The 576,716-nt window shown below is 38.3% G+C and overlaps 5 protein-coding genes, 1 long non-coding RNA gene and 1 pseudogene across 8 annotated transcripts in view; 3 read left to right on the top strand and 4 right to left on the bottom strand.

The window, feature by feature from the left end:
* fancc (FA complementation group C) overlaps positions 1-23,420 on the bottom strand; it is a 63,549-nt gene extending 40,129 nt beyond the window's left edge. For both annotated transcript variants that reach the window (XM_055161431.1, XM_055161432.1), the window contains exons 1-4: positions 23,283-23,420; positions 19,776-20,001; positions 10,195-10,282; positions 9,708-9,802 (exon numbers count right to left, since the gene is read on the bottom strand). In XM_055161431.1, the coding sequence (XP_055017406.1) occupies positions 9,708-9,802; positions 10,195-10,282; positions 19,776-19,970 (378 nt within the window). In that variant the 5' untranslated portion in view covers positions 19,971-20,001; positions 23,283-23,420. The remainder of the gene's footprint in view (positions 1-9,707; positions 9,803-10,194; positions 10,283-19,775; positions 20,002-23,282) is intronic.
* A 24,111-nt stretch (positions 23,421-47,531) lies between these two features.
* Positions 47,532-47,649, bottom strand: LOC129411389 (5S ribosomal RNA; annotated as a pseudogene).
* A 3,618-nt stretch (positions 47,650-51,267) lies between these two features.
* On the bottom strand, positions 51,268-184,132 carry ptch1 (patched 1). The gene is made up of 24 exons (XM_055161805.1): positions 183,566-184,132; positions 179,331-179,523; positions 131,402-131,591; positions 131,032-131,101; positions 130,844-130,935; positions 126,185-126,383; positions 124,608-124,729; positions 119,167-119,314; positions 114,438-114,569; positions 113,725-113,880; positions 112,418-112,516; positions 107,325-107,450; positions 97,987-98,105; positions 95,364-95,973; positions 94,253-94,562; positions 92,119-92,261; positions 82,957-83,140; positions 75,079-75,359; positions 68,770-68,907; positions 67,580-67,722; positions 55,037-55,136; positions 54,547-54,819; positions 53,737-54,268; positions 51,268-53,614 (listed from the first exon to the last, which is right to left on the bottom strand). The coding sequence occupies exons 1-23, from the start codon at positions 183,734-183,736 to the stop codon at positions 53,738-53,740; spliced, it is 4,530 nt and encodes a 1,509-aa protein (XP_055017780.1). The 5' UTR covers positions 183,737-184,132; the 3' UTR covers positions 51,268-53,614; position 53,737.
* Positions 184,133-222,034: 37,902 nt separating this feature from the next.
* ercc6l2 (excision repair cross-complementation group 6-like 2) lies at positions 222,035-239,292 on the top strand. Its single transcript, XM_055161835.1, has 20 exons — positions 222,035-222,312; positions 223,189-223,601; positions 223,675-223,791; positions 224,101-224,294; positions 224,374-224,467; positions 224,618-224,685; positions 224,799-225,006; positions 225,354-225,494; positions 225,679-225,795; positions 225,877-225,996; positions 226,079-226,150; positions 226,877-227,022; positions 228,195-228,290; positions 228,365-228,464; positions 228,984-229,136; positions 229,678-229,761; positions 231,976-232,798; positions 233,900-234,054; positions 234,143-234,306; positions 237,707-239,292. The coding sequence occupies exons 1-20, from the start codon at positions 222,285-222,287 to the stop codon at positions 238,896-238,898; spliced, it is 4,485 nt and encodes a 1,494-aa protein (XP_055017810.1). The 5' UTR covers positions 222,035-222,284; the 3' UTR covers positions 238,899-239,292.
* A 17,345-nt stretch (positions 239,293-256,637) lies between these two features.
* On the bottom strand, positions 256,638-271,871 carry hsd17b3 (hydroxysteroid (17-beta) dehydrogenase 3). The gene is made up of 11 exons (XM_055161737.1): positions 271,697-271,871; positions 265,984-266,030; positions 265,592-265,667; positions 264,335-264,442; positions 264,197-264,264; positions 263,315-263,359; positions 262,889-262,923; positions 262,474-262,555; positions 262,342-262,407; positions 259,079-259,228; positions 256,638-257,111 (listed from the first exon to the last, which is right to left on the bottom strand). The coding sequence occupies exons 1-11, from the start codon at positions 271,845-271,847 to the stop codon at positions 257,004-257,006; spliced, it is 936 nt and encodes a 311-aa protein (XP_055017712.1). The 5' UTR covers positions 271,848-271,871; the 3' UTR covers positions 256,638-257,003.
* Positions 271,872-278,850: 6,979 nt separating this feature from the next.
* Positions 278,851-559,212, top strand: ipo11 (importin 11). 2 transcript variants are annotated; one of them, XM_055161532.1, is made up of 30 exons: positions 278,851-278,954; positions 284,020-284,169; positions 290,740-290,840; positions 300,404-300,476; positions 304,934-305,137; positions 319,089-319,221; positions 323,961-324,019; positions 328,317-328,365; positions 336,211-336,281; positions 337,096-337,288; positions 340,320-340,472; positions 342,183-342,226; positions 346,794-346,884; positions 348,467-348,514; positions 350,653-350,758; positions 372,402-372,528; positions 381,033-381,066; positions 381,161-381,201; positions 382,943-383,059; positions 387,617-387,730; positions 390,442-390,557; positions 398,871-398,947; positions 428,946-429,025; positions 431,056-431,136; positions 443,724-443,819; positions 445,574-445,687; positions 446,862-446,983; positions 462,206-462,301; positions 465,480-465,564; positions 559,180-559,212. In XM_055161532.1, the coding sequence occupies exons 2-30, from the start codon at positions 284,032-284,034 to the stop codon at positions 559,195-559,197; spliced, it is 2,781 nt and encodes a 926-aa protein (XP_055017507.1). In that variant the 5' UTR covers positions 278,851-278,954; positions 284,020-284,031; the 3' UTR covers positions 559,198-559,212. The 2 variants fall into 2 exon arrangements, with proteins under 2 accessions (XP_055017507.1, XP_020787982.1); XM_020932323.2 differs by lacking the exon at positions 559,180-559,212 and adding an exon at positions 523,560-526,640.
* LOC129411259 (uncharacterized) lies at positions 533,510-534,580 on the top strand. The gene is made up of 2 exons (XR_008633223.1): positions 533,510-533,660; positions 534,200-534,580. It is a non-coding gene; the product is annotated as an uncharacterized LOC129411259 (long non-coding RNA).
* Positions 559,213-576,716: the final 17,504 nt, after the last annotated feature.

Genomic DNA, 576,716 nt, shown 5'->3' with positions numbered 1-576,716 from the left:
TTTATTTATTTATTTTTTTATGTAGACTTGATGTAGTCCTGATGTAGGCTTGGTTTGGTCCTATTCTAGTCATGGTTTACCGAACCAAGTGTACGTCACGACTGAACTGGGCTAAAACAGGACTAGAACAGGACCAAACCAAGTCTACATCAGGACTACATCAGGCTATTGGTTTGGTCCTCTTCTAGCCCACTTTAGTCTTGACGTAGACTTGGTTTGGTCCTGTTCTAGTCCTGCTTTGAGCCCAGTTTAGTCCTGATATAAACTTGGTTTGGTCCTGTTCTAGTCCTGGTTTGAGCCCAGTTTAGTCCTGATGTAAACTTGGTATGGTCATGTTCTAGTTCTGGTTTGAACCGAGTTTAGTCATGATGTAGACTTGATTTGGTCCTGTTCGAGTCCTGGTTTATTCCTGGTGAAGTCGAGGTTTGGTTTCAGACTTAGTCCCAATTTTGAGTTCCAACACAAACGTTCCATTTGAGATAATCCATTAGAATATATGTAAAATTTGATTGGAAATAAATTGTCTTTAATAATTATAAACTACGAAAATGTTGTAAAAATATCTGATTAAAAATGCAAAAAAAAAGAAACTTGTAACACGATCTTTCAAAGGTATGATTTTTTTTTTCTTTTTTTTTTTTTTTGGTGGATACTAATTTTTGAAGACATTTAGAGGAACATAGCTTCTTTCTGGATTGCAAAAATATAATCTAGGTATTATTCTCAGGATAATAGTTACATAATTTTTTGTCATCATCACCTACCCCTAACTCGCTTGTTGCTTTTCGAAGGATAATAAAAGAAAGGTGTGGTCTGTGGAGGAAGAAAGCCTGGCATATCCCCGTTTCCTTCACAGCGAAAGCCACAGCGTTGGCTTTGGGGGTAAGAACACTGCGCTGCCACAGAAATGATCCCTCATAAATTTAAATTAAAAGAGGGGATGTAGGAAAAAAGAAGGGCGGTTTGAATGAGTGTCTGTTAACAATTACTCAGCCATGATTGAATTCTTACCAAACCAATGAAACAACTTTAGCCAAGCTTCAGATGGTAAAACCAACTGGAAGTAAGTCACGTTGTGGTTCAGTCCAAAATAATGAGAACAGGCAACCATTTTATTTAAGCTTTTGCCTGTTTAAATCTCACTGCTAAGATTATGTTTGTCTGGCATTGCGTTTTTTTCCATTTGTTATGCAACTGCAGAATGGGACGCTATGATTTCCTTTTAAAACCTATTTTACCAGCACATGGAATGCGTTTGGTTTATAGTGTTGATAACGATTAATAAACTATTTTAACCAGTCAGAATAAAACTGTTAAGTAATTACAGCCCTGGAGTTAAAAGGTTGGTCAAACGTACGACAACAACGCTAATAACACCAGGAGTAATGTATATATCAAACAAGCTTCGGACAACAATTTGGGGTTTTAGATCAGCAGCAACCATCCTTCATTAAATGTAAGGCAAGTTTATTTGTATTAGGGATGGGGAGTTGATTCAATTTTCTTAATCGCTCATCGGGAGAATTAACGATCGATTTTCATTTAATCAATATTGTTTTTGTATTAAAAATATCATCATTGCTATTACTAATCTGCATGAATAAACTCAGCTTTACAACATATAAACCATAACCACTATAGAGCCACATCAGCCCGTATGAGATTTTAATGTGTTTAATTCAACTTTGTGCACATTTGTTTACTTTTATAGAAACAAAACTTAAAACCGTGTGGCTCATTTGCATAAATGGTGAGCACTGAAAAAAACAGCTCTTTCCTTGTGCCCTGTTGCAGTCAGCTTCTGTCAGACTAAAGGACACGACTCAGTGGAATATGAGTGCTCTTTCTGTGACAGAGGGATGTTGACGATGATGTTGGTGAGTCTGTTTTGTGTGTGTGTCGCGTTGGAGATGGTTCATTTTTTCAGAGATCATACATGTGCAGGTTTAGTATAGCTCTTTATTTAACAGTCATTTCACTCACTTTATTTATGTTGGCTACTGTTTTGATGAAATGACTGAAAAGTGTTTGTCTTTTGGACACATGTGCATTCAACTTTATGTTGCAGTAACTGGAATACTGTGTAGACATGCACCATGTCAAAACCGGGACACTGATGTGCATGTAATCGCACTCACTGAGTCGTACAATTATCGTGCCCATAATTTGTATTGCAAAATTCATACACAAATTAACAAGAGCCTTCAGCTAAACAGAAGGGGTCCCAGGACTGACCCCTGGGGAACCCCACAGGTCAAGCCCAAAAGGCAGAAAGTAAGGTGCACTATGTAACTTTTTCTGTCACCTACTTGACTCTACAGCAATGTTATTAATTTGACTGGAATGTTATAAGTCACATCTGTGGAGTGACTATGCAGTTCACTGTAAGAGTCTTCTTCAAGCTTCTTCAAGATGCTTTGTTTCTTAAGAACACCGGTAGTTGGAGACATGCAGCACAGATGAGCTTAATATTGTAGTACTGTACTGTAGTATCCAGTTAAAGCAATAACATATTCAAAGAGACAGCAAATCCTACACGGGAACAGTTATATTCAGCACCACTGACAGACTGAGCGACAAAACACAGGCAAAGAAAGACACCAACTCTGGGTTAAACGCCCTGCTCCTGCAGACAAGATCAGCTGTGGTCTATAAGATTTTTTTAATGTTTCCTTCTTCTTTCCCTCCTGTCATTTGTGGTCGTGGGAGCTAGTTCATGGGAGACGGATATGGTCATGAGTTTATTGTACTTTGGTTGTTGGACTATTTTACAAAGAGAATATAGCATAGAATACAGACATGTACTTTTTGCATGTACTCCCTCTGGGGAAGACTTGAATTATTTTTATAGAGGCTTCTTTGTAATTTCAGCAAAAATAGTTCGGTGTTTGTTATTTGAGAATATAATACATGTTTATGCGTCTAAGATCATGTAACTTTACTGGCCAGGATCAAAGGTGGTCAGTGCTTTAATGAAGACTTTACATATGAAACCTTGTACATACGGAAAAAAAAGACATTTATAAAGACAAGGTTATTTCCACTGTTCAACTGCTACTTTGGTTGAATTAAATTTGTCTTAAAGGTCTTCTATCACGCAAAATTGACTCTTGTGAGCTTCAAGTCATGTTATGTTGTTACCTTCTAAAAAATATATCTGGAGCAGCCTAAACTTGCAGGATTTGTGAGCTAAACATGTGTGAATGAAATAAAACAAAACTCCAGGTATGTTTTTGATGAGGAAACAACATTATAACAGATCAGTTCAGTTTTTTTAATTGTGAGGTCCACAGTTCTCTCAGAGCAGAACATTTAAAGGGAAAAACTGTGATTTTTAATATTAAATGACAATTATTAAAAGTTTATGTTCAGGAAATTACTATCAAAAGCAGTTTCTGTTAAAAAAAATAAACTCTACTTGTGATTAATCAATACAAGGAAACATAATAATTCATTTTTTTTACCATATATGACAGCTCTACTCTCAGCCTTTAGCAACACAGAAATTACAGAAATTAAGTACAAAACAATCCATTACTGCAGTTTCCTTTTTTTTAATATAATGTGATATTTTTGCACTATGGTCATTCATAATTTACAGTTCATTCATATTCTTATTATAATTGATCTTCAACCAAAACATTTACTTGGATGTTTTACCACATTTCAGATAATAATGGGAATCGGATCATTGTTATTGGAGAGTTGCCAAAAATATCAAGCTTTATGTTGACATGTTGATGAAGTTGCCCACCCATAATTTTCAATATAATGTTCAGTCAAACTTTCCTCCATTCGCAGATTTATTTTGTAATGTAATGTGTACTACAAATGACAAATAGTAGTGATTACTAAATGTCTTTCTATACGTCTCCTGGATTATGGGAAAACATAAATATTGACACATACTTGCGAATAATTATGGTGAATGATGAACAAAAACTCTGACAACGATATAAATATTTCAGTGCACTCCATCTGGTCCACTCTTAATGTTCAATTACTGCATTGCTGCAGACGCAGAGAAATTAAAGGGCCCATCTTATGGTATTTTCTGTGTTATAATGTTGTTTCCTCATCACAAACACACCCAGAGTAGTTTTGTTTCATTCACACATGTTTAACACACAAATCCTACATATTTAGGCTGAACACTTCCACCTTGAGATGGCATGTGTCAATACAGGAAGTGCAGAACGACATAAACCTTCACTAGAATCATCTGGATAATTTCAGCCCTGAAATTGTTTAATTTCTACTTGCAGCAACTTGAAAACTCCCGCTTTGTGATATCGCAAGGTGGAATAGAGAAATGTTTTACTTAAAAGATGAGAGAATGAACTGAGATGTAGACAGACTAATAAAAAAGGGTTGGTCAATCATGTGTGAATGAAACAAAACACAACTCCAGGTATGTTTTTGAAGAGGTAACTGTTGTAGAAGTTTTCAGCTTGTCCAAGAAAGGGTGGAAGCGAAAGGCTGGAGACGAACTGGATGTCTTAAGCAGGAGAAGTTTATTTACCATAAAATAATATTGGCCCGGGGGGACATGAAAAGTCAACATAGTTTGATTTCAAAAGTGAACATAGTATGAGGTTTGAGTGTTCAAGCCCCTTGACTCTACTTCCAAAGGAGGAGCTTTATAAAGTAAGTGTGGTGAGACTATGAAGGCCAGTAGACACCAGTTAGACAACAAAATGCCACAGTTTAGATAATGGTTCCAATGGTGTGCCAAGGGAAGATCATAGCTTTTGTGAGTCAGTGTTAAACGAAGATGTACGCGGAAGATAAATGACTTCAATTCTCTTACAGTAACAGCATTAGCACGAGCACTGATGAACAATTAATTCATGGCTGCAGGTGCTGGAGTTTAGGTTGTGACGATTCAGATCAGGGAGAGTCTTTTCGGTTTAAACCAACTGGATTTCGGCACTGGAAGCAGCAACCCAAATAAGAGATTCCTGTGAGGCTCCTTCTCCTTTCTCACTGAATAATCGTCATGTGAACGAAAAACACCAAATACAAACAAACAATGCAGTCATCAACTACAATGTTTTTGTAATTAAGAAGTCTAATGTTGATTCAGTCTTATCAGTAAAAGCAACATTTGATTTGAGCATCTGGGCACACAGATGAGTCACATTTAAGACATTTTGCATAGTAATTCTACGTATCCAACGTTTAATCAAATGAATACAAACATTTAGGTCAAATTTATGCATGAAACTTGTTTACTTTAAGCCATCTGTGTAAACTCAGCACAAATTTTGAAACTGACAGATCTTTTTTTCTCTGTTCTTTCCCCTCCTTCGTGTCTTTGCTATAAACACAATAAAACAAAACACTGACTACAATCAGCCATTCATTATAATTTAGGCTACAAATATGCTTCACAGTTCTGGGGAGTACTAACAGAAACATGATCAGGCTCATTCATCATTTATAACACAGCGGAGAAAAGGGAGACAACTGGAAAGAAAAAGGCGTATTAAAAGTCAATTAGAGTGAAATCTGTGCAGCAGTTGTGGTACTTTCACAGGCACTGGATTTTCTGAATGAAGAAAAGTCATTGATGAGGGATTCAAGAACTCCACTAATATTTAATACAGATGGTGTCAGTCGGCTAAAGTGAATACTGTGTAAAAGGTGCATTGCGTAACTTTTCTGATGAAGGGTTCACAATACTGCTTGTCTCTGTGAAAATGTTATTGCTTTGTCTAGAATGTTCCACGGTATAGATTAAACCTCTAAATCTATCATGAGGGAGATAAGCAGGTTAAAGCACCACACGACATTACAGTTCAGATCTGTGGAGAGTCGCCCCCATTCACAATAGGAATTATTGGATTTTTGAGCAATAGAAACATCCATAATGAATAAATGCTAGATGGATATGTTTAATTAGCGTGATTGATCAGCCAGTTTCACTTCGTGGAAACCGTCTGACCTCGCAGCATTAGGATTTGTTCGCTCGACATTAGGCGGGTACTTTTTTTATTTAACCAATCGCTGCTATTTGGTTGTGACGCATGTAATTTGCCGGAATACTTTGTTCTGTCCAAGTAATTGCCGGCACAACAGCAAACAAAGCAGAGAGAGAAAATCCTCAATCTCAGGAATCATATGTATGTCTTCATCTACAACCATCTGGACCTCTTTATTTACTGTTGTGCTGTACCACAAAAGGGACCAAGACAGGCGCTTGAGTTTGACGTCATGGCTTCACAGCTCTTCGCTGATTGGCCAATGCACGGTCTACGGGGTTCTTGCAAACCGTCTAGTGTATTCCGATTCCTGACCTAATCACTGGAGAGAAATGAAACTGAGTGGAGGCACTGGGTGGCGCCAGCCTGGCCAATGTTTCATATCATCCCAGGGAACATTCCAGGGAAATCAGTAACATCTCCATGGAGACAAGAAGATAGCGAACATTCCACACACTAGAAAGGTGCACCTTTAAATATCAGATTACTGTTGTTATATTGCAAGTTCCAGAGTCTTGTCAATAATAGAAACGATCAGGTTCAAGATTGTGATTTTTCAGTGTAATCAATTAGGAAATGTGGCTTGCCCCCCATCTGGGAGTTATATCATCACGCAGAAATCTGGCTGTGTTTATCCTGGATTAGTCGCTCTTATCCGGATAGACTAATTTAACATGAGTATCTACTCAAAGGATGAACAGAACTACAAAACAACAGGCTGATTTAACCCTTGTTCTATGACGCTATGAGCACATTCAGTGCAACAGGTGAAGTCAGCACTTAGTGGCAAATCATGGACTCATCAAACAATGTTAAAGGTCCTACATTACACAAGTGAGTTTTAAGCCATGTTATAATGTTGTTACCTCCTGAAAAACATACTTGGAGTTGTGTTTCGTTTCATTCACACATTGAGTAACCCTTCAGTACCAGTTTAAGTACATCTGCAAAACTCAAAATGCTCTACTCCACCTTGTGACTTCACATAGTACTAATTTTCACGTAAACAGCTACATTTTACCTTTTGTTCAGCAGAGATCAGTCATTCCTGGTCTGAAATCATCCAGATGATTCTGGACTGGAGCACCTCCTGTATTACCACATGACATCACAAGGTGGAACATAGTGCAGGTATGTTTTTAATGAGGAAACAACATTATACCATAGATCAGAAAATAGCACAATATGGACCATTTAATCATAAACCACTCTGCTATACAACAAACCAAAATGTGATTGAGCAAGTGGCATATTTTACATTAAATAAAAAAATATGTGAATTAAGAGGTCGAGAGATGGAAGTCATTATTTTCATTAGAGTCCATTATGCTTTGCTATTTACTGTGCACAAATTGCTTTGATTTTATTTGTAATATTTTATTGTTTGGGATTTTATTTTTGTCTGTTTATTGTTTTAATTATTATTTATTGTGTTTTTATTTGTTTTTTATTTTCTGAATGATTGGTGGAGCTGAATACAGAATCTTTTGTTTTCATGTGAACAATTGTGTAGCCCTTGGAAAAGACACTGCAGCAGAAAACAGCAATAGTTTCAATACAAAATAAACAGTGGCTGCGGTTACATGCACACTCAAACTCCGATCATTATCAGATTTTTGGAGTCATAAGACTATTAAAATGACATGTAAACAGCTAAATCATCTCATTTCTTTCTGATCATGGTCCCTTTGATTACTAACATCAGATTTTGCAGGTTGCAAGTAATTTAAAACATCTTAAAGGTTCACAAATCAGATTATAATCAGATTTTAGTGTGCATGTGAACAAAGCCACAGTACAGTTAAAGCTGACCTATAATGAAAAATCGACTTTTCAGAGCTTTTAACCATGTTATAGTGGTTTTCCCTTCTCATTTACCCTCTCGAAGTTGTATTTGGAGTGATTCAGGCATGTTTGAGCAATCTTTAATCGCTTATTTTCAAGACGCCATGTTGCCCATCAGCCCGCGGCCACTGCCCTGTACTTACTTTGTTCTCCAATTTTATTTTGTTAAATTGTTGATATGTGTAGGATTCGCCAGCATAGTCATTTTGGTACACTTTGGTACACTACAAATCGGCTGCTCACTAGCCTAATGCACAACTATCCACAACTTCAAGGCTTTTTGTTGTGATTATGTTTACCGCGACATCAGTTTCCATTAGACACTGCAGTTTTCTAACGCCGCAATCATTGTTTTATTAAGTCGTTTTAGATGAATATTGCAATTTAAAATGTGCAAATTCTAGCATAATGACCCACGGATGTCGTAGATGATAACTATAAACCAGATTCACAACCCTAATAGACACCCACTCAACTCTCCCAGTGGTTATGGTTTTGGGTGCTGTTACTTCCCTTTGCCTTCTGTAGGTGGGTGGAGAGGAGGCCTGTAGCTATGGATCCCTTTTATTAACCAGCCCCTTCAGACCAACACTCTGCCTATAATATGCTCCATCTGCTGTGTAACATCTAGGCTACCAGTGCTACCATTGTACAACTACAAATGTATGTACTTTATGAACTGCACTAAATTGTACAAGTGACTAGGGCTGTCGCTATTAGGGAATTTCTCCTGTGGTGCGATATAGCGGCTCAACAGCGCGATATGTGATGATACCGCACCCCCTCCTCCACCCCTGATCCCCCAGAGTTATAATATTTCCAGCGACTCAGAAAACTCTCTCTGATGATGCACTTGTTGCGCAGATGCACATGTATCTTGGTTGTCCTGTGGATATAGCGTGTGTAGTGTGGGTGAAGTAACATTTGGTTTTGGAAAAAGTGCCGCTGCATCTCTCCAGCTCTCACTGCGGCAGCTCGGGTCAGAGTCCTGCACTGGCTCAGGTACCCACAGATTTAAAAGGATAGTTCGGGATTTTTGACATAAATCTATATGGCATCCCCGTGAGCAGTGCCCTGCATCAACACTGACTTACCCCCGACAGCGTCCGGTGAGCCGAGATACTGGCCATTTTCGGTGCTGACGAAAGTAGTTCGGCAAGTTGGCTGGGGACAGTATAATAAAGCGTTTTTCTTCTCAAAACAATATGTGTTCAAAAGAGTGATACATTTGCATCACAAACCATCGTCGCCTAAAAAGTCAGACCTCATAATCGCTTGGCACTATTTTCTTTCAGTTCGTATCATCAGGTGACAGCCGCGCACGGATCCATCACTTTCTGCAGAGAAAGAATTAAGAGAGAGCGCCCCTATCACAAGCACGCGGAGCAGGGTGACCGCAAAGCGCGATTGGGTGACGGCAGCGTTTACCTCCGTGCGGCGCGGAGCTCTGCGGCAGTCCTTTCGCCTGCGGTCACCCAACGGTCTACGTGGACGCACCTTAGTCCTGGGTTAGTCCTGGGTTAGTCCTGCGTTAGTCCTGGGTTAGTCCTGGGTTAGTCCTGGGTGGTAACGGGTCTCTAAAAATTGACCTGGACTCTGGATTGGGTCACGTTGATCTGCGGTGATCACGGTGGCCCAACATCCGCCGCAGTGGGCCTCTTAGTACCGCGGTGATTCATTTTTGCGGTTATTGCGACAGCCCAACAAGTGACTGCAATTCATTAATCTCTGTTTTTATTCTGTTATCTGTAAAGTTTCTGTCTATTTCATGTCTATGCACCCAAGATGAATTTCCCTTGGTGGGACAATAAAGTTTATCTTATCTTACCACCCTTTGTGACAGAAACCTCATCGTCTCAGCTTTTATTAAAAACATACCCGTATCCACTGGTTAGCTTTAGCCTCCACAGCATTTTCTGGTTCCTCTGAGTACATCCCCCACAGACACTGGAACAGCAGCGATCGACTTGTGGCTGCAACAACAAGAATTATGTGTTTGTTCAAAATAAGTAAATGAAGTCGGGTGCATGTTCAGAGGTAGTGCAGTGTTAAAAGGTCCATAATGCTCTATTTTCTGATCTATGTTATAATAATAATGTTGTTTCCTCATCAAAAACATACCTGGAGCTGTGTTTTGTTTCATTCACACGTTTAACACAAAAAGAAAACACAGCTGTTAAGGTGGAATAGAGTATTTTGAGCTTTGGAGATGCCAACAGACTAATAATAAATGGTTACTGAAACGTGTGAATGAAACAAAACACAACTCCAGGTAAGTTTTTGAGGAGGTAGCAACATTCTAACATGGATTAAAGCTGGCAAGAGTCAATTTTACATAATATAGGACCTTTAAATGTCTACTCACCATCTGCAGTGACGTGTGGGATCCAGCAAAGCCTGCCTAAGAACTGACCCAACAGCGGTAACCTCCTCAGAGCCTCTGTGGTGGAAGTCTAAAACACAAAACACAATTTCAATCTCTTAATAATGAATATGATTATATATGGATTCAAAAATGTCAACAGAATAGACCAGATGTGATTAAAGCTATTTTTATATTGAATTTTCCAAAGTTTGCTTCTGGAAATTGGCAACCTTGTTATAACTTGGTACAAAAATACTTCCTTGTTAGTGTGTAGGTCATTGTTTTATGTGCACCACACGTCATTGATAAAAAGTCAATTCAAATAACTAAAATTAAAGGTAGATGTGCACCTTTTGCCCAAAATTTCAGTCTTGTAATCATCAATGATCAGCTTGGATCATTTTAATCAAAAGTTTCTCCAAAATCATGTGGTCTGGAGCGGAGTTCAGAATTTGGAGGAAGAAATGTGACTATTTTTGTTGTAAATGTCAATGATTAATAGTCTGTATGGTGTATGTTTTGGAAATTAATACTGAAATCTATTTTTATTTGTTGAAAATATTTAATAGAAATTTATCACTATGAGATTTTTTTTATATCACACCCAGCCCTAAAATACAGTATAAAAGGTGATCACTTCCTGGCAAAGGTCACCCTAACTCTTAGCAGAATATTGACAGTGAGACGAACAAAGACCAGAACCCCGCGCGGTGCAGACCAGTGCTCTGTTTGAGGGTGCCATCGCCCAAGGGTGAAGCACGGGCCTGTTCAGAGGAAACCAGCAGATGTACTTCATCTCACAGCCAATTAAACCATTCACACTAGTTTCCTCCACAGACACGGCAATTGAAACCTCGGAGATTACAGACAACAGGGCGGAAAAATGCAGAAAATGTAAAGAATGAGTCTCCAAAGAAGGGTGATTTTTTAAAAAAAAAAAAAGGGAAGGACAAGGAAAGTTAAACCTGGATCTTAATAATTTCCTGAGTCACTGTTCCAAATTATAGTTATAACTTTTAATTACTTCAGGGTCAGTTGAGGAATAATATAAGACCTTGTAATACATCTTGAACGCATCTACAGTACGTCAGTTTTCTAGCAGTGCCTACCACTTGCTTGTCTCAAAGGAGTTGTTATTGCTTTGCTTGGAAAGTTCTACTGTATGTCAGAATACTCAAAATAACTTATAACAAGTATATTTATTTTATTTTTAAACAAAGAGATTGCAAACCAGCTGGATATATAGTTTATTTTGGATACATGTATGTTTTTCTATGCCTTATTTCATGTGTGAAGTATATTTATATTAATTTTATGTTCACAAAACTGCTCTAGACAACTATTTGTAGCCTATATTTATTTTCAATTTGAAAGTTTTGCGTAAATTATCAATAACAATGTGTTTTGTTTTGTTTTTTGGAGAGAGAAATACTGAATAAATGCATTGTGTAACTAAACAATAATAGTTTAAATATTTTTTAAATTAATTTTAATATTGACCAAAATAATCCTGATTAAAAAAAATTCCATAATCAAGCACCCTAATTAATTCTCTTCATAATGGTATTCGATGATAAAAAGCAGCAGATTTTAATTTCTAGTGTTTTAATTTACAAAAGGCTAAACTAGATGTTTTACCCAATTCTGGACTCAGATTCAAAATCTTTCAAAGATTTGCATTTAAGTACAGTGTCTCCGATTAACAGAGTAGTCTATGGTGGCCGCCAATAGTCTAAAATTCTCCTCCATCAGCTAAAAAGAACATGGACTAAACATTCGCAAAACAAAATCTCACTTTGTTGCTCCTTATATTGTCACATAAAAAGTACTGTTTGAAAAGGTAGCTTAAAGGTGCGCTGTGTACTAGGGAAGGACATTCGATTAAATTTTCTTAATCGATCTTCGGGAGAATTAACGATCGATTATCGATTAATCATTAACTTTTTTTATATTAAAATTTATCAACATTATTATTACTATCTGCACTACTAATCTGCATAAATAAATTCAACTTTACGATATATAAACCGTAACCACTCTAGAGCCACATCAGCCCGTTTGACATTATAATGTGTTTAATGCAGTTTTGCGCAAGTCTCAGAGAAACGAAACTTAAAACTTAAAATGGATAATTTGCATAAATTAAACGAAGGAAAAAACAGTTCTTGTACGCTGATGTGACACGACTAGGGATGGGCATTCGATGAAATTTTCTTAATCGATCGTCGGAAGAATTAACGATCGATTATCGATTAATCATTAACATTTTTATATTAAAATGATCATCATTATTATTACTATCTGCACTACTAATCTGCATAAATAAATTCAACTTTACGACATATAAACCGTAACCACTCTAGAGCCACATCAGCCCGTTTGAGATTATAATGTGTTTAATGCAGTTTTGCGCAAGTCTCACAGAAACGAAACTGAAAACTTAAAATGGATAATTTGCATAAATTAAACGAAGGAAAAAACTGTTCGACTCAGTGGAATACAGGTTAGTGTGACCATATTTGCGTTTTTCAAAACCGGGACACCGTACGGGGGTTGGGAGGTGGGTCCTCGTCATCGACATTGTGCTACTCTCACCTGGTAAAGCTTTTTCCCACTGGACACCGAAACATATGTGCTGCTTTGTACACTTGTCCCTAATGCAACGGAAAGGGTGGAATTTCTTGTACAAGTCATCGTTAAATACGCATTTGCGCTTCGGCACGTTGCAGGCTGACCGACTGTTTCAGTTTGCTCGCTCCTTCTGAGTGCAGAGAGCTACATGTACGGACCCCTGTTTGGTCACCCTACGCTACGCACAGCAACCTACATTCAGTTTGTCGATTAAAATAAATGTAATCGATGAAATTCTTAATGATCAATTATCGATAAATCGACTAATCATGCACATCCCTACTGTGTACTGTAGCTTTTCTGGTGCATTGTGTAATTTTTCTGGTCAAATGCTTTTCTCTGTGGAGATGTTATGCAATTGAATCCATGTAAGGCAGAACTGTTTAATGTCATTTTGTGCACATTCCAGGCAGTGTAGTAACATATCTATAAAAACAAGTAAGTGACAGACCCCCAACCAAAAAAAAAAAAAGACATATTGCATTATTTAAATATGAAATACAGGCAATAAGTGACTTTGAAATTCTATGAGAAACAGTGAAGTATAAGTGTGGACAGAGTGAACACTGCAATTTTACAAGCACTGACACCTCGAATACAGAACGATACAGGATTACTCAAACATGTATGAATCAAAATATGACGAGGGGAAAAACAAGTCTAACTCGGCTCAAAGCTCATAAAAGTCCTTTTTGCATAATACATCTCCTTTTAACATTCAAGCAACATGAGGCCACTTTAAACCACATGGGATAAAGTAACACAACACAATCCACATTAGCTTTGGTCTAGATACAAACTGATTCAACATGTGACGACGTTTCATTTTACGAGCACATGTGCGTGGATCATGGTTGCGTAGACAAACATACAGTGAGACTTGATTATTCACGCCATATACATTAACAGGCCCTCGTCATAGGTTACAGTGTGGGGATAATTGAAGTCCAGGCATGACAAGGTGCAGCAGAATCTCCACACAGACTCACATGTGTAATTTTTATGGAGCTAAGGTGCTGTTGCCAAAGCAAAAGATAATTGGTGTTTCATGCAACATCTAACAAAAGAAGGTGGAAGATAACACGTGGGGGATATTCTGAAAAATGCGTAAAAAAAATATTGCAATTTGTGTTTTGGACGTATAAAATTGCAATATTGGGTGTATAGTAAAAAAGTATGTTAATATCATTCCTGCAAAAAGAGCAAAAACAGATTAAAGGTCCTATACACTGACTCTTGTGAACTTTAAGTGATGTTATAATGTTGCTACCTCATCAAAAACAGATCTGGAGTTAGGTTTTATTTCATTCACACATGTTTGAGTAACCCTTTATTATTAGTCTGTCTACATCTCCAAAGCTCAAAAATGCTGTGTTCCACCTTGTGATGTCATGAAGCGGTATAGTTTAGTTTAGTTTAACAGCTACGTTTTACCTTTTGGTCAGTAGAGTTTGGCAAGTCCAAGGCCAAAGGCTTGGTCAGAACTACCTTCGTTGGAAGACTGTACCTACTGTGTGTGTTTGGACTGATGGGTGATTAATCATTTTGAAATTAGAAGTTAAATTAAAAAGGAATTTAAAATAGAAGACCAACTAATGTCTCAACAGTCTACTTTATGTTTAGGCATTCTTAAAAAACATTGCTCAGCATTTGGGTTAGTAGAAAAAAATAAAACAATCATGTAGATTTGTACTTATTACTAGGGATGTAACAATTACCGAAATATCGTGATATCGTATTGTCAAAGTTCTCACAATAATATCGTGGACCATCACAATATATATCGAATCACAAGTCTCTTTGCTTAAATTAAGAGTTATGGTGCGGCAATAGCTAAAAAAGACAGAGGGAAATACATAGACCATGATCCTTTGCTCCATTTCAGTGTAGAGTACAAGAAAAAATAACAATGCTAAACACTTTTAAGTAAAATTTCTTTGGATTAAGTCTTGTCAAGGCATTTTAAGAGGAAAAAGTAGCATATTAACAGTTTTGTTTCCCTCCACAAAATATCCCAATAAATGTTGTACCATAAGATGTATCTCCTGAAAATATCATACCGAGTTATTTCGATATTGTTTCATCCCTAATCGTGAGCCTCCCCACCATGTCGTGAGCTTTCCAAAGATATTGCAATAAATATCGTACCATGAGGTTCATACCGTGACATTATCATATCGTGAAACTTGGATATTGTTACACCACTACTTACTACAAATATGCATTTCAGATACTACATATTTAAATGACCAGATATGTATTGAATAGCTTCGAACTTTTTTAAGGCAACACACAAGAGACAATGATTAGTATTAGGAGTGTGCAAAAATATCAAAATATCAACATCTCGTATCGTTTAACGTAATGATGCAGTAACGGTATCGTGGGCTGCTGTATCGATATATCCCCAAAAGTATTTTTTGGTATATTTCACTCAATTATTTTGTTACAGCGCTACAGTTTTGTTGCTTGTTCAGAGGAAGGAAACTCTTTTAGGCAAAACACTTCACATTTTCACTGTTTTGATGATTAAAATGTTTTGTGTTTCATATTCACTTTGCACAAGAAGTTGGTTTAACAAAGGCTTTTAGTATCACAGCCGTGATTTAACCTTTATTTTTTTATTGAACCATATCGAAATATATCATATTGAATCGAAAGTTCACTGAATCGAGATATGTATCATATCGTGGCCTATGTATCAAGGTATGTATCGTATTCGGCAACTTCTGAATGATTCCCAGCTCTAATTAGTATATTGTACAAGTGTGATTATATGGAAACTGAGGAGTAGATGTTTTGTTCATTAAAAAGGGTGTGTTTTACCCTGTGGTATCAAAATTGGTACAGCGTATTCTCATAAGAAATTCTCACAAGTGAAGTAATATTCCATAGCTCCACTGCTCACATAACTATGATTTTTTTTTTCTTTCTTATAGCTTAGATTCAATATAAACGTCCCTCAGATGTGTGTGAAAATGTGTCAGTGTGGAGGTTCCTCTAAAAGAGACTGGAGAATGGCATGTCTTTGATAAAAATGAATTCTCTTTTACTGGCACCAGGCTCATAAAAACACTGCTTCTTGGAAACATTTAGCTCGCGTAAAAAAGACTTAACAGCTTTTTGTACAGAGTCTATCATTTGTCCAATGAAAGTACAGTAGATGACATTTAAAATCTTAGAGTTTAACTTCTAATTTCACTGCAATGAAATGAAGTCACAAACATTAAGAGGGAAATAAAACGAAAGCTAAAAATAAAAATAAAAAACAAAACAAGTATAGTATCTAAGGAGCAAATAGGATAGTGATTAAAGCTGGTTTATATACCTGGTTTACAACTGGTTCAGACCTAGTTTAAAGCCTAGTTTAGACCTGGCTTAGACCTACTTCTGACGTAATTCAGACTTGGTTTAGACCTAGCTAAGACCTGGTTAAAATCTGGTTTAGACTGGGTTTAGACCTACTTCTCACCTAGTTCAGACCTAGGTCAGACCTAGTTCAGGTTTAGTTTAGACCTAGCTAAGACCTGGTTAAAACCTGGTTTAGTCCTACTTCAGACCTGGTTGAGATCGGGTTTAGACCTATTTCTGACCTAGTTCAGACCTGGTTTAGACCTAGGTAAGACCTGGTTACAACCTGGTTTAGACTGGGTTTAGGCCTACTTCATACCTAGTTCATACCTAGTTCAGACCTGGTTCAGACCTACTTCAGACCTACTTCAGACCTAGTTCAGACCTAGTTCAGACCTGGTTAAAATCTGGTTTAGACCAGGTTTAGACCTAATTCAGACTTACTTCAGACCTAGTTTAGATCTAGCTAAGACCTGGTTAAAACCTGCTTTAGACCTACTTCAGACCTGGCTGAGATCGGGTTTAGACCTACTTCTGAACTAGTTCAGACCTGGTTCAGACCTGGTTTAGACCTGCTTCACACCTACTTCAGACCTGGTTCAGACCAACTTCAGACCTACTTCAGACCTAGTTCAGACCTAGTTCAGACCTAGTTCAGACCTAGTTCAGACCTAGTTCAGACCTGGTTTAGACCGGATTTAGACTGGGTTTAGTCAGTCCTTTCAGGGACAGTCAGCATTGGTTATAATGCAGAGGCGTTCCCTCATCGTCATCTCACAGCACACTGCACATTTGGCTACGTTAGATGGGAAAAAAAAAAATCCTTCCACATTTTTTTAATTATATTTTTGGTGCTCCCAGAATAAATAAAATAATTTATTTGATTTTAATATGCAAGATTGGATTGGTCATCTTTTCAGAAGCCAGCTTTGAGGAAATGATTCACTGAAAAGTTTTTTTTATTTTATTTTATGGCTGAACAGTTAAAAGAACCAACTGGACACTGCTCTGTCATATCAGATTGGAGACTTTACACACTACCCATGTTTTTCTGGTCTCTATAGTAACTTATTCTTGGATCTCTTCTTTGATTTGGTCTTAGTGATGTCAAGAACAAATTATTCTTTTATCGAATACATTTTCCACTTTTAATACTCACAACTGTCTATAAAACGTCCATTTTCTCCATCGCCCACTACGTCACCACTCGGTCCTGTGTCAGATGCCTGCCTCTAATTTGCTGTAGATATAGGGTTCAGGAACTTCCAGGCGTTTTGTCATTTTGGACTACATTGACAAGGCTTTGATTAGAGGGGCTGGCAGTGGTAGTTTATAATAATTGCGCTCTGTTTCTCGTTCCTATGGGCACTTTGGTCTCCAGCTCCGCATATTGCAAAGATCCGATTGTAAATGAACATTCCTATGGAGTTGAATCACCAGAACTCAAATGCAGATGTATGCACACGAGCAGTACCATGTGGGATTGGACTGATTGGACAGACTGGAGGGGGGAGGGTCTGTTTTGGGGTGCCCTACGTGGCTGATATCCATTCTGCTTCCTACTGCTAATTAAAAGCTATTTCTATTAATTCCATTGTGACACCTATTCACATCAATAATGGACTAAAAACCTGTATAATTTAGGGCTACAACAAATTATTATTTTAGTAGTCAACTAGTAAACAATAAAAATAATGTTTCTAATGTAAATTGTGATTTTCAAAACACATTATTCATTTTATTATTAATGAAAATCAGAAATTGTATATTACTCTTTGACATTTGGGTATACGTTTACGTCTCACGATATCGTCACGGTATGAACCTCACGGTAAGATATTTATTGCGATACCATGGAAAAGCTCACGATATGGTGGGGAGGCTCACGATTAGGAATGTAACAATATCCAGATCTCTCGGTACGATATTTTCACGATATACATCTCACGGTACGATATTTATTGCAATATTTTGTGGAGGCTAACAAAACTGTTAATATGCGACTTTTCCCTCTTAAAATGCCTTGACAAGACTTAATCCAGAGAACTAAGACTTAAAAGTACTTAGAACTGTTATTTCTTCATGTAGTCTGCACTGAAATGGAGCAAAGGATAATGGTCTATGTAGTTCTGTCTTTTATTTTTTATTTTTTGCTATTGCTGCACCATAACTCTTAATTTAAGCAAAGACACTTTGATATATATTGTGATGGTCCACGATATTATTGTGAGAACTCTGACGATACGATAACACGATATTTCGGTTATTGTTACATCCCTAGTTCACGTGTATATATTGTACGTCAACTTTTTGTAGTCCATTAATTGTTGCAGCACTAACACTACATTACAAGATCAGCCTCTTACTGTCCTAACACAATGGGGCTTGAATAAAGTGTCCGAGGAAACCTGATTACAAAATTTTTTCAACCTATGTGGTCTTCATCAGGGCTAAAAAGCAGGGCTCGCATAATTAAATGTTGAGAAATGGTCACATTGAGAAAAAGAGATTGAAATCTGTAGAGCTGTGGCCAGCCCTCTTGCCCCTGCCCCTTCCCACATTAGCTAAGGCAGATGTGGGGATACATTAGGTTAGCACTGAGGTCCCTTAGCGCCTGTTAGCTGACTGGACAGAGTGTGCATGGAGCAAACAGCACAGAGACAGCCCTGTTAGAGACTGGACCAGAACCTACCTTTCAGACCTGACCTTGGACTCAGAGCCAGCGAAGGAATTTATGTATGCTTACATAGTAGATTTGCTCATGTAGGAATTAACTTTGCAATTTATTCATGGGAAGGTAGCTGGACATTTAAGTCTATAAAGTCAAAGCTTAATCCTACAAAGTGTATTTTTCAGAATCAGACAAGTTTTATTGCCATCGCCAGTGAACAAAATTCACAAACTAACGTGTCTTGCCTAAGGACACGAGTACAAGAACTGGACCAAGCAGGGTTAAAACTACCAACCATCAGTTACTCCCTTCATTTTAATTTAGTCCCATTCCAATATTATATTTTCACCAGTGTAACATTTTGTTTTTCTAAGACAAGAATAATCACCACTGCTCTGACAATGTTAGTGATAAAATATATTGAATGTATTGAAATTAGTTTAATTTTACACAGAACTCTCCACCTTGAAGAAAAATCTCTTGCATTTTTTTCCTCTATATGATTCACTGTTTTAATATTTGTGTTGTAAAGCATCTTTTATATATCGCTTATTTTATTATTTGAGCTTGGAAAATAATCTAATTGTAATTTTTTTCGACAAGTATTGCGATTAGGTTTGCAATTTATGTTTAGAAAGATTCTCTTCAAAGTGGACATTGTAAACGACACCAGGACATTAACCTTTGAGAGACTGAAATATGATAAACTGATAAACCAATACAAGAATTCCACGAATTACAGAACATAATTCATAAAGGTCTAAACTACAGGTCCAAGTTTTTCAGGAAATAAGACAGGAAACATTACAACATCTAAATAATTGCACCCTTTGTGATTTGATAATTGTAACAACTCAAATTGCAATTTTGATTCAGTTGTGATACATTGTGTAGCTCCAGCTGAATAATAAATGATCCTGATTCTTACCATGCTGTTAATGTAAGTTTGAAGTTTGTGCAGGAAATCCCTCAGTGGTCTTAAGTGTAGACAGATGTCTTTACGAGTCTGTGCGCTGTCAGTCTGGTCCCAAGTCTTCACTGTTTCCAACCACCGCTGGAGCTCCTGGACCTCCACCTCCCTCTGAGACGGGTCAGGGGTCTGCTGGCTCACTGGGTCAGACATAGTGCTTCAAGAAGAGGATTTACAAGGGAATCTGTGAAAGAGAGAAACAAATAGAGGCAATTCAAACAGGGATTTACATTAGAACAAGCCAGTTGAGTTGGGACTTAACAATTATAATTATGTTTTACTATGATTCAGTTCATTGTGCACATTTTAAACTTGTCTAAGAGCATAGAAATGTAAGGGGAAAATCATATAAACTGTTATACTAGAAGAATCACATGCATTAGAGAACAAGTATATAGAAGTCAAAAGAGAAGTTGATAGTAGGGCCGTGTCAAATCACTAGGGGTGAGCAAAAATATCAAAATATCGATATATCGTATCGTTTAAAGTGATGATACAGTATCGATATCTGCACTGCTGTAGCGATACATCACCAAGAGTATTGTTTGGAATATTTTACTAAATTATTTTGTTACAGCTACAGTTTTGTTGCTTGTTTAGAGGAAGAAAACTTGTTAATGTGACACATTTGACATTTTCACTGTTTTGATGAATAAAATGTTTGTGTTTCATATGAACTTTGCACAAGAAGTGGTTTAACAAAGACTTTTAGAATCACAGTCAAGATTTAGCCTTTGTTTTTTACTGAACTGTATGGAATCGATTTGAAATATATCGTATCGAATCAAAAGTGCACTGTATTGGGATATGTATCGTATTGTGGCTTATGTATCGAGATATGTATTGTATCGGCAACTACTTTATGATACCCAGCCCTACAAATCACCCATTATACACAGATGTATTTGTATAAGGTTAATATTACATTTGAATATATAATATAATTTGTCATGTGTTGTATAACTATTGCTCACCCCTAAAGCAGTTTCAACACTTACTGGAGGTTTGCCATCCTTTATAAATAAAAAAAAATACACAATAGGCAATTTTAATACATTTTAGAGAGTTCTAATTACTATAATGCATTAGCAGTATGTAATCAATGGCCATTATCAATTGCAAACATAATTTGTAACATACGAAAATGTTAATATCGTAAGAAGCTAAACTCTAGCATTAGCTCTGGATTCAAAGTGTCAGACAATGTTTTTCCAGCACGTTGTTTTCAAGACTTGAAGGTTATTTCTACGAGTTATTTTGGAAATTACTTCAGCAAACAAAACCCACATGAGCTTAAACTGAGCTTTGTGAACATATGTGTGGCCTAGTTTATCCCACATTTTCTATCAAGAGCAGACATGGATAACAGAAGAAGTGGAAGTAATAATAAAAGCTAAAATAAAGTGAAGCAATGTGTGTTAATGTGGTTAATGTTAATGGATAATGTTAAGCACTTATTAAAACAGTCTAATGATGAAAATTTGCTGCTCGGGGCAACGCAGCTTTCTTCCACACATGCGCTCACGAAGGCCTACTGAGAAATAAACAGCACATTCTTCACCTTTTATGATGATGAGGAGAAAGGCGTAGGGGGCCACATCCCGGAGTTGTGTACGAGAACATGTTTTGGACCAGTCTATAACCTGGGAATAGTGTGTGTGTGTTTTGCCGTAATGACAGGCCTTTGTAGGACACCACGGGGTTGAGTTTTATGATCAAGTTGTTACACACGATTTGTTTAATGTCTTGCCATCATCTCTGCTGGAAAACCCCTATGGCCCACTGATGTGAATATATAAATACTAATTTTGGAGGGAAAAAAGGCCAAGCAAATTAACAACAAACGCCTCTTGCTGGCTTATTGGAGGTTGAAGTTTACCTGAGAAGCAGAGTTGGAAAAATACAGCTTTTATAGTTTGCATATAGTGGGTTATTTAATACACAGCACTATTACTAGTAACAAGGGATGTAAAAATATCAAAAATCAGATATTAATCGATACTAAACTAATACAGAAACTAGATATTCATTTGAGCAGGTATCGATACTATAAAAAGGACAAAATTTGTGCATTTCTAAAGAGTTTCAGTATGATTTTGAGCTTTATCAGAACAAATACATAAGATACAAATAAGATAAGCCTTCAAAGCCTTAAATAAAGCATGTTTTGTCCTATGTCTGGTGTTACTAATGCTTCTTACCTGCATGTTTTAAGGTTACTTATATTCACACTGCCAGTTAAACATTGCTTTTGCTGCTGTTCATGTTTCAATGTGCTGCTCTATCTGGACTTTTAACATTTGTGTCTCTGTCTGGACTGCCTGTTTTGCTGCCGCACAAACTTATTTACATTTTTTGATCGTTTTATCTCATTTTGATCCCTCTTTCTAGGGTGCCTTCTGTACATCTGGCAAAGGAATACAGATGGAAACTAACCTTATATTACATAGTTGTACTGTTGATCAATGTGCACTACCCTTAAATGACTATTACAAAAAAAAAATTAATGACTAAAACTTACTTATTTAATGGTTTTATTTATTTATTGCTATTCTATGATTTTGTTCTTAGTTTAATTTACTTTATTATCTTAAGACTAGTATGATTAAATCTGAGTGTTTATTTGATCATTTTATTATTGTTGTTGTTATTATTATGTATTTGTGCAGCACTTTGGAAACTGTTCGTGAAATGTGCTATAGAAATAAAGTGGACAGGATTGGAAAAAAGGAACATTTCTTATCTTCACTGTGATATCGTAATCGGTACGTAATCGTTGAATTCCTCAGTATCGAGATCAAGTGTGAAATTTTAATATCACAACACCACTACTATTCACTGTATTATGCATAAAAATAAGCTATATGGACCTCCGCTGCTTTGCTATTTTGGCACAGCAGCGGGGCAAATATTATCTTAGAAGACTTGCTACCCTTCGCTTGTGGATTTAAGGGAAAAGGGCACGTTTGCTGTTCCAATTATAGGACTGTTGACATTGCAACTGAATCTGATTTGTTTGATATTAGTCACTACAAATTTAAGTGCAAATATTCTAGTTTGGATTATTTACATTTATAGAAAATTCACATCGCATAACAAAAACAGCCAGTCTGACTACCTCAAATAGTTTTTCTTAATGTTTCAAGTAGGTTTCATGTTTTAAAAGTGCCAGTTTTATCGAAAAGTATGTTAAAACTCATGTTTTGCCCGTGAAAATGCAATTATTGACCACAAGATGTTGCTATTTCCACTATTGTTCGGTCCATAGGTTTGCGCTATACATAATACGAAGATAAAGCTGCAAAACTTTAAAAATGTAGTATTAAAATAAGGCATTTATACCAAACTACGACTTTAAATTACTTAATATCCTGATCATAACAATCATTCAACATTAGTTTAGCTTTATGTCATAGTTTCACAGACTCGCTTCCAACTTTCACTTTAACTTTTAAGTCAACTCACCACAAGTAAACAACAGCTACCGACATCATACTTCAGACTTTTACGGATCTGTGGCGCTGTTTGATCATATTTTTGTGTAAAAATGTGCAGATATCTCTTCATTGTGCTGAAATCGAACTAAACTTCCCTCTTGTCTGAGGAGTTCCGCACATGACTGAGCGCTGATTGGCTGAGAGCAGCAGGGTAGGCGCCCGTGACCGCGGAGCACTCTGGGAAATTGAGTTTTATTATGAAAAAGCGGGAAAATCGTCAAATAAACTACGTAGTTGCAAATTTGTTTGTAGGATTGCAGGATGACAGATTAAAATAAAATGATAAATAATACAATGTGGTTTAAAATATTAATATTAAATTATTATTATTATTTTATACTATAGGCATTTTTGAAATGTCCTATAATTAATTAAAATCAGAAAAGGCTTTTGTCAGTTTTCAAATTTACAAACCAGTCATACAATTTGGGGATGTGGTGCAGCACAAACCTATGAAACCTAATATAACAATAATAAAATATAAAACACAATCAAATACAAATAAAAAGGGTGGATAAAATAATGTGTGATCTTTCAACTCTAAACTATGCAATAAAACCCCTCCCTTTGTCTTCCTATAAGTTTATATAAGTGTGTCACACATCTACTATTGACGGGGTTAAGTAAAGTGCAAACCATGACCAGGAATTTGGGGGTCCAGGATTGTGTCCCACTGGAACCTAACACAAACTTTGAGGCTTGGCCTGCAAATCACCCAGGGACACCAGCCAGACTTCAAAATGCCCTAAAACACTGGTCCAGGAAACAACTGTAAAGTCATAAGTAGATCTAATGCAGCTACGTATGTGTAATAATGTGGTCTATGAAGGTTTTGCATGTGAAAGAGATTACTGCGCTGGCCAATGTGAGAATGGAGTGGCAGGTTTAGTGAATGTGTGTGGTCAGATGAGGTACCTTTGAATGTCCAGGTTTAAGCTGTGGAATGTACTGTATGCATGCATGGGTGACCAAGCGCAGTCACAATAGCACACATGGGAATGTATAGGGCTATAGGGGTCTGGTTGGTCAGCAATAACAAAAGGTTTATTAAGGTCAGTGTGGGTAAGACTTATTATAGGTTTGTTATTACTTTATTTGTGAATTTGTATATGAGGCCAGTTGTATTGAATTTAATGTTTTTGTTGAAGCAGCAATAACACTCGGCCTATAACTTTTAATTGGGTTATATGCTGATTTAAGTTCATAATGTTTTTCCCACTGTCCGTATCTCAGTTGAGGTGGCTCAATTTGAGGATCCATATTCAGATCTTGAACTAGTTTTGGTCAGGACTATCTTTGGTGGAGGATTGTACCTATTGTGCCTGTTTTGGTTGGATGAGGGAAACCCACTCAGACACCAGAAACATAGGAAAACCACACAGAACGGCTTGGGCGACTCAGGAATCAACCCTGGAACCTTCTTGCTGTGAGGTACGCATGCTAGCCTCTCAGCATGAGCATTTGGACTTGGACAGTCTCTGGAAAAGCGATGTATTATATAACTGTTTATTTAATGCTGAGTGGATCTGGGAGGACCAGCTTATTTTATTACTAAAAGTGATTTGAAAACAGTACAAGAAGACAAGCTTAAGCAGATTTCTTCAATGACACTTTTCACAACTCCTTAGGCAAAATAAGTCTTCAGTTGTCTTAATTCTTCTGTTTTGTTTTGTTTGCCAAGTCATTTTCAATAAATCCATCCACAACAGTATAGTGTATGTTATATAATTATAGTCTAGTGAATAGTGAGAGCTGCAGTGTGGATTTGTGACCAGGGCTCATGAGAGCACAGGCTGTGCAGCTGCAAACGAATGTGTCCAGATCTGATCTGAGTCCTGGTCTCGGCCCTGGTCCAGACTCTCACCTCATGTGACTTACTGCCTGTCTCTGAACATCTCCTGTAGAGCAAACACTTTCAGAGTCATACTGGTGACTGAAGAGTTGGCACTATCACCTCACAGCAAGAGGGGCCCAAACAAGGATAGGAGTTTATGCTTGGTGGATGATGGGAGAGAACTAGAATACTGCGTGACTACAAATGATGAAAACTACATTATTTAAGTATTTTGTTAAGAAATTGTATTCAATGGAATTTATGAACATAATAATTATTTGTCCTTATAAGAGAAGTATGGAAAAGATCACAGGAAAAAGTATGGTTCAGATACAGGTATCTACCTTAAGAGATTGTGACTGGTCATAAAGATTTCCTAAACAGTAGTGGTCATACTTATTCAAAGCTTTCTCATGTCTATCGGACAAAGCATAAAAAAAAACTCATTCATGATTCATTATCACACAATACAAAACTGTGAAGTGTTTAATAAGCGGAGATATCAGCTGCAGCCTGCATTGTCAGTTAAAGGAATTTAACTCCTAATATTTTCTGTTAGTGGACAAACTGCTCCACCAGTGACAGTGTGTATGTGGTGTTTCCATGTAATAAAACTGAAGTCACGAACCACACAGCTCTACATCTATACACAAGGGAAATCATTTACTGTGTGGGCAGATAAATTCAATTACAAAAGTAATGTGAATGACATGTTAATAGTAACTGTACTATTTTTCTTTTTTTTCTTAATAATTAAATGATTTCCAAAATAGAAATATTATAGAGAAAGCATGACAAGCAAAAACAACAGACATAGAAGCATGTGTGTGGCTTTTAAGAAGAGAAAAGGAGAGAGGGAAGGAGGGAGGAGGAGGACGATCCATCCAAGGTGTCTTCAAGCTTTGGCCAGGCTCCCATAAACAAACTTAACTGTGCCTTTTCTCACCGCACATGTGTGGAGCTTTGTGTCATTTACAAGGGGCGGGGCTGCAGTTACTGTCACTTACCATTGGACATGCACACAGTATTTTCACTGGGAAAATGTTTTCAGTAGAATACATTCAGTACAATTTATTTTCAACATCTGACCCATCCTTCAATACCCTGCATGTCAGTGGGCTTCCATAGGGTCATTCCACTCTAAATCTCCAAATGCCCCCACCTGACCATCTCAGATTTGACTGAAAAAATTCTAGGAGTTTCACGCACTTTTCAATAGGAAAAGTCCCAAATATTAGCTCCCAACTTCTTATTGTTTAGTCATTAAAAAATATTTTATCAACTCCCCCCTGACCTGTTTTGAGCAGAGTTTTCCAAGGAGCCACTTTCAGATTGATGTTTCGAAAAAAAATATTTAAGGTCGGTCCTTCAAATTTTCAAGGATTAAAATTTGGCAAATGTACTTGTAGAATATAGACTTTTACACATGTGCTTTTGATTTATCACAGATTTCTAGGGGTTTGAATTTGCTCGAAAATTCTACTCTTCAAATATGAGAGCATCTTTGGAAGGACTCTGGAAAGTGCAATTTCAAAGACAGAGGTTTGATATTGAACATACAGCTTCCCACACATGCTGTGTACTTTAAGAATGACCCCCTGTGATAAACGCTCTGTAAGATATTAAGTGTTAAAAATGGAAAAACAAAATTTGTTGCCATTTTACCATGTTATACCAAAAAAATGACAGCACCCTCCAACATAAAATGGACTGTTTTAGAAAGACTGGATGTCTGTTTTTAACATATCCAAAATTTGTGCTGGTGTTCTGCCTTATTTTTGCAAAATATATTTTTGAAAATGTGGTGTCTGTCTTCATGGACTATGAATTCACTTTCAGAAGCTAAGAAAACACTCTGATTTCATGACACACAGCTTAAACTTGAAGAACCTACCTTAAATAGTTTTTTAGATACAGAAATCTCAAAGCGGCTTCTTGGAAAACTGCTCAAAACAGCTCAGGGGGTAGCTGACAAAATATTTTTTAATGACAATACTATAAGGCGTTGGGAGCTAAAATTTGGGAGTCTGAACCTCCTAGAATTTTTTTTTTGTCAAATCTGAGTGGGGACATTTGGAGATTTGGCACGGAATGAGCCTCCTACCTAGCCAGGGAATTCAACTCAAAACCTTCTCATTGTACCAAGTACTAGTCACTAGTTCTATATAGTTGATATATCTGACATATACCACAATTGCGCAACAATATATAGTTATTTGTATTATTTTTCTTTATTTTTCCTTATCTTATCTTATTCTTACATATAAAAAGTGTCCATATTATATACTACCACTTTCTCTTCCGTCATGTGGCAAAAGGACTCTCCACTTTTATGGCAATTCCAGGCATTTTAAAGCATGCTTCTTAACCGCCCCAGAGGATGTCGAGGATTGGCTGAGAGCAGATGAGTGGTTCTGTGACCAATGTAAAACAGGACACACACATACACACACACACACACGATAAAAACACCATTCCAACTTTTCCTAGAAGTTGTAGTGGTGTGTGCCAAGAATGATAGATAATGGATTTAAAGTGTGGTGGTCCCCTAATTATGCACCATTGACTTTTGGAGCTTTTAATCGAGCTGTGGTATTTCCTAATGGGGCAACAGTGGTGAAGAAGTTAAAGTATTGACCCACCAACGAGAGGCTTGCATCATACTATCAGTGTCAATGGACAAAAAAGAAAAAATGGGTAAAAAGACTTGCCTGGTAAATATGCAATGATAATAAGATAAGTAATTATTTGACTCGCAATGGGGAAATGATGATGTTGTAAGGCAAAGTTCAAGAACAAAAACAGAATACGTGAAAAAAAAAAAATATATATATATATAATTAGTTTTGCTTGATTCATGTAAAGATGCACTCCGTAATTTTTCTGGTGAAGCGCAGTCACTTAGTCTTCCCCATAAAGATATACTATAGAAGTCACCATGGCGACCAGCAGATGAAACTATCATGCAAAGTTACAGGTCATATCTGTGAAAAAACAACTTTGTTCACAGTAATAATAAGAAGAATAAGAAGAATACGTTTGTCGAGATATTATTGAAAATTGAAGATACGTATGAGTTTAATGCCATATTGTGGAACATTCCAAGCAAAGAAATAATACTTTAAAGAGATACTAAACACATTCCTAAAGCTTTACTCTGCCCCTAAGCAAAATCTGAAGAAACCTCCAGAGTGGGCAATGCTCGGTGGGTGTGGTGCGGGTGTGGCTCTGGAGCTATGATTGACAGCCGACTGACAGCCACAACAAGCCAACATGGCGTGGACTGGTGCGTTCATGGATCTATAATAAAAACTGGATAAGGCACTCACCCTCTGTCCTGGCTCGAGACCGACTAGCAGCTGATTTAGGTACTGCAGCACATTGGGGCTTGGGCCAAGAAGGAATTCTCCCATAGAAGCACAATGCATTTTTTGGGATTCCAACTGCCCGTGCTCAGCTGACAGGGCATTGACAACTTTCACAAAGGTCGGAATTTGTAGGAGTCCTTTCTATTTTCACAACAGAAACTTTTTATTTTTTTAAATACTCAAATCACCTAAAAGTTCACTTTGTCAGACATTGCCTAGCCCCGCTCTGAGCCCATGCTAGTTCTGCTCTAGCAGCTGTCATTCTGATTGGTCCAAAGGCTTCACGGCGTGCACGTTACAGACGTCACATGGGTGTGGGGAGTTAGCCCCTATACACGCATCAAGAATCTCTGACTTCCGGTCATTGCGCAATGCATACTGGGAAGGATTTTCCGAAAAAGTGAGCATCAAACCGAAATGTTTGTTTTCCCAGTGGGATGCGTCTACTGACAAAGCTGATCTTTTCTAGTCTTTTGAACCATATTGCTTTGTTTGTGATTCTGATATTGTCATATTTTAGTTTTGGGATTCGGACATCGTTAACTGTGTGGTTGATGGATCCTAACAGCAGAAAACGGCTCGAGAAATGTGTTTGCAAACTCCATAAATGCAAAAGGGAATTGTCCTTCCCGTGGATCAATCCTGCCCATCGCCTTCACCTTTCACTATTTTTCAATTCCGTTGGGAAGGAAAACAGTTTAAACGGAGGTTTGCAGTCACACACATCTGATTCCCTTATGCATCTATGGAGTTAGCAAACAAATTTCTTGAGCCGTTTTCTGCTGTTAGGACATCCAACAACCACACAATTAACGATGTCCGAAACTCAAAACTAAAATATAACAATATCAGAACCAGAAACAAAAGCGAAATGGTTCAAAAAACTGTCTTTGTCAATAGACGCATCCCAGTGGCGGTTTGATGCTCACTTTTTCGGAAAATTCTTCCCAGCGCAATGACCAGAAGTCCGAGATTCTTGATGCGTCTATTGAGGAAGTAAATGTGGAAGTGAAATTTTTTGGGGGGCCATGCGGCAGCACAGGCCACTGAAAACAATACAGCACCATCTTGGATTCATCTTACAGATTTTATTATAGTTTTATGGGTGTGCTCCAAACTTTGAAACAGAGTGGACATTTGTGTTTGGATCACTTTGTTTTCCTTTTCTTCCAAACATGGCGGGACATTGCAGGGACCAGTGATGCCAGGTAGGGGCAGGGCTAAGAGGGCGTGAGGACGTACCACCTGTAGACGCCAGTGGCTGTGCTCATCACGTAATAACCTGCATCTGACTTATTGGCGGCCGTTAGTCCAACCAAAAAATTCAAATATTTTACCGTAGTTGATCCTGACAAGGCTGGTACAGACACGGCTTTGACCTAAAAGTCAGATTTTTAAGAAATATGCACTAAAGCGCCAAAATAAGGCCAGGGATAGGTATACAATTCTATTTTAGACCCAGTTACACAGATAATCAGTACAAAAAAAGTGATTTTGGTGTTTAGCGACCCTTGAACACATCCACGGAGACAAACCAATTTTGACTTTTTTTTTCTTGATTGTTTGAAATGAAATCTCAAATTCTCTGGTGACCCAATTTTGAGAACGTCTACATGCTTCTCCACAAACTGCATGAACTTTCTGTGAGGAGAGGTGATTTTCAGGGCAAGGTTAACCTTCCAAACACAACTGTCACTCCTATTGAAAGTGGTTTATTTGACCACCCGGAGCAGACACCGTCACCCTCCTCGCTGCGTACATGAGCTTGTGCAGTGTTGGAGCACGGACACATGGATACAGCTGTTTTCTATTAGGAGCGCAGATCGTGGGGAGAGGAGAGGGAGTGTAAAGCTCACAGTCATTCGTCTATCTGCCCCTCTGTCCCCGATAATTACGCACTTCCTCTCCCCGACAGCCTCTGCTCCAATCAGCTCTGTTTGGATTTCTCTGAGCGCCGTGTCAGGGCCCACTCTGCTGAAAGGGCCCAAGCTCGAGTGTGAACTGGGTTATCAGATGAGACGACATATACAAATGATGCTTCTATTAATGTCTTTTCAAACTGTGTGTCAAGAAGAGGTTAGAAGTGGTTTAAAGTATTATCATCTTGTGCTAAATTGACTCTTGTGAGCTTTACGCCATGTTTTAATGTTGTTATTTCATCAAAAACATACCTGGAGACGTCTTAGAACAGAAAATTACCCTTACAGAAAAATGTAAAAATGGGTAAGGTACAAACCCGAGGCTCTCTGACTGAGTATATTAAAAGTCCGTTATTACATGAAGGGACGCCAACGTGTTTCGACCAGCAAAGTCTTCGGTCTTCGTCAGGGCAAAGTACCTGGAGACGTATTTTGTTTCAAGAATGTGAGAATGTGTCTATATTTATTCATTTTTACTGCTACAGATTTGCTCTGTCAAAGTTTCATTGTATTTCGTACAATGACAATAAATCTAAATCTAATCTAAAAATCTAAATCTAATCATTCACACTTTTTGAGTAGTCCCTTTATTATTAGACACCCAAAGCACTTTACATTGCATTATTCATTTACTCCATACTTGGTTGCAAATTTCTTTAAAAGCCACATCTGCCCTGGGGTAGACTGATGCAAGCAAGGCTGCCAGTCTGTTGCCTGACCAGTCAGTCCCTTCTACATTCTGTTTGAATCCAGAAGGGACTGGAACCGGACTATATAGCGTGAAAAACCTTTGTCCAAACTTGTGGCGATCCAACCATAGCTGCCAATATGTATTACATGTTTTACAAATGGGGAAGACGTCTCTCCAAAATTCTTGTAAAATAGGCTCTGTTCGCTCTTTCACTCGCCACAAACCAGGAAGACATTTGGAAAGATGCAATTACAACTTCTCAGGGCCAGTTTTCTTCTTCTACATGTCATTGTATCGTTCCGTTATGTTTGCCTAATTAACAATTACAACCATACCTCAGTTTTCATCATTTCCCCACTGACACTGGGTACATGCGATTAGAAGAGATGAGAGCGCCAAATTCAAGATGATTCCAAACAGCACATACGAATGCAGTCTTCATTTTACCACTGATCACATTTACTTCAGTGGGTTTTATCACTGTCGGTTTTAATAGATCCATGTTAGGAGAGCCCAGGGTTGGTAACTACACCTGAAGTTGTCATACCATACTATACCATACCAACTTTATTTATAAAGCTCTTTAAAAACTTTACAGCTGGCCAAACTGATGTACACAAACACAGGATAGACAAGGACAATACAAACACAATACAACCACTAAGAACATAGAAAACAATAAGATACTCAACAACAAGAAATGTACATGTCACTGGTTAAAAGAAAGTGAAAAAAGATGTGTTTTTAGGAGCGATTTAAAAACAGGTACAGACTCCACCTGTCTAATCTTCTGCAAAACTTTTTTTACCTGAAATCAGAGGCGGTGCTACCATTAGGCAACAGTAGGCGGCCGCCCAATTGCCCTCAGTGCCACTAATGGTCGAGAGCAATTTGATTTTCTCTCAATATGACATTAAATGAGAGAACACCATCAAAATAGTATCTGACTGTCAAATCTATTTTGACTGTTAAAGCATTCCCTCCTTTCATGTCAGACTGGACTAGTCAGCTGGATCTTGATTTTAATAAAATCATAACATAATCATAATCACATATAATGGATGTAAACAAAAATGTAATTGTACTAGCAAAAATATAAAACTACTTTCAGCTCTGGTTATCTAGTAGGCGACCTAACTAATAAGACAAGTTTCCATTTGCACCCTAATTCAAATAAAAATGTGTGTGTCTCATGAACAATGGGGAAAAACAGACAATACATATTAAAGAAATAAAAAACAAACAAACAAAAAACAACAACAAAACAGTGCACTATAGTGAGGGCCCCAAACTCAAGTTCGCCTTGGGCCCCCAAATTGCTAACTCTGCCACTGCTTGAAATAAGTAATTATCTTTGTGCTTTGATTGTTGATTCTGAGAAAATCAATGCTGTTTCTCAGTCTATTATGTTGTTTTTTTCTCCTTTTTTATGTGTAAATACAAATAACCGTGTTTGTTTTTGGCATGAATGGCGCATGCGTCTCTCTGATTGGCTAATCCACCTGTCAATCACGCCCTCTGAAATCAGTGAGACAAGATAAGCCTCCAGATCCTCCTTGTCATTGTTTTGTTTTGCAACTGACCCCTCTAACCATCACCACACGCTCACTCATACGCCACATTCATGCGTAAGAAAGGCCTATGAAGTGTCTTGCCCAAAGAAACAACGGAACAGAGCTGAGATAAAACCAAGTATCTTCAAGTAAGTTTTAAGATAAGATAAGCGTTATTATCCCAATAAGGGAAATCTGTCTTGGGTAAAGCTGGATAGAAAACACAAATTAAACAATTAAACAAATAAAAGAGAAAAAGAAAGAGAAGAGAGGAGAGAATGAGCAGAAAAGAGAAAGAGGGAGGCAGATGAAAACGAGCAATACCACATATATAAGAGAGAAAGAGATGGATGAGGAGGAGAAGAGAGAGAAACGGGGATTGATAGATTCACTGAGAGAAAGAGGGAAAAGAGAGCAAGAGAACGACAGATAGAGAAAAAGAAAGAGAGAGAGAGATTGTATGCAGCCTCCCTCTGGGTCCTCGGCGCTCTCCTCCAGCCCTGTTCCTCATTAGGCCTCTGTCATGGTGCCAGAATCAATAAGCACACATGGAAGAGGAAAGAAAAATTCACCCCCTCTCTCCTCTCCTTTCCCTCGATGAATGGGCAGATCATTAGCGAATTCCGAAGCGTTGACCATCACCAGAAAGGAAAGACCCTCCTCAGATATAGTGTTATTTCAACCAGGACAGACTTACACAGACAAATGACCGAGGTGAGATTGGAGGTTTATTGAGACTATGGTGCAAAGAGCCTGGCAGGTAGAGTCAGCCATGCATTAAAGTTGCACTATGGAACTTTCTGGTTGGGGTTCACCTGCCTGTTTCTATGGTTATGTCATTAATCTACCTGGACTGTTCCATCGTATGACATTAAACAGCTCTACCATATATTTATTCAGTTACAGGTGGTTTCATTGCTCAGAAAGTACCAAAAACAGGGATTTTCACTGTGAGCGGGGTTGCCTCTCCATAGATCTGACCTGTAACTTGGTCTGGTTCAACATGACATTAATATCTCCATGGAGACAAGCATTTGATGGACCCATGATCAGAAAAGGGCAGATTCGACGCTATTGGGGAAGGGAAGACGAGATGAGAAATGATGAGAGGAGAGGATGGTCATGGCATGTAGCTGCAATTTGATAAGGAAAAGAGGGCATAGAGAGTGCATTTATATGAATTTTTTCAAAAGGTGAATTGCTAAAAGTTAAAGATTGTGTTGGGATGATGCTGGAGATTGGACAGAAGGTTGGAACACTTAGACAAAGTTTATTGGTCCACAAGGGAAATTATTTTGGACACAGTAGCTCCAACATCACAATATATTATAACTAAAAGAGAAAAAATATAAATGGTAACAATAAATTCTAAAAAAGTAGCAAAAAACTGAGAGACAGATGTCAAAAACACATCATTATATAAATGTATACGTACAAGTCCAAGTGAAATAGAAAGATAAGTAAAAAAAAATATATAAAAAACAGAGGTAGGGATTTGAAGTTGTGACTTGGACTTGAGTCACTATTTTTAGGACTTGAGACTTGACTTGATAAAGTGGACTAAGACTTGGGACTCGACTTGGACTTGAAGGTCAGTGACTTGGGACTTGAGGAATGTGACTTGAGAAGATTTGAGAAACACTTTTAAATCTGAATGATTTCTATTCTGACCATAATAATTCACTCTAAGATCTTGTCAAGACATTTAAAAAGGAAAAAAATTGCATTTCTACTTGCTTTACAAAAAATAGGAACCAAACAACATACCAGATACAAGACAAACATTCCGATCAAAGAATATATACAAATAGGTACAAAGGTGACGGGCTTGTGACAGTGGGGGCATTATGTGTGTGTGTGCTGTGTGTGTGCATGTGCGTATGTGTGTATGTGTGTATGTGTGCTGACCTGTATTATTACTAGTTAATTTGAGTATTGAAAATAAGTTAAGTATGTATTAGAGCTTTGCCTCAGCTCCCCACTTCTACAACTCTTATATACTCAATAAATCCTCAAATATAAATATACTATGACTTTATAAGTACAATTTATCTTAAAATTCATATCAATTGCTAAAATCTAAGCTATATTTGGTACTTTGGTTTAAGACTTGAAATGACATGAAGTTCAAAGCAGATGACTTGGACTTGACTTGGACTTATGAGACAGTGACTCGAGACTCAACTTGGACTTGCCTGTATTTGACCTGGGACCTGACTCGGACTTTGGGTTAAAAACTTGAGACTTACTTGAGACTTGCAAAACAACCTCTTGTCCCACCTCTGATAAAAACACAACAATCAAAATCTTGTGGATTTTGTTTCCTCAGCCCCTCACTTCTTTGATGATAAAGGTTAAGTACACGTTATCGTCTCTGTATTGAAATTTGTCCACTGCATTTGACCCATCCTTCAATGCCACTTTGGGTTACTTACACCTGTCAGGAGCAGTGAGCCCAAGGACGCAACTCCAGATTTTGAGCTCGGCCAAGGTTTAGTCAGGATTACATTGGCTCAAGGATTGGATTTATGGTTCATGTTTTAGTTTGATGGAGGAAACCCGCCTAGACATGGAAGGAAATATGAAAACACCACACAGAAAGTCCTGATCTGGCCTGGAAATCGAACCTGCAACCTCCTTCCAAAATTCTGAACAATTTAAAGGAACCAAAGTTATACAGAACATTACAGCGAGTATGCAGTGTTGGGGAGTAACAGATTACATGTACCGGAGTTACGTAATCAGAGTACAAATTATGAGTAACTGTATTCAGTTACAGTTACTGTTTCTATGAGTGGTAATTGGATTACAGTTACTTTGTTGAAATAAATGGATTACACGGTGGCATTTTCCTGTTTTCACATTTTGGGCTATTCCCTTTCTTTAAAAAAAAAATAATTCCACTCATTGCCGGACACTAAACCAGGTCTAAAACCAGATCTAAACCAGGTCTAAAACCAGGTCTAAACCAGGTCTAAACCAGGTCTAAAACCAGGTCTAAACCAGGTCTAAACCAGGTTCTAAACCAGGTTAAAACCAGGTCTAAACCAGGTCTAAACCAGGTCTAAAACCAGGTCTAAACTAAACCAGGTCTAAACCAGGACTAAACCAGGTCTAAACCAGGTCTAAACAGGTCTAAACCAGGTCTAAACCAGGTCTAAACCAGGTCTAAACCAGGTCTAAACCAGGTCTAAAAGGTCTAAACCAGGTCTAAAACCAGGTCTAAAGGTCTAAACCAGGTCTAAACCAGGTCTAACCAGGTCTAACCAGGTCTAAACCAGGACTAAACCAGGTCTAAAACCAGGTCTAAACCAGGTCTAAACCAGGTCTAAACAGGTCTAAACCAGGTCTAAACCAGGTCTAAACCAGGTCTAAACCAGGTCTAAACCAGGACTAAACCAGGTCTAAACCAGGTCTAAACCAGGTCTAAACCAGGTCTAAACCAGGTCTAAACCAGGTCTAAACCAGGTCTAAACCAGGACTAAACCAGGACTAAACCAGGTCTAAACCAGGTCTAAACCAGGACTAAACCAGGACTAAACCAGGATTTAACAGGACCATGCCGTGCAGACCGTGTCTCCTCTTCTTCTATCAATATCAATAATATATCAATATTTTTTATTTGGTTAAGTAAAGTCTGGTCTTTTTATTTTCTTTTATCAGACAAAACATCTTATGTTACAATTTCCTCATCTTTGCTTCTCTACAGCAAATCAAGTAATTCAAAGTATTCAGATTACATTACTCACCTGAAGTAATTTAATGGATTACGTTACAAACTACATTTTGGTGTATGTAATCTGTAATTTGTAAGAGAATACATTTGAAAAGTAACCTTCCCAACACTGCGAGTACGAGCCACACCAAGATTAAAGGTGCATTGTGTAACTTTTCTAGTGGAGGGTCTGTCAAAAGCTTTTCTTCATGGAGATGTTATTGCTTTGAACATTTCACAGTAAGATATTAAACCTTTTTATCTTCATGGAGACCAAACCAGACCAAGTTACAGCTCAGGTTTTCAAGGTGTTTTTGAGCTATAAAAGCCCCTGTTATAAAATAAGTTTAAGGTAAAGGAGAAGTTTTTGTGTCGCAGTCGGTGAGTATTAATGACTCTCACTGCTGTACTCGGATACTTACTTAACTTTGAAAATCTCTCGTACATATTCCGTACACATTTATGCAGAAATCAAACTCCGGCAGTGTGAAAGTTTGACGTGTGAGTCGAGAACAGACATTATGACATGATTTGGAACAGATTTGCAGGATTCATCTGCAACACAGAGGGATGGAGAGAGGAGAGAGGGAGAAAGAGAGAGAGAGAGAGAGAGAGAGGAGGGAGGGAGAAAGATGAAGGGACAAAGAGTGGGAGAGAAAGAAAGAAAGAAAGAGAAAGGAAAGAGAGAGAAAGAAAGGGAAAGACAAAGAAAGAGGGAGGGAGAGAGAGAGAAAGCAAGCGGGAAGAGAGAGAGAGAGAAAGAAATGGAGAGAGAAAGAAAGGGAAGGAGAGTGAGAGAGTGAATGGAAGAAAGAGGAATGAGAGAGAGAGAGAGAGAAAGAAAAGGGGATGAAGGCAGAAGAGAGAGAAAGGGAGAGAGAGAGAGAAAGAAAGGGTGGGATGGAGAGAGAGGGGAAGAAAAAGGGGCGAATAGCAGGAGAGAGAGAGCGAAAAGAAAGGATGAGAGAGAGAGAAAAAAGGGATGAAGAGCAGGAGCGAGAGAAAGAAAGAAAGAAAGAGAGAAAGGGAGGGAGAGGTAGAAAAAGGGGTGAAGAGCAGGAGAGAGAGAGAGAGAGAGAAAGAAAGAGAGAGATGAAGAGAGAGAAAGAGAGAGAGAGGGAGAGAGAGAGAGAAAGAAAGAGGGATGAGAGAGAGAAAGAAAGAAAGAAAAAGGGACAAAGAGCAGGAGAGAGAGAGACAGAGAGAAAGGGAGAGAGAACAAAGAGGGAGGGCAGGAGGGAGGCTGGGAGAGAGGGAGAGAGAGAGAGAAAGCAAGAGGGATGAAGAGCAGAAAAGAGAGAGAGAGAGAGAAAGGGAGAGAGAAAGAAAGGGGGGAGAGAAAGCAAGCGAGATGAGAGAGAGACAAAGTGGGAAGGAGGGAGAGAAGGAGAGATGTGAGAGAGAAGGAGAGAAAAAGAAAGAGAGAGGGGGGAAGAGAGCGAGAGATATTGTGAGAAAGAGAGAGGTAGGGAGAAAGGGGAAGAGAGAGGGAGGAGAGGGAGGAGAGAGGGGTGACTGGTTTCTCCACAAATCCAGAATAAATGATGCGAGGGGAAATGGGAGTAAACAACATCAGTCATTCTAATTACTCTCAGACGAACACTCCCACCCACCACTCACCCCCTCCTCCTCTCCTCCCCATCCCCCTTTCTTTCTCTCCTCCTCTGCCCCCTTCTCACCTCTCTCCCGATCCAGCTCTGAGCCCAACCACCACCGAAAACTCCTCGACTTTCTCTTTGTCTTCTGCCCGATGTGACCAGTTTGACGTGAGTTATTGTCAAACTCTGTGCCATGTTCAGAGCAAATCTTTAACATTTTCTTACATCTGGCACAATCAGCTGAGTTATTTCTTATATTAATTCATAAATTTACAACTAATATTAAAGCTGATCTATTATATAAAACCGACTTTTTAAAGTTTTTGACCGTTCCGTTGTTTCGTACGGATGGGACGAGACAGAATTCCTACAAGACGAGGCACGATGTTCTGTCCACGAGATTGAGACAAAACGAGATTTTCACACAATCTATAATAAATAAATTATCTAGTTCAGTTCACATTAGTTTTTTGCTCTCATTCTATCGCTGCTTTTTGGAACTATGGCTTCTCAAAGTGTTAACTCACCAGCTTTTCATCCTTTTTTGGCCAAACTAAATTCTAAGATAGTAGCCAGGCTGGCGCCACCTAGTGCCTCTGCTCAATTTCATTTCTCTCCAGCGACTAGGTCAGGAATTAAAATACACTAGACGGTTCACAAAAACCCAAGAAGCGCAAGTTCGAGCACCAGCCAATCAGCGAAGAGCCATACATTCAGTGCTGTCAACGGTTCACGAGATCGAGGATTTAAAGCTGGAACAAAGAGAATGTTTGGTCAATTTCATCAAGGGGAAAGACGTTATTGTCCTTCTTCCTACAGGGTTTGGGAAAAGCTTAATACACCAGGCTACTAAGAAAAAGGGTTGAAACTGAATGTCACTAGCTAATTTTCCTCCTGTGTGGACAATCTCGCGACAGTTCGAACTTGTGAGACTTTGGCTGCGTTCAGACTGCAGCCTGAAGTGACCCAAATCCGATTTTTTAGGCTTCTATGTGACCTGTATCTGATCTTTTAATGACAGTCTGAACGACACAGATCTGATTTTTTCAAATGCAACCCAGGCCACTTGGATCTGTGCTCCTGAAACCGATACATATCCGATCTTTTGACATGCGACTTCAGTCTGAATGGCCAAAGCGCATTCATCCGACCTACACGATATCAATAAGCCACAAACGTCACTATTCTGCGCTGAAGTAGGCGAAAAATTGTTAATGAACACCATGTCACTGAAGTGAAGCACATCGCCACTCACCACTCTTGGTTCCGTCTCTGCATCCACACGTTCCTTTCAACAGTCGTCGCTGCCGCTGCCCCACAAATGGACAAAAACCTCGTCCTTCTCCTTCTCAATCTCCTCCTTAAAACAAGTAAGTTGTTCATGTTCTGGCTCCGATACGAGAGGAACTTTAAATCGCCAGGTGCTCAATGCTCGCATCCATGTTTGGACAACTTCCGTAAACACAGAGCACGCTCGCTGCGGTTGACGTCATCGTGTCTCCAGTGCACATGCGGGACACTTTTGGGCCGTTTAATGTTCACACTGGAGATCACATACAAGTCACATTTAATTGGAAATGTGAACGACCTCGCAAAAACATCGGATTTCACAAAAAAATCCGAATTGAGCGTTAAGCCCTGCAGTCTGAACATAGCCTTTGTGGCACGAGATCTTGACCCATTCCCTTTGTTTCTTCTCATTTATCTTCATGAAGTTGTATTTGGAGTGATTCGTGCATGTTTGAGTAATCTTTGATCGCTTATTTTTAAGATAGCTTTTTACCGATCAGCCCCTTTTTCAGCGCCACAGACAAAGCCCCACTGCTCTGTACTTACTTTGTTCTTCAGTTCTGTTTTCTTAATCGGTGTTATGCGTAGGCTTCGTGACGTTTTTACAACAAATGAAAATAAATCGTGAGTGTGATGTGCAGCTGTCCACGAGAGTTGTAGACTCAGCTCTCATTGGGCACCGCAGTTGTCTAAAACGAACCGTCAGCGGACTTGTTTCTTTCATTAAGTTGTTTTAGATTAATACTGAGATCCGTGGTTGTCGTAGAGTAGAACTAGCAGGCTCAAGCACAATATGTCTTCTTTAAAGTCTTCCTTGTTGGAGGATGAACTGTTGCACTGATCCGTTGATGTCTGCCAAAGAGAAGATTAAAAGATTTGTTAAGTAACTTTTACATAACTTTTGAACAACAGTTGTCCTGTGAGTAGAAAATGTATGAGTCTTGACATGAACACATTGTTTCCAATTTCCTGTGCTTCTTTTATTGCTTTTAAATTAAGATCCTTTCATATATATTTGACTAAACTGTAAAGTCTCACTGAAATCTCTCCAGCGGTTTGCACAAGACGCTTTATCATTTGGATATTTGTTGGATCTCTTCCCCCCTCCTCTCTCTCTCTTTCTCCCTCTCTCTTCACCCTCTCTTTATCTTCTTTCTATCTTCCACCTCTCTCTTCCTCCTTTCTCCCTCTTCTTTTTTCTTGTCTCTCTTTCCACTAGTCCCCCCTCTCTCTTGCTCTTCCCCTACCCCCCTCTCTTTTCTCTCCCTTTCTCTCTCTCTTCCCCTCTTTCTTCTGCCTTCCTTCTCTCTTCTCCCTCTCTTCCCCCTTCCTCCTCTCTCTTTACTTTCTCTCTCTTCTCCCTCCTCTTACTTCTCTCTCTTCCTCCTCTCTCTTCAGTCTCTCCCTCTTCTCCCTCTCTCTCCTCCCTCTCTCTTTCCCCCCTTCCTCCTCTCTCTTTACTTTCTCTCTCTTCTCCCTCTCTCTTCACTCTCTCTTCTCTCTCTCTCCCTCCTCTCTCTTCACTCCCTCTCTCTTCCTCCTCTCTCTCTTCCTCCTCTCTCTTCTCCCTCGCTCTTTCTTTCTCTCTCTTTCCCTCTCTTTCCCCTCTCTCTTTCCCTTCTTTTTTCCTGTCTCTCTTCCCCCTCTCTATCGCCCTCTTAACCCTATCTCTTCCTCTCTCTGTCTCTCTCACTTCCCTCTCTGTTCCCCCTCTTTTTCTTCCCCTCTCTCTTCCTCCCCTCTCTTCTCCTTCTTTCTCCCTCTCTTTCTTCTCTCTCTCTTCCCTCTCTCTCTCTCTCTGTCCCTGTAGATGTGTCTTGCAGGATTCCTGGAGAGCTGTACACTGTAAAATATGCTCCAGGATTGTTTGGAAACACATGTCTATTAAAAGAGAATGTGTGGCCATAAAAATACTTGTGATTCCACTGGCGCGGGTCCATCGCTGTGGTATAGAGCAAAATGTATGCATGCACACGGGTCACCGCACATGCCTCGCAACCTGAATCAAAAGAATCGAAATGAAAGAAACAGCGAAACCCCATCCACAATCACATTTTAAACAGAGCTGGAAAACGGGGCGGCACCTGGACGACGAGGGGCACGGTCTGGAGGTATAAGGAACAGTATGATTCTTTTAACACTTCAAACTCCACCCCTGCAGCCTGGTGTAATCGGAGCAGTCATGTGTAATGTCAACAACTACTTGAAACTGCAGACACCACTGAAGGCAGCACAAACTTAGAAATGTGCAAATATACTTAGTGGAAATGGACAATCTACCAGTTATATATGATATGTGCTTTGGATGTGAGGTGTGTTGCCAAAGGACACAACGGCACCAATTCTCTTGTCACTACAAACTGATACGTTCTTCAGGATTTACATTCTGCAGTAATATATTACAGTGTATAACTTATAGTAATGTTGCATTTTGTCACCAACCTTGGCATCACTATTCACCGAGATTTAAAATCTGAAAAACAAGTGAATGCAGCCTTCAAATGTGGATTTTATCATTTGCGGCTTTTATCCAAAGTGAAACCGTTTTTCTGTTTTTATCTTTTAATACACTTTAACAAGTCATGCACGCTTTTATCTCCTTTCGTTTAACTATTGTACTGCACTTTCTGGCTTATAGTTGGTCCAAAATTCTGCTGCGTAAATTTTAACCAGAAGCAAAAAACGTGAGCACATTACCCGATTTTTGCGTCCTTGCAATGGCTTCCAATTGACTTTAAGATTTTATTGTTTTCTCTAAATGTTTTGAATGGACTGGCCCCACGTTACATCTTGGATCTCATGCAAATTTACACCTCTGCGCACTCTGAGGTCCGAGGGCCAGCTCCAGCTCGAGGTGCCTAAGACAAGACAGGGCCTTCTGTGTTAGCCAGGCTGGTGCCACCTAGTCCCTCCGCTCAATTTCATTCCTCTCCAGCGACTAGGTCAGGAATCACACTATACTATACACTAGACGGGGTTTGCAAGAACCTCGGAAGTGCGAGTCCGGACACCAGCCAATAAGCGAAGAGTCATACATTCTGTGTTGGCAATGATTCCCAGGATCGAGGATTAAAAGCTGGAACAAAGAGAATGTTTGGTGAATTTTCTCAAAGTGAAAGACGTTATTGCACAGCTTAATGTACCAGTTAGCCCTGTTAGCAGCGCATTACACACATCACGATCAAATAGGAGCGATCGGTTAAATAAAAAAGTATCCGCCTACCGTCAAGTGAACAAATCCTAATGCTGTGAAGTCAGATGGTTTCCACAAAGTGAAACCAGTTGATGAATCAGGCTACTTTTCTGTGGCCGGCCCTAAACTCTGAAACACTCTGCATCTTTAAGTTTCGTCTTAAGACCCGCTTTTATTCTTTGGCTTTTTTCTGGTATTCTTGCTCTTATTTGATTTGACTAGTTTTATTATCTTAACAAGGACAAATGGATTTAAGTAGAGCTTTATTTTATACTTCCATTGGACATGTTTTATTTGTATTGTTGAGCACTTTATTAACAGTTTTGTTTATGAAATGTATTATGTAATAAGTTTAATAGAGCAATAAATGGTGGTTAAATTTTAGCTCCCACAAGTGTATACTGTTGTGTCTTTGTGCAAGACACTTAACCCGCTCCCCTTCAGTGTTTGTGTACACTGTAGTATGTCATGTGTGAACGTGTGAGTGGTTCTTTGACGTAAAGCACTTGATAGATAGAAAAGCTCTGCAGAAATGTTACCAGTTCCCATTGTACACAACTCCCAATCAGTATTTCGATTCTTTTTGTCAAGGGCAAAGCTACAAAAGCCGCTCCACTTCAACCAGAGCTGCACAGTGTAAGCAGATTTGAACCTCTCCTCTTTCATCTCCTCTGAGTGTCTGTCTCTCTCCTCCTCTCCTCCTCCATCGCTCCTCTGTTTCCTGAAAGCTCTGTCCATCATCGAACGCCTCGGAGCTCAGCCTCAGTGTAGGGCCGCTGTAGAAGAGGGATTGCCGTGTTGACATGTACAGCAGAACACACACACCACTGCACACACACACACACCACTGCACACATACTTGTTGGGTTTCCGTGCTTATTCGGGACTTTACATTGGCTTACATTAATTTCCTACAGACTGAAATCATATAATAACACATAGTCACTTATCCTTAAAGGCACTGAACTTGTGTTTTACTGTTTCAAAATCTGAAAAACAAAATGAGTTCATTTTAAACAGTTAATCCTCTCTTACTTTATGAACTCAGAGCATCCTAATTATTCACAGTGATGAGTTTTTGAGAGTTTTGCTGTGATGGTAAACAAGAACTTGCATTGCTAACGTGTTCTTCCTTAATATCTGACCGTAAAATGCTTCTTAATTAGATGCAGACAGCATACGGCACACATATTTTGACCTCAAGAGCTGCTTATACAACCTGTCTGTGCTGGAGCATAATAAATTGTGCTGAAATACATGGGGAAAATCAGGTACAGGATCTATAACCTATTGCGTTTTTAACCCATATCTGAACTCTAAAGCATGTTGTTGATAATAATAAAGAGTTGCATAATGGTGACCTGATTTTTCACCCCATAGGCCCCTTGTCTTAGGCTGGTGCCACCTAGTGCCTCTGTTCAATTTCATTTCTTTCCAGCGACTAGGTTTGCAAGACAGTTTGCAAAAGCACAACAGTAAACAAAGCGGTCAAGATGGCTTTAGATGAAGCCATACATTCTATGTTGGCAACGATTCTCGCGATCGAGGATTCAAAGCCGGAACAAAGAAAATGTTTGGTGAATTTTATCAAGGGGAAAGACGTTATTGCCCTTCTTCCTACGGGATTTGGCGCATCACATACATCACAACCAAACAGCAGTAACTAGTTAAATTTAAAAAAGTACTCGCCTACCATCAAGAGAACAAATCCTAATGCTGCGAGATGAATCAGGTAACCCTTGCCTGACCAGCTGGTTACTTCTACATTCTGTTTAAATCTAAGGGCTTGGAACTGAACAATAAAGGATAAAAATCTTTCTTTCAAACTTGAGACAATATTTTACCTGTTTGGAGCTTTGATTGTTGATTCTACAAAAATCTATACAGTTTCTCAGTCCTGTTTGTTTTTGGTTAATCGGAAAATAACAGTAATAAGTAATATGACCTTTTATAAATACTGTGTGTAACTTTCAGGAGATGGCACGTCACCACCTGGATGATTTATGGAACGACATTATAGTGAAATTATTACGATTATAGTGAAAGGAATGATATTTCTTATTAGTAAGGAAAGCCTGTCACACACTACAGGAGAATTTGCCTGATTTGACTGCAGCTTTACTCCTCCCAGAGTTCTGGGAGGTGTGACCTGACTTTTTGACTTTGTGTGCAATTTTGAAGCCAGTGCGCTCCTTGTGTGTGTGGTGTCAGCGTGACTCTGAGCTGCTCTGACAGATCATAACCACCAAACATCAGCAACCCTACAGTAACAGCCAATAAAACAAACCGTCAGGGGCAGAGGAGTGACGGACACAGAGGCGCAAGAGACAAACTCAGGAAATAGCAACAATATTTATTACTAGTTGTAAATATAAACTGCACCATCTCATCCACATTACCCATAGAATTTGTCCTCTGCAAATAATGTCACCCAGTTAACAAAACAGAACTGATAATCTAGTTTGAAGAAAAAGGCCAGAGTAGTTCCTCACATGTGTTTACATCAGGGGTCATCAAACTAAGGTCCACGGGCCAACTCAGGCTCCCCACTCCCCTTTGACCGGCCCCCCAGCCCCTCTGTCCTCCACCACTTGAACTGGCCCTATGAGGCAATCCTCAAAAGTTGTCATGGCCTATCTTTTTGTCAAATAATAACATGTCTGCATCTTGTATTTTGTTCATTTTTTTCAATAAAAATTTCTATTTATAAGAAGTGTTTCTATTTATATTTAAATAATTATATGATGTATTTACAGTTGCCACCAAATTTTCGTCACCTGACAAGCTCAAGATCAAACAGTGACAGTCAACACATGTGTTGAGTTCTGTAGTGCAGTTAAGCACAGCAAAATGGCAAGTGTTAAAGTACAAAAACTAGACAGAGAGCGCACAGTTTTCAAAGAACAGTGGACGACCGATTATATTTTTGTTCAGTGTGAGGAACTTGCAGTTTGTCTGATATATAAAGTGTGGCGGTTTTCAAAGAATATAATCTGCGTCATCAGAGTCATAAAATTTTGTTATACAGCCGACCCCATCACAGTCAGGAGCGATAATGTGGCCCCCAGAGAAAAAAGTTTTTTCCCTGGTTTACATCCACACAGCATGAGGATCAAGGTGAAGCTGCTGATAAGCGATAGTGACTCTACTTCCTGTGTACTTTATCGCCAGTCTTCTGTACATTAAAAATCATGTACCTGAAATATTGTACCACATTTTCACAAATAACAATAACAACTCAGTTTTGACTACCTGTATGTTTCATATGTTTTTATTCATGTGTAAACAGATATAGATATGTCATTCAAACAACACATGTACACACACATTTTTCATTTTTATACAGGAAAACCATAACTTATAAAGCTAACTGACAAAAAGAAATCACCCAAGAAATATGAGTAGTGTCATAAAATATAATAATAATAGAATGTTTAAAATATACTGTTACTATTATTGATAACAGATACAAAAATATAATAATAATAATAGTAATAATAATAAAAAGATAAAAGCCGGGGTGGTTGGTTTAGACTGTTTCAAAAAAGTCAATAAATGGTTGACACTTTCTAAAAAAAATTTGTTTATGTTACCTTTCTTGGAGTACCTAATCTCTACTTTCAAAAAGGACATAACTTCATTAATCCATCGAGTGCTTGACTACCTGCATCTAAACTAGAAATGCAGTGCACTTCTCAACGCGAGTGGTTTTGCTGTAGATGGCGCTCACAGCTGTATAGCCTGTGATACGCTGCAGTCTTTGCAATCGAAGATTTAAAATCTCGTAAGATTCTCCTTGTGTCTGTGGTGTGCACTTTTTATCGCACGTTTAAAAATTGAAATTGAAAAAGACCAAAAAATTCTGTGCTGTGTGGAGGCCTTGAGTCAGTAAGTGTCAGGTTTGTGGAGGTGCAAGCTCGCTCACAGTAAAGATGCATATTTTTCAGATGTTGTTGTTCTGACTGGCCAGGTAAATAAGCCTTCATAATGCAATTGTGTGCACAGATTTGAGTCCCCACACTGTGAAAAATACCCGAACACCTCCGCAGCACTGCCAAACGCGAGGCCGGATTTACACATTCTCTCAGAAAATAAATGAGTCCGAAGCATCGCGCGGGTTGTTGATACAGAGCAGATTTAGACAAATAGACTTGAGTCCTGACGCTGAGCAGAGCCTTGGAAAGCACTCAGGCTCCTGTACTCCTCTGTGCTTCGCTCATATGATGTGGATTATGATGTTTAATTACAATGGGAGGAAATCAGGAAATCAGTTTGGTCTTTGTCATTTTAGATCTTGTGCGCAAGGTTGTGTTGAGAATGTAAACACAACCAAACGTGCGATAACTGAAAGCATTTTACAGCCAAAAGCAGTAATTTATTTTGTGCATATTTTTTCGTATTTTGTTTATACAGACGGTATTTGGTGAAGAAGGTATTTGAATTCACTCATCAGAATCATTTACTTTCACATTAGCATCTTAAAAATGTTCAAACTACGCTTTTGTTAGCCAGCTGGGATCTTTCATAAAGATACTGGAAGATTTTTTTATATGGCCATTTCCACAGACTAAGTACACAAACTACTTCACAATAGGAGTAATAAAAATGTAATATAGAGAAAATATACAATAACATGCAAAAGTACAGAGCAGTAAAATCAATCAATGAAACCACAAGACACATTAGACTAAGGCTACACCCACACGACAAGGCTCCTGGATTTGAAAAGAATTCGCGGCCACACACGTGTCCGATCAATAAGTAAGTCTTTATTTATTTATATAGTGCTTTTCACAGGCATATGTCACAAAGACACTTTACAGATCATTATAGATTCATTATTCTTTCTCTCCACACCCGGTGGTGGTAAGCTACTATTGTAGCAACAGCTGCCCTGGGGCAGACTGACAGAAGCGCGGCTGCCTTGCCAATCAGTGCCATCAGCCCCTCTGACCACCACCATCACTCACACACACAGCACTTTCATACTAGGCAATGTGGGTGAAGTGTCTTGCCTAAGGACACAACAACAGTTTTTTTTGTTACGACTGCCACCCCCCTGTGGCACCTGATTTTCCCAGTTGTCCTCCATCCAAGTACTAACCAGGCCCGGCCTTGCTTCGTTTCTGAGATCTGATGGGATCAGGCTTTGACAAGCTGGTATGGCCACAATAAATATTCATGTTCACACGACAATGATGCACTGAGTGAAAATGATGTAATACATATGCCACACCTGTATGTGGGGCTGTAAACAGGATACAGCCAGAGCCACTGGGCACATAATACTAAACATAATACTATAAAGAGCTCATGAACATAAAGTCCTTCCTCTTCTGCAACAAGCACAATGACAGGATCGTGACGTCATCATTTTCCAAAAGCTGAGATTTGCTTGTCCACACGACAACGCAACGCTGGCGTTCTCAAATTTCTCTGCTCTGAAACACGTTTTCAAAAAACACAGTTTTCGCCAACCCGAAATGCCGGCTCCATGTGAACGAAAGGCCAAGACTTCAAACTTCAACGTTTCGACCAAAAAACTTAAACCACCTAAAATGCTGGTTTAAAGGTGCACTATATAACTTCTCTAGGGAACAAATTCATATTCGTTCCTATAACTGCCGGCCTCAGTGAGCTTAATTTGTCTGGAGCTGAACGTTATGGATGTTGTCACACCCTTAGTCCCTTAGTCCACTTCTTTATACAGTCTATGAGGACAGAGAACATTCCCCACGCCCACCATCAACTCCTGTCACTGTGAGGATGTACCTCTCCCCTCTGACTTCCTGCACCAGACATGTGGGTCTTTAGAGAACTGTGCAGACGCAAAGCATCAATCCAGACTCACTCACCATCCTGTAGTGCAAGGGTGTCAAACTCAAATTTACAGAGGGCCAAAATTAAAAACTGGGACTAAATCACAGGCTAAACTAAATATTTGTTGAAAAATTTCAACAACATCTGCATGTTTTCTCTTCTTTTGAGATATGTAATGTTAACCTTTTTCTTATTAAAATAAATGTTTAATAATAGTTTTGCTTAAACACTGAATGCAGAACAAGCATAATATAAAATAATAACAACATTTTAAATAAATAATGTCTCTGTAGCCGGCGGGCAGCTCTAATACATATTTGATATGATCTCGCGGGCCAAATATAATTATATTGCAGGCCAAATTTGGCCCCTGGGCCTGAGATTGACATGTCTGCTGTAGTGGGACAGATTTAAAATTTTTGTTCAAAGGTGCATTGGTGGAGGGCCCACTAACTACTTGTCTCCATGGAGATGTTGCTTTACCTGAAATGTTCCATGGTATGACATTAAACATATCATTTTTTCATTACAAGTTTTTCTTTTGGTCAAAAAATAATTCCTTCTCTCCACAGATCTGAATTGTAATGTAGCATAGTGCTGTAATCTACACTGCAGAACATTCTAGACAAAGCAATAACATTTCTGTGGAGACAAACAGGTAGCGCACACTTCATTAGTGCACCTTTAAAATATGGATTTATGATTAGCTTTTAGGTCATACAAGTACAGTGCATTATTCTTGTTTCACAAAGTTTCACACAGTTAAAATACGGAACATGGAAAAACAAAAAGGCCTTCAGAAATCTAACCTTAAAGCAGCATTATAAGACTTTTCCTGGCCTGCCACCTGCTTGTACCCAGGGATATTTTATTGCTTTGCCTGGAATTGCCCATGTTTAATGCCGTACTGTGAAACATTCCAGGCAAAACAAATGCGTGCCACCCATGCAGTTCTCGGCTCTGTCTCGTCTCCCTCCATAACCCTCTCTCTGTCCCAGGACGCACGCTGTAGACCACATGCCCCTTTTCATTACTCCGAACAGACTGGCTGTATTGTAACTACAACCAATTTCCTTGCAGTCTATAAAGCTGTCAATCAAAATCAGGCAGACCAGGGAGTGGAGGCAGGGGGCGGAGCTGGGTGGGCCTTTTTGGAAGGGGGTGAGATCCAGATGTGAGATGGGACGAGCCAGGAGAGAGGGGAAGGGGGATGAGGGGTACGGAAGCCTGGAAGGTCTTGTTTACCTACAACTGTGTTTACAATGATTCCTAATAAACAATGGCACATATGTGGTTTTGAATCATCTGTCTTGTTTGAACTACTCTGACATGATGTAGACCTGTTACAGACCTGGTTTAGATCTGGTTGCACTTAGTTAACTTTACTAGAATGCTGGTTTAAAGGTGCAATATGTAACTTTTTGTGTTGGTATGCTTGTATCTGTAGAGATGTTTTGCTATGCTCCACCTTACGGCATTTAACTTATGTCTTGCAATTGTTAAAAATACCCTAAAACATTGGTTCTCAAAGACTGGGTCGCAACCCTCACGTGGGTCACAAGAGACTTTTTTGGGGTCGCCTGATCTGCGTGTTGCTCTCTCCTCCTGCACCCCGGAGTTGAACGCATAACAAAAACGCAGAAAAAAACGCAGGTCAGCATATCTCATTAGAAATGTTGAAATGTTAAGACATGTTTTGTATAATTTCTAATCTTTTTGTAATTATTTTATTAACTATTTTGTTGAATGTTGAAAAGAAAGAGAAATGGGTTATATTTAATGTCCAAATAGGCGACTTATGGATCCTTTTATTGCTGGTTCAGTTACTGTTTTTCATCGTTTAAAACTTGTGTAATACTAATTGTTCACTCAGTCAACAATAAAATATCCTCATTCATGTTCAATAAAGGTAAAATACATCTTTATTTTGTGATTTATGAATAATGTCTATAGACTTGGGTCGTGAAGGTTTGTGACTTTTAAAATATGGGTCCTCAGAAAAAAGGTTTGGGAAACACTGCCCTAAAAACATGTATTTATACCATGAGTGGGGTCGCCTCTCCACAAATCTAGCCTGTAACCTGGCGTGGCGTAAACCTTTGCTTGTCGCTGTGGAGAAGTTTAATGGGGAAAACATTAACATCTCGTTAGAGACAAGCAGGTGTCACACGAGTCACCAGCATCTTCAAAAACAATCACAAACACCAGATGTGGTTTTGCTTAGTACTTGGTGTGAAACCCACTCCACTTGTAGATGCAAATGGAATTACTCCTGGAAAACATGTCTTATTTGCACATAAAAATGTATTCTTTTTGTATTGTACATAGTCTGCTTTACTAGAATGCTGGTTTAAAGGTGCAATATGTAACTTTTTGTATTGGATCTGTGGGGATGTCTTGCTATGTTCCACCTTATGGTATTTAACTTATCTCTTGCATTTTCTCAAAAAATACCCTAAAGCATACATTCATACTGTGAACAGGGTTGCCTCTCCACAAGTCTAACCTGTAACCTGGCGTGGCGTCGATCTTAGAAAAAAAAGTCATATTTGCACATAAAATGTATTCTTTTTGTGTATTTTCTATTCTTTGACAAGAGAAAATCATCCCAAAGCAATATACATGCTTATTGGTACATGGTTAAAACTTATTTCAATTAAAAAAACTACATTCTCGCACATTTTTACTGAGAAATTATGTGTTAATCAAGACTGAGACTGTGACTATACCAGACTATATACTTTATAATGTAGGTATTTTCCAGATATACTAACTGAAAATTTGAGATTTCAGTAAGTCTTGGTGTGTTTTGAGAATTTCTGAACACTTTAAGAAAGCAGAAACTTGAATGCCTAAATAAATATTTGAAATATATTTAAAACCCAACTGTGAGACAATGAATGCAAGAAAAATGAAAACAACCGAATCCATACCTTTTCAAGAGTTCATTTATTAAAGGTATGAACAAAAAAGACAAATAAGTTATATTTTTATGTTAGAATTCTATCAGTGTTTGAACATTAATATTTAGAGAGCTAGTACATAGTCTACTTTCATGGCTAGCCTTGACAAACCCACAGTGACAGCTAGTGGGCTAATACTGATCGGAGGTGTCCATGTTGTCCACAAGAGCTTAGCAATGAGAGTGTGTACCTTTAACCTTTAACCTTTAACGTTATGGAATAGCATTACATATAAACTCTTTAAAAATATACTTCTGTCAAATACCTTGACCGCTACTATGTACACTACAAAAATAAATTTTCATATAAATAAATTATATGGCATACATTTATCTTTGTAACTGAAAACAGCATACATCCAAGCCAACCGAGTCTGAACCACTGAATCGGACTTCAATCTTCTAAGAGCTATGATGACACCTGTAATGTAGTGTTATATACTCTTTCTCCTATTTAACATTAGTAAGCACTTTATACAGATCAAACTCCATTATGTAAAACAATAAACTGTAATAGTGTTTTTCAATAGACATCATAATCCCTGCATTTGTTAACCACTGGCATCACAACAAGAATGACAGAAAAAAAAAAAAAAAAAACATTTTATATTACAAAAATATAAATATTGAAATTGAACCTCAAAAACAAAAAAAAATTATTACAAATGATAAAATAGTTGCCAGCTATGATTCTCTCCATAATTGCCAATGTGACATAGGGAGGAACGAACACAAAACCTACTCATGCAAGCAGCGGACGCAACATGGTTTGACAGACAGACGTGGCCTAGGAGCAGCTACATTTGTGAGAAGAAGAGAGGAGAGGAGGAGAGACTTTAGGAAAATTATACCAGATACTACTTTGAAAAATGATACTGGTAAAAAATATATTTTCCTGAATAAAATTGCTTGTTTTGGTAGTTCTCTATCAGAACTAGAATTAGACCACATGGCAACAATATGGAAAATACTAAGGTTTACTTATGTGAACTCTTCCTAAATTTACTATTTTATTGTTTAATCATCAATGGGGAAAATGAATTCATTTTGAATTTCAAGTCGTTTTCATTGGTATTGAAACTGAGATGGGAACTTTAGTATTAACAACACTAAAGGTGAGTACCAGAGTAAATGAAGTGTATATGAGGAGAGATACAGGAGGAGAGAGGGCGGGCTAAAGGCAGCTAACACAAACACAACTGTGCACATCTCCACAGGCCGAGTATCACATGTACACTCTGACCCTTGACCTCTGACACAAAGGTGTCAATGCTGATGCTGTGAGCGGTGGTCAGAGGGACAGAGGACCGGTCAGGACCAGTCTGTGTTTGATGATGTGACACACACACATGTACAGTAACACTGGGGCCAGGAGGCTGCACACAGTTCAGCTTATACTTGGATACAGAGGAAGAGCAGAGCTACTGAAGGAGAGAATCTGTGAGTGGACTTTGATGCAGTCAAGTGCCTTATTGAACTGAATGTACAGTATATGGTCAGAATTTAGCTTATACTAGACACAGCCATCAGGGGGCGCAGTGAGGGCCCCATGTGGACCCTGTAGAGAATCCCTGTAAAAACATTTGTGAGGTGGACCTGCTAAGGTTAAACTGTACATGACTAAAAACATCAGTGATACTGAGCTGAGGAGAAACAGGTTCAATGCAGAAGCAACTAAAAGAATCAAAATGAAAAGCCCAAAATGTCTTCATATTTTCTCGTCTTAAATAGCACGCATAGCGTGTCAAGTTAACAGTATTGATTTATAACTACCACAGGTTTGTGATAAATTCATATTTAACCATGCGTACCTTTATACAAAACAATCATTCATTCACATGTAAACAGGCATCCATGTATCGCCCTGTGACCAGTGGACCCCCATGTGTGAGGGGGTCTGATGGAGTCAGTCACTCACACTGTGGGCAGGGGTTTAGAAGAGATATTTGCATAGACTTTTATAGTATTTTTTTTATCATGTCTGAGCAGCAGTGATGCTCAGGTTCTGTCTGAATGAAGATTTAAATGGCACAGATCCACAGTGAAGAACAGTAACCTTTCTCTCACACGCACACATATGCACACACATGCACACATACACACGCACACACACGCACATTATATAAAATGGCAGCCCCAGTCTTTATGAGGAGTTGTACAGCTCCTAAATTATAGCTACTTTCTTCTTTTCATATTTACATAAGTGTACACTTTAAATATAGATAGAAATATCTATGACAATAGTCCACTGTGTTACAGTAAGAATGAGCACCATGACGGCAACACTGGCAGCTTCCTCTGAAGGCTCACTGCTGAGTAACACCCATCTTTGGCCGTTCTGACGTCCATCAGCACAACTGAAACACAAAACACAGCACACCTCATGAGTGCTCATCTGAAACTGAACCTCATCTTAAATTCAACTAGAGCTGGTTTTCTGTCAGTCAGGTCTGACATTGGAAAAGTAAACAGGCCTCACCTCAGCTGACTGGTCTGCTCCTGTGGTCCCCTGCCTCCAGGTCCTGCAGCTCCATGGCCTCAGCCCGGGCCACCCTGGCCCCTCTGGGTCCTCTGGCCCCTCTGGCTCCTCGAGCCCCCCGGGACCCTCGCACCCTGGACAGAGGGTCCGTTGGAACATGAGGGTCATGGAAGGTGCTCTCGGGCGCCCGGGAGCTGGCTGAGCTGTAACTGTCCGTCGCAGTGTATGATGGGTAAGAGGAGGTGGTGAGAGGGGCAGGGTGGACAGCCACGGTAACAGAGGCTGAGGCTGTTACCGTGGTGATGGGCTGGAGGTGATGTGAGGAGAGGGCTCTGGGGCCCGATAAGTGTTCTCTATGGCCCCCAGCCTCAGTAGCAGTTTCAAAAGCGTCCATGCGCGGGCGGGCTGGGGGCGGAGCTGAGGGCGAGGCTGAGGGCGGAGCATGTCTGTGGCTCTTAGAGTCTCTGTCGTCCCTGTTCCACTGAGGGGCCCCAGAGTGAGGCCCTGAATCACAGCCCTGAGGAGAGACACTCTGTGGAGGAAAACAACCAGGATGAATTACAGTTTCTCAAAACTTGGAAATCATCTCTGATCAGAACTGAACAGAAAAGTGATTATACTGTAGAACATATCTATTGACTTTCAACTTCAGTAAAAATCACAAATAGCTTAAAGGTTCAGTGTCAGCTCTGACCTGGCAATATTGGTGTTATATTGATAGCTCAGAATTGTCCAGTCTATATGGTGCATATTTAATAGTATTAACTTTTATATTTATTAATAGACACATACTTAAATCTTTGTACTTACTGAGGATATAGTATAAGCTGGAGGGTCCTGCTGCCTGTGCCTGCTCCTGGGGCCCCTCCTGTTGTCCATGTGTATTCCGTGTGATGGGGGCCCCTGGCTGGTCGCAGATGCTGAGCTGGCGGAGCTGTACTCTGAGTCCGAGGAGTCTGACGTAGCCCCTGACGCGTGTATGCTGCCCCCGGTGATGTGGGGCTGAGGGCGCACGGAGAAACGCACCACAGGGGGAGGGGCCTCTGGAGTGGGCAGGCGACTGCGTCCATCCACCGGAGACACCTGACAGAGAGAAATAAGAAGAGGATGATATTATTTAACTAACTATTAACTATAACTGTTTACAAAAAATATGATTCAAAGGTCCACTATGTAATTTTTTTACTGCTTATCTCCATGTTGATGTGATTGTTTGCCTGGAATGTTCCTCAGTGTGGCATTACAGACACTACAAAGCCAAGTTCCAGGTCAGATTGGTGGAGAGGCATACACAACTTACCTCTGGATATGGCCCAAAGTATGACAGTAGCACCGGCAGAAGCACCAAGCCATTGAGCACGCCCAGGACTGTGAGGATGGCCAGCACAGCAAAGAAATACCTGCAAAGACAAAGAGTTTACATTTAGTCACCAAGTTTAAACATCAGATTTATCAAGCTCAGACAAGAGGAGTTTTGTAATTCCTAGTCTTTTTTTTTTTTTTTAAGTACCAGCTTTCACATTTAGGAGGAACTAGGGACTGGACTTGCGTAGCTTTTTAGGAACATTTTGGTCAGATAAGTAAATATATGACACTGCCTCTGTTGTAAAATCTTGTTGTTTGAATATTTGCTTTAATCTTTCAGAACCAAATCTATAACTTCTTTTACCTCAGATACATGGGAATTTAGTGCTTTGCTTACTGATTTTGCAGAAGAGTCCTTTGTGTTAATTCAGTTTTATTTTAAAGATCCTACATTACACAAAATTGACTCTTGTGAGCTTTAAGTCATGCTAGAATGTTATTTCTAGGCATGTAACAATAACCGAATTTTCCTGATATCGTATCATCAAAAGTCTCACAATAATATTGTGGACCATCACAATATATCGAATCGCAACTTTCTTTGCTTAAATTCATTATTATGGTGCAGCAATAGCTAAAAAAACAGAGGGAACTACATAGACCATGATTCTTTGCACTGTTTCAGTCCACTCTACGTGCTGAAATAATGGTTATTAAGCACTTTTAAATCTTAATTATTTGGATTATGATGAGAGAAAAGTAGCATAATCATAATTTTGTTAGCCTACATAAAATATCGCAATAAATATCGTACCATGAGATGCATATCGTGAAAATATCGTATTGAGAGAATTGGATATCATTACATCCCTAGTTGTTACTGCATCAAAAACAGACCTGGACTTGTGTTTTGTTTAATTCACACATGTTTGAGGCCTTTATTATTAGTCTGTCTATGCCTCCCAAGCTCAAAATGCTCTGTTCCCCCTTGTGATGTTATAAAATGGTAGTTTTCAAGCCTTTTACCTTTTGTTTAGTAGAAATTCCACGTCTGAAATAATCCAAATGATTTTAGTGAACGTGTATACTTCCTGTATGACATCACAAGGTGGAACTGAGTGTTTTCTGTTTGAGAGAAGATATGCGAATGAAACAAAACACAACTCCGGGTATGTCTGTGATTAGAAAACATTATAGCATACGTCAGAAAATAGTGTAATATGGGCCTTTTAAGCTGCTGTTTGTTTTGACCTGAACAGAACATGCGTGTCTGTGATTGGTTAATCCGCCTGTCAATCAACCTATATACAGTCAGGGAGACATAATATTGTTTCAGACCCACATGTCTTTGTAAAGTACTGTCAAAGCGTGTGGTTTGGGCTGGCCTGGCATTTAACTTGGTACTGCGATGCGTGAAAACCTTTAATGACATATCGTAAATGTTTACAAAACAAAGCACGGTTAGGAGACAAAGAAATACCTGCTTCAACCACAACTTTTGAGACACGAAAAAGAAAGAATCATTACCGATCATTACCATCTGAGATAACAAGCGGAGTATATGGACCAGTATACGGACACACAGGCGTGAAGCGTTTCAGAAAGCACAATAGCACGAGTATGGTTGGGTGGGTCTAAATTACCTATAGTGAGTGAAAACCCTGTGATTACATAGGCATTGTTCTCAGTGCACACAACCTCACTGCAAAAATATGTGAAATTATTTTAAACTAAACTACATTCCTGACAATTGTATACACATTTAGACAGTCCTGGAAAGAATGCAAGTTACAGACTACTGAATACCTGCATTAAAGTGTATTTTCGTGTGTTTTGTTTCGCAGAGTACTGTATTCTGAGTACTAGAATACGTGTTGAGCTGCATTACGTTATGATTGTTTACATCGTTCTTCATTTACTTACCACCAATTAGAGAAGGAAATATCGCATTTACTACTGTTATACTTTGCAGTCTGAAGCCTAAATTGTGCAATCAAAACAAAATGTATACTATATTTTGAATACCATGAAATTAAAGAGTAACTGTACCAGAATACAGCTACTCAAAATTAGTACAATGAATAGATACTTTTGGTACAGTGGTGTATTTAGTTACTTCCCAACATTGATCATTAGATTCACATAAAATGGGGCATTGTGCAATTCTATTTCAAATCATGTTTTTTTTTTAGTTATTTAAAAGGGACAATGTATATTCATGAACATATATACGCCAGAATTTGCCCGAAAGCTACTTTTCATCTGTAGTCCCTGGTAGGTCAGAGAGACAGAGACAACATAGGACAACTTCACACAACAGACAAACTGGACAGGACAAACATGGTAGAAACAGCACAATAAGACGCAATCATCACATACAACCATGACATTTACATAGAAGCATAACATTAGTGATTACAGATCTGGTTTCTCTTAAATCATTGTGTCAGATAGGTTTTAAATATGCTGAATGTGGTAGGGTCCATTATCGTTAATCTTAAAGGGCCTGTATTTAACTTTTTTCCCTGTATTTGAACAAAATGTGTCTTTCCCCAGCACAAAAATATTGTATAAGCAGATCTTGAGGTCAAAATAAAGTCAACTGTACAATGTCTGCATCTAGAAAAAAGCAAGACTCTGCTCTGGCTTCTGAAAGTTGTATAAAACTCATCACAGTGATTAAACTATGATGCTCAGAATGCATAAGGTAAGTGAGCAACGACTTTGGACCATTTCAACCTGTTGAAAAGGAACTGGCTCTATTTTTCATGTTTTTAAGACCGTAAAATCAGGTACAGCGCCTTTAAAGAAGCCACACAAAGAAAAAAAAAGGGGGGAGCATATAATTAGCTGGAGCTGGTTAATTCAAAGGCAATGGAGGAAAGAAAAAAAAAAGAAGTTTGAGAGGGTGGGGTAAAGGGGCGACTTGGGTACTCTCTCTTGAGGTATATGCAAACACAGAGAAAACAAAGCAGCCAGGAATGTGCAGGGACCGGGGCCTCTCTCTCTCTCCTCCGAGTAGCACAGGCAAACAAATGAAGTGAGGGCTATAGAATTTAAACAATTTAGTCTAGGAAGAGGAGAAGGGGACTCAACCAGCGACTGCCCCCCGCCCCCCGCCTCCCCCAACCACACACATGTTAGGTTTGTATGTTTATTAGGGGACACTGCACTGACTTCTTGGAGACTGATCCTAACCTTAACCATAATTACTACTTGTCTAATAATCTTAAAGCTGCACTATATCACTTTTTGGTGGAGATTTGGCCAGCTGTTTGTTATTGTGTGAAACGCTCCATAGTATGGCATTAAACTCTCTATGGAGACAAGCAGGTGCAGGTCACATCTGTAAAGAGGCGACCCAACTCACATAAAGAATGCAGGTTTTTCAAGGTATTCTGAGCATAAATGTTAAACATTAAAAGTAATTGGAAAAAAAAGGAAAGAAAAGAAATTACTGTATTTTTCTGACCATAAGTAGCACTTTTTTCCATGGTTTTGGTGGTCCTGAGACTTATACTCCGGTGCGATTAACATATTCAAATGTTCACACTGACAGCCCCGAGAGGGCGCTCTAGGCAGTATCACCTACTCCTATTACTCCTGTACCACTGTCACTTGGCTCTACTGTGCATGTCTCCTGCATGTGTCCTGCTGCAAGTAGCAAAATATGCAGCCAACAGCAGCAGAAAGAAAGTTTGGAGTGAGCGAGAAACTTGTGAGGGACTGGTGGAATGGATGGACAACACAACCTGCCCACTTTCAAGAGTAACTTTCCTGGAAGTCATTGAATGGATCGACAAAGTATGGACTTCAATGGAAATCAAAACCATCCTGTCGGGATTCAGAAAGGCTGAAATAAATCTAACTGGAACTGATGGTGAATCTGACGGCAGCTACACAGAAGATGAAGCAGCGCTCCGTTTACCTTTGGGGGTCATGGAGTTGCTCAGAAGTGACACCGAGAATGAAGAATTGAATGGATTTAGTGATTTGGAGTGAGATGGAGAGTTTGGTAAACTTGTTCTGTTCTGTTGTTTATGTTATAGTTATCTGAAGAACTGTTCATATGTGATGTTAACAGCCTGTTGTTCTCTGTTCTATTGTTATTACTACAACTTGCCTTTCAAGATGAAATGTCGGTTCCTGGCCTCTAATATTATAAAATAAAAAGACTTATAGTTTGGTGTGACTTATATAAGTTTTTTTTCCTTCATTACACATTTTTGGGCTTATGCTCCAGAGCGACTTATAGACTGAAAAATATGGTAGATGCATAAGTTTAATATAATTATGTGGAGGAACATACCAGGCAAAGAAATCTCATTTCCATGGGTACAGGTGAAAGTCTCTCCACCAGAAAAGTTGCATAGTGCACCTTTAACCTGAATTAACCAAACTCTTAACTTTAACCCATGACATTGATCTAAAACTTTATTTGGTCTGATTTTTGGTTCTCACATGGTGAGTATGTACAGATTTCAGTCCGTACAATGTGATTAATACCTGCTAACACGCACACACATGACCTCCTCCTCTCTTCACTCTTCTATTTTTCTCTCTCTTTTCTCTCCCTTCTTTTTCCAAACTAAGCCCCTGTGAAATTCCCGGCCGCTCCACAATCCCTGTCATCTAATTAAATCTCACATGTATCAGGTAAGACCCCCCATTCTCCCGCTAAATCCTCAGCGCTGGCCCTCTCGACGGACCATCACAGTTCATTACCACTGGATTTTCGACCAATTTCAAGTTCATCCTCCACAAACTCCTGGTGTCAAATAAAAATGCTCTGAGTGGATTTTAAAGCAGCTTCCTCACAGTGAGCAAAGGTGCCATTTCATATTATGATTTCATTAATTAAGAAAAAACTATTAATGATTATTGGCACGATTCAATCACATTGTCTAATAGATTATCCTCTATGTGAAGAACTTTGTGAAGTCAATCTCAGTAAAAAGTTGAGAAGTTAATAAGACATACACAATCATATAACAAAGATTCATTTAGGTTTGCAATTTTTACAGCACAGAGCGACTGAAAACACTTAAAGGAGCTGTCCCTGGTCTGTAATGTCCTAAAAACGTGAAAAACAGAACTGGTTCATTTTAAACTATTTGCAGTCGTCCAAAGTCATTCCCCACTAACCTCTTGCATTAAGAATATCTACTGTGAAGAGTTCACAAAATTCAGACCAGAGTGGAATTTACAGTCAATGTAAGGCTAACAACAACTAGGATGGGAATAGTGCACTTCCTGTTTCACAGACCATAAAACGCTCATTCTCACCCTAAGAGCTGCTTTTACAATGTATCTGTACTGGGGCAAAGATACAGATACTTAAATTACATAAAAAAATTGGTACAGGTCCTTTAATTCAGGGGTCCCCAACCCCGGGCAGGGGACCAGTACTGGGCCTCTAAACCAGAACTAAAACCAGGTCTAAACCAGGTCTAAACCAGGACTAAACCAGCATTAAACCAGGTCTAAACCAGGTCTAAACCAGGTCTAAACCAGGTCTAAATCAGGTCTAAGCCAGGACTAAATTAGGTCTAAACCAGGACTAAACCAGGTCTAAACCAGAACTAAATCAGGTCTAAACCAGGTCTAAACCAGGACTAAACCAGGACTGTGGCGCAAAAAAGGTTGGGGACCACTGCTTTAATTTAAAAGATTACAAGAGTATAATATTATATTTTTAAGTCCATATGATTATATTCTAACTGGAAGAATTAAATAAAAATATACATATGTATACTGGTTCTTTAATTTTGCCACTAAAATTGACTGAAAAATCACAATATATTATGGTAACGATCCTGAATTTTCATCATTCTGAGAGCCATGGACTCCAAAGACGTTCCTTTCTTAAGTTTAGGGGTAATTGGTGCTAAATAAACCTGAGACAGACCACCCAGACAGACTAAATGTAGCGCATCCTCAGGCTCGTGGATGAGATAGAGGATCCAGAGAGCGCAGAGGAGGTGTGTGTCCTTCCACATCTGCTCTGTCCACATATGTACATGTGTGCAGTGGTCACATACCAGGCCCTGTGCCCTACCACGCTGTTTACACTCCAAACATTCACAAGGCGAATGGGGAGAGTCAGGGAAACTTTTCTTTCAGCGCAAGCAGAAAAATACGAGCGTGTCTGTTGTTATTGAACCGTCTTGGGGCGCTGCTTTGTTTGCTCAGACAACAGCAGAAACTTTAAATGGAGGCCAGAAACCAGAGCACAGCACTGGAGGTGAGGAGAGAGGCTCCGTGTGGGTATTCAAGGATTTCAGCTTCCTCTTTTATTATGGTGCCATTTTGAGGACGGCTGACCATTCAAGAGATTAAATATTTTGTTTTGTTAATTGCTATGGTAACAGTATGGACGTTTCATCATTCTGAAACCCATGGATGTGTGTGTGTGTGTGTGTGTGTGTGTGGGCGGGGATTTATCAGATTATGATGACTAAAATCTGTATTCGAGTGTTTCAGCTTCCTGTTACATGATGCCATTTTGAGGACGGCTGACCAAACATTGTTTTGGTCATTACTACGGCAACAGTCCTAACTCATTATTCTGAAACTCATGGATATGTATGTATGTATGTGTGTATGTGTGTATGTGTGTATGTGAGTGGGTATTTATCACAACTGTAACACTCTCATATCATGGGGACTTGCCTCCTTAAATGGGACAAAAGCATAAAAACTGCCCCATACAGATTTTAGTCAAAATAGGTAAAGTTAGGGTTTAGGTTAATGTTGGGCAAAAAGTAACTATGCTTAAGAATCCGTGTATCATTCGTTAATTTGTTTTGCAAAATAAAACCAAAAATAAGAAAACTATTTTCGATTTGGTTTTTCAGTTTCCGATTTTGTGTTCAAATGAATGAACCAGGACTAAACCAGGACTCTCCCAGTCTCGGCCCTGGTCTCAGCCCTGATCCTGGTCTGGTTCCGGTCTCAGTCCCGGTCTCAGTCCCGATCACCCAACAGTCTACGCGGGCGCACCTCCGGGCCCGTCCCGACACTCAGTCCTGTTTTAGTCCTGTACAGTCCTGGTATCAGTCCTGGTTCAGTCCCTATGCGGTGCAAAAGTCCGTTACCTGTGACTGTTTTTTCATTTATTCATCTAAACACAAAATGGAAAACCGAAAAAACTAATCGTTATCCGTTTTTTCATTTTGGTGTTGCAGACAAATAATAAAGAAAATAGTTGTTTTTTCTTTTTCTTATTTGTCTTTTATTTTGAGAAACGAATGAACGAATGATACATGGATTATGTCCTCCGCAGCTTTGAGTCAAAATAGGTGAAGTTTAAGGTTTAGGTTAACGTTGGGCAAAAAGTAACTATGCTTAAGGTTGGGATTGGTCTCCAGGAAATGAATGTAATGCCTCCAAACAGCATGCAAACCCAACATGTGTGTCTGGGTCTGTGTGCATGCGTGCGTGTGTGTGTGTGTGTGTGTGTGTGTGTGTGACCCCCATGATTACAGCGGCAGAGTGCAGCCGGGCATGACACTGTTAGCATGTTTGCAGATCACATGGACTTCAGAGCTCCCACTTTCACATGGGGAGAAAATTACTAAGAGAGCGTTCAAACTTTCACACACACCGCCCAAAACCTGGAATAAATCTGGACTAGACCAAGACCACACCAAGTCTACATCAGGACTAGACAGATAGATAATGAATTGATCCCGAAGGAAATTCAAATGAAACTATATGAGCTAAAAAGAGGACCAAACCAGACCAAAGGGTGGAGATTCTATTTTACTACATAGACCACATTGTGTTTAGAAGTTGACAATCTTTCGCATCTAAAAGTTCTTGTACTAAATCATTGAAGTTATTAATGGAAGGTGTAATTGCATAACACTGAGAGCATATTTGTACATAACATGGACTTTAGAGCTCCTACTTTCAGAAAGATTTGTAAAATACTAACTTACGTGTGTACTACATAGATTTGTAAAGCATCTATCTATCTATTTGACATCTTTGTACTTGGGGTGTAACGATATTTATTGCTATATTGTAGGAAAGATCACAATTAGGGAGGTAATGATATCCAAATCTCTCGGTGCGATATTTTCTCAATATACATCTCACGGTATGATATTTGTTGCGATATTTTGTGGAGACTAATATGTAATTTTTTTCCTCTGACGAGACTTAATCCAAAGAACTAAGACTTAAAAGTGCTTAGAACTGTTATTTCTTCTTGTAGTCTACACTGAAATGGAGCAAAGGATCATGGTCTATGTAGTTCCCTCTGTGTTTTTCGCTATTACTGCACCATAACTCTTAATTTAAGCAAAGAGACTTGTAAATCGATATATTGTGATGGTCCACGATGTCATTGTGAGAACTTTGGCGATACGATATCATGATATTTTGGTTATTGTTACATCCCTACTGTGTACTGTTTTTAATACTCCCACAAAAATATTATTTAAAATACTTTTGAAATCCATCAGAAATGTGTGAAACTTCTATATTTAAATGGCTTGGTTGAGGTTCCAGTATTTCATAAAAATAAAAAATTGCACAGTATGGTATTAAGGCTTTCGATCTTCATTGAGACCAAAGAAGTCAAAGTTACAGGTCAGATCTGTGGAGAGGCGACCTCGCTCACAGTCAGAATGCTTGTTTTTCTAGGTATTTTTGTGACATAAAAACACCTGTAAATGCATAAAAGTAAAGTAGATCTATGTAATGTCATACTGTGGAAGATTCTAAACAGAGCAATGGCGTATCCATAGAAACAACAACGTGACAGACCCTCCACCAGAAAAGTTACGCAATGCACCTTTAAGCTAATCACATACAGTAAGTGCTGAAACATCCCCTTATGCCTGGTTTTGTATCAACTCATTTAGCATGTTTTTGACAATTTTCCTGTTAGAAATGATAAACACAATATTCAAATTCTGCACAGCTTCAAAACTACATTTTAAAATAGATTCTTGTAGAGAGTAGTCCAACTTAAACCCCTTAAACTCCTAGAACTGTTGTTATCCATGTGTGTATTGGCAGCAAGCAGAGGCAGTCTCGCCCTCTCTTCTCTTAGTCTGACTTTCTTGATCTTGGCTCCGGTCCATTTGGGATTCGGTCGTGACTTGGTCTTAGTTTCTGTACAAAGTAGTAGTAGTCTTCCAAAAATGTGATATATTACCCTTTAAAGTCATTACATCCAACTAAAACACTATCAAGACAACTGGGAAAGTGAGTTATAGACTTAATGCCACACTACACTGCAAATGTGTACTGGAAATTATGGGACTAGAGCCCAGGGTTTGCCTAGTAGTGAACCAATGGGGATTTAAAAGTTCTAAAATGGTATTACTATAATTATAATGTTTTGGCTGATGGTTCAATTCCCAACCAGTAAACTTTTATTTTTCCTTCATTTTGTTTTGTCAACCTTGCAACTAGCTGGCCATTGTTCTGAATATAACTTATCCTTACATTCATACACACTACTTTAATGTTCCACAGTATGGCATTAAACAATCTCCATGGAGACTAGTAGTTGACAACACAAGGCCAAGATCAGGTTTGTGGAGAGGCGACCACGCTCACGTTAAAATTTCATGTTTTTCAAGGTATTTTTGAGCAACAAAAACACCTAAATTAATGTTAGAAAGAGAAGTTTAACACCATAGTGAAGAACCAGACAAAGTACTAAAAAGTTACGTAGTTCGCCTTTAATTGAACCATCTAATTGAACAAGCTTGATCTGTAGCCTACACTGTTTTGTTTTTTTTAGCAATTCTGAACAGTGTTTTCAATTATTTTATACTCTATATTTTAGACTTTTCATAACATTACATTGAAAGTTATTACAACATCTCCATGGAGACCAAAAGAAAAGTTACATAGTGCATCATTAATTCAACCACCTAATTGAACAAGCTTGATTTGTAGCCTGCACATTTTTTACAATTCCAAATAGTGTTATCAAGTCTTATGTTTACATTTTAATAACAATACACTGAAAGCTATTGCAACGTCTCCATGGAGATCAGCAGAAAAGTTACATAGTACGTATTTAAGGTCTGTGTACCATTCGTTCTTTTAAATTTCAATTATGAATGAAAAACAATAAATTGAGAAAACAGTTTGTTATTTCATTATTCTGCTTGAGTGTCAAAAAAAAAAAAAAACTGATTTCAACCTCTATTTCTATTATTTAATTTGAAGTCTCTGTGCCTATTTTAATTTAGATATTTTATTCTCTTTGGTTTATATGAAGTTCTGCAGCTACAAGGACTTTTCTGAAAAATCGTTTTTTGTGGACAAACATCTTCTTTTATAGCGACGCGTTTACTTTCGTGTCCTAGAAAGTAATTGTTGAACTTCATGATGAGAAATGAGAAGCAGCGAGGAGATAAACTTTGTTCAGTTGACACCTTAAAACTATAATAACAATATTTTTTTTAATTATAGATCCATGGTTAATACTGCAGCAGAAACCAGAGAGAATAAAATATCAAAATTAAAATAGGCACCGAGACTGTTTTTAATTGGTGTTATCTGAAATAAACTGACACTAAAACAGACTAATGAAATAGCAATCTGTTTTCCCATTTAATTGTTTTTTGCTCTTAATTGAAATTCAAAAGAATAAATGGTACACAGACCTTTCAACTCAATCATCTAACAAAAAAAGCTTGACCGGCAGTTTTTTTTGTTTTTTTTTTACAATTCTGGATAGTGTTATCAAGGTACATTTTAAAAAATAACATTACATATTACAAAACTATTACAACAGACCCTCCCACACCGAGTTAGCTTCCATTTCCACTTGTCCTGTCATTCTGGTATTGACTACTTACTCTGGACCCCATCAATGCTCCCCTGCATATAAATGTCCAGCCACAACAGTTAAAGTAGCTGGAGCACATTACAAAAGCCAGATGCCCCCCCTCCTCCTGCTCTCCTCTCCTTTCCTTCTTCTCCTCTCCTCTCTCTCTCCTTTCTCTCATCCGACCTTCAACTCCCAGTCCCTTAGTTAGCTGGCTTTAAAACGTCAAGCGTCAATAGAAAGTAGAAGAATAAGAGAAGTCTAGAGTTTATGGTGCTTCTTGTTAAAAAAGAAAGAAAGTAAAAAGCAGAGGTGTACAGAGAAAGGCTGGATGCGGGTGTAAGAGTAGCCTGAAAGGAGGGACAGAGGCAGAGAGGAGCCTTCATGCATGATTGGTCAGCTCAGGTGGATTCAGTGACATACAGGTCCAAGCATGAGCTCAGTGGTCACGACGACGCCACAACGACGCCATTCAATAAAAAAAACAAAAAAAACACAGGGCTTCACAAACAGGGGTGCAGATGTAAAAATATTAAGCAGGGGCAGAATTTGGGTTGTTTTCACTGTAAGCCATAATCATCAAAATGTCAAGCAATAAAGGTCTTGAAAGCTTCACTCTATGTGTCATGAGTCTATATAATACAGGGATCTCCAACCTGTAGCTCGGGATCTACCAGTAGCTCTCCAGCCCCTTCCAAGTAGCTCACCAAGGGATTTCTGAAATTATACATATTGTACTGAATAAGTCAAATTTGATTAATTAAATGCCTGTTACCATTGTATTTGTATCATTTTGATGCCTAACTTTGGACACTAATAAATGGTTTATAATAGTTTATGTTTTACGGGCGTCTAACTGTTCCTCATCTAAGGCTCGCCGTGGCTCTTCTATTCACTCAATTTCTTCTGACCACTAAAAGTAGTAGGTCTGTGGCATTTTTATTTTGTAAAAGTATCTCACAGGAGGAAAAAGGGTGGAGACACCTGATATAATACATGTGTTGACTTTCTGAAATGAGTGACAAAAATATTTAACTTTTTCATGATATTAGAATTTTCTGAGAGTCTGTATTTCAGATATAAAATTGCAAACAGTACTGGAATTAATAATTTTCTTGGTAGCAAATTCGATGAGTGTAAAGGAAACATGAAGCATGGACACTGAGCTTTTTTTTCATGTCTGTCTTCATGGAGACAGGTTATAGGTTATAGGCCAGATCTATGGAGCAGTAACTTCACATTACTTCACAGTAAGAATGCATGTTTCTCAAGGTAGTTTAGATCACTACAAACACTGGTCATTGATAAATATGTTAAAAGCCAATCCAGGCAAAGCAATGCCATCTCCATAGAGACAAACAGGTGGCAGACCGTCCACCACAAAAGTTACATAGTGCAACTTTATAGAAAAGCAACCTCAAAGTTAGGGTTAGTCCCTCCTTGCCCATTTTTACCCATCATTTGTAGTAAAAAAAAACAATACCAAAACTTAAACCAATGCCAATGTTTTTGTTGACAGTATATAGGGAGTATTTAAGACAGAAATGGTTGGAGAACACTGCCTTAATCTACACAACACAACAGAAATAATAAAATAGATAAAGGTTAGGGTTTAGGATAAGGCTTGGCAAGTAGTGACTATGGTTAAGATTAGGATCAGTCTCCAGGAAATGAATGCAAGTCAAAGTAATTGCATGGCGCCTCAATAATATACATATATGTGTTTCTTTGTATTACCTGACGATGAAGTCAAACTCGGAGCCTGCGAGCATGAGCACTCCCAACAGTGTGGAGAAGGCCCCGTCCAGGACAGGAGCAAACATCTGCTCCAAGGCCAGCACCGCTCGCTTGTGACGGTCCCCTATGGCAGTCAGGAAGGCCTGTAACACAAACGTTCAAAGGGTTTTATTTTTGAAAATGCACATTTTATATTGATATTGTACACACTCAGATTTGATTACTATTCTGTTAGAGTTACAAATGTTTTTATTATACTGAGACCGTGGTTTCCTTAACGTATAATGCCAGTCTAAATAAGGACATTTTGTTGAAGAATGTAAAACGTTTTAAATCCATTTTGAGAACTATTTTGAGAATTGCAATTTGACATGAATTATAATGTAAATTCGTAATCTCCTTAACACTCTTTTACTATCAACATAACGTAAACATAAGACTAAACAGTAGGGGTGTGCAAAAATATTAAAATATCGATATATCGTACCGTTTAATGTGATGATACAGTATCAATATCATGGACTGCTGTATCGATATATCACAAATAATATTTTTGGTATATTTTGTTGAATTATTTTGTTACAGCGCTACAGTTTTGTTGCTTGTTTAGTGGAAGGAAACTCTCGTATATGACATATTTGACATTTTTACTGTTTTGAAGATTAAAATGGGTGTGTTTCATATGAACTTGCACAAGAAGTAGTTTAACAAAGACTTTTAGTATCACAGCCATGATTTAGCCTTTATTCATTGAACTGTATCGAATCGATTTGAAATATATCGTATTGAATTGTTCTGAATCGAAAGATCACTGTATCGAGATATGTATCGTATCATGATCTTTGTATCGAGGTATGCATCGTACCAGCAACTTCTAAATGATACCCAGCCCTAGTAAACAGGGTTAAACTACAGCTACAATACCACAATTAGGTCACAATTTAAATCATTTCACAGTTTCCCTTTAATGTTAATAAGAAAAGTATTTCAGATGGAAAGTCTTAACGTAATTTGCAATTCAATTAGTTTCTGAATATTGCAACAGTAGTCATTTCACAGCATTCAAATCGTGCAGTCATTACACATATTAGACCACTGTTCCTTCTCCTTTTATGGTCAAAAGCTTTAATATTCTCCTATGGGAACGTGGTAATCTGCTATTCTTTACTATTACATAAACGCGTGCATACCAGTGCCACATGGACTGTAAACTCCACTCCGATGCCCACAGAGGCGATGAGGATGACCACAGGGACCGCACTCAGCTTTATGCCCATCAGCCCCATGAAGCCAAACAGCTCCACCGTCATCAGAGACAGCACCAGCACCTGCAAAGAAACAAAAGGACAGTTAGCGTGGCAGACAGAGTGTGATTTAAACATGCACTGTGTAACTTTGGGCGGACAATATTGACAAAAATAATGGTCATGGTCAAATTTTTCTATAGCGCTTGTCCACATTTAAGGTACTTAAAGCGCTTTACATCAAGGTCCCACTCACCCATTAACACAAACATTCATACACCGGTGTGCACAGACACTGGGGGCGAGGGTGGTTAAGTGTCTTGCCCAAGGACACACCGACACCGTTCATCTGTGGGAGCTGGAATCGCACCACCAACCTGTGGGTGAGTGGATCTGACCACTCAATTGTGCACTGTCCCTGTCTCATTAAATAAATAAACTAAACTAAACTAAACTAGCTACTCTCATCTCAAACAAATAAACATAAATAAATACAAAAGTGCTCAAAATTACACTACAAGTTTTGTGTTCAGCAACGTTTTCTCCTAAAAATATACTCAATATTCTAATTTTGCATACCTTCAAAGCCATTGTTTCCCAAAGACTGAGTTGCAAGAGATTTTTTTGGGGTCGCGTGATCTAAGTGGTGCGCTTTCCTCCTGCACCCCGGACGACAAAAACGCAGACAGGTCCACCTATCTCATTGTTTTGAGAAAATTACACATGGTTTGTATAATTTCTAATCTTTTTGTAAATATTTTATTAACCATTTTGTTCCAATATTGCTATTTAAAAGAAAAAGAAATGGGCTTAATGTCCAAATAGGCGACTTATGGATCCTTTTATTGCTGATTCAATGACTGTTTTTCATTGTTTACGCGACACGATCACTCAGTCAACAATAAAATATCCTCATTCATGTTCAATAATGGTCAGATCCACCTTTATTTTGTGATTTACGAATAATGTCTATTGACTTGGGGTACAAAGATTTGGGACTTTGAAAATATGGGTCCCCAGAAAAAAAAGTTTGCGAAACACTGTTCAAAACAACTATTTTGCCGTTACCTTACAAACAATATATCACCCTCTAATACCACATCTGACTGCATTCCTTCATATAGGCTGAATGTATGAGTGTGTTAAGAGGCTTTGGCAGGACAGGAGCAGGGAGTGAATGCCATTATCAGCTGACAGGTGTCCGGTTTCATGGGGCCCGGGTCCTTTGAAGTGGTCTGAGGTGGGCAGTGCCGTGTGGGTTCGTGTGAGTCCAACAGAGCTGCAAACTCTCAGATAATGTGTGTCCTGATGGAGGTATTTCTACACACTGTTAGATAATGGAAACGCAAGGAGCTATGCCAGATAATAGGGGAAACTGTGAAAATAACTTGAATTGTTTGATTTTTAAATGTGCACTATGTAACTTTTTGGTTTGAGGGTCCATCACCTGCGTGTTTCTATGGATATGTCATTGCTCTGCCTGAAATGTTCCACAGTATGACATTAAACAGATCTATTTTACATTTGTTCAATTACAAGTGGATCAAAAATACCTTGAAAATCAGGTACAGACTCTGAGAACCAGCTATGGAGAAATGGTTGGTCTGGTTTGGTCTCCAAGAAGACAGAAAGGTTTAATGCCACACTGTGAAACATTCCAGACAAAGCAATAACATCTCCATGGTTGAAAAGCATTTGACGGACCCTGCACCCGAAAAGTTGCAGGTGGATAATTTCATCCCTAGAATTGCCAGTCTCTACTTAATTTAAGAAATAAAAGTTGGAAGAAGTTGGAAAAGAGCAATATGAGCTTTGGAGATGTAGGCAGACTAGTGCAGTGTGTTAAACGTGTGTACGAAACAAAACACAACTCCAGGTATGTTTCTGAAGAGGAACAACATTATAACATAGATAAGAAAATACAGCACTTTAAGCATTTTTTTTCGGAGGTTGAGAATTTGTTGTATTTTAATGCCTTTAGTACATTCTCTCTTATACCAACCATTAACTGTTAAACTTGCAATTATGACAACATTATGAGCAATCAAGACAACCTCAACTAGTCAAAATAACTCAGATCAATCCTTTTCTGACTTGAAATCAGTCCAATGCAGTGTCCAAAATGTTTAATTACTGTTTAACTATTATTACTTATAGCTTATAATCTGTTCAAAACATTACAAGTCTATCCAGTCTATCAACAGAGCAAGAGATGAGAAAACTCTCCTGCAACATTACTCCAGAGACCTTAATATTTTCAGTAGTTTCTTTTTAAAAATACTCACTTATTTGTGCTATTTCAATTGATTGTAATTGTACTGATCAGTCTTAAATGACCAGGATAAAGGATTACTCAAACATGTGCGAATAAAACACAACACAACTCCAAGTATGTTTTTGATAACGTAACATGAGTGAATTTTGCTTAATATAGGACATTTAAATGACACCATGTTCATATAACTAAGTGTGTTTAGGGCTACGTTTATATGATGACGGTCTGCACAGAAAACGCAAAAGTGGAGTCGCATCTTCACTCTTTTATTCCGTGTTTAGACAAGGGTTTTCGGGAGGAAATCTGTGTGCATATGGTGATGTAAAAGTGTGTGGAATTCGATTGGGTATGCATCCAGGTGGCTCAGTGGTGACGCTTGGTGGTGATGCATGTGACGTAAACGTGTACGTGACGTGAGCAGATCTGACCAGAGTTTCACGTCTTGGGCAGTGTAGACGGAAACGCTACGGCCGAGTGTATTCAACTTTTCCACTCTGGAGGGTGGGATCAGATTTTTGCGTTTTTAAGCCCCAAAAACGCCTTCACCGTCTAAACAAAAGGCACATCCTAGAAAATATTTTGTCGTTATTGTGTAAACAGGCCCTTATTACTATTGCGGTATCACAATGTGAATAGAATATGAACTCTTTTCCTTGCTATTGAAATCAAATCTGTAATTTTGGTATCATAACAACACTTGGTCAGATTAAACTGGTTGGAGAATGAATTGGAGAATTACTTTTCTGGGTTTGAGGTTGGGGTAGCTTGGATTTTCCTGTCATAAAATACTCTCCACTAGTGAATAAAGCCAGAGAGCTGTTTAAGACACACACCTTACACATTACCGCTGTATATCTGAACGTAAACACGTCAGCTCCGTGCTTGTTTGTGTGTATCCGGGGAAACTCTTATTGCTTATAAGGGTTGGAAGCACGAAGTTAAATATGACTTTTTATAGGCTGGAGAGAGGGAGAAGGTTGCCAGAGCAGCTTTGTGTCCTCTCCTCATTTATTTCAGGGTTGGTGTCTGGGAGTGTTGGACTAGACTAAACAGACTGGCCCTAACAAAACAGCCCAAGATAAACACTGGTGACTGGGGCTGTGATAACAAGCAGCAGTGCCTTCTCTGAGCAGGGACCACACATTAAAGCAGGAAGCCCAGGAAGAGAGATTGTTAAGAAACGCATCTGGTGAGGTGAGCTCGCAAGGTGAAGGACAGTTAAATGTAGAAATTTAATTAAGATTTGATTGCGTTGTCAGACCTCATGGAGTTGTGGAGGTTTTGAGATGTGTTTTGAGGCTATGTTTATACAGTGACGATCTGAACAGAAGACACAAAAGTGGCGTCATGTCTTCACTTTTTATTCGGTGTTTAGATGAGCGTTTTCGGGAGGAAATCTGTGTGCATATGGTGATGCAAAAGTGTGTGGAATTCGATTGGGTATGCATGCCAGGCGGGTGTTGCTGTGATAATCATGTTTGTTTCTGTGTACTGTATGTATGTGACGTAAACGCATATGCGACGTGAGCAGATCTGACCACAGTTTTGTGTCTTGGGCAGGGTAGACGGAAACGCCACGGTGGAGCATATTCAACTTTTCCACTCTGGAGGGTGGTTCTGGAGGGTGGTTTCAGATTTTTGCATTTTTAAGCCCCAAAAACGCTGTCACCGTCTAGACCAGACATGTCAAACTCAGGCCCGGGGGCCAAATTTGTCCCACGATATGATTATATTTGGCCTGCGAGATCATATCAAATATGTATTAGAGCTGGCCCGCCCGCGATAGATAGGCTATAAACATTATTGTTTAAAATCGTATTATTTTTATATTATGCTTGTTCTGGATTCAGTGTTTAAGCAAAACTATTATTAAACATTTATTTTAATAAGAAAACAGTACATTAACATTACATATCGCGAAAGAAGAGAAAACATGCAGATGTTGTTGAAATTTTTCAATAAATATTTAATTTCACGTACGACTTAATCCAAGTTTTTAATTTTGGCCCTGTGTGAATTTGAGCTTGACACCGCTGGTCTAAACGAAAGGCACTTCCGATAAAAATATTTTGTCGTTTTTACCCGCAAGCGTTCTTGTATAAACAAGCAATGATACTTTGCAGTGAGATCATGCCGGGGGAGTGTTACATGTATTTCTACAGAACGTTCTGCAGTTACAATGGTGAACCAACACACACAAAAATTTTAGAAAAAAAGCATTTTCACAAGCCTGTGATCAATAATGTTTATTGTCCAATTAGGTGTTTAATTTTGAAGAAAATCCGTGACTGTGACACTTTTTAAGAATAGACCAGCACTTTCTGGTCAGATTATGTAAACCTCAGATTTAAGTCTAACAAACCTCAGACAGAGCAGTGCCTACAGTTAGCATCACACCGAAAGGGAATATTGATGGAAGCAGCTGCAAAGTATCAATTACTTACCTTAACGTTTATTTAAAAGTATACTGAAACTGTAGTTTGGTTGTTGTATTTACTGTAGCCTAGTGACCCAGCAGCTCATCTGGTTTATCATGGCTGTTTGGTTTACTTTTTCATATTTTGGCTATTGCATCGCTATGATCATGTTGCATGCTTTCACCATATAAGGCAGACTTTATAAATATGTAATTTACAAATCAAAATGTAAATAATGATTGAACAAATGGTTAGCAACAGAAACTATACAAAACTAAATATATCAAGAATCTTTCCTTATTTCCCTTCAGAATTGCACAATAATTGCAAAAAAAGCATCTCAGGGAAATGCCTCTCTACTCTCAAAATATTTTTGCATTTTGAGGCTAATAGTTATAGCGATTATATGTCATATATCATATTTTTTTGGGAAAATGGCCATATTTGTCAGCAGGAAAGACGTCTATAAAGATGTCAAAACAATATAAAAATGTAAAAGAGCCATGGAACAACTCCAATAGTTCACCTCTGGTAAATACATTTATCAGACTACTGTCAGAATAGTTTTGAGTGAATGTGAACTTACCATCTAAAAATCTCTCATATGGTTTATACATAATTTTAGAACAAGCAGTATTCTTCTTTTTAAAGGGCCCATATTTTCTGATGTTATAATGTTGTTTCCTCATCAAAAACATACCCAGGGTTGTGTTGTTGTTTCTTTTCTCAAATTGAAACCTTGTGATTTCATATGGTAATACAGGAAGTGCTCCACTGTGTTTTTAAACTCCACACAACTTCACTAGGATCAGTTGAGATCAGCTTTCATGACACATAATTTAAAATATATCAAGATATATTTTTAAAAACAAAATGGATTCTGACATATCGTATATATCAATATAATGCTTATATTTAATTCTGATTTTGCTGCTTCACTTGTTTGCCTTCTCTGGGCTCGTCCCCACTCTCCCTGCGCAAGGATCGAGCTGTTTTTTTCAGCGCTTATAATTATGTAAATGAGCCATGTGGTTTTAAGTTTAGTTTCTGTAAAACATAAACAAATGTGTGCAAAACTGTATAAAACACATTATAATATCAAATGGGCTGATGTGGCTCTATAGTCGTTATGGTTTATATGCTGTAAAATTTAGTTGGGTCGGGTTGAGTCGTTTTATTTTTGAATGAAAAGAAAGCAATATGTATTATTTCTTCCTTTATTTTACAATTAAATTATTATTTTTGTATACAAGGATTTTTTTTTTTTTTTATGTCGCAGAAGCATTTTGTTTCTACATTTGCACTAGTTTTTGGGGGGTTATTTTTCCTGTATAGATAGAGATATATATCATATATCGAGATATAGCAAAATATCCAGCCCTAATAAAGGGTTACTTCAACATTTGTAAATGAAACATAATACAACTCCAGGTACATTTTTGAGGAGGTAGGTACGTTCTAACATGGCTTAAAGCTCACAAGAGTCAATTTTACGTAATATAGGACATTTTCTCTAGGATGATTTTTGCTTAAGGCGATCATAACTTCACTTGTGTTACTTACAATGACTCCTGCGGTCCACGGGTTGAGCAGGAACAGCGCACAGACCAGGAAGGTGCAAGCTAACACCACACTGATGGAGAGGAGCAGCCAGTGTCTCAGGCTGACGTACTGCTCCCAGAAGAGGAAGGGGTATCCGTTGGGGTAGGAGGCCAGGCCCTGGAGGGTGTAGTTACTGCAGATGGCCCTCACGCTCTCAATGGCCTCCACAAACTCAGGCGTCTCCCGGAGCCCGTTGAGGTAGAAGGGGAACTGTGCGTATTCGATGGGCTCAGCGGCCGGGACTGTACAAACAAAACAAGATGTGGTCAGTGTTAAATGAAAAAAGGTAATGATGATAACAATATTCAGAAGTTTAACAACAATTAAAATGTCTTACAAACAATAAATGGGAAGAAATATGACGTTATAATTTCTCTGGAATGTATAAAGAAGTGGACTAAGGGAGTGTGATGTCACCCATAGCGTTCGGCTCCAGTCAAATGAAGCTCACTGAAGCTTGCAGTTAGAGGTTTATTTACATATAAAACAATGAAATATAAACACTATGATCATGTAGAGCGGGTTAATATTTTCAGACCAAAATGCCGAGGCTCACTGCAGCAGTTACAGAGAGAGAGGCGACAATTTTTCAGTGTAAAGTTGATGTAGCTGGAAGTGCACCCATGAACAACAAAATATCGTGATATCGTATCGTCAAAGTTCTCACAATAACATCATGGACCATCACAATATATCGAATCACAAGTCTCTTTGCTTAAATTAAAAGTTATGGTGCAGCAATAGCTAAAAAAAAAAAGGCAGAGAACTACATAGACCATGATCCTTTGCTGCATCTCAGTGTAGACTACATAAAGAAATAACAGTTCTAAGCACTTTTAAATCTTAGTTCTTTGGTTAAGTCTTCTCAAGGCATTTTAAGAGGAAAAAGTAGCATAGTAACAGTTTTGTTAGCCTCAAAATAATACAAAATATCGCAATAAATATCGTACCATGAGGTTCATACTGTGACGATATCGGTATCGTGAGACTCGGATATCGTTACACCCCTAGTTTACAGTACATATTTCTGTCTTTTCATTTTATTTATAGTTGTTATGCTTAATTATTCTAGTTTAGCAAATCTCCAAAACAACAATTGCGATATTAGTAATTGTTCAGCATATTTCCCACTCCAACTAAACAGCAATAATCACAACTGAACCTTTAGCTATCATCTGCAGAAGGCATGTCATATTATAGCCCTTTTAGGTTGTTTGCAGACTGGTTTTAGTTTAGGATCTGGCAGCCCAAAGAAAGGAGTGCATTACGGTGTTGACTTGAGAAGTAATGTTTTTGCGTGAATAAAACTCACAGCTAACAATCACATCATATTCAAGGCTCTTAATCTGTGTGAGGGAGCTTATTTTAATAATATCCAACATCTGAGTCTGTTTTAAAAGAAACAAAAACACGTGTGCTAATATTTCAAACATCTACAATAATACAGACCGGTCCGTATGTCTTTTATTACAATACAGAGATTATTAAATTAAAATCCTGTTTTGAAAAAGTTTTGCCAAATGAATCTCTGTCTAGACGCCAGTGGTGGAATGTAATGAAGTAAAAGTTGTAAAATACTTTAAAAACACTGATTCAATTGTTTCTATTTAACAAAATTCAGCACAAATCTTTATCAGTATCTCTACATTTGAAGCTTTAGATCTCAAAATCTTTTCAAAAATATTTACACACTTAAAAATGTACTTAAAGAGTAAAAAGTCTAAGTGGATACTTCAATACGTTTACTTAAAGGTCCACTGTGTAACATTTCTAGTAGAGGGTCTGCCAGGAGATGAAGTATGGCATTAAACTTTTCAAAGTCCATAGAAAAATGTGGGAAATGCACCGTGCCAATTTACAGGTGAGATCTGTGAAAAGGTGACCCCATTCACAGTAAGAAGGCATGTTTTTAAAGGTATTTTTGAGCAATAAAAACACCCATAACTGTATAAATGCATCTTAAAAGTTTAATACCATACTGTTGAATGTTACAGGCAAAGCAGTATTTCTACTTTTACTTTACCTCAGGCTTTTTTTTCTTCGCCAGTATCTGTACTTTTACTTAACTAACAAAATTGAGTACTTCTTTCACCACTGCTGGATCCCTATTATATTACTTCAGAACAAATTGAGATTACTGATCAGATAAACACTACATTCACATCTGTAAGTAATATTAACGTTATTATCAGGCAGCATTAAGTTGTGATTGTGCAGCACATCTGCAGAACCCATTGACAAATTTCCAGACTGCAGACTGTTATCTACAACACTACACCCCCTCCGCAGTGATCCAGGTGCACCTTTGAGACTGTGTGTGGTTCACCTGTCCAGCCAGATCCACACGCTTCGACTAAACTTACAGCTGTATCCTGTCTCCCTCATATCAGAAAATGTGATTGACAGGCGGATTAACCAATCAGAGAGACGCATGTGCTGTTCGCGTCAAAAACAAACGTGGCTGCTTATAAAAAAGTGGAAAAAAACAACATAAAGGACTGAGTTGGCATGGCAGAGGTGGGAAAGGTCTTTGTTTTGCAAGTCTCAAGAAAATCTCAAGTGTTTGACCACAATTCTGAGTCAAGTCCAAGTCGAGTCTTGAGTCACTGTCCCATAAGTCCAAGTCAAGTCCAAGTCGTTTGCTTTGAGCTTCAAGTCATTTCAAGTCATTAAACCAAATTGTATCTTAAATTTTTGCAATTTATTTGAATTTTAAGATAAATTGTACTAAAAAAGTCATGGTATATTTATATCTGAGTATTTATATAAGAGTTGTAAGAAATGCATATTTTTCCTTTTTAAATGTCTTGTCAAGATCTGAGTGTGAGTCATTACATGACAGAAAGAATTCAGATTTAAGAGTGCTAATATGAGTTATTTTATCTGCACGGAAATGGAAGGATCATGTTCTTTGTAGTTCCATATGAATATTACTGTATTGTACTCTATATTACTGTAGTACATTCGAGGTACCATCTCACAGTACTTCAGTTCCTTCCAAAGTAACAAACAGAAGTGGGAGGGACATGTTCCAGTTTGTTCCTTTAAAATTCAGCACCACATGTATCAACTGTAAAGAGAAAAGTAGATTCTAAAAACATATTTTTTTTTTAGTAGAAGCATCAAGTCTTCTCAAGTCACAGGCCTCAAGTCCGAGCCAAGTCCCAAGTCAGTGAGTTTCAAGCCCAAGTCAATTCCCAAGTTCATTTTATCAAGTCAAGTCTCAAGTCCTAAAAATAGTGACTCAAGTCTGACTCAAGTCCAGGTCACAACTTGCTTGTCCCCACCTCTGCCGCATGGATTTTCTCAGAATCAACAATCGAAGCCAAACTTTTACTTCTCTAAGGTAAAAGAAGTTACATACTGTATTTTGTTCTGAATGTTACACGAGAATTTTGGAGAGGAGATGTCTTCCGCGTTTGAGAGACACGTGATACAAATTAGTAGTTGTGGTTGGATCGTCTCGAGTTTTTTCAAGCTCTATTATCCCGTTCTACTCTATTCTGGATACAAACAAAGTGTACAAGGGACTGGCTGGTCAGGGAAGCTATCTACAACACTACACCCCCTCAGTCATGTTCCAGGTGCACCTAGGAGGCTGTGTGTGTGGTGGGGGGGTGGGCCCTGGAGCAGAGTTAGAAACAGAGCTCCTTTTGACTTGGACCCGGCGAGGGGAGCAGCCGGGCTAATGAGGGCCTATCAGCTCCAGACAGAGGAGAGTGTCAGGTCCAAACGCGGCTGATTCATGGTAATTGCAAAGTTAAAGCCAGCGTCATTACCACACCCCGAGAATAACGCACCAAACAACCACAGCTGTCTCTCACCCACCTATGAAGTCATGGTCAAGTGTGAAAAAGTGGATTAATTCGGTGGTGGTTTCATTCTTAACTTCTCACTACAGTTTAAAACATGACCACATTCATTCTACTATCTATATCGATGCATAGAGTTGCTTCAGTTTCTTCTTAAAGACGCATTATGTAACTTTACTTGTGGAAGCTCTGCCAACTCCTTGTCTCCATAGAGATAATTGCCTGGAATGTTCGACAGTATAGCATTAAATTTAAACATTGTTCATTTGTTCAATTACAGGTGGTTTTATTGCTCAAAATTCACCTGTAATTTGGTCTGATTATGTCACCGGCTTGACATTGTGTGTGTGAAGATAAATAAGTTAATAATGCCATACTGAGGAATCTTCCAGGCAAAGCAATAACATAAAAGTCAGCTACTCGCCACGGTAAAATGCTGCTATGAGGAGGCAGGGCTAGTGAGTGAGTGACAGGTACATTTGACCAATCACAGTGAAGTGTGAACTAAAAAAGTTTAAAAAGTAGTTTGTGCTTTGTCCAACAATATAAAACAACTAAATAGTGTAAATGAAGGAGGGATACATGCAATTTAACTTAAGACAATAGTTTGAAAATGGTCAATGATCAGCGAGGGCCTTTATAACTGAGGTCTACAGTCAATCCAATAGGAATACATTTTCACAATAGTGTTTAAAGTTTCTATATTAAGCAAAATTGACTCTTGTGAGCTTTAAGCCGTGTTATATTGTTGTTACTACATCAGAAACAGACCTGGATTTGTGTTTTGTTTCACTCACACATGCTTGCGTAACCCATCATTACTAGTCCGTCTACATCTCCAAAGCTCAAAATGTTCTGTTCCACCTTGTGATGTCATGAAGTGGTAGTTTTCAAGTTAACAGCCAGAGGTGGGGACATGCAAGTCGTGACTTGGACTCGAGTCAGACTTGAGTCACTATTTTTTGAACTTGAAACTTGACTTGATAAAACAGACAAAGACTTGGGGCTCGACTTGGCCTTGAAGGTCAGTGGCTTAGGACTTGACTCGGACTTGAGCCCTGTGACTTGAGAAGACCTGATGCTTAGACTAGTTGACAAATTAACTGTTATTAAGCACTCTTAAATTTTAATTCTTTCTGTTTTGACTGTAATAATTTGCACTCTTGTCAAGGCAATTAAAAAAGAAAACTTAGCATTTCTACAACTTGTATAAAAATATTCATATATAAACATACCATAACTTTTTAAGAACAATTTAGTTAAAAATTATATAGACTGCAAAAATCTATGATATATTTGGTACTTTGGTTTAAAGACTTGAAAAGCTCAAAGCAGATGACTCGGACTTGACTTGGATTCGTGGGCTAGTGACTCGAGACTCGACTTGGGACTTGACTCGGACTTGAGGTCAAAGACTTGAGACTTACTTGAGACTTGCAAAACAACGACTTGGTCCCACCCCTGTTAACAGCTTCCTTTTACCTTTTGTTCAGTAGAGATTGGCGGTTCTTGGTCTGAAATCATCCAAATGATTCTGGTGAAGGTGTATGGAGTTTAAAAACACAGTGGAGCACTTCCTGTATTACCATATGACATCACAATGTGGAAGAGAGGCTTTCTGTTTGAGAGAAGAACTCAGCCTAAATATGCAGGGTTTGTGTGTTAACCATGTGCGAATGAAACAAAACACAACTCCAGGTCTGTTCTGGGTGAGGAAACAACATTATAACTATACTGTAGATCAAATAATAGAGTAATATGGGCCCTTTTAATAGCACTACTTAAAATGCATGAACAAAGGAAGACATGGGCTATTAAAGAAACATGATTTGACTTTCTTTTGGGCCACCCCTACTTCCAACAGGTAATAGAAGCCATGTTAAATTCACATTGCAGGCCCTGTTTTTTCAGTGTGTGTGAAAAGGTGGTTTTGTTTTGGTTTCTTTTCCACACTGCCTGCGGGGTCAGACAGGAGCACTTGCTAACATGCTTTGGCCCTTTATAATCGCAACTATAAATTTCCATTAGGACACCCGCTGGCTACCGTCCAAAACACTCAGCTCTGGGGGGCTCGGGCACAGCCAAAAACTTCATGCTCCTGATCCAATCACATCCTCTCTCTCCTATAAAGTACTTCCTGCTTGTTATCCAATTGTGCACCCCACTTAAACCCAGTCTCAACTTGTTAACCAATCATTTTCCTCGCTCACGGGGGCACTTCCTGATTTGTACCGAATCGCTGGCTGGATTCAGACGTGTTTTTTATGGGAGGTACAGCGGGTGAGTGTGTGGTAGGGAAATGAAAACAGGGTGTGTGCAGTGATTGGGGTCAGTGAGTTTTAATAATGTGCGTATGGTTGTGTGTGTGTGTGTGTGTGTGTGTGTGTCTGAGGGCCCCATGGTAGACAGGATTATAGTGTTCACTGTAGGCACCATTAGAAGAACCACGGTGCAACCTGAGCTCATACAAATATATATTATAGCTTACTTCAGTGGTCTACAATGGTCAGCATTAGACAGTCTCCAATGAAAATTTAATTCTGCCAACTGGACAAAAGTTTTGGAGTGAAAATAATATGCCACTCATCCAAGAGGCTTCTTCAGTTCTGCCAGGTTACTGTTAAAGGGCTCATATTGCTGTCATATTGCTATTATTGCTATTTTTGGATCTTCTGTATGTTATAATGTTGTTTCTTCATCACAAACACACCTGGAGTTGTGTTTTGTTTCATTCACACAAGTTTAACACAAAAACCCTTCATATTTTGGCTGAATTCTTCTCTCAAATAGTAAAGACTCTGCTACACTGGCCATGTTTTTAAATTCTGAATTAATTGTTCTGAACTAAATAGTTCAGCATTAACTTATTCTCCTTCGAGTTTACATGGAAATAAGGAATTGAGGTTTACATGGAAAACAAGTTACATCACCTTTATTTAATTACGCTCAACATCTGGGGGTCAGAAAGGGTTCTGATTGGCCGAGGGGCACACGAACATATTTATGTTGACCGGAAGAAAACACACAATTCAGTTGCTACTGGCTTTTTTTGTCGTTACGCCACGGACACAAACATGATACAAACTTTTTGTGCAGTTGTTCCGATAATAATTAATCCGCAGATCAAGAATTCTATCATTTCTCTTTACGTCTGTCGGCTGAGGAGGAGAAGATAAGAGTGTCGGAGACGGGAGGAAGAAGACAAACTGAGTCAACGGCAGCTCTACCTCAGCCCACTCCTGCATCCCGCTCGCAAATCCAAAGAGACGTGGATGAAAGTCTGAAGTGAGGACTGGTGGAGTTGGATCATCCAAATCGCATCAGAATTCGGAATTATTTTTAAGAAGAATAAACGTTTACATGATTGAGGGATACATTAAGTCTGCTTTAAAATCAGAATAAACCACCCACTTACTTACGAAATTAGGTTTAATTCCGAATCATTTTGTCAGTGTTTACATGGTCTTTTTAAAGCTAAATTAACCTTTATTCTGAATTAAATTATTTTTATTTGGAATTAAAGCTTTCATGTTAACGTGGTAAGTGTGTGTGTTTTTAAACTCCATACACCTTCACTACAATCATAATAATAATTTTAGCCCTATAATCTCTACTGAACTAAATGTAAAACGTAACTTTAAAAAAAACAATGGTTTCATGACATCTCAAGGAGTATTTTGAGCTTTGGAGATTTAGACAGACTAATACTGGAGGATTACTTAAACTTCAAACAAAGCACAACTATGGGTATGTGTTTGAGGAGGTAACCACATTACAATAATTACAGTCATGACTTAAACTGTTATCATTGCACATCCCGATGTGAAGCTCAAAAGCATTACCCCGTCTGTTTTAAATAAGACTTAGAGCAAACAGTCCATTAACCTACGTAGCCAGACATATTTCTTAATGAAGCAAAAACAGTCTCATTCTCTTCCCATTCAGTAAAACCTTCCAACACAAACTACAGCATACTGAGTTCTCAGACTGCCCACTGTCCCATTAGTCAAAGTGCCCCATGGCTTACTGCTGAGGCGTGTTTCGCGCATGGAGTCGGTCGGGTCGTGGATCCACTCTGGGGGGTGGGGCCGGAGGTTGGCCTGGGATGCGGCGTAGGCCACTGGATCGTTGCTGACCCAAGCAGTTAGGTAGATATAAAAAGCTCTGGGGTTAATTATGCCATCTGCGTCCACAAGCCTTTGTCGAGTCAGCTGAAAAGGTAAAACAGAAAGGATTTAATAACTCAACCAAAACATATTTATAAAGGCACACTGTGGAACTTTTCTGGTGAGGATAAGTTATCTTGTTTCATTAAAGGTCCTCTACTCATTTTTTTTGTCTTAATAAATGGTCACTTTTCCACCTTCAAGACACTCAAAGCACTTTAGCTCAAGGTAGAAGTCTGCACAGGACAGAATTTTCGGTCCCGCTCCCGCCCGTGCCCACATCTGCAAAGAATTGTAATTTTCATTCCCACCCCCGCCCACAAATCCCGCAAGATGGGGACGTTCGCTTTCTTAAACTCTATCAAACATGAAGAGGTGGAAAGGAATTGTCTAAAAATGTGTGCGAGATTAGACCACATCCACAAATTTAGGCTGCTTAAAATGATTTTTATTAATGCCAAATAAAATAACCAGCACAAATTATGCATGATAGGCAAACATTAACCATTTGAATGTTTTACTTTACACTCATATTTAGTTTGCGGGACTGCAGTTTATCATCTCACCGGCCCACTCCTGCAATGTGCACTCCCGCTCCCGCATGAGTTTTCAAAATGTGTCCTGTGCCGCATTATTTTGCTTTGGATCAAGGAAACACTCATGCCTTCACACACACATTCATACACCAATGTACGCAGACACTGAGGGCAAGGTGTGTTCATTTTCTTGCCCAAGGACACAACAGCAGTGTTCATCTGTGGGAGCTGGAATTGCACCATTAGCCTGCTGATCTGATCACTCTAATAATAATGTTTATGTTGAGAGCGGGTTTCCAAGCACCCACCTTCGGATCATTGGACAAACTACTAGTACTAGTACTAAACTCCAGAGGTGGGACCAAGTCGTTGTTTTGCAAGTCTCAAGTACGTCTCAAGTCTTTGACCTCAAGTCTGAGTCAAGTCCTAAGTCAAATACAAGTCCAAGTCGAATCTTGAGTCACTGACCCATAAGTCCAATTCAAATCCAAGTCGTCTGCTTTGAGCTTCAAGTCATTTCAACTCTTTAAATCAAAGTACCAAGTATTGCTTTGATTTTTGCAATTTATATAACTTTTAAGATAAATTGCACTTAAAAAAATCTGAGTATATTTATATTTGAGTATTTATAGAGTATATAAGAGTTGTATAGAATTTAATTTAGTGTTTTTTTTTTCTTTTTAAATGTCTTGACAAGATCTTAGTGTGAAACATTACAGTCAGAAAAGAAAGAATTCAGATTTAAGAGTGCTCCTCAAGTCTTCAAGTCACAGGCTTCCAATCCAAGTCAAATCTCAAGTCACTGACCTACAAGTCCAAGTCGAGTCCCAAGACTTAGTCCATTTTATCAAGTCAAGTCTCAAGTCCTAAAAATAGTGGCTCAAGTCTGACTCGAGTCCAAGTCACGAATTGCAAGTCCCACCTCTGCTAAACTCATGACAATTAGAGGTGTTTTCTTGCTGAAAAACACCTTGAAAATCCTATATTGTTACTCTGAGAAGGGTTGCCTCTCCGCAGATATGACATAAACTTTGACTGTTGATGTTTCCTGCTGGTCTCCATGGAGAAATATGTTTAATGGCATACTTTGGAACATTTTAGGTACTTCAGTAACATCATGGAAACAAGTAGGTAGCATATCCTCCTCCAGAAAAGTTACATTGTGCCACTTAAAGTTTTGGTTACAAGAATCAACACAGACACACAGTGACTCCATTACAGCTCATTTACAGTACACAAAGCCAAGTTCTGAAATTCGGAAATTAGTAAGAGGAAACGGCGCAATTAAGTTAGAATAATTAAAAGATCGGGTGGCTGTGAAAAAATGATATTGTGGTCATAGATGTATACACTGGACCTGGAAACGCATTGTGGACATGTCAAAGCAAAACAGGTGAGCTTATTTATACACGAACGCTACAGCTTTCAAAATAAGACTCAAATATTTGCCGGTCTCTCTTTCCAACCAAAGAAAAATCAACAGACCCAACACTGGTAGCCTTTCTGAACATTCCCGCACTGGTCGTAGCAGCTTCCCAGAATTATCATGCCACATTAAAACATGGAAACTGTTGAATCAGCTTCTCCCTTTACATGCACCAGATAGAGCAGGGCCAGCCTCGCGTCCCAAACCCTGACCGCTCCGAGCCGTTTGGTCGGAGGGCGCCTCGAGACCTGTTTCTTTTACTTTTTTATACGATTGTGCTGAATATGTGCTCTGGAACCGAACCTGAAATGTGAATTAACTGTGTAATATGGTTTTCAGCTATACATAGGTTTTAGTACCGTTGGCACAGCGGCTAACGATTGAAAACAAATAATATATCTTTCACAATTTGGCTGAATGTGTGTTTTGAAACGTAACCTAAAATGTGAATGAACCGTCTAGTAGTATAATGGTTTTGGGAATCAAGTAATTAATGTTGTATTGTCTATCCATGGGTTTCACAGTAATGACAAAAGTAATGAAAAAATTGCACTGATGTCATGGCAATTAACATTTCAAAACAAAAAACTGAACAAAAAGTATATTTATATTATTAAAGCTCATTTATTCCTTTCCTGGTTGTCTCCATGGGGATGTTATTTCACTGCCTGGGATGTTCCAGAGTGAGCCATTAAACTCATCTATCACACGTCACTACCCAAGTCTCAGGTCAGATCGATCTCACTTTTCTAACTATTAAAACACGATAACTGAATGCAAGATAGATGAGATAGATACCATACTGTACTATCTCCACAACAAAAAAACACATACAGTACCAGTCAAAAGTTTTAGAACACCACACTTTTCCCAGTTTTTTACTGTTTATTGCGTCATTGCACTCTAAAATGAAAGCACAGAATTAGGGGTGGGTTGTAATACGGTATTACAGTATCCCGCAGTATCAAAAAGTAGGAACGGTATCAGTTGCATTACTGTCATTTAAAAAATCTGCAGTGCATAAGGACCTAACATAATATTATAATTTATTGATACCTAAATTTGTTTGCTGAGCACAAATGAATGTGTGGTTGTATTTTCAATTTAATGCTATGACGATTTAAAACTAATAATGTCTATAATGTTTCTTGTAACTGCGTGGGAAGAGGACGTTTGATTATTTTCGTTCCGTTGTCACATGACCGCTCATAAGGGAGACCAAGGCAAGATGGCAAGTCAGGACCCAAGTGAGTTGGTCTCCAAAAAAATGCTGCAATTTGGAAGCATTTTGGCTTCAGGCGCACATTTGTTTACATTTTACAGAAACGAAAAAGCGCCGATAAAAACAGTTCTTTCCTTGTGTGCGGTGATGCGGTTCAGCTTCTGTCGGACTAAAAGACACAACTCAGTGGATTATGTGTGTTCTTTCTGCGACAGAGGATGTGTGGCTGATGGTGAGTCTGTTTTGTGCGTGTATCGCGTTAGAAATGGTTCATGTGAAACTTTTTAGAGATTATAAGTCTGCAGGTCATACGCATAGACCATATAGCAGTACGGCTTGGTATCTTACTAAAGTCGTACTAAAACAGTTTGGTAATACGGTTATACCATATACCCCAGTAAAATGCTGAGAAGGTTTAACTGTATCAAAATTTAGATACCACCCAACGCTACATAGAATAAATAAGCTGAAAAAAGAAATCATGGATATATTCTTAACATTTGATTTAAAGTGTCCACCTTTGGCAGATACAACAGCTGAACACACTCGTGGCATTCTTTCTACATTAGAAATCAAATATTCTTCAGAAAGTTCTTCCCAAGTCTGTTGCAGAAGTTCTCATAAATGTGTGGCACTTGTAGGTTGCTCGGACTTTCACTCTTCTGTCCAGTTCATCCCAAACCAGCTCGATGAGGTTTAAGTCTGGAGACTGTGCTGGACACTCCATGTTTTCAAGTTTACCATCTTGTTCTTTAGGCAGTTTTGACAGAGCTTGTACTTGTGTTTTGTTATCTTTTACCTTTATTTAAACCTCTGGCTGTTCAGTTCTTACCTTTTTACTATTTCAAGCTCTTCATTGGACTTGCACGACTTGAATTGCAATAAATAACTGGAAAAATTAGGGTGTTCTAAGTCTTTTGACCGGTAGTGTAGAGCAACTTTTAATCTACTGCACTGATCAATTACGACACAGCAGTTGGATTAAATCTTAATAGTGACTAATAGTGAAGTATGTGCGGTGAGTGGAGGCTGGTGTAGGTACAGACAGGCCCTCCCAGGTGGAGCCCCAGAGCTTAAGCGTTACAGCCTCTGCCACTCCTCCGTCTGCGGGCCATAAATCGGCCTCTGCTCAGGCTCGTGAGGCCGGGACCCAGGACCAGGGGGAGCGAGGGGAGACGGGAGAGGAGAAGAGGGAGAACGGACTGTGATTTTGGGACGGGGGCGAGGAAAAAGGAAAAATCGCTTCAGTTAACAATAAAAAAATTGGCTGGAGCCCTGAGTCTGTGTGCAGTTAACCTGGTTGTTAACACTGAAGGAAATGCCACCCAGCAAATGGAGTAGAGCTATAAAAATAACACAACATCTGTACAAATGTGGCTACCTAGGAGTACCCAGAATGCCCGGCGCCACAGAGGGCCTGACCAGAACAAGCAGCTGATAGCAATAGCACAGTCTCTCGATTGCAGTGTCAGTTTAAAGACACAATATGTAACTTTTCTGCTGGAGGGTTCGCTATACCCGTTTTTGTATCCTTAAAAATGGCATTGCTTTATCAATATTGTTGCACAGATTGGCATTAAGCTCATTTATCGCCATGGAGACAGACCAGGTTACAAATTACAGGTCATATCTGTGGAGAAGCAAGCCCAGTGAGAGTAAGAAAGCAGGTTTTTAAAGTGATTTTTGAGCATAACATGTGCAATTGAACAAATACGAAATAGATAAGTCCAATGTCATACTGTGGAACATGCCAGACAAAGCAATAACATCTCCATGGAGACAAACAGCAACAAACCATCCACCAGAAAAGTTACACAGTGTACCTTTAAGCTGCATTTCGCTTTATCGCTTGTCTTAAAACCTGCTTGTCTCTCACTGCCAAAAGCTATTCTGAGTAACAAATAAAAACAACCGATATTTTCTGCAATAAAAGCCAAACAAAACAACGCTGTAACCTATTTCAGCGCAAATGACTATTTCAAATCGACACATATGGAACAAATGGCTGACAGAAAAAAAAGAAAAAGAAAATGTTAACAGCAGAGGATCAAAAGCAGAACACCTCAGCACAGATCTGTGGAGTGGCATATCAAAATAAAACATCTCGCTCTGTAATTTGCCAGGCTTGGAAAAGGTCTGGTCTTCATTTAGGGCCCAAAAACAGCTACTACGGTCCCACCCGCACGCAGAGCTGAGCTGGTCCACCACGTGTTTCATTGAAAGCGGACACAGCTCTGGAGAGGGATGGGGCCAGTCTACAGGGTCTGGCTTGAATTTGGCAGTGGGATACGCAACAACTGTATGTCTTCAGGCTGTCACTGTCTCACGGCAACAGCACGGCAACACAGACACAGGAAGTGGCGTCACAGACCGCACACCGAGGCCGCAGTCTACTTCCTGTAGGCTGAGCTGACAGGAGAGGGGAGGCAAAAAAGGCAGCCAAGATACAGATATGTAAATGGGAAGGAGGTAGTCTTTAGGTTGTTAAAAGTATCAAAAATCAGAGACTAATCAGTACTATAACTAGTACTGAAACTAGATACTCATTTAAACAATTATTGATAGTGAAAAAAATTATAATAATAAAATAAAAAAAATAATAAAAATCACATAACTGGATAAATTTTTTTCCTTTCCTGAACAGTTTCATCTTGAAGTTTTATCAGAACTAGTGTAAGACAACATGGTACAAAAACAAATATTATTATTTTGTGTTGAAAATTAAAATGTTTCTAAAAAAAAGAGCTTATGAAATTATTATCTGGGTATCAAAACTGATATTGAGTTTTGTGTATTGAATCTGTTCATTAGTATCGAAATAGAGTTTGAAATTTCAGTATTGTGACAACACTATACTAAAGTAAAGACAACTAGATGAACTGTGCTGTACTTGGGGGAGTCAAGATTAGTTGATTAATCAATAGTACTGATTAAATGTCCTATGCAAAATGAGGATGAGGATTAATGTGGATACAACATTATAACATAGATCAGAAAATCAAAACAAGAGCCACTCTGTACAGGATGGTGCTTCCTGTTTTGCATTATGGATTTTTTTTCAACATGTCTTATTTTTTTGATTTCCATTTTACCAATTTATAAAAAATAAGTGACTGCAGCTGTGGCTGGCATGTGAATTCAAGTTTTGACATGTGAAACAATAAAAAACATTTTTTGTTTTATGTTTTCATAATGCAAAGGGTAAAGGGTAAAGGCTTTAGCGTTGGAGCACCCTAACCTGCTCCTTCACTCTGGCTGCTTATTTGGGTGGCTGTGGATGGCTATTCAAAACAAAGCATATCTTACCATAACATTATATTATATTAGTAATAAGACTTGATAATAACCAGTGCCAGTGTAAGGACTAAAAATAGACTTTATTTTCCTAAAAAACAAAAATACTGTACGTCAAAATGTGTGATGTATAAATCTTACTTAAGTTGTATTAAAAGCTCAAACGTTGGACAATATGGGCCAACTACGGCTATTTATATGTCCAACCAGGATATTGGCACAATTGAACTTTTGGAGCCGATATCCGATACAGCAAATTTTCATGGATCATCGCCGATATTCTCAAAATATAATCAAGGAAGTACAAAAATTATTAAAGACCTTTTATTTTTCATATATTAGTCTACAGGAGTGGTAATGTGTAATATTAGACAAAGGCAAAGAAAACATAAGATTTCACTATTGTTTGGAGATGGTCATTTGATATTGTGACATTGCTAGTTGTGGTTTCCAGTAATCCATTCACAGAGCTGTTGTCTGTGTTAGTGCATGCTTCACACAGTGCACAAGAGACATATCGGCCAAATGGGACAACTGGTTCAAATAAAGATAATCTCTTTTTCAGAAGCCAAGCAGCTCTAGTGAGTTTAAATTCCTGGGCTGCATAAGGTCAAAGACAGAAGGTACAGATAGATAGAAAGCAGAAGAAAAAAAATGTGTTTATAATCTGGGTGTGGTTTTAAAGATCCTAAGCACAAATCATTTTATTATGGCTGGATATGAAGAGATGACAGAGGACTCTAGCTCAGGTCTTTCAATCTGTCAGGATGCATATATTAAAGGGCCACTAGTGCGCTATTTTCTGATCTATGTCATAATGTTTCTTCATCAAAAACATACCTTGGAGTTGTGTTTTGTTTCATTCATACATGTCTAACACACAAACCTTGCATATTTACGCTGTTTTTTTGTTTGTTTTCAAACTGAAAACATTCCACATTTGCCACTTTTAGCTTTAATTCCGAATAAAAATAATTTAATTCTGAATAAAAATTAATTCTGTTTTAAAAATACCATGTAAACACTTAATTCCTAATGAAAATGATTATTCGGAATTAAACTTAAGTAAGTGGGTGGTTTATTCCGACTGTAAAGCCGAATTAATTTATTCCTTGATGATGTAAATGTTTATTCTTCTTAAAAATAATTCCGGTCATTCAGCGCATGCTCGTTGGGTCGCCCTTCTGACATGATCTGGACAATTCAGCTCCACCAGTCCTCACTTCGGACTTTCATCCACTGCTCTTAGGATTTGCGAGCGGGATGCGGCAGAGGGCTGAGGTAGAGCAGCCGCTGATTCAGTTTGTCTTCTTCCTCCCTTCTCCTCCTCATCTGACAGACGTAAAGTGTGATGAGAGAATTCTCGAGCTGCTACTTAATTATCATTGGAATAAATGAGAAAAAAGTTTGTATCATGTTTGTGTCTGTGGCGTAACAACAAACAGAGACAACAAAAAGCCAGTAGCAGCTGAAGTATGTGTTTACTCCTGGCAGACGTAAATACATTTGTGCACCCCCTGTCCAATTAGAACACTTCCAGACACCCAGACGTTGAGCGGAATTAAATAAAGTTGATTTAACATGTTTTCCATGTAAACCTCAATTCAGAATTATTATTTCCACGTTAATTCCGTTTTAATTTCAAACTATTTAATTCAGAACAATTCATTCGCTATTAAGAAACATCATGTAAACGTGGCCATTGTGATGATATGTGGTAATACAGGAAGTGCTCCACTCCATACTCCTTTTCCAGGATCATTTAGATAATTTCAGCTCTGGCTTTTCCCATCTCTACTTCGCAAAAGGTAACTACTGCTTCATGACTTTGCAAGGTGGGACAAAGCAATTTAAGGTCTGTAAATCTGATAATAAAGGATTATTCAAACATGTGAGAATGAAACAAGACACAACTCCAGGTATGTTTTTAAGGAGATAACATTCTAATAAGGTTTAAAGCTCGCGAGAATAAATTTTTAGTAAAAAAAGACCTTTAAAATATGCTGCTCGTGAAGAGGACTGTTATGTAACTGTAACAAAGAAGGGCTAACACAAAGACTAAAAAAATAAAAATAAAAATCCAAACAACACATTGGAACTAGCAACCCAAATGTGAGATTCATTTGAGGCATTTCTGGTTAGATAATCATCTTGAGAAACAAAACACCAAAAACAAATTATAACAAACAACTTCACCATCATGTCCAATGTTTTTGCAGTGAAGAATAAATCATCATTACAATTGTTACCAGTAAAAGCTGTATTTGATCTGAACATGTTTATGCATCTAGGGACACAGATCAAGTCAGGTCATGAAATATAAAATCCCAATTTTACCAACTTTAGCTCTTTAAATGCTATACAGAGGTAAGTTTATGATGAATGAAGAGCTTTGTAGGATGTAAAGGTTCTATATTACGTGACATTGAGTATTTGCAAATTTTTAGCCATGTTATAATGTTGTTACCTCCAAACATGCTTTTTTATACAATCACCTGTCCAAAAATGTATCAACAAAAATAAAAAAGTATAAAAAATGTCCCACCTGGCTGAAGTTAATGGGTTTCTCTTTGCGGCCGGTCTGGACTAGAAGCTTATACGCCAAAACTCCATCATCAGACGCGTTCTTATAGTTTAACTGGGTGATCCGGCCTGCCATCCAGTCTCTGTCGAAAGCTCGCTGTAGCCCTGTAACCAATCAAAACATGACACATTACTTACATGGGACCACTTAGCGCTCCATACCTTGTTGTTGTCATTTGTCATACATTTTACAGACCAGCTCCAAAGCCTATATTCGCCTATTCTCTATAACAAGCCTGATTTGTTTAATATGATAACTTAGCTCCATTGTCAAGCACTGTGCACGACTTCAAAAGAGCTTAAATCTACTGTTTTTTGATTCACTGGGGAATATATGAGGAACATGTGCGTTGGTCCCCCCTCCTTATAGCTCTCCCCCAAGGCCCATGCTGTGGTAGATGTTGTTTTGGGTCTGGTTCCTTGGCCTGCCTGGCTCCAATTTGTCCCAGCATCCCAGAGAATAATATCAGAGACTGCTCCTTCTCTCGCACCCACAAACTCCCTGTGTGGTTAAACACACTGTCCCTCCACAATCCTTTAATCATTCAAGCTTTTACTATCTGGCAGAGTTTTGACATGTCATTAGGAAATATGAAGTGTGACATAGAATATAATGGCATATTTAACCACTGACTCAAGTAAAACTTCATAAATTAGGACTTGATATGAGAAAAAGATGTGATCTTCGATAACTCAGTTTTACATTGTGATAGTGATATTATAAATGGGCTATTTTAATATAGTTTTTGACACAACAATTTCAGTTATATTAAAACAAAAGTGTATATGTCTTGATTTACTAGTCAAACATGTGTCAAAGAAAACCCAAAGCTCGGCTAAAGTAGGATAGTTAAAGTGTGTGTATGTTATTTTTAACTGATATGGATTATTGAGTTAAAAGCGCACTATGTAACTTTTCCACTGGGTATTACAAGCCTCTCCATATCTCCATAGTTATTGCACCATTGAGTTTGAAATCACAGTGGAGCAAGTTTGAGAATTTTAGTTCAGCCAAAATACGCTGCTTTTTTGTGTTAAACGTGTGAATACAACAAACCCCAAGGTCTGTTCGACAAGGAAACAACATTATAATATAGATCAGAAAAAAGAGTAACATGGGCCCTTTAAAAGTATCCACACATGTACAAAAACACTGCTCTGACTGTCTCCTGCTCCGCCTCAGGCCTGGTGTCCAATAACCTCCCACTTTGTGCTTCTGCTCTTTTAAGACAACTGATCCTAATCAGCTACTGTCAGTGTCCATTATGGACTCCCTCCCACAGCTGAACCCAGGCCCAACATCTTGTTTCCTGCACAATAATGTCAAAACACAAACCAAAAGTATTATCTCAAAGAAGCTTCATGGGAACAGAGTTTAACCACATTCTTTACTGTCCCTCGGCAATGTGTGGTATCAATAGAAAAATATTTTACGCAAATAAAGGCTAACAAATCATACATAAGTACCCTTCACAGCAACTTTTATAGTGTTGAAAGAAAACCTTACTTTAGCAACCTTATACTTTGGTTTATGGCTGCACTGAAAGACAAACAAAAGACACACAACATGTACACTCAAGTTGTTGGCCATAAGGAGGCCATATGGATAACAGGAGTTTATAATGCTTTGCATGTTGGCAATGGCATAGATCAAATATGTAAGAGGTGGTAAAGAAGTGGGAGCATAGTGATGTCAACAAATACACAAAAACAGATATATGACAGTATATGTGTCTTCAGTTCTAATAGTTCAGGTTTAGCCAGGCCTGTGAAATTAAGAGAAATTAATTTCTAATTGTAAAAGATCAGCTTGTGTCTTTATTACTGAGAGGTCAACAAACAATCCTTTGTCAGTAAAAGCATGTGGTCTGGATTTCAGACTTTGGAGAATAAGTATTTTATGTGTTAAATGGCGATGGTCAAAAGTCTTTATTTTTAAATAAAACTAAATGAAAACTGTGGTTGAATAATATGAGACTCTGGGTGATATGAAAAAACACAAATTAACCACAAATTGTCTGAACTTTGAAAATAATTGTACTGTTACATAGCTTTCAAAAGCAAGGAATTATCATAGACACATGAGATGACGTTACCTTGTAGCCAGTCTCTGAAGTAGTGCAGCCACATACGGGGCAGGTCTCCATTGTCCTCTTTGAGAATGTGGCGCACAGTGTGAAACCTCTGGTGCAGCTGGTACAGGAGAGACTGTTTCTGTGCGTAGTCTGCACGCTGAGTCACCACATACATGTTATAGAAGGAGAAGAACTTAAATTGGGCCCCAATGAAGTCGTATTCACTGGTCCCCTTCGGCACAATGTCCGTGAGCTCCAGCCCGTCTCGGACCTGAGTGGTACCGTACAGACTGATGCCCAGAAGACACACGAAGAGAACGATCACCACAATCTGAAAAAAACAACAACGAGACACGAGTTAGAATGTAATCATAAAGAGGAGCTGTGACATTTCTACTTCTACCGGTTAAAAACATTCTACAATCACAACAGAAACAAATATCTAGATTATTGTTTTCCAAAGCCTGGGTCAGGTGGGTCGCAAGAGATTTTTTTGGGGTCGCTTGTTTTAAAACTTGAGTAATACTAATTGTTCTGAGAGACACGATCACTCAGTCAACAATAAAATATCTTCATTAATGTTTAATAATGGTCAAATCCAACTTTATTTTGTGATTTATGAATAATGTCTAAGGTTTGTGACTTTTAAAATATGGGAACCCAGAAAAAAAGTTACAACAACTGATCTAGATTACAGGTGAAGTATGCAATGCCTCTGGTGGAGGGTCTGCCATCTCCATGGAGATGTATTTGCTTCAAATGTTCCCCAGTATGGCATTAAACTTATCTACCTCAACAGAGACAAGCAAGTTATGCCACCAAGCTAAATTATGGGTCAGATCTGTGGAGAGGTACCACTTTAACCGCACTTGTAATTGACTAAATAATATCAAGATAGACAAGTCTGTTGCTCTACTCTTAATATTACAGCCAAGCAAGAGCATCTCCATGAAGACAACCAGGTAGCAGGTTCCCCACAAGAAAAGTTACATAGAGCAGCTTTAAAGATATAACTATTGTTTGTGTGACATCTGGCCACCCATATAACTGAGGTCAGACTGAATCCGTGTTAAGTGTTTGACTCAGAAAGATCTAACCACAAACACTCCCTGAGTCACCCTGAGTCACTCACCTTGGTGGTAGGCTGCAACAGAAATGGAGCGTAGTGGTTTTCAGCAAAAGAGGCGAATGTCCAACCAGAGCAGGGAGTTTCAATACATCTCAACCCCATGGAGGCATCACCAAAATGCGATATGAGATCTCGCGTGGAGCTGTTATTCTCCACACTGTTCCCTGTAGACACCGTGTCGGGCTGAGGTCCTGGTGCGCAGCTAAAACTCGCGCCCCCGGTTGGATGGTGATGGGAGAAGGAGTTGGCGTTGCCGCGGTTACTGGTGTTGTTGTTGTTCAAGTTGCTGTTGGTGTAGTCCACGTTGGTACGGGTCTGGGCAGGGTTTATGGGCTGTACGGAGATTTGTGAGCAGGGTTCGGCGGTGGTGTAGAAGGCCTGCGTGCGTGGGTCGTATTCAGTGCGGAGTTGCACCGTAGATTGCATGGTGATCTGCGTTTCCTGAGCGTACCCGAGGCTGCTGTACGAGGGGGGCGGGCTGGTGTACCTAGGGGGCGGGGTTTGGTAAAGGGGAGGCGGTGTCCGGTACATCGGGGGCGGGCTATAGTGGCTGCCGTCTGAACCATCCAGGTAGGCTTGAGGCTCCATCTGGATCACCCGGTTGGCACAAGGGCTGTAAAGAGAGAGAGATGTTAACCAAATTTAAATTCCTAGATTGGTAATTTAATACTTCTAAAATATACAGAAGCAGCATGTTTTCAAAGTGATGAAAAATGAGGATTGTTTCCAAAGAAATAAACAATAAATATATGTTGAAGTCCTCAAAATGGAGCACATGAAGGACAAAAGTCTGCTTGTCTACTAGCCAGGCTGGCACCACCTAGTGCCTCCGCTCAATTTCATTTCTCTCCAGCGACTAGGTCAGGAATCGGAATACACTAGACGGTTTGCAAGAATGCCGGAAGTGCGAGTCCAGGCACCAGCAAATCAGCGAAGAGCCATACATTCTGTGTTGGCAACGATTCCCAAGATTGAGGATTTAAAGCCGGAACAAAGAGAATGTTTGGTGAATTTTATCAAGGGGAAAGACATTATTGCCCATCTTCCTACGGAATTTGGGAAAAGTTTAATATACCATTTAGCCCCGTTAGAGGTGCATTACATACATAACGACCAAATAGCAGCGATTGGTTAAATAAAAAAAGTACTCGCCTACCATCAAGCAAACGAATTCTAATGCTGTGAAGTCAGACAGTTTCCACGAAGTGAAACCAGCTGATGAACCAAGGCTACTTGTCTACATGGTGCCTAATTGCTTTTCTGAAATGTTCCACAGTAAGGCATTAAAGATCTTCATGGAGACAGGCAGGTGGCACCACTAGACCAAGTTCAGATAAGGTATAAGGGCAGATCTGTGAAAAGGAGAGGCAACCTCCTCACAGTAATAACGCATGTTTTTCAGGTATTTTTGAGCAGTAAAAGCATTTGTAGTTAGATAAGTACAACTTGGGCCATCCTGTGTAACATTCTGGGCAAAGCTGCTCCTAGGCAACAAGCTGGTGCTGCATCTTCTACCAGAAAAGTCACATAGCGCGCTTTTAAATCCATTGTAACGTTGAGAACTAAACCATTTTTTCACACTGAATTTAGTATTTTCAAAAGTTCAAATTTTTCATCCCCACAAACGTGAATAGCGATCCATGAAAGAGCAGTGATACATACTGAAAATGGAAACACACTGAATTGAGCCACAGAGAGCACTATTAAGTACAGTAAAATGATATCAGGCCTGTGTTATTTGTGTGAATGGGATGTATGCCTGCAGTAGGAAATATATAACCCAGAGTGGGAGAATTTAATAGTACAAGTGCACATCTGTCCAGACGCTGTGCCAACAAACATGCCGCGACTGGCAGTGGACTGGTGCAGTTTAATAAAGAGTAATTAGGTTTTGACTGAGCAGGATTAGGGCTATGATTTAGAGGAAGTAAGAGTCTGTATGTTACACTGATTCATTGTTAGTGGAGAGATTATGCGAAAACATAAAAGAGAGATTTAATGTGGGGACAAGACTATGCACTGTAAAAACTGAAATCCATGAGGTATCTACGGGTTTAACAGAGTTGAAAATTAGAAACATTACCAAAGTGACTAACAACTTAAAACAAAATATAACTAGTATATGTTTTGAATTGGGGAAAAGTCCTGAAAATGTTGCATATAAACTGAAACACATGATTTTGACTGGTTTGGATTTATTTAGAGAATTTGCTAATTGCGATGTTTGGCTGGTTTCAAGCAAAATTTCTAGTTGAGTTATTTTGTTAAGTCGCATTAACCAACTTTTTTCTCAAGTAAATGAGTAAAACCTGTTTTTGCTCAAGAAAAAGCAAGTAATAGATACTTAGAACTAGTTATTATACTATTATACCTACTTACTCTTCAAAATTTGAAAGCTGGCTTACTTATTTGAAACAAGAAATAAATATAGAATCTGAAATCTGTATGAAACATCTTTAAACAATGTGAAAAACTGAAAATAAACTACATTCGTCAAATCAATTCAGCTCAAAATGAACTTCAACTCATTTGAACTCATGTGTGTGTGTAAGTAGACATTGTTTCTTGCAGTGTGGCAGGATCTTCAGTGGGGGATAGAGGAGCTCAGTTGGGTTTTTGGACCCACCTGTAGAAGCAGCAGAAGATGTCAAAGCGCCGGTCCTCTCGTCTGTACAGGTCCATGCTCAGTATCGCGGGGAAGATCAGAAGCACCATGGCAAAGTTAAACACCACCACCACTGCAGCCTGAAAAGCACAAACGACATAAATGATTTTGATAGTGTCTAGAAGTTTGAAGTTTAGGTTTATGTAGGTTTTTGTCAGATACAAAACCTCCAAACCCATATAATTTCTCAGCAAAACTTAAAGGTGCATTGCCCAACTTCTCTGGTGAAGGGTCCGCTACTTACTTGTCTCCATGGAGATGTTATTGCTTCACCTGGAATGTAGCATAGATTTATAACGGGTGTTTGTATTGCTCAAAAATACAATCATTCTTTCTGCGGCTCTCCAAATGTAATGTAGTGTAGTGCTGTAACCTGCTTATCTCCCTCGCGATAGATTGTTTAATCTGTAATCTAGGACATTCTAGACAAAGCAATAATGTTTCCCTGGAGATAAGAAGGTGGCAGACCCTCCACTAGAAATGTTACGCAGTGCACCTTTAAATCAACAGTTCCTCTCTTGTGCCCTGATCCTGCTCTGTAAACCTGGCTGGATGACCTTTACCTTGTCCTTTAATTCTCTTGCTCTTGGTTAAATCAACATTCTTGTTCAGACTTGTGAGGTGAGGGCTGTTGTGGTTTTGGGCTTTACCAAAATAAACAGGAACTGAATCACACGTGTGCCTTTATCAAACCTACAAAAGTGAAATTGTAGGTACATTTGATTGTTGAATGTTCTCGTAAAAGTAAAGGTGGAATATGTAACTTTTCTGTTGGACGGTCCGCCACCTCGCTTGCTTCATGGAGATGTTATTGCTTTGCCTGGAATGTTCCTCAATATGGCATCACATTGATCAATTTCCATGGAAACAAGCAGGTGACACCAACAGGCAAAGTTACAGGTCAGATCTGAAGAAAGGCTCTTAACTCTGGGTCTGTTTACATGAGAACGCCTGCGGGGAAAAATGACAAAATATTTTATCGGAAGTGCCTTTTGTTGAGACGGTGATGGCTTTTTTGTGGCTTAAAAACGCAAAAATCTGAAACCAACCTCCAGAGTGTAAAAGTAGAACATGCTCCGCTGTAGCGTTTCTGTCTACACTGCCCGAGACGCAAAACTCTGGTCAGATCTGCTCACATCGCGTACACGGTTTCAATCAAATTCCACACACTTTTGTGTCACCGCATGCACGCAAATTTCCTCCCAAAAACACTCGTCTAAATGTGGAATAAAAAGTGAACACACGATGCCACTTTTGCGTTTTCTGTTCAGACCGTCATCATATAAACGTAGCCTCTGATATTTGAAGGATAGGTTTCATGTTTTTAAGGTAGTTTTGAAGAAAAAGAAAACATAGATGCCTTCAATGCCATATGGTGGAATTTTCTCGACAAACCAATAACATCTCCATGGGAACAAGCAGCTGGCGAATCCCTTACCAGAAAAGTTACATTGTTCATCTTTAGGGTACACTTTACACACTAATTTGACAACATTATACAACATAAATGCCACATACAACCACAAACTACCCCAAACAATAACATCAACCTCAATACCAAGTGACCATAATTACTTAAAATCACAGACACCATTGTTTCACCAAGCAGAAGCCGAATACAAAGCCTTTTACTCTTTCTACTCTCCCAGGACCTCCTAAATTGCTCCAGTTGGGTTCAAATTGTGAGAAGTGCAGAGAGAGGCCTGTCCTCTCCAGAAGTTTGTGTGTAATGGAAGGCAGTACAGTGTTGTGGTTAAGTATTCCAAGGAGGTGCTCTGGAGGCTGGGGGGCTGGGGGGAACTTTGGGGCCCAGCCTGGAGGACAATCTGGATGTTGCGTAGCTGCCAGACCACTACACAGCACTGCACACTACTACACACATGTACACACTTCTACACACATGCACAAAACACAGCGGACCACCCAAGGAGCAGAGGCCCAGAGCCGGAGGTGATGAGCAGACATCACTCTTTCACACTGCAAAAAATGTATCTTTGTAAAAACGTCTCCTGTCTTCTTCTTTACCACAACTTTGTATGACAGCTTTGCACAGGTGCTGCTTGAAGTGTTGTCACGATACTAAGATTTCACACTCAGTTTTGATACTAAAGAACAGACTCCATACTCAATTCCGATGAAATGACCAAAATGATAATAAAAAAAAAATCACTCTTTCTGTCTTCAAAAGTGATTTGCACATTTTTGTTGTTTGTCTTTTGCTATAGACAGTATACAACTCATCCTTCATCATAACACAGCCAACACAAGAGGGCACTGTCAATAAGGTTCAAAATTAAGTAATAATACCAAGAGACCTCCAGATGCCAACTACAATAACTAAAAAAAGTACTGTTTTAGCAACAGAAGATAAAGGTATTTTCCAGTTGTCAATAGTGTTGGGACCACTGCTCGATATAACTCTATTGGAGATTCACTGTTTTTGCAAGAAGTATCCAAACTTATGATCCACAAATGTTAAATCTTATCATTATGTGTTTGGGATTGGCTCCACAAACATGCCATATTAATCTCAACTGTCAACATTCACGTCTTTTGGATTGAATAATTGCACCACTTTCTTGTGCCAGTTTTATTCCACGTGGATAAGTCCAGTAAATCCAGAGATATTAACCATAAACCAGGTCAACAACTCTGCAATCCGACCGTTAAACAGAAAATTCCACCACAGAGCTCTGACCTGCAGTTCAATGTTAAAGGTCCTACGTTACACAAAATGGATTTTTGAGAGCTTTAAGCCATGCTATACTGTTGCTACCTCATCAAAAACATACACGGAGCCTGATTCATCAGCCGGTTTCACTTTGTGGAAACAATCCAACCTCGCCAAGTTAGGATTTGTTCACTCGACGGTGGGTGAGTACTTTTTTATTTAACCAAACCCCTCTATTTGGTTGTGACGTATGTGATGCACCAAATCCCGTAGGAATAAGGGCAATAACGTCTTTCCTCTTGATAAAATTCACCAAACATTCTCTTTGTTCCAGCTTTAAATCCTCAATCTCTGGAATCATTGGCAACACAGAATGTATGTCTTCGTCTACATCCTTCTTGACCGCTTTGTTTACTGTTGTGCTGTACCAAAAAAAGGGACCCAGTCATGGCTTCACAGCTGATTGGCCGGTGCACGGTCTACAACTTCCGGGGTTCTCGCAAACCGTCTATTGTATTCTGATTCCTGACTTAGTTGCTGAAGAGAAATGAAATTGAGCAGGGGCACTCGGTGGCACCAGCCTGACTACTGACACTGAACTATTCAGGAAAAGATTTGAGATTTGTGTTTTAATACGTAACAGAATTCTGGAGTTCATTTTTAAAAAGTGTTTAGAAGAATCAATAAAAAGACTTTTCACAATATGTTTGTATAAATGTAAACTACTTCATTTTAGCCAAAGCTCAAAATGCTCCATTCAGCCCTATGATGTCATGTAGTGGTAGTTTAACAGCTACCTTTGAACTTTATTCAGTCGAGATTGGCAATTCCAGGTCTGAAATCACCCAAATGATTCTAGTGAAGATGTATGGAGTTTAAAAACACATTGGAGCACTTCCTGAATTACCACATGACATCACACGGTGGAACAGAGTGTTTTCTGTTTGAGAAAAGAACACCTCCTGAACATGCAGAATTTGTGTGTTGAAGACGTGTAGAAAATGTAAGATTAGAATGAAATAAAACACTACTCCATGTACGTTTGTGATGAAACAACATTACAACATAACTCAAAAATAGAGCAATATGGGCCCTTTAAACTATAGGGATTCTAGAAATGTTGTGATGTTACGCGAAGACAAACTATTAATTCTGAATTGGCCCAGTAATGTCCAGTGGGCTGCAGACACACACACACAGAGCGACCGCACGCTGACCCCGCAGAGGAGAGATTTATCATCACATCTGTCCCGAGTACATGAATGTGTGTGTTCCATCGCTTCGGCTCTTATCTGGACGCCATTCCTCAGACTTCACGGTGATGCAAGAGGAAAAAGAGGAAAAGATTAGGAAACGCGGAGGTGAATCCAAAGAGGAGTCAAGTACAGGAAATGCTTGTTGTTGATGTGTGAGATGGGAGATCGGTGGTTGGATAGAGCTGCATGGTTTTAGGAGAAATGTAACTGTGATTTTTCTAAGTATTGCAATTGTGATTGGATTTGCGAGGTGTGTTTCAAAAGTAGGATTCTGTTCAAAGCGCAAAACAACTCCAGAAGCACTAGCATTGAACGATTCAGGAAAATGTAAGATTAGATTTGAGATTTATGATTTGTGTTTTAATACTTAATAGGATTCCGAAGTTCATTTTTTAAGTGTGTCTAGAAGAATCAACAAAAAGACTTTTCACAATATGTTTGTACAAATCTAAACTACAGGGATAGCAGATTTTTTGCAGAATAAGACAGGATATTTTGTTGTTTGTGCAGGTTCTGGTACATAAAAAATTGCAGCGTTTGCTAATTATGTCAGCTTCAAGAATTGTCAAGAACTTTTCCACCTTCAGGGCACTTAGAGCTAGTCAGGCACCTAGTGCCTTTACTCAATTTCATTTCTCTCCAGCGACTAGGCCAGGAATCGGAATACACTAGACCAGGAGTGTCCAAACTTTTTTCATCAAGGGCCATATATCTAAAGACAGACGAAGCAGAGGGCTGATCGAGGGCCGTAGACTGGAGCTCAAAACAGTGAATAATTAAAATATGTGCATGTTTAACACGTTAAAATGAATAAAGATTGATGGCTCATTCTAAGATCCTTAAAACCACACACTAAATATTAAATATTAGCTTTCTCAAGGTAGATAAAAAAAAAAAACTTGCAGTAAAAAGTTAATTTTTAATTGATGCAAGGTAATTTGGGCCAATTCACCTGGAAGCCTGAGGGCCAAGAAAGATTTGTCTGAGGGTCGCATTTGGCCCCCGGGCCATAGTTTGGACATGCCTGCACTGGACGGTTTACAAGAACCCTGGAAGTGCGAGTCCAAGCACCAACCAATCAGCGGAGAGCCGTACATTCTATGTTGGCAACGATTCCCGAGATCAAGGATTTAAAGACAGAATAAAGAGAATGTTTGGTGAAATTTATCAAGGGGAAAGACGTTATTGCCCATCTTCCTACGAGATTTGGGAAAAGCTTAATATATTAGTAAACCCTGTTAGAGGCGCATTACATACGTCACGACCAAATAGCAGCGATTGTTCAATTTAAAAATGTACCCGCCTACCATCAAGTGAATTACTCGTAATGCTGCGAGGTCAGACGGTTTCCACGAAGTGAAACTGGCTGATGAATCAGGCTAACTCAGAGCACTTTGCATCAAGGAACCACTGACTCATTTACACACATTCATACACCAGTGACACGAGGTGGGTTAACTGTCTTGCCCAAGGACACTCAACAGCATTCAACTGTGGGAGCAGGAATCACACCACCAACCTGTGGGTCAGTGGATCTGACTGCTCAACCAATATTGTTTATATCAAGAGCAGGATTTGAACCACGAGCCTTCAGATCAGTGGACAAACTCTCTACCAACTGAGCTTTAGTCACTCAGTTGCAATTTCGATTTGATTGCGAGTCTTCTTGCAGCCCTCCGTAACATATGTGATGAAATGGCAAACTAATACTACATTGTAAGTACCATAAAAGGACATTTGCGATTTGATAATTACACCAACTTATTTACAGTTTTGATTACGATGTGTTATGTAGTCGTACAGTTGGATCCCACTCCTCAATAAAAGATGCTATCAGTCCGATCTTGTGTCTAAGGCTCTGCAAAACAAAACCGCGAGTGAGAATGCCTGCTATGTGCGAGTTTTTAAGTGCGTGTGTTTGGGGGTAAAAGGGGAGGAGGGTGGTGTGTGTTTGGGGGTAAAAGAGGGAGGGGGGTGCTCTGGATTAGCCCCATGAGGTAAATGGATCATGTTTGACAGTCTCCTGCACTAAAGCCATCCATCCACACATGCTCATATTGTAAAAGCAGCTCCAGCACTCAGCCTGACGGTGAGGGACAAACACAGATACCTCACAAGTGTACGCAGACGCCACAGGACCACAGAAAGAATTCACACTTAAAGGTGCACTACGTAACTTTACAGATGGGGGATTGGAACTTCCTTAGCGGTGTAGAGATGGAGATGTTATTGCTTTGCTGAGAATAATTCACAATATGGCATTAAACTTCTCTTGGTGCTTTTTTTTTTTCATTTTTTTCAGTTTTTGATTTTTTCTTTAAATGAATAATGAAAAAAACAGATAATGGCCATTTCCCATTTCCGTGACTTAAACTGCGATGCTGGACTTTTGGATTACGTACGGACTGAACCAGGGCTGAACCAGGACTAAACTGGCCTCGGTCCTGGCCTCGGTCCTGGCCTCGGTCCTGGCCTCGGTCCTGGCCTCGGTCCTGGCCTCGGTCCTGGCCTCGGTCCTGGCCTCGGTCCCGTTCTCGGTCTCGGTCCCGGTCCCATTCTCGGTCCCGTTCTCGGTCCGGTCCCATTCTCGGTCCGTTCTCAGTCTCAATCACAGTCTTGTCCCGGTCTGGTCCCAGTCCCAGCCCTGGTGTGACCCCAGTCTCAGTCCTTGGTCTCAGTCATGGTCTGGTCCTGGTCTCAGTCCTGATCACCTGACAGTCTATGCGGGCTCATCTCCGGGTCGGTTCCAGCACTTAGGACTAAAACAGGACTAAACCAGGACAAAACCGGTACTGTTTTAGTCTGCTTTTAGTCCTGGTTCAGTCCTGGTTTAGTCCTCGTTCAGTCTGGCATCGCAGTTTAAGTCGCAGAAACAAGAAATGTCCATTTTTTTCCATTATTCATTTAAACACAAAATTGAAAACTGAAAAAACGAATGAACGAATGATACACAGATTTATAAGCAGAAAGGTGTAACAGCTGGATATTGGTAAAACTACAATTATATGAAAGTTACCTGTTTTTATTAGCACTTAGAGAAACAAGTTGTAGATCTGTTTTACAAGACACTTCTGTAATTGTCTGACTGGCTCTCTGCAAAAATCCAACTATAATTGTACAACAAGCAAAGTCAGAGTACCCAAAAATTCTGCCAAAACATATAGATTTCACCAGGCAATTTTTATGCAGCGAAAAGTGAACTCATTTCAACCTGAGTATTTACATAACATGGAGATATTGCGTAAGAGTTTGAGCTCCTGACTGACTGGTGTAGACTTAATAACAACTATGGGGGTGACAATTGGAAGTACTTTGTCAAAACTGTCTCTTTCTGTCCTGTTTTTTTTCCCTTTTGCGGTAATGTCTATAATTACTGACATATGGCCCACCGGACTGTCCCACCTTAACACACAAATATATGCTCTAGTTTGCACACTATTGCTTTTCAAACCTCCCACACAGATATTACAACTTAACAAATGTGCTTTCCAAGGATTTCCAAGTACACCCATATGCAGAGGGATTTTGTTACATCTGCACAGACACTGGGCCAACCGCAAAACATCCAGAAAAGAGAGAAAGCTGCGCATATCACGAAGACACATATCGTACAGCTTGAAGACAGAAAAAGCTGGGGTTACATGATGTTGGAAAATATTGAATTTTCACACAAGCGCCGCAATTGTGGTTAGATTTGGAGTTGTAAAGGCGCTGTACCTGATTTTTATTTTGCCCAAGAGATCAAAACAAGTCAGCTGTGTACTATATGCATCTTATTACACTGTGATAGACAGGAAGTGCGCTGTTAGCATGTTAGTTGCTATTAACTTTTCAACTAATGTCCTCTGATAGTTGTGAAATGTGCTTGTAAGTACTGCAATGAATCATTACGATGCTAAAAATGAATAAGATAAATGAGGAATAACTATGGAATTTGTTTTGTTTTTCACATTTTTAAGACAATAAAAATCACGTACTTTGTCTTTATTCATTAAAGTATGAATAAGTGTTACTCACTTTAATTAAAATAAAGGAAAGGAAATGATGATGGTGAAAATAATATTAGTTTAAGAATGAGGACTAAAAATGTTTATTTAAAAATGAGAGAAAATTTAAAAAAAAAAAAAAAAAGGAAGGAAGAGAGAAAGAGGGAATTTTTATTATAAATTGGCCAAAATATATCAATGTAAGGGGGCCTAGTGGTGTGTTTGTGCTGCACTACCATATTACTTTGGCTTTATTTAACTAAATTTGTGTCGGTGTGTGTGGTCGGGGGGAAATTGTTTTGTATTTGTTGTGGGTGTTGCTTTATATTAACTATTAAAATGACTTCTAAATATTCAAACTCTAGCCTTCACCAGAATCCAGTGAAAAATATGGTGGAGAGATGTGAAGTTTATTGGTGAGGAGTTGGTCAGTTATAGATTTTTCAGAGAGGAATACCATATTTATTGAGCGCACCTGAATATAAGCCGCATCAACAAAATCTTAACAACATTTTAAAATTGTACATACTTAGGCCACAATTGTTTATAAGCTGCAGGTGTCCACGTCTTCAAGAACGTTTTCAAGTTTGGGCCGTCTGCTTTTATCGCCTCTGAAAGCTTTTGTCGTCTTTTTGCACTGAGTCAGTTCGTTACACTGCTGTCGCCAAAGTCTCACCATCGACTCCCTGATGTCGAGTTCACGCGCAGCAGCTCTGTTTCCTTCTCCACACCCACATCTATCGCGTTTAACTTAAAAGCTGTATCATCTGCGTTTCTTCATGTGTTTTCCATGAGGAGGGTGTGTGCATGAAGCGCAAAATAACTGTTCAAAACACAATCAAACAAGAATCTTCCTCGGCGCATCACCCCCGTCTCTCCCCGCACATGTCTCCTGCAGAAAGAGCCGCTGTCCTGTCTGTATCATGTCAGTGTCTTGGAGGATTTCAGCAGATTTCAAACTCTCTCGGGGGTGGGGCTAATTCTATCGATCAGGTGGATGTCCAGCTACTGAAGTCTGAGACGTTTCTTCTCGTCATTTACGCATACTTGAAAGACGTATCCCCTTCACTAATGTTAATTTAGCATCATAACTTATTTTATCACATATATCACATATCACATATAAACTATATCATTAGCTAGTGTAGCAACTTCATGTGAAACCTAGATCTGTGTGTTAACTGCACAGACAGCGGCGTTTTCTGCACTCAGGTTGCACGTACCCACTGTGTTGCCAAACCATAGACCGTATATATGAATGGGTAATGTGCCAAACAAATAATCCATCCATATATTAACTGCGTTGTTTTATTTGCCGCAGCGTTCAAAGTGTGAGAAAAAAGTAGTGGCTTATAGTCCGGAATTTACGGTAAACTTGAACTGTACCTGGAGGGAGAACGCTCTGAGCGCTGGGATGGGGATGAGCGCCGCCATGAAGAAGGCTGTGACGTTACTGATGGAGGTGAGGGCCACGCTGGCTCCGGTTCTCTTCAGACACTCCCCGGTCCGATCCTGGAGAAAAACAAAGGATTAAAAAAATGTACATTTATATATAAGGGCATAGCAAAAATAATGTTGAGACTTCTTAGGCAAATCTGAGAATGTGTTTCAAGTTACATAAATATAGGACCATTACTTTAGCGTAATGTTTTGGTCTTTAATGGCCTCCACAACACGAAAAAGTCTCACTTGAATTTGAGTATTGGTTGATCCATGTTCCAATCCAATAATGCTCTTAAAACAATAAAACCAGTAAAATAAAATAAGAGCAAAAACCATAGAATAGCAATAAAACCAATAAAATTAATGAAAAACAAATAAAAGACACAGAGGACCACACAACTCACGCAATGTTGAAAGCCAGAGAAAAAAAGTGGGATAAGACGAGACTTAAAATATTCCACTGTTGACTTTAAATATCAGTAGAAGTACCAGTTATACTTCTTATTACCGTTTCATTCACTCATATTTTTGTAACATTATTCCTTTATATCTATCTTAAATTAATGAAATAAAAAATTTAATCAAAACAATGAAAGAAAATGTTTAAAAAGGCTAATATTTACAATACGTTTTTTGAATTTTTATTGAAAACCTCACAGAATAAAGGCACGAAACTTGTAAAATACAGAATTTGCCTTCTTAAATATGTTGCAACCTTTACTGAGTCTACAACTTTTTATTATATGATTAAATTTTCACCAATCAAAGCATGAGATGACAAGAAAATGAGGAATAAAAGACTAAGCCAGCACCTTAAACCAATGTAAACACGAGTTAAAAACTGCAACATATCGCGTATCATGGAGGCAGACAGCTATGGCACCTGCACTGTTTTCAAATGTGGTAGTTGCAGTTTTCATTCACGTCTGATTTTTATTACGAGACATAAATCACACACGTTCACAGTGGGAGGGAGCAGCTCGAGTCTTAAGAACTTTCTATAGTAAGCTGGATCTACAGACTTCAAGGAAAAGTAATAATGAAACCCAACGCTTTTGAGCAGCCTACGGCCAATGTGTAATACTTCAGATTATGTACAATTATCGTAATTCGTATGTGATTGACAGTGATTGTGAAGATTCTGGAAGCCCTCAAGTGTTCTCCTGTAATCCCCGTGTCTGCCTCTGTCTGAAGTACAAAGGACATGAAAGTACAGGGAGGAGCATGATGAGTTACTACGACTTACTTATGATGAATGAAATCTTTACTCGAAAAAATTGCAAAACGGTTTTTAAATCACAACAAAAGGGGGGAGATAAACACGTAAGACACACATAAGACTAAAATGTTTCATAATTGTAGTCCATTACAGACAATTGGTTGTTGTTTGGGTGATACAGTGGGATGTTAGTGAATAAATTGTGTGTTTTATGAGAAATATTTTGTGCAGTAGGGCTGGAATCAACCGTATAAATTCTTGTTTGACCACTTGTCCTGCAGATTGATTAGCTGACTAAAGAATGAGGGTGAGGTAAAAGCTCTCAAAACTATCAAAATCAAATCAAACTTCATTTATAGAGCGCTTTTCCTACAAAAAATGCAACACAAAGCGCTTATCATGCAGCTCTATGTATCTGACCCAAACTGCGCTCGCACGACTACACCTGCAGGGGGAGTTCATGCAAAAAGAACTATTTATGCAGGGAAAAGTACAAGGAAAAATGTATTTATATAAAGACAGATTAAGGCTGTGCAGTTAATCGAATTTTGATTTGTGTGTCAAACAATTTCCAAACTCATGTAAGCTTATTTTGCAATTTTTTTTTATATAATTAAGTATATTTATTTTATTTTTTAAATGTAGAGATTGTAGAACAGCTGGATATATAGTTTATTTTGGATACATTAATGTTTTTCTATGTCTTATTTAATGTTCAAAGTATATTTTATTCAAAACTGCTCTAAGGTTCATATTTGTAGCTGTTATTTATTTTCATTTTGAAAGTTTTGTGTAAATTATCAATAACAAAAGAGTTTTTTTAAGAGAGAGAAATGCTGAATAAATGCATCGTTTACCTAAAAAATACTCATTTGAATAACTTGTGATTTCAATAATGACCAAAATCACTGTGATAATGATTTTTTCCATAATCAAGCAACCCGAACACAGATTACACTTGTGAATCATGAATTTAATCAGCCTTTTTACAACTAAATAACAAGACAAACCAAACCATCATTCACTCACTAACTTCTCCTTTCTACTCCTTATAATCTAAATGAAATTACTAGTTGACTAATTTTGGTCAACTAAAACACCATCAACTGATTAATTGACTTAACATCTAAAAAGCACAAAGCCGTACAATAAAAAATACAGGCTACAGTGATCATTTACAATAAGCCCCGTGACTTCCTCTCCTATCTGAACTTTTTTTTCTTGATGTTTTGAAATAATATGGATCTCAATCAATCAACTACAGCAATTTGTTTATTTAAAGATATTTGAAAACTGTACCGTACTTAGGTTATCACAATCAAGCCTGAACGAAGAAGAAGAGTTTATATTATATGGGAGTACTGGAGTAGTGCACTTGAGCAATTGCATCAGCCTACTCCTTTTGACGTATGCTATGTAAAGAAAATGTAAAAAGAAATAAGCCCAAATAAACAAAATTAAACTATATCACCTGTTCAAAGCAATACTAAGCAACTTTTTTTGTTTTTTTTTTATCAAGTTGACACTGAACTGAAAATTTATGTAGACTCTAAAGTTATTTTTGCCATAACGCCCACCCATAAGAACCATAAATGTTGGTTTGTTTCTCCCAATAACAATAATTAGACACTAGTGTTGAAAGGCACCAGATTAGAAATGCCCCTGTAAATGACTTGGTTGAGGTTCAGGCATCTGTGACTTAAACCCCAAAGTATCACCTTATGTAACCCTGTTGGGAGGATAACCCAAATCGGCTCTTTTTTAAATCAATTTCACTTTCATGTAGCCTTTTTCTGAATATTCTATGTTTGCATGACTTCAGGACAACTATTTGGACACTTGCAGAGGACGTCTCAGCACCTCTAGTGTTGATAATATGTGGAGACACGCAGGACCACACAGACAGTGTTTGTGTGTGTCAGACAGGATAGATCAAGTCTGACTCTGTTTAGGTTTCATCTCACACACACAAAGGAAGGAGAGAGGGAGGGAGAGGGAAGAAGGGAGAGAGACGGGAGTGAGCAAAAGAGACAGAGAGGGAGCAAGAGAGAAACAGAGAGGGAGAGAACGAAACTAAAAGAAGACATGGAGCTGAGGGAGAGAGGAGAGAAGGGGAAGAGAGAGAGAGAGGGAAGGAAAGATAGAAAAGGAAAGAGGGAAAGAGGAGGAAGTGAGAGCTAGGGAGAGATGGGGGAATGAGACAGAAAAAGATAGTAAAGGAGGGAGGAGGAGGGAGAGAGAAGGGGGAGAAAGAAGCAGCCTCAGGGACAGAAACAAGAGGAAACATGTCTGTTTTCCCCTCGGAGATGAAAAGTCACTGTGATCCATAGACTGTAAACATCACCACAGCCGAGGTGATGGAGACAGACAGACACACACATGCACACGTACACACACACATACACACACTTATACAGACAAAAAACTGCTCTTTGTGTTTAAAGCTGTTTGATAATATTAGAAGTGTGGTGGTTCATTGCATTATGTTACAATTCATTAAAAATTAAGCATAGACATAATTTTTGGTCTGATTATTAAATTTGTCAAATTTGATCAACCACTGCAAACTTAGCTAGACTGGTGCCACCTAGTGCCTCTGCTCAATTTCATTTCTCTCCAGCGACTAGGTCAGGAATCGGAATACACTAGACGGTTTGCAAGAATCCCGGAAAGTGCAAGTCCAGGCACCAGCCAATCAGTGAAGAGCCATAGATTCTGTGTTGGCAACGATTCCCGAGATCGAGGATTTAATACCGTAACAAAGAGAATGTTTAGTGATTTTTATCAAGGGGAAAGACGTTACTGCCCTTCTTCCTACGGGATTTGGCGCATTACAGACGTCACGATCAAATAGCAACATTTGGTTAAATAAAAAAGTACCCGCCGATTGTCGAGTGAATGAATCCTAATGCTGCGAGGTCAGACGGTTTCCACAAATTGAAACCGGCAGATGAATCAGGCTAAAACTATGGTACCTTACATTTAAAATTACACAGAGAAATTATTTTTGGTCTGATACTTTTACTTCATTATGTTCAACCACTGTAAACTACCAGAATAGATTGATTGTCATATCATGATTCACAGATTTATTTTATAGCAGCTCTATTTTCAGACAGATTTCTCTACCCACTCTCCCAAATGGTTAATTAAGTGTTAACTAGGGTTGTCAAAAGCACTCATTTGTGCAGGTATTGATACTAAAAAGTCAGATTTACAGGATAGAAATGAACCCTTCCTGAATAGATTTAGACTCATCTTGATCTGTATCGGAACAAGTATAAAACCACAGACTAGTACATGCCCATGGACCACTATGGAACCTACCTGTACCACTGAGAGATTACACAGATGTAAGGCCACGTGGTAACATAAAAGAAAGTACTATGATCAATTAATGTTGCAAATTACATTCTATTGTCCAAATAAAGAGTGTTTTTTATTATCATCGTCGCATCGGAAAGGGTATTAAGTATCAAGTCTCTTCCCTAGTATCGAAATCAATCAAAGTGAACTCTTACACCCTTGACCTTGACTTCTTCAAGGCAACATTAAGCTAAATATTACATGAATTTTGAGTCTTAGCCATATTTCGGCCACCCTTAAGCAACATGCTGATCATAGCTGTTGACTGTTACTCTTTCTTCGGTCAAATTTTAGCGTTCTTTTAGATAAGCTGCAGTGTGTGGTACAGAGTGTTTGATGCTGCTCCACAGGCACAGACAGGCTTTGCTTTCACACATTCCTCTGCGGTGGAGATAAGGGAGCACAGGGGTGGTAGAGGGGCGGATGGGAGGCTGATGGTGCGATTCCTCACCTCAAACGGGATCCTCTTGTTCTGTCCCGTCTCACTGAAGGCATGGGCCAAGAGGAAGACGTCATCTACCCCCACGCCGAGGGCCAGGAAGGGCAAAACCTGACGCAAGGATACAAAAGTGTAGATATACTGTTGTTAATAATGAGTGAAAGTAGTTGTTGAAAATATACTGTATGTAAATGGTGTTAGGTGAAATCTATGTAACTTTCATGATGGATGGTCCGATGGAGATGTTATTGCTTTGCCTGAATTTTCCACAGTCTGGCATTAAACTAATGTATCCAGCATTATTACAGGTTTCTTTATTGCAAAAAATATATGGAAGCTGGGAGGACTCATAACAAATGCAAACGCCACGACAAATACAAAAGTGACATAATAACAAAACGCCAGAACAAACCAAAAAAAGCCACAACGGAAGTGACCGCGTGGCTCTATTTTAATGCAAACGCCGCAACAAATACAAACGCCACAACACAAATGCAAACGGCACAACAATATTAATTTTTTTGTAAAGCGTCTTTGAGTGTCCAAAAAAAGCGGTATATAAGTCCGATGTCTTATTATTACTATTAACAAACCAAAAAGCCACAATAGAAGTGACCACGGGACTTTATTAAGCGGAAAGTGAATGGAAAAAGTTGAAGAAGAACAAGAATGTGAAAAGTATTGAAAGGAGAAGTGAACGAAGTTGGAAACGTAAGTAAAAGTAATTTATTGTTTTGTGGCCAGGATCAATGTCACTGTCTAACCGTCGCTTGGTTCGTTGGAAAATAGAGTCCCACTGTCACTTCCATTGTGGCTTTTTGGTTTGTTGTGGCTTTTTGTTGTGTTGTGGAGTTTGTATTTGTTATGGCATTAGAGTTTAGTTATGAGACCTCCCGGCTTCTGTAAAAATAGCTTGAAAAACATGTATTCTTACTGACAGCAGAATTGCCTCTCCACAAATCTGACTTGTAACTTGGCCTAGTAGTGTCATCTACTTGTCTCCCTGGAGATTAAGTTTATTGCTGCACTGTGGGACATTCCAGGCAATGGTCAAGTTACAGGTCAGATCTTTAGAGAAGCAACCCCGCTCACAGAAAGTATGCTTGGTGTTCAGGGTATTTTTATGAAATCAAAACAACCAAAATTAAATAAGTACAATATGGATATGTTTAATGCCATAATATTGAAGACTCCAGAAGCAATAACATCTCAGTGGAGACAAGACCCTCCACCAGAAAAGTTACACAATACAACTGAAAACCATATATGTCTACAGTTACTCATTGAAGTCACACATGTACGCAGTATTATATTTGTACCTGTGTAGTGGCAGCGTTGAAGGAGATTCCCAGGAGAGAGCAGAGTCCCAGTCCGGCCGCCACAGACAGAGTGACCAGGAGGACCCCGGCAAGCCCCACGGCCCCCTGGGACTTAGCACAGTCCCAACGCAGCATGGTGAGGCACGCATACACCAGCTGAGGAGGGAGAGCAAGACACAAGTTAAATACTACCAGAGGGAAGTAATAGTAATCAATAACTTTTTGTTTTTAAAGAAATTGTAGTATGATTACACCAGATTTTACTTGTAGTTGAGTAATATTATTTTGAACAGCAATTTTGAGTTAATTCTTTTGTTTACTTTTCTTGTTGTGTCAATAACAAATACCATATGTTGACATGTGAAATGTTTTTTTATTTATTATTCTGAATGTTTGGAAAGGCCTGAAATTGCACATAACTTTATCTGTTTACATAATGCTTCAACATTAAACATTATGTCAGTATATAATTACTCAGAACTTACTTTTCCTCAGTTCATTTCTACTCTTGCTTGAATAACTATTTTGTCGTCTAATTTTACGTTGCGTAGTATTGCTCTTAACTGAATATATTTCTCATACTCTAAACTCATCTCCATTCATTATATAAAATTTTCTTGAATACATTTTAAAATAAATGATAGTTTTATCACATCATACATTACTTTAGTTTGCAATTAACTGGACAATATTTAAGATGGATATGTTCTTACCATGAGGAGGTACCCGCTGGCCACCCGGATCACACTGACGTCGGAGAAGGACCTGAGGATGTCTTCCAGAGTCGTGGTGGTGAACGTCAAAACCTTCTGAGACGAGTTCACTGCCACACTCTTCAGAACGGCCTGGAAACAGAGACGGAGAATTAGAAGTCCACTAGTGAATGTGATGTACTTTTTGACAGGAATTGTGCAAAATTAGGTTATTATACAATATATTTCAATACAAAAACGACACATCAAACATGAACTAGATCAGTCACTGCTGTCATTATATGCATTTATTACATGAGAATAACTGCAATAACCAGAGGAAAGTGCAATCTAAAACAAATTAGAACCAGTGACCTCGAAAATAAATACAACCTATACTGAGAAAACTACATTTCTATATGTTTTTTTTTTTGTAATCAAGCTATAATAATCCAGAATTTTAAAAAGTTATGGTAATGCATCTAAACTGTGCTGAAGTTTATAAAATATCTCCCCAAAAAAACATATTTTAAAAAACAGCTTTTGCATCCTGTTATTCTTGACAATTTTATATTCAAAACAAAACTTTAACCCACTTCTAAAAATCTCAGTAGTGTTCAACAAAGAATCAGATTTCAATGGAAAACATCCTGCTTTATGAACAAGGGGATTGTCTTCTAGGCGCTTTATTTTTGTATTACTTTCTGTTCTGTTTATTAAGTTATTCCAAACATTTCCATGGTTTTATCTTCTTTACAGCAACTACTAATGGAACAAGTACGACAAAAAAAAATTGCGCTCCAGAATATCACTTAAGCCGAGCACTGTCTCCTTGAAAATCTCAGGACAGGGAACCATTGAAATAACTGCAGCTATTATCTCTGGGTAAATACAGTGTGGCTTTTAAGATTTTCCCTTTTTCCTTGAGCCTTAGAGATGAATGGCGGCTCACACATACACACACACACCACACACACACACACACACACACAGGGTCATGCCGTGTCGAACAGAGGCTAGGGCCCCCAAAACAAAGACCAGATGATGTCACATAAGAGCCACCAATGGGGCCACAGCTGGAAAAGTGATTGTGCGTGAACTTTTTCAACGTGTGTGTGGATGTGTGGTGAGTGGAGAGGAGGGAGAGAAAGAGAGAAAGAGAGAAGAGAGAGAGAGGAGAGATACGAGGAGGAGAAGTGGAGGAGAGAGTAGAGAGAAAAGAGAGAGAGAGAGAGAGAGAAGGAGAGAGAAAGAGAGAGAGAGGAGAGAGAGAAGAGAGAGAGAAGAAAGGAGAGAGAGACAGGGGGGAGAATAGACTGGAGAGAGAAGAAGAAGAGAGGGATGAGAGTCAGAGAGACAGAGAGAGAGAAGATGGAGGGAGAAAGAAGAGAGAGAGAGAGAGAGAGAGAGAGAGAGGAGGGCAGGAGAAAGAAGAGAGAGAGGTAGAAGAGTTGGAGGGAGAAGCTACAGAGAGAGGAAGAAGTGTGAGAGAGGTAGAGAGAGAGGGAGAGAGAAAGACAGATAACTGGAGAGAGGGGGGGCGGTAGATAGAGAACAAGGGAGAGAGGGAGAGAGAGAGAGAAAGAAAGGGGGGAGAAAAATAACTGGAGAGAGAGGGGTGGTAGACAGAGAGAGGGAGAACGAGAGAGAGAGAAAAAGAGAGACAGAGAGAAAGATGGAAGGAGAAAGATAATTGGAGAGAGAGAGAGAGAGAGAGAGAGAGAGAGAGAGATGGAGGGAGAAAGCTAACTGGAGAGAGAGAGAGAGAGAGAGAGAGAGAGGAGAGAAAGAGAAAGAGAGATGGAAGGAGAAAGATAACTGGAGAGGGAGAGAGAGAGAGAGACAGAAATGGAGTTAGAAAGATAACGAGAGAGAGAGAGAGAAAGAGAAAGAGAGAGATGGAAGGAGAAAGATAACTGGAGAGAGAGAGAGAGAGAGAAAGATAACAAGAAAGAGAAATGGAGGGAGATAGATAACTGGAGAGAGGGAGAGAAAGAGAGAGACAGAGATGGAGTTAGAAAGATAACGAGAGAGAGAGAAAGAGAAAGAGAGAGACAGAGAATGGAGAGAAAGATAACTGGAGAAAGAGAGAGGAGGAGTTAAGATAACGAGAAGAGAAGAGAGATGAGAGGAGGAAAGATAACTGGAGAGAAAGGGAGGAGAGAAAGAGACAGAGAGGAGAGAAAGAGAAGAGAGAGAGAGAGAGTGAGAGTGGTAGAGAGAGAGAGAGCAGAGGAGAGAGAGAGAGAAGAGAGAGAAGAGAGAGAGATGGAGAAGGAGATAGAGAGAGGAGAAAGGAGACAGAGGAGATAACTGGAGAGAGAGAGAGAGGCAGAGAGAGAGATTGAAAGACAGGGAGAGAGAAAGAGAGAGAAACAGATAACTAGAGACAGAGAGGGGTAGAGAGAGAGAGAGATAGACAGAAGGAAAAAAAAGAGAGTGGTCCAGAAAATTTGAGAAAGGCAGAAGAGGGATAAATGGAGAGAGAAAGAATGACACAGAGGGAGAGAGAGAGAGAGGGAGAGGAGGGAGAGGGGCAGTCAGTTAGAGGGGGAGAGATAGAGAGACATGGAGGGAGACAGAGACAGATAACTAAAGAGAGAGAGAGAGAGAGAGTAGAAAAAGAGATAGACAGAGGACAGAAAATTTTAAAGAGGGAGAAGAGGCATAAATGGAGAGAGAAAGAACGAGATAGAGAGAGAGAGAGAGAGAGAGAGAGAGAGAGAGAGAGGGGGAGAGTTCAGGACTTAATGTATTCCAGACATGTGACTTTGTGCCCTCTTAACTTTGCATTGAGAAAGAAAGATTTGGTCCTTAACCACGCAGCAACACGGGGCCGCTCGATTATGAAACAACGTAATTACATTCATTTTGGCTTTTGGAAATGATGCATAGTCTTAAAAACATCCGGGATTATAGCGGCATAACTAAAATTGACTTTGTTACTCAGTGTACTCAGTGTAAAAATACACTGGTCAAAAATGAAAAAAAAAAAAAAGCTCCAAAAAATTGAATTAGATAAAAAAATTCAAAGTAAAAAAATGTGTGCCACCATAATTGTAACAAAATAGCAAAAGGGAATAAATAGATAGGTATTTTATTGATCCCGAAGGAAATAAAAAAAATAAAAATTGGCAGATAACATGGGGCAGATAACATAAGATTTCTCTTCTTTCTGCTCCTTTTCATTCATTTCTTGTATGTCTGATGTTGTGACACTTTCGATGTCTTTTTATACTTTATGAATGAAATAAATAAACAAATAAATAAATAAAATATAACATGTAGATATATCTTGAAATGGTGATGAAGAGGCGAAAGAGACATTCAGCAAATTTCTACTGCCACGATTCAAATCCACAACACTGAGGTTGGCACAAATCCTCGTATGTTACCTCTTGGCCAGTGTACGGGACAGAAAATAACAATTACTCTATTACTGTACTGTAAATGTTCACCATAAAGTCAATTATAAACTTTATTAGCAATATTTTGTGACATTTTGGGGCAAAAAAAAAAAAAGCATGTATATATTTCAATTGTGGAAATAAATGGATTACACGGCGGTATTTTCCTGTTTTCAACTTTTGGGCTAAACCAGGACTAAACCAGGACTAAACCAGGACTAAACCAGGACTAAACCAGGACTAAAACCAGGACTAAAACCAGGAGTAAACCAGGTCTAAACCAGGTCTAAACTAGGATTACGATAGGACTAAAACCAGGACTAAACTAGGATTAAACCAGGACTAAACCAGGACTAAACCAGGTCTAAACCAGTTCTAAACTAGGATTAAACCAGGAATAAACCAGGTCTAAACTAGGATTAAACCAGGTCTAAACCAGGTCTAAACTAGGATTAAACCAGGTCTAAACCAGGTCTAAACTAGGATTAAACCAGGACTAAACCAGGACTAAACCAGGTCTAAACCAGGTCTAAACTAGGATTAAACCAAGACTAAACCAGGACTAAACCAGGTCTAAACCAGGTCTAAACTAGGATTAAACCAAGACTAAACCAGGACTAAACCAGGTCTAAACCAGGTCTAAACCAGGTCTAAACTAGGATTAAACCAAGACTAAACCAGGTCTAAACTAGGATTAAACCAGGACTAAACCAGGACTAAACCAGGACTAAACCAGGACTAAACCAGGTCTAAACCAGGTCTAAACAATATGACACCTAACAGTAGGGTGGACATAAAGAAATCATTTCTCCATCATTAATATTTTTTATCTTCTTAAGGAAAGACTAAACTTTTTGTGTCTTTTAGCACATAAAACATCTTCTTCATCTTTGTCTTTGCTTCTCTACAGCAAACAAAACCCTGTTCATGTGAGATTTGGGCTCAACAACCAATTTGAAGAGAACAAACAAGAATTTTCAGGATGTGGTTGGTACATCCATGTAGTTTTAAAAAGCATGACAATATCAAGTAATCCAAAGTATTCAGATTACGTTACTCACTTTAAGTAATTTAATGGATTACGTTACAAACTACATTTTGGGGTATGTAATCTGTAATGTGTAGGGGAATACATTTTAAAAGTAACCTTCCCAACACTTTAAATGTCTGTTTTGTAGTATTTCTGTGTAAGTTGTGCATCTGTTTCTCGGGATAGCTGGATCTGCTGTTCCCGGAATAAAGCGGACTGACTCCACACTGTGTCCTGTCTTTCGTATACATCTTCACAGCCTTTACTTTTCTCCTTTTCCGTATGTGTCATGTTGTAGTAGTTTGGTTCTTACCTCGGAGTACTTCCTCTGCCAGGCCTCCAGTATGGCTGCAGCCTTCTCCTCGTTCCAGTTGATGTGTGAAACCTGCTCGTAGTCCCGTAAGTGCTCAAACATCTGCTTTGGGGTCATAAGCTGGAACATGGTCTGCAACGCCTGGGCACTGAGAAGAGCACAAAGACAAAGTGTTAATCACACACAATCGTCAAAGGTAGGTGGTAGAGGTATTGGCAAAAATAATATGTTTTACAGGTAACAGTACTTCAGGTTCAGAAATGTGCAAAATATGCTTGTGAATGTCTTGGTTAGGATTGACGTATGGCAAAGACTGAGTACAAATATATTACTTTATACTATTGTGTGAATATTTACATAGCAAGTTTGTCTTCTGTGGCGCTTCTTCCTTCTGATGGTATGTGGATATCTTTGCTAATCCTTGCAGAATTTTGAGACCATTTAATCCACATTTGTCTCCTCATTTGGGTTAGTCCTTTATAAGAATTAGTATATATTAAGTATTCTGAAGTATTAAGTATTAGTATATCATTTTAGATGTAGTTTAACCCTTGTTTAGACCATCAATAGTCCTGTTTTAGACGTGGTTGATTTAGATCTGGCTGTACTTAGAAGGCTGAAGGTGGTACTTTTTGTGAAATGTTTTGAGAAGCAATGAACTATTCATAAGATACTTTCCTAAACGCTAATTTCACATAAATTCTAAACAACAAAATTGGTACCATTTTCAACATTCTGATCTGTACAGCAGTGTTATCGGATTCTTAGTTGTCTATACCATAGACTGTATAAAGAAGTGAACTAACGGAGTGTGACAGAGGAAGGGAAGATTATTGCAAACTTTACGAGATGTAGACTACGTTCAAAAGGGAACAACTTTAAGTAAAACGGCGCTTTAACTTCAGTCTTTAGTCTTTAGTCTTCTCAGTTTTGTACAGGGACTTTACCTTTGTCTTCTATTTTGAAATGAAATGCAATTTATTTTTTCAAGACATTTTTCCCGACATTAAAAGAGCTTGAGCTTAAAACTGTATGTATGTTTTATTTGATGAAGCCGTCCACTAAAATTCATTTAATTAAAATAAATGGTATTGTATGATTAATTATAATAGCTCCAGTCAAATGAAGCTCATGATGCTTGGGGTTATAGGGGTTATAGAGGTTAAGACCAATGACGAGGCTCACTGAAGCAGTAACAGGGATAGGGGGTGACAATATCTCAACGTAAAGTCAACTGGAACCAGAGTCGATGTAGCCGGAAGCATCCCCATGAACACTTACTATTTGGAACGCAGCAGCTGGGGGGTTAGCTATGTCCATTTATATATACAGTCAATAATGATATATTTCACTATGTATGAGTGTTACGATTAGGGATGGGCATTTGATAAAATTTTCTTAATCGATCGTTGAGAGAATTAACGATTGATTATCGATTAATCATTAACGTTTTTATATTAAAATTATCATCATTATTATTACTATCTGCACTACTATGAATAAATAAATTCAACTTTACGACATATAAACTATAGCCACTCTAGAGCCACATCAGCCCGTTTGAGATTATAACGTGTTTAATGCAGCTTTGCGCAACTCTCACAGAAATGAAACTTAAAACTGCATGACTAATTTGCATAAACTACGCGAATAAAAAAAAAAACAGCTCTTGTGCGCTGATGTGGCACGACTCAGTGAAATACAGGTTAGTGTGACCATATTTGCGTTTGTCAAAACCAGGACACCGTACAGGGCGGAAGGTGGGGCCTCGTCATCGACATTGAGCGACTCTCACCTGGCAAAACTTTTTCATGTTTTCGGTGTCCTGGTGAGCTTTTTCCCACTGGACACCGAAACATATGTGCCTGCTTCACTGTGCACGGGGCCTCACACTTGTCCCGACCGGAACGGAAAGCGTGGTATTTTTTTGTACAAGTCATCGTTAAATACGCATTTGCGCTTCGACACGTTGCAGGCTGACCAACTGTTTGTGTCTCGCTCCTTCTGAGTGCAGAGAGCTACATGTATGGACCCGTTTGTCCCCGGACACGGACGTTCGGTCACCCTACGCTACGCACAGCAACCTACATTCGGTTTGTCGATTAAATTGAACGTAATCGATGAAATTCTTAATGATCAATTATCGATTAATCGACTAATCATGCCCATCCCTAGTTACAATACATCATGACTCAAAACCATGTAGTCATGTTGTGTGTGTTTGTTGTTGTTTTTAAAGCAAAGGTGCACAAATTAAGCAGTTATTCTCTTTATCAATGTGACCTCTGTCTGGAGGTGATAATCAGGTAATGGTGGCAGTTTGTAAACAACATGTAAAAAAGACCCAGAGGAAAAAGTGCAGGATGCCAGGTCTCGGCTCTGCGTGCAGACAGAGCAGCTACACAAGCACATGCCACCCCAAAAACACAACCACAGAACACACAGCGTCTGCACTGAGAGACCTATGTGTAACTATGGAAGAATCACCATTACAGAACTGAGCCTCTTAAATCATTAATGAGGATGTAAACAGACCTCACATTTGCTCAATCATCAAATTTGTCTAAAATTTTTACCATAAATGAAACAAAACACAATTCCAGGTATGTTTTTGGGGGGGTAACAGCATTATAACATGGCTTAAAGCTCAAAAGAGAGTCAATTTTGTGTAATATAAGACCTTTAAAAGTGAAAAGGACTGAAATAAACAGAACTTATTCTTCTGCCATGATTGTTTTTTAATATTATATTTTATAGTAATGGACAAATTTCGCAAAATGCTACAGTTTATATACAACTTATTGACCTTAATTTAATCTCACGGTACGATATTTATTGCAATATCATGGGAAAGCTCACAATTAGGGATGTAACAATATCCGATTATACAACAATCACAATAACAGCCTTGACAAGACTTAATCCAAAGAAGAGAGAAGAAAAATCAGTTTGTCGACTGGACAAAAGTTAGTTTGGTTGAATACGTTTCGCTGCTTCTTCAGTTCTGGTCAGCAGCTTGGATGAGCTGCGAAACATATTCAACCAAACTAACTTTTGTCCAGTCAACAAACTGATTTTTCTCCTCGAGGGATACTTCACATTTAATCCAAATAACTAAGACTCAAAAACACTTAGAACTGTTATTTCTTCTTGTAGTCTACACTGAAATGAAGCAAAGTATCATGAGCTATGTAGTTCTATCTGTCTTAGCTATTGCTGCACCGTAACTCTTAATTTAAGTAAAGAGACTTGTAATTCGATATATTGTGATGGTCCACGACATTATTGTAAGAACTTTGACGATATGATATCAGGATATTTTGGTTATTGTTACCTGTCCCTATGCTACACACATAAAGGCCCTGTACTGAACCAGAATCAAACCCAGGACCTTCTTGCTGTGAGATGAGAGAGAGTGCTAACTGGCATGGCTTGTTTACCGTCCATTCTTGGTGGTGGTAAGTGACTCTTGTAGCCCCAATTGCCCCGAGTTAAACTGGCAGAAGCGAGGGTGCCCATCTGTGCCCTTCCAATCACCGCCAATTATTCAGTCTCATAAACATGCATCAATTAAACACTCCAGTCCTATTATTATGTGATGTGATCTGCAGCCCAACAACACCACAGACAATTTATTACATAGTTCAAAGTCTCTGAAAGATGTTTTTACAGACTCATTCCCACTGGTGAAAGAAGTACTCGGTTTTATTAGTCAAATAAAAGTGCAGATACCAGAGGAAAAGAATATTTGGGTTAAAGTAGATGTATGTAATATTTACTTAAAGGTTGTATAGAGGATTTTTTTAAGGGAAGAGAAATACAGCGACAGTCCTTGTGCACATTCAGAATTACTGTTGAAGTTTCCTGTGTAGAAGTAATTCAGCGACCGTCAGTTTTTAGACCCTTCGTCTGCTTCGGTCGCGCCATCGCTGGACGAGATCTCCAAGAATCACCTCAGTTTGGCTTTGCTACATTTCCACTTCTCTTCTTCTTTCAGCGACCTCAAAAACGGACTTTCTTTTGCGGCGAAATGGTCGTGGATTCTCGTCCGCCGTCGCGACAAAACTTTGTGCGAAATGCGAGGAAGCGACAGTTCGAAAATGCCTCTAAGAACCGCTGCGTAAACCACGTCATCCCCGCGCTCCGACGAGTCAGTTACACTAGGGAGTTTGATTGACAATCTAACAGCCAATAGAAAATGAGGGAGCCTCGTTTTCTATTGGCTGATGTTTATCTGGCCTCAACACGTCCACAGTTTATAGATTTTCGTTCTTTTTTTTTTTGGTCATCATAATTACAAGGCTGCTGCGTCTCTGTAATGGTATTTTAATCTTTCACTGACAATTTGAAAAAAAAAAAAAATCCTCCATACAACCTTTAAGTAGATAGTTTTTATTTTTGTTTTATGTGATACTTAAATTAGATTTAGATTTATTGTCATTGTACAAAATACAATGAAACTTTGACAGAGCAAATCTGTAGCAGTAAAAATAGATAAATATAGACACATTCTCACATCCACACCAATACAAACATCTATTTATTTATTTAATGTTTTTATTAGTATGGATGTGAGAATGTGTCTATATATTTATCCATTTTTACTGCTACAGATTTGCTCTAAGTTTCGTTGTATTTTGTACAATGACAATAAATCTAAATCTAATCTAAGTATCACATGAAAACATCTACTTTATAAAAAAAATTAAAGTACCTCTTTAAAAATGTACTTAAAAAGAAAAAAGTAAAAGTATTTTGCACAGATTTTGAATTCTTATAAAGCTTCAAATGTGCTGATTTAGATTTTTGGAAGATTTGTGCTGAATTTTGTGCAGCAGAAACCATTTAATCAATATTTTTTCTAGCCGTTTTTATTTTTTATATTGCTCAAACTACAAACATGTTAAAAATAAACCCCCAGCATGGTCAGCAAGTCTAAGAAAATGATTAAAAAATACTTTAACTTTTCAGTCCAGCTAAAAAATGGCGTGGAATAGAAAGTACAGATACCTTTCAAATGGAGTGAAGTAAAAGTCAAAGTACAGATGCCTAAATTTCTTACAGTACTTTCCACCGCTTCTGGTTTTTGCTTCTAATCTGAGTGAAATTCAAGAATCTGAAAACAACCATCTTGTGTGGCACTGGCAGTCTGTTCTATGAGCTATACGTCCCTTGCCAGCACTTGACTTAAGGGTCTGTCCTTAAAATAACTTTATATTTGGACAAAGCAGCGGGCCTTCCAGATCACTACAGTGGGTAAGGGTCCGAGCTGAGCAGGGCCAGCTGGAGCTCTACAATTTCACTGGAATCTGCTAATGACTATAAGATTTACAACAAGGCATGTATACATTCAGGGAGCATGAAGAGAACAGAAAACGCACAGTGGCTCCAGAATACGCTGTGTTTACGAGTCGGAGGAGGGCGGACAGGGGCTGGGTTACCTGAGGAGGGGTCCGCTGCCGTTCTTGGTGGTTCCTCCTACAATCAGCTCCTCCTGCCAGTGCATGTACTTCCTGGACAGGCCGTGACAACCACCGGTCAGGGTGCGAGCTATGTCCAGAGGCTGTGGAGGAAACAAAAACTAGATCAGGGTTGACGGTAAAAAAAAAAAAAAAAGATAACAATTAAAGGTCCACCACCAGTTTGTCTAAAATGGAGATGTTATTGCTTTGCCTGGTATGTTCCACAGTGTGACCTTAAGCATATCTACTACCACGGTAACAGGGAAGGAATGTACAGGTCAGATCTGTGCAGATGTTACCCTGAATTCATATTTTTTCATTGAATTTATGAGTAATATACACCTGTAACTAGGGGTGTAACACTATCCAAGTCTCACGATACGATATTTTCACGATACACATCTCACGGTACGATATTTATTGCGATATTTTGTTAATATGCTACTTTTTCCTTCTAAAATGCCTTGACAAGACTTAACCCAAAGAACTAAGAATTAAAAGTGCTTAGAACTGTTATTTCTTCATGTAGTTTGCACCAAAACGGAGCAAAGGATCATGGTCGATGTAGTTCCTTCAGTCTTTTTTTTAGCTATTGCTGCACCATAACTCTTAATTTAAGCAACGAGACTTGTAATTCGATATATTATGATGGTCTACGATATTATTGTGAGAACTTTGACGACAAGATATCACAATATTTCGATTATCGTTACATCCGTACCTGTAACAATATTAAATGTATGAGTGGCAAACCCTCCAACACAAAAGTTACACCTTCAAGTATTGTCAAGCATAAATTAAAAATGCCTTCTACTGTGGGGATGAGATTATGACACAGTACTACACAAAAACTAAATGGATAAATATTGGATGTTTTTGAATCCAAGAATAACGTGTGTGATGTTTGGACCAGGGCCATTATAACTCTATGAACAATCTTGTACTTTTGAGTGAAATCCACAAATTTTTAATGATACAATGTTTTAGGGATTAGCTCCACAAACTTCACTAATTAAAATCTGGAGTAAATCTGTTTAACTGTTCTCTAGCTCTTACAAACACATTGCTAAAACAAACAAAATATACTTAATTTGAGGTTGGTAATGCAGCTTTAATCTTATGGCTCTCTTCTACTGTTCTCTATGTTACTTAATTTTGCTGATAGAGAAGATGTTAAGCTTTGGTCCAGTTTTGTTTTATGTGGATAGGCCTAGTAATTACAAAGACATTAACCAGAAACCAAGACAAAATTAAAAAGCACAATTTTCTATGTACAAGCTGTTAGGAATGTGTCTTAGATGTCTTAGAAAGCGACAAATTTTCACAAGGAATCCCCCAAATTTTTATCCACAAATCAACAAAGCAGTTTCTAAAGTGCTGTAGAGACCATAAAAAGAAAAATACAAAAGGTATAATTGTTAGAAACATGAGCATTTGACTGAAACAGCACTTTCACCCTCCTGCATCACTACTACACATGCCTATAGAATCATTGTTTAGACGTTATTTGAAACCCAGTCACTGTTGGGGGTTTTGAGTCTAAGCGAGGGCCTTACCTTAGTGGAGTTCTTGTTGGGGGCAGTGAGGGGGCAGTCGGGGTCAGCAGGGTTCAGACAGGGCCTGTCCATGTATCCGTGTCCAATGTCCGCCTTCTCTAACATGTCCTGAAAAGTCTCCACAGGCAAGTGCGTCATCCGCAGGTCCTGCAGGAAGTCCTTTGGGTCAAAGTTGGACCATTGAATCCAGTCTCTTCCTCTGTGAAGATAAAGATTATGAATCACAATTATCATTTTAAGAATTTATCCATTTAAACATCTATTTCTAATCAGGATTTACTTTCCTTACTAGCATTGAGCAATTAAAAAAACACAAAAAAACAGTTGTAATAGAGTTGTAAAAGTTTCCAGAATAAGATATGAATAAACAGTATTGAAAAAACAACAATACTGCAAAAAAATCACATTCACAGGACAAACAATAACCTTTTCTGAATCCAAATAGTGTTCTGTAATATCAGTGTGGTACAAAATCTGTGAGGAGTATTAAATCAAATCTATTCCTTAGTATCAAAATCATGTTTGAAAAGTTAGTATTATGACAACACTACTAATGACAACCCTAATTATTTGAGTAATTTGTGATTCAGTTCACTGTGCACATTTTAATCCTGTCTGAAAAGAGAAAGAAAAGTCACAATGCATTTCATGTTTGCAGAGTCATATGGAGATAGGATACTTGGGTGATAACAGGGTAAATTGTATTACCGAAATAATTGCCACCATTGTGATTTCTTCCAGTGGCGTCAGGGCCTTCAAGGCCTTCTCTGCTAGCCTAAAAAATATCTGAATCACAGACTGATGCTAATTATATTATTATCAAATAATTCCAAATGGTCCGTCCGCTTTCTTTCATAGCGTTTCTGATTGTTGTGCTGTTGGTATCACCAGGGCCTTCTAGCAGGCGTACGACGTCACCGGATTCAGATCTGTTGATTGGACAGTCAGAGAGTGAATCAGCCAAAGCAGCAAACTGCATTTGTAGTGGAACCAGGACTAAACCAGGTCTAAATCAGGATTACACCAGGACTAATCTTGGACTTGAGAGAGAGTGAGAGAGTGTCCACAAAGCGCGATCAGCGCACTGAGCCCCGTGCAGCGCGGAGCATCGTGTGGAGCCAAGCCCCACGCAGCGTGGAGCCCTGGCGTGGTCCTTTCGTCTGCGGTCACCCGACAGTCTACGCAGGTGCACCTTCGGGTCAGTCCCGACAAACAGTCCTGGTTTAGTTCTGGTTTAGTCCTGGTTTAGCACCCCAGAGCTCCTCATTTCTTCTCCGTGCACCGCGCACCCCGTTCTCCTCACTTCTCCGAATATCCACACTTCTTTATACTGTGCTGTGTTTCTGTATAATAAAATGCTTTAATAACCATAAAATAGTTATTGAGGAGTGGATTATTTCAGACGGAGCACTACTGAAGGCCTGGGTGTGAAATGCACACTCCGCCACTGATTTTTTCAAATTGCAAGTTTAGTGATTGCAGCTAATCATGCAGCCCCGCAGGCCCTACACATGTTTGTAAAAGTTGAGAAAACTGAAAGTAGCTTTTGTACCTGACATAGGAAGATATTTCAAATTTGTGTCCAGTGTAAAAAATTCCATGTCTGTTACTTGTGAAGAAATTTCTATGCAGCATAATCACTTCATCTAGAGCACAAGACCACAATGTGTTCATTTGCAAATCCATTTTCAGTACCGTACTCCTTATTTGTCTGTCCAGTCACCCTTTCCACAAAATCCTGTCTTTCTTTACACACACAGTGACAGATTATCGCACATGGTTGCATTCGAAATCAGATCCCTCATCCAACAAAGACTTCAGTGAGAGCTTTTACTTTTCCAAAATGACACAAACAATAAATTGAGCACAGGCAGAATTCTTTCACTGAACAGACCTCGTCCCTCTGTGCGTATTGTACCTCACACATTCCCATCTCTCTTTCTCCAAATCGCTCTCTCCATCATTCCCACTACATTGTACGTGCTTAACCAGGCTTGATTTATTATCCACAGTCTTCCAACCAGAACAGGGAAAATCATAAGTACAAGATTAACTGTCAGTCACAAAATACTTAACGTGAATTCACTTAGCTTGGTTAAGTTTTGCACCAAAGACGAGTAGATTCCAATACTTAAAGAGCCCATATTACACTATTTTCTGACATATTTTATTATAATGTTGTTTCCTCATAGCAAACATACTTGGAGTTGTGTTTTGTTGAGCTCTTCTCTCAAACAGAAGACTATATTTCTATCTTTTATTTTTACTTGTGTCATTATGGACCAGTCTCTTTCTATTTTTGGTCTTTTTTATTATAGTATTTTATTGATGTATGAGCTACTGTGTCCACTCTAGTCCACCTTGCGATGTCATGTGGTGATACAGGAAGTGCTCCACTGTGTTTCCAAACTCTATACATCTTCACTAGAATCATTTGGATCATTTCAGTCCTGGAATTTCCAATCTCGACTGAACTAAAGGCAAAAGGAGCTGTTAACTTGAAAAGTACTCTTAAAATGAAGGTACGCACAAGCAGAATGAAGTCTCTGCTCAGTATTACTGTAGCAGTGGCCCATTAACACAGAGGAGCAGGACAATAGGGTGAGGCCCAGGGCTGGAGGAGAACCATCGGCAGGGCTACGCTTGCCAGCATCCATTACAATAGAGCCTTCAATGGGACGGACTAAGGACACACACACACACTCTCTCCTCCAACAGGTTTGTTTTGATGGCTTGGATTGACTGGAGTGGTACAAAACAAGATCCACAAAGCAAAGATGTCCTATCTGTGAAATCTATCCATCTTTGAACTTAAAGCTAGGGTAGGTAAGATTTGTATTTAAAGCTACATTATGAAACTATTTGACATTTTTATTTTTATTGGATTTTTATTTCTTTTTTGATGTGTTTATTGCACTGAAAAACTGGGCTTGCATCTCCACAAACCTAGAGAAGGGTCTCGTCTACTTGTTTCCTTGGAAATGTGGCGGGTGCTAAATTTCGTTTCTCTCCAGTGACTAGGTCAGGAATCAGAATACACTACACCCCGGAAGTGCGAGTCCGACCATCAGCCAATCAGCGAAAAGCCATACATTCTGTGTTGGCAATGATTTCAGAGATCGAGGATTTGAAGTCGGAACAAAGAGAATGTTTGGTGAATTTTATGAAAGGGAAAGATGTTATTGCCCTTCTTCCTACAGGAGTTAGGAAAAGCTTAATATACCAGTTAGCCCCATTAGCGGCGCTTTACACAACCAAATAGCAGTGACTGGTTAAATAAAAAAAGTACCCGCCTACCGTTGAGCGAACGAATTCTAATGCTGCGAAGGCAGACGGTTTCCACAAAGTAAAACTGGCTGATGAATCAAGCTTAGGCTGCGTTCAGACTGCAGCCTGAAGTGACCCAAATCCGATTTTTTGGCTTCTATGTGACCTGTATCCGATCTTTTAATGTCAGTCTGAACGACACAGATCAGATTTTTTCAAATGCGACCCAGGCCACTTGGATATGTGGTCCTAAAACCGATACATATCTGATTTTTTGACATGCGACTTCAGTGTGAACGGCCAAAGCGCATCCATCCGACCTACACGTTATCAACAAGCCACAAACGTCACTATTTTGCGCTAGTAGGCGAAAATTGTTAATGAACTCCGTGTCACTGAAGCGAAGCACATCACCACTCACCACTCTTGGCTACGTCTCCGCATCCACACGTTCCTTTCAACGGACGTCGCTGCCACTGTCCTACAAAACGCCATGGCCAAAAACCTCGTCCTTCTCCTTCTCAATCTCCTCCTTAAAACAAGTAAGTTGTTCATGTTCTGGCTCTGGTACGAGAGGAACTTTAAAATCGCCAGGTGCTCAATGCTCACGTCCATGTTTAGACAACTTCCGTAAACACAGAGCACGCTCACTACGGTTGACGTCATCATGTCCTCCAGTGCGCATGTAGGACACTTTCGGGCCGTTTACTGTTCACACAGGGGATCGAATACAAGTCGCATTTAATTGGAAATGTGAACAACCTCGCAAAAACATCGGATTTCACAAAAAAATCGGAATTGAGGGCTCCACAGCATATTGAATTTATAATCAAAACATTTAATTTATTAGTGCAAAAGATTCACAAATATGATTGATTTTCATATCATGTTTTACATTTTTAGAATGAATCAAATTAGTTTATGCAAATAATAAATACACTATCCTTTTAAGGAGAAAGCAAGCTCATTTTGTTCAGATCATTGCAAACAAATACCCACAATCACACCACAAAACATCCACAAATGTCATTTCCCTTGTGGATCAATAAAGTTTGTTTAAGTTTGTCATATTCTGATATACATGGGTTTCTTGCATGCAAAATCTTTTTGATCAAAAAAAACTTTTGTCCAGTTGACAGAATTGAATTTCTCCTTTGCTATTAGTTTATCCAGTTCATGTTTGTTTTGTTTCAAATGTTAATGCCCCTTGATATAAAATGTGCACTGTAAAACTGATCACCAAGACTGAATTTACACTAAATCCAGGATCAAAACAGGACAAAACCAAGACTATATCAAGACTAAACTGAACTTGTATCAGGACCGAACTAGGACACGTATAAAAGCACTTAGAGAATAGCTTCTGCGTGGAATAAATGAGATTGTACTCACAACAAGTAGACAGTTCCAGTATGAAGTTTGGCTCCTTCCCAGAAACAATCTAAGGGCGTGATGATGAGGCAGGGGTGTAGTCTTTCTATAATCTAAATCAACAACAGCGTAACATAAGTAGAATTAGCTAGGCCCAATTATAATAATGGTATTTTTATTATTATTAACGTAATTATGGTTACACCTACCTGGTCCACAACTGGTGTTTCTGTGACTAGTTCTCCTGATTTGTAGCATAAATGTTCTAATGTCCATTGCCTGCGAAAGAGAAGACAGTTATATCCAGTCATTCTCATCTAGAATCTAAAACACATCAACCAAACGATCCCAAATGAGCAGAAATCTATTAAAACGGAACCAAAGGGTATAATTTACAGATAAACCCTCTTAAAAAGCTCTTGGTACTAAAATTAAAAGTGTGTTATTTGCAAAGTGTTTAAAGTGTTTAAATTGTTTTACTTCATTGTATTCACTGATTCATTATAGTCTTTGTAATTTGTTAATTGCAGTTAATCATACTGAAAGCTCTCGTGAGGCGAGCGAGCATGCTGCGCTCACCTCTCATAGAGAAACACATGGACCCTGCTGGCTCTTAGCGCTGACTCCAGGTGTTGTAGCAGCGCCTCAATCGTTAGCACGTTAGCTCCTTCCTCGTGCGGTGTCTGGATCATGAGCTGAGGGTTAAACATGGCCTCCTCTCCCATCTGCTGACGAGTGTAATTCAGCTCGCGATTCACACGCCCTCCCACTGCAAAACACAAACAAAACACAAACACAATTACGTCATGAAATAAAAAGGTGGGTGATATGTCTAAAAAGTTCATACTGCGATGCGATTTTCTTAGAGCCAGACCTTGATTTCGATTTTATCATGATTCATGTTTTCTTAGTATCTTTTACACAGTCTTAAGAGGAAAATAAAGCTGTCCTCTGCTTCTGAAAGTTTGTAGTTAACTGTGATTGGTTATGTCCACTTGTCACTCACAGAGCAAGACAGAGGCTGACCACTAGGAGGAAAGAGTGGTGGAAAATGTAATCACGATTCCATTTTTATTGCCATATTACCCTAGCCAGGCTGGCACCACCTAGTACCTCCGCTCAATTTTATTTCTCTCCAGCGACTAGGTCGGGAATCCGAATACACTAGACGGTTTGAAAGAACCCCAGAAGTTGTAGACAGCTCACCGGCCAATCAGCCTGTCTGGATCTCTTTTGTGGTACAGCACAACAGTAAACAAACGGTCGAGCATAAAGAGATCATAAAGAGAATGTTTGGTGAATTTTATCAAGGTGGAAGACGTTATTGCCCTTTTCCTATGGGATTTGGCGCATTACATACATCAAGACCAAATAGCAGCGACTGGTTAAATAAAAAAAGCGCCCGCCTACTGTCGAGTGAACGAATCCTAATGTTGCAAGGTTTCCACGAAGTGAAACCGGCTGATGAATCAGACTAATATTGCCCAGCACTAAAGATGTCTGTTACTGTATACTTAAAGGTCCACTGTAAGTTTTCAGGTGGAGGGTCTGCCCCTTGCGTGTCTCCAGAGAGATGTTATTGCTTTTCCAAGAATGTTCCATCAAAGGACCTGTATTAAACTGATCTATGTTAGACAGTTGTTTCTTCATCAAAAGCAAACCTGGAGTTGTGTTTCATTTCACTGACACAAACACACAAACCCTGCATATTTGGGCAAACATGTGTGAATGAAACAAAACACAACTCCAGACAAGTTCGAGGAGGTAACAGCATTCGAACATGGCTAAAAGCTCACAAGAGTCAATTTTGCGCAATAGAGAGTCTTGAACTTATTTATCTCCAAATACCCAGAAGGAAATCCAGACTAGTTGAACATGGTTATTAATATAATACTAACTAATGCTTTTTAAAGTCTTTCCCGTCAAGATAACAATACACCCATGTATATTTCATAATCAACAGGCTCATGTTCTTGACTTGACTTAAAACATTTTCAAAGCGTATGTTTCAACATCTACAAAATGAGGCTTATATTCTAACCTCACTCTGACTAAATGGAACAAGCAGCTCGGGGCCAAACATCCGAATGCGTCCTCACAACACCAAAACATATTTCTCCTCAAATTTGCAAACAAGTTGTGAGCGCCAGAGCACGTTGAGCGCATATGTGTTGACAGTTTGTGTGTATGCATTTGATAAAGACCACATCTCCAGGCTCAGGTCCCAGGGCCGCAGAGGGACCGAGCTCTCCCCCACCCAGGCCCACAAAAGCAGGCATTCACCTCCTCCTCGTGCCCCTGCTCCGGACTGGTACAGCCAACAAGGCAACTCTGGCAAAGTCAAAATCACATGGACACTCACGGACACAGGGAGAGACGGCCAACTGGCGGGATACAAGAACAGGGACTAGTGTTGTCACGATACTAAAATCTACTAAAATTCAAGCTCGATTTCGATACTAAAGGAATAGACTTGATACTCTGACACCATGATGATAATAATAAATAACATTTCAGCATAAAATAATAGTACTTTATATTACCATATAGTGTTACAGAATATCTGTGTAATCTGTATAATTCGTTAATTCGTTTTCAATATAAAACCAAAAATAAGAAAACGAAAAAAACGTTTCTTCATTATTTGTTTCCAGAACCAAAAGGAAAAAATGGATAATGATTCTTTTTTTTTTTTTCATTTTTCGATTTTGTGTTTAAATGAATAATGGAAAAAACGAATAACAGCCTTTTCCCGTTTCTGTGACTTAAACTTTTGCACCACATACGGACTAAAACAGGCCTAAAACAGGAGTAAACCAGGTCTTAACCAGAACTGAACCAGGATTGAACCGGGTCTAAACCAGGACTAAACTGGGTCTAAACCAGGTTTAAACCAGGTTTAAACCAGGTCTAAACCAAGTCAGTCCCGGTCTCAGTCCCTGTCTCAGTCCCGGTCTCAGTCCCGGTCTCAGTCCCGGTCTCAGTCCCGGTCTCAGTCCCGGTCTCAGTCCCGGTCTCAGTCCCGGTCTCAGTCCCGGTCTCAGTCTCGTCTCAGTCCCAGTCTCAGTCCCAGTCCCAGTCCCGGTCCCAGTCCCGGTCCCAGTCCCAGTTTCAGTCTCAGTTTCAGTCCCGGTCTCAGTAACAGTCTGGTCTCGGTCTGGTCCTCGTCTCAGCCCCGATCACCCAACAGTCTACGTGGGTGCACCACCAGGCCAGTCCCGACACTCAGTATTGGTTCAGTCTTGAATTAATCCTGGTTTAGACCTGGTTTAGTCCTGGTTTAGTCCTGCCTGGCATCACAGTTATCAATTTTTTCCATTATTCATTTCAACACACAATCGAAAACTGAAAAACATTTTTTATTTTGGTTTTGGAGACAAATAATTAATAAATATATATATTTTTTTATTATTATTGTTATTATTATTTTTGCTTTTATTTTGAAAAATGAATGAAAGACTGATACACGAATTCTGTGTAATCCCTCAGTTGTCCAGGTATGTCCCACAGTGGTTCACATTCGTAAACTTGTCTTTTCTGTCTTATACTTGTTCTGAAACAGCTAAAGATCATCCTAAAACTATTCAGGAAAGGCAAATTTCTGTCCTGTGAATGTTACTTTTTTAGTCTTGATAGTTCCAGTACTAGTCTGAAGTTATAGTATCAATTTTTTTATGCTTTCTTACTTAAAAAGACCGACGCTAATCAATTAGAAATGGCATGATCCTGATTAAAATGTAATAGCCCTAACATACATACCACATTAAAGTTAAAAGCTGAAAAAGTCAACTACACACGTACACACAGTCTAGAGAGTACAATAACAAAATCACATGCATGCGTTGACCTCCGCTGACCCCGTGTGAATAATCTGTAACATTGTATTACGCCTTAATTCGATTTAACCATTCCACACAATTCATGCAACAGCGGGCATAAACTCAATATTTTCATCCCATTGAAGCTGAATATAAGCATGGCTGTTTTGTTCTGCTGTGCCGGACCACCCAGTCAGACCAATGGAGCTGAAGGGGAGGGGGGCACGTCTCCAGGCATTACCAAAACACACTTGATTTCTTTTTTTCCCGAACCAAACAGCGTTCCCATCTGATTCTGTCTGAAGTCATGTTTATAATACTCATCATTAATAGCAGGCCTGGGATAACTGGAGCGACATGGTTGGACGAGGAGAGGCCAAGTCCACAGCTCCGATACTCCAGGACTCCTTCAAAGACCGAGCATGTTAGTGATTTAGACCCTCTGCACACTGACAGCGGACTAACCGGTGGGCTTGTCTGGAGCGCTCACACAGGACTGCACTGAAGGCTTGGGAAAACAGGGACGTGGGAGCTGGGCTGGAGGGGAGACCACTAGACTGGAATAGTGCTGTAAAGCAGTGGTCCTCAACCTTTTCAGCGTCACAGACCGGTTTTATGTCCGACAGTATCTCTGTTTTAGTCTTGGTTTAGTTCTGGCTTAGACCTGTTTTAGTCCTGGTTTTAGTCCTGGTTTTAGTCCTGGTTTTAGTCCTGGTTTTAATCCTGGTTTTAGTCCCGGTTTTAGTCCCGGTTTTAGTCCCGGTTTAGACCTGGCTCAGTCCTGTTTTAGTCCCAGTTTACTCCCGGTTTAGTCCCGGTTAAGTCCTGGTTTATTTATGCCTGGTTTAATTCTGGTTTAGTCCTGGTTTAGTTCTGGTTTAGACCTGGTTTAGTCCTGGTTTTGTCCCGGTTTAGTCCCGGTTTAGATCTGGTTAACTCCTGGTTTATTTATACCTGGTTTAATTTTGGTTTAGGACTGGTTTAGTCATGGTTTAGTCATAGTTTAATTCTGGTTTAGTCCTGGTTTTAGACCTGGTTTAATCCTGGTTTACTTCTGGTTTAGACCTGGTTTAGAGATGTGTTTGGGGGTGGGGGTCTGGTACCAAACGAGTCCATTTGATTGTTGGTGTAGACATGGTTTGGTCCTGTTCTAGTCCTAGTTTAGTCCTGGTCGAGTTCTGGTTCAGTTCCAAGTTTAGCTGGAGTTTAGTTCAGATTTTGATAATTTTGCAAGTGTGAATGTACCCTTCCTCTATATTCTTTATGGTTTTTGCACTCTGGTCAAATAAATAAGCACTAAATACTACAGTCACAACAATTTCCATACATCTTTTTGCTTTTTGGTCGTTACATAAACACATGAACTCCACGCATGAGGAAACTCTTAAAGGGACACTGTTAAAATGCCTGGTGAACACATTCCAAGTTGCGGACTACCACCCAAAGACTCGGAGTTTACAGCGAGGAGCGGGACAAGTCTGAGGAATGCACTCTCTCTACAGGAAACTGCACATTAAGGCCCGCGGGCTCGCAGAATTCCACACTTCATGAGGTTACAGCGTTTTGGGGTCAGCAGAGAGCCCAGCACACGGCCTCGGGGTGAAATTAACACCACAGCTGGACTGGTCCGAGCACAGTGTTAGCGTAGATTTAGGCTAGAGTTAGGGTAGAGTTAGGGTAATGTTAGAGTTAAGGTTACGGGCATATCCTATTTACCTGGGACAGTCCCTGCTTTGAGCCCTGTGTCCCCTGTCCCAGCAGAGTTATGCAAAACCATTGATTTGTCTCACTTCTATACAAGACATGTTCCAGGTGTTCACCGTTTTGACCAATCTGAAACCCACCAACAGTAAAAAAGGGGAATATATTGTCATTTGTAAACTAAAATTTAGAAATTTGTGCTTGAAAATGAGCAGAAGGAAAAAAAATGCGGCAACAGAAGTCCCTCAGATGATATACACAAAAGACTCGAGGAAGGACAATGTTACACGCTCTTTTCACTATTTTACTTATACCAACCTTCGCGATCTGGTGTGTCACAGTTTTGAGTATGAAAATCTGGTGTTAGAGCAGAGTTAGCGTTGTGATGTTCGTGAAAGAGTCGGCTATTTTGAAAGGTTCCTTAAAGGTGAACTGAGTAACTTTCATGGTGAAGGGTCCGCCACCAGCACCAACTGACCCACAGGTTGACGATACTATTCTAGCTCCCACAGATGAATGCTGTCGTTGTGTCTTTGGACAAGGCACATAACCCACTCCGCTCCTAGTGTCTGTGTACACTGGTGTATGAGTCTGTGTGTGAATGGGAGAGTGGTTCCTTTGAGAGCCTTGAAGGTGGAAAACGCTATATAAAAATGTGACCATTTACCTGCGATGTTCCACAGTATGAAGTTAAGCATATGTGTTTCTATGGTAACAGGCAAGTAACACCACCAGACCAAGTTACGACTCATATCTGTGGAGATGTTACCCTGCTTACAGAATGAATGCGTGATTTTGCTGAAATTATGAGCAATAAAAATACCTGTAATTGCATTAAATGTAAGATTTAATTTTAATATCACACTATGAGACATTCAAAGCATCAATATCTCTGTGTGGCAAATCCTCCACCACAAAAGTTACACAGTGCACCATTAACCTGAACGATTGGATCCCAATCAAATGTTCTAAAAGAACCAATATTTGTTGTCCCAAATTTTATGCATTTTTATCCTGATTAAAGCTGAGCCAACACAAGAATCAGCACAGAAGCTGAGCAGGCAACTTGAGTGAGATCTTTGTGCACAAAAAAACATATTTGGCATCTTAATAACAGTTAATTTTTGAGTTATTATTATTGTAGTGCAGCATTTTATTTAGAATTTCATCATTTCAAAGGGTAAACATACTCCCACTATCAAATACTATCCATCAAATACACAAAAAGTTAAAAAAACCTCTTTTGAACAGCTCGTTGACATGAATGGATCTAAAAGATTCGGATCCCAAAAAGGAGCCAAAAGTCCCATCACTAGCGCAGTGTTAGTGTAGTTAGCGTCGTTTGAGCGCAGTGTCAGCGCAGTGTTGGCATAACCCGCATCCACACAGCTGTGTTTCTTTAGTGACACATCCTCCTCCTCTTCACAGAACACAGTGACCCCACCAAATGCCCGTACAGCGCCAATGACCTCAAGCTCAGTGTCATTGACTTTGCACTCATTCCTGACCTGTTCTTACGCTTTTCTGCACAAAATAAAGAAACTAGTCAACATCTGATATGGGTGATGCCAGTAAACTTATAACAGGGTGAAAGAGTTTTGGCAAAACAGAGCACTGTGTAACTTTTAATGATTAGGACAAAAATGCATTGCTTTAATTCAATGGTAACAAGACCCTTTCTTGTTATTTCTAGTATGCAACATGTAACTAAATATTATACAAGATGTTCTCAGTCTTATTATTACCATGCTGCAGGCTAATTTAGATTTCTCATTGAAAACTTGAAGTTGTAATTTGAGCAATCCTTTGTATTTAGCCTGACCCTACTAATTGACAACATGTGATAATAATCCAAGACTTCTTCTCCCAGTTCAGCTTATATATTTACCAACCTCTAATAGGCCAACCTCATTCTCTAATAGGGATGTAACAATAACAGAAATATCGTGATATCGTATCGTCAAAAGTCTCTCAGTAATATCATGGACCATCACAATGTATCGAATCACAAGTTTCTTTGCTTCAATTCATTGTTATGGTGCAGCAATAGCTAAAAAACAGGGAACTACATAGACAATGATCCTTTGCTCTGTTTTGGTGCAAACTACAAGAAGAAATAACAGTTCTAAGCACTTTTAAATCTTAGTTCTTTGGATCAAGTTTGTCAAGGCATATTAAAACAAAAAAGTAGCATATTATATATTATAAATACCGTACTGTGAGATGTACATCGTGAAAATATCGTACCGGGAGATTTGGATATTGTTGCATCCCTATTCTCTAAGCATCGCAAAACATTTAATAACAGATTGCAGTTCAATCAATTAATCAAACTTTATTTTTAGAGCCCTTTAGAACACTTAAGGTGACCAAAGTACAGTTAATATACTAAATTTTACAGAAATGCCAACATTACATAAGTCACATGTAATAGCAAATAGTGGAGAATACTGCAATTAAAAATTAAATAAATTATGGAAAAGGCTAGATACCAGTTAAACACACAATGTAATTTTCAATAGTAACTTCTGTGTGCGTGTCTGTTTTTGAGTGTGTGTGTTTTTTCACTTCACATAAACATCAAGATCATTGTAAAGGTCCACAATATTTACAGTGATTTCTTTAGTATCTTTCTGGATCCAAATTAGCATCTTTCTGGATCGAATTTAGTATCTTTTGAAATTAGTATCTTTCTGGATGGAATTTAGTATCTTTCTGGATGGAATTCAGTATCTTTCTGGATCAAAATTTGTATCTTTTTGGATCGAATTTAGTATTTTTCTGGATCGAATGTAGTATCTTTTGAAATTAGTATCTTTCTGGATGGACTTTAGTATCTTTCTGGATCAAAATTTGTATCTTTTTGGATCGAATTTAGTATTTTTCTGGATCGAATTTAGTATCTTTTGAAATTAGTATCTTTCTGGATGGAAATTAGAATCTTTCTGGATCGAAATTTGTATCTTTCTGGATGGAATTTAGTATCTTTCTGGATCGAAATTAGTGTCTTTTGAAATTAGTATCTTTCTGGATCGAATTTAGTATTTTTCTGGATCGAATTTAGTATCTTTTGAAATTAGTATCTTTCTGGATGGAATTTAGTATCTTTCTGGATCGAAATTAGTATCTTTTGAAATTAGTATCTTTCTGGATCGAATTTAGTATCTTTCTGGATCGAAATTAGTGTCTTTCTGGATCGAAATTAGTATCTAGCTTTGATACAAGTTGTCAATTTTTTCGACAGCCCTACTTGCAAAAAGCATGTTACAGTCAAAATTAAAACTCTTGTCTAACTACACAACCTAAACACAGAGTCCAGCTTAAGCCATGTCCAGACACCATTTGCACAGACGATTCAACCATTACAAATGATTCATTAGCAGCCTGGTAACATGCACAGTTAGACTTCACATGTTTCAGTCCCATATGCCAGCACTCGATGTGTTATATAGACTCTTGGCTGGTCTGTGCATGTGCTGAAAATCTTAAACCGCTCTTTGAAAGCTCTCCAGAAATGAAATGTAAACTGGAGGCAAGGACACATAGGACCACAGAGAAATGACTTCACTAAAAGAGCAGCTTTGAAAATATTTAGCCAACAGTGAAGCGTGCACCCATAAGACTTTTGAAGGGTTTTTGCCCAGGGCCCTGCCAAAACCACACACTCAGGGCCAAAGACAATACAGCACTGATTTATACATCGCATATTCATTTGCAAACTCAAGGTAGGGCTGCGTGATTTGGGGGGAAAAAAATTAAAAATCGTGATTAGACTTGCGATGTGCAGAACTGTCTCGATAACACATTCTGAATTTCGATATATTGCTGAAGAAAATGTAGATGATGAATGATTACCTTGGAATACTGAAACTACTTTATGCCACTGACACAACGACCCAATTTTAAACCACAAAAACAATTCTAAATGTACAATACTGTAAAAAACCAAGAGCTGCAATAAATAAAACAGCAGATTGAAACACTTTAGTATTTAGTTTGCATCTGTTATGAATTATAGAAGGTGAAATCTTATTGTATAGCCAAAAAATACACACAAATTACCCAGTAGTGCAAAGAAAAACTACGGGCGATAAATAGTGACTTAGTTGTATTGACAGGTCTAGTGATAGGTGTTTAAAAAGTAAGATTTGCACATTCTAAACAACGCATGGAGCATTAACATTTGAGAGGAGACTGAAAAATAAACTGATAAATGAATACAAGAATCTCATGCATTTCAGAACATGTTTGTAGAGGCCTAAACTACAGCTACAAAAAGAAATTCTATAGGCCGACCTAAATAATGGCAGCTTAAATTGCAACAGTGAGTACAGTTTTGTAATTTGTACTCAACAAAGCAAATACTTTCAAATAATCCAAATCTGTATAGTGCTTTTCTCTACCAAGCAATGAAATCTACTTTTGGTAACATATATGCATGCAAAAAGGGTGAAGTGTCTTGCTTAAGGACACAACAAGAGTATGCATTGCTAGTAATGGGAATCAGGCCACCAATGATCACTACATTTAGCTATTGCTGGGACAACTCTAATACAATTAACCATATATAAAATTTAATTGAACACAAACTTGCACTTTGAAGATGAAAACAGCACTGAAAAATCGGATGTTAAAAGATGCACTGTGTAACTTTTCTAGTGGAGGGTCGGTCACCTGCTTGTTTTTATGGATATGCCATTGCTCTGCCTGGAATGTTCCACAGTATGACATTAAACAAATCTACTTTACATTTGTGCAATTAGGTGGTTTTATAGCTCAAAAATATCTAGAAAAACAGACATTTTGACTGCAAGCAGGATTGCCTCTCCACATATCTGACCTGTAACTTAGTTTGGTTTGGGCTTCCTGAAGATAGAAAGGTCTAATACCAATACTGAGAACCATTCCAGACAAAGCAAAAACATCTATATGAAGAAAAACATTCAACAGACCCTCCACCAGAAAAGTTACACAATGCACCTTTAACAAATTCAGGTTATGTTTGCACTGAAACGAATCACTGTATCACCATATCGGAAACAATTTGCATCCAGACATGTCGTTTCTAGGTAGGTAATTCTAGCTATGCTGTTTCCCATTTGCTTATGGTTTATTTAAACTGTTTTCTGTAATAGTGTCACATGACTGATGTCACCAACACAGCAAATCAGGAAGAACATCAACTAGAGTTCCTACATCAGCGTATCAGCGTTTTCAGGCGTCCACACAGTGCAAGATTAGATCCTTACTCAGATGAATTCATGGAAGCTGGCGGCACCAGATCATTCCGCCTCTAGAGCTGTTTTCAGTCGGATTAGTGTGGACGAACACTGCATCCGCAACGAAAACGACTCGAATACATACTAGTGTGGATGTGGCCTCATTCTCTGTCCTTTATCTACAGTAGACCCCATACATAGAAATTCCAAGACTCAAAAAATCTCTCAGTTTGGGCTAGACTTCATGTCTGCTACAATTTGTTTACGCTGCATTCAGAAATCTTACACATTTATGGCTCGAACTCAAACTAGCCACCACCAGATGACCTTGCATATCAGTCGGCATCAATAACCCGAATTAAAAACTGGCTCTGATTCACGATTTTCTTCAAGTTTGTTTACCGCTCATTATAAATTCTGCCCACTGCACACATACACTTCCTTGCCTGGCATCTTCACAGGAACCCGGGCCAAACTTACTACAAAAACATCCCCCTCGTCCAATCAGATGGCTGCGTTGGTACATGCACAGGGACAGCCTATGTGTGTCACTGTATTGGGATCACTCAGAGTGGGCCATTCAACGTGTTGCATAACATTAACCCTTGGTCCCCCTATTCTCCAAGAGTGGAAGGGGAAAGGGTGGGAGGGGGCAGAGGGGCGCACTGTAAAAAGGAATTTAATACACAGGAGCATGGAGAGTTAGGCCTGTCACATTTTGAAGTGTGATATATTGCTGAAGTAAATATAGACGATAAACGATAATACTGAAATGAATTAATGCCACTGACAATAGAGCTGCTCGATTATGGAAAAAACTCATTGTCACGATTATTTTGGTCAATATTGAAATCACGATTATTGAGCATTTCTCTCAAAAAAAACTCACTTTGTTATTGATAATTTATGCAAAAATTAAAAAAAATTATAGGCTACAAATATGAACCTTAGAGCAGTTTTGCAATGTATAAAACATAAAAAATGAATAAAATATGCTTTGAACATTAAATAACAGCATAGAAAACCATAAATGTATCCAAAATAAACTAAATATTCAGCTGTTCTACAATCTCTATAGGCGAGTTTCATTGTTGACAAAAGCGCGCGTTGCATGCTGGGAATTATTTTGGTCGGCGGCAAGAAACACTAATTCAACATGACGGACGGAGCGAGAAAGCACGTAAAGGGTATTGATCCCGGTTATTTATCCACTCTAACGGCAGAGGACCCAAGACAATTTGACCAGAAATTGGTCATAAGCATCGATGGACGACAAATCACCCTTTTCAACCCCTACAAAGCCTGGACAAAAACAAAGTTCTGGTCGGAATCACCAATTACCTGGCCAAATATTCACTTCGACGATATCCACAATGACTTGGTGGAAACTCCTGGGCCATTCACAGCAGAAAAGATGAAAGCCTACAAGAGTCTCGATGTGTTGTTGAACTTGTTGGAGTCCACAGTTTGCTAGGATCTTCTACGTTTGCTCTGTGAATGTTTGAAAGCATTTAATTCGCCGTTAGTGGGTTCTTTTCACTCGGAATACGAAAAAGACATTTTCCTTCTTCCATGCTTCTATTTGTGCATCCGATAATGCAGCAGGAATTTACTATTATCGGGGATAAATACACGAGGTTACGCGGGCTTTTAATAACAATGACGTCAGCTGAAACTCGCCTATATTTAAAAATTAAAATAAACATACTAAATTATATAAAATAAACTTTGTTAAGCTTTAAATTGTTTCAACTTTTTAATCTTTTTTTTTTTTATTTGACACATGAATCGAAATCGCGATCAAAATTCGATTAATTGCACAGCTTTAACTAACACAGTAACTCTAAAGCAGATTTAAACCACAGAAACTATTCATTAATCTTACTTAGTTTGCATCTGTAATGAGCCATACAAGTGAATTATTAATTCAACCTTTTACGGCTTAAGTCTTATTGTATTGCCAAAAAATTAACCACAACTTTCACAGTAGTGCAAAGAAAATATACACATGATAAATACTGATCCCAAAAATACACAGTTCCAACGTTAAGTCAATGTAGTAATTTTTGTGACAGGCGTACACACAGGTTTAAATAGGTTAAAATCAGGGTATTATATGTTATATGCTGTTTTAGGTGATTTTAACAAGATTATTTTAGTAATATTTTTGTTTACAATTGTTCTGGAAAGGTACTTTAAACTAGAGGTTCCTTTTTTCTAATTAAAATAAAATCTGGTTATGGAATTCAAGGTGCCACCAGGCCAACTTATGTAACAGATCTGTGGAGAAGTGCTACCAGTCGCAGTAAGAATGCATGTTTTTCAAGCAAGAAGAACACATGTGTTTAAACGCATGCAAGATAAATTAATGCTATACTGTGGAACATTACAAGAAAAGCAGTGACAACTCTATGGAGACGAGAGCTGGGTATCATTAAGAAGCTGATGATACGATACATACCTTGATACATAGGCCAAGAAACGATACGCTTTTAAATACAGTGCACTTTCGATTCAATGCGATATATTTCAAATCGATTCAATATGGTTCACTGAAAAACAAAGGATAAATCATGGCTGTGATTCTAAATCCATTAAGTCTGTGCAAAGTTAAGATGAAAAACGCCCATTTTACTCATAAAAACTGTGAAAATGTCAACACAACTGTAGGTCTTACACAAAATAATTTAGTAACATATCTAAAAATATTCTTGGCGATATATCAGTACAGCAGCACATGATATTGATACTGTATCATCAAATTAAACGATACGATATATCAATATTTCAATATTTTTGCACACCCCTAATAGAGACAAGCAGTTGGCATGTCCTTTGCCTTAAAAACTAACTAAATCAAAGAAAATTTAGCTTGAAATAAGAAATAAAACAATGACTTAATTGATAACTTCACAACTGCACAAACACTACATAAAAAATTGGAATAAACTGGGACTTAACCCCTGAACTAGGACTCAATTTAACTGGACTCAATTTATGACTGAACGAGGAATAAAAAAGGACCAAACCAAGAATTTCACTGGACTAAATTTAGGACTAAACCAGGACTAAAAAATTACTAAACCAAGAATTTCACTGGACTAAATTTAGGACTAAACCAGGACTAAAAAATGACCAAACCAAGGATTTCAGTGGACTCAATTTAGGACTAAACCAGGACTAAAAAAAGACCAAACCAAAGATTTCAGTGGACTCAATTTAGGACTAAACCAAGACTAAAAAGGGACCAAACCAAGGATTTCACTGATCTCAATTAGGACTAAACCAGGAATAAAAAAGGACCAAACCAAACATTTCACCGGACTCAATTTAAGACTAAACCAGGACTAAAAAAGGACCAAACCACGGATTTCACTGAACTCAATTTAGGACCAAACATGAATGAAAACCAATTAAAGAAACTTCTCAAATTCCAGTGATTTTAACTCGTATAGATTTTTCAGTTTTTACAGTGTATGTTTGTAAGGAGTGGACATCACCCCATCCCTGTTCTCTTACCCCCCTAAACCCCGCCTCTGTATTCTCTCACTTTCTCTCCTTTTGCTCCATTGAATGCTGCGCTCTGATTGGCCGGATCATGACAGCGATCAGCCCGGCCCCTCTGTCAGTGCACCGCAGCCCACCCCCCTTCACCCCCGTCACCCCCATACCACTTTGGGTCTTTTACAAGCACAGAAAAGCCCGCCAGGAGTAACGCAATACTTTTACTCAAGTACAACCAGAAGCAAGTTCGATAAAATATACTTTATTTTTTGACTTCTTTGGTTTGAGACAGTGCATATTAAAGGTGCATTGTGTCACTTTTCTGGTGGAGGGTCCTCTGGAGATGTTATTGCTTTGCCTGGAATGCTCCACAGTATGGCATTAAATGTATCCTTCTAGTATGATTTCATTAGGTGTGTTTTTATTGCTCAAAAGTATGGAAGATTATGAATTTTAAATGCTGTTGAATTTCTCATTTTGAATTATTTTTACTCTGAAAAAATATGTTTGAATTATTTTTTATAGTTTTTCATTTTCAAAGTGTTTAAAATTCAATATAAAAAAAAATTATAAAATCATCAAACTTTTTAAATATTCAGCACAAATATTCTCAAGCCCTCAAATTCAACAGTCAAAATTCAGAGTGGAAAATTCGCAGTGGAAAAATTCGCAAGGCCTAAGGAATTGATCCAAAGTGATTCGATCTAACTTTTTTAGTTTTTATTTTGAATTTAAAGCCTATTGAAAGAGTACACTTAAACGTTCAGCAACTTTCATTGTAAAATTCTGAATAAAAATAATTCACAAAAAACATATTTTTTCAAAGTTAAAAAACTCAAAGTGAGAAATTCAACGGTATTTAAAATTCAAAATCTGATGGAAAAAAATATCTTCCATACAAAAGTACCTTGAAAAAACTACATTTTTTTACATAGTGTGCGTGAGCTTGCCTCTCTTCTCTCCACAGATCAGACTAGTAAATTAGCCTGGTGTCTCTGCCGGCTTTCTCCAAGAAGATTAATGCCCTACTGCGGAACATACCAAGCAAACTTCATGGAAACAAGCAGCTGGCAGACAGAAGTTAACACAGAACTTGTATACAAAAGTTCTTATTTTGGAGTTCAAACTGACAAAAACTAAGCAGCTACTCTTATTTCTGACAATACTACACAATCTCCATGTACAGTAGAGTCTGAATCAGGCCTCTCCATGTGTGCGTATACTTGTGTGTATGGACAGGATTAGCTGGATTAGACGCTGTCTCAGTGTGGACCTCCTGCTGTGAGGAGGAAGCCCCAAAACCAGGTCACCTCTCTGCCTCAGCGCTATGGCGACCTCCCATACTCTCAGCCAAATGTGTACTGAGCCAGTGGAAAGAGAAACAGTGTTTACTCAAGTTTAATTAACAAAATGTGAGCTCTCAATTACCAGAATATATTAGCCTATTAGTTTTAGTTTGACGTTATGTGTTGAATGCTGAAAATATATTTAAAGACGCCAAATGGTGCTTTCAGCTTCCTGCAAAACAGAGTACATGAGAACTTTGTAGACTAAAAATCTATTGGTTAATTGACTGCAGAAGGATGCAATTATTTACATTAGACGTTTTTATTTAAGCGTAGTCTTATCATTGACTGCAAGGCATATGGTCTGTTTGGAGGAAGACATTTGCAGAGCTGTAGTGCTAATTACTGAATAATTTGTAAACTAATGCAAAATGTGGTCGACTGAGACATTATTTAGTTTTGTTTAAGAAAGCAGAAAATTGTTAGCCTGATTCATCAGACGGTTTCACTTCGTGGAAACTGTCTGACCTCACAGTATTAGGATTTGTTCGCTCGACGGTAGCCAGGTACTTTTTTTTTTAACCAATCACTGCTATTTGGTCGTGATGAATGTAATGCACTGCTACCGCGGCTGACTGGTGTATTAACCTTTTCTGAAATCCCGTAGGAAGAAGGACAATAACGTCTTTCCCCTTGATAAAATTCACCAAACATTCTCTTTGTTCCAGCTTTAAATCCTCGATTTCGGGAATCGTTGCCAACACAGAATGTATGTCTCCTCGCTGATTGGCTGGTGATTGGTCTACAACTTCCAGGGTTCTTCCAAACTGTCTAGTGTATTCCGATTCCTGACCTAGTTGCTGGAGAGAAATGAAATTGAGCAGAGGCACTAGGTGGCGCCAGCCTGGCTACCTGAAATTAACAACTTTTTTGATGACCAACATCTCTGATAAGTTTCTACAGTCAGTTTTTAGACTCCCTTTTCATTTCTTATTTAGTTTTTATCATTGTGCAGCTACAAACTAACTCCTATTGAGTTCATGTTTTATCCTGGATATGATACTACCCTGTAATTCCTATTTCAGCATTTCGGCCTATTTCTCCATACAAAGGAATAGACTGGATACTCAATACTGATTTCGATACAACAATGATAATAAAAAGTCTACTCTCTTTCTTTTAGACAATAAAAAGACATTTTCAACATTAAATACTTTCTTATATATTCCCACGTGGTCTTATATCTGTGTAATCCCTCAGTGGTCCAGGCAGATTCCATAATGGTTAATGGGTGTATACTAATCTGTGTGCTCTTATACTTGTTCTGATTGAGCTCAAAATCATTCTAAAGCCCTTCAGGAAAGGTTCATTCTTGTCCTGTGAACGTGACTTTATTAGTATTGTTACCTACTCAAATGAGTGTGTAATGAAATTGAATTAGTATCTGATTTTCAAGACTTTTATAACCCAATAAAACTGAAAATCCTCCCTCTCAGCGGTTAACAGATGACAGCGAAATAGCGTTTGCCATTTGGCTCCAGTGCACCACACAGCACCAAACCCAACACTTGAAGGTGTGTCTCTCTTTAAGTCACCATTTGCTTTGGCGTTTCATCCTTCGACACATGCAGCAGACATTTAAGTTCCTGAGTTTGAGCCTGGTAGCAAAACTCTTCACACTTGTCCACCAAAAACAAGCCTTTCCTGTGTCAGCACTTTCTTTGACTTTCCTTCACTGTGCTTGTGTTCAGCTGCTCACCTCACAGAGAACAAGAGAGGACACACCTGCTGATGTTTAAATGGTCTCTTTATGAGCAGCTGCTACTCCTCATGGAATACAACCTTAAACTATTTGTATTCTAAAGATTTCATTACACTTCAATCTTATGTGCATTAATTTATATACAGCTTACATCCCTATCATCATAATAAACATTGAACTAGTAAAAGACAGCAATTGACCATCCAAACATGTCAGGCTTATATAGAGTTGTCTCTTAAACGCTCAATATTACACTAAATTGAGTTGTGGAGTTGTGTTTTGTTTTATTCACACATGTCTGAGTAACCCTTTATTATCAGTCTTGCGATGTCACAAAGCGTTAGTTTTCAGCACCTACCCTTAACTTCTCTTACTACAGATTGGCAATTCTAGGGCTGAATGCACTGAAATAAGGGCATGTCCACATGACAACGTTTTTTGGTCGAAACGGTGAAGTTTGTATTCATTTTGGCCTTTCGTCCAAATGGAGCCGGCGTTTCAGGTGGGAGAAAAGGGTGTTTTTTGAGAACGGGTTCCAGAGTGAAGAAATCTGAGAATGCCGGCATTATGTTGTTGTGTGGACAAGCAAACCACAGCTTTTGGGAAACGCTAACAACATGCACCACGCAGATTACGCACACGGATCAATAACAAAGATTACACACGGGTAATTAAACTGTTGGATTTTTAAGTTATTCTAATAATTCTCATCCAAATCTTATGGCTAAAATCGTAAACTTATGTTTACTTTTGCAAAACAAAACAGCTATATTTCTGGGATACATCTAAAATAGGCTAAATTACATTAAAGTTTGAAAAAAACTGATGAGATATGCATTATTAAATATTGTTATCATTGTTAACAGCGTCACATACAGGTGTGGCATATGTATTAAATCGTTTTCACTCAGTGCTCCGTTGTTTTCTGGATGTGAATATTTATTGATCCGACATGTGTGTAGACGCAAATTTTTTTCACCCCGCAAAAAAAATTTAGGAGCGTTGTCATGTGGACGTAGCCTGAGTCTAGTGAAGGTGAATGAAGTTTAAAAACAAAGTGGAGCATTCCCTGTATTACCGGATTACATCACAAGGTGGAACACTGTTCTGTTTGAGAGAAGAACTGAGCTTAAATATGCAAGGCTTGTATCTTAAAACATGTGTGAATGAAACAAAACACAACTCCAGGTCTGTTTTTGGTGATAACATCGGAAGAAATAACATAGATAAGAAAATAGCGTAACACAGGCCCTTTAACACTTAAACCTAGAATGTGTGTTTTTCATCAACAGAAACCCACATCGTATTTGTGATCACAAATATGAAATAAACACCTCTAATCAAGCAATGTTCTACTGGGAAATTCAATGTTGATGTATTCATAATTACACAAATATTGTACGCCTAAATAACTTGTTACTATGGGTTGCCAGATCCTACAACTTTATCAGTAAACCAGTAAGGTAGAAAGGTATGAGAGCTAAAGACATCCCAGATTCAATTGTGATCACAGTTTTTAAACCAGTATCTTTAACTTGCTTTAAAGTAAATGGTTGTGTAATGTGCTGTAATAAAGTGTAGATAGATTTCTCTGTCTCAGTCTAAAAGGTGGCCTCGTCTTCCACTGCCAGAAAGCAACGAGCATACATTTGCACAGCCCACTCATAAGCTTCTATTTAATACAAGTTTTCCTTCTATGTAGGTGTGCACACAGTCACAAAATCTGCTGAAAGACCTCAGTGAGAAGCAAGACCTGATCTGACCCCCAGTACCCCCACCTCTGTCTCCCCCTCTCTGCAAGGAGGGGCAGAGCGGAACCAAAGAACAGTTAGTAAAAAAATCTATCAAAAGGGGCTCTACCTGACCTTAAAAATGTGAAAGCAGAATTACTTCATTCATTTTTAACAGTTTGCAGAGGTCCTTTTTCTTACTTTCTTAACGTATTTCTAGCATCCTAATTTTTCACCGTGATGAGGACTTTATAAGCGCTTTTCACAATGTTCAGAGACCAAGGACGAGATAACAACTAGCATTCCAACAGCGCATTCGCCTTAGTTCCTAGTTTGTGGATGATAAAACACTTTATTAATTAGATGCAGACAACACACAGCAGTCTCATGTTGACCCAAAGAGCTGCTTTTACACCATATAAAACTAAATTTCACAGCCACTAGGACACTGAGATTACTCCAACATGCACAAACTCACTCTTCAGGTGAGTTAACGATGGGCACCCATGATTAAAGAGCCCGTATTACACTATAAAACGGTTGTTTCCTCATCACAAACAGACCTAGGTTGGTGCTTTGTTTCATTCACACATCTGAGTTCTTCTCTCAAACAGAAAATAACCCTGGAATTGCCAATCTCGACTGAGCTAAAGGTAAAAGACAGAGGTGGGGACATGTAAGTCATGACTTGGACTCGAGTCAGACTTGATTCACTATTCACCACTTGATAAAGTGAACTTGGGACTCGACTTGGACTTGAAGGTCAATGACTTGGGACTTTTAAATCTGAATTCTTTCTGTTCTGACCATAATGATTCACACTAAGATCTTGTCAAAACATTTAAAAAGGAAAAAATAACTAAATTCATTTCTACAACTCTTTTATACTCTATAAATATTAATAAACAAATATACCACGACTTTTTAAGTACAATTTAGTTTAAAATTCACATAAACTGCAAAAATCTAAGCTATATTTGGTACTTTGGTTTAAAGACTTGAAAAGACTTGAAGCTCAAAGCAGATGACTTGGAATTGACTTGGACTTATGGGCCACTGACTCAAGAATCGACCTGGCCTGTATTTGACTTGGGACTTGAATCGGACTTGAGGTCAAAGACTTGAGACGTATTTGAGACTTGCGAAAAGACGACTTGGTCCCACCTCTGGTAAAAGGTAGCGGTTAACATGAAAACTACCACTACATGTCATCACAAAGTGGAACAGAGCATTTTGAGCTTTGGAGATATAGACCGAGTAATAATGCAGGAACGTGTGTGAATGAAATAAAACACAACTCCAGGTATGTTTTTGAGGAAGAAACAACATTATAACATGTCTTAAAGCTCACAAGAGTTAATTTATGCAATACAGGACCTTGAAAAGCTTATAAAACTTGATTTTGCATCTGCCTCCTTTAAATCCAAGTTGCCATGTATTTCTATAGTGAAGCTGTATTTCGTGACGTACATTCCGCCTCCCTATATGCAGACAGACACACCCCCACGACACAAACGTGGCAACCCCCCAGCACAGCACCCATAGCACCCACCGCAGGCCTCCAACAGCAGCATTAACATATGTATGGCTCCTCTCGCCCCTGATTATGCTAATCGCCTGTCCGTCCCCCGCGGATCCTAAAATGGGTGTATTTAGCAGTCGGCTGGCTCCCAATGCTGCTTCCCCTGAGCTGGAGGTGTACGTTCACACACTCCTCAATGAGCAGATTCTTCCACGTTGCTGCCTTCATTCACGGACCCCCCTCCCCACAGCCACCTTCACCCCACAAGGAAAAAAAGTCCTATTCAAAGCCAGTGGATTCACAAGGCAAGGGACAAACTAGGAGAGAAGTGATAGTTAGGATGATGTATGCGAAGGCTGCGAGATAGGAGTAGTGGTTATAAGGACGTAGAGTAAAGAGTAAGGCTGTAGTTGACTAAAAAAGGTGAATGATGAAGTCTCTCGAAATCATTAGAATTGTCCACAAAAATACTACAGAGAAGTATAAGAAAACTGCATCTTTGTAGGTGGAAAGGCAGATTAAACTGTCACTCTCAAAACCTCAGCTAACTCACGAGTGTTCGCTCTTCTGTTCAGCATAAATCCTTATAATCCTGCATGGTAGCTGAGGTGTCGGCACTCACACCTCTCAGCCAGAAGGTTCAAGAAAACTTTTAATAAGACACACTGTAAAAAAAAAAAGTCTTATTAGAAGAAAGCATAAAGTTTCTATATAAAAAGAAGACATGAATCAGCTTGAAAGTCCCCCAAGTTGGAAGATCACCCTGAATATATATAGTATTAATTACACAAACTCCTGCTGTGTGCTCAATAAATGTGCCACAACTATTTCAGGATTTTATCAGACATGTTTCAATGACATACATAGTTAAGACATTCCTAAAAGTGATTCTGAAAGATTTTTGAACAAATTCTTTATCTTTCTATGTTTCTTGTGTTGCGCTGCTTACAAATTATGTTCATGTCAGGAAAGGAAATAATTGATATTCCTTCCCAAAACAACATTTACAGATGGTACAGGACACGGGGAAGAAAAAGTGATTTAAAATACAATTTCATAGTAAACTTCTGCAAATAACTGAGGATTATATTGATATTGCATTCTGAAAAAAATGTGTGCAGCTTGGGGAAGATCGGTAAAATTACACAAACAAGGCCCCACATTTGGTCTGGTACATTTACACTTAATTTTATTATGATATAAAATGCTGAGTTTCTAATTCAATACATCGTTCCCGCCGAGAGAATGGGACGCTCAAACTGGGATTTTCAAGCCAGGGGGATGCTCAAGTCGGTATTTAAGAAGACAAAACTCATTTTCCAAATATAAGGTTTGATTTCTGGGCCTTTCTGTGCAGAGTTTGCATGTTCTTCCTCTGTCTGGTTGAGTTTCATATGCACCATAGGTAAAAATCTCCAGCTAAACTGAGCATATCTTAAGATCTGGAGATGGGTCTCACTGCTCCTGATAAATTCCTCCAGCAGCATTGAAGGATGGGTCAAATGCAAAGGACAAATTTTCCAAGAGGACAATGAAGTAAGCCTTAACTTTATGTAAGCCTCATGTGATTTTCTACTCATCTGCACACTCAAAATGCAATACTGTTTTTCTAAACCAGAGCAACTGATCGGTCGATGAGCAAACCCAATATTTTGTGTCTGATTATAGTACAGTAAGGTTCGCAGGTTTTATAAGTAATAAGACAAAATATTGTGTTTGTAGATTATTTAATTTAATCACAATTTCAATTCCACTGAAATTAATTTTGCAGCCCTCTTATTGTTTTCTCTACCAGTAAAAACTTATCTTTAAAATCTTGATAAAACTGGTGATCTTGACCTCCTCTATATTCGCAACACAAATCCGGTGAGCCCCCTTCACGCTGCGCTCTGATTGGCTCCCGTCCCAGCCATAACAGACCGTGACATGAGCCTGCGCGGCCAATCTCCTGCAGCCATCTCCCTCTCATTTCCTGGAAAGATGGACAGTGATTCCAGGTATCCCAAATTCACACATTCCTCCAAGTGTGGAACAGGAGCAAGCAGCATCCAGGGAATCACAAGGACAAATAATACAGTGGGGTATGTCTTTTCCAGAGACTCCACGCCAGATCTGCTCCTCCTTCTGGGCCAGTGGAGGTTTACACTATCTCAAATTGACTGGAACTGGAGCCAGGATGAAAAAAAAAAAGTACTTTGTTACATTCAGAGGTGAGACAGTAACAGCAGCAGCGACAATGCAAAGTTAAGCTATAAGTTAAATTTTAAGTATTTTCAGGGTAGTACTAGTAGTAGAAATAGTAGTAGTAGTAGTAGTGTGGTTGCAAATTGCTTAAGTTTTGACAATGCACATGGACTTTCAAAATGTTGTTTTTGCATGTAAAATGTGATTTATATTTAAAATACATTGCAAAGTGTCTAAAAGTGGTGTGAAAACATATCGAAATATCAATATATCGTATTGTTTAAACTGTTGATAGTATCGATATCGTGGGCTGCTGTATCGATATATTACCAGGGTATTTTTTGGTATATTTTACTAAATTATTTTGACAGTGCTACAGTTTTGTTGCTTGTTCAGAAAAAGGAAACGCATTTATGCAGCACATTTGAATTTTCATGTGGGTGTGTTTCATATGAACTTTGCACAAAAAGTGGTTTAACAAAGACTTTTAGTGTCACAGCCATGATTTAACCTTTACTTTTTATTGAACTGCATCGAATCGATTTGGAATACATCGTATCGAACTGAAAGTGCACTGTATCAAGATATGTATCGTATCATGGCCTATGTATCGAGGTATGTATCGTATCAGCAACTTCTTAATGATACCCAGCCCTAGTGTCTAAAGGAGCACTGTCTAATTTTTCTGCTTGTCTCCATGGGGATGTTATTGCTTTGCCTAGAATATTCCATAGTATTGCATTCAAATTGAAGAATTCTTCCTGTGAGTGTACTTGCTTCCTTCTCCACAGATCTAACCTGTAACTTTGTCACCATGGAGATAGAAGTTTTAAAAAATTCCAAGCAAAAAAACAGTAACATTTCCATAGAGACATGTATCTACCAGAAAAATTACATAGTGTATCTTTAACAAATTTATTGGAAAAAATTAAGATAATAAAAGATCAAATCCTGTATTGAAACATGGATTATTTCAACTATATTTAACTTTCAAGTAATGTAACTTTTTAAGCATAGCAACAGTTGCAGCTACTGTGAGCCAACAAATAGAAGAAAAACAATTTATTATGTGGTCTTTCTTTGTCAACTTGACATATTTGTATTGTATTGCCAAATTCAATAATCTCCAATCCAACTGTTATTTTAACATTTTAACACCAAAAAGCATCAAAATCTCAAAACCCGCATAATAACATAAACATTGAAATTTGAGTCTCAAAATCTCAAAAACTGCAATTTCTAGATAATTTAATTTCCTCTGCAAAGAACAAATATCCTGTGGTAACGGGTAACAAACATTGTCATACTGTGGTCCAAAGCAAGAAACATATCTGACACAGGCTTTTATTGCCAAAACAATATTTACAAATTTTAAAAAAGCTTTTGGACATCGGCCATCTGATTGTTTCACTTTTATTTTGCTGCTCCTTGCATTTTTCACCTTTACAAGAACTTTGGTGTGCGCTTTTTTTTTCATTTGAACAAACATTGTCAGTTCATATTTAATTTTTCTCTCAAACAATAATGCTACTGGAGTTTACTTTACAATGTAGTGGTAGTTTTCAAATTAACAGCTCAGGGCAGGCATCATCCAAATGATTCTAGGGAAGGTGTATGGAGTTTAAAAACACAGTGGAGCACTTCCTGTATGACCACATGACATCACAATGTTGAGTGCCTAAATATGCAGGATTTGTGTGTTAAACATGTGTGAATGAAACAAAACAAAACTCCAGGTCTGTTTTTGATGAAGAAACAACATTATAACTCGGGCTCGGGATCATTAAGGAGATGCCGATACGATACATACCTCGATACATAGGCCGCGATTAGGGGTGCGCAAAAATATCGAAATATCAATATATCGTATCATTGTATGTGATGATACAGTATCTATATTGTGGGCTACTGTATCGATACATCACCAAGAGTATTTTTTGGTATATTTTACTTAATTATTTTGTTACAGCGCTACAGTTTTATTGCTTGTTTAGACGAAGGAAACTCATCACTGTTTTGATGATTAAAAAAATCGATTTGAAATATACCGTATCGAATCGAAAATGCAGTGTATCGAGATGTGTATTGTATCATGGCCTGCGTATCGAGGTATGTATCGTATCGGCAACTTCTCAGTGATACCCAGCCCTAACCACGATACGATACATATCTCGATAAAGAGCACTTCTGATTCGATACGAATATATTTCAAATCGATTCAATATGGTTCAATAAAAAATAAAGGCTAAATCATAGTTGTGATACAAAAAGTCTTTGTTAAACCACTTCTTGTGCAAAGTGACTATGAAACACAAACATTTTAATCCTCAAAACAGTGAAAATGTCAAAAATGTTGCATAAACCAGTTTCCTTCCTCTAAACAAGCAACAAAACTGTAGCTCCGTAACAAAATAATTGAGTAACATACACCAAAAAAATCCTCTTGGCGATATATCGATACAGCAGCTCACGATATCGATACTTTATCATCACATTAAACGATACGATATGTCGATGTTTTGATATTTTTGCACACCCCTAATTATAACATAGATCAGAAAATAGTGCGATCGCTAATCTGATCACAATCGCCATACTTCTTCCCCAAACTCACACACAGCCCCTCTCTCTCACCCACATCCACAATCAGGAAATGTTTACAGAAAGTTTGCATGAAATATTCTGCACCACGCTGCCTGAAAAGCCTCAATCCGCAGTCCAATTCCCCTCCTAGAAGCCAAAACACAAGCACACTACAGCTACTATGCTCCGCGCCCTCCCTCGGCCCTCCCCTCTGCTTTTCTCTGGGCTGGTTTGTACTTTCCCCACCCCTCCTGGCACTCGGCACAACCCGGGAGGGGAGAGAGGAAGAGAGGAGGGAGGGAGAGAGGGAGCGAGGGAGGGAGAGAGGGAGGGGGGGGGGGGAGCGGACCACCCTGCTCTCATGGCAGACTGGAGTGTTTACATTGCCGTGGTTCACTCTGTAATACATCTGGTATTCTGAGGCCTCTCTCTCTCTCCCCCTAGCTCTCTTTTTCTCCTTCTCTCTATCCATTCCTCCTCCTTTCTCTTTCTCTATACTCTCTCTTTCACTCTCTTCGCCTTCTTTCGCTCACTTTCCTTTTTTCTCCGTCCTTCTCTTTGCCGCTCTCTTCACTCCATCGCTTTCTGTCCATCTCTCTCCATTCCACTGCCCGCCTTCTCTCTCTTCTTTCTCTCGATCTCTCACAACTCTCTCTTTCTCCTTCTCTCAACCCTTTCCTCCATCTCTCTCTCTCTCGCTTTTTTAAGAACCTCTCTCTCACACAGTCCCTCTCTTTCTGTCTTTCTCTTTACCTCTCTCTTAACTCTTTCTCGCTACATATTGCTTTCTTTCTTTACACCTTCTCTCACTCTCTATCTCTCTCTTCTTTTTCTGTCTTTCTCTTTACCCCTCTCTTTACACTGTCTCTGTCCCTGTCATTCTTCTCTTGCTCTCCTGTTTTTGTTCTTTTCTTGCTCTCATCTTTCTCTTCATCCCCCTCTATTCTCCCTCACTCTCTTTCTTTGCTCTCTGTCCCATTTTCTCTTTTAAATCTCTCTCTCTACACATTATTTTTCTTCTTCTTTCTATTATACCGCTCTTCTCCTCACTCTCCTCTTTTCGATCATTCTCACAACCCCTCTCTTTAGTCTCTCTCTCCTTCTCTCCAGACCCCTCTCTCTCTCTCTTCTCCCCTCTCTTTCTACTCTTTCTCAACTTCACCCTTCGTTCAATCTCTCGCTCTACCCAATCCTACTTTCTCTACAGCCTCTCACACTCTCCTTTTTTCCCTCTCTTTCTTCTTTCCTCTGTCTCTATTTCTTTCTCTCCCTCTTTCTCACTCTTCTCTCCCTTTCCTTTTCTCTCTTTCCTTCTCTTTACCACTCTATTTCTTTCTGTCCATTTCTCTCTCATAACTCTCTCTTTCTCCTTCTCTCAACCCATTCCTCTGTCTTTTTTCGCGTTTTTCGACAACCTCTCTCTCACACGCTCTCCTCTTTCTGTCTTTCTCTTTACCTCTCCCTCTCTCTCTTTAACAGGTCCAGCAGTGAAGGTGGAGAGGGAGGAGAGATAGAGTGGTAAAAAAAAAAAAAAAAAAAAAAGCAGGAGGTGGGGTGAGGCTAATTCTCGAGGCAAGTCTCCCGTGGTCGGTCAATCGCAGAGCTCTGGTTTTTGAATAAGAGCGACTCCAAGAATGTCAAAAGTAAACAGAGAGAGGGGAGACAAGTCAGGATGTCATTTGTGAATGGGACCGAGTGAACACACGCACCGAGCACAAGCACGTTGCCAAAGGGCACAGGGTTAGGTCCTGAGTTGGACTTTAGACAAAATTCACAATAACTATATCCTCCTGGGACCCGAAGAAAAAAGTGTATTGCAATATATATATATATTTTTAATGATTTTCTATTTGGAGGTAAATGAACACCTTAGCATTTAGATTTAGTTAATTTTATTTTTATTGATAATTTTATAACATGTCCTCTGTAAAGGACACCAGGGACATTTTGGTGTTAAATCCATGTGAAGTTTAGCCTGAGTCATCAGCCGGTTTCACTTAGTGGAAACCATCTGACCTTGCAGCATTAGGATTAGTTCGCTTGACAGTAGGCGGATACTTTTTTTATTTAACCAATTAATACGATTTGGTCATGATGTATGTAATGCGCCAAATCCCGTACGAAGAAGGGCACTAACGTCTTTCCCCTTGATAAAATTCACCAAACATTCTCTTTGTTCCGGCTTTAAATCCTCAATCTTGCGAATCATTGCCAGCACAGAATGTATGTCTTGGTTTACATCCATCTCGACCGCTTTGTTTACTGTTTTGCTGTACCACAAAAGGGACCAGCCATGGCTTCACAGCTCTGCCCTGATTGGCCAGTGCGTGGTCTACAGCTTCTGGGGCTCTTGCAAACCGTCTAGTGTATTCTGATTCCTGACCTAGTCGCTGGAGAGAAATGAAATTGAGCGGAGGCACTAGGTGGCACCAGCCTGGCTATGTGAAATTAACAACTTAACAAAAACTACTTTTTTGATGACCTACATCTCTGAAAAGCTTCTACAGTCAGTTTTTTGACTCCCTTTTAATTTCTTATTTTGTTTATATCACAGTGCAGCCACAAACTAACTGCTATTGAGTTAATGTTTTATCCTAGACATGATAGTGCACAATAATCCCTATTAGGCAGAGGAACCTGGTCCCCCCCATTAAGAGTCTATCTCAAAACACTTAAAAGACAGACTGGTTAACTCAATGTCCAGTATAAAGGACAAAAATGAATGGGCCTGCTCTCAGGAATATAATTGGTGATATACGCAAGGCTGCCTAATAATGGTTTTTATCATATTTGTTTTGACATGTTTTTGAGCTATTTAAAAAAGGTACAGTATGTAACCATCAGGAGAAGGCACATCGCCGGCCAAATAAAAGTCAGGGTTGTGGAGATGCAAGACAGTAAATATGCGTGTTTTTCAATGCAGTTAATACAACCAAATTGAAAAACTTTCTTTAACCTTCTCTCTATCTACTCTTTCTCACTTTACCCTGCATTTGGTCTTTCTCTACACCCTCCGTCTCTCGTCCTCTTTCTCACTCTTCTCTTGCCTTCCTTTTCTCTCTGTCCTATGCTTTACCACTCTCCATTTCTTTCTGTCCATATCTCTCTCACTAACTCTCTCCTTTCGCTTTTAATACAACCAAATTGAAAAAAAGCCTGCTGTTATTTTAGTCTTTCTTGGCTCTGTGGCTTTAGTTATAGGTCCTGCTTTCGCTTATCTCTTATCTCTTTCTTTAGTTGAGTTTTTAGTCTAAGGTTTTAGCGGTGATAATTAGCAATGATCTGTCTGTCTCCCACTACTTTCGCTACTAGTCACTGTGGTTAGACTTGACATGAGACCAGACTCGACTCACCAGACTAACCACACGGCAGTTCTAGTCATAACTATCAATGACAAGAGTGTTAGGCGATAAATAAACCAGTAGGAGAGTGACTTTACTATTGGTATTGTACAAGAATTGGTGTTTCTAGTATTACAACCATTGGGTTCTTGAGCAAGACACTTCACTCCGCCTGATGTATCCATATGTATGATTGATGCAGCTGCAACATCACCTAATTTTTACTGTTTTAAGATCTATTTGCACGGGATTAGTTTTACCTGTGGACCTTTGGTGATTTGTAATAATTGCGGAGAATTGCCTGAGATCTTAATCCCGTGCGAATGCGTCATGTTTGTAATTTGTAAAGTAAAAATTCTGCCGCAAATTACCCACTATATTTCGCCAAACACAGACGTCCGATGATAACACTAGTCCCATGCGAATCTCAGTGTTTGTTGTTGTAATTGCGTGCCTTTTCTATCTCTTTATTTTCTTTCCACGCTCTTTTCTCTTTAAATATCGGTGAGAAATAGAGTAATTTACGAACTTTGCTTATTACATATGAATGCGCTGCGGTAATTTGCAGATTACCAGATGTCACCAGGTTGTACTTAATCCGTGCAAATAGGGCTTTTAAAAACATGCAAAATAAAACTAGTTCAAAGGTTTGCATTGGTCAAAAGTTATTTACCCAATAATTTTGAGCATCCTAATTATTCCCTGCATGTTTATAAGCATTTTTCAGGACTTTCGGGAGCAAGAGGAGAGTCTGCTGTCACGTTAAAGCTAGCCATTCCTGATTACCGAACAATAAAATGCTTTATAATTAAATGTTTCAACCTCAGGAACTGCTTACACAATATATGTGTACCAGGGCAAGACACATTTTGCTCAAATACATGGGAAGAAATATCACGTGCAAGGCTTCTAACCTTTTTTCGTACTAGTTTAACATCAAATCTACATTAAATCATCTCATGTCTGGAGTTACATTTCTAGATGAATTCAAACTTGTTCTTGGTAGGTGGTGCTGGGTCCTATTTATTCTTTGCTTAACATCAGCTGGGACATGGCTGTATAGTCCAGACCAATTTAGCTTTGGTCCATCTGAGCGAGCAGGTAGGTTCAGGGACACAGAGGAGCTTTTACCCCGAGGAAAGAGAGAGAGGCTGAGGAAACAGTGAGCAAACCTGTGCACCGAACCAGAGGCGCAATGATTCTGTAGCAATAGCCTGCACTTTTCGTCAACCCATAAAGTTTAACACAACACGGTGGAATGTTATTTCTTCTGCAGGCCTTTAATCCTGTTTGCAGCGAGCTGATAAACACAAAGTTAATTGAGTCCAGTTTGGGCAGTGTCAAAAGAGCAAGTGTGTGTAGAGAGAGAGAGGAGAGAAGCCAAGGTAAGGGGAGGTGAGAGGGAGAGTTTACCGTTTACTGAAATGCCTATCTTTTTCAATGGTGTGTTATGTTCAGAAGTGACAAAAAAATAAACAAAAGCAATGGCAATCTACATCAATATTCATAAATATTAGGGGTGTAATGGTACATGTATTCACGCCAAACTGTTTCGGTATGGGATGTTCGGTTCGGTGCAGGGCTGCGCATGAGTGAATCATTCCGCCCCTACATGTGCAGCTACACGGAAGGATTGGCTCTTTAATATTCAAAAGGGAAGTTGTCCGTGATTGGGGTGGCAGTGTTTCCCGCAGCGCTTTATAGTTAGGAAGGCCACCTTGATAACAACTGCCTCCTGCCTCGACTACGTCCCTCCGAACCACATGAATCCTCGCAAAACTACGGTTGCTGAAAATGAACCAAACCGTGACCTCGAAACAGAGGTATGTATCAAACCGTGATTTTTGTGTACCGTTACCTTAATAAATATAGAGTCCAGTTTGTGCAGTCAATAGAGCAAGGAAGCCAAAGTAAAGGGAGGTGAGTGAGGAAGAGTCAATGATGTGTTTTAGTATCATGACAAAACCTCCAATAAAACCAGCTATTTAGTTCATTTATACTTTATTACGCATCAATATTTGCAGTATCAAGGTTGAAATTAAACCGCACAAAGGAAACTGTCCAAAGCCTTTAGTCTGCAGTTTCAAACTAAGATGCTGCCTGCTCTGCAAAAATAAAAGTAAAATAAAAATAGCTGTTAGTAGAAGTATCAAAGTCTTTTCATTGGTTTCTACTTTTACTTTTTTGTGTAATTAAAAGTACACATGGGTATTAGTAACTCACCCATCTTTACTGTACTGGGTAAGTACTGGGTATGGGCTCCAGGTGTATCAGCAAGTAGTAAAACGTTAGACGGGATTTACCATGGGGCTGAACTAGTCTGAAAAAGCATGTAATTGCGATTTGTCTGCCAATGTCTTGCAATTTGATTTCAAATTAAGATTTAGTCCAGAGTTATTCAACATGTCCAGGAGCATTAACAGCTGAGTGATATTGTATTTCTTGGAATATTACAGTATAACATTAAACATAATCTATCATACATTTATTCAATTACAGTTGCTTTACTTTAAAAAAACCAAAAAAACAAAACACGCATTCTTACTGAGAATGTGCTTGCCTTTCCATAGATCTGACCTGGAACCGGGACTTGCTTGTCTCAATAGAGCTGAATGGCTAATTCTGCTTTCTGATTAGATAACTGAATTAAAAGACAGAGGTGATACTATTTGAGTCCGGCAGTACCCTCATTAATGTTGGACCAGTTTTTATCCAAAGTCAAACCTTTTTTATCTTTTAGAATTTTTGAACATGTTGTGCTTGCTTTTATTTCATCACGCCTGAACTACTGGACCACAAAACTCTACGGCGCGACTTTTAACAGGAACAAAAAGAAGACAGCACATTACCCCAATCCTTGCGTCTTTAAACTGGCTTCCTGTTGATTTTAAGATTTTATTATTTGTTTTTGAAGCCTTGATTGGACTGGCCACACAATATATCTCGTGCCTCCTCCAAATTTACACCCATAAACGCGCTCTGAGGTCCGAGGGCAGCTCCAGCTCGTGGTGCCTAAAACGAGACTTAAAACCAGAGGGGACAGGACCTTTTCTGTGGCCGGCCCTAAACTCTGGAACGCTCTGATCCCCCACGTCCAAACAGCTCCCACAGTGGAGTATTTTAAGTCTCATCCCAAAACCCATTTTTACCACCGTGTGAGTTGTGTGGTCCGCTGTATCTTTTATTTATTTTTGATGTATTTTATTGGTTTTATTTTACTGGTTTTATTAATTTAAGACTAGTGTGATTAAATCTGAGTGTTTATTTTATCATTATATTATTATTGTTGTTATTAGTATGTATTTCTGCAGCACTTTGGAAACTGTTTGTTTGTGAAATGTGCTATATAAATAAAATGGATTGGATGGGAATTGCCTGACCATTAACACAATATCAGCTCCATGGAGAAGCAACAAAACAGAAACGTTACATAATGGATCTTTAAATAATTACAGTGTTTAGGATTTGCCAACTGCCACCATTAAAATTGCCATTTCAGTATCAGTTCATCTCACAGTATAACTTTACCAAACTACCAAACCAAACTTGTCCTCTTGTCCCCCTCTGAGCCTATCCAGCCATCAGCGCCGCCACAGACTTCACCCACTTCAAACTCAGGATAATTCGATCAAGCAAACCCACAAATCCTCTCAGCAAAGACTCCACATTCAGAGCATTCCTCTTCTTCTCCTTCCTCATCCTCTGCTCATCAGGGCTCCACAAGAAAGCACGTCCAGACCTCTTCCGCATGCATTTAACATTATAGTGCACCCCCGCCTTGGCCATTACCAACACAACAACAAAACAACCACGGACTTAACTCAACTTAGCTCTTAATCACTGCAGATACAAAACAGACCTGGAGTAAGACAGGCTAGAGACGGAGGGCTGGGAAGGGGTGGAACTTTTTAAAGCTACCAACTGGATGTATTTACAGTAGTTACAGTTACACATTTTAGCACTTATTTTTGTTTTACATGGATCAACATTTGACAACATTTGGTTGTAATAAGCAATCTGCAAAGGCTCCCATAATAGTTCACTTTAAATAGTTTACAGTGGTCTATAACATTGCTTCCATAAGACTCAGGTGGGTCACAAGAGATTTTTTTTTTTGGTTCGCCTTGTCACGAGCTGCATGTAGGCCTGCAATATACAGTACAGTTCCTTTCACTACTACATATATGTGTGATCTGGGATTTTCTGTGCTCACAAAAATGAAAACAAAGCACAGAAACAGACAGAATACAGCGTCTGATCTGTGTGTTGCGCTCTCCTCCTGCACCCCGGACTGGAACGCTCTACAAAAACCCAGACAGACCCACCTATCTCATTAGAAAAGTTGAAATGTTAAGACATGTTTTGGATCATGTCTAATCTTTTTGTAATTATTTTATTGACTGTTTTGTTCCAGTATTGCTGGTTCAATTGAAAGTTGAAAAGAAAAAGAAATGGGTTACATTTATGTCCAAGTAGGCGATTTTTTTATTGCTGGTTCAATTACTGTTTTTCATAGTTTAAAACTTGAATAATACTAAGGTAATTGTTGAGAGACATGATCACTCAGTCAACAATAAAATATCCCAATTAATACTCAATAATGGTCAAATCCACCTTTATTTTGTGATTTACGAATGTCTATTGACTTGGGTCGTGAGGGTTTGTGACTTTTAAAATATGGGTCCCCAGAAAAAAGTTTGGGAAACATTGGTTTATAGGTATTCTTCATTATCATAAAATGACAGTGGTATCATTCACTCTGTTTATAAGCATATTTTACAACTTTAAGGCAGAGAGCAATTTTACTGTCATAGTAATGCTAACAACAACTAGGATTCTAACACTGCCCCACTTACCTGGCCAGATCCAAATGCTTTGACAAAACTTTACAAAGACGAGTGGATCTGGAGTCGTATCCTGTCTTTCTGATTTCAGCGGGTGTGATTGAACCAATGAGGGAAATGCATGCTCTGTTTGGGTGAAAAACAAACAAAAAGACAAAAAAAAACTACATAGAGGACTGAGAAACAGCATGGATTTCTCAGAATCAATATTTGAAGCACCAACCGATTACGCATCTCAGGTAAAAAGAAGTCTTTTTTTTTTTCTGAATGTTACAAGCATTTCCTTCCGCATTTAAGAGGTGTGTGGTTGGAGCTTTCTCAAGTTTGGATGGAGGTTTTTCACACTCTTTGGTCCGAATCCTGACCCATCTATATTCTAACAGAATGTAGAAGGGACTGGCTGGTCAGACAACCCCAGTGCTATTCCTGGTTCGTAGATGATAAGTCTTCATCAGTAACAGTCAGTAACACTGGGCCTTAAATGTACTAACATCTTGGTCTGACCATCAATTAGCCATTCAATTTGTATACAGTGGTCCCTCATTTATTGCTGGGGTTAAGTTCTAAAAATAACCTGCAATAGGCGAAATCTGCAAAGTAGTCAGCGTTACTATTTACTGTTATGTTTTAAGGCTGTAAAACCCCTCAGCACACACTTTATACACTTTTCTTAGACAGGACAGTTATAACCCTTTTTGCATCCTTCTTAAAAATGATATCTGCTGTCATCCTTATGTTATTTTCCTCCTTTATGTAATGAACTTCAGATTAATTTATTCCATAATGGCACCCTACAGCCACGTAACATTTGGACATGCTGAAGGAAGGTAGAAGTCCAACTTTTTGTAGGAAGGTGAGCATCTTCCTCTGCCTTTTGGCTGCGACCACAAGAGCCTTTGTCAGTGCAGAATGTTTCGTCGACAATGTGGATTTTGTCGGGGAGAAAACTTGCAAACATACAGCACTTCAGAATCACACTGCCAGCAATCGAACATTTATGTAAGTTTGGCAAGTTGAACGCATTCTGTACTGTACAGGAGACACAGCACGGAGGAGACTTATTGACAATGGCCTACAGTCCCTTAGCCAATCAGAACGCAGGGGGAGGAACACAATGCATGTTCATAAGCTGTGAAAAAAAAAAAGCATGCAATATTGCACTAACGCTTGCCTGAAATGTTCCACAGTATGGTATTAAACAAGCCCACTCACAGTAAGACTACTCATTTGTTCAGGTATTTTTGAGGAATTAAGACACCTCTAATTTAATAAATGCAAGACAGATCAGTTTAATGTCATACTGTAGAACCTAAATAACAGCTTCTTCATGGAGACAAACACAAAAGTTACATAATGCACCTTAAAAGTCTTTACCGAAAAACACAAAAGCTCTTTAGGAACAAACAAGATCAATATGTGAGCTAATGAAGCAAACTGATCCCGGACACAATTTTCTTTCCAAATAAAATCATGAAAGACAAAGATGACTAACTTGTACCAAATATCGTGCCGTGACACAGAAACCACAAAACTGTCTTCCAGAGGGACAAACATCTATATGGTTACAGCGGGGTCATTCATTCGAGGTAAGTTTAATGCCATACTGTGGACCATTCTAGGTAGAGCAATAACTTCTTCTTGGAAACAAGCAGAAGTTACACAGTGCACCTTTTGATGAAAAACACAAATGCTCTTTAGAAACCAACAATATCATTGAGTGAGTTAATGAGGCAACTTTCTTTTCCAATACAAACCACAAAAGACTAACTTGAACCAAATATTGTGCCTTGACGACCACCACACGTTCTTCCTGTGAGGGCAGCTGGGTCATTTATTCAAGGTAAGATTAATGCTCTACTGTGTAACATTACAGGTAGAGCAACAATAAGATTAATGTGCCAGTTAATGAGGCTGTGTTTCTGAACATGAAAGACACAGATGACTAACATGTACCAAATATCTTGCATTGACGAAACAACCAACGGACTTTCTTCCAGTGACAAACATCTCTATGGTGACAGCTGGGTAAGTGACACCCTTCCTCCCCCTCCCCTCCTCCCCCTCCTCTTGCCCCTCCCCCCTCCTCTGCTGTGAGCCGTCACTCTGCACCCAGGCCACGGGGTGAGTATCAGGTGAGCTTTTAAATAGTGGGGCCTCTACACGATGACCTCAGGGTCCCTGGGGTCTACCCCTGTGGCCCCTGGCCCCCACTCCAGAGCTGGGGCCCCCCTTCGGCCTGTAGCCTTGAGACCCTCCCCACGCCATAAATCTGGGCACTCATTTTAACTTCACTCACTCATCTCATGTGTCTGAACCGGAGAGGGCTACCCTAAAGACGATGCTAAATCAAAGCTAATGAGGAGCCCTGTGCAGAGCCAGTCAGAGATCAATTACCACTGGCAATGATAACAATATCATTACTGGGGAAAGTGAGTCGTTGGTGCTGGATAGTATATTTCAAAGGGACAGATAGATGTGATTGGCCATTAAATTTTATGAAGTTTTGGAACATATACAGATATGACAGAGCTTAAGGTTAAATACAGGATAAAGGCTAAAGGAAATGGTTAGGGTTTGGTTAAGGTTAGGAACATGGTTAGATACCTCAACCAAACTCAATGTTACAATGCCAAAAAAAAAAAAACTCATACTGACTGAAAAGGAACTGCAACTCTCTGGAAAATTACAGTGACTGAACTATCAAACTATCAACCCATCAAAACAACACATTTGTATATGTAACAAGCAATATTATTCCTGAAGCTGAAGGTGTCTGTCAAAGGATCTAGAAAATGTCTTGTGAAACCATGTGGCTATATTGTATTTATGAAGAATACAGGCCAACTTTTATTAAAACTGTACAAATAAGAAATGCAAACTCCAGGCAATACAACAAAACAAAACATGTTAAAGCTACAATGTCTAACTTTTTTCTGGTGGATGATCCATCAACAGCTTGTCTCCATGGAGATGTTAATGCTGGCCTGGAATGTTCCACAGTATGGTATTAAACACATCTGTCTCTATGATGATATAGAGCCAAGTTACAAGTAAGATCTGTGGAGAGGCAACCCCACTCACTGTAAGAACTAGGGTGTGCATTGCCATGAATCTGGCGATACGATAAGCACCATGATTTGCCTGTCACGATTCAATATATCCCGATATATCCTGATACTAAAACAAAGGACGATATATTGTGACTTAACACTAATTATGTATAATATTTTAGCCGAGTAACATTCACAAAAACAAAACTGAATGAAATACAGTTTATATAATTTTTAAGTCATGAGAACAGTAAATTGAACTTATGAATTTTTCATGAAAAACATGACTTTTAAAAATTTTGAATCGATTAAGAATGAAGCAATAATCACGATATATCACTGAATTGATATTTTCTTACACCCCTAGTAAGAATACATGTTTATCAAGATATGTAAGAAGAATCTATGAGGCAATCATTTCTCAAAACTATGTAAATAAGAAATAAGTTTTGCAACAGAACAAAGTGTTCATTACAGATAAGAAGAAGCCGAGGGGCCTTGCCAGCTTAAGTTACAAGTCATATCTGAGGAGAGGTGACCCCACTCACTGTAAGACTGCACACTTATCAAGATATCAATGAAGAAACTAAAACTATGGAAATAAAAAAGAAAAATTTCGCAATACAACAAAATTTTCATTATAGATAAAAAGAAGCCGAAGGGCCTTGCCAAGTACCAAGTCAGCTCTACGGAGAGGCAATCCCACCGTAAGAATATATGTTTATCAATGGATCTATGAAGAAACCAAAACTATGCAAATAAGACAGACTAAGTTTCGCAATACAACAAAGTGTTCATTACAGATAAGAGGAAGCCTAGGGGCCTTGCCAGTTTTTCAAGCCCCGGATCAAACCACAACTTATTTGACCCAAGAGAGTAGCTTCATCTTATTAGCTTCACCCTTCTTTCAACCCCAGCCCCTGCCTTCGGCCTGTAAGCTTCAAAAGCCCCATTTCCACAACCTCTCCTCCCTGTATCCTTTGTGCCCCATAGCGGATAACCACATCTCTCTAAGCGGAGGAGCTGGGGGGCCGTCCTACAGGAAGGCCAATGTTTATGTGATACTGTTTTAATTAGAGCAAGACGCCAGAGCTGCTATTTTCTTTTAAATCTGTCTTTCATACACTCTTACACTGCAAAAAGCAATAAATGGGTAAGTTCAAATGACGTAAATTAAGAACATTTTACTTTATTTGAGTAGATTCAACTTGGCAAGAAAAATTATCTACCAGTGGAAGTGTGTTTTTCTTAATCCAAGTTTCTTAGGACTGGATTGGAGAAGATTTCTGGTGAGTCAACAAGTGAAGCACAAAACTCAAAAGTCTGTCGTAAAAGAAGTTGTATTATTTTGTTCTGAAAGACTGAGGAATATTAATGAGGAGACGTCTTCTGTGTTTGAGAGACACAGGCTACAAATTAGTGGCTGTGATTGGCACGTCCAAAATTAGGTTGGTTGTTTGATGTGCTGACGGACAGAATGTAAGAAGGGCCAGCTGGTCAGCCAAACACGTACATGATTAGGGTTGTCAAAAGTATTGAAAATCAGATACTAGTTGATACTAAAACCAGTACTGAAACTCGATATTAATTTGAGCAGGTATTGGGGGGAAAAAAACTCACATTCACAGGACAGAAATGAACCTTTCCTGAATAACTTTTGATCTTGAGCTGCATCGAAACAAGTATAAGACCACATAGATTAGTATAAAGTATATACAAAAACATGAAAATAAACAACGATGGACATAGCTGCTGGAGGCCACAAGTTAAATGTGTGGCTGAAGACTGATAGGATACTACTACTTCCTGTTTGAGATAATCATTTCCTGTGTGCGCCCTCAACAGAAATTGAGTTTGGGAATCACACCGCTCCACAGCAGGGTCAGTACACTGGACAGACACTACGCAGCTCATTCTTGTCTGCCCATGCCTCCATTGTAGAGAGTGTTAGAACCCCTAATGACGCAGGCTCTTTAACAAAGGCCTGCGTCATTGTTGGTTATAACCTCTAATGCTCGGTGCTGAGTGTCCTTGGCACAGTGGAGTAGTTTCCCTCTTAATTGGTGGTTTTCAGATTCTCGAATGTGATGATGTCAAACTCTAAGAAGGGGGCAAGAACTAGAGCTAGACTGACATATACGTTGGGCCAAGACTGTCTAACCTTGCACAGTGAGATTTGTGAATTTGCAAGCTCACAAGAATCCATCTTGGCATGTGCAAACTGGTGCAATAGAGTCCGACAGGTGGTGGGCGCACCAATCACAGAGCAGCAATGAGGTTTTGTGCGGAAGCCAAAAGCTAAGTGTCCAAACGAATTGGTGGTTTTCAGATTTTAAAATGTGATCATACTCCCAGATGGAAGGAAAGGCCAGTTTTGATTACATTGTACTTTTTGTTGAAATATCTAAAATGTCAATTCACAAATGTTGAACCTGATCATTTATATCATTGTCATCTCACTGTACAGTAGGAGTGTGCAAAAATATCAAAAAAGCAATATGTCGTATTGTTTAATGTGATGATACAGTATCGATATCGTGGGCTGCTGTATCGATATATTGCCAAGAGTATTTTTTTGTATATTTTACTAAATTATTTTGTTACAGCGCTACAGTTTTGTTGCTTGTTCAGAGGAAGGAAACTCATTTATGCAACACATTTGATATTTTCACATTTCACATTTGTTTTCATGATTAAAATGAGTGTGTATCATATTAACTTCGCACAAGAAGTGGTTTAACAAAGATTTTTAGTATCACAGCTATGATTTAGCCTTTATTTTTTTGAACAGTATCGAACCGGTCTGACATATATCGTGTCAAATCGAAAGCACACTGTATTGAGATATGCATCGTATCATGGCCTATGTATCGAGGAATGTATCGTATCGGCAACTTCTTAATGATACCCAGCCCTACTGTACTGCAACAAAAATCAGCATTTTAACGATATTAATTTTAGCTTCCCCCATCTCTATTAAATATAATTGTCCTATAGAATGTTGTGATGCCATATGAAACCCAGAAATAGCTACTGTCAATGCAAAAATCAGTCTTCTTGCCTATATAAGTACAAACAACACCACAAACTTCACTTCACTATGTAACTTTTCTCCATGGACATGTTATTTTTTGCCTGGAATGTCCTGCAGTAGGACATTGAACCAGGCGAACAACAGGTCAGATCAGTGGAGAGGTGACCCTGCTCAGTCAGAATGCATAAAAACGTAACGATGTAACGATGTCCAACTCTCTCAGTACGATATTATCACGATATGCATCTCACGGTACGATATTTATTGCGATATTTTGGAGAAGCTGGTATAACTGTAGATAGGACACTTTTTTGCTTTTAAGATTTTGGTGTGAATTATTTCCGTTAAAATCCCAAGAACTCCAGTAAAAAAACATGTTTTGTCACATTTTCTGCACTGAAATGAATCATGGGATATGTAGTTCCCTGTGTTTATTAGCTGTTGCTACTGTAAAACCATGTATTTAAGCAAAGGAACTGTAATTCGATATATTGTGAGAGCTTACAATATTATTGTGAGACTTTTGATGATACGATATCACGATATTTAGGTTATTATTACATCCCTAGTAATCAATACTGTGGAGAATTATGAGCAAAGCAGTAACACCTCCATAGAGACAAGCAGGTGCCGGACTCCTGAGTAGAAAAGTTACATAGTGGACCTTTAACTATCCTTGCATAAAGATAACTTTTGGATTACTACGTCTTCTGTTGCCCATCCATGGTTTTGTCTTGCCTGTAGCTTGCAGTAGCCTGATCTCCTACAATAGATTTTGCTTACATTCGTAAAAGACTGTTTCGCCATAGAAGGAGGTTGGACACACTCAGGTCTTTGTACGTCTCTGGTCTCTGTCGCCGGCTCCAATAAACAGAACTTCCTGTGTCGGAGTGTTTATAAACAGTGTTGAGTGAGCAGCGTGTGGGAGCAGACTGACTGTGAGGGCCGGGCACGTGAACACCAAGACTGCCTTCACACTCATCGTGGTACAGTCCTGGTTTGGTCCTGATCAGTGTTGTCATGATACAAAAATTTCAAACTGGATTTCGATACTAAGGAATAGACTCAATACTGATTCCAATACTATAATCTTTATTTAAACAATAGAATGTAATTTTCAGCATTAAACAGTAGTACTTTCTTTCATATTACCATGCAGTCGTATATTTGTGTAATCCCTCAGTTGCATACATAGGTTCCATAGTGGTTCACGGGTGTAAACTAGTTCATATATTTGTTCACACAGCTCAAAATGGTGTGTGAACTTGAATTGTGCATTGTTCCCTTGTTTTGCCTCTAATGATTGCTCATTAGTTACCATGGTGACACAATGCATACTTTAGCAATAACTACCAAAAAAGTTTTAAGATATCTGAAAACTCAAGAAAAAACGTATTTAAATGTTGAGGAGGACTTGTTTAACAGCACATTTCAGCTCACATGTTGTCAGCTCTTTCTGGTGAGATTGTGCTAAAACAAAGCTCAGACTAAGGTCAGACTTAAGTTACAGAACTTCAGACGCAACAGTGCTTACAGTTAGCATCACACCCCAAGGGAATCTGCAAAGGGGAAAGGGAAGCTGCAAAATATCAATATGAGCATTGGTGCAGTGAGGATTTTTTAAATCTACTTCCACCCCAAAAGCCATATACTCAACTTGATGAACTGAAATACACCCAAGTGTCACATAGATTGTTTGTGTATAAAAAAAACAAAAAAAACAAAAACACATTAGTACTTTCAGTACAAATATAAAGGCGCCAACCCAGTAAAAATCTGTAATATTTTATGTTTTTTTTAATCAAAATGATGCAGGACTAAACCAGGAATAAACCAGAACTAATCTTTGACTTGAGAGTGAGAGAGAGATTGTGAGCCCGCGAAGCAGGGTGTCTGGTCCTTTCTCCAGCAGTCACCCAGCCTGTCTATGTGGGCGCACCTCCACCGCCAATAGCTCCGAATGAACATTTAAGCTATAGGCTATTTTAGATTTGTTAATTTTTTATATCTAGCATCGTGAGAAGTGTGTGGACGGCATACCCCCACGTGCCCCGCCCACTACACCCGTGAATAAGAGTGTAGTTGTCTTGGAGGGTTGAACAAACAGCAGGTGCAAACAGAATGTACCATAAACTCCAGTGTGCAGCTGGATTCTAAAGGAGGACTGAATCTGAGCAGGGTGCATTGCGCTGGTGTGTGCGTTTATGTGTGTTTATGTATGTGTGTGTGCATTTGTGCGTTCCTGTGTGTTAATGTGTGTGTGTGCGTGCTTTGGCAGGCCACACAGCATCCAGGCGGGGTCGTCTATGGGTCGTCTGTGGAGGGCAGTTCCAAATGAAACATAAACAGGCACTCTCTCCTCTCTTTCCTCTCTTCACTCTTCTCTCCTCCTCTCTTTCTTGGCTTACTTTCTCTTCTCCTCTTACCTCTCTCTCCTCTGTCTCCTTTCCTCCTCTCGTTCCTCTTTCCTTTTTCTCTACCCCTTTTTTCTCTCTCTTCCCTCTCCACTCCTCTTCTCTTCTGTCGCCTTTCTTATATTGTATCTCCTCCTCTCCCTCTTTCTCTTGGTTTCCTCCTCTCTCTTTCCTCTCCTGTGTCTCCACCTTCTTTACACTCACCTCCTTTTCTCTCTCTCCCGTCCACTTTCTCCTCATCTTCTCTCTCATTTCCCTCCTATATCATCCTCTATCCTCTGTCCTCTCCCTCTTCCCCTCATTTTCCCTCTCTACTCTCTCTTCCTTCCTCTTTCTCCTCATCTTCTCTCTCTCCTCCCTCACCTCTCTACCTCCCTCTCTTTCTCTCTCCGTCCTCTCCAGCGTTCCACAGGCAGTACTAATCTATCCCTCAGCTGTGCAGTCTAATCTAAACAAACACATCTCTACAGCTCCACATCTGGAAGTCCTCAGCACATCTCCTCTGTCCGTGTCTGCGCAGGAATCCATATGTTTGGACGTCTACTCCAGGTCACTGCACTCGCCTCCACTCTCCACCAGGGAGGTCACCAGATCACATTTTGCTCTTGGAGGAAACGTCACAATTTGAGGATTATTCATGATTACGGAGCCCATGGAAAAGCAAAAGTGAAATCTTGAATTGTATTTATTCACACTCACTGATCATCTTTCCTAGTGTGTGACTAACCTCATGAAATCAGTGAATGAAATGGTCCTAAACTGTGAAAATTTATTCTTGTCAGCTTTATTAGAATGTTGTTAATCAAAAACATGCCTGGAGTTGTGTTCTGTTTCACTCACAGTAACCCTTTATTATTAGTCTGTGTACATCTCTAAGGGCCTGTTTACACGAGAACGCTTGCAGATAAAAACTACAAAATATTTTATCAGAAGTGCCTTTCGTTTAGATGGTGATGGCGTTTTTGGGACTTAATGCAAAAATTTTAAACCAACGTCCAGAGTGGAAAAGTTGAATATGCTCCGCCATAGTGTTTCTGTCTACACTGCCCAAGACGCAAAACTCTGGTCAGATCTGCTCACGTCATGTACGCATTTATCTCACATACAGCGCCACCTAGCCGCCTGGCGAATTCCACACACTGTATGCACACAGATTTCCTCCCGAAAACTCTCATCTAAAGTGAAGACGCGACGCCACTTTTGCATCTTCAGTTCAGACACTGTAATCATATAAACATAGCCTAAAGCTCAAAATGTTTTCACCTTGAGATGTCATGTAGAGGTAGTTTTCAACAGCTACCTTTTACCTTTTGTTCAATAGAAATAGGCAATTCCAGACCTGAAATTATCAAAATGATTCAAGTGAAGGCGTATGGCGTTTACAACCACAGCAGAGCACTTCTTGTATTACCACATGACATCACAAGGTGGTCTTTCTATTTTTGTAAATATGCAGGGTTTGTGAGAACGGAACAAAACTCCAGGTACATTTATGATGAGGAAACAACATTAAAGCATAGATCAGAAAATATTGTTATATGACCCTTTAATGTGACATGAACAACCGGATAAAAATTTGAATTCAGGTTTAGTTTAAGAGGTAAAGATGAAATTTAAATGACTCTTGTTTCTTTTTTCTTACAGTTATATTGTAACATGCATAATCAAATGTATACTAGTAGATTATCTAATCTTTAAGTCCTGTCTATCAAGAATCTAGTTCCAATTTACCACCCAAAACTGTTGCTGTTTTTTATTCTTACTTATACCATTGATATTTAGAGTGTGTACCATGTCAAGTGTTCCTTAGGGAGAAAGAGCTGTAAACAGAGTGTGTGAGAAATGCAAACAATATCAAACATCTTCTCCAGGCCATTTAAGGGTCACAGCCAGACTCTGTTTCTCTTCTGCAGCTCGGTAACAATGAAATCTTTATTTGTTGTGAACTGGTGGGTTTCAGACGCTAGACTGTGATGATGCCATACTCCCACACGAGTAGTAAGACGGACCAGATTTCCATATTGATTACATTGTACTTTCTGTTGAAATATCTAAAAGGTCAATTCGCAAATGTTGAACCTGATCAGGTGCACTGATCCAGCTTTTTCTGATCTGATATAACGCCGATCTTTAGGCTTTAAGTATCTGCGAATACTAGGGATATAACAATAACCGAAATATCGTGATACTGTATCGTCAAAAGTCTCAGTCATAATATGTCTAATCAGAAGTTCCTTTGCTTAAATGCATGGTTTTAAAGTAGCAACAGCTTATAAACCTATGGAACTACATATCCCATGATTCATTTCAGTGCAGACAACATGAAGAAATATGTTTTTTACTTGAATTCTCGAGATTATGACGGTAATAATTCACTCCAAAATCTTGTCAAGGTATTTTAAAAGCAAAAAAGTGTTTCATCTACAATTATATTAGCCTCTTCAAAATATCGCAATAAATATCGTACTGTGAGATGCATATCGTGATAACATCGTACCGTGAGATTTGGATATCGTTACATCCCAAGCAAATACCCAATGTCAACTTGTACTTGGGCAGAGACTGAAAATATAATTAATTTCCTTCAAACACAAACACTTATGATAAATGAAAAAATAACCAAATGTGTTTTGTAATTGTAACATTTTAATTAACTACAGAACAGCTTTGAAATAACATTATGATGTGTTTTGGCCCAACGTTGTCCAGTAAATCGTCCAGTAATCGCCAATATCTGTTATCAGTATCGAATCAGTGCATCCAGACCCAACATTTCACTGTATTAAAAGAAATCTGCATTTTAACAATATTCCTTTTATCTACCCTCATCTGTATTAAATATTACTGACCTAAAGAATGTTGAGGTGTCATTTGAAACCGGGCAATATGAGACAGTGGTGAATGCACTGGTTAGTTAATGGTTCAGTTGGTATGTTAGGGTTTTGAACTAAGCTCCCATCAAGACATACGCAGTTGTTCAGAAGGAAAACCACACTGACTTGACATGACAAAATGTGACTATAGAGAAATCAAATTCTGCACAAAAATTTAAAACAACTTTGAGGTATCAGACACTAGAAATGCACTGTGTTATATTTGACTAGTGCATTTAAAACAAAAAACAAAATACAACAGTTTTTGCCTGGCCAATCCATGTATCATTCATTCATTCGTTTTTCAAGATAAAACCAAAAACAAGAAAACAAAAAAACAACTATTTTCTTCTTTATTTAGATAACAATTCATTTTTTCAGTTTTCGATTTTGGCCTTAAATGAATAATGGAAAAAACTGATAAAGTCCTCTTCCCGTTTCCGTGACTGAAATGCTGGATTGAACCAGGACTAAACCAGGACTGAACCAGGTCTAAACCAGGTCTAATCCATGACTGAGACAAGAATCACACCAGGACCAGAGCAGAACTGAGATCAGGACTGAGACCAGGACCAGGACCAGGACTGAGACCAGGACCAGGACTGACACCAGGACCGACACCAGGACCAACACCAGGACCGACACCAGGATCGAGACCAGGACCGAGACTAGGACTGACACGAGGACGGAGACTGGGACCAGACCAGGACTGAGACCAGGACTGAGACCAGGACTGAGACCAGGACTGAGACCAGGACGGAGACCAGGACGGAGACCAGGACGGAGACCAGGACGGAGACTGGGACCAGACCAGAACTGAGACCGGGACTGAGACCGAGACCAGGACCAAGACCTGTTTAGTCCTGGTTTAGTCCTGGTTTAGTCCTGGTTCGGTCCTGGTTCGGTCCCGCATCTCAGTTTAAGTCACGTAAACGGAAAACAGTAGTTATCCGTTATCTATTATTCATTTAAACACAAAATCAAAAACTGAAAAAAATAACCGTTATCCGTTTTTTAAGTTTGGTTTTGGAGACAAATAATGAAGAAAATAGTTTTGTTTTTTTTGTTTTTTTCTTATTTTTGGTTTTATATTGAAAAACGAATGAACAAATGATACATAGATTCTGGCCCCTTGCTATCTTTGTTTATTTTATTATAACTAGTCTATATAATACAATAACAATCATTTGCAAATTAGAATACAGTGCTGTTTTACTTTTTACCATTTCACAAAACATTTTAGTTAAGTTATTAGGGAGTACTACATGACAAATTAGCACAACCTACTGAATTCAAAACAAGCCAGCCTTACAAAAGATTTTACAACATTTCTTCTTAATATTTGCTCTTTTTCACAAGATCCAAGCTTCGTTATGTCAGTCTCTGTATGCAAACGCAGAGACTGTCAGGGCCATGAGGACAACACAGCAGTCCCACTGGGGGGGCTGATAGTGATCCGGAACCACACTGACATTTAGACCCTCTTCATTCAACCACCAACAACCACTACAACAACGACGAAATATGAATAGTTCAGCTTATTTGCGTCTTCTTTATACTATTCAAACTCCTCTTTTTGTATATAATTTAAAACTTTTGTCATTTCTTCAGAGCGTAGTCCCATTCATTAAAGCATACAGCTCGACTCTAGCCTCAAGTGCTGGAATGTGGATCAAAGGAGGGAGAAAAAAGGCCCCCCGAAGCACCACCCATACACAGAGGCTCTTTCCTTCTGACAAAATCTGCTTCTAAAACTGTTTTGAGTGGACCAAACAACAAAACTCCAGACCCGTTCCATAATTCCGAATACGTTCTGAGTCCCCGCTCCGAGTTTTCCGTGCACCCACAGAGAAAACTTTTTGGAAAGTTGAGAGCTGTCCAAAACAGGACCACACACACAGTTTCAGGGCGTTCAACTGCTGGGGGCAGGCTGACACTCACCAACACACACACATGGACACAAAATGGCGGCTTGGGTGAGAATTGCCTCGAATGTTAAACGTGCACTGTGTAACTTTTCTGGTGGAGGGTCCGTCACCTGCTTGTTTCTCTGACTGGAATGTTCCACAGTGTGACATTAAACAGCTCCACCGTACTTTTATTCAATTACAGGTGGTTTTATAGCTCAGAAATACCTACAAACACAGGCATTTTGACAGTGAGCGGGGTCGCCTCTCCACAGATCTGACGTGTAACTTGGTCTGGCTTGATCTCCATAGAAAGACAGAAAGGTTTAATACCGTACTGCGAAATATTCCAGACGAAGCAAAAACATTTCCACGAAGAAAAGCATTTGATGGACCCTTCACCAAAAAAGTTACACAATGCACCTTTAATGCTACTTATTAGTTTATGTACAGTTTTGATGATCTGATTTTAGAATTCTTTTAAAACTATTCCCAAATAAAATACAACATGTACGCATCTTTTATTCTCAATTTTGCCTCTACCTATTTACTTAACTGCAGGATTACAACTAGGCCTGTCATGATTATTTCTATATCGATACTGAAGGTTTTTTGGGGGGTCAGTATTTATCGTGTGTACATTTTCTTTGCACTGCTCATAAATGTTGGTTATTTTTCAACAATTCTGCAAGGTTTGGGCCATAAAAGGTTGAATAAACAACTTCTATGACTCATTACAGACCCAAACTAAGTAATAAAGTGTTTCATTCTGCTGTTTATTGATTGCAGCTCATGGTTTTTAGCAATATTGCACATTTAGATTATTTTTGTGGTTTAAATCTGCTCTTAGGTTTTTGTTTATCGTCTGTATTTTCTTCAGCAATATATGACACTTCAAAAAGTTGTATCCTGACAGGCCTAGATACAACTCCATCAATATAAATATGCAAACAGCTGATACAAACTGATACAAAGTGCTTCTTATTTTATTAAATCAGTGTGCTGTACTTGTGATAGAGACTACTACGTTTGATTTCACAATATTTCAAACTAATTTCATGTACAGCAGATTTTCAAGACAACACACAGGTAAACTAGCCTGCATTCATTTCAAACATACTTTCTCTCTTTCTTAACCTGCACTACCAGCACATGAAAACACACTGCGGTTACTTTAAATAGCCAAACAAGATAAGATCGAGCTCAAAGAAAGTCTAAATCACAAATCAGCAGCTTTCTTTGAACCGTTTTTTCCATCGACACTCAGTCATTAGAAACAGTGGTAACACAGTACAATAACTCGACTTTAATTAGTTATAGTAAAGCATGAGCTAAGACTTCATTCATTCATTCATTCATTCATGGACAAATAGTTTAGTAAGAAGGATTCAGACTTAGCATCTATTGTATTAAGGGTGCGTTCACACTCACACATAAACCACATCAAAAGTGGGACTAAATGCTGACTTAAAACTAAAACTAAACCATAACTAAACAGGTTCACATCAGGACTAAAATTGGCTTACTTCAGGACTTAGACTTAGACAAACTTTATTGATCCACAAGCCTCAAGGGAAATTATGTGGACCATATAACGACAAGTGTGAATGCAAAACTCTGAGCCTGAATCATTCTTAATAAAGCCTAATGAATTAAGTCTTTGCTCATGGTTTTAGGTCTAATTAAATTACTATTAAGTAGTACTAAAACAACAACAATAAAAAAAGTGATCTTACCTTCTACCCAGAGTTTCTCCACATCCGTTTCCAAGTTAGCTGCCCGTAAGCCCACGGCGAAAGCTCCAAAAATCATGAGGCCAACAAACAAAAACTTTCCGCAGTTCTTTTGAATGTAGCAGCCCAGCCTAAACAAAAGTCTCTGGAAGTGAGCTCTGAGCCACAGAGGTGCTTTCCTCCCGGTCGCTCTGCCCTGGAACACACAACAAGCCCGGTCACACACTGCTCATACTCACCTGCGCTTATGTTAGTAATAAGTCAAATGATTACAGAAGTGATGCAGGTAATAATAAACAACTTATAGAGGCCAAAAGGGAGACTTGTGGTGATCACGTGTCCTGATTTGGTCTTGGTTTGAGCCCCTGATGTGGATTTGGTTTGGTTCTGTTCTAGTCAAAGTTTAGTCTCAATTTTGATGTGGTGTGTGTAGTGTGAACGCACCCTTGGCCATATGTCAAACAAGGCATAACTGTAGGCTCTCATCTAAAAGTGAAACACCACTAACTAGGCAAAGCTGGGGGGGGCGCTGTGGAGCCGCTGAACAAGAACGTGGGTTCTCCTCAACAACTCTGCTAAAAGTTTTACGTCCACAACATGTCTAAACAAACACCGATTAAAGACTGTGCGATTAGCTCCAGATCACGCAGTGCTCAGAAGCCCAAAACTAGTTCCGCACTGACATGCTACAAGAAGCATGGATGAGCCACAGAGCGAGCTGGCTGCTGTGTTGAGTGAGCTGCAAGCGATGCACACCAAAATCAACTTGATTGACACAAAAATAGACACCATCGTTAGCTTTGGTGGCAAGCTTGACAAACTGGACGAAAGTATAACTGAGGTGAACAGGTCTGTCATTGCAGTGAAAGGGAGCTTCGCTACTCTAAAGAAGGACATCTCTGCCAATGCTACGCGGCTTACGGAGGCTGAAAGCCGCATTGGAACTGCAGAAGATAGTTTGGAAAGTGTGAAATCTGAACTTGGTATATCTGAAAAACCGCGGTCGGAGGAAAAACTTAAAGACTCGTGGGACTTCCCGAGGGCGCCGTAGGTACCCAGCCGATGATTGACTACATCCAGCATAAGATGCTGCTCTGGTTGGGTCTCGACGCTGCCACCAAGTATACTCTGGAAAGAGCGCGCCGCACTTTGGGGAAACCAAAACCGAGTCGTGCTCATCCGTTTCCTGCGCTTTCAGGACCATGAGTTTATTTTTCGCACAGCCAAGAACCGCACTATCAACCACGAGGGCCACAGGATCTTCTTCGCGCAGGACTTCTCAGCTGAAACCATGAAGGCGAGGAGCCCATTCAAATCAGTGAAGAAGACGTTCATTGATGCTGGAACTTTCCAGGGGATTCCAAGTGCACCCTTGCAAGATGAGAATGTTATGCACCTACCTTTAGCCTGAAGTACTAAGAGTGTCATGGATACTATGCGTTACAGTTCGATAGACTAGGATAAAGTTATTTTAAGGTAACAGTTGTTAAGATGCAGAGTTGGGGGAGACCATATGGGATGCCTGAGAGAGGTGTCTGCACAGTTTAATCATCCCTCATTTTTTTCTGTGGATTGACACTTGCCCTTGCACTGTTCAGGTTAAATAAGGGAAGGGAGTTGGGATTTGAGGGGTCTTTTATGTATTTCTGTATGTTTAGATTTATTTTTGTACTTTTCACTATCCTTGGCTATTTGTTTCTTGTCACACTCAATGCAGTTACCCTATTACACTTAAGATTATGGAAAGATCAAACTTGTCTGATTTAGGGATTACGAGCTGGAATGTCAGGGAACTCAATAAAATGCCAAAATTGAAGCAGGTTATGAACAGACTTAAAAGTTTACATTCTAAAATAATATTTCTTCAGGAAACTCACGTTACTACTACTAAAATTAAGTATGTGCAGCATAGATGGCCAGGTCAGTTTATACATGCAACTTATAATAATTATGCTCGAGGGGTTTTAATACTTATCCACAAAACGATTCCTTTTCATCTTACTAAAACTATTCAAGATCCTCAAGGTAGACTTGTTATTGCTCAGGGTAATATATTCTCTCTAGCATTGAATCTGGTTTGCCTATATGGACCTAACGAGGACAATCCTAAATTTTTTGAGGACTTTTTTTTTACCCTGTCCTCATTACAGGGTTTAAACATTATTGGTGGAGATTTCAACTGTACGTTGAACCCCTTGTTAGATCATTCCACTAAATCTGATCCACATAAAAAAACAATGTAGGAAAACAATAATGCAATATATGAAAGTTTTAAATTTGACAGAAATTTGGAGAAACCCTGATAAAATAAAGTACTCATGCTACTCAGGTATACATAAGTCCAGATCTCGCATCGACTATTTCTTAGTGTCACAAGAACTGGTATCCAGAATTACAAATTGTTGGTATGATTGTATAGTCATTAGTGACCACTCTCCTATCTCAATGTCTGTAATGGTGGACAAGCTAACACAATCCCCTCCTATCTGGTGTATGCAAGTAAAATGGCTTCAAAATCTAGAATTTGTCAAATACATAGAGAGCAAGATTAATACTTATTTTGAAATGAATACTGATCAAACAAATGCGTCCATATGATGGGAGGCTTTTAAAGCATATATTCGAGGGCAAATTATACGCTTTACAAGTTCTAAAAGTAAAAAACAAAGAGAAAAAATTATCAAATTAGAGAAACAAATAAAATCTTGAGAAATAGAAATAAATAATAGAGATGACCCTGAAAAACAAAAAGGCTTAGTAATTTTAAGAACAGAGTACAATAAAATAACAGCTGAGAAAGCAGCCAAACGTTTATTGTGGTTAAATCAGACCTTCTATGATCAGGGTGAAAAAGCTGGCAAATTGTTGTCATGGAGAATTTTAAAAATTGAATCTGAAAGGGCTATCAATTGTGTATCCACACAACCAGGAAACATGATAAATGATCCACAAGGTATTAACAACGCATTTAAAGAATTCTACCAATCATTGTACAGATCAGAATGGCCTCCTTCCCCCACTGATAGAGATGCATTTCTTAATCATCTTGAGTTTAAAACTATTGCAGAAGAGGCTCAACATAATTTGGATAGTGATATTACTGTCCAAGAACTATTACAAGCCATTAAAAGCATTAATTCGGGCAAGGCTCCAGGTCCAGATGGCCTGCCTATAGAATTTTACAAAACCTTTCATAATCAGTTAGTAACTCCACTTTTAAATATGTTCATGGAGTCATTAAATAATGGTATCTTACCTCCGACTTTAAGACTAGCAACAATAATCCTTATTTTAAAACTAGGCAAAGCTGTTTCAGAAGACTGGCCTTGTAGTTTTGCATGTACAGAGCATGCAGTAACACTTCCCGAGACTGCAATTTATGCATTTTGTTTGAATCACATTTAAGCTCTTATGCTTGACTGTTATAGCCATAATAATGAAACAAATTGCATGAAAAGAAAGCATGTTTGAAACAGCCTTTACATGTTCACTTTCTACAGTGTGAAACCAAGATAGGACTTATCAAATGTGTACTCGGCAAGAGGTCCTTTTTAATGTGGATCAGTTAAACAAATCGTCCCTGCTGACCCTACTACTACTCCTCAAACAAAGCTGTATTCATGTAATACGGGAATAATACAATTTAACCTACAATAAAGGATAAATCAGCTCCTCTTTCCCCAGTAAACATGCATGCATTTAGGCTGCAACGAGCTTTAGGACATATTCCACATCCAAGCCATGCTAAGTTAACAACATGCAGTCCATGTGCAGAGAAATGTCAGCCCACTTGTTGTCAAACAGTAGTAGCCTTATCATGTGCACTGATGTTAGTCAAATCACACTATGGAGCCAAGAGATGTGTATGTCCCAGGCTTAAAATCGCTAAAAATCTACTTGTTATTGCTGTGCGTAAAAGTGCAATGCCGTTTTGTTGACTTTGCGTTAAGCTGTGGAGTACGTTGTAATGCACGTGTGTGAATGTGCGTAACTCTCCTAAAACTCCATCTGCGCTGTCGTGTGAGACCGTTATAAGTTACTAGAGTGCGAGAAAGGCGCATGGTGAATACAAAAACACCCTCCACATTGTCCCAGAGAAGCCGGCTGCGGAGTGGGAGTTGTTCGCCGTCACTGCACATGAAAACAAGCTACAACTTCTCCCGTAAGACCCCCTTTGCACTGGACACAAACTTCCCAAATCAAACCAGAAAAGTCCAAGAGAAGCGAGAGATAAGCACCTCTGAGATTTGCTCCAAAGCGAAGCCCGCATCGCAGTAACTCGGCCGATGCAAATACTCCAAATCCAGCGGTATGTTGCGGCCATAGTCCCCCCTGTTCCTCCGCCGTATCCTCGGCCGTTCGGGGTCTCTGTTTTCCTGCTCGGAGGGAGCATTAGCAGCCGAGGCCATGTTGCGGGGACTGCGAGACCGTGCTGCTTAGCGTTTTTCCCCGAAAGCGCGTAGTAGTAGCGATATCCCAAAGCGACAACAAAGTTTCCCTCTCGGAGATCTCACACCCGTCAAGTACATACTCCTGGTGAAGACGGCGAGTCAAAGTCTGCGCCTTCCATCCCAACATTTCGTGATCCGAGAGGTCTCCGCTGCTTCCACCGCACACTCGCCTCGTATTTGGGGCACTTTGAGTCAAAAAGCCCAACGTGCAAAGCGATTCCCATACATGAGTCTTCCGCTTGGAAAGCTCGATAGTCGTAGCATTCTGATGAGAGCTATGTGGTCTTCCCTTGGGCCGCGCGTCACGGCCAACTCTGAGATTCAATAGAAGTGGAGAAAAAGAGCTCTCTCCATTTGGAGGCGCAGGAGGAGGAGGGGTGAGAAGGGAAAAAAGTTTGAGATCCCGCCTCTGGGGCTGTCAGATTGCAGGACTTTCTTGCATCTGATTGGTTCCAGAAGGGCAAAAATTACTCAGCAAACACGACTATTATTAGCTGCTTAGCAACAGCTCACTAAAGTAGAGAGACCACCCAGGCGGACGGACCTCGTGTGTGCATCTCCAACTTCAGGGGGGCTGGGACCGGGCCATAGGCGCACGGTGCTTTCGCTGTGAAGTGCGTTTCTGCTCGGGGTCCGTGTCTGAGGTAGACCCTGGTACAGACCAGACCTGAGTACCGCTCGGAGCGCGCGCACAGAAGAGCCGCAGGAATGTCAGGGCTCCGTAGTGTTTTCTGCCGCCACCATCATGGTGGTAGAGGAGCCTCAAATTACAGCGTCCGAGGGGAGGATCCAGAGCGAGGTGTCGATGTTGTAATGTCACTTCTGCTGCTGGTATGGGGTGGTCCTCACACTAAAACGAGTTAAAAACATGATACTGTAATTAATAAGACTTATTGGAGTGATCTTGTTAAACATCGGCTGGGCTTCATTGTTGTATTTTCATGCTGTAAACTGGCATAAATATCGTCTTATTCAGATAAAATAGCAGCCACTTAAATATATAAGACAACCAAATAAACAAACTCGACCAAACTCAGTTTCTTTGGTTGGGTCATATGTTGGGCGCAACCCCACCTACTGGCAGAGGGGGTGTAAAGACACCCCAAAACTGGAGCCCCACTTCTGTTATTCGTATGGCATTGTTGTTAACGCATTACACAGAAACAGACTATTTACACAAAGAAATAAGGTCTGGATTATCATTACTTTTTATTAGTGCAATTATTAGTACCAAACCACTGACACGTAGTGAAGTGTAGGCTGCATTCAAGAAATAAAAGAGTAATATTAAGTTAAGTAATTATTGATCTTTCTGAAGATGTGGCTATAGATTTAACCTGTTCAGAGTATGGCACAAGTTGACAATGTGGTAAAAGTGTCTTGCTCAGTGACACAACCACATCATGCTGTCAGATGGTACATGCTATAGATTATCCTTGTGTCTGGAGATATAAACATGTGGGGAAACTCAACAGGCCTGTGATGCCCCTAAAGCCCCCAGTAGAAGCTCCTCCACTCAAAGAGGAGAATTAGCCCCTCCCCTTCCCAAAATCTGTTGCATCGACATTGTAAATGTACAGCAGTAATTTACCCCGGCAGATTATATTGCAAGCATCTGTTTTGCCTAATCAAACACATACGCCACTTTGACCCCACATGCACGTTGTGTGTTCATCACTGACCATCAGGAGGCCAGATTGTCCACTCCAAGAAGTCAAAAACACTCACAAACCAGGTTTTGAGAAAAGCTGAAGGAATTACCTTTTATTATCAGTGTGTCTACTTTTCCAAAGCTCAAAATACTCTCTTCCACCTTGAGATGTCACGTAGTGGTAGTTTTCAAGTTAACAGTGACATTTTACCTTTAATACAGTAGAGATTTTCAATTCCAGAGTGAAAATTATTTAGATATTTATAGTGAAGGAGTGTTTTCCATTTGAGAGATGAACCTAAATAAGTAGGGTTTATGTGTGAATGCAACAAAACACAACTCCAGGTTTGTTTTTTGAGGACGGTACAACATTATAACAGAATAGAAAATAGTGTAGCATGGGCCTTTTAAGTACAATATCATTTTTAGTTGCATTTATTTTTTCTATTATCAGCATGGGAAAAGTGCACTGAAACTGAGACTTGTCCCATGGTTTGGAATGATCCCTTGACTTTCCTGCTGTGAGGTTACAATTTAAACCACTGTACCACCACCACGCAACCATTGGCTTTTTATTTTTTCAAACCCTAATATGGTGGTATCTCACTTTTACAGCTGCTCAGACTGTAATAAATATTTTGTTTGTTGATTCATCTAAATTCCACATTTACATTGGGTTTTCGGGAAAATGACATCAGCTGTGGTTTGGGAAATGGGGTCTAAACTTGGGTGGTTGACTTCATCGTGTGAAATGCCAGTTAAGGTAAATGTCTTCAAATGGCCCATACTGCATGAAAGTTGAACGTCTGTGCTTATGCGTCTGTGTATGTGCTTTTCTTTACTTTTGTTTTGATCCATCTTTCAAGTATTCCCTGGTAGTGATTCTGTGGTGTGGAGCTCAGCAGTGACCACTTGCCTCTGGTTTCCGGAAGTAAATTTCTCTTTCATTTTTCTCATAGACTTTTGGAAAAAATAAAAACTGATATGAAAATTTGAAAGCTTGCTCAGGGCTACTCAGATACATGGTAACTAATGACTACAAGACCTATAATTTAACCCAAGTCAGTTCTGAAACTTGATAAACCATAAAGTTATTAAAATGTCTAGCAGAATCTTGCATTTTAAATGTGCTTTTCAGAACGGATTTCGAAGTGGGCGGGACTATTGACCTCCAGCTGTTTTTATTGAACAAAAACAATTCTTACTGTGTTTTTATTCAGAGACATACAGTATAATTCAGCCTAGTGGTGTTACCTGAGTGACAGTAATGTCATTTTGGGGGTATTTGGGACCTCATTTATCATGTGAATAAATATTGTGAAAAATATTGAGCTCAAAATTGACCCTTATTTGTTAGTTCCTGTACTCTGCCTGTGTATCATGTGCCAAAAATAAGGAGTCATGCAAAGGCAAAAGGCAGTAACAGTGTATGTTTTGTTTGTGATTTAGTTAATAGATAAATTTTATTTTAAAATCCAACCTCTCACCTCCTTCTTTTGTTGCGGCCTTGGCACAGGGTCTTAACACTTTAAATTAATAAACCTTTGTATTCAGTTATACTTAAATTATCTTTAATGTGGAAGTACTTGGTGTATTTATTCATACTGTACACACTACACTGCAAAGTAATTCGTCTGTCAAACTGTTTAACTGTGTAAGTTTTGCCGCACGATCCTGATCAGCACTAAACAGGAAATCCAAAGCTCTTCTATATCATTTCAAACAAACACCATCATGACTCGACGTTGGTGAGGTGTTTTTCTTATAATGGATGGAAATCTGGGGAAACTCAAGCAAATAATGATCATGTCAGTTAATGCCTTTTGCCTTTGCACAACTCCTTATTTTTGGCTCATAATACAAAGGAAGAGTAAAGGCACTGGCACATAAGGATCAAAGGTCAATTTTGAGCTCAGTATTTCTTCATTATAGCAACTTGTCAGATTTTGGGATCCCTACCTATTATACTTTTGTCTGGACAAAACAGAAACTGTGAAGTCACATTGTTCAGTTTCACACTCTGGAGATTTGAGGTCTTTTGCCTTTGTAGGGCAGTCTTGTAAATCACATGAGTTTGACTGTTTCTTCCAAAAACAGTGAACGTCTAATAGAGTTATAAAGTCCCATGCCCTCCATTTGAAATCCTGACATTATCAAACTGTAGAACCTGAACACAACCTATGGCACAGAGTAAGAATAGTGATGTTAGGCACAAACCCGGTCTCACACCCCTGCTTGTATTAATGGAAATGTTCTGGTTGGTTTCCTTGTGTAAAATTGCTCATTCATGTTAACACGCCCCAGCAGAAAACTCTTTTGGAAGCCAGTCTCAGGTGTAGCTCTTTGCCAAGTCTTAAACCACCTCCTCCTCCTCCTGCCTCCACCTCCCCAGTATGCAGCAGTGGAACGCCACAAAGTAAAAGTGGTAAAGTACTGTACATAAAGGTGCATTGTGTAAGTTTTTGGTTGGGGTATGACAATAAACTGATCTACTTTACATTGATTCTGTCTGTGAGTGGGATCACCTCTCCACAGATATGACCTGTAACTTAGTCTGGTCTGGTCTCCTTGAAGATAGAAAGGTTTAATACCATACTGTGAAACATTCCAGACAAAGCAATAACATTTCTATAGAGAAATTGACGGACCCTCCACCAGAAAAGTTACACAATGCCTACTTTAAGTTAAAATGTAGGCATCCATACTTTGTTTAAGTACGTTTTAAAATGCTTTTTCTTCACGACATTTGCGAGAAGGTATCTGTACTTTCTACTCCTATTACATTTTTGAACATTTTAGTACTGTGTAAGATCTGTGGAGAACTCTGCGTGGTTTATTTTTTATCAAGGTTATAGTTTGAGCAAACAAAAACATACAAATAAAAACAGGTAGAAAAAACTATTGATTCAGTTGTTTCTGTTGAACAAAATTCAGCACAAATCTGCATCAAAATCACAAAATTTTAAGCTTTATTAGAACTCAAACTCAGCGCAAAATGCTTTTACTTTTTGATCTTTTTTCACTTTTTACTTAAAGATGTAGTATGTAACTTTTTTGTTAGGGGTTCGTCACCTGCTTGTTTCTATGGATATGCCATTGCTCTGCCTGGAATGTTCCACAGTATGACTTTATACTGTTCTACTTTACATCGATTCAGTTACAGGTGGTTTACTCCTCAAAAATACCTAGAAAAACAGGCATTCTGACTGTGAGCGGAGTTGCCTCTCCACAGATCTGACCTGTAACTTGGTCTAGTTTGATCTCCATGAAGATAGAAAGGTTTAATACCATACTGTGAAGCATTCCAGACAAAGCATTAACATTTCTTTAGAGCACTTACAGACCCTCCACCAGAAAAGTTACACAATGCCTACTTTAAGTTAAAATGTAGGCATCCATACTTTACTTAAGTACATTTTAAAATGCTTTTTCTTCACTACATTTGAGAGAAGGTATCTGTATTTCTACTCCTATTAGATTTATGAAGTATTTTTAATATTATGTGAGACCTGTGGAGAACTCTGCAGTGGTTTTTTATTTTTTTATCAAAGTCATAGTTTGAGTAAACAAAAACATACAAATAAAAACAGGTAGAAAAAACTATTGATTCAGTTGTTTCTGTTGAACAAAATTCAGGACAAATTTGTATCAAAATCACAAAATTTGAAGCTTTATTAGAACTCAAACGTGAGCGCAAAATGCTTTTACTTTTTGAATCTTTTTTACTTTTTTTTACTTAAAGATGTAGTATGTAACTTTTTTTGTTAGGGGTTCGTCACCTGCTTGTTTCTATGGATATGCCATTGCTCTGCCTGGAATGTTCCACAGTATGACTTTATACTGTTCTACTTTGCATCGATTCAGTTACAGGTGGTTTACTGCTCAAAAATACCTAGAAAAACAGGCATTCTGACTGTGAGCGGAGTTGCCTCTCCACAGATCTGACCTGTAACTTGGTCTAGTTTGATCTCCATGAAGATAGAAAGGTTTAATACCATACTGTGAAGCATTCCAGACAAAGCAATAACATTTCTTTAGAGCACTTACAGACCCTCCACCAGAAAAGTTACACAATGCCTACTTTAAGTTAAAATGTAGGCATCCATACTTTACTTAAGTACATTTTAAAATGCTTTTTCTTCACTACATTTGAGAGAAGGTATCTGTATTTCTACTCCTATTAGATTTATGAAGTATTTTTTAATATTATGTGAGACCTGTGGAGAACTCTGCAGGATTATTATTTTTTATTTTTATTTTTTATCAAAGTCATAGTTTGAGTAAACAAAAACATACAAATAAAAACAGGTAGAAAAAACTATTGATTCAGTTGTTTCTGTTGAAAAAAATCAGGACAAATTTGTATCAAAATCACAAAATTTGAAGCTTCATTAGAACTCAAACGTGACGCAAAACACTTTTACTTTTGAATGTTTTAATTATTTTTTTTTACTTAAAGGTGCAGTATGCAATTTTTTTGTTGGGGTCAGTCACCTGCTTGTTTCTATGGATATGCCATTGCTCTGCCTGGAATGTTCCACAGTATGACTTTATACTGTTCTACTTTGCATCGATTCAGTTACAGGTGGTTTACTGCTCAAAAATACCTAGAAAAACAGGCATTCTGACTGTGAGCGGGGTTGCCTCTCCACAGATCTGACCTGTAACTTGGTCTAGTTTGATCTCCATGAAGACAGAAAGGTTCATATTGTGATCATTCCCAACAAAGCAATAACATTTGACAGACCGTCCTCTAGAAAAGCAACTCAAAGCAGCTTCAAGTAGAATTTTTCATGTGATACTTTTACTTAAGTATTATTTCGCTTCGGTGTCTGTACTTTTACTCAAGTAACAAAATCGAGCACTTCTTCCACCTCTCCAGTATGACTGCTGCTGGAGCTGCTCTGGGTCCTGCCGGGATGTTTATATTGCGCTCGAGGTTGTCTTCAATCACACACTGCGTTGTTTGACAGATTGCAGGAGCGCCTCGCCTGTGTTTACCTCTCCCCATTTCTCCATTTCCGACCGACTTTGTGCACAATCAGATCGGATGGCAGAACTGGCAGACCGAGCGTTTTCTTTCTCCGAGGGGAGTGGGGTACAACAAATGCCTCACCAGCACACGCAGATAAGGTGGAGATGAAGGGAGAGTCCTGTATGTGGTTAAATATGTGGAAAAATATGTGGTTTGAGTTCAAAAACCACATATCAAATAAACTATTGGTCAAGATCATGATTCAAATTTAAATAAAAAAAAATAATACAAAAACTAAACTGGAATTATTAAGTCAGTGAAACGTTCTGGTCAAAATCCCTGTTTGCATAAAGGGTTGATATGCTTTTGGATAATTCTTTTCTCTTTACTGTTGATAAATGCGGTGCTTAATTTTACAGGAACAAACTGGAACATGTCCCTCTCACTTCTCTGCTTGTTACTCTGGATGAAACTGAAGTACTGTGATGTGGTATCCTCAGATGTACTGCAGTAATATACAGTACAATACAGTAAAACAGAGGGAACTACAAAGAACACAATCCTTCCATTTCAGTGCAGACAAAAGTGCAGTGACAAAATAACTGTTATTAAGCACTTATAAATCTGAATTCTTTCTATTCTGACTGTAATAATTCACACTAAGATCTTGTCAAGACATTTAAAAAAGAAACATTTGCATTTCTAGAACTCTAATATAAATACTCAGATATAAAGATAATACTCAGATAAATATACCATGACTTTTTAAGTAAAATTTAGTTTAAAAGTAATATAAATATCAAAAATCTAAGCTATGATTTTGTACTTTTTCGGTCTAAAGACTTGAAATGACTTGAAGCTCAAAGCAGACGACTTGGACTTGACATGGGAAAGTGACTCGAGACTTGACTTGGATGCACTTGTATTTGACTTGGGACTTGACTCGGACTTAAGGTCAAAGACTTGAGACTTGCAAAACAACGACTTCGTTTCACCTCTGATTAAGGTACTTCCCATTTTTATGTCCAAAAAAAGAAAAAAGAAAATAATATTCCAGAGTTTTGTTCCACATTTAAAGCAAATTAAGGTCCAACCTCTTATACAACCTCTCCTAAGCAATGTGGAATGCATTTTCTTAACCTTTGCTATAATATCTTGTCTTACTCACAACGTTGCTGGAAAATATTACGTTGAATTTAAATTAATAGCAATCAAACATCAAACCATACCCTCCTTTTTTCATTTTAATGACATAAACATTACAAGAAAGATTTGAAAGTCATTTTGGGCGTGATTCAAACAGAGAGACAGATGATGAGACATGTTAAAACATTTAACAAGAACATAAAATTCCACAGTTTAAATTCACATTTAAAGTGAATTAGTCAAATCACACTTTTGTAAAACCGAATCACAACTTAAAAAAAACACATTTGGATCATCAGATTGTAAAGGAAGAGGTTTAACAGACTCAGTTTTTAATCTTTAATCTTCTTGGTTTTGTAACTTCTACAACTCTTCCACATGTATAATGCGTTTTCTATTCTGTTTTTCCTCTTGTGAATGTCCACCAACCACATTGCTGTAAAATATTGCTTTGTAGAAATAATAATAACAACGACACGAATCACCATGTTACTCTCCTTTTATACGATATCTCCAAAATTACAATCAATAATCAGTATAATGAGTAATAGATTCAGTATAGAATCTACTGAGCGTGATTCAAATGGGGAAGACACAGAACGAAACTTGGACGTATCTGTATTTACACAAGCCCGAGGTCTGTTCAGCCCCACTGGCCTCAGAAGTCATCATTTTTAGAAGTTCAGTCTCCAATGTTAACAGGAAATGTGCGGAGCTCGGGATGTATACACTGGCTTTTCAAAAATAATCATATACCAGAAAGAGAGACAGCGAGAAAAGATGAGAAAAGGGCTTTGAGAAGGCTCTGTCCGTGCTGCTGTAGGTCCATGTGTGAGGCCTATTGGAAAAAGTGACACCAAACTGCGCACCGTGAGCTCTGCGGGCTTTACAACACGGGAACTCTTACCTTTCTCTGTGGAATTTACGCTCATAAACAAGCAGCACTGTTATGAGACATAAACTCGACAACACAAGGGACACACGCGTTCTTCTGACTCAGATTAAGAGATGAGGCCTAAAGCACAGATTGAAAGGGCCTGTATTATTCTGTTTTTAAATCTATGCTATAATGTTGTTTCTTCATTAAAAACATACCTGGAGTTGTGTTTTTTTTTTTCATTCACACATGTTTAAGACACAAATTATATTTAGGCTGACTTGTTGACTCTAATACTCTGGTCCACCTTGCCAAATTTTTCTGCACATTTTACTGCACAGAGATCATAAAATGAAGACAACAAAAGTAAATTGCTCATACCTTTCAAAAACAATAAAACTAGTAAAAGCAAAATCACACAAATAAAATAAAAGAAGATAAAATGTATGCTGCTTTGTGTTTTTAGACTTGAAAAACTGCTATGAAGATAACTGTCATAACATCCCAAGGTGAACTGCCTCCTTAGCTACACTCACTAGATAGTGTAGAAAAGCAACTAAAGACATTTCTCTTTGCACAAGCATTCCCACTAGCCAGGCTGGCGCCACCTAGTGCCTCCGCTCAATTTCATTTCTCTCCAGCGACTAGGTCAGGAATCGGAATACACTAGACGGTTTGGAAGAACCGGCCAATCAGCGAAGAGCTGAAGTAGCCCGAGTTGCGATAGCAGACTGCATCCTCCTTTGGACTTCCTTTGTCAAATATAAACTTTGCATTTTTTTATTGCACCTTTAATTCACAAGTTCATCTTTCATAAAGGACAATGATCGTTGACAGACATGTTCACTCTCTGCTTTGTTTGCTGTTGTGCCGGCAATTCCTTAGACACCACTGAGCGTTCCTGTGCATTACATATGTCATGACCAAATAGCAGCCATTGGTTAAATAAAAAAAGTACCCACCTACCGTCGAGCGAACGAACCCTAATGCTGCGAGGTCAGACGGTTTCCACGAAGTGAAACCTGCTGATGAATCAGGCAACATTCCCACCCCCTCAGGTTCAGAGCTACTTTGACTGATTTTATTTTATTATGAATGTATCTTCTGCTGTTTTTATCTTTTGTGTGTGAAGCACTTTGTGACTTATGTCTGTGAAAAAAGCACTATATAAATAAACTTTACTTACTTACTACAGTAGAACAGAGCATTTAAATCTTTGGAGATAGAAAGACTAATAAAGGATTATTCAAACATGTGTGAATGAAACAAAACAAAACTCCAGGTATGTAAGTTAACAGCTACCTTTTACCTTTTGTGTAATAGATATTGCAAATTAGGACTGAAATTATCCAAAAGATTCTACTGAAGGTATATGGAGTTTAAAAACACAGTGGAGCACAAAGCGTTTTCAGTTTGAGAGAAGAACTCAGCCTAAAATTGCAGGATTTATGTGTTAAACATGTGTGAATGAAACAAAACAAAACTCAGCAATGTTTTTGATGAGGAAACATTATAACATAGATGAGAGAATATCGTAATGTGGGCACTTTAACAGATTTGTTTCTAAATAAAACACACACTCCAAAATAGGAACCCTTCCAATATAATTACATCGTGCACCTTTAAAGCGTAGTCACTGACAGCTGACAGAACCTTGAATGGGTTTTATTAATTACATCACAGCATTAAAAGGCCGTTAGTTTAAATTTCAAATGGCGTGCAGGTCTGTACTTCTTTGGTAGAGTTGGTCTTGTTAAAATGCGTGTGGTATTACCCTTGAGTAAAAAAATCTGTTCCAGATTTTGTATACAGCTCCTACAAAACAAAACATATCAAGGAAATAGCTTAAGCCGCAAATGGGCCAGTGGTTTTATATTGTCTACCATATTTTAAAACGGAGGGGTCAACTTCTGAATCAAGACGCTATGAGATATTTTCAGAAAAGATTACAGTTTACAGTACCCGAGCAATCTTAGTATAAAAATATTGTTTTAATTTAAAGATCCTATATTACACAACGCTGACTCTTGTGAGCTTTAAGCCGTGTTATATTGTTATTACCCTATCGAAAACATGCCCGGAGTTGTTGAGTAATCCTGCATTATTAGGCTGTCTGCATCCCCAAAGCTCAAAATGCTTTGTCCCACCTTGTGATGTCATGTTTTGTTGTCATATTTATAAGTTAACAGCTAACTTTTACCTTTAGTTCAGCAGCGATTCGCTATTCCAGGGCTGAAATCATCCAAATCATTCTAGTGAAGGTGTATGGAGTTTAAAAACACAGCGGAGCACTTCCTGTATTATCACAAGGTGTAACAGTGTGTTTTTAGTTTAAATTAAAGATTAAACATGCAGATTTGTGTGTTAAAAATGCGAGAATGAAACAAAACACAACTCCAGGTCTGTTTTTGACGAGGAAACAACATTCAGAAAAAAGAACAATATAGACTCTTTAATGTAACGATACAATTTCTTAATCCAAAAGCACAGTCCAGTGTTTTGTCATTATTTGAATCCTCTTTTAAATATGAAAAAACAAGGAATATATATGTAAAAAAAAATCCATGAATGAAGCGTAGATGTTACAACACGCATAAGAAACGTTGTGGGAGAAGAAACTTTGACTTATCCAAATGGAATGGTTGAATGTAAACACAGCTGGATGTAATGGAGAGAGCATTTATTGGCTGCATTTTAATTACTGCTTTGAGTGTGGGGGCGCTGCCAAAGAGCTGTTGTGTATACAGAGAATGTGCCTCTGAAGCCTTATCTGAGCACTGCCTGGATTTTCACAGAGAAGGTGCGAGCTCCCAAGGCTCAACTCAAACGCGCTTTTGTTTGGAGTTTGTTCAGTGACGAATGATGTGTGGATCAGACATGAGAAAGCAGACAGTGGCAACGTGTACTGATATAAAATGCAGGGATTAAAGATTAAAGGTCTTATATTACGCAAATTCGACTCTTGTAAGATTTAAGATGTGTTATAATGCTGTTACCTCCTCAAAAACATAGCTGGACTTGTGTTTTGTTTCACTCACACATGTTCGAGTAATCCTTGATTATTAGTCTGTCTACATCTCTAAAGCTCATAATGCTCATAATGCTCATAATGCTCTGTTCCACCTCGTGATGTCATGAAGCGATAGTTCTCAAGTTAACAGCGGCATTTTAGTTTTTGTTCAGTAGAGACTGACAATTCCAGATCTGAAATCATCCAAATGATTCAAGTGAAGGGGATTAAAAACGCAGTAGAGAACTTCTTGTATTGCCACATGACATCACAAGGTGGAACTCAGCCTAAATTTGAAGGACTTGTGTGTTATGTGTGAATGAAACAAAACACAATTCCAGGTATGTTTGATGGGGAAGCAACATTATAACATGGATCAGAAAATAGAGTAACAGTAATAGGCCCTTTAAAGCATTGTTTCCCAAAGACTGGGTTGCGACAGAGGAGTTACAAGAGATTTTTTTTGACTGAAACGTGCTACAAAAACACAGACAGGTCCACTTATCTCATTATATTTTGAGTAAATTATACGTGTTTTGTATAATTTCTAATCTTTTTGTAATTATTTTATTGACTATTTTGTTCCAATATTGCTGGTTCAATTGAATATTGAAAAGAAAAAGAAATGGGCTACATTTAATGTCCAAATAGACGACTTATGGATACTTTTTTATTGCTGGTTCAGTTACTGTTTTTCATTGTTTCAAACTTAAGTTCAGAGAGACATGATCACCCAGTCAACAATAAAATATCCTCATTAATGTTCAATAATGGTCAAATCCACCTTTATTTTGAGATTTACGAATAATGTCTATTGACTTGGGTCGTGAAGGTTTGTGATTTTTTAAATATGGATCCCCAGAAAAAAAGTTTAGGAAACATTGCTTTAAAGAAGTAGTTGTAACTGGTTTAAAATCAGGAGAACTATCATGGCTGAACCTCTGTTTTGCGTACATCAAAGGGTTTAAAGCAGGGGTTCTTAACCTTTTCAATCTTGGGGCCCAACCTTTTCTGAACAAAGTAAATTGGGGTCCTATCTCATATTAAATGTATTATATTGTACTGATTGTGGGGCCCCTAAGGAGGTGGTCCTACTTTGGGCCCTAGCCCTATGGTTAAGAATCATTGTTTTTTAAGGATACATTATGCAAAAATATTTTGAGCTTTTAACCGGTGTCTCATAATATTGTTCCCATTAATACCAATACAAAATGCTAAATGGTCACATTTTTATATAGTTATTTATACTTAAAGCTACTCAAAGCGCTTTATATTTATATCAAGAAACCATTCACCCATTCACACACACATTCATACACCAGTGTACACAGACACTAGGGGCTAGAAGGGTTAAATGTCTTGCCCATGGACACAAGAACAGCATTCATCTGTGAGAGTTGAAATGACACCAGCCTGTGAGTATGTGGACAAAACACTCCACCAACAGAGGTATTATTTAGCATCATTCACACCGGTTTCAGTAATTCTCTGTAAAAAGCCCTTTGCCTCTGACCCAGCGAGTACGTGAATGCAGTTTGAAATTTCCCAGGATTTTTATTTCACTGGCAAAAACTCACAATCAGATATTATAAAACTTATGCAACTGTGGTGTTGTGTAAGTTAAGACATTAATTTAATTTTGATTGTAAAATATGTTGTGATGTTGTATTAAAGTGCTAGTACATGATATAGATACAGCTTCTTGTTTGTTTGTTTGTTCGTTCTTTTGTTTGTTTGTTTTTTTACACAGAACAAATCTGCGTCTGAAGTATTTCATAATGTGTGATGCCAACACAGACACATCAGTAGATTAGACACAGTGCCACTCACTTTTAACTTCCTGAGTATACGGACATTATACTCATATCCGAGGACACCGAATATACACAATGTAAGAAAAACCCTACACTTAAACTCTTTAGATGGAGTCGAAGGCAGCTGTAGAAGTCAAAACCAGGCTGGAGCCCATCACAGCAAAGTCAAACAGAATTTTATTAAACAACATCAGTGTTGACCTAACAGAGACTGACCGAGACTGACCCATGAGGCAACTCTGGTTCAGTTAGTTCATGTTAAAGTTTTGGGAACAAGAACTTTGTGATAAAAACAAAGCAACAGGAAAACAGACAATAAACACACTCAAAGTCTGAATTATAGAGGCTCCGAACCCCACACGGACGTCACTATTCCCAAAACTAATCTTGTTCATTGTAAACGGTTTGTGGTAGTTTATGCATTCTGAGCATCCTAATTATTCACTGCCAACAATTTATTAAAGCTTTTCACAGTTTTCAAAGACCAGATCAGAGTTTTGCGTCACAACAAAAAGCTAACAACATCTAGAATGCGAACAGTCACTTCCTGATAATCGGATTTGTTCAAGTACATGGGAAAAAAATGGGTACAAAGCCTTTAAAAGTCAATTTATTTGCTTTATCTGAAGAAACAATGCAATCAGAATGGGCATAAGAAAATCTATTGCAGAACAGAGGCTATTACTATATATTTTTAAAGGGACAGTCCGGAATTTTGGACATAGGGCCTCATTTCCTAGTGAGCCAGAGTGTTGGAGACGTGTGGAGACACTTTTTTAAATATTCCATCCAGTCCTTGTATTTGCAGAGGTCGCTGGTGCTAGGCTAGTGCATGTCAATGGCCATAGTTTGCCTGCCACTAAAAACAGTCTTACCCACTCCACAAATCACCCGAAGAAAATTTATAATAATACAAAAACAAATATAACACTGTCAATGTGAATGTCTGTGTCGACAGAATAATTTTAGAAGTAAAACCAACCTTGCATTTGAAGGATTTATGTCTGAGCAGCAGCAGCGAGTTGTTCTTCCTGATAGAAAGCTTGGCAGCTGCGAACTGATATCACCTAGCACCTATTTTACCGGCAAAGTAAAATTCCGTGGCTGCTGAGAAAATAGTCCCTCAACATGCGATGATTCATGTGATGCAAGGTTAGTTTTATTTCAAACATTATTCCATCAACACAGACATTTACATCGACAGTCTTGCGTAATAATAGATTTGCTTTGGGTGTTTTGTGGAGTGGGTAAGACTGTTTTTAGTGCTCTGCAAATACAAGGACTGGATGGAATATTTAAAAAAGTGTCTCCACACGTCTCCAACACTCTGGCTCACTAGGAAATGAGGCCCTATGTCCAAAATTCCGGACTGTCCCTTTAAGGTAATGTAACGCTAATTCGGACAACTGTACCATATTTATTCAGTAAAGGTCGTATCTTACACAAAATTGACTCTTGTGAGATTTAAGCCCTGTTATAATATTGCTACTTCATCAAAAACATACCCGGATTTGTGTTTTGCTTCATGTACACATGTTTGAGTAATCCTTTATTATTACATCTCCCAGATTCAAAATGCTCTGTGCCACCTTGTGATGTCATGAAGCAATAGTTTTCAAGTTAAGTTACCGTTTAGCTTTTGCTTAGCAGAGACAGAAAATTCCACATTTGAAATTATCCGAATGATTTTAGTGAAGGTGTATGGAGTTTAAAAACACAGTGGAGCACTAACTGTATTACCACATTACATCACAACGTGGAACAGAGTCTTTTCAGTTTGATAGAAGAACTCAGCCTACACATGCAGGGTTTGTTTGTTAAGCCTGAGTGAATGAAACAAAACACAACTCCAGATATGTTTTTGATGAGGAAACAACATTATAACATAGATCAAAAAATAGAAAATATAATATGGACCCTTTAAACAAACTCCGAAGTTACTACAAAACTCAGATGATAAAAGGACCATTCACCCTGATCTGATTTGGACCCTGTGTGACATGGTGCGTGCGTTGATAGATATAAAACACCAGATCTCTGTGTTTGGACTGTGTTTGGGCGGAATCAAGACAAATGGATTTCCAAAATGAAACACAATCAATAGTGATGAGCTCTACAATCATGAAGTCATGTGGAAAAGTCCAAGAATCCACCGGGAGAAAGACTTTGTTTTGTGTTTATTTGCGTGGTTTGACTTGAGCTGTAAACGCAGGAAATAAACAAACCGTGAGTTATGTTTTCCAAAGATAAATTCGTTACAGGAAGGTTTGATTCAGACTGTATGTGAAAAATGGGCTGTTCTGAATAATCTGTAGTATTCCCTGTTGTGTTGTAACGTGTCATGGCCTCAAGATGCATTTTCTACTAATCAAGAGGATTCTGTTATTATGCAAAGATATGGGACCTGAAGTGGGAACGGTTGTGTGACTAATGATTATTTAATAATTGACCGCCCTACTTGTAACCATGGGCTCATTCATTTTAGATGTCACGCTTTTGCTCACACACTCACACTCTCGATCATAACGGTGCACGTGAATACTGGAAACATGATGGGTGAAGTGTCTTGCTCAAGAATGCAACAACGGTTTGGTCTGGTCTGACTGGGAATCAATCTGCTGACTTCTGTTTTGGTGAATGAGTGCTCTTACAACTGATTTCGTCTCCCAACCAGTCCTACCCAGGTCCAACTCTGCTTAGCTTCTGAGATCGGACCAGCTCAGGCGTTCTTAAAGGGACAGTTCAGAATTTTGGATATAGGACCTCATTTCCCAGTGAGCCAGAGTGTTGGAGACGTGTGGAGACACTTTTAAAAATATTCCATCCAGTCCTTGTATTTGCAGAGGTCGCTGGTGCTAGGCTAGTGCATGTCAATGGCCATAGTTTGCCTGCCACTAAAAACAGTCTTACCCACTCCACAAATCACCCGAAGAAAATTTATAATAATACAAAAACAAATATAACACTGTCAATGTGAATGTCTGTGTTGACAGAATAATTTTAGAAGTAAAACCAACCTTGCATTTGAAGGATTTATGTCTGAGCAGCAGCAGTGAGTTGTAATTCCTGATAGAAAGTTTGGCAGCGGCGGACTGATATATGAGAAAATAGTCCCTCAACATGCAACGATTCATGCGATGCAAGGTTAGTTTTATTTCAAACATTATTCTATCAACACAAACATTTACATCGACAGTTTGGTGTAATAATAGATTTGTTTCAGGTGTTTTGTGGAGTGGGTAAGCCTGTTTTTAATGGCAGGATAACTATGGCCATTGACATGCACTAGCCTAGCACCAGCGACTTCTGCAAATACAAGGACTGGATGGAATATTTAAATAAGTGTCTCTACACATCTCCAACACTCTGGCTCACCAGGAAATTAGGCCCTATGTCCAAAATTCTGAAGTGTCCCTTTAAACTATTCTGGATCCCAAGCAACTCCAGGTATGAGTTGGTTTAAATTCAGTCACCTTCTTCACATGTGCCATTTCAACTAACAATGACAAAATCAGAAAAGTAATGGTGTATTTCTTAGTACTACCTCCTCGCGACTACCCAAGCAGGCTATGTCACCATCGTACCTCCATTTTTGTTTTCAGTTCGAGAAAGGTCACGCATGACTTCACCATATCCAACTTCTTCAGGTCTTGTTGCTTGTTTGGACCCTGACGTCACATTTGGGACACAGGGCTACAGATCAAAGCCAAACTTGGAGTCCACCTGGTTAGAACGGAAACCGAACAACTCAAAAACAGTCGACGCACAAAGGGGACGAGGGACAGTGAGACGAGCCTGAAATTCCACCCTATGGCTCACACAAACAGAAGAGGCTAACTCGACTGTCTCACACTGACAGCTGATCACAGGCTGCCCCACACATATTTCAAACACTCCCCCATGGCTGCGCTGACCTTTGACCCCAGGGTGAAGGGGCTCTGTGTGAGGCAGCGGGTTCATTCTTAGTGCGTGAGGTCATTTCCTGCTCGGAGTCATTTGATGGCAGTCATAGTGGAGGGCCGGTGCAAAGACGACAGGTTTTTCCTCCAGCTTTGACCATTCTGCAAATGTGAGTGTAAAGTAAAAAGTAAAAGTAGCTTTAATTTCAGATATATCAAATAGTGATCCACTAAAGATTCTATATTATACAAAATTTACTCCTTTTAGTCATGTTATAACACTGTTGCCTCCTCAAAAAACATACTGGGAGTTGGGTTTTGTTTGATTCACACGTCTGAGTAATCCTGCATTATAAGTCTGTCAACATCTCCAAAGCTCAAAATGCTCTGTTCCACCTTGTGATGTCATGTAGTGATAGTTTAAGTTAAGTCAGCTACATTTAGTTGAGTATAAGATTGTCAAATCCAGCACTGAAATTATCCAAATGATTCTGATTCTGTGTACAGTGAGCATTTCCTGTATTATCACATGACGTCACAAGGCAGAATAGAGAGTTTTCTGTTTGAAAAAAGAACTCTGCCTAAATGTGCAGGGTTTCTGTGTTAAACATGTGTGAATGAAACAAAACACAACTCCAGGTATGTTTATGAAGAGGAAACATCACTATAACATCTATCCATCCATTTTCTTCCACTTATCCGGGGGCGGGTCACGGGGGCATCAGTCTAAGCAGCGACTTCCAGACTTCCCTCACCCCGGACACTTCCTCCAGCTCCTCAAGGGGGACCCTCTCGTTCCCAGACCAGCCGAGAGACATAGTCCCTCCAGCGTGTCCTGGGTCTTCCCCAGGGCCTCCTCTTGGTGGGACATGCCCAGAACATCTCCCAAGGGAGGCGCCCAGGAGGCTCCTCTTTTTATGAATTACTGGTCAGACCCAAATATGCAGAAACAAATGGTATTTATTAACAAAATAGTCTTGGAAGGGGGATAGGTTCCAGGGGAGGCAGGATGGGTCCAGGGTGGCTGCAAATGCGAGGTATGTGGTGATGGAGGCTGACCGGAGGCTTGCGGAACAGGTGGCAACAGGATGAGGCTGGTTCCAAATAGAAGAACTGGAGATCGGACAAAACTGGTAAGAATCAAAAAAATCTACAAAATGCTCGAAAAAGACACAAAAAAGCCTGAGTTGTTCACCACTGAAATGACGTAACGATCTGGCACTGAAGAGAAGGTCAGCAGGACTTTTATGGCAGGTGATGATTAGTTGATGCGTATCAGGAGTGGAGCTCAGCAGGTGCGTGACTGGGGTCCGCCAGGGAAACACCAAATAGGGTAAGGAGAGAAGGAGCAGGGAAGGGAGGGGTAGGAGGGGCAGGATGAAACCCTGACACCTCTTGACATGGAAGAGCAGCGACTCTACTCCAAGCTCCTCCCATGTGACTGAGCTCCTCACCCTGTGCCCTGCCACCGTGCGGAGGAAACTCATTTCGGCTGCTTGTATCTGTGATTTTGTCCTTTTGGTCATTACCCAAAACCCATGACCGTAGGTGAGGGTAGGAATGTAGACTGACCAGTAAATTGAGAGCTTTGCCTTTCGGATTAGCTCCTTCTTCACCACAACATTATAAAATATCAAAAAATAGCGTGATATGGGCCCTTTAAATCATCCAGTGCAAAAACAGACTTTTGCGAAACTAAGTAACTATCTGGACGCAAAATTTGATTTAGAATTTGAAGTTAAAGGGCAAGTGTTTCTTTTCATTTGCTCATGTTTAAATAATCCAGTTTATTTAGTCTACCACCCTCAAAACTCCCACTCACTGCACTGTTCAGAAACTCCATGAAGTTTCTAAGTATTTTTACAGATTATATAGTCCAAAAAGAGATCTCTAAAGGAGATGTTCCACAGTACAGCATTTCTATCTGCATGGAGACAAGCAGATGACACCAGCAGGCCAAGTTACAGGTCAAATCTAAACAATAAAAATACATTTTTTTTTTCCTTTTCAAAGTATAGTTTGGCCAATTAAAAGACATAAATTAATAAATGTAAGATATTGCTTTTATGCATTTATAATATAAGAGTGGAGTGTTACAATTGACTCTCACAGAATCAACTTTAAAATTTTCTCAGAGTTTATATGAGTCCAATCTGTTCTAGATTTAAGTTAGCATTTTTGGAAATGTTAATTAAGTAACACTCGACCAAAGTTTCTGTTTAACCCCAAAATCTAGAGTTATATTAACATTTTGAGAGTAAACAGATAACACTTTGTAGAGTTATTCTGATTTAGCTGAACAACACACAGAGGTGTTTTATTTTATGTTTACACTTTATTTTAGTTCATTTAAGAAGAAATTATGTACAAAACTGGTTCAAACTGGTTCAAAAGAGTTTGAAGTGGTGAATGGGAGGAGCCAAATTAACACTAAGAGAAGCTGAATTAACACTAGAGGAAGTTGAATTAACCTCAACCACATCAACTCTAACAAATAACCCCAACTCAAACCCCCATTTAACTTTCAAATAGTTCAAATAACACTTTTGGTGTTAAAAACAACTCTGAAATATTTTACCCTAAAATTTTAACCCTCCAGTTTTTGCTGTGTGTAGAACATTCAGGCAAACTAATAACATTTATATGGAGACAAGAAGGTGGAAAAGTTACATGATGCATCTTTAATGTTGTGATTCTCAGGGATGGGAAGAATACTTTGAACACGTATTTAGTTACAGAATACTGAATACCTGCACTGAAATGTATTTTGTAGCATATTTCGATACATGTTCCAATCAGAGTACTGTAATCTGAGTACTTACAATATTTTTATGTCATGTTGCATGTAAATGATAGTGTAAAGAGGTATTAATAACTTTTTCGTGTTTGCATTTCCTATCACTGATTGGAGATGGAAAAAATCACACTTGCAATCACCACAAGAGCTCTGTTTTATACTTTTCTCACTGATCTGTGCGGTTTGAAGCCTAATTTACACGATCAAATACCTTAAAGTGTACAAAAAGTAAAAGCAAATGTTCCAAAACGTATTTATTCAGACTCAGTAATGCAGTGACTCTTTGCACAATTTGTTTTATATCATTGTTGAATGTTTTGCATGTTTTATACTGCACTGATTTTAATGTGAATGTTTTTATGTTGTGTTAATACGAAGCACTTTCATTCAGTTTTGTAAAGAGCTCTATAAATAAAGTTTGAGCAAAGTGCCTCAGATGTTTTTGACCGCTTTTTAATCTGACCACTTTTTAATCTATCAAAATAACTTTTTATGCACAGTCATCTTCACTGTTTGTTTACTCAGAAATTAGTATTCAAAAAACCATTCTTAGCACACGTATTTAGTTCTGGATTCTCTTAGCCATAGATTCATAATAATGCAACAACATGGACACAAACTAGTACACAAGCCTGGTTTCCAATACTGTATGACTTCATTTATTCCATTTGTGTGTGCATTGCAGTGAGAATAAATATTTAACTTCCAAGAGGTAAACAGCTCTGATATTGTGCATATACAAATTGATTACATGAATTTCTTAACAATGCCTTGGCTCCAGTCAGTGTATGTTGTATTAAAATCTGTACAGCGATGTCTTCATGCACACACAAGCCAACACTGCCTTCTCGACTCTTAACTCAATAGTAATATTATCTCCCCAGAGTAAACAGAGGAGTTTGAAGACTTTATAATGAGCTTTTCTTTTCTGTCCTCACTAGCCCTGGGGTGACATTTCCCAAATAACACACAATCTTTTATAACAACAAAGAAATATACCTAGTTTGCAGTTTACTTGGGATTTTGTTTGCGCAGATCGAAGGGAAAATTTAAAAATGTCAACGTGGAATGCGCTCCGAGCTGTGGAGTAAACAAGACAAACAAAATCAGCGTCTAGAATCCACATCTGGTCCTGGTCGAGAGCAGGATCGGCTGTGATTGAAGGCCTGTTTGTTTTAAGCACTGTTGTTTTGTAGCGTGTCACAATAGAAAAGCAAAATGGAGGCAAGCTGAAAGTGTGTGCAGACCATAGATAGATCACCCACAGATCCAGAGGTGGTTAACTTTTTATTTATTTAACGGTTCCACATTCAGCTGTTAGCATGTTAACCTCACAGCAGGAAGGGGCTGGGGGTGAGTTCTGTGAAGGGTGTGGATCTGTTCTAATGAATCATTGGATTTTTCAGTGCCTTTCAGGACACCCAAAGAGCTTTACAGAGCCTTATTCATTCACTCCACACTCTGATGGTAAACCGCTATTGTAGTCACAATTGAACTGGGGCAGACTGGCAGGAATGAGGCTGCCAATTTGCGCCATCAGCCCCTCCGACCACCACCACTAACACTCACACAGCACATTGTAAAAAACAGGCTGGTTTGTTATCCAGTCAGCACCTTCACTAAGACACTTTAATACACCACACTTTTGAAAGCACACAGCACTTTAAATATATTTACACATATTACAAAAAGACATTACCCACAATTGGTTTTTAAAATGTATTTATTGTCCTTCCTTTTACCATTTTTAATCCTGAGGCACAGTGGTACTTTCACTGAAAGCTGCTGGTCCCTGGAGGAAAAGGAGACAGAATTAAACAATTACCTTTTAAATTGAGTTAGTGCACTATATATATTGTACAATTTATCTATGTATATGTATATGTATATTTATATTTATATCTATATATCTGTTTTGAAATGTTTTACGTAGTGATGTGACATTCTGTATTGCGGCTTTGAAGCGGCTGTACCACGTGACTGATTCAGGAAGTGGTTCAGATTTTGCCGCGATTTCCATTTTCATCATTTCTGAATAATAATTTTCCATACTGCCAGTACATATATACACAGTATACTACCATCACTACACTACATATGTTTTGCATATTTCTTTATTTTGCTTGTTTTTATTTGTTTTGTTTGTTTTTTCTGAGAAATGCCATACACTTCAAATTCATGTCAACTAAATATTTTTGCGTTGAGTAGATGTCCTACTAGAGCAAATGAAGCTTCAAGAAATTTTGCGCTGGAGTGAACTAATTGGATGAAAGGCTTCAATGCTTCATGAAGCTTCATCTGCCCATCACTAGTTTAAAGTGTTGATATGTGTAGAGTATTTTATGGTGTTTTAATGGATGGTGTGGTTTGCTTTTTACTTACCTCCTTTTCTTCTGTCCAGGTACCAAAAGAGTCCACGGGAACTAAGCTCCCTCTTGTAAGGTTCTGGGCTGGACCAAGTGTATTATATTGTACAGGGGTAGTAGGGTAGGTGTTTTATTGGTTTATGGTTTTAGGATTTTTATATATAGTTGGGGTTTTAATAGTTATTTGGTTTTGGGTTTGTTTTATGGAGTGTTAGGTCAAGATTAATATTAATATAATACTTAAGCTAATGTTAGTTTTTACCATCACTGTTTTAGCTGTTTTATCCAATCAGTCAGACCAGAATAAAAGTCACCTCCAAACATTAGTCTGTGTTCTGCTGCCTGCCTCCATTTTACACCCTGCACTTTATGCACTTGCACTTTTTTGGAATGACTGAAAACCAAAAAAGTAAACTGTGGACCACCACTTCACATCCTTACTCACTGAACCCCAATCCACTCACGGCCAAACTATGTCACACACATTCATACTGGCAATGTGAGTGAAGTGTATTGTCTAAGCGCTCAACTATTGTTTTTGCCACTAGCGTCCCACTGTGGCACCTGGATTTCCTATAGATTTCCAATCCATGTATTAACCAGATCCAGCTTAGCGTCTGAGATCTGACGAGATCAGTCTTTGACAGTAAGTAGTTAAGTAAGTAGATAACAAATCTGAAAACAAGATGAATAACTTGATATAAGTTTTAAAATCTTGGCCAGATCAGAGAAATTTGCTGTATATAGTGTCATGGCCTGATTCATCAGCTGGTTTCACTTTGTGGAAATTGTCTGACCTTGCAGCATTAGGATTCGTTCGCTAGACAGTAGGCAGGTACTTTTTTAAATTAACCAATCACTGCTATTTGGTCGTGACGTATGTAATGCGCTGCTATTGGGGCTAACTGGTATATTAAGCTTTTCCCAAATCCCGTAGGAAGAAGGGCAATAACGTCTTTTCCCTTAATAAAATTCACCAAACATTCTCTTTGTTCCAGCTTTAAATCCTTGATCTTGGGAATCGTTGCCAATCGTTGCCATATGGCTCTTCGCTAATTGGCTGATTGACTTGCATTTCCGGGGTTCTTGCCAGACCAGTGAAATCTGATTCTTGACCTAGTTGCTGGGGTGAAATGAAATTGAGTGGAGGCACTAGGTGGCGCCAGCCTGGCTACTACATTGCAGCTTCCCTAGAGCAATATGAGTCGAAATTTCGGACAAAGTATACATACCTACATGTATTTGAAATAATTTTTTTGCTCCCCACCCAAATTGTTGCTAATAAATAAGGAGTATTTGTTAAATGGATTTAAGGTGCACTTTGTAAGTTTCTCTGTCACCTGCTTGTCTCAAAAAAACGTTTTGTTTGCCAAGGTTAGGATCAGGGTTATATGAACAGAGAGAGTGTCTGAAGTTATTCTTCTGGAAAAGATTTGGAAACAGGGGCTTGTCAGAACTGCATTTATTTATTTTATTGTATGGATGGTTCTTATAGCCTGGTAGACATATTAGTTATGGTAGTGTATATGGACTGTATATTTTTGTGGTGCAGAGAGAGCCATGGTCTTGCTCCTGGGAGAAAGTCCGTCTGCTCTTTTTACAGGAGGATCCCATTCACAAACACAAAGGCACACGTCATTATATTTAATAGATGATCATGTGAACAGTCCATGTGTGAAGGCAGCATGAGACTGCGCACTATTCATCTTGTTTTCAGTATGTAAGTTTGTTCAGATATTAGTTGGTCTATATTTTTCATCTGGATTCAGAGTATTTACGAATGGTTTTGACAACTCAAGGTGCGCTATGTAACTTTTTTTGGTGTGCCATATGCTACTTGCTTGTCTCCATGGAGATGATATTGCCTGGAATGTACAACAATATTTCATTAAACAAATCTACTTAAAAAACTACGTAAAATTTGAAAAGCATATATTTTTACTATATGTGAAATCACCTCTCCACAGATCCGACTTATAACTTGGTCGGCCTGGTTGGCATATTCCAGGCAAACCAAGCAGGTGGCTCATCAGAAAAGTTACATAGTGCACCTTTAATAAGTCAATTAAATTAGTCAAACTCAACTCAACAGAAAATTTTGGTTGAAATAATATATTGTAATAAATAAAAAAAGAACTAACTCTACACTAAAACGAATTCAAAACTCAACAAAACTCCTTAAATCAAGATGAATATTCTGACTTCAAGATATTTAAAGGTGCACTACGTAACTTGTCAGGTGGAGTGTCCATCACCTGCTTGTCTCCGTGGAGATGTGCCTAGAATATTCCGCATTATGACTATAAACTTAAGAATCTCCATGGAGACTTACAAGTTTTACAAGTCTCTCTCACAGTAAGAATCAATGTTTTTGAGTAATAAATAACATCTGTACTTGGGTAAATGCAACATATTTTAGTTAAATACCTTTGGACAAACAGGTTGCGGACTTTCTCCAGAAAAGTTACACAGTGCGCCTTTACTGTCACATAGACAGTCAGTTTTGCGTTGGGTAAACTTGGGGTCGTGACCTGGAGCTTTGACGTGGCTCTGTCATGGAGGCAACGCACCTGTGTGGAACCAGGCCGTACATCATGCAGCGCTGTGGGCTGTGTTCACTCTGACACCAGGCACAAGGTAAACAGGATATGATTTATGGACCGCTGAGACTGTGAGCCATATGTGCCCATACAACTGTCAACTGTGCTCCAGTCCAGGGACAGGCTTAGATTTAAGAGGGCCAAGTGCAAAAGGCTCTGTGGGGGAGAGAATACTGAATAAGAAGCAGTAATACAAATAAAATAAACATATTGATACTTTGCAGCTGACGTCATCAATATTCCCAGAGAGTGTGAAGCCACGACACGATACATACCTCAATACAGTGAGCTTTCGATTCGATACGATATATTTCAAATCCATTCAATACAGTTCAGTAAAAATAAAGGTAAAATCATGGCTGTAATATTAAAAGTCTTGTTAAACCACTTCTTGTGCAAAGTTAGTATGAAACACACTCATTTTGATCATTAAAACAGTGAAAATCTCTGTTGCATAAACTACTAAAGGTCTGCACGAGACAGAATTTTCAGTCCTGCTCGTGCCTGCTCAAGCAAAGAATTGTAATTTTCAGTCCCGCTCCTGCCCGCCTCTGCGATATTTTGTACCGCTCCCACCCACAAATCCAACAAGATGGGGATGTTCACTCTTAAACTCTATCACACACAGAGAAGCAGAAAAGAACTGTCTAAAATGTGCGTGAGATTGACCACATACACACATTTAGGCTACTTAAAATGTTTTCATTAATGCCAAATAAAATGTCCTGCACAAATTTTACATGATAGGCAAACATTAATCATTTGTATATTTTACTTTACACTGTCTGTGGGACTACAGCTTATCATCCCACCCGCCCGCTCCTGCATTGTGGTGTCCCGCTCCCTCCTGCACCTGTAATGAGCTTTCAAAATGTGTCCCGCGCTGCACTGTTTTGCGTTGGGTCCCGCGGTTGTTCAGGGCTCTAGTATAAACGAGTTTCATTCCTCTGAAAAGGGAACGAAATTGTAGCAATGTAACAAAATAATTTAGTTAAATATACCAAAAAATACTCTTGGAGATATATCGATACAGCAGCCCACGATATTGATATTGTATCATCACATTAAACGATACGACTCACCCCAGATATAAACATTTTTGCACACCCCTGGTTTCCCCCCTGCTGTATGCAGTTAATAGTGAATGCATAAAAGTGAGACACAGCTGTACACAAGCCCAAGGAGTGGTTCAACTGGAGCATGCAGCCAAGTTAAGACTGTGAGGTACAGAAATCACAAGGTACCGATTTTAAAAAGACACCCCTTTAGAAATACTATTAATAAATGTGACAATAAAAAAATTTACTAGCTGGAACTACAATAGGTGAGCTGATTTGTGTTGTTAAACAAGTCACATAAAATTACTCTCCACTTCGTGACATCGCAAGGTGTACCAGAGCATTTTGAGCTTTGGAGATGGTAGACAGACTAATAATAAAGGATTACTCAAACATGTGAATAAAACAAAACACAAGTCCAGGTCTGTTTTTGAGGAGGTAACAACATCCTAGCGTGGCTTAAAGTTCACTAGAGTTAATTTAGCGTAATCTAGGATCATTAAGAACTGTTGCTTTAGTGAAGGGAGGACGTGTGTGTTGTAAGTGTGTGTGTGTGTGTGTGTGTGCGCGTCTGAATGCATGCGTGTGCGTCCATATGGTTGTGTGTATAGTGTGACTGATGGAGCAGATCATTTGTAGCCGTCAGAGGAGGAAGTGCGGTGTGCGTGAGGCTGCTCCTGATGGCCTTCACACATGTGAGAAAAACAGAACAAATCTCCTCTGTAAATAATGAAGCCTCTGTCACTCCACGACTGCCCTCCTCCTTTCCACTCATCCGTGCACAACTCACCACAGACCTGATGTAAGCTATTGTATGTGTGCTAAGGTTTGTTCAGTTCAAACCATGGTAATTACTGGGTTTGAAATGGCATCAAAACATCATAACATTATGTCTCTAACACTATGAAGATGGGGGCAGATGAAATGACTATTGTTAACAAGCAGATTTCTGTTGTTATCGAGTGAATTCAAGGACCCAGTCAGTAGATTTTCCTTTTTTTTTTTTGCTTGTTTGTTTGTTTCTTGAAAATACGTTTGTTGTTATAAACTAAAGTAGAGTTGGAAGAAGAGGCTTGGAGACAACAGTGTAAGGTTGGTACAGCACAGAAAACAGAAAATATTAAATCAAGATTACTTAATTAAAAAGAAATTCTGAGTCTGGGTAGGATTTAGGCGCCACCTAGTGCCTCCTCTCAATTTCATTTTTCTCCAGCGACTAGGTCAGGAATCCGAATACACTAGACGGTTTGCAAGAACCCCGGAAGTGCAAGTCCGGACAGCAGCCAATCAACGAATTACATACGTCACGAGCAAATAGCTGTGATTGGTAAAATAAAAAAGTACCCCCCTACCTTTGAGTGAACAAATTCTAACACTGCGAGGTCAGGCGGTATCTACGAAGTCAAACGGGCTGATGAATCAGGCTAGAATTTAGGAATGCAAACTTCTGAATATTATGCTTTTGTTCTCTAGTGACTAAAATCAATAATCTCTTGGTGAATTTAGTAGAATTTAGTAAAGGTGTACTGTCATAACCAACAACAGTAGCTCAGTCAGTAGTATTTGTCCACTGAGCTGAAGGTTGGTGGTTCGAATCCCACTCTTGACATAAACATCATTGGTTAAACAATCAGCCACCTATTTGAGTGCCCTGACGGTGGAAAAGCGCTAAATAAAAATGTGACTATTCACCAAACAGAATTATTTGTAGTGTTACGATATGTTACGTTATCGATCCACAGGTATCGATATATCCAACGATATCCAGTAATATTCAACATTCGATATCATCAAATTTCTATAAGTAATATTTTGAGTACTTCTCATTCAAGAGATATTTACTTATAAATTGATAATTGCTTTGGAAACTCTCCTAATTTCTCATCATTTTGAAACCCATGGATAAAACCATCAAACTGTTATATCAAAACATATTCTCAAGAACTCTATCAACTCAAGCTCAATGAATGTTCAATGATTATTATTCTAAGTAACTTTATTATTTATAACAGAAGTGAGCTGAAAAAAGGGATAGGAAATGCTCAATGTAACCACACCAGTATGTTTGTGCTTATCCAGTTTCTTGGTGTTTGCTTGCTCAGCTCATTCATTTAGCCTTGTACACAAGCAAAAGCAAACATGAAGCTTTGTGTTCTCCTTCTTCAGCTGTGGTCCCCGGAAGACCACAGAGGAGCACTCACCCCAGAACAAGCCCGGAGGTCCAGACCACACAGGCAGATCTCACACTATCACCTCAGGCCTGTAGGAGACCTCTCAACTTTTACAAGGCCATTCTGGTTAAATTACAAGAAAAAGAAATGGATAATGATAGCAATATTTCTGGGAGAAAACAGAGCACTTGGGTCATAGGTAAAGAGTTAAACAATACGCTCAAAGGCCTAACTTGGTCTGTGAATTATAGCTAAGACTTATTCTAGTTCTTTGTGCAACTGAACTTTTATTGCTTACATTAGTAGTATCCAAAGGCACACATGTAACTTTTCTGGTGGAGGGTCCGCCACCTGCTTGTCTCCATGAAGATTTGCCTGGAATTTTCATCGCATTTTAAACATTTCTTTGCATCTAATCAATTGTTAACTATAAAAAAAAACCTAGGAATGTATGCATTTTACTGTAAGTGAACTTGCCTCTCCACAGATCTGACCTGTAACTTTTCAAGTTGCGTTACCTTCTGTTCTTCGTGGAGACAGATAACCTATAAAACAGTCTAAAACAGTTCCTTTGTGAATTCCCCCCATTAACTTCTATTCAAGAAGATTTCGGTACAATTATGTTGTCTTCCTCTTGCCTCAACATCTTGAATTATTCACAAAACAGCTTTGATTAAGTGACTTTCCTTCTCGTAGAGAGGAAATAACACTTGAGAACAGTCCCTCTGCACCTGAGTGTTACATAAGAGCTGCAGACAGTGTCCTGAGCACACATCAGTCACACAGGGATTACAGAGCACAGAGACCAGGGCCTGGGAACAGCACCAGCATCTGTCCCTCCACTGACCGGCCATCTGGGTGGTCTCTCTCACACTGTCCTACTGTTCATGGGGTCTGTACGTACGTATGGTGTGTTAGGATGTATTATGGTCTAACAAATATGTAATTACAGTGTACTTAAAGCTGCTCTCTGTAACATTTTGGTGAAGAGTGTTGTGGCTTTGTTACGCTGGTGTATAGTGTAGTCCAATGAGGTTAATTTGGTCTTCCAATAATTTATATTATTAGGTTCTTTGTTCAGACCAAGAGTTTGTTTTCATACCTGACAGATTCGACTGCTGTGATGTGTCCAGTCAGCTGATTTAAACAGGTTTTGGCGCAATCTTCCTACCGGTGGAGATAGGATGACAGCGCCATCTGCAGTCTGACTTCCTCAGGACAGTATAGTAGTTATAGAACAGAATGCGAGAAGGAAACAGTAAAGGCATGCACACGAGCAACAAAACACAAAGCAGAACAGGAACATCACAAATGGGCCATCTCTGAGCACTGTAAACCCCGTTATGGATTGGGACAGGGCAAACATCATTGGGACAGAGGTAAACAAACATCGTCACTGGTTTAAAGAGGCAAATCGAAATACGGAAACATGCCCACGGGACTATAAACTGGGACAAGAGGGCCTATTTACTCATGCACACCTGGGATATTGTCCTGAGGAAGTCGAATTGCAGATGGCGCTGTCGTCCTGTCTCCACCGGTAGAAAGACAGCGGCAAAACCTGTTTAAATCAGATGATCGGAGACGTCACAGCAACATGACGTGACCACTCTGAGGAAGACCACGAGTGAAAAATCAACTGTCAGGTATGAAAACAAACTCTTGGTCTGAAAAAAGAACCTAAGAACATATGGTGTATGGTGTGTTTTTTCTCCATACAGAAGGTTGGTTTATTTATTTAGAGAGGCAGGGACAGTGCACGATATACAGTAGCTTTAACAGGAGAGATGTACCAGGTTGTACCATTAGTGCTAATTTCCACCTGTAGTCCTTGGACAGGCTGATGCTAGAGTTCAGAAAATCAAACAAAGAAAATTGCTTTAGAAAGGCCTGATCAACCATTCTAAAAATTCTGTAATAGGCTACAGTTCACATCCAGTTCTCTCAGCAGCATCCATGATCCAAACGCATCCGTCAATTCACTCATGCCAGAAAATCACACACACTTTCCAAAAACACACACACACTCTCTCCAGACACACATCAGTCCGGTTATGGGAAAAGATTTGACTTGATGGAGATGATGTGACTAGGCCAAGTTACAAATCAGATCTGTGGAGAGTGCATATTTTTCAAGGTAGTTTGGAAAATGTATAATATAACCTACAATAAATGCAACACGAGTTTAATGCCATACTGTGGGACATTCCATTTACCATTTACAAAGCAATACCCTAAGTTAGTGTACTTTAAAGGTTTAACCAGAGTGTTTGAAATATTGTTTAATTTGTAATACTATTAAATTCACCTGTAATCACAAAGAAGTATTGTTTATTTACTCTGCATAAGTTTAAATTACGATGTATATTTTTTTCTTTTTATGCACTCAGTAAGTAAACACAGTGCCCCAGACTGATGGTGGGAAAAATTCAGAGGACAAATTTCCCTACAACCTCAACCAGAAGAGAACATGCAGACACTGAGAAAAAATGCTTCCTTAATTTTATTGAATAGCGAGTGATTTGTAAACAGACAATGTTTTGCCTGCTCCACAGTGACCCAGAGGAGCTCCAGTGATCCAAACAGGACACGGGCTTGTTCAGGGCCCATGTTGTACTGCAGTGGCCTGTTTGTGAATGGGGCTGAGCACGGGGGACATAATTGCATGCTTACACGCCTGAGAAAGTGAGGTGCAGTTCTGCTGAGCTCGGGCTTTTGTGGAGCCTCATTGTTGGGACGTGCAGTCAGGCAGCCCTTTGAGTGCCTCCAAGCTTCATGTCAGGGTGAGGAAGAGAGGGAAGAAGGGGAAGAGAGGGGAAAGAGAGACAGAAAGAGAGAGAGAGAGAGAGAGGAGGAGAGAGGGAAAACGGGGAGCGAAGGAGAGAGAAAGGAGGTGGGATCAAGAGCCATGACTGTCTGAATGAATTGTAGCTCTATTCATTGTTTCTAAACAAAACTTAATTTGATATCTCCTAGTGTTTCTTAACCCTTTTCCAGTTGTGCGTGTTGCTTTATGATTAAACGATGCCATGGCACGCTAGGCAAACACCAAAAACGTTACCAAATGACTGTTTTTGTTTTTTAAGTCCCCCCACAGCAAGCATTCTCTCTCAAATATTTACTTAATGAAACATATCTTTGTAAATACAATAACAAAAACAACGGTGGTTTGCTGCTTTAATTAGCATTTTGTGTACACACACTACAATAGCACAGACGTTTTAAAGCTTCACCATGTGACATTTTTGCAAGAAAAATTAACTTTTTTCCACGAGGTCCACATACTGAGTGAATAGCTGGAGACTGGTGGTCAGTACAAAAAAGTGATTGACATTGGTGCATTTAACAGTTTTGATAATGTTACTGGATCTTTAAAGGGCCAATATGAAGCTATTTTCTGATCTATGTTATGTTATAATGTCTCATCAAAAACATACCTGGAGTTGTGTTCTGTTTCATTTACACTTTTAACACACAAATCCTGCATATTTAGGCAGATTTCTTCTCTCAAACAAAATACTCGGCTCCACCTTGTGATGTCATGCAGCAGCACATGTGCTCCATTGTGTTTTTAAACTCCATACACCTTCTCTAGAATCATTTGGATGATTTCAGCCCTGGAATTTCCCATCTCTAGTAAAGAAAAGGTAAAAGGTGGCAGTTAACTTGAAAACTACCACTTCATGACATCACAAGGTGAAATTTTGAGCTTTGGAGATATAGATAAACTAATAATAAAGAGTTACTTAAAAATGTGTGAATAAAACACAACATAACTCAAGGTATGTTTTTGAGGATGTATCAACATTATAACATGGCTCAAAGCTCACAAAAGTCAATTAGACTAATATAAGTCTGGGAGCAATCTGTGTATCATTCGTTCATTCGATTTTCAAAATATAACCAAAAAAAAGAAAAGAAAAAAAAAATCTTCATTGTTTGTCTCCAAAACCAAAAAGAAAAAACAGGTAACGATTAGTTTTTTAAATTTTCGATTTTGTGTTTAAATGAATAATGGAAAAAATGGATAATGTCCGTTTCCCGTTTCCGTGACTCAAACTGCGATGCCGGACTTTTGCGCCTCATACGGACTGAACCAGAAGTAAAACTGGACTAAACCAGGTCTAAACCAGGACTGAACCGGGACTGAGCCAGATCTAAACCAGGACTGAACCAAGACTGAACCAGAAACCATATCTAAACCAGGGCTGAAATGGGAGTAAACTAGGACTAAACCGGTCCTGGTCTGGTCCCGTTATTATTACTGGTCTCAGTCCTGACCTGGTCCTGGCCTAGTCCCAGTCTCAGTCCTGGTCTGGTCCCGGTCTCAATCACGGTCTAGTCTCGATCTGGTCCTTGCCTCAGTCCTGGTCACGGATTGGGAACACTCATTTTAGTTCTGATGCTGTGTGGTGTTAATGAAGTTATAGTGTTAAAATGACTTGAATTTTCAGTAAAAAATAAATAAATAAATAAATAAAAAATCTGCTTGTGATTACTTGGGTGAATTCACAATTGGCCTGCAGTCATAGTTTGGACACCCATGTTCTATATGTACCTCAGTGTCCGAAGTCCGTGGGGCCCATGCGATAACTGGACATAAACTACAGCAGAGGGACAGGAATGCACCGTCCTGAGGAACACACACGCCGCCCGCACAAACAAAAGGCTCCTCTATGGGACAGCGTGTGACGAGAGGCGCTGTGGCGGTAAATATGTTTCTCTATAAAGTTTTCCATCTCACTGCAGGACAAAAGAGAGGAGCCATCCAAATCAGGTCATCGGGGGCACAGGGGCACACGGCCGCTCCCTCAGCAGAATCCACACTGCGTCATGTATGTCACCTATATGTTCCATACGGTTCCATGTAGTTGCTCAGTGCTCTGGTCAATAGGCTTGCTAAACCATTCACTCGAGGTTTTGTTACTGTGACCACAATTACATAATGTCATAATGCTGTTGTGTGTCTTGACAGGGCACTTCATGCTTTCTATTTGTTTATTTATTTTAAAGGCCCCATCTATTTCTGATCTATGTTATAATGTTGTTTCTTCCTCTTTAACACACAAATCCTGCATATTTATGCTGCGTTCTTCTCTTAAACAGAAAAGTCTCTCTTCCACCTTGTCCACCTTCTCTAGAATCATTTGGATAATTTCAGCCCTCAAATTGCCAATCAAAACTGAACATTTGGTAAAAGATCGTTGTTAGCTTGAAAATTACCATTACATGACATCACAAAGTGGAACAGAGCATTTTGAGCTTTGGAGATGTAGACAATAATGAATGGTTACAAAAATATGTGTGAATGAAACAAAACACAACTCCAGGTTTGTTTTTGATGAGGTAACAGCATTCTAACATGGCTTAAAGATCACAAGAGTGAATATTTCGTAAAATGGGACCTTTTAAAGGAAAATCTACACTGTAAACTCAAATATGTTACCTGAACTCAAAAAAATTTAGGCAATCGATTACCTTATACTATAAGTATAAGTCGCACCAGCCAAAAAACATGTAATGAAGAAGAAAAAACATATATAAGTCACACCGGATTATAATTTGCACTTTTTGGGGGATATTTATTTTATAAAATCAGAGACCAGAGACATTTCATCTTAAAAGGGAAGTTACAGTAATAACAATAGAATAGAGAACAACAGACTGTTAACGTCACATATGAACAGTTTTTCAGATAACTATAGCATAAACAACAGAACAAGTTTACCAAACTCTCCATCTCACTCTAAATCACTAAATCCATTGAATTCTTCATCCCCTGTGTCACATTTGAGCAACTCCACAACCTCCAGAGTTAAACGGAGAGCTGCTTCCTCTTCTGCGTAACTGTCATCAGACTCATATTTCACTACTTGCAGCAGGACACATGCAGGAGACATGCAGAGTAGGGCGCCAAGTGACAATGGTACAGCAGTAGTAGATACTGGCACACAAGCTTAGAGCGCCCTCTCAAGGCTGTCAGTGTGAAAACTTTATAATATAAATCGCACTGGAGTCGCACTTATAGTCTGAAAAATATGGTAAATTCTGTGTTGGTGATAGCTGGAGAATTCCATGTTTCTGACAGTCTTGTCCATGTATAACTGAGGAGTTTGTGAAGAAGGTCGATCTTGGGAACGCCTCACAATTCTGGAGTAAGATCTGCTTTACACCCACCACTCCTCAAAGGTTGTCTAAACATCGAAGGATATAGTTCAAATGTTGCGGACAAATTTCCATTCTTCACAATACATCACCCATAGGCTACAGGTTTAGAAATGTCCAAAATTCAAACTAAGACAAATTAGGGCAGCTGCATTTTCATAGGCCAAGTAACTCTTTGGAGAGGACATCCTTGAATGAATGATCATGAATGGTAAGAGAATACAAATGAGCAATATATAACGCTGGCTAATTTTTCCATCTCTGCAATCAATGGCCGTGAATGTGAAACTGTCATTTTTGGCGCGGCTGTGATTGCTTTTGGCTCGTAGCGGGCCCCGGTGACTCATGGGAGAACACAGCGTTTCCTCAGCTCCCGAGAATCAGACAAGACGCTCATTCACGTCTTCCTCCACCACAACCTCACGTCTGTCCCCACCATGTTTTATTCAGATCCCAGCCTTGATCCGGCCAAATTAATCCAGGAGAATATGCAGATGGTTGTGCAACTTCAGCCTGTTAGGAGCATACTGTACATACGTTTGCCCAGGTGGTGGAAGTGCTGGAATAGTCATAGTGGTAATCTCCGAAGAAGTTAGATAGATAGATAGATGGATGGATAGATTACTACTTTGCAGCTGACGTCACCAATAGGGATGTAACAATAACCGAAATATCGTGATATCGTATCGTCAAAAGTCTCATAATAATATCATTGGCTGTCACAATATATTGAATCATAAGTTCCTCTGCTTAAATGCATGGTTTTATAATAGCAACAGCTTATAAACATAGAGAACTACATATCCCATGATTCATTTCATTGGAGAAAACATGAAGAGATGTTTTTTACTTGAATTCTTGGGATTATGACGGAAATAATTCACACCAAAATCTTGTCAAGGTATTTTAAAAACAAAAAAGTGTCCCATCTACATTTACATTTGCCTCTCCAAAAGATCACAATAAATATTGAACCGCGAGATGCATATCATGATAATATCGAGTGAGAGATTTGGATATCATTACATCCCTAATCATCAACATTCCCTGGAGGTGTGAAGCTAACTGTAGGCACTGCTCTATCTAAAACTCTTTCACTCAAATTAGATTGTAATCTGATCTTTATTTTAACAGGAGCTGACCATTAGGAACTGACTTACACACCTAAGCAGGGCCATGAAAGCTTATATTGATCACAGGCTCCTGAAAATGTGCTGTTTAAATACATTTTTCTTCTTTTTTTAGTATTTGTTAATGTGTGCAATGTGTCACCATGGTAACTGCTGAACATTCCACCACAGAGATACATGTGGGACACCCCCAGCATGTCATTGCAAGCACTGTAAAAAAAAACGTAGCCAAAATTTAAGATATAAACACTTAAATCTATCAGAAAATGGCGTAAAGTAGTGAAATTATCTGTCCATGCAGCAAGATAATTTTACTTGGCAATTTATCTTAAAATAAATTATCTCTAGAGTAGAATTAAGCAATCTCAGAACTAGTAAGCAGATAATAAATCTGAAAAGAAGATGAATAACCTGATATAAATTTTAAAATCTTGGCCAGATCAGAGAAATTTGCAGTGAGGTAATTGTAAGATCATACAACCGTGCAATCACACAATAAAAGGACATTACGCACAAGCATAAACATACAGGACAATTTAACAAAGACCATCTTCTGCCCCCAATATAACACTGATCACTGATTTTACCTACAGGATAGACTCATATATGAAGGACTGTTTGAGCCTGGCTGTTAAACCGTGGCACACAGCACCTACGCCTGAATGGCAACAGCACATATCCTGTGTTTAGAACATGGCTGCGGTCAGAGATGATGTTCTTGGCCAGTCACATGGTGTTAATATGAACTGTTAACACCTCAAGTCCGTCCAGAATTTCTCCCACAATCTTTGAACAATCAATCACTAATCAATAATCTAGGAAATGAAATGTGCACTTTGTAACGTTTGGGCTTTTTTGCTTGTCATAATGGAGATGTTGTTGTTTTACCTGGAGCGTTGTACAGTACAATCAGTCTCCGTAGATACAAATACATGATAACACCAAACCAAGTTACGGGTCAGATCTGTGGAGATATGACCCCGCTCATTGGATGCATATTTCTCAAGGTATTTTTGAGCAAATGAAAGCCATGATCATTTAGGCAAGGCAAGTTTATTTGCAGAGCACAAATTGTATTAAATAAAAACTTAATAAAAGTTTTAAAAAATTAGGAGAATAAGAAAGCCACATTAAAATCACAATGAAAACAAACATGCAAATTATAACATAAATAATCATCATAAAACTAATCCAAAGAAAATAGCACAATCCTTTTAGTCATGCACAACTGTTGTTTTGAACTTGGTCTGAGTTTTCATTACTTGCAAATATTATATGATGTATTTACCTCACAGTTATTGCTGTGTATATGCTTATCTGTCTGTATCATAGTTTTAGTCCTATTGCTTGAGCTCTTCTGTGACCCTAATCTTTTGAAAAAGTGTCAATGTCAGAAAATCTGAAAGTGTTTAACTTGGGACTTGTTCTTTCTTTACGAGAACATCTGCAGCAGCTGCCTTATAAATCCCAGTTTTTCGGCAAACAGGACAAAAAGTCCCATTTTTGTATGGCAGCGTAGCATGGCGAGGAGCAGAGAGTCGTGCCTCATCGGGAGCGTTTAGGGAAAGTCAAATCAGGGATGGAGAGTGAGACAGTGTTATCCTCTGTTTACAAGTCTGTTCTGCATAGTAACAGCAGCAATGAAAGTCACATTATTGATTGCCATCAGACCAGGCCAAGACCACAACCGACACCCATGAGCCCTCCGGCAATTAACTTCCAGACCACCAATGTTTTTTTAACGAAGGAACTTGTTACATTTGCATGTGGATGAAAAGGACTCACTGTCAGAAGAGGAAATAAATAATGATCTAATAAGTAAAGGAAATTATCTAGCCATGTTAAACTGTAATAAAATAGCATTTTTGATCACAGACTGTGGTTGTGTTGTAGGGGCAATTAATACAGTTTTCTGTAATATAATGTGCAATAGCATACTTCATATTTACATTTTGCATTTTCATTATTATCTTGCCTGATCATTAGCCTTCTCTACACATGTCTAGGCTCAATATTTCCCCTTTAGTAAAAGAGACTATGGTGGCCCCCATTCTCCAAAAAGAACAGAGACTAAACATTGGCATACTAAATCTCCTTGTATTGTCATTTACATAAAAAGTAACTACACTGTTATGGTATGAAAGAAATTTCTTAATTTAGAAAATATTTCTCCCATCATAGTTTGAATCAAATCTATGTGAAATTCTGCTAGCCTAAAAGAAAAACATTGTAATGCCGTTTTATATTTAGCCTTGCCATGTATTTTGATATAGGTAGGTAAAATAATCTGCTTAATGTAATCCGTTTAAAATTTCAATTTCCATATTTCAATTAACTAACAATTTTAAAAATAAAACTTTTTCATAGAACTTTTAGTAGACATAATTAGCAGCACATTCGACACAATTCCAGATCGACACTTACAAATTCTTGACAAAGCATTACAAATTCTAAAAAGCAATAGAGAAAATATTTCAATATATTTAATTATGTAGCAGTCTGTGTTATTTAATGAGGTTCATGGAGCATTTGTGTGTCTCTAATTCCTTGAATCTGCCGACGCGGTTGTACAGGAACATAAACATTTGGCTGCTGGACGCACAAGAGCTGCCAGAGTCTTTCTGCTGTAAATCTGCTTAGTTTTTCCTTTATTTGTAATTTAAAGGCTTGTTGTATTCCCAAAAGGATGCGGTTTGATTGTATCGTCAGTTTAACTATTATTTGTGAGTGTGGCTCTCTGTTGTGTCTCGTCGCTACGTTTGTAACGCTGTTAAGCTAACGTAGCTACATGCTAATGTCAACAATCTCTACACGAAAGAAGCAGCTGATGCTCACAAGAACTTTTTCATGGCTTCGTCTGCTGCTTCATCTTCTGGTTAGTGCCTCTGATATGTCCTAACTTTAAAGGGCCTATATTGCGTTATTTTCGGGGCTGTTATAATGTTGTTTCCTCTTCAAAAACATACCTGGAGTTGTGTTTGTTTCACTGACACTAACCCTGCATATTTAGGCTGAGTTCTTCTCTCAAACAGAAAACACTCTGTTCCACCTTGTGATGTCAATTGGTAATACAGGACGTGCTGTATGACCTCCATTTCAGCCCTGTAATTGCCCATCTCTACTGAACAAAAGGCAAAGGAGCTGTTAACTTGAAAACTACAGCGTTATGACATCACAAGGTGGAACAGAGCATTTTGAGTTTTGGAGATGTAGACAAACTAATAATAAAGATTATTAGTCAAACATGCGTAAATGAAACAAAACACAACTTCAGGTATGTTTTTGATGAGATAACAGCATTATAGCATGGCTTTAGCTCACAAGAATCCATTTTGTGTAATATATTTTAAACATTTTGAGATTTATTTGCTCTCATAACCAGGGCTGCAAAAATATGTGAATAATTGGGACTTGGGAACTTGACTATAAACAATAATAAAATAAAATAATAAACTATTGTAATCATTATCTGGGGTATACAGACTTTAAAACACATCCCACAAGCTCTTCTTTATAACAAAGAAAACATAATTTAATTAATACCGTTCTAACCAAACAAAGGTAAAATAAATATGGTGGAATAGAGGCTTTTTTTATTATTTATTTTTTGTTTTGACACTTTAAAAATCTCAGTGTTTGTATAGAAACAACTGTTTGACTGGTTGACTATTAAAAACCTAGTGCTAATTCAAATTGAAATATAAAAATTACACATTATATTGTCCTAATTGTAACATATTTTTCACAACAGAATGGCATGAAGGCAACACCTGTCTAGCTCCAGACTCAAAGGATGGCATCCTGCGAGAAGCCACTATTCGTAGACTATCTTCCTCCTCTTCCACTTCGAAACATCCTGATACAGCCTGGTTGATATTTAAGGACCATGGGGCAGATGCAGTGGAGGAGTCCGTGCCTGTGTCCAAACTAAAAAAGACCAACATTACCAGTTTAACCCAGGAGAAACCGTTCTTTTCTGGCACTGTGATCAACTCTAATCTATGTGTGCCTTTAGAGCTATGTTATGAACACAAAGTACCTTACACTATCAATAGGTACTTGCGAGAATACCAGAGAGAAGGAATCAAGTTCATGTACAACAACTACATTCACTCCAGAGGATGTGTCTTGGGCGATGACATGGGTCTAGGCAAAACTGTACAGGTAAGGCTCAGAACAACTCACAGCTTTGCAATAATATGTCTCTATAAAAATGTATTTAATCTTTCTGCAACAGGTTATTGGATTCCTTGCTGCTATATTGCATAAAAAAGGAACATGGGAGGATATTGAGAACAACAGACCGTCTTTTCTGCAGAGCCAGGCCTGTAATAAACAGACTAGTTCAAATAAGGTAAGCGTAAGAATTTTCAAAAAGCTTAAAAATATGCATTGCAATAGAAGTTCATTAAATCTGGATATATTCAGGCAGTATATGAGAGTCCCTAAAATAATATAAATTGCTAACTTGACTATGATAAACCTGAGATGAGTGCAACCAACGTGTAATTATGTATATTACTATATTATTACACTTTATACTACATCCCACCTGTATGCCTGAAGGATTTCACAGACACTTACTTCAGGATTAATGTATTCCGTGATTTACCGTGCCTTAGTAATTCAGAGTGAAAAAATAATAAAGTTGTTTTGTTTGTAGGTCTTCCTTATTGTGGCACCTTTATCAGTGCTGTATAACTGGAAGGATGAACTGGAGACATGGGGTCATTTCCAGTGTGTGGTTGTCCATGGGCTGAAGAAAGAAGAAGAGCTGAACCGTATCAGGAAGGGCCGCATTGAGGTTGCACTCACAACCTATGAGACCCTCCGCCTGTGTCTGGATCTTTTTAATGAGTAGGTTTGTCATAACTCTATCAAATCATCTGTTGTCTGTGTAACTTTTTATAGGTAACTTTCTGCTATTTTGTTATAGCATTGACTGGTCTGCTGTCATAGTGGATGAGGCCCATAAAATAAAGAATCCTAGCTCTCAGATAACACAGGCTATGAAGGAGCTGAACTGTCAGGTAAGTGGCTTGAAATGAATGCAAAAGCCTAATTGTCAATTAGAACAGTCCTTTATTGCAGACAAAAAGGTAAATGATGACCGACAAAAATGTGTTTACAAATAAAGCCAGTCTGTTGCAGTTAATTTTGTATTTTATTAATTCTCTTAGATTCGAATTGGCCTCACTGGAACAATCTTGCAAAATAATCTTGAAGAGCTGTGGTGTGTTATGGATTGGTATGTTCTCCTCTGCAGTGTTCATGTCTTTATTAATTATGTAATTCCAAATTGTATTGACCTTTGATCAAATAAGCACTTGTCCCTCATCTTTTTATGTCTCTTTTATGAAGGGCTGTGCCTAAATGTCTTGGGAGCTTAGGACACTTCAAAACCAAATTTTCTGAACCGATAGAACAAGGACAGAAGCACAATGCTACCAAGCGCGCTCTTGCTGTTGGAAGAAAAAGTGTGCGAGCATTAGTGAAGAAGATTTCTCACTATTTTCTCAGAAGAACGAAGTCCCTCATCAAGGAACAACTGCCTAAGAAGGATGACAGGGTAAGGCACTCAGACTTACCAAATACAATCCACTTTATTTATGCAGAACATTTAATAAGCATGACATGAAGTTCCAAAGTGACACACATAAATTAAGACAATAAAGACAGTAAATAGTAAAATAACAAATAGAAAGTTTTAAGATAATTAAAATATGTAAAGCAAAAAATGGTTAAAACAATAGAATGAATAAAATCTATGAATGAAATACACAAAGGACCACATAACTCACGCTTAAGACAAGACTTAAAACAGTCCACACAGGGATCTATTTGGATGTTAGGGACAGATCTTAGGAAATATGTAATGTAAGAAAATTAATCCTCATCTTAATATGTTAATTGTAGGTGGTGTATTGCTCCTTAACGGACTTCCAACGAACGGTGTATCAGACGGTTCTGGACAGTGAAGATGTGAGGTTACTCCTGAGATCTTCTGAGAAATGTGACTGTGGAAGCAGACATACCAGGAGACGCTGCTGCTACAAAGTCAGTTTGAAGGATAATTATTTAAAAATAGATTATAATTTGCACCTTTTATTTGTTATTTTGAAATGTTTTGAAGTATTTTAGCAAAAATGTAATCATAGTAAATTGATTGAATATTATGGAAATGTGTAATTAATTAGAAGTTTTTGCTTGTATGTCATGTTTATAAATACTTTTTTGACAGGCCAATTCTGAAGGGGTTGAGATGAAAAAACTTTACTTCACATATTTGGCCATACTGAGGAAAATTGCCAGCCATGTTGCTTTGCTCCAGTCCAGCGCAGGGACCAGCAAGAACCAGGTATATTCTCTGTTTAAGTTCTTTTGCTTTTATATCAAATTGATTTTACCTGATTAAATTTGAACTCTCTCTGTTGTACAGAAAAAGTATGTGGGTATCATTTGTGAGAAAGTATTTCAACAATTTCCAGACTTTGTGCAAAGATGTAAACATGAATCATTTGAAGCCTTATCAGACCCAATGTACAGCGGCAAAATGAAGGTACTACTCCTTACTACTACTTCTTGTGTATTATGGTCTGATATTTTATTGTCTCATCATACTACCCTACTTTATTTTTCAGGTTTTACAAAAGCTGTTACATCACTACCGTCAAAGAAAAGATAAAATACTTCTGTTTTCTCTCTCAACCAAGGTAGCGGCATCATTTGTGGGTTTCATAGGAGTTTGATTGTGTCTTTTTTGTGCAAAACATCCTAATTTGAATACATTTAAAATTTAAAAATACCAAAAATAAAGTGAATAAACTTCTATATATTTATGATAATGCAAAAAGTATATAGCTATTTATTTCTCAGCTTGTTTTAATGTAGACTTTGGTGAGGCAACTGTAGTCTGTTATGGAGGGAAAAACTAGTGACCTAATATTTAAGCACCACCAATTGCTACAGTTTTATTTAAAAAAATGTATAAATCAACATTCACCAATGAAACAAGCTTGAAGTTGCTTATGGAAAACTTTTTTTTCAACAATTAACAAAAGTACAAATACTTACAGTACAGTCTTACTCATTGCACAGAGTAATGATTTACATGGAAAACTCATTATAGCGCTATGTCTAATAGTGGGTGTCACTTGAGTCAGTATGATAACATTTCTAGCTGCTATGAAGTCATATTTGCAGATCTTTTTGCTTTTTTAGGCCCAAGGACAAGGTTCTCTGGGAAAAGTCCAATTTAAACACGCTGTATATTTAACCTACAAACAAACCCATCATTTTCTATATTAGTCCTGAAAGTGAATTGTTTGTCTTGTATTAGATGTGTTTGTGCGTCTGTCTACACCCCCCTCGGTTGTATGTACTCAGTGGCATGTGTTTTGGAGCCTCATCGTGTCTTTGTTGTGCTTGGATCCTCACAGTTGTTGGATGTTCTGGAGAGTTACTGCATGGCTGAAGGCTTGGACTACAGCAGATTAGACGGGAACACCAAATCCAAGGAGAGGGTCCAGATCGTCAAAGAGTTCAACAGCTCCTCTCACATTAACATATGCCTCGTTTCTACCATGTTAGTACACAGTATTTACATTGAACACCATAGTAATAGCATAGTAATGGGAGGAAGGAAGAAATACTCTCTTACTTTACTGGTTATGTAGCCACTGTGTAATTCCTCAGTCCAACTATATGGTGGTCCTTCCATATTGAGTATATTGGGGTGTTAGGATTAAAGGGACGATCTGGAATTTTGGACATAGGGCCTCATTTCCTACTTAGCCAGAGTGTTGGAGACGTGTGGAGACACTTTTTTAAATATTTCATCCAGTAATTGTATTTGCAGAGGTCGCTGGTGCTAGGCTAGTGCATGTTAATGGCCATAGTTAGCCTGACACTAAAAACAGTCTTACCCACTCCACAAAACACCCGAAGCAAATCTATTATTACGCCAGAATGTCTCTGTTGATAGAATTATGTTTGAAATAAAACAAACCTTGCATCGCATGAATTGTTGCATGTTCAGGGACTATTTTCTCATATATCAGTCCACTGCTGCCAAGCTTTATATCAGGAAGCACAACTCCCTGCTGCTGCTCAGACATAAATCCTTCGAATGCAAGGTTGGTTTTACATCGAAATTTATTCTATCAGCACAGACATTCACATTGACAGTTTGGCGTTATAATAGATTTGTTTCGGGTGCTTTGTGGAGTGGGTAAGACTGTTTTTAGTGTCAGGATAACTATGGCCATTGACATGCACTAGCCTAGCACCAGCGACCTCTGCAAATACAGGGACTGGATGGAATATTTAAAAAAGTGTCTCCACACGTCTCCAACACTCTGGCTCACTAGGAAATGAGGTTGTATGTCCAAAATTCCAGACTGTCCCTTTAATACTACAGCTGCATTAAGAAATAAAGTAGAATGTAAGCTGTATCCAATATCCATGTGTCAATACAATGTACCGTAATAACTGTAGTTACATTCACACTGGTTTCATCATAGTCTGAGTTTAGTCCTAATTTAGACTTGGTTTGGTCCTGTTCTAGTTCTGGATTTGTTTTGGTGTAATCCAGATTTAGTTCAGCATATAGCATCACTTAATTTCCAATTTGAATACGGTGATTGTACAAGTGTGATTGCACCTTTAGTTACCATGCTGTTACTGTGTTGTAAAGTGCTACCGGCATTTGTTTTACCTAAGTTACAATTTTTAAAACTCACTTGTTTATTCTTTCAGGGCCGGTGGACTGGGTCTAAACTTTGTAGGAGCCAATGTGGTTGTTTTGTTTGACCCCACGTGGAACCCTGCCAATGATCTCCAGGCTATAGACAGGTACAAAATGGCAGTAATATTATGTGCCCTACAAAGCTAAAGTATGTCATAATAATATTTGTATGTGGTTGCAGGGCGTACCGCATTGGCCAGTGTCGGGATGTTACAGTTCTCAGGCTCATCTCCTTGGGCACGGTGGAAGAAGTGATTTACCTAAGACAAGTTTACAAACAGGTACAATCTTTTACATCGGCCAAATCATTATAAATCATGGACTAAATAGATCTGTGTCACATATTTTTTGTTAATTGCTTAAGAGAGCAGTACATGGAAGAATAAAAAAACATTTGGGATTAGATATCTTAAAACTGCAATTGTGCGGATTCCTAATTTTACTAGAAAAAAGGTCATTTACTTTTTAATTCAATTACAAATATATAGTAATAACTGTATTACTATATATCTATATTTTTATTTAGATTTTTTAAACTTTTATTTATTTAATTATGCCATATTTGCCCCTCTTTGTTGTTATAATATTTTGTAATTTGTGAGCTAATGTGTCCAAATTATTTCCCTTGTGGATCAATAAATTTTGTCTAAGTCTATTAAAAGGGCTTCCTATCATGGTTCTTTCTGACTTGTTAAAACTACATATACTTGAGAAGAAGTTAGATTTTAGTGCTTGCTTTAGTTGGATTTGTTATATAATATTTAATAATTTTCTCATATTTTCATCCCAAAATCTTTCAGCAACTGCACTCATCAGTGGTGGCGGTGGAGAGTGCACGGCGGTACTTTGAAGCAGTGCAGGGGGATGATGCACAGAAGGGCGAGTTGTTTGGCATCAAAAACCTCTTCAGACTTCAGACCCAGGGGACATGCCTCACACGTCAGATCCTCGAGGTCAGAGATCCTACACACTGTTTCAAGCATGTTTTTAAAGGCCTTATATTGCACTGTTTTCTATGTTATAATGTTGTTTCTTCACCTGACGTACCCAGTGTTTGTTTCATTCACATGTTTAATACACAAACCTTGCATATTTAAGGTGTGTTCTTCTCTCAAACAGGAAACAGTCTGTGATGTTATGATATAATACGGGATGTGCTCCTCTGTCTTTTTAAACTCCATACTTAAAAAAAAAAATCATTTCAGCCCTGTAATCGCCAATTTCTAAAGGTAAAAGGTAGCTTTTAACTTGAAAACTGCTGTTCATGACATCACAAAGTGGAACAAAGTATTTTGAGCTTTGGAGATTTAGCGAGACTAATAATAAAGGATTACTTAAAAGTGTAAATGTGTGAATGAGGCCAAACACAACTCCAGGTATGTTTCTGAGGAGGTAACAATAATCTAATATGGCTTAAAGCTTATAAGAGTCAATTTTGTGCAATATAGGACGTTTAAAGTTTCCTGAAATCATCACGTTTTGCTTTTCCTTTAGAGAGAAGGGCAAGTGGAGGCTGGGGTAACAACAGCTCGAACCCACATGGGGGAGGAGAAGGAAGAAGAGGCAAAGGCACCAGAGGTGAGTATTTAGGTTACCCTGGGCAATGTCTTTACTAATATATTTATAAAATATATATTGTATTGTGCAAAAGATTTATCCAAAATGCATAGCTATTTGGCAGCAGTAGTAAAATTGAATGAACAATGAGTAGCAAAGGGCCTAACAATACAGTATAATGCAAAAAAAAAAAAAAAAAAAAAAAAAAACTTAATGATATTTCCTGTAGATTTTAAAGGGTATTTGTTGGCTCAGATCCATGAGGAAACTACTGATTGTGATTATCCCAGTTTGTCTTGCTTTAACAGAAGTGATAGAAGGCACACAGTGAGCTAATGTTTATTCTGAAACTTGTTCAGTTTGATCTACTGACCTCCCTCTGGCTGTTATCTGGGATTCCTAGAACTGTAGTTACGTTCGTAATTCACTCATGGTTCAGAATCCCTTTCAGGGTAGATACATGTAGCAGTTGTGATACTGTAGAAGCCACTGTCTGGGTTTTCTTTGTCTTCTTGTATGTCTTCTTCATTCTGACGTGTGTGACCCAGCTGGATATAATTACCTATGTTATAATGGGGCCAGCAGACCACACTGAAGGCTGTGGAGCTATTTATTTACCAAGTGATGGGCTCTTCTCATCTTGTTCCACATTGTCCCTCTCTGCTGCAGCTCCTCCGAGGCCATTCGAATTCCTGCGCAAATAGTGAATACACAGAAGTGCTTTAACACGCACACAAAAGAGGCCCCCGGGCAACACATGCGCACAGAACTGTAACCTTCAGGAAGTGTCATGGCAAATGTCATGAAATCAGGAACACTGTTGGTGGTCCCTGCCATAAAGAAGCATTCACACACCAGTTCAAAATGCACTGGGCGCATTGTTCCGGTAACATTACATCATGACTGAGGGCATATGTCGTATGGGATGTTTCCTTCTTACACAAAGAGGGCTCACATTAACTGGAGTGTTGGCTGACAGGCTGTTGGAGTTTATGGCTATGTAAATATTGCACTACAGTTAAAGGGGACATTGATTGCATTCTTGGGTGATATGGTTCTTTACTGATCCAGTTCATACATTATGTTCGTTCACCTCCAGCCAGAGTTCAATGTTTAAAAGAAATAGAGAGAAAAGTAGGCCAGTCTATAGATTCTTGTCTTGCTAAAGGGGGGAACAATAGGTGAAGCATTACAACTATTTATTGGCCTGAGCCATAACAGAGTAAAAGGCAAGGGCTATTGTCCTTCACCCGTTCTCTATTATTTTATTTTTATCGTGATTTTGAGGACCTAAACTTCAACAAAAAGACCCAAACCAGGTATGGGATTGACCGGTTGGGTGAAAAATTTGATAAGCTCAGACTCAACAGTGCTGCCTAGAAGTGGACCCCTATGGGAGCGGGGACGAGCAAAGTTTGGAACAGTGATAAACAAAATTCAGAACAGTGATAACGAACAATAAGACAAGCCAACAGTTGAATTGGCATGTACGCCTATGATGAACAGAAAGTTGGCCGCATTGGATCAAAAATTTGCCACAATTTGCGTGTGTGCCAGGGCGAGGGTCATCATCGCTGTGGGTGGCTTTAATTAGCAATTTTTGTTTTAAAATTAAGATTCCTCTCTCAGTGACCATTGTAGTATGAACATAGTGGGGCTGGGCGATAAGTCATAGCAGGGACAAACCTGCTCGTCTTTCAAAAAGGAGAAGCTTTGTGTGGTGCTTTGTGTATAATTTTTGATTAAATTATGATGGAGATTACGATGAGTACGATAGAGTAGAGAGTGCTGTTATGTTACCAATAAAACCCTTGAATTATCTTTGTATTTGCCAATAAGCAACAAAGCAGCATTAGAAATATAAAATTCTGCTTAGAGAAATAATTTACATTGTTATATTAATACCTTACCTTTTTTCTTAATATATTTTGCACGAATCCCTTGCATACGCTTTTTAATATTACCATTTTACCACATTTTTCAAGAAAAATTGCTTTTAAAATGTATTCTGAAGGATAAACCTCACATAAACATAGGTACACCTAAAAAATAATAACACTATCGGAAATACCAAATCCAAAACAATCTTGTTATACCATTTCAATTGTTTAGTCTTGCATACACTTTGTTCGTATTACCAATTTTCCTTTTAAAATATAGACCACATATGAATGATAACTGATGTGTCAAATAATTATTAATATGTATATTTTCTGATTTCTTGTTTTCATCAAGGAGCATGTAAAAGATTCTACCATTTCTGCCTCCAAGAACAATACAGCAAAAGTGCAAAACAAAGATACTACCAAGCTGCCCAGAGGGGTACTGGACTTTAGCAGTGGCAGTGACGATGACGAAGGGATTACAAAGAAGTTATCAGACCCTTATACAAATGAAGCCAATACCTCTACTCCAGGAAGAATGACTTTATTACAACATGGGTTTTCAAAACTACTGCAAAGAATTAAAGGAACCCCAGATTCCATAGAAGGGGGTATTTCCAACGTTGACGATAGCAGTTCTGATGACGATAATCAACATTCTTCATCCAATTTGACCAACTTTACAACACTGAAAGACTCTGACAAGTTGAAGAAAGAGGAATTTAAAATATTAAGTGATTCTGAGCCAGATGAAAAGGATGTATCTAAGAAAGAACAGATTTCCAAAACAAAAAAGCGTAAAGCATTTGTGCCTCTTCCAAACATATTTCAAAGTTACTCGGATGAATCTGAAGACTTGGACATAGAGGTGATGACTTCAAATCGAAAGAAAGTCCCTAAAAGAACAGCCACAGTTGGTGAAAAAAGCAAAACAAGACAGAAACTTGGACCAAACAAAGTCAAATTCACAGAAGAGATCGAGGCATTTTCATCATCTGAAGACGAACAGATGAGGAAGAAACCTAGACCTAAAGGGAGTCGTTTCAACTCTCCAGTGAAGGAAAGAGTTACCTCAAATAATCGAGGGTTTGTGACACCAGAAAAACAATCAAGGGTCTCCAAAACCTATTCTCAGTCCCCTCAATCCAAGAACGGAAGCATTGATACTGTGTTAGGTGAGTGAATTGTGACTCCTTTTTTTCTTTGCTTTTTTTTTTACATACTAGTATTTGATTATGTGACTTGTTTCAATATATCATCACTTGGTTTCAATTGATACTTTGCAGTGACATTTGCTGGGGGTGTTCTACATGTATGTGTACGGCGGAATGTTCATCAGTTATCATGGAGACACAATGCACACCTTAGGAAGGAAACCAGCCTGATAAGATTGTCTGTAAACTCAAGAAAAAAATACAAATTGGATTTAAACAGCACATTTTCAAGAGGCTGTGATCAATAGGAGCATTCATGGTCCTGTCTGGGAGTTCTTTTTTAATGAATTACTTTTTAATTAAAGACAACACAATATAACATTTAAGAAAATGCAATAATCAACATAAAAACAAACCCTAAAACATGGAGTAACACCCACAACAAATACAAAATAACAAAACTGCCCCCCCATTTTTAATAAACATTTTTAGTCACTGTAGTTAACTAATATTATTTTCACCATCATCATTTCGTTTCCTCTGTTTAGGAGTTTGATTTTCTATAAAAAGGTGAGAGTAACTAACTTAAAATGGTTGACTAATGCTTGCAAGCTCGTGACTGTAATGTTATTTGACTCGTTTAACAGCACAAATCCACTCACCTGTAACCTCGTCAGTTTTCTGGTTAGATTGTGTTGAAATAAAGCTCAGATTAGAGTCTAACAAAGCCTCAGACAGAGCAGTGCCTACAGTTACCCTCACACCCCCGACGACGTTATCTGCAAAGTATCAATGTCTTTCTTTATCAGAATCAAAATCTTTATTAATGATCACACAAACAATTTGGTGTAATTTTTCTATTGGTAAAACATTGAAAAGGAAGTTTGCGTCAACCGATGATTAAGTTTGAAATGTCTTGAAACCAAATCTGGCTTGTTTATGTAACTGTATTGTGTGTGAGCTGAATGACTGTTGGTTGTCGAGGCTTTTGGCACAGAGTGGCATTTTCTGAAGCTCGAGGTTTGCGTTGGCGTAGCTCACCAACATCAAATTGGGTGGAATTACTGTACTTTCTTTTTTCCTTTCTTACACTGTTATCATTTATGTTGTATTTTGGTAAAGGTGGTGTCCAGGAAGTAGCCTACACCCACTCCAACCAGAGAGTAGTGGGAGGGAGCAGAGCCGAGGAGCTGATCAGCAGAGCGGCGGTTAGAGATGTGTTCGAACGCAAACTGTTCTCTCAAATGCCTGCCAACCATCTCTTAGGCACACAGGAGGTGGGTAAGAGGCAATGGCCAGAAAACATTGGTAATTGCTGCTATATTAGGCTAAGTACTTAATAACACGCTGACTTGGCGTTTCCAGAGCTCGTCGGAGAGCCCCCCAGACAGTCCCCCGATACAAAGCAGAACTACCTCTACAGGCATGAGACCCAGAGTGGAGCATCCTGTTACATTCAGGACCAGGATCACAGAGCAGACACGGCACACCACGTTTATCGTTGGAGAAACGCCACAGACCATTTGCAGGTATTAAAAAAGTTACTTAAAGGTGCACTATTAGGGGTGTAACGATATCCAAGTCTCACGATACAATATTGTCACGGTATGAACCTCACAGTACGATATTTATTGCAATATCATAAGAAAGCTCATGATATGGTGGGAAGGCTCACGATTAGGGATGTAACAATATCCAAATCTCTCTGTACGATATTTTCATGATATACATCTCATGGAACGATATTTATTGTGATTTGTGGAGACTAACAAAACTGTTAATATGCTACTTTTTCTTCTTAAAATGCCTTAACTAGACTTAATCCAAAGAACAAAGACTTTAACGTGCTTAGAACTGTTATTTCTTCATGTAGTCTACACTGAAATGGAGCAAAGCATCATGGTCTATGTAGTTCCCTCTGTCTTTTTTGCTGCACCATAACTCTTAATTTAAGCAAGGAGACTTGTAAATCGATATATTGTGATGGTCCACGATATTATTGTGAGAACTTTGACGATACGATATCACGATACTTTGGTTATTGTTACATCCCTATGCACTATGTCACATTTCTTGTCAGGGTCCACTACCTGCTTGTCCAGAGGAAGATGTTATTGCTTTGCCTGGAATGTTCCATGGTAAAATTAAACAAAATTGTTCTAGCATTTATTAATTACAGATGTTTCTATTGCTCACAAATACACTAATTCCTTATGTGCATAGGGGCAACTCTCCCCAGATCTGACTTGTAATGTAGCAGTTTACAGACCAAAATAAATGCTGTGATAATATTTCTCAAATTTAATAACTATAAGGTGAAGTCTTCTAAAAAGCCTAGTTTAAAAAATCATTATATTTACAATTTCTGCTCATTTTGCAGTGATAGAGCAAAAATTCACTGCTAACAAGTTGCCCTGAAGGCCTCCTCCTCCGCATGCTTAATGATAACAAAAGGGCACTTGTATCTTTGCTTTTATACCGATTTAACTCTTAAAATCGAAACAGACTTGTATTCAAACTTCCACTGACTCCTTCCGATTGCATGTGCCAAACTTTATCATAATTTTCAAGCAACGATGATTGCAAAACATATCTAATGGCTTTGTACGCTCACTGTTCATAAGTAATTTCATAAAGCTGGCAAACCGTTTAGAATGAAGAAAGGGCTCTGTGTATTTGAGGAGATAATTTCCCAGCAGGTTTGAGGCGGAAAGCCAAATCTAACCACAGCGTCTGTAATGAGCGCCCCCACCAGGCCCGCGGGATCAGTGCGTGCGGGGAATGTAAGGACAGACCACCTCAGAGCTGTTGCCTTCTAGCATCATTTCCAGATATGAACTCTTATTGTATCAAACCCTGACAGTGGTGGAGTTCTCTTCTGCTCGACCACAGCTACTAGGAGTGGACCCAAAAATGAACACCGCAGGCTGTCCAAAACCACAGTCCTATGCAGACATCAGCACCTTTTCACACACAGAACACACACCTTAGTCTTACACCGTACTGTTGCACCACCTCTATCAACATACCATGTACTAGGCTGGGCAACAGCTCAGTGGCTTTAGTCTCTGTGCCTGAGAAGAACTTTGTCTACTTTTGCCCTTAGCTACCCCAAAAATATCCTTCACTTAGAGCTCAATTTACCAGATAATTCACCAAACAGATTCCCTTTTATTTTGCAACACACACTACATTAAAGTTCCCATATTCTGCTGTTTTCTAATCTATGTTATAATGTTGTTTCGTCATCAAAAACACACCTGAAGTTTCGTTTTGTTTCATTCACATATGCTTAATACACACACCCTGCATATTTAGATTTAGTAGAATTGTTCTCTCAAACTGAAAATATTCTCTTCCACATTGTGATGTCATGTGGTGATACAGGAAGTGCTCCTCTTTGTTGTTAAACTCCACACACCTTCACCAGAGTCATTCAGATACTTTTAGCCCTGGAAATGCCCATCTCTACTGAGCAAAAGATAAAAGATACTGCCACCTCATGACATCACAAGGTGGAACAAAGCATTTTGAGCTTTGGAGATACAGACAGACTAATAATAGAGGATTACGTGAACAAGTGTGTATGAAACAAAGACGCATGTAAACAGCACAGCAATAATCTTTACGGAATTAATTTTTAAGTACATGGGTGATTCTGCCACAGGCTCTTTCATTATGGTGAAATAAACTAGGCTTATATGTTCCTATAGTTTCAGTTCTTTGAAAATCCCTAACTACATCTAAGCAAAATAAACTGATATGGGAGTTGTAACTTGAAAACTAGAATAGCGATGCTTAATAAAAATCACATAAATGGAACAAATTTAGACATTTCTTGAATAGTTTTTGTGTAATCTGGATCATTGTCAAACTAGTACAAGACCAAACTACTATTATTTTGTAACTCTATATTTCCAAAAGTGTGTGTTTTATTATCATTGTGGTAAATTGGTGGTATTGATCCTTGTTCTTTAGTATCAAATGGAATTTTTTTTTACGCTGTAACCAGAGGTGGGGACTTGCAAGTCGTGACTTGGACTCAATAGTCAGACTTGAGTCACTATTTTTAGGACTTGAGACTTGACTTGATAAAATGGACCAAGACTTGGGAATCAACTTGAACTTGAAGGACAGTGACTTGGGATTTGACTCAGACTTGAGGCCTGTGACTTGAGAAGACTTGAGAAGCACTTTTAATTCTGAATTTGTTCTATTCTGACTGTAATGATTCACTCTAAGATCTTGTCAAGAGATTTTAAAAGGAAAACATTTCTAAAACTCTTATATATGCTATAAATACTCAAATATAAATATACTATGACTTTATAAGTACAATTTATCTTAAAAGTGATATAAATTGCAAGAATCTAAGCTCTATTTGGCACTTTGGTTTAAAGACTTGAAATTACTTGAGGCTCAAAGCAGACGACTTGGACTTGACTTGGATTTATGGGTCAGTGACTTGAGACTCGACTTGGACTTGCCTTTTTTGACTTGAGACTTGACTCAGACTTGAGGTCAAAGACTTGAGACTTACTTGAGACTTGGTCCCACGTCTGGCTAAGGATGGCACTATGGCACGAAGGATGACAGTAGCTCAGTTAGTAGAATGTTTGTCCACCCATCTGAAAGTTGGTGGTTCAAATCCCACTCTTGAGCAGTCAGATCCACTGGCCTGCAGGTTTGTGGTGTGATTCCACTAATGAATGCAGTCATTGTGTCCTTGGGCAAGACACTTAGTCCACCTCACCCTCAGCGTCTGTGTACACCGGTGTATAAATGTGAATGTGTGTGTGAATGGGTGAGTGATTCCTTAATGTAAAGCTGGAAAAGCGCTATATAAAATGTGACCAATTACCATTTACCATTAACATTTATCCAGTCACTTACTGTCCTTACATGTCGTATTCTTTGTCTTGTATCTAGGCAACAATTGGAGGACATGGCAACAAAGCTCCACTTTTCTTCAGTTGAACAATTTGCTAAAGAAGTTCTCAGGAGCGCCTCAAACCAACGTCTGTCCTGGTTACGACGATACTACACTTCACTGGACCACCCTGATTTGGCCAGTACGATCACAAAGCACTTTCCACAATCTGTTTCTGCAAAGCCCTCCTCTTCTGCCTCTTCCAAAGCATCGTCGTGTGCAAAGATTCCTCATAATGAAACTACAAAAACAACTGCAAAAGCTACTTCAAGTCCAAAGAAGGGGAGCAAAAGGTCAAATTGTCAAGAAGCAAAATTGCAAATTCATGAGAAAAAAGAAAAGATGGATCCATTTGAGAATATACCAAGCCCAGAAGCAGATTGGCCCGAGGAGAAAGTTGAGGTTACCACAGAATTCATAAAGAAAAGACAGAGAAAAGATAGTCGTGCTATAAATCTGACCAGTTTTGAAGCAAATTTTTCAAATAATAGGGATTCAAAAGTTAGTCATAAGTCACCTAATACACTTGCCAAGTCTACATTTCAAAAAACAAAAGATGTATTTGAGAATATTCCAAGTCCAGAAGCAGACTGGCCTGAGGAAAAAGTCGAGATTACCAGCGAATTCATAGAAAAAAGAACGAAAAAAGCTAGTGGTGCCCTAAACCCGACCAGTTTTTTGAGTCACAAAGATTCAGAAATGAACCCAAACTTACCTGCTCCACTCGCCAAGCCTACATTCCAAGAAACAACGGATAAACAGAAAATGTCCAAGAATTCCCAAGAACCGAAAACGGATTCTGGTTCTTCAACTAGCGCAAATGACAAGTCTTTTCTTACAGATCTAATAGGAGACACCTCAATACTTGACGATTTGTTCAAACCGAAAAAGAACTCCCCAAAAACTGCTAACTCAACTTCAGTATTGTCTAGCAAACCCTCGTCTTCTAAGGATTCTCCAGTACCAGCTTTGTGTGAGGGTAGTTCTTCCAAAACGATACTGAAAAAAGCTTCCAAGGACTTCTGGGATGTCCTGCAGGAGGGGGACGAGGAGAGTTTGAACAGACTGACGGACCTAGCCGAAGTGCAGAGGGTTTGTGTCAGCACGAACATTGCAGCTAGAAATCACTACAAAGAAGAGGAGAATAAAAGGCTGTGGAAAACCAATGAGAAATTTCTATGGAAAAAATAAGTCATAAGTCAGTTTTAAAGGTTCACCGTGGAACTTTTCTGGTGGAGAGTTGTCGCCTGCTTTTGTCCATGGAGAATTTTTTTATGTGTTGTTCATATGATATTCCACATTATGCTTTTAAAAGTATCTATCTTGGGTGGTTTTAATTCTAAATGATTTTATATTGTGGAACATTTCAGCCAAAGCAATGACACCTCCACGAAAACAAACAGGCCCTGGATCCAGAAAAGTTACAGAGTACACCTTTTAGTTAGGCGTATCTGTTCATTTATTTACCTCATGTTTATAGTCTCTGTTTCTAAGTTTTAAATATGTTTTATTTAACTTGCACAATGTCGAAAACAATGGTGAGGTATTCAAATGGTTTTAGAATAATAAATTAATTTTACAGTTACATGTGATTTAGATTTTTTTGAGGCCTTGTAGCAGATGAGGACTTTATATGTTTTTATTTTTTTTATCTTTTTTATTTTTATGTACAATTGCTGGAAATGGGTTATAGTTGAATGTGCGCCGCTGCATAGGTCACTTTGTTAAATGGCAAATGGGTTCACTATTAAAGCAGACTTATTATGCAGAATTGACATTTTAGAGCTTTTAGTGTTTTCCCCTCACCATTTACACTCTCAAAGTTATATTTGGAGGCATTTGTGCATGTCTGAACAATTTTCACCTCTCTGTACTTACTTCATTCTCTAATTTTATTTTTTTTTAATCTGTGATACGTCTATAATTCACCACACCATTAGTAGTCATTTTGGTACAAATGCTAATGTGATCTATTCATAGGAGGTGCCGACTCGATGTTTTGTTTTGATGATGTTTACGTTGACGTAGCCTTCGATTGTTTCTTTTATGAAGCTGTTTTAGATGAATATTGTGATTTAAAATGTCCAAATGATAACATAATCATCCACGGGTGTTCTAGCTTATAACTATATAGCAGACACAAGCACAATAGGTCTTCTTTAAGTGTTTTTATTTTTATTGTCTTGTCTTAAATCCTGGTTTTGGGTCCAGTATGTTACAAATGACTTAATAGTGCATTCAGGTAATATAAACATACAGAGCTGTCTCTTTGTTTACAAGTGTTGTTATGGGTCTTTTTCTAAAAAAGGTTAGCCTTAAAATCTACAAGAAATGATGTGAATAAAAGAAGCAATAAAATGTGGAATCTTATTCCTAAAGAACTTTGGTGACACTGTGGCTGAAATGGAGTAATTTTTCAAATTCTCCTCTGATACTTCACAAGAAATGTGAGTAAAAAATGGTATGTTCAAGATTAGAGCATTGCACAATTGTGAATGAACATTAAACAAAAAAGTGCAAGTACTATGGTGTTTTTAAATTCTGACTTATTTCATTTAGTTTATTTTCAAATGTTATTATTGATATTGCATGTGTTTCTGGTGCACGTGCATTTTTATTGCATTTATTGCACTAGCCGGCATGTTCCAAATAGCCAAATAAATTAATTTTGGCTCCCACTGACTTACACTGGAATATTGTGGCCCCTCTCTCTGTAATTTTCATATTAACACGCGCTACATCAGGCATGTCCAAACCCTGGGGGCCAAATTTTTCTTGGCCTTCAGGCTTCCAGGTGATTTGGCCCAAATTACCTTGCATCAGTTAAAAAATAATTTTATACTACAAGTTTTTTGCAAATCTACCTTGATAAAGCTAATATTTAATATCTAGTTTGTGGTTTTAAGGATTTTAACATGAATAAAGACTGATGGCTCATTCTAACATTAAACATTAAACATGCACATATTTCAATTATTCACTGTATTGAGTATTCACTGTCTATGGCCCTCAATCGGCTCTTTGCTTCGTCTGTGTTTAGATATGTGGCCCTTGATGAAAAAAGTTTGGACACCCCTGTTCTACATGATCTTTGTGTTTTTTCCGCCATTTTGTCCGTTAAAAAAAGAGCCTGGCTCCAAATTCATTCCTATAACTGCGAGCATCACGAGCTTCATTTGAGTGGAGCTGAACGCAACAAGTGTTGTCATACTTGTTATTCCACTTTTTTATACAGTCTATGGTTCTCATAGACTAAAACAACTTCAGTATGACATTTTGGCAGTTGATATTTTGCAATGACATCATGTTGGGGGTGTTCTGCATGTATGTGTATGGCGGTTACCATGGTGACACAATGCACACATCAGCAAACACAGCCAAAAACTCAAGAAAATATACAAATGGATTTTAAAATACACATTTTCAGGGGAGCCTGAGTTTAATATGGTTTTGTTTAGGTGTTTGATTTTCAACTAAAAAGGTGACTAACTAACTAACTGAAAAATTACTGAGTAATGCTAGCCAGCTTGTGACTGTAATGTTATCTGAGAAACTTTGAGATCCGTAAAAATCATCTCATCTGTTGTAATTCCAACTAAGACTATGTTCAGACTGCAGGGCTTAATGCTCAATTCAGAGTTTTTTGTGAAATCCGATTTTTTTGCGAGGTCATTCACATTTCCAATTAAAGACGACTTCTATGTGATCTCCAGTGTGAACTTTAAATGCCTCAAAAGTGTCCCGCATGGGCATTAGAGGACACGACGACATCACATGCAGTGAGCGTGCTCAGTGTTTACGGAAGTTGCCTAAAGGCTGAACTTAGGTCTCACAAAATATGGTCCTTCATAAAATGGACAGGTTACACGTTTGTTTGAGACTTAAGCCTCCTTGTATTTGGCTCTCAGGCACTTTATTTTTTTAACCTGTAACCTATAGCTTTGTCGGTCATTTCAAAACACGCCCAGTTCCAATAAGACTCCTCCAGTTTGGCCTGAATGCAGCGATCCCCCCAAATATTAATAAACTTGCTAACCTCGCTTTCCCTCTATTGACTAGACTCCGAGCCTGACGTGTAGGTGGGATGAATGCGACCTGGCCGTTCAGACTGAAGTTGCGTGTCCAAAGATCGGATATGTATCGGATTTAGGAGCACATATCCAAGTGGCCTGGGTCGCATTTAAAAAAAAATCTGATCTGTGTTGTTCAGACTGACATTAAAAGATCAGGTACAGCTTGCTTAGGGGTGAAAAAATCAGATTTGGGTCGCTTTAAGCTGCAGTCAGTTCTACAGTTAGCATCACCCCCCCAGGGAATGTTGATTACATCCGCTGCAAATCAAAAGCATTTAAGACCCACCTTTTTATCATTACGCACATGACTGATTTTAATTTGAAACTTTTGATGGGAAAGAACTGTTCCCTTGTATGTCGTGGAAGTGTTTATAGATTCTTTTCAGCCCCAGTCACCATTGAAGGAAGCATAGTCCCAAACACTGTGTCTCTATGTTGTTGTGTTTTGCAGAAATGGGAAAGTGCTGATAGCTATCAATAAACAGCTGAGAAGTCTACGTGCTCTGACAAGTCTCCCAGAGCTAAGAAACAAGTGAGCTGTGAGTATTGAGCTTCTGGGTGGTCCGTCTCTATGTTCAGATCTCTCGCACTTGTTCAAATCGGAGAGGAACCACAGAAACACCATTCACTATTTACAATGCCAATCTGACCCCTCATCTGTTTTCTGCACATTTTATCTTCGTTAGGTCATGCATACATTCCCAGCGCCATCTACGCTGCAAAGAGAAATATCTAAAGTTTTGACTAGCCGATATTCCTGTACATCAGTTTTTCCCAACCAGAATACATGGATTCTTTTATAGGTGAAGTTATTTAGATTACTGAATGTTCTATATTGTAAAATTTACTCTCTTTAAACCACGTTACAATGTTGTTTCCTCATCAAAAACATACCTGGAGTGTTTTGTTTCATTCGTACATGTTTGAGTAACCCTTTATTATTAGTCCGTCTACATCTCTGCTATTGTTGTCATGAAGTGTTAGTTTTCAATAGTGTTGTAGTCAAAACCGTACTAATCGAGACCAAGGCCAGTCCGAGAACACAGGGTCCCGAGACCTAATCTGATTTTCACTTCGTGGAAACCGTTTGACCTCGCAGCATTAGGATTCGTTCACTCGATGGTAAGCAGGTACTTTTTTATATTTAACCAGTCGGTGCTATTTGGTCATGATGTATGTAATGCACTAAATCCCGTAGAAGAAGGGCAATAAAGTCTTTCCCCTTGATAAAATACACCAAATATTCTCTTTGTTCCGGCTTTAAATCCTCAATCTTGGGAATCATTGCCAACACAGAATGTATGCCTTCATCTACATCCATCTTAACCGCTTTGTTTACTGTTGTGTTGTACCACAAAAGGGACCCTGACAGGAGCTTGAGTTTGACGTCATGGCTTCACAGCTCTTCGCTGATTGGCCGGTGCACGGTTTACAACTTCTGGGGTTCTTGCAAACTTTCTAGTGTATTCCGATTCCTGACCTAGTCTCTGGAGAGAAATGAAATTGAGCGGAGGCACTAGGTAGCGTCAGCCTGGCTACCCAAGACCTGGACAAGACCAAGACCTCTGAGGGTCGAGACCGAGACAAGACCAAGACTTTTAAAGGCCGAGACCGTGACCACGGCCCATCAAGACCAAATCAAGACCATCTTTGTCATTTCCTACATTAATTTGTATTTTACAGTTATTTTGGCACATGTGTATCAATGCTTTTATAAATCTATCTCCATTTTATCTGATTAATGTTCATTTAGGCTTAAAATAGGCCAAGCAATCTATACTGCTCTTAAACACTCTGCACCCCTTGTTTGGACCCTCACTCACAGTTTGAGAATCCCTTCTTTAATCCCACTTCCACTTCCACTTGCAAAACAACTTCAAAGTGAATCAAGTTTTTTTTTCAAGTTCATAACATTTACAGTTACATTATCTTACTGGTTTTGCAGTGATATTTAGCAGCCTCTGCGCATTTACCGGCCGTCGTGATATATGATCGTACTCGTCGACTGTCAGACCTCGAGTTCCGAAACAAGACCGAGACTAAGCGCCATCAAAATCGAAACAACACCAAGTCCAAATGCGCCCGAGTCAGAGACGAAGCCAGAAAAAAAGCAGTCTCAAGGCCGATCTCGAGACCAAGACCGGTCTTGAGTACAACACTAGTTTTCAAGTTAACTACCTTTTACCTTTGGTTAGGTAGACAATCCAGGACTGAAATCATCCAAATGGTTCTTGTGAAAGTGTATGGAGTTTAAAACCGCAATGGAGCACTTCCTGTACATGACATCACAAGGTGGAAGAGAGTGTTTTCTGTTTAGCAGAAAAACTCAACCTAAATGCAGGGATTGTGTCCTAAACATGTGAATGAACCAAAACACAACATAACAATACAGATCAGAAAAACGTAATGATCCGCCCTGTGCTTGTCTCTATAAAGATGTTTTTGCTTTGCCTAGAATGTCCCATAATATAGCTTTAAACTTATTTGTCTTGCATTTATTCAGTCACTGGTGTTTTTATTGCTCAGAAACACCTTGAAACATTCATTTTTATTGTGAGGAGTGTCGCCTTTCCAGAGATCTGACCTCTAACTTGACTTGCAGTACAACAAATGGACTTTTGACTCATTCTGACATTTTGTTAACTCACTCCTTTTCTTGTTGATTGTAACTTGCCTGTTGTAGTTTATTCGAATGAAAAGCAGCTGTCAGTATCTGTTAAAGCTAACACAAGTGTAATACTGTACTAGTGCCAACTCATTTATTCTGTTGATAGAGTGGCCCAATTCTGAAAACTGAAAAGGGTAAGCATGCAAAATAGTTAAAGCTGGTCTATGTAACTTGTTTGCTCGTCTCCATAGCGATGTAATTGATTTGGCTTGAACTTACTTGTGTATTTCATGTTAGATGTGACCTGTAACCTAGTCGGGCAGTGCCACGTGCTTGTCTCCATGGAGCTATAGATATAATGCCATACTGTGGAACATTTTAGGCAAAGCATTAACATTAACAACTTAGGTTCATTTTAAGACAGTAATGTATTTTACCATTTTATTTTACCACAGATGCAAATATTTTTAAGTTAAAGGACGCATATTACATAGTGTAAAGTCATACATACATTATAATGCTCATCAAAAACAGACCTGGAGTTGTGTTTTGTTTTACTCACATATGTTTAATACACAAAACCTGCAAATCCGTGTATCATTCATTCATTCGTTTTTTCAAAATAAAACAAAACCAAAAAAAAAGAAAAAACAAACAAACAAACAAAAAAATGTTTCTTTATTCTTTGTCTCCAAAACCAAAATGAAAAAACAGATAACGATTCTTTTTTTTTTTTTTTTTTCAATTTTTGATTTTGTGTTTAAATGAATAATGAAAAAAAAATGGATAATGGATGTTTCCTGTTTCCATGACTTAAACTGCGATGCCGAAATTTTGCACCGTATATGGACAGAACCAGGACTAAAACAGGACTAAGCAAGGTCTAAACCAGAACTGAACCAGGTCTAAACCAAGTCTAAACCAGGACTCAGTTGTGGTCTGGTCCCAGTCTCAGTTCCGGTCTCAGTCCCGGTCTCAGTCCTACTCTTAGTCCTGGTCCTGGACCTAGTCCTGATCTCAATCCTAAACAAGGACTAAACCAGGACTGAACCAATTTAGGGATCAGTCCCTATACGGTGCAAAAGTCCAGCATCGCAGTTTAAGTCACAGAAACGGCTGTTATCCATTTTTTCCATTATTCACACAAAAACACAAAATTGAAAACTGACAAAACAAATCATTATCTGTCTTTTTCACTTTAGTTTTGGAGACAAATCATGAAGAAAATTGTTGTTTTTTCGTTTTCTTATTTTTGGTTTTATTTTGAAAAACAAATGAACAATTGATATACGGATTCCTACATATTGAGTTCTTCTCTCAAACAGAAAACAGTTTACCTTGAGATGTTACGTGGTAATACAGGACATGCTCCACTGTGTTTTTAAACTCCATACACCTTCTCAAGAATCATTTGGAGAATTTGCAGCCCTGGAATTTCCAATCTGTACTAAACAAACGGTAGAAGCTATTAACTTAAACTGCTGCTTCGTGACTTCATGCCTGCTGCTTTATCACAAGGTGAAGCAGAACATTTTGACCTTTAGACTGATAATAAAGGATTACTCAATGTACTCAGTATGAATGAAACAAAACACTCATATTTTTGGCATTATAATATGACTTAAAGCTCATAAGAGTCAATTCTGCTCAATATGGGACCTTTCAAAGTTAACAATTATGAGTGACTTTGTTTCTTTTTGACCTCAGACTTACCTGTAACTTACTGGAAGTCGTCCGGACAGTTTCGACACCTGGACCCATCGGAGAGTTCATTTTCCACTTTCTCCCATCACCACCCCTGTCTCGGTGAGAAGGACAAGGTGAGGTCTGTTTAAATTCCTCGTCCTGTGTCCTGGCTGACTGTCACTGAGCATGTTGTAAACCGGAGCAGAGCACTGGGCCTACCTGCGCTTCTGCTCGTGAGTTTATTTGTGAAAGTCAGAGTTTGACGTTTGGTTTGATTTCATTAGCGCAAAGCTGAGAATGAGGCGTGACCCGTGCTGACCTGGGCCTCCTCTACCTTCACCTGGCCTCCATCACGGGGTCTTGAAGGAAGGCTGGGAAAGTGACAACGGAGCTATATGCAAGTACGCTTTCAGATCAGAAGGTTACAGGTTAAAATCTCACTGCTGGGACGTCCATGGGTGAGTGGACGTCTTAAATATTACACGATTAGAAATAGATATAGGAGTTACCATAGAGACACAATGCATACATGAGCAAACACTGTCAAAATGGTTTTAAGAACTCAGAAAAAAGTACAAAATGGATTTAAACCATACATTTTCAGGAGCCTGGGATCAGTACGAGCGTTCATGGTCCTGTTTAGGCGTTTGATTTTCAACAAAATTATGGTTACGTTCACTGACAATGGCAAAAAAAACTGAAGTACTCTATGTATACCACATCCAGAAGTACTATTCAAGTTGAGATGTTGTGAAATTCTCAATATATTCTAAATATATTTCTATTTTTCTGCCCGTCACCATTGTCATTGTTGTGATAGATTCAAGAGCAAAAGAAAAAATGTCTTGTTTTGTTTTTTCTTTTGCTGTCAATCACAATTGTGTAGCTATATAACTAGGCCTGTTACAATAATTACTATATTGACTTTTATATATTCACTTCAATACACACTACTGGTCAAAAGTTTTAGAACACCAAACTTTTTTCAATTTTTTTACTGTTTACTGTTGACCAAAATATATTCTAAACTTTTGATGCATGAAAGTGTTCACCTTTGGCAGATATAACAGCTGAACACACTTGTGGCTCGTTCTTTTTACAATAGAAATCAAATATTCTTCAGAAAGTTCTTCCCAAGTCTGTTGCAGAAGTTCCTATAAATGTGTGACACTTGTAGGGTTCTTGTCTTTCACTCTTCTGTCCAGTTCATCCCAAACCAGCTCGATGGGGTTTAAGTCTGGAGACTGTGCTGGACACTCCATGTTCTTTTTTCCTGAGGTAGTTTTGGCAGAGCTTGGACTTGTGTTTTGTTATTTTTTTTACCTCTTGCTGCTCAGTTTGTACCAATTCAAGCTCTTCATTGGACTACCACGACTTGAATTGCAATAAATAACTGGAAAAATAAGGGTGTTCTTAAACCTTTTGACCGGTAGTGTATGAAAACTGGAACAACATATTTATGGGGTCAATATTTATCGTGTGTACTTTTTCTTTGCAACAGTGGGACGTTTGTGGTTATTTTTTGTTTATATTAAAAAATTTAAGCTGTAAAAGGATTGAACATGTAACTTCTTTGACTCATTACAGATGCAAACTAGTACTAAAGTGTTTCATTCTGCTGTTTATTTATTGCAGCTCATGATTTTTCATAACAATATTGCACATTTTAAATATTTTTATGTTTTAAATTTGCTCTTGGGTTATTGTATCAGTGGCGTAAATCAGTTAATATTATTGTTTGTCATTTATATTTTCATTCAGCAATTTTAGCAACTTATTTCTCTATTCTTTATCGAACCCACAACTGTCTGGTGGTCTTGTACTCGCTCCCTTCTCATCCAGAGAAAAGGAAAGTGTCTCCCTATGGGGTAAATATTGAGATGAGGAGTTCATGGAAGAAAGGCTTTGCAGAGGGCCCTGGTCGTCTGTTGCGTTGCCAAAGACCCGTGCAGCACTTGATCCATTGTTTAGTGTGGAGACTGTCCGTATACAAGCCCTGCCTCCTGCTCCAGCTGCAGCCCGGCTCTGTTTATGTTTGGAGGCCCTTTGCCTTGAAGTGAGGCTATACAAGCAAACCCAGCCATATGTGAGCACTCAGCGGCCCCACCAACAAACTCCACTTTTCCATCGCTTTGCTTCAGTTAGACTAAGTTCTTTTTAAACCAGCGCTGTATCTTTGGATTTTTTCTTTGATTAATGCGACTTAAAGGGACAATTTTACGCTGTTTTCTGGTTTGTGTTATAATGTTGTTTCCTTTTGTTGTGTTTTGTTTCATTCACACATGTTTAACACGCTAACCCTGCATATTTTGGCTGAATTTTTCATTCAAACAGAAAACTCTTCCATCTTGTGATATCATGTGGTAATACAGGAAAGTGCTCCACTTAGTTTTTAAACTCTTCACTAGAATCATGGATGATTTAAGTCCTGGAAATGCCAATCTTTACTGAACTAAAGATAAAAAGTAGCTATTAACTTGAAACCTACAAACCTTCATGACATCATAAAGTGGAACAGACCATTTTGAGCTTGGGAGATGTAGATAGACTAATAATAAAGGATTACTCAAACATGTGTGAATGAAACAAAACACATCTCCAGGTATGTTTTTGATGAGGGATGTAACAATAACCGCAATATCGTGATATTGTATCGTCAAAAGTCTCACAATAATATCATGTCATAATATATCGAATCACAAGTTCCTTTGCTTAAATGCACAGTTTTATAGTAGCTTATAAACACAGGGAACTACATATCCCATAATTCATTTCAGTGTAGAGAGAAGAGATATGTTTTTACTTGAATTTTTGAGATTATGTTGGAAATAATTCACACCAAAATCTTGTCAAGGTATTTTAAAAGCAAAAAAGCGTCCCATCTACAATTATATTAGCCTTTCCCAAATATCGTAATAAATATCGTACCGTGAGATGCATATCGTGATAATATCGTACAGTGAGATTTGGAAATCATTACATTCCTAGTAACAACATTATAACATGGCTTAACTCTTACAAGAATCCATTTTGCTTAATATAAAACATTTTTAACCAGTAACTTGTCAGATATTTAACCTGCGTAACAGCAAAGTTCACTGACTTGAAGCATATACAATGATTACTCACAGTCATTATTGCATTCACGTTTTACATTCGCCTGTTTTTTCCGTTTTAATTTTGAATAAACAATAATAAACACTGACCTTCCGCAAAGGTCACCTCTAATAGAAATCCTGCCAAGATGTTTTTATGTTAAAACTCTAACAACAAAAATGCTAACAACTCAATTTTGAAATCAAAGGAAGTCTTCTTGCCTATTTTTTCTTATTATACTCCTCAACCCACCATTTCCTAAACACTATTATTAAAATATCAAACAGCCCAAATGTATTTAATCCACAGTGTTTGAACAGTCTAATTAAAAGGTGCTATAAAGAGACTACTGCCTTGAATATTGGCTCACCCGAGGTCAGGAAAGTCCCAGGTTTAAAATGAACCTGACAGACATCACCACCAGTGAAGTCACCTACAGCACAGAAAAGAGGGGAATTCCTTCAAAGCAAAGCAATCAGCAAATCCTGTATTATAATGATGATAATGGGTAGTTTGCGTAGGCCAGTGAAGATCTTATACCATTTTCTCTTTTATGAGTGTCCTTGATCATTCTATTTATCTCTGTATGTGCTCTCACTTGCCTTAACTTTAACATTAGCATCAAGGTTAAGGTTAAAGGGCCCATATTATACGAAATTGTCCCTTGTGAGTTTTTAGCCTTGTTAGAATGACGTTACCTCATCCAAAACATACCTAGAGCTGTGTTTTGTTTCATTCGCACGTGCTTCGGTAACCGTTTATTCTCCTTAGGCATGTCTACATCTGCAAAGCTCAAAATGCTCTGTTCTAATTTCCAGTTTAACACCTACTTTTTACCTTTTGTTCAGTAGAGATTGGCAGTTCCCGAGGTGAAATCATCCAAATGATTCTAACAAAGCTGTATGGAGTTTAAAAACACAGTGGACCACTTCCTGTATTACATTGTTTCCAGTTTGAGAGAAGAACGCAGCCTAAATACGTAGGATTTGTAAGTTAAACATGTGTGAATGAAACAAAACGAAACTCAACAAAACTAACATAGATCTGAAAATAGCATAATATAACAATGATATTAATAGTTCTATAGTGACTCGGTTTGTACGGCACACAATGAGTAAAATAAGTTTTTAAAAATGGATAGCAGAATGGTTTCTGTAAGGATTTACTTTTTCATTTAAAAAACATTGAGTCAAGGTTTTGCATAAAAACTATGCATATATTGCCCTCTAGTGGTCTTTTATGAATATTACAATGTAAAAACTGCAGGGATGAAGCAGTTCAATGGTTTCCTCATTTGCTTTCAGTGCATTTACTGGTACCCTGGTTGGATCGGGCGAATCTGTCTTTCTCATCATCCCCCATAATTCCCTGGGGTGTATCTTAGTAACACATTCAGCAAAAAAAGTTCTCAAAATGGCATCTGTAACAAGAAATTGAGCAAAAACCATGCCCACAAATGTATCACAACCTTCCACAGACTTTTAAACTGAAGTACTATATTTTAGTATTGAATCATAGGATTTACCTTTTATGATGGTTTTGTGTCCTGGTTTATGGTTAATTTCTTTCATCCTATCCACAAGAAACAAAAACTTGAATGTGATTAAATGTCTTCACTAAAAACACAAACAAACTAAGACATGATTTTTGCCAGATGTAAGGACTATTATGACAAAAAACAATGAAAAATGGTAAATTAACAAATGCAGTCAAAATTGGCAAACAAAGATGCTATTTACAAAGGTTACAGAAGATAAAACTGCAGCAGTAGTGACTAGGGATGTAACAATAACTGAAATATCGCGATATCGTATTGTCAAATGTCTCACAATAATATTGTGGGCTGTCACAATATATTGAATTACAAGTTCCTTTGCTTAATGTCATGGTTTTATATTAGCAACATCTTATAAACATAGGGAACTACATATCCCATGATTCATTTCAGTGCAGACAACATGAAGAAATATGTTTTTATGTGAATTCTTGAGATTATAATGTTAATATTTCACAAAAAAAATCTTGTCAAGGTATTTTAAAAGCAAAAAAGAGTTCCATCTACAATTATATTAACCTCTTCAAAATATTGCAATAAATATCGCACCATGAGATTTGGATATCGTTACATCTCTAGTAGTAACACTTTTACAAACAATGGAATCCTGACCACACGCCCTGAACAGGTGTGGAGGGTTTCCTTAAAGGTGCTCTGTGTAAACTTTTATGGTAGTGGCTCCACTACCTGCTTGTCTTCATGGAGATGTTATTACTTTGTATGAAATGTTTCATGGTGTAGCATTAAACACATCCATCTAAGTAGTAACTTTTTTATTTATATAGACATATAAGACAGATCGTTATTCTTTCACTCCATACCCAGTGATGGTTAAGCTACTATTGTAACCAGAGCTGCCCTCACTGCACACTTTCATACTAGGCAATGTGGGTGAAGTGCATCGCCTAAGGACATAACAACAGTTTTTGCGACTGGCGCCCCCCTGTGGCATCTGATTTTCCCAGCAGTCTCCCATTCAAGTAATAACCAGGCCCGGCCTCTAACATTCATTCATTACGTGTGTTTCTATTGCTCAAACATACAATAATTCCTTCTGTTAATAGGGGAGACTCTCCACAGATCTGAACTGTAATGAATTAGTGCTGTAACCTGCTTGTCTCCCTCAGGATAGATAGGTTTAATCTATACTGTGGAACCTTCTAGACAAGTCAATACAGTTTCCAAGGAGACAAGCAGGTAGCCAACCCTCCATCAGAAAAGTTGTGCGTCTTTAAGTAAGGGAGGCACTGCAGGTGGAAGGACAGGATTGGCCAGTAGAGAACTCAATGCACCAACCAGGGCCAGGGCGTAGGTTTGCATAAGAACGGTGGGGACATATCACAACCAATATTTCTGGAAAACAAAATAGTCACTACCAATATTTGCCATTTCATTTGAATAAACAAAAATATAAATTTATTCCAATATTTTTCCAAACTGATAGTATTAATTTAGCACGTTTTATTTCACATTTTGTTTATTAGACGTTCTGAGATGTATTCAGTGATATGAAAACAAGGTTACCACTGCCACTATTTCATTGGCTGCAACAGAGTGATGTCATTAGTGGAGCCAGGAGCCGAAACTGTGAGGATTTCATCCTGCCCCTCCTACCTCTCCCTTCCCTGCGCCTTCTCTCCTTACCCTATTTTGTTTTTCCTGGGCGGACCCCAATCACTCACCTGCTGAGCTCCACTCCTGATCCTCGTCAACTAATCATCTCCAGCAATAAAAGACCTGCTGACCTGCTCTCCAGTGCCAGATCGTTCTGTCAACCAAGTGGTGAACTACTCAGGTTTTTGTGTTTTTGAGCATTTTGGAAGGTTTTTGACTCTTACCTGTTTACTTTTGTCCGTTCCCCAGTTCAACCGTTTTGGAGCCAGCCTCATCCTGTTACCACCTGTTCCGCAAGCCTCTGGTCAGCCTCTTCACCTTTGCACTTCAGCCAACCTGGACCAGTCCTACCTCCCCTGGAATCTATCCCCCTGTCCACAACTATTTTTGTTAATACTTTTGTTTCCCTCTGCATATTTGGGTCCGACCAGTGATTCCTTAACAGAAACTGGGGAAGCGGCAGGACAAGGACAGCACCCGAAGATGGTGGCTTGAGCAGGTGTGAGTGAAGATGCTGCGCACCAAACTTTTAAAAACTTTTCAGAAGGAACTTATTTGGCTTCATCTTCAATTAAACTTGACTTATAATGAGTTGCAGGGGGAAAAGAGCAACTATCGCCACAAGTGCACCTCCCAAACTGAGTCCTACTTGTGCACTGTGAACAGCTGAACTCTACTGACAATATTCCATGGAAAAATGTTTGGACATTACCTCACAAATATCTCATCACTGATAAGCAAAGGGAAATCTGCTCCAAATTTCTACATCACATCTACGTCCTCCAATCAGACCCATGCACGCAGTCCTCCAATCAGACCAATGCACGCAGTCTTCCAATCAGACTCATGCACGCAGTCCTCCAATCAGACTCATGCACGCAGTCCTCCAATCAGGCACATGCACGCAGTCCTCCAATCAGACCCCTGCACGCAGTCCTCTAATCAGACCCCTGCACGCAGTCCTCTAATTAGACCAATGAACGCAGTCCCCCAATCAGACCCATGCACGCAGTCCTCCAATCAGGCACATGCACACAGTCGTCCAGTCAGACCAATGCACAGTCTTCCAATCAGACCCATGCACGCAGTCCTCCAGTCAGACACATGCACGCAGTTTTCCAATCAGGCACATGCACACAGTCATCCAGTCAGACACACACACACAGTCGTCCAGTCAGACCAATGCACAGTCTTCCAATCAGACCTATGCACGCAGTCCTCCAATCAGGCACATGCACACAGTCGTCCAATCAGACCCATGCACACAGTCCTCCAATCAGACCAATGCACACAGTCCTCCAATCTGGCACATGCACGCAGTCCTCCAATCAGACCCATGCACGCAGTCCTCCAATCAGGCACATGCACACAGTCATCCAGTCAGACACACACACACAGTCGTCCAGTCAGACAATGCACAGTCTTCCAATCAGACCTATGCACGCAGTCCTCCAATCAGGCACATGCACATGCACACAGTCGTCCAATCAGACCCATGCACACAGTCCTCCAATCAGACATATGCACGCAGTCCTCCAATCAGACACATGCACGCAGTCCTCCAGTCAGGCACATGCACGCAGTTTTCCAATCAGACCCATGCACGCAGTCCTCCAATCAGGCACATGCACACAGTCGTCCAGTCAGACACACGCACACAGTCGTCCAGTCAGATCAATGCACAGTCGTCCAATCAGACCAATGCACACAGTCCTCCAATCAGACACATGCACACAGTCGTCCAATCAGACCCATGCACACAGTCCTCCAATCAGACCAATGCACACAGTCCTCCAATCAGACACATGCACGCAGTCCTCCAATCTGGCACATGCACGCAGTCCTCCAATCTGGCACATGCACGCAGTCCTCCAATCAGACACATGCACGCAGTCCTCCAGTCAGGCACATGCACACAGTCCTCCAATCAGACACATGCACGCAGTCCTCCAGTCAGACACATGCACACAGTCCTCCAGTCAGACACATGCACACAGTCCTCCAATCTGGCACATGCACACAGTCCTCCAATCAGACCCATGCACACAGTCCTCCAATCTGGCACATGCACGCAGTCCTCCAGTCATACACATGCACGCAGTCCTCCAATCAGACACATGCACGCAGTCCTCCAGTCATACACATGCACGCAGTCCTCCAATCAGACACATGCACGCAGTCCTCCAATCAGACACATGCACACAGTCCTCCAATCAGCACATGCACACAGTCCTCCAATCAGACCATGCACACAGTCCTCCAATCAGACACATGCACGCAGTCCTCCAGTCATACACATGCACGCAGTCCTCCAATCAGACACATGCACGCAGTCCTCCAATCAGACACATGCACACAGTCCTCCAATCAGGTGCAAGAGCTCACACAGCAAAGGTCCCATGTGGAGACAGGAAAGTTGAGCCACACATACAATATTTATTAAAATACCAAAGGAGGCTGTAACAAGGACTTTGAGCCAGAAAATTAACACAGCAATTTTGTGAACTTGTAATTCTCTTCATATAATTTAGGAAGTGTTCACAACTGTACAGAGTATCATGTGAGTAAACTTGAAATTACTTATTAATAACAGAAGAAAAAAAAAAAGGGAATTGCTGTAGTTTTTGGCTGATGTATGTTCTCTCTGGAGATTAAAACATACCTTCTCAGTGGGGTCTTAAAACCTGTTAACTCTATCATGTTCTAAAATTCATGTAATTATTGACTTAGGTTTATTCTTACAGATGTCTTTTTGTCCATAGACATTCATGTAATAGTCTATGCTCTTGTCTAGCAATGTTGTTGCCTTAAAAAAAAAAACATCCTGGTTTGGTTAGATTTCAGCGTGTTCTTCTGGTTAGAACAAAAGGATTCAGAGCCAAGATAAATAACACAGCCAAGGGTCACTCCTCCAGCACAATGGAAGGAAAAAGCCCCACCAAAAACAAGATCACCAAAACCAGCCAGATTTGCAAAACTGAAAAACAGAAGGTGGAGTCACAAAAAGCAGCAACAGAAATGTTTAGTATATTATTCACTTAACACAACTTTAAATACGGTATCTTAAATCTTTTATATAAAATTAATTCTTTAAGCCATGCTATAATGTTATCTCCTTAAAAACTTACCCAGAGTTGTGTTTTGTTTTATTCACACATGTTTGAGTAATCCTGCATTATTAGTCTGTGTATATCTCCCAGAGGTCAGGACTTGCAAGTTGTGGAGTTATACTGTAGTTGGACTCAAGTCAGACTTGAGTTACTATTATTAGGACTTGAGACTTGACTTGATAAAATGGAGTAAGACTTGGGATTTGACTTGGACTTGAAGGTCAGTGACTTTGGACTTGACATGGACTTGAGGCCTGTGACTTGAGAAGACTTGAGAAGCACTTTTAAATCTGAATTCTTTCTGTTCCAACTGTAATGATTCACACTAAGATCTTGTCAAGACATTTAAAAAGGAAACATTTACATTTCTACAACTCTTATATACGCTATAAATACTCAAATATAAATATACTATGACTTTTAAAAGAATAATTCAATTTAAAATTCATATAAATTGCAAAAATCTAAGTGACTTGAAATGACTTGAATCTCAAAGCAGACAACTTGGACCTGATTTGGACTTATGGAACAGTGACTTGAGACTCGACTTGGACTTGCCTGTATTTGACTTGGGACTCTACTTGGACTTGAGATTAAAGACTTGAGACTTACTTGAGACTTGCAAAACAATGACTTGGTCCCACCTCTGATATCTCCGAAGCTCAAAATGATCTGTTCCACCTTGTGATGTCATGAAGCAGTAGTTTTCAAGTTAACATTTTGACCTTTTGTTCAGTAGACATTGGCAATACCAGAACTGAAACTGTCCAAATGATTCTAGTGAAGGTGTATGGAGTTTAAAAACACAGTGGAGCACACTATCTCTATTACCACATGGCATCACAAAGTAGAACAGTGTCTTCAGTTTGAGAGACAAACCCAAATATGCTGGGTTTGTGTATTAACATGTGTGAATTAAACAAAACACAACTCCAGGTATGTTTTTTATGAGGTCACCACATTATAAAATGTATTTAAAAACTGTAATATGGGCCCTTTATTGTTTAACAGATGAATATATTTTCCTAGTTATGACTTGGCTTGGTTTGTGAAGAAAAAGTTTAATAACAAAAACTTGGAACAAACAGGAAGTAGCTGTGATCTGTCATCAAAAGAGACAATTTACACACAAGGAAGGCATTCTTTTGACAGATTAAACAACAATATAACAAAATAAAGATGTTGTCATTCATTTTTATTTGTCAATTTGCCCTTGTTAACATTATGGTTGCTAGGTAACAGTTACAGAATTAAGTTTACGCATGTCATATCTGCGGCTCATGTCAGGAAGTAAAATTGTAAAATGATAAACTTAACAAAAATCGCAAAAGTAGTAAAGCTTACACAATGTTTTTTTTAAATGAAATTAGCAGTCTAGTCTATGTGCACTTTTAATGTTATCCTATGTGCCAAAACAGATCCTGTACAAAAGCATGTTTATTTCTATCATAGTAGTCACATTGAGAAAGTACAAACTAAACAAATTAAGAGGATAAAATACATAAGGCACAATAAATTGCAAAAAAAAAAAAAAAAAAATTACATAGAATGTTTTTATTGTAAATTTTGTGTTTGAACAAATTTGTTTACGTATTCTTCGAGATTTGTTTGCATGGAATCACTAGTGAGCATGTTGTGAGGAACAATCCGCATGAACCAGTCCTGTAATTCAAAACACATATCACTTACAAATACAATCATATATCACATTTATATAATACATATACTATTGTCACGATACAAAATTTCAAACTTGATTTTGATACTAAGGAATAGACGTGATACCGATTCCAATAACACAATGATATGAATGAATGATTTAATTTAATTTAATAATTTCCACTGGTCTATGAGCTCTTACACTTGTTCTGATACAGCTCCAGATTATTAAGCCTATTCAGCAAAGTTAAATTTCTGTCCTGTGAAAGTGTTTTTTAGTATCGATACCTGCTCAAATTAGTTTCTAGTTTCGATATTATTTTTTGTATTGACTAGTATCTGATTTTGGATACTTTTAACAACCCTCATAATCATACAAATACTGTGCACACGGTTTATGGTTGTCATTTCACAAAAACAGAATTTGAAACTAGACTTCTAGACTTGACACAATTTGGGCGCAACTTCGATATGTTTTTATTTTATTTATCCCTTAAAGGAGCTACATAACTTTACTGGACCTGCCTGTCTCCATCGAGATGCTACTGCTTTGCCTGGAAATTGTGAATCTTTCTCTCCCATACGCCACGTGGACTGTGCCTCCTCCCTTATTTCCTGTGCCTCTAAGCCAGAACCAAAACCAGGTCTAAAACAGGACTAAACCAGGACTAAAATCAGTACTAAACCAGGTCTAGACCAGATCTACCCCAGATCTAAACCAGATCTAAAAACCAGAACTAAACCAGAACTAAAACCAGGATTAAACCAAGACTAAAATCAGTTCTAAACTAAAACTAAAATCAGTTCTATACCAGGACTAAAATAAGTTCTAAAACCAGATCTAAACCAGGACTAAATCGGGACTAAACCAGGACTAAACCAGGTCTAAACCAGGACTAAACTGGGACTAAACCAGGACTAAACCAGGACTAAACCAGGATTTAACCAGGACTAAACCAGGTCTAAACCAGGACTAAACTGGGACTAAACCAGGACTAAACCAGGATTTAACCAGGACCAAAACCAGGTCTAAACCGGGACTAAACCGGGACTAAACCAGGACTAAACCAGAATTTAACCAGGATTTAACCAGGACTAAACCAGGTCTAAACCGGGACTAAACCAGGACTAAACCAGGGCTAAACTAGGATTTAACCAGGACTAAACCAGGTCTAAACCGGGACTAAACCAGGACTAAACCAGGACTAAACCGGGACTAAACCGGGACTAAACCAGGACTAAACCAGGACTAAACCAGGACTAAACCAGGGACTAAACCGGGACTAAACCGGGACTAAACCAGGATTAACCAGGTCTAAACCAGGACTAAACCGGGACTAAATCGGGACTAAACCAGGACTAAACCGGGACTAAACTATCTCCCACACGCCGCCAGTCTGTGAAAATATTGTGCTGAAAAGAGCCCCCCTGTCCACGAAATATTGTCAGACATAAAACCATCGCTGGCATCTCTCTTGTCTCCATGGAGATTGATCATTTAAATCGTCTTATATTTGGCTATTTTTTATCTTATGTTGTTTTTTATTTCATTCACATTTTTAACAGACAAAACTTGCATATAGCTTGAGTTCTTCTCACACATAGAAAACACTCTGTTCCATCCTCTGATGTCATGTGGTGATAAAGGAGTTTAAACACTATGTTTTTAAAACTCCGTACACCTTCACAAGAATCATCTGGGTGATCAATCTCTGGGCCAATCTCTACTGAATTAAAGTTAAAAGGAAACTGTTAACTTGAAAACTACTACATGACATCAGAAGGTGGACTAGAACATTTTGAGGTTTGTTGATGCAGACAGACTAATAATACGGAATTGCTCAAACATGTGTGAATGAAACAAAACACAACCTCAGCTATGTTTTTAGTGAGATAGCAACATTCTGACATGGCTTAAAGCTCACGAGTCAATTTTGCATGATATAGGACCATTAGAACCTCAGTCTTACCACCAGTGTGTGGAGAATGGTTCCATTTATTCTCTCTCCAGCTCGGAGGTACTGCAGAGATGTGTTCACAAAGCCCTCAGGACTCAGGACAAAACAGTTGGTCTTCTGATAGTAACTCATTCGTGTGGAGACGCTGAACGGAGCAACAACCTCAAGAACAGTCAGACAAGTAAGGTTTATTTTAATGCTTCATGCAATGTGTAACTTTTCTGATGGAGAGTCCGTGAAATGCTTTTCCCCATTGAGATGTTATTGCTTTGTCTGGAATGTTTCACAGTATGGCATTAAACCTTTGTATCTTCATGGAGACCAAACTAGGCCAGGTTAAAGGTCAGATCTGTGGCGAGGCAACCCTGCTCACGGTCAGCATATATTTTTGAACAATAAAACCACCTATAATTCAATAAATGCAAGGTAGAGCTGTTTAAAGTCAGAGTGTGGAATATTCCAGGCAGAGCAGTGACATGTAGATGACAGACATAGTGCATCTTTAAAGGCACATTGCGTAACTTTTCTGGTGGTAGGCCCTCTGTATGCTTGTCTCTATGAAGATGCTATTGCTTTGTGAACTATTTTCTCATATTTTGTTTAAAAGTGAATGTGTATCTGCATAGACACATTTTTATCATGTTAAATGTTTTCATTTTGCTTTATTTGATTCATGTTGCTAGTAGTTTTGAGAAAATTTAACGTCAATTCTGGTGCTTTTGCCCACTATTTTACTTTTCATTACACCCCCGAGTCTGTTACAATCATTACAGCACTGAAGTATGTCTTTGGGGCGCAGATCTGGCCGAACTCATAAACTCATAAACTCATAAACTTCATAAATGTTTATCACACACCTGACCTATTGTGATTCAGATAGTTAACTCTCTCTCTCCCAGCCCCAATTCTCCTCTGGAGGTATTTTACTACATTACATTGCATCTCTGACATGTTAGTGCCATATGAACCATCTCGCACTCTGCGAACCTCAGGGACCAGCCTCCTACTGGTGCCCAGAGTCAGGACTAAACAAGGGGAGTCAGCGTTTCAGGTTCACGCAGCTAAAACCTGGAACAGTCTTCCTGAACATGTGAGACAGGCCTCTTCTTTGACGCTGTTTAAATCCACGCTCAAAACGGTTCTGTTTGACTGTGCATATGACTGGAAGGTTCTCATTCTGCACTCTTCTCTCTAATTTATGTCTCTCTTTTTTTATTTTAATCTTTATGAATATTTATGTTTTGATTTGTTTTTATTGTGATTTTAATGTATTTCTTATTCTGTAAAGCACTTTGAATTACTTTGTGTACGAATTGTGCTATACAAATAAACTTGCCTTGCCTTGCCTACTGCTATAGGCTCATGAAAGGATAACAACAGAGGTATGTGCTATACAGCAGAGTTATGGCATCTTCAATTTCAATTCAAAGTGCGTCCGAGGAACCGTTTTTAGGGAGAATTATGTGTCTTCTCTTCAGTGCGACCCTTCTGCCAAGCAAGAAAAGAAGCATTAAGCTGGAGTGAGTGCATTTGGCTGCAGTGTATATCGTCCTACTCTTATTTTTCTTACTGGTTAATGGCGGCTATTTACTTTTGCCTAAACATCCACATGGGAGAGTGTGAGGAACAGACACTACAGCCCCACTCATCAGAGCAGCAGGCACATAGAGACAACCCCAGGGCCCTTTCAGATTTAAGTCAGAGATAAGATTAAGACCAGTCTTATGACCAGCTGGTGCACTGGGCTCCTGGATCCTTCATTGCCGATCTGACTGGACCGAGACTTGGACCAGTTTCATCTTTCCATTTTAGACAATTATATATTTTTGGAGACAGAACCAACAGGACAGTGGATAACACACTCTGCTTCAGTCCTCTGGTGAAGGTAAGATGCTTGTTTTCGATAGTTTTGGGCAAATCTGCGGATGGAGCCTCACTGGTAAATAGTCTTATAGTGTTAATAGTTAAATAGTGCATAAATGAGCTTGTGGGTGTGACTGAGCTGCTCCGGTGTTTTCCCATGTGCTTTGTTGGAATGCCGCTGGTGCTGTGTGTTTGTGTGTTTGTGTTAGTTGAACTGCTGCGTAAATATTGCGTTTGGCTGTGCGTTGTGTTCTGATTGTGAAAACAAACACAGTGCAAGCGAAGGACAGGACCCCATTACAGGAGTGGCAAGGTTCTGCTCCAGGAAAGTTACATTGTGCACCTTTAATGAGACACTTGGTAATATAGTTAGTAATAAGTCATAGTCCCAAACTACAGATTTTAATTATGCTATCCATTTAAAGTGCATATTACAGATTTTAATTTATCTAATTATGACTTGGTTTGGTAGGATATAGTAGTACTTCTAATATTTCTCTACCTATTGATAATTTGCATCTGATGTGGTCAACATTCCCAGGGGGTGTGATGCTAACTGTAGGCATGCTCTGTCTGAGGCATGTTAGACTTAAATCTTTCATCTTTATGAACACATTAGTATGTCAAAATAATTGTCAAAATAGTTGTAAGATCATCTGAAAACTCAAGAAAAAATACATTTTTTTTTTTAAACAGCACATTTTCAGGAGCCTGTGACCAATACGAGTGAACATGATCCTTTTTAAGTGTTTTAGGTGTTTGAACGGTGAAAGTGACTATCTGAAAAACTGTTGGGTAATACTAGCTTGTGACTGTGATGGTATTTAAGAGCATAACATTTTTATAAAATCTGAAAAGTGTACTAAATAGCATCTTGTTGTTTCCAATGGTCTGTGTTCATTCCTGAATACTGGCCTTACGCTGCAAAACATGTGACGTCTCATTGACAACTAAAACATTTTTTTGTAAAAATACAAAAGAATCCCTACAAAATCTGACCTTTATGAAAGCTGTTGATGCCCTGTCAGCTAAAGACAGGCAGTTTGATTTCACAATAATGCATTCTGCAATCTATGGGAGAATTGTTTGTGGACTGGAGCTCCGGGAAGCGGCCACTAGTTGATCTCGCCCGCGGACAGAGGGGGGGTGTCTTTATCAGTTCTTTTTATAGATCCATGTTTGAGAGAGACTTGTTTAACAGCACAAATCAGCTCACGTTTAGTAGTTCCAGCTCAATCAGTTCTTTATAGTCAGACAGTGTTAAAATAAAGCTCAGATTAAAGTCTAAAAAGGTCTTAGACAGAGCAGAGCCTACAGTTAGCATCACATGTTGATGACATAAGCTGCAATGTATCAATACAACAATATAATCATTCTTTATTCAGTGCAAGCAGACACATTGGCAGAATTACCTGTATAATGATTCCTTTGTCTTTGTATTCGATTTGAAGAGCTTGAGAAAACCTTTCAACAAAGATCTGCCGAAGTGCAAATAAAATGAGACACTAAACACAATTGTAATGGAATTATAATTATTTTCAAACCTTAGTTCCTGAATACAAGACATAGAGAGGAAGAGGGACACAAGTCACGCCTGATGAGATGTTGATTATAACTCCTTTTCCCCTGGTCACACACAAAGCACACGCAACATTAGAGACACTCACAGAGACATACATGACCAGGCAAAAGTTTGATCACACCCTCTCATTCTTGTTATTTTTTTACCACTTTTTACATTTTATACACATACAGAAAACATCAAATATATGAAGTTAGATAGATGGATTTCTGTAGCAAAGAAAATAAAAACAACACTATTTAACTTTTTCTCTTTAATAATTCCTTATATCTTACTACATATACTTGACTTCTCCTGTATGTATCTTTATGAGATGGTGTGTCCAAACTTTTGATTGGTAGTGTATATTTAATGAATGAATAAATTAATTTACCAACCGGTCCACCATTCCAGGTAAAATTACTTTGCACATCTGGAAGAAAATAATCATAAAATAAATGTGCAATAAGAATGTATTTGTAGGTCCTAAATTACAGAAAATTTACTCTTGTGAACTTTAATCCATTATGTAATGTTGTTACAACCCCAAAAACAAACTTGGACTTTATTAGTTTGTCTACATCTTCATAAATAAACATACATAAAGTTCAGTAGTACAGATTGGAAATTAGAGGGCTGAAATTATCCAAATTTTTCTAGTGAAGGTGTATGGAGTGGCACATTTTCTGTATTACCACATGAAAAGTATGTGCAAGATTTGTGTGTTAAACATGTGGGAATGAAACAAAATTCCAACTCCAGGTATGACTTTGATGAGGAAACAACTGTATAACATAGATCAGAAAATAACTTTTGTGTCTTACCTTAGCCATAGTCTTCACATTACAAGTAATCGTATTGAAAATGTCCTAAAATATAAAAAAGACCGTTTTTAAGTCAGCTTGATTTTATTTAAAACTCATTAAAGGGGCATTATGTAACTTTTCTGGTGCTAGGTCTGGCCTGATTCATCAGCCCGTTTTACTTCGTTTCACTTCATACAAACCGTCTGACCTTGCAGCCTTAGCCTTAGATTTTGTTCGCTCAACAGTAGGAAGGCAATTTTTTATCATGTAACCAATCACTGCTGTTTGGCAGTCACGTACATAATGCGCCACTAACAGGGCTAACTGGTATATAAAGCTTTTCCCAAATCCTATAAGAAGAAGGACAATAACGTCTTTCCCCTTGATAAAATTCACCAAACATTCTCTTTGTTCCGACTTTAAATCCTCGATCTCAGGAAACATTAACAACACTGAATATATCACATATCACATCGCTGATTGGCTGGTGCCTGAACTTGCATTTCAGGGGTTTTGCGAACCGTCTATTGTATTTTGATTCCTGACCTAGTTGCTGGAGAGAAATGAAACTGAGTGGAGGCACTAAGTGGCGCCAGCCTGACTATATCACCTCCTCACCATAACCTAGAATCTACAAGATACAGTATCACGTAGCTTACATTTAATCAGTTAGAGGAGTTTTTATTGCCCCAAAATACTTTATAAAACATGCATTCTTACTGAACAAATCTGACCTGTAACATGACCTGGGAGCATAAACTGGTTGTGTTTGTGAAGATAAATGTTTATCTGTGGAAGATTCTAGGCAAAGCAATAGTGTCTCCATGGAGACAGATATGTAGCATACCCTCCTACAGAAATGTTACATCGTGCCCCTTTAATTGCATAGTTTTCAGATACCTGGTAAAGATTTTTAGATGCCAAGAACTTCGTTGGTGCTGGATTTGTCAATATAGCCACATTATTCACTAAAAAGAGTTGCATTATAGGGTGTAGGTTTGTTTTATTTGAATTTTTTTGGATTGGAAAATGTCTCACCCAAAACTCCAATGTTCATGTCCTTTAGTTCATCCTCAATGCAATTAACAGCATCAGCTTTGGTAAAGTCGGCCACGAGAACTTTGACTTTCCGGCCAGTGGTTTTAGCTGTACAGAAGTATGAGTAGAAGTTATAGTTATTTTGTTGATTAAATGTAGAATCAATTTGTCCTTGCATAGGAACATTCTATGACAAATGTGCTGCATAAGGATTGCTTGATGGTAAATCTACACTTCTAAAGCTGCATTTACTCAAGTATGTGTAAGTTATTTTTAATTTCTGATTCCTGTTGCAGGACAGCCCAAACATAGGTTAAAATATAGGCATGTATTACATTGCAGTTCTTTTTTTAATCAGTAGTAGCAGAGCAGACTCTCCTCTCCACAGACTTACTTTTATCTTTATAAGGAGCATTTGAGCTCTGAGTATTTATACAGAAATACAAGTTACATACATATCAAAGTAGAGTGACACTTGTTTCAGAAGCTGTGCTAAATTAAAATACATTTGAGGACAGCTAAGACAACACAGAGCCTCCTGTAGGGTGGGGACAGTGCTGAGTCTTTACACAGGTCTGGTCTCAGATAGAAATCACATTCATTCACACAAAGACAGATTGAGAGAAATCTTTCCACAATATAAATTTTCATCACAGTTCTATGTCCTATCTTTTTATGAGAATAAATACTTCTGTCCATTTTATTGTGATAATCCAGTGCAAAAATAAGAGAAGGCCCAGTAAACCAATTTGTAAATAGACTATCATTAAAAGGCCTTAACTGCAACAAATAAGTCAATATAGTTATTATGCATTTAAAGATGCATTGTGTAACTTTTCTGATGGAGGGTCCGTCATTTGTTTGTTTCCAGGGATATGTCATTGCTCTGCCCGGAATGTTCCACACTATGATATTAAACAGCTCTATCTTACTTAAATTACAGTTTGTTTGTTAAATACCTAGAAAATAAGACATTTTGATTGTGAGCGGTGTTGCCTCTCCATAGATCTGACCTGTAACTTGGTCTGATTTGGTCCCCATGAAGATAGAAAGGTTTAACACTGTACTATGCAACATTCCAGACAAAGCAATGACATCTCCATGGAGAATAGTATTTGATGGGCCCTCCACTGGCAAAGTTACACAATGCACCTTTAAGTCGGAAAGCAGAGGCCCAAAAGTTAAAACAGTGCATGTTGTAGGGAACCAGCACTCAGGAACATCATACAATAGGTCAGTATACAGACACAAACTTACCAATCTCCTTTGCCACTATGTCCAGTTTCTCTTTGGTTCTGCTTATGATCACCACATTCATCCCTCGCTCTGCCAACTGTACAGAAAACAACATTTCAGATTTAAATGTGCAGTATGTAACTTTCCCGATGGGTATTCCAGCACCTGCTTGTTTTCATGGAGATGTTATTCCTTTTCCTGGAACAGTACAGCATTTTACTTATTTAATTTGTATTTACTCAGTTAAAATACTTTAAAACATGCTTACAGTGAGTGAGATTGACTCAGATCTGACCTAATTTGATAGTCAAAACAGAACTGTCTCCATGAAAATAAGCAGGTGGCAGACACTTCACCAGAAAAGTTACATAATGCACTTAAAAACATGAATATATATCTTGCTAAATACTTACAGCAAATGCATATGCCCTGCCTATCCCCTCTGAGGCACCAGTCACAACTGAAACACAATTAAAGGTCCTATATTATGCAAAATTGACTCATGTGACCTTTAAGTCAAGTTTATAATGTTGCTGCCTCATCAAAAACATGGCTGGAGTTATGTTTTGTTTCACTCACACATGTTTGCGTAACCCTGCTTTATCAGTCAGCATCTCCAAAGTTCAAAATGATCCACCAAAATCCATCTTGTGATGTCATGTAGTGGTAGCTGTTAACAGCTAGCTCTTACCTGTCGTTCAATAAAGATGGACAATTCCACATCTGAAATCATCCAAATGATTCTAGTGAAAATGTATGGAGTTTAAAAACACAGAGCTCTTCCTGTTTTCTAACATCACAAGGTGCAACAGAATGTTTTCCTTTTGAGAGAAGAGCACAGTAAATATGCACTAAACTTCATGTATGCTTCTGATGAGGAAACATTCTAACATAGATCTTAATATAGGCACAGCTGTCATTGAATAGTGAGCAGTGTTACATATTAACACTATCTCTAAAGTCCTGCACCTCAGCTCTCGTTTAGACTGAGCATGGATTGTGCTTCATTTAAAGGGCCCATCTCATGCAAAATAACTCTTTTGTTGTATCATTGTATCTTCTGCACATATACAAGCACAATTTGGGTTTTGGAACATCCATTACACAATAGTTACTGATCTTACTGATCTTACTGATCTTACTGATCTTACTGATCTTACTGATCTTACTGATCTTATTGAGTTCTTGGAGGCAGTCACAGACCATGAACTATGAAGTATGAAAGGCCAGCTATTGCTCATCCCCCTGTCTGTCTTGAGAAAGCACAGGCTCCTCCGCCCATCTCAGGGAGGGAGGGGGAGACAGGTGTGCACCCTGATAGCGGTAGGAATAAACTTTTATTCATCATGGCGATACAGCACGTTCAGCCGCATGTGTTGGACCCGGAATCGGATGAGGACTTGGAGGTGCACGAAGCTCAAGCACCGTGTCGGCGTCAGGTGAACATTACTGATTGGTAAAGTATTAATAAACGCTAGTAGATAAACTTATTGTGTCGTGTACCCTGCAATGTATAACAATACACTGAGGTGGGTGGGTGGGGGGCGGGTGCGAAGCACTTTCTGCTACATCAAACGCGTCATAGGTGTAGCTGGCCGTGTCATCGTTGTAGCAGCTTCAGTTCGTTGTCATGTGGGAGGGTGGCAGAAATATGCTGCAATTTGTTAAAAAAACACCGAATCAATCTAAAAACCACTTCGGCTACATATACAAGGCCCAGTCATCACTCTTAGAAGGTAGAAAGCTCTGAAAAGTTGATTTTGCATGAGATGGGCCCTTTAACATCTAATTGACTCATCTTGTCTTGATGCAATTTTACACAGTGTTCCAGGGGTTAAACTGGGTTAAACTGTTATAACTGTAGGAGTGGAGATTGACTTTTTAATAGTACAAGAAATGACAGTGTGTGCCTTTCACCAGAACACTTACTCTTTAACACAGTGTGTAGTGCATTCATATGCAACTAAGAACAAATACATTGAAAAAAGTGGATAAAAGCTGCCTCTATGTTGACCACAAGTAAAGTTAGCCCATACTCCATACAACTTTCTATAGCTCGCTCTTGTGTAATAGATAATCTGATGTCATGTTAGTCATAATTTCATTTTTGCACTTTCTCCTTATGACCTCTTGTATATGAGATCTATTTTTGTATTTCTATTTTTCTACATTTTATTTTTATTTATACATTAAATTTTGCCTTATTCAACAGTCATTTGCTATTTTTTTAACTATTTATTTAGAATTTATTATTACCATAAATATTTTACTTATTATTAGGGACAATAACGGAAATATCATGATATAGTATTGTCAAAAGTCTCACAATAATATCTTGGGCTGTCATAATATATCGAATCACAAGTTTTATAGTTGCAACAGTTTATAAACATCGGGAACTACATCTCCCATGATTCATTTCAGTGCAGACAACATGAAGAAATATGTTTTTTACTTGAATTCTTAGGATTATGACAGTAATAATTCACACCAAAATCTATTTCTTACAATTATCAGCCTCTTCAAAATATCGCAATAAATATGGTGAGATGTATATCGTGATAATATCGTACCGTGAGATTTGGATATCATTACATCCCTAGTTATTATAATATATTGTGACGTGTGAGCTACTGTGTCCAAATAGTTTCTCTTGTGGATCAGTAAAGTTTCATAATAATTTCTATAGTGAACAAGTCATGTTTTAGGTGCTTTGTAATAGCTTTAATAGTGGAATAATTATGTAATCTGAACTTCCAGACATGCCGAGACAGATACAGCTCTACCCTAATAAAGTTTTCCTTCACAAAAAGAAAGGGCAGATGTTTGGTTATGATGCTAATCCCTCTTTTCCTGTAATTTAGTCACAATTTCTTGACTATCATTGTATTTCTCAGTTTAATATCAAGGTGGAGGCCAGAAACTTTTGTCCTTTAACTGTCAGTATACCTTTATAATCCAGGATTACTGAAACGTGAATGAATGAATGAAACAAAAACACAACTTCAGATATGATTTTGATGAGGACACAACATTATAACATGGATTAAAGATAAATATAGTCAATTTGCATAACATAGGATCTTTAAATCACATTAAAACATCTGTATTTTTTTAAAATTCTTTTTTAATTTACTTCTTTAGGACAGTTATTGTTGTCAGGTCCTACATATATATTCACAAACATATATATTTACACACACACACAGATACATACACATATACAAGAGTATTTGTTTGCATTTGAATCTCTAAAAAGTTTCTACAATGAAATCTCTGACCATAATCCTCTGAACAAAACCTACGTCGTATTTTTTAACTTTTGCTTCAATAAAAATATGTTTTTGAAAATGCCTCAAAAGCTTCCCACTGTCCAGGCGGTGCTAGGCTCTTGTTCACTTTTGCCCATGCTAATTTAATTTGGATCTGAATTAAAAGCACTTATTCAGCTTGTGTGCAGAGAAAGAATGCAGGGAGACAGTGGGATTTCTTGAGGCTGGTACATACTGTTCTGATGGCTGCTTTCCTCTGTGCCGGAATGGAATGAGAGCGGACTTAGGAAAGAAAGGCGATGGATCCGAGTGCTTTCTCAGTGTGGGAGAGTAGGAGCTTTTAATGAAACTCACTTAAGTAGGACCACCCTGTGAACAGAGGGGGGCACTCTCCTGGGAGAACTGCAGCAGCCCTATTGTGTCAGTGGGCCTGCATAAATCAAATCTATGCCAGTCTGAATCACAATAGGTCAGGTGTGTGATCAGTGTTTATGAAGACCAATCACTTGATCTGAGTATGCCCTGACCTATGCCGCCAAGTCCTACTTCATGTCTGTAATGTAAAGTAATGGGCAGAAGCGTTGGATTTGACATAAAATTTTCTCAAAACTTCAGGCTCTCCTATAGAACTACACTGAGTTCGCTCTGGCCCAGTTCACTCAAAGATCAAGCACATGAATCAAATACAGTGATATGACCACATTTAGCATTATTAAAACATGTCTATGCAGATACAAGTTCACTTTTAAACAAAATATGAAACATATAGCCTATTACAAAATAACAACTTTATTCATTTTTATTTAGGTTATTTAGGTTAGAGAGTGTGGTGTACTTGCACCCTTTATTGATCAGCTGCCACTGCTGAGTAGAGATAAGCAATTCCAAAGCCGAAAATGATCTAAATGATTCTAGTGAAGGTGTATGTAGTTTAAAAACACAGTGGAGAGCTTCCTGTATTACCACACAGCATCTTAAGGTGGAACAGAGTCTTTTCTGTTTGAGAGAAGAACTGTAAATATGTAGGGTTTTTGTTAAATATGTGTGAAAAAACAAAACACAACTCCTGGTATTTTTTTGATGACACAGATAAAAGAATAGCATCATATGGGCTGTTTAAATAGAGGAAAAGCGTGAAGTCTTGACTGGCCGAGGGATTAAGTGTGTCAATAGATATTCACCAAGTTAACACAGCACCAGGCCATGAATAGAGAGAGTGCTTTCCTTTGACCACTGCAGCTACCCTTACAAGTGGTCCTGCATTTTGAGCTAATCTATTCTCAGCAATAGTTTTGTTTTTGTTTTTCCCATTGCTGGGCTTTAAGAATAATGTTAAAAGGCAGTTTTTTGTTATGATCACAGACTGTATAAAGAAGTGGACAAAAGGCATTCAAATCGAGCCAAATGAAGTTCCCCGAGGCAAACAGTTATGTGAATTTGAAGGTCCACATTAGGGAGAGGAATTTAGACAAAATAACTAAATAAAAACACCAGGGTTATGTAGAGCGTGTTAATACAAACATTTATATATACAATCTATGGTTATGATATACGAAGCTAATGTTAATAGAACTCATCAGCTTAAAGATTTGTGTGTTTACCTTTTAGATATTTCATGGTAAAGTACAATGTATTCAACAGGGAAGTCTTTCTCTGCCTTGCAACCCCGTAGAGTACTGTCACATTCTAGGATCTGAAAACCACCAATTGGGGCAGGACAAAATGAAGTGTGAAAATGGGGGTGAAGAGGGGGTAAAAACATTCAAGGCCAGGAATTTAACCCACATCTCTTGAGACCAGCAGAGAACCTGGTGTATGGCCTGCAGCTTAGACTATCATGAAGCGCTCAGCAACAGATTCCAGTTGCATGTGCATGTAATCACTTGAACAGAAATATTGCCAGATTTTATGACACCCACAAATAGTAACTAAACTCAATTTCATATTAAGTAATTAAATGAATACACAAACAAACAGGCATAAGTAGTCAGCATCACAAACCTTTGCCTCAAAGGTATATAAATCTGTCTGTGCATATTAGGTAAGAAAACACTCTAAAGGAAAACATGTCCAAATTAAAGCTGCAAGCGGCATCGAACAGCTCTCAAGGGTCGTGCTTCATACTCAGCCAACCCACCACTCCCTCAGGACGGTGCTGACTCGCAACTTGTCTCTGTGCGATTGTGACTTTAGACAAAAGTCCACACACAGTGGAAGAGCTGACAGGCTAATATAGAAAAACATAGATGATTTCAGGCACTGCAATGGCAATGCCTGACTTTTTTGATTGGAATGACCTGAAGAGTCACTGTGCCAAATTTCACATTCTTCAGTAAAACCAATACGATGTTGTATTAATTTGAAATGGAAGAAAATTTGGAAATTTGGCCATTAAATAACACAATACCACTTGCAGCTTTAATTTGTTAATTTATGTCTTATTTGGGCTGTACTCTTCACTAAACACACAAAGTCAGCACACATTGGAGATGCTGATGTGCTAACATATATAAACATAGGTAGTTTGGGACATTGTCATGGCAACACCATGCACAATACTACTTCGGACCTCTGGACTATTTTCACTTGAGTGACCTGAAGAATCACTACACCCTATAGGTGCTCAGGCCTAACAACATATGAACCAGATAAACTTCTTAACTTTTCTTCACATTGCCAGAGATGCAGCTGTTATGATATAAATTTCAAGTACAGACTAATACTGGTAGGCTATCTCAATTTCACCTTAGTAAAGCATTAGTTAAAATATTATATATTAAACCAAAATAGCTTATTATTACTTATTAACGTCATTAAGAGGTATAACTGCTTGCTCAGTGTCCCATGTACTCACCTGCCCACTCTCCCATTGAGGTGAAAAAAGACTTTGGCAGAGGAAAAAATAATTTAGGAAAAAGGATCCTGCTGAAAAGTATTAGTTTTACTCCATAGTACAGGACCACTGCAGCGCCCAGAGATATGCATGAGAATTCCCAGAAGTCCATACTGCAAACTGGGAGCTAGGAGCAGATAACTAGCTGTGCTGAGCTTTTACTGGACTAAAGTTTAGTGGAGCAAGAATTCTAAACTGAGTGACTATGAGGACACTCCCATTTGGATTACACACATGCACTCAGCACCAGCACACACACATACACACACATACAGACACACTCACTAGTTTTAATAGGACACAGTGGAGATTTCCTGCTCCAGGTTTTAAGGGCCCATATTATGCTATTTTCTGATCCGTGTTATAACGTTGTTTTCTTCCTTCCTTCCTTCCTTCCTACTTGAGCTGCGATTTATTTTATTCACACATGTTTAACACACATGAGTTTTATTCTCAAACAGAAAACACTCCACCAGCTTGTGATGTTATATGGTAATACAACATGTGCACTACTGTGTTTTTAAACTCCACAGGTTGGATTTCTGGAGACGTGAGGAGGAGGAGGAGGAGGAGGAGAGGAGGTGAACCAGTGATCAGAGCCAAATGCAGAGACAGCAGAACAGAGGAGAGGTGAGCAAAGAGGAGAGGTGAGTGGAGGTTGAGCACAGGTAGACCACTTTAAGCCTCAGTGTACTGACTTTAAAGCAACACACCTTTTAGCCTCTCCACTCTCCTCTGATGGTTTTGTTTTTTGTGTAGAATGAGGGGGACCATCCAAGGCCCCACTTCCTTCTGAATGGTTGCAACTGTTTACATTTCCATCTTCACCCCGTATGAGGTGTCATTCATGATCCATGAGGTGATGGTGAGGCCCACTCTGGCAGCTGACTTGGTCATGGAAAGCCTCTTTGTGCTGGGTGAGTACCAATGTAAAGTTACATAGTGCACCTTTAAAAATGTCATATCTGAAATAGTGCATGGTTTGTGTTGCGCTTTTAAAGGGACAGTTTGGAATTTTGGACATAGGACCTCATTTCCTAGTGAGCCAGAGTGTTGGAGATGTGTGGAAACATGTTTTGAAATAATCCATCCAGTCCTTGTATTTGCAGAGGTCGCTGGTGCTAGGCTAGCGTAAGTCAATGGCCATAGTTAGCCTGCCACTAAAAACAGTCTTACCCACTTCACAAAACACCCAAAGCAAATCTATTATTATACCAGACTGCCAGTGTGCATGTCTGTGTTGATACAATAATTTTAGAAGTAAAACTAGCCTTGTATCCCATGAATCGTCGCATGTTGAGGGACTATTTTCTCAGCAGCAGCGGAATTTTACTCTGCTCTAGTTAGCTGTGATGATAAAACAGGTGCCAGTAGTAGAACTTGCTGCTCCTGCTCAGACATAAATCCTTTAAATGCAAGGTTGGTGAAGGAAGTATTATCCTAAATTTATGCACAACGTACAAGAGCGATGCAGGTGAGGTGGTTGACGTGCGGCTCATTGGAAATCAGCTGGAAAGTCCCCCTTGAATTGTACCCTTTATGAAACTATGTTAGTTAATCTATATACTATATATTTAAAAAAAAAAAAAAAGTCACTATATATATTGTATTAATTACACATGCAAGTTACAGTATATCTCAACACATTTGTGAGCAAAAGCAAGTATTCTGATTTGGGAAGGATGATCACCCTGCTTATATCCCCTGTTGCATGACATGATACCTGACATGAATTGATTATGTTCATGACAAGCAGGTAAGGAAATAATTCATATTTCTTCCCAAATCAACAGTTACAGACGCTACAGGACATGGGGAACAAGAAAAAAATATTTAAAATATGATTTCTCTGTAAACTTCTGCGAGCAAATGAGGATTATCTTGATATTATAGACTGAAAAAAATGTGTGCCACTTCTGGAATGTTGTTCAAATGACATAAACAAGGCCTGACATTTGGTCTCACTACATTCACATTTCATTTTATTATGATATAGAATGCTGATTTTCAACCTCAATACATCAGAGTGTGTGAGAACGTCCCCCTTTGTGTTGACTCCATTGTTCCATCCAAAAAGGTTGTTATCTATCCAAATAACAAACTGTGGATAACAAAAGATCTTAAATTAACTATAAATAAGAAGAAAGTGATCTATTGCTCTGGGGACCAATTGGAGAAAAAGGCAATTTCTAGGGAAGTGAAAGCAGAGCTCAGAAAGGCCAGATTAAAATACAAGGATAATGTTGAAGCCCAGTATAGCAGTGGGGACCTTAGAGCAGCTTGGCGAAGTATTAAGAACATGGCCTCCAGTAGCCAACAAAAAGAGGACAGGAAACCTATAACTGTAAAGGGTGTGTCTGATGGTGAGTTGCCAGGTGCTTTTAATACTTTTTTCTCTCGTTTTGAAAGAGATGACGTTGTGGAAAAGATGTGTGACTGCAGAAACTCTCTGAAACCTTTGCAGGAAATTGTGAGTGCACAGAATCAGGTCACTGCTTTATTTAAGAAAGTAAAGACAGGGAAGGCCAGGGGTCCTGATGCCATCTGTGGGCGCACGTTGCACTACTGTGCCACTCAGCTCAGTGCTGTTTTTACTAGAATGTTTCAAATGTGTGCTGATCTTGGTCAAATTCCTACTCTGTGGAAGACATCAACAGTAATACCTCTCCCCAAATCAAACAAATCAAAGGAGTCGAGTGAGTTCAGGCCGGTGGCGCTCACATCACTAGTTATGAAAACTTTTGAACAGATTTTAAAGACTCACATTTTGTTTTTAACTAAAGGAAAACTGGATCCAATGCAATTTGCATATCAGTCTAATAGAGGAGTGGAGGATGAAAAACAGTTTTTACTGAACATTGTTTATAAAGCCCATGTGAGACTTTTATTTGCAGACTTTTCCTCTGCTTTTAACAAAATGCAGCCCCACATTCTGATTCAGAGACTGGCTTCAGATTTTAATCTCCCAGATCAGCCTCTTTTATTGATTTTCTTACCAACAGGGTCCAGCATGTTTTTGTTAATGGGCAATGGTCTCCTCCCTCCATCTCCAACACTGGAACACCTCAGGGTTGTGTACTGTCTCCTCTCCTTTTTATTCTGTACACGGACAGCTGCAGATCCTTAGAGGAAAATCGACGACTCGGTCCTGGTGTCACTGCTTTCAGGATCTGAGAGAAATCATGGTCCTGCACTGGAGCAGTTTGCCCAGTGGTGTGAGGAAAACTACCTGGATTTGAACGTTGCCAAAACTAAGGACATGGTGATTGATTTTAGACGTGCACCTTCACACAGTGTTAGTGTCATCCACGGTGATGATGTTGAAATAGTTGGTAGCTACAAATATCTAGGCACCGTGATGGACAATAAACTAAAATTTGACCTAAACACTGAAAGCAGCGTCAAACGAGGGCAGCAAAGAATATATTTATTGAGGAAACTGAACTCTTTTAATGTGAACAAAATGATTCTTAACAATTTTTATTGCTCTTTTATTGAAAGTCTTCTTACTTTTTCTTTTATTTGCTGGTTTGAATCCTTGTCTGTGAAGGATAAAAACAAACTTCAAAATATTGTTAAAACCTGCTTGAAAATCACAGGGATCAAACTAAGGGACCTGCACTCTTTGTGGGAGGAGCAGGTGCTGAGCAAAGCCAAGTGTTTCCTGGCTCAGTCCCTCCATCCTCTGGCTCCTGATTTTATCCTCATGCCTTCAGGGCGTCGGTTTTATGCTCCAATATGGAAAACCAACCGGTTTTCTAATTCTTTCGTGCCCTGTGCTATTAAATTATTAAATTCTAAGGGTACAGTTTTATGAAAGTTTTACACTGCAATTTGTTTTTTACTTTGAGTTCCACTGGTGGACGGCAATGGACTGACACACTTTGTGTTTGTTTGTGTTTGGGTGTGCTCTGAGATGCTGCTAATGAATTGCCTTATGGGATCAATAAAGTTTTCTGAATCTGAATCTCTCCCGGGCACAGCAGTTACCCGAGTGCCGCTAAGAGAAGGGGGAAGTTCTCGCCGAGAGAATGGGACGATTGAGCTGGGATTTTCAAGGTAGGGGGACATTCGAGCTGGTATTCAGCTCATCGCACTGCATTATATAAAGTGTTAATTCTTCATTGACTTTGTGGCGGCTCTGCTCACTGACCTGTTGCATTCCTTTCACATCGATGTGGTGAGTCATATTTTAATGACTATATTGTCTTGATGATGTATCAGCTGTACCTAAGTGAAAGCTCCAAAGTTTGGTCACAGTATGTAACTTTTTATACATGTTTAACATTTTCTTTTTTCAATTTGGCTGTGTTTATTGCTCTGACAAACATGTGTCCATCTCCACAAACCTGAATCTCATGGGTTAGGGTCTCCTCCTGCTTGTTTCTATGGAAATGTTGTTTCTTTGCCTATTATCTTCCTCAGTTTGGCATGATGGCCACTCACATGACTTCTAAACATTTTGAAAGCTGGGGGCACACTATACAACTTTCCCAGTTTTCTCTGCAAACTTAAAAACACACAATCTCACTTTTCTTTGTGGAAGCATACATAGAGATATACATAGAATCCCTTTAAGGTCTTTTATCATTGTTTTTGTATAACTAACTCATCAATGTCAATGACCTCCATACCCCACACTGGTACATCGGTGAGTGCAGTACTGACATGTGGGTTGGGTGAGAGGAGTGGTGGAGCGTAACAAAGTAATAGTAAAGTGTTGTACTTTCCTTTGAGTACATTTTAAGGCTCTACTCTACTCTACGTTTACTTCTCTACTTAGCGTTGTTTTGATTTGAACAATGGATTACTGAACTCACCCACATGCTTAACTCTATTTAGAATATTTCTAATGTTTAACTTTTCTCTAAATGATTCACTGATTCGACCTTTCCTGTTATATTTGTTTATTGCTCTTTTGACTGTTTTAATATGTTTTCTGAAAAGTGTCTTTGAGTGTCCTTAATCAAATGTATTATTATTATTATTATTATTATTATTATTATTATTATTGTTATTATTAACTGCTGGAGAGGCATTAATCAGTTCCCACTGGGCCCAATTTTCCTATCCAAAAGTTAGCAGACTTGTTTCTTATATAAAGTTGTTTTTTTATTGCAATTTTAAAAGGCCATATTGTAACATAATGATTCATGAATGTCATAGAATATAATTATATAGAGGCAGACACAAGCACAATATGTCTTCTTTAAAATGTTTTGGGTTATATTTTTTAACATTGATCTTTCCAGCTCCAGTCTGCTATCATATAGAAAGAATTTTATTTTATTTTATCAATTACAGAGGATTGGAAAACATGCCATCTTTCTATAAGGTGTGAGGTGTAACTGAGCCTGATGGCGTGTTTATGTTTCAGAAGGACAGTGATGACACTGAGGACTTTCGCCAGTGCACCTCTGAGACATGCAGGCACATTTAATGCTGTGTTTGTGTGCTCCTTGAAATTCCAAACACCCCGTAACCTACTGCTGAGCTCTTAGCTGTCTTCATGTGATTATCGTGTTTAATACGAGGTGACACATGCTCACCAACTGCAACAAAGAAAAAAAAAAAAAAAAAAACCCAACAAAACAAAACAACAACAAAAAGTCACTTTGAATGTTTTGTAATATTTTGTGTGATTTTATACATTTAATAAAGTTCCAGAAAAAATATTTATTTGTCTTTTTTTAAAAATTGCACAGTATCAACAGGGCAGTCAAGCTGGTTATTACCTTTTTTTTTTTTTTTTTTTTTTTTTTTTTACATTAAAAACATGGCATTTGGAAGGTTAATATAACATTCATGGGATGTTTTTTATATTTCAAACTAAGACATAAGGAGTCAGTTAAATTCAGTTTAATCACTTTAAATGACTCTTCTTGGAGCACTACTTTGTATTTATACTAGAATAATATTCATTTAAAGAAATGTTACTCTTACTTGAGTACAATTTATGACTCCTCTGCCCACCTCTGTGGGTAGAGGAGCACTATGCAAGTTGTTTCTGTTGGAGGGTCCACCACCTGCTTGTCTCCATGCCGATGCTGTAGCTTTATCAAGAATGTTCCACAGTATGGCTTTAAACTCCATGGAGACAAGCTGGTGATGGAGAAAAGCTGGTGAAAAGTTACAGAATGTGAATTTAATCAGCTCTCTTTACAAACATTATATAAAGCCTTGATTAATAGTGTATCTTGGCATATTTTCAAAACTATGATTGCAATATTATACATTTCACCATATGAGATTACCCCATGTTTTATAAAAAATATAAATAAATAAATAATAATAATAATGCTAATTGCCAAACTAATAATTGCTTTAAAAGAAATTTATCTTTTATTTATTTATTTTTTTATTTAGTGCAATTTGCAGTTTGTCTAGTTAGTGCAAATAGGTTCAACATTTCTTTTTGAAGCAATGGTAACAGACATACTGTGTTGACTTAGCTTCCTCTAGTGGACATTTATACACACTGCACTTAGGAATTGGTAACAACAAAATCTGATGAATTATAAAATCTCTTTAATTACCAGTTCCATTACTTAATGTCATATAGCATATCTACTTCATTTGAATCATCTACTTCACTTTATCCTGATCTGTGGATAACTTTTAGCTCATCAAGACCATATACTATACTCATGTGTTTGTGTTGTACGACCCCCTGACCCCTTTCTGTCTCACTTGAAGCATGTGTATTGATATAAAAGTAGATGAATGGTCCAGACTGGTCTAATCAGCTGTCAGTCAGCCGTGATTACATGTGACTGACAGCACTGCATTTCCCATTATGCCTCTGGGCTTTGCAGGCCATGAAAGTGGGTGAAGGCAGCTGCAATTGCCTTTTTTCGCCTTCATCCGCCTTCACCTGCCTTGCATATTACCGGAGCACGAAGGTAAATATTTTGATCGGGGCAGGTATATTATTTGACTGCATGCAGTTTTTTGCTGTACGACAGCTTACTTTTCTTTTTTAGTCTTTTTTAAAATTGAATCTAGTGTTTATTTTTGTAAGCATGGTTTACATGCATTATTTATTAAATACTTTTTTTTTTTTTTTACACTAAATTGAACTTAACAGATTTTTCGTGGAAACACGTCATCAGTGTGCGCCCGTTGTAGTGCACGCGCCATTCCTCCAAGCGTGTTTTCATCTCCCATTGCAAACCATTGGCAGAGCTTTTCACAAACTTATATCTGCCCCGGCTCTTAGGTGAGTCGGGTTTAACCTCTCTTCTGGGACAGAATATAAGATTTATTCAAGATAGGCACAATTTATAAGTAACACCACTGTGTCGGCCATGCTACTCTGCTTTTACTTTAGCTTACGAGCTAGCTCAAAGTTAGCGCTGTTGACGAGCATCTAGTGCATGTCCAGAGTGTGTTATTTTACTCAATGCACGGCATGCATACACTGTGCGACAGACCGCACTGTCTGTGGAAATGCTACTCCAACTAAAACGTATCTCTTGCTGTAATCTTGTGGTAATGTTACCTCCCTGATGACCTGCTTTTACATGAAATACACAGTTTATTACAGGCCATTATGACATTTTCTTAAAGTTAAATGTACAGAAACCAGTCAGCGTCTTTGGCTGTTTCGAGTGGATGTCTGATCCTGAGTTACCCGTAGGATATTCCGGTCCAAATTGATAAAATAGACGACTTTAGTAGACATGTCCAGGGTGCTGTCATCTGCATTAGCAGCAGTATTTCACTAGTTGTTTATGACATGGTAAGATGTTGTCCTGCTGTCATCTCTACTCTGCCAATATCTGACATGCAGCTAATGGTAGCAGTTCAGTTTAGGCCATGCTAGTTGTAACCTCGTTGTAAGAGCCTCATGTTTCGGATATTATAAGCATTGAATACAAATGGATGTTTTACACAAGTAATATGGAAGTAGATGAAGGTCGCATACTTCATAATCAGACTGATAATTGCTAATGCCTTCACTTGTGCAGCTGATATTGTGTATAATGTGATGGTAGCATATTTTCTATTGATAGTTGGCAGTGAATTCACACTCAGGGGTGTACTTTTATGTGTTTCTATGGTGGAATACTCATTAGTAACCAGGAGAATCAATGCAGACTAGCTAGATTGTGACTTTTTATAAGCGCACAAATCAGCTCAACTGTTGTAGTTCAGTCAACTCTTTCTGGGCAGACTGTGCCCCCCCAAAATGATGTCCTCTCCCAAGTGGGGGGCAGGAGCTGGTACATGTTACAATTACATCACATCATGAGAAATGGCAAACGTTATGATCTCACTGTGTCCATCTTACCCCGAATCTCTACAATTGTTTGACCACAACATACACCACCAGTCAAAACTTTGGACACAACATCTCATTCATCCAATTTTTTTTTATTCTGATAAGTTTCTACTTTTGACATACAGAACACATCAAATATATGAAGTGAGGTATATGGAATTATGTAGCAAAGAAAAAAACCCTTAAATGACTCTTAACTTAAACTTATTTTTTTATATTTTATATTCCAATCCCAGTGTTTCCTATTAATAACCTATTAATACAGGAGGCTGTGGTGGCCCAGCCTAAAATATACTGAACTATATCTTGTCATAGCAAAATTGTACTTTTTTGCTGTTGTTTTTGTATTATAAACTTCTATGAGAGACTTTGTGCCACCATAATCTTCACAAACTATGGGACACACTGAAATCCTCAAAGTAATCAAAGTAGCTTTGTCGAAAAATATTATAGTTATTTACCTTTACTTTCCTACATAATTCCATATATCTTACTTCATATATCTGATGTCTTCTGTGTGTACTGTATGCTTCTGTGTCCAAACCTTTGACTCGTAATTAAAGTAGTCACTCATTTCTCAATTGGTATGCAGGCGTGTACTAAGATTATAATGGCCCACTATTATTAACAGTAATAACTTCCCAAAGCAGTTCAGCTCATTCACTTGTAACACAACTGCCCAGGGCGGACTGTGTCAAATTGGCCCAGCTGCCTCTTCGGGCACCACCAAACGTTAACTACACACTTCGCAAAAATGAGTGGACCGAAGTGTCTTGACTGTTGGACACAGAGTTGCTGTAATCGTCTGTAGTCTACCCAGTGACCTTCTCGCTATTCATACTTCGCAGTGTCATCACGCTCGTGGTGTTCTACATGTATCTCTATTGATGGAAAGTTCAGCAGTTCACATTATGACACAGGATTCCCACAGTCCTGGAAATCCTGGAAAAGTCATGGAATGTTAGTATCACTGAAAAAGAGTGGGAACTTTGGTGACAGAATCATAGACTATGAAAAACTTGACAAAGCGAGTGTGTGTGCACTTACAGGGGAGAATTTATTATATTAGGAAGAGAATTTTCTTGATGGACAAAATAGCCAAAAAAAAAAACAGGATCATGTAAAGCGGTTTAATACGAGTATTTTAAGACCAAAATTATGAGTCTGACAGCAGCAGTTACACTGAGAGGGGCCACAATATTCCAGTGTATGTTGATGGCAGCCAGGGTCAGTAGGAGCCGGAAGAGCCACATGCAAACTTCCTATGTGGCATGTGGCGGCTATCGTGTTAGGTATGTCAAACAAAATACAAAATGGATTTATATAACACATTTGAGGAGCCTGTGATCCATTCAAGTGTTCATGGTCCTGTTTAGGAGTTCAACAAAGGTGAGAGGGACTAATTGAAAAACTGCTAGCTAGCTTGTGACAGTAATTTTACATGTGACAGTCTTGCTACATCAGCCCTTTATGGTCAGATGGTGTTAAAATAAAGATCAGATTAAGTCTTAACTTGTGTAACAGAACTTGTAACAGAGCAGTGCTTTCATTTAGCTTCACACCCCCAGAGAATCTTGACAACATCAACTGCCTGAGCCGCTGTCACCCCAGGGTCATGCAAATTTTTCTGGCTCATTTATTAATATAATCCTCTTATATGTCTCTAAGTTAAAGAAGCTATAAGCTACATGTTCATGTTTGTGATAATGATCACAAGCGGTGTCTAAAACCCACCTTTTCATCTCTCATCTGTAAAGTGTACATTACTTGTTATATTATTCTGACATTCTTTATATTTTTGAGTCGATTCTAGTAACCAAAAGCCGCCTTCTTGTTTATAGTAGACCGTGACAAGCTCTCCACACAGGACATGTAGCACCCTTGTATTTGAGCTCTAGAATAAATTATTTATGAGTTGTTTATTAAACAAATTCATCTCAGTTGTGTGACAAGAGTTCATTCATCTCTGTCCTAAATCTCATCTGTATAGGATTATCAAGTGAAACGTTGCAGTAGACGGCCTCTAGGTGGCAGCCTTATGTAATCTTTGGGCTGCGTAACCTATTTCAGGTTCAGGTTTGCTGTCAGACTACCATCATTAAGTCAAATAATTGTCTCATTAGTAAGCCAGGATGAGACAGGAGTCATAATTGATTAAACATCTTAATTCATTTGTAATGTTAATACTCTTCTTTAATTTCTTGAACCATCAGTTAGGCTAAATGTGTCGTGCCTAGAACTATGAATTTAGTAACTAGGAGTTTTGAAAACTCTTTATTTGTCCATGATTACGAAGCACATTATGTTTTTAAAAAAAATTATTTTCTTCCATAATGTATTAAGATATTTTTGGTATGTTTATTGTAAACTTCAGTGCATCACCACCAACGTGACCACTGACCAATACGGATGTCATTTTGTTATACACAGTTAGGAATGTACGCAGTTTTTATTGTGATAGCACTCTGAAGACTGCGTGACTCAGAGCGGGGAGCAGGGGGAGCAGAGACATTTTAATACACTGTTTTTGGCTAATATTGGATTTTCAAAACAATAAAGGATGACATGTTGATTTAAATATATTGTGTTAAAGGTGTTATGTTACAACAAATGGCTTCTTGTGGGGTTTAAGCCATGTTATAATCTTGTTACCTCATCAAAAACATACACGGACTTGTGTTTTGATTAATTCACACAGGTTTGAGTAATAAAATAGATCAGAAAATAGAGTAATATGGGCCCTTTAAATTCTGTTCTAAAGCCTCTATTGGGCTCATTGCTGCAGTGAGGACTCCAGCTCTTTGTATTAGCGCCTGTGCTTTTTGTTTGTGAGAAACAGAAACACCTTTTGCACCTGCGAAACGGCTCCTTGGTCTGCAACATGACTACACCCGGTGTCAGCTGTGACCTGCTTTATTTAGAGTATTTGCTGCTTTCTGCTCAGCACTGTCAGTGATTTCAGAGCTCCTTGATCTAGAATAAAAATGGCAAAAAGTGGAAACAGACAAAGCAAAAAGGTTTATTTACCTGACTTTTCTTTTTAAGCAAATTTGTAGTTGAGCTCTCAGTCAGTGTTTTCTTCTTGTTTTGTGTTTGAAACTGTTTTGCAGCCAGTTTCACTCTGGTATAAGTTTCCTCTTTATATAAACTTCTTCATAAAAATACACAATCTTTGGTCTTTGTGAGTTAAGGAGGTTCAGGTTTTCTGTCACACTACCAGTCATTAAGTCGGGTAATTGTCTCATTAGAAAACCAGGATGAGACAGGAGCCATGATTGATTCAACAGCAGTTAATATTTTTCTTTTAATTTCTCGAAACAGCAGTTAAAGATTTCATAACGTAGAATAAAAATGTGAAAAGCAGAGGTGGTTAGAGTACCAGACATGTAAGAGTACCGTTACTTTCAAAAATGTTATTACTCAAGTACAAGTACAAAGTAATGGTCCAAGAAATGACTCAGGTAAGTGTCAAAAAATCTTGGAAGGTAACATCTGAATTATAATTTAAAGTTAAAGTAATTTGAAGGCAAAACATGAATAAATGTGCAACATCTGCTATTTGCAAAGATAGACACAAGAAAAAACTAAACTAAATCATATTTGAAGTTATGGTCCAAAAAACACAAATCATTTCATATGGTCAACATAAACCTTTTGTCACTTAGACTTACTCACAGTGGGAAAAGTACTCAAGTAAGAGCACTTCAGTAAATATTTTACACAAGTAGAAGTTAAAGAACTCACTAGAAAAGTTGTCTGGAAAGTAGAATTTCTTTAAAAAGTTACTCAAGTGAACGGGACTGATTAGTATGCACCTCTGGCAAAAAGGGATACAGACAATGCAAAAAGGTTTATTTGTCTGACAATATTTCTAAAGGTAGTTTGTAGTTGAGCTCACAGTGTTTTCTCTTTGTTTTGTGCTTGAAACTGCAGCTGGTTGCACTTGGGCACAACTTTCCCCTTTATATAAACCTCTGTATGAAATGTGTGTTTGCTGCAGATATCCCCAGACATGGACATGGACAGTGCCAGCTCAGTGGTGCTCCAGGCCCTGACCCAGGCCACCAGTCAGGACACGGCGGTGCTGAAGCCAGCCGAGGAGCAGCTGAGGCAGTGGGAGACGCAGCCTGGCTTCTACTCTGTGCTCCTGGTGAGGGACCGATTACACAATCACACACAGCTTATAGCACACACACCACCTACATCCTGCTTTAGAAAGTGTATTTTTAGTGCTCAGACAGTTTTAATTATTTAAATGTTTAATTTGTTATGGAAAGTTAAGATTTTTTTTTTTTCCAGATTCAGTTTATTGTCATTGCACTTAAAATGCTGAATGCAGTTTTAGCGTGACCAATGTGTAATCAGCAAGTACTGGATAAAAGTGTATATATGACTTATAGTATTATATAATAAAACTTGTGTCTTATAATATAATACTATAATACTTTAAGTAGGTATGACATAAGCATATTCGCGATGGCATTTGCATTACTGAAGTGAATGATAAAGTGCATATTATTCATTTACTCAATATAACTTTTCTGGCTGTGCCTTCTGCTTGTGTCTTTGGAGATTTTATTGCTTTGATTAGAATGTTCCACAGTATGGCATTAAACTTAGCTTTTTACAAATATATATATCTTTATTGAGTTTTTCCATAAAACAATATAGCAGATATCGACCATACAATGTAACGTAGATTATAAAAAAAAAAAAAAAAGAAATAAGAAAGGGGTTTCATCGAATAATCTTTTCAGCTCAGAAATTACACATTTATGGAATTATAAAAGGCATTAAACTTATCAATTTACAATTCTCTACAATGCAAAAAACGATGTTGAATAAAATTTTTGAGTCTGGAAGAAAAATATGGCGTCACATTCGAGCTTAACCAAATGCACAAACTCTGCACTGATGGTACGGTCTGCAAACATATGTCTTATGGACCATTTTCTGTCATTTTTTTCAACGTAATTGCCACAGTATTTCACAATCACATAATATGGTTACATCTGGCATCACAACAAATCTTAGAGCGTTTTTGGAGCGGCAATATTGACGTTAAGAAATATCTAAATATTATGGCGATCCATCAGATGTTTGTGCGATAAATGTCCTGGTTGGGGTTCAGATAATATACAAAAGTGCAGAATTCCTACGGCAACTTAAAATAACACCTCTTAATGGGTTTCCCTATAGTTTTTTTCTTAATCATAGACTTTATACTTAATGGATATTATGCAAAATTGACAGTCACATCTTTGAGTACCCTTTATTATTAATCTGTCTACACCACCAAAGATCAAAATGCTGTGTAGTGGTAGTTTTTAAGTTAACAGCTACTTTTTACCTTTTGTGTACTAGAGAGGCAGTTCCAAGCCTGAAATTATCCATATGATTGTAGTGAAGGTGTATGGACGAAATTATATAGATAAGAAAATATGGGACCTTAAATTCCAAATTTTACATCCCTCCCAAACAATATTGTCCATTTCTCTCTCACCTCTTGAGCCTATTGTCATTCTTTCTTAGCCCTATCCAGCCAGGCTTGTTTTCTCCCCAGACAAAAGCATCAATCTCGCATGTTTTGAACGTATCATCAAAATCTCCCCATCTCTTCTTGCCAAAACACAACCTCCTGATGTAAAAAATAACTGTGCATTAAGATTAGCCCCAAACCTCTTTCAGAGGAAGGAGAGCAAATACATGTATAATTTAAAAGAATGGCTGGCCGTTTATTGAATTGATTTTTATTGAAATAATACTCAAGCATTTGTACATTAATTCAGCTGTGAACCTTTGACATTTCATTCACATCTGGTTTTGCCCATTTCCAGAGCCCTCTCTAGCCCCCACTACATATCTTGTATTGATCTTTGCAATACAATAGAATGACATTTGCTTTGTTTAGTTTATTGTTCGTCTGGGAGCATGTATAAACACATTCATCTTTTACAAAAAAATTACAGTTTTTAGCTAAAGGCGACCTCTAATGGAAAGTAATTCATAAAACGCAGTACGTCATTAATAATACTATAATATTAAAGTAGCTCTCACTGTTTTTCTTTATTTGTACTGCTTTCTACATTTTAGATACATACAGAAGACATTTAATGTATTAGTATGATGTAAGGAATTATGTATTTTCTATGAAGAAGGTGACTGACTAACTGAAAAAATATTGGCTAATGCTATGTAGCTTGTGATTGTAATTTTATATACCCTATTTTTCGGATTATAAGTCACACCAGGCAAGTTGCACCGGACTGTAAGTCGTACTTTTAGGGGAAATTTATTTTATAAAATCAGTGACCAGGAACCGACATTTCATTTTGAAAGGCAAGTTATAGTAATAACAATGGAACAGAGAACAACCAGATGTTAACGCAACATATGAACAGTTATTCAAAAAACTATAGCATAAACAACAGAACAAGTTTACCAAACTCTCCATCTCACTCCAAATCACTAAATCCATTAAATTCTTCATCCTCTGTGTCATTTCTGAGCAACTTTGCGACCTCCGGAGATAAACCATAGATCCATGAGGTAAACGGAGCGCCTCTTCCTTTTCTGTGTAGCTGTTGTCAGACTCAACATCAGTTCCAGTTAGAATTATTCCGGCCTTTCTGAATCCTGACAGGATTGTTTCTGTTGTCACTGAAGTCCAAGCTTTGTCAATCCATCCAGTGACTTCCAGGAAAGTTGTATGGTGCACGCTGCCTGTGTCACAAGTCTCTTGCTCACTCCAAACTTTCTTTCTGCTGCTCGATTAGCTTTTTCAGCTGCATATTTCACTATTTGCAGCTTGTAATCTGCAAAATATGATTTTTTTTGGGGGGGCATTTGTGTTCAGTCTTCTCATTTGTCTTTACAAGTTTGTTTAAATTTAAAATTTTCAGTGGTACAGAAGTAATGGTGCGATCGACTGACATGATACAGACAGGACAGAGGCTCTTTCTGCAGGAGACATGTGCAGTAGAGTGAAGTGACAGCTGTACAGGAGTAAAAGGAGAAGCAGATACTGGCACACAAGCCTAGAGCGCCCTCTTGAGGCTGTCATTGTGAACATTTTAATATATGTCGCACCGGAGTATAAGTTGCAGGACCACCCAAACCATGAAAAAAGTGTGACTTGTCTGAAAAAAACTGTATTTTTAAACATACAAATCATCTCACTTGTTGTAGTTCCAACCAAGTCATTTGTCTGGTGAGATTGTGTTAAAATTTGCATCTGCACTTGTTCTGTCTGAAAATGTCACCAGTGGCTTAATTGCGTTTTGTGATATTCTCTTTAATCAAAGCGCATTCAGGGCCATGTTTGTGTATTTCTAAAAGGTGAGCTGATGAAAATGGTCAGTTGCAGGTGCTCTGGTTTTGTGTACAGCTGTGTTGTTGCCTAATCAGATAATTATTGGTCGTCATAGAGTATCCATGGAGACGGAGGAGCATCAGCACTTCAACTTCACTCAAATTCATAAAAACACAAATTTTGGCTTTGATCTTTTCAGGTTTCGACAATTTTAGCAGCATCACATCTTTAATTTGAAGGGCCCACATTAAGCTTTTTTCTGATGTATGTTATAATGTTGTTTCTGCGTCACAAACAAACCTAGAGTTGTGTTTTGCTTCATGTTTAACACACAAATGTTGCATATTTAGGCGTTTAGGAGTTCTTTTCTCAAACAGAAAGCACTGTTCCACTTTGTGATGTCACATGGTACAGGAAGCGATCCATTGTGTAAACTCCGTACACCTTCATTAGAAACATTTGGATAATTTCTGCCCTGGAACTGAGAGGTAAATAAATAATAATAATAACTCAAAAACTGCTTCATGACATCACAAGGTAGATCAGAGCATTTTAAGCTTTCGGCATGTAGACAACTCAGTAATGCAGGATGACTGATTATTGAAGCAAAACTAAATTCCAGGTATGTTTTTGAAGAAGTAACAAAGTCTAAAGTGTATTAATTATTGAAAACTAGGAATTTACGTTGATAAGACAAATATTTGCCCCACATTTTCCAGGTTAAGTTTCATGCGTTCCTATAACTAAAGTGCTGTTTAATTTCGTTTCTCATTGTTAAAAAATGTAAAATAAAGTTAAGTGAACCCTGAAATGTTCTTTCTTTAATAAAAAATTACAAATTAATTATTATGCTTTTGTACAAAATATTACAAACTCCAGTTCACCATGTTCTAAAGTTTCACACTCAGTTAATTTTAATTTGATGAAAACCTAACCCCTGTTGTCTGCAAGGTCATCCTTTCTGAAAACCAGCCTATGATGGCACTTCCCTCTTTGACAGGCTACAAGTGTAATTCATTTTAAATTATTTTTTTGTGTGTTTTATTTATAACTAGTATTTATGACTATATTATAAATCTAAAGTACCTTAGCTCATCTAGTGCGCTTATTAACAACTTCAAGTTCAGGCTCATAATACTTCAGCCTATTACATTGAAATTCTGCTACGTACTTAATGTCTCTAAATGAAACTCGTATCTATTAAAATGGAGTTTCTATCATCTGAAAATGATTGTACGTGCCAAGATTTCCATCTCCTCTATTACTGTAGCCCTCTATATTGCTTTAAGTTACCCAATGACTTTGAATGTACTTTCAGGTTATGGCAATACTCCACACAACTAAATATAACTTGGCCACAGATCTGACCTGTAACTTGGCAACAACATTTGCTTGTCTCCATGGAGATAGATGCGTTTAAACTCTTATTAGGGGACATTCCAGTCAAAGCTATAACATATCTGTGGAGTTATGTAGAGCTTTTAAACCTAAACTAATACATTTGATGAAACACTTCTGATGGATTACGAAAACGTCTTCTCATTATTGTTACCAGGATACTTCTGAAAAATTTGATATTAAAGGCTCTGTACCTGATTTTTACGGTATTATAAAATGGGAAAAGAGAACTACTTCGTTATAAAACAATTTACAATGCTCCAAAGCTATTCCTCACTTACCTTATGCATTCTGAGCGTTCTAATTATTCACTGTGATGAGTTTATTATAAGATTGTGTCACACCTTTTAGAGATGAGAGCTGAGTTGGCAACAGTTAGCATTCTAGCAGGGCACTTGCTGATGAGTCAGTAAAATGCTTCATGACTGGAAACAGACAGAACTTAAAATCTGCTTGTACTGCATAGATATTTGCCCCAATACATGGAACAACATTAGGTAAAGACTCTTTAACTGGTGAGCGCAACCACACCTTTGTTTTACTATTGTATTAAAGATAACAATGGCAATAAAACTTCTAATTCTGAGATAAAGCGCTTGATTTTATTGTGCTTATCCTGTAACGTGTAGGCTATTTATTTATTCCCTACCCCATAACACGATAAAGTGCGATATACTGCTGGAGGGTCCGGTCAAGCTGTAACGGAGGGAAACGGGGGCAGATTTTTACATTCAAATAGCTCTTATTCAGAAACTAGAGGGACTATTGAAATAAGTAAGGTATCAGAATGTAGGAAAGAGTTAACACTCCAACAGGGTAAAGTTAACCCTGCGATATTCTTTCAAGTTGTTAACAAAAAATTTAAAAACTCATGTCGGTAACAGAGGGAATGAAATATGCAGCACTTTTGGGGCAATAAATACAAACAGTGATAACTAGCGGTTCTCACTTACATATCCTTAACAAACTGGTTTGAATATTTGCTTAATATAGTTTTCTACCATATAGTACAAGATTAGGTTGAAAAACCTCTTACTTTTTGAGTAATGATATTTTTTATTAAGAAAGGTCATAGTAACGGAGGGAAAAGTAATGGAGGGAAAATTGTGCAAGCAAGTAGAAGGTGCATGATTTTGCATAATTTGTCAGCTTTTTTCTTCCGAATACTTTAATATTACTTCAAAATGAAAGGTAATTATTTCTATAAAATATGTCAGTCCTTCCAAGCTAATTTTTATCATTTTACATAATTTTTTTTTTTTTAAATCATGTACCTTCATCAACAGTTCAAAGATCGAATAACACAAGATATGATGAAACACATCAATTTATTTACATGATTTGCAGATCTTTGAAATTTTGGAAATAATTTTTGTTCCATGTTGCATACATGGTCTGTTTAAAACATATGTAACCTTAGAACCAAAAATGGTACAGAAAAAAGATAAACAGTTTCATAAACTAGAGTACATATGTATCTGTTGAATACATTTTTATATCAGATGCATTAACTTGAATTTTTGGCCTTGCTGTTTACTGCTTGACCGGGCCCTGGAGTAAATGTTGTCAAGAGCAAGATTTAAACCTCTAAAACTATTCTAAATGTACAATATAAAAAAAAAAAAGAGCTGAAATCAATAAATGGCAGAATGAAACTTTTCAGTTCTTAGTTTGTATCTGTATAAGTTTGTATCTGTAATGAGAAGTTATAAATTCAGTCTTTTACGACTTAAATATTATCATATAGCCAAAAAATAACCCCAAATTTCTCAGTCGTGCAAACAAAATATATCCGATAAATACTGACCCCAAAAAATATTCTGGGGATGCTCTGTAAAGGGCTTTGAGTGTCTTGAAAGGCGCAATATAAATCCAATCAGTAAATTTATTAAAGTATTGTTCCAGCTTTCATATATTAAACAGTTAGTATATTAATTATCGTGACAGGCCAACCCCTAATTCTTTATAATTAAAATAGTCGTACACTAACCTGCTCTCCCTTTTCCACAGAACATCGTCAACAACCACATGCTGGACGTGAATGTGAGGTGGCTGGCGGTGCTGTACTTCAAAAACGGGATTGACAGATACTGGAGGAGGGTTGCGCCGCAGTGAGTAGCATCCACACTGGCTCTCTTCATATTTCAGGATTTCTGTATCAGCTCTTTCACTCCTAATGCTTGTTTTCCTCCGCCTTTGTCTACTCTATCCATTCATCAGTGCTAATCTCCCCCAGGCTTCTCCAGGTTTTACAGTGTTATTTTTGCACAGTTGTAGACACATTTACTTTGGGGGATTTTGAAGTATTGAAGTTGCAAAAATGCATTTCATACTTCCTGGTTGCAATTTAGACTTTTCGTGTAGTTGCCAGATTAATTCCATTTCTGAACATATGTTTATTTAAAAGTTAAAGGTGCCTAATGTAACCATGTTTTTCATTTTGACTGGAATGGCATTAAATCTTGCATTTTACAATAACAAGTAAACAGTCCTTGAAAAACACTCATTACTGTGAGGATGGTAGCCTCTCCACAGATCTGACCTGTTGTTGTTTCTTGTCAAAGAAATAACCTGGCATATCTAATACAATGATTTTACTAAGGCTGCAACAGGTTGTCTTTTTTTTTTTTTGATTATTTGACAATTACTATATTTCTACCACACCTTAAGCTTTTTCTTTTATTATTATTATTTATTTTAACATGTTTCTGGTCAAATATGCCAACTATAGATCACTGGTTAGAGTATAAAGTATAGATCAACGTTTTTCAGGCTTCGGAACCCCAAACTGATGGAGAGCTGGAGCAGGGACCACCCTACTATATATATAGCATACAATTGTGTTTTATATTAAATTGAGCCTAGTGTCATGTATAAACATAACTACTCTGTTATTGTACGCTCAATACTAGAGGAATATTTCATCAAAGTCGCTCAACAAGTCCTGGCTTATTCTGAAATTCTGAGCTGAATGTCTCCAGTTTAAGCCTCATGACAGAAATAATTCCGGCCTGAAGTTTAAGCTGCACTTTGTGATTAAAATGAACTCAAAGCGTGACTTCTTTTAATGATCTGATTAAATGAGAGAGTGCACAATGCGCACGGACAAGAGTTAGATTTGGGACGCTGAACTTTTCCGGTCATTCTGATCTGAGGAGCGAAATGAAAGACATGACTCCGTCCTCCTCTCCTGTTCTTCTCCTCCTCTTCTGGTCACTCTGTGGACAGAGAGAAGGCGGAGAGCGGAGCCTGGTTAATACGCCTTGGTAATGAAGTTGCCTGACCTCTTCCCAATGCATGGTAGTATGTGCGGACACGATAAAATCTGGGCCTACGTGTTTGCAGTTTGACAGGGAGCGAGAGACGAGGGAATGAAGAGAGAGACAGACAGATGTGATAAACGAGCGCACATCCAGAACCCACTGAAAATCAGTTCACCAGAATCAACCAAAGATTTTGTGACCTGCCTGCAGTACCCCCTGTTGAAGACCTCTGTTATAGATAATCAATAATTAGTCACACTCAATCCAATAAGTTGCTGCAGCTGTATATTTTATTAATATATTTTATTAATTTATAATTTTTTAAATTTCTCTGCTGACTCCACTGTTGGCATTTACTATTAGAAAAGCATTAGATTCGTAGGACTTTGTCAGTAAGTACATTCTGGTGAGAATCATCTGACTTGTGCCGACCAAACATTTGTTAATGGAGGAACTTTTCTTTGCACAGAATAAAATAACTAAGGCGGAAGGCAATTGGACTGTGACAATGTCACACTTATCAAACTGCAACGATGGCAAACAACAAAATACTGTATCATTATTAAGTAGAAATAAACCTGCTATCACTTAGATCTCTCGAAGTTCTGAATTCAGTTTATTTCAGTCTGTTCTCAAATGTTCTTGGACAAGTTTAAAATGTGCTCTCTGAACTTAATATTCATTTGAAATCATAAATTGCAAATGTAATCACAATTGCAATCACAGTTGGATGTATTTCAAAAATTATTCAGCCCCATGGACAAGACTACTTTATATTCACTTTACTTCTTTCATATACTGTCTGTGAGGTCTTTGGCTCTCTGGATCTTTTGTGGAATTTGAATGGAATGACTTTCTCAGAGACACTGCCTCGGGTCACCAGTCCCACCTTTAGCCTCTCTGACTGTTTCAGAAAACTTCACTGTGTTTGAGCTCAAGTTTGGATCCTTCCACAGACCTCGTCACGGGTTTCAGTTTCCAGTTATTGATAATATGCAGCTAATGTCATTCATATTCCCTGGGGGTGTGATGCTAACTGTAGGCTCTGCTCTGTTTGAGGCTTTGTTAGACTTTAATCAAGAGTTGATGTAGGTGGAACTACAACAGATTATCTGATTTTTACTGTTTTACATTAGCCAACAGTCACATTTTGATGAAAATCAAACACCTAAACAGGACCATGGACGCTTGTATTGATCACAGGCTCCTGAAAATGTGTTGATTTAAATCCATTTTGTTCATGTGTGGTGTACGGAGTTTACACAGTGGTGCTCTACTTTTTCAACTCCATACACCTTACAATCTTTTGGATCATTGCTAATCTCTACTGAACAAAATTTAAAAGGTAACTGTTAACAAAACTATTGCTTCGTTCACAAAACTATTGCTTCGTGACATCACAAGGTGGAACAGAGTATTTTGAGCTTTAGAGATGTAAACAGACTAATAATAAAGAATTACTCAAACATGCGCGAATGAGACAAACCACAAGTCCAGATAAGTTTTGAAAAAGTAACAACATTCTAACAAGACTTAAAGTTCACAGAACCTTTAAAACGTCTGAAAAGTATTTCTTTTAATGGCCATTTTCTATAAACGTTCGTCACTCAGACGTCAGCAAAATAACTGGCCTTTTCACCTGTTTTCTTTTCTCCGGTTTAATACAGAGGACATTTTGTGATTAATCTGAAGTTAATGAGCTTAGCCTTTCTCACACTGAAAGGTTACCGTATAAAGTAGTTGGCAATTTCATTATTTCACAGTGAAACTAACAATTACGGCTGCAAGATTAATCAAAATTGAATTGAAATTAGAATTTGAATTACTGTAAAAACCGAATAGCAAACGTTGTAGTACCATAAGTACCATAATTTTCTCAACAAACAACAAAATATCCTGTTTTATTCCACATAAAATTAATGAGTTTAGCCTTTCTCAGACTGAAAGGGTGCCGTTAAAGGTAATTGGCAATTTCATTATTTCACAGTTGGACCTTTGCTTTTTTACCTGTATTTATAGCACTATACCTTTTTATGATAATACCATGTTCTAAGCTGTGCCTTTATTTTCCCAAAAGGATCAGTGTAATACAGGATTGGATTGTTGCAGTCTGTTTTGCATAGAGTCATGTCTGGATGTTTTAACATTTCCTCCCAGTGTGAAATAAATTCAGCCTTCATAGGCTTTTAGGACACCACTAGTTCATGCTTGCATAGATTAGCATAATATTGTCCAAACGATGACAAGCTTCTGAAATGCTGTTTCCTGGAGAGTCGCCTCTGAAATGCAAACTCAAGTGGAGAAGGGACACACTGTTATGTTAGGTTTAAATTGACCTGCTAAAATCCTCCTGAACTGACAGCTGATTATATAAATAGTCTAGTGAAATCATAATTTAACAGTGTAGCAGTGAAATATTGTTTCACTTTTTAATATTGTGCTTGTAAGACATGTCAAATCAATTAAATTAACTAGTAGGATTTCATAAGAAGAGGCACAAACTGTATCCAGCTCTCTTAGAAATGTGTAATTAAGTCCGTGTGCTGTCAGGATATTTTCCATTCCCTATGGAGTTATTGTGTTATTCTGCAGGTTTGGGCACTGATTATTCATAAGCTTTGTGAGATTTGTAAAAGTCCAGTATTAAGCAAAATTGAATCTTGCTTTAAACTGAGCAACTTTAAGCCATGTCTGTTTACATTTCTAAAGCTCAAAATGCCTGGTTCCACCTTGTTATGTCATGAAGCAGTGGTTTTGAAGTTATATGGTAGAGATAGAAAGTTCGAAGGTTGAAATTATCCAAATGATTGTAGTGAAGGTGTATGGAGTGGATCACTTCTTCTATTACCACATGACATCACGAGGTGGAACAGTGTGTTTTCTGTTTGAGAGACTACCTCAGCCTAAATATGCAGGAGTTTTGTGTTAAACATGTGTGAATGAAAAAAAAACAAAACTCTGGGTATGTTTTTGATGAAGAAACATTATTACAGATCAGAAAATAGTGTAATATGGGCCTTTTAAGTGCCAGTTGTAATTAAAAACATCCTCCTCCTCCTGGGCTTTACTGATGAACTGCCTGCAGGGTTCTCAAAACAAGGATCTGTTGCTCGTACTCCTGCACTGTGCTGGGAGGTGCATAATGTTGTAGTGGGTTTGTGACGAGGCGCCCTCTCCTCATTAGTGTCTACAAAGTGTCCTCAGTGTGATCCCAGTGGAGGTCTTCATACTGTATGTGATCTGGCTTATGCTGTTGGGTTTGCCAAAGGATACAACTCAGTACTGCTCTTCTCTCCGATATTATGTAAAAATGCTTCGCTGCTACCATAGACCGTATATATAAATGGACTTAACTAGCGCGCCAAATAGGAAGTTCACATTTGGGCTCTTCCGTCGCTTTCTGACCCTGGCTCCCATTGACTTGCATTGAAATATTGTGACCGCTCTGTCTGTAACTGCTGCTGTGGGGCTTTTGGTCTTAAAATGTTCATATTAATCTGCTCTACATGATCCTGGTGTTTTTCATCCACTAATATAGAGCCTGGCTTAAAATTCTCTCCTGTAACCGTTAGCATCTCGAGCTTCATTTGAGTGGAGCTGAACGCTGTGGGTGACGTCACACTTGCTTAGTTCACTTCTTTATACTAGAGATAAACTGATATATCTACTAGAGATTAGGGCTGGGTATCATTAATAAGTTGCCGATACGATACATACCTCAATACATAGGCCACGATATGATACATATCTCGATACAGTGAGCTTTTGATTCGATACGATTCAATACGATATATTTCAAATCGATTTAATACGGTTCAATTAAAAATAAATGGCTGTGATACTAAGTCTTTGTTAAACCACTTCTTGTGTCCGGTGAATATGAAACAAAAACATTTTAATTGTCAAAAAAGTGAAAATGTCAAATGTGTCGCATAAAAAAAACTTCCCTTTCTCCAAACAAGCAACAAAACTGTAGCGCTGTAACAAAATAATTTAGTAAAATATACCATAAAATACTCTTGGCGATATATCGATACAGCAGCCCACGATATCGATACTGTATCTTCACATTAAACGATACAATTTATCGATATTTTGATATTTTTGCACACCCCTACTAGAGATAGACTTATATATCATTTGGCCGATATTCTGGGCAGATATTCGAACTTTTTAACGTTTTATCATCAGTTTTTAATCTCCAACACAGGCCAATATTTTATTTTGCTCGATCTTGTGCCTAAAAGACCTATAATTTTATTTAAAATCTGTTTCTGAAATGTTATAAACCGCTAAGTTTCTAAAGCATTTTGTAGTATCTTGTATTTGAATCTTATTTTTGTATCTTTGTGCTTTTTGGACTTCATCATGGATATTAGTTGGAGTGTAGCTGGTTAGCCTTCACTATGCCATTGTACTCTTAATACTGTATTTACATTTTCTGAAAATTTTATTGAAAATTTACTTGAGCATTTGCTGACTGTTGAGCTTCTTTTTATTTGTTTAAAAAAAAAAAAAGTAAGAAAATAATAGAAATTGATTCAAAAATGATGATTGCTCTATATGAGGGAAAACCTTATTGCACAAACCCTGAACTGAATGCATTAAGTGTTCCACAAATTAGACTCTAAATATCCAAAAACAGCATATCACCTCACCAAACAATGAGCCTAACAACCTATAGAGATGATGACGAGGCAGATTTTGCGGGAAAAATAAAAAAATTAAGTCTGAAAATGCAACAAGGCAACATTTGTGCGAATAGGATACAACATTCTTGGCATTTCACGGACTGTTTCCATTTGTTAATTAAATGCTTAAATCCACAATTTTCCACCAGCGCTCAAGACTTCAAATAACGCTTCAAATAATCAGGAAACAGGGTCGTGACACCTCAAATCCAATTACACCCAGCTAGCACAGTTAAGAAAGGATAGCTGACGTAGTTCTCCTAATGATTTGAACCGTTTTTTCATAACAATATTTAAGCCGCGCGCAATATTTTAGTTTAGGTCATCATTTTGTTTATCATTTTGTTCCCTCATCAAAATCCTTAACTTAAAAGGTCAGTATTATGTAAACTTCACTTTTTAGAGCTTTAACCATTAACCGTTCATTCATGCTCATTTGAGTTATCATGCATTTAGTTGCATTCAAGGCTTGAGTGAGTTAAAAGGTCCTATATTTTGCAGAATTGAGCTTTTAGTAATGTTTTGGTCATTCACACATGTCTGAGTTGTTGTGGAAAAAATTATATATCTCTTGATGATAAATAATTAATACATTTGCGAGGCCCAATGAGTTTTTGGCATACAGACCAAAGTTTACTCTTCTTACAGCAGATATGGACAGGACTTAATCCTGCCCTGGCCAGAGACCAACATCCTCACCAACAGTCTGTCCCTACAACATTAGACCCCAGTCTCTGTCCCAGAGCATTTGAGCCCTGAGTATTTTTTACAGAAATACAAGTTACTTACATATCAAAGCAGAGTGACTTTTGTTTCAGAGCCTGTACTAAATTAACAAATACATTTGAGGCCAGCTAAGACTAGGGCTAGGCATCATTAAGAAGTAATCTATATGATACATACCTTAATGCATAGGCCATGATATGATACATATCTCGATACAGTGCACTTTCGGTTCGGTATATATTTCAAATCAATTCAATACAGTTCAATAAAAAATAAAGGCTAAATGATGGCTGTGATACTAAAAGTCTTTCTTAAACCACTTCTTGTGCAAAGTTCATATGAAACACACTCATTTTACTCATCAAAACAGTGAATATGTCAAATGTGTTGCATAAACGTTTCCTTCCTTTGAACAAACAACAAAACTGTTGCGCAGTAACAAAAGAATTTAGTAAAATATACCAAAAAATACTCTTGGCGATATATCGATACAGCAGCCCACAATATCAATACTGTATTATCACATTAAATGATACCATATCCTGATATTTTGATATTTTTGTGCACCTCTAGCTAAGACGACCCACAGTTTCCTGTACGGTGGGGACAGTTGTGTCTGCTGAGCCTTTACACATGCAAATGGTCTGGGTCTTGGGTAGAAATCACATTCATTTACACAAAGACAGATTGAGAGAAATCTTTCGACAATATAAATTTCCATCACAGAGTAATCCTTTATCTGTGTGCCCGTAGCACTTTAAGTGGCCCCCGCCTTGACTACGTCCCTCCAAATCATGTGAATCCTTGCAAAACTGTCATGGTCATCATCCCCCCCGCCTTGTCTAACCAATTTTCTGAGGGAAACACTCTTTGTTATTAGTCTGTCTACATCTTCAAAGCTCAAAATGCTTTTTTCCATCTTGTGATATAACAACACTTTAGTTTTCAAGTTAACAGCTACCTTTTACCTTTTATTCAGTAGCTATTGGCAATTCCAAGACTGAAATTATCCAAATGGTTCTAGTGAAGGTGTATGGAGTTTAAAAACACAGTGGAGCACTCTCTATTGCCACATGACATCACAAAGTGGAACAGTGTTTTCAGTCTGAGAGAAGAACTTGCAGGGTGTGTGTGTTAAACATGTGTGAATAAAACAAATCTTGTTTTTGATAAGAAACAACATTGTAACATGGATCAGATAATAGTGTAATATGGGCCCTTTAAACCATTTCTTCATTTCAAAGCCTTCCTGTGCCAGATACCCAAAATAATCTTGTTTCGCTAATTCCTCTGTCCCTCCTTTTTCTCTCTCTTTCGCCCAGGGACATAGACATGATTCATCCTTCACTTTTCCCCCTTCACGCTCTCACCCACTCATCGCTGCTGCGCTGGAGTAAATTTTATTGAAGCATGGCTGTGCGCGTCACTCCTCTGTTGCAGATTTGTAGAGTCTTGTCATGTAGCAGAAAAGACAATATGAGAAGGATGTGTGTTATCCAGGGCTTACTGATCAGACCTGCCATCTGCTAGCCCGTGTTGTTGTTATACAGATTCCATTAATACCGTGATTAAGTTATTTATATCTTTGTTTACCGAAAATGGCAAGGGGCTTTACAATGCCAAGTGGGATAGGCAATGTTGAACTAAATATGTCAGTAATTTTTTGGATTTGCCTGGTTACAACAGCAACAACAATAACAATCAGACCATGTCTTTTGATTAAGTTTTTAGTTGGGTTTGAATTTTCTCAGGATTGTGACGTCAAAGGTAGAAACGCTGTCCTGTTTTAAGTCCAGAAATCATCACCAGACTCGTTCTAAGAATTTCAGCCTGAAATTGCTTTAGTACTATTACCAAGTACCTCCCAGCATGGGGATTGATGAAGCTGGAAAATAACGTGTGGGTCTCAATGCATATTTGTTTAAAGCTACATCTATAATTAGATTAGGTTGTATTCTGACATATCACCACTCGATGTTGTCTACATTACTGCAGTTTGATAGTGTGACAGAAGAAGACCAGAGAGCACAATAAAGGCCAGGTGAAGGGAGAACAGGTTTCGTATCTGCCATGTTCTGGTGAAAAAATCAGATGGTACTTTTAAGTAACAGAACGGCTATGAAAAATTAAGGTTAAGGTGTTAAACCTTGAGACATTTTTAGTCAACTTCTGCCAGTAAATAATCTTATTACAGCAGTTATTTGGCTCAACCAAGATACTGGTTCAGCCAATATCCTGGTCCAAATAAACTTATCCAGCCAATCCACCAGAAATGTTCCAAAGTTTGCATGTAAGTTATAGTGGAGATTCAAGTATTGCACAAGAAGTGAATGGAATGGACAATTTAAAGGTTCTGTATTACACAAATTTGACTTGTGAGCTTTAAGTCATGTTATAATGTTGTTATAATGTTGTTTTCTCTGTTATTAAAAGCATTAATCTAATTGTGTTTTGTTTCATTCACATGTTTGAGCAATCCTGGTTTATTAGTCTGTCCACGTCTCTAAAACTCACAATATTCTTTTCCATCTTGTGATGTCATGTAGTGGTAGTTTTCAAGTTAAACTCATCCAAATGATTCTAGTGAATTTGTATGGAGTTTAAAACACAGTAGAGCTCTTCCCATATTAACACATGACATCACAAGGTGGAACAGAGTGTAAAGATGTCTAAATATGCAGCATGTCTGTGTTAAAAATCTGTGAATGATACAAACAGAACTCCAGGTATGTTTTTGATGAGGAAACAATATTATAACATTGACCAGAAAATGGTGTAATATGGGCCCTTTAACACAAAAGTGCAGAAAAATATGTTGGAAATACTTGTCCCAGGGATCACACAATATACAGCTACACTACAGTCTCTTTTCCTGTCTGTCTTCTGAACAATTTATTAGCCTGACTGCTCTCACCAAATTTGCTGTCCGTGTCCCCACTCTCCCCCTGACCTACTTGTTAATGGAGGTTCTTTTTGATTGGCTTGTTTTTGCAGTGCGTTGTCAGAGGAGGAGAAGACATCATTACGCGCCGGGCTCATCACAAACTTCAACGAACCAGTCAATCAGGTCAGTAAAGTATACAGTTTTGTGCATTATATTTTATGCTCATAGAAGTGTATATGATGGTGTTAATTACTTTGTCAAATGCACTGTGCAGCTTTTCTGATGCTGGGTGCTTATTTCCAAAGAAATGCTACTGCTTTGCCTCGAATATTCTACAGTTTGGCATTAAACAACAGATTGGGTACTTAACTTAAGTGAAAGATTTTCAGCATGTGGTGTGACAGGAATATTTCCTTAGAAAAACACAGTTTTAATTCTTAAAACAATATTTTTTAAGATGGGACAGTTATATCATTTTTAAACCAACAGACGTATCAACTAATTCATTAGAATATTTTGAACATTTATAGTGAATGTCCAGCACAGACAGGAGAGGTCACACCACAGGGCAGGTTAAAATGTCTCAAATGAAAACAGTTACACAAAAAGTTTGTAATGTTTGTAGACCGCTTTCTTTACAGTTTGTTTTTTTAAAATCATTTTTTATATTTTGCTACAAAAACTGCAAGACAGAAAAAAAGGTACGACACCCCCAAACATCAAGTACCTGATTATAGTTTTTATTTCTCAAAAAATACTTTGAAAAACACACATTCTTACTGTGAGTGAGGTCGCATCTCCTCAGATCTGCTCCTTACCTTGACCTGGTGGCATCCACCTGTGCCGTATTTTGAAACACTTTTTGGAAAAACAATAACATCTTCATGGAGTCCACTCCAGCAGTTGGTGGACCCTCCACCAGAAAAGTTACATTAGTGAGCTATTACGTCTTATTAATTGACTACTGAAATAATTGACCACTAAATAATTATTGTTTGTATTATGAGGAGAAAGTTTTTTTTTAAAAATAAAGACATTATCATAAATGAATCAGAATGGGAGAAGTTTTTAACAAAAAAAAAACAACAAACAAACAAAAAAGTCAAATTTAATACAATACAATTTAAATGATAATTTTACCAGTCGCTTAACTGAACAATAATGTACAAATAATAAATATCACTTACTAGTTGGTTCCTAAAAGCATAATTAGTTGCAGCATTTTTATATGGACTGAATATGCTTTGCACCCATGGGATCCAAGAATCTCTGAGTTGAACTGCCCGTTAGCATTGCCCAACAACATACAAAATAAATAAGACATTCTCAGATCTTTCACTTACCAATCCACCAATCCTTATGTTTTGAGTTAACCAAAGTATTTCTTTCATTTGCCCTGGTTTCCACAATTCCCATGAGGGAATGTCAGTGAGTGAAAAATTCAGGAATCAATTGGCGTGTAATACATTTTGTCTGAAGGGACCTGGAATGCTGTGGCAATCCATCCTGATTTGTACAGTTTATATTTCCCACAGGAGGGGCTCTAATAGACTCCATATGGCCAGCTCCAAACACATTTAAATACTTCCCGCCTCATCCCTGCGGGTTCAAGCTAGTGGGGAGTTTACTCCCAATGCTCGACACTTCATGCAGAGAAAGGCTTCACATCACTCTACTTAAAGGTGCATTGTGTAACTTTTCTGGGTGAGGGTCTGTCATTGCTCTGCCTGGAATGTTACACAGTATGACATTAAACAGCTCTACCTTACATTTATTCAATTACAGGGGGTTTCTTGCTTAAAAATACCAAGAAAAATAGGCATTCTGATCTTAGACTGTATAAAGACGTGGACTAAGCGAGTGTGACATCCCCCATAACGTGTGGCTTGACGGCTTCACTCTAATGAAGCTCGAATTTGGAGTCAGGCTCTATATTATGAAATTGATTTTTTAAATAGTGAAATAAAGACCCCAGGATCATTTAGAGTGGGTTAATACGAACATTTTAAGACCAAAATGATGAGGCTCACTGCAGCAGTTACAGAGAGAGGGCCAACAATATCCCAATGTAAGTCAATGGGAGCCGGGGTCAGTAGGAGCCAGAAGCACCTGTATGCAAACTTCTTATTTGGGACGTGATGGCTAGCATGTTAGTTAGTTAGTTGTTCATTTATACAGTCTAGGATTCTGACTGGGAGTGGGGTTGCCTCTCCACAGGTCTGACTTGTAACTTCTGGTCTGGTTTGGTCTCCATGAAGATAGAAAGGTTTAATACCATACTGTGAAAACATTGCAGACAAAGTAATAACATTTCTCTGTAGTAAAGCATTGGTGGCAACTGCTCTTAGCTCTGAGCTGGTCCTTTCGCCTGCGGTCACCTGACAGTCTACGCGGGCACACCTCCGGGCCCTCCTAGATTAGTCCTGGTTTAGTCCTGTTTCAGTCCTATTTCAGTCTTGGTTTAGTCCTATTGTAGTCCTGGTTCAGTCCAGGTTTAGTCCTGTTTTAGTCCTGGTTCAATCCTAGTTCAGTCGTGTTTTAGTCCTGGTTCAATCCAGGTTTAGTACTGTTTTAGTCCTGGTTCAGTCCTGGTTTAGTCCCTCTGGTCCAGTCCAGGTTTAGTCCTGTTTTAGTCCTGGTTCAGTCCAGGTTTAGTCCTGTTTTAATCCTGGTTCAGTCCAGGTTTAGTCCTGTTTTAGTCCAAAACGAAGCTTAAGCACAAGTTGAACACGGCGACAGAAGACAACAACCCTTTACCCAGAATGCTTTGCGACGTAAACAAATATGGTGAACTACTATTGATTGTATTTTCTCCTTTTTTAATCTAAAAAATACTACAAACGAACATATTTTAGATTTTTTGGTATTACGTATTTATAACTGATGCCAACGCTACTCATATAAGACCAGCATGTCCAAGTAGCCGGGGATTCTTTTAAAGCTGCACTATGTAACTTTTCTGATGAAGATTCAGCCACCTCTTGTTCTCATGGTGTTGTTATTGCTTTGCCTGTGAACTTTTGACGATGGAGTTAAGAAGTCAGCTCTGTGAAGAGGCATTTTTAGCAGTAAAAACACAGAGATAAACTAAGACAAGATTTAATGCCTGACTGAAAAATTCTTGGCAAAAAAATTATATCTGCATGGAGACAGGCAGGCAGTTGGTGGAAGTAAAAGTTACATAGTGAGCCTTTAAAGTTCATTGGTTTTGCTTGAAATAATAATGTTATTCTGATTTTGGTTCAGTTACTGTGACTTACATCATACCATAAGTCCATGTAGCATACAGCTGGTTTCTATGGGCTATTAACTTCTAATACATAACATGTTTAGATCACCATTTTACCTTTTATTGTTTTGAAAATCCTAACCATACTGCTGACCGTAAGGAGGATTTAAACAGGGCGTAGAAGAGATCGCTAATTTATTCAAACACTTATAAAACCCCTTCAAACTTTTGATGAGGGGATAACGTAATAACATGGTATAAAAAAGTAAATTTGCATAATACCCCTCCTCTTTAAAGTTAGACATAGTTAATCAGGGCAACATTCAGCGCTTTTATGAATCTGCATCTGAGTTTCTGTAGTGCGCCTCTCGACAAATGAGCTGTCACTTTGGGTTGTGTGTGTGCGCCGGCTGAGTGCAGGCAGGGCCGGGCACTTTGGTGAAAGACCAGTTTTAGTTGAGTCTCAGGTCCAAAATGACAGAAGAGAACAAGACAGAAGTCAGAGCTGAATTTCGGTGATATTTGAAGTTTGCAGGCTGTTTGATTTTCACTGTTACAATCAGACTGCCTTACTTAAATAATGGTTAACATCATTATGGTTAACGTAATCTCTAGTTTCATTTTAACATTTCTGTTTAAAGAGGACCTTGTATGCTTTTGCCTGGTATTTGGCCATTTTGTTCGTTGTAACCCACAGCTGTACTCAAAAAACAGTCCCCAGTAACTCAATGATGTGGGAGACCCATTATAACAAGTGGATGTTACATAATTTGTCTCCTCTGAGGCCTGAGCAATTCTCTTCCATAGCCTCTTTTTAGTATGGAGTACATGCTAATGAATAATTTAACAGTTTTTTAAGATAACTATTTTTAAAATGCACGCTGAATGTATATTTTCATCAAACATTTACCAGAAGAATCTTTGTGCTGAATACAAAATGGACTGTAAAGGAATCTATTATCTAAAACACAAGTCGTCAGCCCAAACTCAGCTTTTCTTTGTGAATAATTCAGGCTGTCACTAATCGGGAGAAGAACAAAAAGCATTCTTCTTAAAAATTGTTTTACCTCTGGGGTGCTAACTGTCCTTTTCAGTCTAGACATTTCACATTTTACTTTAAGTGAGGCAGTTCCTAAATATATTTAGCAATTTATGTGTTACATAATGCAATTGTTCTTTGTTATTTCCTGTTCAAATAAAATATGTCAGCCATGATTCTTCCCTTACTTCTTTTGGATTGTAGATTGAATTGAACCAACTCTATTTTGCTGGAATATTGTTACAGCTTTCATCTGCTGAACAATAAGTCGATATATTTATTATCATGACAGGCCTAGTGAGATGCATATGTTGAGATTATAGTATTAAATAAGTGATATCCAAATGTATGTGCGTCTATATGTTCTGACAGATAGCCACACAGATCGCCGTGCTGATAGCTAAGGTTGCGCGCCTGGACTGCCCACGGCACTGGCCCGAGCTCATCCCCATCCTCCTGGAGTCAGTGAAAGGTCAGGACAGCCTCCAGCAGCACCGTGCTCTGCTCACCTTCTACCACGTCACCAAGACCCTGGCCTCCAAGTGCCTGGCCCCGGACAGGAGGCTCTTCCAGGAGGTAAGTCAAAAAAATTTACAACATGAATTCATTATTACATTTAAATTGTTGTAAATAAATTTATATGAGATGAAACTTCTTCTGGGTCAAGAATATTAAAGAAATTATGTTGAGGATATTTAGAATTAGTGATTCTTTTGGCAGACAGGAGAGTTTGTTTAGCTGCTCTACATATTTCGGCTACTTCCTCTATGTGGCCTTCCTCAAAAGCGCCACGTGAAAGTGCAGTGTTGCGTCTTGTCCCCTACTGTTTGACGCCTTCTCCAGGACTGCATCCCAAGCCTGAAATGAGGTGTACGCTCCCTCATCAAGATACCCAATGGTCCAAGGAACAACTTTGCACTCAAGCTCACTTCATATTTTTAAGAAGATGTCTTGTGCGTTAGGTATGCCCCCTTATATATACAGTCTGTGCTTGTTGTGTAGTTGTATGGATTGTGGTAGGAATGTAGGCATGTATCTTTCATTTTACAGTCCACCAATGAAGCCCAAAGAATAACTATTTGGGTTTGAGTTGACAAAGAACAATGATTCTAAACATTTTTGTTCCAGTTGTTTTGGTATGCACTGCAACAAATCACTTGGACAGTTTTGGAAAATAATCTAATTGCCATTTGATTTCACAAGCATTGCAAATGTGATAAGATTTGCGTTGTGTTTAAAAAGTAGGATTCTGTTCAGAGAGCACTTTGTAAACTCCAGGAGCAATAACATTTGAAAGACGATTGAAATGAACTGATAAAACAAATACAAGAATCTCATGCATTTCAAAGAGGTCTGAACTTCAGCTACAACAACACTACTCTTCTAAAAAAAGCAAGATTTTGTTCTTTGCAAAGGATTCAAGCTTTTGCTGATATACAATTTTCATACTATGATTTTTATTTGATCACAGTTAATTCTGCAGCCCTACTAGTGTATTCAATCTGTAAAATGATGCCGTGTGTATGCTTTTTATAATTTGTATGCTTTGTATGTCCTAGTACAAGCTAGTTTTGTCTCAATATTAAAATTTCAAACTCTTTTTCCATAGTAAGTTATAGATTCTATACTCAATACAGATTCCAATACCTCAAAGATCATATAAAACTCTTTATTTAGACAATAGAATATAATTTTTAAATAATAGTACTGTATTACGATGTTTCCTGTTGTTTCCATAGTGGTGCATGGGCATACTCTAGTCTATGTGGTCTTATACTTGTTCTGATACAGCCCAAGATCATTCTATAGCTATTCATAACTTGTAATAAATTCTATCCTGTGAATGTGAGTATCTAGTTTTGACATTTTAGTATCGTTTAGTATCTGATTTTCTGTACTTTTGACAACCCTACTTCAACCATATTCTTATTTGTACTCATTACTCTCTTTTTAATTAAACCATTCTGTTGTTTGGGGCTTCAGTGCCACATTTGACCTGCGGGGGGCGCTGTTTAGCCATGCTGTGAGAGAGCGTGGGGTCTCTCAGTGCTGGGAGCATGTATGTTTGTGTGTGTGTGTTTGTGTGTGCTTACATGTGCGCTTCATGCATGGCTCACCTCTGATTGACGTGTTTGGAAATAGACTTGTCTGGTCACAGGGTCGGTGTGTAGATTGAGAAGTCTGCTTATGGGAGTTAAGGTTTCTTTAACAAAAAACGTCAGGAAAAACTCGGTTCATGTCAGAGCACCAGTCCTGAAATGATCAAGTGGTTGTGGATACTAAATTGTGTGATGTTGTGCAGAGGGTTGGTTGTATTGTGCTCAGATGATTTGCCTCAGGACATGGTAACTCCAGAGCTGAGGGAGGCCCAGTCACAGTCAGACTGGAAAATTATGCACTGATGACTTTGACATTAAAGGAGCCATACTGAGATCCTAACTGTGTATTTGCAAAGGACTTAACTAGGGCTAACTCCAAGGCTAACCCAAGGACTAAACCAGGATGAAAAGCAAGGACTAAAGTGAGACTGAACTAGGACTAGAACAACTTTAACAGACTTGCAATTATGCGCTGATGACTTTGACATTAAAGGAGCCACGCTTAGATCCTAACCTTGTATTTGCAGAGGACTAAACCAGCACTTAACCAGGTCTAAAGCAGGACTAACCTCAAAGCGAATAGCAAGGACTGAAGAAAGACTGAACCAGGACTAAACCAGGACTAAACCAGGACTAAACCAGGACTAAACCAGGACTAAACCCAGGACTAAACCCAGGACTAAACCAGGACTAACCAGGATAAACCAAGAATAAACCAAGAATAAACCAAGAATAAACCGGGAGTAAACCGGGAGTAAACCGGGAGTAAACCGGGACTAAACCGGGACTAAACCGGGACTAAACCGGGAATAAACCGGGAATAAACCGGGAATAAACCGGGAATAAACCAGGAATAAACCAGGAATAAACCAGAAGAAACCCATGGGGCAATAGCAAGGACTAACAAACGACTGAACCAGTACTAAAACAACTCTTAACAAAGTTGAAATTATGTACTGATGACTATGACATTAAATAATTGCAAAGGACTGAACCTGGACTGAACCTGGACTGAACCTGGACTGAACCTGGACTGAACCTGGACTGACCCTGGACTGAACCCGGACTGAACCTGGACTATAAACTACATTAAATAAGATAAACAAGGCCCTTAACTGCATATTTGCGAAGAACTGAGCCAGGACTAAACCAGGACTTGAACCTGAACTAAAGCCTCATGGTGAAGTGGACTTAAAAAATACACAAAATACAGAAAGTGCACAAAAACCTACTTCAAGAAGTATGGAGCAGACAATTTTAGAGGTAAAATGGATTAGGAGTAGAAGCCAGAGAAGTACCATTATTATAAAAGTTTGTGGTTAAAAATATTTCTGTGTTGAAGTGTTGTAATGGAACCACCCAGTCCATGTTGTGAGATGCCCAGCTTAATTCAAGTTTGAGTTTTGCCGTTTATTTAGTAAATAGTTGAGTTTATTAACATTATTTAACTGCAAATTTTGATACTGATTTTCACTGGTTCAATTAGCCAGATGTGTACCGTATTTTTTGGACTTTAAGTCACACTTTTTTCATGGTTTGGGTGGTCCTGCGACTGATACTCCGTTGCGAAATTTTCACACTGACAGTCGCGAGAGGGCGCTCTAGCCTTGTGTGTCAGTATCTGCTGGTCCTGCTACTCCTGTACCACTGTCACTTCGCGCTCTACTGCGCATGTCGCCTGCAGAAAGAGCCGCTGTCCTGCTGCAAATAGTGAAATATTCAGGAAAAAACTGTAATCGAGCAGCAGAAAGAAAGTTTTGAGTGAGCGAGAAACTTGTGAGGGACTGGGGAAAAACGGGGATGGAGAACACAGCTTCATGGCAACTGGGAGGGTGCGCCATGTAACTTTCCTGGAAGTCACTGGATGGATCAACAAAGCCTGGTCTTCAGTGACAACCGAAACCATCCTGTCAGGATTCAGAAAGACTGGACTAATTGGAACTGATGCTGAGTCTGACGACAGCTACACAGAAGAGGAAGCGGCGCTCTTTTTACCCCCGGAAGTTGCGGAGTTCCTCAGAAGTGACACTGAGGATGAACAATTCAGTGGATTTAGTGATTTGGAGTGAGATGAAGTTTGGTAAACTTGTTATTTTCTGTTGTTTATGCTCTAGTTATTCGAATAACTGTTCATATATTACGTTAACATACCAGACGCCTATTCAGCCTGTTGTTCTCTGTTCTATTGTTATTACTATAAATTGCGTTTCAAGATGAAATGTCGGTTCCTGGTCTCTGATTTTATAAAATAAATTCCCCCCAAAAAGTGTGACTGATAGCCCGGTGTGAATTTTATATGTTTTTTTCTTCTTCATTATGCTTTTTTTGGCTGGTGCGACTTATGCTCCGGAGCAAATTATAGTCCAAAAAATACGGTACTTTTAAACTAAAAGTGTGTGGTATTCATGGGATTTTTTGGGCTACTTTAAAATTGCAACAAAAGCACTGTTGACTTCTGAACTCTGAGTATCTGCTTCACTGCGTGTTAACATACTCTATTCAGCTTTGTTGTGACTGTATTTTTGGAAATTATGCAGAAGTACCATCACTGCTACATCAGAGTTTACGCCTCAGTGAAAGTGCTTTATAAGTGAAGATTACAGATTGTCACAGCTCAAGTTTTTTAGATAACTCTTACAAATGGAGCTTTAAGTACATGCATATCATTTTGAATCAAAGTTGAAAGTGTCGGTTAAGGACACAGCACTGATTTGTATGCAAAACAAGTTGTCCTTTGGCTGTAATCACAATGCAGCGATGCCTGAGGTCTGCATGCTTTTGGGGAAGAATCCATCAGTGTCATGGTGGCGTTGCGCTTATAAATCCCAGCATCACAGCGAGAACGCCTGGGACTGATTATGTAGAACCAGTGGGATTTTTCTGGTTAGAGTTTACAAGTCATATTCAGACTACTAATCTATGTCATAATGTTGAGTGTGTTTTGTTTCATTCACACATATTTAACACACAAACCCTGCATATTAAACTGAAAACACTCTGTCTTGTCATGTCATGTGGTAAAACAGGAAATGCTCCACTGTGTTTTTAAACACCATACACCTTCACTGGAGTTATTTGGATGATTTCAGCCCTGGAATTGTCAGTCTCTACTGAACAAAAGGTAAACGGTAGCTGTGAATGAAAACTACCACTTTATGACATGACAAGGTGGAACAGACAGACTTATAATAAAGGGTTTAGTCAAATATGTGTGAATGAAACAAAACACAACGAGGTATGTTTTGAGGAGATTACATTACTGTATAATATGATTTAGACCTCACAAGAGTCAGTTTTGTGTAATATGGGGCCTTTAAAACTATATCGACCGATAATATTGGGCCAATATTTGCACTTTTTAGTGTATTGGCAACCAGCCTCAGATCTCCAGCAGAAGCCAGTATGCAGTTTAGGCCAATCTGCTGACTGAAGAATGTGCATAAAACTTTACGAAATGCGGCTTTGTTGTAAAAAGGTCTGTCTGTGGATGAGTTTCAAATTATATACAAATCAGCCCTACATATTTGTGAAATTAACAGTTTGTTTTTCTCATATCCATGGAGACTGTGCCAGAGGCTAGCTATGGAGCTATTGACTTTTGAGATGCTACAGGCTTTTTACACCAAATGTTGCAGCAAATGTGGCAGGAGACCTTGCAGAGTAAATACTTCAAGACCTTCCAGAGGAAAAACTTTGAGGGAACGTCCCATTTCATCACATGGCGAAAAATAGGGTGGTGCAAGATTGAAGCTTTTCCTGTTTTGTGGACACAGAGGAGGAACACTTCTGCACTGAGACACAAAAGAGAAGTGCAGTGGAAATGTTTCTGCTGCAAAACTTGAATTTCCCTCGAGATCAGTAAAGTATCTCTCTGTCTCTTTCTCTCATGTAATTGATCCAAAAATATCGGCAGAGCTTATCGGCCATTTTGTTTTACTGGATTCTACACAATTGGTCTGAACTTTGGCCATGAAAAAACATTATATTGTTCATCTCAACTACTGGTGCATTTGCTCTCACTACTCTGTTGTGATCGTTCGTTTTCATAGCTAACCCCTCTGGATGAAGCAGGTAATGACCAACCATCTGGCTTTTTGTATTTTAATCATAAAGTAACTCAATACATCACAATCTCTTCTAATTAAATGATAAAACTAATTATATTTTCCTGTACAGTATTTGGTATTTTCAGAATAAAAAAAATACATAAAGCTGAAGAACTGTTATTTGATGTATTTAATGATAACACAAACCTGGACACGGCAGCTGGTAAAGTAGCCCATTGCTGTCCCCTCAGTGGTAGTAGAAGCGCTAATGGAGCTTCAAACTGAGTATATGACTAAACACCAGATTTGGTCGACAGTTGCTCATCACCATCTCTCATTGTCTTTCTTATATTAAAGCAGACAATTTTGCATAATTGACTTTTTAGAGCTTTTAACCATGTTATAGTTGTTTTCCCTTACCCTATATAAAAATGTAACCATTTACCGTTTTTACCATTTACTCACTCAAATTTGTATTTGGAGTGATTTGTGCATATCTAAGCAATTTTTAATTGCTTATTTTCAAGATGTCATTTTGTCGATCAACCCCCATTTTCACCACCACTGGTATACGCCCAGTACTCTCTACTTCGTTCTCCAATTTGGTTTTCTTAATCTGTTATATGCATAGTCATTTTGATATAAATGGAAAAAATCTGCTGCTTGGTAGTGTGATGTGCACTTATCTGTAGGATCAGCCGCCAACTACACAACTCTCTGTTGTGATGATGTTACGCTGATGTCAGCTCCCATTTGACACTACAGTTTTCTAATCTAGAAGTCAGCGGACTAGCTACTTTTAGATAAATATTGTAATTTTAAATTTGCAAATTATAACATAATTATCCTCGGGTGTGTTTAGTTTATTTATTTAATGAGACAGGGACAGCGCACAATATACATTAACCTTAATAGGAGAAATGCATTGTACCAGGTTGTAGCACCAGTGCTAATTTCCACCTGTAGTCCCTGGGCAGGTTAATTGATAAATAAGGTCAATTAAATACAATCAATCAGGTATTCTTCCTGGAGACCTGTGTAGCAAGGGGGAAGCCGGAGCGCCCGTAGGAAACCCATCCAGACATGGGGAGAAACATGCAAACTCCACACATAACGGTGACCCGGGAATCGAACCCAGCACCTTCTTGCTGCGAGGCATGAGTCCTAGCCACTCAGCCATGTCCTGTGTCAGTGACTCATCAAATAAATAAACTAAACACATACATCTATCACCTCTCTGCATTTTTATGATACTATGGGTGAGCTGTGTCTTTCCTCTAATTTTTCTGATATGAATTAACTGAAAATGTCCATTTTATAAATCAAACTAATGTCTGTGTGCACTCTGGCTCCTCTCCCATTTAGTTATATCATTAAATACATCACGACTAATGCGCCTTTTGGAATTAATTATATGATAACAAATTCTGCATGATGTATTGCTGCAGAGAAATATTTCTATAAACTGTACTTTATGCCACTCAATAACAATTAAACTAGATAATCCCAATAAACCATTTTAAGTAAATGAGCATCAATTATTAAAAAGCATGAGCAACAACAAATAGCAGAGTTAAGCCATTATTACCCATAGAAGTTATTTATTAAACCCTTTAGAAAATATATAGTTCCAGCTATCATTTATGTAACCATAAGTTAATGTAGTAAATATTGTGTTATATTGTATATAATATTATGACTCTTTTCAGATCATTCTCAGAGTTTTTGTTTTTCCATTGATCTGGCCTGACTGCTCAGCTCAGCTTAAAGGGCTCATATTAAACTATTTTCTGATCTTTGCTAAAATTATGTTTCCTCATTAAAAACGTGTTGTTTCATTCACACATATTTAACACACAAACCTTGCATATTTAGGCTCTGTTCCATCTTATGATGTCATTTGGTAATACCAGAAGTGCTCCACTGTGTGCTCCACGAGAATCATTTGGAGAATTTAAGTCCAGGAATTGCCAATCTCTACTAAACTAAAGGTAAAAGGAGCTGTTAACTTGAAAAATATGAACCAATAATTAGCCATAGAAGTTATTTACTAAAAAAATGAAAAACTCCCAATTTTTGCAAAGAAATTGTACACACAGTAATTATTAAGACCCAAAATATATTGTTCCAGCTTTCATGTATTGAATGAAAAGTCAATATTGTAATTATTGTGACAGACCTTGGTGTTGGGTTAGATGTCTTTTATTTCTTTAATGGGACAGGTTGAGGTTTAATCTAGACATTTTCAATGCATATTAAGTGACTTTAAGGTAATACGTCCTTGTGTTAGTTTTCAGGTGGTGTGCCCGAGCTTGTGTAATTCACCGTCTCATTGTTCCACCTGGGGCCTCACTGATAAATACTGCCTCTTATGTGCTCCGTTTTGCAGCTAACATTGTGGCTTAGTTTGATGTCATTTTCCTTCAGCATCATTTAACAACAAAAGACACAATCTATAGAAGTCATTCTATTTCCACTGCCAATTTCCTCTTGAATATTTCATGCTTTCTGGTGTGTTCATCTATATTTGATCAGGGTAATGTCTCTTTCCTTGCCTCTGTACTGTCCATGCTCCCACTGAAAACACTGAACTAGTGCTCGCGCCGTCCATGACCATAGGGACTCCTGTAGTTATAACTTAAGTGCTTGTAGTGGAGGTTGTTTGGTGAATTTGCAAGAAAACTATTGAAATGACACAGCATAATCTATAAAACTTCTATGTTGTTGTTTATTTCCCAATCATTGCTGCTGTTTCCCCTATGTGCGAATAGAAATAGAATATCTTCAGATACCAAACAATAGTGTAAAGGCTCTTTTGTTCTTTTGTTCTGCATCAGCCAGCAGTACCATATAATATGTCAATCAACCCATATGTTTTTTATTCTTGAGGGGTAATTAAAGCACATTCAGCTTTTAAAATACACTAAATAATGAAAAAGAATAACTGAAAACAAAGATCTTAACAGAAGTAGGACATGTCAGCAGTTTGAGGAGAGTAACAACCCTCTGGACAAAAAGTCTCTTTGCTCTTACTTTGCTCTTCTCATTTCAATTTGAGTTGAAATGAGCTGTTCTCTCAAAGTATTTCCAGTGGAAGGTCTTTTGCCCTATTTCTTGTAAAAAGTAATTTCAATCGATGGACCTCTTTGTGTTTCTTCCCGGAGTGACAGTGGTTGTAGTGCATGAATGTGGTGTGAGGGTGTGATTGGTAGAAGACGAAAAAGAATACTGATATTGATACTTTGGGTTTAAGCATCTGCCGATACCTGATATTGACCAATACCAAAGTAGGGTGTGAGGCTTTTCTCCCACAAAACACACTCATTACAAAAAGTTGTAGTACAAAAAGTGTTATGTAATTGTTGTTCATCTTGCAAATACTGAACAGCTTTGTGTGACTAAAGTTCAAACATTATGAGACATTATCAGGCAGTAAATATTCTAATTAACTCAATGTAAAGGCACAACCAGGATATTGGCTGAACCCATGGAACCGATAACCAATCCAGAATTCAAACCGATCCAAAATGACATAGATCTGAGCAAAATACCAGTATTGGTGTGGGTGCTAGGGATGGGCATTCAGTTAAAATTTTCTTAATCGATCGTCGGGAGAATTAACAATCGATTTTCAATTAATCATTAATGTTTTTATATTAGTATAAGTATCATCATTATTACTATTACTAATCTGCATAAATAAACTCAACTTCACAACATATAAACCATAACGACTCTAGAGCCACATCAGGCCGTTTGAGATTATTACTTGTTTAATGCATCTTTGCGCACATGTGTTTACTTTTACAGAAACAAAACTTAAAACCGCATGCCTCATTTGCATAAACTTTAAGCAAAAAAACAGCTCTTTCCTTGTGCGCTGATGCGGCCAGCTTCTGTCGGACTAAAGGACAATGGTGATGCTGATGGTGAGTCTGTTCTGCGTGGATATCGCGTTGGAGATGATTCATGTTTTCAGAGATCAGATGCGTGCAGGTTTAGCGCAGCTCTTTATGTTGCAGTAACCGGGATATTGTGTATACATGCACCATGACAAAACCAGGATACTGATGGTACAGTGATCTCCAACGAAGTGTGCCAGTACCAAAACGTGGGACTGTGAGACCCCAGCTCCAGTGTTTACGCTGGCAGAATCAGCCTCGTCTCCTTACGCTACGCACAGCAACCTACATTTGGTTTGTCGATAAAAAATGAACATAATCACTAATTTGCAATGTCTACCCCTTCAGCCTACCCCAGGGAAAGTGTGGGCAGGGAATGAGCAATGACTCCGTAGATTCACTTTGAGAGCTTTATAAAGTGCAATTCAAATGTATGGCATTCTAATTGTCATTATTACCATCTCTATTCCTAGTACCATAAAGTCAGAAAATGACTGACTAAAAATGTGTTCTTTGACCTTTATAAAAGTCATACAGGATTAATGTTTCCTTGAAGGCAGAACAATGTTTTCGTGGTAGAAATACTAAAGACTCAGTCAGTTTCACTTGTTTTTATGTTTATTACAAATTCAATCTTGGATCTTTATGATGTTGCTTCCTAATTAAAATTTTGAAAGTGTTTTTTTTTTAGATGATTATATTTTGTTTGTTTGCATATTAATGAACAACCATTGCAGATTGTAATTGAGTCAGATTATCATAATTGCTCATTTACATCTAACCTTTGTCTAACCTTTGTTGCTGTGGTTGCAGTATAGTTGTAAAACAAACTCTACTCTATTACAAACGGGGCAGTGGGTGGAGTCCATGGCACGGGCTAAAATCATGTTTTGCATTTGGCGTTAATTTAGAAATTGGTATTTAATTAAGATTTGAGATTATCCTGTTTTAGTCAACAGTGTTTTCCGATCCACTCCCCATGTCTGTAATGAGAACAGATATGCAAACATTGTAAGTCTATATTAAAACACACACTCACAGCTTTCCTTGTGCAAATAATTGGCATGAAAATAATGTGTGTTCAAAGTCATTTCCACTGACTCCGCACTGATCTTGGACAAGGTTTTTAACACTTCTTGCATTTTTCATTTTCTTTATCTTCAGTTAATTTAGGAACTTATTAAAATAAATCTAATAGGCACAAAGTCAAACACAAACGCTGCGGTCTTAATAACTGAAGGCAGACATCAGTCAATCACATCAACAGTCTGTCTTTAAAGAGAACCAGCACCTGTGTCCTCCACTAGCTGCTAAGTTTTTAAGACTTAAAGATGCAGTGGGTGGAAAGTTCGCAACCACAGATGATGTTGTTTTGTCTGGAATTTTTTACAGTTTGATATGAAACGTATCTATTTGTATGGAGACAAGCACCAAGCCAATTTTCAGGTCTGGTTCGTGGAGACGTGGGATTGCTTACAGTAGAAGGCATATTTTTTATTGTATTGTTTTATTATTATAAAAAAAAAGAAAGAAACATCTATAATTAAATAATAAGCACATTTAATGCCGTGCTTTTGGTACATTCTAGCAATCTCCACAGTATATCTTCATGGACACAACCAGGTGCTGGACTCTTACCAGAAAAGTTACATAGTACACCTTTTTAGTAAATTATTCGGTAAGCACTATGGAATCGCAATATACATTTGTGCCGTTTGATGTTGAAAAAACTAAACTAAACTAAATTACTTCCCCTTTGATCAATGGCATGCTTCCAAATCTATGTATAGATTATTAGATATGAATTTACTATTTATGAGTAGGGCGCTATATCAAAATATCGATATATTGTATGGTTTAATGTGATGATACAGTATCGATATCACGGGCTGCTCTATCGATATGCCGCCAAGAGTATTTTTTGGTATATTTTACAAAATTATTTTGTTACAGCTACAGTTTTGTTGCTTGTTTAGAAAAAAAACCAAAACTAATTTATGTGACACATTTGACATTTTCACTGTTTTGAGGATTAAAATGTTTGTGTTTCATATGAACTTTACACAAGAAGTGGTTTAACAAAGACTTTTAGTTATCACAGCCACAAATTTAGATCATATCAAATCGATTTGAAATATACTGCATCATAATCAAAAGTGCATTGCATCAAGATATGTATTCTTTCGTGGCCTATGTATCGAGGTATGTATGGTATCAGCAACTTCTTAATGATACCAGCCCTATTTATGAGGGATGCTCAATTTTGGAAAAAAAAAAATCTATGAATCATCTGAATTAAATATTGCAATTGCTTAGATTTGAGATTTATGTTTAAACCTTTGATTCTGTTCAAAATTTATGTTGTAAACACCTCCAGAAGCATTTATATTTAAAGTTAACATTGAGTTTCGGAACGTGTCAGTACTGGTCCAAACAGTTGCAAGATTTGTCTATAAAAACACAATAAATTTTATTGTTTGCAGAGAACATTGTATTATCTAAATAACTGCAGCCTTTGCGATTTGAAAATGCATTTTCATTTCAATTCATTTGCGCTGTACTATTTATTCAACTTATAAATGCTTATTTGATGTGAACACAAAATATGTAGGAGTATTATTTAGTTTAGTTTATATTTGATTTCCTCTGGTTAATATCAAGTTTTCCTTCTGTAATATAGATGTAGTGGTAGTAGAAGTGTTTGCAGCATTGATGATGTACGGTCTTTTGCCTCTACAGAGAGCTCCGGAGATGTTATTGGCTCCGGTCCAAATAATGTTAGGGCTGTGAGTGTAATGAGACGCTCATTCAGTTCAAAATGAGAACAGTGACTCAGGGACGTCTGCTGTTTATGACCTGTCCTATCCACAAGTGCATTTGTGTTTGCATACTGTAGCACTCTCCTCTCTAAACATTTATGTTAGGGCTACACTATAATACAGGATGAGAAATATAGCTAGTATATTTATTTATTTATTTATTTATGTATTTATTTTGCACTTAGACATATAACAGTAAAAAGGTGCATGAGATAAAAAAGTAGGTGCAGGAAGAAGCAAAGAATATTAAAGAGTCCACCTATATCACCAATAGCTTTGCATTACATGAAAAAACATTCAGTTTCCCCAGGCAGATTTTTCCCCTTATGGAGCATAATGAGAAAATGTATTTGGGTTTAAAACTATTATTGCTTCTCTTCCATAGTGTGGGATTATATTGAACCAGCTTCTAATGTGACAATGTTCAAATCCAAGCTCAAGATGGTTTTGTTTAGCTGTGCAAATGATACTTTTTTTTAAAATGGTAATTTTAAAGGTGCATTTTGTTACTTTTCTGGTGGAGAGTCCGTCAGATACTTTTCAGTCCTATTGCTTTGTCTAAAATATTGCATAGTATGGTATTAAACCTTTCTATCTGGACACCAAAGCAGGCCAAGTTAAAGGTCAGATCCGTGGAAAGGCAATCCCGCTCACAGTCAGAATTTATGTTTTTCTAGGCATTTGTGACCTATAAAACCACCTGTAATTGAATAAATGTAATGTAGAGCTGTTTAATGTCATACTGTGGAACACTCCGGGCAGAGCAATGGCATATCCATAGAAACAAGCAGATGTGTACAAAAGTGTACAAAAGATGTACACTGGTATATGTGTTAATGAATGGGTGAGTGGGTCTAATGTGCTTTGAGTGCGTTGCTATATAAAAATAGCACTGTGACCATTCACCTTTTAGTTAGGACTCTGCAATTAGTGAGATAGAAGTCATTTCTGATCATCTATGAGCAGCTTGGGTCCTTTTAATGCGGAGATCTACAGCCAATCCTCTATCAGTAAAAGCAAGTGGTTTGGACCAGAGTTCAGGCTTTGTTGGAAGAGACCACAATCTTCTTTGGGTCAGACTGGAAAGTGATCAAAGTCTGGATTGTTTTAAGGAAATTATTGCACTCTTAAAGGTGCATTGTATAACTTTTCTTTTGGAGATGTTATTGCTTTGTCTAGATTGTTATACAGTATGGCATTACATCTTTCTGTCTTCATGGAGACCAAACCAGACCAAGTTACAGGTCAAATCTGTGGAGATGCAGCACTGCTCGTAGTGAGAATACTTGCTTTTCTAGATATTTTGGAGTTACAAAACCACCTGTAATTTAATACATGTATAGTAGAGCTGTTTAATGTCATTCTGTGGAACATTCCGGGCAGAGCAATTGAATATTCATAGAAACAAGCAGGTGACACCCAACCAAAGTTATATAGTACACCTTTAATAAATAAAATGGAAAGGATCAAACAGAGAGATTTTTTGTGTTATGTTGTCCAGCCCCAACCACTATTTTAATTAGATCTAAATCAGACATAAGCTAATGTCTAAATCTGTAATAAATATAATGAACCCTAGCTTTTCAGTCTTTGTGTTCTGAGTGCTACAGAATAATGGTCTAATTAAAAGCGTGTTATTGACTGTGTGTCTGTGTCGGCAGCTGGCGTCGAGTATCTACAGCTTTGCATGTTCCCTGTGGAGCCACCACACCGACTGCTTCCTCCAGCAGATCTACGCCCGAGAGGAGGGGCCGGCTCTCAGCTCACTGGAGAGGACACTGCTCTCACTCAAAGGTAGGGCCACAATCACGAACAGAAAGAGTGTTCATTTTATTGTATGCTCTCTTGTACAGATGGGACAACACCTCAGATCTTGCAAGACAAAATTGGGTTAGGTTTGTTTCTTTGCCATTTGTAGTTAAAAAACACATTGTAAAACATGTGTAAAAAGCTTAAAGTGTACCATGAGACATTAAAAAAAACAACAAACAATCATTACAGTTGAATTATGACATGTGACATGTGAACTAAAAAAACTACAAATATTAAGGAGCCAAAATATTAACGTACTACAGAGTTCAAAGCGCATTGTTCAGTCTTAAAGGTGCATTGTGTAACTTTTCTGGTGGAGGGTCTATCAGATGCTTTTCGCCATGAAGATGTTATTGCTTTCTCCAGAATGTTTCCCAGTATGGTCTTAAACCTTTCTAGCTTCATGGAGACCAAACCAGACCAAGTTGCAGGTCAGATCTGTGGAGAGGCAACCCTGCTCGCAGTCAGAATGCCTGTTTTTCTAGGGATTTTTGATCAGTAAAGCCACTTGTAATTGGAAAAATGTAAGGTAGAGCTATTTAATGTCTGTAATACTATGGAACATTCCAAGCAGAGCGATGACATATCCACAGAAACAAGCAGGTGACGGACCCCCATCAAAAAAGTTACATAGTGCACCTTTAAAACAGCAACCTTCTTCTAAAGAGAAGCAGCTTGAGCATGTCTCTTCCAGAATGGCCAGATCTGTCAGGTAGAATTTGAAGGACTCGGTTTAAAAGTCGACATTTGTAAAGAGCCTCTGGGACAGACAGGTCCCTGGTTACTTTTTCTGGCTGAGCAGACCCTGTTTAAAGGGCCCATATTACACTATTTTCTGATCTAATGTTGTTTCCTCATCATAAACAGACCTGGACTTGTGTTCTGTTTCATTCACACATGTTTAACACACAAACACTGCATGCAGTATTTAGGCTGAGTTCTTCTCTCAAACAGAAAACTCTCTGGCAGCTGTTAACTTGAAAACTGTCACTAAATGACATCACAAGGTGGAATGGAGCATTTTGAGTTTTGGAGATGTAGACAGACTGATAAACAAGGATTAATCAAATGTGTGCATGAAACAAAACACCACTCCAGATATATTTTACATGAGATAACTACATTCTAACATGGCTTAAAGTGTACAAGAGTAGGTTTTGCCTAATATAGAACCTTTAAAGCTTTCGACTCTTTATCTGTAATGTTGCCGAACCACACAGTGATGGAGCCAAACAGAAGGCTTTCAGTGTTGTAGCGATTGAAAGCCTTCTGTTTGGCAACATGCCATAAGAAAAGAAAAATTATCTTGTGAGATTTTGAACTGGACAAAAAACGGGTTAAGTTTTGGAAAGTTAATTTATTGACAAGTTGTATTTCCAAGAAGCATTGCTACACCAAAAATACAAAATGAAACAAATCATAAATGATGAGGCCAAAATTGTCAACTGCACCGTTTTCTATTATACATTTTGTTAAAATGTCATCTTGTCTTGCTCTCTTGGACCCAATCTCATCTAGTGGAAATTGTGTCTCTTCCTGTATTAAAACTAAAAATAACACAGATATCACATAAAAGTGACAGTAAAATCAAAGGTGCTGTTTATTTCCTAGTAGTTTTCCAGGATTGTGTTTTATAGGCAACATTATGATGACTTTAGACCATTCCGAAGATAGATGTATTAATTAATTTATTAAGATTTATTTTTGAATTGTTAATTGCTATGGCATTTTTTCATCAATCTGAAAACATTATTATCTGTGTGCTCAGATGTAAAGTAAATATGTTAAACTCAAATGATTTTAATAATAGCTGTTGTAATGTTAATTTATGCCAAAAGTTCTTTGTTTTTTTGCGTTTTGGTTCTCAGACCAATTCGAAAGCAGATTGAACTCCTCACGTTGGGTTGCCAGATCCTGCGTCTAAAATCATCGTGCCATAAAGCCACAAGGGCTCTCTTTGATTTAATATGTCCTCAGAATATGACACCAGCAGGAGGCCATGCTACATCTTTTAAACGGTTATAATTAATGCACAAAATACTCCGGTTCATGAACCCGTCTCCTATATGTGGTTGGTTACTGGTGATTCTGGCTCCTTCTTCAAAGAGCTATTTTGGTCCATGTTTGATCATTAAAACATGAGTCTGTGGCTCCCTGTTCCAGCCATCTATAAGCAAATCCATTTTGTTTAAAACTGACGTGACTTACTGGTAGAGCTGCACAGTTTGTGAAAAATATTCAATTGTTATCTTTCACATAAGCATTAAGATCTGATTTGCTATTTATGTTTTGGGATTCTGTTCAGAGTTCACATTTTAAACACGTCCAGAAGAATTGACAAAAAAGACTTAAACATGAACTAACAAACTAATACAAGAATAAATTTCAGAACATGTTTGTGAACAACAGGGTTAGCCGTTTTTACTTTTGTTGTTTTGATATTTTGTTGTTTGTGGAGGAAACTATAGTACTTTTAAAACTGCAGCCTTTGCTAATTGTGTCCGTACAAATTTTAAGTGCAATTAATCTTGCAGCCCTACTTCTATAGCCTGATTCATCAGCCGGTTTCACTTCATAGAACCCGTCTGACCTTGCATTAGGATTTGTTCGCTCAACGGTAGGCAGGTAGATTTTTATTTAACCAATCGCTCTTCTTTGGTTGTGATGTATGTAATGCACCAACTCCCACAGGAAGAAGGGTAATAATGTCTTTCCCCTTGATAAAATTCACCAAACATTCTCTTGGTTCTGGCTTTAAATCCTCGATCTCGGGAATCATTGCCAACACAGAATGAATGGCTTCGTCTACAACCATCTCAGCCACTTTGTTTACTGTTGTGTTGTACCACAAAAGGGACCCAGACAGATGTTTGATTTTGACGTTATGGCTTCACAGCTCTTTGCTGATTGGCTGGTACGCGGTCTACATCTTCCAGGTTCTTGCAAACCGTCTAGTGTATTCTGATTCCTGACCTAGTCGCTGGAGAAACATTAAATTTGAGTGGAGGCAGTAGGTGGCACCAACTTTGCTACTACTTCTAGGCCTGTCACGATAAATACTACAAGGGAAAGGGGGAAATTTAGAGTTATTGTGTCAGTGGCATATATTAAAATCCATATTATTGTTTATCATGTATATTTTCTTCAGAAATATATCACTTCTAAATCTGTTTTCCTGACCGGCCTAGATAGATAGATAGATAGATAGATTTATTTATTGTCATTGTATGAAATACAACGAAACTTCAGCAGAGCAGATCTGTAGCAGTAAAAATTTACAAATATACACACATCCTCACATCCATACCAATAAAAAACATTTATTAAATAAAATAAATAGATTATTGCACCGAGTCCCTTCAGGTCTTTTATCTGTGCCTGTGCCCTTGGAGCACCTAAACATGTTATCCAGTTGTGATATAAACATAGAAACATACACAATTTGACACGACTCACTGGACATGACACTGTTAGAAGCCCTCATCTCACCACAGCTGCCACATCAGCTCAGCCCTGTGCACCTGAGACATGTGAGAAGATGCAACCCACTGTGAGACCTGCCATGTGCTTGGTCCAATACAGTTAGCTCTAAATGGGAACCGGAGCTCTAGTCTCTCAGACACAGGAGATGGAAGTTTAATCTTAAAATGACGATCACTGCATTATTCTAGTCATTTTTAACTTGGGTGGAAAATTCTATTAATACTTTGCAGTGACAGCATGCTGGGGGTGTTCTACATGTATCTCTACACACTGCCAAAACCTGAGCCTGTCATCAATGCATTCCTGGTCCTGTTTAAGTTAATTTTAAGTTTAATTTTCAACAAAAAGCTGAGAGTGACTAACTTAAATTTTTTGTGTGACAGACTTTACAGCACTAACTTTAACAACACAAATCACACACATCACCAGAGCATGTTGGATGACATCAGCTGCAGAGTATTAATAGATGATTTTCCGATTCTAGTGTGTGATAATGACAAGTGTCCGTTTTTCCCATTGATTACATGGCATTCTCATATGAAATATCTTAGGTAAATTCACTAATCTTAGCTTAATCATCTAGTAATGACTGAACCTTAGAGTTGAACTTTAGCTGTCCCCATCTGCATTAAATATTATTGGCCTTTTGGTTGGTTGGATGGTTCTGATGTCCTCTGAAACTAAGCAATTGCATTGACACAAAACTGCAAGCAAGCACAATTGTACAGAAAAGTTCATGAACCAACTATAGATTACAATATCGCATAATCAATCACCATCTATGCTGACACGCCTCACATTAGACTGTAAAATATGGTTACAATGGTGTAATAATAACTTACTTTTACACTGAGCTCCATTGACAAGCTTTCCAAAGCACTACACTGTAGTCATTTTTCATTCACTACACACCTAGTACTACTAAAGCCACAGCTGCCTTGGGGTAGACGGCTGAAATGAGGCTGCCAGTCTGTGCTTTTGGCCCCTCCAACCATCACCAATCACTCACCATATTCATACATAAGGAAAATGAGGGATATGCTTGCCTTTGGTCACAGAAACTGCATTAACTAGTCGGAGGTGGAATTGAACCATCAAACTTCGGGTTTGTGGGCGAATACTTGAACCACTGAGCACCTCCCTTTCTTGTGTGATGCTTGTTTGGAAATCTTACAAACTTAAACAGCAAAATGAATCTGAGCTTATTTACTGAAATGCTTTTTTCTTTGTCCCCGCAGTTCTCAGAAAGTTGACAGTCCATGGATTCCCAGAACCTCAACAGAACATGGAAGTAATGGTAAGTTTAACAACTATTCTGAGAGCTACATTTTAGGAGGGAGCTGCTATATATTTTTTGTGGTGGAAATCAGTCCAATCAGTATGAGTGAAATGAGGATGGCCTTGGTGATTGAAAATGCCTTAAGTCTTGTCTTGGTTCAAAGAGTCCGAAGTTCTCCCAGGCCTAAAACATCACAATCCATCACACTGTTTATTCACTTCCTCAAATCTTCTCCGCTCAAAAATGCTAAATGCGTGCCTCAGGGTGGCCTTACATCCTGATTGGCTCAAAGTTATTGTAGAAAAATGGGCCAGAATTCACAATTGCTTGAACTTTGATGCTAGCTTCTTTGTGTAAAGGCAATCAATGAGACAGAGCCGAGCTACTTGGAACTTCTGCATTTCTATATAGCATAATATTATGTATTTAGTGCATCGTTTGAATCGATTTATTTAGACAACTACCGGTGCACTGTTAATAACCTTAAAGGGCCTGTACCCATTTTCAAACCATGAGTGAGGAACATGTTTTAGTTTGAACTTTTAGCCCTGCCCACTTAGACCTTTCTGTTGCTGTGATATTGTACTATGGCATAACTGCAACACAAACTTGGAGTTATTTGGACACTACAACACAGGGCTCAAGTGGTGCCTACAAGTAACAGAGGGAAAGGAGCAAGAAGAACAACATGTGCAGAAAGCCCTCTCTGTTTGCGGATATCCAAAATGGGCCTTCAACAAAACCAAGAGAACTAAAAAACAGGACAACAGAGAATCAGAACCCAGGAAAAAGGGAGTAACTATCCCTTACATGGCTGGTGTTTCTGAAAAATTACAGAGGATTTTCAGACAACATGAAATCCTGGACTATTTCAAACCTACAAACACTCTAAGACAGAGACTGGTCCACCCAAAGGACAAAACACCGAGCCACAAACAAAGCAATGTGGTCTACTTCATTCAAAGAAAGAGAATCCTTCTCTAAACAGAAATGGAGGCCTCAGACACCATATTTACAACTCCATCCTCAAACCTAAATTAAAACAAACAAGAGAACAAGAGGTGTAGCCAGGTCAGGTCCAGAGGTGTGGAAGCTCCATTATGGCCATGAACTGTTATGCTAATTAGACCCCACACCCTGTACAGGTAAATAGGCCTAACTAACAGAAACTGTAAACAAGTAGGTGTGTTAGTTTCAGTTAGTTAGCTCCTCCCTGCAGATATAAGGAAGTGTCCACCAGCATTCTGACCAGAACTGAAGAAGCAGTTTGGATGAGCTTCGAAAAGTTTCAAACAAACTAACTTTTGTCCAGTCAACAAACTGAATTTTCTCCTCGCCACGGATTCTACCTGGACGACTGAGGGATTCTTCACATGCCTGGGATATTGTCATGCAGTTGTTTCCTTAAAGTTTTCTAATTTGCTTTTTGTCATGAATGAAAATTCAACTTGATTGAGAATCAACTGTGGGGCATAGTGTCAGGCATTTGGTTTCCCATGATTCTTAGTTACAGTGTTCCTGATTTAATGTGTAGTTACTGTACAGTTTATTATCACCCTAAAAAATGTTATGGAAAATGAATAGATTTAATCAGTTTTTATATAAAAGATTTAATAAAGCTTGGGGAAAGACTTATTTCATGGAGGATAAATATTGTTAAGAATGGTTCATGCTTAGTAACTACTTTTTATTACTTTATTATTTTTTACTATCTTTAAAATTAGGGGATTAGACTCGGGGGTAGCAGTTAAGCCTGAATCATTCTTAATAAACTACTTGTTCATTATGAATTAAGTCTTTCTTAAGGTATAGTTGTTATAAAGTGTTGGCAATAGATTTACACCTCCTAGTAATATCTCAACAAGCGACTCATGACCAAAGTGATTTCTATGTAAATGTGAAGCAATAATAATTAATCCATGCATTTTTATCAAACTATATGTGACAAGCTTTGAACATTGTGCTTGTTAAAGTTGCAACAATCATGCAATTTATTATACAGTTTATTTTAACTTATAAGACACATAACACAACTAGTTCTTTTTTGTCTGACATCTCACCACATCCAGTGCTATGCAAAGCTAAAGCTCATCTATTATATTTTAAACACTGCGTTTTTCTCTGAAATTTTCCCGTCCTTCTGTTTGTCAATTCTAGGTATTTTAACACTTCTGAGAAACTATGCCGACTTCTTTAATAGCTGACTAATGACTAATCCCTAAGTGAAACAATGGTGTAAGAGCTTCCCATATGGTCCTATTAAATATTCATTTAACTTAAACATACCTGTCACATTAACAAGTTTGCAGCTTGTTTCATGGTCTAGTTTTCTGCGAATCAAACTTGTTATGTTGTATGATATAAAAAGACAAATAAAAAGTATACTAGGTTTATTTTTTTTTGGTGTATATATTGAAGTGTAATCCCTCTGTCCTTCAGGTAGCTTCCATTCTGTCAACTGAACAAAAGTTTTTTAGGAGTGACTTCTAAATAACTTCCGTTCTGACAGGGTTATGCTAAGTCACTGCCTTATCCTGTCTGAAGAAAAGAGCTAACCACACTGAAACTTAACACTGGAACATAACTTTATTACTAAAGTTCACTGAAATACCCTAGGTGTGAAATGTCACCCAAGTCATTATTGTTCAGCTCACACCTAGGGATTCTCAATTACCCACCTTACTGCAGACAACTAGGGTGTGTTAGTTTCAGTGTAGTTAGTGCTTCACTTCAGACAGATTACAGAACTTTGTCAGAACTGGAGAAGCCTCTTGCATAAGTTGCAAAATATATTCACTCTTAAAAATTGTTGTCCAGAATTAAATGTTCTTGTCAAAGCATTTTAGGAGGAAAAGGTACCATATTAACAGTTTTAGCTGTTTAGCCTCCACAGAATATCGCAATAAATATCGTACCGTGAGGTTCATACTGTGACGATATTGTATTGCAAGACCCCTGTTCTTTTGTAATGAACTGAAATGATTTACGATGATTGAATAACCAATAATATTGACATTCCTACGCTAGACTATGAATTCTTTACTTTGGATTTCAGTCTGTATATACCAGGCTAGTGTCTTGAATCTTAACAACAAACCCACCGACTTCCTTTGCATTGCTTTTACGTGTTTTTTTCCTGAGTTAATCACCTTTAGACCTTAATCATGGGCTGTGCTCTCATCAGTTTTCATGACCTGGAACACATTAGCCTCGGAGAATGTTAATCGTTGCTAATAGATACGGGCGAGGTGAGTTCAATAGGGAAATAAATGATTCAAATTAATGAGATACAGTCATTGATTTAACATGGATGACAAGTGTTGGCGAATCCAAGTCTCTGATTACAGAATGATGAATCTAGTTACACACTTGACTGCAGATCTGCCACATTTGTACCATCAGACATGTCCGCATTTGAGCACTCTTTAGGTTTTCTCACAGCTCAAACTGTTTTTTTTTTTTCTGAATGAATAGATTAGATTTGTGTATGTAGCAAAATCCATTTCACAGAGAAAGAATTTCATCAATACATTTCAGAGCATCTCAAAAAGGGAATGGGAATATAGTAATATTTTGGCTGACAGAAAAAGAAAATAAAGCCTGAAAATTCTTGTGTTGTTATATATGTATTTTAATAATGCCTTACACCTTTCTCCAACGCTCCTTTGGCCTTTCTGAGCATCACCAATCATTCACGTACACACCAGATTCATATTAGGCAATGCAGGAGCAGGGACACAACAACAGCACTTGGTCCGAGTGGGAATTAATCTTCCTACCATCGGGTTGGGGGATCGATAACCACTATTTTATCAATAAAATCAATAACAAGGATCACAAAGTAGCTCTTCATATTGTAAAAAAAAAAATCACTCAGTCTGCTGTGGTGTTTTGGTCGGTGATGAAAAGGTTCATTCCCTCTTAAAAAAGTATTTCCTCTGCAAGGTCTTCTGCCACATTTGCTGCCACAGTTGGTGTAAATAACCTGTAGCATCTCAAATGTCCAGAGCAAACATTTTCATTTTCATATTTCACAAAATTTGAAAGTCCCTTGTACTTTTGTCCTTTGAAGATGCTGCACTTTGTAGATGATCCCATGATATAATGACATAAACTGAGCTAAAAAAGTTCCCAAAACATACATATACTCCCTTTAATTTACTCTTGCTGCCACTTCTTTCCACACTTTATAAAGTCATTCAGTCTGTGTGCACTTTTAACTCTCGTTATTGTTTTGTAATGCTCTTGATCAATGGACACTCTAATGAACCAATCAGAATGTATCAGGATCTCACCATCTTGTCCCCTCTTCTAGGGCTTCCTGAATGCCGTATTTGAAAGGCTAAAGCAGTTCTTGGAATGCTGTGAGTATGACTTGTCTCCTCCTCTGTCTCCTTGCTCTGATCTAAAGTTTCCCCTTCAGTAAACAAACCAAATAAGCAGAGCTACAACTGCTGCATGCACAAGTTTATTGCCTTCGTTTTGCCAGGTGTTATGAAAACAAAATCAAAAGGTCATACATAATACACTTTTAATAAAGGGTTTTTTCTAAAATGTGAGAAGTGACTATGGTGTGGATTTAGATTTCAGTTTAAAGTTCCCATATTACACTGTCATAATGGTGTTTCATCATCAAAATCATGCCTGGAGTTGTATTTTTTTTCTCATTCACAGATGTTTAACACAAACCCTGCATATTTAGACTGAGTTCTTCTCTAAAACAGACACTTTGTTCCACCGTCTGATGTCATGTGGTGGTACAGGAAATGCTCCACTATGTTTTAAACTCAGTAGTGTGCAGTGACTTTGATGGATAAGCAAGCAGACTTAGGGTGGACATCAGTATTTAGTCGATAACAATTAACACCAATTTTTATGCAAATTACATTGCAGATGAGTATATTTGTTCATACTCACATTAATTGCATGTATACTGAGCCATTCGGGAGTCAAATTAGAGAAGCCAAGACCATATAGTTTATTAATATTTGTATATATTGGACTGTATTTGATACCATCTTTGTACAAATAGGGCTATTTCTACACCTTATTTATGCAGCTGACCCTTCAGTACTATTTGTATCTATGTAATTATTATTATGCATCAAGAAACCACATAAATGACATATGACAGTTCTACAAATGTGTAATGTCCTTACTATACAACCTGTACATTCATGAAGATCATGAAGAGATACTAACAACAACAGTGCATTGGTCAGACAGATGCACTTATAATACAGCCTGATGTGTCACAAACAAACACATCACAAAACGAACAGCACAACACCCACAACAGCACGTTATCACTCTCACAGATGCAAAATGACGTGTTTCCCTGAAGTGGAGTAGGTCCAAATCAGACACATGTTCCTTCACATGTGTGTAATTGTGCTGTTATTTCTCTGGCACTTTCGCTCCTTCACAAACACATAGACAAGACTCTTCGCTCCCCCAGTCGCTGTCACTCCACTGCTTTGTCCGGATCCTCCATTTCACACAGACTAGCCCTGAAACTAGCTCGCTGTTTGATTAAATGGCTGCCAGTATTTCTAACTAACAACTAATCATTAAAAACACGAAGCTACAAACAGTGACTCGTTGCTAAAAGCAAGTTATTCACACTCTGTAGGAATCGCCTCACGGGTTTATTCAGCGCTGTTTGAGCCTGCTGTGGTCCTCAATACGCATGCGCAAACCTCTAAAACAACCGGCTGATCTCTGCGGTTGTAAGAGTGCATGTAGATAGCCAAAAACATGAAGAAAGGCAATGCAGAAAGGCAAAACAACACAAGTTAATGGGAGGTTCGGAACCGCTGTTGTTGCAGTCTGCTCGGTGGCCAGAAGAGTGTAGTGAAGGACACAGCTACTACAACCGTGTTTCAAAACAGACAGAAATGAAGGTAAAATGGGATTATTTTGATCTAATTAGACACTATTTAATTTTGCTTTTGACATGCAATGATTTTAAATTTTTTGGGGCAACCATTGCTTGCCTTGATTGCCCTGACCACACTCCACTGTTTAAACTCCATACACCTTAACCAGAATCATTTGGATCATTTCAACCCTCGAACTGCCAGACTCCACAAAACAAAAGGTAGCTAAACTTTGGAGATGTAAGGACTATAAATAAAGTGTTACTAAAACATGTGTGAATGAAACAAAACACTACTCCAGGTCTATTTTTGAGGAGGTAACAACATTATAAAATGATTTAAATTTATAATCTAAACTACTTTTATGAATTAAACTGTGTATATTCTGTAAACATGTGGACTCTGGAGCTCTGATTGGAAAACACTGCTATAAACAGTTTTTTTTTGCATTATAGCTTTTAATTACTTTTTATATGGACCAGATGTTACGACTTGAAGGACTAAATGTATTTAAGTAGACACAGGAGCCAAGGGTTAACTTTTAATTTCTTTTATTAAGATGTTACAGAACCACGAATACTTGTAGTGATCAGACTCCTAAAAATATGCTGTTTAAATAAAAATTTTAAAATTTTCAGACACCTTATGCACATTTTTGATTGTGTTTGCTAATGTGGGCACTGTCACTATGGTAAGGGATAAACATTCTGCGATAGACATGCATGCAGAACCCCCAGCATGACTGCAAAGTGTCAATAAGTGTCATCATTAAAGAAACCTGCAACAAAGAACACTTATGTTAGTTTGCGTCTATATCGAATCTCTTATTTGATCATTAACTACTCAAATCTACGACCTAAAAATAATCCTCAGAGAAAAGTTTAACAAATCTTTTCCTCTATCGTATATTTAATGATAAGTTACTCTGGGAATGTTTGTGGCAGGCCTAGTAATGCAATATAATCAAATGCATTAGCAAGCCTGTTAGTGTAGCAGTTCATATTTCAGTCTTCTATCAAATGATGTGCACTCTGAATTGAAACCAGGCGGATAATTAATCAAATTGCTAATTAGAAAAAATGCTATTAGATGTTTTTCCCCAAATTGTTGATCCCTTTTATGGAGCAGCCTTACTTGTTTACTGTGGTGATGGTGGTGTTGTTTTGGGGCAGTAGATAGCAGAGCACACAGGCCTCTGCTGCACTGACAGATAAGGTCAGTTCAAATGGGCTCTTTGTAGCTGCCTTTATGTCCCATTCAGATGTGAGGCTCTTTCAGTCAGATATGTGTCATTTGAGTGCTCTGTCTGCTGCCTCACCTGCCAATCTCTGATAAAAGGAAATATATATATAGAAATATTAATATAAGAGAGGAAAGTCTGTTTACTCATCTTTTCTGTTTTATTTCATGTACTATTATTGTGTCTAAAGTTTTATATTGAATAGTTAACTAATTCACACAGATTGTTTTGCTTCTCAAATGAAAACTTAAAGCCACAGTAACTTCTTAGCCTAGAAAACACAGCAATGAAAAATGTTCCTACTGTGAGCTGGCTTGCATCTCCATAAACCTGACTCCTGTTTGGCCTAGAGGAGGGCCTGTTCTGCTTGGTTACATGGAAATCTTGTACCTTTGGCTCTAATCTTCCACAATATGATATAAAACTTTTCTAGCTCCATGTTACACAAATATGCTCCAAAGTATGGCTTTAACTTTTATTTCCATGGAATCATGCAGATGAGTTGCCACCTCCTGGAAGAAGTGCACCTTTAAATTGTTAATTTTGTACTGTCAATTATTAACTTGTTGATGTAATATATGGACCTACTGTTATTTTGAAAAAATGTTATGGCTTTAATTAAAACCTTAAACCAGGATTAGAAGGGCAGAATGAGCACCATGTCATTAAAAACAGAATTTATATTGTTTAATTGATTGAAGCCATCATTGTAATCTCTATTAAAATTATTTTACAACATTAATGAAGAATTGTTATGTAGACTTCTGCCCTGTCTGACTTTGGTGACTTTACTCTGTGTATGCTTGCACTATCAGCTGTCTTATTCCTTTAAATGCAAAAGCAATGGGATAGACATAATGTCAATAGTGTATTGGCAATTTGCATAATCGCTGATCTGTAAGAAATTTGTTCTGAGTGTGTTAACCTTTGTAATCAATGGTGTCACTCTAGATCAGCTGTGATTGAAAAGTACATGTGTCTAACAAGATACGAAGTGACAGCTCACAGGATCACTGCTTCAACGTTGAACTTATCTCATTTGAATTATTAATAGGCTAAAATTTGATCCCATATGGTGGTCAGGGTTAGACTTCTCACAATAGCTATTCTAAAGTGTGATATATTGCTGACGTTAATACAGATGATAAACAATGATACTGAAACCAAACCATAAATCATAAGTATCCACAAAACCTAAATCCTAAATGTACAATATTTAAAAAAATATGAACAGCAATTACAGATGGTATGATATGAAATTTCCACAGTATGATAACCATGAGAAAAAAATACTGCGGTAGAGCGTAATTTCTAATGCTTAACAAGAACAAGGGACATTTTAAGTTAAAAAAGTGTTAGTATATTGCTGATATATTGCTCTTTGGTTATGTCCTACTTTGGTGTGCAGAGATTTGGTGAAAGACAGATCAATTAATATCAGGGCAAAGATGCAGTTACAGCTGCTATGGACAGGGTCTCAACCAGCAGCTTCTTTTCGTTTTCCCCGAGTCATCTCCTCAGAGTTCCCTCCAGTATACAGTACTTATACAGAATTACAAAGCTGTATACATACAAAAGCAGAGTGACTTTTGTGATAATAATAATAGTAATATACATTTTTATGAATTTTACTGAAAAAGCTCTTTTCTAAACACTCAAAAATGCTGTACAAAGTATAAAATTAAAGAGTATAGACAAACTATAGGCATGATTTAAAAACAAGCTAGACATTAAAGGCGGTTCTAGATGAATAGATGAATTTTAAGCAGTTTCTTGAAGGTGGGGAGTTCGGTACAGTCACGGTGTTGCTGGGGCAGAGAGCTCCAGGGGGTGGGGACAGTGATGGAGAAGGCTCTGTCTCTCTGGTTTGGTCCTACAGGGGAAGGACAGGACACTGGCATCAGAGGAGCGGAGAGAACTTATGTGGGGGTGCAGCAGGTCCAAGACGTAGGACAGGGCCTTGTTGTGGAGGGCTTTGAAAGTGATGAGAAGGACTTTGAAGTGGATGCGCTGAGGGATGGAGAGCCAGTGGAGGATCTGGAGGTTCTTTTTTTAAACTGCATATGTGTGAGGAGACAGGCAGGCTATGGAGTTTTGAATGTATTGCAGTTTATTGAGAGTTTTTGAGGGTTTGTCATAAAAAATGCTATTGCAGTAGTCAATTCTGGAGGTGATGGATGCATGAATTAAGGTTTCTGCAAAAGATAAAGTGCGAGATGGATGGAGTCGGGCAATGTTTTTGAGATAGAAAAATGCAGACCGGGTTATTTGTTTAATGTGGGAGGTTGGGGTCGAGGAGGATGCTAAGGTTACGGAGGAGTGGGAATGGATTGAGTGAAGTGTTATCAAAATTGAGATGGAAGTTTATGGTGGGTTTTTTGAGTTTTTTTTGGTCTAATGATTGATTGTTTTGAATGTCAATGTAATTACAGTTAGCACCTCCCTCTGATGTACACAGACACAAGTGATTTAGCACATTGATAGCTGTTGGGAAAAAGCTGTTTTGTAGTCTTGCAGTGCACATTTTCATCGACCTGTACTGCCCTCCTGAAAGTAACAGATCGAACAGCGGGTGGGCAGGGTGCGACTGGTCTGAGACTATTGCCTCGCTCAGGTAACGTGAAGTGGCAATGTCTTTCAGTGGGGTCAGGTGGGTTCCAATTATTTTTGCAGCTATCTTAACAACTCTCTGTAGTGCTCTTTTGTCTGCAGTAGAGCAGCTTGCATACCAAACTGAGATGTGGTATGTAAGGATGGATTCAACTGCCGCTTTGTAAAAGGAAACCATTAAACTCCTCTCCGTGTTGTTTCTCCTAAGTACACGCAGGAAGCAAAGCCGCTGTTGAGACTTTTTTACAGTGGCTGAAGTGTTAAGTGACCAGAAGAGGTCCGCACTCAAATGGATGCCAAGATATTTGAAATCCTTCACTCATTCTATGCATACACCATTGATGTAGAATAGAACTGGATTTGAGGCACACATCTTTCAGAAATACAAAATTATCTTTTGGTCTTGGTTAAATTTAGGACCAAATGCGTGACTGAACATCATTCTGAATGATTCATCTCATTGGTGATGAGCTCAATGACCGCTGTATCGCTTGCAAATTTTATGAATGTGTTGGTGGGATGGATGGTGGTACAGTCATGCGTGTACAGTGAGTAAAGGAGCGGACTCAACACACATCCCTGAGGTACACCAGTATTCAGTGTTGGAAGATTGTATTAAAGGCCGAGTTAAAGTCTGTGAAGAGCATCCTCACATAGTTTGCTTCTGGTGAGATGACTGCCGACCAATTAGCTCTGTATGAAAATGGACAGGAGTCAAAGGAGGGTGGGAGGTTGGCTCTAACATGTCGCAGAACCAGTTTTTCAAAGCATTTCATCACCACAGACGTAAGTGGCCTGTAGTTGTTGAGATCAGTCGAAGCTGGGTGTTTGGACATGGGAATAATAACTGTTTTCAAAGCAAAACGTGTCCTCAAAGTGGGCAAAGAAGAAGAAAGCTGAACTCCTTAGTTCGCGACTCTGCAAAGTTCTTGAGGTTGTTCCTTTTGCCCTTATAATTAGTTAGAAGTTGAATCCCTTTCCACATCCTCCATGTGTCTTTATACATAAGATGGCTCTCTATTTTCCTGCCATATTCCCTTTTTGCCTCTGAAATTCCCTTCTTAAGTAGCTTTTGTAGCTTGTCCCCTACCATGAAAGTGTTGTTGCGTGCTTTCAAAAGGGATCTCACTTTGCCAGTTGTCCAGGGTTGCTGGTTAAGTAAAGTCTTAATGCACTTATTGACAGTATCATTAGTGGTGTATATGTTGGAAATACGAGGTTAGTACAGTACAGTGGTCATATGCTGGGGGCGCTGAACCCAGGGCATTATCGGCAATATTGGTAATATAATTTTATCTTGAAAACAAGATAAAATGAGATTAAAGATTACTAAAACTTGCACAAATTATTCCAAATACAAATTACAAAGGGTAAATGATAAGGGCTAACAACTGCATAATAATAATAATAATTTGCATAATAGGTGTCCTTTAAATTAACAAGGCAACCAAATATAAACAAAATGTAACTTCATAATTGGTCCTGCTGTTATGGTTTCAAAATGGATATCCCGAAACAAAATACAGCATTTTTCATTTTATTGGACTTTAAATGATAAATTATACATAATAGTTTGGCATGGGAAAGCTGTATTTTTTCCAGATAGTAGGTATTAAAATAAAGTAATGTCTCCATAAACATGTTGGTGAAATTAAATTGATTTCCCCAGGCAACAATTTCATATGCATAGTTTGCATACACTCTCTTTGACTTGTTTAATCTGTAAAAAGCAGATTTTTACTTTTTCAGTCAGTTTAACATTCAAAACTAACAGAAGTTTATTTTCTTGTGCAGTCAAGTTTTTTGTATTTTAGCTATGAATTGTTAAATCTGTCTTAGTAATGACTATTTGTTGAGATCTGTTAAGTTTTATTAATTTATTTCTTCTATGAAAAGGATGTTGTTTTAAGTTTTAAGTAGAAGGGCAGGTGTTTTGTATTTAAAGGTGCACTGTGTAACACTTATTATGGTGGAGGATCCATCTAATGCTTTTCTTTGTAGAGATGTAATTGATTTATCTGGAATGTTTCACAGTATGGCATTAAACCCTTCTCTCTTTATGAAGACTAAACCAAACCAACTTACAGGTCACATCTGTGAAGAGGTGACCCTGCTCACTGTCAGAATGCCTGTTTTTCTAGGTATTTTTGAACTATAAAACCACCTCCAATTTAATAACTGTAAGACAGAACTGCTTCATGTCATACTGTGAAACATTCCAGGCAGAGCAATGACATCTCCGTAGAAACAAGCAGGTGATGGACCCCCAACCAAAATGTTCCACTGTGCACCTTTAAATAGTCTTTAAGTACTTTGTTTATTATACCTGCTACTTGAAATTGTACTCAAACAATTGCCGTACAGAATTCAGTAGACTTGTTTTTGTTTTTCTGTGTGGCTAACCAAGGTTGTATAACGCCTAGAATTATTTATGCAAATTAAACACTTTTTTACATTTATTGTTTGTGTTTTTTTTCCAGGTCGACAAGTTGGTCCTGAGAGCCCCTGCAGAGAGAAGCTGGAAAAGACTATTATCCTTTACACTAAAGTTGTAAGTTCATAATATTTTTTTTGAAAACATGCCACCATTTTTATATGAGTAGGCCTAGTAATTACAAATATATTCTCCATGAACTAGATCAAGGCATTGGTGCACTGCGTAAACTGAAGCTTGCCATACCTTTCCACTGTATAGCATATTTCTAGCAAAAAACATGTACATTCTGACTGTGAGCAGGGTCACCTCTTTAAAACTTGGCCTTTTGGAGCCATCTGCTTGTCTCCATTGAAATATGTTTAATGCTATACCATGGAACATTCTTGGTAAAGCAATAACATATCCATAATGACAAGGAGATGGTGTACCCTCCACCAAAAACAAAAAATATGCAGTTAAAATTCTTCCATTCCCTCCAACATCAATTTGACTGTTTTTAGTGGTGATTCCACATAAACTGTGCCATTAATTTCCATTCATTTAATTCTAGACTTTAAATGCAAAATTTTTTGTTACGTTGTCCTAATAATTATGCATAAAGTCACTTCTGCCTCCTCACTTTTCCTTCAGTTCAACACCTGTATTTTAAAGGTGCACGGTATAATTTGTAATCTGTGTTTGTTTGTCTCCATGGTTTTTGCTCTGATTGTTGTGTTCAATGTTTGTCACTCAAACAATGCCCCAAAGTTCCATTCATAGCGTTTTCTTTAAAGGTCTTATTTATACAAAACTGTTGAATGAAACAAAACATAACTCTAGGCATGTTTGTGATGAGGAAACGTGATTGTTACATAGATCAGAAAATAGTGTGACTGTCCCTGATAACTATATGTAAATCCATGTCTTTCCCCTTTCCTCTTTCCTTCAGTTGTTGGACTTTCTGGAGCAGCATCCGTGTGCGTTTATCCCCCACATTCAGCGGTCTCTGGAGTTTGCCGTGAGCTACGTGTTCACGCCAGCCGGAGAGGGAATCACCTTTGAGCGCTTCATCGTCCAGTGCATGAACCTCATTAAAATGATCCTGAAGAACGATGCCTACAAACCCAACAAGAACATAGAAGGTAAAAGTGGTCAGGCTCATTGTTTAGCTAGATCGGAGCTCAGAGTTTATAATAATGTACCTTTTCTTTGCACTAATGGGGAACTTTTTCTTATTTATGTGGTAGTACGATAACATTTGAGATACAGGATGAATAATTACCTCTACACCTACTGCTATTATAGAGGTTAAACTACTATTGTTTCAGTGTTCTATTTATTTATTGCAAACTCCTGTATAATTTATGATACGTTTCTTTTAGACCACACATCTCAAACTCAGGCGCAGAGGCCAAATTATGCCCGAGATATAATTATATTTGTCCCATGAGATCATATCAAATATGTATTATAGCTGGCCCGCGGGCTACAGATAGGCTATAGAGAAATTTTTTATTTAAAATGTTGTTAATATTTTATATCATGTTTGCTCTGGATTCAGTGTTTAAGCAAAACTATTATTAAATATTTATTTTAATAAGAAAAGGTTTAACATTACATATCTCAAAAGAAGAGAAAACACAGATATTGTTGACATTTTTCAATAAATATTTAGTTTGGCCCACGACTTAGTCCTAGTTTTTAATTTTGGCCCTCTGTGAATTTGACTTTGACACCCCTGTTTTAGACAAAGGTTTACATTCTTACAAAAGGTAATAGGAGTGACATAAAGTAGTTTACCGTGATACTTTTAGTAGTAAGATATCAGACATCAAAATTGAAGTTTTTAATTAATATTGACTTATTTGATCAGGTACAGTACACAAACAGCATTAGTCTTATAAAAAAGAGTAGTCAGGTTTTAACAGAAATTCTAGTTTCCGCCTGCTGTCCCTGAACAAGTTGATGTCAAAATCAGTTTAGCTAGAAAACTTTAGTGTTAACATTAAAAGTGCCCTATGCAACTTTTCACCACCTCCTTGTCTACATGTCTGGAATTTTCCACAGTAAGGCATTCAACTTGTCTATCTGACATTTATTCATTTACAGTGTTTTTATTGCTAGAAAAAAATGTCGAAAAGATATATCTGGCAGATCTGACCTATTACTTGGCCCGAAGGCATCACCTGCTTGTCTCCATGGACCCGGATCAAAGCAATAACCTTTCCATAGGGACAAGCAGCTGCTGGACCGTCCGCGCAGAAAGTTGCATATCACTTTTAATGTTAAGGCTGCATTTTCTTAACTAACTCGTCAATAACACATTTTGATTTCTGATATCTTACTACTACAGATGTCATGATGAACTTCTACGTCACTGGTGCAATAACCCTAAAGCATGAACAAGTTACACAGAGCGCCTTTAACATTTGTATTAAGATGTCATTTAGCACACATGGCAACTGTAGAGCTAATGGAGACGCGCTCAGAGACATCATTGAGTGTTTTGAAAAGTAACAGTGCAGTCGTGAAAGTGGCAGCCCCTCACCAGCTCATGTTTATTTCAGACCCTCACGGCCTCTAGTGCTTCATTAGTCATAGAGCTCAGGCTTCCTCTTTGTTCTGGCAGCTCCCCGGATCTATGCTGCACACGCCTTATTGAAGATGTTTCTCCTTCGCTGTCGTTAGCTGACAGAGATCCGAACCAGGCCTCTGCAATGCCATTTATTACCACCATTTCTGTATGCGTCTTTTGAAGGAGCTGTGATGTAACTGATAACTTAAATTTCGTATTAGATGTAAGTTCAGATTGCACCGCACTTTGTATTATGTGCTGTATTTATGCTTAAAGCGCCAATGTGACTTGTTTATAAGATCGCAGTGAACGATATGGAGCTAGAAGATCAGATTAGATTTGTTTGTTAGTCTGTTGCTGTACAGAGAAAGGTAACATCAGGCTACAATTTCAAATCTTTTAATATTGGGTCCTTTATTGCACTGTGGTACAACCATAAACTGTATATATGAATGGACTTCGCTTCTGGCTCCACTCCATCGTCGAAAAATTTTCACCCCTCTCTCTGTAATTGCTGCAGAGAACCTCGTCATTTGGGTCTTGAAATGTTTGTATTAACTCGCTTTACATGATCCTGGTGTTTTTATTTAAGCAACAGATCAGGTGCCTTCTTTCCTGTTCTGTTCTGTAACTCGCCCTTTTAGTGTCACATGTTTTTCTCAATGGAGCTAATGTTTAATGCCATACTGTGAAATATTCTAAGCAAAGCAATAATATTTCCATGGAGACAATGAGCAGAAAAGTAAAATAGTACACCTATAAATGTCCTATTTTACACTTCAGTTATGTTTTTTGAGGAAACTTACCGTATTTTTCGGACTATAAGGCGCACTTAAAATCCCTTAATTTTCTGAAAAATGAACAGTGCGCCTTATGTATTAATTCTGTTTGTGCTTACTGACTGAACCAATTTTCACATATATTCCACTGAGTTGTGTGCTTTAGTCCGACAGAAGCTGACCGAATCAGCGCATCAAGAGCAAGCAGTTGTGTGTTTTTTTTTAATTGCTTATAGTTTTTACAAATTAGCCATGTTTTTTTAAAGTTTCGTTTCTGTAAAATGTAAACAAATGTGCGTAAAGATGTTTTAAACACATTATTTCTCAAACTATATTTGAGTCCTCCTTGTAGGAAATAAAGAAGTCTCAAGTCTCAAGTGTCGTCTGTTTGTTTCGCTTAATGCATCTTATAATCCGGGGCACCTTATGGATGAAAGTAGATGAGAGAATTCAGCATCATTGATATTGTGCCTTATAATCCGATGCGCTTTATAGTCCCAAAAATACGGTAAATCAATCAGGAAAATAGCATAATATGGGCCATTTAATTGATAGAGTGTGCAATCTAACTTTAAAAAATAGGTAAGTAGGCATTAGTAGGTGCATTAATGTATTGAGTTTGTACTTTTCAGTAACATATGCTTTTCTCAAAGTTTTCCTGGCTGCCTGTGTGAATTCAAAGTGAGGATTAGTATCAAAACACCCTGGACTCCTACACTATGTATCTCAGCTCCTTTGGGTGTCACTTTTACGTCACTATGAACTTGAATTATCACACTTCTTTTGTTGTATTTTCACCCCTTCTCCATCTTTTCACAGACAGTAAACCGGAGAGTCTGGAAGCACACAGGATCAAGACGGCCTTCTTCACACACCCCACACTCACTGAAATTGGGCGCAGACTGGTCTCGCACTACCTCCTGCTCACAGAGGAGGAGCTGGCCATGTGGGAAGAGGACCCAGAGAGCTTCGGTAATGACTGGTCCAATCTGTTCTCACTCTGCTATTTGTCAAGTTGTGATCAGAAAGTTTAAAGTATTTCTAGCTTCTAAAGTAAAAATAACAATCAAAAAGTAGAGATGCCCTAATACCAATATGGAAAGACTTGAGCATCTCTAAAATATGCTTTAAAATATGTTGTTTAAAAGTACAGTATGTAACATTCTGGAGGTGGCACAATTGCACTTGCACAATTTAACAGAATGTTAAAACCATACTTCGGGAATTTTCCTCCATGGCGATGTTAAGGCTTTATTCCATAATGTGGAATAATATAATCAAAGAAACAACATTTCCAAGGAAATAAACCCAGGCCAATGGATCTATTAAAATAACTGGATAGTGTATTGATAGCTCCAATTGAGGTTCCACTCACTGGAACTTCAGCAGAAAAAATACCCTGGGCCGAGAAAGGATTTTTCTCATAGAGTGCAATGTAATCACAAACTGCTCATATTCAGCTGACAGGGCACTCATAACTTTCAAAAATGTTGGATTTTGTGGCAATTTTTACCTATTTTTATATCATAAACTTTTTCTTAGCTCAAAATCTTAAACAAACACTTTATAATCATTAGTTCCTGCTCTGCTCTGCTCCGCTGTAGCTCCTCTCGAGCTCCTCTCGCTGTGATTGGTCAAAGAGATCTTGTGATACACAAGGCCGCCCTCCTTGCATGTGTCTGCGGGAGAAAAGAGCACTACTGCACATGCTCAATCGGCCCAGAGCCACCAGAAGTACCTAGCCAGGCTAATCTGGAGTCATGCACCAGTGAGCTCGACCCATTGACTTGAATGGGTGGCCATTTTGAAAAACCCAGGGGCTTGCCCAGGCCAAATAAGAGTCAGGTTCGTGGAGATGCAAGTGCTCTCACAGCTCACACATTTCAAATTATTTAAAAATGTTTACTTTTTTTTAGTGCAAGAAACACAACCAAAATGAGAAAAAGAAAACATCCTTATATTATATTCAAATTTCTTCCCCTAAATTCTGATCTCTTCTCCAAATCTCATGTTTTTGCTGACAGATAAATTGGCTGTAGATCCCTTGATTAAAAAGACCCAAGGATATCATTCACAATAAGCAGTGACTGAATCTCGATTAAAATTTGATTAAATTCACTGCCCTTTGTAAAAAGCATTGTTTTGTCCAAGCAGCAGAAGCAGAGAAAACTACATGGACCATGAATCTTTGCTCTAATTCACAATCAACATCATTAGGAAATTATTGAAATCTGTCTTTTTGTGGAGCAATTACAAAGGGTCATAAGGAGAAACCGTGCAAAAAAGAAATAAGGTTATCTGTTACATAAGCTTGAGTTGTTGTACAGTTGTGTAGAGTATGGTATGAATATATTACATCCCAACTGTCATAGTCAGTTTGCATAAATTATAAATATTTGTTACTGATTTGCATTTGGTTTTCTGTAAAAATGCAACCATGTGACGATCCAACCTACTACTACACCCTCCATTTCACTTGCTACCATTTTGTCTCAGTTTTGTATAATACAAGTTTAACGTTACAAAGATTCAACTCTCAAAGTTTCTGAAGTGACAAATGTTTCAATGTTTCCCCATTCTTATCTCCTAGTATCTCTTGGTTTGTTTAAGCTTTCATCAGATTTTTGTGTCATTTAAATATTTACGAAACGTGATTCTGATCCTGCTTCTCCTTCTTCTCAGCTGTCGAAGAAACCGGCGGTGACTCTTGGAAATATAGTTTGCGGGTAAGTCAAAACACCGCTTCTGAACAATACCCTGTTTGGCTCCATTCAGAACGCTCACATCTGTTGAAATATTCATGTCTTCTTCTCAGCGGGGGCCGTATTTACTTATATATTTTGCAGTGTTTAGTTCAGAGGAAGTGAGCACATTTAGACATCTCAAAGCTCTCGGGGGTCCCCTGGGTGCCAGCCTTCTTCTTCCAGGCAGTGTCAAGTGATGCGGCACTGGCTTATCTTCAGCTGTTTGAGTCAGGGCGTAATCTCCCATCCACTTTTCCTTTTATTTGATTATTTTTTTGTCAGTCCGCCCCCAGTAACCCCTCTATCTCCAGTCTCCGATTCATTTAATGCCAGATGACAAACTGGTTCCCTGCTGTTTTTGAAGAGCACTGCTGTTTCATGAAGTTGTTTGTTCAAATGTTGAAAGAGATTCTCACATTAATGGCTGTGAAATATGTTTGATTATAAATGAGACATTATGCAAAATGTACTTTATTGAGCTTTTAATGTTACAATAAAATACCTTCAGATGCTGCAAATAAGTACAAACAGGATCTTCTCCTAGCTTTAACAATTTGCTCAAGGGTCCTTCTTATTTCACTTTTACTACCATCTTGTCCTTTAGAACCTTAAACTTAATTGCGCCTTCTGCTTTATAGTTTTTTTTTCCAAAATCATTCATCCCTAATGATTAATGATAAGTTTTATGCAACTACTCAATCGTCATGCAAAATGTATCTAAAATGGGATGTTTGACTTTGTGGTTTTAAATTTGAAATGTTGAAGTCTTTAAAAGATCTTAAAAAGTCTTAAATTTGGTCTTTTGAATGCACAGATATCAGTGCTGTTGAACAACTTGAACTTGTTTTGCATTCTTGCACATTGTGTTAAGTTACAAAACATGAGATAAGGGCTCCATAAACCAACAAAGTCAGTTCTTTATGGTCAGGTTGTGCTAAAACAAAGCTCAAAATAAAGTTACCTTCTGCAAGTTTTTTTTTTTTTTTTTTTTTTTCCACCAGTAGATGGCAGATGTTGCCCCGTTCCCCCTCCTCCCTCCCCTCACCTGGCCTTTATTCAAGCTCACCTGTGCTCTCTGCTCTTCTTCTTCTCTCTTTTGTCAGACCAAACCTGGCCCACTGACAGACAGAAATAATGTAGATAGGATTTAGTGGTTTTATAGGTTGGCCAATCTAATTATGAATGGTAGTAACAATAATACTGTATTTTCTGCACTATAGGGTGCTCTGGATTATAAGGCACATTGTCATTGAATGGTCTATTTTCAAACTTTTTTCACATATAAACTGCACCAGACTTTAAGGTGCATTAAACAAAACACAACAGTTAGATAAATCAGTCAAACTTTATTTAATGCATTCACAATAAGTCTCAACTTTGTGCAATTGTAACGTGTAAAAAAAATACTGCCTGAGATGCTAAATTGTTAGCGTATTCACATTAACTCATAATTGTTCAAACAGTTGGGCGATTACGGTGTCTAGCACGCCCGCATCCCTCTCGTCATTATCCGAGTCAGTGTTGTTACTGTTACCTGGCAGTTCAGTGGATGATTCCGGTGTTGGTGAAAGCTCGAACCACAGTTGATCCTGATCCTTAGCCCAGGCGTCCACAATCCATTGGCAGATAGTGGCGTAAGTCGCTCGGCGCTGTTTCCCTGTCTTGGTGAACGTATGTTCGCCTTCTCTCATCCACTGCTCCCACGCAGCTCGCACTTTCACTTTATAATAGCCTTGAATTTAAAATCAGCTTTGTAAACGTGTCTCTTGACAGGTGCATTTTGATATTAAAATGAATCACAGTATGTATTACTCCGCGATGCTCCTGACTACGGTCGCCATAATGCTGCAAGTGGTGCGACTTTGTAGTTTACTAAAGTCGTACTAAGACACCCCAATAAATTCATCTATAAGGCGCCCTGGATTATAAGGCGCACAGTCCTTTTTTTGATGAAATTAAAGGCTTTTAAGTGCACCCTATAGTGCGGAAAATATGGTAATAATATTGATACATTTCATTTTTATGGCACTTTTCAGAACACTCAAAGAGGCTTTACAGAACACAGATGTAAACAGACAGAACCTGCTGAAGATTAAACCTCATAGTTGAAATGTTATTAAGACTCCATGGTGAGACGACATTTGTTTTTGCAGAAATTGTATTATAGTAACTGCAGCTGTTATGATTTGCTAATTGTGGTCCTTCAAATTACATTTTCAAATCGTTTGCAATTAATCTTGCATCACTAATTTAGGACCTTAGAGCATTTTGTGAAGGCTTGAAGCTTAATAGAATTTTAATTGAATCCAGTCTTTTCTAATTGTCAATTATCAGCTTGGGTTGTTTAAATCTACAGCCAGAGTTCTGGTCTAGAGCAGAGTTCAGACTTTTTTTGGGGATCTTCACCATATTCTCCCATGTACGCAATAGATATTTTAGAGTTTTAAACACTGTCTATTCAGAAGCTTGGATTTCCCTGTCATTTGCGCCCACTCCTGACCTGGTTATCAGCTCATATATTCAGAGCCGTGCTTAAACTAGCGCATCAATAAAATGTCAATTTTAGTTAATTTCTTCCATGGTCACCAATTGTAACGGCTAATTAGAAGTGACCTCTCGTGCTGGTCATAAAAAAGCACTGGATTGCTCTTTCGCTGACCTCATTTAACCTTTGACCTGAAGTACAAACATACAATTGTACATGTGCGTTTGCATATTGGCTCGCTGTAAGCAGAGATATAGATTTAGTGTTACGTCAAAGGAAACCAATAAACTTCAAGAGAAAAACATACAGAAAACCCTAGAATACGCTGTAGCGGGTGCATTGACTTTTCCAGAGGTTAAGTGTCTGTTTCTTTCTGTTACATCTTTCTATGAATAAATATTTTGCATTGTGAAATTACCACTGGTTTGGTGGCAACAATATTTGAATAATTTTATTGAATACGTATTTTGGAATAAATATGTTACTTATCGTCTACTGAGCTTATTAAAGGGCCAGTATTGTTCTATTTTCTGATCTAGGCAAGGCAAGGCAAGTTTATTTGTATAGCACAAGTCGTACACAAAGTAATTCAAAGTGCTTTACAGAATGAGAAAACATTAAAATCACAATAAAAACAAATCAAAACATAAATAATCATAAAATTAAAGATTAAATCTGTGTTATGAGCAAAGGTGTAGGTTTGCACAGGGACAGTGGGGATATGTCACAACCAATATTTGAGGAAGACAAAATATTCCCTACCAATATTTGCCATTTTATTTTAATAAACAAAAATATACATTTATTCCAACATTTTTCCAAACTCAGTAGTATTAATTTAACACAATTTAGTTCACATTTTGTTTATAAAAAGAGTGACTATCACCACAAGTGCACCTCCCAAACAGCGCCCTACTCGTGCGCTGTTAGCAGCCCGACTCTATTGACAACATTCCATGGAAAAATGTTTGGACATTACCTCACAAATATCTCATCACCAACAAGCAAAGGGAAATCTACTACAAACTTCTACATCACTGTTATCTGGTAAAGAATCATCTTAGCAGGACAATGGACACAAACTGGCCAGACTCTGTGTTTTTGGAAAGAATTCATAAAACATATACACAAAGTCTTATCCCATTTTACCCCATTTCTTATAAAGATGTGCGGTTTAGTTTTTGCAGTGTGCATCATAAGAAAAGTAAACAATATAATTGATGTATTAATCAAGTAACCTATCAGTTGGTGTTCATGGATTTCAGGGTTTCATGCCCCCACCGATAAAGTCACCACCAAAGCTGAGACCAAACCTACGCCCTTGGTTACGAGTTGTGTTTTGTTTCATTCACACTTTTAACACATAAACCCTGCATATTTAGGCTGGGTTCTTCTCTCAAACAAGAAAAGGCTCCACCTGATGTCATGTGGTAATCCAAGAAGTGTCCAATTTTAAACTCCATACACCTTTACTATCACCCCTGGAATTGCCAATTTCCACTAAACCAAAGGTAAAAGGTGTCTGTTAACTAGAAAAATACCACTACATGACATCACAAGGTGGAACAGAGCATTTTGAGCTTTAGGGGTATGGACAGACTAATAATGTAGGATTACTCAAACGTGTGTGAATGAAACAAAACACTACTCCAACTCACAACACACATTTTTGATGAGGTTTCAACATTATAACATGCGTTAAAACTTACAAGAATCAATTTTGTGCAATATAGAACCTTTAATGTTTAAATACAGATACCTCTACACATTTAACATAACAACAAAAAGTATATTTAATTGATTTTTTTCTTGGTTGTTAGTCCTGGGGCACTGCAGTCTTGATTTAAAAAGCACATTAAAAAACAACAACGGCGCTTCACAGGTTCAGTATCACAAAAAAAGTCGACCAACAAAAACATATTGGTTTAGCTTTAATCTCCCTGTAGTCCTGCAATGTTTTCAAGCTTTTATATTTTGGTTTATGGTGCTATTAATGTTTTGTTTATCTTTCTTGATCTTTCTTTATCTTTGTTCTTTTCCCCTTCCCTTTCCTCTTTTTTTCAGCCCTGCACAGAAGTTTTGTTTCTGGATATCTTCCACAACTACAGCCAGACACTGACCCCGGTGCTGCTCGAGATGGTCCAGAATCTACAAGGTCATTTATTTATTTATTCTATTTTTAAAGTAGTGCATAATTTTAAGGAAGGTATTGTATATTTTAAATGAGTGTCAGGAAACTCTTCTGGTAGAGGGTTTACCGCCTGCTTCTTTCCATGGAGATGCAATAGTTTGTTCCACAGTGTGCCATTAATGTTATCTAGACAGGTGCTGCTCCATGGTACTCTTCTCCATGGAAATACTGTGAAGCAATAAATATCTCCATGAAAATGATGCACTTGAAAGTCTTTAGCATTTCCAAGGATGCACTGATACAATACTGGTACAGGACATTGAAAATCTTAATAGCTCAGATATTAGTCCCAAGGTATCGGTTCAGTCTATATCTCATTTTGGTCTATAAATTGGTGTAATAAGCAGTGTTGGGAGTAACGCATTACAAAAGTAATGATTTACCTGTAATGCTTTGCTTTTTGCTGTAATGCAGCAAAAAGGCATTACAGAAAAAAGGGTAATATTTTACTCTGTACAAATGTCAGTAATGTGCATTACAATGCATTTTTAACCTGGATTGAAGTGGTGGGTTTTTGTTTTTCACATCATCTTCGACTTAGGGTTCCCATGGTCGTGGAATTTTGTAAATTCCATCAAAGTTTTGGAAAAATCATGGAATTTTAGTATCTCTTTCAGGCAACTACGTTCTGTTAAGTTATAATTATGCTATTATGATTATTTCTGAATGTATGCTCCTTTTGTTTAAAAGAGATAAAAATAAATGTACTGACACTATTTTGAATGTTAAAAAAACAATAATACCAAACCATAAGTTGAGTGGAAATGGTTAACATTTCATATTTAGCCCTAAAAATATGATCAGTTCTACACATGTAGGTGCCATAAAGTCATGGATAATTCACTTTAGGTCATGAAAAAGTCACGGAAAAGTTTTGAAATTTTCTCAATGAAAAAGAGTGGGAACCCTGTCCAATGGATGCATGACGAGCTAACTGAACGTCATGAGCTACATTTAGATTGCAAAATCCATATTTCCAGTTATTTTGGTGAGAGTAACTTAAAAGTAATGCAGTAGTAGAGTAATGCCTTATATTTTAAATACAATCTTATTGTAATGTAACAAATTACTTTGAAATGACATAACAAATAATAAATATGGCATTAGAGTTTTGAAGTAACTTGCCCAACACTGGTAGTAAGACAGTTTACTTTACAATGTTCTGTAGTTACTATAAATAACACTAACAACCCACATTTGGATATTTTTTTACCATTAAAAAATAAATATTTAACTACTATTTTCAGTCTCTGCACTAGTATTGGTTGATATCGGCATCCTTAAGCACTACAAATGGTTTCTTTTGGATTTTTTAGTCTTAGTCTTTTACATTGATTTTGTTGAATAGCACTGAACACTGAAGTGTCATTGCAAAAGGCAGCTCTAATTAACGGCTGCATCACTAAATCCCTGTATAAAAGGATTTGTCACTTGGTTTAAATACAGATTAAATTAGATTAAATGTTTCAGAGGAGGTTTGAAAGAGAACACAGTGATCACGTTATTGTTTCTGGAAAAATATGTGTGACAAATTTGTTTCTTTTAGGTCCAACCAACGTGGAAGACTCTGTTCAGTTACTCATGAAGGATGCAGGTGAGTTGATTATAGCTTTCTTAAAGGGTCCGTTTGGTCTTTTTTTTTTTTTTCAAATAACTTTTTTGTTTTCCTCTAACAGATTGGTTGCTTATTTATCTTAACATATTCTGACTCCTTATCTCTAGTTTTATATATTTTTAATGCATTTTTCTTCAGCATTTTTAAACACTGGCCATTTTCTTTATACTCTTGGCTTTCTGAGCACTCTTAAACCAGGACTATAACAGGTCTTAATTAGGGCTTACATGGTCTACAATTATACTAAACCATAGATAATGTTGTTCTACAGATTAACCAAAATGAGGACAAAAATATATGGCTCTAATTAAACAAAAATACGCGTACCACTAACAGTACATGCTCCACAGTTTGAGAAACACTGTGTTCCATCATATTTCAATTTGTTGGTCCACAAACACAGCATGTATTTAGGCTCTTTTCTAAGGCCAAGGGAGCTACTTGTATTAAATATGGATTCCTGTGGGGCTCTCAGCGGTGGGTTGACAGTGCAGATAAAACTACAGACACTTATGGTGATAGAGCTGTGTGCTGATAATAGAAGCAGCTCCATGTAATTGTGTCCAAGGGAGAGGGCTGAAGAGCTAATGGCTGATTAAGAATAACAGGGTGACACATTTCTACTTAAATATACCATTATAACTGCGCCAACATGTTCTCTTTAAACGTGTCAGAAATATGTAGCATGTAGAAAAGAGGTAGAATATATATTAGAAATTATATTGTGTTAGTTTTGTTAGAGATGTGCAAAAAAGTATTTTCTATATAAAACCATGAAGAAAGGTTGCTAAAAAAGCTGATTAAAAATAAAACTAGCAGTGTTATCATATCATAATTGGGTTTAGAGTAGGAATGCACCGATCCAGCTTTTCCAGCTCCAATACCACTATCGATACTCAAGCTTTAAACAGATAACGATACCAGAGCAGGGACTCAGAATGGCATTTTTTCCCCTAAATTATTACAAATGTGTTCCAGTTGTGTTATGTAGCTGTTATTTATCCTTCAACTAACATCTGAACACTGAATTAAAGTGTTTGAAATAAAGTCCTTGACCAGTAAATACTCTTATTATATTAGATTAAAGGCCGAACCCAGATATCGGATGAATCGATATCAGTCTGATCCAGCAAAGTCCCTATTAGACACTCATTTGAGCAAGTATCAATACTAAAAAAACACTCACTCTCATTCACTGCACAGAAATGAACCTTTCCTAAATAGCTTTAGAATGATCTTGAGCTCTACAGTGAGATTTTTGGTTATTTTTTTGATTATATGACAAGATTTAAGCCATAAAACGTTGAATAATTCACTTCTATGACTAATTACAGATGCAAACGAAAGTGTGTAAAGTACTAAAGTGTTTCATTCTGCTGTTTATTTATTGCAACTCATGATTTTTATAACAATATTGTAGATTTAGAATGCTTTTTCAGGGTCAGTGTGTCATCAATTAGTTTCAGTATTACCGTTTGTCATTTATATTTTCTTCATCAATTTATTCCACTTAAAAGTTTGTTATCGTGACAGGCCTAATGTACAATGATGTTTATGCTCTTCAAATAAACAAATAAATAAAATAATTGAAAAAGTATCTCAAATTCAAAAGCCCACGCACAGTTGGAGCTTAATGACCAGAGTGATGAGATGTTGCGTGTTAGTACCAGCCTGTGCTCTATAGTAGCCACCTGCCTGGACCATTTTCAGAGCTCACAGATGCTCCAAATTGGCACTCTCCCGTGAAACAGCCGCTCTCTGAGATTAGTTGTACCCGACAGCTGTATAACAACACCTGCATATGACTTGCATTTTTCTGTGTAATAGCGCACTGACAAGGCTAGTACCTGATTAGTTCCCCTACTTCCTCACACACTTATTAACAACAAGAATATAAAGCAGGACAAGGAGCAACAAATATAGAATTTATGGAAGCAGATAGAGCCTCATTTCCACTTTCACGGTGAGCTTGGAGCTGCATTGGCATGAGACAAGTGTGATATTGTTGAGGAACATTATAACATAGATCAGGAAATATCGTAATATCGGTCCTTTAAAGTAAATGTTTGCACTGCTGTATTCATGTATTTGTTATGTGTATTTCTATATGCTTACAGTGTACAATGCAGTGGGCCTGGCTGCCTATGAGCTCTTTGATAATGTGGACTTTGACCAGTGGTTCAAGAACCAGCTGCTTGGGGAGCTGCAAGTCAGTCATCACAGGTATGTGACTGTATTACTGATTCAAAGGTTTTTTCTCAATGACACCCAAAGGTAATTTATGGGGAGGACACGTACAGGATACAGGTCAGTATAGTGGCACTGTTACCTGGCCAGCCAGAACCACACGCTTTGACAAAACGTTACAAAGACAAGTGGATCTGGAGCTGTATCCTGTCTCCCTGTTTTTAGATTAATTTCGGATTAACCAGAGATGCATGCTCTGTTTGCGGTAAAAAACCAACATGACTGCTTGCATGTAAAAAACAAAACAAAAAAACAAACAACATAAAGGACTTGGAAGCTGGTTTCATTTTGTGGAAACCGTCTCATCTTGCAGCATTAGGATTCATTCACTTGACAGTAGGCGGGTACTTTTTTTATTTAACCAGTCGCTGCTATTTGGTCGTGACGTATGTAATGTGCCAAATCCCTTAGAAAGAAGGGCAATAACATCTATCCCCTTGATAAAATTCACCAAACATTCTCTTTGTTCTGGCTTTAATTTAAATCCTCGATCTCGGGAATTGTTGCCAAAACAGAATGTATGGCTTCGTCTACATCAGTGCTTCTCAATTATTTTCTGTCATGCCCCCCCTAGGACGAATAAAACATCTCGCGCGCCCCCCCCCCGCGTGACTATAAACCAGGGGTCTCAGACTCGCGGCCCGGGGGCCAACTGCGGCCCGCGGAAGGATTTTTTGCGGCCCTCCACTTGATTCCAAAGAATAATGTCAGTGCGGCCCGCCGTAGATGTACGCACAATCCCATCCCCCGACCGCGGGCCGCACTGACAGATGAAGCTGGAATCGGTGCCCATGCAGATTCACAACAACAGATTAATAACGCAGTTTACATCCCAAAACTCAACTTACAGCAGTTGTGAAACAATGAGTCTAAGTGGATCTGTTAATACGAGTACACGTGCACATACGGCGTCACCGAAGAACCAACAAACCACACATGGTGGTACACGTGTGCGCACTTCACTTTACGCTCCCACAACCACAGTATCAGAGCGCAGAGGAGGCGCTGACAGAATCCCCCTGTTCATAAGTATGGGACCATTATTGGAGGGGCTAATAAGAAATAAAAAGACATTGACAGTCTGTCTACCTGCTCAACACTCGGTGCGTAACTTGCTGGCAACCCGATGACCAAGCTCCACATATGTGTCGCCGAAATCCACGCGCACTCAGCGGCAAACACAGCTGTCCCATCAATACGCAAGCACCACAAAACTGCAGTGATCTATTCCAGAGGCTTGGCGACATGTCAGCAAAAAGTACGAGGCAAAAACAAGCGTCTTCCATCCATGTTTGACATACGAGAAGCAGATACACTCCAGTGTGGTGCTTTCACACCGGCAAACGAACCAAAAACTGGTCCTGTTAACGAGCCTCTGTATCCCGGTAGAACAGTGATATCTCCAGTAACCAATACTGATGTTCCCTGTTAATACCGCGAGCCGTCCTCATCTTATCACCATGAACTCATAAAACAGCAACATAGAACTTTGTACAAACTCACCGCATCAGCCCAGAGTTCGGGAAACAGCAGCAGCCAACAGTGTTCACCGTAGCGCGCGGCTCCTCACGATAGCGCTGGGGTCTGGTCCTTGGTCTTCTGTCGTCCTACAAGCGCGTTGGTCAGATGGTCCGGAGGCTCCATCCTCCATGTGCTGGTTCCAGACGGTGGCGAGCAAGACCAGTGCGCAATGACTGGGTCTGAGCGGGTAAGTTCCGCCGTCTGCGCGCTGGTTCCGTGTTCCATGCGGGGAAAGTGAGAATGTTCTGTGGACTATACCTACAGGTCTGTGCTGCTCCTGTCCTCCGCGCTCAAGAACCGCGGCTGGTTCCGAGGTGGTGCAAAGCATCCGGACAGAAGCGTGAATCCAGTTTAGTTGGTGTCCGCATTTGGTTCTTCCCGGGAAAAGCGCTTTTCACTCCCCGCTCCACGTCATCTGAGCCCGGACAGAACCGGAGCTGCTCCTGCTGGTTCGGGACTCCGGTTTGGATCTAGTCCGACTGTATTTCTCACACTAGACTAACAGCAGGACATTTTTTAAAGGTGAATTAATTGGATGGGCGATTGTCTATTGCCATAAAATTATTTGGTTAATTAGCCTAAAATAACAAATGCATCATGATCACGGGGAACACCGGGACCTCTGTGTAGGTCTTGAACAGAAGTACACACCCCCATTTTTGACTCACTCTGGAGCCACACGTTCGCACGTTCTTGCTCTGATCTTCGTGTGTTACATTTTCTTTATTGGCCATTGTTGGTAAAATAATTCGAAAATGAATCGCGGCTGCGTCTGGACAACAATCTGTTACTGCGCTGGAGTCGTACAGCGCGTCATTACAGGCAAAGGAGACGCGTTTCTCCCATGATGCATCTCTAGAATAGTTCGTTTGGACCTGCTGTCTATGGTTTGGACCGGGTTCACGTTCACACCAGAGGAACCGCACCAAAGTTGGTCATTTGGGTGCGGATTCAAGTGAACCGAGACCACCTCTTTTTTGAGGTTGGTTTGATTTGGTTCGGGTCCGAGTCCGATTGAAGCTTTCACACCAACGCAAACGAACCGAGCTAACCACTTCTGGTTCGAATGGACCGTTTGGTGCGCACCAAATACTGTCGGTGTGAAAGCACCTAATACAGGTCAAGGCTCACTGATGAGCATCTTCAATCTATCCTGAGGATCTCATATGCTTCCTCCTGCAAGCCAAATATCTCTCAGCTGTACAAGATGAAGCGTAGCCAGGTTTCAACCAGCAAGGAGAAGGTAAAAGAAGAAGAGTAGACGTATTAGTTTAAACTTACGTTCTAAATACATTTTCATGTTCTGAACTGTTATTAAAGATTAAGAAAGTGTTGCATGTTGTTCTTTCTCTCTCTTTTTTCCCCGTGCAACCGCTATTTATCGAATACTCAATGCGGCCCAGCCTCACTCAGACTTTATCTAATGTGGCCCCCAGGTAATTTGAGTTTGAGACCCCTGCTATAAACAGTATCATTTGTCTATAAAATTGTTATAAGTACACCTGTGCGTAACACTGCCACCTTATATGACGCCAACAACGCTCGCTGGTTTACTGAAGTAGCAGTCACAAAGCGGGATGATTGTCGGCAATATTCGGCACGTTTTCGCTGAAAAATCTCAAGCGGCTTATCAGAGTGATTGGGGTGTAATGTATTTAAGTGACGCCTTAATTTATTGGGCTTCATGCTGTCGGCTGCCAACATTTTTAGACGCAGTAAGCACACCGGTCTTTCCTCGTCTCCCACCGTAGTCACAGTGAAGCCAAGCGCTACATATGCTTCGTCATATTTCCTCGTCTTAGCTTTCGGGAGATTTTCGTTTGTCTCTTTATCTCCGTCTCTCTCCGCCTGTCTTCTCATCCCTGTTAAATATGTTTTCATGGTGTCACTTGAGGTCTGCTACACTTCGTGTCTACACTTCATACTCAAACTCTGTGCTGTGTGCAAAGCGCGCATGCTCAGTGCAAACAAAAACTCCTACACCACCGAGCGAATGCTCCCTGCGCACACTCTGCCAATGAGAGCGCCACTGCCCCCTAATGTAGTGGAAGTGCAATTGCACTTTATTCTAAAGGCCCGTTCAGACCAAAGCGTCAAAGCGTCCACTTTCTATGTAAAGTCTATGTGGACGCGCGACTAGAGCGTCCTGCGTTTTTGCGGCGCGTTTTCGGCGTCAGCGCGGCGCGAATCTGGCGTCAGCGCGGCGCGTCTTCAGCGTTTTGGCGTCAGCGGCCAAGACGCGCGTCCAAGGCGTCAGCGTCAAGAAGTTGAAAATGCTGAACTTTTCGCGTCAGACGCGCCGCGTCAACCAATCAGGGACGAGTATCCAGAGACGCAGCGACGTTATTATCAGGAAGCAAGACCCGAGAACCAGAACGAGAACCACAAACATGAACGGAGAATAAATATATACACCACAATCACCGAGCCGATCGCGAGGAATACACCAGGACCGGACCAGGACTAGACCGAGACTAGACCGAGAGACTAGACCGAGACTAAACAAGGACTAGACCGGGACTAGACCGTGATTAGACCAGGGCTAGACCGGGACTAGACCGGGACCAGACCGGGACTAGACCGTGATTAGACCAGGACTAGACCGGGACTAGACCGTGATTAGACCAGGACCAGACCGGGTATTAGACCAGGACTAGACCGGGACTGATCCAGTGTCATTAGCGGAGTAGAAATATATATACGCCCAAGTCGTCGACCCGATCTCCTCCTTTGATGTTTTATGTCATAAAAACACTCTCTCAGTCTGGTCTGACATTGTTTCGGGAAAAGAGCGGGACCGGGCTCTTGTTTCCAGGGCAACGGACGCGCGTCAAGTATTTTTGTCCCGTTCGTCCACGGCGTCAAAGATGCGCGTCGGGGGCGTCTAAACTCAAATGCAAAGGCTCCAAATAGAGGCGTCAAGGCGTTTTTTGACGGTTTGGTGTGAACGGCCCTTAAGACAGTAAAAAAAAATCTAAATAAAAAAATAAAAAAGCATGCTCCCCCGAGGTCAAACGCGCCCCACTATTTGAGAAGCACTGGTCTACATCCATCTTGACCACTTTGTTTACTGTTGTGCTGTACCACAAAAGGGACCCAGACAGGCGCTTGAGTTTGAGGTCATGGCTTCACAGCTCTTCTCTGATTGGCTGGTGGGAGGTCTACAACTTCCAGGGTTCTTGCAAACCGTCCAGTGTATTCCGATTCCTGACCTAGTTGCTGGAGAGAAATAAAATTGAGCACTGGTTGGTGCCAGGCTGGCTACCAAACTACTGTATCTCAGGTAAAAGAAGTCATACATTTTGTTTTGAAAGATATGACAATTTTCGAGAGATGATTTTTTTCACACTCTATGATCCGATTCCAGACCCTTCTTGATTCTAACAGATTGTAGAAGAGACTGGCTGGTCAGGCAAGTGGCACTGTGGTAGTTAGTGTTAAAGTGTTAATGAAGAGATATCTTGCGAAATCGTCTTTTATGAGTTTTAACCGTGTTTTAACAGTGTTCCCTTTAAATAGTTTTGCATTGTTCTGTATTCAAGTCTTAGTGCTCAAGAAGGGCATCCAACATAAAAAACACACAATTAGGTGTCTGGTTGTAAGATAAACACAAAAAATCTGTAATTTTACATAGGTGAGCAGGTTCGAGTGAAAATAATCACAATTTCTGTAATATCTAGACCTGAAAGCGAAGCAGGATGTAGCGATAATAATAGACCCATTGCTCACTGTGGCTGGCTGGGCTTATTTCTCTGCCACTCAAAGCTGCTGTTTTGTCTGTCTCCGCTCTTAAGTAATGTTCAAACGCTTCAATGCTAAAATTAAGCAAAAGTATCATCTTGTGTGAAGTGAATCTGGTGCAGGCTAATCAGCTAGCATTAATGTCATTAGTGGTGTCTAGTGAATGGTGTACTTAACATTTTCACATCTTCTCCACGCAAGCCAAACTAATTGACTATTAACCTCAGTGCAGCTATTAATTATTGCCAACTGCACAGTCGGAAATGATTAAGGAGCCAAGCTGATGCCATGTTTAGGGAGGAATAATATATTAAAATGAATATTGCATCGAATGTGAAATCCATATGGTAAATGAAATGTATCATACACATAAGTTTTATTGTCTTAAAGATCCTATATTACGCAAAATTGACTCTCAGAACGGAAATCATCCACATGATTTTAGTAAAGGTGGATGGAGCTTTAAAACATAGGCTACGTTCAGACTGCAGGGCTTAATACTCAAGTCGGATTTTTTTGGGAAATCAGATTTTTTGGAGAGGTCGTTCACATTTCCAAATTAATGCGATTTGTATGTGATCTCCAGTGTGAACTTTAAATGCCCCAGAAGTGTCCCGCATGCGCATTGGAGGACACAACGACGTCACACGCAGCGAGCATGCTCAGTGTTTACGGAAGTCACCTAAACTCTGGGCTTGTCTCCCAAAATACGGTCCAGTTCTTCATAAAATGGACAGGTTACACTTCCACTCTTGAACCTCCTTGTATTTGGCTCGCAGGCTCTTTATTTTTTGTTGACACTGGAATCAGGACCGCCTGTAGCCGCACCCAACCATGCCAGGTTCAGACCCCTCCAATTTGGCCAGAATACAGCGATCCCCCCAAATATTAATAAACTCGCTAACCTCACTTTCCCTCCATTGACTAGACTCTGAGCCTAATGTGTAGGTGGGATGAATGCGACCTGGCTGTTCAGACTGATGTCACATGTCAAACGATTGGATATGTATCAGTTTTAGGAGCACATATCCAAATGGCCTGGGTTGCATTTGGAAAAATCGTATCTGTATCGTTCAGACTGTCATTAAAAGATCAGATACAGGTCGCATAGGTGGGAAAAAATCAGATTCGGGTCACTTCAGGCTGCAGTCTGAACGTAGTAATAGTGGAGTGCTTCCAGTATTACGACATGACATCACAAGGTTTTCTGTTTGTGAAAAGGATTTGTGTGTTAACCATGTGTGAATGAAACAGAACAAAATTCCAGGTAGGTTTGTGATCAGAAAATAGTGTAATATGGGCCTTGTAACGTCCGGTGGAGGGTCTGACACGTAAAATGTTCCACGATATGATATTTAACTTTTCTATCTTGATGGAGTATTTGGCTCCATCAGGTCTAGTTACAGATCAGGTCTGTGAAGACCCGTGTGTAATTGTTAGTAATAAAGACTTTTGTAAGAGAATGAATCAAGATAGACAGTTTAATTCCAGTATCTCCATGAAAAGAAGCAGGTGACTGAACCTCCCACACAAAAAATTACAAATTGGACTTTTAAGTCATAGGGAAGCAAATGTCCAAAAAACGAAAATTGGTTTTAAATATACATGGCACACCTTAATTCTCAAATCAAATTCTGATCTTTTTTCACATTATGCAGATTAAAAAAGATGAATTCATTTTGACATTGTTAATATTTTAGGGGTTTATATCTTTATTAAGTGTCAAAATTGTTCAAATGTTGAAAAGATATTGTCAGCTGCTCCTGATTTTTTAATAGTTTTCCTCACACACTTCAACCCCTCTCACGTTATTAACAGCTCACCAAACATCAGTCCACATCTCTGAAAAGTGCATCATGGGAACAGATATAAAGCCATTGATAAAAGTTGTCAAAAGGTGAAGTCCTGGAGGGTTAGAGTGATGCTGCAGAACAAAGAAGTGCCCTGCGAACAGAGACCAGAGGCTGTGCAAAACAAAGAGGGCAGCCCCCACAAGGTCTGCTGCAGGGTCGGCTCTGACGTCTGATGGCTGCAGGTGGCACTGTGTGTGTGTGTGTGTTTGTTTCTGTGTGTCTGTGTGTGTGTTTATGTTTGAGTTTCTGTATGTGAGTGTGTATATATCTATATCTATCCATATGTATCTATCTCTCTCTCTTTATATATATATACACTATATAGAGAGAGATAGAGATATAGGTGTGTGTGTGATACAGGCCACTCACAGCAGGTGCCAACACATCCCATCCATACCTGCTCGAGTCCTCATTTTACCTCTACTGCAAAGTGTACTGCTAAAAAGTGTGATTTTAATGCTTCATCTACAGTTTAAAGGTGCACTATATAACTTTTCTGGTAGAGTCCACCACCTGCTTATCTCCAAGGAGTGGTTATTGCAGTATTAAATTTGATCTATTTTGCATTTTCTCCAAAATACAAAAAAAAAAACCCAAAAAACAAAACTAAATTCCAAAGAAACCAAAAACAAAACAAAACACAAAAAACATGCATTCTCACTGTGAGTAGACTCGCCTCTCCACAGACCAGATCCATAACTTGGCCTGGTGGAGTCACCTGTTTGTCTCCATACAGATTAAAGTTTACCGTACTTTCTGGACTATAAGTCGCTCCAGCGTATAAGTCACACCAGCTAAAAAATGCACAATGAAGAAGAAAAAACTTTTTGGGGAAATGTATTTTATAAAATCAGAGACCAGGAACCGACATTTTATCTTGAAAGGCAAGTTATAGTAATAATAATAGAACAGAGAACAACAGGTTGAATAGGCGTTAATATGTTAACTTAAGATATGAACAGTTATTCAGATAATTATAGCATACATACAACAACATAAGTTTACCAAACTCACAATCTCACTCCAAATCACTAAATCCGTTGAATTCTTCATCCTCTGTGTCACTTCTGCGTGACCTCCGGAGATGGATCCATGATGTAAACGGAGCGCCGCTTCCTCTTCTGCGTAGCTGTCGTCAGACTCAGCATCAGTTCCAGTTAGATTTATTTCGGAATTTCTAAATCCTGACAGGATGGTTTCGATTGTCATTGAAGTTCAGGCTTTGTCGATTCATCCAGTGACTTCCAGAAAAGTTACATGGTGCACCCTCCCGGTTGCCGTGAAGCTGTGTTCTCCACCCCGCTTTTCGCCAGTCTCTCACAAGTTTCTCGCTCACTCCAAACTTTCTTTCTGCTGCTCGATTACCGCATTTGGCTGCATATTTCACTATTTGCAGCAAGACAGCGACTTTTTCCAGAGCGAAGTGACAGTGGTACAGGAGTAACAGTAGTACTCTAGATACTGAAATACAAGCCTAGAGCGCCCTCTCACGGCTGTCAGTGTGAACATTTTAATATATTAGTCGCACCGGAGTATAAGTCGCTGGACCACCCAAACCATGAAAAAAAGTGTGACTTAGAGTCCGAAAAATAGGGAATATTGCATCTCTTAAAGAAAAATTAATAAATACAATGCAGTATGAAAATTAAGTAATATATCCTATTTATATAGTTATAATCTTCTAACCATCTGTCATCATGAACTATCATCACAGGGCTATAGGCTTTCAGTTAGTTGCTTACTAGGTTGGTGTCTTTGCCGATCAAAATGTTTACTAGTTGGTTAATGAAGAATTTATATGGACCATAGTAGACATGAGAAAGCATGGAAAAGACTTACCTGAAGTTTTAGTGGAGAATCATGATTTTATTCTCCATTTTAACATTTAAAGACTCTGTTTACCAGCACTTCCCTTCAATAAGTAGTTGTTTTGCATGATGTTTTCCCATGAGCCTGTGGTCTTGTGGGTGACAGAGACAGTCATAGAGAAATGTAATGGTTTTGAGAGCTTTTGTCAGTGCCCCGCCTTGCCGCTTTTAAGATGATCAACAGGGCAGAAATGTACCTGCAGTCGTGTTTTGCAGTAATCCTGTCTCCTTCCCCAGTGCTAAAAATGCTCCGTTCCACTAGGGTCTTCATTATCCGGCTGTAATCCATGTGCTCCCCTTGTGCAGCTTGATTGACATGAGAATGCGAAGAAATGACATTCACTGAGGGCTCAAAATGAAACAAGGATTCAATATTTGAGTAGTTAATCTGACGGGGTGCGATGGACGAGGGATGAAGGGCAGCAAGTGGCAATTTCTCATGTATTTTTCTGACAAGCATTTAATTCAAACTGCACATTTTAAACATGTCCAGGAGCATTAACATTTGAGAAAAGACCCAAATATGAACTGAACAAGATCATCATATATTTCAGAATGTTTTGTAGAGGTTTGAAGTACTACATGGGTTAGCAAGTTATATTGGTACTTTTTATGATGCTGATGTTATCAACAGTCTATTGGGGTGTGCTGCCAACTGTGGGCACTGCTCTGTCTGAGACTTTGTTAGACGTTAAGAGCTGATTTAGTTTGAACTATGACGGGTGAGCTTCTGCTGAGTATAAGTACAGTTTTTGCTAATCTGTCCATTGTGTCGCCATGGTAACTCCTAAACATTCCACCATTAGAGATACACGTTGAACACCCCTAGAGTGATGTCGCTGCAAAGTATCAATACTATAACAGGGTACTTTGTTTGCAGAGAAATTCATTACTTGAATCACAGCAGTGCTTTCTGTAAACATCGTGTCCCATTCAAATGCCAATTTCCATTCATGTAACAAGCAGCATACAGGAATGTTCTTTCTGTAGCTACTCGTGCATTGATATTATTTCCACTGTGTGTTATTGAAATCGCACGTATGGATTTATATAATTGGAAGCAGTGCACAGAACAATAGCTTGATGAGCCACCTGTTGTATAACAGTTGGAGCCATACAGTCTGCATGCTCATGTAAGTGCTCTTTTCTGAAAGGGCCCATTTCAGTCTAATCTACTGACTCCATGTGGTATACTTTCATAATTGTTCTGTATTTTTTATGGTACATTCTTCTCATCATAGGCACTGCAGGATTAATATTGTGAATTTTTTGTACAGAAAATAATAAAAACGCACATTTTCTTCACTTTCAAGGATTAGAATGATTTCCTATCTTCATGACAACTAAGCAGAACTAAAAATTGCAAAGAGGCTAACCTGCTTCAATGTACCATTCATCCAGCTGTTTTCTTCCGCTTTATCCGAGGTCAGGTCGCGAGGGCAGTAGTTTAAGCAGGGACCCCCAGACTTCCCTCTCCTCACACACTTCCCCCAGCTCTTCCGGAGAGATCCCAAGGCATTCCCAGGCCAGCCAAGGGGACATAGATGCTCTAGGAGGCATCTGGAACAGATGCCCAAGCCACCTCAGCCCGCTCCTCATAATGTGGAGGAGCAGCGGCTCTATTACGAGTTCCTCCCATGTGACTTAGCCCCTCACTCTATCTTTAAGGGAGCACCCAGCCACCCTGCGGAGGAAACTCATTTTGACTGCTTGTATCCGTGGTCTTGTTCTTTCTGTCATTACCCAAAGTTCATGACCATAGGTGAAGGTTGGCCCGATACAGCGATCGCATCACTGCCTACGCCGCACCGACCCATATTGGTCGATCTCTATTTGTATCTGGTATAGCAGGAAAGTGCACTCTGTACCTCCTCCCTTCATATTCAGCGTACAGTGCATGTGTGTGGGGTCAGGCCACCCTGTTCTCAGCTAAACAACATCTTTCAAATGTCACGTTTTTACCTTGTTGTTACAGTCTAAAAAAACTTGTCTAAAAAGGGCTTGTTCATTCTTAACCATTGCAGTAGTCCAATGTTGTTCCACCCGTTAAATCTTGTGCTACAAAAAATGTAAGTTCAGATGCAAAGAAAACATGCATGCAATAAAAAAAAAATCTTTATTATCTATTGCACCATGAGTTGATGTTGTAGGGAAGTCTCATGGTACGATATTTATTGCGATATTTCAAAGAGGCTATTATAATTGTAGATGAGACTCTTTTTTGGTTTTAAAATACCTTGACAACATTTTGGTGTGAATTATTTCATCATAATACCAAGAATTCAAGTAAAAAACATATCTCTTCATGTTGTCTGCACTGAAATATATCATGGGATATGTAGTTCCCTGTAGTTTATAAGCTGTTGCTACTATAAAACCATGCATTTAAGTAAAGGAACTTGTGATTCGATATATTGCGAAAGCCCACGATATTATTGTGAGACTTTTGACGATACGATATCACGATTATTGTTACATCCCTATGATGTAGTAATTATAGTGACAAGCAAATAATTAATAATTATTGTGACTCTACAAATACCCTACATTAACAGTGAAGTAGCAGCTTAGACTTTGCCTGCTTCTCACTTTGTAGCTCCCATCCTCTCCTCCTCCCCCCCTCCGCCCCTTCCCCCCATGTGCTTGATCTGTTTGCCTGTGTCAGCGTGGGCCGTACACATGTCATACCTGTGAAGTGTTGTATGATGTGCAGAGAGGACACGCTCACAGCCCCTTGGATCTGTCGCTCTCTGTCTCTAATGGCTCCAGGAGCTGCAGTCACTGACAGCAACCACTCCTCACTTCTGACACTGCGCCCTGTGGTATCCAGGCATTACCCGCTGTCTATGAGCAAGAGAGGTTAGGTCATATACTGAATTATAGGCAGTGGTGGAAGGTAATAAAAGTAAAAGTAATAGAGCACTGTACTTAAAGGTGCATTGCGTGACTTTTCTGGTGAAGGATCTGTCAAACATTTTTCTTCATGGGGATTTTATTGCTTTGTCTGGAATGTTTCACAGTATGGTATTAAACGTTTCTATCTTCATGGAGACCAAACCAGACCAAGTTACAGGTCAGATTGGTGGAGAGGCAACCTCGCTCACAGTCAGAATGGTTGTTTTTCTAGGTATTTTGAGCTATAAAACTACAAAATGTCCATCCATCCAATTTCCTCCGCTTATCCGGGGCCGGGTTGTGGGGGCAGCAGTCTAAGCAAGGATTCCCAGACTTCCTTCATCCTGGACACTTCCTCCAGCTCTTCCAGGGGGACCCCTAGGCAATCCCAGGCAAGCCGAGAGACATAGTCCCTCCAGCGTGTCCTGGGTATAAAATGTAATTAAGGCAATTTATTGTCATACTGTGGAACACTAAGCAGAGCAATGACATTTCCTTAGAGACAAGCAGGTGACGGACCCGCCAACAGAAAAGTTACACAATAGACCTTTCAGTATAAATCCTGGGTATCTGTACTTTACTTAGTAGATTTTAAGGTAGACACATTTTACTTTTAGTTCACTGCAGGTATCTGTACTTTCTACTCCACTACATTTTTGAACAGGACTGAAAATTATATGTCATTTTAATTGTTGTCTGAGACCTGCTGAAAAGGCTGAGGGTTTGTTTTTTAACACATTTGTAGTTTGAGCAAAGAAAAATATACACATAAAAACAACCTAAACAGATCCTATTGTACAAAATTCAACACAAATCAAAATCACTACCATATTTTCTGGACTATAAGTCACACCGGACTATAAGTTGCACTTTTTGGGGGAAATGTATTTTATAAAATCAGAGACCAGCAACCGACATAGTTAAAAGTATAAGTTATCATAATTATAACAGAATAGAGAACAACAGGCTGAATAGGCGCTAATATGTTAACGTAACATATTAACAGTTTTTCAGATAATTATAGCATAAACAACAGAACATATGTTTACCAAACTCACGATCTCACTCCAAATCACTAAATCCACTGAATTCTTCATCCTCAGTGTCACTTCTGAGCAACTCCGGAGATAAACCATAGAGCCATGATGTAAACGGAGCGCAGCTTCCTCTTCTACGTAGCTGTCATCAGACTCGATTCTAGCATCAATTCCAGTTAGAATTGTTCCGGTGTTTCTGAATCCTGACCGGATGGTTTCGGTTGTCACTGAAGTCTGTGCTTTGTCGATTCATCCAGTGACTTCCAGGAAAGTTGCGTGGTGCACGCGCCCAGTTGCTGTGAAGCTGTGTTCTCCATCCCCGCTTTCCGTCAGTTCCACACAAGTTCTTGCTCTCGCCAAACTTTTTTCTGCTTTCTCAATTACTGTTTTCAGCTGCGTATTTCACTACTTACAGCAGGACAGCAGCTTTTTCTACAGGAGACATGCGCAGTAGAGTGTGAAATGACAATGCTACAGGAGTAATAGATACTAACACACAAGTCTAGAGCGCCCTCTCGCGACTATCAGTGCTGTCAGTGTGAAAATTTTAATATATAAGTCGCACCGGAGTATAAGTCGCAGGCCCACCCAAGCCATGAAAAAAGTGTGACTTATAGTCCGAAAAATATGGTAAATATTTTATTAAACCTCAAAAAATACATGCAAAATGGCTCTAGTTTTTACTCTTCGAATACATTTTTAAACAGCTACTATTAGTTTTACTTGAAGTACATTTTTTCATGTGATACTTTTACTTGAATTTACTTTTTGCTCCAGTAATAAAGGGTTACCTGAACATGTTTGAATGAAACAAAACACAGCTCTTGGTATGTTTTAGTAACAACATTCTCACATGGCTAAAAGCTCCAGTGAGTCAATTTTGCATAATATAGGATCTTTATAGGAAGGCATATGATTACTGTGAAAACTGGACTTCTAACCATATTATGACACCTCATCAATAATATTTTGTTGTTGTTTCAAGTGTGCCCATGTCTGTTATACAGTTGCTATTTATTTATTCTGCTCTACACGGTGTTTGACTTTACATTGCTGCTGTATGTTTTTGAAGTACGTCACCTTCGCTCGTCTTGTTCTGATCATAAAGTTATACTGCAGGAAATATCAATGCTAAGGGGCCTAAAGTAGTTTGAAAAGTCTGATTAGTGCGCGATATAAGACCTTTATTATCTGTCTGTAAAATTGCAATAGATTTTTAAATCAATCTGCCTGCAAGAAATGTCTGTCTCTACTGCAATGAGGAGTGTTTGTTTAGTGGTCCAAAAACCTCCATGACTCACTGTTTGAGGACTACAGAAATGCTTTGGTCAAAAGGATCACACATACAGTTTTTTTTTTTTTTGTATGTGTTAACTAATTTATGCATTTGATAGAGAAGACATCAAATATATGAGGTAAGGCTTATGGAATTATGTAGCAAAGGGAAAAAAGTAAATTACTCTGCTATTTTTTTTATATATATTAATCAAATCCTCCAATTAGCCTCTATTTTCTTTGTTGAAAAAATATAATTAGTTATTTTTAAATACCATATACTGTATTTTTCATTATATAATGCCCTCTGTATGTATCTGTATGTATCTCAAATGAAGACACTAGTAAGAAAAAAAGAAAACAAAGAAAGAAAATGAGCGAGTGTGTCCAAACTTTTGACTGGTCCTGTTGTAGGAGCCAAGACTTTTTTTTAATGTCTAAAAGGAATAAACAATTTATTTTCATCAATATTACACTTGGATTATTTGTACATATTCTCATTTCAATCTTTATTTTTCTAAAAATGCATTGAAATTGTTAAACTAGTTGACTACCATATTTTCCGCACTATTAGGCGCTCTGGATTATAAGACGCACTATCATTAAATGGTCTATTTTTGAACTTTTTTCACAAATAAACTGCACTGGACTTTAAACGAAACACAACAGTTCGATGGGTCAGTGGGACTTTGTTTGGTGCGTTCACGGTGACTCTTGGCTTTGTTCATAGGGAGGGTGCTGTCTGGGACCGCTGGATTGTCGGCGTGTTCGCAGTGACTCAGTTGTTCAGTTGTGTCTAGAAGTGGCACATTGCAGTCGCTTTTTTGGTTTGTTCCTTCGTTCCCTTCCTCGTCGGCGTGGAGTGATGAGTGTGGCTGTGGGTGTGTTTCGCTGCGCAGTCGCTGTCTGCTCCGTGCATGTTTGTGTGCGGGTGGTGCGGCTTTGTAGTTTACTGAAGTCGTGCTGGGACACCTGTGTGGATTCGTGTATGGGGCGCTCTGGATTGCGGGGTGCGTGTTCATTTTTTGAGTTGGAGGCTTAAGAGCACGCCTAATAGCCCGGAAAATACGGTAATTATTAAATTGACTAAATTATTGCTGGGTGGTCAACGTAATTGATACTTGCAGTAATAGTTACTTAAATAATTATCAGTTATTCATCAGTAGTTAGTCATCAAAACTACCAAAAAGACATTTACACATATTTTGTTTATTCTTATTGGTTTGTAGAAAATGAATTGAGAGGCAATAGGCAGAGACACGACTTCACATGTGTCCAGATGTGTGTACGCGGTCATGGTTCAGTTCTCCTTGCGGACCGAGCACTGCTGCCGTCCAGAAGAGCCTGCTTCAGAAGATGAGTCATATGTGACCTTTCATTATGAATGAACACCTCAGCCCTGTGTCTCTGCAGCCTTCCCCACCGCACAGTTATTCTCCCGAGATTACAAAAGCTCTCCAATATTTTTAGGACACCGGATTCCTTCCAATAATAATGAGCTATCCACAGATGTTGATAACTTGTAATTATAGTTTTAAAGAGTTTTATGTCCAACACACTGAGTGGTTGGCTAAAACTTTAACCTTCCCTTGGAGCTATTGTTTGCATTGTTATGACAACAGTAGTGCTAAATAAAATTGCCTCTTCACTGCCTAATTTGAGTATTTTCCCTAGGAAATAAACCAACACAACTGTGCAATGAGTACTAGTGCCAGACCATATGATACCACTCATGCTATCCAATCATGTGCGTTGGGAGCAATATGAAAATTTGACATATTGTGATATTGACACTTTGCAGCTGATGTTATTAACATTCTCTGGGGTGTGATACTAACTAGGGATGTAACAATAGCGAAATATTGTGATACTGTATCGTCAGAGTTCTCACAATAATATCGTGGCCCATCACAATATATCGAATTGCAAGTCTCTTAGCTTAAATTAAGAGTTATGGTGCAGCAATAACTAAAAAAGACAGAGGGAACTACATAGACCATGATCCTTTGCTCCATTTCACTGTAGGCTACACAAAGATATAACAGTTCTAAGCACTTTTAAGTCTTAGTTCTTTGGATTAAGTCTTCTGAAGGCATTTTAAGAGGAAAACGTAGCAAATTAACCGTTTTCTAAGTCTGCACTAAAATATCACAATAAATATCATTCTGTGAGATGTATATCGAGAAAACTCACGCCCCCTAAACACAACCATGAACACTCGTATTGAAAATGTGTTGTTTAAATCTATTTTGTATTTTTTATTGAGTTTTCGGACAATCTTATAACAGCTCTGACAGTGTTTGCTATAACGTGCACATTGTGTCACCATGGCAACTACTGAGCATTCCACTATAGAGATACATGCAGAACACCCCCAGCATGATGTCAATGCAAAGTATCGATTGGCAGCTTTCAGATTCTAGATAGTGGTTTTGGTTTACTCCCAGATGGGGTTAAGAGACAGTTTTACCGATTGATTACACTGTATTTTGCTATGAAATATCTAAAAGGTATAAAATGTTCAACCTGATCATTTCTATAATTGACTGGACCCTAAAAACTCACGGTAGTTGGACAAAAACCTGCATTTCAACAATATTCATTTCAGCTGCTCCCCATCTGTATTAAATATCATTGGCCATTAGAATGTTGTGATGTGATCTGAAACCCAGCCATTATTCCACACACACACAGTTGAGTTTCCTCTTAATCGCGCGGGGAGGTAGACAGCGATTGCCACTAATTGCTATCGCTAAAGCCTAGAGCAGTTTGGCAGACGCTAAAAACGTTAATGATAGAGAAAGGAATGGAGGAACGGAAGCAGAACTGATAACTATATCTTACGTAGCCTGAAACTCATTTGTACAAATATTATAAATCCCATTGTTAAGTATTTAGTCTAGTCAGTTATTATAGTCAATTATATGTAAAGAGGGAGTATTATGTGAAATTGATTTTTTTTTTTTTTTTTTTTTAAGGCGCTATTTTCTGATCTATGCTATAATGTTGTTTCCTTGTCAAAACTATACCTGGAGTTGTGTTTTGTTTCATTCACACATGTTTAACCCTGCGTATTTAGCCTGAGTTCTTCTCTTAAACTGACCTTGTGATGCCATGTGGTAATACAGGAAGTGCTTCACTGTGTTTTTAAACTCCACACACCTTCAATAGGATCATGTGAAGCTGTTGACTTACTACCACTATGTGACATCACAAGGTGGAAATGTGCCTTTTGAGGTTTGGAGATATTGCCAGACTAATAAGAAAGGGTTACTCCAATGTGTGTGATTGAAACAAAACTCAACTCCAGATCTGTTTTTGAGGCGGTAACAATATTATAACATACAGGGGGTGTAGTGGGCATGGTACGTGGGGGTACGCCGTCCCCCCACTTCTCCCGACATGAGATAAAAAAAATAATAAATTAAAAAAAAAATATAATATATATATATATATATATATATATATATATATATATATATATATATATATATATATATATATATATATATATATATATATATATATATATATATATATATATATATATATATAGCTACAACTTAAATGTGAAACCGGAGCTATTGGCGATGGTGAAAACAACCTGTATAGGCTCAAGATATCTCCAGTACTGCTCTAGAGTGACCTGCGACATGAGGGACCAGGACTGAACCAGGAATGAACCAGGAATGAACCAGGACTGAGTGTCAGATGGGCCCAGAGGTGCGCCCCCGTAGACTTTTGGGTGACTGCAGGCGAAAGGACCAGCACGGACCTCCACGTCCCACAGGGCTAAGGACTGCCGTCGTCCGTTCTCGCTTTGTGGACACCCTGCTCTGCGGGCTTGGGGTTCTCTCTCTCAAGTCCAAGATTAATCCTGGTTTAGACCCAGTTTAGATCCGGTTTAGTCCTGGTTTAGAGCTAGTTTAGTTCTGGTTTAGTCTTGTTTAGACCTGGTTTAGACCTGGTTTAGTCCTGGTTTAGAGCTAGTTAGTTTGGTTTAGTCTGTTTAGTTTTTAGACCTGGTTTAGATCTGGTTTAGTCCTGGTTTAGAGCTAGTTTAGTTCTGGTTTAGTCTTGTTTAGACCTGGTTTAGACCTGGTTTAGTCTTGGTTTAGTCCTGGTTTAGAGCTAGTTTAGTTCTGGTTTAGTCTTGTTTAGACCTGGTTTAGACTTGGTTTAGTCCTGGTTTAGTCTTGCGTTTAAACCTGTGTTAGTCCTGGTTTAGAGCTGGTTTACACCTTGTTTAGAGCTAGTTTAGTTCTGGTTTTGTCCTGTTTAGTCCTGGTTTAGATCTGGTTTAATCCTGGTTTAGACCTGTTTTAATCCTGATTTAGAGCTAGTTTAGTCCTGGTTTAGTCCTGTTTTCAGCCTGTTTTAGTCCTGGTTCAGTCCCTATTTAGTCCTACTGGTTCAGTCATGGTTTCTGTTCTGAAGGTGTTTATTATGAATGGCGTTAATGTTAATAACATCGAGAACATCACGAATCGCATATCCCCGCTTAAAAAATCCGCACTACACCACTGATAACATGGCTAAAGTTCACAAGAGTCAGTTTTGCCTAATATAAGACTTTAAACTTTCTACCATGTTATAACATTGTTTCCTCATTAAAAAAAAAATAAAAAAATGCCTGAAGAGGTGTCACCCGTGCATGTTTGCGTAATTCAGCGATCTCTCCCAGGCCCTATTTAAACCCTATTTTGTTAGCTGTAAGATTCTGTACAGTGCTCGACCCACAAGTCAATATTCAGAAGCATGATACAAAACTGTACACGACTTGACAAACCTGATGCGATGTGCAGTAGTTTTATTAGCGGTGTGCACGCTGATTGTGTCTTGATATTGCTCTGAATGGGGAGTGACTTAGGCTGCGTTCAAACTGCAGCCTGAAGTGACCCAAATCTGATTTTTTGGTTTCTATGTGACCTGTATCCGATCTTTTAATGACAGTCTGAACAGTACAGATCCGATTTTTTCAAATGCGACCCAGGCCACTTGGATATGTGGTCCTAAAACCGATACATATCCGATCTTTTGACATGCGACTTCAGTCTGAACGGCCAAAGCGCATCCGTCCGACCTACACGTCATCAGCAAGCGACAAACGTCACTATTCTGCAGGCGGAAACCGGAACTGTAAAATCGCCAGGTGCTCAATGCTCGCGTCCATGTTTGGACAACTTCCGTAAACACAGAGCACGCTCGCTGCGGTTGACGCGTGGGGTTGACGTCATCGTGTCCTCCAGTACGCATGCGGGACACTTTCGGGCCGTTTACCGTTCACACTGGAGTCACAGACAAGTCGCATTTAATTGGAAATGTGAACGACCTCGCAAAAACAGATTTCACAAAAAAATCGGAATTGAAGCATTAAGCCCTGCAGTCTGAACGTAGCCTTTGAGTGCAACGTATAAAACATGTTAATGCATTGTTTTTGGTGAATAAAGCAGTCAACACAATGAAAAGTAACATGGTGATCTAAATATGTTGTGTGTTGGCAGTTACTACCCCATAGAAGTAAAATACCTCCTCATTTAAAAAATATATCAGCCTGCTCTATTGAGTGCTGTATTTTTATGCAGGAGATGTAGAAGCCAAACAAATATATCTATGTTTAATGCACCGTAAAGACAACCTTGTTCTAACTGTATTGATCCATGAGGGAAATTACTTGGACAGAGTAGCTCAAAAGGCAATATAAAGGCAATTTTAGTGACAGCAAGCAAATAGAATAGTGAGAAAATGATAAAATGATATGTGCAAAATGGGTCCTAAGTGAAATGAGTAGAATGTAACAGAATGCCAACATGCAGAGAATTAAATCAAATATACTATGAGCAGTGAAGCTAACGGCCGTACATTATTTTTGTATAACTGCGCAGGTAGTTTCAGCAACAGTGTTGTTAGGAGAGACTAGCATCAAATGAAACAGAAATAACTTATGAATGAACACCCACAGACAATTAAAAGGCTATCAGAGACAAAAAAGTGAACGATTTTCAGTAGGTAGGACCATGGAACATATAACTTACAGCAATTTTCATTCTATAAGACATAGGGGTGTAAGAAAAAATTGATTCAGTGATATATCATAATACTTTATTGCACAATTCTTGAATCGATTCAAAATGCATCTGAATTTTTCTCCAAAATTTCATTTGTTAGATTCACTGTACTCATGACAAAAAAAATCCATCCATCCATTTTCTTCCACTTATCAGGGGCCGGGTTGCGGGGGGCAGCAGTCTAAGCAAAAAAAATAAAAAATAAATAAATAATATTTCATACAATTGTGTTCTTTTGAAGGTGTAGTTGGCTGTATTATTAGAAGTGATATTGATAAATTGCAGTATATGATCCATTGTTTTAATATCGGGATATATCGTGATATATTGAATCGTGACATGTGAATCATGATATGTACCGTATCGTCAGTCTCAAAGCAATGCACACCCCTAATAAGATTCAGGACAGATAAGATTGTTGAATTTAAATACAAAATTACAAAGGTTGTATTTAAATTCAACAATCTTGTCCGTCCTGAATTACTGCGTTATAAATTGGACTGACAAACAACCACTAAAAAAACGCTCAAGGTACTAGTGAATAGACAACCAATTTTCATTTTTGCAGAATGCTTGGCAAATTAAAAACTCTCATTTGGAACAAAACAATCAAAACAAATATGCTGATTTAATTTGGGTACACCATTTTTGTCCAACTTGATCTAGCTCCTTTAATGTAGTTTGATGAAGAGAAGTAAAAGAGAAGTAAAAAGATATCAGAACTGGACAACAAGCCCTTGTTCTAGAGGATATTGCTCTGTGCTGTTTAGGAAAAGTGCTTTTGTTTATCAAGTGTCAGACACAGTACCTGCGCGTACAAGGGCACTCTCAAAACCAGCAGCATTGTCAGCTTGAAACTGAAACAAAACAAAAACACAAAACAAAAAACATTTAACAAAACTTTTCAGATGGGTGACAGATGCCCTACTGGAAAAGTAAAGCACCTTTTGATGAAAACAAAATTCTAAACCTGAAAACTATAATTATTGCATTATTATAAGTCTGTCTACATCTCCAAAGCTCAAAATCCTTGTTATGTCATGAAGCAGTAGTTTTCAAGTTAGCAGCTACCTTTTACCTTTTGTTCAGTAGAGATCGGCAATTCCAGGCTGTAATTATCCAAATGATTCTAGTGAAGGTCTATGAGGTTTAAAAACACAGTGGACTACTCCCTGTGTTTTTAGTTTGAGGAAGGAATTCAGCCTAAATATGCAGGATTTTGGTGTTAAACATGTTGACTAAAACAGAACTCCAGGTCTGTTTTTGATAAAGAAACAACATTATAACAGTTAGACAGTCGAGTTCATTCCTTAAAGGACCCATATTCTGCAGTTTTCTAATCTGATCTTTCTTTTTTTTAGGTACAAGCTGATCCGGAGGCGTGTGATCTGGTTAATAGGACAGTGGATCTCAGTCAAGTTCAAACCTGACCTCCGACCTTTGCTGTATGAAGTCATCTTGACCCTGATGCAGGACCCTGACCTGGTGGTAAGTCTGTCAGACGCACTCGCACTATAAAACCTTTTAGCATTATTTACTGAACTTCCTCAGAAAAAACACTGACTGAAACTGGTCATAAATATGCACAGGCCGCTCCACAAACACAATTCACTGCCTAACTGCGCCGAATAGCTGCAATTATGTTTCCAATTTTCTCCACAGAGCACAACACTCCAGTTTTCCATAACTTATGTCTAGTGTTTATTCCAATCCCTTTTATTTATTTAGACTGTGGTTGCTTAGTTTTGCATTTATTGTCTCTTTGATATCGTATTCCACATGAGCCATACAGTTATTTAACGTCTTGATACTTTGCAGCTGATTTCGTCAACATTCCATGGGGGTGTGATGCTAACTGAAAATACTTATCTGTTTGAAGCTTTGTTAAGTTTGACCAGGGGTCCCCATGTACCGGGTCGTGGGTCATTTGGTACCGGGCCGCAAAAGCGTGAACACCCCCCTCACTACACCGCATGGACTGTCCCCCCTCCCGTACGGCACGTGGACCGTCCCCCCTCGACTACACCGCATGGACTGTCCCTCCTCCCCTTGCGTGGGCTGCATCACTAAACCAGAACTAAACCAGAACTAAAACTGGTCTAAAACAGGATCTAAAATAGGTCTAAAACCAGGACTAAAACCACGATTAAACCAGGACTAAACCAGGACTAAACCAGAACTAAACCAGAATTAAACCAGAATTAAACCTGGTCTAAAATTGGGTCTAAAACTGGGTCTAAAACTGGGTCTAAAACAGGGTCTAAAACAGGTCTAAAATAGGTCTAAAACCAAGACTAAAACAGGATTTAGCTAGGACTTAACCTTACCGCAGCTCCTCCCATAAGCTCCGACATCCCTCTAACTCCCTCCAGTCCGCGAAATATTGTCAGATATAAAATCGGTCCGTGGCGCAAAAAAAGTTGGAGACCACAGAGTTAGATGTAATCTGAACTTTATTTTAACACAGTCACATATTAGGTTGTTTTCAAGACAACTCTTTTCTTGAAAACAGCTAAGTGCCTCACTCCTCCAACGCACCTGTCGCCCAGTCAGGTGCCCAGAGTCTACACAGAAAAGAACACAATCACACACTAGAAATGATGTTTTTGGCATTGCTTGCTAAGGTGTGCATTGTGTCACTGTGGTACCTGATGAACATTCCACATTCCACACACATGTAGAACACCCCCAGCATGATGTCACTGCAAAGTACCAAGTAACTTTTCTTGTGGGGGGGTATGCCTTGTGTTTGTCTCCATGGAGATATTATAACATTAGTGTTTTTATGGTTCAAAAATACCATGAGAAACACATTCTTACTGTGAGTGCGGTCGTCTCTCTGTCCTGTGTGAAGTCCTAATTGGTTTCTGAGTCAACAGTAAAAAATGGAAATATATTACACTTCCAAATTAAAAAGTCCAAACTATAGCTGTGTTTTGTTTTCACTCTTGATTAAAACTTGGTCTGAGTTATGTTAGCTAGGTAGATCAAGTGGGATTATGTTATAATTATAATTACACAAATAATATAAAATATGCATGAGGCAATACCCCTTGCAAACACTAAACAGTATCAATGGGGGCAGCAGCATAATTACCTTTGCATTAGATGGCCTATGAAAATATAAAAATAGAGTGCCCTTTTTCAAATCAATGCAATAACATTAAGCAACTTTAATGCTCTAGGGTTTTGGCTTGAGAAAATAATTATGTATCTATCTGCCTCTAAAATCTACTATGATAATATTGCTTTGGTGTTACTGTGTATTTCAGGGTTATAAATTCAATCCTAATTGTGTGTGTGACTTGATATCTTACAAATCTTAAATTACACAAATATGAAAGTGACAGATTGTGTTAAAATAAAGCTCAGATTAAAGCCTAACTTGAGTCACAGAGCTTCAGACAGAGCAGAGCCTACAGTTAGCATCACCCCCCCAGGGAATGTTGACATCAGCTGTAAAGTAACAAAAGTAAAGTAACAACATTGTACAAAGAAATACATTTTAACAATATCCATTTTCCACCTTGTGATGTCATGTTGTTGTAGCTTTCAAGTTAACAGCTCCTTTTACCTTTTGTTCAGTAAAGATTGCCAATTCCAAGGCTGAAATTATCCAAATGACTAGTGTAGGTTACGGAGTTTAAAAACACAATGGAGCACTTCCTGTATTACCACTTGACATCACAAGGTGGAAGAGGCAACTTTCAGTTTGAGAGAAGAACTCTAAGCCTAAATGTGCAGGGTTTGTGTGTTAAACATGTAAGAATGAAACAAAACACAGCTTCAGGTCTGTTTATATTGAGGAAATAACATTTCAACATTACAACCCATGTATCATTCAATCATTCGTTCATTCGTTTTTCAAAATAAAACCAAAAATAAGAAAATGAAAAAAACAACAGTTTTCTTCATTATTTGTGTGACTTGAACTGTGATGCCGAACTTTAGCGCCACATACGGACTGAACCAGGACTGAACCAGGACTGAGTGTCTGGACGGAGGTGCACCCACGTAGACTGTCAGGTGATCAGGACCGAGACTAGGACCAGACTAGGATTGAGACCAGGAGTGAGATCAGGACTGAACCACGACTAATCCCAGGACTAAACCTAGACTACACCAGGTCTCAACCAGGTCTCAACCAGGACTAAACCAGGACTGAACCAGAACTGAACCAGGACCAGACCGGTCTCAGTCCCGATCTGGCCTTGGTCTCATTCCTGGTCTCAGTTCTGGTGTGGTCCCGGTCTCAGTCCCGTTCTGGTCTCAGTCCTGGTATCAGTTCTGGTCTGGGCCCGGTCTCTGTCCTGGTCTGGGTCCGGTCTTGTCCCAGTCTGGTCCCATCTCAGTCCTAGTCTCAGTCCCGGTCTGGTCCTTGTCTCAGTCCTGATCACCCAACAGTCTACGCGCACCTCCGTCCAGACACTCCTGGTTCAGACCTGGTTTAGTCTGTATGCGGCACAAAAGTCCGGCATTGCAGTTTAAGCCACTGAAACAGGAAACGGTCGTTACCCGTTTTTTCCATTGTTCATTTAAACACAAAATCGAAAACTGAAAAAAAATAAATTGTTATCCGTTTTTCCAATTTAATTTGGTTTTAGAGACAAATAATGAAGAAAATAGTTTTGTTTTTTTTTTTTCTTATTTTTGGTTTTATTTTGATACATTCATTGATTCATTACTCCCCCCTTTCTTTCCCTTCTCTTATTGTGGTACTTCGTCAATATCTTCTGGACCAATTACATCCTCGTGGACGTCATGTTGCCTCAGATCAATTACAGCTCATACAGGTTTAATAGCCTAATGGACAAACTACCTTCTGTCTGTCAAAGTAGTTTTAATGCATTCGTAACTTCGGAGAGACCACTTTGTTCAGGCAAATGAATCGAGATGGCGGTTCTGTTTACATCTTTGCAATTTAAACTAGTTCCAGTTGTTGGCTAAATTAGACTAATCAGTTATTGGTACGTATTGATTTTTCCTGCAGTGAGCGTGTCTGGACTCAAGCAGTGATGATGGAAAATATAAGGATTAATTGTTGTATAATTGTGTAAATAAGTAATGTTGTTGTTATTTCAGCTATTGATATGTTTGGTTTTCAGAGCAACATTTCGCATAAAATTGAAAATAAGATCCGGTTTATTATTTCCCACTAAGCGTTGCCATGGAGGACATGTCTGTAACAGTTTAGCGATTCTTTTAATGGGACCCGGCTGACATCCCATTCATTCTGAGGGTCCCCGGACTCAATGAAACCACAGGGCACCTCAGCAATGGATTACTGCCTATTGGGTCAGTAAATCTCAGAGTCCTGCTTGTTTTGAATGTCACAGACTATTCTTTATCTTTCACTGTACTGCAATCAGGTATTTTTCCTTTTTCCCCCTGAATTCTCAAGTTTAAAGAATCCATAATTTGGCTGTTGGTAATAAAACTGTACCATACGAATTTCTTCTTTTACATTTAGTTCATTGGTAACAGCAATATTAATCTGTAACAGCTAACGAATGGAAATTAAATCATTGACTTCTTAACTGCTTACATGAGAGGCCCAACAAGCCACAGATTAGGGCTGCTCAATTATGGAACAAATCCTTATCACGATTATTTTGGTCAATATTGAAATCACGATTATTCAGATGATTATTTTTTAGTTACACGTAGGGCTGTCGCAATAACCACAAAAATGAATCACCGCGGTATTAAGAGGCCCACCACGGTGGATGTTGGGCCACCACGATCACTGCACGTCACCAACGTGACCCGACCCAGAGTCCTGCACGGCTCCAGAGACCCGCACCCGCCTGGACTGTTAACATTGCACCCGTTACCGCCCGTGCCCATGATAATACTGGACAAACCCAGGACTAAGGCACACCCGCATAGACCGTCTGGTGACCGCAGGGTTAAGAACCGACACTGAGCTCCGCACCACATGGAGGTAAGTGCGGCTGTCGCCTGATTGTGCTTTGCAGACACCTGCTCCGCGTGCTCATGCTAGGAACTCCCTTAAGTCCACGGGTGCCTGACCTGGTGCAGGACTCTGACCCGAGCTGCCACAGTGAGAGCTGGAGAGATGCAGCGGCACTTGCCAAATGTTACTTCTCTTGCTACACAAGCTATATCCATGTGACAACCAAGGTGCATGTGCATCTGCGCAACAAGTGCATCATTGGAGAGTTTTCAGTGCCGCTGGAAATATTGTAACTCTGGGGGATGTGGGGTGGGGGAGGGGGTGCGATATCATTGCATACTGCGCTGTTGAGCCTCTATACTGCACCGCATGAGAAATTAACTAACTGCGACAGCCCTAGTTACACGATGCATTTATTTAGCAATTCTCTCTCTCTCTCTCTCTCTCAAAAAAAAAACGTTGTTATTAATGAATTATGCAAAACTTTCAAGTTGAAAATAAACATAAGCTACAAATATGTACGTTAGAGCAGTTTTGTGATGTTTAAAACAAAAGAAAAAGATTAAAATATACTTAGAACATGAAATAAGGCATAGAAAAACATAAATGTATCCAAAATAAACTATATATCCAGCTGTTCTATGTAGAAAATTATTTATATAAAAAATATCCCAAAATAAACTTTGTTAAGCTTTACTTGTTTCATCTCGATTATGAGTTTGGAGATCGTTTGACATACAAATCGAAATCTCGATCAAAATTCAATTAGTTGCACAGCCTTACCATGGATTTTCACTTATTTTAGAAATATGGGTACAACTTTTTTTTTTAACACTTAACACATTTGTGACACAGAGTCTAAATTTTTAGCTAATAATGAGTGAATATCATTATAAAATGGTTAAAAGCTTGGTTGAAAGTTGATTTTGCAAGAATATCAGCGTTTAATGAAATGCTCTATACACTTATTGAATGTGCTACATGAGAAATACATTAAAATCTGAACTGAAACCTTGTATTTACCTCAGCTCTGGTAACGGACTGGACATGTTAAGGTCAGGTTAAAGTTCTCCCCATGTAGTCCTCATGCGTAACCTGTATATTTCTTCCTTTTTTTAGCTACTATGACAGCCTTCACACAGTTCGGCTCTGGGAATAACAGTGTACTCTAAATATTAATGTGAAGTGAATATATTGAGACAATGTGGAGCAGGTGCAGTCACAGAGGTCTAAATATTTCATGACTGTATCTGAACTATGTCATTAGCGCTCAAATTGATGGTTATTTTTATCATTCAGCTTTTTTTTTACCTAATAAATTGTGCATCTTCACATCAGACAGCAGATACATTTTACAATAAGGATTAATTACACTGTTGTTGTTATGCTCATAATTTGTATCATGCCTTCGGGCTATACTATGGAGATAGACAAAAGGACCTATATTACGCTATTCTCTGATCTATGTTATATTGTTTCCTTATCGTAAACGTATCAGGACTTGTTCAACACACAAACCCTGCATATTTAGTCTGAGTTCTTCGCTCAAAAGGAAATAACTCTGTCCAAATATAGTACAGGAGGTGATAGCAATTCCACACACATTCACTAGAGTCATTTGGATAATTTGAGCCCCTAATTGCTGGTCTCTGCTGAACAAAAGGTAAACAGTAGCTGTTAACTTGAAAACTACCGCTTCATGGAAGAGACCATTTTGAGCTTTGAAGATCTATACATATTAATAATGCAGGATGTGTGAATGAAATGGAAAAAAAACAACAACTCCAGGTATGTTTCTGATAAGGTAAGAATATCTGAACATGGCTTAAAGCTCACATCCATTAATCCATCAATCCATTTTGTGTAATATAGGACCCAGAGGCGGTGCTACCATTAGGCAACAGTAATCGGACGCCACTAATGGTCGAGGCCTCAGAGCAGTTTGATTTTCTCTTAATATGACATTAAATGAGACTAGTTTACTTTTAAACAAGAAAACACCGTCAAAATATTAACTAATTGTCAGATCTATTTTAACTGTTAAAGCATTCCCTCCTTTCATGTTAGAACGGATTTGTCAGCTGAACCCTGATTTTAACATAATCCATAACCGTAACCATAATCATAATCATATGTAATTGATGTGAACAAAAATGTAATTGTACTAGCAAAAAAATAAAATTACTTTTAGTTCTGGTTATCTAGTAGGCGACCTGACTAATAAGACAAGTTTTCAATCCACCATAACTGAAATAAAGATGCGCGTGTCTCATGAACAATGGGGAAAAACAGACAATACATATTAAAGAAATGCAAAAAAAAAAAAAACAACAACAAAAAACCGACAAAACAGTGCATTATAGTAAGGGCCCCAACCTCAAGTTCGCCTAGGGCCCCCAAATTACTAACTCCGCCACTGATAGGACCTTTTAATGAAGTGCTTACTCCAAAATAATTTGGTTTGGATCACATTAGTGTACACTAAAGCATTAATTTTGTATTGGTCATAAAACTACAAAATGATGAAAATGATAAAATAAGGATACCAAATGACATAATTACAAAAGAAGCTCGCAGAGCATTTCACCCAGATCCAAATGTAATGTTGCTTTACTGAATGCAGATCTTGGAATAGTCTTTATCCTTGCCTGGACTAATTGGCTGCAGTTAATTACTCTTGGAAATTAAGATGCTAACTGCAGATACACAGGGCGTTTCATTAATTATGAATTGTTTGCATAATCCCATTTGATCCGTCTCCTCCTTCAAACTATTTTCCACTGTGTTTTCACAATACAGACATTCTAAAATCTATTTTTCCACTAAGGAAGAAACAAGATACTGATTTTGATATCACAAAGATGAGAAAACAATATAAAGTCATTTTCAACAAATAACCAACAAATAGTCAACATAAAATAACCATGTGATCGGGTTGAGTGATGTGGGGAGAAAAACTAATGCAAGAATTACTTTTCAGATTCATATTTGCACAGATCTAAACTACAGGGTTAGAATTATGGTACTCCAAAAACTGTACAAATCTCAATTTTACATTACAATTACAATTACAAATACAATTACATTAAAAAGCATTCTAAATCTTTTCATGAAAAGTTATAATTTATCATTTCTGTGCGTGTTTTGATATATATATCTCCTGAAATTAGTGTTCACTTGCAATACTATTGTCAGGTTATCTTTCAAATTATTTGAAGTTACTGGTCAAAAATTTTAGATCACACAAATTTTTCCAGTTATTTTTTGCAATTCAAGTCGTGCAAGTCCAATGAAGAGCTTGAAAAGGTACAAAGGTAAGTACTGAACTGAGAGGTTAAAAAAAAGATAAAAGATGACAAAACACAAGCACAAGCTCTGCCAAAACTACCTCAGGAAAAAATAACAAGAAGGTAAACTTGAAAACATGAAGTGGCCATCACAGTCTCCAGATTTAAACCCCATCGAGCTTGTTTGGGATGAACTGGACAGAAGAGTGACAGACAAATCAACCTACAAGTGCCACACATTTATGGGAAATTCTGCAACAGACTTGGGAAGAACTTTTTGAAGAATATTAGATTTTTGTTGTAAAAAGAACGAGCCACGAGTGTGTTCAGCTGTTATATCTGCCAGAGATGGACGCTTTCATGAATCAGAAGTTTAGTATATGTTTTGGTCAACAGTAAACAGTAAAAAAAACTGAAAAAGTGTGGTGTTTGTATTGGTGTACTTACAATACCATTTTCTGTCTCAGTTATCTTAACAACCCTGTTTTGTAGTAATTGTAGCAAACACATATGCAGGGAATATGTTATTTACAAATCTTCCATTGGCTCCACCAGCGCCCTCTTTTACACCTGCCTCCTGCTCAGTGAGACGCCTGTAGCACTTCTGCATTCGGAGAAGACTTGTGAGGAGATTTCACGGCAGCAGTTTCCTTTCTGTCCTCACTTTTATTTTTAACTCCATTTGAAGTTCCCACATTTATCACACTCACACTTAACTTGAGCTTTTAATATTTATGGCTTTGTTTCACTTTGAATTTTCTCTTTCATTTTCTTTCTTTTGCCCACAGGTGCGAATTGAGACTGCCACTACTCTGAAGCTTAATATCCTTAAGAAACTCACACTATTTTAAAGTTAAAGTTTATATTTCTAATGCTATTACTGTGTTGTGTTTGATTTTGTCCTTAACGTTTGAACCTGTGGATGACTTTGAGTTTCGCACGGAGCAGTTCCTCCCAGTGAGTATTTATAATATACTGGTACAATTCTTTTTTTCAATGTTCTCATCTCATAGCTACACCTGTATTTCCATTCCGACGAGCTGATAGGAACTATTTGTTGAGTACTGTATTAATTTCACTCCCTTTTTGTGGGATATCTGAACATAAACAAGTTTTGTAGCACATTTGTGTGGGATTGCAAATATAAGATCTGACTTCTACTACCAGGAGAACAAATATTGATTAAATTTTTCCCTTTTAAAACTTTAATAAATGATCTTGTGTGTTGCTGTAAACTCCATCTTAAAGGTGCACAATGTAATTTTTCTATTTTACTTGTTTCCTGGAAATGTCATTGCGTTATTCCATCTTGCATTTAAATAATTATTAGGGATGTAACAATAACCGAAATATCGTGATATCATATCGTCAAAGTCTCACAATAATATCGTGGGCTCTCACAGTATTTCGAATTACAAGCTCCTTTGCTTAAATGCATTGTCTTATAGTAACAACAGCTTATGAACATCGGAAACTCTTATTTCTCTTTATTTATTTGTAAAGGGACAGCACATATTAATACTACTACATAGGTCTCTAAGAACAGTTGATAGTCAAGGTCAGTTAAATATAATCAATCAAAGAACCTGTCCAGGGACGACAGGTGGAAATTAGCACTTATGCTACAACCTGATGTACAGTGCATCTCTCTTGTTAAGGTAAATGCAAAAATTGTGCACTGTCCCTGTCTCAAATAAATAAATAAATGAATATTAAAATGTAAATATGTAAAGAATATAGCCAGCGTGGCTAATTTCCATCTTCAGTCCCTCTGCAGGTTGATGTAAAATCACAGGACAGGGAAAAGTACAGCAACAATCACACAAAAGTACATAAAACCAGCACACTTACTATACATATTAATTTCAAACAGTTCATTTGAATTTCAAAGTCAAGAGTTTAAGAGTTAAACCAACAACTCCTCAGTATAAAAGAAAATGTAATTTGGTTAAATTGATGTAATTTGGTGACATATTTGGCCATTGAACAACCACTGTTTTAAAGCTTTAGAAAATGCTGCCAGTGTTGAAAGTTCTTGTATATGAGCAGACACTGCATTCCATGTTTGAGCTGCTCGATAAGCAAAAGAGAGTTGTCTAGAAGCTCTTTTCCTAAACTGCACAGAGCAGTCACCTCTAGAGCCTGCTCTTTTTGTGCAATTGAACTACATATCCCATGATTCATTTCAGTGCAAACAACATGAAAATATGTTTTTTACTTGAATTCTTGAGATTATGACGGAAATAATTCACACCAAAATCTTGTCAGGGTATTTTAAAAGCAATAAAAGTGTCCTATCTACAATTATATTAGCCTCTCCAAAATATCACAATAAATATTGTACTGTGAGATGCATATCGTGATAATATTGTACCGAGAGATGTGGATATCGTTACATCCCTAATAATTTTATATTACAAGCACAGAGTGGGCCGCCTCTCCACTGATCTAACCTGTAACTTGGCCCAGTGGTATAACCTGCTTATCTCAGTAGATCTGAGTTGGTTTAATGCCGTACTTTGGGTTTTTCCAGGCTTTGCTATTACATCTTCAAGGAAACATGGCAGATCCTCCACTAGAAAAGTTACACAGTGCATCTTTAAAATGAAACTGACTGAACATTCACTATAAAATAAACTGGCAGAGTCACATTCTACCAACTAAACAAGTCATATTTTGTTTTTTCTTTGTCCTGTAGTATCTGGAATCCATTTTCGGGCTGCTCTTTCAGCTTTTGCAGCAGGTGACCGAGTGTGACACCAAAATGCAGGTGCTCCATGTCATCTCCTGTGTCATCGAAAGAGTCAATATTCAGGTACGGCTTTATTTTAGTCTCTCTCTGAGCGAAACCAGGTCAGAGAAATTTTTCAGCTCCAAGAAGTGCAGAAAGGAGAACTGCTTCAAACATAATTACATCGGCGAGGATGAGTCAAACTGCGCTACATTCTCCAGATGAAGTAACATTTTTATAAACGACCAGCTTTATTGATTCGCCATATTCTGACTTCAAATTATCTGTGCTGTAATGTCTGCTCACTACGCAGTTAATGCTACTTTTCTGCTAGTTTTCCACTACTTTTCCACTGCACTTCTTCTCATGAGTCGAATCCATATTATTCTATTTTCTGATCTATGTTATAATGTTTCCTCATCTAAAATATACATGGAGCTGTGTTTGTTTGGATCATTTTCATTTGAATTGCCAATCTCTACTTAACTAATGGTAAAAGCTTGAAAACGACTTGAAAACAATGAGGTAACAACATTATAACATGGCTTAAAACTCACAAGAGTCAATTTTGTGTAATATAGGGCGACATGATTTTTGTTATTTTTGCAGGTCTATTTGCAATATATGTTTAAAAAGTAGGATTCTGTTCTCCTCTGTACACAACTCCAGGAGCATTAATATTTGTGAGAACTCTGAAATATTATCTGATAAATTCATAGAAGAATCCCATGCATTTCAGAACATGTTTGTAGAGGTTTGTTTTGCAGAGGACAAACAATTGTAACCTTTGGGATTTGATCATTGCGTCAACTCAGATGGATTCCTCGTAAGCTCTATATTCACATACATTCTGAGAACCTGACCTTAAATTGCTGGATTTAATTTTGAGAAAAAAAAAGTCCAAAAGCATACAACCACAGCCACACAAATATAGGTTAAAAAATAAGAAATTAGTTAATGTGAGTGTTAACTGTCCTATATTATGCAAAATGAATTCTTGTGAGCTTTTGATCATATTATAATGTATGTAAAAACTAGAGCCCGACCGATATATCGGTTGGCCGATATTATCGGCTGATATGGGCAACTTTAGGCATATCGGCTATCAGCCTGATAGGGGCCGATATTTCACGTGGGCATGTTATACCTCGTTATAAAGCTTAGACTCTCTACATTCTGTTCATTTAATCCAATTTACAGACAGATAAATGTCCTAATATGTGGCTCCACATCAGTATTTATCTACGGAGTCATTTGTCTGTGTGTGTCCGTACTGTCCCTGAACACACCACAGAGTCGCGTCACTCACGTGTGTTTGTTTACACCTGCAGACACAGATCCAAACGCTGAGATTATATTCTTTTTACGGACAATCGGTTTGAGTCTGGATTAAAAGGACATTTATTAGTGCAGATTTGTGATGTGAGGAGGAGCCTGTATGAGCGGTGAGTGTTGGAAATATGTCGACTCTGAAGCTAGTTTTTGTCATTTGTTATGGGTTAGCTGCTGTAGCTCCCGCACATAAACAGACTGTTTTCTATTGGTCTGTTCTAAAGTGACTATATTGGCCGTATATTTGCTCCTGGACCTGCACTGATATGTGCGCACGTATTTATGGCTAAAGGCTAATAGCGCTACTTTCTTTACTAGTTATGGGTCCGTCGCGAACGAAATTACTCTTAGAACCGGCTCTTTGAAGGGAACGACGGGAGCCTGATCCTTATTGGGAGCCGTGTTTTCTCTTTTTCTCACTTTTTTTCTCTTCACGCCGCGTGATTCGTGGTTTGACAGCGGCAGCGGCTCAAAACGAAACTCTGAGAAATTTGCGTGTACGTAGGATTAAAAAAAATAAAAATAAAAAAACGAGCATATTTGACTGTAGTTTAGCAGGAGTCTTTTAAGCCAGTCCTGGGACTCCCAGAGCTTTTAGTCCCTTTCCATGCACACTTCCTCCAGCTCTTCCGAAAAGCGTTTTTTACCACAGGCCAGTCGAGACATATTTTTAATGGCAAATTTAACATCAAAAACAGCTTTGTTAAAACGTTAATCAACTATGAACAGCCTGTATTTTAGTCTTTTACTTTGTTGTCTGTTATCAAGAAACAGAAGGCTAAAAAGCACATCTATTATGACATGAAAGTGCTGGTCAGGAACAAGCCCAAAAAAACTGGCAAGCTACTTTCCAAAAAAGACGCCCGAAGTCGCTATAAAGAAGCAAACTTGGCAACTGTGATTCTGATCTGTCACCCAAATGGTTCTCATCCCCATGCACTGTCACTTTCTATCTCTCCTCGCCAATGGCCTCAGTTAAACCCGCTCTGTCTGTAAAAAGTCCCATTAAATATTCTTACTGGGCTCACGAGGGACTCCAGCCCACGAGGACAGGGGACAGAGCTTAAACGCAACATGATGACAGATCGGACAGGGTTTTTTCCACCCTGTCAGTCACTGAAATGTCATCACAGTCAGGTTAGGGGGACAGTGACAGCCTTGTGCGCTTTTTTAATCTTTCTTTTTTACAGTTCTTTCAGCGTTTTTGCAAGTTCTTGTGTAGGTGTAATTGAGTAAAATAATCCCAAAGTGGGGTTCATGTCCCAGTCTTAGTTTAGGGTTTAAGCAGACAAGTTCAGCACTGACAAGAGAACTTTTACAAGCCTACGTATTCACTCACATGAAAACCAGTTTGTACCATGGACCTTCACCTGCAGAGTTTTGTTAAAGATGCACTATGCAACTTTTTTTAGTGGAAGGTACACCGCCTGCTTGTGTCCATGGAGCTGTTATTGATTTGTGTTCCACATTATGACATTAAACTAATCAATATTATGGAGACAAGTGGGTGATGCTACTACTAGGCCAAGTTTTATATATTATGCATATTTTTCCAAGATACTTTTGATCAGTATAAACACTAGGGACGTAACAATAACCAAAATATCGTGATATCGTATCATCAAAGTTCTCACAGTAATATCATGGACCATCATAATATATCGAATTACAAGTCTATTTGCTTAAATTAAGAGTTATGGTGCAGCAGTAGCTAAGAAAAGACAGAGGGAACTACATAGACCATGATCCTTTGCTCCATTTCAGTGTAGACTACAAGAAGAAATAACAGTTCTAAGCACTTTTAAGTCTTAGTTCTTTGGATTAGAGAGGAAAAAGTAACATATTAACAGTTTTAGCTGTTTAGCCTCCACAAATATCACAATAAATATCGTACCATGAGATGTATATCGTGAAAATATCGTACAGAGAGATTTGGATATTGTTACATCCCTAATTGTGAGCCTCCCCACCATACTGTGAGCTCTCCCACGATATCGCAGTAAATATCGTACCGTGAGGTTCATACCTTGATGGTATTGTATCGTGAAACTTGTATATTTTTACACTCCTAATAAACACCTGTAATTTAATAAATGTAAGACAGATACAGTTAATGCCATACTTTGGAATATTGAAGGCAAAGGAATAACATTTGCAGGCTGATGATGGAGAACCCTCTGCCAGAAAAATTATATAGTGCACCTTTAATGTGTAAAACCTTTCTGTAGTTAAACCAGAAGCTTTAAATCTTATAGTTTGTAGCTCATGATTTAACTCTTTCCCCCATGAAGACGGCATTTGACGACCCTCCCTTGTTTCCTTAATGACGTCTTTTGACACCTCCGCTGTATCACTAAAGACGTGATTTGACGACCATTACAAATGGCTCGGTTTTTCACATGTAATCAGAGGCTGTGATAGGTGGGAGCCACTACAACCCATATATACTAATATATGTATGGGTTGTTCCAAGTAGGCGTCCAAGGGGGTAAGAGTTAAAGTCTGGAAATCTGTCCCCTGTCCCCTGAAATCTGTCCCTATGTCTGCTTGACAAGAGGTTGAAGGATGGGTCAAATATAGAGGACACGTTTCCTGTCTGAGACTCTAAGACGGGGTGTCAAACTCATTTTGGTCCGGGGGCCGTATCCAACCTACTTTGATCCCAAAGGGGCCGGATCAGAAAACTCATGGCATATAAACCCCAAAAATAACAATAAGTTCAAATATTTGTGCAGAGAAATGCAAATCTATTACAGAAATCTTTTTTAATTGATGATCTCTTTCTTATTAGAATATTAGAATATTATGAACAACCTGAAACTTTAAGAAAAATTCAAATTCAACATTTAAAATATTTTAGTAGAAAATGACCCAAGGGCCACATTAAAGGTCTTGGAGGGCCGGATCTGGCCCCCGGGCCTTATGTTTGACACCTGTGCTCTAAGACTTTGCTTGTGTTCTCGGAGATGTCATTGTTTTTGCCTGAAATCTTACACAATATGGCATTAAAGTTATCCCCATGGAGAGAACCAGGTGACGACAGCAGTCCAAGTTACAGGTCAGAACTGTGGAGAAGTGAGCCCATTTGCAGGTATTTCCAAAGTATTTTTTAGCTATAAAAACACTCTGTTATTTGAGGCAAAGCAAAACACGTCCATGGAGAAGAACAGATTATAGACTCCCCACTAGAAAAGTTACATACCACATCTCTAAAGTTTGCAAACACAAATGCGATTTTGTCAAAGCGCTTGGATCAAAGGGTTGTATATTTCTTGTTTATCAACTGTATTTTTATTTTGTGTTTTTCAGATCCGACCGTACGTGGGCTGTCTAGTGCAATACTTACCTTTGCTGTGGAAACAGTCTGAAGAACACAACATGCTCCGATGTGCCATTCTCACCACTCTCATTCACCTAGTTAAGGTACTGAACTAACAGTGAAAACTTATACACTATATATTCAGCTCTTTCCCATTAGCAGTATTTGCATAGACAAAAGAACAGACTTTGCAATTATAGCTTTTGCTTGTTCTTGCGTCTTATTGCAGACATTTTCAATCTGTGCTGTAAGTAATTTCATGTCTCATCACACAATTTTACTTGGTTTAAAGCTTTAAATTTTAGTGCCTTCAAACAGATTTCTTCAGGATTCCTGTTCCTACACTATCACTCAAAAGTTTGGACACATCTTCGTTTATAGGGTCCATATTATGATATTTTCTGATCTATGATATAATGTTGTTTCCTCATCAAAAACATACCTTGTGCTGTGTTTCGCTGAGTTCTTCCCTCAAACAGAAAACACTCCACTACACACTTTCACTAGAATAATTTGGATCATTTCTGCACAGGAATTGCCGATCTCTACTGAACAAAAAGTAGGTGTTTATTTGAAAAGTACCACTTGGCACAAGGTGGAACAGAGCATTTTGAGTTTTGGAGATGTAGACAGACTAAAAATAAAAGATTACTCAAACATTTGTGAATGAAACGAAACACAACTCCATGTACCGTATTTTCCGGGCTATTAGACGCGCTCTTAAGCCTTTAACCCTATCAAAAAACAACTGCACACCCCGCAATCCAGAGCGCTCCATACACAAATCCACTCGGGTGTCCCAGCCCGACTTCAGTAAACTACAAAGCCACACCACCTGCAGCGCACGCAAACACGCACGGAGCAGACAGCGACTGCGCAGCGAAAAACACCCACAGTCACACTCATCACTCCACGCGGACGAGGAACGGAACGGAGGAACGAACCGAAAAAGCCACACAATGTGCCACACATTGCACTCGCTTTTTCGGTTCGTTCCTCCACTTCTAGCCACAACTGAACAACTGAGTCACTGCGAACACGCCAACAATCCAGCGGTCCCAGACAGCACCCTCCCTACACGCCACAACTGAACAAAGCCGAGAGTCACCGTGAACACGCCAAATAAAGTTCGACTAACCATCGAACTGTTGTGTTTTGTTTAAAGTCCGGTGCGGTTTATTTGTGAAAAAAGTTTGAAAATAGACCATTTAATGACAGTGCGCCTTATGTGCCTAATAGCCCGGAAAATACAGTATGTTTTTGAGGAGGTAACATGGCTTAAAACTCAAGAGTCAATTTTGCGTAATATAAGACTTTTAAAACATAAATATTCAATCAAAGCACAATCACACAATTTATTATTATTGTTTTTTGTTTATTTATTTTGTTTTTATTTTATTTTGGAGATCATAGTTGTGATGAGCAATGTAAAAATAATTGCCTTGATGTATCTGTTGAATACTCCATAATAATGCCATTTATCATTTATCATTTGTGGAAACATCCGAATAAACTTATCATCACAGTGCTTGTCAGTAAAATAAGAATTCCCCCCAGAAAATCACTAGTGTAGACTGTATTCATATTGTTTGGGTCAGTTAAGGGTTGTGGTTTGTTAAAAGGCGGAGGTGGAACTTCAAGGAGAGCGTATATATTTTAGAGAACTTTATGTAGCCAGTCTAAACATCAGTGGCACGGAGTCTACACTTATCATGTGAGTGTGTCAAGGACAGTGGGTATTTTTAGCTTGTTATCTCCTCACTTTGTTTTGTAACTGGTTCATACACTACTGTAACCTCCCTGATACTTCTCAAGGTTATATCCTGCTCTTTTGTGGCATATGCAAATGTTGACTTTTTCTTTAGAGGTCGCCCGGTGAAATAACTCTTAAAATTAACTGTTGAGCAGAATTACAATATGAGAATATGAAAAATGACCCTGTTGATAAATATTGGCAGAAACAATATCCGAGTTAATTCCAGTATTTAAATTAGGGTCCAAAATGTGCTGCTCTCTGCAATAAAACCAGTTTGTTCGTCGATGTCCATGCGCTCTGAAGAATACACAGTCTATATTTTACAAAGAGGTCAAAAACTTATATTTTTTAAGCCATTTAGATGTAAATGAAATAAATTGAAAATGTTTGTTTACGTGTTGATTGATCCATTGACTTGTTAATGCCATTACTTTTTTATTGTTCTCTAAATAATACATTATTTTTTTTCAAGTAAATGACCAAATAAATTGTTTTGATGAGGCATGGGTGGTAAATTGGTTCCAGTATTTGTCGGCAGAGATTAATACCGATGCCGATATTTTTAGACACTGCCCCAACAGGCAAATTAATTAAAATGCAAATAGAACACCGTTATATAGCTGTATGTTACACAAACATGTAACAAATAATTTTAAATGCCTCTAAAATTTAACTTAATTTCAGGGCCTCGCTAAACGTTATCATCCAATCAGATTTGTCTTGTTACAGTGATGCATGTGAAACAAAGGAGCTCATTGGTCACAAGTAAAATAATCTTGAAAAGAAGAAACCACGCTCCTTATCGAAAGTGAAGTTGTAGGTTTCGATCCTGAAACTATTTTGATACGGCTTTGTTACTTTTGTTATTCAACTGAGATAACTTCAACGTCGTTCCTAAAGTATTCTTCGATGCCACTGCCTACAGATCCCGCCTAGAGAAAGAATAACAACAACACAAAAAGGGAATGCTCATCTTCAGATAGTTTCAAGTTGACTTCTGTTGTCCTTTTGTGCGTCGTTTCTTCTCTGTGTCTTTGACGTGTGTTTGGGTTGTTTCAGGGCCTGGGGGCGGAGAGTAAGAACCTCTATCCTTTTCTTCTGCCCGTCATCCAGCTGAGCACCGATGTCTCCCAACCGCCGCATGTCTACCTGTTAGAGGACGGACTGGAGCTGTGGTAAGATCAACTACACTGACACTGATAAATTAAACATGAGGTGCCCAACTTGTATTTTTTATGAAATAGTAAATCAGCGTATTGTAGTAGCAGAACTTTTACTTTTATTCTTCGACCTTTAGGACTCTCATTTTTTTTAAAACATTATTTATTTGGGGTTAGTTCTTCTCTCAAACAGAAAGCACACTGTTCCACCTTGTGATGTCATATGGTAACACAGGAAGTGCTCCACTGTGTTTTTAAACTCCATACACCCTCACTAGAATTTGGATCATTTCAGCCCTGGAATTGCCAATCTCTTCTGAATAAAACGTAAAAAGTAACTGTCTGAGCTTTGAGATGTAAACAGACTAATAATAAAATTTCTCAAGCATGTGTGAATGACATAAAACACAACTCCGGGTATGTTTTTGATGAGCTAACAGCATTTTAACATGGCTAAAGCTCACAAGAGTCAATTTTGTGTAACATAGGACCTTAGGACCTTTAAAGATGTGGCTGCAATTCATAGCCTTACTACTTTGATTTGGGCTATAATGTTTAATTGAGGTGTGGTCTGAGAAAAAACAAACAAACAAACAAACTAGAAGGTAAGGGAATGGTTGACATGGCAATAAATGATTTTTGTTAAGGTGCACTATGTAATTTTTATAATGTAATTGTAACTGCCACTTGCTTGTCTCCATGGAGATGTTACTTTTTCACATGAAATGCTTCACATCGTGGCTTTAAACTCATCTATCTGGCATGTATTAAATTGTGGGGTAAGTTTTCTTGTTGGTAAGATATTTGTTAAGCTTAACAAATATGCAGTCTCAGGTTCACCTTTCCAAAGATCTGACCTGTAACTTAGCCTGGTGGTGTCAAATGCCTAGGGCTGGGTATAATTAAGAAGTTGCCGATACGATACATACATCGATACATAGGCCACAATACAGTACATATCTTGATACAGTGCACTTTGATATGATTCAATAAAAAATAAAGGCTAAATCATGGCTGTGATACTAGACTTTGTTAAACCACTTCTTGTGCAAAGTGAATATGATAAACGTTCATTTTACTCATCAAAACAGTGAAAATGTCAAATGTGTCACATAAATGAGTTTCCTTCCTCTAAAGAAACAACAAAACTGTAGCACTGTAACAAAATAATTTGGTAAAATATACCAAAAAATACTCTTGGCAATATATTGATACAGCAATCCATGATATTGATACTGTATCATAACTAGCGCTGGGTATCATTAAAAAGTTGTCGATACGATACATGCCTCGATACTTAAGCCATGATACGATACACTTTTAGATACAGTACACTTTTGATTCAGTATGATTCGATATGATATATTTCAAATTAATTCAATATGGTTCATTAAAAAACAAAGGCTAAATCATGGCTGTGATACTAAGTCCATTAAGTCTGTGCAAAGTTAAGATGAAAAACGCCCCTTTTACTCATAAAAACTGTGAAAATGTCAACACAACTGTAGCTCTTACACAAAATAATTATTAAAATATACCTAAAAATACTCTCGGCGATATATCAACACAGCAGCCCATGATATCGATACTCTATCATCACATTAAACGATACGATATATACCAATATTTCAGTATTTTTGCACACCCCTAATGGAGATACATATAATTAATGTCAAAAGTAGTGGAACATTCCAGGCAAAGCAATACTGTATCCATGGAGAAAGGCATGGCAGAACCTCCACATAGTTACATAGTGCACCTTTTAAAGACTGGATCTCACAACACTCAGAAAATTAAACTTTTAACTTATTTTTTTTTAAACTTTTCTTCTGCTAGTCAGCTGCATGTCTGTAATGAAAAGAATATCCCCTTGGGGTTGAAGAAAAGCAATTCTGATTCTTGTTCTGATCTGATTCAATTCATGTATACGCAGTTCTCGTTAACTTCCCAGCATAACTGCCCAAGTCATTTTTTAGGTTTTGGGGAAAATTGAAAAGTAAACTTCCTATGTTAATAAGATGACTTTTTTGTTTGGAAAAATCTTTCTGATTGGTCGAGAACAGACTGATAGCCCCCTACAGTACAGAAGCAGCCCGGTATGGAGAGTAGAATGAGACAGAAAACTCAATTTGGCCAAAAAATGACTGTGAGGCAGCGATATTTTACCTTTAAGAAGTAACTAAAGCTTCACCTGTTTATTCAAAAACCTATTGTAAACACAAATCCAGCAGAGTCCTGTTTGATGCAGCAACACATTTTCACCAAGAGTCAGAAATGGTTTACTCCAGACAGAAAGTAATCAGGTCCACCGTGACTGAATGTTGTGGCTACATGCGTGAAAACCTCTATATCAAGAGAAGATGCTGAGGGAGGGTTATACCAGGGCATTTCCCTTGTCACATACAGACTATAACACCATCTGGACCGAAAATCATCTGTCCTTAACTTCCCCAAGAACCTCAAAAGTCTTTGTAACTTCACATATGACTTTTCACTTCTTTCTTTAAATGGGTTAGATGTGGCTTTGACTAATTGAGCACACTGTTTGTTAAAGTACTCCAGAAAGTCTTGCTGTAAACAAGATATTACATCTAAATTAGCGTCTACTTCCTCTCTACTCTGGCAATAAAAATACTTCCTTATTAGATGTAGACAGTACACATCATTCTTGTTTTGACCTCAAGATCTGATTTTACAATACTGCAAGACAACTTTGCTCAAATGTAAAAAATGATATAGTCTCTTTAAGGTCACGACCTCAACCAAAAAGAAAATACCAAAAAAGTATATGTTGCTGCTCATTTCTGTATAATATTCCGCCTCAGACTACAGTCATAGTTCCAACACTTGTAGAGAAATAGAAAGCGCCGGATGAAGTGTAATCCCTTTAAAGATGCAGATTTGGACTGACTCAGACTTGGCGTTTGAAGTGAGATCAGTGGGCGATGGAGCTCCCTCATGCTGCTTTGTTGTTTCAAGCATATGTTTTTTTAAGCCATGTCAGGAATTTGCTGCTATAAAGTGCATCCATACATTTTAATAATAATAATTTACTTAGCAGCACTAGGGTCCTTTAGTCCTTTATTTGTTTATTTGTCCTATATTATACAAAATTGACTCATGTGCGATTTAAGCCATGTTATAATGTTGTTACTTCCCCAAACACAGACCCGGAGTTGTGTTTTGTTTCATTCACACAAGTCTGAGCAATCCTGTGCTAGGATTGAGCAGTAATCAACCTTTATACCGTTAAGCCCTCTCAGGATTTTACCGGGGTATACAGTATTACCATATTACCAAAATGTTTTAGTATGAATTCGGTAGGCTACGAAGCCACACCGCTATATGGTCTGTACATATGACCTGCAGATTCTCTGAAAAGTTTCACATGAACCATCTCCAACGCAGTACACGCAGTTCAGACTCACCATCAGCTGCACATCCTCTGTCGCAGGAAGAACACATATATTCCACTGAGTCGTGTCCTTTAGTCTGACAGAACCTGAACCGCATCAGTGCACAAGGAAAGAGCTGTTTTTATCAGCGCTTTGTAGTTTATGCAAATGAGCCATGTGGTTTTAAGTTTTGTTTCTGTAAAACGTAAACAAATGTACGCCTGAAACCAAAATGCTGCCAAATTGCAGAAGTACTAGCATTTTTGGGGGGGACCAACTCGCTCGCGGCCGGATTTACCATCTTGTCTTGGTCTCCGTTATGAGCGTCACGTGACGACGGAACAAAACTCATCGAACGTCATCTCCCCACGCAGTTAAAAGAACCATTATAGAAACTATTACTTTTAAATTGTGATAGCATTACATTGAAAATACAACCACACATTCGTTTGTGCTGAGCAAACAAATTTAGGTTTCAATAAATTACAATATTATATTAGGTCCTTATGAGCTGCAGATTTTTTTAATGACGATAATGTAACTGCTGCTGTTGCTACTTTATGATACCGTTGAGATACTGTAATACTGTAATTACCGCCCAACCCTAGTCAAAATACGCTTTTCCACCTTGTGATGTCATGAAGTGGTGGCTTTCAAGATAACAGCTAACTTTTATCTTTTACCTTCAGTAGAGATTGACAATTCCATGGTTGAAACCATTGAAATGATTCTAGTGAAGGTGTGTGGAGTTAAAAAACACAGTGGAGCAATTCCTCTATTACCATGACATCACATGGTGGAACAGAGAGTTTTCTGTTTTTCAGGTTAAAAGGTACCTTAATTTGAAAACTCACGCTTCATGAGCCACAATCTGATACGTATCTCAATACAGTGCACTTTCAACTCGATACAGTTTGATAAGATGTATTTCAAACTGATTTAATACGGTTCAGTATAGCACCTTTGTAAATGATCAACGGCATTTTCACATTTAAAAAATACAAAACATTAAAGGCTCTAAATTATGCAAAATGAACCCTGGGATCTTAAAGCCATGTTAGAATGCTGTTACCTCATCAAAAGCATACCCAATTGTGTTTTGTTTCATTCACACGTTCACCTTTATTCATCTTTTATCTTGAAAACTACTGCTTCATGACATCAAAAGGTGGAACAGAGCATTTGGAGACATAGGAGATGTAGGCAGACTAATAATGAAGGATTATGCAAACATGTGTGAATGAAACAAAACACATCTCCAGGTATGTTTTTGATGAGGCAACATCATTATAACATGGCTTAAATCTTGAGTCAATTTTGCGCAATATAGAACCTTTGAACTTTTCTGTTTAATTTTTTTTGTGCAGTAGTATTATGTGTGCTGTTTGGATACATGGTCAGATCATAAACACTCAAAAGTTTGAAGAGCTTTCGCCATACTCCCCCAATAGTCCACTATTTAGGCATCCAAGAATCTCTTTAGTTGACTATAGTGTGGTCACAATACTAAAATTTCAAAGGCTTGATACGTTATACGAATGTTGAAACCACAATGATGGGAAAAAAAGCAACACGTGGACAATAGAATGACATTTTAAGCACAAAATACCGTGATAATGCTTTCTTTAAGTTACCATGTGGTTCTTACTGGTGTTGATAGTATTCAAGATTACTCTAAAACTCAAAAGTTCAAATCAGGTCGTGTTTATGTGATGTTTTTTTCAGTATCGATACTTGTTAAAATTAGTATCTATTTTCAATACTGGTTTTAGTATCGATTAGTATCTGATTTTCGATACTTTTGGCAGTTCTAGCCGACTTCAGCTCTAAACTCTCTACGCGATAAAAGAGAATGAGTTCCTGATTGTCCTCTGCCTTCATCCAGCTCCATAGTGCATCTTCCCCGTCTCCGTCTTGTCTTTTATCCTTCCTCATCGACAATCAACTCCTAAATGTTTGTTTACGCCACGAAGCCAATGTCATTTTCTCTGCTTTTATCTCTGATCAGCTGGAACCCCTCCATCCTCACAGTCTGCCCAGCTCATTTTGTCTCCATTGTGAAGTAGGCAGCACTGCATTCCCTGGCATCGTACCTGAGTAGTTTAGCTTTGGTATTTTCATAGCTATAAGTAAACACACTGTGAGGACATACTTTGTTTACAAGTTTAACACTGTAGGGTTGTATAGTCTACTAAAGAAATTCTTGTTTGACCAAATACATGTCCTGCCGATTGGTTAGTTGACTGAAAAGATGTAATAATTCTACACAGTTAATAGTTGCCCAATTAATCCACACATAGATTTTCTTAACTTAACTTTTACTTTCTTTAATATTCAGGTTTGAGGTTTATTAACATTTTGGATTGACCGAGAACACTATAGTTGTTCAATTATAAAATTAATCCTCATAAATACAACTTACAGCTACAGTGCAGTACTTATTGTATTTATTTTATTAGGTGTGTTTTTCTTGCTCAAAAGTACCTTAAAAAACCTGCATTCTTGGTGTGAGTAAGCTTGCATCTCCACACATCTGACCAGTAAATTAGCCTGGTGTCACTGCCTGCTTTCTCCAGGGAGATTAGGCCCTATTTTGGAAACAAGCACCTGTTGGACTTTGCAGACAAGTTTCGCAATGCCCCTTTAATCTGCCTTTTTACATATAATTCTTCAGCTAACTCACTAACTTCTGCTTTCTGTTATTATCCAGTATAAATACTCTAAATCTAAATAAAATAACTTCTCGACTAGGGCTGGGTATCATTAAGAAGTTGCCGATACGATACGTACCTCAATACATAGGCCACGATATGATACCTATCTCGATACAGTGCACTTTTGGTTCGATACGATATATTTCAAATCGATTTGATAGGGTTCAATAAAAAACAAAAGTTAGATCATGGCTCTGATACTAAAAGTGTTTGTTAAACCACTTCTTGTGTAAAGTTCATCTGAAAAATGTCTATTTTAATCATCAAAACAGTGAAAATGTCAAATGTATTGCATAAAAAAAAGTTTCCTTCCTCTGAACAAACAACAAAACTTTAGTGCTGTAACAAAATAAATAGTGAAAATATACCCCAAAATACTCTTGGCGATATATCGATACAGCAGCCCACAATATCGATACTGTATCATCACATTAAACGATACGATATATCAATATTTTTGCACAACCCTATTGTCAACTAATGCACATTTTGGTTGATTAAGACTAAATGACTAAAGAACTACAGCCCTATTAAAGGTCCTATATTACCTCATCAGAAACACACCTGGAGGTTTGTTTTGTTTCGTTCACACATGTTTGAGTAATCCTTTATTATTAGTTTACGTCTTCAAATGTCAGAATGCTCTGTTTCACCTTGTGATGTCATGAAGTTGTAGTTTTCAAGTCAACAGTCACCTTTTACCTTTTGTTCTATAGAAATAGCTAATTCCAAAGATGAAATGAGCAAAATGTTTCTAGTGAAGGTGTACGGAGTTTACTACACACTTACACAGGGACACACTTACTGTATCACCACATGACATCACAAGGTAGAACAGAGTGTTTTCTCTCTGAGAGAAGAACTCAGCCTAAATATGCAGGGTTTGTGTGTTAAAGATGTATGAATGAAACCAAATACAACTCCAGGTCTGTTTGTGATGATGAAACAATATTATAACATGGATCAGAATATAGTGTATTATGGGCCCTTTAATACACTTTGTCCTGGTCTGTCCCAGTAACACATTTTGAAGTCAGTTATCAATATTTAGAAAAAGTTGTCTCTGCTTATTAACAATTCTGCTGGGCAGTCCTAGAAAACTCTTTTTTAAATTAACTAAAAAGAAAAGCACAACTGTTTGAGTTGTTGCAAAGGCAAACAAATCAAATAATTGGGTGAAGTAATTACAGCTGCTACTGTTAAACCAAACTGAAATTAAATCCAAGGTCCGTTAGCGTTTTCATTGAAGTGTTTCTTTTTTCGTTAAAGTTAATAGCTCCAACATGCACTCGATTTGGTGCAAAAAGCAGCTCTTTAATCACAATTGATCCTAGGATATCATTAGCTGGTAAACACTGAGGACACATCATATTGTCATGAGCCTTTTTGGTTTTATTTATTTTTGAAGAGCTCATTTTGTTTTCTGATTAAATAATTGCCTTGAATAAAAATATTGAAATGTTTTTTATTGTTTACAACTAAATCAGAATTACAAATGGTATCAGTGAACTCAATATTTGTAGCATCACCTGCTTGCCTCTGTGGATATTGGTATATTTAATGTCATACAGTGGAACATGGAGACAAGCAGGTGGCTGGCCCTTTAGAATAAAAGTTACATATAGTGCACCTTTAAATTGTATACAAACTTATTCATGGGTTAAATTGTTTCCATGTTATAATGTTGTTTCTTCATCAAAAACATACCTGAGATAGTTTCTTTCACCTTGTGATGTCATGTGGAAATACAGGAAGTGCCCCAATCTCTATTGAATTGCCCATCTCTACTGAACAAAAGGTAAAAGGGAGCTGTTAACTAGAAAAGTATTGCTTCATGACATCACAAGATGGAACAGAGCATTTTGAGCTTTAGAGATGTAGACAGACTAATAATAAAGCAGTATATTATCTATATTTGAGGAGGTAACGAACATTGTAACATGTCTTAAAGCTCACAAGAGTCAATTCTGTGTAATACTGTATAGGATCTTTAATTATTATGGCAAGTGTCCTAGTTTTTCATAATTCTCAAACCCATATTTAACCCATATAACATGGTTCATCTTGTTAAAGTTTATTGTTTTTAAATGACCCTGATTAAAATGTTCTTTTCTTTCAGTCTATAATCTAGCTGTATGTCCCTTCAGTTTTTCACTATGCTTGTCTTGTATCGTGCCTGGCGGTCTCATCTGTCCCCGTGTCTCTCTGTGACTGTGCAGGTTGGTGACTTTGGAGAACAGCCCTGCCCTCACCCCGGAGCTGCTCAGAATCTTCCAGAACATGCCGGCTCTGCTCGGTAAGCGCACACACCACACCCCTCTGTTCCTCTGGCTCCAGGCTTTGTCCTTGTCAGGCTAATGAAGGAGGCAAACCATGTGTATTGCATTAGAAAGACGAAACAATAGCAACTTTTAAAGGACACATCTTATTTCAATCTTTCATTATTTCAATTTCCCCTAGATTGTTACATCACAGGTAGGGCCTTCTGTGCAAAGGCCATAAATCATTGGCAGACTTGGGCTCAACATGTCTACCATCAAATTGTGTTTGTTACACTTGTGTGTTTATCCAGGCCACATTGGTTAAATTGCTAGTTTTATTTATTTTTTCCTTGGGTTATCATCTTCTGCTGCCAGTAGAGAGCATGTTAACACTAAATCCAAGTAGGAGGAAGCACAACTGATGCACAGTGATATGTATTTTCTATTAATGGACTTGATTTTAATCTCTAAAACATGAAATACTAAAGCAAAGGTACCCAAGAGCATGTTCAAATGACAATGACAATGGAATTGATGCATAATATGATCTACAATACAATGAACAGTGATGATGCAGTATATTGCGCCTGTTTTAGTTAAAATAACAGGATAGTGTCAAAGCTCTTTCTTGTGATGATGTTCATGGCAACTCTCATTGGATACTGCATTTTTCTAGAGTAGAAGTAAGCAAACTCATTTCTTTTATTAAGTAATTTTAGATTAATATTTAAAATGTGCAAATTATAACATAATAATCCACAATGACATATCTTAGATTATAAATTATAGCTATATAGCAAACATAACTACAGTAGTTTAAACAGTTTGCAACCAGATTATCGGACAACAAAATGCTTTCAAATTAGATGTAGACAGCACGCAGCAGATTTATTTTGACCTAAAGAGCTACTTATAAAATACATCTGTTCTGGGGCAAGACAAAAATTGCTCTCATTATGGATACTACCAAATAAAAAACCTTACAAATTGCACTTGGTTTGTTTTTACAGGACTTTCTAGCAGCCGTACGTAAAACAAAGCCTCTTTGTTGCACAACTTAAAGCCCTTTAGACTAACTTTAGAAACAACAAAACGAATGGGAGAACGAATGAAAGTTGAAGTATGGATTGACAAGTTGCACAGTCAGAGCAGTGAACTGTGGCCCGGCCGCGCAGATTACAGATGTGTCCGTAGAGCCTCTCCAGAGCTCGCGCGACGCTGTGACTGCTGCCAGATTGAAAGGAAGTGCTTGGGTGATTTAGCGCAGGCTGGAGGGACAGATGGGCCTCTGGAGGTGTGTGTGCATGTGTGAGAGAGAAGGAGGGAAGATGGGGGAGAGAGAGAGGGGGGCTATTGATTTGGTGCTTCAGATCATAACAAGTCGGTTGGGCTAATATGAACATGACTGGAGTCGGATTGGATGCAGTGTGGAGAGTGCAGACTGGAGCAGGCACTGTGAAAGGGTTTATATTACTGTATTTTACTTAAACATGTGTGGATGAAACAAAACACAACTCCAGTGTGTTTTTTGAGAAGGTAACAACATTATAACACGACTTAAAGCTCACAAGGGTCAATGTTGTGTAATATAAGATGTTTAAAGATGGAAATGTGAAGGGCTAAACACTGACTGAACCTTAGAAGAGCTATGTGTTTATACTGTTGCTTCAGTGAAATCATTTGTGTTTTGTATTATATACTGAGTGTTATGTCTAAATTGCTTGTGTTAGGGTTGTGTAATTAATCAAATTATAATTAGGATTATTGCTGTGATCATTCAGAAAAAAAATGATGTTTACTATTTAGTGCTCTTGAGTGGAAAAGTTGCTGTCTGATTGCACCATTTGACTTGTAGAGCACGTATACAATCTATTGTTGTCAGATACGTCACCGACTTTGATTTAATCTGTTCGTTCTCTTCATTATAGACGCACTGATGCACCACCTTCTCCAAGCAAATAATCATTTGAATAATTTGTATTTCCATTGTGGTTTAAACTGATGTAATAATCACTTTATAATAGAAAGTCCTATCTTAAAGAAATATGCTGGAGAAATCTCAAGGGTTAGGAAATTAATGCCCAGATGCAAGTATTTATTAAAACTGGATACTCATATCAATATAACAGAAAAGTTTTGAGCTTTTCTGTATTATAAACACATAATTAGAAAAATATTTAAAATTTAACTTTTTCCTTGTTAAAAATTACATTGAATTAATAACAAAATATTTGAATATGGAGATCGGAGAGCCTTTATTTTTTTTTAGAACTAGTACTCTATGTTATGTTTGCTAATTCTGTTTATTGGTGTTAAATATCAAGTTTGTTTTTTGTAGAATTTGAAGTTGAAACAGTATTTTTGAACTGTCTTATTTATTTGCATTTTCTAGCAGTTCTTGGTCTCTGTTGTCACGGTGCAATATATTTGTCTGGACTTATCTCGCTCTCTGTTGTTTGAAATACATCATACCAATAAAAACAGCACAATCATACCTTTTTACGCTGATTCCACCTATTCTGACGATATCAGTTTGTGTCTGCACAGTGTACTTGAAGTGTGGTTCTGTATTCCAGTCCAGTCGACATCTCTGGCACTTTTTCATACAAACATCCGGCGGTTCATTTGTTTAGTCCTCGGAGAGAGGAGGAGGGATGTGGATCATTTGGAGGTGCTGGCTGGCTTTGATGTCAGGGTGCCAGGTATGTGGCCTGGACTGCCCGATAAAGAAACATGCTCCATCACTCCAAACTAGAGCAGCAAATTCTCTAATTATAATGTCAAAAGCCCTGCCTCGACTAACTGCTCTGACTAGCTCTGCTCTGTATCTCTGCCTCCACACTCTGAACACTGTGTAGTTATGATGAATGGGGGAATCGCTTTATGCTTGTTTAGGTGTTATATTTTTATGGGGAGAATACATCCTATCTATGTAAATACTCTCATTTAAAGAGCCTTTGTATTTTTCATGTGTTTGAGCAATATTTGTCCCAGAACAGATATACTGCATAAGCAACTTTTGAGCTCAAAATAAGTCTACTGTGTTCTGTCTCCATCTATAATTATTATGAAGTGTTTTATTGTCCACCAAACAGGAAGAGTGTGTTAGCCAGTTGTTATAAACTGCTACATCTGCTCTGTAAAATCCGTGGATAGGATATTGCTGACTTAGAGCTGTCTTGACTTGGTGTAGTGACCATTCATTGGCACTTCAGCGAAAAAATTGCGCCTGCCCAGAAATGATTTTTCCCATAGAGCGCAATGTAATGACAAATTGCTTGTATTCGGCTGACAGGGAACCTACAGCTTTCAAAAATGTCAGATTTGGTGGCGATTTTGACAGTTTTTTTTAGATCATAAACTTTTTCTCAGCTCAAAATCCTACATTGTCTTAAAAAACTGCTTAGCTCTACCTCAGCCCAGTGACCTGAATGAGCGACCATGTTTAGACTCTGGGCCTTGCACTGCCCTGCACTCTGAACACTTCCACTGTGTAGTTATGATGAATGGGAGAAGAAAGAAGTGCGTGGTTAGCATGGTAGTTGCTATAAACTCATCACGGTGAAATATTTAGGATGTGCGAAATGTATAAGGAAAGTTAGGAATAACTTTGGACAAACTGCAAGCTGATTCTGTTTTATAACATTTAAATAAAATCGGCCACAGTGCATTTAATTTTGTCAGCATAAAGCTTTTGTTACTTGTTGACGTATTGACAGCAGGAAAAGAAACCACACCGTTAACCAGACTCTAAAATTAAATGTCTTACTCGAGTAGGAATAAAAGTATGTTGTTGTGTACTACCCACCGGTCAAACTAAAGCAGTAAATTCTCAGATTATAATGTGAAAAGGCCTGCCTAGGCTAACCGCTCTGCTCTGTATGGCTGCCCCCCACACTCTGAACACTTCCACTGTGTAGTCGTGATGAATGGGAGGAATTGCCCTTTGCTTTTGTTGGCATTATATTTTCAAGATGGGCCACACACAATGAGGAGAAACACATCAGATCTATGCAAATGTTCTCTTTTAAAGGGCCTGTACTTTTCTACAGTGTGTGTGTGGTTAGCATGCTAGTTGCTGATGGTAAACTCCACTCCTGCCTCTGAAAGTTGTGATAATCTCATTACGGTGGCATACTACGTAAGGTAAGTGAGGAACCACTGACCACGGGATCTGTTTTTCATGTTTTTAAAAGCGCCTTTAATGTCAGCATAAACCTTTTGTAACTTATAGACTTATTGACAGTTGGAAAAGAAAACTTTTTCATTTCCAGAGTACTGTTACACTGTAATATTAAATGTGTCACTCAAGTAGGAATACAATTATGGTGTTTTGTACTTCCCACCTGTCAAACTAGAGCAGCAAATTCTCTGATTAGAATGTGAAAACTTGAAAAGGGAGGACTCGCTGATGATACTGTACATAGACAATAACAAAAGACGAACGTGTCTGTACTGTTGCAGTGTTGGTAACAGTGTAATTTGCTGCTAGCATGTAGTCTAACATCTGCCTCCCTTCTGTGAGAAACACCAAACTCTTTTCTACACACTTTACAGAATGCTTTCATTTCAATGCTTAGGGCTTTGGTAATCCACAAGTACTTAACGACCCACTCCTCCCGGTACCTGCATTGATGCTTTTGCTTTTTAGCAGCGTGTTGGGGTTCTGGTACACCAGCCATGTTGAATGAATGAAAATTATCTTATTGCCAGTGCATATTCGTGCCTACTTGTACAATGTCAAAAACTACTACTGACTACTACAGTATTTTAAGTCGCTCCTGAGTATAAGTCTCACCAGCCAAAAAAAACGTAATCAAGAAAAAAACATATAAGTCACACCTTTTGGGGGAACATTTATTTTATAAAATCAGAGACCAGGAACTGGCATTTCATCTTGAAAGGCAAGTTATAGTAATAACAATAGAATAGAGAATAACAGGCTGAATAGGCGTTAATATGTTAACGTAACATATTAACAGTTATTCAGATAATTATAGTATAAACAAGATAACATAACATGTTTACGAAACGCTTGATGTCACTCCAAATCACTAAATCAATTGATTTTTTTCATCCTTGGTGTCATTTCTGAGCAACTTTGCGACCTCTGGAGGTAAACCATAGATCCACGAGGTAAACTGAGCACCTCTTCCTCTTCTGCATAGCCATCGTCAGACTCTGCATCAGTTCCAGTTAGAATTATTCCGGCCTTTTTGAATCCCATCCCTGCTCTCTACCAGTCCCTCACAAGTTTCTCAGTCACTCCAAATTTTCTTTCTGCTACTCGATTACCATTTTCAGCTGAATATTTCACTATTTGCAGCAGGACAGCGGCTTTTTCTGCAGGAGACATGTGCAGTAGAGAGCCAAGTGACAGTGGTACAGTAGTAGCAGATACTGGCACACAAGCCTAGCGCGCCCTCTTGCGGCTGTCAGTGTGAAAATTTTAATATATAAGTCGCAGGATCACCCAAACCATGAAAAAGTGTGATTTATAGTCAGAAAAATACATTAAGTATTCTATTCGAGTGTAATTTTTGGGACATGTAAGGCTGGATTAGAGATTCGGAATAACATCTTAGATTACAGGACATCTGATCACCGTATGTTACTCAAGAAGGTGTGGTGTTTGATACCTACCTATCAAACTAGAGCAGCAAATCCTCTGATTAGAATGTGAAAAGCCCCGTCTCTGGTAACTGCTCTGACTGCTCTGTTCTGTATGGCTCCCTCCACACTTCCATTGTGTAGTTACTGTATGATGAATGGGAAGAATTGCTCTATGCTTTTGTTGGTATCATACGCATGAGTCTGAGCTGTTATAGACTCCATTAGTTTCCATTTTTCCTCTATATTGCATTACCTTGGCATTTTATTTTATTATCCAGAGCTCCCACTAAATCTGGCCTGTTCCAAATGGACCATTCCCCAAGAAGGAAACTGTTTATGGACAAATCGCACTAAATGTCCTTTTTGCTAAGAATTGATGGTGGATATGTTGACTCTAACTGCCATACATTAAATTAGCTCCAGTCTTGACTAAGAACTTGAAACACTAAGTACTTTTTATTCCAGCGATACACAACCAATGAATATGCAAACCTTTGTGTTTTTAAAAGTTCTATATTATGTGAAATTGACTCTTGTGAGCTTTAAGTCATGTTATAATGTTGTTACCTCATCGAAAACATACCTGGAGTTATGTTTCTTTCACACATGTTTGAGTAATTCTTTATTATTAGTTTGTCTACATTTCCAAAGGAAACAACATTATAACACAGATCAGAATATAATATGATCCCTACTACCAGAAAAGTTACTTGGTGCACCTTTAAGAATGCCAAATGAGTAATTTGTTGATGCAGAAGTTGTTGAAGCATTGTTTTAAGCCTTAGAACTTCTGTTTGTTTTGCCCTGTCTGCAGCAGAGCGATCATGATTCGTTTGCATATGTTACAGACAGTTTCTAGACTAAATGTGACTGTGTGAGGCCTTAAAGCTAGCGAGTCAGCTTGCATGCCGTCTGCAGACAGCCAATCTGTGAGTGTGGAGCCAATCCAACAGACTTCCCACTGGGAGAGAAAAACACCTCTTCAAGCTTTCTCAAAAGTTTGCCGATTCAAAGCACCGCAAGGCTCTTCCTGTGTAAATGAAAGGCCACACGAATTTGTTTAACACACAAAGCCTGCATATTTAGGCGAGGTTCTTCTTCCTAAACAGAAAACACACCACTCCACTGTGTTTTTAAACTCCATACACCTCTAGATAGTTATAAACATTGGATAATTTCAGCCCTTGAATTGCCAATTTCTACTGAACAAAAGCTAAAAGTAGAAACTTGAGTTAAAAACTTGAAAACTAGCACTTCACAACATCACAAGGTAGAACAGAGCATTTTGAGTGTTGGAGATGCAAACAGACTAATAATAAATGATTACTCAAAAACAAGTCCTGGAATTTTTTGAGGGACAACCAAAAATAGTCAATTTTGCATTATATAAGACCATTAAACTTTTTATTGTAGGTCATCAGAGGTATAGCGCAGTTGTGATCTTGTGAGTCCACTTTCGGTCAGATCATAATAGCTAATCAGTCAACAGGGCATGTTTTTAGTCTTGTTTTTATTTTGTTTGTCGTCTACAGCCCTACAAGTATTACTGTTACTTTATGTTGTTAAGTTGTAGTACAAACCAAATGACTTTTGTAAAAGTACAAAATACTTACCGGTAGATACTTTAGTTTAATGTATCTGAAAAAACAAAAATAATAACAATGCTCAAAATATATCATTTTCAAGGTGGACCACAAAACTGAGAAACTACATCATGTCTGGAAGAACACTGCAAGTAACAAAAAATGTTCAAAATGATTCAGTATTATCAACAGTGATGAAGAGGAACCAAAATTCCTGTTAGTAATAGTAGTAATAGTAATAATAAATGCTATAATACTTCAAAATTGTATGTATTACTCAGAAGTAAAAGTACAGTGTCCATAACCTTCTCAGCCAGGTACATTTTTATCATAAATACACAAGTAAATGTTACTGAGTATTAAGCACGTATTGATAGGCCTGGCACGATAATTACCGTATCAACTTATTGTCTAATATGAAAAATGTAGCGATATCTTTTGGGGCTCAATATTTATACAATATTTACAATTTCTTTGCAAAAGTAGGGAGATTTTTTGTTGTAATACGATAACATTCGAGCTGTAGAAGTTTCAAGAAGTGACTTATGTGGCTAATTATTTGTTCATTGTTTATTTGTTTGTCGCAGTTTAGGTCTTTGAATGATACTGTCTATTTTAAAATGGTTTACTGGGATTATCTTACATTATTGTTACTGTATCTGTGGCACAAAGTAGTTTTAATATTATTGTTTATGGCAGTATATATTATAGCGAAATATATATAGATATTGATATATAATGTATATATAATATATCATGCTTTAAAATTAATTATCTTGACAGGCCTATTGATCAACACTGTGGCATAGTTTAACCCCCCCCTACAGAAATAAACATGATTTGCTGCATAAATTATAAATATAATTTATTTTCCATTTACATCAGAATATTTAAGTTAAATGATCACAACATCATTAACTGCCCCCTGACCTGCAGTGTGTAGGCTGCGCTATATTTGATTACAAACATAATGGTTTTGAGATGCTCATTTTGACCTGTCTTTTCCTGCTCAGGGTCGCATCCATTAAGCAGAGGCAGCAGCCATTCTATACAGCTCAACTATTTAAACCCTGCTATTATGATAATGGAAAAACAAATTGAGCAATACATAATACTTCTCTATGATGAAACTCCCATCGGTCAGCTATTACTGGATATGGCACTCCATCCGTTCAGATAAGGGGGGATCTTTGGTTCTCATCACGTGCTTGAATGAGCCCAGTGAAGGGACATGGCTTAAGGGTCTGGAGTTTACAGCCTTTTTTACCATAGCCCCAGAATGTCTCCATCACAAAAGAACTTTGTGTTACATCTCCTAAAACATGAAATGAGTTCCCATTACAGCTGTCACATGTGGCACTGTCGATACTGTACGTGGGATGAACCATTTTGAAATAGTAAGCTAGCACTGCAGTAAGATTTGCCTTTTTAGCCATTTGAGAGAGAAAAGTGATACAAGAATCAAGTGAATTTGTTCAAATACAGTGAATATCTAGAGGTAGGTAGATTATGGATAATATTGTGAACGAGGTTTTGACGCTTGCAAAAATCGATTATTACAGGTATTGTTTATAATAAACTCAACAGTAAACTAATATGTTTAAAGACAAGTTAAATAATTAGTTTAAGTCCAAGTTAATGCTTATTTCTGTTGGATTTATATAATATATAAACTCCGTTATCAAGTTAGGTATGCACCAATTCCGTTTTTTTCAAGTTCCAATACTGATGTCAGTACTTTGACTTTGACAATTATTTCCTTACAACACTGTTAACTTATTACACAAGAGATCCAACTGTTATGTTATGTAACCTTCACATAACAACAAAACAGATTTGTATAACTAAAAGCTCAAACATTATGAGATGTTCTAGGACAAAATCAACCTGTAAAGAGCCCAACCAGGATATCGGTTAACCAATATAGTTGAAACCTATACGCAGTCTAGTTCATTTTTCAGTATTGGCACTGATATTTGATACCAGTATCAGTGCCTCTCTATCAGGATACTCCAAAAAACATATAGATATTATTTTTTGTCTATATCGGCTTCCCTTGTTGCTAACATGTCAATATAAGTCCCCATGGAGGCTGGTATTTAGTTTATACAGGGGGACATGGTGAAAAAACTGCAGCCTTAGCTCTTTGCTATTTTTAACCATTCATTTAGCAAGTTTAATTTGATTGAAATTGAGTCTGCATTTTCATTCAATGCTGAATTCTGCTCTGGTGTTCTTACCTTCCATTGAAATATTTAAAGAGACTATGTCCGATTTGTTCACATGTAAAAATGCATCTTTCCCCAATACGGATATATTGTATAAACAGCTCTTGAGGTCATAATAATTCAGCTGTGTGCTTTTTGTGACTAAATATAATGTGTTTTTTTATCAGAAAATCAGAAAGTGCACTGTTAGCTTGCTAGTTGTTGTGTAAAGTGATTTGTAAGTTGTGCTTACGCAGTGAATAATTAAAATACTCTGAATACATAAGGTAAGTGAGGGATAACTTTGGACCACTGTAAAACGTGTAAAATGAACTAGAAGACGGTAAAAATCAGGTACAGCACCTTTACGTCATAATCTAGTATTTTCCTTTTGTAAATGCAGTTTGGTTAAGACTTCTTAGTGTTTACTGGACACAGGCGGCCTCATCACGCTTGTCAGCACAGACATGGGATCTCCCTGTAACAGTTGATTTCTGTCTCTTCACTGAATCCCTGGCTGAGCTTTTGAAGCCTTCTTCTTTCAAGCATGATTACTCACCCGTGGCTTTTCAGAGACCTACTCAGTCTAGCACCAAAGGGAGATGGCCTCTTTGAGATTTGCTGGGCTGTTTCATTTCATTTTTTATTTTTCTGCGAGTCTGAAGCCCGAACCCAAGATCATATTTAAAGCAGCTGCAAGTTCAGAATTAAATAGATTTTTAAACAGTTTTTGGTTGCTCCTTTTTCATCAGCCTCTGCCAGCTGAGATGCCCTTGACTAACTACATTACTGTGACTGGAATAAAATTAGAGAAAACAAGATTAACTGTATTGTCACACTAGGAGAATTTTGACTTTGGCATGTAAAGCAATGGCAGTGCAAATGTTGATTCTTTCAGTGATATTACGCTGGGGGTGTTCAACATGCATCTCTGTTGACGGAACAGTTACCACAGTGACACAATGCACACATTAGCAAACACAGTTAAACGTTTGAAAGCTCAAGAAAAAATGCAAAATCGATTATGAACAATAGTGTTTATGTTCCCCTGTAGAAATCTGTAGTCAACAAAAAAGGTGAGAGTGACTAACTGTATTGATGACATCAGCTGCAATGTCAGCCTGATTTGTCTGCCTGTTTCACTTCGTGGAAAGCGTCTGATCTCACAGCATTAGGATTCGTTCGCTTGACTGTAGGCGGGTAAGTTTTTTATTTAACCGATCGTTGCTGTTTGGTCATGACGTATGTAATGCGCCAAATCCTGTAGGGAGAAGGGCAATACCGTCTTTCCTCTTGATAAAATTTACCAAACATTCTCTTTGTTTCGGCTTTAAACCCTCGACCTCAGGAATCGTTGCCAACACAGAATGTATGGCTTCATCTACATCCATCTCGACCGTTTTGTTTACTGTTGTGCTGTACCACAAAAAGGAACCCAGACAGGCGCTTGAATTTGACATCATGGCTTCACAGCTCTTCACTGATTAGCCGGTGCGCGGTCTACAACGTCTGGGTTCTTGCAAATCGTCTAGCATATTCCGATTCCTGACCTAGTCGCTAGAAAGAACTGAAATCGAGTGGAATGCAGAAACCACGAGAAACAAACAAACAAACAAAAAAAGCATGGCAAGGAATGTGGACAACATGCGATACAGTCACTATTGGACCAGAGATCGAGGAGAGCAGCAAAATGGGCCAGGGGAAAGTGGACACTAGAGCGCTATCCTCAGGGAGCAGAAATCTAACCAGCTGCACTCTCGCTTATAGGCTTATAATGCTTTTGAAACTAGATACTCACTTCAGAAGTACTGCCACTGAAAAAAATCATAAACACACAATATGACCTTTCCTCAATAATTTTAGAAAAGTCTGAATCTGTTTCATCATTACAGTACAACCATGTGTTAATACTATAGAAACTACCATTGTTTTGTGTTGAAATTTGAGTTTATTCCGTAAAAGTGAGTACATCTGTCAAGTATGAGTATTACCATTTCTATTTGGCTGCCGATGAACTGTAACTTTTTGGTAATATTTTTCTATTCATGCAAATCCAGGACAAATTAAAACACAGTGAGTAGCTCAACCAGAAGTTTTCTCAGTGATCCCAATAATCGTTTGCGGCGGTTATCGCAGCGAGACACGACTTCCATTTTGGTGCTAATGTTGTTAACCTAAGCGGATGGTGCAGCATATGCCCAGGGCTATTGTAGGCTTTACTGACTAAGGCTCAATCAGTGCTTTAGCAGCTGGTTTGGACTATTTGCTTATACGAAATGACAGCATCTGCATGTTTGTAGAGTGGTATTAACCTGATAAGGGCCTTTTGGAAATTTGGCAAACTAGTTGGTCTGTGTTTGACTTTCTTCGGTTGTTATCATATGTTGGACAACAAACAGCTAATTATTAAGCAAAATTTAACTACTGGCATTAAAACAAAATATTAGGGATGCAACGATCCAGCTTTTTCTGTTCCGATATTGATACTTCTGATACCACATATCAACCGATACCAGCGCAGAGACTGAAAATATCATTTATTTCCTTTAAAAACAAATTGCATGTGGTAAAAAATCATCTAAATGTGCTTTGTAACTGTTATGTAGTAAGGATTTAATGATATCCAAATCTGACAGTACAGTTTTATCACGATATTCGTTTCATGGTACGATATTTATTGCAATATTTTCGAGATGTTTGCAATATTTTGGAGATGTTAAAAGAATTGTAGATAGGATACTTTTTACTTTTAAAATACTTTGCACAAGACTTTGGTGTGAATTATTGCTGTCATAATCCCAAGAATTAAATTACAAAACATATTTTTTCATATTGTCAACATTGGAATGAATCTTGTTATATAGTTACCGTTCCCTTTGTTTATTACCTGTTGCTACTATAAAACAATGTAATTTGATATACTGTGACAGCTCTCGATGTTATTGTTAGACTTTTGACAATACAGTGTTTTGATTATTGTTTACATCCCTATTATTTCGAATTTGTTTTAAAATGTTTAGAATTTATTAGAATTTTGGGATGTAACAATATCCAAATCTCAGTACGATATTATCACGATATTTATTGTGATATTTTGGAGAGGCTGATATAATTATTGATATTGGCGCTTTTTTGCTTTTAAAATATCCTGACAAGGTTTTGGTGTAAATTATTACCATCATAAGAATTCAAGAAAAAAACATATTACTTCATTGTCACAGTTGTCTGCGCTGAAATGAATCATGGGATATGTAGTTCCCAATGTTTATTAGCTATTGTTACTATAAAAATGCATTTAAGCAAAGGAACTTGTAATTCGATATATTGTGACGCCCCGCGGTATTATTGTGAGACTTTTGGCATTACTATATCAAAATATTTTGGTTATTGTTACATCCCTAGTAAAAATATAAGTTCATTATTAGACATTTCGGGACATCGACCAGTAAATGCTTATTGTACCAATTTATAGATTTATAGATCACATTTGGGTGGTTTTCAACTTTGTCTATAAAGTTGCGAAATTCCTTTTTGTAGCTAAAAGTTCATAGGCCGGTTAGACTACTCAGACTCCAAGTATGTTTGTGATGAGAATACTTTAAACATAGAAATTCAGAAAATAGCGTAATATAAACCCTTTTACTTCTCTTCTCGCTGACAGAATGAAGACGTATTTGATTTCCTCTGAATATCTCTCACAATGCTCATGTTGTGTAGTTGGGGTCAGTGCGAAACCATTGCGTCCCGTAAATTACGCAGATGGAGTCATTTCATCGGGCTGTTTGTATTCAGCGAGGCCACTTTGGGGTGCTCTGGCCCATTCGAGCGCGTGACGATGGGAGATGATGAAAACCTTATCGAGCTCTGTGCTGTCTGACCCGCTCTGAGCCCACAATGAGATTTCAATTCATTTCTGCCTGAATAGTGGTGCCTGTACCTCCCCTTGTATTGATATTCAGACAGGACTCCCCCTTAGAGGATATTGCTACAGTATAGTGTACAGCTTATCAGGCAGACAGAACACGCCGGCTGGAACATTATGATGGGCTGCCTGGACTGAACGCTGATGTCGGCTTGTGCAACGTCATGCACAGATGGAAGATTAGCTAATATTTGTGCTGGCCATTTAACAGAGTGGTTTAGGTTATAAACAGAAGTGATCAGAAGGACATAGCTCTTTCTATATATTATTATTATGATGTAGACCTGTCACGATCATAACATTCGATAGTTCGATAGAAGTTCGATAAATTGCTGAAGTAAATATAGGTGATAAGCGATAATATTGAAACCAAACCATAAAGCAAAATTTTAAAAAGTGTTGTAAATATACAATATTGTTAAAAAACATGAGCTGCAATGAATACACTTAAAATCATATTAAAAAAGATGGAAAATAACAAAGATGTTCCACTAGTACAGGGGTGTCAAACTCAAATCCACAGAGGCCCAAAATTAAAAACTGGGACTAAGTCGTGGGCCAAACTAAATATTTATTGCAAAATTACAGCAATATCTGCATGTTTTCTTTTCTTTCGAGATATGTAATATTAAACTGTTTCTTATTAAAATAAATGTTTAATAATAATAAATAAATGTCTATAGCCGGTGGGCCAGCTCTAATACATATTTGATATGATCTCACAGGCCAAAATATAATTATATTGCGGGCCAAATTTGGCCCCCGGACCTGAGTCTGACATGTCTGTTCTAGTGCAATGAGTATTTATTTGTAAGTATCTGCTATAAATATATGTTTATAAAAAAGAAAGAAGTCATGGCTCATCGGATAGACTAAAAAGAGAAAGAGTTGATTGTGCTAACTCCAGTTTCTCCAGTCAATCCAACAAACTGTTCTAGCTAACAGTTCTGACGTTCACTCATTCCACAAGCAAAACAATTCCTGAATACTTAAAGCTTCCATATATATATTTTTTTTTTCTTTTTTTTTTCACCAATAAGCCCTATTAACAGAGCCGCGTAGCTAGATCCGGTTCTCTCAGAAACTGCAGAGCTGCACTTCCTGCTCTATTCATTGTGTATTGGGAATGAGCCGAGTCGTGCTAAAATAAATCTATATTTAAATATGAGACAGCGGGCGGCAGGTTACAGATGGATAATCACAGACGGCATGTGAAGACCTTTGCAACGGTGAAAGCACTTAACCGGAGGAAGCTCCTGTGTGTATAAAAGTAGATATTTGGGTCTAAAAGCTAATGTTAATGCTAACCTAATCTAAAACTCAAAATAGAACACAAAACAGCTTTATAAAAATACTTCTTATGACAAGTTGATTGTTTTTCTGTCCAAGATCGTTCAGATTATATCGCTTAGGAAGGAGTAAGGAAACTAGACATTATTCTTCCTTTCATTGCTCCTTCAGCATAAGAACCTCGGGAGGTTCCTGACCAGCGGCAATGGCAGCCACAATTCACTGAGCAGATCAAACCGAAAGTGCTCATTTGCATGCATAAAAAATACAGTATATAGTTTGCATTGTATAATTTAGGACTTTCTCGAAAAAGATTGTCTTGGCAATTCATTTTACGTAGGGGAAGCAGTGAAGGCATATGAGCTTGTTGACGCCTGATCTCGTCAAATCTCAGAAGATAAATAATGCCAGCCCTGGGTAGTACCTGGAAGGGAGACTGCTGGGAATAGGCAAGACGCTTCTTGACCCACCTTGCCTAGTATGAATGTGGTGTGTGAGTGACGGTGGTGGTCGCAGGGGCCAATATCAGCCTCAATTCTGTCAGTTCGCCCAGCGGCTATGGAGCACTGTAAAGAGCTCTGGGTCTCTTAAATGGTGTTATATAAATCCAATCATTCATGTATTTAAATTGAATTAATTAAGATTGTGTGCAGGCTGGGTTTATAATGAGCTCTTGAAACTTTATACAGTAGAAACAAAATTATCTTCCATGGTGTACACAGAATTCCTCTAATAACTGTATAAAGTGGAAGCAAAACCGCTAAAGGACTTTTGACTTTTAGGGTTTAAAGCAGTAAACTTGAAAAGGCATATACAAAACATAAATATAGGCCAGCTTTAGCTTCCAGCAGATGTACCCACAACATCCCAACGACAAAATCCCTCTCTTGGGGAAAGCACAGAGCCGGGAGCCTTTGAAAATAAATAAATAAATAGTGCTGCTGCTGCTGCTACTGCTGGATGAAATACCACGTTCACTGCTGGAGTTAGCTAAAGGGAAAGATGTTCACTCTCAAAACCTGTGGAGGAAATCTTGCAGGCCACAGTTCAAACTAAGTGAAGCATCATGTTTGTGTCTGTGGGATTCCAGTGATCTGAAAGGTTCTGATCAGCTGTCACCAGAGGGCGCCACACAGCTCCAGGCTAAACTCAAGTCAATACACAGTGCCATTCGTATAGCTGGGTTTAAAGGGCCTGTATTACACTACTTTCTGATCTATGTTATAATGTTTTCTCATCACAAACAGAGCTGGAGTTGTGCTTTGTTTCATTCACACATGTTTTAACACACAAATCTTGAGACTAGACTTGAGTTCTTCTCTCAACTAAAACTGAAACTGCTCTACCTTGTGATGTAATTTTGATACACAATATTAACTTGTTAAACTGTTATCATGATGGAGAACAAATGATTTTATTTGATTTCAGCCCTGGAATCGACTATCCCTACTAAACATAAAGTAAAAGGTAGCCGTTAACTTGAAAACTACCTCTTCATGACATCACAACGTTGAACAGAGCTTTTTAGGTTGTGGAAATGTAGACTGAAAAAACAAGATTTTGCAAGCATGTTTGAATGAAACAAATCACAACTCCCATATTACACCAAATTGACTCTTGTGAGCTTTTAACCATGTTAGAATCAAAAGCATACACTACCAGTCAAATGTTTTAGAACACCCTAATTTTTCCGGTTATTTATTGCAATTCAAGTCGTACAAGTATAAAAAAAAGAGCTTGAAATGATACAAAGGTAAGTACTGAACAGACAGAGGTTAAAAAAAGATAACAAAACACAAATCCAAGCTCTGCCAAAACTACCTCAGGAAAAAAGAACAAGATGATAAACTTGAAAACATGAAGTGGCCATCACAGTCTCCAGACTCAAACCTCATCGAGCTTATCTGGGATGAACTGGACAGAAGAGTGAAAGACAAACAAAGTACAAGTGCCACACATTTATGGAAACTTTTGCAATAGACTTGGGAAGAACTTTCTGAAGAATATTTGATTTCTATTGTAAAAAGAACGAGTCACGAGTTCAGTTGCTGCCAAAGGTGGACACTTTCATAAATCAAAAGTTTAGAATACGTTTTGGTCAACAGTAAAAAGTGTGGTGTTCTAAAACTTTTGACTGGTAGTGTATGTGACGTTGTGTTTGGTTTCATTCACACATGTTTGAATAATTCTTGCTCAACATGCTCTGTTCTGTCTTGTGACATCATTGAGTGGTAGTTTTAACCAACTTTTACTTTGTGTTTGTTCAGTTGAGAACAGTTCATCCAAATGATTCTAGTGGAGGTGTATGAAGTTGAGAGAACTCAGCCGGGTGTGTGAGTTAAACATGTGTGAATGAAACAAAACACAATCCCTTCAATGTTTTTGATGTGGAAACACCATTATAACATAGATCAGAAAACAGTGCAATACGGGCCCATTAAAATCCTGTTACGGACTAGCAGAGGCCTTGCAGGGTACCATGGGAATCCTTTTGCCCATTGATTCTTGTTGTATATTTAAACTTTAATGCGGCCTGTATTTCAAACCATTTTCTCTCCGTTATTGCGAGACAAGAGTGAAGTCTAATTTGAAATGGATTTTATAATTATTGCTCATGAAAGTTTTCACCAGCTGGATAGATTGCTGCAGAACCAAATCTTTAAAGAGCCTCATCCATCAGCCTTGTATTTTGTTCCACTGAGAAGAAAAGGTTTAATGAGCCTGCAAATACATTACAGGAGAGCCACTATTTCAAAAACTGTTGCACTGTGACGGCTTCAGTGCTGCTCTCAAGTTTCTTCCTGCATTTTTAATCACTGTCTCTCTATCCACAAAGTGTTATTGACATTTAGGATTTCGCATGTGCGTTGGAAAGAGCTTCACTTCTGCCACATGTTCGTCTCCATGGAGATGATGTCTTCGCTCTGGATGGAATATTCATGGATTTTGAGAATGTATCTATTTACAGGTGTTTTGATTGCTAAATTCAATTCGGTCTTTATTAAGAACACATAATATCTGGTTCATAGTAGGTATATATTTTAAGAAAAAGCTAAAAATGCTAAAAAAAGTACCTTGAAAAAGTAATTCTTACTCTGAGCATGGATGCCTCTCCATAGATCTTACCTGGAGATCATTTAATGCATTACTCTGGACAAGGGATGGGCATGATTATTTGACTAATTGATAATCATTAAGAATTTCGTCGCATCACGCTCATTTTTAATCGACAAACCCAATGCAGGTTGCTGTGCGTTGTGTAGTGTAAGGAGACGTGGCTGCGTCTGACAGCGCAAACACTGGAGTTGCGGCCTCACGGTCCTACGTTTCGGCTTTGACACACCTCTTTGGAGATCACTGCAGCACTCAATGAGGATGTTTACATGCACATTAGTATTGTTTTTTTTTTTTGAATATCACGGTTTCATCATGGTGCGTGTAGATGCACTATCCCGGTTACTGCAACATAAAGTTGAGGGCGCATGCATCCAAAAGACAAACACTTTTCAGTCTTTTCATCACAACAGTATCCAAAATAAAGTGACCAACATAATTAAGGTGAGTGAAATGACTGTAAAAGAAAAGAACTGCTCTAACCTACACACGTATGATCTCTGAAAACATGAACCATGTCCAACACGACACACACACAGAACAGACTCACCATCATCATCATCAACATCCCTCTGTCACAGAAAGAACACTCAAATTCCATCGTGTCCAACAAAAGCTGACCGCATCAGTGCACCTGGAAAGAGCTGTTTTTTTTTCAGTGCTTAGTTGTGCTTAGTAAATGAGCCATGCAGTTTTAAGTTTTGTTTCTATAAAACGTAAACAAATGTGGCAAAGCTGCTTTAAACACATTATAATCTCAAACGGGCTGATGTGGCTCTATAGTGGTTATGGTTACATGTTGTAAAGTTGAGTATATTTATGCAGATTAGTAATAGTAATAATGATGACGATAATTTTAATATAAAAACGTTAATGATTAATTGACAACTGAGCGTTAATTCTTCTGATGATCAAAGAAAATGTAATCGAATGCCCATCCCTACTCTGGAACATTCTCATCAAAGCTATAATATATCCATGCAGTTTGATGTATATTAATAACATGTTAAACTCTTTATCATGAGTTGTCATGTTTTGTCTTTTAGATTTAGCTGCTGCACGTCCATACTGAAGATACAGCAAAAATACTAAAAATACAAAAATGTTAAAAATGTAAAAATACCGATATCTGCTCTAAAATGAATCAAAATATGAAGTGCCCATTGTAAAGAATGCTACTTCTGGTAAAGGTTTATTTTGTCTACAACCTTTCAGGCTGCAATAGAAATAAGGTTATCTTCCAAAGCATATGAGAACTTTATTTCTTTTTATTTGATTTATTCTACCTATAAAATATGAAAGACATCAACAGTGTCATAAAGTTGAACGTAAATGAAAAGGAGCAGAAAGCAGAACAGTCTGCTCCTTTTTCCTGAGAGTACTTAAAGACACTGATAGTTATTTGTACTCTGTAGATATGTACTCTTATTGCTTTGCTGGAAGTTTCAAAAGTATGGCATTAAACTTATCAATGTGACTTTGTTCAGTTACATTTTTTATTGTGAATAACTTGCCTTCTTACTGTATGAGCTGATGACTACATCTGCTTGTTTTCATGTCGATAAGTTTAATGCCATACTGAGAGAGAGTCCAGGCAAAGCAATAACATTCCCATGGAAATAGGCAGGTGGTGTAGCCTTCTGAAGAAAGGTTACCATATTTTTCATACTATAAATTGTATAAGTATAAGTCACACTAGAGACCAGGAACTGACATTTCATCTTGAAAGGCAAGTTATAGTAATAACGATAGAATCGAGAACAACAGGCTGAATAGGCAACTGGTATGTTAATGTAACATATGAACAGTTATTCAGATAACTATAGCATAACCAACAGAACAGAACACGTTTACTCTCCATCTCACTCTAAATCACAAAATCCATCAAATTCTTCATCTTCAGTGTCACTTCTGAGTACCTCTGCGACCTCCAGAGGTAAATGGAAGCACCGCTTCCTCTTCTGCGTCGCTGTTGTCAGACTCGGTATCAGTTCCAGTTAGAATTATTCTGGCCTTTCTGAATCCTGACAGGATGGTTTGAGTTGTCTTATGTTTGTTTAAATTTGAAATTGGCAGTGATACAGAAATAATGGTGCGATCGACTGACATGATACCAGACAGGACAGTGGCTCTTTCTCTTTCTTCTGTAGGAGACATGTGCAGTAGAGGGCGAAAAGACAGTGGTGCAGGAGTAATAGTCATAGCAGATACTGGCACACAAGCCTAGAGCGCCCTCTCGTGGCTGGCTGTGTGAAAATTTTAATATATAAGTCGCACCGGAGTATAAGTCAAAGGACCACCCAAACTTATAGTCCGAAAAATATGGTATATACATACATTAAAAAAAAGTTGTTATTTTAGTTCTGATTGATCTGTATTCTAATTTAGTATACTAACTTAACCTTGTAGAGAGCTCATGAAAAAATACAAAAATAACAAAGAGTTTCCTCTAGTACAAAGAAAAAGTCCCCACAATAAATATTGACCCCCCAAATTTATTGTGCCATCTGTCATGTGTTGAACGAAAAGTCGATATAGTAATTATCATGACAGGCCTATCAGTCATTTGTCATGTATCATTTTGCAGTACCTACATCATTAAGACCATGTTTTCTCCTTTGTCAAATAAACCTAGTCTCTTGTTCCCTCCCTGAGCCATTAGACATATTTGCTGCTCTCTTTAGAAAATGACCTTCACTTGACCACACACACGCTTTTGTTGTTGCTCAGCTTTCATCTTTTGCCTTGAATAGTCCCTGACAACAGCCTCTACTCTGGCCTGCTTGATACTACAAAAAGACATTTGCTACAACTAAATAATTCATTCACTGCTGACTGGATTGGCTGTATTGTCATTTTTCTGTGCGTATCTTTGCAGTTGAAGGTTCTTTATTATGCAAAATTGACTCTTGTGAGCTTTAAGACACGTTACAATGTGGGTAACTCCTCAAAAAACGTACTTTGACTTGTTTTGTTTCATTCACACATGTTTGAGTAATCCTTGTTTATTAGTCTGTCTACTTCTCCAAAGCTCAAAATGCTCTGTTCCAGCTTGTGATGTGGGTTTGTGTGAATTAACACCCTGAGCGGAGTGGCAGCAGGGTCACAGTAGCTCCCGAAAATTTCCTAAAAACCTTAACCTTTTAAGTTATTTTTGTTTGCACTTTAAGATTTTATTTTATTTTTATTTACTTTATCCATCCAGTTAAACACTCATCATTTTTTTGGGACGTTTTTGTCTTTTTTCTTGATTTTTTGCTGGCCTCTTTGTTCTTTTCTGTGTGGCCCAGCAGTCCAGACAGCCTATTGTGTATTCCAGAGAGCACCTTCTTTCACTGTCCAAGTCCCCAGTGCTATTTGGAGTTAAGCCTGACATTATTGCAGAACTACGGAGGAGGACGTGCACAGGATGTCGCGCTGGAATGAAAGTGAAACAGTGGTGAAGGAAATTTAAGACTGCGGTTCTGTCAGTCCTGATTTGGAATGTAAAGTCACTGGGAAATAAGATGGACAAACTGTGTGCGTTTATTCGGGCCCAAAGGGAGTACGCTGTCAGCAGTCTCATGTGCTTCATGGAGATCTGGCTTCATACAAACTTCCTGGACAACAGTGCATCTGTTTCAGGCTTTAAGACACAGCGGGTGGATTGAGACACTGTCCTTAGCGGTGAGAAGAAGGGCGGCAAGATTGCTGATTTGGTGAACAAGAGGTGGTGTAATCCTGGCCATACTGTGAAGGAGCGTATCTGTTCACTGGGCATTGAACTTTTGGCTTTGGGAATGCGTCCAAGGGAATTTACTTCTTTTCTGTTCATTGAAGTTTATACATCCCTCCCTCAGCGGATGAAGATGCTGCCTGTGACAAGATACACACTGTGGTCCCTGGGCTGCAGTCCAAACACCCAAAGGCTCTACTTCTGATTTCTGGTGATTTCAACCATGCCTCCTTGGACAGTGTTTTACCCACACTTCACGAGTATGTGGATTGTAAAACTCAGGACAATAGAACTCTGGACTTTTCTAAGGAAGCATACAGTGCCACTACCCCACCCCCACTGGGATTGTATCACCAAAAGTCTCACAATAATATCATGGGTTGTCACTGTATATCAAATTGCAAGTTCCTTTGCTTAAATGCATTGTTTTATAATAGCAGCAGTTTATAAACATAGACAACTACATTCATTTCAGTGCAAACAACATGAAGAAATATGTTTTTTACTTGAATTCTTGGGATTATGACAGTAAAAATTCACCCCAAAATCTTGTCAAGGTATTTTAAAAGTAAAAAAGTGTCCTACAATTATATCAGCCTCTTCAAAATAACGCAATAAATATCGTACCATGAGATGCTTATCGTAATAATATTGTATGTAGAGATTTGGATATCGTTACGCCCTACTCTTTGTTATTGTAATATAATGTGATGTGTGAGCTACTGTGTCCAAGTAATTTCCCTTGTGGTTCAACAAAGTCTAAGTCTAAACTAAACACAACTCCTGGTATGTTTTTGATAAAGAAAAAAACATAAAATACATCAGAAAATACTGTAATATGAGCTCTTTAATGTCTTTCTTTTACTTCCGCTGAGTGAGTAGCCCTTACTGCTATAGTGAATATGCAAGTGGACTTAAGTGCTGACTAAATGGCCCTCTCAAATACATTATGAATCTGCACATATGGACATTACAATGCTTTATACGGGCAGATGGCTAAAGAGGACACGTATTATGTCAGAACTAAATACCACAATTTCTTAAGTTATTCAGCTCACAAGGAGTGCAAAGAAGTCAAGTAAGTGCAAGAGAGTCTTTCTGAAATAAAATTTAAGGGCCCATATGACACTATTTTCTGATCTATATTGTAATGTATCCTCATCACAAACAGACCCGGAGTTGTGTTTTGTTTCATTCACACATGTTTAACACATAAACCCTGCATATATAGACTGAGTTCTTCTTTTAAACTGAAAACACTTTGTTCCACCTTGTGATGTCATGAGGTAAGTGTCAGGAAGTGGTCCACTGTCTTTTTAAACTTGCACGGGAATCGTTTTGAATCATTTCAGCTCTGGTGGTGCCAATCTCTACTGAACTAAAGGTTAACTTGAAAACTACAACTACATGACTTCACAAGGTGGAAGAGAGCAATTTGAGCTTTGGAAATGTAGAGCGACTAACAATAAAGGGTTACTCAAAAATGTGTGAATGAAACAAAACAAAGACAAGTAGGAGGTAACAATATTACAACATGATTTAAAGCTTACAAGAGTCCATTTTGTATAATGAAGGCCCTTTTAAAATAAGCAGTTTTTGTTGTTGTTGAACTCCTGTGCAGTTGTAATCTTTTCAAAACATTACAATGAAAGTTGGCAGACAGCAGCACAATATTTTCAAATTCAAATATTTGACATTGAGTCCTCACCATTTTATAAGATGTTTCTAACTTTCGTGTGTCTATTTTCTGAAGGATGAAGTTATACTGCAGTATTAATATGCCACGGTATCAACATGAGGATAAGCTCCCTGACAGTGTTGACAGAGCACATTTATTTAACTAGGTTTGACGAAAAAGCAATACATAATAAAGTAATAAGTACTAAATAATGTGAAGAACCATGAAGGGATACTCTGATGTCAATATATATTCATATATGTTTATCCGAGTGTATATATATTATACGTACTGTAGGCTGCTTATTTCGCTCTGTTATAATGTTTCCTCATCACAAACATACCTGGAGTTGTGTTTCATTCACCCATGTTTAACACACAAGTTCTCTCAAACAGAAAACACTCTGTTCCACCTTTTGATGTCATGTGGCAATATAAAAAGTGCCCCACTGGGTTTTTAAACTCCATACACCTTCACTAGAGTCATCTGGATCATTTCAGTCCTGAAGTTGCCAATCTCTATTAAACATAAGGTAAAATGTAGCTGTAAACTTGAAAACTACCGCTTCATGACATCTCAAGGTGGAACAGAGCGGTTTGAGCTTTGTAGATATGCAGTGGTCAGCATAAATGAGTACACCCCCCTTTGAAAAATTAACATTTTATACAATATGTCAATGAACACAAAATGTGCACAAAGTTTAATACAGCATCTGTTAAACTTAGGACAAAAAACTAAGGTTAATAATATAACTTCGATTACATAATTTTCAGGTTTAGTCAAATTAGGATGGTGCAAAAATGAGTAAACCCCACAGCAAAACCTACTACCTCTAGTACTTTGTTTGGCCTCCATTAGTTTTAATGACTGCTTCAAGTCTTCTAGGCATCGAATGAACAAGTTGGCATTTGGCAACATCAATCTCTTTCCATTCTTCAACAATGACCTCTTTCAGCGACTGGATGTTGGATGGAGAGTGATGCTCAGCTTGTCTCTTCAGAATTCCCCAAAGATTTTCAATTGGGTTCAGATCAGGTGACGTACTTGGCCACGGAATCACTGTCACTCTGTTCCTCTTCTGAAAGCCAGCAGTGGCCTTAGATGTACTGTATATAATGTATGTAACAGAGGATTACTCAGACATGTGTGAATGAAACAAAACATAACTCCGGGTATGTTTTTGATGAGGTAACAACGCGCTAATATGGAAAGAGTTGTGAAATGTGCCTTTAAGCATTATATAATACTATTAATTGCCTATTGTTATGCCCTATAAAGTCTGTTCAGATTTGAGCTCAGATAACATTATGTAAAAAGTGAACAATTCAAAAGAGTTGATAAGTCCCTATTATTCTGATAAATTATTGCAGTTCTACTTGAAATCATGGAGTTACAATATCTGTGTTAACTGTCTTTAATATTTATGTTTAGCTCAATCCTTTCTGCACCAGTGTATACTACTTAGGTGTGAGCTTTATACCTTAAGTCCTGCTCTGAAACTCTTTTTGCCTTTTCTTTCAAACATAACACCATTTTAATCCTGCTCCTTGGGTACTTACCTTAGCAGAGTTTATTGGTGTGTTAAAATTACTGCAACATGTATACACTAAGCGACTGTCTCCGTGTTAGTAGCTGTCAGCTTGTATTAGTTATTTATTCATGCCTACGTCAGTAAGTGCATACATAGAACCTGTTTTCTTTTTAAGGGCCTGGATCCATGTCACCGTATATCACACGGGAGCTCCTCATAGCGCTGTGGCCCCTTTACCCTGCCAATTTTTATTACTTTAATCTCTATAGGCAAGCTGTGTATAGCTTCGGTAACATGGGGGTAAACATACTTAGTCGATTTTGCATGGCTCACTTAGGACCATTTGCCTTCTTCCATATCAGGAATTGATCTATATTCCCGATACCTACTATAGCTGGAGACTTGTTTTTCTCCTTGAAATGTTGTTTAACTACTACACAGTTAAACATGCACTGTGTGTACCTAGATAACACTGACATGAATCATGCTGAAGGTAATGGCAGTAACATGCACTCCTGTTGGTTTAAAAAGGGCAGCACAATCACATCTTAAGAGACTTTTACGTTTATTGCCGTCTGGTTTTTAGTTGCTGGATCTGGCAACCCAAAGTGACAAATTCAAAATGTAAATAAATACTACATCACATGAGGTAATACACCCTTTATTTGTCCCTTAATGTTTTTGTAATTATGAATAAATCAATAATTGCCTTCAGTAAAACCAAAACAATAACCTAGCTGACAACACACAGTGAAAATGTTTATGAAATATTACGGGAAAAACCCTTGATACTACCTTATAAAATGTGCTGTGTGTAACTAAAACAGACTAGAATTATGTTAAATGTAAGGTTAAAATCTTAAAATTCATATGTATCTCATGTATATGACTTGAACAGAACACACAAAAGATCACATGTTCTCTCAAAAGCAAATGAAAGATTTTAAACGCCCTGTGCCTTGTTTTTGTCTTATTTTGCAATTTTTTTCACAGTCCAGTGGAGATATATTGTATAAACAGCTCTTGAGGTTAAAATAAATCAGCTATGTACTGTCTGTGTCTAATCAGAAAGCATGTTATCAGGAAGTGCACTGTTAGTATGCTAATTGACGTTACTGCAATGGCAAAACTCTGCTTTTTTAAAGTTGTAGAAAGCACTTATATACTCATCACGGTGAATACAGTCGTCCCTCGCTATATCGTGGTCCACCTTTAGCTGTTTCGCTGATTTTTTATTTTTTTTTATTTTTTTACAGCGTATGAGTTCCTCCCCCTGTGTCCTGATTGGCTAAGGGATTGTAGACCATTGTCAATCAATCACCTCCGTGCCGTGTCCCCTATACAGTATGGAATGGGTTCAGCTGCCAAATTTACATAAATGTTCGATCTCTAGCAAGGGTGACTCTGAAGTGCAGCATGATTGAGCTGTGCCGGTCCTTTCTCCTGCAGTCACCTCCAAGCCTGACAGTGAGTCCTGGTTTAGTCCTGGTTTACTCCTGTTTTATTCCTAGTTCAATCCTGGTTTAGTCCTCCTCTTCAGTCCTGGAATCAGTCCTAGGTTAGTCCTGATTTAGTTCTGGTTTAGTCTTGGTTCAATCTGTGTCGTATGCAGCGCAAAAGTTTGATATAATCTCGGGTTAACGGGCGGGTGTGAGTCTCCAGAAATGGACCTGTGCTGGACTCCATTACGGAATAAATTAATCTTCAGTTCGTTACATAAAGAAAGAGGAAAATAACAAAAGGACGACAGCAGCAATAAGTTTTAAGAAGGATGCCAAAAAGGGTTGTAACTGTGTTGTCTGAGAAAAGTGTATTAAGTGTGTGCTGAAGGGAGCCTTAATACCAGTATAATAATTGTAAAACATAAAGTTGGCTACTTCGCTGATTTCACCTATCGCGGGTTATTTTTAGAACGTAACCCCCGCGATAAACGAGGGACCACTGTAATTAGGACGCTCAGAATGCATAAGGTAAGTGAGGAATAACCGTGGACCATTGCAAAATGTTTCAAATGAACAGTTTTTCATGTTTTCAAGACTGTAAAAATCAGGTAAAGCGACTTTAAACGTTGTCTTTATAGGGAGGTACAACTCACATTCCACTAAAACTCCAGCCAAAGTCAATGCCTTTTCCTGTCTGCTATCGTTAATGTAAATCTCTATCAAATAATTAGTCAACAATAAAATGTGGTCCTATTAATCGACCAAACGACTGAAGACCCACAGGCCCAGTGAAATGAATAGTTTGGTGCACTTTGTGGCTTGTTTTCTTTCGATTTAATTGTCCAAATGTAATTAGCAGTTAAAGCTACGCTACTTCTTCTTACAGGCCAATGATCAAATTTGTTCCGCTGCACTTTCACTTCTTTGGAGAGGGCTGTAAATTGTGTTAACATCGTCTGGAGGGCATTCATCTTACCTGAACTGTAAAAAAGTCGTTCTTTTCTTGACTGTTCCCTTAAGTAGCCTGTAGTCATTGTTCCCATTTTATCCCATATAAAAGAGCCGGCTATAAGCAGCTTATACATAATGCATAGATCTGCAAGTGTGCAATGGAAAGCTCCGAGCATGACTTCTGACAGTCTGGGTCAGGCTCTCAACAAAGGAAGGTATTTAAAACAGGATAATGATCGCGTGGTGGAACAACACGTTTAATAATTCAGTTAATTCCTTTATCAACAGTGACTCACTATGTTTCTCATTGTTGCTCTGAAAATGGGAACTTTTCACCTAATCTTATTTTTAATACCGTATTTTATGCATGCTTTTATTTGATCATGTTTTATATTTCACTACTTTTAAATTTTTTATTTGTTGTTTTGTGTTGCACCAGATAGCTGACTTTCCTAACTGACTAAGTTTCTTCACTGACAATGGGAAAGTTATGTTCTACCAAGGATTTTTACAAATACTTAGAGCTATTGTGTAGTAACTCGGGTAAATCTGGTGTAATCGAAACCATTGGCCTCCTTAACTCTTAGAGGATTTGTCACTGCCTTTACCTGCACTTTACCTGCTTAAATGTAAATTGTGTCCTTGTATTTTGAATGTGCATCTTATTCTTGCTTTCTGGGAATGTTTTTAAGCTGCTGCCAGCACCAGAATTTCCTCTCTGGGATCAAATCTGGAAATCTAAATATTTAGTGCTGTTATAGATTGTACAACTCAATGAACTATTGAGAACTTAGTTTTTGTTATAATTCACTCTCAGGACAAAGCAGGAGCTGTAGATTCTCCATAGGGAGATGCACCTTTGTCTTCCAGGTCAGGACTTTATGTTATAGGCCATGACTCATGGCTGCAGTAATGCAGAGCTCAGATATTAAATATTGATATTAAATATGTGTGTAGTGTGCCCTCTTCCAAGGCACATGGGCTGGGAGACATACAGGTTGTTTTTTTTGTCTACTTTTATGTGACAAACATTGCAAGGCGGTGCTTGTTGCTGAGGAAATTGTATACAAATTATTGCAGTTTTCCTCATTTGTTAATTGTAGCCTTTGACATTGTGGTTTTGATTGCAAACTCTGTTCTAGTGTGTACATTTACAAGATGTGGTAGATGCCTGGTTTGAGTCTTCACATGAGCACTATGCACCATTGTAATGCTGGCCGAAGGCTTTGGCACTATTGTATGATTAATGAGGACATTAAGAGCCTGGTGCTCATTCCAAATGTTGTTTGTATCAAACATAAATTATGTCAGACGGATTCTACTGCTGTGTACTTGTAACCCTTCAACTTTGCTCCAGATTGTCCCCATTAGCTTTTGTTGAAGATGCTAACACAGTATTTAGCACCGAGATCAAATGTTAAAGGTGCATTGTGTAACCATTCAGGTGGAGGGACCGTCAAATGTATTGCTTTGCCTGGAATGTTTCACAGTATAGTATTAAACCTTTCTACCTTCATGGAGACCAAACAAGGACAAGTTAGAGGTCAGAACTGTGCAGCGGCAACCTTGCTCTGCCTGTTTTTCTAGGTATTTTTGAGCTATAAAACCACTGGTAATTGAATAAATGTATGTAGAGCTGTTTAATATCGTACTGTGGAAGTGTGAAAGAGCAATGACATATCCATAGAAACAAGCAAGTGACAGACCCCCAACCAAAAAGTTACATATTTAATGTATGGATTTTAATTGTGTATTCCTGAGGTTCTGGGCTTTAGAATGAGGCATGGCATTTCCATATTGTCCAGAGATGAAGTTAGTACAAATGTGTCTGTGGCTGACTGGAGACAGTTACGCCTATAGACCAAACAAATCAATGAAAACTTTGGCTAATGTCTGAACTTCAGTCAGGCTCTTCAGTACCATGTTAAAGTTTCAGATGGACCTTTAATAGCGTCTTCAGAATGTATTTGAGTTTCTTTGAGTGCTCAGAAAAGCTCTATAAACTTGATAAATTATTCTTATTAATAATCCTTTCTTTAGAACATGATTTGTGGAGAGTAGAAGATATGGCTTTTTTGTCTGACAGACTTTTACAGATAGCAAAGTCTCAATGCGCTCAAATGACTCAAAGTGTAAATGAGTTTTGCACTGATCTGTCATGAGTCAGATGAATCTGTCCACCTGCAAAGACTTAACAAATGCCTGTCCTCCTCCAGCTCTCCTCCTGCAGTCTCTTTCATTTATTACTTTGATGCTTAAAGGTGCACAATGTAACTTTTTGTTTGGGGAGTCCGTCACCTGCTTGTTTCTGTGGATATGTCATTGCTCTGCCTGAAATTTTCCACAGTATGACTTTAAAGGTGCATTGCGTAAGGCTTTTGGTCACCTGCTTGACTCCTTGTAGATGTATTGCTGTTTCTACAACATTTCATTTAACTATCTCCATGGAGACGAGGAGGCCATCACCAGGGCACGTTACAGATCAGATCTATAGAGAAGTGGGCTCGTTGACTCTAATAATCTATGTTTTTGTAGTCGTTTGAGAAATAAAAACACCTGTAATTGGATAATTACAAGCTATATTTGTGTAATGCCATACTGTGGAACATCCCAGGCAACGCAATGACCTCACCATGGAGACAAACGGCGGACCCTACACCAAAAAAGTTACACAGTGCACTTTTAAATAGCTCTACCTTACATTTATTACATTACAAGTGGTTTTATAGCTCAAAAATACCTAGAAAAACAGGCATTGTGACTGTGAGTGGGGTTGCCTCTCCACAGATCTGACCTGTCACTTGGTCTGGTTTGGTCTCCATGATGATAGAAAGGTTTAATGCCATATGGAAACATTCCAGACAAAGCAAGAACATCATGGAGACAAGCTTTTAACAGACTTAACAGACCCTCCATCAGAAACGGACCCTCTACCAGAAAAGTTACACAGTGCACCTTTAAGTGTGAACCCTTTTGTTGTGTTTCAGAACTGAGCTCGGAGAATCTGCGCACCTGCTTTCAGATCGTCAACGCGTACTTGTACCTGTCTGCCACCGAGTTCCTTCAGGTGAGTCCAGCGGAATGGGGCCATCCTCACTCATCACATGTTTTGTTCATTCCATTTTTACCAAAGCTGTTTGTGCCTCAAAGTCCTGAAGAAGTAGCAACAGGCGTAGTCGTTTATTTCCTGCATTTCAAAATAATCCTTTTTGACCTTCGAAACTCACTTTTTTAATATATATACTGGTATGCAATTAAAACCAAGAGGTGCTCCTGCATGTCCATGCACTTACCGTACCACTCACTATAATGATTTCAACACATAAATTACTTAAAAGCCCTTTACCCTGTTCCCATATGTGAGGTAAATTGATCTAGTCCCAGCACAGATATATTATAAGCAGCTCTTGAGGTCAAAATAAGTCCAATGCACACTGTTCCAATCAGTTATAATTAATCAAATGTTTTATTGTTGGATAATCAGGGCATGTGTGTAAAATCCCTCAGTTGTCCAGGTAGAATCCATGGCAAAAGGAGAAATTCAGTTTGTCAAGTGGACAAAAGTTTCTTTGGTGGAATACGTTTCACAGCTCATCCAAGCTGCTTGTTCAGTTCTGCTGGTTCAAACACTTCTTATATCTTCTTCTTAAACAAAAAGCAATTTGTGATGAAAAGTTGAAAAAAAATAAATTAAAAATACAGATAGTAGAGACATATTGATAACATATTGCGAGGTAACAGTTATGGAAATCCCTTGTGTGATGTCTTGATTTCCAACCATAAATGTGCAAAAATCTTAAATATAAGGATCTGAACTGTGCTTCAAAATGCTTCATTGTAAAATGTTTTAGGAACTTTAAGATAAGTGAGGAAAAACTTTGGACCACTGTAAATTGTTAAAAATGAATTAGTTCAGTTTTTTTTAAGATGCATATTGTTTGTTAGCTGTTATTTTTACATGAATTACCATTTTACATTTTCTTTTTGTAATTGAGTTGCATTTATTACCCGATATATTCCAATCTAAAGTTTATAAATGTGTGGGTTGGTTCATCTGTCTGCCTCATTTAGTATTTTACAGAATGTGGGGACTAGTAAAATGTGTTGGTAATCTCTCCTGTAGCTCCAAACATTCTCATTTCTTTATGGCCTTTTTAAATTCACTTCAACAAGACTGAACTTCACAACAGTTTTTTTACTAGTCAAACTTCAGCCCACTTCCTCCTCATGAAAAGTTGCCAGTAACAATATTATGGTGCTACGAGGATTAATATGACACTCGTGGCTTATTACAGTTTTGAATCAAATTGACAGTAATGGTGTTATAAAGGACACATTATTTTTCCATATTTTCTACTGCATAGACTTGGCTCAGATGTTTAGTGCGTAACAGGAAAGATCAGTATGGGGTGAACAATTTATAAAAGTACAGTATTTAAAGGTGCACTAAGTAACTTTTCTGTAGATATGATATTTTGTCTGGAATGTTCCACAGTATGGCATTAACTACAGGTGTTTTAATGCTAATGAAATGCCTTGAAAAACACTGTTACTTTTATTGAGGCTTGTAACTTACCCTGGTGGAGTCATACACTTGTCTACATGGAGATATATCATGAATAAAGCCATACTGTGGGACATTAAGGACAAAGCATTAACATCTTTGTAAAGATGAACAGATATATGTACCGATATAACAATAACTGAAATATCGTATCGTCAAAAGTCTTTCAGTAATATCCTGGGCTGTCACAATATATCGAATCACAAGTTCCTTTGCTTAAATGCCATGGTTTTACAGTAGCAACAGCTTATAAACATCGGGAACTACATATCCCATGATTCAGTTCAGTGCAAACAACATGAAGAAATATGTTTTTGACTTGAATTCTTGTGAATTATTTCCGTTGTAATCCCATCAAAATCTTGTCAAGGTATTTTAAAAGTAAAAAAAGTCCTATCTACAATTATTTAAGCCTCTTAAAAATATCGTAATAAATATCATACCGTGAGATGCATATTGTGAGAGTTGGATATCATTACATCCCTATTAAATTATTCATTCAATTTTCATGATTTTGTTTTTTCTCTTTGCAGAACTACGCTGAATCATTGTGCCGATCTTTCTGCGATTTACTGAAGGACATCACGAATGAGGGACAAGTTCAAGTCCTGAAGGTAGGACCACATTATTGTTAGTTAGGCAGGTAGGTAGTCAGGTAGTTAGATAGTAGTCGTGGCAGCAGCAGTAGTATTGTTAGTAGTAGCACTAGTACCGTATTTTTCAGACTCTCCGGAGTATAAGTCGCACCTGCCAATAAATGTGTAATGAAAGAAGAAAAAAACATATAAGTCGCACTTTTTGGGGGAAACAACAGGCTGTTAACGTAACATATGAACAGATATTCAGATATCTATAGCATAAACAACATAACATAAGTTTACCAAACTCTCGATCTCACTCCAAATCACTAAATCCATTGAATTCTTCATCCTCTGTGTCACTTGCTGAGCAACTCCGCAACCTCCGGAGGTAAACAGAGCGCTGCTTCCTCTTCTGTGTAGCTGCTGTCAGACTCAGCATCAGTTCCAGTTAGAATTATTCCACCCTTTCTGAATCCCGACAGGATGATTTGTGTTTTCACTGATGTTCAGGCTTTGTCGATCCATTCAATGACTTCCATTAAAGTTGCATGGCGCACCCTCCTGGTTGCCGTGAAGCTGTATTCTCCATCCCCGCTTTCTGCCAGTCCCTCACAAGTTTCTCACTCCAAACTTTCTTTCTGTTGCTCGATTACAGTTTTCGGCTGCATATTTCACTACTTGCAGCAGGACATATGCAGGAGACATGCGCAATAGGGCGCCGAGTAGCAGATCCTGACACACAAACCTAGAACGCTCTCTCGTGGCTGTCAGGGTGAAAGTTTTAATATATAAGTCTCACTGAAGTATAACTATTAACCATGAAGAAAAGTGCACCTAATAGCACTAGCAGCTGTAGTAGTTATATCACTACTAGTTTGTGTAAGACTTGTAGGGGCTTATTTCTTCCTCAAACTGCATGTTGCCTGTTTTAAAAGTATTTTATGGCCCGTGAATGACGTGAGGAATGAAAATGCTGAGCACGCAGACTCTTTATACTACAGTGTACTACGATGTACTACAGTGTGTTACATAACGCCTGGGTGTTCTTGTGACTAATAAATGAGCCTCTCTCTCCCTCCATTCATCACTGTCCCACATGGCACTTTTATATTCCTCTGGGTAAATACAGTGTTTGGGAAGTCACTCCTCAAGGACTATATTTTACAATGTTAATAGTAATTGCAAAAGCCCTCTGCAATTAACTCCATAATAGCCCAGATAAACTGTATTAATTAGCTGCAACTGGCTGTGGGAGAGTTGGCAAATCATTTTAAGTAGATTTTGTCTAAATGTGTTTGTGTGATGGAATTTGGTAATGGTGCTTACAAAGCAGTTGTAAAGGCGATGATTCAGAAACCTCCAGCTACAGAAAATTAAGAGGTTTTTTTTAGGACCAATATGACCATTTCAGTAATAAAGGAAATAAAATAGAAATGCTTGATTAGAACAGGAAGCTAACTGGCGAATTATTTTAAGTGCATTTTGTCTAAATGTGTTTGTGTGATGGAATTTGGTAATAGTGCTTACAGAGCAGCAGTAAAGACAATGATTCAATAACAGAAAATGTATTGTTTTTATAGGAGCAATTTGACTAATTCAGTAAATAAAATATAAAATACAAATACTTGACTAGAACAGGAACCAAACTGGTTTAAAAGACCCATATTGTGTTAAATTTAAATCTGTTTTAATGTTGTTTCCTCATCAAAAACATGGAGTTGTGTTTTGTTTCATTCACATGTTTAACACACAAACCCTGCATATTTACGCTGAGTTCTTCTCTCAAACTGAAAACACTCTGTTCCACCTTGTGATGTCATGTGGTAATACAAGAAAGTCTTCACAGTGTTTTTAAACTCTATAGCGGTGTCATACTGTCTTGACAAAGCCTGATCCCGTCAGATCTCAGAAGCTAAGCAGGGCCGGGCCTGGTTAGTATTAGGATGGGAGACCAATGGGAAAATAAGGTGCCACAGTGGGGCGCCAGTCACAAAACTGTCTTTGTGTCCTTAGGCAAGACACTTCACCCACATTGCCTAGTATGAAAGTGGTGTGTGCGTGAGTGATGGTGGTGGTCGGAGGGACCGATAGCGCCGATTGGCATGTCAGCCACGCTTCCGTCAGTATGCCCCAGGGCAGCTGTGGCTACAATAGTACCTTACCATCATCGGGTGTGGAGAGAAAAGAGTAATGAATCTATAATGCTCTGTAAAGCGTCTTTGTGACATATGTCTGTGAAAAGCACTAGATAAATAAAGACTTACTTACTTACTTACACCTTCACTAGAATCATTTGGATAATTTCAGTCCTAGAACTGTTAGTCTCTAATAAACTAAAGGTAAAAAGTGTAGCTGTTAACATGAAAACTACCACCAGATGACATCATAAGGTGGAACAGAGCATTTTAACTTTAGAGATTTACATATGTGAATGAAATAAAACATAACTTCAGGTATGTTTTTCATGAGGTTGCAAGATTCTAATACGGCGTAAAGTTCACGAGAGTCAATTCTGCGTAATATAATTGCATAATTGTAATATGTTTTGTGTTAAAAAATTTTAACTTGAAGATGGCTGCAGGGCCAGGGTACAATTTTATGTTTTGAAAGGACTTTATTTATATAAGAGACATCAAAAAAGAAAATATGCAAATACTGAAATAGATCTATTGTAGGTACATAATCTTATACCACAAAAACTTTTACAAAAAACTACTCTACACCAGCTCTATGGCAGACACAGAGCTAAAATCTGGAGCTGAATTCACCCTGGCATAAACCTAAAACTCAGTGAATTTAATCAGGAATTTAAATTGCAAAGGAGTCCTGCGTATCACCCTTAGAAGTCAGTCAGCACCCATGGGCCCCGCACCACATTCTCAAAACTGTGACTTGTAGCGTGAATATTTTGTTTGTTTATTCAGCTGACTATAGGGCACACTTGTTTACAGATGTTCCCTGGTACATTTGTAAAGGGAAGGAGGAAGAGGGGTGAGGGAGAAACTGTGATACTGAAAAATTTAGTGTGAGTGTAACATTTTTTTGTACTAGTTGATTCTCTTGACAAATTCACTGTAAGTATATGCTTGTCTAACAAATCACGGTACTTTTTAGTGAAATCAGAACTCTCAAAAGCCCTTCGAGGGACTGGTATTGTCAACTATCCTAGGCTATAAATAGTCATTACCTTTACTTGCACATAGAACTTAGAGTACGGTAAAGAATTCACATCCTCTTTGCTCCCAAAATTGATCAGACCACTTTTGGCCCTGTATACACACAAGAACTGAATAGATACAAATGGGGGAGCTATGAGATGTTCAGGTGCGTTTAATAAATTTGCACTTTTGCTAATACTATGCAGTTGTAATTTCTAATAAAAATGGCTATCAAACGTATATTTTAACCACACTTTTGTTATACATAGATAAGCAACATCTCATTTACGTTACTTCCAAGTTATTTGTCCTATATTGCAAGGTCCTATATTACACAACATTGACTCCAGTGAGCTTTAAACCACGTTATGTTGTTTCATTCACACATGTTTGGGTAATCCCTTTATTCTTGGTCTGTATACAGCTTCAAAGCTCACAATACTTTGCTCCCCCTTATGTCATGAAGCAGTAGTTTTCAAGTTAACAGCTACCTTTAACCTTTTTTGTTCAGTAGAGATTGGCAATTCCAGGACTGAAATCATCAAAATGACTCTAGTGAAGGTGTGTGGAGTTTAAAAACACAGTGGAGCACTTCCTGTGTTACAATTTCAAACCACAAGATGGAACAGAATGTTTTGGGGTATTTTTTTGTTTGAGGCTACGTTTATATGACGACGATCTGAACATAAGACGCAAAAGGAGCGCACGTCTTCACTTTTTATTCTGCGTTTAGACAAACATTTTTGGAAGGAAATCTGTGTGCATACGGTGATGGAAAGTGTGTGGAATTCGATTGGGTTTTGCTTGTACTTAAAGCAACAAGGGCATATTTGGACATACGGAAGTTTTCACGCCACGCATTTACATCAGTTACTCCTTCCACAAATTTGTCCCACTATCGACTGGTTCTCCAGGTTTCATCCATATCCATCTGGCTCGCCTGCGAGGAACTGGTGCATCCAGAATTTGACAGAGGCAATTGCAGATCCTTCTTTGTTAATAGTATCTCTGCATATTCTGTTCATTTGTTGGGATGCCTCCTGTAAGTTTATTAGAGCGGCCAGAGCAGCTTGAAGGTCCAACGCATGGAAATGATCCGACATGTTTGTTTCTGTGGACTGTATGTATGTGACGTAAATGCGTACGCAACATGAGCAGATCTGACCAGAGTTTTGCGTCGTGGGCAGTATAGACGGAAACGCTACAGTGGAGTGTATTCAACTTTCAATCAATCAATCAAACTTTATTTATAAAGCGCTTTTCATACAAAATGTAACACAAAGTGCTTTACAGTGTTTAAAAACAGTCCCACATTTCCAACCAACTGCCCACCAACCCAACGTCCACACCCCCAACCCCACGCAATCAAACAACCCAGACACACACATACGCACAAACATGCACACACACTCACACACACACTAACATGCTAAGATACATAAAACCGGACATAGTAAAATGTGAGGCTGAATACAGGCGAACCAGTTGAGAAAGCGCCATCAGAGGAGCCGTCTACATCAGGAGCAGAGAGATGTCCACCGCCACCAGGAACCGCCACAGGGTCCAGGGGAGAGATGAAGCCCGGGCACCTGAGGCCCAAGCACCACCCCTCCACCAGGAGCCCACATGACAGACCCAGCAGCCGCAGTCGACCTCCACTTCCGATGCAGAGGGCTTCTACAGAGGAAACACTGGAAATCCTAAAAATATTCCTAAAATAAATAAATATAATGTGTACAATAAAAACAAGTCAAAGTATAAGATTTCATTCAAAAGCTAAGCTAAAAAGGTGGGTCTTGAGCCTGCTCTTAAAAACATGAACGTTCTCTGCAGCCCTGAGCTCCTCCGGCTTTTCCACTCTGGAGGGTGGTTTCAGATTTTTGCATTTTTAAACCCCAAAAACGCCGTCACCATCTAAACCAAAGGCACTTCCGATAAAATATTTTGCCGTTTTTACCCGCAAGTGGTCCTGTGTAAAGAAGAACTCAACCTCAATCTACAGAGTTTGTGTGTTAACCCTAAGTGAATAAAACAAAACACAACTCTGAGTTTGTTTTTGATGAGGGAACAACATTACTGTATAACATAGATCAGAAAATAGCGTAACATGGACCCTTTAAATTGGACTTAGCCAGTCATCTGATTTTCCTGACGTGCAAGTAACTGTTGTTTGAAGTAGCTGTCCCACAACAAACAAACGTAACAATGAGCTCTGTGATATTTGCTCTAGTGTTATTGTTCTCACCATTATACATTGAGCTTATGTTGGGTAATGCTCGGTGGCATTACTTCACAGCTGCTGCTCATAATCCTTTATACAGAGGAAGCAGAGCCAGCAGACAATAAGCCTACCAATCACAACAGCCAAAGTACTGCGTGCACCGGAGCATATTGGCACTCTGAGAGTACAATGATGTGAGCGATCAGTAATGTCAAAAAGCTGTCTTCACTGTGTTTGGACTCACCGAAATATAGCCTTCATCTACAATATAATGGTGTTATAATTTCAGTCGAAGGGAAAGGGGCAGTGTAAGTCTATGGGCGTGTTTATGGACCACGTCAAAATTGAGGATGAACTTGGGCTAGACCGGGACTAAAGCAGGACTGAACTAGGACTGGAAAAGGAGCAACCCAGGACTGGACCAGGACTAGACCAGGACTGACCTAAGACTGGAAAATTACCAACCCAGGACTGGACCAGGACTAGACAAGGACTGAACTAGGACCAGAAAATCACCAACCCCGGACTAGACCAAGGATTAGACCAGGACAGAACAAGGACTGGAAAAGGACCAACCCTGGAGTAGACCAGGACTAGACCAGGACTGAACTAGGACCAATCCAGGACTGGAGCAGGACTAAACCAGGACTAAACCAGGACTGAAACAGGACTGAAACAGGACTGAAACAGGACTAGAGCAGGACTAGAGCAGACTAGAGCAGGACTAGAGCAGAACCTAACCAGGACTGAAGCAGAACTGAAGTAGGACTAAACCATGATTAAACCAGGACTGGACCAGGACTGGAAAAGGACGAGGCCAGGACTGAATCAAGACTGGATCAGGGTGATCAGGACTAGAAATGGGCCAAATCATCAGGACAAAACCAGGACTGAACCAGGACTGCACCAGTACTAGACCAGGACCGGACCAGGAGCAAAATCAACACTACATCAGCACTAAACCAAGATCAAACCAGGACTGAACCAAAACAATTACAAACGCAGCATAAGGGAGAGTTGCACTTTCTGGCAAGGTGAAAACTGAACTGAAATCCACAAATTGTTTTTTGGGCTAGAGAATTGGGTCCACAAACTCACTACATTAAACTAGCTTAAAGTTTTGGAGACCTTAGTCGGGAAAAAAAAAAAAAATGTGAACAGTAAATTCCACCATTGAATCTTGAACCTTTTTCCAGCAAAATGTTTAACTGTTAGCTCCTCAGATTGTGTTTTTGTCCCGTAAACAACCTATTGATCATTCCACAACTATTTTCTAAAACATTTGTATTTCATTCTGGTCTCTAAAACGAAGAACAGCCTTGGAGGTGTCATCTTAATGGGGACAATACAGGAATATATTATTAGAAAGCAAAATTGTAAAGGTCCTATATTACGTAAAATTGACTTGTGTGAGCTTTAAGCCATGTTAGAATGCCGTTACCTCACCAAAAATATACCTGGAATTGTGTTTTCTTTCATTCAGACATGTTTGAGTAATTTGTAATTCTGCATTATTAGTCTGTCTACATCTCCCAAACTTAAAATGCTCTGTTCCACCTTGTGATGTCCTGAAGCAGTAGTTTTCAAGTTAACAGCTACCTTTTTGTCATTTGTTTAGAAGAGATCAGCAGTTCCAGGGCTGAAATTATCCAAATAATTCTAATGAAAGTGTATGGAGTTTAAAAACACAGTTCTTGTATTATCGCATGACATCACAAGGTGGAAAAGCGTGTTTTCAGTTTGAGTGAAGAAAAAAGGCAGAGTTTGTATTTAAAACTTGTGTGAATGAAACAAAACACGACTCCAAGTATGTTTTTTAATGAGGAAACAACATTATAACATCAGAAAATAGCGTAATATGGGCTCTTTAAGTCACCAATTTAGCACAATCTCCTAGAAAAACAACAAAACAGTGAGAGATACAAGACTACATCCATACCATACCCCATACAACTGTACAACAACTCACCTTTTTGTAACAGATAATACTCCCTACAACTGTACAACAACTCACCTTTATGTAATGGATAACCCTATGTCCTATCAATCATCATATCACTGATGAAGCTCTTGTATAAACCATTTACATTTATATGTCTTATTTGACACCTGTCTCTTGCCATCTTTTTTGCTGCTTATTTAGAATTTATAAGCACCATTTATATTTCTGCTCTTTGTTATTATATTTATTGTGACGTGTTAGCTACTGTGTCCTAATAATTTCCCTTGTGGATCAATAAAGTTTGTCTAAGTCGAAGTCTAAAAGGCAACAGACAATAGACAGTGCAGTCACTCCGCACTCAGACAGCTAGAGCTACTATCAGTCCAGTAGTGGCTTGTACCATGAAAAATGAACTGACAAGATTTGATACAATATAAATTCTAAACCAATTCTTCAACACTTCCCAGTCCGAGGCTCTTACAAATTGTGTCCAGTCCTGCAAATGGTATGCTATGGTTTGCTTTTGATTTATACTGGGGCAGTGCACAACAATACGTTAACCAAGACAAAAGTCATAGGAAAGATGCTGGTGCCAGGTTAGACTTAAACTTAAACAGACTTTATTGATGCACAAGGGAAATTACTTAGACATAGTAGCTCACACACCACAATATATTACAATAAAAAAAGTTATATAAATGTATGTACAGTAAGTAAAAAACAAATATCATAACAAATACAGTATATCACCGTTATATACAAGAGGCTGTAAGGAAACAGTGCAAAGATGATAAGATGAGTGACAGAAACACAGGCTTTCATAAAGGTGAGTTGTTGTACATCTGTATGGAGTGTGGTATGAATGTAGTCCTGTATCTCTCACTGTTTGAGTGGAGATTAGCTCCTCTATCCCTCTGTAGTCTGGTGCAGTGGGTGAGCAGGTATGTGCATGATGGAGAGCTTGTGTTTGTCTAGTGTTCCCCTGTCCCTCACTGTGACAGACCACAGCAAAGCTCAGGGTGCTGGCCACCATGGATAGGTAGAAGATTGCCAGTAACTTTTTGCACACCTTGAAAAACCTGAGCTTTCTCAGGGAGTAGAATCTCCTCATACCCTTCTTATACACAGCATTACAGTTGTTCCTCAAGTCCAGCCTGCTGCTCCCATGGACTCCAAGGTACTTGTAGCAGTCCACTATTTCCATGTCATGGCTTTGGATGGTGTCGGGCTCTACTGGTGTCCTCTTTCTCCTGAAGTCAGTCACCAGTTCCGTGGTCTTGCCGATGTTCAGGAGCAATTGGTTTGGGATCTGGGACCACACCACAAAATTTGCAATCAGTATCCTATACTCCAGCTCCTGTCCATCTCTGATACACTCTACAACTGCAGAGTGATCAGAGAACTTGTGCAGGTGGCAGGACCCGGAGCTGTGCTGGAAATCAGAGGTGTACAGAGTGAACAGAAACAGAGACAAGACAGTACCCTGGGGAGCTCCTACATTACTGACCACAGGATCAGACATTGTGCTTCCCATTTGCACTTAGTGAGGCCTGTCTGACAATCAGTAATCCAGACAATTATTATAGCATGAATACTAATTTACACCTGTAGTCCCTGAGCAGGCTGGTGGAAATTCTGAAACTACAGATTCAATGTAAATAGAAAAATTGACCACAAATAAATTAAACACATATTACCTGGGGTCACATTGTTCAAATTGTATTGCAAAAACAACAAACACCTAAGCACATGCACTCTTACCCACTCCCCTTAGCCCCTCCCACCCTCCATCATATGCACACACACACACACCCCCTCCATCATATGCACATATACACAGATTGTACTTTCTATGTATGGATTAATCTCATTTTTTTCCAGTTGCTTATCTGTTATAGACCGTTTTCACTTCTTTCAATTCTTTTCACTCCTTCTCAAAATATATTTTTTGTTGTGAGCAGTCATACCAGGCATGTCAGTAGTAAATTGTCTTCTGCTTCAGATTCCACTCATTGTTGCTGGAGTTTCCTGGAGTGAGAGACTGCTGTGCTCCCACAGAGCAGGCCACAGAAGAGACAGGACCCTGCTGCAGCTGTGGAGCCTTGATCTTGTTTTCAAATCCTATGTAGCCTCAGGATTAGCCTATTGTACTTTGGGTACACTCAAAAATGCATGTGGAGAACATGCAGACTCCTATAGTAATGCCCTGAGAGGATGTGTGCATGAGAAAGCCTTGATAAGTGTGGTTAGCACTGAGGACTGTCACACACCTAAGGGCACCATATGGTTACTCAAAGAACAGAGGCCACTGGGAATCTGAATTGTAATCCTGAGAGATCGTGATGCAGCACTGATATTTTGATTTGACATCACACTGTGGATGTTCTACATGGTTCTCTGTGGTGGAATGTGTTACACAACGGACACATTAGAAAACACTGTCAAAAAAGTCTTAAGATAAATTGAAATCTTAAGAAAAGATACTAAATGGATTTAAACAACACACTTTCAGGAGCCTGTGATCAATAAGAGCGCTCATAATCCTGTTTAGGTTTCGATTTTCAATAAAAAGGTGAGAGTGACAAACTGAAAAACTGTTGGCTAATGTGAGCTATTTTATGGCTGTAATGTTATTTCAGAAGGAGTTATTTAACAGTACAAATCAATTCAGCTCTTTATGGTGAGATTGTGTTAAAAGCTCAGATTAAAGTCTAGCAAGTCGCAGACAAAGCAATGCCTACAGTTAGGGAATGTTGATGACACGAGCTGCAAAGTATCAATAGACCTTGGGATTGTGTCGGCACATCTCATAGATTTTTCAGTTAGTCTAATGTTAAACCAATTTATATTTTGAGATACTAAACTAAAGCATTAAGGCTGCATGATTTTGGGGGAAAATGTTTTCAAAGTATGATTCTGTTCAAAGTGCAGATAGTCAACAACTCTAGAAGCAATGACATTTTGAGAAGAGTGACATATGAACTGATGCTCTGAACTGATCCAAGAATCCAGTGCTTTTCTAAACATGTTTGTAGAAGTCAAGCAAGAGTTTTTTATTAAAAGACAGAATGTTTTGTACTTTGAGGAGAATATTCTTCAATCCAAACAATTGCAGCTAGGGGTGTGCAGAAATATTCAAATTTTGATATATGGTATCGTATAATGTGATGATACAGGATTGATATCACGTGCTGCTTTATCGATGTATCACCAAGAGAACTTTTTTGAATATTTTACTAAATTATTTTGTTACAGCGCTACAGTTTTGCTGCTTGATTAGTGGAAGGAAGCTCATTTATGCAGCACATTTGACATTTTCACTGTTTTGGTGATTAAAATGGGTGTGTTTCATATGAACTTTGCACAAGAAGTGGTTTAACAAAGACTTTTAGTATCAGAAATAATGATTTAGCCTTTATTTTTTATTCATGCTTTACTGTGGCACTGCTGAAGCTCTGTTACTCAAGTTAGACTTCAATCTGAGCCTTGTTTTAACACCATCTGACCAGAAAGAAATTATTTAGTTGGAACAACAACAGGTGAGCTGATTTGTGCGCTTAAACAAGTCTCTCACGCATAAAATTACAGTCACAAGCTAGAAAGCATTAGCCAACTTTCTCTCTCAACCTTTTGTTGAAAATCAAACACCTAAACAGGACCATGAAAATATGTTGTTTGAATCCATTTTTTAATCAAATTCAGATAATCTAAAATATTTTGATAGTGTGCTTATGTGTGCATTGTGTCACCATGGTAACTGCTGAACGTTCCTCCATAGAAAATCCATGTAGAACCTCCCAGCTTAATGTACATTGCAAATATCAATAATGTGATAAATGTATTTACCAGTAGTGACTCAGCATCGGGTTGCGCCTTAACTATTTAGTTTACTTTTTAACAGTGTTTCTGTCAATGCACCTCTATGGACATTTGCTGCTTCTGGCCTGTTACATAAGGTTTTTGAAGTTCGATCCCAAGCTCTATCCTCCAGCTAGGCGCTCTTGAGCAGGGATAGTCTGATAAAGTTTTATTTGAACACTTTAGTGCTCTTTTGTGAACTGCACAAATGTGACTACACTCCCCTTACTGATTTAGAAGCTTTTTTTTTTCTTCAGTCATTAACTTAATACCACTTGCACTTAATAGCACTTATTAGCATACAAACAGTTCTAATAAAATTATAACTGAAGGAGTTTAGTGAAACCACAGACTAGTGTTTAATCCTGTTAATCTATCCTATCCTGTTATCGTATTAATTTGAAGTAATGTCAAAAATATCATTGCCATAGTGTTTTTTTTTTTTTTTTTCATTAAATCAGTGCAATTTATAGACACTTGTATTGAGTTTTTAATAATTTCAAATCATATACACTACCAGTCAAAAGTTTGGACATATCTTCTGAGTCAGTGTTTTTTTTTTTTTTTTTCATTTTGTTTACTACTTTTTACATATTAAATATATAAAACAAAAAAATATGAAGCAAGATTCTGTATAAGGAATTATGTAGTAAAGAAAAAAAAGTGGAACAAGTCATCTTTTACCTTGTTGACAGCAATGCAAACCATTGGTCTTCTCTCAGTGAGCTTTTTGATGAAAGAGGGACTGTTTTTAAGCTTTTTTAAATATAAATGTTTTTTTAAGTTGATTTTTTTGGGTTCATTCATAGTTTTGATGCCTTCACTGAGTATCTACAATGTAAATAATCAAATAAAAGAAGAAATAGATCAAAAAGTCTGTCCAAACTTTTGACTTTTAGTGTATTTTGTGTAAAGAAACCAACAGTTCTACATATCACACCAAAATATTGACTGCTCTTGATTCCTAACACCATATTGGCCTTAAAAAAACATATATTGGTTGACCTCTCGTCAAATGCAGAGGACAAATCTCCCTCCCGAGTTAAACGTTTTCCCATTTGCTTTATGACCTCACGGGTAATCAGAGGTCAGCTTTTCTTCTTTTAAATCGTCATAATACCTGTCAAGATTCACTGAAATGGCAGCATAAACTTAAAGGATTAACCTTGTCCGGGACTCACTGTAGGTCAGACCCTCAATTAAAGCCCCTCTTTCCCCCATTGTTTTTACTATCTCTTGAGGGGGCTGTCTCCTCTCCTCTATCACTGCTCTGTGTCTTTTTACCATATACCTTTATACTATTTGACCCAGGTGTCTCACTTAGTTTTGGGCTCCTCCTCTGCTTTCCCCTCATGTGCCCTTCTAATACTTGATGCTAGCTCTTTTCATTTGTCCTCTTCTTAAAGCGCGCCCTTTTCGCTGTCTCTCTCTCTCTCTGCAGGTGGTGGAAATAGCTTTAAAGGTTAGCCCAGCGCTGGCACCCCACATGTTCCACCCGTTGCTACCAGCTGTCTTCAGAGGCATTCTGGATGGAGAGGTGAGTTTTGCTTTTCTTCCCCTGAACTCAACTCTAAAAAAAAATCTTAAACGTGGCAGGCATAAGCTGTCGTATCTTGACTTGGAGGTGTTATGAGGACTTCACGCGTGTTCAAGCAGACTAAAAGATGGTTTTGACGATTCCCTAATTTCTACTTGAAGGTGCGCTGTGTAACTTTTCTGGTAGAGGGTCCGTCACCAGCATCTCTATGTGGAGATGCTGCCTGAAGTGTCCCACAGTATGATATTACACGTATTTATCTCCACAGAAATAACAGGTGACGCCATAGGGTCAAGTTACATGTCAGATCTGTGGTGAGGCAAGCCCACTGACAATAAAAATGCAAGTTTTTAAATCAATAAAAGCCCATGTTATTGAATAAATGCAAGATGGATACATTTAATGCCAATGTCTAGCACGTGGCTGCACCCTCCACCAGAAAAGTTACACAGTGCGCCTTTAAATTGGTGGAATAATACCTGTTGTAAGTATAAATGATAGTTTTATATCAATCAAGAGGCAGGAAGTAGAGTTTTATTTTAGAAGGGAAACACACTATCCAAATGTTTACACACAATTTACAAAACAAACACTTTTTTTCTGATACTTAAAACATTATTTCAAATCTGTGAAATTCTTAAATATAATGATCTTAGTTGTGTTTAAGTCAAATTAGGAGTCTAACTTGTCATAGGCACTTTATATACTTATATATTTGGATTTGTCTTTTCTGTCTCATAATATTCTCTTCTTATGCACAGTGGTGACTCGTATTGATCGGCCATGTTTGGGAAAAGGTTATATTGTGACTCCAGATACGCTCTTTGTCAGGGAGCATTTTTCTTTAGTTGCTGGAGGTTTATAAAGTATTGTTCACTTGCTGTGGGGCATACCAAAAGGCAACTAAGCCATTCAAACCATTCCATCTATACAGTTTTAAAGGAAATGTATCTACCCCCCCCAGCGTCTGAGTTGTGTAGGTTCTGAGCATTCGCATGAGCTCGGTGTTGCTTGTTCATACACTGAGAAAAGTGTGTATGTGTGCTCTATCTGCAGGTTAAGGCCTTGGCAACTCTGGTTCAGTTGTGATTGTTTTATCTTTTATGAATGAAACCTTAAGAGTAAATAAAATGTTAAAGTTGTATTGTGTAATTTTTAATTTTTAATTTTGGAGAGTCTGTCAAATGCTTTTCTCCACAGAGATATTATTGCTTTGTCTGGAAGGTTTCATAGTATAGTTATAAACCTTTCTATCTTCACGGAGACGTAAACATGCCAAGTTACAGGTCAGATCTGTGGAGAGGCAACACTGCTCACAGTCAGAATGCTTGTTTTTCTAGGTATTTTTGAGCTGTGAAACCATCTGCAATTGAATAAATGTATGGGAGAGCTGTTTAATGTCAGCAGCATATCCATAGAAGCAAGCAGGTGATGGACCCTCTACAAGAAAAGTTACACATTGCACCTTTAAGAATTTCCAGTTTCATTCCATTGACATGAAGGGAAGAAAACGTTCATTTAGGGAACTTTCAAATTATACAAACACAAGCATAATTAAGCATACTTACTATGCATAGTTCCCATGGCATCCATTACAGATACACTGATATATTGCACTACCAAGCAGTACTTGCTAAAAGCCCTACTTTGTATTCAAAATAGTTGGCTCAAACAAATCTTACATTGCTTAAACTGAAAGTAATAAAAAATGCAGTTGCTGTGTGGTATTACAGCTGTGTACATTTGTGTTGCAGAGATACCCCGTGGTGATGGCAACTTACCTGGGTATTATCGGGCGCGTGCTGTTACAGAATTCCAGTTTCTTCTCCTCGTTCCTCACACAGATGGCCTCTGAGAGCAGCCAAGAGGTGAATCTGCATGTGCCCTTCTCTTGTGCCAACTCAGCACCATCACAATGTCTTTATACCCCCCGGAAACCATAACCCAAACTGCCTGTTAAAACGAATTACACAGAACAAGGCTAAAAGTAATGACCCAAAGAATTGATAATTGTAACTTTTTCAGTCCATGGCCAACTCACATCAAAAAGAATGTCTGTTTTTGTCAGGCCTAGGGTAGAATTAGTTTGGCCTTTTGTTATAGTTTTCATTATTAAAACACTGAGAAATTAAATTTTGACTGTGTTACCGTAAGTACACAGGCCCAATTCTTTACAGTGAAGGTCAGTTTGTCACATCCCAGATATAAAGTTTGGTTTTCAATGTCAGGGCTAATCACAGCTCATCCTCCTGTTGCCGTGTGCAGAGGTGAGTGGAGTAGTCAAATACTGTACTCAAGTTAGAGTAACATTATATTTCAAAACAATATTACACAGTGCAACGTAGTTGTGAAATTAATAACAAAAAGTATTTGGGGAAACTACTAATCAAGTCATAACATTCGATTTTCAATTTGAAATTAATGTAAATTGAAGAACAAATAATAAACATAATCTAGTATTTTCAAAGGACAGACCATAAAAATAACAGTAATGTACCTTTTAATTAATTATTTAATTATTTATTTATATGCATATGCATTTATATAGTGCTTTTTAATACATCCAAAGCTCTTTACAGTGCCCTTGTAGCCACAGCTGCCCTGGGGCAGACTGAAGGAATTGAGGCTGCCAGTCTGTGGCAGTCCCCTACCACCACTCACACGCTCATACCACATACATATTAGTGTGGCTGAAGTGCCTTGCCTAGGGCCACAACAACATTTTTTTGTCACTGGTGCCCCACTGTAGCACCTGGAATTCCCAGCAGTCTCCATTGCAAGAACTGACCAGGCTCAGCCGTGCTTAGCTTCTGACATCTGCTGAGATCAGGCTTTGACAAGCCGGTATGGCTCTCTGTACAGTATATATGGCTAAATTAGAATAGTTTTTGTGGATCATTCTACCTTATGGTTTGGTTTCAGTATTATTGTTTATGGTCTATATTTACTTCAGCAATATATCACATTCAGAATGAGTTATCGTGACAGGTCTCTTAGTGAGTATATGAAACTGAGTACTAACCAGCTTGTGTTGTGTCTCAGATGGAGCAGTTACTGGGCAGTCTGATCGAGATGTGGGTGGACCGCATGGACAGCATCACTCAGCCTGAGCGCAGGAAGCTGTCCTCACTGGCCCTGCTCTCCCTTCTGCCGTCTGACAACGGGTGAGACCCCCATCACTCATTTATGTGCGCTGTTATGCAGAGAGGCTGAGCAGTGGAGAGCTCACACTTGTCTGCGTGACTGAAAAGAGGCTTCACCAAGAGGAAAGTAACAAGTCAAATCTGACAAAACTGTTGAATTATTCATCCCACCACTGTTGATCCTTTTAGGCTTCTGCGTGTGGAACAGAGCTGTCTGTGATTTTTACTAGATTGGTACTAAAGACGGGCTTCCAACTGCCACAAGTTTTTAATTTCACTGAAGTTGTTTTCGTCAAGTAGTGGAAAAAAAACCCAAAACATGAAAGTGAAAGGCCTGTTTGAACACACCATATAAAGAATTCATGAAGTATCAAAACAGATTTGAGCAAGATAGTCGAGAGGTTTAAACAGCAGCTCATAGGACTCAAAATTACTCAAAATGTTGTGAGTTCGATTCCAGCTTTGGGAATTTGGTGATTTTTACTGTCTTATGAACAGTTTGCAGAGGTTTAAAATAGAACCGATATATCGGCTGGCCGATATTATCCCAAAATTTATATCGCTGATATGCTGCTGATTGGGCCGATATTTCACGTGGGCATGTTATACCTCGTTATAAAGCTTAGACTCTCATTTAATCCAATTTACAGACAGATAAATGTCCTAATATGTGGCTCCGCAAGTATTTATCTGCGGAGTCATTTGTCTGTGTCCGTACTGTCCCTGAACTGAGTGACGTCACTTCACTCGCGTGTTTGTTTACACCAGCAGCCGTGCGCAACACTGAGATTATTTTCTTTTTCGGACAATCGGTTTGAGTCTGGATTAAAAGGACATTTATTAGTGCAGACTTGTGATGTGAGGAGGAGCCTGTGTGAGCGGTGAGTGTTGGAAATACATCGACTTTGAAGCTAGTTTAGGTTTTGTTAGCGATTAGCTGCTGTAGCTCCCGCACATAAACAGCGCTGTTTTTCTATTGGTCATTGTAAAGTGACTACATTGGCCGTTATTTTGTTACTGAACCTGCATTGATATGTAAATGAGCTGTGAATAGACTGTGAATGATCCACATTTATGCATATAATTAACTACCGCGGTGCGCAGCATTTACGGCTAAAGGCTAATAGCGATAGTTTACTAGCTAGGAGTTATGTTTCGGTCGCGATCGAAGCGGCTCTTAGAGCGAACAACGGGAGCCTGCTTCTTATTGGGAGCGTGTTTTCTCTTTTTTCTCACTTTTCTCTTCATGCCGCATGTAGACCCGTAGTTTGACAGCAGCAGCGGCTAAAAAGAAACTTTCAGAAATCTGCGTGTGCATAGGATAAAAAAGTGCTATTTGGCTGCAGTTCAGCATAAAATGAATAAACCAGGACTAATCTTGGGCTCCAGTGCAGGAGAGAGATAGAAACCGAGTCCCGACACTCAGTTGGTTCAGTTTGGTTTAGTCTGGTTGCAACAAAACAATTCAAGAGTCGCTTGGGAGCCGAAAGAGACAGCTGCTTTAGTGAGCCGAGCCAAAAGAGCCAGTTCTCCAAAAAACAAAACAAAAACTGGAATACCCATCACTAGCAGCTAGAATGATGCAAAAATGACCATTAGGCAATCTACTGTATGTAAATATGATGTAAAGAGTCAAAATAACAATAAATGTTGCCTAAATAAACCAATTTAGAATCCACTAGAGCCAAACCTAAGTTTTTTAATCAATTCAAGATTTACAGTGAATTTTTACATCACTAAATATATCAGTGATTATATCGGCTATCGGCAGCCCCAACTCCATTATATCGTTTCATATCGCCAAACAAAATCCATATCGGTCGGGCTCTAGTTTAAAACACCTTTATAATTTATTCCTAGTGTCCTAATTCACCACAAAAAGTTAGAACCTCTTTTCACAACTTTAAGAGGCCAGCGGAAAGAGTCTTTTCCATCACGCTAATGCCGGTGAGCACAGCAGTCTCAGTTTGATCCTTTTACAAAATATCTGTACTGAGGCAGAGCAAATTCTGCCCAACTACAGGGAAGTAAATCCAGTAGAGCTACTTTAAGCCTGTTTTATTTGTTTGCTTGCTTGTTCAGGGTACATTTTGCTCTTGTGACAAATATGGAGCTCAACAGTGTCCGCCCACCACTTGGCTCTGGAAGTAAATTTCCCATTCATTTTTCCCATAGATCTTCAGCTTTATTTAAAATCTATTGTTGAAAGTTTTTACATATTAAATTTTAGATTTTGAAAGTATTTTTTGGGCTGAAAACAACCACTTTATTATTATTTGGTAAATAGCCGGTTAGATTTATGTCATGCTGTTGAGCTCCACAGCCCTGCACTATTGTCTGATCTCTGTTCTAATGTTGTTTCCTCATCACAAACAAACCTGGAGTTGTGTTTTGTTTCATTCACACATGTTTAACACATAAACCCAGCATATTTAGACTGAGTTCTTCTCTCAAACTGAAAACACTCTGTTCCACCTTGTGATGTCACATGGCAATACAGGAAGTGCTCCACTGTGTCTTTGAATAAAATTTTACTAGAAATCATTAGGATGATTTCAAGCCTGTATTCAAGAATGTGTGGCTTTGTCTACTTCCATCGTGACCACTTTGTTTACTGTTGTAGTAACACAAAAGGGACCCAGTCATGGCTTCACAGCTCTTCGCTGATTGGTCGGTGCACGGTCTACAACTTCCATGGTTCTTGCAAACCATCTAGTATATTCCAATTCCTGACCTAGCCGCTGGAGAGAAATGAAATTGAGTGGAAGCACTAGGTGTCTCCAGCCTGGCTAGAATGGCACGACTAGATGATTTCAACCCTGGAATTGCCAATCTCTGAAGTAAAGGAGCTGTTAATTTGCAAACTACCACTACATGACATCACAAGGTGGAACAGAGCATTTTGAGCTTTAGAGATGTAAACCAGTTAATAAGCTTCATGTATGAATGAAACAAAAACACTCCAGCTATGATTTGGATGAAGTAACAACATTCTAACATAGGCTTAAATCTCACAGTTTTGTGTTGTATAGGACCTTTAAGTAATAAGAAAGGAATTATGTATGTGTACGCCAAGAAGAAACAAAAAGTTCTTCATGCAAACGTGCAAAAAGTGTAAGCACACTTAACACTGAATTTGAGTGAAACTTCTTCTAAACTAGTTCAAAGCCCGGGCTGTTCAAGTGAATCTTAACTTTCCCCGTGATGGCCGATCATACTGTATAGTGACGGTTGTCTTCATCGAGATTGTATGCTCTGAGGTTTGATACACAGATCTGGTAATTATCGCGTGGACAACCATGAAATGCTTTGTTACGCCCCCAACTGCGGTCAGGCATCAGAGATTGAAAATGACAGCCTTGGCTTGTTCGGCTCTGCATGACAAATCAGTTTATTTTTTTAATTGCCATGGAGATAGAAGCTTTGTCTTGTTTGCTGCGGACCATGAGACTAAGGTACTAGTCCTGTTTATTAGTCAATTACTTATTATTTAAAGGGCTCATATTATGCTGTTTTCTGATCTATGTTAGAATGTTGTTTTCACATCAAAAACAGACCTGGAGTTGTGTTTTGTTTCATTCACTCATGTTCAACACTCAAACCCTGCAGATTTAAGACAAGTTCTTTTCACAGTCTATCCCCACCTTGTGATGTCATGTGGTAATACAGGAAGTGCTTCACTGTGTTTTTAAACTTCATACACCTTCACTTGAATCATTTGGATAATTTCAGAAATAGAATTGCCTATCTCTACTGATCAAAAGGTGAAGAAAGTAGTTGTTAACTTTGGAGATGTAGACAGACTAATAATACATGGTTACTCAAACCTGAGTGAAATGAAACAAAACACAACCAAAGGTATGTTTTTGATTATGAACATGTCTTAAAGCTCACAAGAGTCAATTATGCATAATAAATAAGATTATAAACATTCATAAGAGCCACAGAAGTGAAGAGATTGCACTGAGTTTGCATCTTTTTAGTAACTGGACAGTTTATAGATGCTGCACCTGATTTTGTTCTCTAGAATTGGATCACCTCAAAACATCTGGGATCTTTGAGAAGGACTGTCAGCTCATGATGGGCTTTTAAAGCTCTCAGGTCAGGAAGTTAATCCAAGTTCCAGTCAACTACAAAATGGTGTACTTCTGGGTACGAAGGGAGCATGCTTGTCCAATCTATTATTGATGTAACAATAACCGAAATATTGTGATATCATATTGTCAAAGTTCTCACAATAATATCATGGACCATCACAATATATCGAATTACAAGTCTCTTTGCTTAAATTAAGAGTTATGGTGCAGAAATAGCTGAAAAAAGACAGAGGGAACTACACAGACCACGATCCTTTGCTCCATGTCAGTGCAGATTACATGAAGAAATAACAGTTCTAAGCATTTTTAAGTCTTAGTTCTTTGGATTAAGTCTTGTCAAGGTATTTTAAGAGGAAAAAGTAGCATATTAACAGTTTTGTTAGCCTCCACAAAATATCGCAATAAATACAGTGAAATGTATATTGTAAAAATCGATTATGGATATTGTTGTATCCCTAATCGTGAGCCTCCCCACGATATTGTGAGCTTTCTTACGATATTGCAATAAATATCGTACCGTGAGGTTCATACTGTGACGATATCGTATCGTGAGACTTGGATATCGTTACACCCCTACAATCTACATACTAGGTTCTTCATCTCAATCAGCTATTCTGGTATAACTGAAAACATAAAGCACAAATCATTCATTTTGAGTGATATTATTTCTAGAGGTTAACTTTCGACAGTGTGTACCTATGAGGCACTATACTTTCAATACATCATTTTGTGTTGGTTTTCATTTTGGTTAGTAAAACTTTTCGCAAATGCCAAAGAACAAAAATTTAAATTCAGGGAACAACAAGAAGATTTAATCATAAAATGTTACCTGGTTAGAATTACTTAAAGGTGCATTGTGTAACTTTTCTGGTGCAGGGTCCGTCAAATGCTTTTCTCAGTGGAGATGCCTAGTATTGCTTTATCTGGGATGTTTCACAGTATGGCATTAAACCTTTCTATTATCATGGAGACCAAATCAGACCAAGTTACAGGTCAGATCTGTGGAGCGACAACACCGCTCACCGTCAGAATGCCTGTTTTTCTAGGTATTTTTGAGCTATAAAACCACACCACCTATAACTGTATAAATGTAAGGTAGAGCTGTTTAATGTCATATTGTGGAACATTCTAAGCAGAGAGTTTCCATACATGAAAGAAGCAGAGGGACCCCCAACCAAAAAGTTACAGAATTCACATGTAAATCAGAAGAGAGAAGATCTTGTCACTTCCATACATTGTCAACTTATTGAATCCACAGGTGGTAATGTACCAGTCCTTTTGTCAGTGACTTGCCTCTTGTGTGGATTAAAAGTGAACTTTGTCTAAAAAGTTCCTCCATGAATCAAACATCTCACCTTAAGTTTAGCATGCAGCTCTACAGGGGTATTAAGTCTGCCTGAGTCATCACAATCTCCCATCAGCTTATTTGGGCTCATCGCTGACACCTTACTTTTTTAACACTACTAGAACTCTGAAGGAAAGCCAATACACAGCCCCAGGACCTCTACTCTCTACCACCTCTACTGTTAACTCTGATGTTGCTTTTATTCAAGCTGCATCTCCTTTTGCAAACGCAGGATCTTGGAGCATCTGTTAATTAGACTGACAACAGAAGTTTACTGCACCGGAATCACACAAAGCTCTTGATTGAACTAGACAGGCTTCACACTATAGTTCACCATTATAGCTAATGAATATGTTTGTCTTTATATAAATACATCTCCTAGTACTTATTTCTGCATAAATAGTTGCATGGACTCCTGTCTGTTTATCGCCTTGAGTACAGTTTTGGTCAGATACATAGAGATTTGTAATCATTTTGAGAGCTTTTACCACACCTCCTTTTTGTTTAGTTGACCAAGAATTTCATTAGTTGACTTACAGCCCTGCAATCTAGATATTGGTCAGGTTATGTTTTTAATATGTTATACTGTTAGACTAGTAAGTAAAGGAATTACCGTATTTATTGGCCTATAAGTTGCTCTGGACAATAAGTCGCACTTTTTGGAGGAAATGTATTTTATAAAATCAGAGCCCAGGAACCAACATTTCATCTTGAAAGGCAAGTTATAGTGATAACAACAGAACAGAGAACAACAGGCTGAATAGGCGTCTGGTATGTTAACGTAACATGTGAACAGTTATTCAGATAACTATAACATAAACAACAGAACATAAGTTTACTAAACTCTCGATCTCACTCCAAATCACTAAATCCGATGAATTCTTCATTCTCGGTATCACTTCTGAGTAACTTCATGACCTCTGGAGGTAAATGGAGCGCCGTTGGCTCTTCTGTGTAGCATCAGACTCAGCATCAGTTCCAGTTAGAATTATTTCGGCCTTTCTGAAACCCAATAGGATGGTTTCAGTTGTCACTGAAGTCTGTGCTTTGTCAATCCATCCAGTGACTTCCAGGATAGCTGCATGGCGCATCCTTCCAGCTGCCGTGAAGCTGTGTTCTCCATCCCCGCTTTACATCAGTCCCTCACAAGTTTCTTGCTCACTCCAAACTTTCTTTCTGCTGCTCGATTACCATTTTCAACTGCATATTTCACTACTTGCAGCAGGACAATGTCTCTTTCTGCAGGAGACATGCACAGTAGAGAACAAAGTGACAGTGGTACAGTAGTAATAGGAGTAGCAGATACTGGCACGCAAGCCTAGAGCGCCCTCTCACGGCTGTCACTGTGAACATTTTAATATATATGTCGCCCCGCAGAAGTATGTTGCAGGACAACCCAAAACGTGAAAAAAAGTTCAACTTATAGTCCAAAAAATACAGTAAGTTTTTTCTTTGCATTTGTGGACCCATCTCCAAGTCTAACCCTATTCTCTCTGAAGCATTTAACCCATGTTGCATGCTTTGGGTTAATGGGGTAAATCGTAGCACCCAAAGAAAACCTACTCAAACCTGGAATCGAACCTGCAAACCACTCCCCCATATCAGCCTTAAGGTTCATTATACCTAACAATCTTTTTTTCCTTAGCTGTTGTTTCTTGCATCTCATTTACTTCCATAATAACCCTCAACTGTGAGCAATTAGAATGGCAAACTCACACCCAATAAAAAGTAATCACCGGAGAGGAGTTGTGCATGGTAGAATTAGAATTGACAGACATTTTAAAAAGCCGATAAAGGGCCTTCTTTAATCTGATGCCTGCACGCCGCTGTTGCCATGGCTGCCAATTTTGAGACTATCATGAGGAAATTGGGGGCAGAGGTGCTCACTGATGTGTTTGCACTTCCAGCTTATTACAGGTGAAATGTGGTCCAGCCAAAGAGGTAGTTAAAGAAAATTGCGAAAAGTCGATATGAAAGTCAGAACTGTTGCATTTATTGAGCTATAACATATACTATATCATAAGGGCTTCTATGGACAACCTTGAAAAGCAATTGGCCCATTTTTATACCCCCATAGAAAACGTCAAGCACATGAGTAACATACCTGACTTGCCATAGAACTTGTAAGTAGGGCCAGTGGTGGAAGAAGTACTCAGTTTTGTTACTTGAGTAAAAGTACAGAAGCTGGAGCAAAAAAAAACAAGTATCACATGACAAATCTACTTAAAATCTACTTTAATCTAGTCATTACTGATGTTTCCATTGCTAAAAAATAAAGTAATTCCTTCTGTCAGTAGCGGCGACTCTCCATATATCAGAATAGTAGTGTGGCGTACTGCTGTAATTTACTTGTCTCCCTTGTGATAAATAGGTTTAATCTATAGTGTGGAACATTCTAGACAAAGCGAGCAGATAGCGGACCCTCTTCTACAAAAGTTCTGCAGTGCACCTTTAAGTTAAAAGTATTAAAGCACCCGTTTAAAAATGTACTAAAAGTGTAAAAAGTAAGTAAAAGTATTTGAGATCCGATAAAGCTTCAAATGCAGCGATTTTAATAAAGATTTTGGCTGTTTTGTTTAACAGAAACAACTGAATTGATTTTTTTCCCCAGCTGTTATATATTATTTGTATATTTTTCTTTCTTCAAACTATAAATGTGTTAAAAAAAAAAAAAAAAAAAAACTGCTTAGCTTTTTCGACAGGTTTCAGACAATAATATTAAATGTTTTTACTTTTCAGCCCTGTTAAAAAATGTAGGAAGCACAGACACCTGCTCTTAAATGTAGTGAAAAAGTAAAAAATATCCAGTTTAAATTCTGATTATGTAAGGTATAAATACTTAAAATGTATACTTAAAGGTGCACTGTGTAACTTTTCTGATGAATGGTATGTCATCTATTTTTTCCATGGGGATATTATCACTTTACCTGGAATATTGCACAATAAAAGCTGGATGTTACAGGCAATATAATCATCCCAAGCAAAGAAATTACATCTCCATGGAGACAACCAGTTATCGGGCCCTCTCCCAGAAAAATTACACAATACACCTTTTATTGCAGTACTTTACTATTCTTACTTCATTACGTTTCACCACTGAGTAGGACTGATCGAGTTTACTATCTAATTCTTATTCTGACAAGCAATGCAGTGCCTCACAATCGCCCTATTAGGATAAATAAATTGAAGTGAATTAGATTAACTCTCTATTTTGGATTGTGAGTGCACATTTTAAACACACAAGAAGCTTTAATATAAGAATAATGACATTTTAACTAATACATTTATACAAGATTCACACACTATTGAGGTTTTTGAGGTATACAACACTTTTTTTACTCTTTTGTTTGTTGGGAAAGTAACTTTACTTGAAAAATTTAACCCTTCGGAAACCGAGTCTCTTCAAGGAGCTGTACCTGATTTTTACTGTCTTAAAACTTGAAAAACAAAAGTAGTTCATTTTAAAGGGTTTACAATGGTCCAAAGTTACGCTTCACTGACCTTATATATTCCGATCATTCTATTTATTCACCTCAATGCGTTTCTAAGCACTGTTCCTGCTTCTCTTTTGCTCAGATATATGAAAACAAACAACAATAACAACAACAACAAAAAAATGGGTACACTGCCAAGCTAAATAAACTCCTTTTTAGTACATACAAAGAATTTAAATGGTGTTATGAAACTGAGGGCATGCCAGTATGAGTGATTTAGAAGGGGAAAAACATCATTCTGGTTTAGTATACCACTGAACAATATTAAAACATTAGCCATTGAAAATGCTTAGAAATACAAACTCAATCTCTGAAAAAGATACAAAACAATATTACGCAATTTTCTGATCTATGTTATAATGTTGTTACCTAATCCTGGAACAACACAAAAACCCTACATATTTAGGCTGAACCCTTCTTTCAAACAGAAAACACTACTTCTACTTTGTGATGTCCTGTTGAAATACAGAAAAGTGCTCCACTCTGTTTTTAAGCTCCATACATTCAGCTCTGGAATTACCAATTTCTACTGAATTTAAAGGCCAAAGTTAGCTGTTAACTTGAGAACTACCGCTTTATGACAACACAAGGTGCAACAGAGCATTTTGAGCTTTGAAGATGGAGACAGACTTTGACTGCGTTCAGACTGCAGCCTGAAGTGACCCAAATCCGATTTTTTGGACCCTATGTGACCTGTATCTGATCTTTTAATGACAGTCTGAACGACACAGATCCGATTTTTTCAAATGTGACCCAGGACACTTGGGTATGTGCTCCTGAAACCGATACATATCCGATCTTTTGACATGCGACTTCAGTCTGAACGGCCAAATCGCATTCATCCGACCTACACGTTATCAGCAAGCCACAAACGTCACTATTCTGCCCTGAAGTAGGCAAACATTTTTAATGAACTCCGTGTCACTGAAGCGAAGCACATCAGCACTCACCGCTCTTGGCTACGTCTGCGCATCCACATGTTCCTTTCAACAGACGTCACTGCCGCTGTCCTACAAAATGCCACGGCCAAAACCTCGTCCTTCTCCTTCTCAATCTCCTCCTTAAAACAAGTAAGTTGTCCATGTTCTGGCTCCGGTACAAGAGGAACTTTAAAATTGCCAGGTGCTCAATGCTCGCTTTGGACGACTTCCGTAAACACAGAGCATGCTCGCTGTGGTTGACGTCATCGTGTCCTCCAGTGCAGATGTGGGACACTTTCGGGCCGTTTAATGTTCACACTGGCGTTCACATACAAGTCGCATTTAATTGGAAATGTAAACGACCTCGCAAAAACATCGGATTTCACAAAAAAATCGGAATTGAGCATTAAGCCCTGCAGTCTGAACGTAGCCTAATAATGAAGAGTTACTCAAACATATATGAATTAAACAAAACACAATTGCAGGTATGTTTTTGATGAGGCAACAACATTATGACATGACTTAAAATTCACAAGTATCAGTTTTGTGTAATATATGACCTTTAAAACTGCAGCTATTGAACAAGCTCTGAATCTCTGGAAAAGCATACAAAAGATTATGAAACAACAACAAAATGAACTAAGTTAAACCAGCCTAAAATTGATGAGACAAAAAGTGGCACGTTGCCTTTAGTCTGCCTCAAAATCTTGTGTTCTTGTGTTCAGGAGCAGATTCAAACCTCCAGTCTAGTCCTCATGGCTTTCCGAAGTTTATTTTTGACTTGATCTGAGAAGCTGTGAAGAGTCATCTGTCATTATGAACCTGACAACGATGAAAAATGATCAAAAGTGACAAAAATAAAATTAGAATTGAACTTGAAAAACTGACCCTCCTGAGGGTGCAATAAAATCTGTGAGAGTAGGTCTATCCGCTGGTCCCTGTGGTCAAATCTCCTTTAGTCTCTGCAAAGGTTCCCAGCGAAAGTTTGCCATGTGAGCATCTGTCAAGTACTGATTTATTATTTTTCCTTTTTTTTGTCATTTTTCTCAACTTCATGCTCGCTGAACTTTGCGTAACATTGCCGGGGGTCAGCCTAGGCGAGGACTTGATCTGACAGCCAGCCTTTGATGCGTCAGTGCTCCCAGTTACACACACACACACACACAAACATGTTTTTATAACACATTGGCTTTGTATTCACTGCTTTCTATTCCTATCGACAAGGGGAAAGCCACTCTTCAGCGCTCTTTCAAATGATGACTCAAATAATTTATCAATGAGTGCTGACAGTCTCCAGAGACTATCTCAAGGTCTCCCAAGGTTTTTCAAAACAATGAATAAAATACAAAACCGCATTTCGTTAATGGATTTTCTCTGATTTCATCACTTGCAATTTGAGGTTTTTCAGGTTGTTGTAATAAAGGGTTGATGTTATAAAGTTGTTACTTTATCAAAAAGATATCTGGAGTTGCAAAATGCTCTATTTCACCTTGTGATGTTTATGAAGTGGTAGTATTCAAGTTAACGGCTGTCTTTTTTATTACATTTTGTTCAGTAAAAAGTGGCAGTTTCAAAGCTGAAATAATCCAAATGATTCTAGTGACGGTGTATGGAGTTTGAAAACACGTTGGAGCATCTGTTTTACCACATGACATCACAAGCTGGAACAAAGCATTTTCTGTTTGAGAGAAGAACTCAGCCTCAGTATGAAGGGTTTGTGTGTTAAACATGTGTGAATGGAACAAAACACCTGTCCAGGTATGTTTGTGATGAGACAACATTACAACAGAGATCAGAAAATAGGAAGCTTTAATATACTGTCTCAGACTCAAAGTTAAAGTACACTTTATTGTCCCCATAAGGAAATTAGTCCTCTGCATTTGAGCCATCCCTCAATGCTTCTGGGACAACCTGTCAGGAGGAGGGGACTTCTCTTTGTCATCTGGTTGCTTCCTTAATGCAAGATGACTGAGTAAACAAAGCAATAATCCGCAAATTATAGGTCCTGCACCCAATTTTAAATTACAAGTGAGGAACATGTTGCAGAATAAACTTTTAGACCCGCCCACTTAGTCTCGTCCTCCTCCCCAAGGTCAAACCATGACAGAGAAACAATGAACCGGGATAGTTACAGGCTGTTGTTTCCACATCCAACAATGTGTCTGACTGGACTAAAATGAGTGTCCTTGGCATTGTTCTTGTCTGACAAAAAATCTGTGTTAAAATGCCACTTTTGTTATGTGTCTAATTTATTCCTTCAAATATCTGCTTTTACAATACACTTTATGACAAAAGGGCATTTTCCTGAACTAGAAGAAATAAAAGTAAAGTACAGGGCCTTTAAAACTGTCTGTGTGCTACAAATTTCACCAATATTATTACTTACCCCTCCAATGTACTACAAAGTTGAAGCCACCTTTTATTTAAAATTTCATAAACTTGCCCATCTGTTTCCCCAGATATGAGGTAAACATGTTCAAATCAAATATGGCATTTTCTGATAAGAATTTTAATGCTGATTTATTACAAAAAACATTGTACATGACTCTCTTATTTGGGTTGCCAAACGCCTCTCTGATCTGAATCCTCACTATCTCAACCCTCAGCATCTGCAGCCAATCATTAAAGCTTCTATATTATGCAAAACTGACTCTTGTGAGGTTTAAGCCATGTTATAATGTTGTAACCTCTTCAAAAACAAACCTGGAGTTGTGTTTTGTTTCATTCACACATGTTTGAGTAGCACTTTATTCTTAGTCTGTCTACATCTCCAAAGCTAAAAATGCTCTGTTCCATGTTGTGATGTCATCCAGTGGTAGTTTTCAAGTTAACAGCTACCTTTTACCTTTTGTTCAGTAGACATTCACATTTCCATGGCTTAAATTATCCAAATCATTCTAGTAAAGGTGTATGGAGTTTAAAAACACAGTGGAGCACTTCCGGTATTACCACAAGGTGGAACAGAGTTTTTTTTTTTTTTTGAGAGAAGAACTAAGTATGCAGGGATCGTGTGTTAAACGTGTAAATGAAACAAACCACAACTCCAGATACGTTTGTGATGAGGAAACAACTATCAAACAAAACAGAAAACGTACACCAAAGTTCTTGTAGGGGTGCAAGGAACAATTTAAAAGTAAAAACATGCATAGCACACTCAGACGGCCGATGTCCAAAAGCTTTTTTTTTTTTTAATAAAGTACATTTCGGCAAAAAGCCTTCATCAGATATTTTTTCTTGTTTTGGCCCACAGTACCTATAACAAAATGGTTGCCAGCCCAGGTGCTCATATCCCCACCAACAAATAGGAGGTCCCAACATTATAACATAGATCAGAAGATAACATAATATTGACTCTTTAATCAGTGCTAGTGCAGCCTCTGCAGCTCAGTGAGTGAATTCTGGAGGTTTAAAGCTTTAACATGGGGCTTTCAGTTGTGATTTTTTTTTCTTCTTTTAACAGTAATCTTTACATACTTTAATTTAAAGATGTCATCTATTTGAGCTTTTGCCTGTTGACTTTTTACCATGCCATTTCTTTACTTGTTTACGCTTCGGGCTTAACAAAGATTGCCAAAAAATTAGTGTATAGTATCTCCCTTTATGTCCCCTGTGCGTTTAAGTTTTACAATGATTCCAGTGACAATATGCTATGAATTGATAACTCCGTTTTACTGAAATGTGTAAAAAAAAAAAAAATCCTGTCTATGTAATTCCGAGCAGTCGTAAAAATGTCACGAGCCGAGGAGGAAATATTGCTGGTGAGAATTCTGTGAGTGGAACATGGTGGACTTGTGTTGGTTCTGGTGATGAATGGCACTTAGAGCTTTTTGCTGTGGACGGCCATGTGTTTCATTTGACAGGCACTTTATCAAAGTGACTGCTCCAGGTTTGTCCAACACAAACCGGTGCTTTTCTGAGGCACGTGCTCGTATGGTTCAGCAGCTGCGCAGCTCCCTGGGCACATTTGCAAAGGGGAACACAACTGTTTATAAATTTAAGAGTTATTGGATTTTTTTGGGTAGCTCTACTTTTTTGAGTCGATTTTAAAACATGTACTTTTTATGATACAAAAAAATTCAAACTTCATTTTGGAAGGAATAAGCCTAAAAATACAGAATTCAATGACGTTTAAAAAAAAATCCACACAAAATACTATTTTACGTTATCATGTGGTGTCGTTTAGGAATGGTCAAATTCTGTCACCTGCTCTAATTGGCCAGAACTAATCAGAACAGAATTAAAACAACTTAATTATGTAAATGTAGTGCAAAAGACTAAAATATTAAGTGCTACTAAATTGTAAAAGATAAATATATACTATATTCTATATACATTTTACTTAAAGGTGCACTGTAGAACATTTCATTCAGGCGGTCCATCACCTGCTTGTCTCCATGGAGATTTTATTGCTTTGCCCAGAATGTTCCACAGTATGCCATTAAACTTATCTATCATACATTTATTCAATTACAAATGTTTTTATTGCTCATAAATACCATGAAAAACATCAGCGAGATCCATTCTCCACAGATCTCACCCATAACATGACCTGGCAGTGTCACTTACTTGTCTCCATTGAGATATACAGTCGTCCCTCACTATAACGCAGTTCACCTTTCACGGCCTCACTGTTTTGCATGCTTTTTTTTAAACAGTGTTTTCCTCCCTCTGCGTCCTGATTGGCTAAGGGACTGTAGACCATTGTCAATCAGTCTCCCCCGTGCCGTGTCTCCAGTACAGTACAGAATGTGTTCAGCTTGACAAGTTTACATAAATGTTCAATCACTAGCAGTGTGATTCAGTGCTGTATGTTTGCAAGTTTTCTCCTGCGGTCGCACCCAAAAGGCAGAGAAAGATGCTAACCATTGCACAAAAAGTTGGACTTCTGGACACGCTGAAAGAAGGTAGAAGTTACACGGCTGTAGGGCGCCATTACGGAATAAATCAATCTTCGTTCGTTACATAAAGAAGGAGGAACATAACATAAGGACGACAGCAGATATAAGTTTTAAGAAGGATGCAAAAAGGGTTGTAACTGTCATGTCTGAGGGAAGTGTATAAAGTGTGTGGTGAGGGGTTTTACAGCCTTAAAACGTATATAATAATAAAGCTGACAACTTTGCGGATTTTGCCTATTGTGGGTTATTTTTAGATTGTAACCCCCGCGATAAACGAGGGGCCACTGTATATGTTTAAATACTGTGGAACATTCCAGGCAAACGGTAAAGCATCTCGTTGAAGATAATCAGATGGCCGACCCTCCACCACAAACGTTACACCTTGCACTATTAAGTACAAATTTGGCAACACAACTTGTACTTGTAATTGAGTGCATTTTTAACCATGTAACTATACCTCATGACCTTTTCTGTGTTTGTGTGTTGCAGAGTGGTACAAGACAAGTTCTGTGGCATCATCAACATCACAGTGGAGGCGCTGCACGACGTCATGACGGAGGACCCAGACACAGGGACCTATAAAGAGTAAGAACTACTCAGGTTTTTCTCTTCACATAACTTAGACTTAGACAAACTTTATTGATCTGCAAGGGAAAACAGTTGGACGCAGTAGCTCTCACATCAAAATATATTACTGTAACAAGAAAAAAACTCATAGAAGATGCACACATTTTACAGTAAGATTGAGAGGTAATAGCTACAATATACCCTCCTAGTACTGGTTTAAGATTGCAGCACAAATTCACTGCTGTACCTAGAATATAGCTGTCGTAAACACAGCAGACTTTATACTGAGAGCCCTTTTCACTTTTAGTTTTAGTTGGAGGATGTGGCAACCCAAAGTACGAAGTTCGGTCTAGTTTTTGATTGGATAATTTGCTTGAGAGCCAAAACTCTTATTACTAACAAAACTTTTACATAATACATTATAATTACATTGATGTCTTAAAATTGTTATTTGATTGGAACAGAGAATGATGGGAAATTCTTATTACATTTAATGGTAGATTATCATAATTTATCTTGCTTTTTTTTATTGTGAACCAAAAAGGGTTTGACTGAAGATGGTACTTAAATTCATTAGCATAATTAGCCTGGAGACATTTCATTTCAAAGTTAACCTTATTTTTTACTCTTTACTTATTGTACTTTTCCAGACACCCTAAAATGGCCTTGTTGCATCCAAATGGTCATTAAAGCCGAAATAAAGTAACTGTTCAGCCTGTAATCCATGTCGGTTACATAAGCCTTACTACAGTTCACAATCAATTTGAGATAGACTAATGTATGGGCCGATATTTGTCCTTTTGGTGTCTCAGCTATCAGCCTTAAATTTCCAGCAGAGGTCGATATTTAGTTTGACCCTAAAAGCAGCCTAAATATGCCTGCTTTGTTTGAACACTTACACCACCAGTCAAAAGTTTTAGAACACCCTCATTTTTCCAGTTATTTATTCCAATTCAAGTTGTGCAAGTCCAATGAAGAGCTTGAAATGGTACAAAGGTAAGAACTGAACAACTAGAGGTAAAAAAAAAAAAAAAAAGATAACAAAACACAAGTCCAAGCTTTGCCAAAACTACCTCAAGAAAAGAGAACAAGACGGTAAAGCTTGAAAACATAGTGTTCAGCAGAGTCTCCAGACGTAAACCCCATTGAGCTGGTTTTGGGATGAACTGGACAGAAGAGTGAAATCCAATCAACCTACAAGTGCCACACATTTATGGGAACTTCTGCAACAGCCTTGGGAAGAACTTTCTGAAGAATATTTGATTTCTATTGTAAAATGAATGAGCCACGAGTGTGTTCAGCTGTTATATCTGCCAAAGGTGGACACTTTCATGAAGCAAAAGTTTAGAATATATTTTGGTCAACAGTAAACAGAAAAAAAAAATTAAAAATAAAAAATGGAAATAGTGTGATGTTCTAAAACTTTTGACCAGTGTATGTCCAAAGAGGGTACTGCAAAAATGTGACTACTCTAGACTCTATACAGTTTGTAGTAAAAGAAGGTTGTGTACTAAATAAATATTTGATAATTTTGGAAAAACAATACCTAAATCGACTCCCAGAAATCAGCAGAGGTCACCAGCCATCGACTCCACTGGATTCTAAACAATCGGTATTGACACTGACTATGAAAAATGCCTATCTGTCCATTTCTACAAGTAATAATTCAACTCAGCATACAATATATCTATGGTGAAGATGCATAGTGTTTTTCTTCTATTGTAATTTTGATGGGCATAGGAGCTCCTGACTATTGACATTTCTTGGTTTATCACATTGAATAGTAACGCTGGAACTTACTGCATTTCACAAATTAAAAAAGAAAAGATTTTTTTTTTATCAGAAGGAGAGGGTGTATTTAAACATACATGAAAGAAACAACTAAGTAATTCATGTGTTTTTGCATTTGTTTCACATCTTACCAAGGTTAGGGGCTCCAAAAGTGTAATTAACATAATATGAAATCTTTATGAAGTAAATCTTTTAATGAAATCGAAACATGCATCTTGGCTAAAATCCTCCAGCTATTGTAATCCAGACCAAGCCAAGCTCAAGATCTGAAGATGGATCCCTGGGCACGGCACCGTGGCACTGCTCCTGACAGGTTGCCCCATTGGCATTGAAGGATGGGTCAAATGCAGTGGACAAATTTCCCTACGGGGACATTAAATTGGACTTTAAACCTTGGCTCTGTGGCTTTAAATCTCAGGTAGGAGGGGAGGAGGGGGCTGTGTTGTCCTCCTTACACCCCTGTCCCTCCAGGCTGAGCTGCTCCTCTCCTCTGAAGATCTGTCACTCTCCACAGATGCTTGTCCGTCTGCTTTAAAGGGCCCTGTCATGGAGACCTGATCTGACAGGCCCAGGCAGCTGCTAACGTGTGCGATTGTTATTCCCCCCTGCTGTGCTTCATATCCAGCCTAAATATTTATGAGTTAGATCCTCTGTCTTATTATCGAAAGTGACAGCAGAGGATAATGCCATCACAGTGGATCTCAGGCAAAATTATAGTCTTTTCATTTGAATTTTTTGCCATCGCATTGTTCCCTCTATTGCCTCTGTCCCGACAATGTTTAACTTGATGCGTTTTGGCAGGGAAAGCCTTTTACTAGTAATTGAATAACAAAGAATGACATTGATAGCAACTGTTTAAAGGGCCTATATTACACTATTTTCTGAGCTGTGTTTTAATTTTGATTCCTTTTCAAAATCATACCTGGAATTGTGTTTTGTTTCAGCCTCAATAATTGCAATACCATTAATTAACATGTATTACAAGAAAAGCTCTGCTGTGGATTATTTCTCTTATTTCAAACAACAGGTGGTGTTTTATGCCACTGAATTTCACTTGTGGAGCCACAGGAAATAAGTGACTGCTCTGGTACACATAATATTCTTATTCTTGGTATTTTCACCACTTAAAAGTAATATATTCTTGTGACCTACCTTTCCAGTGAACATACGCCTATTGAAAACCATATTCATTTCTTGCAATAAGTAAGGGGTGACAAGGACACACAAAATATATACTCCCAAAGGTTGTGGTGAATGTAGATGAGCTCATTTGAACAGTGTAGTGGAGTGCCAGAGGGTTAAGCCTTTATATCTGTGTGTGTTCTCCGCCTTTTTATGAAATCGTCCTCCAACTGTGCACTTTAATGTGCGCTTAATATGGGACTGAATGATGTTTTGCTTGCAGCTGCATGCTGATGAGCCACTTGGAGGAGCCCAAGCTGAGCGATGATGAGGAGCCACCGACGGAGCAGGACAAGAGGAAGAAACTGGTGAGATACAATACACACACAGCACACAGCTAATTTCAGGCACACAACACTACACAAGCTGCTTAGACACGATGCATAGCTTTGCTGGTGTTTATGAGTCCGCTTTCTGTGTGGTCTTTTATTAATTAGCGAGACCACTCTCCAGTGCAGCGCTAAATTGACTTGTAACAAAGGTTTCATGGGTAGTCATCTCGGTGTATGCAAGGACACAACCCAAACTCACTCAAACTCACTCACTTTACATCTCTCTGAGCTAGGGATGTACCAATCCAGCATCTTCTGTTTCAATACTGATGTCGATACTTTATCTGCTAATACACAACATCAACTGATACTACTGCTGAGACTGAAAACATGTTTAATTTCCTCCAAACACAAACAGTGTATGGTAAAAATCATCCAAATGTGTTTTGTAACTATTATTTATCATTTAAAATATTACAGAGCAGCTATTACGGAGTGTTTTAGACAAACATTTGCAAGTATATCATTACACCAATTTATAGAACAAAATGGGATATCGATATCAATCAATACCAATATCTAGTCCATCAAACATTTCAATACTGGCGTTGATATCCAATACCAGTATTGTATCGATGTATCCATACTCTGAGCACAGATTGTCTTTGCCTTTTTTATCCCTGAAAGCCAAACATACAAAGTTCAAGGTTTTTGAACAGGTCCGCACATTTCCTCTTTTTATAGATCACAAACTCGAAAGTAATATACATAACATTTCTGTATATACGAACGCTGTATAAATTATATTTATATAAGACCTCAGGACCCTTATCTAAGACGTTTCCCCAATTATGCAGACTGAACTATGATTGACTAAGGGATATGAAAACTAAATGTCATTATTAAGAACATTGTGCACCTCTACAAACTTTAATAAGATGTAATTCAAAGGTAGGTTAAGGTCTTTTCTTTCTCGAATTTAAAGTTTGAGTTTGCTATAGGAAAGCCATTTTCTTTCCTCGATTTTACACCCACATCTTCACTAAATAGGAAACCAGGTAAGTTGTCTCCTGTTTCTTGTTGAGTAGATTCTTTACAACAGCAAATCGAAATGTTTTCCATTGGTTTAGGGCATCTGACATTTGTGATGTTTAAAGCCAGTTAAGCTACTCAGACAAATTAAAAGCAAGCCCAGACAACAATTGGTGAATACAGAGTTAAAAGACACTACAAATTAACAATCACAGGACAAGCTTTGAGGAAAAAAAGCAACCTTCCATATATACATACAACGTCGAAAAAGTATACTTAACATTTTGTAATTTGGTGCCGTTGCTTCTTAGTTTAGCTTCTTGGTTTTCAGGTGAATGAAACAGTGTTATAAATAATTAAAATCACTCACTTGACCAACCATTCAAACAGCAATTTCCCAGTTAGAAGTCCAAACATAGTTAATATTTTTCCAATTAAATAAACTCAAATCAAGTGCAAATAACTTTCTGTGGCATCACCAGGAAAGTTCTGTAATGCATCTTTAACTAGCTTTATGTAATCTGTAGCCACTTACATTAGTTTATAATTAGAAGCATATTTAATCCGCTCAGGTTATAATAGATTGTATATTTTGTCTATATCTTTGAACTCTGTGTCAGTCACTAAAATAGCCATACAATTTCAAATCAATTTCACATGATAAGTCTGGTTTCATCAATGCAGTGTTTCCCAAAACCTTTTTTTCTGGGGACCCATATTTTAAAAGTCACAAACCTTCACGACCCAAGTCAGTAGACATTATTCATATGTCACAAAATAAAGTTGACTGAGTGATTGTGTCTCTCTAAACAATTAGTATTACTCAAGTTTTAAACAATGAAAAACAGTCAATGAATCAACAATAAGAGGTATCCATAAATATTTGGACATTAAATGGAGCCCTGTATATTGAAGACCTACATGCAGATCGTGACAAGGCGACCCCCCCCCCCAAAAAAAAATCTCTTGTGACCCAGTCTTTGGGAAACACTGCATTAATAGAATTTTATGACCAAAAAAAATATTCTGTGGATTATTTGAAAAACATACACTACCAGTCAAAAGTTTGGCTACACTCGTTCAATTAAAAAAAATAAAAATAAAAAATTACTTACACATTTCTACACACAAAATATATCAGGTATATGAAGCAAGATAGATGAAAATATTTAGTAAAGAAAAAAAAACAAACGATGGCTACTTTGAGGATTTGGATTTGATTAACTCCAAAAAATATATATAAATAAAACATCTTGACATTCTGTTACTTGGAGCGTTTGGTTCCTTATTGGTTCTCAGGTGAATAAAGCAATCTTATAAATAATTAAAATCACTCACTTAACCAACCGTTCTAACAGCAATTTCCCAGTTAGACGTCCAAACACTGTCAGAGGATGGTAATAGTTTTTCAAATTAAATAAAGTCAAATCAAGTGCAAATTCCTTTCTGTGGCGAGCTCTGGGGCGGCAGAATAGACCTCACACACACGCACACACTCATATACACACATATACACATGCGCGCACACAAACACTCATATACGCACACATACACAAATGCGCACACACAAACACAGTATTAGAGCATGTTTTCTCTCTACCAGTGCAGTCGTGATGTGTGCAGTCGCCCTGAGACAGCTCCAAGCAGAACATGCATCCTATCGACCCGTATTCAACTACAAAACTAAACTTGGTCTCAACCGTTTTCTGCAAAGATGATACCACTTAAGCTCAAGGCTTGTCGGTCTGTATGTTGTTAGCTCTTAGGCATGGATAGAATGCTGATTAGATGTCAAGTTGCACACTCTACACAGCTGGGGCTATAGGGAGGTGCAGGGTAAAAAACACAAAATTTCTCTCTTTCATGGTAAAAACTACTTGTCAAAGAAAACTAGCCAAAGTGTTTCTCAAAAAATAACTTAGATGCGCCAAGGGTGTGTGGTTTACACTGTGCAAATCCAATATCTACAAACCACAATCTTCAAGCACATTCAGGTCTGTCTATGCATCCCCATCCACTCATAAACAAAAACAAAAATACAACATAAAAGTCCAAAGCTCTGAACAGAAACAACTCCCAAACATATGACAAAGTTATGAAATTTTAACTTCAGGAAACTTATAAAATAAAATACTAGTGAAGGAAAGAAAAATGCAAGCTAATTAGAAATGAACAAAAGTAACAGACTAAACTTAATTTGGGGAGATTATAACTACCGTAAATATAAATTATAGTTTTACACAAATGAAGAAGCAAGTTGAAGAATGTGAAGAGTTCTAAATACACTGATGGCATCACACTAGGGAGCAGAGGTGGGACCAAGTTGTTGTTTTGCAAGTGTCAAGTAAGTCTCAAGTCTTTGACTGCAAGTCCGAGTCAAGTCCCAAGTCAAATACAGGCAAGTCAAAGTCGAGTCTCGAGTCTCTGGCTTTTAAGTCCAAGTCAAGTCCAAGTCATCTTGCACTTGACTTGACATAATTTCAATTCATATGACTTAAACTAAACTTTACATAAAAAATCATGGTATATGTATATATCATGGAGTATTTATAGAATATATAAGAGTTGAAGAAATGTATTTATGTAATTTTTCATTTTTAAATGTCTTGACAAGATCTTAGTGTGAATCATTACGGTCAAAATAGAAGGAATTCAGATTTAAAAGTGCTTCTCAAGTCTTCTCAAGTCACAGGCCTCAAGTCCAAGTAAAGTCCCAAGTCACTAATCTTCAATTCCAAGTCGAGTCCCAAGCCTTTGTCCATTTCATCAAGTCAAGTCTCAAGTTGTAAAAATAGTGACTCAAGTCTGATTTGAGTCCAAGTCACAACTGGCAAGTTCCCACCTCTGCTTTTATTTCAAATTGGGAAAATGAGTGTGAATGTTTATGCAGAAATCTATCAGGGGAAAAAAATATTTTTATTGTGATCGAGCTTGCTTCTCCACAAATTTGAATTCTAACTTTTCCTCGTACCTGACCTGTTTGTCTTCGTGAAGAAAGAGAAATTAAACGCTATACTGTGGGACATGCCAGAAAAAGCAATGACCCTTCTATGGGGACATGCCGTGACCTGACAGTTTATAATTCTCACTTTGAAGGGGGCGTACATGTGTGTTAAAGTACCCCACTATAGACAGACTTGGTTGTGCATGCATTAAACATCACCGATATGCATTTATGTATGAGCGAGTATATGAATGTATGTCATTACGAGGATGAATGCGTAGTTTTCTGAGGTACAGTAAATATGTGGAAGTCCGTAGAGCGTCTGCTGATCCAGGCCACTTATCACCTCAGCCCAGGCTCGAGCTGTTTGCTCCGGGGAATAAAAAAAGAGGAAAGTCCAAGTCACACCTCTGCATCCTTACTGCACTGGGAGTATGTGTATGTGTGTGCGTGCCTCGAGATGTGGATTTGAGAGCGTTTGAGGTGGAACTCAATAAGACCTCGGTGACCTTCACAAACATAAACTGATCCATCTTTGAACTTTGAATTTGGGCTGAATGGGCTGTCAGTCATGAATGTTGTTCTGAGGATATGCCAAATTTGAATATTGGGTATATAGTGTATAATAAAAACAAAATCTCATAAAAAAAAAAAAAAACTATTATTAAAAAAAACAAACAAACGTCATTTAAAGACATAATTTTAGCTCATTTCAGTTGGATTACTGAAACAGTTTTATTATCATTTAGGATACTTGAAAATAATGTCACTTTGATCATTATTAATCAATACCCCTTACATATAGGTTCCATACACAGAACTTGATTAGGTTATATATTTGTATTCAGATTGAGGGCAGGGTGCTGTGGGCTTGGTCAAGCAGAAGGTAAACAGCAAGGCCAATATAGCATATGTACTCTAGTTTATGAAACTGTTTACCTTTTTTCTGTACCATTTTTGGTTCTAAAGTTACATACGTTTTAAACAGACCATGTATGAAACATGGAACAAAAATTATGGACCTGCAAATCATGTAAATAAATTGATGTATTTCATCATATCTTGTGTTATTTGATCTTTAAACTGTTGATGAAGGTACATGATTTAAAAAAAAAATGTATTTAAAATTATAAAAATTTGCTTGGAAGGACTGACATATTTTATAGAAATAGTTTCCTTTCATTTTGAAGTAATATTAAAGTATTCGGAAGAAAAAAGCCGACAAATTATGCAAAATCATTCACCTTCTACTTGCTTGCACAATTTTCCCTCCATTACTTTTCCCTCTGTTACCATGACCTTTCCTATTAAAAAATCTCATTACTCAAAAAGTAAGAGGTTTTTCAACCTAATCTTGTACCATATGGTAGAAAACTATATGAAGCAAATATTCAAAACAGTTTGTTAAGGATATGTAAGTGAGAACCGCTAGTTATCACTGTTTGGATTTATTGCCCAAAAAGTGCTGCATATTTCATTCCCTCCGTTACCGACATGAGTTTTTAAATTTTTTTGTCAACAACTTGAAAGAATATCACAGGTTTAAGTTTACCCTGTTGGAGTGTTAACTCTTTCCTACATTCTGATATCTTACTTATTTCAATAGTCCCTCTAGTTTCTGAATAAGAGCTATTTGAATGTAAAAAATCTGCCCCTGTTTCCCTCCGTTACCGCTTGACCGGACCCCTATATAACTCTATGGGAGACTCACAGTTATGGAAAGAACCAAAATATTTATTCTTATTTATTTATTTGGAAAGGGACAGCACATATTAATGAATATCTAAAATGTAAATATCTGAGAATTACAACCAAAAATTGTTTGTTGCTATGCTGATGCTCACAGTATAGTGATATAAGACAGTGGATGGATGGATTAACAGTTGCTGAAACGACCTGTGCGGTTCTACAAAAATAATGCACAGAAGTTAGCTTTAGAATTCTCACTGACCATGGTGTATTTGTTTGAAATTGTGTCCACAAACTTGTGTTATTAAACTGATGTTTCAAAGTTCTTTGGACTCACAAAAATCATGCATTTGTGCTTGAGTAAGGACACCTATTTTCATTCTAAATTACTATTATCAAGTGCAGAACCCGAACAAATCACTTTTTGGACACGACTGGTTTCATTGCAGAGATAGATTAAAGAGAGATGGATGGATATTTCTGCTGGCAGCGAAGACACTGAACTTTATGCCAATTTTTGTTTCATGTTATAAGTTTTGGTTGAGTTTGGTATACAAATTTTCCACATGAATAGACAGTAAAATGAGTCGTTTTTGATGAAGTAACAACATTCTAAATTAAAGCTCACAGGAGTGTTGCGTAATATAGGACCTTTAAATGCAAATTGTCCCATACAACACTGTCTTCCAGCTCAATTATAAACTATAGCAGCTTAAAATGTCATGTGATCACAGCCTGTCTGAGAAAATTTGTCAGTCTGCTGTGTTTGGCATTTAGAAACTCAGGACATGACATCCCATGACGAAGTGCTCCCAGTATTGGATTGTACTTTTTTTGGTGATAGAAAAGCCAAAGGCCAAGCAATTGTAGAGTTTGCCATAAATCAGTACACACAAGTAGGTCTGTCATGATAAATACTATATCAACTTCAGTATAAGCAGCCTGGAACACATTTTTGGACTCAGTATTTATCATACATACATTTTCTTTGCACCACTGGGAAATTTTTTGTTACTTTCTGGCTGTATGATTAAATTTAAAGATGCACTGCTCAACTTTTCTCGTGAAGGGTCTGCTACCTACATGTCTACATAGAGATGTTATTGCTTTGCCTGAAATGTTCCCTGGTATTACTTTAAACATTTCCATGCAGCATTTATTTGTTACAAGTGTTTTATTGCTCAGAAATACAATAATTCCTTCTGTGAATAGTCGTGACTCTCTACAAATCTGAATTGTAATATGGCGTAGTGCTGTAACCTGCTTGTCTCCCTTGTGATTGCTAGGTTAAGTCTATACTGTGTAACATTCTAGACAAAGCAATAACATTTCCATGGAGGCATTAGGTGACGGACCCTCACCTAGAAATGTGACACAGTGCACCTTTAATTCGTAAAAGGTTGACTTGAAACTTGTATGACTCATTACAGACGCAAACTAAGTACTAAAGTGCTTCATTCTGCTGTTTATTTATTTATCGCAGCTCATGATTTTTACAATATTGTAAATTTAGAATAGTTTTTGTGGTTTTAAACAGCTCTTGGGCTATTGTCAGAGGCATAAATTAGTTTCAATATTATCATTTATTGTCTATATTTACTTAAGCAACATATCACACTTTGACAGGCCTAGATACAAGTTTGTTCCATCATGTGCTGCTTTTTTGTGGAGATTGTTATTGTGGCCGTGCTACACTACTCTGCGTCATGAGAAGAAAATAGTAAATGTATTTAAACAGCACGTTTTCAGGAGCCTGTGATCAATATAAGCTTTCATGGTTCTGTTTAGGTGTTCGATTTTCAACAAAAAAGGCGAGAGTGACTGAAAAACTGTTGCTTGTGGCTATAATTTTATGTGAGAAAGACTTGTTTAACAGCTCAAATTAGCGCACCTGTTGTAGTTCCAGCTAAGTCAGTTCTTTAAGGTCAGATTTTGGTTAAATAAAGAGCAGATTAAACAGGGCTCCAGACAGGGCAGTGCCCACAGTTAGCATCCCACTCCCAGAGAATGTTGAAGACGTCAGCTTCATCAGTATCAATACATATTTTGCAAGGCATTACTTATGTATGACTGAGTAAACATGCAACCACATCTTTAGCTTTTTTCCCATTATTTTTTGTTTTTCCATTTGTAATTGAAAACAGTCTTAGTTTGTTCCATCACCTGCAGCTTTCTTGTGGAGATTATGTTTTCGTGGTTTTGCTACACTACTCTTCCTCACGACGTAGGAATAGTCTGTCAAATAGCATTTCGTGAGAAGGTCCTTGCACACACTCAGGACTGAAAAATGTCACCTCTCTTGGGACGGAGCTGTGCGGTTCTAAATAAATACGGACCATCTCGGTATGTTTCAAAAATCTCCAGAAATGGACTTCTGGCTTCTCGTGAGTGAATATTTCTCTGACTAAACTTAAATGATGTACAAATGTCATGATGATTTCTCATTTGTCACTGGATGTTTTGCAACGTTGTAGTTCAGTTCAGTGCACATTTAGTTCAACTTATGACGCCAGCTAAACTCAGGGGAAATTTAAAGTTTGAGTTTTGTCCCTCTGAGGTTTTGGTTGTTTCTCGACATACAGTATATCTTTATAGTTTCCTGTTGAGTCCAAGTTGTATCCCATGCTGAGTTATAAATATTCGATTTTGTTGTAGATCTATGCAACTTGTAAGAAGACGAGGTTTACAGAATACAAAAAAAATAAAAATAAAAATCCCATCCCCATTCTTTTTACTTTTTTATATCACTTTCACTGTTTTATTTGAACTTTGGGCAACAGTTGAACAGTGGCTTCATCCATCAATCAGAGGGTTGTCTGTTCAAATCTTCATGGCAAGACTCCAAACCCACACTGCTTACTCATCACAGGAGAGACAGGAGTGGCATCTCGCATAAAAATCTGCAAAATCACTACGCGCCTTTTTCAATATTAGATAATACGGAATATTTTTTCAGTTCACTATGTCCGATTTTTGACATGCCATTGTGGAGAGACTCAGAAATGAAGTTGTAGTTAAGTTAGTAGTTTCCCAGATAATTTGTTGCAATTTTTTGTTGTAGTTTTGATTAACTAAGTATGCAGTCTCATCTTTAGCTTGATTACCCTATTTTCATTGGTAATGTAAAATAATATTTGAAAAATCTGATGACGTAATAGACAGATTTTTTTCTTTTACCGTTTATTTAACGAGGAAGTCCCTTTTTCGAGGGAGACTTGGCCAAGACCTCATTAGGCACAGTAAAAAAGATATATACAGTATGAAAACTAAATCTATGTAACCAAACTCAATATTAGCACCAATATATTGTCCAGCCCTATTCAATACACCAGCCCCTGATGAAAAATATGTCCTCACAATTATGGCCAACTGTTCATCTTGTTCAGTTACAGCAATTAGAACTATATAATCGTCACATTATTAAGTCTTATGTTACGCAAAAGTGATTCTTGTGAGCTTTAAGCCATGTTATAATGCTGTTACCTCATCAAAAACATATCTGGAGTTGTGTTTTGTTTCATTAGTCTGAGTCTGAGTAATCCTGGTTTATTAGACTGTCTACATCTCCAAAGCTGAAAATGCTCTGTTCCAGTAGCTTTGAAGTGAACAGCTCCCGTTTACCTTTAGTTGAGTAGAGATGGGCAATTCTTGTAGCCAGGCTGGTGTCACCTAGTGCCTCCGCTCAATTTCATTTCTCTCCAGCGACTTGATCAGGAATCTGAATACACTAGACTGTTTGCAAGAACCCCAGAAGCTGTAGACTGCGCACCAGCCAATCAGGGCAGAGCTGTGAAGCCATGATGTCAAACTCAAGCGACTGTCTGGGTTCCTTTTGTGGTGCAGCACAACAGTAAACAAAGCGGTCAAGATGAATGTAGACGAAGGCATACATTCTGTGATGGCAACGATTCCCGAGATCGAGGATTTAAAGCCAAAACAAAGAGAATGTTTGGTGAATTTTATCCAGGGGAAAGACGTTATTGCCCTTCTTTCTATGGGATTTGGGAAAAGCTTAATATACCAGTTTGCCCCGTTAGCAGCACATTACATACGTCATGACCAAATAGCAGCGAATGGTTAAATTATTAGAGTACCCGCCTACCATCGAGTGAACGAATCCTAATGCTGTGAGGTCAGACAGCTGATGAATCAGGCTACAATTCTAGGGCTTAACTTAACAAAATAATTTTAAGGAACCTGTTTAGAGTTTGAAAACACAGTGGAGCACTTCCTGTACTAGCACATGACATCACAAGGGTTTACAGAGTTTATGTGAAACATGTGAACGAAACAAAACACAACTCCAGGTATGTGTTTGATGAGGATACAACATTATAACATGGATAAGAAAATACCAAATATATGCCCTTTAAATGAACAGCCTCTCCTTTCCTCTTCTTGCTTTTATCCCCCCCTGTATTAGATAATAGCTGTTGTTTTTGTGTTTTCGGTCCCCCAGTGTAGACACATCTTGTATCCTGTACCCAGCCTCCTCTCTCAATTTCCCCTCGTCATGGCCACAGTCATTTGAACTCATCCTTACCGCATGCGATTTGTTTATTTAGCTTCCCTCCTCCGTCCTCATCTTACCTTGCATACTCTGCCCCGCTGCCTTTTTTCATCACTCACATCACTGATGCTCCGGCAGCCTGCGGGTCACATTTGAATGATTGCTTTTTCTTTTTTTTTCGGCGATATTAAAACGTGTGCTTGTTATAACTGAATATACGAACAGGCAGGATGCAGGGATAATTAAGTTGGCTCATTACTCACTGGTTTTTGTACACCGGAAAAGTGATTGATTTGGTACAGTACGAAAATGCTTGGGTCTTTGTGTGTTGAGACAAAAATAATAATATACTGATGGAAAGTTTGCTAGTTCAGTCCATAGATTGGATAAAGAAGTGAACTAAGGGAGTGTGATGTCACCCAGAGCATTTGTTCCAGTCAAATGAAGCTCACAGAGGTTATATGGGCAAATTTGGAGCTTAGTGTTATATTACGAATAGAAAATGATTCACGGACAAAATAGCAAAATAAAAACTTTCATGTAGGGTGAGTTAATATGAACATTTTAAGAATAAAATGAGGAGCCTGACAGCAGGAGTTATGAGGAGAGAGGTGAAGTTTTTTCAATACAAAGTGAACTGGAGTTGGAGTCGATGGAGACAGAAGCACGCCCATGCTCACTTCCTATTTGGAACGTAGCGGCTGGCAGGCTAGTTATTTCCATTTATTTATACAATCTCTGCTTTAATCTCTGCTACCTGTTCTGCTGTGTCCTTGGGTAAAACACTTCACTCACCTTGTCTATGTGAATATGTCAGTCAGTAACCAGAGCAAATGCGCCTAGACAACTTGGCTATGAAGTAATGAATAATGACCTGAAGCGCCTTGATTTAATGATTTATAGTTGATTGGGAAATTTATAATAGCATGATGCTCAGTACATATTTATCAATTGTTTATTTTACTTACAGGCAACACTACATGTTTACATACAAACTGTTAGATTTAAAATGTTAAAGATAAGTTATCTCTTCATTTAGGACAAGTTTATGATTAAAGCTGTAGTATGTTAGCCAGGCTAGCGCCACCTAGTGCCTCCACTCATTTTTCTCCAGTGACTAGGTCAGGAATTGGAATAAACTAGACAGTTTGCAAGAACCCCTGAAATTGTAGAATCAGAGAAGAGCAGTGAAGCCATGATTTCAAACTCAAGCGCCTGTCTGGGTCCCTTTTGTGTTGCAGCACAACAGTAAACAAAGTGGTTGAGATGGATGTAGACAAGCCATACATTCTGTGTTGGCAACGATTCCCGAGAATGAGGATTTAAAGCCGTCTTCCTACAGGATTTGGAAAAGGCTTAATGTATCAGTTTGCCTTGATAGCAACGCATTACATACGTGTTAGGTTTAACACCACCTAAACATTGTAAAATCAAGAAGAAAGACAAGAGATCACAACCAAATAGCAGTGATTAGTTAAATTTAAAAAACTACCTGCCTACCATCGAGCGAAAGAATCCTAATGCTGTGAGGTCAGAAGGTTTCCACGAAGTATAACCAGCTGATGAATTAGGCTAATAGTATGTAACATTTTAGCCTAAAATTAAAATAAAAGTATTGTTACTGCACTGAAAAACTTGTATCTCCACAAACCTCTTTATTTGGGAAGAGGACCTCCACCTGCTGATTTCCATGGAAATGTTTTTTTGGCTGTAATCTTTCACAAAACAGAGAATTCCACAGTATGGTTTTAGCTTTCTATTTTTAATATGACTCTTAAAGCGCACTATACATGTATACCAAATACTGACATTATTTAAAGGGCGCTACATACTACATAAAGCTATATAACTTCAGTTTCAGCTCTGGCATTGCCAACTGTACCAAAAAAGTCAAAAGGTAGTTGTTAACTTGAAAACTAACTCTTCATGACATCACAAGGTGAAAAGCACAATTCCAGGTATGTTTCTGATGACATAACAACATTCTAACATGCTAAAGCTCACAGGAGTCATGTTTGCAGAATACACAACCTTTAAATGTTATTATTTTAGTGAATAGTGGTACATATGCAGTTTTTGTGGTATATGCTTTTCTCCATATTGTGACCGTTCTCATCACACAGTCTAATGGTGGTATTACTGTTGCAAGACTTGGCTCAGACTTGACTGCACTTGGCTACTGTCAGCTGGTAAATTTACATTTGACACACTACAGTTGTCTCTACCCCGGAACAAGAATTTCTACCAAATTATCTCTGACGAACACATTTGAGTTTGTTTTAGCGTGAAGTGAACTTTGTGGTGAACCAGCTCAAGTACTTTACTTTCCCCATCTCTATTGGTTATTTCTCTGTCTGGTGCAAGACTTGCGCCATTGTGCACATGTACGCAGTTGTTGTTGGGGCGATTAACTCAAAACAGTTTCAGTGTGTTGCATATGTCTTCATTACCATTCAAGTAATACATGTTTTCAAAATGTGCTTCAGGCTTCTTAAATTGTTTCAATTTCTCATGAAACTGTACAATAGTTTTGTTTTCACCTTGAACAGTTATGTGGCTAAGAGATCATTTTCACTATTCATAATCAACTGATGTCACTTACAAAGAGGTGAAAAAATTAGGTTAGCCTTGTACTGATTTCAAAAGTATAATTCAGTAAATTACTTGAACTTTTAAACAGTAACTTTAAAAAGAAACTTTAGGCCGTGTCCGAAAGTCCTCCTTAGGGCACCGTTTAGAGGTCACGCCATTTTTAGTGGTGTCCAAATGTCCAGTACGAGACAAAATAGTGCACTCAAAATTTCCCACAATGCACCTTGAAACTTAGTGTCCAGTGCTGGTGACTATACCTGTCTTTATGCAGTGCATTGCAAGAGTTGTAAAAAACAGCAGCAGACAGAGATAGGTCTTTAACTGGACACAACACGATTGAATGAAGTAGAAGCTTTGGTTTATTGCACTGTTGATCCGAGATTATGAATAAACCACTATTAAATAAACCATAAACCTTAGCTCGAGCTTTTAAGATTGATAATTTCCACATCTCAGACAAAAAGCAAATAATTCAACCAGTTTGTGTGAGATCCATCTTGACCAAAGCTTATTGGTTATTACAGAAATCAAGTTTTACCTGAGTTTAACAGACTTTTTTCACCCAGACACCAGAGTCACATGAAGTGAGGCGAGTGATGAGAGCTGAATGTGCGAGTTTTCTGTGTATGAGTGCACTATATAGTTGGCTAAAGAGTACAGGCCTACACGATGAATGAGTGATTAGGACACAGCCTTAGTGTGCAGGTATTCATGGGCCTCCAAAAAAACTACTTTTTCAACACACATTCTAATCTGTGAACATAATTATATCAAGTAAATTTTACCCAGTGTAGCTTCTTGAAAACTTTTAATTGGCTTTTTTTTCTCAGCTGGCAAATAGTACAACTTCCAAAAAATATTCATTTATTTATTGAATCAGGCTTTGGAACGCAAATTCATTTAACTTTTTTGTTTTCTTGATTATCATAATTATGGAACTGGTAGATATAAATATATAATATTTTACTCTGATTAAAAACTCATTATTAAACAGTATTACACATCTAATCAGTAAATCTTGAAGTCAAAATGGCTACTACTTTTCTGTTGAATGGAACTATATTCTTCTCATGCCGTCCATAGACTGCATATATAACTGGACACAGCTAATCCTCTAGCCGCCGTGTTCCAAATCGGAAGCGTTCATGGGAACGCTTCCGGCTCCATCGACTCCAACTCTAATGGACTTCACATTGAAAAACTGTCATTCTTCTCTCTGTAACTGCTGCACTGAGACTCGTCATTTTGGTCTTAAAACATTCGTATGAACTCACGCTACATGATCCTGGTGTTTATTTCGCTATTTTCTCCTTAAAGGTGCACTGTGTAACTTTTCTGGTGGAGGGTCTGTCACCTGCTTATCTCCATAAAGATGTGATTATGTTGCTTGGATGTTTCACAGTATGACATTACACTTATTTGTCTCAAGTAAGCACAAGCAAAAAATGCCACAAGGCCAAGTTACAGGTCAGATCTGTGGAGAGGCAAGCCAACATACATGTTTTTAAGTTGATAAAAACTCATGTATTTGACTAAATGCAAGATTGATAGTGTGGAACATTTGAGACAAAGCAATAACATCACCGTAGAGACAAGAAGGTGACGGACCCTCCACCTGAAAAGTTACACAATGCAAGTTTAAATACATTCCTGTTCCTATAGAACTATGTCCAAGTTTGTCCCTATAAGTGCTAGTCTCCGTGAGCTTTATTTGATCATAGCTGACGTTATTTGTGTGACGTCACGCTCCCTCAGCCCACTTCTTTATACAGTCTGTGGTTTCGTCTGGGATTTGTTGAGGGCCTGTGACTTTCATCTTGACGTTCCACGCGACTACACTCACAAAACTGCCCCTGTGTTCAGGCTGTGTACATAATGCATCATTTGATTCTTGGGCTCCATTGTACAAGGCCGGAGCCATCAAACAACAAGAAGGATCGGACACATCAAAGCCCCTCTTCTCTGGGTCCTAATGACAGGGGCTGTGTCCTTCTGCTGCTGCTGCCACTATCCACAAGAGGCTATTTACTTCAGCGCTTTGTTTTCCACTATCAGCCAACCAATAATACACATGCACTCCAGATACTTTTTATTGACTTCAGCGTTATGGTGCGGGCTTCAGCTATTGATAAAGAAAGTTACATTGGGCTCAGACAGTCAGTACTAAAATAAAGTCAGCAATGTGACCTTAAATGTGCGCTGTGTAACTTTTCTGGTGCAGGGTCCGTCACCTGCTTCTCTCCTTGGAGATACTGCCTGGAATGTCCCACAGTATGGCATTACATGTAGTTATCTCTACAGAAACAGTAGTTGACACCACAGAACTGTTGTTACTGATGTTATTACGTATGAGTATTGAGTATTTAATGCCATGCTGGGACATTATAGACAAAACAATAACATCTCCATTGAGACAAGCAGGAAAAGTTACACAGTGCACCTTTAATGTGACTTTCAGCTCCTTGTTAGTATAAAGTTTGTTAGCATTTTGTTTTGTACAGTTTATTCCACAGCGCTGCCATTTACTGCCAAGTCGTTTTTCCTAACAACAGTAATTGCTTTGATTTACATTGTCATCTTCTCAAAGCAATAAAGTATCTCTGTAGTCTCTGGAATTTGCCTTTGGTTTGGCTTACATAAACTTGGCTGCCAATTTGTGCCAAGAGCCTCTCCAATAGCTACTAACAATCACTCATGCTTTGCATTCATAAATAGAGAAGGATGGGTGAAGGGTCTTGCCTAAGGACACAACTACAGTTTGTATTAGAGCCACTACTGCCTCCCCGTGGCATCTGATATTTCCAGTGGTCCTATCCAAGTGCTAACCAGGCCCAGATCAGATCAGGCAAGCTCAAAGTGGTGTTGCCACTATCATTCATAACAGTGTTTCTCACATTGTGGTCTGTGTACCACTGGTGGTTCTTCAACAGATTTTAAGTGTGTGTGTTTGCCAGATATAGATTTCATTTCTTCTGTGAATAATTTCTGTTAGATAATTCAATGATTTCTTTAGAACCACAATGGAAATAAGCCCAATGAGGTTTATTTGGTCTTCCGATAATTTATGTTATTAGTTTCTTTTTTCAGACCAAGAGTTTGTTTTCATACCTGAGAGTTTTGACTGCTCACTAGCGGTCCTCCTCAGAGTGGTCACATGATGTTGCTGTGACATGTCCGGTCAGCTGATTTGAACAGGTTTTGGCGCTGTCTTCCTACCAGTGGAGGCAGGATGACACCTGACCACTGTAAAAGAGAGAACCACATTATGGATTGGAGCGGGGCAAACATCATTGGGACAGAGGTAAACAAACACCGTCACTGGATTAAAGAGGCAATCGAAATACAAAAACGAGAATATAAACCGGGACGAGGGGGCTTTTTTACTCTCACACACCTGGGATACTGGCCTGAGGAAGTCGGACTGCAGATGGCGCTGTCATCCTGCCTCCACCAGTAGGAAGACAGCACCAAAACCTGTATAAATCACTTGACCGGACACGTCACAGCAACATCACATGACCACTCTGAGGAAGACCGAAGGGGGCAGTCGAAACTGTCAGGTATAAAAACAAAGTCTTGGTCTGAAAAAATAACCTATTAACATACAATGGAAATTATTGTGTCGTTTGAGACCTGGTTTAGCTCTAGATTAGACCTGGAATAGTCCTGTTATATACTTGTCATGCTTAAAAGTCCAAGTAATTTCTTGGGTGGTGTTTCTTATGAAAAGTTTGAAAGTTCATAACACATGAGTATATGATTTGGTTAACCCAGCGGGACACTTATTTATATTCACAGACAAGCTCTGAACAATGCTGAACTTTGTGGATGATCTCTATTAAATTATAAGCATCTCACCATCTATTAAATGTCTCCCAAATACATTTTACTGATATTTTCAGTTTAATCCCGTGGCGGTTGGCTTTATCTCTGCAGCGGGAGCAGAACAGGAGCAAAACTCATAAACTCGAAATGGGCTTTGGGGATCTGGTGCAACTTAAATAATTATGAGTAATAATTGTAAGAAAATAAAATGGCATAAAATAAAATGCATTACCTAAAATAAGGATAGAATAAGGAGATATAGAAATAGAAAAAGCATAAACATGACTATGTTTCAAATCTACAAGACAGACAAAATAACAGTGCAAAAGTTATTATATTAAAGGTCCTGCACAAAATTGGTGAGCTTTAAGACATGCTAGAATGATTTTAGCTCATCAAAAACATACCTTGAATTGTGTTTTGTTTCATTCACACATGTTTTAGTAACCCTTTATTATATTCTGTCACCTAAGATCATCTAAGATCAAAATGGTCTAGGTATGTTTGTGATGAGGGAACAACATTATAACATAGTGCCATAATATGCCATAATATCTGCCCTTTAACCATATACACTCTTTTCATGTTAAAATATATATAAAATAAGACTTTTCACATTACAGTTCCTAATAAAAATGACTACTGTTTGGGAATGATTGCTCTATATGGACATAACACGCACAGATAAACGTGAGAATAAAGTCAACTGTAATTATCACAACAAATGCATAACACCACGGTTTGTACACTGGATTACTCTTATAAATTGCTTTTCTTTAAAATGCAAATCAAGACGAGCAAATACTCTAACTGTAGCCTAATCGAGGCGTCACATTTGCGCCTGTGTGTCAGAAGCAGTTTCAGAAGTCATGATAAATTGTAACTCAATCATGAAATTGTCAATGAAGAGCTTTTCATTTGAATACCAAATCCTATTGACGAGCGGGCTCTTTTGGAGGTGTAAATTTATAGGAAATGAGTTCAGTGCCTTATCAAACCACTGAGGCCCACACAAAGCCGTTGTAATGAACATTGGCCATTCTCTCTCTACTCTTTATTATGGGGCCAGTCTGAAGCCGCCCATCACCGTCAGCATAATTTGGTTTTGTTGAATAACAGACCTTCGTGACAGACTTATTTTGCAGCATCGGATATCAAGATTTTCATTTGCGACGTCGCCCGGGGCCTACACTCCTATCAAATTTTGTTTCCATCTCACTCGCTTCTCTCTTTAGCATTCATCCATCTGTGAGCATACTGAGAGTCTAATCAGCTGGACTTCCTTTGATGGGAATAAAAACGATATTTAATTTGCTGCCAAAAATTGAAAAAATGCAGTGGAGATATGAGTTTTTAATCTGCCGAGTTGCAGAAATGTCTCTGGGCATTTTGGAGACCTGCCATGTCTGTGTATGGGTGTTTTTGTTTGTGGACGTTCGATTTTGCATACTAAACTGGAGCTACTTAGTGTCCAGTGCCGAACTTGAATTATGTAACATTTAATTCCTAAACAGCCCATATAAAAATTAATAAACAAAGAAAGTACCCAGACTGTTTTCGCTGTGGTCCAAAGTTATTCCTCGCTTACCTTTTGCATTCCAAGCATCGTAATTATTCACAGAAAAGTGCTATTCACAATATTGTGATTAGGGATGCACCAATCCAATAATGGTATTTGATATTGATGCCGATACCAGAAAATTTGACACAACTATCGGTTCAGTCAATATTCTGGTTGGACATATGTAATGAGAATATTCATTTTCATAATCACCTTTCATTTAATATTTCATAGTCACCCAGAAAATCACAGTTTGAACATTTATTTATACAATGTTGTTGTGTTGTTACAGCTCCATTACATATTTGGATCAGTGTTGAATCAGTGTTTTATTTTTTTTGAAAGGAAGTAAGTGCTGTTTTCAGTCTCTTTGCTCTGTTATTGGTTGGTATTTGGTATCGGAATCGGCATCGAAACAGAAAAAGCTGGATTGAAATTGTGATCTAGGCTTTAAAGACCTTGTATTGCTTTACCCTGATTAAACACTATGTATAACACTCTTCATCTTATAGCCCTTTGCATTTGATTGGCAGTTTTAATGAAGACAAGACAGAGAAAGTTATTCCTTTAAGCCTTAACAAACCTGCATTTTGTCATATTACACTGAACTCTACTCAAAGACAAACAAATGTCTTAATTGCGCTTCGGCTCACTGCGCTGTAAAAAGTTATTTCTACACACAACTGAAGACATCTCACATTGTTTCGCGCATGTATTTCGGATGTTAACCTTTTCAAATGTTGATGTATTGTGATGTAATTAGCGTGATTTGAGTGCTGACAATTATTGATCATTTGACTGCTGGGAAGTGATCATAACGGCGCGTAATTGGCAGCTTCGTTCTGCATGTGGCTAATTGGATTGAAACCCAGTCTGTTGTTGTCACCATAGCATGCTGAGGTTGCTACACTGTGCTAGCTACAGTTCATTCTCTGAGCGTTTGAGAGCATTTTCCTGAACGTGTCAGGCAATGACTTACTGATGGCGCCAAGCTGCTGGTTTAATAAATCATCACAGCCATTACTGCTTACTTTGAGATAACTTTGATTTAGAGTCTACGGGGCCTTGCACGTGAAGCGGTGACAAATTGTTGGGAGTCATACGTCACATTTTGAAAGTTATGGCCCAGCATGCGGCATTCTTGGGTTAGAAGAGAAAATGCAGAGTTCTAGATCGTGCAGTTTTGCTCTATTGTTGTAGACCTGCAAGGATGGTTTATTACTACATGTTTTATAACTGTGAGGCTCTTTTCAGTGGGACTGGCATTTAATCACAGTAGATGATGCTAGTCTGTGTCAGTAGTCCAGATTGTTGATGACTGATTGCAGTGTCTCCTGAAGAAACAATATGTAGTTATGTCATGTCAAGCCAGATGTATGTAGCACATTTACAGATAACCACAGTGCTGAACATGCAACAGTGAACCCCAGTTATTTAATCCTGACAGTGCATTTGAATAATGTAAAATTAAGTATTTATTGTTGTAAAGTTTGTATATCAGATCATCCTTATTGCAACACAATTTAACATAATTATAATAATGCCTTATTCTTATATAGCACTTTTTCCAGATACTCAAAGTCACCTTAAAGTTGTTACGGCTTCCGGCCTGGCTCCACCTCGCCCGGCGCTCCCCGTTTGTTTTACCGCTTGTGCCTTCCCTATTTGCATGTCCTGTGTGGTACCTTCCCCCTGATTGGTGGGTTATGGTCCCATTGCTCTTGGGTTGGCTCCAACGTCCAATGTGCTGTGGTTGGAGGATTGACGTCCTGCTCCTCCAATCCCCTTTTTACACATCCCATTGTCTCATCCGATAAAAGTGCTGTACTTGTCCCCCCTCACGGCTGGATTTCAGTTTCAGTTTGCCGCACTTGTTGATAGACATGTCTCTGGTTGCCTTCCATTGCTATTGTGAATTGTTTAGAGGTCATTATTGACCTATTATTTGTTCATAATTGCCAGTTTGGCTCGGCCCTTGGGAATTTGTATTTTCTTTGATTTATACTTATCCCGTTAGAGGTATTGTTTAGTTATATTTGGAATTTTTGACTTATGTAAAACATCTTCTTTTTGTGATTATACTTACTTACGTTTACTTTATAAAAGCCACTTACATTACATCACATCTTGTTTGTGTTACTTTCCTTTGTCCCTAGCATTGGTTCATAGCACAGTTTTATGCATTAATTATTCACTCCATGCTTAGTGGTGGTAAGCTGTTGTTTTAGCCACAGCTGTCCTGGGGCAGACTGACAGAAGCAAGGCTGCCACTCTGCACCATCAGCCTCTTCGACCACCACCAACATTCACACACACCACACTCATACTAGGCAATGTGGCTGAAGTGTCTTGCCACAACAGGACACAGCAGCAGTTTTGCCATTGACACCCCACTGTGGGACCTGGTATTCCCAACAGTGTCCCATCCAAGTACTGACCAGGGATTGGGCTGATCAGGCTTTGAAATTTGGTCATTTGAGTTAATAAGAAGAGAAAATGTAGGGGTAAAACACGATGCAAATATTGAGATGTTTATTAGTGGTTACACTGGTTTATTCTGAATACATTACGACGCAAAAATATTAAGATGTGTCTATTTCTGCTTGGTGTTCAAAAAGTAATATATATTAGCATAGAAGAATTGGTTGGTATTTTCGTCCTGCATTAGAGTAACTTGTCTGTAATAGTTCGCAAGTTGAACTCATGAATAATTTCAACAGATTTTAAATGAAAAATTACAGTACTATATATGCAGTTAGTACAAACCCACAGCTATAAATCAGACTTTCTATATTTACCATTAACAGCTTTGAACATGCTGGAAACCCTTAAGATGATTCATCGTTGTGACAAAATATTTTCTGTGTATCTCCCCGGGTGGGACTGCACCTATTGTAAGTCTGATCCAACAAAGTTTTCACAGTAGAAAGTTGCTTACGGCTGTGGTCCCCGGTTCAGTAGTGCCAGATGGCTCAGCAAATTCCAGTCGGGAGTCTACACACGGTGCCTCTGACCCAGCCTGTTGCTCACACAGACTCTCCCGCTCTCCTCATGACTCAGCCTAAATCATCAGAGCACGGCACAATTTAGAACGCACTCAGTTTTAATACAGATGAAACTTCATGCTCACTTCTTAAAGGGCCCATGTTACACTATTTTCTGATCTATGCTGGTATAATGTTTCCTCGTCATAAACATTACTTTGTGCTTTGTTTTATTCGCAGCATTTTGTGCTTTGGAGATGTAGACAGACTAATAATAAAGGTTTACTCAACGTGTAATTTTATGTATATAATTTAATCTAAGTGGATTGTGCAATAATTATGGACACTAGCAGAAAAGAGCACCTATGTAGTGAGCTAGCCAAAGATTTAAGCGTGAATCTTGAATTATATTTTCCTTTTTTGCAGATTAAATAGTCTCTTAGGCAAGCTTATGAATGACTAAGCAATAAAAGCCTTCATCTTAAGTAAAGTTATTTATTTATAAAAGATGCAATAAGGTATCGTCATAAGTCTATTTTTTAATTTCACTGGTATTAAATATATCAATCAAGATCAGTCTCTGGATCTTTTCACTTAGATGATACGCAGTGAAGGCAATTTATCTGTTCAAGTTGTTAATACGGTTAAATAACATCTAATCTAAGTACTCTTCATAAAAAATATTATAATAAATAAAAAAGTAGGCTCCTCAAATGAGAAAGTTTTGCCTTAAAGGTCCTCTGTTATGGAAACTTGACTCTTGTGATCTTTCAACCATGTTATTAATACTGTTGTCTCCTCAAAAACATACTTGGATTTGTGTTTTGTTTCATTCACACGTGTCTTCGTCTGCAAAGCTCAAAATACTCTTTTCACCTCACGGTAGTTTTCAAGTTAAAATCTATCTTTTACTTTTTGTTCAGTAGAGATTGGCAATTCCAGGGCTGAAGTGATCCAAATGATGATGTGAAGGTGTATTAAGTTTAAAAACACAGTGTATCACCCCATGACTTCTCAAGCTGGAGAGTGTCAAGAGTGTTTTTGGTTTAAAAGAAGAACACTGCCCAAATATGCAGGTGGTTAATATGTTAAATCTGTAGAATACACAATAATACAATAGTATCTGACTGAATATGGGTTAAACATTGAAGAAATCCATAATGTAATTCATTCATTTAACTTTTTTCTTTTTGTCTTTTGAGGACATCGCTCCTCTTGTTATTCTGTTTTTGACAAAATGAGCTGTATCTTACACTGGAGGCAAAAGAAGTTGAAGGAAATCCAATCTCTCTCCTTATTATCCCCCCAGTTATATAAATGTACTTCCCACCTGCAGCTTCTATAGGTGCTTTGGAGTGTCTGTACATGTATATTTGTTAAGATCCACCTTCATGACTGGCTGCTCGAAGGGCCTCACTCTACGCCCTCTAGTATAATATAATGCACTAATTTGTGCGTTACAATTTGTGCCGCCTCATTGGCCACAGAAATTACTAACCCTCCCTCAAAGTGAAAGATGCAGCCACCTCAACATGTGCAGAGGAGAGTGGGGTGGACTGGGGTTAAGAGGGGGATTCTCAAAACTTGATAAATGTTGTTTTGCTTTATGCTTTCAACTTTTACTGCATCATAATTTATAAGTTATCTAGGAGAGCAGACTTTTGTATATTGTGAACTGTTGACATTTGAATTATGGACATTACACATCAATAGAATTACAAAGTGTACATACCATAAACTACGCCATACAAATTAACCTAAATGGACCTAAATCATAAAAGAAAGTTTTTCTGCTCCAAGCCTCAAATCCACAACTTTGACAACCAGACTCATAGACACAAGTGAGTCTTCCTTAATTAATGCAAGGTTTTAACTGAATGTCTTTATATGTAAATTTGTTCTCTAAATCTGGAGTGGCTCTCACTGAAAGCAATTGGGAAAAGGTGAAAATCATGGCGTTTATTTGAATCTGATTGAAACAAGCCAGAAATCAAACGTTAGATCCAGTTGAGAGAAAAGTGCAGACACCTTCCCTGTCCACAAATACACAAAGCTCTTACCTTCTGCACAAAGTAAACAGTCTGTGTTTATTGGCTGAAGTACATTTGTCAGTGTCGCTTTGCTTTGGTTCGTTTGGGGGGATTCACCTTTGGCTTCCGCACAAACCTCAGTTCTGCAACGTTATTGGTCGCCAATCACTATCCTCTCGCACCAGCAGGGCCAACGTGAACTCTTGTGTGTTTGTGAACTTACAAATATCGCAAGAATCCATCCTGCTGTACACGGTTATGTGTAAGGGGTAGGTGAAAATAAAATTTCAGAGTAATGGCTCAAATATGATCGATAAAAAATACTAAATACAAGTGCGTTATTAATGAGTGGAAACCATTAGAAAGTTCATTTTTTTCTACTATATCGTAGTTGCTCTAACTGTAAACTTTGTGCCATAGTAAACTCAATGAACAAAGTCGGAAAATAACAATTGTACAGCACCACTCGCCCAAAACTCCTCTCAGCTACGCACCATTTCTTTTGATATAGAATTGTTGAACGAATAGATATCCTCTACTTTGAATGATGCCGTACCTGCATTATCAATTGTGTTGCATTTCTGAAAGTCACGGTTGCTGGATATACTCTTTTATCAAGGCTTCGTCAAAACTTTCCCAACTTAAATTGCCTGCAGTGACGCCATCTCTCGTCTTGTTTTTGATGTGGAGGGGCTTGTTTGCTGAACCACATTACAGGTGGTGGTGCTGTGGGCAGATGATTTGCTGGATCCGTGTTATTGAAGCCGTGTGGGGACTGCTGACATTTCTTGAGGACGGCGGGCTGTTGCTAGCGACGACTGAAGGGGCACTCGGTGTTTATTCAAGTGTTCCCGACCGGCCCACCCGCTCCACTCGGGCACAGCATCTGACACTCTCCAGCCTCCTCCTCATTTGCACTCCAGCGCAGGTCTAGACATACTCATTACCCATTCTGACGCCACCAATTCTGAAGAGGACATTTTTAAAAATCACTCTTGCATTTTTTGATGTGTTGGTTCATTGTGGCTGCTGGTACCTACGCCCGACACGATAGCACATTTTGAAGAGTGATGTGTTGATGAAGAAAGCAGGGACATTATATCTTTTTTCGGAAATATCAGTGGATTTCCCAGATACTGAAAATTTTGCGGGTATTGTCACAAATTATTTTTTTTATGCTGCTCCCTGGTGTCAGTTTTACCCATTTGTCCTCAGTGCATCAGAACTGCCTTTTTGAGCAGAGTAAGTGAAAACATGAATTTATGTTCCTGATCCCAATTTTGTTATTTTTACAAGCATTACGTTATTCTGTACACTTCCCTATAACATGCCTCTGTCTGTAATAGCTGCAGTGAGCTTTGTCATTTTGCTTTTTAAATTTTTGTACTCTACATGATCCTGGGGTTTTATTTCACTTTGTGGTCCTTAAATAAATTCCTGGTAAGGCAAGGCAAGTTTATTTGTGTAGCACAATTCATACACAAAGTAATTCAAAGTGCTTTACAGAATAAGAAATACATTAAAATCACACTAAAAACTACTCAAAAACATAAATAATCATCACAAAATTAAAGATTAAAATGAAAAAAGAGAGAGAGACATTAATTACATAAATTAGAAAGAAGAGTGTGGAATGAAAACCTTTCCTCTACCTAATATGGAACTCTGCTTCAAATTAGCTCCAAATATAACCTGTGGTGGAAATTTATATTGTGGAAGGATTTCTCTCAGTCTGTCTTTGTGTGAAACCAGACCCCCACCGGAAAATATTGATTGTGATTGATTAAATGAAAATAGTGATGAATTTATCCTTTAGGAAAGCATTTGGTCTTGTAACTAAAACTAATTTAGTTTGGTAGTTAAAGACACCCTTCACTGTAAATACTTCTGTTCCCTTTTGCTTGCTAATCTTGTAAGGAAGTGACAAATGCGTGAATATGGGTATAAATCAGATCAAGCACATCTGGCCACACCTCAGTAGGAGCCTTCACCTACTCAGTTTGAAATGTATGTCCTCTGGTCATCTCAGTCTATATAAATTTGGTGCTTTGTAACATTTGTGGTCAAAACATACTGCTATGGAGGAGAGGCTGTTGGTCTCTGGCCGGGGCAACCCTCAGCCCTGTCCATGTCTGCTGTAACATGAAGAATAAACCTTGGTCTGTAGTCCAAAATCCATCATCGGGCTTCGCAAATTGATTAATTATTTATCATCAAGAGATCTACATAATTTTTTTCCACAACAAACCACAAACATCGTGAGCTTCATTTGACAGGAGCCAAACGCCAAGGGTGACGTCACACTCCACTTTTTTATACAGTCTATGAGAACTCCTCTTGAGAAACTGTAGTTGCAAAAAGCAGTAGCATAATGACAGCAAAATTAACATTAAATAAATAAAAAATGATTAAGCCACAATTGTGAAATTAACCCCACAATTAATTTACTTAAACCGATATCAAAATCTCATCTTCTCTCGTTCCCACAGACCAAATCTCATTACATCTCTCCTCTTGTGGAAATTGTGTTTCATCCGTCCCTATTACATAACACTACAACAACTCACTTCAGATCACTTCACCAAACCATATAATCTGTCTATGACAATCGATTTTTCACATCAGCAAAAGTGTGATCCTACTCTTTACCGTTGAATACAAAACCGAGAAAAATTGGGTATTAACTGAAGCCATCCTTGTTTGCTTTAAATGTTTCCAAACTAACTCCACTCTGTATTTAATTAAACATGCTAATTTAATTGTGAGTGTAACAATTTAGTCGCTGCCACTTGGTTTAAGCTGTAATTACCAATGATCAGAGAGACCGTTGACACGCAATTTCACAAATTTGTTTTAGTGCTGTGAGCCGTGAATCACTTTAGTCATGGGAGTCGGTGTTTTGGAAGCTAAAGCCTTTACTGAGCTATTTGCCACTCTGGATTGATCTTGTGGTGTTTGTTTCTTCGGGTTGGGACTTTTTATGTTCCCGCTAACCTTTTGATACATGACAAGTATGGAAATGGATGTGCATTGAAGTCACACTACATATACTTTTAGTGCTGGATTGAGTGGCGAGGGGTATTAGCGGGGAAGGGGGGGTGTCCTTCATATGGAGCAGGGGGTGGATGTGTGGATGTGAGTCAGGGAGAAGGCTCAGGTAACAGGATTAATGTCAAACTCTACTCAGGTTTAACTGCTTTGACAAACACCAGTAGTTTGTGTTCACGTAACATCACATTCGATAATCCTTACAGTTTAAAATAGAGCTAGAGGACAAGTCAGGATCCTGTGGTGGAATTTGATTTGTGAGCTTTAAGTCATGTTATAATATTGTTACCTCCTCAAAAACATACCTGGAGTTGTGTTTTGATTCATTCACACATGTTTGAGTAATTCTTTATTATTAGTCTGTCTACATATCCAAAACTCAGAATGCTCTGTTCCACATTGTGTTGTCGTGAAGTGGTAGTTGTCAAGTTAACAGCTACCTTTTACCTGTAGTCAGGTGGATAGGCATGTCCAGGGCTAAAGTCGTCAAAATAATTCTAGTGAAGGTGTATGGAGTTTCAAAACGTGGTGCGTTCAACATGTGTGACTGAAACAAAACACAACTCCAGGTTTGTTTGTGATGAGGAAACAACATTATAACATAGATCAGTGTGTAAACTGGACTCTTTAACTGTCAGATTGCAGATTTATTGACCTGATTTATGGTTAATATCTGTATAATTACTGGGCCTTTCCACATGAAACAAAACCTGACACGAAAAATCAAAAAACACTTTTTTCTTTTGTGAATGGCTTCAGAAAGTGGTGCCATTAATTTAACCCCAGACAGGTGATTGTTCTCATTTGAGGTGATACACTGAAGGTGAATAGGAAAAAAAAAAATCTTAAATTTAGAGGTATCAGTTTGAAACTTCTGCTGTAGTTTGAACGAAAAAATGTATTGCAAGTTTTACAATGTTTTCATATAAGGCACTGTATGCACAAAAACACCCCAAATTGACCATTTGGCACTTTCAAAAAAGAAATATGGAAAGAGTCTGGTTTAAACCAGTTTTACTTCAAGCCATAAAATGAATACGAACACATTTGAGGACCCAATCTCTAACAAATAATTTTTTGATTTTGGTTATTTCTTTCTGAAACTGTGAATCTGGCATAGCCTTATATAGGTCCCTGCTCTTCATCTGATGTCATGACTCCATCAAACCATAACATAACCACCAGCTAACTTGCTCTTGCAAGTCCTCAGGCACGCTTGTATTGTTCACCTTGCCTTTTATAGCCACAGATGCTTTAGGGCAGTGTGGCTGCCATTCTTTGCCCGAGGACTCACATTCCCCTACAATCACGTTAACGCTCACCATGGTGCTTTGTGGCGGAAAGCAAAATTAAGTTTTAGTGATAATTTTCAGAAGAAACATCACAATTTTACATTTATTCATGATTCTTGACACCATGGCAAAACAAAGTGAAATCCTTCATTCAGTTTCTAATGCAGTACAGGTTGACTGTTCGAATCCAGCTTCTACAAATGAATACTGTCCTTGTGTCCTTGGATTAGACACTTAACCCACTTTGCCCCCAGTGTCTGTGTACAGTGGTGGGTGAATGATTTTCTTGATTTAAAGCGTTTTGAGTACAATGAAGGTGGAAAAGTGCTGTGTAAAAATGTGACCATTTACATGTCATATACTGTAAATCAAGAACATTGCTTCTTGTTGGTTCCAAAATGTTAACCAGACTGGCCACCTAGTGCCTCTGCTCAATTTCATTTCTCTCCAGCGACTAGGTCAGAAATCAGAATACACTAGACGGTTTGCAAGAACCCCGGAAGTGCGAGTTTGGGCACCATCCAGTCAGCGAAGAGTCATACATTCTGTGTTGTGAACAATTCCTGAGATCGAGGATTTAAAGCTGGAAAAAAGATTATGTTTGGTGAATTTTATCCAGGGGAAAGACATTATTGCCCTTCTTCCTACAGGATTTGGGAAAAGCTTAATATACCTGTTAGCCCTGTTAGAGGCGCATTACACACTTCACGACCAAATAGCAGTGATTGGTTAAATGAAAAAAAGTACCCGCCTACCTTTGAGCAAACAAATTCTAATGCTACGAGGTCAGACGGTTTCTACGCAGTGAAACCGGCGGATCAATCAGGCTACCTATTTATTTATTCAATATCTGATTCCATTGAGAACATTCTCATTGGCCAAGATGCAGCATAAAACAACACAAGAAGAATACTCTCACAGACACACACAAATCAGCTAGACCATTGCATTGTAGCCCTGTAAGTGTCAGAAGAAATGTGCACAGATCTTGTAAATTGAGTTTGAGTTTCATTGAGTTTTAAAATTACACAGAAGTACAAATGAACTGAGTTTTAAAGTCTGTTGAAGGTGGTTCCAGTCACATGCTGTCGAGGTCGATAGGCCTGTCATGAGAACACATTTGAAGCACTGTATATTGCTACAGAATTTTACTGCAGTAAACAATAATATTGAAACCACTCTATGCGACTGACACAAAGCAAAATAATCCCAGTAAAGCCTTTTAAATAGACAGTATAATTCAAAAGCCCTGAGCTGCAACAAATAAACGACAGAATGAACCAATAATCAGCCATAGTTAGTTATTCAACCCTCTACAGCTCAAATCTTATTGTATGACAACAAAACTATCCCAAATCTTTCCACTTTTACCACGCAAATGTGCACATGATAAATATTGAGCCCCAAAACATAGTGTTCGTCTTTCATATATTGAAGCTGATAGAATAATTATTATGACAGACCTAGAGTCTGATGTAACTGATGGATGAATAATCAAGATGTTCAATTAACCAAATACTAATAATCTCTACATTTAATTATTTAGTCTTGCCATAGATTGCCATTGATTGCAACACCTTGTACTCAAATCGTTTTATCCGTCGAGCTCCATTTGATGCTAACTTCATAACACTACCTCCTTTTTTCCCCGCCGAGTTGCTGTGAGTGCTACGCTACTTCATCACTGTTGGAATCTGGCGCTTTTTACACGGTTTGGTTTATATAAACAGAAGATTTCATAAAATATTCTGAGCACCCACTCTGCTCTGAATCAGATCTGAACAGGCCTGTCTGAAACGCGGCTCCCATAATAGTTTGTGCTTCCTCCTAAGATGGATGAGTTGGCGTTGTGTTTCTAGTTTGGGTTTGATTTCCAGCTGTGGAGACGTGGCTAACATCGTTGAACAGATGCTGATGATGATTCCCCCTAATGTGAAAGCTGTTGGCTCCATTTGCTTTTCTTGAATTTCACCTTGGAAAATATACAAGTCTTACAGCGCACAAGATAGACGATGTTTGTCAAAAAATATGAACTGTGTTTTTAGTGTTATGATAATGCATTGAAATTTTCAGATGATGTTTCCTTATCACAAACATACTTGGAGTTGTGTTTGTTTCAGTCACATGTTTAACACAGAAACCCTGCAGATCTAGAGCCTTACACAAGAACGCTGGCAGGTAAAAAGTGCCTTTCGTTTCGATGGTGATGGTGTTTTGGGGGCTTAAAGTGGAAAAGTTGAGTACACTTCACCGTAGCGTTTCCGTCTACACTGCCCAAGACGCAAAACTCTGGTCAGATCTGCTCACTTCGTGTACACGTTTATGTCACATACATACAATACACAGAAACAAATGTCTCAACAAATGTACAGAATATACAGACACTATTAGTGAACAGAGAAAGATCTGCAATTACCTCTATCAAATTCTGAATGCACTAGTTCGTCGCAGGCGAGCCAGATGGCTATGGATGAGACCTGGGAGAACCAGTCAATGGTGGGACGACTTTGTGGAAGTATTAGCAGATGAAAATGCGTGGCGTGAAAACTTCCGTATGTCCAGAGATGCCCTTGTCGTCTGGCATGTATACCCAATCAAATTCCCCACACTTTTGCATCACTGTATGCATGCAGAATAAAAAGTGAAGACACGACGCCACTTTTGCTTCTTCTGTTCAGACCGTCATCATATAAACGTAGTCTTAGGCATAGTCCTGCTCTCAAATTGAAAACAATATGTCTAATTTGCGATAATAATCCAGGAAGTGCTTCACTGTGTTTTTAAACTCCATACACCTTCACTAGAATCATTTGAATCAGCCCTAGAATTGCTTATCTTGTCTAAACTAAAGGTAAAAGGTAGTTGTTAACTTAAACTACCATTACATGACCTCACAAGAACAGAGCATTTTGAGCTCTGGAGATGTAGACAGACTAATTATAAAGGTGAATGGACCAAGACGCAACTCTAGGTGTGTTTTTGAGGAGGTAACAGGGATATGTTATATTTATATAGCACCTTTCAAAACATCCAAAGTGCTTTACATTGCTTTATACACTCTCTCCTCACTCGGTGGTAGTAAACTTCTACAGTGGCCACAGCGTAGAGCCCTGCACCTGCTGGACCCGGCGCAAAACAGTGCAGCGCAGGACACATTATTAAAGCTCATTGCAGGAGCGGGCAGGTGGGATGATAAACTACAGTCCCGCAAACTAAATGAGTGTAAAGTAAAATATACAAATGATTAATGTATGCCTATCTTACATCATTTTGAGCTGGAAAAAAACATTTTAAGCAGCCTAAATTTGCGAACGTGGTCTAACGTCACGCACATTTTACAGTTTCTTTCCGCTTCTCCGTGTTTGAAAGAGCTTAAGCGAACGTCCCCATTTTGCGGGATTTGCAGGAGCAACGACTCAAAATTACAATTCTTTGGGGGCGGAAGCAGGACTGAAAATTCTGTCCCGCACAGACTTCTACCACAGCTGCCCTGGTACAGACTGACAGAAGCAAGACTGCCAGTCTACACCAGTGGGCCCTCTGACCACCAATCATTCACTCACACGCCACATTCATACTAGTCAAAGTAGGAGAAGTGCCTTGCCTAAGGACACAACAACAGCACCAAAGCCACTGCTACCTCGCTATGGTTACTGGTATGGAGCTCAACAGTCCCCTACACTTCGAAGTTTCCTCCTGTTCCTCCTGTTCATTTTCAGACTTTACAAAAATTTCAAATATTAAGAGTTTAAAGGCTAACCAGCTATGTGATAACTAATAGCCATAACATCATATTCATTTTAACTCATTTAACACTCAAGATTCTGGAAAATGTTTTAATAACTCAGCGATTTTTAAAGTTCCTGAAACAGATTTTACATAAACTTATAGGTCTTGTGCTCATTAGTCACCACATAGCCGATAAGCCCTGAGCACGGTTTCAAACTTTTCGCAGTAATTCTTTTTCTATGAGAAAAATGAATGGGAAATTTACTTCTGGAACAGAGGGCTTGCGGTCACTGTTGAACTCTATTCTCCCAAATACTAACCGGGCCCAACCCTGCTTATCTTCTGAGATCAGATTAGATTGGGCGTTCGCCAGGTGGTACATTTTGGGATATTTTACACAGTGGATAGTTTTGGAGCCTAACCTCAGCATGACAAATTTCAATCCGTCAAATGGGGAAAAGCACTTAAAATCGTCCCTCCAGGAGATTTACAGTGACCGATATAACCAGTAATCCATTTCTTTGATGATGGGAGAGAGGCTGGCTTCTTAAATTCTTTCGTTGGCTGCGGATTCATTTCTCTTTTTTACTTTTTCATATTCTTATCATGCTCAATAATTCTGCAGTATCATTAACTTTTTTTTTTAGCCTTGGTTTTATTGGTGCTTGATTTTATGATGCTAAGTTTGTGTTAGTGTTGTAATGATACTAAAATGTTCATGGGACCTTATATCTGTGTAATCCCTCAGTGGTCCACGTAGGTTCTTTAGTGGTCCATACTAGTGTCTGTGGTTTTATACTTGTTCTGATAGAGTTTAAGATTAGGGCTGGGTATCATTAAGAAGTTGCTGATATGATACACACCTCGATACATAGGCCACGATACGATACATACCCCAATACAATGCACTTTTGATTTAATATGATGTATTTTAAATCGATTTGATAGGGTTCAATAAAAAATAAAGGCTAAAACATGACTGTGATATTCAAAGTCTTTGTTAAACTACTTCTTGTGCAAAGTTCATAAACATAAACATTTTAATCATCAAAACAGTGAAAATGTCAAATGTGTCGCATAAACGAGTTTCCTTCCTCTGAACAAACAACAAAACTGTAGCTCTGTAACAAAATAATTTAGTAAAATGTACCAAAAAATACTCTTGGAGATATATCGATACAGCAGCCCACGACATCGATTCTGTATTATCACATTAAACGATATGATATTTCGATATTTTTGCACATCCCTACTCAAGATCATTCTAAAGCTATTCAGGAAAGGTTCATCTTTGTCCTGTGAATGTTACTTTTTTAGTATCGATACTAGCTCAAATGAGTATCTCGTTTTAGTACTAGTTTTTGTATCGATTAGTGTCTGATTTTTGATATTTTTTACAAGCCTAGTTTGTATACTTTTTTTCTTCATCTATATTTATACATCTAGATGAACGGTGGGCAATTTTAATTTTTTTTTCCATGGGGCCACATGGGGCCGGGCCAAAATGCTTAACTCAATTCTGCTTAATATTAATTGTATTTCTTTATAAAAAGCAGTAAATAGCATTCTTTTGACAAGCTGGTAAGACTATATGTTATGACTAAGCAATGAAAAAGTGAGCTTGCCTTACAACAAGTGTCATTTTGTAATTCCAAGTTAACTTAAACGGGTCAACCAAAGAACTGTATGTGGCTCGAGAGTTGTGCAATACCCGGGTCTGATCTATATTTTGCACCTATTTCTAGTTTTTCATCCTGCTTTAAATAGATTTTTGCCCTGTTTCTGATGGTATGGTATACGTTTCCTTCCCCATGAAAGAGCTTGTGAACTCGGTGTAAAATAGTGATCTCCTCTCATGTCACACTATAATAAAGTGTATGGCCATACTGTATCTCTCATTAGCACATGTTAATGGCTGTTCTGCGGGGGCCCTTTAACCTTTCATTGGTGCACATAAAGCTACTCCCATTGTCATAATTGATCATCCGTGCTCGTGTGACTTATCGCTGCTGCTTTCACATTCTCTTTCTGCACCGGGCTCTTCATCTTCTCCTCTTCGTCGGGCCTGCTCCACATCACATGCCCTGCCGTTGTTTCATCCTGGCTCTCATTTATCTGCCCCCTCACTCACTCTATCGCTCTCTTTCTATCAACCCCTCCCCCATTTGTCTCTCTCTTTCTGTCTGATTCTCTCTCTACTCCCTCCTCTCCTCTCGTACTCTCTCTTCTCACCTTCTCTCACCCCGTTTCTTTCTCTTTATCTCCCTCTCTCCGTCCCTCAGGCTTTCTTTCTATCAACCTCACCTATCTCTCATTCTTTATTTTGCACTCTTTTTTTCTCTCCCTCACACTGTCTGACTCTCTCTTTCTTTTTGTCTCTATTCCCTTCTGCGGCTCTGTGTGCCTCTTTCTCTCTCTCTCTCGCTTGTTCTCCCTCTGTGTTTCTCTCTGTCTTTCTATCAATCCCCCTCTCTCTCTTTCTCTGGTTTTTCCGAACCTCTCCTTTCTCTCTTTCTCTCTCTACCTCTTTCTTTCTTCTCCTTCCTCTCACCATGCCTCTCTCTCTATGTTCCTCCTCCTTTTCCCTCTTCCTCTCTCCCCCTCCCTCTCTCTCTGAAGCTGAAGCCAGAGTTGTTTTATCAGTACTCCACAGCAAGGGGCATGTCCATCTTTCTCCCTCCTCTCCTCTGTTCTCTCCTCTGTTCTCTCCTCTCATCCACTGCCTTTGCACTCAGCACTCCCCCCGGCTGCACTCTTACCTTCTCTTTAACTTTGCACAGACTAACACACAAGGGCCTCTTTGAAACACACTCACTATCACGTTCAAGCAGAGGCTGGAACTTCACATGCAACTATGGAAACTTGGGTTGGGTTTGTGATCTGGGGATATTCTCACATATTAAAGTTATATTTGACAACCGTGGTGATGAGAATATTAGTAAAATGGACAAATGTGAACAAAATTGTTTATTAAGAATGATTCAGGCTTAATTTAGGGGTTAAGTTTTTGATTAAATTTGTTGATACTTTGCGGCTGATATCGTCAATGTTCCCTGGCAGTGTGATGCTAGCTGTAGGCACTGCTCTGTCAAAAGGTCTGTTACTCAAGTTCAAGACTTTAATCTGAGCTTCATTTTAACACAATCTGACCAGAAATAATTGACTTAGCTGTAACTGACTGGACCATGAGATTGACAGGCGAATCGGTGCATCATTAGCAGTGATGCGGTCGCTGTATCGGACCGTTGTGATGAAGCGGGAGCTGATTCGAAAGGTAAAACTCTCGATTTACCAGTCAGTCTATGTTCCTACCCTCACCTATGGTCATGAGCTTTGGGTAATGACCGAAAGGACAAGATCGTTGATACAAGCGGTCGAAATGAGTTTCCTCCGCAGGGTGGCTGGGCGCTCCCTTAGAGATAGGGAGAGGAGCTCAGCCACATGGGAGGAGCTCGGAGTAGAGCCGCTGCTCCTCCATGTCAAGAGGAGCCAGCTGAGGTGGCTCGGGCATCTGTTCCAGTTGCCTCCTGGGTGCATCCCTCTGGAGGTCTTCTGGGCATGTCCCACCGGAAGGAGGCCCCGGGGAAGACCCAGGACATGCTGGAGGGACTATGTCTCTCGGCTGACCTGGGAATGCCTTGGAGTCCCCCGGGAGGAGCTGGAGGAAGTGTCAAAGGGGTGAGGGAAGTCTGGGAGTCCTCGGATAAGCAGAAGTAAATGGCGGGATGGATGGATGGAACTTGTTGCTGTTAAAAAAGCCCCCCATTAGCCAACAGTTTTTCAGTTATTCTTAAAACCCATTTGTCTGGAAACTCGAGAAGAAATACCAATCTAAAAACTTATCAGGCAGTGTTTGCTAATATGTGCATTGTGTCACATCTGAACATTTCACCAAAGACATACATGTAGAACACCTCTAGTATGATGCCATTGCAAAGTATCAATTAAGTACTTTCTAAGCCTAAAACTTACTTATTAATAAGTCTAATATTAAACAAGGCTAATTGAAGTTATTATGAGTTGCCCTCTTCACATTGTATGATATGTTCAAATTAAAGGATGTAGTAATCTAGCCCAGTCTCGTTTTCAGAGCAGACTATGAAACTGCAGGCACACGCTGTTACCAAAAATACTGAAATGGTGAGTGAAGCTTTTCCAACACATTACTGATTTATCAATTGACTAAATATTTTTTTCTTCCTTGCACCATCAAGAGTTCTCATTTGCTCTTGCGTGCGTTTGAGTGGGTTGAAGTACTCTGATGGATGAATGTGAGATGATTACTTCTCATATATATTTTTATAGACAGTTATATGGACTGTAAAATGGTCTATAAAATGTAAAACTTAATAAGACCATCTGTTCCCACAGTGTCAATAAATCTATTTAAACAAGTTTTTAGACTAAATACCACTTTAGGTTGGATTTACTATGGAATATTGATTTGTGTCATTTTCCTTATCCTCCTTATAGTATTTTTTGGAGTGCAAGTAAAAATGTCATCAAAGCATCTTCCACCTCTTTGAGTACAAATCGCTCATCAATAAAAAGCATTTTTATTTGTCATATGCTTAAGTAGTTATGATGGCCGTCTGACTCACAAGATGTTATTAGTAAAAGTGAACCCTAAAGTAGAAGTTTGTTGTTGCTAAGACATTTTCTCAGTTAGTCACTCTCAATTTTTTGTTGGAAATCAAACTCCTAAACAGGACCATAAACACTCGTATTGATCACAGGCTCTTGAAAATGTGTTGTTTTTGGCACTGTTTGGCAATGTATGCATGGTGCCGACATGGTGACTGATGAGCATTCCACCTTAGAGATACATGTAGAACACCCCCAGCCTGATGTTACTGCAAAGTATCAACAGGTGTGATTTTATTGTTTAGGATTTTGAGTTTTCACTCTCGTCATATTAGAGCTTTCTATTAGATATTTCATTCAACAATAAACAATCCAAAATGTTTATGCTGAGTTTTCAGATTATAAATATTGCACTCAAGACAATTAGATGTTTTGGAAATATACTTTATTGGCTGCTGGAGGCAGTTATGAAGAAAATGACTCTTTTTACTAGTATTGTAGCATCCAGGGAAACATATGGCACTTGCAATGAGTATGCATATTTTTTATATTCATAGTAAAATCTTGTCTTTTTCCCTCGAGGAATATTGGATGTTTTAAGCGTTGTTTACTTGTCCAAAGAAAAGACATCACTTTTGCTTTTTGTGTAGGTCTGCTCGTATGACTGAAACGAGGTATTGCAGCTGAAATGTTTAATTTCCTTAAGGATTAATAAAGTCTATTTATCTATCCATTACAAAGTTATAAGCCAATCACAGAAACATGGTATCAAACAAGTGAGGAGTCATGGTGAGATGTCACTATATCACAATTTGGATTTATTGTGAGAGGAAAAAAAACACTACAATTTTGCTGTTATTCACCATTATGTTTTTTATTTTTTATTATCTAACATGTTACATGATGTGACCAGTTTTACGAAATTAAACTTTCTCAAAGTTAATGTGATATAAACAGACAGATAAACAGCACTTTGAGTATAGACTGAATTGAAATGGGTGGATTTTGCTTCTAATATTGTCACCTGTATAATTTTTAAGTAGTCTAACAATTATAGTGTGACCTGCATAATCATGATTATCGGTGGCACACAAATATGTAACTCTTAATGGTCTCTTCACTGCTAATGGACGGACCATGTATTAAAGTTAGTTATTAAACACAAAGCTTAACTGTAAAAGTTTTGCTAAATGTTAATATTAGCCTAGACTGATAAGATGAAAAAGGCATTGAAAATAAAAAAATAAAAAATACAGTATGTAAGTTTCTGAAGGTGGCACATCAGCTACGTGATTCCAATAGAAAGTTAAAACCACACTTTGGAACATTCTCCACAGGGATAGATAAGCTTTATGTCATACTGTAGGAAGTGACTTTCCTCCAGGCCAAATACGAGCCAGGTTTGTGGAGATGCATGTCCAGTGAAGGACAAACAAAAAATGTTACCTACTGCTTCTTTAAGTACTATGAAATGTTATAAATACTGTCATTAAAATAATATTTAGAGGTGTCTTAATTTGTATACACTTAGAACTTGATTTTCATTAATCTTCTATTCTTTCTTTTTCAAAACCTCTCCACAGAAAACCGTTTTATTACCAGCTTCTTGCGTAAGACCAATGTCATTAAACTCCTTTTTGAAAATCATTTGTCTTGATCAGTACAATGCTGAAAGATCCACTCGAGAGCCGGCGGGCGCCTCTTCTGGTGTTGTCAGCGTTGCCGGGGGCGACGGGATGCGGGCAGTCGACATGGCAATGCCTCTTCTAAATGATCTGATGAAAGCGACTTGTGGCAGGCAGCGGCATTGGCGGACGTGAGGGCCGTTCGACGCCCTCTCTTTGAACCCAAACACGAATGTGCCCGTTTCTCATTCTTGACTACATGGGACTGAAAAGCAGAGCCGAGGCACCGTGCTGTTTGACTGTTAGCCTTTGGAGTTGGCATGCTAACCACACCAGACACGCCACAGGAAGCCAAATAGGGGCTGACAATGCACCCGCTATTGCTTCATTAGTTAGTGACTCGCGTATCCAATAGGCTCTGTGCACAGCAGCTTGCTAGCTCAGGCACTATGTCTCGAAGCTTACAGTCACTTTTATTAAAATCATGAAACTCAAAATAAACAACCTTTTAAAATTCAAATTCATTAAAATAAACATGACCCAATTATTTATATGTAGAATACTTCAGTTTGTGGTGGTGTTTTAATATTTAACCATCTCTCTTTCTAAACACAGTGTCCTCCGCTGAAGTACTTATTTTATTTGAGTACTTTTTAACATATTGTCAGTGACATTCACCCACAGCTCTGTTCACTGCCTTATCTTTAAATATTTATTCATTTTAGCACGACTCGACATAAAATCAAAGATAAAATTTGGCTTGTTTTATGATCAACCATAGTTTTTTTTTACAGTTTTAAACCGTGGAAGACGCTTTAATTCATTTAATTCGTTACCAGCAGAGCAAACTTCTTTTCTCTCTTTACTAACACAGTCACAACATCCCAATTAGGAATAGTCTGATATGGATTTTTTTCCCCCAGGTTCAGTGCCTTTAAGTCTAATGTGAAGCAATAAAGTAGAGAAGTAAGTATAGAAATCAGTCTAGAGGACAAGTTAAAATACTTTCTTGAGGCGGTTGTAAAGAAAAGTTCTGTTTATCTGTGCGGTGGTACTCGTCCTGCAATAACTCTGGAATATGTGTTCATTTTTACCGGAAAATGTTTTGGTTGCCTGAAGGAACTGTGTTTTTCTAAGCAGTTATATTTTTCAACTGTTTACTCTTTACAGACAGATGGTCCAATATGTATGTCAGTCGAATGTTAAAACCATACTTCGGAACTGTCTCCATGGAGATAAGCTCATACTGTGGGATATTATAGCCAAGGATATAGGCCAAGTAAGAGTCAGGTTTGAGGAAATACAAGCTCGCTCACAAGTTTTTCATTCAACGAAAAAAACATGCTTTTATTTTGGTTATTTTGTGGCTTAAAAGTGTCTTACTGTGGCTTTAATTATGAATATCTTATTAATGAATGTATTTATTCAAAGCCTAACCACAGAGCACAGTTTTATTACCAGCTTCTTGCGTAAGACCAATGTCATTAAACTCCTTTTTGAGACTCATTTGTCTTGATCGGTACAATACTGAAAGGGCCACTCGAGAGCCTGTGGTTGCCTCTTCTGAAGTAAAGCTGTAGTCAAGTTCACAAATTAACATTTCAGTTTTGTGGCCAAACCTCCTTGTCAAAGTCTCATCTCGTCAAATCTCATAAGCATAATAACTCACCATCACCGAGTGTGGAGTGAATGAATAATGCACGAAATTTTAGAGGGACTAAGTGCCTGGAAAAACGCTATATAAGATTAATGCATTATTATTATACAAAATAATAACAAACTGGATTTTCTCTGATATGATATAATTGGTTGTACATTTTTTAAGAAGTGGCAAATATAGCAAGACTGGGGTCAAATAAGGCATAATTATATACTGTATTTTTCAGACTATAAGTTGCTCCGGAGTATAAGTCACACCAGCCAAAAATGCATAATGAAGAAGAAAAAAACATATGTAAGTCGCACCAGACTATAAGTTGCCCTTTTTGGGGGAACTTTATTTTATAAAATCAGAGACCAGGAACCGGCATTTCATCTTGAAAGGCAAGTTATAGTAATAACAATAGAAGAGAATAACAGGCTGTTAACGTCACATATGAACAGTTATTCAGATAACTATAGAATAAACAACAGAACAAAACAAGTTTACCAAACTCCCCATCTCACTCCAAATCACTAAATCCATTGATTTCTTCATCCTCTGTCACTTCTGAGCAACTCATGACACGCGACCTACAGAGGTAAACAGCGCCGCTTCCTCTTCCTGTTGTCCTGCTTTCGTCAGACTCGGCATCACGTCCAGTTAGAATTATTCTGGCCTTTCTGAATCCCAACAGGATGATTACAGTTTTCACTGAAGTCACTTACATTTTTTATTTTCATTGGTACAAAAGTAATGGAGCGATTGACCGACATGATACAGGCAGGACAGCGGCTTTTTCTGCAGGTGACTTGTACAGTAGAGTGAAGTGACAGTGGTACAGGAGTAATAATCGTAGCAGATACTGACACACAAGCCTAGAGCGCCCTCTCGCAGCTAACAGTATGAAAATTTTAATATATAAGTCGCAGTACCACCCAAACCGTGAAAAAAGTGCAAACTATAGTCTGAAAAATATGGTAATTGGTTGTACATTTTTTGATAAGTGGCAATTAAGGCATAATTACATCAATGTACAAGTAAAAATATAGAAATGCAGTAATACAAATGTATCTTAAATATGTACAAGAGGTCGTATGAGTACTCAATAATGCATTTCATTAAAAATATAAATCTAGTAGAGAGAATACATCAGTCCTCTTGTATTGTGGCGATTTTTCCAATACAAATCCATCCCTGTTAGTGCTGTAGTATTCAGTCACAGTAACATGGTTTAAAATAAGGGAAGGATGAGAATGAGAAGAGCAGAAAGGTCTCACTCATCATGCAGTTTGAGTATTTGCTTTGGAGTTGGCATAGTACACTACACACACCACAGGAAGCCAAATGAAGCTCCAAAAACGTAGGAGCTGCTGCATCATTAGTTCCTGTTAGCGTCCTGGCTTTCTTTAAATTTCTGCTAAACTTGGCGTCCTGGTGAGGTGATGGAGCGACTATCAGAAGAGGAGAGGAGGTGGCTCTGTTATGAGAACTGGATAAATACTGCACCCCCCGCTGCGAGGCCATTTCCACTGACGGACACTTACGGCGCTGCAATAGCAAATCCAACTCGGACCAAATAGGATTTACCCCATAAACTCCGCCGTACCGAATCAACAGTGCCCAGAAAAAGTTAAAACATCAAAAACCACAGTTGTATTATTGCATTGTCTTCTTGTTTTGGGGGTCAAAGCAGTTTTAGGACACGGCTCTGTGAAAATGATAGGTTTGTGTTGCTGTCTATAAACTTAATTCTGTTTTTGATGTATAGTTGGATCAAAGTGTATTTGTCAGAGTTTGTCGAGGTTCGCCAGTGTAATTCCTTTTTCAGGATGAATGATCCTTGTGTTGCCACTGACTGAAAAAACAATTTTGTACAATTTTGGACTTACCAGAAAACCTATACTCCGCATTTCCTCTCCCCCATTGTCTGAATGATATATTTCCTATTAAATGAACATTTTGAGTTTCAATTATCTAACTTATGTGGCAAAAAGTAAGTATTTTTAATGCCAGGATTACACCTTTTTTCAGACATACATTGACTGTACATTATATCACACTTTTCATGAAACTCACTTTTCACACAGTTTAGAATTTAGGGTTGTCAAAATATCAATTTCAATATTAGGTTTCACTAACACTATTTAAACTAGACTTATTTGATACTGAATTTTTTCTTAAATAAGACTTTGACCTCCTCAGTAGTTTTTGAATGGTCTTATGAGCCATAAAATATCACATGGTAATATAAAAACTACTTTTGTTTTGTCCAAGAATGGAAAGATCTCATGCTACAAGACCTCGTGAGGTAAAATTTTGCATTTGTCTTGGACAAAAAAAAGGTTAACCGTACTAACTCCTCTTGAGAAGCTGTAGTTCCAAAAAACAGTAATGCAATGAAAGCAAAAGTATAAAATTAAACAAATGATTAAAATGATGAAGTCAAAATTGTGAATTGAACCCCACAATTAATTTATTAAAAGACATTTCGTTTCATAAAAATAGTCTCATCCCATCCCATCATTCTACTGTATAAAAAACAGAAAGTATATCTTTTCCTTAGTATCAAAACAGAGTTGTCTATAAGCATCATATTACTCATTACTTACTTTATGTGTGCTGAGTCTTTTGAGTGTGTATCAGGGCAGTGGCAGATCTCTCACTGTGGATCAGCTCAGAGGACAGGTCTGTGGATGGGGCTCTCTGCTCTGACTTGGCCTGACTCCCTTCACATCTGCTCCAGAAAGTGATTAGTGCTGCTGGCAACACCAAGCCTTCACTGGGCTCCATTTAAACAAGTCCACTCCAACTAGAGCAGACCTGGGCAAGATAAGGCCCTATAGAGAGCTTTTGATAGTGATAGGGTAGTAATGGATTATTCAGACTTTGCACCTGATATCATCAACTGGGATGCTAACTGAATGTACTACTCAATGTGAAGCGCTGTGACTCAAGTTAGACTTTGTCACAGTGCTTTATTTTAACACAATCTGACCAGAAAGAGACTTGGTTGGAACTACAGCAGGTGAGATGCCTGTTAAATAAATCTCTCAGACATAAAATTACATGAACCATTAACTTTTTATTGCATTTTCAGACACTGTTTGCTAATGTTTGCATTGTGACTCCTTTGTAACTACATGTAAAACATCATAAATCAACCTATATATATATATAGAAATTTGTCTATGGACATTAGTTTTACGAGTGATGGCGCTGGTTCAGCCTTCTGCCACATGCTTGGATTCATATGTGGCCCTTGAGAAAAATAATTACCCACCCCTGAACTAGAGTGCTGTTTAAGATATGATAAATCTGTTTATATTTGCTCAGGAGTACCTAGGTGGAGGATTAGACTACTGTGCATATTTTAAGATGATAGGAAAATACCGCAAGGAAACAAATAGACAGCATTAAAACTACAACTTGCAAACTTTACAGCTACCCTAACAAACTTTAGAGTTATTCTTTGCAGTAATCTTTTCTGAATCATCTCCTTAGTTCTTAGTTCATAGTTCTATTTTATTTTATTTTTTTCATTTCTCTTCCCTCTTCCTCTTCCTTTAAAGCAAACCAATAAATTCAGTTTAAATTTAAAGTTAATTTGGATGATTTCAGCTCTGGAGTTGCCCATCTCTACTGAGCAAAAGGTAAAAGGTTGCTATTAACGGGTCATTCCAAATCTCCAAATGCCCCCGCCTGAATATCTCAGATTTGTCTGAAAAAATTCTAGGAGGTTCACACACTTTCCAATAAGAAAAGTCTCAAATTTTAGCTCCCAACTCCTTATAGTTTTATCATTTTGGATATGTTAAAAACAGACATCCAGTCTTTCTAAAACAGTCCATTTTATGTTGGTGGGTGCTGTCATTTTTTTGGTATAACATCCAATTTTAACACTTAATATCTTCGTTTATCACAGAGGGTCTGTTTTAAAATACAAAGTACTACGCATGAGTGGGAAGGTGTATGTTCAATATCAACCCTGTCTTTGAAACCTGTCTTTGAAATTGCATTTTCCTTAGTTCTTCAAAGATGCCCTCAGATATGAAGAGTAGAATTTTCAAGCAAATTCAAGCCCCCAGAAACCTCTGATAAACCAAAAGCACATGTGTAAAAGTCCATATTCTTCAAGTACATTTGCCAGATTTTAACCCTTGAAAATCTGAAGGACCGACCTTAAATAGTTTTTTAGATACAGCAATCTGAAAGTGGCTCCTCTGAGAAAACTCTGCTCAAAACAGGTCAAGGCAGAGTTGACAAAATATTTCTAATGACAAAACTATAAGAAGTTGGGAGCTAAAATTTGGGACTTTTCCTATTGGAAAGTGTGTGAACCTCCTAGAATTTTTTCAGTCAAATCTGAGATGGTTGGGCGGAGGCATTCGAAGATTTGGCGTGGAATGACCCTAACCTGAAAACTATTACTACATGACATGACAAGATGAAGATGTAGACAACCCAATGACAAAAGATAACTCAAACATGTGTGAATGAAACAAAACACAACTCCAGGTTTGTTTTTATAACTGCTTAAAGCTGCCATGTGTACTATAGGACCTTTAAATCTGATAATTGAAACAGACCACATTAGAACTACAAATTGCAAACTTTACAGCTAACCCAACAGACTTATTCAGCATTATTTTTTTTATTTTTTTGCAGTAATCTTTTCTGAATCAACTCCTTAGACTCACTACTAACCACATTACACAACTGTTATGATTCATCAGAGACATATTAGGGCACTTCTGATATTGAACTTCCCTACAAGGTGCTTTTTATATTTAGGTCATGTTACTTCTCATGTTGTGGAGAAGCATTTTCCATATAGGTAGTTTTCCGTTGTCCCAGAACAGTTCCAAACATTCCTACTCCTTTTGTGTGGCTTTGTTTTGCAGGTTCTCCGGGTTTATCTCAAACTTTGGACAATGTGTGTTGTTCTGGCTTAGACTTTTCCTTTTTTTTTTTTTTATTTTGTGTTTTGTGTTGCCTCCTCACAGCAGGTGTCCTCGGCGTTCAACAGTCTTCTCAAAGCCACGTATTTAGATTCCAGTCTTCTTCTGAATACCGTCAGCGCCTCTCCATCTTATCACGTATTTTTAATTTACCTGCGCAAACACTCGGATGTGGTTATCAGAGCGAGCACTGCAAACAGATCTGCCTGGCCCCGTGCCGAAGGTCTGTAAACAATGCACTTAGGAGCTGAGGTGGAGGAGGAGAGGATGAAGGGAGTACACAACCAAACAGCTGACGGCGAGTCACTTTGACTTATGAGAAAACATAGTAAAGATGGTTTCGTTACTATGGAAACGGGATGGGCGATGCTGACAATGTTTTGGATTCTCATTACTAAGAAAACACATTATGCAACTTTCTGGTGTATGTTATAATGTTGTTTCATCATCAAAAACATGCCTGGAGTTGTGTTTTGTTTCATTCACACATGTTTAACTCACAAATCCTGCATATTTAGGCTGACTTCTTCTCTCATACTGAAAACACTCCATCTTGCGATATCATGTGGTAATACAGGAAGTGCTTCACTGTGTTTTTAAACTTCATACACCTTCACTAGAATCATCTGGATCATTTCAAGCCTGGAATTGTCAATGAGCAGAACAGAGCGTTTAAAGCTTTGGAGATGTTGACAGACTAATAATAAATGGTTACTTAAACGTGTGTGAATGAAACAAAACACAACTTAAGGTATGTTTTTTAGAAGATAACAACTTTATAACATGGCTTAAATCTTACTAGTAAATTTGGTAATACAGGACCTTTAACAATAATCAAATCATCAGTTAGTTTGGAATAGTCGTCAGTGAATAAAGATGTAACAATAACCGAAATATCGTGATATACCATCAAAAGTGTCACTATAATATCATGGGCTGTCACAATATATCAAATTGCGGAGTTCCTTTGCTTAAATGCATGGTTTTATAGCAGCAACAGTTAATAAACAAAGTAACTACGTATGATTCATGATTCATTTCAGGGCAGTCAACATGAAGAAATATGTTTTTTAACTTGAATTCTTGGGATTATGATAGGAATGATTCGCATCAAAGTCTTGTCAAGGTATTTTAAAAGCAGTAAGTGTCCTATCTACAGTTCTTTTAGATTTTCCAAAATATCACAAGAAATATCGTACCGTGAGATGCATATTGTGATAATATCGTAAATTGAGATTTGGACATTGTTACAGCCCTATCAGTGACCAATTCATTATTTAAATAATTTTGTAATATTTTATAACAAACACCGCAGCATTATTAACTTAAAAAATTACAACATAGAATAAACAATTTCTGATTAATAAAAAATATTCTCTATCTAGAAGCCATTCGTTATGGTCCATCAGAAATGTGCTAAAACTAGAGCTCCCCTGAAGGGCCAAGTTTTGCCCACATGCCCCATTTTGAGTACCCCTGCTTTAGGCCTTTAGTGTCTTTGTTGCAGTTGTTGTTGTTGCAAAAAGTCAGTGGAGTGTAAAATAAAACACAAAAAGTAGGAATATGACCTTATACCCTGGTTTGGAAGCTTACACTGAAGTTTCTGTAGTTTTATTATTAAGTAAACTCTTTTCTGCTTTAATACTTTAACGCGACATGTAGTGAAAACAACCATTTCTGTATTATTTTGTTTACAATGCAATAGCCCCTCTATCTAAGATTTGAGTACGTTATTGGCCTCGAGGTTCAAAACTAAAGACGTTCTTCAATGTAATGATCAAAACCAGGGAGAAATGTTAATCTTTTACCAGGGCCAATCAAACCATCTGCCCTTTTGTGTATTGAGAGTTGCATTTGTGGAATTGATATCTTGTGAATAATTTAGTATTGAAAAAATCATTGAATATTGCATTCATCCACCGGCAGAGTTCTAGTTGTTCCATTTCTCCTCCCTCTGGAGCTTCAGACATGGTGCACTTCTATCCTTTTAATACAAGCTGCATGAGCAGAAAATGTAATAATGCAATGGTGTTTGTTGTTTTTTTTTTTATTTAGATAACTGGCATTTTATTGATCCGTCTGGGATTAGGCCATTATGACTGGCATTAAATAGGAGTACAACAGTAAAAAGCCATAAGAGTTAAAGGCTGCGCTATGTTCTGATCTCTGTTATAATGTTATTTCCTCATCAAAAACATATCTGGAGTTGTGTTTTTTTTCATTTACATATGTTATAACAATAACCGAAATATCATGACATAAAAAGTCTCACAATAATATCGTGGATCATCACAATATATCGAATTACAAGAAATAACAGTTCTAATCACTTTTAAGTCTTAGTTCTTTGGGTTTTGGATTAAGTCTTGTCAAGGCATTTTAAGAGGAAAAATTAGCGTATTAACAGTTTTAGTTGTTTAGCCTCCATAAAATATCGCACTAAATATCGTACCGTGAGATGTATATCGTGAAAATATAGTACCAAGAGATTTGGATATTGTTACATCGTGAGCTTTCCCACGATATTGCAATAAATATTATACTGTGAGTTTCTTACCGTGACAATATCATATTGTGAGACTTGGATATCGTTACACCCCAATTTAACACACAAACCATTCATATTTAGACAGAGTTCTTCTCTCAAATATCGCAAAAACGCTCTGTTCCGCCTTGTTATGTCTTGTGTTAACACAGGAAGTGCTCCACTGTGTTTTTAAACTCCATAAACCATCACTAGAATCATTTGGATGATTTTAGCCCTGTTAGTCTCTACTGAAGTAAAGGTAAAAGCTGTTAACATCAAAAACTACTATGTCATGACATCGCCAGTTACACCAGAGCATTTTGAGCTTTGGAGATGTAGACTACTCAATATTAAACGGTTACTCAAACGTGTGAATGAAACAAAACACAACTCTAGGTATGTTTTTGATGAGGTAACAACATTCTAACATTAATTAAATCTCAGAAAAAGAGTCAATTTTGCAATGTTTAAAAAAAAAATGAACATCCAGTACAGCCAAAATATGAAATTTATTGGAGTACTGGAACTAAAATAAAACTGTACTGGTGCATCTCTGTATTCTAGTCACACTGGTTTTGTTCATCGCTTTGTAAATGTATCTATAATTTATGTAAAACAAGGACAAAATCACAGCACACGAACCGCCCATCTCTCTTGGCAGGCCCTGGTGCTAAATGCAGGTTACAATGTTTTTCCATTAAGCTGCTCTCAGACAGTTTGATTGCACTGTAATGGCACACACATAATTAGCATGACAAGTAGTCCATCCACTGATTGGCTGGGGTCAGCGGTTCACAAGGATCATTACATTACTGCTTTTCTACTAGATGTCTACGTCTTTATATGCTATACGTGCGAGATTCTGCGCTTACCAGTATTTTAAAGTGACATCGACAGTTTTCAGGAGCCTGTGGGGTTATTGTTGGTTAGTGGCTTGGCAGTACTGGCTCTGAAAGGGTTCAAGAGGGAGGTCAGGCTATAGTGAAATAACTGTAATTATTCTGTGAGAAACGTCAAAACAATTATGGGGGACTAAGTGAAGCCGGTGGTCCCATAATTAACAACACTCCTACAATATGTGACGTGGTGGGTTTAGGCAGCGATGAAATACAAATAAACAAAAATATGACTTTATATTAGGGCTGAAAAAATGGTATTGTGATTTTTCTGACAAGCATTGCAATTGCGATTAGATTAGATTTATATTTAATGATAAAAGACTCTTTAAAGTTCTTTTTTTGTTTTTTGTTTTTTGTTTTTTTTGAAATTATACATACGAAAACATTTTTTTGTTTTGTGCTTGATACAGTGCACTTTCATTTTGATATGATATGTTTGAAATCGATTTGATAAAGTTCAATAAAAAATACTGGCTAAATCATGGCGGAGATACTAAAAGTCTTTGTTAAACCACTTCTTCTGCCAAGTTAACAAGAAACGCACAGACATTTTAATCATCAAAACAGTGAATATGTCAAATGTGTTGCATAAAATAGTTTCCTTCCTTCAAAAAAGCTACAAAACTGCAGCACTGTAACAAAAATAATTTCACAAAATATACCAAAAAATACTCTTGGCCATATAACGATACAGCAGCTCATGATTTCAATACTGTATCATCACATTAAATGATGCGATATAGTGATATTTCAATATTTTTGCCCACCCCTAGTCAAGATGCTTAAAAAAAGAGTCCATGTCTGTTCAAAGTCCACTTGTGTCCCCATTTTCTGGAGAGTGCAGTATGATAATAGTTCATTTATCCAATTAGTCTGTCTGGGAGGAGCAGAGGCCTTCCAGTTTTTTAATATGCACCTTTTAGCCACAAGTGGCAGCAGCTCAGTTGGTGCAGTGCTTGCCCTTTGATACAAAGGTTGCCAGTTCAAATCCTGCTCTTGATATTAAAACATTGTTGGTAGAACAGTCATATCTCCCGACCCACAGGTGGGTGGTGCGATTCCAGCTCCTACAGATGAATGCAGTTGTTTTTATCCGTCTGTACATTGGTGTATGAATGTATATGAAAGACTTTGTTGTTCATCGTATTATCATAAACTTAGAAATAGGGCTGGGCGATATGGAGCAAAGAATATATCTCGATATATTTTGCTGTATCTCGATATACAATATGTATATATATCGATATTTGTACAGGAAAAATAACCCCTTAATATATACTCCAAAAACAAATATGTCAAATTCGACAAAAAAAAGTGAGAAGAGTTAGGCAGTTGATGTGCTTCTGCGACATTTAAAAATAAAAAATCCCTGTAAACAAAAATAATTCTTTAACTATAAAATACATAATTTAACTGTAAAATAAAGGAAGAAATAATATATATTGCCTTCTTTTCTTTCAAAAATAAAACATCTCAACTCAACAGAGGAAGCTCGGAAGGTTACTTCCATGTTCCTTACCAGCGTAAGGAGCTATGAGGTATTCCATAATCCACTGCAGATCAAACCCAAACCCTATTGCACAAGTTCTACACTGCGGCAGATTATTCATTAAAATTTTCTGCATAAATAAACTTTACATAAACCATAACAACTATAGAGCCACATCAGCCTGTTTGAGATCTGTTTAATGCAGCTTTGCGCACATATGTTTACATTTTACAGAAACAAAACTTAAAACTAAACCGTAAGACCAAAAAAAAAAAAAAAAAACAGCTCACTCCTCGTGCCGTTGGAGTGGGAGCATGCACAGAGAAGGCAAACAAGCACAGTGAGGAAATCAGACTTAAATATAAGCATTATATCAATATATACAATATGTCAGAATCCATTTTGGGTTTAAAAAATATCTCAATATATTTTGAATATTGAGATATCGCCCACCCCTGCTTAGAAAAGAGACTACACTGATCAAAATGACTTCTTAAAAATTAAATATAGGCAGTATGGGATATTTATACATCACAGAATGAATGAGATTAAATTATCCAAATAAAAAAATAAATAAATAAATTGCCACCATAATCTTAAATCTATGGAGCAGCACTACAATATTCAGAACTATTTTCACGATAATGGCGTGAGACGTTTCTGTTTGAATTATTTGTCACTTGATTTATTCACTGCCTCGCTCTCCTCCTTGACCTCTGTAGCAGTCAGTATCTCCTGTGTTGACTCTTCATTGTAGAGCCCTATTTTGCATTTTAACTACAGCTGGAAAAAATAAAAAATATTGCCATCTGAAGGTGAACGTAGCAACTTTTCTAGTGAGCTGTCCGTTATTTGCTTATCTCCACAGAAATGTTACTGCTTTGTCAGAGAAGTTCCATGATAGGCTTTATTTGTGTATCACAATTCATGCAATACATTAAAACCACAATGCAAACAAATAAAAACAAATAGTCAACATTAAAAGAGAAGAAGAAAAGTGCAGAATAGTATAAAAATACGGTTGAAAACATGCAGGTTGCACTAGAAGGGTAAGTTACAAGTCAGGTCTGTGGAATAGTAAAAATGCATGGTTTCTTATCAGTAAAACACTTGTAATTGAATACATGTAAGCTATGAGTGTAATGTCATACAGGGGAACATTCCAGGCGATGACATCTCCATGGAAACAAGCCAATAATGGACACCCCACAAGAACAGTTGCCCCGTCCACACTAGTACTTATTTGAGTCATTTTCATTGCTGATGCAGTGTTCGTCCTCACTAATTCGATGGAAAACGCCTCCAGAGACGGAACGATCTGGTGCCACCAGCTCCCATGAATTCATCTGAGTACATATCTGATCTGGCACTGTGTGGACGCCTGAAAACACTGATAGATTGATGTAGGTCTATGCACCGCAAAGTAGCTTATTCACCACCAAAACACTAAGAGGCTAGAATATATTCATATACACGGTCTATGCATACGACCTGCAGACGCGTAATCTCTGAAAAGTTTCACATGAACCATCTCCAACATGATAGAAACACAGAACAGACTCACCATCAGCAGAGCATCCCTCACAGAAAGAACACATATATAATCCACTGAGCCGTGTCCTTTAGTCCAACAGAAGCAGAACCGCACCAGCGCACAATAGCAAGATGTTTCGAGCGCTCAGTTTATGCAAATTAGCCATGAGGTTTTAAGTTTCGTTTCTGTAAAACGTAAACAAATATGCTCAAAGCTGTGTGGATAAGGAAGGATTGCGGACACAGAAACGACGTGTGTGGACGCAGATCGTTTCCAGAACGGTGATACAGTGATACGCGGATTCGTTTCACTGTCAACAGGGTCGTAGTGATTCGTTTTAATGTTTTATAAATCAAGAATCAGTTCACAGTGCACATTTAAAACACAACCAGGAGCAATATTGTTTGAAAGCAGACTGAAATACGGACCGCTAAACCAATGCAAAAAGTCTCATGTGTTTCAAAAGAGACTGAGCAGTTTTAGAAAACCCTCTGGGAGGATGGATTTTAGTTGTTGCTTGAGAATATTGCATTACCTTATAATCAGAGCTTTTGTGGTTTTCTTATTAATCTCACAGCCCTGATTTGACCTTAGGACCCTGTATTTAAAATTTGGTTGCTCAAGGTTTATTAAATTGGCTTTTGTTTGTCTGTCGCATGTCAAATTTTACTGCAGCTTTGTGGATTTACAAAACGTTTCAGAAATATTTAGACCAAAAGCTCCCTCAGTGACTGAAATTTCGATACTAATTATTATTATTGTTTATTTATTTCATTCATAAAGTATAAAAAGACATTAACAATGTCACAACATCAAACATACAAGAAATAATGAAAAGGAGCAGAAAGAAGAGTCGTCTTATGTTATCATGTTATGTTTTTTCCTTTTTCCAGACAATACATCAACACTGATAGTTACTTCAAAATATTTCAAATCAGTACATTTCATTTCAGTCTATTGCAAACAGAAATCTTTACTATTATGCACAACATCTTGGCTTCCTTTTTTTTTTTTTTTTTTTTTTTAAATACCATTATTGTACTTGATTTTTCTAATGAATAGACTCCATAATCAATTCCAATCCCAATATGACGATGATAATAAAAAACAACAGAATGTGATTTTCAATATTAAAGGTACTTTGTGTTACTTTTCTAGTGGGGGGTCCTTCTAATGCTTTTCCCGATGGAGGTGTTATTGCTTTGTCTGGAATGTTTCACAGTATGATTTTAAACCTTTCTATCTTCAGACCAAGTTACAAGTCTGATCTGTGGAGAGGCAACCCAGCTCACAGTCAGAATGCCTGTGTTTTGATGTATTTTTGAGCTGTAAAACCACCTGTAATTGAAAAGTTGTAAGGTCGAGCTGTTTTAATGTCATACTGTGGAACATTGAAGGTAAAGCAATGACATATCCATAGAAACAAGCAGGTAACGGGACCCCAACCGGAAAAATTGCATCGTACATTTTGTATTACGGTGTGGTGTTATATGTATATCCCTCAGTAATTGTGGTTTTATTCTAAAGCTCTTCAGAAAACCTTCATTTCTGTCCTGTGAATGTGACTCTTTTAGTATTGATACCTGCTCAAATCAGTATCTAGTTTCAATACCAGTTTTAGAACGGATCAGATTTTCTATATTTTTGACAAGTCTACACAGAACAAGAAACTTAAAAAAGATATTAGGTTTTGGTTGATGCTTTTGTTTACAGCGGTGTTCTATCCGATTGTAAAATGATCCATTGTTTCATTTTGCTCAGTAGAAATTGTATTTTCCGACTCAAACTCACCCACACTGTTGCTCCTGTTGTCAAGGATTTTTATTTTTTTTTGTTTTTTTTATTTCTGTAACTGCCTTTCTTGTCCAAAAAAAATATGACTAGACTTTGCATCTGTTTAGTTTGAACAGCTGTCAGAATATTATCTAGTAACAACTTTATGAGCTGTTTTAAAGTTTACGACTGATACTTTGCAGGGTGATGCTAATTGGAGGCACTGCTCTGTCTGACGCTCTGTTGCTCCACAGTCTGACCATAAAGAACTGACTTAGCTGAAATTACAACAGTTGAGCTGATTTAAAGATAAAAGATAACTGTAGCCAACAATTTTCCCATTTAGTTGCTCTCATACACCTAAATTGGACCATGAAACTTTCAGTTGACCACAGTCTCCTGAAAATTGTATTGTTGAAATCAATTTAGTATGTTTTTCTTGAATTTTCAGACTTTTTTTGGCAGTTTGCTAATGTCTGCGTTGTATCCCTATTCCGCCATAGACATACATGCAGAACCACCCTAGAGTGACGACTGCAAACTATCAATAGACCTTTTTTCACTTACATTAATGCTTTTCAATGGCAAAATATCTGTGGAAATGTCTCACGTGTTTTCCACCAGCTTCATAAATCTGCTGCATCACCAAATCTTCATCCAACAAGGTTGACAAAGGACAAATTCTGTCCATGAAGAATTTATCCACAACTATGAAGATAAGAAAGACGAAAATGTAAAGGCGAACAAAAACTAGCATTAGTGAACTGCTCCTGAGCAAAAGTAACATTATGGTCATGAATAAAACATAAGTAATAAGTAATTCATTAATAAGGAATTCAGACTGATTTTAGAATTAAAATTAAAAATCAGTTTAATGATGTTAATATTAGCACAGACAGAGATTTATGCAGTTCGAATGTTACAAATGTTTATAGATTACATGTCTAGCATTTAAACTGCACAAGTCTCTTTATCTATGCAAGTATTTACATCATGAAATCCATTTTTTATTTTAATTGTAGAATCAGAACAAGTTACTTATGTTTTATTCATGACCATAACATTAGTTTTGCTCAGGAGTAGTTCACTAATGCTAGTCGTTGTTCGCCTTTAACCTTTCGTCTTTCTTATATTCATAGATGTGGATAAATTCTTCATGGACAGAGTATGTCCTTTGTTGACCTTGTTGGAGGAAAATTTGGTGATGGGGTAGGCAGATTTTAATCAGGCTGGCACCACCTAGTGCCTCAGATCAATTTCATTTCTCTCCAGTGACGAGGTCAGGAATCAGAATACACTAGAGGGTTTGCAAGAACTCCGGAAGTTGTAGACCGCACACCGGCCAATCAGCGAAGAGCTGTGAAGCCATGATGTCAAACTCAAGCGCCTGTCTGGCTTCCTTTTGTGGTACAGCACAACAGTAAACAAAGAGGCTATCTATATCCATCTCAAAAGGCTGAGATGGATATAGATGATACAAACTTCATATTTTTTAATTGCACCTTTAATTCTCAATTTCACCTGGCAGAAATGACAATGATCTTTGACAGACATGTTCCTCTCTGCTTTGTTTGCTGTTGTGCTGGCAATTACTTGGACACCACTGAGCGTTCCGGCGCATTATATACATCATGACCAAATAGCAGCGATTGGTTAAATAATAAAGTATCCGCCTACCATCGAGCGAACGAATCCTAATGCTGCAAGGTCAGATGGTTTCCATGAAGTGAAACCGACTGATGAATCAGGATAGACAGATTTATGAAGCTGATGGAAAATACGTGAGACATTTCCACAGATATTTTGCCACAGAAAAGCATTAACTGGAAATGATGTTTACTCTACATCGCAGCACTTCTAGCTGTTGTGAAAAAGTATCAATACTTTTTTTCACAAAACACAAGCAAAACATTGTCAGTCATTTTCAGTTACTTTGTTGTCAACTGTAGCTTGATTCTTGATTGCTCCTGTCAACATATAACTTTTATTATTACCCAGAGACGAGGCAGCGCTGGGATATCACTCATATAGCAGGTCAAGATTGTCAAGGTGGGCCGACGAGTGTGATCTCTCAGGCTATCATCCGCTGTCAAATCAAAGCTATTGCACCTTCACTCACTCCACTGTAATGACCGAATCCTATGACATAAGAAACCCTTTAAAACGACAGAGATGGATGGGCTGGATTGAGAAAGTACGCTGCTGCTTTTACTTATTCTGTACTCTCATTTTTTATTTTTTTTTCACAAGTTCAATATGTTCCGAGCAGAAGAGGATTGTACAACTTGATGGTTACAGTGCTGTCATTATTACACAGACGTTCTAGTGTTCTCACGGCTCATACGCACGCAGACATGCTTAAAGATGCATTGTGTAACTTTTCTGGTGGAGGGTCCGTCAAATGCTTTTCTCTGTGTAGATGTTATTGCTCTGTCTGGAATGTTTCACAGTATGGTAATAAACCTTTCTATCTTCATGGAGACCAAGGCAGACCAAGTTACAAGTCAGATCTGTGGAGAGGTGACCCCGCTCTCTGTCAGAATGCGTTTTTCTAGGTATTTTTGAGCCATAAAACCAGCTGTAATTGAATAAATGTAAGGTAGAATTGTTTAATGTCATACTATGGAACATTCCAGGTAGAGAAATGACATCTCCATAGAAACAAGCAGTGACATAGTGCAGGGGTCCCCCACCAGTACCAGGTCATGGGTTGTTTAGTACCGAGCCGCGAAAACACGAACCCCCCTTCCCATATGCCGTGTGGACCGTGCCCCCTCCCGTATGTCACGCGGACCACTCCAACCCCCCCCTCCGAACTACCAGAACTAAACCAGAACTAAAACCAGGTCTAAACCAGGACTAAACCAGGACTAAACCATGTCTAAACCAGGACTAAACCAGGACTAAACCAGGTCTAAACCAGGACTAAACCAGGTCCAAACCAGGTCTAAACCATGTCTAAACCAGGACTTAAACAGGTCTAAACCAGGTCTAAACCAGGTCTAAACCAGGACTAAACCAGGACTAAACCATGTCTAAACCAGGACTTAAACAGGTCTAAACCAGAACTAAAACCAGGCCTAAACCAGGACTAAACCATGTCTAAACCAGAACTAAAACCAGGACTAAACCAGGTCCAAAACACATCTAAACCAAGTCTAAAACAGATCTAAACCAGGTCTGAAACCAGGACTAAAACAGGACTCCCCCAGTCCACGAAATATTGTCGGATTTAAAACCGATCCGTGGCACAAAAAAGGTTGGAGACCACTGACATAGTGCACCTTTAAGACTAACCAAATAGGGCTAAGAACAGGTGTAGGTGATATGCCAAAAATTCATATCACGATTTTGATTTGAATTAAGTTTTTTTTTTTTTTTGTATCTTTAAAGGCCTTTAATTATTACACGATTTTCTTATCTGTGTTTCAATGTTGTTTTCTCACTAAAAACATACCTGGAGTTGTGTTTGTTTCATTCACACAAATCCTGCGTATAGACAAACTAATAATAAAGGTTTACTCAGACACATGAGAATGAAACAAAACACAACTCCAGGTTTGTTTTTGAGGAGGTAACAACATTATAACATGACTCAAAGCTCACAAGAGTCTTTTTTGCATAATATAGGCCCTTTAATAATCAGAAAGAACTATCAATACTGCAATATATCAATACAGAATACTGCAGTAACAACACAGATTAACACAGTATCATCAGATTGAGTTTAACAATATATATAAAGGCACTTTGTTTGATTTTTATTGTCTTAAAACCTTGAAAACAGAACTAGTTTGTTTTAAAACTTACTTGGCTTTACAGTTGTTGCCTTTTGTCTCTAAATGTGAGACTGTTTTTTCATTGTCATTTTAATCAGGTGCTTCTGCTGCTGCTCTGTCTGGTCCTCTGAAGTCCTTCTCTTTTTACTTTCTCCAAATCTGGTCATTTTGCTCTGACCTCTGCGCTCCATAAGGCACTCTCTCTTCACACACACACGCACACACTCACACACTGCACTGAAATGCTCTAGACTCTTTGAGCTGTGACTCGGGCAGGTTCAAAGTCAGCTGAAATACAGCACGATTTCTATACACTGGAAAGCAGCTTTATATTACATAAAACTGACTCACGTGAGCTTTAAGTCTTGTCATAATGTTACCACCTCAAAAACATACCTGGAGTTGTGTTTTGTTTTTAGTTTGTCAGTATCTCCAAAGCTCAAAATGCTCTTTTCCACTTTGTGATGTCATGAAGCGGTAGTTTTCAGGTTAACAGCTACATTTTATTTTTCAGTACAGGCAATTCCAGGTCTTAAATTACCCAAATGATGCTAGTGAAGGTGTATGGAGTTTAAAAACACAGTGGAGCACTTCCTGTATTACAATTACATTCTGTTTGAGACAACAACTCAGACAAAAAATATGCAGGGATTGTGTGTTAAACATGTGTGAATGAAATAAAACAACACAAACAAGTGCGTCTGTCTAAAAATCTGACCATTAAGTCTCTGCTTACAGAAAGCCTGTCAGAAAAGTGTGATTAAAACCCAAAGGTCGATGGTTCATACCGCTGTTGTGCATTTTGGCAAGACACTTCACCCACCGTGCACGATTGTTTGTGGCGTGCGAGTGATTGGTGGAGTTTTAATGGTGCAGATTGGTAAGACTTGCTCCCGTCAGTGTACCTCAGGGCTGCTGTGGTTACAGAGAGAGGAGCGAATGAATAATTACTGCAGAGGAGCTCTTTGAGAGGCCTGTCAAGACTGGAAAGCACAACACAAATCCTAGGAGTACTTTGTTTTCCTTTCATGTTTCTTTTAATAATGATAGCCATCTTAAATTGAAACCGTTATGCTTCACAACTAATATTTTCAGAAGTTTTTTTTTTATGGTGATGATATTCCTCAAACATATTCACTGTTAATTCTTTCACAGAACTTGCCCCATGATGACTATGGCTAGACAAAAGGACAAATTAATTTAGACAAAGACAGAAAATAGAAAATGTTATAGAGTGAAAATAATTTATTACACTACTTTCTGATAAATGTTATAATGTTATTTTCTCATCACAAACAGACCTGGAGTTGTGTTTTGTTTCCTTCACACATATTTAACACACAAACCCTGCATATTTAGGCTGAGTTCATCCCTCAAACAGAAAACACTCTGTTCCACCTTTTGATGTCATGCAGTATCATGTGATGTGATGCGGAAGTGCTCCGCTGTGTTTCTAAACTCCATAGACCTTTTCTAGAATCATCTGGATGATTTCAGGTTTGGAATTGCCCGTCTCAATTAAACTAAAGGTAAAAGGTAGCTGTTAACTTGAAGACTACCGCTTCATGACATCACAAAGTGGACCAGAGCATTTTGAGATAGAGAGACTAGTATTAAAGAGTTACTCAAACATGTGTGAATGAAACAAAACTCAACTCCTCATATGTTTTTGAGGAGGTAACAACATTATAACACGGCTAAAAGCTCACAAGAATCATTTTTTCATAATATAAGACCTTTAAAATTCACTGTGCTTTTGTGCTTTGTCCTACACATACAACATTTGCTCTAAAAATCCCCAATTAACTGACAGATGCCACCAGCTGTTTTAGTGATCAGATTTCTCTTGGGCAAACACTAAAAATCTGATCTAATTATTATTATCTGATTATTCTAGTGATCCGATTTTATTATGTGCTTGGTGTGAGTGAATGTGTCCAGTGACTTCTCCTAAATCTTGTGCGTGCTCTCTTGTGCCCCTGCAGCTGGCCCTGGAGGACCCCGTGCACGCCGTATCACTGCAGCAGGTGGTGTATGAGAAGCTGAAGGCGCAGCAAAGCATGATGGGAGACCAGGGCTTCAGTCTGCTCATGGAGACCGTGGACACAGAGCTGGTGCGGCAGCTGCAAGAGTTCCTCCATGCGCTCTGAGCGTCGACTCCACCGCCTCCTCTCCCACCCTCCCTCCTTTCGCTTTAATACGCCTCTGCCCCCTCTCCAGCACTGCTAAAATATCCGCTCCAAATCACTTGAATTCAGAATATTCATCTGAGCTGTTTTAGCATGTTTTTACAATTTTCTTTTTCTCGTATAAAGGTGCACTACGAAATTTTTGGTTAAAATATTCGCTCAAAAATCACTTGAATTCAGAATATTCATCTGAGCTCTTTTATCATGTTTTTTTTCGCAATTTCCTTTTTCTCGTTTAAAGGTGCACTACGTAATTTTTTGATTGGGGGTCTGTCACCTGCTTGTTGCTATGGATATGTCATTGCTCTGCCTGGAATGTTCCACAGTATGACATTAAACAGCTCTACCTTACATTTATTCAGTTACAGGTGGTTTTATAGCTCAAAAATACCTAGAAAAACTGTGAGTGAGTTTGCCTCTCCACAGATCTGACCTGCAACTTTGTCCGTGTTGGTTTCCATGACGATAGATTCAATACCACACTGTGAAACATTCCAGACAAAGCAATAACATCTCCGAACCCTCCACCAGGAAAGTTACACAATGCACCGTTAAGACCTAGAATGGAAGGAAAAGCTCAGACAAACTTTATTTATCCACAAGGGGAATTACTTGGACACAGTAGTTGAAAACGCTTACAAAAACAAAGCGCAAATGTATGTATTTTTATTTAGACGCACACTAGTTCGAGGTGTAGTGGTTTGATCCTCACTTCTGGCAACACGTCCTCACTTTTATGTTCAAGACCCTTCACCTTGAACTGCGTGTACTGATGTGTGCATGTCGGACTGAATAGGTCCTTGTCGATATGAATTTTGAATAATTTGATATTTTGACCTTTTGACCAACTTATTTCTTTTTTTTTTTTTCAATATGAGTTGAGGTGTAGCTTGAAATAAGAAAAATATTGATTAAATAGTACAGTTTTAAGTCATGCTATAATGTTGCTTATCAAAAATATCTGGAATTCGGTTTTGTTTCATTCACACACGTTTGAGTAATCCTTTATTATTAGTCTGTCTACATCTCCAAAGCTCAAAATGCACTTTTCCACCTTGTGATGTCATTAAGTTGCAGTTTTCATGTTAACATCTACCTTTTTAACTTTTCCTCAGTAGACATTGGCAATTCCAGGGCTGAAATTATCCAGTTTATTCTAGTGAAAGTGTATGGAGTTTAAAGCACAATGGAGCACTTCCTGTATTACCACATGACATCACAATGTAGAACAGAGTGTTTGCTGTTTGAGAGAAGAACTTTGCTTAAATATGCAAGGTTTCTATGTTAAATATATGAATGAAACAAAACACAACTCCACGTATGTGTTTGATGAAGAAACTGCAAAACCGCTCGTGTAATTCTGCATTCAAGTCACTTTTCTAGATTGCTTTAGCAGTGAGTCTGGAGCCGCGCTAACCTCTGCCCATGCTAATGCCTTATCTATATCCACAGCTAGCCTTCTCCACTGTCCTCTCATATTATCCCCGCTCTAAGCCCCTCTCTATTATCTCAACTCCTCTGTGTCCTTCTATCGAGATGGACTCCTGGTGCTGCATTAAAATGTAGAGACACCTTTGCATTTTCAAATCACACACTTTGAACCATCTACACCAGAGCTTCCTCCCAGACGACGAGTATCTTCTGTCTGTCTGTCTGTCTGTCTGTGCGTTCACGAGTTGGGGCGAATTTCGAGCATTTTGTGTCAGTGCCACGGCGGGAGACTCTTTATTTTTGTATGGAACAGACTGTAGCCGAAACCTGAAGGACCTAAAGCAGTGTTTACAAAGTCTAATCTTCAGAGGCGAGAACAGTGTATTTTGTATGTATATAGTACGGATGACAATGTGCATGTGAAACCCTTTATTTGTACTTTGTGTTGACCATTTTTAGAAAAAGACAATGTCATAAATGAACGGCCTAGCTGAAATGACTACTGAATGGACGCTAGTTTTTTTTCTTTTGGGGAGAAGTGATGTGTAGGATGAGTGTTGAACCACATTTCTTTGTAAATACAAGCTGCTGCTAATTCTCAGTGTGTCTGAGCACTTTAATAGCCAAAAACTGTATCACATTTAAAGTGCATATGACAGGTTAGACTCATTTCACAAAAACATAGCTCACATCAATGAATTTAAGTTTTTTGGAGGGGGGATCTTATCATTTTATTTCCTACTGGACACATGCAGCAGATTTAACTTGCATAAAGGTAACTCCATAACTTTATAACTTTGAAAAAAATCGTCAACAAGCGCAAAATATACGATTATACAAACTAAAATATATGACTATTATTTTTAAAAATGAAGGTTTAAATTGTCCTAAAATATCCTCATTGCTTGTAAATTGTCCGTTGATAACAGAGATTGTGTCCGCTACTTTCTGCATTTTTGTACGTTTATTTTCATCTGTTTTTCCACAAACTGCCAATTGAGCGATGTAAAACTATGATAAACATCCCACCAAACTGAATCATTGTTAGAAAACCACGGAAAGCTGTCATATGCACTTTAAATCCTTTTGTAAATGTCCCAAAAGCACCACGATCATGAAGCACGAGTGGCTGTGTTTGTGGACTAAACCAGCGGACTGTGTCACCTTTCAACCTTCAACTACATCACAAAGTGTCATTATGGTTTGAATAGCAACTTTATGAACTATGAGCTTGTCAATGTATATAAACTGCAAAGGATTCTGGGTATAATTTGACAAAAGTGCAAGTGAAATGTAACAGAAATGGAAAAAGTGTAAAAGCCTCAATGAAATGCTCTTAATTAAATACCAGTGTTATGCGGTTTTGTTCAATGAGGACACTTTAACGCTACCGTATGTATGTTTATTTCATATTTTTGACCTGTATAAAGAAGAGGACTAACTTGAGTGTGACGTTACTCATAGTGTTCGACTCCAGTCAAATGAAGCTCAATGAGGCTGGTGGTTATAGGAGGAAATTTTGAGCTGAGTTCCATATTGGGAATAGGAATTTATTTACCGGCAAAATAGTAAAATAAAAACACCAGGATCATGTACAGCAGGTTAATACGAACATTTTAAGACCAAAATGGCGAGGCTCATAGCAGCAGTTAGAGAGAGGGGGGACAGATTTTCATTTTAAAGTCATTTCGATGGAGCCGAAGTGTTTACTTTCTATTTGGAACTCGGCAACTAGCAGATTAGCTATGCCAATTTATATATTTCAGTCTATGGTTCAGACTTACCTGTGTTCTCTGTTCATTTTCTGTCAGGCCAAAGCTGGTACACTGTCAGACAGAAGTAACGTAGATGGCATCTAATGGTGTTATGTGAGAATACAGCAGGGACTTAATAGACTTATTCAGTGACTTGAGATTTGTTATAATGTTTTAAAGGTGCATTTCTGGTTCTGTTGGAGGGTCCCGTCACCGGCCTGCGTCCTTGGAGATGTTATTGCTTTGCCTGGAATGTTCCACGGTAGAGGTCTGCGCAGGACAGAATTTTCAGTCCTGCTCCCACCCACAAAGAATTGTAATTTTCATTCCTGCTCCCGCCTGCATCTGCGATATTTTGTCCCGCTCCCACCTGCAAATCCTGCAAGATGTGGACATTTGCTTTCTTAAGATCTATCAAACATGGAGAAGCAGAAAGGAATTGTTTAAAATATGCACGAGATTAGACCACATCCACAAGTTTAGGCTGCTTAAAATGTTTTTATTAATGCCAAATAAAATGTCCAGCACAAATGATGCATGATAAGCAAACATAAATCATTTGTTCATTTTAATTTACACTCATATTTAGTTTGCGGGACTGCAGTTTATCATCCCACCTGCCCGCTCCCTCATTGTGCAGTCCGCTCCCACCCACGCCCGCAATGTGTCCCACGCCGCACTGTTTTGCGTCGGAATAGAACCCTGCAGTCCTACGGGTCCCCAGGAGGCCTGCGACTTTATTTCTTGGTATGACATTAAACATATCTATCTACCCTGCATTAATTACTGGCGTTTCTTTTGCACAAAAATACAGTAATTCTCTCTTCGAATAGGGCGATTCTCCACAGATCTGACCTGTAATGTAGTAATGTATAGTTAGTATAGTCCTTGAGACGGATAGGTTTAATCTCTACCATGGAACATTCGAGACAAAGCAACAACATCTCCATGAAGACAAACTAATGACAGACTCTTTACCAGAAAAGTTACACAATGCACCTTTAAAAATCATACTCAGAGCTGGAGGAGCAGTTTACCATTTTGTGTTTACTAAAGCAATAAAGTTAAGTTGCTAATTGCTGCATAAGAGATTTCCATCTAGAAGTCTCCATCGTCATTTAAATATTTTCATAATGATAATGCGTTTACCACAACAGTGTTTACCTGATGGCTCGCCAGTTGCCAGAGCTTTTGTTTCTGTTTTGTTTTCTGTCTTTAACATTGTTCATTTCCACAGCTGTCTGCGGTCTGTGCAGGTCTCAAATGTCCTTAAAAGAAGGAAGTGCTTTCTCTTCCATGCATAATTGATGAGTTAAAGGTGCTCCGTGTAACTTTTCTAGTTAGAGCTGCCAACTGTTTGTCCCCATAGAGACGTTACTGCTTTGCCTGGAAAGAGTACAAGTGTTTTTGAATAATGAATAATAAATATAATAATGAAAAACTGTAATTAAATAAATGCTAGATAGACACATTTAATACCATAATACAAAACAATAACATCTCCATGAAGACAAGCAAGTGGCAATAGTCAAGCTGAATGGAGTTTAGAAACACAGTGGAGCACACATGACATCACAAGGTGGAACAGAGAGTTTTCCATTTGTGAGAAGAACCTCAAACAAAATATTCAGGGCCTGTGTGTTAAACATGTGTGACTGAAATGAAACACAACTCTGGGTAGGGCTGGGCGATATGGATCAAAAAATATATCTCGATATATTTTGCTATATCTCGATATACGATATATATCTCGATATATGTTCAAGAAAAAATAACCCCCTAAAACTGAAAACTGCAAAAACATCTGCCAAATTCCACAAGTTTATTTTTTTTTATTGAAGTGTAAGAGGTCAGCAGTTCATATAGGAACATTTAAGATTACAAAAAACCCTAATTACATAAATAATAATTTAACTGTAAAATAGCATAAATAAAACATATTTCCTTCTTTTCATTCATAAATAAACCAACTCAACACAAGCTCATCTTTGTATTAACTCTGTTATCCAAACCAGAACCAGAACCATGAGCTCATTTAGCTGAGGAAGCTCAGGAGGCTCCTTATTTCAATAGATCCATGTTATTATTCAGCAGTAAGGAGCTCTGAGGTTTCCCACAATCCACTGCACATCAAACCCAACGTTTCCAAACACTATTGTACAAGTGACACTGCAGCAGATTATTAATTAACATCTTCTGCATAAATAAACTTTACATTGCTAAACTTTACAATATATAAAGCATATAAAGCACTCTAGAGCCACATCAGCCCGTTTGAGATAATAATGTGTTTAATGCAGTTTTGCGCACGTGTGTTTACATTTTACAGAAACGAAACTTAAGCGCGTGGCTCATTTGCATAAACAGCGCACTTCTCATGCAGCTCAGCTCGTTTAGCTTCTTTCGGGCTAAAGGACGCGACTCGGTGGAATATGAGGATGTGCTGCTGATGGTTTTGTCTGTAAATGGTGGAAAAGGTTCTTGAAGCTTTTCACTGGCACCAACTTTCGGCGTTCAGGGCGGTAGTGAGGAGTGAATGAGACACGAGCGAACAAAATCAGGGAGGCGAAGGCGACGAGAGAGAAGGTAAACAAGCGAAGCGGCGAAATCAGAATTGAATATAAGCATTATATCGATATATATGATATGTCAGAATTCATATCGAGTTTAAAAACTATCTCGATATATTTAAAATATCGATATATCGCCCACCCCTAACTCTGGGTAAGTTTGTGATGAGGAAACAACATTACAACATAGATCAGAACGCCCTTTAAAGTCACATGAATACATAATATATCCTCTTTAAACATGGTTATATTTGAAAGTATTTTGCACTGCTGTTCTCTTTGGCATTTCAACACTGGCATTTTGTAAAAGGAGTTCGGCAGTGCACTTACATGGTGTGCAGTCTGCAGTCAGGATACAGTGTCTACTCATTCTAATCTTATCTAGACAATAGTTAACTTTGTATTGATTTGGCAATACATGAACACCTTTTAAATGTCATTTTTATGCACGTTTAAGAAGACAAAGTAAGAAAAGTGTAGCAGCATTTCAATATTTTTACCTTGCCAAATTTCTGTGTATTACTCTTGCCTGTTTCTCCAGTGTGTGGGACTTTAATGTGAGTTGAAACAGAGCTACAAGTTCACCTCACGTCACCTCATGATGTACTGTTCCTCTTTGTGGCTTTGTGGATTTATGAAGACGATCAGAGAATAGAGGGAGGAAGGATTGAAGTGGGGGAGACACATGCACCCAGCTGTCCTTGTATTTCGGTGAGTCTTCTACTGTGCGGGTAAGATAGATGCAAACTGTGTACACAACCACACATCACTACAGTGTCTAACTATACAAGTGCATACTCTCCCCTTTTAGTCCTCCAGGTCCCACCCCCCTTTCCCTCTCACTCGCCTCTTTAGTCCTCCAGGCCCCACCCCCCTTTCCCTTTCACTCGCCTCTTTAGTCCTCCAGACTCCACCCCTCTTCCCCCTCACTTTCTCTTTTAGTCCTCCAGACACTGCCCCTCATGCCCCTCAGTCTTCCCTTCAGTCCTCCAGACCTCATCCTTACCCACATGCTTTCCCCTTTAGTCCTTCAGACCCTACCCCTATACCCCCCCTTCTCTCCCCTTTAGTCCTCCATACCCCACCCCTTCTGCTCCTTTTACTCTCCCCTTTAGTCCTCCAGATCCCACCCCTCCCTCTCCCCTCTCACTCTCCCCTTTAGTCCTCAAAACCCCACCCCTCCTCCCTCTTCACTCTCCCCTTTAGTCCTCCAGATCCCCCCCTCCCATTTATTCCTCTAGACTCCGCCTCTCCTCCCCCTTCACTTTCCCCTTTAGTCCTCCAGACCCCACACCTCTTTCCCCTCACTCTCCTCTTTTATCCTCCAGAACCCGGTCTCCTCCCCTCTTACTCTCCCCTTTAGTCCGCCAGACCTGACCCCTCCTCCTTATCACTTACCCCTTTAGTCCTCCAGACCCCGCCCCTCTCCCTCATGTTCCTATTTAGTCCACCAGACCCCAGTCCTCTTCCCCCCTCACTCTCCCCTTTAGTCCTCCAGTCCCTGCCTCCTCAGTCTTTTTAGTGAGACTCCTTCAGTCCTCGGGGCATTTCCACTTGAAGTCCTGCTGCTCTCTCCAGACCAGAGGACATGACAAAACTCTAGTGTTCCAGCACTGACCCTGTGTGTTCTAAGTGCTCCACAATGAATAGGCTGTGGCCCTGGAGTGGATCAGTGCAAAGAGCCATTTCACAGTCTATAGTCTTCTCCCTCCTCACTGTCACTGCCGGTCGCACATTGACGTCTCCTCTTTAATTATTCGTAAGACGTTTTAACTGCTCACCTTGTTGTGATTTGTAGCTAAATACTTGTGCCGGCCTTCTGGATCAAGTAAGATATTGTTTAATAGGTAAACGTGCATCGTGTAACTTTTCAGGTGGAGAGTCCGTCAAACGCTTTTCTCCACAGAGATGTTGTTTCACAGTTTGGTACTGAAGCCGTGTATCATTCATTCATTCGTTTTTCAAAATAAAACTAATAATAATCATAAAATATATCTATATTTTCTTCATTTTTTTTTCAGTTTTTGATTCTGTGTTTCAATGAATATTGGAAAAAAATCTGTTTCCGTGACATAAACTGCGATGCCGGACTTTAGCGCCACATACGGACTGAACCAGGACTGAACCGGTCTCAGTCTTTGTCTGGTCCCATTCCACTCAGTCATGTTCTTTAGTCTGACAGAAGCTGATCACATCAATGCACAAGGAGCGAGCAGATTTTTTATTTTTTATTTTAATCACTTATCGTTTATGCAAATTAGCCATGTGATTTTAAGTTTTGTTTCTGTAAAACGTAAACAAACGTGCGCAAAGCTGCATTAAACACATTATTACTCAATGTATATTTGAGTCCTCCTCACAGGAAATAAAAAAGTGCCGTCTGTTTGTTTCGTTATGTATGAAAATAGACAAGAGGATTCAACATTACTAATATTGCGCCTTATAATTTGGTGCGCCTTCCGAGAAATACAGTAAAACTAATTGTTCAGAGAGACACGATCACTCAGTCAACAATAAAATATCCTCATTAATGTTCAATAATTGTCACAAATTTATTTTGTGATTTACGAATAATGTCTATTGACTTGGGTTGCGAAGGTTTGACTTTTAAAATATGGGTCCCCAGAAAAAAAGTTTGGAAAACATTGACATAGATCATCTAAATTTTTGCGTTGATATTTGGAAAAAACTACTTTGCTTGTCCGGATTTCTGCTTCATTTTTTTAGTATAATCTCTGTGGTGCTGTTATTAATAATCTTGTGAGCTTTAAGGCATGTTAGAATGTTGTTTCCTCATCAACAACTTACCCAGAGTTGTGTTTTTGTCTCATTTACACTGTGAATGAAACAAAACTACACATCAGAACATCAGAAAATAATGTGATTATGGGACTTTTAAACTTTCCTATTGAATATATAAAAGTACTGATAGAAAATAGTAGAAGTTTGTACAATTTTAAACCCCATTAGCAGGTCAGAGTGCATCTCAAATTAAACAGAACAACGGCACTTCTCAGAACATTTTTTTGCCTTAATTACACACAATTCAAACTTGTCCACTTGAGTTTTTCATATGTAAAATGGCGAGCATAGGGCTATACTTTGGACACTTACCTGTCACTTGCTTTGTGCGGCGCTAACATTGCGGTGACAGCGCGTGGGTGGCCTCCAGTTGGTTTGCGTACATCTATTCTGATTACATGTGGCATTTCTGGTCGCTTGGCCTGAGGAAGCCTGTAATTAAAACTTTGAGGTCCACAACTTGGGGACTTATATTCAAGCTCCCAGACAGTATGTAGCACCTCTTTGCGAACCGCTAATGTGCAAACGGAGAAAGTTCACTCATCAGAAATACAATGCAGACAATGTTGATTAATGGGTTTAATATGGCAAGTGGGATGTTTTCGTGCAACAATGGATTTTAAAGTGGTGGAAGATCTTGGCCATTCATCACAATAGCGGTGGTTACCCAACAGGGAGGACTTTACCACCTGCACCGCGAAGGGCAGTCTGTGAGGACACTCAGGTCTGTAAGTTCATCCAACAGTTTGTTTATACCCCTCATAATAAATGTGTCACAATCACAATAGAAACTTACATAATTACGGATAAGATTCAAAGTATTTTCCAAGTTGTTAAAGGAACTGTATGTAACCTGCACTCATTAAAAAGTCTGCTATAATCACAACGAAACCTGGGCTTGCAGTACCTTAAAGGGACAGTCCGGAATTTTGGACATAGGACCTCATTTCCTAGTGAGCCAGAGTGTTGGAAACGTGTGGAGACACTTTTTAAAATATTCCATCCAGTCCTTGTATTTGCAGGTGTAACCCATGTAAACATATGGTTTCTAATATTTCATCGCGTAAAACTTTCATTTCGGACGCTCCTTGAACACACCACTCTTTTCCTAAGTCTCTTTGAATGTATCATGTGCACATGCGGCTTGCACCTCGCTAGAGACGGCAGTGAGACACGGAGAGCATGTGAACAAGATATACAGTGAGTCAAACAGTCTGAAAAGTGTAAAAAATGTACTTTAAACCAGTTCTAATTTAAGGTTGTGTACTTTACAGAGCATTTAGAGTGTCTTACTCCCAATTCTGATTGAGTGGAGAGTGGTTGTTTTCTTGGAAACTCCGGTGAGTTACTAAACTATGACAAAATAGCAGGATTCTCTCTTGCTAAGTTGCACGTGTTGATTACTGTGTTATATGTACTGGACGAGTTAAAACCAGTCGGAGTGTTGAATCAAAAAGGGTACTGAGTACTAAACTGACTGTTTTTATTTTTATTCATGGTTTATATGTGAAGCACTTTTACAAATGCACTATACAAATTTGAATATGCACTTTTATTTTAAACTTCATTTTATGCAGTGCTTATTAAGCACTTTGTCATTTAATTCATGGGTAAATTCATAGGTAAACTTTTGTTAGAAATAATTAAGGTTAAAAATAATAATAAAAGGAAACACATGGAATAATTTAAAAGCCTTAAAAAAGGGATGAACAGATAATCTGGTTTTACGTAATGCTGTATAGCATTTCATTTTGAATTCATTGAAGGGATCGATGTAACACAATGATGTAATTGATTTAGAACATTTTATGAGATCTCATTTTATTTAGAAACTATTGTTGAAATTAATTTTATTCATTGTTCTGTACTGTATGTGCAGACTGGTTTTTAGTGGTCCTGGAACTGATCTTGGAGTACGGTGCTGACGTTGATGGCGAGCCAGACCCAGTGAGAACTCCTTAAGAATCCTGGAGCAGTGTGGCCAGCTGCTTGGGGTTCAAGAAAAGATCTTCAGACCTGACCACTCCCGTAAATCATTGGATCCCAGATAAGAAACAACCAATCACATTTTGGAAAAGACACTTTCAAACAATCCCAAGTCTTGCACCTCAGGACCAAGTACCAAAAGACATTTAACATTCCTAACTTTATTTTATTTTATTTTATTTTATTTTCAAAGAGCTCAACACCTTTGTCATTTGCACTGGTTTACTGTGCCATTGTTGAATTGTATTAAACCTGCCAGCTGTTCAACTTTAAATTTTCTCTCATTTATATTACTCCTCCAGAACCTAGTCTACAGCCCTAGCCTAATATTATTAAGCAGGTGTTACACAGAGGTCGCTGGTGCTAGGCTAGTGCATGTCAATGGCCATAGTTATCCTGCCACTAAAAACAGTCTTATCCACTCCACAAAACACCCGAAGCAAATCTATTATTACGCCAGACTATCTATGTGAATGTCTGTGTTGATAGAATAATGTTTGAAAATAAAACTAACCTTGCATCACATGAATTGTCACATGTTGAGGGACTATTTTCTCATATATCATTCCGCAGGCTGCCAAGCTTTCTATCAGGAAGTACAACTCGCTGCTGTTGCTCAGACATAAATCCTTCAAATGCAACGTTGGTTATTTCTAAAATTATTCTTTCAACACAGATATTTACATCGACAGTCTGGTGTAATAATAGATCTGCTTCAGGTGTTTTGTTTAGTGGGTAAGACTGTTTTTAGTGGCAGGCTAACTATGGCCATTGACATGCACTAGCCTAGCACCAGCGACCTCTGCAAATACAAGGACTGGATGGAATATTTTAAAAAGTGTCTCTACACGTCTCCAACACTCTGGCTCACTATGTCCAAAATTCCCGACTGTCCCTTTAACCTGCATGTAGATACTTTCCAGCTGATGTCATTAACAACACTGCTGTGCTCTGCTCAAGTTACACTTTAATCTGACCTTTGGCATAAGATAGCTTGTATTAGCCAACAGTTTTTTTTAGTTTGGCACCACAGACTGTATAAAGAAGTGGACCAAGAGTGTGACGTCATCCACAGTGTTTGGCTCCAGTCAAATGAAGCTAATGGAAGCAAATGGAGACAGGCTTTATATTAGGAATAGGATTTCTTTTACAGACAAAGTAGCAAAATAAAAACACAAGGATCATGTAGAGCTGGGTAATATGAACATTTTAAGACCGAAACGACAACACTCACAGCAGCAGTCACAGAGAGATGGGCCACAATATTCCAGTGTAAGTTGATGGCAGCCAGAGTCAGAAGGAGCCTGGAAAAGCCCACATGCAAACTTCTTATTTGGAACATGGAAGCTAGTGAGTTAGACTTGTTCATTTATATATGCAGTCAGTGTTGGGGAGTAACAGATTACATGTACTGGAGTTATGTAATCAGAGTACAAATTATGAGTAACTGTATTCAGTTACAGTTACTGTTTCTGTGAGTGGTAATTGGATTACAGTTACTTTGTTGAAATAAATGGATTACACAGAGGTATTTTCTTCTTTTCACATTTTGGGCTATATCCCCCTTTTTTTTTTGTAATTCCACTCATTGCCGGAAACTAAACCAGGTCTGAACTAGAACTAAACCAGGTCTAAACCAGGACTAAAACCAGGTCTAAACTAGATCTAAACCAGGTTTAAAACCAGGACTAAACCAGGTCTAAACCAGGTCTAAACCAGGACTAAACCAGGTCTAAACTAGATCTAAACCAGGTCTAAACAAGGACTAAAACCAGGTCTAAACTAGATCTAAACCAGGTCTAAAGCAGGACTAAAACCAGGTCTAAACTAGATCTAAACCAGGTCTAAAACCAGGACTAAACCAGGACTAAACCAGGTCTAAACCAGGACTAAACCAGGTCTAAACTAGATCTAAACCAGGTCTAAACAAGGACTAAAACCAGGTCTAAACTAGATCTAAACCAGGTCTAAAGCAGGACTAAAACCAGGTCTAAACTAGATCTAAACCAGGTCTAAAACCAGGACTAAACCAGGACTAAACCAGGTCTAAACCTGGACTAAAACCAGGTCTAAACTAGATCTAAACCAGGTCTAAACCAGGACTAAACCAAAACTAGACCAGGACTAAAACAGGATTTAACAGGACTAAACGATGCTGCACGTACGTGTCTCCTCCTCTTCGATCAATAATATTTTTAAATTCGGTTAAGTAAAGACGGGGCCTTTTATTTTCTTTTATCAGATAAAACATCTTATGTTACGATATCCTCATCTTTGCTTCTCTACAGCAAATCAAGTAATCCAAAGTATTCAGATTACATTACTCACTTTAAGTAATTTACTGGATTATGTTACAAACTACATTTTGGGGTATGTAATCTGTCGTCTGTAGGGGATTACATTTTAAAAGTAACCATCCCAACACTGTATACAGTCTATGTGTATTGATAAATATGTATATATCTTTTTTGTTGAAAATAACAAAAACAAGACCATGCACACTCATATTGATCACAGGATCCTGAAAACTTGTTGTTTAAATCCATTGTGTATTTTTTTGTGAGTTTTAAACTATATCAGGTTTTTTTGGATCCTACCCCATTATAATTTTTATTAGAACAAGTGTACCTCATATCAGGGACACAGATACAGTAGATCAGAGGTAAACACATGGCTGCCTTTATGAGTTGACAAATCATTACACACAATATATCACATTTTGTAAGATTTGATGATGTGAACAATAACAGCAGTAAAGGAACAAAACAGATGAGTGAAATCTGTCTGTGTATTCCCTCAGTCGTCCGGGTATGATCCATAGCAAAAGAAAAAGTCAAATCTGTCAACTGGACAAAGATTCGCTCTAAAACCTCTGAACTTTTGCACTTTTGACAGATTTGAATTTCTTTTGCTACCTCAGTGAAAGGATCCGATCTTGAATTCTTGTACGATTTGTAGACTTATACTGAAGCCATGGACTGTGAAGCCAATCTCGCTATAAGTTCTGCTCTTCCATTCTCAAAACCAGCCTCAGGCCCACATCACTAATAGAGTTACTGGCAGGTATTTTTTTCTTATTTTCTTGGTACAGTAGACTTTATCAAATTAGGTCTGACAGTTAAATTAGTACCTTGTTATTTTCCTTGCTGGCTCTGGAATCATACTTGTTTGAAGCCTCATAGTCCCTACTCGATTTCACTTTTTATGTACTTAACATTGATTTTACAGCGTACAGCAGTGCATGTTGAATTTCCCTCTGGATCAAAAAATCAATCTAATGTGTTTGAATTATGGTGTCATTTATGCTTTATTCTACTTTATTTACTCTGTGGTCCGTAGATCAGCACCTCGCAAAGCAATTTAAAAGTATTGTAAATCAGTAATAGAATGGACAGCATTATTAAATCAACATTTTAAACGCCTGATGCCAACTCCAACCACCGTGTTTCACTGTGAATCTGTCATCATCTTCATGGTCAGAGAATTTACCATAGGACTAGTCTCAAAGCCTCTCAGTTTATAGTATTTCACTTTGGACAAATGTAGTTTACATATTGAAAACCAGTCAATTACCAGTAATTATTAATACAAGGGTACATGGAGTCAAGCTGGGTGAAGTGTCCAGTGTGGGTAGAAGTACTTTTTTTGTTACATAAGTGAAAGCACACAGCAAAAACTGGAGGGTTAAAATTTTAGGGTAAAATATTTCAGAGTTGTTTTTAACACCAAAAGTGTTATTTTAGCTATTTGAAAGTTAAATGGGGGTTCGAGTTGGAGTTATTTGCCAGAGTTGATGTGGTTGAGGTTAATTCAACTTCCCTTAGTGTTAAGTTGACTCCTCCCATTCACCACTGGGTCCGGTCAAGCGGTAACGGAGGGAAACAGGGGCAGATTTTTTACATTCAAATAGCTCTAGAGGGACTATTGAAATAAGTAAGATATCAAAATGTAGGAAAGAGTTAACACTCCAACAGGGTAAAGTTAACCCTGTGATATTCTTTCAAGTTGTTAACAAAAAATTTAAAAACTCATGTCGGTAACAGAGGGAATGAAATATGCAGCACTTTTTGGGAAATAAATACAAACAGTGATAACTCTTGGTTCTCACTTACATATCCTTAACAAACTGGTTTGAATATTTACTTCAATATAGTTTTCTACCATATGGTACAAGATTAGGTTGAAAAACCTCTTACTTTTTGAGTAATGAGATTTTTTTATTAAGAAAGGTCATGGTAACGGAGGGAAAAGTAACGGAGGGAAAATTGTGCAAACAAGTAGAAGGTGATTTTACATAATTTGTCAACTTTTTTCCCCCGAATACTTTAATATTACTTCAAAATGAAAGGAAACTAGTTCTATAAAATACGTCAGTCCTTCCTAGCAAATTTTATTCATTTTAAATACATTAAAAAAAAATAATAATAATCATGTGCCTTCAACAGTTCAAAGATCGAATAACACATGTTAAAATACATCAATTTATGTATATGATTTTCAGGTCTTTGAAATTTGGGAAATAATTTTTGTTCCATGTGTCATACATGGTCTGTTTAAAACGTATGGAACTTTAGAACCAAAAATGGTACAGAAAAAAGGTAAACAGTTTCATAAACTAGAGTACATATGTATCTGTTGAATACATTTTTATATCAGATGCATTAACTTGAATTTTTGGCCTTGCTGTTTACTTCTGCTTGACCAGGCCCCACTTCAAACTCTTGTGAGAGAAGACAAGTTTGAACCAGTTTTGTATATAATTTCATCTTAAATGAACTAAAATGAAGTAAAAAATTTAATAAAACACCTCTGTGTGTTGTTTAGCTAAATCAGGATAACTCTACAAAGTGTTATCTGTTTACTCTCAAAACGTGAATATAACTCTGGATTTCGGGGTTAAACGGGAACTTTGGTCTAGTGTTACAAAAATGTTAAATTAACTCTAGAACAGATTGGACTCATACAAACTCTGAGAAAATGTTAAAATTGATTCTGTGAGAGTCAATTTTAATACTCCACTTTTTGCTGTGTACAGATAAAGCAGCAGAGAATTTACCTGAGAAATTTTTTGGCTGTGGGTCCATCACCTGCTTGTTTCTATGGAGATGTCATTGCTTTGCCTACGATGTTCCACATTGTGACATTAAACATTAAACTCTACCTTATCTGTATTCAATTAAAGGTGTTTTTATAGTTAAAAAATAACTCAAAAAACAGGCATTCTGACTTTGAGCGTCCGTGAAGGTTGCGTCTCGATCTAACATTCCAGACAAAGCAATAACATCTCCGTGGACAAAAGAGTTTGACGAACCGTGCACCAGAAAAGTTACAAAATGCATCTGTAAAAATAAGTAAAATACATCATGAAAAAGTAACTCACCTTCCAGCAAGATTAATTCTCTTTTTTCTTTTTTTCTTTTGTTCACAAACTAATCTTGTTTGACTCCTGCACCAGTGTCTATAATGATCTATCACAGGGCAGCTCTGTGGTTTGGGTGGAAATATTGTCAAACAAATCAAAACAATTGCTGACAGACGTACCTATTTTAGCGTATTTTTGTGAAAATCATGCAGAAGGAAGCTACAGTTCAGCAGTAGGGATGTAACAATAACCGAAATATCATGATATCGTATCGTCAAACGTCTCACAATAATATCGTGGACTGTCACAGTATATCGAGTCACACGTTCCTTTGCTTAAATACATTTTTATACATTTTTTTATAGTAGCGACAGCTTATAAACACAGGGAACTACATATCCCATGATTTATTTCAGTGCAGAAGTTAAGAAATATGTTTTTTATTTGAATTTGTGGGATCGTGATGGAAATAATTCACACCAAAATCTTTGCAAGGTGTTTTAAAAGCAAAAAAGTTTCCTATCTACAATTATATTTGCCTCTCCAAAATATCGTTCCCTGAGACGCATATCGTGATAATATCGTATCGAGAGATTTGGATATCATTACACCCCTATTCAGCAGTAATCAAACAATAACAAAATTTACTTTTTTACTTTTCAGTCCAGTTAAAATGTACTTGAATAGAAAGTACAGATACCTGCTGTCAAAGGTAGTACTTTACTTTTGTCCTTTGTGTCTTTCTAAAAGTAGGAGTGTCTTGCCCAAGGACACCGCAGTAGAAACAGTTTGCAGTAAGAATTGAACCAACAGTGTTTGAGTTAGTATTCCAAAGCTTTACCGTTTAGCTGCTGCTGCCCTGGCGTGATTAAAAGTTCCAAAAAGTGTCAGTTACTTATAATGGGACTTATAATTACTTCAACACTTTGTTCCATTCAAATCATTTTTTTTTCTCCAAACGACTGCTGTCCACTGATGTCTCATGAGCAAAGACCCCCCACCTCTGCGTCCTGTCTGCTTTCACCCCCGTATCGATCGTGTGACTTCTGCGATGCGTGTGATTGGCTTTTCACATCCAAACGACCGCATCGTCTCCCCTTATTTGGGTGTAAAACTCACTCAGAGTGTTTTCCAGACGTGTTGCTTCCTGTCCACAGCCCCAGAGGAAATCACGGGCTCCATTTTGTCTTTTTGTCCCACTTGTAACTGCAGAGAGGACTTCTAATGAGACGTGGAAGACACTGACGTCGCCATTAGTCCTGCCATTAAAAAGCAATCAGTTTAAATAAAGACTGGATTAGGAAATATGCAAAAAAGTTTGAGTCGGTTGTCTAATGAGAATGGACAGTTTCTAAAAATGACTTGGTTGTAATGGGAAAATGTGACGGTCACTGGAGTCCAGTAATGTGAAGTTTGTAATATTGATTAAAATGCCAGGTTTAATTATGGCAACTGTGCAGGAATACTCTCAGCGTGATGGGGAAATAGCTGCATGAATGGTTGTACATTTTGTAAAGTGAAGAGAAAATTGTGAATCTTTTAAACCTGTTTCACTGTAGGTTAGACCAGAGTCCAAACCATCTTATTCTGACCTATGGCATCTATAACTTTTAGACGTAAACATGGAGAGGCTGTTGCTCAGTGCCTAGTGTCGGTATAATTAAAGGTCTGTCTATGGCAGACATGTTAAACTTAGGCCCAGGGGCCAAATTTGGCCCTCGATATATTATATTTGGCTCACGAGATCATTTCAAATATGTATTAGAGCTGCCCACCGGCTACAGATACAGACTGTAGAGACATTATTTATTTAAAACTGTGTTATTATTTTATATTATGCTTGTTCTGGATTCAGCGTTTAAGCAAAACTAATATTAAACATTTCTTTTAATAAGAAAAGGTTTAACATTACATATCTCGAAAGAAGAGAAAACATGCAGATGTTGTTCAAATTTTTCAATAAATATTTAGTTTGGCCCATGACTCAGTCCCAGTTTTTAATTTTGGCCCTTGCTCTATGGTGTATTCATGTGACAGGGATTTTTTTTTTTTTCTGTACGGAAATTTGTCGTCTGCATTTGACCCATATTTTGATGTTGTTAGGATAACCAGTCAGTGGCAGTGGACCCATCTAAGGATCTAGCTGTGGACATTTGAGAGTCTACAGGCTTTTTACACAAAATCTGGCAGCAAATGTGGCACAAGACCTTCCAGGGGAAATACTCTGAGTGAATGAACCATTTTATCACCAACCAAAACAAAAGAGTGGAGTAAGAGTGAGGCCTTCCTGTGTTCACCTGGTTCCCCCAGGACACTGCTGTTGCTGCAGCAAAACTTGAATTTCCCTCAGGATTAATGAAGTATCTCTCTGGATCTTAGGTTAAGATACACTATACTTTGGCCTTCACTATAACGTGGTTCACCTATCACAGCCTCATGGATTTTTTGTAGTGCAATTTTGCATGTTTCTTTTGACACTGTATGAACGCACATTGTGTTCCTCCCACTGCGTCCTGACCGTTGTCAATTAATCTCCTCGGTGTCCTGTCTCCTGTACAGTACAGAATGTGTTCAGCTGCCAAATTGACATAAATGTTGGATCTCTAGCAGTGTGATTCTGAAGTGCTGTATGTTTGCAAGTTTTCTCGAAATGTTCTGCACCGACCAAGGCTCCTGCGGTCACACCCAAAAGGCCAAGGAAGATGCAAACCATCGCACAAAAAGTTGGACTTCTGGACATGCTGAAGGAAGGTAGAATTTATGCAACTGTAGGGCGCCAATATGGAATAAATTAATATTTGGTTTGCTACATAAAGAAGGAGCAGTAATAAGTTTTAAGAAGGATGTAAAAAGAGTTGCAACTGTCCTGTCTGAGAAATGTGTTTAACGTGTGTGGTGAGGGGTTTTACAGCCTTAAAACATATGTAATAATTATAAAAAGTAAAGCTGACTACTTTGCGTATTTCGCCTATTGTGGGTTATTTTTAACACGTAATCCCCGTGATAAACGAAGGAACACTGACCACTGTATTGTCACTGAAGGAAAATTTGTTTGGGGTCCCATCTTCATGATCTTGAGCTAGTCTTGGCCAGGACTACCTCAGCTGGAGGATTTTACTTATGGTGCAAGTATTAGGTTGATTGGGGTAATTGGAGTGTCCATAAGAAACCCACCCAGACACAGGGAGAAACATGCAAAAGAAAGGTCCTATATGTGACCCAGGAGTTGAACCTGAAACCTTCTTGCTGTGAGGCGATAATACGACCCTTTAAAGCCTTTTATAAGAAACAAAACTTCTTCCTTTTCAATCTTTCTTTAGATATCAAGAAAAATGCTTGATCAGGATTACGGATTGGTCTCCTGCTCAGCTTTTGTTTCCATAGTTTCTCATCCTTCTCCTGTATTCTTCATTCATGACCTGTTAGTCTGGACCAGTACATTTTCTACATTCTGCCATGACTCTGCAGCATTATGAAAGTCTCCCTAAATGTTTAAAGTCGAGAAAAATGGTTTGGGAGGACGCGTTTCTGCTTTGAAAGAGTTGGAGTGTTACTTCCAAAGCCAGTGAGTGTGACAGAGCTGGAGCGGAGCATTCATCAGAGGGACCACAGGTGAACAGCCACTACAGCACCACACTCTGCCTTATGGAGCAAATGGAGAGGGCCCAGACTCATTCAAATTAATTTTCTGGGCTAATTTCAACATCCCAGGTTTATTTGACTGCAGGGAGTTTGAGCAAATGAACTTGGCTGACTCTTGATGCTTGTCGGTGTACTGAGAGGTTAACTAAGTTTGAAATGCCAATATGCTCTTTTCATTTTTCCATCCCCCTCCGACCCTCCACATCAGATTGAAAGTGTGGACCAATTTGTGACAGAAAAAACACATAACATTTAAACCAAGTCCTGAGGTGACCTGGAAATGAGCTCTTGTGTAACTTTGTGTGGCAAATCTTGTCATGAACTTTTATTCAATTGACATTACTGTGTCTTCTCGACAGCTATTTCCTCACTCAAATTAATGAGGCCCCGTATTAGATGTGCGTATTTAGGACAGTTTTTCTTCCAAAAATGTGTAATACAGTGATTGCCTCGCTGTGTTTTTGAAGTCCATGCACCTTCTCGTTTCAAGGGTCAAAAACTCTCAAGCTGGCAGTTATTGACGCCCAAGTCATTGCGCCCTCTGCAGACAACAGCATTATGTTTTGATCAGAAGTTCCTCCCATAGACTGAAGCGCCCCCATGAATACTTCCTATTTATTTTGTTTAATTTATTTGAGACAGGGACAGCGCACAATTTTTACATCAACCTTTAACCTTAACAGGAGAGGTGCATTGTACATCAGGTTGTAACATCAGTGCTAATTTCCACCTGTCGTCCCTGGGCAGATTCATTGATTGATTGCATTTAACTGACCTTGACTATCAACTGTTCTTCCTGGAGACCTATGTAGCATGTTTTGGGACATGACAGTTGGCAGATTAGCTTTATGTACGTTTATCAGGGTTCCCACGGTCATGGAAATCCTGGAAAAGTCATGGAATTTTGTGATTTCAGTGAAAGTTTTGGAAAGTCATTGAATTTTCCTAGCCAGGCTGGCGCTACTTAATGCCTCCACTCAACTTCATTTCTCTCCAGCGACTAGGTCAGGAATCCGAGTACACTAGACGGTTTACAAGAACCCCAGAAGTTGTAGCCCACGCACCGGCCAATCAGCAAAGAGCTGCGAAGCCATGACGTCAAACTCAAGCGCCTGTCTGGGTCCCTTTTGTGTTACAGCACAACAGTAAACAAAGTGGTCAAGATGGGTGTAAATGAAGCCAGACATTCTGTGTTGGCAACATTTCCCGAGATTGAGGATTTAAAGCCGAAGCAAGGATAATAGCAGCGTCTGGTTAAATAAAAAAAGTACCCGTCTACCATCGAGTGAATGAATCCTAATGCTGCGAGGTCAGACGGGTTTACAAAGTGAAACCGGCTCATGAATCAGGCTAGAATTTTAGTATTTCTTTCACGCAACTACAGTGTTCTGTTAAGTTATCATTAGGCTATTATGATTATTTTCAAACGTATGCGCCTTTTTGTTTAAAAAAAAACTACAATAAATGCACTGACAGTATTTTGAATCTTAAAAAACTATAATACCAAACCAAAAGGTGAGTGGAAAGGGTTTAACATTTCATATTTAGCCCTAAAAGTATGATAAATTCTACACATGTAGGGTGGTGTAAAGTCATGGAAAATTCACTTCAGTCATGAAAAAGTCATGGAAAAGTTTTTAAATTTTGTCAGTGAAATAGAGTGGGAACCCTGATACAGTCTATGGTTACCCCCCCTCAAGTTTAGGATGAACCCTTCAAACTCTATCTCACCTGCACCACTGCCCCATGCTGAGCTCCAGTGCCTCTGGAAAGGACACACTGAAAAACTCCAAGTGCTGCAGGACAGAGAGCACCCCTTGTTTTAAACCACTCTATATTCTCTACATACTTATACAAGCTTTCAAAGCATGCACAGAGCATTAGACCGACCACTGGTGAAAAACTAAGTAAATGTTGCTCGTATTTGTTTTTTCAGACACATTGTTGTCAGAGATACCGACTGTTTTGAAAAGCTTGTTTTCAGTTGGACCTTGCATAAGTTTAATGCACAATATGTAGTTCATGGTCATTTTACTTTTTCAGCAGCACAACAACAGCACTACAACCTGTTCTGTTCAGAGGCGTGAAGCCCTGGAACTTCCTCCCAACCAACTTCACAAACACTGCAACTAGCAAATTATTATAAAAAAAAACAAAAAAAAACAACTTTTTTTTATTGAAACACTGCTATGAATTTACGTAAAAGACATATTATCGATTTAAAGGCTCATTTTAGGCTATTTTACGATCCTTGTTATAATGCTGTTTCCTCGACCCAAGTTCTCCACCGTGTTTTTAAACTTTATTCACCTTCACTAGAATCATTTGGCTCATTTCATCCAAGGATTGTTTACATAAAAGGTATCTGAAAACTACAGCTTCATGACATCACAAAGTGGAACAGAGCATTTTGATCTTCGGAGACGTAGACAGACTAGTAATAAAGGATGACTCAAACATGTGTGAATGAAACAAAACACAACTCCAGGTTTGTTTTTGATGAAGTAACAGCATTATAACATGAAGTAAAGTTCACAAGAGTACATTTTGTGTAATATAGGGCCTTAAAACATTTATGCATTTCAAACTGTTTTATACTGTGCATGTAATAAATTATGTTTTTTTTTTTTTACATATTTTATTAAGTTTTCAACATTTTAACACAACACACAAAACAAAGAGCAGTCTGAGCATGTGTTTCAGTTTTTCCTCATTACATACATATTACCCAATTAAGCAAGACACACTGACCCGGTCAAACAGGCAAACCAATCGCCCGCCACAACACTGAGCCTGTACCTCTCTGTATAATGATAGTGAGATCACCGGGCAAGTAATCAAGCAGAGGCCGCCACAATTCCATACAGAAATCATCATTACCTTTCAATTTTGCGCTGACTCTTTCCATGGGTAAGACTCTAAAAATGTCTTTATACCACTGGGTGACAGGTGGTGGCTTCTCTTGAATCCAGTTAAACAGCACACACTGCCAGAAATAGTAATTTAGCCACTCATTTTAATTTACTTTTGTCTGCCGCTTTGTTTAATGGTGGCAGCCCCAGCAGAAACCAACCCAGATCCTTCGCTAGTTTCAATTTCACTATGTTGCTTATTTCTTTAGTTATACATTGCCAGAATTTGTAGATTTTTGGGCAAGTCCACAGACAGTATAAATAAGTCCCATCTGTTGCCTTACATTTAAGACATAAAGGTGATCTACTTGGGTCTATCCTACTCAGAAAAACTGGTGTTCTGTGCTGCCTGTGTAAAATTTTAAATTGGGTCTCTTTATATTTGTTGTTGAGGAATAGTGAATGAGTGGACCAGATACTGTCCTTCCAACTATGTTCCTCATAGTGGCATATAAATTATGTTTTTAAGATGTGGACCTTAGAAAGAATATTTATTATCAGAGAAACATATTGTCAGTTTGTGCTAAAAAAAATAAAATAAATAAAATTGCAACTTACGAGTAAAAGGGGGAAAGAAATAACACAGAGGACTGAGAAACTGCGTACATTTCTGCAGAATCTAGTTGCAGTTATATCATTTGTGAGAGACCTTCCGCATTAAAAATTTGGTGTCTGCGGTTGGACCATCTCAGGTTTGGGTGATGGTTTGTCCAACTCCAGACACTTCTAGATTCAAACAGAATGCTGCAGGGTTTGAGTAGTAGTCGAGACAAGTTGAATGTCCTAAGAAAGCTTCCGAAACTTGCAAAGAGAAGCTAGAAGAAAGACCTTTAAATGTCCTTATTAGAAACTCAATGATTTCTTAAGTCTTTTGTGCTTTCCAAACGATCCTATCACAGTAAGCCTCTATGTCATTTCACTTTATTTCATTTCAAACACTAATACTCGGCAGTGGGACCAGCAGTGACTTGCAGATATGAACAACATACACCATATCTCCTCCATCTGTGTTATCATATTATCCATGTTGTAACATGGAAAACGGGTGGAAAGCAGGAAGTGGCTTGATCGTGTTTTGAATCTGGCCTAATCCCCTCAAATGTCTGTAACAGGGAGCCAGTGATAAGGCCCAGGTCGATAAAGCCTGTATTTAAAACGAGTGGGGCTGGGGCTTATCTTTGCTGTTTTAAAACTCGAAACTGCCTCTTATCGGTTATTTAATGGCACTCAGAGCAAGGTGAACCACAAAAGCATAAGAAAAGGAAGACATGGGTGGATGCTAGCAGCAGGTGGCATGGAGCTGTTATGAAGGGGAGGTGCCGCTGTATTCAGAGAGGAGAAAAGCTGCACATAAATCTGTGTGTACAAACAGAGCCACGTGTTCAGGACAAGAGACCTGGACCATTGGTTGGCTATATAATCCAGAGTACACCATCTCCTCCGTTACATATGGGCGTCATTGACATGTGGATTAGACGTATTATATTAGTATTATATAGTCCTCATGCACTGCAGATTTTTTTAATGACAGTAATGAAACTGATACCATTGCTACTTTTTAATACTGTGGGATAATACCATATTACCGCCCAACCCCCTACCTCACATGAGTCTTTCATTTGGATTTCATTGCTCCAGTTATATTAAACCTAGAAAGAAAATCTTTGATCTGAACCCCAGCTCCAGCAGCCAATCATGTATCAGTGCTAGTACAGCCTCTGCAGCTCAGTGAGGGAATTCTGGTGGCTCTGAGCTTTTAAATGAGGCCTGGCCTGTCCACTGAGAAGAAGTTCTAGTATATGGAAAGTTCACTTATGATTGCACTTTTTAAAATCACTAAGAGCACAGGCTAAATACTGTTTTTTTAATGTTGACATTTGATTATTCAGCTTCTGGCTTAACCTCCCCTCACCCCTCAGCACCTCAACTCTGCGGCATTTTAGTTATTATCCAATTTCCCTTTGGTGCTAGTCTGTTATGAAACCACCGGGACCCCTTTCAGAGGCAGTGGACACCAGGTCAGGACCAGATGCTGCAGGATTTTACCTTCTCTGCTTGTTTTTAGGTTGATGTGGTGAACTGAGTGCCCACAGGAAACCCACATGAGGCGAACACACAAACACAGACGCACTAACCAGCAGACAGCCACCAAAACAAACACAACCAATAAATAAAATACAGCTGGTCTGCCTTGTGTCTGCACTGCAAAAAACATGTATATCTAGGCAAGTTAAAATTTATTTAAAGATGAGTTATGTAACTTTTTTGTTGGGGTTTCCGTCACCTTCTTATTTCTATGGATATGTTATTACTGCCTGGAATGTCCCACATTAAACAAATCTACCTTCCATTTATTCAATTACAGGTGGTTTATTTATCAAAAAATACCTAGAAAAACAGGCATTCTGACTGTGCACGGAGTTGCCTCTCCATAGATCTGACCTGTCTGGTTTGATCTCCATGAAAACAGAAAGGTTTAATGCCATTGTTAGATGATATTCCAATAACATCTCAAGCATACACAATGCACCTTTAAATTAAGAACTTTTTACTTTATTTGAGTAGATTCACCTTAAAATTAAAATGATCTACCAGTGGAATACGTGTGTTTTTCATTGGATTTAGTTTCTTATTTCAAGCATAAATAGTTGTTTTTCTTATCTAAGTGAAGAAAGATGTTTTTCCGTATTTAAACTACAAAACGTCTTATTCCACTGGGAGATTATTTTATTTTTCAAGTGATATTGACACACATCACGATAAAACTTTCTTAATTCAAATCATTTTAACTTGGCCAGGGTTTGTTTTGTTTTTTAGTGTATGGTCTCCCTCGACCTCATCCCTGTGTCTCCCCTGACGTGGTTAAACAGCCCCTCGCCATTACACTAAAATAATGCCATTTCCCTGTGCTATTTTCAGAGCCAAAACAGAGCAGGTTTCACCAAAAACATCCCATTACAGAGAGTCCCATGACTGCTCCTGTTTGGGGGAAATAAAGTGAATAAAATGATGAAGATAAAATTGAAAGAAGAGGTGATAAAGCCGATTTTGGTGGTGATGTGTCCTAGCAGTTTATTTGAGGGCGATTCAGGTTGAGTAATGACTATTTATTCTGTCCATATGGTGCACTGTGTAAACATAGACACTTACTGTACATAAAAGCCTTGTATTTCTGCTCTCTTGCACAGAGTTGTGTTCGATTTGTTTTACTTTAGATTCTGTTGTTTTTTTCTTGAACTTTGTTGCAACAATAAAAATCCCCATTGTGGTCCAAATCCAACTCCACTTTATTTCTTTAACACATCTTGTAAACTAAACATTAAAGTGCTGCACATATAAAGATAAAATTTAAAATAAATGTTCTCATATCCTACAACATCAGTTTTTTTGCATTTTACCTGTTTAGTTGCCTCACAGGTAAAAATCCAGACTTCTCCTGGGCAGTTTTTAAGACCATCAACCGTCAGCAAACTCATTCCATTTGTGTTCACAACAATCGCACAGGCCTTTTAGCACAGCGTTCATGAGGAAAAGGACTTCAGCTGTTTATTTCCTAAATGTTAATGCAGACCTATTCTGCTAAATCGACTTTTCAGAGCTTTTAACCACGTTATAGTTCTTTCCCCTCACCAGTAAGTCACCCGAAGTTGTGTTTGGAGTGATTCGTGCAAGTTTAAACAATCTTGACTTTCTTAGTTCCAAGAAGCCTTTTTGCTGTTCAATCCCCTTTTTCACCGCCACCAGCATATGCTCAAAGCTCTGTTAGGTCGTTCTCCAATTTTATTTTCTTAATCAATGGTATGCGTAGGATTGGGCAGCATTGCATAGTCTGACACAAATGAAAAAAAAACTCTACTGCTCGAAAGCGTGATGTGCAGCTATACATAGCAGACTTGTTTTTTTATTAAGTTGTACATGAATATACATTTAAAATGTCCAACATAATGATTCATGGGTGTTGTAGATTCCATCCATCAATATTCTTGTGCTTATCCGGGGCCGGGTTGCAGGGGTAACAGTTTAAGCAGAGACTCCCAGACTTCCTTCACCTTGGACACTTACTGCAGCTCCTCCGGGGGGACTCCGAGACATTCACAGGTCAGCCGGGAGACATAGTCCCTCCAGTGTGTCCTGGGTCTTCCCCATGGCCTCTTTCCGGTGGGTCATGCCTGGAACACTTCTTTTGGGAGGCGCCCAGGAGGCATCCGGAACAGATGCTTGAACCACCTTAAAAATCGTCAGAGGAGCAGCGGCTCTACTCCGAGCTCCTCCCGTGTGGCTGAACTCCTCACCCTGTCTCTAAGGGAGCGCTCAGGCACCCTGCGGAGGAAACTCATTTTGGCCGCATGTTTGTTTTCATTTTGGCCGCGATCTTGTCCCCAACGCTCATGACCATAGGTGAGAGTAGGAACGAAGACTGACCGGTAAATTGAGAGTTTTGCCTTTCAACTCACCTCCTGCTTCACCACAACGGTTCGATACAGCGACCACATTACTGCAGACGCTGCACCGATCCACCTGTCAGTCTCACGCTCCATCCTCCCCTCACTCGTGAACAAGACCCCGAGATACTTGGACTCCTCCACTTGAGGCAGGGACTCTCCACACACTCAGAGGGGACAAGCCACCTTTTTCTCTTTGTAGATTCTAAATATAAAAGAAAAAGCACAATAGGTCTTCTTTAATTCCTACTACTGAAAATGAGAAAATATTAAATACTTATTCCAAGGTGTCCTTCAGCTCAATGTTGTTCTATAGAGATTCTAAATGTTGTTGCATGATTATAGGTAAAACCGCGCTGGGGCAGTGAGTGAGTGATTGGAGGATTATTAGACTGGACGCCTGCTGCAGCCGTTCACTCTGCAGACTCCTGTAATGCAGTAGCCTGTCCGTGCTGTGGGAGATTAGCTTTCCTTTACGCTCAATTTTCGAATATGTTTTTGTTGTAACTGTGATGGAGCTGTGCCAGGTAAGAACGCAGGCAGCTCTCAGACACGTTCACCAGAGAGGATTAAGAAGAGACGAGCTTTTAAGAATCCACTTTCCTTTAGAGAGTCTGATATTAGGCTTTTCCATTTAACCATTATAGCCATCAAAAGTTTACGTTTAGGTATGTGTTCAGTTTGCTTCAAATCTGAAAAGTTTTATTGCCACAGATAACTAAATAAAATAAAAAAATGCACAATGTTCTGTTTTATAAAGTTTTAGACAGTATTTGTACACTTGAATATTCCTGACTGTGCTTTTCTTTGGTACTTTTGACCTGTTACCGCTTTACCTAATTAGCTGTAAAATGTTTCTCAGGTTTGTGTCAAAGTACTGTATACCACTTCATTTAGTGAAGTTGTTTTTCCTTTTATTATTTTGTTGCCGCCTTTCCTCCAATACAATTTAAAATGAGCTTCTATTTCTGTTATAAAACTGCATATAAGTTAAAATTAAAATCGAGGCACCTGGAATGTTCCACAGTATGGCATTAAACTATTGCTCAACAGTACCTTGAAAAACATACGTTATTACTGTGAATAAGGTCACCTCTCCACAGATCTGAGCTATACCTGCTCGTCTTCATAAAGAAAGATAAGTTTAATGCCATATTGTGGGCCATTTTAGGCAAAGCAACGCAAAGCTCCAACCTGTTTCCTCTGGTGAGCACCTTTACAAAACAAAAATCCCAGAGAGCCACTCGTTTTAGCGGTCAAGAATTTGAATGTATGTAAAAGTCACTGTGAGCTGTAGATGCCTTAACTGCCTTTAAAACATAAGCCATTGTCCATTTATTAATGCCCAAAATCAGGCATGAAAATGACAGATTTACAGTCGTAATCCCTCAAATTTTAGTCATTCAGTACAATTCAGAAATCCCTTGGCGAGCTACTTTGAAAGAGGTAGAGAGCTACTGGTAGCTCCCGAGCTACAGGTTGGAGACCCCATTGACTATATATGGCCATTGACTATCTATCTATCTATCTATCTATCTATCTATATATATATATATATATATATATATATATATAATATACAATAGCCACAGCATTCCAAATGTTCCAATGTGAATGGGGGCGCTTCTGGCTCCATCGACTCTGGCTCTAATTTACTTCATATTGAAAAATTGTCGCCCCTCTCTCTGTAACTTCTGCAGTGAGCCTTGTTACTTTGGTATTAAATTGCTACGTTACTTTGGTCTTAAAACCCACTCTACATGATCCTTTAGTTTTTATTTTGCTATTTTGTCCATAAATAAATTTCTATTCCTAATATGTAACTCTGCTCCAAATTCACTCCTATAGCTGATGGTCTTGTGAGCTTTGTTTGACTGGAGCTGAACACAAGGGGTGACGTTACACTCCCTTTTTCTACATTCAGACTGTAAGGCTTAATGCTCAATCCAGATTTTTTTGCAAGGTCGTGCACATTTCCATTTAAATGCGACTTGTATGTGATCTCCAGTGTGAACAGCCAAGAGTGGTGGGATTACTCTGTGCTTCACTGTTTCACTGATGCGGAGTTCATACAGAATTTTCGTATGACAAGAAAAACTTTTGTGTACATTTGTGAACACTTACTTGTACCACTTGCTTGTTGATGACGTGTAGGTTGAATGAATGTGACCTGGCCGTTCAGACTGAAGTTGCATGTCAAAATATCGGATATGTATCAGCTTTAGGACCATATATCCAAGTGGCATGTGTCGCATTTGAAAAAAATCAGATCTGTGTCATTCAGACTGTCGTTAAAAGATCAGATACAGGTCACATCGGATTTGATTCACTTCAGGCTGCAGTCTGAATGTAGCCTTAGTCTACTTCTTTACACAGTCTGTGGTGTTGACAAGCAAATAGTGGATCCTCCTCCCAAAGAATGACATAGTGCATCTTTAACGTGTTGCCGTATGATAAACAACAGAATATTTGAAAGAGGGAGTATTTCACATCTATGGGTTTTTAATCGCTAACACATAACGCATTTAGATCACCGTGTTACCTTTTACTTTGAAAACAACATATTAACATGTTTAATAAGCTTCACTGTGTTCACTGGGTTGAATCCCTGCTCTCTATGCTAAGCCACTTCCCCTTCAGAGCGCTATCACAACACAATCAGCGTTTAATGTAACTAATGCACATCACATCGGGTTTGTGAAGTTGTAGTGTATTGTTTTTGTATCACATGTTTGTATATTTATGGAAAACTGTATTGCCGACTGTAAAGATGGTTTCAATATGGTCTGGGGGAGATTGGAAGATTACTGAAACATGCATGGGTGACCTATGAAACCTCTTCAGGCATGTTTTTGATGAGGGAACAACATTATAACATGATAGAAACATTATAACAGTCCAGTCAATTTTGCGTAATACCCCCTCTTTAACTGCATTTCTTTCACTTCATACCTTTTACATTTTTACATTACTATTATGATTGACTATAGCCCTAACCTATATTCTGTTTTGGTCCCATTCTCGAGAACATCGCCATCACAGAGGTACAAGTAGCCATTACTGTAGTGCATATGAAAGGTTGGTCCGGGACATTGTTTTGATAGGCCTACATGTACACGGGAGGTCTGAACACTGTGTACAAATACGTATTCGTTTGACCTGCTCCTGTTTTTCTTATGTGGGCGTATATGGAAAAAGCTGCCATTATCAAGCTTCACAAGGGAACCAAATACACAAAACATAAACATATCAGAACCAAATTGTACACATTCACTTGTTCATAAACAGTATATATAAGAACAGGAAAATGGGGGGGGGAGAAGAATTAAGAAAAAAAACTGATTGTATTTCTGTTATTTATGTTAGTATGGAACAAACTGAATGACTGAAAGAAAGTTCATTACTGTAAAAATCTTTAAAAAGGATAAAAAGCATTATGTTTTGAAAGCTATAAAACTATGCGATGTTTCTTTTTTTTCTTTTATATATACAGTGACAAAAAATAAAACCTTGCTTTTTGCTTTAACTTACAATGTATATAGAAATCATTTACAGTTGTATATTTTTAATTGTTTATAATGATGCATGTAAATTGGTCTAATTTAAAAAGTTTAAACTGGAACACTTAATGAATTATACACTGGTTCAACTAGAAAATATTCACTACCTCAATACTCAAAAAAGTTATTTGGGTATAAAGCATTATGTTTTGAAAGTGTAAAATCTCTGAAATGATCCAAGCATTATTTTTCTTTTCCTCTTATATATACAGTAAGTCCTAAGTCAAACTGTAAATGCAAATATTCTGTTCAAATTCAGTCATTGTTTCCCAGACATTATAAGTACAATTTACAGTCTAAACTTTTTCAGTCATGATTCAAATGAGGTTGTAACCTCTGTCTTTGTAGTGCTGCAAATGACAGAATACACTACTACTACTACTACTACTACTACTACTACTACTACTACTACTACTACTACTACTACTACTACCAGAGGTGGAACCAAGTTGTTGTTTTGCAAGTCTCAAATAAATCTCAAGTCAAATACAGGCAAGTCCAAGTTGAGTCTCGAGTCACTGTCCCATAAGTCCAAGTCAAGTCCAAGTCGTCTGCTTTGAGCTTCAAGTCATTTCAAGTCTTTAGACCAAAAAAGTACAAAATGCTATTTATATGACTTTTAAATGAAATTTTACTTAAAAAGTCATGGTATATTTATATTTGAGTATTTATATAGGAGTTGTAGAAATACAAGTTTTTCCTTTTTAAATGTCTTGACAAGAGTGTGAATTACTATGTTCAGAATGGAAAGAATGAAGATTTAAGAGTGCTTAATATCAGTTAACTTGTCAAGTATGCTGCACTGAAATGGAAGGATCATGTTCTATGTAGTCCCCTGTTTTATTTTATTGTACCGTATTTGAGGATACCATCTCACAGTACTTCAGTTCCATCCAAAGTAACAGAGAAGTGGAAGGGACATGTTCCAGTTTGTTCCTGTAAAATTAAGCACTTCCTGTACCAACTGTAAAGAGAAAAGTATTTTCTAAAAACATATATATATTTTTGTAGAAGCATCAATCTTCTCAACTCACAAGTCCAAGTAATGTCCCAAGTCATTGACCTTTAAGTCCAAGTCGAGGTCCCAAGTCTTTGTCCATTTAATCAAATCAAGTCTCAAGTCCTAAAAATAGTGACTCAAGTCTGACTCAAGTCCAAGTTCGCCTATTACTAGTTACAGGTTGAAGACTGAGAGCTGCTGATTCTAATTGGTTCCTTTAATAGTTGGGCTGTGCAATGAAATGAGATTGTGATTGCAGTTATTGCTCTAATCAGTAACAAAAATGTGTAGTGAAAATATTCTGTTCTGTAAAACGTAGTCTCTTTCTGCTGCTCTACCCAACTTGTTCCATGATTTACTATGAAAAATCAATTTTCCTCCACACATAGCTCCTCTCCCTTTAGGGCAGTGTAAATTCTTGCTCCTCAGACTAGTCATTTCATATTTTGATGGTACCCAAAACGTCAGACGCACTGATGGCTGCCTTTGAAGCCTTTTCTAACATTTTCAACTGGAACGCCAAGGTTAAAATCTTATGTTACAGGGGACAAACCATAGAAAAAACATGATACAGAACTGTACATAACAAGTTCACAAACCTGATGTGATGTGCAGTACTTTCATTGCACATGTACACTTAATGTTTTGTGATAATGCTCTGAGGGGGATTGAATTAACATGGAGAACAAAGGAAGTGTATTTTATGTTGTTTTATATCCTATAATACTGTATAACTTTTTCAGTACAATAGAAGGTAACAGAGTGACCAGAGTGATGTTATGCCAGCCAGTGTTGGAGACGTGTGGAGACACTTTTTTAAATATTCCACCCAGTCCTTGTATTTGCAGAGGTCGCTGGTGCTAGGCTAGTGCATGTCAATGGCCATAGTTAGCCTGCCACTAAAAACAGTCTTACCCACTCCACAAAACACCCAAAGCAAATCTATTATTACACCAGACTGTCAATCTGAATGTCTGAGTTGATAGAATAATGTTTGAAATAAAACTAACCTTGCATCGCATGAATGGTCGCATGTTGAGGGACTATTTTCTCATATATCAGTCCGCCGCTGCCAAGCTTTCTATCAGGAAGTACAACTCACTGCTGCTGCTCAGACATAAATCCTTCAAATGCAAGGTTGCTTTTACTTCTAAAGTTATTCTATTGACACAGACATTCACATCGACAGTCTGACGTAATAATAAATTTGCTTCGGATGTTTTGTGGAGTGGGTAAAACAGGTTTTAGTGGCAGGATAACTATGGCCATTGACATGCACTAGCCCAGCACCAGTGACCTCTGCAAATACAAGGACTGGATGGAACATTTTTTTTTAAAGTGTCTCCACATGTCTCCAAAACTCTGGCTTACTAGGAAATGAGGCCCTATATCCAAAATTCCGAACTGTCCCTTAAATACCCCATGGAGGTAAAATACCCGCTCTTTAGTCAAAGTCACATTGATCTTGTACTGAGTTGCTGATTAGATTAAATTAGTATGAGGTCATTTGGACTGTTTTTATATTATTATTTCTAATTAAAAAATATATGTCATGACGTAAGGAAATTGCACTTAAGTTAATATTAATTTTGGATTGAAACAAGTACAAAATATATTTAAGCCAGTTGTAAATATTTAGAAAATCCACAAATCTAGACCTTCTAAATAGAAACATTTTTACTCAAAACTGACAGAACCTGTACCAGAAAAGTTCCACAATGCACCTTTAAAACTTCAAACCCTTTGCGTCTTCCTGTTTATGATCCAGGCCTTATGGTTTTACAACTTGAAATTCCACAAAAAAACAAGATCTATTTAGTCCATTCACATTTGGGACAGTTTTCTTAAAATATTAGGGCAGATTTACTGGAAAAAACAGTATTGAAGCTGCCAGTGCACCAACTATTTTCAAGATAAAGTAACAACGTCTTTGGGCTACTGTGGATTTGGGGTGAAGAATGACATAATGCAATCCAGTATTATATTATATGGGCCTTTTCCCAGAAGCCAAGAATTACATTTGTTGAGTTATTATGCAACCAACCACCAGGGGCAGTAATATTCTTTCAGAAACCAAATGATAGCTGATGTATTAGTAAGTAGGACAGATTCTTAAAGGACCCATTTTACACTATTTTCTAATCTATGTTATACCATTGTTTCTTCATCATAAACATACCTGGAGCTGTGTTTTGTTTCATTCACACATAATGATAATAAATAATAAATCTTTATGTATAAAGCACTTTTAAATACAAGGTTTACAAAGTGCTGTACAAAATAACAATAAAAATAGCATACAGAAAGCATACAAAAATAGCATACAGCGGCCTCTCATTTATCGTGGGGATTACATTCTTAAGAGAACCCGCAATAGGCAAAATCCGCAAAGTTGTCAGCTTTATTTTTATATATGTTTTACGGCTATAAAACCCCTCAGCACACACTTTATGCACTTTTCTCAAACAGGACAGTTACAACCCTTTTTGCATCCTTCTTAAAACTTATATCTGCTGTCGTCCTTATGTTATTTTCCTCCTTCTTTATGTAATGAACCGAAGATTAATTTATTCTATAATGACGCTCTACAGCCGTGTAACTTCTACCTTCCTTCAGCATGTCCAGAAGTCCAACTTTTTGTGCGATGGTTTGCATCTTCCTCTGCCTTTTGGGTGTGAGCGCAGGAGGTCGGTTTGTCAGTGCAGAACATTTCATTGATATTGTAGGTTTTGTCAAGGAGAAAACTTGCAAACATACAGCACTTCAGAATCACACTGCGAGAGATCCAACAGTTATGTAAATTTCTCAAACTGAATGCATTCTGTACTGTACAGGAGACACGACACAAAGGAGATTGATTGACAGTGGTCTACAGTCCCTCAGCCAATCAGGATGCAGGGGGAGGAACACAGTGTGCGTTCATACGCTGTAAAAAAAAACAAAAAAACATGCAAAATTGCACACAAAAAATCTGCGAAATATTGAGGCCGCGAAAGGTGAAAAGCATTATAGTGAGGGACGACTGTACAGAAATCAGACAATGAAGCAGTCAGTTCAATTAATTATAATAAATAAGTTAATAAAATATAATAAAAATACATTAGGAATAAAATAAAACCAAGAAGGCCAACCGATAAATATTAGTTTTAAGAAGTGATTTTAAAGATGATACTGATGGTCTATACCTGACAAAATGTAAAAGATGGCTATTAACTTGAAAACTACCACTTCACAAGGTGGAACAGAGCATTTTGAGCTTTGCAGATGCAAGAGTTACTCAAACACGTGTGAATGAAACAAAACACAACTGTAGTTATGTTTTTGATGAGGTAACAACATTTTAACATGACTAAAAGCTCACAACAGTCAATTTTGTGTAATTTAAACCCTTTAATATTTTCTTGGATGGAAATTCATAAGCTTCATTTAAGAAACATTTCACATCTTTAGACAATTCAAACAGAAACCTATAATTTTACAAAACAAAGACACATTAAAATTATTGACACAAAAAGATGATCAGAAAATAACAGAAAGTTCTATTAATTTGTCTTATTTTATTTTTTCAACATTTTTGTCATCACTTCTGACCAGAAAACTAATACTATATATACTTTAAGTTATAAGTTATCATAGAAGGATATATGGCAAATCAGAGATCTCCATTTGTTGAAAAAAATGTAAAAAGTGCACTTATTTTGTCATTGTATTTGACCCATCCTTATATATGCAGGTATTCATTTAGAGATTTATTATTTTGATTTGTTTTTCCATTCATTAATTTACTCTAACCAGTATCAATGACACACAGGCCAGAATAGAGCTATAAGATCTGGGAATTAAACTTTTGATCTTTTTGTTGTGAGGCTAATAACCTCCCACTGTATAGAAGATATATAGGAATCAGAAGTACCAAGAAATAATGTAATATTGTTTTTGAAAATATGTTTTACAGACCAAGACATGGAGGTGAAAAAGAGGAGAGGGAGAGTCTGAGGAATCTGGAAGCATTAGGAGGAGGTGGATAACTTAAATTATACTTCAAATAGTAGGATTACACAACTACAAGTGACTCCCTACTTGTGATTCTTGTGAAGTTTTGTGTTTTAAGTCTCTACACTGTAAAACGGAATGCGCTGTGCCTTGAATTCATATTATATTAATCTTGTTTTGAGAAGTTGAGTGAGTTTATTTGTTATTTTTGGTTTGTAATTTTGTAATTTCTAATGAAAAATATCTGTCACACAGAAAGAAAACTGCAGTCAGGAAGTGAGAAAGTTAATAAAAATAAAACATTTGCTTTGAAACAATTACACAATTCATTAAAACTAGTTCAAACACCTAGAAAGTCCACAAATCTAGACCTTGTAAAAATAGAAATCTTCAAATCAGAACTACTTAAATCTAAATAAATGATCTAATGTTCACTCCTCCACTCCAGCACACTTGTACTAAAATAGAATCGAAAGCCACACTTTGCATTCAGCTCCATCAAAGCGTGTGGAAAGAGTAGAAAATCATTTTATAAAAACAGCTTCGTGGTACAATCCAGAGCTCGTTGTGTAGAAGTTCTGTTGGGTATTCAGTGCCTGGTTGTTGTACTGTGACATTCCCCAAAGGATCCACACCGAGGTCTGACAGAATATTGTTTTACCTCCATCAGTCTTCACACGTTTAGTCTTTATAGGCTGTGTGGTTGTGTTCATGTTGTACTTTTTGGCTAGAAAATGTATACACCTGGCAACATTAAAGACCTGTTGTGTTGTCAACTTGTCTTCAGTTGTTGTTTGCACAGATCTTTACATCATGCTTTGATACTCACTGTTGTTCTATCAACATCTAACCATGAACACTGTGTGTATTTTATTACACACTCCTACATTACTCCTGAGATCCTGACCAGGGGACTGCAGATGAAAAGCAGACCCAGTGGTTAATTCTACTATAGTAGCCACAACTAACCTGGGGCAGACTGACAGACGCAGGGCTGCCAATCTGCACCATCAACCCCTCCGGCCACCACCAACTCTCACACACACCACATTCATACTAGGCAATGTGGGTGTAGTGTCTTGCCTAAGGACACAATTACAGTTTTTGCCACTGGCACCCCACTGTGGCACCTGGAATTTCGAGCAGTTCCCATGAAAGTACTAACCAGACCAGATGAGATCAGGCTTTGATAAAGAGGCTTGGCCTCTATTCGTGTGTTTTATGAAATTGCACTGTCCCCTATCAAATAAATTCAGCTAATTTAATAATGCCAAATGGAGGACAGGGGAGTATATAACTCTATGTGGGATGCACTGTTTTGAAAGAACTAGAACATAAAATCCACCTCATTATTATTTGTTAGAGACTGGGTCCAAAAAAGTGCTTTTAACTGATAACAGTTACGTCTTTGGAGTTGAATAATGGAAGCACTTTCTGAAGCTATTGTGAACAAAAATTTATAATTTTGTCATGCACACAGAGAAAATGTTGAACTTTGTTCTAGTTTTTGTTTCTTGTGAATAGGCCCATAACCATTAATCAGGTCTTCAAATGTGCAGTCTGACAGTTAAAGGTCCCATATTACACTATTTTCTGATCTATGTTATAACGTTGTTTCTTCATCAAAAACATGTCTGGAGATTTGTTTTGTTTCATGCACATATTTAACACACAGACCCTAAATATTTAGGCTGAGTTCTTCTCTAATAAAGGGTTACTCAAACAAATGTGAAACGAAACACAGCTCCGGGTCTGTTTTTGATGAGGTAACAACATTCTAACAAGGCCTGAAGCTCACAAGAGTCAATTTTGTGTAATATAGGACCTTGAAATAGTAAATTCCACCACAGAATTGTAACCTGCCCTCCAGCTTGGTTTAAACTATAGAGATTGTTGAATGTTGTGATGACACATGTGTGCAACCTCTTCTATTGATTACTGTTATAGTTTCATGTTTAGTTCACTCTCCCTCACCCTCCAGAGAAGGCCCCACATGTGACTTCTTTGATGCCCTTTTCTGTTTGGATTTAACATTTTAAAGAGGTTTGAGATGAGAGCCCTGGTGCAGTATTATAGTCAAACCACACAGACATAGACATAGATGTTTATAACCCCACTGTTCCCGCTTGTTAGGTTTTGATAATGAAAAAGTGAGTCAATAAATGCAATATGTTACATCACTAAAACCAAGTTGGACTAGTTGAAAGGGCAGTTGCGTGTTTTGGCATGTGAAATGTAAAATTATGTGAAAAAAAAAAAAATCTATGACAACCAAAAAATGTAGTGTAAAGTTCTTAAAGGGCCCATGTTACACTATTTTCTGATCTATGTTTTCTGATAATGTTGTTTCCTCTTCACAAACAATTTAATTCACATGTTTAACACCCAAATCCTGCATATTTAGGCTGCGTTCTTATCTCAAACTGAAAACACTCTGCTGCACCTTGTGATGTTATGTGGTGATACAGGAAGAGCTCCACTGTGTTTTTAAACTTCATACATCTTCGCTAGAATCATTTGGATGATTTCAGACCTGGAATTGACAATCTCTACCGAACTAAAAGGTTAAAGGGAGCTGTTAAATTGAAAACTACCAGCACATGACATCACAAAGTGGAATGGAGCATTTTGAGTTTTGCAGATGTAGAGCCTGATAATGCAGGGTTACTCAAACATGTGTGAATAAAACAAAACCCAACTCCAGGTATATTTTTGATGAGGTAACATTATAACAGGACTTAAAGCTCACAAGAATAAATTTTGCATAATATAGGATCTTTATATTTCTGGAGACATGACAACATTATAATGTATGCCTTTTATTTGTCAGTTTCTTCACATGTACTAGATATACAAAGGAATCGAAATTGGACCTGTCATCCGTACATTACACAAACACACAATACAATATGAGATGGGGAGGGGTGGGGTTCAGGTGCTAGACATGGACCGGACCGGAAGACAGGTAGGAAGAGGAAGAAAAATGATGCAGCATAACATGAAGACAGGGGGAGGAGAAAAAAAGAAACAACCCCCGGACCATGCTCCTGTGAACAAAAAAAAACAACAACACCTCAGCGACATCAGCACATAGGACCTGTTTACACAAGAACGCTTGTGGGTAAAAATGAAAAATATTGTATCGGAAGTGCCTTTCGTTTAGACGGCGACAGCATTTTTGGGGCTTAAAAACACAAAAATCTGAAACCACCCTCCTGAGTGTAAAAGTTAAACATGCTCCGCTGCAGCTTTTCCATCTGCACTGCCCAAGACGCAAAACTCTGGTCAGATCTTCTCACGTCGCGTACACGTTTATGTCACATACATCAGCGCCTAGGGTCACCACCGAGCTGCCTGGCATGCATACCCAATCGAATTCCACACACTTTTGCATCACCGTATGCACGCAGATTTCCTCTCGAAAACGCTCGTCTAAATATGGAATAAATAGTGGAGAAGCGGCGCCACTTTTGCGTCTTTTGTCCAGCCCGGCATCATAGCCTAACACTGAACTTGCAACAGGGGAGGGGAGTGGAGGGTGGAGTTAACCCAGCATAGGTAAGATCGTGGGCGTGGTCTTGGAGAGACGCTTCGCCTGGCGTCCCAGGCAGAGTCAACATCCGCAGGTGTCAGTGAGAGTGAGGAAAGGAAAGCATATTATAGTAGTAAATCAGAAAAAAGTGTAATATGGGCCCTTTAAAATGAACTAGTCAGGTACATACTTTAAGAAAATTATTCATAAAGTAATGTCCATGCGCTCTGACCTCTCTACTGTTCCATGATAACAGGTCCAGGCTGTATGCTGCAGTATATAGAAATATAATAGTGTATATAATAGTGTGTAGATCAATTGTACATGGAGAAGTGGACCTGGTGCTAAGCTTTGATGACTCTGACAGGTACTCTCCAGAAACACATCACTTATGCATAGGAGCGCAGCCTCCATTTCACATACGGCCTCTCCCAAGCACTGGACCAGCACACATACATTACATGGGACATTTACGTAAGCACCACTGTCACCACAGACACGTCAAGGTGAATTTGACTCATTCTGCCCCATATAGACAGCCTCAAATGTGTTATTTCTATGCATAGACGTCTTGTTTTGTCATGTGTTTGAAAGGACTAAAAATTCATGGCTACACTTGAAAATCATTTTTTGTGCATTTGGAAAGGTCATTTATAAAGGACTTGTTCTTAAACTTGAACGGAGCGTTGTGTAACTATTCTGGTGAGGAGCCTGTTATCTGAATTTTTTCTTTGGAGATGTTATTGCTTTGCTTGAAATGTTCCACAGTAGCATTAAACATAGCTACTGTGTCCTGCATTTATTAAATTACAGTTGTTTTTATTGCTTAAAAAACATGAACAGGGTCACCTCTCCACAGATCTGACGTGTAACTTGGCTTGATGGTGTCACTTTTTTGTCTCCAGGGAAATAGATATGTTTAATTTAATACTGTGGCGCATTATGGACAAAACATCATCTCCTTGGAAATGATGACCCTCCACCGGAAAAGTTTTACAGTGCACCTTTAACTAAAATGTGATTGAAACTTGTGATAATTTCAAGTGGCCAAACAAAATCAAAAAAAAATTATTTATTTATTTATTTATTTATTTTATTTGTTTGAGACAGGGACAGTGCACAATTTTTGCATTTACCTTAACAGGAGAGATGCATTGTACATCAGGTTGTAGCATCAGTGCTAATTTCCACCTGTCGTCCCTGGACAGGTTCATTGATTGATTGTATTTAACTGACCTTGACTATCAACTGTTCTTGGAGACCTATGCAGCATGTTTTTTGGGTTCAAAATTTGGTTTCGTAATTTAATTATGTAACATGTATACATTTTTCACACATAAAAAAGATGTGAGTCTGGCTCAGATGGGCGTGATTGACTGATGAGTTCATGGGTAGCACCACACATTTGTTTGCAGGAGCTAAGAGGGAGCTAAGGGGAAGCTCAGGTCTTCAATGCGGGTGCTCATTTAGATCTTGGCACGTACTCCCACCCCCTACCATGTTTGCTTCACTGTTTTACACCAGTTTAAATGTAGTTAACTCCTGTAGTGATTTATAAAACCTAATATGGAATTCTTTTTTTACTCTGGTCTCAAATGTTTAGTCAAGGTCTCCAAATACCGAAATAATATCACAGGAGACTGAAAAACATCTGCAGAATCAATCAGCGAAGCACTAAACTCTTTTGATCTGAGGTGAGAAAAGTTGGATTTTTTTTAAAATGACAGATGACCTATGAGCTCCTTTGTTTCACACTGGCTGTAGTCACATGCACGTGCCAAATCTGATTATTACTCTCTGATCATGGCTGCAGTTTTCATGTTGTTTAAATCATGTTAAAGGTCCAGAATTTTGGTGTGCAAAAACCAAAGCCACAGAAATAAACAAATGTGATTGCACTGTGCTGTCTGAATCTGACTTGAGGTGTGACAAAGAGAGTGTGGACCAGACTCTTAACCCTCTGTATAATAAAACACTGACACATATCATTATGACCCACCCAGACACAGGGAGAACACGCAAGCCAGTGACAGTGTATCTCCAGCTGAGGCGTTGACCTTGGTGTGGGACATAAAGCATGTGATAGAGCGGTTTGTCCACACTCTGTCCCCGGGGCCTAACTCCTCCTCAGTCTGCGTGGCCAAACTGTAAGTACGCTCTGATGAATGGGGCCCAGGTGCACTTCATCATCCCACAGAGACTCACCTCAGACACCAGAACTGCTTTATGCTCATGTTTATGTCCCACCGCCCACTGTGTCTGTGCATCAGTGTTTAGGGAATGGCAAAGGGGAACAGATCATATGCAAACTATTGTACTCTTATGGTTCATGTTACTGATAAATGTCTGGACTGGCCATAGACTGTATAAAGAAACGCTCGGCTTAACGCTCGGCTTCAGTCAAATGAAGCTCACAAGGCCAGTGGTTATATGAGCGCATAATCCTAACCCATGGTCATGTAGAGAGAGTTAATGCGAACACTTTAAGACCTAAAATACATAGGCCCTCATTTACTAACATTGCAGTGAAAAGGGTATACATCTGTGTGTATATTTTTGCAAACGGCAGAGTGCGCATGGTATTTATAAACCTGTGCATAAAGCTCAGATTCTGCCATACCAACGAGCAGCGACTGATAAATGTGGAGGGTGAAAACCAGCGTCATCTGAATGAAACACCCCAGAATATTCATGTTTCAAGTGGCCTCACCTCCAGGATTTATGGCATAAAGGTGCAGTATACAGCAAAATGCTGCGATTATCTGATGAGGAAATCATAAAGAATTACACAAAGAATTAAAAATATGTTGTTTTCGCTGATTGTAAATGCATAAAATGTGTGATTTGCAGAAAAGAAATCTTAACCCTAAACATATCTTATAATATAGCTCTGGTTCAGGCTTGGCTCAGATGAGTGGGAACGGGGAGTGGTGCTAAGTGCCCCTGGAAGAACCAAGTGCACGTAGGACGGAACAAAATATCCCGGGCACAGAAGACAGGACAGCCTACCCGCCATGACCTAGTCCATTGCTACAGTCTTGCTAACTTCTCCCATCTGGAACCAGTAGGACGGAGGAGGAGGACTGAGCTGCCTGACGAACCCACCCAGACCGAACTGCGCAACTTCACTTTTGCCTGACCCTGTGCACCGAGATGGCACCATAGGATCGAACTCCCAGGCCCGTCCAGACCGGAGACACCATGTGCTATGGTGAGTACTTCCGTGTGTTTACCGCTGTTTACTTCTGCTGTTACTTTGATGTGCTTTGCTCTGGTGTGCAGCAAGTTGTGCCCAAAGTTTTACTGCTGTTATATATTTAAAGCAATGAGCTCATGACTTTATGGCATTTGTTTGAAATGCATGTATGCCACTTCAAACCTCCTGTGCTCACACCAATTTTGTTAAATCTCACAGAACATCTTGTTTTTGTCGTACACCAAATGCACACACCGATTCACCGTATAGCAGTTTCGTAAATAAGGGTCACAGTCTCTGTAAATAGTGTGTTTATGTTTTATTTTTTATAACAGCGTGCCAGGGGGAACATTGTCCAGTAAATGCTCATCAATATGCACGGTTCTGCCTTTTCTTAAATTAAATAAATAAATAGGAATAGTGAATCAGACATGTAACTCTAGTGTAATGGCATTATTTGCTTGTCTCCATGGAGATAGATAAGTTTGCTGCTTTAATATGGAAAATTCCTAGCGGGGCTGGTGCCACCTAGTGCCTCTGCTCAATTTCATTTCTCTCCAGTGACGAGGAATCGGAATACACTAGACTGTTTGCAAGAACCCCAGAAGTTATAGACCGGTGCGGGCCAGTCAGCAAAGAGCTGTGAAACCGGCAATTACTTAGACACCACTGAGCATTCTGGTGCATTACATACATCTTGACCAAATAGCAGCAATTGGTTAAATAAAAAAAGTACCTGCCTACTGTGGAGTGAAAGAATCCTAGTGCCACAAGGTCAGACGGTTTGTGAAACTGGCTGCTGAATCAGGCTAGAAAATTCCAGTCAAAGTACTAAACCACCAGAAAAGTTACACAATATATTTTCAGTCAGTGTAAAAGGTAACTGTTAACTTGGAACTTCCCGCTTCATGATATCACAAGGTGAAACAGCATTATGAGTTTTGGAGATGTAGACGTACTAATTAACCAGGATTACTCAAACGTGTGAATGAAACAAAACACGACTCCAGGTTTGTTTCTGATGAGGTAACGACATTATAACATGGCTTAAAGCTCACAAGTCCCACATGGTCTGGAAATCCAACTCAAATCCTTGCCTCTGTCGGGGGTAAATGCATCTGTAGTGCTCCTGCGTAATGTGAGGTCTAGTGGGAGGGAATCTGCAGGCGCAACATTTCTCATCCGTCTCCACCACTACTGCACTCATTTATAACATTACCCATGATCCTCCTCTGCAGTGATATGTTAGCCTGCACCTCATGTATGTCACATGTAAACACGCTCATGTCTGTGGAGGTGAAAAATCATGTTAAAGTGTGACATGTCAAGGCTATCATCCTCCATCATGTACAGTATATGTGTGGAGATGTGCTCTGACAGCCATGGAGAGACCTGCCGCAGGGCCCAGCACCGAGCACTGGTTAAACCTCCTTCCTCTTGAAATCTATTATACAAACCTCATACGGTGCTAACTGTAGGCACTGCTCTGTCTGAGGCTTTTTTAGCTTTATTTCAACACAATCTGACCAGAAAGATTTGACTTTGTTGGAACGATAACAGGTGAGATGTTTTTTTTTTTTTTTTTTTACTGTGAAATAAGCCTCCTCTCAAACAACACATGCAGCCAATAGTTTTTCAGTGAGTCACTTTGCACCGTTTTTCTCACCTAAACAGGACCATGAATGCTCGTATTGATCACAAGCTTCTGAAAATGTGGTGTTTAAACCCATTTTGTATTTTTCAGACTCTCTTAAACGTTTTTTTGGCACTGTTGACAATGTGTGAGTTGTGTCACCGTCGTAAACACGGTTCTACATGAACATTTGTCCATACACATACATGTAAAACACCCCCAGCCTGATGTTGCTGCAAAGTATCAATAGGCTCTACTCACACTTATGTCACAAACCAGGAAGATGTTTGGAAAGATGCGATTACAACTTCTGATGGAACTATTAAAACCGACTGTGATAAGTAAATGTGCAGAGGTAGAGGTCTACGTGGGACAGAATTTTCAGTCCCGTTCCCGCTCTCTCCCGCAAAGAACTGTAATTTTCAGTCCCACTCCCGCCCACATCTGCGATATTTTGTCCCGCTCCCACCTGCAAATCCCGCAATATAGGGACTTTCGCTTTCTTAAACTCTATCAAACTTGAAAAAGCGAAAAGGAATTGTCTAATATGTGCGCGAGTTTAGACCACATATACAAATTTAAGCTGCGTAAAATGTTTTTATTAATGCCAAATAAAATATCTAGCACAAATGATGCATGATAGGGATACATTAATCATTTGTATATTTTACTTTAAACTCACATTTAGTTTGCGGGACTGCAGTTTATCATCCCAGCCGCCCGCTCCCGCATTATGCAGCTCCTCTCCCGTGCGCACCCGCAATGAGCTTTCAAAATGTGTCCCGCTCCGCACTGTTTTGCGTCAGGTCTCGTGGGCTTTAATCAAGACTGCATAAGTATGTGCTGTTTGGAATCATTTGGAATTTGGCGCCCTCGTCTCTTCTAATCGCATGTACCCAGTGTGCTCGGAAATGATGAAAACTGCGGTATGGTTGTAATTGTTGATCAGCCAAACATAACGGAAACGCTACAATGACATGTAAATGAAGTTGTAATCGCATCTTTCCAAACGTCTTCCTGGTTTGTGTCATATGAGTGATTAGAGCATATTACTGGGTTTCATATGACAGCACAATACTATAGGCCGATAGTATTTGGGGGGGATGTTTACCTTTGGGATGTTTTTCATATCAAAATCAAATCAAAATCATTGTCATATTGCTGTACATACAACTGTAGTGCAGGCAAGATGAAATTGTGTTTCTGTAGGTATCAATTATATAAAAAGAACATAATTTAAAACACACTCACATCCCTTAGACAAATCCGGTTAGAAAACTTATTGCAGTTGCAGTTTAAAGTGACCATAATAGCTGTCTAAAGTGGCTGAGTGAGATAAATACATAAAACTAAACTAAAACTACAATATACTTATAATACACGAGGTGCAGTAGTATATATTTTTTGGCAAAGTACAAGGTAATCAATAGACAAATCTTGGATACAGGGAGTAGGACATGATCCCACTCTAAACTGTGAAATCTACCAATTGAATGCAGCTCTATGCACAAACACCCACACTTTATATTCATCTGTTTCCCTCATGTTTTGAATGATTGACAGACGGACTTAACCAACTGCAGTGGTGTGTGAACTTTCAGAAGAAGCAGATGAGATGAGTTACCTCTTCCAGACAATATAAAAATACTAGCTTCTCATAAATTGTAATAAAATCGAAACTGTGATCTGGCTCCAAATCGCCCACCCCTGCATAGGACCACATCTGAGTTTTCTGTTTGCATATGTTTGATGGATTTAGTAATATTCATTTTCCCGTCCCGTTAGGCACCAGCTATTTTATATTCAAATGCAAGAAGGCGTGCAGCCGTCTTCACAGCAAATCACTGCCTTCAGTTTATGGATAACCATCACAGCTGTAGATCACCTCCTTGAAAATATTCTCAAATCATTTTTTATGCATCACACTTGTAATTAAAGGTGCTGTACCTGATTCTTATGGTCTTAAAAATGAGAAAAACGGATTTGTCATGTTAAAGGTACTATATTACGCAAAGGCATTAAGCCATGTTGTAATGTTGTTATTTCCTAAAATACATACCTGGAATCAGGGTTCCCACGGTCATGGAAATCCTGGAAAAGTCATGGAAATTTAAAATGTATTTTTCTAGGCCAAACAAAGCTGGAGTTGCCTTTTTGTTTAACACATAAACCCTGCATATTTAGACAGAGTTTCAAACTGAAAACACTTTCTTCCACCTTGTGGTGCCATGTGGTTATACTGGAAGTGCACCAGTATAACCACTGGATAACCAAGCCAATATAACCAGTCCTGTATAACCAATGGACTAGTTATACTGGAAGTGCTCCAGTCGTGGAACTTTGTAAATTCAATGAAAGTTATGGAAAAGTCATGAAATTTTTGTATCTCTTTCACACAACTACAGCATTCTGTTAAGTTATCATTATGTTATTATGATTATTTCTGAACATATGCTCCTTTTGTTTAAAAGAGATGACGATAAATGCACTGACAGTATTTTGAATGTTAAAAAACTATAATACCAAACCATAAGGTGAGTGGAAAGGGTTAACATTTCATTTAGCCCTAAAAGTCTGATCAATTCTACACATGTAGGTGCTGTAAAGTCAAGGAAAATTCACTTCAGGTCCTGAAAAAGTAATGGAAAATATTGAAATTTTGTCAGTGAAAAAGAGTGGGAACCCTGTGGACTTGTGTTTTGTTTCATCCACACATGTTTGAATAATCTATAGTCTATCTACATCTTCAAAGCTCAAAATGCACTACTCCAATTTGTGATGTCATGAAGTGGTAGCTTTCAGCTACTGCACCTTTTACCTTTTTGTTCAGTAGAGATTGGCAGTTTCAGCCCTGGAAATGATTCTAGTGAAGCTGTATGGAGTTTAAAAACACAGTGGGGCACTTCTTTTATTCCTACATGACATCACAAGGTGGAAGAGAGTTTTCAATTTGAGAGAAGAACTCAGCCTAAATATGCAGGTTTTGTGTGTTAAACATGTGGGAATGAAACAAAACACAACTCCAGGTATGATTTTGGTGAGGAAATAAAATTATAACATAGATCTGAGTCACACTTTCTAATGCATTTCCAGCGTATTTATTATTCACTGTGAACAATTATAAGGTCAACTTTCAAAGACTAGAGTAGAGGTTTGCCCCCACTGTAGCTAAAAACAACATGCAAACAACGCACCTCCTGATTCTGATAACTCTCTAGAGCTGCTTATACATTATATGTTTACTAGGGCTGAACAAATTCCAAATACATGGACGAGTAGTGTGTCGTACTTCACTTGTTTACTTGAGAAATCCTTAGTTTTATCAGGCTCTTGTGTTTCTTAGTACTTCTTCAACCTTTTTAGGTCATAAAGTTGCCATGTTTGCTGCAACAGTATTGACAATGCATTTTTCTTATCGCTAAATAAAAGTAAACTGATCCATTTTATACAATTTTATCTGGCAACACAGTCAGCGACCGCCTTCAGATTTATTTCTACAAAACCAACTGCCTAACTCTGGCTATAACTATTGAATGGCATACACACCCAGGACTCTTAAACTACAGCTGTAAAATGTAATAATAAAAAATAATGACATAGTTGGAGCCACTGAGTTACCAAAGTTTTGACATCTTTCTCCTTCACACAGACACAGAAATAATCTCGCTGGACAGTCTCTATGGCAGACGCAATGATCCCTGCTGTATGACCAGTCTCTGCCACCTCAGAATACTTTAACACTACTTATTTAACATTTACTCCTGGAGAACATCGTGCAGACATTCGGTGCTGTTGGTCGCCCTGGTCGTCTGGTCATACTTTTTCCGGTGAAGGGTCCATCACCTGCTTTTCTCCATAAATTGCAAGATACCAGACAAAACAAAAGCATAATATAAAAACGGCTTAACAGCAGGTTTTCATTTCAGTGTTTTGAATTGTTTGGTTCACTTCTTGTGAACCTGTGTGACCGGGCAACTGAATATTCTGAATAACTGCGAGTAAATATAGAAATGTGGAACTAGGGGCTGGGTGAAAACAAAAATTTTCTGAGCAATACTGTCTTGAAATTCTTCTTCATCTAACAGACAGAAGCTTCTCTGCGCATCTGGGACACTGATCTTAGATTGGATTAGATTTTAGATTTATGTATTTATTTTGGGCAAGTAATAAATTTATATTCTTTTACAATAGAATATATAACATAAATGAAATCATAGCAGAAATAACAACAACAAAAAATAAAAAAATTGCCTAAAAAGGAGTGGGAAGAAGAAAACTGATTTAATCCCACCCCCCTCTTCTAATCGAACACAAAGAGCTTTCTTTCAAATTTTTCAGACATTTTAGATTAAACTATATGAACTATTTACAAGTGGGAACAAAGAGTCACTGTTATAGTTTGGTAACATAACAGTACTGCAATAATACATGAGGATACCAACAATGGTAACAGACAGCACATACCAGATAGTCCGATGAGGTTCATTTGGTCTTCTGATAATTTATGTTATTAGGTTCTTTTTTCTTTCTCTGAGTAAGACCACTAGTGAGCAGTCGAAACTGCCATGTATGAAAACAAACCCTTGGTCTGAAAAAAGAACCTAATAACATAGCACATACCAGAAATAGTAAGGAAATAACAAGCATAACCCAGCACTACAGAAGGAAGTATTGTTCTAATATTAAGACCCACTCTCTATACACTGTGACCAGACCATATGTTTATATAACAACATGAATTTATGGATATTTTGGCCTTGCTTGAGAAGTCTATCCAGACTGTTCCAGAGTTTTACACCACATAGAGACACACAGAAACTTTTACGAGTAGTTCGAACATTGGGCAATTTGAAATTTCCATATCCTCTAAAATTATGAGTTCTCTCTCTCTCTCTTATTTTGAACAAACTTTGCAGATTATTGGTAGTGAATTGTTGAATGCTCTAAATAAAATTACCAGTGTATAATATTTTATAAGGCCAGGAATCTGTAGGAGCTTGGACTGAATAAAAAGATTATGAGTGTGTTCTAAAAATCCAACTTTATGGATCATTTGCAAAGCTCTTTTCTGTAACATAATTAATGGTTTAAGTGTACACTGGAAAGTGTTCCCCCACACTTCAACACAGTGATGTGAAATAAGGAAGAACCAATGAACGGTATCACGGTAATATTTCACTTTGTTTACCATAGCAAGACTTTTGCAAACTTTAGTTTTGATATATTTAATGTGGGCTTTCCATGATAATTGACTGTCTTCAACTGTGTCTTCTCAGTGTGGGGAACCTCAAGGGTCTGTTCTGAGCCTTATCCTTTTTTCACTGTATATGCTGCCATTAGGTTTGATATAAAGTCTTGTTTCACTGATTTGCAGATGATATTTAAAAGTATTTGCCGGTAACTGTTGAAATGTCACAACCTTATCAAAGTGCTTGAGTGATGTCCAGAACTGGGTGAATACCAAATTTCTGTCTTTAAAAATGTAACAGAAATTCTTGTGTGTGGTAGCTCAAACGCACTGACCAATCTGCACACTGACAGTGCCATTGGGCCTCTTTATCATATTGTAGCCCTTATGTTAATAATCTTGTGTGATTTTGACCCTTTGACAGAAGATTAGTGCTGTTGTAAAGGCAAGCTACTTCCAGCTCAGGCTTCTTGCCAGAATTAAAAAAGTGTCTCCCACAAAATTACTTTGAAAGTGCTATTGATTCTTTTATCACATCTCAGTTGTACGTTGGCCTGGAGCAAAACTCTCTTTGGCATCTGTAGGTGTCGGGAAAGCTGCGGCCAGTCTACTGACAGGCACAACACACTACACCAGCTCCCTCCTCTTTGCTCCCACTCACGTTTAGGAGAAATTTTCAAATCTTACTGATTATTTTTAAATGTTTGAACTCATTGGCACCAGTGTACGAGCTGTAGTCTCACTCTCCTCCCAGAGCCCAGATCAGATCGTCCTGGCTGTACCTAAGTCCGGGCTCATTTCCAAAGGATAACAAGCCTTTCCAGCGGTGGCCCTTAAACTGTGAAATGGCCTGCTCCTTCATGAGCGCTGTGCACAGTCTGTGGAGGAGTTTCAAACTAGGGCTGGGTATCATTCAGAATTTGCCGATACGATACACACCTCGATACATAGGCCACGATATGATACATATCTCGGTTCAATGCGCTTTCGATTTGATACAATATATTTCAAAACGATACGATATGGTTCAATAAAAATAAATAAATAAATAAATAAAGGCTAAGTCGCTGTTATACTAAAAGTTTTTGTTAAACCACTTCTTGTGCTAAATGAATATGAAATGCTCATGTTAACCATCAAAACTGTGAAAATGTTAAATGTGTTGCATAAACAAGTTTCCTTCCTCTGAACAAGCGCCAAAACTGTAGCGCTGTAACAAACTAATTTAGTAAAATTTACCAAAAAATACTCTAATATATCAATTCAGCAGCCCACGATATCGATACTGTATCATCAGATTAAACAAAAAGATATATCGATATTTCAATATTTATGCACAGACCTATTTAAAACTGAACTATTTTGTTGTTTTTTTTACATTGTATATTTACTATTGTACTATGTATGCACTTACCTATACAACCCTTTGGTCACCTGTGCTTTTAAATGTGCTTTATTTATACGTACATTAACACTGACATTGACATTGGTTTAGACAAACATACATGAAATCAATCAAAATACAACTGTGAGTAATCTATGCTTCTCTAACACCATAATAACAGGGTAAAAACACTCATAAAAGTAAATGTTACATAACATGCCCCCTTTAACATGAGATGGTGCCTGTGCGGTCAGTATTGATTTCTGACCTCTGGCGTTGTATGTGTCACGTTGAATCTATTTAAACACTGGCTGGATATGACGCTTTCAGCTGTGGGGTCTATAGGTCCCTCCACTTTATTCTGATCAATGTCCCTGGTGTCCCTGTGGTGTGGCTGGAGAGACCCCCTGCTGGTCACACGCAACGTTACATTTCCACGAATCGATCTTTAAAACGTACAGGAAAGGGCTCCATGGATACGCGAGGGAGAGGCTTCATTCAACTGTAATAACTTCAGATTAAATGCTTGTCTGTCAGATGGGAGCGCTAAAAAGTGCTGGCTCTGCAAATTATAGACCACATTTCTCAGCACTTATAGTTAACACCAATGATGTTTCTATTCCGAGGTGAAGGTCAGTAACACCGTCTCAAAGTACTGACTTAGAAATAAGATAATTAATAAGTAAAGTTATACCGCACAGTACTGTATTAGACTGACATCATATTTTATACATCTGCCTACCAGAAACTGCAGTAACAAGGATTCTTATGGATAAAAGTCGAACAAGGAACATTTAAAATCACAGTATGCAACTTTTTAGCCATAAAGTAAACTGAAGTAGTTGTGTTTTGCACTGAAAACTATTGTCTGAATGGGCTTGCATCTGCACAAAATTTAAATTAAAGGTGTAAAGATGTAACAATAACCAAAATATCATGATATCATATTGTCAAAAGTCTCACAGTAACATTGTGGACCATCACAATATATTGAATCACAAGTTTATTTGCTTCAATTCATTGTTATGGTGCAGCAATAGCTAAAAAAAACAGGAAACTACATAGACCATGATCCTTTGCGCTGTTTCAGTCCAATCTACATGTTGAAATAACGGTTATTAAGCACTTTTAACTCTTAATTATTTGGATTATGATGAGAGAAAAGTAGCATATTCACAATTTTGTTAGCCTACATAAAATATCGTGAAAATAGCATGTCGAGAGAATTGGATATCGTTACATTTATAGTGCACTGTGTATCTTTTTGGTTGGGAAGATGCTTCTTTCTATGGATATGTCATTGCTGTGCCTGGAATGTTCCACAGTATGACATTAAACAGCTCTACCTTACATTTATTCAATTACAGGTGGTTTTATAGCTCAAAAAATACCTCTCCACAGGTCAGACCTTTTAACTAAGTCTGATTTAGTCTCCATGAAGTTAGAAAAGTTTAATGCCATACTGTAAACCATTCCAGACAAAGCGAGGGGAAAAGCTACATGGGGAAAAGCAGAAAAGTTACACATTGCACCTTTAAATTAAAAATTAAAAACAATAACCAAAAGTCCACATAAAAGCATTCAGAACAGAAAAACTGAAACTAAATTCTCTATGTAAGAAAAAGAAAATGTTAGAATAAGATTTGACTTTGATTACATTTCATATTATCTGCATTCACATTTTTTCTGACATACAGTATCTTGGACCCATGTTAAACTACTGTCTAAATGAACACTGTACCTTTTCATCAAACTCATAACCAGTGCATTTCCATCTTTGTTTACTTGACGTTGTATTGATTTTTCTCCAATCTGCACATGAAAAGAACCACATTCCAGCTCTATTAAAAGGGGCTAAAAGCGCAGCAGTGTTTGAGCCGCCGGGTCTGGATCAGGTCTGACGCAGACTCGAAGATGACGCAGAAAAACAAAGCTCCTTAAATCAGTTCACAGCCAGACGCCATTCCAACAGAGCACACGGCCCAGCACACAAAATCACGAGGGGAGTGAGAAATACAAGATTTTAAAGGTCCTGTATTACACCATGTTATAATCTCATGGACAGTACATTTTTATTGCAATGCAGGCTTGCATCTCCACAAACCTGACACTTATTTGGCCTGGAGGTGGACCTTCTCCTGTTTGTTTCCATGGAAGTGTTACTCCTTTGGCATTAATACTCAACAGAATGACCTAGAACTCATCAATCTTCATGGAGAATGTTCCGAAGTATGGATTTAACTAAGGCTGTGCAATTAATCGAACTTTGATCGCGATTTCGATTTGTGTGTCAAACAATCTCCAAACTTATATAATCAAGTTGAAACGATTTAAAGCTTAACAAAGTTTATTCTGGGATATTTTTTATATAAATAAGTATATTTATTTAAATTTTTAAATATACAGCTTGTAGAACAGTTGGATATATAGTTTATTTTGGATACATTTATATTTTTCAATGCTTTATTTCATGTTCAAAGTATATTTTATTCATTTTATGTTTCATACATCACAAAACTGCTCTAAGGTATATATTTGTAGCCTATATTTATTTTCAGTTTGAAAG

The sequence above is a fragment of the Boleophthalmus pectinirostris genome, unplaced genomic scaffold (genome assembly GCF_026225935.1).
Source record: "Boleophthalmus pectinirostris isolate CB_2022bp ecotype Guang Dong unplaced genomic scaffold, ASM2622593v1 HiC_scaffold_4, whole genome shotgun sequence".
NCBI classification, from domain to species: domain Eukaryota; kingdom Metazoa; phylum Chordata; class Actinopteri; order Gobiiformes; family Gobiidae; genus Boleophthalmus; species Boleophthalmus pectinirostris.
The sequence above is the reverse complement of the archived record's forward strand: the minus strand, read 5'-3'. Positions and strand labels throughout refer to the sequence as shown.

Coding starts and splice junctions, on each gene's coding strand:
- ptch1 (XM_055161805.1), bottom strand. CDS start 183,736: ATGGCCTCGGCTGCTAATGCTCCCTCCGAGCAGGAAAACAGAGACCCC. Junction 126,384..130,843: donor ACTGGAACTGTCTACTTGTT/GTGAGTACAATC, acceptor TTATCTTCACAG/AGGAAGAGACTGGATTCAAT. Junction 119,315..124,607: donor GGCAGCGGACCCCTCCTCAG/GTAACCCAGCCC, acceptor TGCTCTTCTCAG/TGCCCAGGCGTTGCAGACCA.
- ercc6l2 (XM_055161835.1), top strand. CDS start 222,285: ATGGCTTCGTCTGCTGCTTCATCTTCTG. Junction 225,796..225,876: donor CAGGGACCAGCAAGAACCAG/GTATATTCTCTG, acceptor TCTGTTGTACAG/AAAAAGTATGTGGGTATCAT. Junction 229,137..229,677: donor TCACACGTCAGATCCTCGAG/GTCAGAGATCCT, acceptor CTTTTCCTTTAG/AGAGAAGGGCAAGTGGAGGC.
- hsd17b3 (XM_055161737.1), bottom strand. CDS start 271,847: ATGGACTTCTGGGAATTCTCATGCATATCTCTGGGCGCTGCAGTGGTC. Junction 263,360..264,196: donor CATCTAAAAATCTTTACCAG/GTATCTGAAAAC, acceptor TTTATATTTTAG/GACATTTTCAATACGATTAC. Junction 257,112..259,078: donor CCATTCTCCACACACTGGTG/GTAAGACTGAGG, acceptor TTTGAATTACAG/GACTGGTTCATGCGGATTGT.
- ipo11 (XM_020932323.2), top strand. CDS start 284,032: ATGGACATGGACAGTGCCAGCTCAGTGGTGCTCCAGGCCCTGACCCAG. Junction 305,138..319,088: donor ACAGGAGGCTCTTCCAGGAG/GTAAGTCAAAAA, acceptor CTGTGTCGGCAG/CTGGCGTCGAGTATCTACAG. Junction 328,366..336,210: donor AAAGCAGTTCTTGGAATGCT/GTGAGTATGACT, acceptor TTTTTTTTCCAG/GTCGACAAGTTGGTCCTGAG.